Genomic DNA, 420133 nt, shown 5'->3' on the forward strand with positions numbered 1-420133 from the left:
CTCCCTGTCCATTACCAACTCCCGAAGTTCACTGAGACTCACGTCCATCGAGTCAGTGATGCCATCCAACCATCTCATCCTCTGTCGTGCCTTTCTCCTCCTGCCCCCAATCCCTCCCAGCAGCAGAGTCTTTTCCAATGAGTCAACTCTTCACATGAGGTGGCCAAAGTACTGGAGTTTCAGCTTTAGCATCATTCCTTCCAAAGAAATCCCAGGGCTGATCTCCTTCAGAATGGACTGGTTGGATCTCCTTGCAGTCCAAGGGACTCTCAAGAGTCTTCTCCAACACCACAGTTCAAAAGCATCAACTCTTCGGCGCTCAGCCTTCTTCACAGTCCAACTCTCACATCCATACATGACCACAGGAAAAACCATAGCCTTGAGTAGATGAACCTTTGTTGGCAAAGTAATGTCTCCGCTTTTGAATATGCATATGATAGTGATATTCAAATTTGTCTTACAAATAAAATAAAATTCCAGTGTTCCACGAAAAAGCCTTTTCCCTATTCTTGGTGTGAGAACTGCTTCACTTAATAATATTTTTAAATTTATCCCTTCTGACATTAAATTTGACAAGCCTAGGGCTATGTTTCTCAGGGAAAGATCAAAAGGGGGCAGGGGAATAACTTATGTAAGGAACACATTGTGTTCCATTTATCTATTGCTTTTTTAATACAAACAAAATCTTGGCTGGTAAGGGTACCCAGAAGATAGACAAAGTATTGTAAGATGCTTAAAATATGCTGAGAAACAAGTATACCAGTGATAATTAATAAAGCATATCATTGAATAAAACAGGTAGTTAGTTTTGATTATAGAAATACAAACAAGACCTAATTAGCAGAGCTTTTCATTACTATCTCTTGGTTGAGGACAGTCAACATTTGGTATATTGCTATCACACCCATGTGCATAATTGCTTAGTTGATTTTGGCCAGACAGACTGGATGGCAGTCAAGATGTACAAACAGTTGAGGGCAGTCACAGTGCTGAAGTTTTTGTATTAATATCATTCCTAGTGAGTCAAAGACAACATGTGTATAAAAATTGAAAATGTTCTGTATTATCAAACCAAGCTTCTCGTAAGGATTGCCTATATATGATGTCTGTATTCCAGCAGTTTCTGTAATTGCATAGGAACGACCCTTCATCCCATGCTTTCCATTACTCCAGGATGCAAGAGGCTGAGTTGCTGAGTCAGCTGCAACCTGGCTTCCTTTGTCATCAATCCACCACATCAGTCACTTAGTATAGAGTTTTCAGTCACCACCATGTTGCCAAAGACAATGGATACATTTTCTTTCCTGTCCTTCTTGACTTCTTTAGTAATTGTTACTCTGTTTTCAGCCCCTCCTCTTTAAGAACACATTCTGTTCTGTGATGCCCCTCTCCTGGTTTTCTTTCTGCCCTTGTAGTTACACCTTCTCCATTTCCTTTGCCCTTGTTCCTCCTTCTGCCCACTTGAAATTGGACTTCATTAGTGATCAGACACACTTTCCCCTCCATGAATAATTACTATAAATCTCATACCTGTAACGACTGTAGTGATGCTATAGAGAATGTAAGAATGTAAGAATCCTTTACATTCTTACTGGCAATGCCTTTTGCCATAAGGTCTTGTCACTTGTCTCTTGCATTAGTTTAATGCCTTCCTCATTTTTCTCCTTGCTCCCAATTTGACATCCCCTCTTCAATTTGTTCAGTACTAGTATTTCTGGATTGCAAATGTGATCCCATTTGTTCTTTGTTCTCTGTCCTCTAGACTTCTCTTTACAAAGTCATTTTGACTATAGGTAATTAGGGTAGTTTATAACTTCTCAGGGCTAAGTGACTCCAGAGGATAGGGTCATAGAGGTGATGGCTGCTGTCACAAACACAGGTTTGCTTCCTAGGGGAAAGCCATGCCAAGGTTAAAATGAAAGCTAAAGATTGGTCCTAAAACCAAAAGAAATAAGGATCAAATAGATACCAGTTAATAATTTCTCAGAGGAAAGCAATAAAACAGAAGTTAGGACCAATCTTGGTTGGCTACATGAACTTGCACTCTGTTTTCCTTACATGTGGAAGGGGAATAATAGGGTATAAAATAATGAACATGTTTTAAAGCCCCAGGTCCCCCACCTTGATAGGTAGTAGACATTATTCAGCACCCCAATGGCTAGCTACAAACACTAGGTTGAACAAAAGCCACCAGAAAGAAGCCATGTTCAAAATATAGATCTAGTGTTCCCTGTTAACCCAGTTGATGACAATTTGCTTGTTGTTTGCTTCATAAAGGCAGAAGGTGGACCTGTTTTGTTCCCCATTGGATCCTTGGTGCTCTCAACAGCCCCTGGCACATGATAGGTATTAGATAACCTTTCTTTTTTGAAATACAGCTGATTTATAGTGTGTTAATTTCTGCTGTACAGCAAAATGATTCGGATATACACACACACACACACACACACACACACATTCTTTTTCATGTATTCTTTTCCATTATGGCTTTTTATAGGATACTGAATGTACTCCTATGTGCTATACAGTAGGGCCTTGTTGTTTATCCATTCCATGTACAATACCTACATCACCTACCCCCAGCTTCTCACTCCACCCCTCCCCAGTGCTCTGACTCGGCTGCCACAAGTCTGTTCTCTATGTCCATTAGTCTATTTCTGTTTCATAGATAGGTTCATGTGTGTCATATTTCACATGTCACATGTAACTGATACCATATGATATTTGTCTTTCTGACTTACTTTACTTAGTATGATGCTCTCTAGTTGCATCCATTTTGCTGCAAATGGCATTTATTTCATTGATCTTCTTTATCTAGTCCTCTGTTGATGGACATTTAGGTTGTTTCCAAGTCTTAGCTATTGTGAATAGTGCTGCTGTGAACACAAGGATACGTGCATGTTTTTATATTAGAGTTTTGTCTGGACATATGCCCAGGAGTGGGATTGCTGGATCATATAGAAACCCTATTTTTACTTTTCTGAGGAACTTCCCTACTGTTTTCCACAGTGGGTATACCAAAACTTACATTCCTGCCAACAGCATAGGAAGGTTCCCTTTTCTCCACATCCTCTCCAGCATTTATTATTTGTAGAGTTTTTAATGATGGTCATTCTGACCAGCGTGAGGTGGTTCATTATTGTAGTTTTGATTTGCATTTCTCTAATAATTAGTGGTGTTGAGCATCTTTTCATGTGCCTATTAGCCATTTGTGTGTCTTAACTGGGGAAATATCTATTTAGATCTTCTGACCATTTTTTGATTGGATTGTTTGGATATTTTTGGTCTTGAGTTGTATGAGCTATTTGTATATTTTGAAAATTAAGCCTTTATTGGTTGCATTGTTTGCAAACATTTTTTTCTCATTGTCTAGATTGTTTTTTATTATGGTTTCCTTTGCTGTGCAAGAGCTTGTACATTTGATTAGGTCCCATTTGTTTATTTTTGTTTTTATTTCTGTTGCCCTGACCTAAGAAAACATTGGTACAGTAAATGTCAGACGATGTTTTTCCTATAATCTCTTCTAGGAATTTTGTGGTGTCATGTCTTATGTTTAACTCCTTAAGTCATTTTGAGTTTATTTTTGTGTATGGTGAGAGGGTATGTTCTAACTTCATTGATTTACATTTGGCTCTCTGGCTTTCCCACCACAACTTCCTGAAGAGACTCTCTTTTCCCCGTTGTTAATTGGCCATAGATGCATGGATTTATTCCCATTGATCCATATGCTTGTTTTTGTATCAGTACCACACTGTTTTGACTACTGTAGCTTTGTAGTATTACCTGAAACCTTCACAGGTTATGCCTCCTGCTTTATTATTTTTCTGCAGGAGTGTTTTGCTGATTCCCAGTACTTTATGGTTCCATATAAATCTGAGGATTATTTGTTATAGTTCTGTAAAATTTTAAAAAGGTCATTGGTAATTTGATGGGGATCACATTAAATATATAGATTGTTTTGGATACTAGGACAGTGTTAGCAGTTTTAATTCTCAGTAAATTTTTCCTGAACTAAATGAGTGAATGACCCAAAGTAATTTGATAAAGTTTGCAGACAATGGCTAAGAACATCATTGCAGAGACTGTGTGAGAGTCCTCAATCAAATTTGGGAGAAACTAGTGAAATGATCAGGAGAGTTTGGGGGGGGAGGGGTGGCAGTGGGAAGAAGAGCTAATTAGCATATTTGATGCTGGCAAATATTTAGCAAAATAATTATTATTTTTTAAACAAACTTGCAAGTTTGACTTTTTTATTGTTTTTGAATTTAGGGGTTTTAAGTTCTTATTTGGTGCTTTATAACTAAAGATGGGATAAAAATGTAAATTGAAACTGATTGAATTAATCAGTGAAACAAATACAAGCAGAAAAACCTGTTACATGAGCTCTTATGACACACATGAAGAACTGAAAGCCTCATGAGCTCTTGGCAACTTCCTCCAAGACAGATTGTTTTTCACAGATTGCACAGAAGTCCCTTGCATTCCTATACACTAATAATGAGAAAATAGAAAGAAATTAAGGAAACAATTCCATTCACCATTGCAACGAAAAGAATAAAATACTTAGGAAGATATCTACCTAAAGAAACAAAAGACCTATATATAGAAAACTATAAAGCACTGATGAAAGAAATCAAAGAGGACACTAATAGATGGAGAAATATACCGTGTTCATGTATCAGAAGAATCAATATAGTGAAAATGAGTATACTACCCAAAGCAATCTATAGATTCAATGCAATCCCTATCAAGCTACCAACGGTATTTTTCACAGAGCTAGAACAAATAATTTCACAATTTGTATGGAAATACAAAAAACTTCAAATAGCCAAAGCAATCTTGAGAAAGAAGAATGGAACTGGAGGAATCAACCTGCGTGACTTCAGACTACTACAAAGCCACAGTCAAGACAGTATGGTACTGGCACAAAGACAGAAATATAGATCAATGGAACAAAATAGAAAGCCCAGAGATAAATCCACGTACCTATGGATACCTTATCTTTGACAAAGGAGGCAAAAATATACAATGGAGAAAAGACAATCTCTTTTACAAGTGGTGCTGGGAAAACTGGTCAACCACTTGTAAAAGAATGAAACTAGAACACTTTCTTGGAGAAGGAAATGGCAACCCCCTCCAGTGTTCTTGCCTGGAGAATCCCAGGGACGGGGAGCCTGGTGGGCTGCTGTCTATGGGATCACACAGATTCGGACACGACTGAAGCTACTTAGCAGCAGCAGCAGTAGCAGAACACTTTCTAACACCGTACACAAAAATAAACTCAAAATGGATTAAAGATCTAAATGTAAGGCCAGAAACTATAAAACTCCTAGAGGAAGACATAGGCAAAACACTCTCTGACATAAATCACAGGAGGATCCTCCATGACCCACCTCCCAGAATATTGGAAATAAAAGCAAAAATAAACAAGTGGGACCTAATTAAACTTAAAAACTTTTGGACAACAAAGGAAACTATAAGCAAGGTGAAAAGACAGCCTTCAGAATGGGATAAAATAATAGCAAATGAAGCAACTGACAAAGAATTAATCTCAAAAATATACAAGCAACTCCTGCAGCTCAATTTCAGAAAAATAAATGACCCAATCAAAAAATGGGCCACAGAACTAAATAGACATTTCTCCAAAGAAGACATACAAATGGCTAACAAACACATGAAAAGATGCTCAACATCACTCATTATCAGAGCAATGCAAATCAAAACCACAATGAGGTACCATTTCACGCCAGTCAGAATGACTGCTATCCAAAAGTCTACAAGCAATAAATGCTGGAGAGGGTGTGGAGAAAAGGGAACCCTCTTACACTGTTGGTGGGAATGCAAACTAGTACAGCCACTATGGAGAACAGTGTGGAGATTCCTTGAAAAACTGGAAATAGAACTGCCATATGACCCAGCAATCCCACTGCTGGGCATACACACTGAGGAAACCAGAATTGAAAGAGACACGTGTACCCTGATGTTCATTGCAGCACTGTTTATAATAGCCAGCACATGGAAGCAACCTAGATGTCCATCAGCAGATGAATGGATAAGAAAGCTGTGGTACACATACACAATGGAGTATTACTCAGCCATTAAAAAGAATACATTTGAATCAGTTCTAATGAGGTGGATGAAACTGGAGCCTATTATACAGAGTGAAGTAAGCCAGAAAGAAAAACACCAATACAGTATACTAACGCATATATATGGAATTTAGAAAGATGGTAACAATAACCCTGTGTACGAGACAGCAAAAGAGACACAGATGTACAGAACAGTCTTTTGGGCTCTGTGGGAGAGGGCAAGGGTGGGGTGGTTTGGGAGAATGGCATTGAAACATGTATAATATCATATGTGAAACAAATCACCAGTCCAGGTTCAATGCATGATACAGGATGCTCAGGGCTGGTGCACTGGGATGACCCAGAGGGATGGGATGGGGAGGGAGGTGGGAGGGGGGTTCAGGATGGGGAACACATGTACACCTGAGGCAGATTTATGCTGATGTATGGCAAAACCAATACAATATTGTAAAGTAAAAAAAAAAAGAAAAAAAATTTTAAAAATAAATCTATGAATAAATAAACAACCTTGCAAGTTTGACATTTTTTATTGTTTTGAATTGAGGGGTTTTAAGTTCTTATTTGGTATTTTATAACTAAAGATGGGATAAAAATGTAAATTGAAACTGATTGAATTAATCAGTGAAACAAATGCAAGCAGAAAAACCTGTTACATGAGCTCTTATGACACACATGAAGAACTGAAAGCCTCATAAGCTCTTGGCAACTGCCTCCACGACAGATTGTTTTTCCCTTGAATTACACAAATCTAAATGTTTGTAAAACTCTCAAGAAAATATGGCAACCACATGAATACAGTCAGTAACAGCTTTCTTTTTATAGGTGGTGGTGCTCTGTTAATGAGATATTTATAGTGTCAGTACCATCATTCCAGATTTGTCACAGAACATTTAATATCCACCTGGATATTGTACCATGTAACCACTGGAATGCGTAAATATTTACCAGCATAACCAATAGCTCATATTGAACCAATACCATGTAATTCACTTTTTTCACTTTTTAAAAAAGTCATATATATGTCATCAGATGTACTTTCTTTCTCACGTACACCTCGTCCCACCTCTTTATTAGCCTGCTGTGCCTTAGTAATTATTACAACAAAGAGAGAATCTCAATCAACAATTCAGGTATGCAAGAATAGAATTTTATCTTTCTAGATTTTGCTTTAAGTACTATTTCAAGTCTCCTTTTCATGAGAGTGAAAGAAAATTACTCTCCACCAATTTAGGGTCTTCCCTGTTTCTCAAGGGTTGCTGCTAATTTCTGAGGATGAGAATTGATACAGTGTCAAGGCCATTAGAGAAAATTCATCTGCTCTCCCCTTGCCTCCTATCTGTGTAGCAAATACTCTAGATGGCTCTCCATTAATGTCCAGGCTTCTCTGGGAAGAATGGTTCTCCTGTCAGTGGAAGTCAGTCCTCCTGAGAAGGATACAAGTGTGAGCTTTCAGCAGCTAGGTGAAAAGAGCAGCCAAAGAAGAGAACTTGTGTACACCACCTCGAGGCTCCACAGGCTGACAGTCTGTTCATGCCACTGCTGTGTCGGTCCCTTATCCCACCTGTAAAGCTTCTTCTGATCCAACAGTCACTCTCCTGTGTCTATATGACTCCAGGGTGCTGGAGATTTCTTCTTCTGGAGTACAGTGAACCTAATGAAGGCCATCTCTTTTCTAGACTATTGCTGCCACATATGAACTCTGTCTGGCAAAGTTGGGAATCTTTGCCTCTTGGTCCCCAAGCTCTCTCTGGAGAAAGTATCCTCCCCTCTCTGAGGATTAAGCTAGAGAGTTAGAGGTCATTTAGGTCAAAGAAGTGAACCTGCATCTTAGCCCTCTTGACATGCCTTTGACCCCTCTCACACAGGCCAAGAGTACTTTTCTGATTTTAGGAGCAATAAAATCCCTTGTTCTAACTGAATATATTTTCTCCTGAATTTATTGTCTATATCATGAGTCTTTTCTATTCCTTCATTGTCTTGGCCAGTGCTGTTCAATAGAAATCTCATGTGAGTGACATATGTAGTTTTCTAATAGTTTTGTTTTTAAAGGAAATGGGTAAAATTAATATTTCCAGTATAATTTACTCAGCCCAATAACATATTGTCATTTTGATATGTAATTAGTTTTAAAAAACAGTGAAGTATTTTGAGTCCCTTTTTTTGAAATCTAGCATGTAGTGTGTGCTTACACTGTACACACGGTCTGGCCACATTTCAGCCATTCAGTAGAAACTTAAAGCCAGTAGCTAACATGTTGGTCAGCACTGTCTGTGACTTGAGTCTTCCTTTCCATTCCTTCACTGTCTGACTTTCAGCCTACAAATTCCAGAAGAGCCTTCTTTTTATCTGCTTTTCTATTCCCGGAGGCAGTGCCCCAGAATAGACAGTTTCCCAAATGGGAAATACAGTTACGGGATAAAAGGAGTAGGGGAACAAAGGTTAGTAATTCACAGATGTTACCTTGCTATCATTGATAAATTATTTAATTTAGTTATAATAAACTTAACATTTACTATTTATTATATTTTGCTATTTGTATTTTATTACATGAATATAATACATGCTCAGTTCAGTCTCTCAGTCATGTCCAACTCTTTGCAACCCCATGAACCACAGCACACCAGGCTTCCCTGTCCATCGCCAACTCCCGGAGTCCACCCAACCCATGTCCATCAAGTAGGTGATGCCATCCAACCATCTCATCTTCTGTCGTCCCCTTCTCCTCCTGCCCTCAATCCCTCCCAGCATCAGGGTCTTTTCCAATGAGTCAGCTCTTTGCATCAGGTGGCCAAAGTATTGGAGTCTCAGCTTCAACATCAGTCCTACCAATGAACACACACGACTGATCTCCTTTGAGATGGACTGGTTGGATATCCCTGCAGTCCAAGGGACTCTCAAGAGTCTTCTCCAATACCACAGTTCAGAAGCATCAATTCTTCGGTGCTCAGCTTTCTTTATAGTCCAACTCTCACATGCATACATGACCACTGGAAAAACCATAGCCTTGACTAGACGGACCTTTGTTGGCAAAGTAATGTCTCTGCTTTTTAATATGCCATCTAGGTTGGTCATAACTTTCCTTCCAAGGAGTAAGCGTCTTTTAATTTCATGGCTGCAGTCACCATCTGCAGTGATTTTGGAGCCCCCAAAAATAAAGTCTCTCAATATTTCCACTGTTTCCCCATCTATTTGCCATGAAGTGATGGGACCAGATGCCATAAACTTAGTTTTCTGAATGTTGAGCTTTGAGCCAACTTTTTCACTCTCCTCTTTCGCTTTCATCAAGAGGCTCTTTAGTTCTTCTTCACTTTCTGCCATAAGGGTGGTGTCATCTGCATATCTGAGGTTTTTGATATTTCTCCCGGCAATCTTGATTCTAGCTTGTGCTTCATCCAGCCCAGCGTTCCTCATGATGTACTCTGCATATAAGTTAAATAAGCAGGGTGACAATATACAGCCTTGACGTACTCCTTTTCCTATTTGGAACCAGTCTGTTGTTCCATGTCTGATTCTAACTGTTGCTTCCTGACCTGCATACAGGTTTCTCAAGAGGCAGGCCAGGTGGTCTGGTATTCCCATCTCTTTCAGAATTTTCTACAGTTTATTGTGATCCACACAGTCAAAGGCTTTGGCATAGTCAATAAAGCAGAAATAGATGTTTTTCTGGAACTCTCTTGCTTTTTTGATGATCCAACAGATGTTGGCAATTTGACCTCTGGTTCCTCTGCCTTTTCTAAAACCAGCTTGACTATCTGGAAGTTCACGGTTCATGTACTGTTGAAGCCTGGCCTGGAGAATTTTGAGCATTACCTTACTAGTGTGTGAGCTGAGTACAATTGTGTGGTAGTTTGAGCATTCTTTGGCATTGCCTTTCTTTGGGATTGGAATGAAAATGACCTTTTCCAGTCCTGTGGCCACTGCTGAGTTTTCCATATTTGCTGGCATATTGAGTGCAGCACTTTCACAGCATCATCTTTCAGGATTTGAAATAGCTCAACTGGAATTCCATCACCTCCACTTGCTTTGTTCGTAGTGATGATTCCTAAGGCCCATTTGACTTCATATTCCAGGATTTCTGTATATTAACTAACAAATGTTAGTGATTATAAATGCTGTCCTACTATTATGTATTGAGTGCCTACTATGTGCACTTTCTAAATCTTCTTTCTAGGACTTTCAACAACCCTAAGATAAATTCAATTTATCAACCAAAGATATAGGCTCATAGATATTAAGTAACTTGCACAGAATCAGGGCCAACAGAGCCAGAATTTCAAACCCAAATCATCCTGGTGACCCCAAATCCTTTGCCACTTCCACAGAGCCATACCAACTTCTTTTTCTTCTTGTTGGACATAGTTTTGTTTGTTTCTCCCTCTGCATCATGACTTTAACAGAGCATGTAGGAAAGACTGCCTTTTGCCCCTTCCTGACTTTGGTTGAATTAGCTCTCGGACTCAACTGACAGAGGAAGCCATTGAGGCCATGGAGCATTGCTAGCATGGCTGGTCCAACCAGTGATTGCCCTGGCCTTTGCCGCCATCTCAGAGTGGGGCCAGCGCTGCTTCCCATGTCAAGAGAACCTTCATTTCTGATAAATGACAGTGGTTGGGATTGAAAAGTTTATGTCCAGCCTTTGGCAGCAAGCTACAGGTTCACTCCCTCAAAGTGACTGCCTGCAGTTCACAGGGACAATTGGATGTGAGTACTGGGTTCTCAGCCATCACTTGGGGTGCAGTAGAGACCTGACTCAGAATTTCAACCCTCGCTTAATCTTTTCTATTATAATTTTCATTCTTTATCTGAAGACAGCGCTTTCTTTCTGTTCCACTCTCCGCTACCCAGATCTAATTTTCCTTTTCCCTTTTGTAGAGAGGGCAGTCCACCAAGTTCAAAGGGCTGCTTGAATTACCTGTTTCAGTTTTGTTTAACTCTTAGGTTGGCTTCCAGCATTTGGATTTGATTTTCTCTTTCTTATTAACAATCCTGAGTTAGATTGCTTTTTCACTTACCTACTACTAAATAAATGATTATTTATACATATGTCTTCCTCATTTTTAACCACTTAAGGGAAGAGATCTTGTGTTATCAACTTGGTTTTCCTCTTTTCAATACATTCATATGACATATACTCGTCAAGTACCTCTCAGAGGCAGGCCAGCCACAGAAGACAAAAGAAGGACACAATTTGGTCCATACCCCAAGGAGCTTGGAGGAGTATTTGTAAAAATAGAATGGTAATTGATTTTATATGAAAAAAGATTCTTTGGGCAAATAAATTTGAAATACACTGTTTTAAAATAACCCCACCTTCACCCCTGGACACTGCAGGACTCTCAGAGCCTTTAATATGCTAATGTGCACCATGCCTCTCCACATGGGAGGTAAAATATGTAGTGTTTCCTGAAGTGTTTTGACTGTAGAGCTGTTTTTATGCAGTGGCATCTCATGGGACAAGTGTTTTGTGAAACATGCTTTAGAGGATGGTGGCTTAGACCTAGGAGAGGGAAGAGACATGGAAAAGTAATTGAAATAATGTCAACTAACAATTATGGAGCTCTTACTGTGGTCCAGGTTCAGTGCAGATGCTGAGAAGAGGGAACCCTCCTGAGGGAGGTAAAGAAGATAACAAGGGAAGGAGGAAAGGGCTCTTAAACTGCTGATTGAAGTCTGTGCAAAGACTTGTATAGAAATCTCTGTTGAGAAAATGAGTAAAAAAGGTGCATCTGCATTCAAATTGATATATACTATAATTATAGATTTTAGTTGGCTTTTTGTTTATTTTTCTGTTAAGAATCCAATTTGTAGAATAACTCAATGGAATTGTGGTAGACTGAATAATGGCCCCCAAGATACCCATGTCCTAATCCCCAGAACCTATGATATCTTATATGGCAAAGGGGACTTTACAGGTGTGATACAGTTAAGGATCTTAGGATGGGGAGAGTGTCCTGGATTATCCAGGTCAGCCCAGTGTTTTGAAGATGGAGGAAGGAGGACGCACACCACGAGACGGAGGCAGTCTCAGAGCTACAGAGCACAAGGAAGTAAATTGTCCCCTGGAGCACAGAGTTCTTTCTGTGTTCCAGAAAGAACACAGTCCTGGTGACACAAGAAGATAATAAGATGGTCATTTTTAAGCCACCAAGTTCATGGTGTTTTGTTACAGCAGTTGTGTAGCAATAGCAAACTAAGGCAGAAATATATTTTTTCTTTTTTTTTTAGAACCATAGTCTTAAAAATAATTGGCAACCCCAAATAGCTTTGGTTTGTATGAGTCAGAGCTACCAGTGTTTGCCATATTAGAAATTCAAACTAAGATTGTGTTAAATAATTATTTGTGTACTTAAAAAACAATAATAGAACATATGACATGTTAAACAAAAATGCATTTTATGAAAGATAACTATTTTTTCCAAGAAAAATTAGAAGGGTGGGATTATTTTATATTTTTGCAGTTTTTTAAAACAACCAGCATAAAGAAAGACAGGTATGTTCTCCAAATTGCTTCTGCATTCAGTCTGTGATACTGTCACACATTATGTAGCCTCTGGAAACCACTTTATATTTATGAGAGAATATGGATGAAAGGGCAAATAATGTCTTAATATCATCGTGAAACCACTTTTGACCTCACAGACCCCCACCCAGCAAGACTCTTCAGGGGTCTCCAGACCACACTGTGAGGATTCCTGATACAGAGGGGTTCTGTGTTTAAGCTACCCTGTGCTAGATAGGCAGTCTGACTTAATTCTGACAACAGTTCTTTATGGTAGGTACTAATATTAAACCTTTTCACAGGTGATGATGCTGAGATTTCTAAAAGGTCAATAAAATACCTCAATCTGCATAGTGGTAGAGCCAGAATTCAAACCCAAGTAGCCTGACTCCATAGCCCGTAAAGTTTTCTCCCCAACTGTCCTGACCTATTGTTAATAAGATAACAATATTTTATTTATTTATTAACCTACATGCATAGGGTTCCCTCCTTTGTGTCTTTTCCTCTTTCAGGTTAGACCACATGCGAAGCTCTTCAGCCCTCCCATCACATTTTAATCTGGATCAGTTCAGTTCAGTTCAGTCGCTCAGTCATGTCTGCTTCTTTGCGACCCCATGAACCGCAGCACGCCAGGCTTCCCTGTCCATCACCAACTGAGTCAACCCAAACCCATGTCCATCGAGTCAGTAATGCCATCCAACCATCTCATCCTCTGTCATCCCCTTCTCCTCCTGCCCTCAATCTTTTCCAGCTTAAGGGTCTTTTCCAGTGAGTCAGCTCTTTGCATCAGATGGCCAAAGTATTGGAGTTTCAGCTTCAACATCTATCCTTCCAGTGAACACTGAGGACTGATCTCCTTTAGGATGGACTGGTTGGATCTCCTTGCAGTCCAAAAGACTCTCAAGAGTCTTCTCCAACACCACAGTTCAAAAGCATCAATTCTTTGGCGCTCAGGTTTCTTTCTAGTCCAACTCTCATATCCAAACATGACCACTGGAAAAACCATAGCCCTGACTAGACAGACCTGTGTTGGCAAACTAATGTCTCTGCTTTTTAATATGCTGTCTAGGTTGGTCATAACTTTCCTTCCAAGAAGTAAGTGTCTTTTAATTCCATGGCTGCAGTCACCATCTGCAGTGGTTCTGGAGCCGAGAAAAACAGTCAGCCACTGTTTCCCATCTATTTGCCATGAAGTGATGGGACTGGATGCCATAATCTTAGTTTTCTGAATGTTGAGCTTTAAGCCACCTTTTTCACTCTCCTCTTTCACTTTCAACAAGAGTCTCTTTAGTTCTTCTTCACTTTCTGCCATAAGGATGGTTTCATTTGCATATCTGAGGTTACTGATATTTCTCCGGGCAATCTTGATTCCAGCTTGTGCTTTCTCCAGCCCAGTGTTTCTAATGATGTACTCTGCATATAAGTTAAATAAGTAGATATCCACTTTTAAACTATTAACAAATTATAGGATCACAAAGCTGGAAGGCAATTAAAAATCCTCACCACCTCCTCATACCTTACAAGAGGCTGCAGCCCAGAGGATAAATGTCACTTACATGTGATCACATGACACAGGTAGTGATTAGCAGAACCGGAAGCAGAGCTCACCCCTCCTGACTGTTGAATTGTGATTCTCCCATGACACCATGTTACACTGGATCTCAAGCAAAGATTTTTAAAATATAATAGAAAAATGGCAACTGTCCTCTCATAGCATTTGTACTTTGACAGCCTCCTGTCAATGTCTCTTTTCTAAAAGTATAAGGAATGGCTGAAATTGTGAAGGTTTTGAGGTCAAGTAATGAAGGAGACCACTTTAATCACTTGTAGGAATGATGTTCAACTCCATTACGAAAGTGTCATCAGCCCCCAATACCAAGTGGGCACTTAATAAATATTTACAGAATGCATAAGTAAATGACTCACACCATCTCCTTATGCCACCTCTGCCTGTTTTTGTCAAGTCCCTTCTACAGAAGGTGAATGATTTTCACCTTCCCTAAGGGAGGCCAGCTAGGAGTTTCTCACAGGCCAAGCAAGCTCCCTGGGAATCCCAGCTTCGGGATTTGCCTTTTGTTTCCTTTTCACATTCCTGCTCAAGACCAAGGCCTCTACTCTCCCTGCCAGAAAAGAGGGAGGGGAACTTTGTTTTTTATTAGAAGAAGAGAAGAAAAAGATAAAGTGCCTTTGTCATAGCTCTGCTTTATCTACAGCTTCCTCTAGAAGTCACCCACCCCTTCCCTTTAGATTGCAATAACTGGACCCTTTTTTAGTTTTTCTTATCAAGAGGGAAATAAGAAAAGAATTGCCTTTTCAAAGACTTCAGAAGTCATCAGACTGTGGCTGTGGAAGGGGGGAAGTGTTCAGACATTCAGGGAATCAGGCCCAAGGAAGGCTGCCTCCTAGTTACGGCACACCTGCTCCCAGAGAAGGCTCTGACTCCTGTGTCTGGGGACGGGGGTTACCGATGCAGCTGTTTGCTTTAGGAAAATAGCTTGCACTGTAAATACCCCAAGGTATTGTGCCTGGTGTACAAAAATCTTGGTTCCAGAGCAAATACATAAATCTGACCCTGACAGGAGGAGCTTAGAGGGCCACATGTTCGAAAACGTTCAATGTTTTCTTTATAAAAGTAGATTGCCTTGCCCTGTGGACTTAGGGGATCCTGTTTGCTTTTTTCATTTCAAATCCACGGGCTCTCAGAAGAATTGAAAGCAAGCAGGTTACACCAGGTGCTTTGAGGACAATGAAAAACGGCTGCCGGACCTAAAAGCATTAGTCATTTGGGGAATTTTTTCCTCTTTTTCAAATGAGACCTGGTGGAATTAGATGCTCAGAGAAGTTATTACCATTTAGCTGAACCAGGTGGCTTCTCAGGCAGTGTCTGTAATGGACCAAGTTCAGTGGGTGCTGTCAAAACTCTGGTTTGTTTCATGAGAAAAGAGATAGCCAAGCAGATATGAATTCTCCCCTGTCCTCCCTGCCAAAAATATCAGTGAAGTTGTTACATTCTGATAAAACTTCTCTCACAGCTTTTCCACACTTGTAGTCCCAATCTTCACTGGAGATGCAGTTGAAAATAAGGCCTCTTGGTCCCAAGAAAGAGTCCAAACCAAAACTAGTTAGTCAACCCTAAACATAGGACCCAACAAATTACTCAAACATTTTCTATTCTGACAGTTCTGTTCTTTATAGCCACCTCCCTTTGTTACTTTAATTTCTTCCCCCTCCAAAAAGAATGGTGAAAATTTATGGCTAGGAGAAATAAATGATTACTGCTGGCAAGTTAACTGAAGGGACCAATTGTTCCATATGGCAAGAATCACAGGGCTGGAGAGCCATTCACCAGGAAAGACTGATGTGCGAAAGGGCAGAGCAGTGGTCCCTCCATTGTGTGATGAAGAGTTTCATGTTTGGTTCCAAATTCCTAAAGGCAGCCTGGTGTACAACAGGCCAGGGCATGGGGAGAGCATGAGGAAGCGAGGTGTGTGCTTCACACACAAGATCAGGGTCAATTTCCAGAAGACAAAGGTTTCCTGTTCACTTTTGTTAGAGTGGTCGAGACCTTTTGCGCAGTTGTCAAGACAGGACGAGCTGAATGGCCATTTTGGCATTTTCACATGAAATCTGAATGACCCCAGGGCTCATTAGACTTTAGGAATGAGGTCACAGAGACCCCCGGGCCACCCACACACATACACCAAAGTGTTTTAGAAGCAACTCCCATGTGCTTAAGCCAACTTTAACTGGACGCTGCTGCTACACGTAATTTCTGTGCATTGCTAAGATGTCTCAGCCACATCCTACCAGACGATAGATCTCAACCACTGCTGTCCACTGTTCAGATTCTATCATCACTGTGTATGAGGACAAGGCAGAGCCTGAGGACAAGGCAGAGCCAGGTTCCACCAAGAAGTGGGAGAACATTTTGTCTCACATTTTGTCTTGTCACTCTGAGCAATACAGTATGTGACCACATTCCTAGACCGCCAGCTTCCCAGGATAACTGCAGCTTTTCCATGTAGCGCTTCATAAGACTGGGGAAGAGACCCCACCTTGCTTTGATTGTCCCCCTCCTGCCCCTAGGTGCCTGTTCTCAAAACTTCCTTCTTAGTGAATTCTTTTTCTAACAGAATCTAACCATTCCTGCCCATAATACTCCAGGAAAACCCTGACCCCTCAGTCAGTGAAACCCAGCTAGACCTTGAACCTCAGTGAAGACTGACACATTACTCATAGTAGGTCCAACCAGGAGCTCATTTAAAAGGGGCTTAATTTGTGTGGGTGAGTCTCTCCCTGACTTAACTCTGTCGTTACTTAGTCATTTAACATGTTTATTGTATGTGTTACTAAGGATGAGAAAGTCGTAGAATAAGAAAATGTTATAAGTAGGAGGGAGCCACAAGATGAGCTAGTCCAGCCAACTATGGGAAGGAGAAACCTCAAACTTTATGTCTTCTGTGTGGTGGTAATAACAATAGCAACTCTAATCACTAACAGGTGTCAATTGCTTTAGAATTTATGAAGCATTTTACATACATTATTTCATTTAGATAATAAACTAAACCCAACCCTCTGGACCCCAAGTTGTTAAATAGCAATGAAATGAAACTTTCTGTTTCTAAGTAGGGAAGCCTTAAAAAAAAAAAAAAACTTATTAAAAATAGCTCCAAAGGCAATTTAAACATCAAAGAGCTTTTTATGAAACAGCATTTTGATGAGTTAAGTGTAAATGAATCGGAAACATATGGATTAAATTTTCTTTAAAATAAACAAGGATTTAAAAATTAAGAGGCAAAGTAGTTTGAAAACCCATCTGACTTGATCCAAAGTGTCTGACCACAGAAAGGGACCAGGGCTTTGTAAACCAGGGAGGTGAAAAATGGTCATCTTGTTCCCTAGAGTTCTTATCTTAGATTCTAGCTAGAGAAAGACTCTACAGACCTTAATTCCTAAATGAGTGGACACCTATAACTTATTTTGAAATTTCCTTTTATGAAATTATTGTCTTAATACCAGATGACTACAATCATGAATTAAGCTATCCACAGTTTGAGCAAGCTCTGGGAGATGGTAAAGGACAGGGAAGCCTGGCATGCTGCAGTCCAGGGGTCACAAAGAGTCAGACGGGACTGAGCGATTGAACGAAAAAAATATTGAGAATGCCATAGAGCTTCTGTTTTTCTGACATGATTTTCGCTCTTCTGTGGGATTGCCTTTAGGAACAACATGCTTAGTTTTCAGAGATGTTTCCCGGTTTCTCTTTCTGTCTCTCTTTAGAAACATTCACGTATTTATTTTGAGACATCTCTCCTTTTCTTTTTTCTTCCAAGATTAGTAGACAGTCCACAGAGTTCAGAAAATTACTAGAGTTAATCAGCGAATTTAGCAAAGTTGCAGGATACAAAATCAATACACAGAAATCACTTGACATTTCTACATACTAACAATGAAAAATCAGAAAGAGAAATTAAGGAATCAATCCCATTCACAATTGCAACAAAAAGAATTAAATATCTAGAAATAAAACTTACCTAAGGAGACAAAAGAACAGTACACAGAAAATTGTAAGATACTAATGGAAGAAATCAAAGACAACATAAACAGATGGAGAGGTATTCCATGAGCCTGGGTAGGAAGAATCAATATTGTGAAAGTAACTATACTACCAAATGCAATCTACAGATTCAGTGCAATCCCTATCAAATTACCAATGGCATTTTTCACAAAACTAGAACAAAAAATTTCACAATTCATATGGAAACGTAAAAGACCCCAAATAGCCAAAACAGTCTTGAGAAAGAAGAATGGGGCTAGAGGAAGTCAGGAATCCTGACTTCAGATTATACTACAAAGCTAAAGTCATCAAGACAGTATGATACTGGCACAAAAACAGAAGCACAGACCAATGGAACAAGATAGAAAGCCCAGAAATAAACCCATGCACCTATGGGTCCCTTTTTTTGACAAAGGAGGAAAGAATATACAGTGGGGCAAAGACAGCCTCTTCAATAAATGGTGCTGGGAAAACTGGACAGCTACATGTAAAAGAATGAAATTAGAGCACTTCCTAGCACCATACACAAAGATAAACTCAAAATGGATTAAAGACCTAAATGTAAGACCAGAAGTTCTAAAACTCTTAGAGGGAAACATAGGCAACACTTGATGACATAAAGCAAGATCCTCTATGACCCATCTCCTAGAGCAACAGAAATAAACACAAAAGTAAACAAGTGGGACCTGATTAAACTTAAAAGCTTTTGCACAGCAAAGGAAACTATAAGCAAGGTGAAAAGACAACCCTCAGAATGGGAAAAATAATAGCAAATGAAACAACTGAGAAAGGATTCGTTTCCAAAATATGCAAGCAGCTCGAACAACTCAATACCAGAAAAACAAACAACCCAATCAAAAAGTGGGGAAAAGACCTAAACAGACATTTCTCCAAAGAAGGAGTACAGATGGCTAACAAACACATGAAAAGATGCTCAATGTTGCTCATTATTAGAGAATTGCAATTCAAGACTACAATGAGATATCACCTCACACCAGTCAGAATGGCCGTCATCAAAAAGTCTACAAGCAGTAAATTCTGGAGAGGGTGTGGAGAACAGAAAACGTTCTTGCACTGTTGGTGGGAATGTAAATTGATACAGCCACTATGAAATTTTTCTTTCCAATTTATTCATCAGAATTTTTGGTTGTTGACTAAGTCAGATATTTTAAGATATGCAGCTTAAAAAATTCACCTGGTTTGGGGAGCCACAGTTGTTATCCAATTATATATGAACCCTGGTTTCAAGCCAATATCCAGAGCTGACAAAGATTTGGTTTGCATAGATAATTTCCTTTTGTCCTGAAAAATGTTTGTCTTATTAACAGTTCTTTATTCACCTTATTGGATCCTACAATTGGCATGTTATGCAAACATTCCTTATGTTGAAAGATCAACTTTGCTCTCTCCAGCAACACACCTCAGGTTTCTGTTTCAAAAATTATTTTCCCCTCCCCTGGAGGTGAGATCCTCAAAGCAGTTGTTGCTTTTGGTCTAGCCCTTCCTGCCTCTAAGTAAGTACTGCTTGGTGGAGTCATGATACTTAGTAGATGTCTAAAGAAAGTTTTAGGCAGTGTCTGGGTGTCTGCAATAAAATTAAATTGAGACAGGGAGTTTCGTAGTACCAAGTATCCTCTGTCTATCTGTGTCATCCATCCTTAACTGGGTTCCAGAAATCAGAGCAGCCTGAGGCAGATTGTCAAAATGTGTCTTCGACATTCTTCCAGCTTCTCATATTATTAATGCCCACACAGAGACTTGGGGCTTTCATGGGGTAGACCAGAAAACATTGTACTTGAAGTCACACAGACATGCACAGATGTGCATTTACTAATTTGTGGTGGATTCAAAAGAATTTAGCTCTACAAAACATGGCATTTAAAATTTTTTCAAGTCATTCCTCTGAGTTTGGTGGATTTAAAATGTTCTGTCATCTTAAATTCGCTCGGAAGTTGTATCTTTTGGGTGCTGTATGTTTAAATGTCACCTTCATTGCATTCAGAAGATGGTGGCTTCTTAGGACCTGACCTTCAGCTGTATAGACATGCCAGGCTGTTTTCCCCATGCCTGCATCTTTGCCCTCATGCTTCCTTTGTCTGGAATTTGCTCCCCCTCACTGGTCTTCATTCCTGCTATGCAAAAGCCTATTCATCCTCCAGACCCGCCTTTTCCTAGAATCTCTTCCACGAAGTGCTTGTTCAGAAGTGATGGCCTCTTCCCCTCAATTTCTCTTCCCCAGCTGTGCCCTTCCCCATGTGGTGTCACTGATTGTCAAGATTTGGTCCACATCAGTCTCATCTCCTCTTCTAAAACTGCTCTGTCCAATACAAGAGCTATCAGCTATGTGTTGCATCCTCATTTTAAATAATTAAACTTAATGTAATTGAAAATTCAGTTCCTCGGTTGCAGTAGTCACATTTCAAGTGTTCACAATTCACTATGAATAGGAGCTATCCTATCTGACAGAGCAGTTAGGGAACATTTCCATCACTCCAGAAAGTTCTGTTGAACCACATCATTCTAAACTGTGTGAGACATAGGGAAGCATGTTTCTGCTCTGTCTCTTCTACCAACTCTTCCCCACAATCTGCTCTACATGCCACAGTACCTGGCACATGAGGTGCTGTTCACATCTGTCAACTTCCTGTCTTCCATAAGGCCCATTCAGAGCACTGATAGTGAAATCTTATCATTTTAAGTGCCATGTACTAATCTGAGCACTTGATGAGGTAGGTGTTACTAGTTTTAGAAATGAAAGAATTAAATGAAGCGATCTGCTTAGGTCACAGGGGCAGTGCGTGATGAAGCCAGGATTTGAACTCTGGCCTTTCTGACTCCAGTGCTTTTATGATTAGCCACCATGCTCTGCAACAGGATTTCTCAGCCTTAGCAGTGTTGACAACATTGACTAGTGAGGGCTAGATAATTCTTCATTGTGGGGCTGTCCTATGCACTGTAGAATATTCAGCAGTATCCTTGTCCTCTTGGTTGTTAGAAGTCAGTAGTATTACCCACCTACCACCTGCCCCATTGTGACAGCCATGAATATCTCCAGACTTTGCCCACTGTCCCCTGTGGGTTCCCTCCTCCCCTGTTCATACCCATTTAAAGTTAGTCATATGGGTGAAGAGATGCTTTTCAAAATACTGACAACTTACTTCCAGCAAGTGAGAAGCAAGTTGACACCTCTTCACTGCTGCTGCTGCTGCTGCTGCTGCTAAGTCACTTCAGTCGTGTCCGACTCTGTGCGACCCCATAGATGGAAGCCCACCAGGCTCCCTCGTCCCTGGGATTCTCCAGGCAAAAACACTGGAGTGGGTTGCCATTTCCTTCTCCAGTGCATGAAAGTGAAGAGTGAAAGTGAAGTCGCTCAGTCGTGTCAGACTCTTTGCGACCCCAGCCTACCAGGCTCCTCCATCCATGGGGTTTTCCAGGCAAGAGTACTGGAGTGGGGTGCCATTGCCTTCTCCAACCTCTTCACTAGGGGAACCAAAAAACCATTCTTTTAATCTCCTGTGTAATCCGCCAGGCCAGCTTCTCATCTGGGAAATGTTCAGCGGCTGCTTCCTTTTATGTTCAACAGAGATAGAACCTCGGGTCGCTGACAGCCCAGATGCTTTGCAGCGCCCTGTGACTCCCGCCCTGTGACTCCCGGTGACACCCACAGGCCCTGTTCCACAAGGCCAGGCAACTAGATTTTCCTTGAGACCACCTGGTTTAGGCACAGTCTCCATAAGCAGCACCTCCATGGGAGCGATAGGTGGGGAGGAATCAAAGAGATGTGGAAAGAAGGAATAAAGAGCTAGTATCTGGCATACCTTGGATGAGAGAAAAATGTTCTGAGTTTTTGAAAGGGTGCAGGTCAAGCCAATGGCTCTGAAACCAGGAAAGAACAAACTGCCTGGGAATGAGATTTCAGGCTTTATAAGAAATCACAAGATGAACAAGGCAAATAAGATGATCTTTTTAAAATCCACAAGATCTTCCTAAGACAGCTCTGTCCCTACTGAAGATTCAGCCCTGTCACCCACCCGTCTCTCCTGGCTTCCCCTTCATTTGGTTGTCTCCTAAGTATGGTGACTACAGACACCACCTAAGAAAAGCATTTATTTTACAGAAGTTATAGCTAAGACAACAGGTCTCTACTAGTGCTATGAGGAATGCCATGGACGAAAAATGGGTCCTATGAGCTGGAAGAATGCTGACTTTTCTTTCTCCTTTCTGGGGTTTTCAATGCACACTAGTATAGAGAGGCTGTTAGAATGTCTGCAGCAAAGAAATGTGAATCACAAGCAAAGAAATCTTCTCTGGCTAACTTGAGCAAAAGGCGATCATACCTACCCAGCAAGCCCTTGGTAAAGAAGAGAGATAGGAGAGATGGCAGGTATGAAAGCATTTTTAAATGTTGAGGGTAGAAGTACAAATATGTGGTAAAACTCAACAAGGCTGCAGGAAAACTGCATTATAGAATCACTGGGTACAGAACAAACTTCCCAGGCTCAAAATCAACACACACACACACACAAAGATATCTCTCCAAGAGCATATAAAGTTTTATTCTTTCAAAAATAATCTGTTTGAAGAGTTTTATTTTAGGTTCAGAATTTCTGATGTTCTCCACGTCTCTATTTTTAGGCATTCCAACTCCTGACTCTGATTAAGGATATTACACTCAGCTGTTAACGAGTAAAATCCAGAGCATGAACAGTTATAGTTTATGAATAATGATATTCGTTAGGCTAAAGCAGTAACAGACAGGACCTGACCTGGAGCTGTTTCCTCCTCTTTCCCCTACTCCCCACCTTAGCTCTGTATTAAAATTTGCAGGAGAGGCACTGTGTCGGGGGCGGGGTATGGGGTATGTGTGTGTTGTCAGGAAGACTACCTGCTTCACCCTGATCACAGGGCCAGTCTGGTAGGTGGCAAAGCTGCCTGCCCTTGTGTAACAGAAGCTCTTCACTGTTACCCATGCATCTTCTCAATACACTGGCAACAGCCCAGCAACAATAAGAACTGGAGTTGCTTACTACCAAGCCTCAATAGAAGTGCTTTTTCTACAACCATTATTAACATTTGAAAGACATCACTGCAGACATCTTCCTAGGTGCTTATAACTGATAATAGAATGGCTGGATAGATGGACACTGCATCAGTCACCTATGGCTGCATAATAGATGACCTCACAATAGCAGTAGTTATTGAAAAATTAGCCTTTATTTCTCATTCAGGCTTCTGTGAGTTGTCTGGACAGATTCTTCAACGGCCTGTGGGTCTGTCTGTTGACATTGCATCTTATGTGTCACTTTGGTCCCCAGACCAGAGGGACACTGGCTTCAAGGGTATGTTTGTCTCGTGGTGATGGGAGATGTACAAAAGAACCAAGCCAAACCGTGAAGTCACATTTCAAGCCTTTGCTTGTAATTTGTCTACTTGCATTCAGTGGGCGAAGCAAGTCTATGCCTAGATCCAAAATCAAAGATCAGACAAGTATGCTTAACTTACATATGGATGGGTGGAGAGGCAGTCTAATCATCTGACAGAATTAAACAGAAATGTAATGTTCAACTCTATTTTTAAAAGAAAGCATTATTTAAATACTACTTGAGTTTAACAGAAGAGAAAGAAACTAAAGGAATTGTTTGTGTCAGCTAAATGTTTTTCTATCATAAAATATGTTGGATTTTTTTCTTAATCTCTTAAAATTTTAATAAACAAGATTAAAAAAAAATATTGCTTTTTCAAGAACACTGATGCTGCTAGATGGAACATTCATATTCCCTTTAAAATTCATGTGCTGAAACCTAATTCCCAGTGTGATGGTGTTAGGAGGTGAGGCCTTTAGGAGATGATTAGGTCACGGGGGTGGGACCTTCACGAATGAATTTGTGTCTTCATAAAAGAGATCCCAGAGAAATCTGTCACCCTTCTTCCATGTGAGAACATCAGGAAGGAGGCCATTGGTGAACCAGAAAGCAGGTCCTCACCAGTCACCAAATTCTCCCGTGCATTGACCTTGGACTTCCCCATCTCCAGAACTGTGAGAAATCAATTTCTGTTGTTTGTAAGCCACCCCACCTATGCTGTTCTGTTATAGTAGCCTAAACAGACTTAACTTGGATGAGGAAAATATACGTTTTTTTTTAAATTTTCAGTGACCTCTAACTGAAATAAAAAATGCCCTTCAATTACGAATATAGGTAACAAACCACACAGTAGAATTGGCAGTACCTGTGACTTTTTAACCTGCGGAAAGTGTTGATTTTGTTTTCTGTAACATGCAGTTATAGATACCTTGAAATATTATTTTCCCTTATTCATTGAGCAGAATTTTTACTTTTAATTAGTCAAATTGATCTATCTTTTTGTTCATAGGTGGTGCTTTTTATTTCTTATTTAAGAAATCATTCCCCACCTCCAGAGTCATAGAGATAAACTTCTGTATTCCTTCTTAAATGTCTTAAAGTTCTGCATTTCACATTTAAGCCCTTGATACATCTGAAATTGACTGTGGTTAAAGTTGTAAAGTAGGAATTCAATATCTTTTTTTCTCCTCATATGGATAACCAAGTGTCCTAATGTCAATTATTGAATTGTCTTATTTTCCCACACTGGTTCCACATGGACCTTTTGTTTCTGTGTTCTGTGAGCCAGTCCCTGGGCCCATACTACTTTCTCTTATTTAACTTAATATATGTTATAGCAAATCTTATCAACTTTTTAAAGGCATGTCTTGCCAGTTCTTCCTTTTCTATGTGAATTTCTAAACAACTTGTCAAGTTACACACACACAGACACAAGTGCAAATATATAAAATTTGACTATGCCAAAGCTTTTGACTGTGTGGATCACAACAAACTGTGGAAAACTCTGAAAGAGATGGGAATACCAGACCACTTGACTTGCCTCTTGAGAAATCTGTATGCAGGTCAGGAAGCAACAGTTAGAACTCGACATGGAACAACAGATGGGTTCCAGATCGGGAAAGGAATATGTCAAGGCTGTATATTGTCACCATGCTTATTTAACTTATATGCAGAGTACGTCATGAGGAACACTGGACTGGATGAAGCACAAGCTGAAATCAAGATTGCTTGGAGAAATATCAATAATCTCAGATATGCTGATGATACCACCCTTATTGCAGAAAGCAAAGAAGAACTAAAGAGCCTCTTGATGAAAGTGAAAGAAGAGAGTGAAAAAGTTGGCTTAAAACTCAACATTCAGAAAACGAAGATCATGGCATCTGGTCCTATCACTTTGTGGCAAATAGATGGGGAAACAATGGAAACAGTGGCAGACTTTATTTTTCTGGGCTCCAAAATAACTGCAAATGGTGACTGCAGCCATGAAATTAAAAGATGCTTGCTCCTTGGAAGAAAAATTATGACCAACCTAGACAGCATATTAAAAAGCAGAGACATTACTTTGCCAACAAAGGTCTGTCTAGTCAAAGCTATTGGTTTTTCCAGTAGTCATGTATGGATGTGAGAGTTGGACTATAAGGAAAGCTGAGCACCAAAGAATTGATGCTTATGAACTGTGGTGTTGGAGAAGACTTGAGAGTCCCTTGGATAGCAAGGAGATCCAACCAGTCCATCCTAAAGGGAGTCAGTCCTGAATATTCATTGGAAGGACTGATGCTGAAGCTGAAACTCCAATACTTTGGCCTCCTGATGTGACGAACTGACTCATTGGAAAAGACCCTGATGCTGGGAAAGATTGAAAGCGGGAGGAGAAAGGGACAACAGAGGATGAGATGGTTGGATGGCATCACTGACTTGATGGACATGAGTTTGAGTAAGTTCCAGGAATTGGTGATGGACAAGGAGGTCTGGCATGCTGCAGTCCATGGAGTCGCAGAGTCAGACACGACTGAGTAACTGAACTGAACTAAACTGAGACATAAATCAAGTATCAACACTGTCTCTGTGATACCAGTTGCTTGAAATGTGTTGATACTTTCTTTATGCCCCAGTACAGGATCGAATTTTATATACGTTGCATGTATGCAAAAAATTTAAAAGTTTGTTAATGTGTTGGAAATAGTGTTCTGTATATATCCACTACGTTTTTCTTACTAATTGTGTTGTTTAAATCTTCTGTCTTCTCATTTTTATTTCCTTTATTATTTTTTGGTTCGTATTGATAAAGAAGTTTTTGCAATCATAGGACTTGGTAATTTTTTTGTGTGTGGTCCTAAAACTCTTGCTTTAGGAATTTTGAAGTTATACTACCAGAAACATAAGTTTGGAGTTGTTCTGTCTTTCTGATGATGGCAACTTTTATGAAAATCTAGTGACCCTCTTTATCTGTAGAAGCATTTGTTTCTAGAAATAGAGGTACACATTTTCTTCAGATTAATACTTACCTATTCTGTTCATCTTTTTATTTTTTTAATCATTCTTTATTGCTACATTTTTTTTAAATGACATCCAATAACCTTTTATTTCTTACTGAATTTTTTTTTTACTTATAGTGATTAATACTATAATACTGAATTTAAGTCTATAATCTTATTTTAAACTTTCTGTTGACTGCATTCTGTTTCAGACTGGGCAAGGCTTCCCTAATTCCATTTCTTCCTCTTGACTAGTTGGGTAATTATATATGTAGTCTTGTTTCTCATTATATGCATGATGACTTTGTTTCTTTTTTTTGTTTTGTTTTTTGTTTTTTTAAATTTTATTTTATTTTTAAACTTTACATAATTGTATTAGTTTTGCCAAACATCGAAATGAATCCGCCACAGGTATACCTGTGTTCCCCATCCTGAACCCTCCTCCCTCCTCCCTCCCCATTCCCTCCCTCTGGGTCATCCCAGTGCACCAGCCCCGAGCATCCAGTATCGTGCATCGAACCTGGATTGGCGACTCGTTTCATACATGATATTATACATGTTTCAATGCCATTCTCCCAAATCTCCCCACCCTCTCCCTCTCCCACAGAGTCCATAAGACTGTTCTATACATCAGTGTCTCTTTTGCTGTCTCATACACAGGGTTATTGTTACCATCTTTCTAAATTCCATATGTATGTGTTAGCATACTGTGTTGGTGTTTTTCTTTCTAGCTTACTTCACTCTGTATAATACGCTCCAGTTTCATCCATCTCATTAGAACTGATTCAAATGTATTCTTTTTAATGGCTGAGTAATACTCCATTGTGTATATGTACCACAGCTTTCTTATCCATTCATCTGCTGATGGGCATCTAGGTTGCTTCCATGTCCTGGCTATTATAAACAGTGCTGCGATGAACATTGGGGTACACGTGTCTCTTTCCCTTCTGGTTTCCTCAGTGTGTATGCCCAGCAGTGGGATTGCTGGATCATAAGGCAGTTCTATTTCCAGTTTTTTAAGGAATCTCTACATTGTTCTCCATAGTGGCTGTACTAGTTTGCATTCCCACCAACAGTGTAAGAGAGTTCCCTTTTTTCCACACCCTCTCCAGCATTTATTGCTTGTAGACTTTTGTATCGCAATGACTTTGTTTCTTAATGTTTGTATTGGTTTTAATTGTGAATGTCATTTCTTGATACTCTTTAAGATCCAGGTTTCTGATTGCATTTCTGCACTAAGGACTTGAGACTTTTCCTTCTCCCAACCACCTTAGAACTGCCTAAAATTACATGTCTGCCCTGAGGTTGTTTGTTGATAGCATTGATTCCAGCCCCAAACCTGCAAACACCTTCTCTTTTCTTTCCTGGCCTCATGCAGAACCCCGTAAATCCAGCTTCTGCTCAAGCCTTTGCTCCTCCTCTCTCCTATGTGCTGTGCTCAGTTGCTCAGTCCTGTCTGACTCTGTGCGACCCTATGGTCAGTAGCCCACCAGACTTCTCTGTCTGTGGGATTCTCCAGGCAAGAATACTGGAGTGGGTTGCCATGCCCTTCTCCAGGGGATCTTCCTGACCCAGGGATTGAACCGCATCTCCTGGGTCTCCTGCACGGCAGGCAGATTCTTTGCTGCCAAGCCACTGGGGAAGCCCCCTCTTATCTCCTCCTGGTGACTAATTCAGACCCAGGATGTCAGCCGTGAGAAAGATTACTTAACCTAAGACAAGTGCCAAACTCCAGAGCTACCTTTCCCTGATGATTCTTGTTTTCTGGTCACTTATGGCCTCCACGCAGTTCCCTTGCTCTCCTGCACAGAAAGCAATTCATTTCTTAAAATGTCTTTGGTATTTTCTTAAGCATTAAAATCATTGTACTTTACTAAGATAAGTTTCTGCAAATGTCTAGTCTGCCAACAGATTAGAAACAGAAATACCTTTCTACTCTTCTCTATCTCAGTCTCTTATTTATTTCCTTGTAACACACAGTATATCATTTACATGTTTAATTTGTCTTCCTCACTAGAGTATATTTTCCATGAAGATAATTAACTCGGTTCTTTTCTCTCCGCTTGTATCTTCAGCACCTCACTAGCATCACATCTCAGTACCTTTCTATTAAATTTGTATATAAATGAACAAGTGAATGAATAAATGAATGAATGAAAATTCAGCAAGCTGGGTCACAAATACATAGTAATAAAGAGAAGGCAGGTTCTTGGAGAAGGTGTTTGTTTGCTCCACACCTTATCTTTTGAGGGGAAGGAGTAGAAGACTCCAGACAACTAATGTATATGGTAGAAACTGGCAGAAACAAAGTCCAGATAATGCGTAGACTTGCCAAATGGAAGGAACCTGTGGTCCTGCTCTCAGGGTGTCAGACCATCTCACATTTCACAGTGGAGTAAGGAAAAAAGTTTTATGGGCCAAGGTTGTCTGAAAATACACACTGCCTTTGTGCAGACTACATGTTATGAGTTTGAGAACTATGTTGTAAAGCCTTTCAGCCTGTTTTGTGCCATGGGCGTTTTCTAAAGGCTTGGTATACTAATGTAGGTTGGTGAAGGGCTAGATGCCCCAAGGAAATCATGTGCAATGTGAGAACAAAGTACTCGCAATGCTGTTTACCCTCTGACCACCCTGTTCCCAGTTTCTGCTCCAACAGGTTTTATTTATCTTAAGATTAAAGCAAATCACCAGTGGTCATGTAGTTATTGCTTTCCGGTGAAATGCAAACACATAAGCCAGAGGCATCAGGGGATTCTGTCACCTTTGAAAAATGATTCGTTTTTTGTGGGCTTGTTTTTCCCTCATGGGAAACCTGGTAACATTTCAGAGCCTGAAATCCTTCCTTAAACTAAAATAACCTGTTGAAGATAAGTTTAAATCTAAGGTAAAAGAGGAGAATTTTTTTTTTCTTGAATTTAGAAAGATGTCTGGTCATGCTATTGCAATTTTTTTAAAAAAAGAAATCATAATTGGATTTCACTGAGTCACAATTTACCCTGAAATTGCATTAATTAAAGAAATTTAAGACTGGTAAATAAACTTACTAACACATCTGTTCTAGACTCTGTGCCATCATTAATCAATCATAGGGCTCCTTCACTGGGCCTCAAAATCCTTCTCAACACAGAGCAACAAGAGAAACCTAACTGCCATTTCTTGTTCTCAGTGAATAAAGAGGACACACCCTTTGGCCATTTTACCAGCCAAGCTAATGCTAAACTTATCCGTTCAGTGTAGGTTCTAGATTTTATAGGTGAAGCAAGTTCAGGGCTCATCTCAGAAGTTTGGTAGTACTTGCTTTCTGTGTTTCCTTTTAACGGATAATCTATTTTTCACTTATTCTGCCTCTGTCATACCATAACTGATTTCCTGCTCTCTTTATAAGAGTTCAAACACAAAAATAATATCCTTTACAAGAATAAGGAAATTCCTAGCAGCAGAGAAGCAGGCAGTCAGATAAACGAAATTGCCTTATTTTCCATACAGTGAACTTAGTGGCTGTAGTCCCTGCTGAACAAACATACCAGAAGGTGAGAAGCTCTGTAAACAGATGCTGTGAAAGTTGTGATAACAACCAGCAACTGATTTTTCCTCAGTGAAGAGATTTTCCATCAGATTGCACTTGACCTTGAGCACTGTGTTACTAGCCATGAATAATTTATGGTACTTATTACAGTAAGGTCCCTTTTAACTGACATTATCAGGGAATTAGATGCCTTAAATGAGTGAATTGGCCAGATACTAAGACTTGCTCCCTTTGCAGGATAAAGAAAATCTTTATTATAACCATTTCGGTACTTATTTTTCTCAGATGTATGGCAGTATTTTGTGAGTTATTGACAGTCAAGGAAACGTAGACATTCATTCAATAAATAGTTATGGGAGCCTTGTATATGCCAAACACTGTGCCGGTTACACTCTTTTCCAGTGAAAGGGCATCTGTTCTTATAAAGCCTCTATTCTGCTGAAGAAGTGAGAAAAACAAGGAATCATACTGAAGTTCAGGATGAGAGAAATAAAGACTGTTGTGAACTTCGTTGAATTGGCTGACAAATATAGTTAAATTCAGAGTTGGCTGGGTTCTCCAGAACAGTTTGCCTCGCCACTCTGAGAGCTATGTCTTGAGTTCTTGCAGTTGATCTTATAATATTTTTACTTTGTCCCTGAAATTTAGCTACAGTTTCTTACTGTTTGCTTCCTTGGTGGCTCAGACGGTAAAGCGTCTGCCTGCAGAGCAGGAGACCCAGGTTCAATCCCTAGGTTGAGAAAATCACCTGGAGAAGGAAATGGCAACCCACTCCAGTACTCTTGCCTGGGAAATTTCATGGATCGAGGAGCCTGGTAGGCTACAGTCCATGGGGTCCCAAAGAGTCAGACACAACTGAGCGACTTCACTTTAAACTTTCACGTTTTAATGGGCTTCCCTGGTGGCTCAGAGGTTAAAGCGTCTGCCTGCAATGCAGGAGACCTAAGTTCAATCCCTGGGTCAGGAAGATCCCCTGGAGAAGGAAATGGCAACCCACTCCAGTATTCTTGCCTAGAGAATCCCATGGTCGGAGGAGCGTGGTGGGCTACAGTCCACAGGGTCACAAAGAATCGGACATGACTGAGCGACTTACTTCACTTTCACTTTCTTTCTTTCTTACTGTTTGCTAAGTGTGTGGCACTGCCCCTGTCATCTTTCTGTTCCTCAGTAATGTTCATGAAATGCTTAAATGAGGGATAGCATGTACATGGTATATTAGTTATCTACCACCCTTATGACAGAAAGTGAAGAGGAACTAAAAAGCCTCTTGATGAAAGTGAAAGAGGAGAGTGAAAAAGTTGGCTTAAAGCTCAACATTCAGAAAACGAAGATCATGGCATCTGGTCCCATCACTTCATGGCAAATAGATGGGGAAACAGTGGAAACAGTGGCAGACTTTATTTTGGGAGGCTCCAAAATCACTGCAGATGGTGACTGCAGCCATGAAATTAAAAGATGCTTACTCCTTGGAAGGAAAGTTATGACCAACCTAGACAGCATATTGAAAAGCAGAGACGTTACTTTGCCAACAAAGGTCCATCTAGTCAAGGCTATGGTTTTTGCAGTGATCATGTATGGATGTGAGAGTTGGACTGTGAAGAAAGCTGAGCACCAAAGTATTGATGCTTTTGAACTGTGGTGTTGGAGAAGACTGTTGAGAGTCCCTTGGACTGCAAGGAGATCCAACCAGTCCATTCTGAAAGAGATCAGCCCTGGGATTTCTTTGGAAGGAATGATGCTAAAGCTGAAACTCCAGTACTTTGGCCACCTCATGCAAAGAGCTGACTCATTGGAAAAGACTCTGATGCTGGAGGGATTGAGGGCAGGAGGAGAAGGGGACAACAGAGGATGAGATGGCTGGATGACATCACTGACTCAATGGGCATGAGTCTGAGTGAACTCCGGGAGTTGGTGATGGACAGGGAGGCCTGGCATGCTGCGATTCATGGGGTCGCAAAGAGTTGGACACGACTGAGTGACTGAACTGAACTGAACTGATTGCTATGTAAAAAACTACCCTGAAACTTACCAGTTTGGAAGAACACACATTTATTATCAAACAGTTTCTGTGGGTTAGGAATCCAGCATGTTCAACTGGATCCTCTACTTCAGAGTGTTTGACGTGGCTGCCAATCAAGGTGTCTTTGCCACAGCTGGAGTCTCGTCTGAAGGCAAGCCTCCAGTCCTCAAGGACTGTTGGACTGAGACCTTCACTTCTCTGCTGGCTGTTGTCTGGAGCTCCCCCTCAGTTCCATGTTACATGAGCCATTCCACCAAGGCAGCTAGCTTGCTTCATCAAGGCCAGCAAGAGAGCCTCTTCCAGCAAGATTGAGGTCACAGTCTTCTATAACCTAAACAGAGATGTGACATTCCATCACTTTTGCTGTATTCTGTTGGTTCCAAGCAAGTCACTAGGTCCCACCCACTCTCAAAGAGAAGAATACCAGGAGAGGGATCAATGGGGATTCCCACAGAGGCTGCCTACCCTCACATACCAACATATCATTGTATTTCTCCCCAAGGCCATAGCAGACATCATTAATCAGTCATGGCTTGCTCTCTCACTGAGCCCAGAAAAACTTTCAAAATCCTGTCTAGTAGAGGACTCCAAGAGGCCTATTACCAATCAGGTGGTGAGATAAGGGCAACTTGCCTTCTCTTATTTAAATAGTAACCATTCCAAGTCATTGCAGTGGAGAAAATATTAGGTTGAGAATCTAGACAGAAACAGAGATTGTAGTTAGAACTACAATATGGCATGGTAAAGCCATTGTTTGTAAAGTCAATGAGAAGGAAGCAAAGCTAGTAGCAGAAGTCAACTGATAAAATATTAGAGGCAGATATTTCACAGTAAGGACCAAGAGTAAAGAAATGTACATCACAGCATGAAAGAGCCCGTGTGAGATCAGATCATATCATAGTTGGACACATAGAGGAAAATCCAGTCCTAACCAGAATGCAGGTTATTCTGTTGGCTACACTGAACAAGATTTGTCATCATTTTAATCAATGAAAAATACCAGAGATGGACATCAGAGGGCATGACCTATGCTTAGTTTCTATCTTATGCCTGTTTCAGGTTTGAGGGTATCCTGCTAATGTCTGTGGCAGAATTTTTCAACATTTCTTCAGCTGCCTTCTCTTTGCATAAACTTTAAACTCATTACCTTAGAGAAGAAAATGATAACTCACTCCACTATTCTTGCCTGGAAAATCCCATGGGCAGAGGAGCCTGATGGGCTACAGTCCATGGGGTCTCAAAGAGTCAAACAGGACAGACTGTGCCTGCGAACACATGCACACACACATACATACAATTGTATTAAAAAGTTACTTCTCCAGAATAATTTTGCTTACGAAAGTCAAGTCCTATCATTATAGACCAATGTGCTCCAGATGAAAATGTCTCCAGTTTTGGTTCAGTTTTATTCTGGTTTCTGAGAACTACATGAAGAGCAGAACATTTCACAGTAATCCTCTTGAACCACTAAGTCCTGTTTCAAACTCTTTTCTAGGGCCTGCACAAAAGTAGTCATGACATTCATCCACCCTCCTCCAGTGAGCTGGAGAGAAAAAGGCATATTCCATCCCTATACCCTGAGCAGTACCATGACTTCAGGGCCAGACATGGACTCCAGAGAGCTTTCTACTTATACTAAAAACACACCAACTCTTAGTTCTAAAAAATCAGGTAGGGAAATATTTGTTTGTGTTTTTAGCCATTGTCATAAGTAAAACCCTAAACAAGTATATCTCTAGGTCTGTTTGGTCATTTCCAGGATGTAGTTTTGAGACCTCTAAATATATGAATTTCCCTCATTATGTAAACATAGTAGTAATTTAGGGGGAGAAAAGGAAAATAAAAGGAGAATCAAAAAAATACTCATTACCTATGTACAAGGGAACTTCTCTACTCCCCCTTCTTTGAGACTCACTCACTTATCTCTGCATGATTTTATTCCTACTACACAATGAGGACCTTCTTACTTGTAATGAATTCTTTTACGTGTTCACACTGGCTTTGAACTCCTGAAGGCTTTATTTTTGTCCATGAAGTTTCTGAAAAAAAAAATCTGGTAATCTTTAAACTAGGGCTTTGCAGCTCCCCAGGAGAATAAGATGTTTTAATGATTTATTTTAAAATTATTTCATACTTTCAGAAAATCTTCTTTAACAGTACAGTGAGTTCCTGCATATTCTTCATTCAGGTTCCTCACAGTTTTACCACTCCTTCAATATATGTACTTATATTTTTTCAGAGCCATAAAAAGTCACACTGCTGAGTTAATACACATTACCCCTTAATACTCCAAAGTCTATTCACTAACAATAAGAGCCTATCCCCATATCATCATAGTACAGCCATGAAATGGTGATGCCTTCTAATCTACAGACTTCTTTTACATTTCACCCATTTTCCCAGTAATGGGTTTACAGGTCTGTATACAATTGTGGTCACATACTGCATTTGTCTGGACATCTTTGAAGAGTATAGGCCAATTATCTTGTAGAACATCCCTCCATTTGAGTTTCTCTAAACATGTCCCCAGGATGCAATTCAAGATACACTTTTTCAGGTAGAACTATCAGAAATGATGCTGTTTTTCTCAGTGCATCCTCACTGTAGGGACCCACTGTTTGTCCATGTACAGTTTGCAACTTTCTGTGCTCTATAAGTATGTCGTATTTAGTGATACTTTATCTTTCATCTTCATGTTTAATAACTGCCCTATTCCTCACTAGTTCTAGCCTACGTTGATGATTTTTGCCTCAATCTGCTATTTCTCTGATACTTGACATGAAGATTTTTAAGGGCAACTTTGCATGAACGGTTTTAAAGGAATAATTTCCAGATTATCAGCCCCTCTCTAGAGTCTTCTAAAACTGCTCTGAGAACACGCATGTGGCATGCACGTTCTCCTGCCAGAGCCTCACAATGTGGGCTCCTGGAGTGGCCTGCTTCAGGACACCGGAACCCAAAGAGGTTGCATCTGGATTTGTACCACTGGCCCCAGCTGGTTCCCTCCCACTTCCCTTCTCATGGCTGCCTTTTTCCCCTTTTATCAAAGGGAGGCCCACCTCTTGGCCATTTGAATCATACTGTGGTGCATTCCCCCAGGGTAAAAAATCCAGGACTTCAGACAAAGGAGTGATTCAAACTTTAGCTGTTAGTGTTGAGAAAATGAATGATTCTAGTGATTGGGTTACAAATCCTTCTCAGTTCTTTGCTTTCAACAAAATTGAAGAAGGATTTGATGGAGTTGTCAGTTGATCATTAAAAATAATTTTTGATGATAGATCACCATATAATTTTTGACGAATGACTTGGAAGAGTTTAAAGACTTGAGTGATGTTGCTGTAACAAAACTCTTTCCACGTCCATCTACTTATGTGAACAAAGGTTTTCAGTCCTTACAATTGTGATTAAAAGTTGGGGGTGGGGGGTGGCACGGGCAGAAGGAGTGAAATTGATGCTGAATTCTGTCTCACTTGGACAATAAGGCATATTCTGGAGTTAATAGGAAAGAAAAACCCAAACTCATTTAAGATACACACTTCCATTAAAATTTTATTTCTTGTGTTTTGTAATTATTTACCAAAATGTATAAGGCATATATCTGTTGTTTTGACCAATTAAATGCAAGTAAAAATAATTATGATAATAACATAGATGAAGGATAAATAATTTTTCAGAAGCATTTTAGGAGTCATGAGCAGTAACATTTGAAGAATATTGCTCAGAAAGATGCTTTCCCTCTCGATATATCACAGAATTTCTCTGGGACTTGATCTCCTGTGTTCTAAGGCCAACCTTTCTCTCCTCTTCCAAGGTTTGTCTCTACCTTACTTTATGAGTTCTACTCACCTATTACACCCCACTGTTACCCCCAGACCAGTGGGGTTTCACCCCTAAGTCAAAGACCAGCCTTACTCCTGAGCAGGAGAGGAGTCCATATCATCCTCTTAGATTCTTACATTAAGGATCATCCTTTGAGTATTGTATTTACTGTACTTATGCTTCTAGCGGAGAAGGAAATGGCATTCCACTCCAGTATTCTTGTCTGGAGAACTCCATGGACAGAGGAGCCTGGTGGGCTGCTGTCCATGGGGTCACACAGAGTCAGACACGACTGAAGCGACTTAGCGTGCGTGCGTGCATTGGAGAAGGAAATGGCAACCCACTCCAGTATTCTTGCCTGGAGAATCCCAGGGACGGAGGAGCCTGGTGAGCTGCTGTCTATGGGGTCACACAGAGTTGGACACGACTGAAGCGACTTAGCAGCAGCAGCAGCAGCAGCATATTTCTAAGACACATGCTTCTTCTCTGAGTATAGTCAATAGGTCGTATAGAACAAAGAAAAACATGTCCTGTGGCAAGTCCCATTTGCAAGATTCTCTTTGAATAAGAGCTATCTTGTTCAGAATATGTATACAGGCTCACTAGACTCTGGATAAAGCACAGCAGAGTCAGGGAAAGAAGAAAGTCTATAGCCATTCCTAAATTGCAAGATTCTTATTAACATTCCTTGTTACAATTCTTATTAAAATCCCTGACTTTGACAACAGGATCATCTGATTTGCGGGTATGGACTAGGCACAGCCCCACCAGATAACTTTGTTGTATTTTGTCATTGCACCAGACCTTGAAGATTGTTGCCTGAGAACCTGGTCCTTAATCCTAATTTTGGCTTTCCAAATCCATTCTTTTGTTTCTATGCAGGTGTTCCATACTCCAAAGAGTTAAAATGGATCAGTAAATCAGTGGAGGGTAAGTGAACTGTTAAATCACAAATTTTTATTGTTAAAGTAGTGCTCCAGCCTATATAAATTTGATTGTTTATAGCAAATGATTCCTGTATACTACACTTAAAATATTCCTTCTGATTGGAAGTATAATCAAGCACATAGATGATATCAATAATTCTTTAAGTATAATTGAATATTTAAGCTTCAAAAGACATGTAAACAGGGAAAATAAATGTATAGAAAAAGAAATTTAATTGGTAAGCATTTTAATTGATGTTTTCTAATGAAATATAAAAGTATTATGTATTTAACAATGTAATAATTTTGGTGAAATTCTTTGGTGAGGGTGTGGTAAAGTAGATATGAATGGGGTTAAGACTGTGGACTTTTATCATTCCCACACAATTAATATGGCTGTGCCGATCCACAGTATACTCCTTTAGCCAATAATGCTGCTTTTATAAAGCTCCTTAAGGAAAATGCATAGTTAGCAAATTTGTTCATTGTAGAATTATGTATTAGTTGTAGATTGATAGAAGTAAATAAAAACAACTAATGCAAGGGATTAGGGTAAATTAACTGTAATAATATACAGTTCTTTAAAATTTTGTCAAAACACATTTGTTTTGTTTTTTATTGAGGCATAGTTGGTGTACAGAACACATAGAATGCTAAATAGATCCCGTGTGTGTGTGTGTGTGTCTGTGTGAGAGACAGAAAGAGAAAGGAGAGAGGGGGGAAAAGGAATTTAAAACACAAATACACAAGAGAAAAATAGGCAACCATGATGGTGAGATTAAGGGTAATTTTTATTTTCCTGTTTACATTTTGTTTAGCTTTTAAATTCTTTTGCAGTGCATGCATCAGTTTTATGGTCCAAAACAGCGTTGCTTTAAAAACTACATTGAATGAGTATTCCAACTTCTGAACTGCTGGTTTTGAGGAAAAACAGATTTTGCAGTCCACTGGCAGCATGTTTGTGGTGTCCTTTCTTTTCTCCTGTTCCCCCAGCCTATAGACAGCAGCTTGACTGAGAGACCTACAGGCTGATGTGTATCTCTCTCTTTCACTCACACACGCAGGCGTGTACGCACACACACACATACATACACATGATCAAAGGATATTCTAGTGTGTCCCTTGAGAGGGTACTTTCTTTCCTTTATCCTGAATAATTTAAATGGAGCTGAAGAAAGCTATTCTTTTCCATGCTGCTAAGTCACTTCAGTCGTCTCAGACTCTGTGTGACCCCATAGACAGTAGCCCACCAGGCTCCCCCGTCCCTGGGATTCTCCAGGCAAGAACACTGCAGTGGGTTGCCATTTCCTTCTCCAATGCATGAAAGTGACAAGTGAAAGTGAAGTCGCTCAGTCATGTCCGACCCTCAGCGACCCCATGGATTGCAGCCCACCAGGCTCCTCTGTCCATGGGATTTTCCAGGCAGGAGTACTGGAGTGGGGATTCTTTTCCATGAGTTGATATTAAAAGGTTGAGCAAACCATGCAATGAGTTACTTTCATCTATCGATATTATCATGACTAAATATCCTCTCTTACATTATTCATTCGTTCAACAAATAATTTTGAGTGCCTATTAGACTCTCAGGTAGTCACTTTTATGGAGATTAAAATGTATTCATTTATTCATCTGTTTAATCAGTCAGTAAACAGTATTTCCTACAGTCCTTACCAGTGTGTGGTAGCTGCTATTGCTAGACACTGCAAATACTGTAGTGAACTAGATAGATATGAGCCTACCCTCAAGGACCTCATGGTCTGGTAGGAGAGAGAAAAAATTCAACCAATAAATAAAAATAAGTTCAGTTTGCAGAATTGCCTTGTAAAAATGCCCAGTGTTGCAGTAAGATCGGCATTGGTCCTCCCCAGTGAGGTGGTCCTGGAAGGCCTCTCTGAGCAGAGGACCTGGGTGTGACTTGGAAAGTGATAGGAAAGTGATCTGGGGTGAGCTGAGTTCCAGGGAGGTAGGGAAAGCACATCCCAACCTGAGACAGGAAAGGAGCTTATAGGTAGGGAAGCCCTAGAGATAGGGAAAGTCTGCAATGGGATGGTCCTTGGCAGGCTCCAGGGAGGAGAGGGCAGCCTTTTGCCAGGGTGATGAGTTTGGCTGGATCCAACACAGAGTTTGAGTACAAATTTGAGTTTTAATGAGCAGAATAGTCAATAGGTACAATTAAGGTATAAATCAGAGATTAACAAGCTCTTCCTATAAAGGGCCAAAGATTTTTTACGTTCTGGCCCTGCAGGGCTTTAGAGTCTCAACTCTGCCTTTGTTAAGGAAGACACTCAGAGGCAATACGTAGAAGAATGGGGTCTTCACTCACAGAACCAGGCTTAGACAGATTTGGCTCAGGAGGTGTAGTTTGCCAACCCTGGACATAAACGGAAAAGTTGTAGAACTCCTCAGTCATGCTACTGGACGTCAGGGAAGGAGAAGATGACTTCCTATGGTGAAATCAGAGTGGGTCTTGAAAGATAAGGATAGATCAAAAATGAAATGATGGGGGGAAAGAAAATATAGGCAAAGGAATCAGTAGGGTACAGTCCAGACTCAGTAAAGTCCAGAGCTCACAGGGAGGTAATTAGTATCTGCCCAGGGAGTGGTGAGGAAGTGCAGCTCTTTTATTCCTCAGATATTTCAAGGACCTGTGAAGTAGCAGACACTGCACTGGACAGTGGGGGACGGGGATAAGGAGTGAATAAGGAATGAACCTATAATCTCAGATACTAGAGGGGTTGACAGATAAGGAAGCAAGTCATCCCATGATTAACTCAGTGTGGGGAAATAAGGCTTCTTAATAAGGATGAGTCAAGAAATTAACTTTCTTTCCTTCATTGTAGCTGTTTTCTTTGGTGCTTGATTAAGTCAATGTGCTCACATGCTAGAAAATTACAAAGATACCAGGGGATATACAGTGAAAATTTTCTCTCCCAACCTCTATCCCTTAAGCCTACTGAATACCCACCCCACCACCTGCCCCCCAGCACAACCAGTGTCACTGATTGCTTCTGGATCCTTCTAAAGTTCATCTATGCAGATCTAAAGAAATGAGTATGTTTGAGGTTCTTTGTTTTTCCTCTTGATTACACTGATAATCTAGCTGAATCTTTTAAGTATAAATTTTCCACAGAGGAGAAAGACAATGGAGGTTAAAAGAAAGCATGTGTCTTAAAGATGGATGGAGGAAAAGAAGGGACAGGAGATGGCACAGTGCATAAGTTGGCTACATGGGATAATCCATCCTGTCAGTGCTCATATGCGTCAATCTCAGTCTCCCAATTCATCCTATTCCCCCTGTTCCTCCCTTGGTGTCCATACCTTTGTCCAAACCTATATCTGTGTCTCTATTTCTGTTGTGCAAATAAGATCATCTATACCATTTTTCTAGCTTTCACATATATGCATTAATATACACTATTTCTTTTTCTTTAACCTACTTCACTCTGTATGACAGTCTCTAGGTCCATCCACATCTCTACAGATGACCCAGTTTTGTTCCTTTTAATGGCTGAGTAATATTCCGCTGTATATATGTACTACATCTTTCTTATTCATTCCTTTATTGATGGCCATTTTGGTTGCTTTAATGTCCTCGCTAATGTAAATAGTGCTGTAATGAACATTGGGGTGCATGTATCTTTTTTAATTATGATTTTCTCTTTGTACATGCCCAGGAGTAGGATTGCTTGGTCATATGGTAGTTCTATTTTTAGTTTTTAAGGAAACTTCATGCTGTTCTCCCTAGTGGCTGTATCATTTACATTCCCACCAACAGTGCAAGAGGATTCCCTTTTCTCCACACTGTCTCCGGCATTTATTGTTTGTAGACTTTTGATGATGGCCATTCAGACCAGTGTGAGGTAGTACCTCATTGTAGTTTTGATTTGCATTTCTCTAATAATTAATGATGTTGAGCATCTTTTCATGTGATTGTTGACCATCTGTATGTCTTCTTTGGAGAAATGCCAACGTAGATCTTCTATCCATATTTTGATTGAGTTGTTTGAGTTTTCTTTTCTTTTAATAGTAATCGGTGTTTTAGGAAGATTGTTCTAGCAGCTGACAGAAAGTAGATATCCAGGGTAGCTTTGAATGACACTTGCAAAAGTAGTCCTTCTTTCCTTCAATCAATAAAAGTCAATCAAGGTGTTTAAAAAGAGGAAGGGTAATATCTGAAGTATTCTTCAGGCAGATTAACCTATCTACACAGTTTTTGAAGAATTCAAACTAAGAGAAAACCAACTAAGTGACAATCTAACTCATCACCAACTCTCAGCAGAAATGTACATTTGTGTACTTTTTAACTTTAAGAAAGAAATCTGTGTTAGCAATCTACTGCTGCATAACAAACTACCCTAAAATGAAGCAGCTTCAAATAACCCATGTTTATTATCCTATACCTCATGTGGGTCAGGAATCTGGGCATACATTAATTGGGTCCTTGCTTCAGGGTCTCTCACAGCTAGAATCAAAATGTCAGGCCAGGGGGGGCTTTCATTTGAAAGTTCAACTGGTGAAGAATCTACTGTTCGTGATTGTCAGCAGGATTGACAAAATTGAACTCCAGTTCCTGCAGTGTTGTTGGGCCTTAGTTCCTTGACAGGTGGGTTTCTCTGTATGGCAGCTTATTTCATGAAAATGGACAAGCTGAGAGGGCAGTAGAGAGAGTCTGCTGACAGACGAATGCTAGACACATTTGTAGCCTAATCACAGAAGTGCTATCCCATCGTTTTTTTCCGTTGGGTAGAAGCAAGTCACTAGCGGTACATACTCAGGGGCAGGGAGTTACACAGAGGCAGGAATATAAAGAGGTGGGATTATGCGATGCTGACTTAGAAGCTGCCCACCAGGGGAACATAACAAGGATTGTTCCTTCGAGTACACTAGGATGAGGTCTGGAGGAATAAAGCCAGTGTTGTTCCTCCCCCATGATCTGGTCAGGAAATCATCTTGCTCTCCCCTGGCCTGCTGATTACCACCCTCATTACCATAACTGCTGTACAGCTGTCACGTTTGTCCACTTCTCCTGATGATAAATGCCGCCCCTCTTGAAGTCAGAGCATCTGGGAGTGTTTATATGCAGAGGCTGTATTGGGCTCTCTCCCTCTGCTGGAGTTGGACTGTTGTGAAAAGTTTCCCCCCGGCTGCTGCTGCCGATATTTATGACATCAGCTGACTAAAGGAAACACCTTTAAAAGTGATGATAAATTCTTCACTCATGCCTTGCTCTTTCTAGCAGAGCAGACTGGTTGGTTTGGTAAAGAACTTGCTTCCACTCTTTGTAGGACTTTATAAACCAGAGTGCTAGAGGAGGGCCTTAGAACAAGCAACTCAGAGAATGCCTGGAGGAACTCAGAGCTCAGAATCTAGACTGTGTAAACTGCCATTCCAAACCAAAGAGAAATTAGACACATAGAAATCACAAAAGCTACCACTGTGTGTGTACATTGTGCTCCAGTGATGGGATAAGAGCCTGACCTTCATTATCTTGTTTTAGTCCCTAACTGTGCAAAGTTAATGCTATTAAACTCATTTGACAGAAGAGGAAACTGAGACCCAGAGGGTCAGGGTAGGAAGAATAGTACTGCGATTCAAACACTATCAGTCTGGTTCTGAGCATTCTTAAATTAGGAACTAGCAATGATTTATTTCTATGAATAACCACATTTTGTCTGAATTATAGAGTGGCCTCATCAGCTAGGGATAATTCAGGGAGAAGTGGGGGTAAGCATCACCTAGAATAAATCAACTTAGAAATCAAAATGCTGTTGGAAAGAGTGGAGGGAAATTTTTTTATTAGAAAAATATTTTATAAAAATAAAATAAGAAAAAGTTTATTTAAAAAAAAAACACTTAGATCACTAGTCAGGAAAGTTTGTCTGTAAAGGGCCAGATAGTAAGTATTTTTGGCTTTGTGAACAATGGGATCTCTTTGTAGCTACTCAGGGCTTCAGCTGAAGTATATAAGCAACCATGGACAATCAGCAAATGAATGAGCATTGCTGTGCTCTAGTATTTATTTACAAACTCAGGTAATGGGTCAGATTTGGTTCTCGAGCTACAGTCTGCAGACTCTTAACTTGGGTCATAATTGTAGTATATACTGATTCTTACAAAAAGCAAGAATCATGTGGGTTGTATGTGTGTGTGTGTGTGTTTTTAACATAGTATTTCTGACAAAATTTGTGGTAACAAAGTATAGTATCATCACTTCTTGTTTGAACTCAGCAGTTTTATCAAAAAGAGCCCATTATTGTGCAAAAGTACTGGAGGGCTCCTTCATTTCTTCAGTATTTCACACAGCCCTTTGATAGCTAAATGATTACCTTTTGAAAACATTAAAACACCATCCTTCTGGATTTCCTCTTATTCAGGTGTACATTTGTCTAACTCTGCTAGATCCCTCTTTCTTTGTGCCTTGAACAGATGTCTAACATCTTTTCATCTAGTTTATGAAGTCTTATGTTATTTGTAAGATTTGCTGTTCACCGGTGGGCACCCAAAGGACGGTGAGAGAGGGGAACCAACTAACACTATGGCCTAATGAGCAAAATGGATGCTAAGCAAGGAAGATTTTAAGTCGGCACAAATTTTGAAATAGTTGTATCATTGGTGGATATTTTTCATGTTGCCATGATCTCAGCGTCCCTTCACAATTTGTTCCCTGCAAGTTCTCAAATAATGAATACTCAGATAATGGAGATCTTCCCCATATGATTTATCCACTTTCTTTTTTTTTAATTAATTAATTTATTTTAATTTATCTATTTTAATTGGAGGCTAATTACTTTACAATATTATATTGGTTTTGCCATACATCAACATGAATCTGCCACAGGTGTACACGTGTTCCCTATCCTGAACCCCCTCCCACCTCCCTCCCCATACCATCCCTCTGGGTCATCCCAGTGCACCAGCCCCAAGCATCCTGTATCCTGCATCGAACCTGGACTGGCGATTTGTTTCTTATATGATATTATACATGTTTCAATGCCATTCTCCCAAATTATCCCACCCCCTCCCTCTCCCACAGAGTCCAAAAGACTGTTCTATACATCTGCGTCTTTTTTGCTGTCTCGCATACAGGGTTATTGTTACCATCTTTCTAAATTCCATATACATGCGTTACTATACTGTATTAGTGTTTTTCTTTCTGGCTTACTTCACTCTGCATCCACTTTCTTACCCACACATTATTCTCTTGCATTCATTTTTCTACTACAGGCATATATCACTCTATTGCAATTCACAGTGATAGGGTTTCTTACAAATTGAAGGTTTGTGGCAATTCTGCATCAAGCAAGTCCATTGGCTCTATCTTTCCAATAGCGCTTGTTCCCTTTGGGTCTTGGTTTCACATTTTGGTGACTATCATAATATTTCAAACTTTTTTATTATTGTGTATTTGTTACAGTGATCTTCTGTGATGAGTGACTTTTTCATGTTTTTAGTAGGACTCAATGAAGGCTCAGAGGATGGTTAGCATTTTTTAGCAAGAAAATTATTTTTAAATTAAGGTTTATAATTAGTTCTTTTAGACATAATGCTATTCCACACTTAATGGACTACAGTAGCCTGTAAATACAACTTTTATACGTCCTATAAAAGCAAAAAAAAATCCACATGTCTTGCTTTATCTATACTTATTTTAATGTGGTAATCTGGAGCCAAATCTATAATATCTTGAGTTATACCTCTGTATCTTTTTTTTTTTTTTTTTTTGAGCATCTGCTCTGTAGAATGTCTCCTTACATGTATAAATATCTTTCTCTGTCCAAACTCTTACTATCTAAGTTCAATAACCAAATAAAAATTTCCAATAAAACCTTCACTACCTAAAACTCAGGAGCCAAATAGCTTCAAAAAGCACTATATCCCTTTCTATACAAACTGACAAATTTTTTTCCCATAATCCAATTGATCTTTTAGTAAGTAGGAATACTTTTCTTCTTCTTCTTTTTTTTTTTTACTCTTTTTTCTAGCAACTTTGGAAAGAATCTTTTACTATCTGCACCTTCCTGATGGCTATTCTGAGAGCCTTAGATAGCATTAACTCGTCCAGGGTCTCCTTGCCAGTTGGCAGTGAAGTGAAATTCAGTCAGGTCCTACTGGCTCCAAAATCCATGCTCTTTCCTACACATGCCTTTTAAACATGGAATCTACACTGATGAATGGAGAAGGCGATGGCACCCCACTCCAGTACTCTTGCCTAGAAAATCCCATGGACAGAGGAGCCTGGCAGGCTGCAGTCCATGGGGTCGCTAAGAGTCAGACACGACTGAGCAACTTCACTTTCCCTTTTCACTTTCATGTATTGGAGAAGGAAATGGCAACCCACTCCAGCGTTCTTGCCTGGAGAATCCCAGGGACGGGGGAGCCTGGTGGGCTGCCGTCTATGGGGTCGCACACAGCCGGACACGACTGAAACAACTTAGCAGCAGCAGCACACTGATGAAAGGCCCATCTGTCTGTCTATCACATGGTCAAAGATATACGTTCCCAAGTTCTTTAGATCACACTGTAACTGATAAGGCTGATTTTCCACTGTAGGTAGTAAGGCTGCCATTTCTTAAAACCTGCAGTGCAAATCTAATTGTTAAAAGAAATACAGTTACAACCCAGTTCCCCTATTTATTCCCAAAGTGGTTCTCACAGTGTAGCCTTGGAGCAACTGCAGCAGCATCCTCTGGAGGTGTGTTAGAAATGCTGATGTCAAGGTCCTGACACAGGAAACAAGAAGCTCTGGGGATAGGACCATCAGTCTGTTCTTGTACAAATCCTTCAGGTGACTGTAATGCACAGACGAAGCTGAGAACCCCTGAATTATAGGGCCAGTGCCAATGGTCTCTGCTTATTCTTGCAATAAGAACCAGATGATAGGAGTGCCAGAAGTCCAGGGGACTTTTGGCAATTGTAAAGCTCTGATTAATGCTCCTGTTTCCCTTCTCATCATCCATTCATTCATCTGACAAATATGTTCTGAGCCCTACCCTGGGTCAGAGATTAAGCCAGATGCTGGGGACAAGGTGGAGAAGGTGACAGACATGGTCCTATCTCCCCTGGGTTTATAACCGGATGTGGGTGACAGAGCTCAAAACGGTGATTCCAGTACAGCATAGCCAGTGCCATGAGAGGCCAACACAGGGTGCTGGGGGCAAGGGTTCCCTAATCCAACCCTGCAAGTCAGGGGAATTTTTGTGCACAAGCCAGTCAGCAGGGTAGGAGTCCAGAACTTTCTGAGGCCTAGTGCTGTAGGAGGTTGTTCTGTTCTCCCTCAGGTCCACAGCCTGCTTGAAGCAGCTTCAGATGGAGTCAAGGGGCAGGGGGGAGCACTCAACCTGTTGCTTCCAACTTGCTGGAAGGTTTATCTCCGACACGCATTAAAAACATATGGAGGGTCAAAGCTCCATGTGTTTGCTTGGTAGGGGAGCAGAAAATTGGAAAAGCAAATATGCATACCTCCCTGATCCCAACTGTTGGACTCTTATTGCCAATTTACGTAATTTCCTGTGCTTATTTCAAAATAGTCAGGAGGGCAGGAGGCATTGAGAACACCATAACTAGGCCATTTAGACTAGCAGCTGCTGGTGCATTCCCATCTTTCTTGATTAAAAAAAAAATTCCATTGGAATTTGAGGGGAAAGCATCTTTCAGGCAAGGAATAAATAGTCTCTTCTTAAGAGAAATCAGTTTAGATTTAACACGCTATTTACAAAACACATTCCCACTTTCTCATTCAGCAAAAATGCTTTGTGTGCCTACTGTGTGCTGACATGGAGGTAGGTGCTGGTGACATGACAAGTACCAGGAGGTGTCTGATTTCGAGGAGGTTAGAGGACAGACATGGAACGGGACATTACAAAGGTGGTGGTTAGTAAATGTACACCAGTACAATTGAAAATTATCAGAATGATGAAATGATTTCTGTACTGACTGGTGAGTGTAAGTTTTGTTTGTTTGTTTGTTTGTTAACTGTAGTCCATATATGTTCAGAGCCTGAACAGGACCTGGAGTGCTTTGGCAGTGCCCACCTGCTACTCTGGGATGGCCTGTGTCTCTGGGCATGGGGTGCAGGTAGCAAGACAAGGGACTTGGAAGGTGCCACTGTTGTCACAGGTTCTCCTGAGTACATGGGAAGCTCTGGCATCCACATATGTGCTCCACCTGAATGTGCAGGTAGCATCCCTCACCAGGACAAAACAGGCCAGGTACCTCACCGCTACTGATTTAATGAGGAGGTCATTGGAAACATCAGTGCAGATTCCTTGGTCAAATCATAACCCAGAAGACACACATTTAGCTAGTAGCATTCCACTTGAAAGATAAGACCACACCATCTATGTTTAACCTTCAGATAACATACTGTGTGATTTTAAAATAGATTACGTACTATTTGATTACATTGATACTGCATTCTTGAAATGACAAAATTACAGAGACGGAAAACAAATTTGTGCTTGCAAGAGTTGGAAACAGGTGGGGATGGTGAGGAAATGCACTGAGTCTTACTGTAAAAGGAGAGCTCATGAGATCTTTGTGGTGCTGGAACAGTCCTGAGTCTTAATTGCAGTGATAGTCACATGAATCTACACATGTGAAATAATTGCATAAAGCTACAGACATGTAACAGCTTTCCAAGTCGCTTGGTGGTAAAGAATCCACCTGCCAATGAAGGAGACATGGGTTTGATCCCTGGGTTGGGAGGATCTCCCGGAGAAGGAAGTGACAGCCCACTCCAACATTCTGGCCAGGAAAATCCATGGACAGAGGAGCCTGTCCATGCTGTAGAGCTACAGTCCATGGTGTTGCAGAGTCAGACAAGACTTAGCAACTAAACAACAACACAGACACACAGACACACACAGACACACACACACTAGACACACAAACATAAAGTATTTGTATGACTGATAGAGTCTGAAAAAAGTTCTATGGATTGCACCAACACCAATGCCCCAGCTTTGATTTCATACTAGAGTTTTGTAAAATGTTTCCATGAGAGGAAACTCTGTGAAGAGGACACAGGGCCTCTCTGTATTATTTTTGCAACTTCCTGTGAATCCATAATTATTTTAAAATAGTTTTTAAGAAGTAACTTGGAAATTATTGGAACAGTTTACACTGTAACATATCACTCAGTAAGCAGATTTGTTCAACATATAGTTTAATTAATGTAGAGAAATACCGGGTGCCATTGAATGAACTATGTCCCCCTCAAAATTCACATGTTGAAGCCTTACAGGTATTTGGAGGTGTGTCCTTTGGAAGGGAATTAGGTTGTATGAGATCATGAGGGTGGAGCCCCCATGATGAGATTAGTGCCATTATAAGAAGAGACCAGAGAGCTTGCCCTTGCTTTCTCTACCAGGTAGGGACACAGAGAAAGCAGCTGTCAAGAAAAGGGCTCTCTCCAAAACCCAACCATGCTGACATCCTGATCTTGGATTTCTAGCCTCCAAAACTGTGAGAAAGCCAGTTTCTATTATGTAAGCTACCCACTATGCTAATTTGTTATAGCGTCCCTAGCTAGCTAAGACAGAGGGAGATTACTGTTAATTCTTGCATTTATTTGTTCCTTGATTCGTTCATTACCCCACAGCACTTATGTATTTTGACTGTCACCTCTGGCCCTTGGGACAGAAAACAAGTGGTCCAGCATGGGTCCAGCGTCGTCATGTAGCCATGGGGAACTTCCCCGGGCAGAGCAGGACTCTGAGGGAAGGTGCAACAGGAAGGACTGATCAAGGGCCGCAAGTGGAAAAGGCACGTGGAGCAAAAGGAATCCACCCTAGATGGAGCAGAGAGCAGAGGGTTGAAGAAAATAAGAAGAGGCTGAGGGGGCAGGCAGGAGCCAGATACCACAGGTATGAGTCCACGCCTTGATTTGCTGGGCACAGCCTCTGTGTATATCCGTTGCCCTGGCATAATTTGTGCTGCACTCATTTTACCTTTAGAAATGTCCTTCTCGAGATGATAACAGTCTTCTTGCATCTGATCCACGATTTGGATTGCATCATACCCTGAGGATGACAGGCAGTCCTCTGCAGGGTTTTTAGCTAGAGTGTTAGGTCTCGTTTTTATTATACTCTAGAACAGCCTTGCTAGCTTCGGGGACTAGAGATATTGCTGAAAGACAGAAAAAACCAACAAACAAAAAAAAAGCTGTTAAGGCTACTGGGATTCCCTAGCAGCTCAGTGATAAAGAATCTGCCTGCCAATGCAAGAGACATGGGTTCAATCCCTGGGTCAGGAAAGATCCCCTGGAGAAGGAAATGGCAACCCACTCCAGTATTCTTGCCTGGAGAATTACATGCACAGAGGAGCCTGGGAAGCTGCAGTCCATGGGGTCACAAAGAGTCAGATATGGCTACCAAACAGCAGCAGCAGCAGCAACTAAAGACCAGCAGCAGCAAGATGCTTGCTTATTCTATATAAAGGAGAGAAAAAAAAAAAAATAGGGGTGGAAAGAGAACTGCCAGGGGCTTCAAAACCTAACAGTATCTTTGTGTGAAACTTCAAGCCCATCACCTTAAGGTGGCGCCTAGGATGGCCACACTCAGCCACGCCAGGGGTTTTATTGTTTGCTTCCCACCCACCCCCACCTTCCCAATCCTCCCAACTCCCATCTCCTAACCCCTCTCCTCTTCCTAGCCTCTCAGCCTCCCATATCCACCCTAGATAAAAATCCACCTAGCAGAGGACAACCATGGAAGGGGGCAGGCAGCCAATAGGGTCCTTTATTGCCTTCAGATGCCTTGCTCTGTTTTCAGACCTGGCACTGAAGAGCAGCAGCATTCCACACAGACACCAGTCCTTCAGAGTCACACAGCCTGTCCATCTTGACCCAGGATTTCCCTCTGCAAGAAGCCAGAGTCTAGTTGGTAGGACAGAGGTGCCAGTGCTTGAAATTATTCTGAGCAGAGGTTTCCTGCAGCATTAAAAAATCAATTTCTCCCAGTTTCTCGTGGCCTTTCTAACACTCAGTAAAGAGCCCCATCAGCTGTCTCAAAGAATGCTTCGCTTCCTTTCTTTCAGAACTTTCTAAATATCAGGGAAATTTCTCAAAAAGATTCTTCTTTTTATGACTTTATCCAAAGGATTATTTGTTTTCTCTAACCATATCCACAAACCCTGTTCTTAAGAATTTGTTACACTACAGTATTCCTTGTTACACCAAGCACTACTAAAAAGGATACATTACTAATTTTCCATCTTTAATTTAAAATTCTTTTCTTTTTCAAGCATAAAGCTGAAGTAGTCCCTGTCCGTTTAAATCCAATCAATCATCCCAAATGTGGATTGGAGTTTGTATTGGCATGATCTCCAAGAGAGAATTCTTTCCCGACCTTGCTAGGGAAAAGAAGGCTTTCTGGCTATTTGCTAGGAAGGCAATTTTGATGTAAACTGACATTTCTCAGATGCTCATCTTGGGAAGATTCAATGTGAAACCCAAAATTTCTGGCAGCTGAAACCCAGGCCCAACTGCCAGCCCTGGGCAGAGATAAAAGAGTGTGGATGAGCAGCCAGCAGATGGGATTACAAGGGGCCTTTTCTCTGAGCCCAGGGAGATGAGCCCGGGAAGGGGTCGAGTGGGTGACAGAGGAGGGGGAGAGCAGCACTTTGCAGTGAGAGAATCAACAAAAAAGACACTTTCTCAGCTTTTCATGGAGAGGGCCCGTTTCCCCTGTTTTCCAGCCCATTTTGCGCACCATTCATTGAGAGGCTCCTTTCTTCTAAGAAGTCTTTTATCCTGGGATGCTGAGCATGTTCCCATGTCCTTCTCACAAAGATTCTCCCACACTCCAGCACAGCCGCCAGCAGGCTGCCCTGCGAAGCACACAGCTTGCTGGGTTCTGCTGCTTTCTGCTCAGCTTCAAAAACTGCTTTGCATTGTTTCTTTTACATTCATAAGGCCAGGCATTTAAAAGTTTGAAAAGGTGACAAATCAAGGACTTTTCCTCCTTCTTTTTCTGCTTCTTTTCTCTTTGGGGGAGGATATAGTAAGGTTGAGATAGAGAAAACTTGGTTTAACTCATTCTTCAGTTTTCATTCCAATCCCAAAGAAAGGCAATGCCAAAGAATGCTCAAACTACCGCACAATTGCACTCATCTCACACGCTAGTAAAGTAATGCTCAAAATTCTCCAAGCCAGGCTTCAGCAATACATGAACCGTGAACTTCCAGATGTTCAACCTGGTTTTAGAAAAGGCAGAGGAACCAGAGATCAAATTGCCAACATCCGCTGGATCGTGGAAAAAGCAAGAGAGTTCCAGAAAAACATCTATTTCTGCTTTATTGACTATGCCAAAGCCTTTGACTGTGTGGATCACAATAAACTGTGGAAAATTCTGAAAGAGATGGGAATACCAGACCACCTGACCTGCCTCTTGAGAAACCTATATGCAGGTCAGGAAGCAACAGTTAGAACTGGATATGGAACAATAGACTAGTTCCAAATAGGAAAAGGAGTACGTCAAGGCTGTATACTGTCACCCTGCTTATTTAACTTATATGCAGAGCACATCATAGAAATGCTGGGCTGGAAGAAGCACACGCTGGAATCAAGATTGCCGGGAGAAATATCAATAACCTCAGATATGCAGATGATACCACCCTTAAGGCAGAAAGTGAAGAGGAACTAAAAAGCCTCTTCATGAAAGTGAAAGTGGAGAGTGAAAAAGGTGGCTTAAAGCTCAACATTCAGAAAACGAAGATCATGGCATCTGGTCCCATCACTTCATGGCAAATAGATGGGGAAACAGTGGAAACAGTGGCAGACTTTATATTTTTGGGCTCCAAAATCACTGCAGATGGTGACTGCAGCCATGAAATTAAAAGACGCTTACTCCTTGGAAGAAAAGTCATGACCAACCTAGATAGCATATTCAAAAGCAGAGACATTACTTTGCCAACAAAGGTCCGTCTAGTTAAGGCTGTGGTTTTTCCAGTGGTCATGTATGGATGTGAGAGTTGGACTGTGAAGAAGGCTGAGCCCCGAAGAATTGATGCTTTTGAACTGTGGTGTTGGAGAAGACTCTTGAGAGTCCCTTGGACTGCAAGGAGATCCAACCAGTCCATTCTGAAGGAGATCAGCCCTGGGATTTCTTTGGAAGGAATGATGCTAAAGCTGAAACTCCAGTACTTTGGCCACCTCACGCGAAGAGTTGACTCATTGTAAAAGACTCTGATGCTGGAGGGATTGAGGGCAGGAGGAGAAGTGGATGACAGAGGATGAGATGGCTGGATGGCATTACTGACTCGATGGACGTGAGTCTGAGTGAACTCCGGGAGTTGGTGATGGACAGGGAGGCCTGGTGTGCTGCGATTCAGGGGTCGCAAAGAGTCGGACACGACTGAGCGACTGAACTGAACTGAACTAATAGTAGGGTTGAGATAGAGAAAAGTTGGTTTAACTCATTCTTGATCTTTTTCATCTTCTTATATCTTCCACATCTGAGAATTGGACTTAACTCTTTTTTTTTAATACCAAATATCAAACAGAAAGCCATCAAACACTTTCCTTTGCCATCAGATTTTCAGAATTTCTGATATGATTTATTTAAATGTGGGCTTGACAAACAAGTCCAGGGTGAGTAATGATAATAGAAACTCCATTCCCGCATCCAGCTGCCTAACTGCAAGTCCCAGCTCGACTGCCTCCCAGCTGTGTGACCTTGGGCAATTTACTTAACCTCCATGTTTATTCCTTCAGCAAAATTGGGATGATAATAGCCCACATTTCATGGAGTTGTTGTGTGGATTATTTGGGGTATGGCCTACTAGATGGTCAACAAATACTAGCTTTCATGTTAATATATATACATATATGTGTGTGTGTATATATATCTCCTTACATGTTTCCTTCTGCACAGAGACTGATTACCTTTCATTTTTCTAATAAACAGAAAGCTGGGTACCCTTACATCCAAGGCCAGTTCACATCTTCATTTAGTGTTTGCCCCCACCTGAGGCCCTTTGGCAGGAAAAGGCCCCAGACAGCAAGGCTCTCAGGACAGAATTCCAGGGCATTGGGTTTTGGGAATTGGTCACTTAAATAAATATCAGTCTCTGGATTATTTTTATTTTTTCTTTCAAAGAAATTTTCAGAGTAAAATTGGCTAGAAGGAAAATCCCAAAGCCCCTGTACATACTTTTATCTTTGCCCTGAAGACTGGTTGCAGGGCGGGGGTGTCCTGATTCTACTGCTACCTGAGCTTTCCTCCCTTCCTTCAGGATTCCAAGGTCATTCAAGGTCAGGTGGGCCCCACAGGGCTCATGAGCCTCCCAACTCCTCTTGGGGGAGAATGGATTTTCCAAATCCCTGCCCATGGGTTTCCTAATGTCCCAATTTTATGCTTGTTGTTATGACTTATAAAAGCTTACTAGGTTTGTTTTGAAGACAAGGGAAAAAATAACATTACGCTATTTTAAATGCCTGCAAATATTTTAAATATGACCCAAGGCAGTTAAAAAATGCCATATTTCCCAAACCACAAACCCCACTCCTTGTTAAAATCCAATTGCCATCTGAGTGTGGGATGAAGAGTCAGGATGTCAAGCCTTGAGCATCACACATGGTATCTTTCTTGCGGGGAAATCCTCTGAAATACTGTGTGTCCTCCACTTTCTGCATTTCACAGCCAAAGTTCCTAAAACTGCTGAAAAACCATACTCCAGAGATGCAGTTCCTGAACCCCACTGAGGTTTGATTTGAGGGAACAGGGTTTATTGGAGAATGAAGAGGGAATGCAGATCAGTTCTGAGAGCTCTCCTTGGAGATGTTAGAGGTGGCAGAGCACAGGTCAGAGCGTTAAAGTGGCCCCCAGGGTTCTCTGGCTGTTTTCCCTCTGGTGCTCAGAGCATAAGGACAGTTTCTGGTTCATTTTAGGGTGAACTGTGCCAAACTAGTATCTGACACTGAGTGCCGAGCAGACGTTTGTTGTATGAATGATCTATTTAAAGAATGAGGCCTAAAAGGGAAACAAAATTGGCATAACTTGCTTTATTTTTACTCTACGTAAGTGAGTGGACTGTTTTATGTTAAGTGTATAGTTTAAAATTTAAACACAATATTTGTGCCTACATAAATAGTTGGAAAAGGTAAAATGTCATAACATTGGGTGTTTGTTATTAAAATTGGAGCTTGCCTTTGGATTATGACAACTTGATTTAAAACAAGGAATGGATTGTTCCTTACTCCACTTACTCTGAATTTCAGTGTTTTGCAACATGAAGTCTTTCTTTGTGATATAAACAGATGGTGACAAAGGGTAGGTGCCTTGTGGAGAAACTGCATCTGAGTATTGACATTTCTGGGTGATCAAAGATAGGGCAGAGAAAAGCCGACCCCAGACCCAGGATAGAGTGACTCAGATGGCAAATCCATCCAACCTACAATGTCCCAGAGAAAAACCAGCCACTTCCCTCAAAGTTCTAGCAGTGCAAGACCTGAACTTGACTAGACCATTATAGGGAACAGAGAGGTGACTTTTTCCCCCCTTGGCTTTTTTTTTTTTTTTTATTCAGGTATAATTGACATACAGGATTATATTAATTGCAGATATCTAATGCAATGATTCAGTATATACAAAATGATCACCACAATAAGTCTGATTGGCATCCGTCACCATACAGAGTTACAGAATATTTTTTCTTATTACAATGAGGACTTTTTAGATCTACTCTGTTAGCAATTTGCAGACATGCAGCACAGTATCTCTATTAGTTATAGAGTCACCACACAGTACATCACATCCCCAACTCATTTACTTTCTGACTGGGAGTTTGTACCTCTTGACTTCCCCTGACTTTTTAATTTAAAATTCACGGATATGTGTGCAGGAGTTGTATGATCATTATCTCATTATAAGAGAATACCTTTCTCTCTGAGCCTCAGCATCCCACCCACACACACACACACACAGAGAGACACACACACACGCGCGTGCGGCCTCACTGGTATCAACCTTTGTGATTATCATAGAACAGCAAGGTTTGAGAGTGATGCAGGTTGTCCTCCACTCTGGGGTTGTGGAATTCTCAGAAAGCCCCCATTGTGTTTGTGGAGTCACTTGCGATGTTATCATGGGTCTCTGGTTCACAAGCTGCCTCTGTGCTCACTGCCTATCAAAGGACATGACATGAGCTGTTTCCTTAAAATTGAGATATTTCTATTGCACCCAAACAAAAAACCAAATAATCCCAAATTCCAATGGAACAGACTTTTGGAAGAGTTACACCAAATGCAGATCCCAGCCCACCGCTTTCAACCTGTCTGGATCTGGGCAAGTCACTTGCTCTTTTGAGCCTCCCTCTATTGCCTCATAAGTAAAAAATAGAAATAATAGGAGGACTTTCCCCGTGGAGATGTTGTGAGGCCTGGATGAGATCACCAGGTACAGCCCTCGGCAAATTACATGGCACACAGGAAGGGCTCAGTGAAGGTTTACAACAAATCCATCAATGAGATGTATTAAACATATGAAACCAGGGTCTGCCCCAGGACTGCAGCAACAGATTTTCTGCAAAAGCATCATTGCAAAGGGAGGCGGCTGGCCCATTTCTGTCCAGGAGGAGAAGGGGTAGATGGTGTTCTGTCAACAAACCCCAAGAAGAAAGATCCCAATGCAGCATGCCCTGGACTTCCACTCTCAGCTCAGCTGGTTCCTAATTGATACCTTATTAGCCTGCACGCCTGGGATGTGACTTTATCCTCCACCAGCCACTCTTGAACCCTGTCCTGGGCATCTCCCACCAGGAAGGCAAAACTGAGTACGACTTTCCTCATTGGAGAGCTGAAACCAGCGAAAGGGCCAGATTCGGGAACTGGAGAGCGCTGGGTGTAGAACCCTTCCTTCCCGTTGCCTTGCACGTGGACTTTGGGGCAATCTGCTGAGGGCTGCAGACCCCTTCTCACAATAAGGTTTTGAAATGCGTAAAACAAAATACACTGGATTAGAAAAGAAAACATTAAGACAGGGTTTACATTGAAAAGTTGTGATCAAATTATCTGTGAGCCTCTTTAGTAACATACTGAATAACAAGATCGAGCAGCCCATCTGATATCCACTGTAATTTTAAAGATGTGATAAAGGAAAATGCTATTTCAGTACCCCTGCCACAACTATAATACGATCTGAAAATACCTGTTATTTCTTACCCATGGCAGGATTGCAGGAATTGTCATGTGGATGTGAAATCACCCCTGGTCTGGTCTAAAACTGTTGGAGCCCCAGCTCCAGACACTGCACAGAGGCCACTGTCTGGGGAAGGTCTCGACCTTCCTCTCTTGTGCCTTCACACTGAAAGTTCCACTGCTAATCTCCACATTGCCTTCCTCTCTCCCTTCTGCCTTTTCTCCCTAATTCAGTCTTTATTACGTCCCTCTCCTGGACGTCATGAACTGAAAAATAAGGCTTGCTCTCTGTGTTCAAAGAGTTTACAGACCAGGAAGAAAAAGCAAAAAAAAAATTTTTAATGATGTTGATGATGATAAAAATTATTGAGAGATTTCTGCACACCAGACTGTGCTAAATACTTTATCAGTACTTAAATATATATATGAACCTCTTTAATCTTCACACTAACCCTTTCAGATAGGTCCTTTTGTTAACCCAGATGTACGGAAGAGGAAACTAACATACAGAGAAGTTAAATTTTGTTGTTGTTGTTTGGTCACTAAATCGTGTCCAATTCTTTGTGACCCCATGGACTGCAGCACACCAGCCTTCTTTATCCTTCATTATCTCCTGGAGTTTGCTCAGATTTATGCCCATTGAGTCAGTGATACTATCTAACCATCTCATCCTCTGCTACCCTCTTCTCCTTTGCCTTCAGTCTTTCCCAGCATCGGGGTCTTTTCCAATGAGTTGGCTCTGCATCAGATGGCCAAAGTGTTGGAACATCAGTGCTTCCAATGAATATTCAGGGTTGATTTCCTTTAGGATTGACTGATTTGATCTTCTTGCAGGCCACAGTAGTCTCAAGAGTCTTCCCTAGCACCACAATTCAAAAGCATCTGTTCTTTGGGTTCAGCCTTCTTTATGGTCCGGCTGTCACATCTGTACATGACTATTGGAGAAACCATAACTTTGACTATATGGACCTTTGTCAACAAAGTGATCTCTCTTCTTTTTAATATGTTGTCTGGGTTTGTCATAGCTTTTTTTTCCAAGGAGCAAATGTCTTCTAATTTTATGGCTGCAGTCACAGTGTGCAGTGATTTTGGAGCCCAAGAAAATAAAATTTGTCACTGCTTCCACTTTTTTCCTTTCTATTTGCCATGAAGTGATGGGACTGGATACCATGATCTTAGTTTTCTGATTTTTGGAAAACCAGCTTTTTCAGTCTCCTCTTTCACCCTCATCAAAAGGCTCTTTAGTTCCTCTTGTCTTTCTGCCACTAGGGTGGTATCATCTGCATATCTGAGGTTGTTGATATTTTCCTGGAAGTCTTGATTCCAGCTTGTGATTCATCCAGCCCGGCATTTCACATAATGTACTCTGCATAATAAGTTAAATAAACAAGGTAACAGTATATAGCCATGTCGTACTCCTTTCCCAATTTTGAACCAATCTCTTGTTCCATGTCCAGTTCTGCCTGTTACTTCTTGACTCACATCCAGATTTCTAAGAAGACAGGTAAGGTGGTTTGGTATTCCAATTTCTTTAATATAATTTTCCACAGTGTGTTGTGATCCATACAGTCAAAGGCTTTCACGTAGTCAATAATTTTTTGGAATATTTTTGAAATTCCTTTGCTTTCTTCATGATCCAACAAATGTTGGCAATTTGATCTCTGGTTTCTCTGCCCTTTCTAAACCCAGCTTCCAAATCTGGAAGCTCTCATTTCACATACTGCTGAGGCCTTGCTTGAAAGATAACCTTACTAGCATGCAAAATGAGCACAGTTGTCCAATAATTTGAACATTCTTTGGGATTGGAATGAAAACTGACCTTTTCTAGTCCTGTGGCCACTGCTGAGTTTTCCAAATTCGCTGACACAGTGAGTGCAGCAGTTTAACAGCATCGTCTTTTAGGATTTGAGATAGCTCAGCTGGAATTCCATCACCTCCACTAGTTTTGCTTGTAGTAATGCTTTCTAATGCCCACTTGACTTCTCATTCCAGGATGTCTGGCTCTAGGTTAGTAATCACACCATCATGGTTTTCTGGGTCGTTAAGACCTTTTTTTGTATAATTGTTCTATGTATTCTTGCCATCTCTTCTTAATCTCTTCTGCCTCTCTTAGGTCCTTACCATTTCTGTCGTTTGTTGTGCCCTTCCTTACGTGAAATGTTCCCTTGATATCTACAGTCCTCTTGAAGAGACCTCTAGTCTTTCCCATTCTGTTGTTTGCCTCTATTTCTTTGCATCATTTGTTGAGGAAGGCATTCTTGTCTCTCCTTGCTATTCTTTGGAACTCTGCATTCAGGTGGATATATCTTTCCCTTTCTCCATTGCTTGTCGTTTCTCTTTTCCTCAGCTATTTGTAAGGCCTCCTCAGACAACCACTTTGCCTTTTTGCATTTCTTTTTCTTTGGGATGATTTTGGTCACTGACTCCTTTACAATGTTACAAACCTCCATCCATAGTTCTTCAGGCAGAAGATTTTATCCCTTGAATCTATTCATCACTTCCTCTGCATAATCATAAGGGATTTGCTTTAGGCCATAGCTGAATGGCCTAATGGTTTTCCCTACTTTCTTCAATTTAAGCCTGAATTTTGCAGTAAGTGGAGAAGGCAATGGCACCCCACTCCAGTACTCTTGCCTGGAAAATCCCGTGGACAGAGGAGCCTGGAAGGCTGCAGTCCATGGGGTCGCTGAGGGTCGGACACGACTGAGCGACTTCACTTTCACTTTCACTTTGCAATAGGAGCCAATGACCTGAGCCACAGCTCCGGGTCTTGTTTTTGCTGATTGTATGAACTTCTCCATCTTCAGCAGCAAAGAACACAGTCAGTCTGATTTCAATATTAACTGTTTGGTGATGCCCATGTATAGAGTTGTCTCTTTTGTCGTTGGAAAAGAGTGTTTGCTATGACCAATGTCTTCTCTTGACAAAACTCTTTTATTCTTTGCCCTGCTTCATTTTGTGCCCTAAGGCCAAACTTACCTGTTACTCTGGGTATTTCTTGACTTGCCAGTTTTGCATTTTAATCCTTATGATAAAAAGGACATCTTTTTTGGTGTTAGTTCTAGAAGGTCTTGTAGGTCTTCATAGACTCATTCTACTTCTTCACCATCAGTGGTTGGGGCATAGACTTGAATTACTGTGATGTTGGTTTGCCTTGGAAACAAGTTGAGATCATTCTGTCATTTTTTATATTGCACCCAAGTACTGTATTTCAGACTCTTCTGTTGACTATGAGGGCTACTCCATTTCTTCTAAGGGATTGTTGCCCACAGTAATAGATATATCGGTCATCGGAATTAAATTCGCCCATTCCTGTCCATTTTAGTTCTCTGATTCCTAAAATGTTGATGTTCTCTCTTGCCATCTCCTGCTGGACCACATCCAATTTACCTTGACTCAGAGACCTAACATTCCAGGTTCCTATGCAATGGTTATTTATAACATCAGACTTTACTTTTACAACCAGACACATCAACAACTGAGTGTTACTTCCACTTTGGCTCAGCCACTTCATTCTTTCTAGAGCTACTAGTAATTGCCCTCCACTCTTCCCCAATAGCATATTGGATACCTTCCAACCCAGCAGGCTTATCTTCTAGTTACATATCTTTTTGCCTTTTTGTACTGTTCATGGGGTTCTCACAGCAAGAATACTCCAGTGGACCACATTTTGTCAGAACTTTCCACCAATTCATCTCGGGTGGCCCTGCACAGTATGGCTCATAGCTTCATTGAGTTATGCAAACCCCTTGTCATGACAAGTCTGTGATCCATGAAGGAGGGAGAAGTTAACTAATGTATCTAAATTCACGAGACTAATAAATGGTAGAACCAGAATTTGGACAGAGACAGCTGAGCTGGAAAACTGTGCTTTAACCATGATACCTACCCTGCCCCTTTAACATAGACCATAGCTCCCATCTGTGACTGGCTTTACAACTCCAAGAAACACTGGGCAGTATCTGGAAGTATTTTTGTATGTAACAATTTGGGAAGAGAAAGGCACTATTGGCGTTAAGTGAGTAGAGGCCTGGGATGCTGCTCAGCCTCCTGCCATGTACAGGAGAGCCCCATGACAGAGAATGAACCAGCCCAAAATGTCAATAATGCTGAGGATAAGAAACTCTAACCCAGACCATTGAATATAAAGGATTTGATAAAGGGCTGCATGTATATATTCTTCACAAAGAATTCAGAAATTGATATTCCCATTATTATTATTTTCATTGGTTTCATTTTTATTAAACAAGGGAATGAAGAGATCTTCAAGCAAGTCTCTCAAATACATATGACCTGATCCCCCAAATCCAAGAACCCAAATGCTGTTACTTAAATGTAAGATGTTGAGTTGTGAAGGAAGATGGACCAGCTGCTGGGCAGCCCTCTCCACTCCCACCATCCCACTCCCACCATCCCACTCCCACAGGGAGGTTCAGGCCCCAGGTTTCCACATGCACCCTGCTGATCCTGCACTGATTGGGTCTCCTGAGTGCCCTTCTGTGCACCACCTTTGGAAATAATTATCCTCTCTGGACCCACGCCAGTTATATTCTCTGATGGCTGCTTGTGAGCAGAAGAGGAGGGGTGGGAGACTGGTTGGCATGCATCTCTTGTTCATCACATCTGGGCTCCCATGTCATCAGCAAATAGAGCTTTTTCTCAAGATGCCCACAGCTGCATTCCCAACTCAGTCAAGCCAGACATTCCTGGCCCCAGCAGCAGGCTGACCATCCCATTTGTAAGGAAAAGGGAAAGACAGTTTCCGGAAAGGCCTTGTCTGAAGGTTCTGTTCCCTGACGCTGAGAAATCTCTCATCCAGGAAGCTCTATTTGGCTTTTGGCTCCAGGCCAGGTAATGGCAGCCAATGCTGGATCCACCCATCACCATGAAGAAAGCAAGTGAGGAAGAGGGTGCTGGAGATTATATTGATGGGCGTTTCTCAAAGCACATTCCAGGGAGCATTCATCTTGGGGAATTTTAAAGATCTTAGGAGTAAACCATTCTGTGGCAGATGAGTTTGGGAAGCTCTGAGTTAAAGAGAGCTGTGTATGTCTGTGTTAAGTCATTTCAGTCATGTTCGGTTCTTTGAGACCCTATGAACTGTAGCCCACCAGGCTCCTCTGTGCATGGGATTCCCCAGACAAGAATACTGGAGAGGTTTGCCATGCCCTCCTCCCAGGGGTCTTCCCAACCCAGGGATCGAACTTGCATCTCCTATAACTCCTGCATTGCAGGTGGATTTTTGCCACTGAGCCACCAGGGCAGCCCTAAAGAGAGCTAGACAGGTAACTTTGCAGCAGGACTTTTCAGAGCTTTGAACATGTTAACGTGCATTTTGGATGTCTGACAGAGAAATACAGCATGCAGGGTTTTCTTATTATTTGACCATATGTCTTAGTTTGACTTCTCCCAGAAGCAATGACAAAGGCTTCAAAGGCTTGAGTTCAGGTACAGTTTATTTCTGAGTAGATTCCAGTGATGAAAAGTGAAGGAATGGGGAGCAGGAAACAGGAAAAGAACAAGATGCATTAGGAGCTGATTACAAATATGAGTAATGGAAACTCAGTGTTGCAGAAGAACAGCTGAGGAACCATATAAAACGTGCCTCAAGATCTCCCCACTAAAGGTTGAGGCTCTCAGGCTCTTATTGGCTGAAGGTTGTCCATGAGGTGTTAGATGCCCTGCCCTTCCTAGGTTACACATGAGTGCTGGCAGAGCAACCCGCTACAGCTTTCGGGAAAACGCTAAGGCAACAAAGCAAAGAGACAGCAAGGAAGCAGTTGACATGGAACTCTGGCAATGTGCGTGGAACTTTCCACACAGCTGTCCTGAGCTAAGGTGGGCCAAAGGGATGTGGCATGGCACATAAGTCTGCTCACCGCAGAAGTCTTTATTTCCTTCTAGAGCAACTCAGATACAAATTCTTCTTAGAACCCTTAGGAGGAAACCTTGCTCTATCCTGACCCCCTTAAGTAAAGTTGAGGGACAGAGATTCCGGGGCAGGGGAGGTCTTGCCCCATGTATGTGACAGTATTCCAACAGAGGTTTACTATGTTTCTTATTCCTCATCTATAAAATGGGACTTTTTACAGGGCATTCCTGCACATATCATGTGCTTAAAACAGTGCCTGGCACACAGTAATGGGCGAAGGAAATTTGCCCCAAAGTGAGGGTGATTGCACATATATGACAGCGAGATGGCCAACACTGAAATCAGATTGATTATATTCTTTGCAGCCAAAGATGGAGAAGCTCTATACAGTCAGCAAAAACAAGACTGGGAGCTGCATGTGGCTCAGATCATGAACTCCTTATTGCCAAATTCAGACTTAAATTGAAGAAAGTAGGGAAAACCACTAGACCATTCAGGTATGACCTAAATCAAGTTCCTTATGATTATACAGTGGAAGTGAGAAATAGATTTAAGGGACTAGATCTGATAGACAGAGTGCCTGATGAACTATGGATGGAAGTTCATGATGTTGGACAGGAGACAGGGATCAAGACCATCCCTAGGAAAAGAAATGCAAAAAGCAAAATGGCTATCTGAGGAGGCCTTACAAATAGCTGTGAAAAGAAGAGAAGCGAAAAGCAAAGGAGAGAAGGAAAGATATAACCATCTGAATGCAGAGTTCCAAAGAATAGCAAGAAGAGATAAGAATGCCTTCCTCAGTGATCAGTGCAAAGGAATAGAGGGAAATAATAGAATGGGAAAGACTAGAGATCTCTTCAAGACAATTAGAGATACCAAGAGAACATTTCATGCAAAGATGGGCTCAATAAAGGACAGAAATGGTATTGACCTAAAAGAAGCAGAAGATATTAAGAGGTAGCAAGAATACACAGAAGAACTGTACAAAAAAGATCTTTACAACCCAGATAATCATGATGGTGTGATCACTCACCTAGAGCCAGACATCCTGGAACGCAAAGTCAAGTGGGCCTTAGGAAGCATCACTACGAACAAAGTTAGTTGAGGTGATGGAATTCCAGTTGAGCTATTTCAACTGCTATTTCAAATCCTGAAAGATGATGCTGTGAAAGTGCTCCACGCAATATGCCAGAAAATTTGGAAAACTCAGCAGTGGCCACAGGACTGGAAAAGGTCAGTTTTCATTCCAGTCCCAAAGAAAGGCAATGCCAAAGATTGTTCAAACTACCACACAATTGCACTCATCTCACACACTAGTAAAGTAATGCTCAAAATTCTCAAATCCAGGCTTCAGCAATACATGACCGTGAACTTCCAGATGTTCAAGCTGGTTTTAGAAAAGGCAGAGGAACCAGAGATCAAATTGCCAACATCTGCTGGATCATGGAAAAATCAAGAGAGTTCCAGAAAAACATCTATTTCTGCTTTATCGACTATGCCAAAGCCTTTGACTGTGTGGATCACAACAAACTGTGGAAAATTCTTCAAGAGATGGGAATACCAGACCACCTGACCTGCCTCTTGAGAAATCTGTATGCAGGTCAGGAAGCAACAATTAGAACTGAACATAGAACAACAGATTGGTTCCGAATAGGGAAAGTAGTACATCAAGGCTGTATATTGTCACCCTGCTTATTTAACTTATATGCAGAGTATATCATGAGAAGCACTGGGCTGGATGAAGCACAAGCTGGAATCAAGATTGCAGGGAGAAATATCAATAACCTCAGATATACAGATGATACCACTCTTATGGCAGAAAGTGAAGAAGAACTCTTGATGAAAGTGAGAGTGAAAAAGTTGGCTTAAAGCTCAACATTCAGAAAACAAAGATCATGGCATCCGGTCCCATCACTTCATAACAGTAGATGGTGAAACAGTGGAAATAGTGGCAGGCTTTATTTTGGGGGGCTCCAAAATCACTGCAGATAGTGACTGCAGCCATGAAATTACAAGATGCAAAGTCCTTGGAAGGAAAGTTATGACCAACCTAGACAGCATATTAAAAAGCAGAAACATTACTTTGCCAACAAAGATCCATCTAGTCAAGGCTATGGTTTTTCCAGTAGTCATGTAGGGATGTGAGAGTTGGACTATAAAGAAAGCTGAGCGCCGAAGAATTGATGATTTTGAACTGTGGTGTTGCAGAAGACTCTTGAGAGTCCTTTGGACTGCAAGGAGGTCCAACCAGTCCATCCTAAAGGAAAACAGTCCTGAGTGTTCATTGGAAGGACCAATGTTGAAGCTGAAACTCCAGTACTTTAGCCACCTGATGCAAAGAGCTGACTCATTGGAAAAACCCTGATGTTGGGAAAGATTGAGGGCAGGAGGAGAAGGGGATGACAGAAGATGAGGTGGTTGGATGGTATCACTGACTCGATGGACATGAGTTTGGGTGAACTCCAGGAATTGGTGATGGAGAGGGAGGCCTGGTGTGCTGTGGTCCATGGGTTGCAAAGAGCTGGATACAACTGAGCGACTGAACTGAACTGAACTGTAGTGCCATGCTCCCACACTATTTGTGGGAAGATGTAGTCCCTCAGTTCGAGAAGCTTATGTTCTTAAAATGAATAAGGGCACAATTTATTTCCCAGACAAGTAGATTTAAGTATTTGTACTGTGATGGATGGTGCGGGTGTAATTGTGAATACAGTAGAAGTAGTCCTCTCCTTCATGGAGCTGAGAGCCTGGTGGAGAAGAGAGGAATTACACAGATAATCCAGTAACTAATGAATTTCTTCAAATATGATGGAAATTGTAAAACAATGTTATGTCTGCTATAAATCTACCTCTGGACATGCTTTGCTTCCACCTACACACATAAATATCAACCAAACTACATCCCCAGGGACTGCTAGGGCAACACCTACCAACTTAGAAAATGAAAAGCTGTGTGTCTGTAACACCCACAATCCCAAGTGAATTTGTAAGAAAAGAATTAAGCCTGCATCTGACATTATTGCCAACTCTCATCATCCATCCTGTACTCAAAGGAGAGTGGCTTGTCTTTTCCCTTTTTTTCCACAATATCAGCATGAAAGATAATAGAAGAACCTGAGAAAAGAAGTTTGTTTTGTCACAAAAAGTATTCAGTTCAGTTGCTCGGTCGTGTCCAACTCTTTGTGACCCCATGAATCGCAGCACCCCAGGCCTCCCTGTCCATCACCAACTCCCAGAGTTCACTCAAACTCATGTCCATCGAGTCAGTGATGCCATCCAGCCATCTCATCCTCTGTCGTCCCCTTCTCCTCCTGCCCTCAATCCCTCCCAGCATCAGGGTCTTTTCCAGTGAGTCAACTCTTTGCATGAAGTGGCCAAAATATTGGAGCTTCAGCTTCAGCATTAGCCCTTCCAATAATATTCAGAACTGATCTCCTTTAGGATGGACTGGTTGGATCTCCTTACAGTCCAAGGGACTCTCAAGAGTCTTCTCTAACACCACAGTTCAAAAGCATCAATTCTTCGACGCTCAGCTTTCTTTATAGTCCCAACTCTCACATCTGTAAAAATATTCATAAAAAATATTAAACATTATTATTATAACAGCTACCATTCATTAAACATCAACTCACATGCCACTTTGTAGGCCACTTCTGTGTTACTCATTTAACATTCAACAGTATTATCCAAGTACCTACTATCTGCCAGGCTCTGAACAAAACATGTAAAAATCCCTACCTTCTTGGGGTTCCCAGTCTAGTTGGGGGAGAAAGAAAGTACACATGCAAATAGATAGACTAATGTTATGTCAGTGTATCAGGTAGCAAAGCACCCCACATCTCAGTTTCTTAGAATTGTAACCATTTCTGTAGTTCCTGATTCTCCTGATCAGTGATTTAGGCTGTTTGCTTCTTCTGGTCTCGGCTTGGCTTGCTCACATGTCTGGCTGGCTTTTGGCTGAGGACTCAGTCATCCCGGGTCAGCTGGAGCAAACTAGGCCATTCTGGCCTATGTCTCTCCCATCCCACCAGCAGACTAGCCCCAGCAAATTCTCATGGCAAGGCAGACATGCAAAGGGGAACAGTCCAATTCTGCAAAAGGAAAAAATGGAAAGGCACACACACTTCTCAAGTATCTGCTTGCATTCTAGTTACTAATACACCACTGACCAAAGGAAGTCACATGGCAGAGCCCAGACCCAGTGAAGGGGACCGTGAAGTGACAGGGCCAAAGATGCAGATTCAGGGAAGATTACATAAATGATTTTGTAATAAGTGCTTCAGAAATAAAGACAGAGAATAAATGCTGCAGAAACAAAGCAGGCTTTGTGAGATGGAAGGTGCTGAGGCCTCAAAATTTTCAGTAGGAAGATCAGCACAGTTTTCCCTGCAAAGGTAACATTCGGGAAAGATTTGTTTCTTTGTGTACTACTATATACTCGTATCATTTCTAATTCTCACAATAAAACCCCACATTATAAACTTTTACCCCCATTTTACAAATGCAGAAATTGAAGCTCAGTATGCTTGTGTAACCCCAAGTTTTCATAACTAGTAAGAGGCTATAAAAGAAAATAGAGCCCAAACTGACATATGCCCAAAAAAATAGATGGGACGGGGACTGATTGGCTTACAGAATTTAAAACAATCATCAATAGATACATCAGTAGAAAATACATAGGAAGTGTCGCCTTCAGTTAACACTTGGAGTCAGGCCTCATACTCTGTCACTGCTGCTGCTGCTGCTGCTAAGTTGCTTCAGTCGTGTCTGACTCTGTGCAACCCCGTAGACGGCAGCCCACCAGGCTCCCCCGTCCCTGGGATTCTCCAGGCAAGAACACTGGAGTGGGTTGCCATTTCCTTCTCCAATGCATGAAAGTGAAAAGTGAAAGTGAAGTCTCTCGGCTGTATCCAACTCTTAGGGACCCCATGGACTGCAGCCTTCCAGGCTCCTTCACCCATGGGATTTTCCAGGCAAGAGTACTGAAGTGGGGTGCCATTGCCTTTTCCGCATACTCTGTCACTAGGACCTCATTTCCCATTGTGTGTGTGTGTGTGCGCGCACATGTGTGTCTTGTTCTGTTCCTCAGCCAACTCCCTCTGTTTGGTTCCATCCTTGGATAGCCTCCCCTGGGTGGCAGAATGGGCACCAGTAATAGCTTCTAATGTCAAGTCCAGGAGGAAACAGTGAGTTTCTTTTTTGGCAGTTCCCATCAGAATTTAGAGGATTCACTCTATTTGGACTGGTTTTGACCCCAGGCATCCCTGACCATTGGCATGGCAGCAGAAAGTCATGTGGAATTAACTGCCTCATACCACCCCACTACCAGGGCTTTGTACCCTGCCCACAGAGCAGACTGTCCTGTTGATAACTAGGCAAGACAATAGATGCTTGACAGGTGTAAAATGGATGAATGAATATATAAATGATATTGATATAAATATATCAATATCAATGTGAGCTTGATAGCGACATACATACATGTACAGTCCATACAGGCCCATCACCAGGCAATGTCTAAAATCCCTCACTTCTTTACAGTAAACAACAGTAACTTTTAGAGTGCCTTCCCCTACCTCAGTACACACCTCCCACCCTTATGTATATCCAGCAACTAAACAGGAATTGTTGATTTAACTCTGTAATGTGCAAAGTAGTTGATGGAGCATCTATGGTACAGAGAAGGCAATCACTTTATCTGGAGTCACACAGCAGGTCAGTCCTGAAACCAGAAAACAGACAAAGGCAACCAGGTCATTGCAAAAATTGAATGTACTCTTCTCTGAAGGACAAAACAAGTGAACTGTAAAAGAGCTGTCAGAAGAATCAAGGCTGAGATTCTCTGAAAGAAGTGAGAGTATGGAAAATGTCACACAGTCATCTTAATGAAAGGCCTCTTACATGTAATATATGTCAACTGCTTCTCTGAATCTCAGTGGTGATACCAGTAGTTTCACAGAATGTACCCTTTGAAAATTTGCTTTGCTTAGCACTTTAATATATGTAATGAAATTTTGAGATCATAATGTGACCCGAAGAGATATGTCAGTTCAGATTAATTCAACAAGCATACACTGCACGCCTACATTGTGCCCAGAGCTGTTCACTTCTGTGATGATATAGAGACCTAAAACTCAGGTCATCTAGAAGAATCAGACACATACAGTATCTAACAATCGGCAGCATCTTCACAGCTGATGTTTTATTGAACTCCATGTACTAGGCATTTTTCTAAGCACTTGACATGCCCTGTCTCATGTAATTCCCGAAACAGCCCTGTGGGTGGGTATTATTTTCTTCATGCTTAAGGTTAGGAAACTGAGACACAGAGAGGTGAAGTAACTTGTCCAGGGTCACTCAGCTAGGAAGGGGCAGAGCAGTGAATCAAATCCAAACAGTCTGACTGCCGAGCCTGTATCCCCACTCCTCGCCTATACAACACTGCTTCCTGCTTATTCATGCAAACCCTGAAGATGGAAAAAGAGTCACATTAACCAAGTGATCTAGCACTCATTTTCCTTTCTTTAAAAAAAATTATTTGTTTATTTGGCTGTACATGTGTTACCGGCAGCATGCGGGATCTTTAGTTACAGCATTCAAACTTTCAGTTGCAGCCTGTGGCATTTAGTTCCCTGACTAAGGGTCGAACCCGGGCCCCCTGCACAGGGAGCATGCAGTCTTAGCCTCTGGACTACCAGAGAAGTCCCAACACTCATTTTCTAACTGCTGTTCCTTGAGGACCTCCTATGGGCCAGGCACCACCACACTAGGATAGTTACATATATTAGCCCATTTAGCCTGCAAAGTAACTCTACGAAATCGTATTATTGGCCCCACTTTTTAGTTAAATAAACTGAGGTTGAAACCTGTTAAGTAATGACCAGATGACTAAAAATTGGTACGGTGATCAGAGGAAGGGAAGTTTCAGCAGGAACTCACTCCAGTCTACGCCAAAATGATTGCGGCTGCCATTCACTGCTCACTCTTTATTTCCCAGACCTTTTGCTCAGTGCTTTGTATAGATTTCCTCCAATACTCTTCTGAGGAAACTGAGCCATGGTAGTTTGCGGACCTGCCCAAAGTTCACACAGCTAGGAAGTATCAAGCCTAGGATTCAGTCCTGTGTTTAGCTGAACCCAAACTTCTGCTCTTAGCCTCTGTGAAGGCATTACTTCTCCATATAAGAAGAGATGAGGTGATATCCCTCAAGTGGGGAATGGATAAACAAACTTCGTATATCCATACAAGGGAAGAGACTCAGCCATTGAAAGGAACGAATTAATGATACAGTATGATGAGTCTCCAGTGCATCATGCTAAATGAAAGAAGCCAGATTCTAAAGACTTGCTCCTGTATGGACAGAAATCAGAGAGGCGGTTGCCAGGGCAGAGGTGCAGAGAGTGATTAGCTGCTAAATAGCCCAGGGTTCAAGGTGGGGGACAGTTTGGGAGGTGATGAAACTCTTCCTATCTTGATTGTGGTGGTTACATGACTGAATGCATTTATCAAAACTTGCAGAACCATATACTAAGGGAGATGGAGTTTACTGTTGGTGATTTATATCTTAATATTTGAAAAGGGGTAAAAAAAAAAAAAAAAAAGATGTGAAGGTCGGAAATCATTTGAAGGAGTTTAGCTGGCTTTGCATCTTCAGGGAGCCCTGAATTCCTTTCTAGAAAGTACATTGATGAAAACATGTTGATTTACTTAGCAAAATTTACTGAGCACCATCTGTGAGCCAAGTAGTATATTGGGCATAGAAAAATACAACAGCAAACAAAACAGAGGAGTTCCTATTTCTTTAAACTTCACAGCTTATATACAAGTTTTAAAAGATTAAAATTAATTAAGAAAATTTCAGCTAGTAGTGATAAAATAAGTAAAACTGACTAACAAAATGCAATGAATGTCTTCTCGGTCAGGGAATGCAAACTGAGTTGTCAGTAGGATGCAGGGCACTAGAAAAACCACACCAAAACTACGAGTGGACAACAGTGGGTTCAAAAGTTTTTTAACTTGAAAAAACCGTAGATGATAGCACCCCCAGTAAACTCTCACTGATGCCTGTATAAGTTATCTGCAGCAATGTTTTAACCCCAGGGGCATCTCTTAGTGCTGTTCAAAATGTAGATCCCCTTTCTCCAGCCACTCAGGGAATGCTCATTCATTTTAACAATAAATTATAGGAAACATATTTAGAAAGAGAAATATGCCAGGGCAAGATATCACGTTATTCATTCTCCAGATTTTGGAGCAATGCTTGTTGGATTATTTACATGGCTGCTTCTGTCAATTCTAAATAGATTTATCACCTATTCTTTTGCACAATATTAAGACACTGCATTTCCTTTCCAACCTGCACTGTTGGCTTAGCTAGCTTTAGCTTTTATGAACAACACATTCTTCCCTTCCCCTGGACTCTTTCTATGCCTTTATGCCCAGGAAAACCATACAACTTAAATGCTTTGGGGTTGGGTCGCTTCTTCCTGGATTTTAACCCCTTATGTCCTGAAAACATGATGCCAGAAGTCACCTCCCACATTTACAAAATATGTTCTTTGTTTGACCAGAACTCATCCTTTCTCTCTTTGTCCTGTGCTCACCTGTGGCGGATTCATTTTGATATTTGGCAAAACTAATACAATTATGTAAAGTTTAAAAATAAAATAAAATTTAAAAAAAATAAAATAAATTAAAAAAAAAAAGAATGCTTCAAGTTCAAACTGTCCACATAGAGTCAAATAATTGTCAGAGTTGAGAGACAGAAGGATTTTGGTATCTTTCCAAGATGCCCTGTTGTCCTCATCACCTTTATTTCAGCCCTGTTTGTATCCCCACCAGTCTTCAAATCTCACCTGGTTTGGTCTGGTTTTATGGCCATCTTTGACTTTCAGGTCAAAGAACCTGGTAATTGGTTCTGAGACTGTTCCAGGAATACAATCATTATGTTGTGATAGCCAAACTCTTGTGAGAGTTGCAAAATCTGGCGCAAGTTGTTCCTGAATTTCCAGTGCTCAGAAAAGAAAACACCTTGTCTTTTGTCTCGGTAAGCTGTTTACTTAGGGCTTTGACTGTGCTGCCTACCTTCCTTACACAGAAAGAATGATCTCCAGCCAGTTGGCATTCTCTGGCTTAATTTGTCTTTGAGCACATCTTTTTCTTTAACTTTGTGAATGTCAAGAATCTTCACTGGGAACTCAGAATGTAGTTGAGAATTTTTTGGAAACCTCTGGTAAAAGAGATTATAAACTTAGTCCCTGCCAGAGGCCGGCCTGCCCCAGCAGGTTTAGACAATGTGAAAACCACATCTCAAGTGAGAATTGGCTGTCCTGCCTCTCTTCTCTTACAGCCTTGGCTCCCCCATCGGCATTATTAGGAGGGAGCAAACACTTGCTTTTATCCCTTCAAATGTTTGTGGGTTTGCTGTTGACCATGGGTTCTTGGTTAACTTCAGTAATACAAAGTGATTTCCATAGCATTTAGGGTCAAATCAAATGAAGGAGTCATTAGGGATGTGTGTAAAGTTAAGCCGCAAAGATGTTCATGATGGTGGTGTTTATAATAGCAAAAAGACCAAAAAAAGAGAGAGGGGGGGAAAAAAGCCAAAGAAAAAAAGGAGGGGAAAAGGATCTATCTAAATGTCCAATAATGGAGAATTGGTTGGTATTAATGACATGCCATCCTAAAAAGAACGATGTTATGGAAAGCTAGATGATGGCATGAAAGAATTTTCACACTGGAAGGAAACTAGTAATATTCATTTTTTAGTGTTTTAATCTCATTGTCATATAGTTGATTTACCACATTGTGTTAGTTTCAGGTGTACAGCGAAGTGAATCAGTTATACGTCCAGTCATTCTATTTTAGAGTTTTTTCTCAGATAGGTTATCAGAGAATATTGAGTAGAGTTCCCTATGCTATGCAGTAGGTCCTTGTTAGTTGGTTACTATCTTATACATAATAGTGTGTGTATGTTCATCCCAAGCTCCTGATTTATCCCTTCACCACCATGTTTCCCCTTTGGTAACCATAAGTTTGTTTTCAATATCTGTAAGTCTGCTTCTGGAAAACTAGTAATATTAGATAAATGAATAAATAAATGTTCAGGAATCACTTTTAATTATAAAAGCAAATGATCTGTAATCGTGATCTTATTTTTATTTTAAAATATAAATAAATACAGGACAGGTTTCTTAGCATTGGTGCAACTGACATTTTTTTTTACTTGTTTCCCATATTTAAATTGGTTTCTCTTTTACTGTTTTACAAGTTATATATATATACATATATATATATATACACACACACATATACAAACACACACACATATACTGGATACAAGTCTCTATAATCAGATATAGAAGTTGTCAATATTTTCTCCCATTTGTTAGGTTGTCTTTTTATTTTTTTCTCTTTTTTCTTTTTTTTAATCTATTTTTAATTGGAGGATAATTGCTATACAATGTTGTGTTGGTTCTGCCATATAACAACACAAATCAGTCGTAAGAATACATATGTCCCCTCCCTCTTGAACCTCTTTCCCAACCCCCCACTCTATCCTCCCCCATCGCCCCCACTGCCGAGTTGTCACAGAGCACTAGAGCTCCCTTTATCAAATAGAAACTTCCTCCTAGCTAGCTATTTTACATATGGCAATGTATGTGTCTCAGTGCTACTCACTCAATTTGCTCCATCTTTTCCTTTCCCTGCTATGTCGGTAAGTCTGTTCTTCATGTCGGTAAGTCTGTTCTTTATGTCATTGTCTCTATTCCTGCCCTGCAAATAGGCTCATCAGTACCATTTTTCTAGATTCCATATATATGCATTAATACACAATATTTGTTATTCTCTTTCTGACTTCACTCTGTATAACAGGCTCTAGGTTCATCTACCTCACTAGAACTGACTCAAATTTATTCTTTGTTATGACTAGTATTCCATTGTATATATGTACCACAACTTTTTTATCCATTCATCTGTTGATGGACATTTAGGTGGCTTCCATGTCCTGGCTATTGTAAATAGCAATGCAGTGAACGTCAGAGCACATGTGTCTTTTTGAATTACGGTTTTCTCAGGGTATATGCCCAGTAGTGGGACTCGTGGGTCCTATGGTAGTTCTGTTATTAGTTTTTTGAAGGAATCTCCATACTGTTCTCTATAGTGACTGTATCAATTTACATTCCCACCACCTTGTTTGTATATTTCTTGATGATGGCCATTCTGCCCCATGTGAAGTAATACCTCATTGTAGTTTTGATTTGCATTTCTCTAATAATCAGTGGTGTTGAGCATTTATTCATGTTGCAGTTGACATTTGATGCCAGATCATTTTTGTTGTATGGACTCTATAACCTGTGCATTGTAGGATATTTAGCATTATCCATGACCTATTCATGGAATTTGCACTGGCCCCTCCAGTTGTGATAATAAAAACTGTCTCCCAACATTGACAAATGTCCCCTGGATGAGAACCGCTCATCTAGCACATAATGATAAACTATGGGAACTATTATAAAAGAAGGAAACTTTATGAGAATATGTTGAAATGAGTCTGGTTTGACGGTGGAGTCAGAGAAGGCCTTCTTAAGGAAGTAGTATTTGAGCTGAGGTCTAAAGTTAAATAGGAGATACCCAAACAAGGAGGGCAGGGAAACAAGGGGAGAGCATCCTACAAATCCGAGACCATGGCTAAAGAAATGGTAATCATTTTGGCTCCATTTTGAGACACTCAGTAGGCCCGAATCCCAACCTGTCGCTGTGATTCTCCTCCAAAGAGGAATCTCGAGAGTTGTGACCTCTTTGCTGTGAATAGAGCTTAAAATATTAAGAGGTTCAGCTGCTGGTATTTAGACTCAAAAAGCCCCATATTTTAATTCTGACTCCTCCACCTAGTAGGTGCATAACAAGTTATTGAACTTCTCTGAGTTTCATTTTCCCCATCTATAAAATGGGTATAATAATTTCATCCTCATGCAGTTTCTGTGAGGATGAATCCTAGGAAGCCCCTTGCAGAGGGCCTAACACATGATTTGTGTTGCATGATCATGGCTGCTGCTGCTTACTCTTGCTTTTTGAGCATTTGTTAAATGTCATGCATCATATTTAGGACTTGATACATATTATTTCATTCTAATCTTTGTAACATTTAAAAAATCTTGCCTATCATTTTAATCTTAATTTGCACATAATAAAACTAAGTTTTAGGGAGGTTAGGTAATTTGTTACAAATAACATACCTGGTAACTGGTGGAGCCAGGGGTTTAATCAGAGACATTTGAAGAAAGAGAAGCTCCTCCTGATCACAAAGCCCCACTGATTGTCTGACTATGACTCTAACTATTGTCCTGTGACTTACTGCTCTATTGCTGAGTAACAAATTGCCACAAGTTTATCTCCCAGTTTCTGTAGGTGAGATGTCTGAGCACAGCATGGCTAGATTCTCTGTTTAGGGTCTCACATGGTTGAAATCAAGATGTCAGCCAAGACTTGCAGTTCTCATCAGGGGCTTTGGCTCCTCTAAAAAGCACACCAGTTGTTGGTAGAATTAATTTCCTTGCAGTTGTAGGACTGATGTCCTAGCTGTCAGTTGGGAGTCACCCTCAGCTCCTACAGGTTGCCTGCACTGCTTGCCATATGACCTCCATGGGCATTTCACAGACATGGTTGTTTGCTTTCCTCCAGGCCTCTCTGACTCTCATCTATGCCACTCTGTCTTTAAAGGACTCATGTAGAGTGTCTTAGATCCTGCTGGACCAAAACCTGATCTTAAAGTCAGCTGATTTGGGACCTAAATTACATCTCCCAAAATTTTTCACAGCAGTGCTTAGAATAATAGTTGACTGCCTGACCAGGAGATAGTGTGTGCCTACCAGGGGAATCTTGTGGGGCATCTCAGCATTCTTCCTACTGCCACACTTTAGTTCTGTGACTGCTGAAGCCATCAGAGAAAGTCTCCTGCCCATACTATGTTTTGGGGTCTAAGCAGCTCTTTGAAATGATATCTCCGTTCACAGCCTTCCTTCTCTGCCTCACTCAGTGCCCCATGCAGGCATACAGGAGTTCCCCCAGGTTTCCTGCTAGTGAGATTCTCTGCTACCCTTCCATGCTTACCTCCATCAGCACTGTGAATTTCTCTCTGGTTCTTTCCTCCTCTGTCCTCTGTTAGGAGAATCATGTAATTCCCACTATGACAAAGAAAAGTCTGTGCTCTTGGAGAAGGCAGAGGGCTACCATTGCCAAATATAACTAGGAACTGATTCCAGTTCAACCAGTGCCATTTTGTGGAATCCAAAATTTTTTCTGACTTCTTAGCCACACTTATCCTCTCCACTTCTTCTCCTCCCTACTATGTTCTCTTGTTTCCCCTGAAAATTCCTGTGTTCTTATAAGCATGCCAAGAAAACTGCGCTCAAACCATCTGGACAAGTAATCCCAGCGTGAAAATTATCTTGGTACTTGGACTTCCCAAACTAAAAGGGTTTGAGTCATTCACAGAGACCCACCCTAAAAGAGCCTCATTCTTCTTAAGGAAAGGAAATGACACCTTAATAAAAAGGCAGCATCCAGACTATAAAATTTCACCCTGCCACAGATTTCTTCACATCTGATCTCTGCGGAAAATTTCACTGATTTTTTTCAAAAGTAACAAATGAAGAGTGTGAGAGACGGGATGTGGAGAATTAGCTATACCGAGCATGTATTTTAGTTTAAAGGCTTAAAGGTGAAAGTCCTTCATAAATAGTCACATAAAATAATATTTTTGATCCACCCAGACTACTTGACATCTGTTTATCTGGTTCTTGATAATTTCAATATTGGTTTTGGTGCACAGAAGAGTATAAAGTGACCATAGGCTAAAAATGTGAGTTGACTATCTTGATAGAAAATGGAAGCCAAGACAGTCTATAAATGAGTGCCTCCTCTGTGATTTGTATTTAATGAAACTAAAGATCAAAGAAACAGCAGCTGTGTTCTTGAGAAGAAAATGTGACTAGTAATACGTGCTCTCCTGATAAGACTTAAGATGAGGTCGAAAGACCTAGGATTTTAATTCAGCTCAAATTCTGCAACTGAACTCATCAAAACCAGTCTTCCCAAGTCCCCAGTGATCAAAAGGAGAAAGACTGGTGAAAGCCAAAGTGGAGAAGCTGGGCTACAAGTATCCCAATTCTCTTCAAGTCATTGGTTGAGGGCTGCTCTCTGAGGCATTAACTCTCTAGGGTACCCATCTGTGGACCTCACAGTGTGAGGAGGACTCCAACTGACAAAGAAAGCCCTCAGGCAAATAAAGGCAGGCTGTGGCCCTTGGAAGTCAGGCCAGTGTCCTGAGGTGGAAAGAACAAGTTGATGTGAGTGTCTGATATTCCAGATTCAGTGAGATGCTCCATTTCTCCTGGAAAGAGCTATACCAAGTTCTGCCCTGACATCCTCTTAGAATTTGTAAGAAAAAAAAAGTATACATAGAAGAAAATATACATCTTGTCATACAAAGGATGTTCAGAAAGTAAGTTATGATGTTAAATAATAGAATAAAGGTCAATATCTGAATGCTTGGTCCCAACTGGTGTCTCCTCACCTCCTACCTCAGCTGCCTGATCCTCCATCCTGATCTTCTTCTGGCACTTGAACCGCTTTGCTCCCTCACATGGCAGAACCTTTGCACAAGAAGTTCTCGATCCCCAGAATGCCGTCCGCAGTCCACCCCACCCCACCCCAGACTAGATCAGGCCACCCTGGGACATGTACCTGGCCTTTAGTTGGGTCCACCAGTCAGCAGACTCTGTGACAGAAAGAAGCACCTCTGGGTTTGGCTCCATACCCTGCCCCCAGAGTCTGGCACAATGCCTGGCACTCAGGCAGTTGGTTAATATGGAGTGAATAAATGGATGTTAAGAAAAAGAAAGAAAGAAAGAAATTCCAAGTGTCAGTCTTGATATTTGAGACAGCTCGGATATACATTCTTTCTCATAGCTTTTTTTTCTTTGAGTAGATAGTTGATCCGTTTTACTCCATCCATGTATATCCGTGTACAATATACAAAATCTAAAGGTATAAAGTGATTTACCTTATGTTTTAAAATATGCCCTCTCCACTCCAGTATTCTTGCCTGGAGAATCCCATGGACAGAAGAGCCTGGCAGGCTACAGTCCATAGGGTCGCAAAGAGTCCGCCATGACTCAAGCAACTTAACACACACATCCCTACCTCTAAGGTAAGGGTTTCTACGATCAGTACCTCTATAGATTCCATTTCTAAGTCCTCCTCTATTTGCACATAGTAACAGATACTTGTGCATTTGCTCTTTTCTTTTTTTTCCTACAATTGGTAGTGCACTGTGTATACTGTGTGTGTACTGTTACTTTTGCACTTAATGAAACTGGAGATAAGTCCTTATCAGGACATGAAAAGCTTCCTCATTCTTTTTTCCCCTCAACACTTCATGCACATTCTCAAAATAGAGCAAAATTTAAGTAAGTTTACTGTGAATACTTGTAAACACTCACCAGCTAGGTTTTCCCATTAGTATTTTTACTGTGCTTGCTTTATCAAATATGCATCCTTCTAGCCATCTATCAAACCACCTTATTTTTTTCTGCATTTCAAGAAAGATTGAAGACCTCAATATACTTTTCACCTAAATACTTCACCAAATGTATCATTTCCTAGAGTTCAGTATTTGTCTACATTTTTTTGTGTAAAATGTTTATATAATAAAATGCACAAATCTTAGGTACGTGTTTGAGTTTTGACACATGCACACATCCTAGGTGTATATTCACTGAGTTTTGACAAATGAGTACAGACAGACTCTATACAGAGGATTAATATCATTCTTTGTGTCAGGTCTTTCACCAGTCAATTCCCACTCTTACATCCTCAGAAACAACTATTGGTTTTTCTACCATAAAGTACCTTTGCCTGTTCTAGAATTTCCTATAAAGAAAACCATACCGTATGTATGCTTTTGGTTTTGAGATTCATCCATGTTGTTGCACATCTTGCTTTTTATTGCTGAGAATTCCACAGGAAGGAGTCGATTCCAAAGTATATCCACAGTTTCCTTAATCTCCTCATCATCATAACTACATCTTATGCCATTATTGGTAAACATTGAGGCTGTTTATACCTTCTGCTATCACAAAGATTGACCTCTCCTCCTGGGGACTATAAATACATGGACTGGACTTCTAGAAGGGGAATCACTGAGTTTGATAACCCTTGCTTTTTGATCCTCAAACCTGAGAACAAGTCTTGATGCATGAGACACTCATCAGGCATGTTTCAATGGCTGGTGATTTGCAAGACATCTTACGAAAATGTTAACTGTGAATTTCTCCATTCGTCATTTCCCAGCCTCAGGTCTGTTGCACAGCTGAAAGCAAGCTGAGAGACATGTCACAGAAAACAAATTCCATCAAATATTTGTGAGTCTTAAACTCCTCTAAAGTGTGGGTATCATTTGGTACACATTCCTCTAGTTTCCCACTAAACCTTTTGTTTCTGTCAGGCTTTCTCCCCCAAAGTTGGTGGCAGACTGACTGCTGGGCTCACTCTCAGTTATAATCCTTTGTTCAAGATTCCACATCCTTGCAAGGCTCTGGGTTTCATTAGATAAGCTTACCCTCCACCCTTTTTTCACACCCATTATCCCAGGTCCTGGAACGGGGTGATGTGTTTTCCTTACTTTCCCCCCTTTCTCTTTTATTTCCCACTGATAAATGGCAAAAGCAGCTGTGGACTTTGCTTTGAAGGTTCTGACGGACGAGCATGATGAATCGGTGATGGATTAGAGCAAATGAATCACATAACAGGGAAAGGGAAGAGGGCGAGAGCACAGAGCCGGCTCCCAGCTTTACCGTTTTTCAAACTCCTTAAAAGCCAGCATTTCTTTTAATCTGGTTCCAGTTTCTGCGGTGACTCTGCATATGTTTAAAAGAGGGAGAGCAGAGAAGTCTTGTGGATATAAACAGGGAATTCCATTCTTCAGTCCAGCTCTAAAGCCGCATTGTCATTCAGGGGGAGTTTAAATAGCTAGGAAACCACTTCAAGGCCCCTCAAAAACAACTGGGCAGCTCCAGGAAGAGGAACAGTTGGCAAATCAAGTGACAGAATTGAAAACTATAAATCTTTACCATGAGGATTGACTAGCAAAATACAGCTGTTGCTGCTGGTAGTCATCTCCTTGTTTGGAAGCAAAGTGTATTCTTGAGCTGATTATCATAAACTACTTGGTTACTATGAAATGGTAATTATGAGCAGGTTGGAATCTGGTCTTGTTTGGAACCCAAGAAAAATAAGAATAGTTACTTCATTGCCTGTAGTGTTTCTAGTCTTAAAGAGACAAAGACAATGGACTGCAGTTCTGGAGCTGCGGGTTAAGACTGGGACTGAGAAATTCCAAGTCCTCCTTTGAAATTCAAGAGATACTTAACAGAGAAGAAAGGTCTTGGTGGATGGATGGTTCCTTTGTATTTGAACAAGAGGGGCCCTCTTCCTCCCCAGATGGAAGGCCATTCAAAGGAAATCATTAAAGAACATCCCTTTCTACACTCTGGGGATAGATGCAGAACACAGTGTAGAATTGATGCAATTACCCAAACACGGAGGTTAGGACAAAAAGGAGGAGAAAATCTAGGCCTAGGTGTTTGGCCAATTGCTAGGATCCTAGGCAACATGAAGTAGTTACTTCTTACTTTCCACTTTCATATTTTAAGGAAAGTACAGAATATATTGTAAAAGTGTTAGTCACTCAGTCGTATGCGACTCTTTGAGACCCCGTAGACTGTAGCCCGCCAGGCTCCTCTGTCCATGGGATTGTCCAGACAAGAGTACAGAAGTGGGTAGCCATTCCCTTCTCCAGGGGATCTCCCCGACTCAGAGATAGAACACAGGTCTCCTGCATTGCAGGCGTATTCTTCACCATTTAAGCCACCATTGTGTTAGTGTATTAGAAGCTAAGTCATGTCTGAGTCTTTGTGACCCCATGGACTATAACCCACCAGGCACCTCTGCCTTGGGATTCTTCAGCCAAGAATACTGGACTGGGTTGCCGTTCCCTTCTCCAGGGGATCTTCCAGACCCAGGGATTGAATCTAGGTCTTCTACATTCAGGGAGATTCTTTACCATCTGAGCCACCAGGGAAGCCAGCTAGGGTTAAATATAAGGGTTCAATACTAAAGTAACCGATTGCTTAAATATTAGAAATCATACAAATGATAGTTCACTATCACAAAGGTCTAGTGGGGAAATGGAGATAATATTTCCAATTAAGTGACTGAAGCAGGGAAGCACAATATTAAAGGCCACCAAAGACTGTCGAATGACAAGGAAGCTAGGTTTGATTTATCAAAAATTTTTTGGCCACGAGAGTTCTTAGATAATCAGTATAGTTTCCAAGACTAAAGACTGAAAAAGGCTCGCCCAGCATTGCTGAATGATAATAATCCTTGCTGACAGTGTGATTGAGCCCTCGATATAGACCACTTGGCTAAATCCTTTCCACATATTATCTGATTTAATTTTTACTTCATCCCTGTGGATACTGTGGCATAACTTTCTCTTGGAGAACTTCAGCAATCAAATGGATCATTTTTTAAAAACAATTCTGGCTGCCTTGCCCAAGGTAGATCTGAAAACATGAAGCAGTGATTAGAAAAGATATTTATTATCTTCTGTCTTTCCTGTACACTTCTTGCTCTGACTTCCCTTAGAGTGTGGGTCTAGTGGGAGATCTGAGAGATTCTAAGTTATTACCCACATCCTCCATTTATTTCCACACCTCCTGTTGCCAGGTACTGGAATAATTCTTGGTTGTGATGAGTTGATGAATACTAAAAGCAGAAAGGGAGGGAAATGATAAAATTGATTTGTGTGTGTGTGTTTCGACCATGCCTATTTTGTAATTCTATTTACAAGACTGGCAAAGCCTGTTTGGAAAAGTCATATTAAATATGAATGAAGGTTAAATGATTAATTAGATTTCTCCCACAGTGTCGTGTTTTTTTTTTAATTTACCAAGGTATCTAGATACTAATAACACTGAGTCCTAAAAAAAATGCATGTAGTTTGTTTATGAGATGTCTCCACCTACATCTTCTTTCTGACCACAGTGAGCTTGTTATGATTAAATATTTCTCATTCAACAAGTATTTATTGAGAAGCTCCTCTGTAGCAGGCCACCCCCCTACCAGATTCTGAAGATGCATTAATATGCAATGCCCTTTTTATGTTAATAGTGCAACAGACAGCTGACGTTAGGTGTAGGTGTGTAATCACTCAGATAAAAATACAGTTACCAACAATAATAAGTGCCGGGGAGGAAAGGGACCTGAGAGCAAGAGAAAGAGTACACAGGCTATCTCATTTGGTTGGGATGCCCCAGGAAGGCCTTGCTGAGAAAGTAACTTTTCAATGAGTGTGAGATAAAAGGCGGCCAACTCAAAACTGATCACAGGGGTCTATGAGGAAGAGGAACTAACACTGGCCAAGGCTCTGAGGCTGGGAAGTGTTAGGTGAGGCTGGCAGGGGTGTTGCTGGCAGGCTGGGGCTCATGGGGTGGGCCATAAGGTATATAAAATCAAGGGCAAGACCAGGCACCAGAATGCTAGGGAGGGACTAAATCCAGCAGGACCTAGTAAATATTTAAAGCTTTATAAGAACAAGGAATGAGGCGCTGTTGATGGTTTTAAGCAAGTAAGTGGAATGATGAAATCTCCATTTAAAAAGGATCACTAACTTTGGAGACTGCAGACTGGATTGAGAGAACCAATTTGGTCTTAGGGAGACCCACTAGGAGGCTACTGCAGCAGCCCAGGTGCAAGGTGAAGGTGGCTGGGATTACGGTGATAGTTACAGAGAGACGACTAGTTGGAGAGATTTGAGAAATATTAGTCCATTCTTGCTATATCTTGAACCGAAAAACCATGTGCACAACTGCAAAGCAAAAGTAAATAATATCTTTGTTCATTTACTGAACCAAATAAAGTAATTCACACCTTTATGAGTGTTTTTTTTAAAAGAGGGAAGGTTTTCCTAAGTTATTCTGCCTAGCTGTTCTCATCAACACTGTTGATGGACAGATGCTGTCTGTCTAGATGTTGACACTAGCATTAAGAAGTCATAAACTGACTCACAGATTAGCACATTGCTCCTTCAACTGAATTGTTGAAAAAGACAAGTGCCTCACAGAAGAGGATAGAGATATTATGTGAGTTTATTTACCTGCCGTGTGCTGGAAAGTACTTACTAGAGTTCACCATAAGCTATATTATCCTTTGCCATAGCCCTCCTAGGATATGATTTTGATCTTTCTCAAGTGAGATCATTCCCTTCATCAACCAGAGGCCACGCCTTCATTCCTGAGTCATAAAGTCTATCTCCCGACCCCGTGATGAATGTGCTGTCCATGCACAGTCACATTCTGTTGCCTGGTTCATGTTAGTTAATTCTTTGGTGTCCTATCTGATTACACGCATTGAACTCAGCTCCTGTGAACTTTACTCTTCCTCGGCAGGATTGAACAACAAACTTTACTTTATGTACTGTTTGTCCTTGCTCAAACCACAGCCCTTCACTGGATACAGTCTACAAGTTGCTCTTTCGGTTGAGTTGGCAAGGGTTCATCATTTTGGAGGTCAAGGTTGCACATTTCTGTTTCCTGTAACACATGCCTGGATGAACCAATAATTGGGGTGCCTGCATTTATGAATGGGTCATTACAACACCCACTGTAGTCATAGTAACACTGTGGTGAGCCCCTCTCCAAGAATCAGAGGGACTTCGTTCATCTTAATGGATTGTATTGCTTAGGATTTGTTGGAAGTTTAGTGTTTTAAAATGGTTTTAATGGTTTTTAACATTAATAACTTTTATTCTCTACGAGAAGATAAACATTTGATGGATTTCAGTAGTGTCTCTATAAAGTTATCCCCTCTGTGTCTATGTATACATTGGAATGGATAACAATGAGGGTGATTATCTGGATAAAATGCCCAGAGCCGAGATAAGAATCTGAATCAAATCCAAAGTCCCTTTGCTTCACTGTCTCTTCTCATTTGGCTGATGGTCTCCCTTTTCCATCCTTTTAATTGTGATAGAATATAAATAACATCAAATTGAGCATTTTAACCATTTTTTAGTATAGCATTAAATACATTAACAATAAGTACATTTAGCATTAAGTACACCATCACCAGTATCTGTATTTCTAGAACTCTTTTATAATCCCATATAGAAATTCTGTACCCATTATACAATGACTCCCCAGCATCCTCTCCCCCACCCTCTAAGCTCCTGGCAACCTCTGTTATACTTTTATCTGTGAATTTGCCTATTCTAGGTACTTCATATAAGTGGAATTATATAATATTTGTCCTTTTGTGTCTAGCTTGTTTCATTTAGTATGTTTTCAAGCTTCATCCATGTTGTAGCATGTGTCAGAATTTTCTGTTCCTTTTAGTGGGTGAATAATGTCCCATTGTATGGATATACCACATTTCATTTACCTCTTCATCCATTGGGCTTCCCTCAGGGAGCAGATGGTAGAGAATCTGTCTTCAGTGGAGGAGACCCAGGTTCAATCCTGGGGTCCCTGGAGAAGGAAATGGCAATCCACTCCAGTATTCTTGCCTCAAGAATGCCATGGACAGAAGAGCCTAGTGAGCTACAGTCCAGGGGATGGCAAAGAGTCAAACACTACTGAGTGATTCACACTTTAACACTTTCACTTTCTTCATCCATTGGTAGACATTTGGGTTGTTTATACCTTTTAGCTCTTGTGACTAAGGCTGCTGTTGGTGTACAGGAATCAACCCAGGTCTCGGCTTTCAGTTCTTTTGGGTGTATATACCTAGAAGTGGAATTGGTGGATCATATGGCAATTCTGTGTTTAACTTTTTGAAGAATTGCCAAACTGTTTTCCATGATGGCAGTGACATTTTATATTCCCACTAACGATACACCAGAGTTCCAGTGTCTCTACCTCCTCACCAACACTTATTGTGAGCCATTCTAATAAGTGTGTCCGTTTCTTTTTAAGTGGTCTTATGTCTATTTTCCTGGTCATCATAGAATCAGCTGATGACTCTATACAACATGGCTGATCTAGGTCACAGAAAGATGCAATTTTTTCGTTTAGGCAAAAAATTAAAAAATAAAATATTTCATCCAGACTCAAAATAAGCAAGCGGTGATAAACCCATAGGAGGCAGTGTAGCAATGTGACTGAAAGCTTGGACTCTGCCACCAGACTGCCAGAGTTTGAACCCCAGGTTCGCTATAGCCAACTGGGTCTGGGTGATCTTGCATGAGGTGCATGACTTTTCCTCAGTTTTCTCCCCTCTGAAGTAAGGATAAAAAAGGTACCCACTTCCAAGTGTTACTGTGAGGTGTAACTGAGTGAACACATGCAAAGCTCTTAGAACAGTGCTCTATAAATATTAGTTTAAACAGCACTAACCCAGGACATTCCTGGCATCCATATGAAGTCATGTGGACCTCATCACAGACCCCAGGCAGTTAGGGCAGAATCTTGGTAGGGGATGAACTCTGCACTTTTAATGAGCACCGAGTGCCCAGTGATCCCTACAAGCATTAGTGTTTGACAACCCCTGCGCTAACCCATAGCCAACTACTCTCACCTCTGGATTTCATCTGACCTTCAAATAGCTCAAGTCTCAAGAAGTGATCCCATTTATGTGCAAGTTGCAAAACTACAACCGAGATTTTAAATTATTAGAACTGATAGCCTATAAATATTTTAAGATTATTCCCTGAAAGAAATTCACTTTAGAATTTTTCACCCTATTTATTTAGATGTATCACTATCTTTTTGCAAGAGCAAAAAGATGGATTTTCCCCCCATCTGTTTAAAAGGACAAAGGCTTTACATTTTTGTAACCAGTTTTGTTTAGCACATTTAAAATGCCTCAAAAGTTGCATTTTATTTTTATAAAACAATGATCCTCAGTTCAGCTCAGTCGCTCAGTCGTGTCCGACTCTTTGTGACCCCAAGAATTGCAGCACGCCAGGACTCCCTGTCCTAACACTCCAGAAAATGCCAGAGCACACATGCAGAAGTCACCTGGCCATCCACAAGCAACCAGATGGATGGCATTAAATAAACAAAACATCATAATCGAAGACACAACTTCTTTCTTGGCCTAAAAAAAAAATCAGAGGAATGTTCCAGTTCCCAAAAGTATTTTAAATATGGACAGGAGCTCTTATGAGATACTTTTCACATTTTACATTTTAGAAGTTGTTTCAACAATCTGAAATTTTCAGACAGTTGAAAAGTTGCAGAATGTAGAGACTTTGCACATGCAGACCCCACTTTTACAAGCAGGCCAGTCTCATCAGGTTCCCACTGGGACAGCCATCAGAATTTTCACTCCATGCCCGCAGGAAGTAGAACTGGGATCACCAGGAAAAGCTGGGGTTACTAAAGATCATGTCAGAAAAAAGAAATAAGAACATTTCAAATACAGAGCCTCAGAATCATTTTGCAAGAAGCATCTCTCAGAATAATTACAAACAGTGGAAATATTTTGCACTGAAAGCAGTGACCAGAGACATCCTATCAGCACCTTCCCAAGATTTCCCAAGGGCCTCATAGTTTAAGGAGTGGCTGTCCTGCCATAGAAAAGCTGATGCAGAAATTGAGGTTTTACCTGCCAGAGCTTTGAAAAGAGCCTGAGTTTCATAAACACATTGTCAGTCCCTAAATACTCCCCATCCACACACCAGCATCACCACAACCCAGATTATGCCCCCAGAATATGAAAAATAGCAACCACCATTCTCAAGGGCTCACCATGGGTCATAAGCTCAGCAAGTCCTTCCCCTTTGTTACCCTCATGAATCCTCACAACCTTATAAAGTAGACTCATTTAACAAATTAGGACAGCTGGAGGCTAATTCATTTATTCATTCCAGAAATATTCACTGGGCACTTCCTGTATCTAGAACTCCAAAATGCAGTGGTTAAAAATGAGGCCGGGAGGGACTTTCCTGGTGGCTCAGTGGTAAAGAATCTGCCTGCCAAGACAAAGGACATGGGTTAGATCCCTGGTCCAGGAAGATTCCAGATGCTGAGAAGCAACTAAGCCCGTGTGCCACAACCACTGAACTTGTGTTCTAGAGCCCAGGAGCCATAACTGCTGAAGCCTGCACACCTACAGCCTGTACTCCACAGCAAGGGAAGCCACAGCAATGAGAAGCCCGCACACCACAGCTAGAGAGAAGCCCCCACTCACCACACCTCGAGAGAAGCCCTCGCAACAACAAAAACCCAGCATAGCCAACAGTAAATACATTTTTTTTTTTAAGTGAGTCAGGGAGGAAAATTGTAAATGAAGGAAGTCAGTCTGAAAAGGTTCCTTACTGTTTGATTTCAACTACAATTATCCCTTGAACAATGCAGAGGTAAGGGGGTGTCAACCCTCCACACGGTGGAAAATTCTAGTCTAATTTATAGTTAACCTCCTAGGCCTTTGTATCTCAAGTTCCCCTGTATCCACTGTATGGTGTCTGAGGATTAAACCAATCACAGATCATGTATTTAATATTTAGAATTAAATATTTATTGTTTAATATAGAAAAATCCATGTATAAAGTGGACCCACGCAGTTCAAATCCACATTGTTCAAGAATCAACTATATATGACATTCTGGAAAAGGCAAACCTATGAAGACAGCAAAAAGGTCAGCGGTGCCAGATGTTCAGGAGAGGGAAGGATGAATAGGTGGAGCACAAGGGACTTTAGGGCAGTGAATCTGTTCTGTGTGATACTATACTGGTGGAGCCTAGAATGTATAACACCAAGAGTGAACCCTTATCTAAATTCTGAAATTTAGTTAAGTATAGTGGGTCAGCATCGGTTCATCAGTTGTAACAAATGCCCCACCCTAATGCCGGATAGTAGTAATAAGGGAATTGGGATATGAGGGAATGTATTAGAACACTCTGTACCTGCCACTCAGTTTTTCTGTGAACCTAAATCTGCTCCAAAAAAAAAGTCTATTTTCTCTTCTTAATGGGAAGGGAGGACCACAGGCCCTACCATTATGAAGACCTGAGGACAAATAGAAAACAAGGAAATAAAAACATTACAGGAGCTGGGGCTCCATGTAATAATGAAAACAAACAAGGCAAATGGCGGGCCTGCATTAATGGGGTGGTCAGGGAAGGACTCTCTTGAAGAGGTGACGTCGAAACAGACATGAAGGAGCCCCCGTGCTAAAGGCAGGAAGAGTGTTACACATGAACAGCGTGTGCAGAGACGCTGGTCAGAAAGGGATGTTTGGTGGAACAGAGAGGTCACACAGCTGACAGCTCATGGACTTAGGGTTCAGTTCTCCTTCTAACCCCAGTGCCTCACTGCTGTGTCTGGTTTAATTGGCCACTGTCTTGAATATTGAGCCTCACTCTTTTTCAAATTCTCGCTGTCTCCCTTTCCCCGTGGTGTGGTGAATAGTGTAAACATTACTTAAAATGGGAATAAATTCTTCTATGGCTCATGGCAAAGTGTTCTGCCTCACTCTTCAATCAGCAGAGAGAATTCCAGGGCTTCAATTTCCCAGCTATCTTTAAAATGCAAGAGGTGGAAGCGGGTAGCAGAGGGAGGCATTTTGTCATTTGAAAGAAGGTTGTCTATTCTTCATTTTCCAAAAACCTCTGACACATACTGCTCAACTCTTATTGGGCACATCCCCCTGCATTGTGAGCAAGGTTCCTATGGTCTTTATAAATATTTATGATACATTACTGACCATGTTATATATACTGTGCTTTGCTGATATTAGTCATCGCTTAAGGTCCATCTGAGCACAGAGCATACTGATCGTAGATGTGGTGTCCTGGCCAGGGGAGAAAGACATTCATTACTGTTGTTCTGCTGAAAGAATTGACACATACCCACATCAAAATATAGGTACTTCTTTTCTTGAAGAAGAAGAAAAAAACACCTCCATGTGTTTCAGTCCAGATGAAAAAGCAATTCAAAACTGAAAACACGGCGTGCAAAGAAGAAAGAGGTGAGTGTGTTATTTTCAATGGAAAAAACAGCTGCTCGCATCAGATAGAAACCAGATGGGAGTGAAAGAATCAGAAGAATAAAGCTGAACCGTATTCAGAAAAAAGACATCAGAGGCAAAACGTGCTCCCAAGTCAGAGGACCAGGAACTCCTAGACCTTTCTTCCTGTGCTGCGGGACCACAGGGGCCACACGGCTCCCAGGAACACGGAAGGAAACCTGAGGCAGATGCCCCAAGTTAGCCAGGGAACTGGTTCACTCAGACACATGGCTGGGTGTCTCCATTAGGGAGCTGCGGAGTGTGGCATGGCCTCTGAGGGTGTTCGTAGTGATGCTTTCTAAGGCCCACTTGACTTCACATTCCAGGATATCTGGCTCTAGGTGAGTGATTATCTGGGTCCATCGTGATTATCTTGGTCGTGAAGATCTTTTTTGTACAGTTCTTCTGTGTATTCTTGCCACCTCTTCTTAATATCTTCTGCTTCTGTTAGGTCCATACCATTTCTGTCATTTATCGAGCCCATCTTTGCATGAAATGTTCTCTTGGTATCTCTAATTGTCTTAAAGAGATCTCTAGTCTTTCCCATTCTGTTGTTTTCCTCGATTTCTTTGCATTGATCGCTGAGGAAGGCTTTCTTACCTCTTCTTGCTATTCTTTGGAACTCTGCATTCAGATAGTTATATCTTTCCTTTTCTCCTTTGCTTTTCACTTCTCTTCTTTTCACAGCTATTTGTAAGGCCTCCCCAGACAGCCATTTTGCTTTTTTGCATTTCTTTTCCATGGGGATGGTCTTGATCCCTGTCTCCTGTACAATATCACGAACCTCAGTCCATAGTTCATCAGGCACTCTATCTATCAAATCTAGGCCCTTAAATCTATTTCCTACTTCCACTGTATAATCATAAGAGATTTGATTTAGGTCATACCTGAATGGTCTAGTGGTTTTCCCTATTTTCTTCAATTTCAGTCTGAACTTGGCAATAAGGAGTTCATGATCTGATCCACAGTCAGCTCCTGGTCTTGTTTTTGCTGACTGTATAGAGCTTCTCCATCTTTGGCTGCAAAGAATATAATCAATCTGATTTCGGTATTGACCATCTGGGGATGTCCATGTATAGCGTCTTCTCTTGTGTTGTTGGAAGAGGGTGTTTGCCATGACCAGAGCATTTTCTTGGCAAAACTGTATTAGTCTTTGCCCTGCTTCATTCCGTATTCCAAGGCCAAATTTGCCTGTTACTCCAGGTGTTTCTTGACTTCCTGCTTTTGCATTCCAGTCCCCTATAATGAAAAGGACAACTTTTTGGGGTGTTAGTTCTAAAAGGTCTTGTTAGGTTATCATAGAACCGTTCAACTTCAGCTTCTTCAGTGTTACTGGTTGGGGCATAGACTTGGATTACTGTGATATTGAATGGTTTGCCTTGGAAACGAACAGAGATCATTCTTTTGTTTTTGAGATTGCATCCAAGTACTGCATTTTGGACTCTTTTGTTGACCATGATGGCTACTCCATTTCTTCTGAGGGATTCCTGCCCGCAGTAGTAGATATAATGGTCATCTGAGTTAAATTCACCCATTCCAGTCCATTTTAGTTTGCTGATTCCTAGAATGTCGACATTCACTCTTGCCATCTCTTGTTTGACTACTTCCAATTTGCCTTGATTCATGGACCTGACATTCCAGGTTCCTATGCAATATTGCTCTTTACAGCATCGGACCTTGCTTCTATCACCAGTCACATCCACAGCTGGGTATTCTTTTTGCTTTGGCTCCATCCCTTCATTCTTTCTGTAGTTATTTCTCCACTGATCTCCAGTAGCTATTGGGCACCTACTGACCTGGGGAGTTCCTCTTTCAGTATCCTATCATTTTGCCTTTTCATACTGTTCATGGGGTTCTCAAGGCAAGAATACTAAAGTGGTTTGCCTTTCCCTTCTCCAGTGGACCACATTCTGTCAGATCTCTCCACCATGACCCGCCTGTCTTGGGTGGCCTCACGGGCATGGCTTAGTTTCATTGAGTTAGACAAGGCTGTGGTCCTAGTGTGATTAGATTGACTAGTTTTCTGTGAGTATGGTTTCAGTGTGTCCGCCCTCTGATGCCCTCCTGAAACACCTACCATCTTACTTGGGTTTCTCTTACCTTGGACGTGGGCTATCTCTTCACGGCTGCTCCAGCAAAGCATAGCCGCTGTCCCTTACCTTGGACGAGAGGTATCTCCTCACCGCTGCCCCTTCTGACCTTGAACATGGAACAGCTCCTCTAGGCCCTCCTGCGCCCGCACAGTCACCACTCCTTGAAGGTGGGGTTGCTCCTCCCGGCCGCAGCCCCTGGCCTCGGGCATGGGGTAGGTCCTCCCGGCCACCACCCCTAACCTCGAACGCGGGGTAGCTCCTATCTGCTGCTGCCCCTGACCTCGGATTAGGGTAGCTCCTCTCGGCCGTTCCTGCACCGTCGCAGCCTGGCACTCTCGGCCGCTGCCCCTGACCTCGGACGTTCCAGTTGAGCTATTTCAAATCCTGAAAGATGATGCTATGAAAGTGCTGCACTCAATATGCCAGCAAATTTGGAAAACTCAGCAGTGGCCACAGGACTGGAAAAGGGCAGTTTTCATTCCAATCCCAAAGAAAGGCAATGCCAAAGAATGCTCAAACTACCGCACAATTGCACTCATTTCACACACTAGTAAAGTAATGCTCAAAATTCTCCAAGCCAGGCTTTAGCAATATGTGAACCGTGAACTTCCAGATGTTCAAGCTGGTTTTAGAAAAGGCAGAGGAACCAGAGACCAAATTACCAACCTCTGCTGGATCATGGAAAAAGCAAGAGAGTTCCAGAAAAATATCTATTTCTGCTTTATTGACTATGCCAAAGCCTTTGACTGTGTGGATCACGATAAACTGAGGAAAATTCTTCAAGAGATGCGAATACCAGACCACCTGACTTGCCTCTTGAGAAATCTGTATGCAGGTCAGGAAGCAACAGTTAGAACTGGACATGGAACAACAGACTGGTTCCAAATAGGAAAAGGAGTACGTCAAGGCTGTATATTGTCACCCTGCTTATTTAACTTCTATGCAGAGTACATCATGAGAAACGCTGGGCTCTGGAGGAAGCACAAGCTAGAATCAAGATTGCCGGGAGAAATATCAATAACCTCAGATATGCAGATGACACCACCCTTATGGCAGAAAGTGAAGAGGAACTAAAAAGCCTCTTGATGAAGGTGAAAGAGAAGAGTGAAAAAGTTGGCTTAAAACTCAACATTCAGAAAATGAAGATCATGGCATCTGGTCCCATAACTTCATGGCAAATAGATGGGGAAACAGTGGAAACAGTGGCAGACTTTATTTTGGGGGCTTCAAAATCACTGCAGATGGTGACTGCAGCCATGAAATTAAAAGACGCTTACTCCTTGGAAGAAAAGTTATGACCAACCTAGATAGCATATTGAAAAGCAGAGACTTTACTTTTCCAACAAAGGTCCGTCTAGTCAAGGCTATGGTTTTTCCTGTGGTCATGTATGGATATGAGAGTTGGACTGTGAAGAAAGCTGAGCCCCGAAGAATTGATGCTTTTGAACTGTGGTGTTGGAGAAGACTCTTGAGAGTCCCTTGGACTGCAAGGAGATCCAACCAGTCCATTTTGAAGGAGATCAGCCCTGGTATTTCTTTGGAGGGAATGATGCTAAAGCTGAAACTCCAGTACTTTGGCCACCTCATGAGAAGAGTTGACTCATTGGAAAAGACTCTGATGCTGGGAGGGATTGGGGGCAGGAGGAGAAGGGGACGACAGAGGATGAGATGGCTGGATGGCATCACTGACTTGATGGACGTGAGTCTGAGTGAACTCCGGGAGTTGGTGATGGACAGGGAGGCCTGGCGTGCTGTGATTCATGGGGTCGCAAAGAGTCGGACACGATTGAGCGACTGAACTGAGTGAACTGACTGAGAATGTGGAGAGATGCCCCAGAAGCAGAAGGATGCGTCTGTGTGTCCTCAGCCCCAGTGCTGGGGGAGATAATCCAGAGAGTCAGACGTTTTTAGCTTGTGTTTAGAGGCGCTCTCCTGTGTCACAGCCCACCTGACTTTTTTTTTTTTTTTTTGTCTCGTCTCCCTTTTTAATTTTTTTTTTTTTTTGGCCATGCTCTGTGGCATGAAGATTCTTCATTCCCCAACCAGAGATCAAACCCAGGCCCCCAGCAGTGAAAGCGCTGAGTCCTAACCCCTAGACTGCCAGGGAAGTTCCCCACCTGTGAATTTTAACACAATTCTCTGGGAAACACAGATGGGTGAACTCAGAGGCCTTGCTCAAATCCCAGCCACAGAGGCCTTGTTGCCCAGCAGACGTGAGGTAGAAAGTTCCGGTGCACTGTTTCCTCTGTGCTGTGTTGTGGCTTTCTCACCCGAGTGGAGCGTATTATTTGAGTTGCCACATGCTGACCACAGACTCCTGGAGGCACCACACACTGACCTCAGAGGAGAATGGCTTGGAGTGACGCTTCCCATGAAGGCCTGCTGTGGTCTCGGAGGAGGCGACAGCAGCATGGATGGCTGGCACGGCCTCTACCCGCACAGAGCTGGAGACACGCCTGCCCCTGACTGGTGGTGAGCGCACCATGCCCAACTCAGCCCTTCAAATAACCCACTTCTCCTGGCCAAGGGTAGTTATCCTATCAAGTGAGCATTATCTTAGCCGCTAATGGTGCATGAACATACCAGCTTCGGAAAAACAGCCCACAAAGAGGATGGCTAGCGCCTCACCAGGCCACGAGAGGACAGAGCTGGCATCTGGGCCTCTCATAAACCCTTGCACAGCCAGGGTTTAGCAGATAAAAAGAAAGAATCCTATAAAGAGTAACACAGGCTGCCTTCATAAAGCTCTGTAACCCTTGGCCAGTCACTAACCATTTCTGAGCCTCAGTTTTCACATTCATAAAATGGTGATCGTGATGATAACTATCTCACAGGGTAGTTGAGAAAATCAACTGGGATAATTTATATAAAAAGTTTATTATAAATAGGATCTTTATGGTTAAAAGGAGGAGAACCTCAACTTGAATGAGTTTAAGCAGAAAAAAATAAAGGGTACTTGTTGGCTCCCATCAACTGAAAAGTCCTGGAGTGCATCTGGCTTCAGGCATAGCTGGATCTGGTTACTCAAATTATTTCTTCCAGATGCTTGCTTGCTTTTGTATTTTCTGTCTCAATCTCTTTATCTCTCTCTCTTTCTTCCTCCTTCTCTCCTCCTCTCCTTACCTTCCTCTCATTCTTGCTCTTTGTTTCTTGTTTTAGACTCTGCTTTTTTGTGAGTGAGCTACATACTCAGGCTCTCCCAGATAATTTTTAAAAAAAATGGCTTCTTGCAGTTCTAAGCCAAATAATCTTACAAAGGAAGTAAGATTTCCCTTTACCCCAATTCATGGAGGCACTCTGAGTGGATCTGAACGTCACCCCTTGCTTAGGCCTGTGTCTACAAAATGGTATGGGGTGACCTATGATTGACTGGGCTTAGTTGCATGTGCCCTCGGGGTAGAGAGTCAGCCAACTGTAGGCTCCTTGACTGATGGCCCACCAGAATCATATGGGGTAAAAAAAGGACAGTTCTACACAAACACCACACAGGTTCACAAAAATGATTGAAGTCTCCATAAGCACGTCCTCATAATTAACTATTGGTCTGTCTTCTCTCTCTCCCTATCAAAACCTGCTCACTCTGGAGCTCCAGTTTCCTTTTATTTAGCTGTTAACTATAGAAAGGAATCAGATGTAAACTAACCTCTAATCACTTAATATGGAAAGAGCTTTTACTAGTGGTCAGAGACCTGCATTCTAATCCAAGTTTTGCCAGTAATTGGCTTGGTGATTTAGGTCTGATTAGTTTAACCTCCCTGTGGTTAAGTTTCTTCATGTATCACATATACAAGGGTTGCCATCACTTCTCTGCAAGCCCATAGGCCTGTGTTCCTAGGATTTCATCTGTGTTGTGTGAAAACACTGAGGTATTCACATTTTAGCATAAACTTCCCAAAATGGCAATGACTTGATACAATGACTAAGCCACCAACAGTGGAAACATAATAAAACATACTCTGACCAGAGAGAGTAGAATCTTTTTCCAAGCCTTCTAAACATCATTCTTTGTGGGTAGTCACCTAAATATGGTATTTTGGGTTTGCTGTTCATGTCAGTCAAAAGTATGTCTTGGTCAGCCTGTGTCAATAGAATGCCAGAAAACAGGTCTGAGTGACAAGTTTTCTGGCTTTCTATTTCTCCTGCCAATGACACTTGTCCAACTTTGGGGTGATCTGGAGACTCCTTCCATTCCTCCCACTTCAGTCCATGCTGGTAATACCTGACTTTCACAAAGCTGTAACCTGAAAAATATCCCTAACCTCCAGTATCTACCATAACTTCCCTTGTCCTATTTCTCATCACTTCCAAGTCCTGTACCATGCTGAGTGTGACATCACATTCAACAAACTAATCTTACCAGTAAATGCAAAAAAGTTTCCGTCCAAAACAATATATGTGTGCTTCTCGTGGGTCTTGTGAAGAAGATGCCCTAACAAAAGAGAGTGAGTCTAATGAGGGAATCTCAGGACCTGTGATGGGAGAGGATGTAGTTGGTTTAGAAGCCAGACCTTGTGACCTCATTCTCAGATGTGTAATTTGTATTTATCATTTTATACACCACTTCTTCCAAACAACATTGGAGGCCTATACAAATTTGTATGCCTATAATAAAAAAAAAAAAAAGGCCCATGTAGAAAACGATAGGAATTAAAGAAGAGAAAGCATGGCTCAGGCACCTAGGCTAATCCATTTATTATGAGTATAAAAATTCACCCTGAACTTCTCAGTAGTCAAGGCAGAAGCAAAACATGGTGAACTCAATCACTCACAATCACCAGTTAAAAGAGAGAAGACTAGATGCTGATTGTAAATTATCAGAGGTGTTCTTAGGAGGGACTTTGAAAATGGTGTAAATTACAATGGCAAAGACTGAAACATGGATGTGCATTTGTTTTTCATATCAACTTAGTTTGAGTCTTTGAGAAAAGATGACCTCACAGGGTAGAGGGTTCCCTCATTTTCTTTTTTGTTCTTGATAATTTTTTCAGTTATTTATCTTTGGCTGTGCTGGGTCTTGTTTGCCGTGGGCGGGCTTTCTGTAGTTCCAGTGAGCGGGGGCTGCTCTCTAGTTTTGGTGTGCAGGCTTCTCTTGTTGTGGACACAAGGTCTAGGCCTCTGGGCTGCAGTACCTGTAGCACACGGGCTTTAGTCACTCCTCTCAGGTCATGTGGGATCTTCCCAGAGCAGGGATCGAACCCTTGTGCCCTGCTTTGGCAGGTGGATTCTTATCCATTGTGCCACCAGGGAAGATGACCTCATGGAGTAGAGGGTTCCCTCATTTTCTCACGTGTAACCTTGTCCACACAGCACAAAGTGGAGAGTTACCTCTTATCATAAGCAGCCAAAGTTGTTTAGTCTCCTGCCTGATTTGAAAAATGGAGACTCAATTTATCACCTGGTCTTGCAATTTCTGCATTCGAAGTGCTCTCAAATGAGCCAGCCCTTTCTGTCTGCTAGCTCAGCACTTCTCAAATCACATTTGAACCATCCATTTGCTCACCACCTGAATCTACTATGCTTAAGCATGCAGCCTCCAGAGCCATCCCAGTGGGTCCCTTTCCAGCCACTTTATCCTCAACAACTCAATTCCCCTGGGCTTCAGTTTCCCCATCTCTAAAGATATCCGTGCTTCCTAAAGATATCATGAGGACTAACTGAGAAAATTTATTAAAAGCAGTTAATCATGAACCTATTAAGTATAAGTAACAGTTATTGTTACTGGAATACTGGAATGGGTTGCCATTCCCTTCTCCAGGAAATCTTTCTGGCCCAGGGATCAAACCTGGGTCTTCTGCATTGCAGGCAGATTTGTTACCATCTAAGCCACCAGGGAAGCCTTAAGTATGAATAACAGTTATTTTTATTGTCATGAGTAGTATTTGTTGTGTTATGCTGAAAATTGTATCTGTCTTATTCACTGTTTTATCTGCATACCCAGTCTAAAATCTGGCACAGGATAGGAGTTCAACAAACACTTGTTCGGTGAGAGACAGAAAGAAAGAACGAGTTAGTGTGGGAATTCCCTGGCTGTTCAGTGGTTAGGATTCGGCATGGCCCAGGTTCAATCTCTGGCTAGAGAACTAAGATCCCACCAGATGGCATGGCACAGCCAAAGAAACAAGTTTCAAGGAATGAATGAATGAATGTTCAGTTATCTGGTTTTATTACATACGTAGTTTAGCCTTTACTTCATTGAGGTCTGCAAAGACCAAAAGAACCAATTGTGCCAGTGCCTTCCGCAGTGTGTTCACTCTGGTGTTTTTCCCTTCATTGCTGTTAGGAAAAGGATTCCATTTTTACAAAGAAGGGAGGAGGAGGAGGCCCAATTCCAAAGGCCTGTTTGTTCTCATTATTAATTTGCCTCTCCTCCTCCAAGTAGAGTTTGAATGATTTTGAATGTGCACTCATCTGGAATGGCACCCTCATTCTCTCGTTTCATGCCTGGCTGCAATTAAAGTCAAAAGCAAAATTTAAAAATACAGCTTTATTATAGGCTGAAAGAATTGTTGATTCAGGGACTGGCCTATAATCCCACAGTGATCCCCCCCCACCTCAAAAAAAAAAAAAAAAGAGAAAGAAAAAAATAACACCAAACTGTGAGCCTATGGGTTTGGTCTCACCAACAGAGGCCCCAAACTCCAGAATCAATAACTCAGTTAATGCCATTTTCTAACCTAATTACAAGAATTGGAAAACTGCCCAAATGCTCAAAAAGGGATGAAGGTTCTAGTAGCAGTACCCCACCCCCTTTTCTAAAGAAGTATTTGGGTGATAAAAGCAAAATAACCGCACAGGGTGGGGTGCAAACGTTTCCAATGTCAGATCACAGAGCTGGGGAATTTCAGAGCTGGAAAGATGCTTAGAGGTCATCTCAAGACCATTTCACAGATGAGATAACTGAGACCTAGGCAGGAAAGAGTTTACCCAAGTTCACGCCATGGGCATGAATCTTGAAAGATCTCCAGTCTGATGTCTTCAGTGGTGCAAGAAATATTTACTGAGAGTCCAGGGCCAGGTGCTATTCATGAAGGAGGTTCATGAATAAGGCAAGCTGGCCTGTTCTCTGCCTTTGTAGAGCTTACATTCTATCAATGAATCTGACAGTCAAGTAAACCAACGAATACGCATGTGACAAATGGCCAGAACTAATCAGAGGGCAGTGGTAGAGAGCTGCTTACCTGGGGTGGTCAGAAAAGGCAACTCTGAGCAGAGGACATTCTCAGCTGAGACCTGGGAAAGAGCACTGTTTCAAAGACTCAGAAGCAGAGAGGTACTTGGCAAGTTCTAGAAGACAACGGGACATTCTGCCATAAAAAAAAAAAAAAAAATGCAGTTTTGCCATTTGCAACAATATGGATCGACTTGGAGGGTATTATACTTAGTGAAATAAGTTAGATAAAGACAAGTACTGTATAGTATCACCTATATGCAAGATCTAAAATAGAAAACTAGTGAATATAACAAAAAAGAAATGAATTCACAGAGACAACAAACTAGTGGTTACCAGTGAGGAAAGGGGAAGAGGGAGAGGTAAAATTGGAGTAGAGGAGTAAGAAGTACAAAGTGCTATGTATAAAATAAATAAGCTACAAAAATACATAGTAGAGCCCCGGGAAGATAGCCAATATTCTATAATAACTATAGGCAGAGTAAAACCCTTAAAATTATGTATCACTATGTTGTACCCCTGAGACTTATATGATATTGTACATCAACTATACCTCAATTAAGGATTCAAGTTTTCAGAGCCAAGGGTGCAGGCTCAATCCCTGGTCCCCAAACTAAGATCCCACAAGCCTCACAGCATGGCCCAAAAATTAAAAAGTAAAAATAGATAATAAAATTTTGAAGAAAACAAAGGGACAAGCATGTGGCTGGAGTATAAAGGATGACAAGACATCCACATCCTGAAAATGGAACAGAATAGTACTCACCTTCATGCTCCTCCTAACGGCTGCCCTCGGCCTTCAGCAAAGTAAAGAGGGGCTCTAACCCACTCCCCCCTGAGAACTGGAGATCCTGGATTCACTATACCTCACGTGCGCCTGTTCCCTTCACTTGTGAAAGTAGTTTTCATTCATGAAGGAGAAAAGAGTTTGACCAGACATAATAGCCACACTTACTGTCAGCTTCCAAATGAGAAGACCACATTGAAGAGAACATGGCTCTAGTGAGAAGGTCAAAAGATGCTTCAGCACAGCTCAGCAGTCAAGAGCCCAGACAGTGGAGCAGACACTCTTGGGAAGAGATGGGTTCAGTCATTATGGAGCTGGCCGTGTCAGCCAAATGCCTGACCATGACACTTTTCACCTGCTCACAACAATTATGTGCTGAAATGCCATCTGTTCTGTCTTGCTATTTCCCATCAGTTGGCTGTTTCTTTGTAAAGTAGTATATTCTCATGCAGTGTTTTTAAACCTTGGGTTGGAACCCAGTCATTCGTGGGAAGTGAAATCATAGCTAAATCATAGGTGTGTGTGTGCGTGCTTAGTCTGTCCGACTCTTTGTGACCCCACCAGGCTCCTCTATGCGTGGGACTTTTTAGGCAAGAATACTGGAGTGGGCTGCCATTTACTCCTCCAGGATCTTCCCAACCAAGGGATCGAACTGCATCTCCTGTTTCTCCTGCATTGACAGGCAGATTCTTTACCACTGAGCCAACTTGGAAGCCCAACTAAATCATAACTGTAGCCAGTGAGCCATAACTAAAAATCTTCGAAGAATAAAACAGATGAGTAAAGAAGAAAATAGGAAAGAAAAAACAACTCAGAGTATGTGACAGTTGAGTATGTTATTGCTTTAGGTTTTCCCAAAAATAATGCCATGTTAGATCTCCCTTGCTCAAAATCTCCTGTGCCTTCTTACTGTGTACCAGCTAAAGCATTATCATCTAAACCTAGATTTCAAACCCTCCCTAGTCTAACCCTAAACTGCCTCCGCAGCCTTGTTGCCTATCTACAGGGTAAGATTCGCTTTCCCCTGCAGCCGCACCGGCTACCTGCCTGTCCTGTAGCATGCCTCATCCCTCCCTCCCTCTACTAATGCCCCTCTCTTCCTCCACCTAAATTACCCTCCTGTCTTTTCTCTGCCTGGTCAACTTCTACTAGCTCTCAGAACCAAACTAAGTCCCAGGTCTTCAGCAGTGGCTTAGTGCTCTCTCCCAACTTCTAATGAACTTGTCTCAGCTATTGTCTTGATTTCAGCCGCCAGCCCAGGTACAGGATTAGAAGGATTAAAGAAGAGAAAGGTGAGGAGGAGGAGGACCAATAAGCAATAATTGTCAGGCTTTAGTGGGATTCAAATTATTCAGAGGGCTTGTGAAATAAAACTTGTCAAGCCCCATCTCAAGAACTTTTGATTCAGTTTTTGGGGAGTTGGAGGGAGTGGTGAGAATTTGCATTTTTAACAAGTTCCCTAGTGATGCTCCTGGTTGTGGGACCAGACTTGGAGAACACTGGTGGCGTGCTTAAGAATAAGGGCTCAGTAAGATGGACCCAGGCAACTGTGGTGACTCCAAACTCAGAGTTCATATCTGGTCACATCTTTTTTTATATAATTAATCTTGCCATAATACCAGGATGTTCTGTAGCATTTGTTTGAGACATCATCCCATATGAACAACTGTCTAAGAACCCCAGAATCTTCCTGAGTCAGGAAGAAGTTACTCTTCTTCAACAAAGAACCTCTACATTGATCACTTACTGCCATTGCTTCTCCTGAACACACGAGGACGCTGTTGAAGACTGTCCCTGCACCTGCAGGTATGCGTTACTTAGCAGGTTCTGACTGATCCAAGCACCTTCTGAAGCAGTGCATTGACATCTCGTTTGGAGCTTTATTACAGCTTTTTTCCCTTTACATTCCCACATGTACCCATTTTTCACTAAAGCACAGCCACTATGCCAAGATAACTGAGCCCAGGGGAGTTCAGGTCATTAACCACACCCTGTGCCAAAATTAGCCCAACTCTGGATTCTGAGCCATTCGAGTTGGACCTAATCATTAGCATAAATCTGTGCTGTGCTTAGTTGCTCAGTCATGTCTGACGCTGCAACCCCATGGATTGTAGCCTGCCAGGCTCCTCTGTCCATGGGGATTCTCCAGGCAAGAATATTGGAGTGGGTTGCCATTTTCTTCTCCAGGTGAGGCTTCCCAACCCAGGGATTGAACCCAGATCTCCCGCATTGCAGGCAGATTCTTTTCCATCTGAGCCACCAGGGAAGCCTGAGAATACTGGAGTCAGTAACCTATCCCTTCTCCAGGGGAACTTCCCAACCCAGTAATTGAATTGGGATCTCCTACACAGCAGGCAGATTTTTTACCAGCGGAGCTACCCATCTAATACTATACTATTTTAGGGACTCCATGGCCCTGTCCCACCATTCATAGGGGCCATTCTGCAAGGCCCAGATCCCTCTAAAAGAGATTGGGAGCAGTTTACATGAAAACTGGTCAATTCTTCCCAAGCACTAGCTCTATATAACAAAGAGTGAGGCAGCTTTTGGTACACCCCACAAAAGAATAAAATACTGAGTTCTTGACTCACTTTTCCAGGACAATGGAAACCAATTCACACTTTGATTTTCATACTGAGAGGGCTTTTTCCTGACCAGGTTGATCTGTTTCACAGACTTGGAGTCTGAGCCACCACCCCATTTAATTTGTGTTCATCAGGCACTAAGCCCACTTTTTAGGCCGATAACCGTCAGTGTACTCCAGTGGGTTCTAACAATGTAGTGGGTGGCAACCCTCCTCCCTTTTACTGAATTAAAATAGAGAGTAAGAGAGTATTTTGCCTGTTTTAAAGAAGGAATTGATACATGGACTTGTATTTCACTTCTATACAAAAATGAATCTATAGTAGATTATCTAAGATTTTAAGTGAATTTCTTAGGTGTGGGTCACAGTCAAAGATTTGAGTCCATTGCTCTCTGCTTAAAGGTCTGTTTGTTACTAAGACACTCTTGCTTCTCTTCTGGCATTCTCCTCTGTGTTCTCTAGGCTACACTCTTGGAAGGCTATTTCAGTCCCCTCTTCTGCTTTAAGAGGCTGACCTCCAAGCTTCTAGAACATCCTGTGTGTTTCTCTGGTACACTTACCTCATTGTTTTGCAGTGGGACCCCCTTCTCTTTTACCCATTCGCCCCCACAGACCTTGAGCTCCTCAGTGTCTTAATCTCCTTTGTATTCACACACAGCACTTGGTACAGTAAATACCTGCTAAATGCCCCCACCGGCCTTCTTGACTTCTTGCTTTTGGCACTTTTCAGATACCACCTTACTTTCTTGTTGACAGACATTTTTTTCCCATCTTGTGTTTGGTAACTTGGTGCACATCTTATCACTCATCTGTTCCCTTAGTAGAATTTAAACCTTTTGAAGACAGAACATCTCTTGGTTTTTTTATCTTGAGTCCTCAGAGAATAACTGAATGTAAAGGCCATGCACTAATCCCAGTTGACTGATGGATAGCTGTGCTGAGCCTCTGCTAATCTGAGGACTAGAGATTAGGCGTGTCTGACTTTCTCTCCTTAATTATGTCTCTGCTTGTTCCACAAAGTAAGGGTGATCAACAGGATACACTAAGTAAAGCAAGAATGACATAACTTAGAAGCTGAGGAGAATTTCTAAGAATTTTAATTGCAAGAAGGATTGATATGTACATAAAGATTCAGGTACAAGGGTGTTTTATAAAAACGTTGCTTTTTGTGAATGGAGAAATTTATAAACAGCCTAAAATTCACCAATCCTGTATTGGCTGACTAAATTTTGGGACATCTACTAAATCAGAGAAGTGCATGGGTAATAAGTGGGGGTGACAGTTCTCCAACACTATATATGGCATGATTTCATTTTGTGAAATATGTGCACCATGGGGACAGAAGAGGGGGAACACTAAAACATTAACGGTGTTTCTCTCCAAGTATGACCGTGAATAATTTTTACTAATTTGATATTGGTATTTCTATGTTTTCTACATTTTCTAAAAATGAGTTACTTTTATAGAAGAACAGCATGGGAAAGTTATCTTTTTTAAAAGAAAAATGGGTAAACCAAAAGAAAGAAAAATAAGAATAGGGAGCTAGGAATGAGGCTTATTCCAAAAATGAATATCATGAAGATTTAATCAGGCAAGTCACAGATTTGCTTCTGAGCTTTCCAAAAATTCACACAAAAAGGGAGACAGGATCAGCTGCATAATTCACATTGTCCAGGAAAAGCTCTTATCTTCCTGATAAGTAGCAATCTATCAGTGTCTCCCTTGGAGCCCCCTGAGGATGTTCTTCTAAGTAATAAATAACATCCTCTGCAGATCCTGTCATCCAGGTGAGTTTCCTAGAGCAGTCTCTAAATTAGAGTACCACATTCCCTGCCTTTATTCAAAGGATGGCCTTAGGCAGGTATTTAATTCCTGTCTAAATACCTCCACTTACTAGTGGTGAATTAATTAGTTCATATCTAAATAATGGGTGATTATTAATAGTTGCAGTGAGCAATTAGAGTTATTAACCCATCCTGGCCTCTCGCTGGCATCTCTGAAGTAGTTCCCTCCCCTAGATTGCCAGGAGCCCCTTTCCTGGGGAGTGGTCTCCTCAGCCTTGTCCCAGCAGGGCCAGAAGGCCACCAGTGGCTGACCTACACTCCCACCTTGACCTCAGCCAGGTGTGCAAAGACAGGAAGACTTGATTGTTAAAAAGTTATCTCCTATCTAAAGTCCACAGTACTCAGTATAGCCAAAACAAGTAGGTTTTTCTTTTTTTTCCTTCATAGTCAGGGGCTCTTGAAATGGACACAGAGAGAAAAGGAAGGAAAGGCTACAGAAAGGGATATGGACTCAAAGAAAGTTTCTCTTTCTGGGACCCCCAAGACCTCCTGCCTTGGAGACACTTGGGCTCAGAGTCTTTGACTGACTTTTCATGGTATCCTCTCCTAAATGTTCTTGGTCCTGCAGTGGGTCCTGGGGTACAGAAGTGAGCATGGGTAGGTGAGGGAACTTCCCAACTGGGAAGACAGCTGGACAAGCCAGTCATCTCAAATCATCAGTTAAAGAGGTACAAGCAAGTAGGGTAACATAAAGAGATCTTTATCCAACCCTAAGCATCAGGGAATGCCTGCTGGAGAAGTTGATACCTAAACTGAGACTTGAAGGCTCAGTATGGCTTCCCAGAACTGAGAAAAGGGTGAAGGACATTACACAGAAGGAAAGACATGCTGTTTTCTGGAAATTCAAATCATCTCCTTATTGCCAAAGCATAAAGCTCAAAGTATGCTGGAGATGAAGCGGGAGAAGTGAATCGGGACCAGTGCTAGAGGCCATGGGCCATGAATGTAGGACAAAGGAAACATTCTTTGACCCTTTAGTCCTAAGGTTTTGTACATGAATGCCAACACCAGGCAGTTGATGTGAATCAGTCAGTGGCCCAGGGACAACAGGGAATGGTGGGACCTGTGGCAAATAGGAGTGCATTTGAATTACCCAAAGAGGCCACTCCATACTCCAGCCAGTTGTTACCACGGGAGAACACAGGACTAGCCTTGCCAGATCTTCCCATTATTCAACAGAAGGTGACATCCAGACCCCTACATGCCACTCTCCCTTTTTGTAAATTTTGGTAGTGGTTGTTGTTCAGTGACTAAGGTGTGTCCAACTCTATGCAACCCCATGAACTGCAGCATGCCAGGCTTCCCTGTCCTTCACCATCTCCCAGAGTTTGTTCAGACTCATGTCCATTGAGTTGATGATGCCATCTAACCATCTCATTCTCTGCCACCGACTTCCCCTCCTGCCCTTAATCTTTCCCAGCATCATAGTCTTTTCTAATGAGTTGGCTCTTTGCATCAAGTGGCCAAAGTAACTACTTCAAATTTAAAATACAGTGAAGATCCAGTAAGGCAGAGGGCCCCACTCCTGTGTCAGTGAGCCAGATTTAACCTGAGGGCTGGATTTGGTCTGTAAACTCATCATGTTACCACTTCTGCCTTAGAAAACAGGGAGCCATGGACAGCTCTCAGGTAGGGGACAAGTGTGAACTTGCCCTCTTCTTAAACCCCATGTGTGTTTGTATGAAATGTTGGTTAGAAAAGGACAAGAAAGGAGACCTGAAACACGTTACCTAAAGCTTCTAAATCTGAGAATGAGTTATTATGAAATGCCAACAGGCAATTCTTTCTTATCACCTCAGTGCTTTTCACTATTAATATGTAATATCAGACCCATCTGACAGAACCTAGCAACTATTTGCAAAGGCAGAAGGTCAGTGGAAGGACCCAAGAATCTGTTGGTCTGGAATCTGCTGCAGTGTACTAGACACTGTGCTGAAATGTAGAGAACTACAGGGGCTAAGATTGTGAGGGGAAGGACTGGGTCTTACCCATCTTACAACCTCAGCTTGCACTGTCAACAGAATCATACAAGATGAATAAGCATTGTCATGAATTTACTGCTTTATGAATGATCTAGTGGGAAGAGACCCAACTTCACACCCTGGCTTCGCCAGTCATTAACTGGGTGACTCAGGTCAAGACACCTGGCATTTCAGAACCTTAGGTTCCTACTCTGAAAATTGGGAATAAGAATACCCACTGTGTCTACCTTGTAGACTCAAAACCAAAGGAAATGCTTGGAAGGAAGAGCTTTCTATATAAACTCAAATGTGCTCTATAGTATGGACTGGGATAATTACTATTGCTTTACCAAACCTGAGTATCTTATTTATTTATTTATTGTTGGCTGTGCTGGATCTTCCTTGCTGTGCAGGCTTTTCTCTAGTTGCAACTAGAGTGGAGAATACTCTCTAGTTGTGGTGCATAGGCTTCGCATTGCAGTGGCGGCTTTTGTTACAAAGCACAGGCTCTAGGGCATGCGGGCTTCAGTAGTGGCACATGGGCTCAGTAGTTGCAGTTCCCGGGCTCTAGAGCGCAGGCTCCACAGTTGTGGCACACAGGCTTAGTTGCCTCTCAGCATGTGGTATCTTCCCAGACCAGGGACTGAACCTGTAGCTCCTGCAGTGGCAGGAGGTTTCTTTACCACTGAACCACCATGGAAGCCCAAAACTGAGAATCTATAAGAACCATATTTTTACATTTATGGCACAGAGAGAAAATGTACAGCATCTGATGCCTTTGAGGTGGGCCTTCCAAACCTTGACAGGTTGCCATCTGCTTTGTGAGAATTCTGGAGCCCAAGCTCTAGGCTTTAACCTAGGCCAAAGAGCATTTGTAAGGCAAAGACATACCCCACCCCCACCCACCCCAAACACACAAACCATTCCATCAACTATTGCTCCTCAGTTCAGTTCAGTTCAGTTCAGTGGCTCAGTTGTGTCTGACTCTTTGTGACCCCATGAATCACAGCATGCCAGGCCTCCCTGTCCATCACCAACTCCCAGAGTTCATTCAAACTCATGTGCATCAAGTCCGTGATGCCATCCAGCCATCTCATCCTCTCTCATCCCCTTCTCCTCCTGTCCCCTATCCCTCCCAGCATCAGAGTCTTTTCCAATGAATCAACTCTTCACATAAGGTGGCCAAAGTATTGGAGTTTCAGTTTCAGCATCATTCCCTCCAAAGAAATCCCAGGGCTGATCTCCTTCAGAATGGACTGGTTGGATCTCCTTGCAGTCCAAGGGACTCTCAAGAGTCTTCTCCAACACCACAGTTCAAAAGCATCAATTCTTTGGCGTTCAGCTTTCTTCACAGTCCAACTCTCACATCCATACATGACCACTGGAAAAACCATAGCCTTGACTAGATGGACCTTTGTTGACAAAGTAATGTCTCTGCTTTTGAATATGCTATCTAGGTTGGTCATAACTTTCCTTCCAAGGAGTAAGCGTCTTTTAATTTCATGGCTGCAATCACCATCTGCAGTGATTTTGGAGCCCAAAAATATAAAGTCTGTCACTGTTTCCACTGTTTCCCCATCTATTTGCCATGAAGTGATGGGACCAGATGCCATGATCTTCGTTTTCTGAATGTTGAATTTTAAGCCAACTTTTTCACTCTCCACTTTCACTTTCATCAAGAAGCTTTTTAGTTCCTCTTCACTTTCTGCCTTAAGGGTGGTGTCATCTGCATATCTGAGGTTATTGATATTTCTCCCTGCAATCTTGATTCCAGCTTGTGCTTCTTCCACCCCAGCGTTTCTCATGATGTACTCTGCATAGAAGTTAAATAAGCAGGGGGACAATATACAGCCTTGACGTACTCCTTTTCCTATTTGGAACCAGTCTGTTGTTCCATGTCCAGTTCTGACTGTTGCTTCCTGACCTGCATACAGATTTCTCAAGAGGGAGGTCAGGTGGTCTGGTATTCCCATCTCTTTCAGAATTTTCCACAGTTTATTGTGATCCACACAGGCAAAGGCTTTGGCATAGTCAATAAAGCAGAAATAGATGCTCCTAACAGTGTATATATGCTGTGAAGTCTACATTCCCAGTACACAGAACCACTCTGAGTCAGATCACCATATGCACAGTGCTCTGTAGAGCCTTTGTATATGCTGTTCCCTCTGCCAGGAACACATTTCCTTTCTTAGCTTTTAGGTCTCAGTTTATAGCAGCTCCTGAGTATTGTTGTATAGAGTCTTGAAATCACAAATTACCTCAAAGATCTCAAGAGGTTTCAGTGGAAGCTGTTTCTTACCAACTGTTTCTTAACATATTTCTACTTTTCTCTTTAAAACACTAATGCTTATTCTAAATAATAGCAACTATATAGAATAATTGAACTAAACTCCCTCCATAACTCCAAAAAGTACTTTAGGCAGCTCTCACTCGGGAGGAATTTACTGTTAATTTTAGTCAAAGAACTAATTTGGCAGCCATTTTTCACAGTTCTTTTTTATTTTTCTTTCCATAATAATTTAGAGTGAATGCCTATCATTCAAAACATCATTCACCCTTTAGCACTTCTATATAAATCTCTAAAATATCAGAACCTTTACCAACAAAACTGCACTACTATTATCACACTTAACAGATTATAATTATTTAACATCATTTACTAGCCAGTTGGTATTTGAATGTCCCCAATTTTCTCAAAAGTGTCTTTTTACAGTTGCTTTCTCCAGGTGCTGCGCTTGATTGTTAACGTCCCTCTCAATTCATAATCTAGAGTAGCCTCCCCTTCCCCATTCTCTGAAGCCCCTATGTCCTAGGCAGTGATTCATCCTGGCCTCTCTTTTTCTTTAAGAATCCACCAGCTCCCTACCCAAGGATTGGAAGTGCAAACCCAAGGACTGTACTGAATCCTGGTACAGAGAATGCTTCTCTCCATTTACCTGCAGTAAACAGAGAACAGATTTTTTTTTATACATCTCTGCAGAAACTCAGGTGAAACTAGTGTTAAAGAACCAGCCTGCCAGTGCAGGAGACATAAGAGACTCAGGGCCGATCCCTGGATTGGGAAGATCCCCTGGAGATGGAAGGGAATGGCAACCCACTTCAGTATACTTGCCTGGAAAAGCCCAGGGACAGAGGAGCCTGGCAGGCTACACTCCATGGTATCAAAAAGAGTCGGATACGACTGAACACGCACACACACACGCGCGCATGCATAAACTGAGTGTTCATTATTCATGCTTTCCATACTTGTAAATTCACCCACTCACTAGACTTTATTTGTAACCCCAAAACCAATACACAGCATGTTTGCCTTAATCTGCGAATGTGTGCAGAGCAGTGAAAAAATCTGAGTCTCCATCAGGCACAGTTCCTGATAAGATCAAGCAAAGACGCTTGTACCTGCCTGTTTGAGCTCTCAGCCTCTGAACAAGTGTCCTTTTCACAGTCCATTTAGCACCATGCTTTTCATATTTTTGTGCTTTTAGTTGGTGGTTTTGCTATTTACGGTGGCCCCCAAGCAGAGTGCTTCAGTGTTTGTTATCTGATGTGCCTTACAGAATCAGCAATATATATTAAGTAAGATGTTTCTAAACAGAAATACAGAAAACAAGGTTATGTGTTAACAATAATATTATGGCCAGAGACTCACAGGATCAATTTCCCCAAGAAATGATGACTTGCTATTCACTAATTCAGTGTTTGCTATGACTTTCTAGAACAAAACTACCGCAGATAATGAGAATCAACTGTCTGTACGTACACTCTCCCTGCATTTATTATTATTATTTTTAGTTCTACAAAATCTGATTGACTTTGTTTTCAAATGAAATATTTTGAACCAGATTTGTTTTCATTGAGAAAGGGGGGGGCGGTGTGCACTGACCATATGATGAGGAATAGGAGTTTATATGTCAAAACTCATATATATATATATATATGATTCTGTTTCCTCTGCTCCAATCAATTCAGGATAAACTTTTGCACTGAAGCATACCCTGATATTGCTGACTCTTCTGAGGCAAGTTGGCTTGGGGGGATAGGTTCAGATCTGCTCCCAATTTAATGTTACTCAGTGCTGAGGTATTTGTTTTGCTGAATCATTATAAAGTATCTGAGCAAAAGAAAATTAATCAGTTCCTGAAGTTTTTATGCCTCTAGGGCTTTAAGGATTAACAGAATTTTCTTTTACTATGATTAGTTTTCAACCTTCATGGGAATCTGTAGCCCTTAATATAACTAATTTCATATTGACTCTGGGTTTTCTCTTTAATATGAAAGTTGGGTTCTCATTTGAGAATGCTCAATATTCTTTCATTCTTACTACTAAAGGACGGTAGAAAAAAAATTTTTTGGAAAACATTGAAGAAGTATCTGCCTTCCCTAAGATACACAGTGTGTGCTTTTTAATTAGTGTTTTCATAAGTGAGCGCCTTTACAACATAACACTCATTCCACTGTTTCCATATTTAGAGCGATCTTTCATATTGTTTTTGCCATTTAATTTTTTTTCTTATTAAACATGTTTACAAAAATGTAGACTGTGACTTTGATGAGAACCATGATCTGAAGAACAGTTCTTAAAACCCAGAGAAGTCACACCTGTAACCCTTTAAATGCAGGCAGTGTTTTCGAGCTGAAAATTCTGAATCCATCTTCCACATGAGATTGATGGAATTTTTAAAAATAGGTAGCGTAATATTGAAATGACCTTGGGCTGCCAATTGACAGAATTTACCAATAGTTGTCAAACATCCAGTTTAAAAGTTTGGGGTGTTTTTTGTTTGGTGTATGTATGTGTGTTTAGACATAAAATTGACTAGTTTGTCTTTTGCAATGGTTTGATACGTAATCTTAATTTTTGAAAATGGCTTTAAAACAACAAAGAGTGATGATTCAAGCTGAGTTCAGAGATTAGTGCCTTATCGTCCTGGCTGTGCAAATCAGCAAGTCATAGAACTTCTGCGGCTTTTTGTAAAAGTAAATCCTGACACCTACTTCACAGTCTTTATCCACATCCTGCAATTTATCATAGCACCCAGGACATAGCAAATTCTCAAAACGTGTTCGCTATTGTCCTTAAAACTTGCACCCTCCAGTGATCATATTTACAACGGAGTGACTGTCCTCATCATGAAATGACCAATTGTACTGTCCTCATCATGAAATGACCAATTGTACTTTAACCAACATGTATTTTTAAGTGTCCAAGGCAGCCGTAATTGAGGGAACAAATGTAAGAATTTTCTACTTGAAGTCCTTGTTTACTAAACATCCCTGGACAAATACAGGTTTGTCCTTTTTTTTTCCTTAAGGGAGGTGGGGCAAGAAAAAAAGAAAGGAGTGCATTCAGAGAGAGACAGCTTGGTGTAGATTTTCTAAGTAAGAAGACTACAGACCACCCTGAGTCCTGACTGTTTTCCTGTAGCCACCAAAGCTGCAGATTAGATATTGCTGAGGCTCTCATCTCTCGGATATGCTTTGTGAAGTACGTGGGAAGAGGGAAAACCTCCTTCTCAGGGGAACAGTTGCCAAACCCAAAGCTATCACCCCTTCTCCTTCAGAGAGACTCCAAAGGCAGCAATGTGCCCAGCCTTGGGGGATGCACCGCAATTGGTCTGAGCCAGCTGTGACTATCCCTTTCTCTCTACTGTCATTAGTCTGTGACAATGGTTCTCAACCCAGAGAGTTTTAAACCCACACACACACCCACAGGATATTGGCAATGTTGGGAAGCATTTGGGGTTATGGTAACTGGGAGGGTGCTACTGGCATCTAGTGGGTGGAGGTCAGGGATGCTACACAACCTCCTGCAATGCCAAGACGGCTCCCCATCACAGAGAGTTATATGGCCCCAGATGTCAGCAAATGAGATTGAGACACGCTGGTCTAGGCATTGAAGAGCGACACGGTTCTAGACAGTGAAATGTGACAGGAAGGAGGTAGGGGAACTTCTAGAAAGTAATTTTCCTCCTTAAAAGAGGCAGTGTTTTTTGCCCCACCTCTTTTGGAGGGGGGCGGGGAATGCTAGGGTGTAAAGATGGGATGCTTGGAAACACTGCAACTATCTCAGGTCCATGAGGGGAGACATCACTAACACACACTTGTCCCCAGACTTATTGTTACTTGAGAAAATTGTCTTTACTTTAAAAACTGCTATTACTTGGTATTCTTGTCACTTGTAGTTGAAAGCATAATTATTAAATCTACCATGTTGTGTAACTTTCCCAAAAAAGTCCACATTCAGTTAACCAGAAAACAGCAGAACTTTTCTGAGATTCAGATATTGGTCAGTGAGCTGGGCTTAGTCACTACCTAAATGTTTCGCTTCTGCACTAAGTCCCTTATAGCAAGTGTATTTCAGTTCATGCCTCTGACGAATGACACACGAGTCTACATCTTGAGTCTTCAGTGACTCAGGAGGACTGAAATTGGGAGGACGTCCTATGCTGGTTTGAATTCAAGCTCTGCCAGGTGGTAGGTGTGTGAGCCTGGATGAGGTTACTTCTCTGCTTCACCCTCTTCATCTGTAAAATGGGGTTAATTGTGGTGACCTAAAATGTCAAATGGGTCACATGAAAAAATGCCTAGAATAGTGTCTGGGACTTAACCAGCACTGCCATCATCCTCCTCACCATGAAATGTTACATTTGTGAAGGCCAAGGCTCTGATGACAATGTTCATGTTGGAATCTTTCCTCCACACATGACCATCTTTCCAAAGTTGAAATTGACAGCCAAGTGGATGCTTTGTGGGGGCGAGTAATATGGAAATGGACTAACAATTCTCTCCCCAGTCTTCCAGAATTCCACAACTGTGTAGAGGCACAGCCAGGTGACTGGTGCACACTCTTCCCAAGACAGCAGTGGCATGATACTTGAGACCCATGGCAAGTGTGTCACTGATTCCAGAGAAGCTAATTACCCACACACACGTCCTTGTCTCCCAGCATTAATGATTCCCCCACATTGTTAATGTGGACCCCATGGTTGGTCTAGTATTGTGTACAGCTCTGTTTCATGTACGTTCTTAACTCAGTCAAACCAGTTCCAGATAGATATCATTAAATTCTGTTTCCATATATGCCCTGGATAGACCAGCCTTTTTCAGAGCCTTGTAGTCTTCCTCTTGTCTTTAAAACTCTGTTGTCTAAACATCTGCCTATTGGGACTTTAAATTGAGGCACGTCAGGATTTGAATCCAGTAGTCATGTGACACCAGGCAAGTTCCTTAAATTTACTTTACTCCCTCATCCTGAAAGTGGGGCTCAGGAGATCCCTGTTTCATAGAATCACAGGGCATAAGTTAACAGTAAAAACTCTTTAACAAGGCTCAAGGCTTAATAAAAAGTTGCTGTTGGTTGTAATTGTGTCTGGTTCTCACTAATCTCTGTTCTCTTACTTAACAAAATCAGTATTATAGAATATTGCAGGGCTTAGTGTTAAGTTGATTGTGCTGAACGATGATGGATCTCAGCCAAGTGTTGTGCTCCCTTTTTATAAATACCTGAGTAATAACTCAAGAAAGCAGAGAAAAAGCAATAGGACCTGGGAAGAGTTAGCCAGACCTGTGTGAATTGTGTATTCAGAGTGGTACTCCTACAGTCCTGGAATACAAATCTTAAACCCTGTCGATCTGCTCCTTTTTGAAGACTCCAAGCCCCACAGCTTGACAACCACTTTAATTGTTTGCCAGGTCTCTGTAGACAAAAGTTGTCCTTTGCACAATGAGGTTTCCTTTCTTATATAAACATTCCAGAGCTTGGCACCAACCTGTCTATTTTCAGGCTTCCTGGAAGGAACCAGCTCCTTTCTCCATCTGCCCCAGGCAACAGGCTACAATCTTGCCCCAGCCTTTTGACAGAAGTGCCAGCAGGAGACACCATCCTGAAAGCATTCCCCTCCATCCCTGGTGTCCTTGCAGAGTTCTCTAAGTAAATTGTACCTGTGGCCCTGGGGAATGTACAGGATGACTTTGGAGGGTATCTAGATATTCTTTTCTTTTGAAGTTCCTTTTAAACTAAAATTTATTTTTTTTTAATGAAAAACTGATCAAAGTCATGCAAAAGAATTTTCTTTTTTATGGTGAGTTAATTTTAAAACAGGCTTCCCTGGTGGCTCAGATGGTAAAGAATCCACCTGCAATGCCGGAGAGCCAGGTTCAATCCCTGGGTCGGGAAGATCCCCTGGAGAAGGGAATGGCAACCCACTCCAGTATTCTTGCCTGGAGAATTCCATGGATAGAGGAGGTTGGCCTGTAATTTTAAGAAACTTTCTTTTTTTTTTTTAACCTTTTTATTTTTTATTGGATTACAGTTGATTAACAGTGTTGGTTAGTTTCAGATGTACAGCAAAGTGATGCGGTTATACATGTATCTGTTCTCTTTCAAATTCTTTTCCCATTTAAGTTGTTACTGGGTTGGCCAAAGACTTTGTTCAGGTTTTCCTGAATCAGCTTAAAAAACCTGGACAAACTTTTTGGCCATCCATACATGATATTGAGCAGAGTTCCTGTCCTTTTCGGTTATCTGTTCTAAATATAGCAGTGTGTACATGTTACTCCCAAACTCCCTAATGATGCCTCCCCCTGACCTTTAGCCCTGGCAACCAACCATAAGTTCATTCTCTAAGTCTGTGAAGAAACTTTCTCTTCTTAAAAAGTTTTATTTCAAGTTTGACAATGATGCATAAAACAGAATTGCAGGCCTGCACATACTTAGGTTAAATATAAGATTATAAGCTTACTGGCCACTGGTTCAGGCTTGTGGTCACTCACTGTGAAGACCTCAGCTTAGACTCTGAGTGAGGCAGAAGCCATTGGAAGGGACTTCTGTCTGTTTTGTCTCAACTTCTAAGAATGGTACCTAAACTAGAATAGGTATTCAAAATAGGTATTGAATGAATGAATTCATTGAGTGTTCTGATGTGCCAGGAGAAGGCAATGGCACCCCACTCCAGTGTTCTTGCCTGGAGAATCCCAGGGACGGAGGAGGCTGGTAGGCTATAGTCCATGGTGTCGCTAAGAGTCAGACACAACTGAGTGACTTCACTTTCACTTTTCACTTTTATGCATTGGATAAGGAAATGGCAACCCACTCCAGTGTTCTTGCCTGGAGAATCCCAGGGACGGGGAGCCTGGTGGGCTGCCATCTATGGGGTCGCACAGAGTTGGACACGACTGAAGCAACTTAGCAGCAGCAGCAGCAGATGTGCCAAGCACGGTGCCAGAAGCTGAGGCTTCAAAGATGAAGCTGATAACAGTCTTCGTCTTCCTGTAGCTTGTTAAAGGATTCGTTCCATTTTCCCTATGACATTCCGTTGATTTCAGAATTCTTAAATGCTAGAGCACAGAATGTAAATATCTGTCATCTGAATCACCTCTCAGCCTCAGCTTTCTCACACTGACAAAAACTAAGCTTGAAAGCACAGCTCCCAAAACCTCTCCAGTGCTGGGCGTTCCCTGTTCCTGCCCCAGTCTCAGAATCTCCCCTTTTCCTTCCAGTGAATGCCCCGCATCCTTTTGGCCTCCATCCAGCTCTCATTCCTCCCGGGGAGACCAGGATTCAGCTGACATTCAGCAGTGGTGAACACTTGACTTTTTCACCCTGGGGATATGGCGCATTAGTCAGCCCATAAACATTTAATTTTATTTAGCTATATTTTATAAGCTGGCACATCATCAGAACTGTCTCTCTCTCTCTGTTGCCTCAAGTGCCACTGTTTGAACACACCCATAATGCCTCTTAATTTTATGTCACTCTTTATTTCTAGTAAAACATGGGAACATACAGGGGAAAGTAGGAAAGGCAGGTGCTGGGGGCCTAGCCTAGGGTGCTTCTAGAAAGCCTCTGGAAGAGGAAATGTGTGGTCCTTCTAGTGCAACGGCTTTCTCAAATCGGGAGGCCTCTGCCGACTCCCACTGGTAGTGTCTGGGGAGTGGTTCTGTTGGTCTGGAGTGAGGCCCTGGAATTAGCATTTTAACTTTTCACTGCCATGTTAATGTGAAGAAAAGTACAAATAAGTGTCCAGCTCGATGAATTTTCAAACATCCATGTAATCAGCAGTATTGCCAGAACCCCAGAAGTGTCCTTTTCCTTTTTCTTTTAACGTTTCTGTCATTGTTGTTGAAGTATAGTTGATTTAGCATCGTTATTTTCATATGTACAGCAAAGCAATTCAAAATATATACACATATTTTCTTTTTCAGATTATTTTCCATTATAAGTTATTACAAGATATGGAGTATAGTTAAATATAATTCCCTGTGCTATATGGTAGGACCTTGTTTTTTATCTATTTTATGTTTAGTACTGTGTATTGGTTAATCCCAAAGCCCTAAGTTATCAATCCCTCTCCCCCACCTGGTTCCCTTTGTCACTGCCTCTCTCTAGCAGTTCCTATTATCCTGACTTATAACCTATAGATGAGGTTTTGCCAATCTCTGTATTTATATGAAAGAAAGAGAAAGTCGCTCAGTCGTGTCCTACTCTTTGCAACCCCATGGACTATGTAGTACATGGAATTCTCCAGGCCAGAACACTGGAGTGGGTAGCCTTTCCCTTCTCCAGGGGATCTTCCCAACCCAGGGATCGAACCTAGGTCTCCCCCATTGCAGGCAGATTCTTTACCAGCTGAGCCACAAGGAAAACCCAAAATACAGGAGTGGGTAGCTTATCCCTTTTCCAGAAGATATTCCTCACTCAGGAATCGAAATGAGGTCTCTTACATTGCTGGTGGATTTATTTATATATGTAAGTGTAAACTGTATTTTTTGTTTTCTGGCTTCTTATACTCACTATTATAATTTGTGAGATTCATTCGTGTTGCTACATGTTGCTGCAGTTTATTCATTTTCATTGTGCTATACTTTTATTATAAATATTATCATAATCTTTAGATTTATTCTGAGACTGGTGATGGGCTATTGGATTGCTTTCAACTTGCAGCTATTATGAATAATGCTTCATGAATATCCTAGTGGATGTCTTCTGATGAATATCTGTACACATTTCTGTTGGGTGTATACCTTGCAGTGGAATTGCTGTGGCAAATCAGCATTTTTAACAAGCAACTCCATTAACACTGACCCATGCTGAAATTTAAGAGCCATACATCTAGACAAACAAGCAAGTACCATTTACCGAGATTAATTGGGTTTAACTACAGAAGATATGAATCGCCCACAAAAACTTTACAGTCTTATTGAGGAAAACAAAAAAATAACAAAATAACAAAGAAAAAACATAGACTCACAAAGCACAAATTGAAGAAAACACAGAAAATAACGCAGACATGCAATCCAGATGCCCGTTGCAGTTTGGAGCAATACACGTATACATAGCATAGAGTTACATACAGGCTTCCTATCGGAAAGATTTTGGGTTTTGTTTGGCATAACAATGTCTCAAAAATGAAGAAATGTTATAAAATGTTTATATTTCTTTTTTTTTTAATTTTATTTAATTTTTAAACTTTACATAATTGTATTAGTTTTGCCAAATATCAAAATGAATCCGCCACAGGTATACATGTGTTCCCCATCCTGAACCCTCCTCCCTCCTCCCTCCCCATACCATCCCTCTGGGTCGTCCCAGTGCACTAGCCCCAAGCATCCAGTATCGTGCATCGATCCTGGACTGGCAACTCGTTTCTTATATGATATTTTACATGTTTCAGTGTCATTCTCCCAATTCTGACTTCTCTTCAAAAATGAAGCTCTAGCAGCAGAGGTTCTGCCTTGTTGCTATGTGGCAACAGCTGTCTAGATGTGGGAAATGACTGTCCCCTTTAGATGAATCATGTGGTCTCCAGGTACCACAGTCTACCACAATCCCCACCAGCCTCTGTTGCCTCACTTTGGCCTTCTCTCATTTACATTAGCTGCCTAAATCCTGTGAGGATTTGGCTTCCCAGTCCCTAGGCTAGAGAATTACAGTAAACATTTCCCTATTCAATGTTTGAGTGCCTCACAAGAACCCTGCCAGCCATCAAGGGCTTGCTAAGATTGTCTCCATTTGAGGGCTGAGGAAACTGAGGCTTCGAGAGTGACTGAACAGAGCTGCACGACTAGCAAGTGGCGGCCTTCTGGGGACCATTTTGAGAAGTATTTTTAAATTGTGTGTATGGTTTTTTTATGTGAAGCAGTAACTTAAATAAATCAAGGTATGTGTAATAAGTTCCTAATAAAGTTCAGAGAAGTTTTTTTTTAAGGCATCAGAGGAGGGAAAACGTTCTGTGGGCTAAAGTGGTCACAGATGTGTTTTCCCCCAGGATGGGGGATCTCATCTGAGCTTTGATGGATGACTGTGAAGAGCAGGCGTGATGCTGGCATTCTGGGCAAGGGCTCAGCTGGAGCACAGGCGCAGCGTTGGAAGCACATAGTTGGGGATGAGGTGGGGACAAACACAAGAGAGACCGGGAGGCGTGATGGGAAACGACTGCTCAGCTGTGAGCAAAGGTCTTCACTTTGCTACGTCTCCAGGTGCCGTGAAAGTTCTTGACCTCATCAGCTTTTGAGAGGACAAAAGGAAATTCTGTAAGCTCAGTTAGTTGTAGTTTATTCATCCTTATTCAGATGAACAGCATTATCCTGACACTGGCAACCGCACAAGAAACGATAGGTCTTGTGCTCTTACACCGTGAGGTTGGTGGTTCATGCTCTGGAGGGGAGCTCTGAGCGGGGAAACAGCCTAACTCCCCAGGGGATCTGACATGGGAGTCAACAAGATCTCCATCTTTCCGCCATACCCTCTCAACCCTCCCCAAACCGTCCTTTTCCTCAACTGCAGGGGAGGCTTTTTATTCCATCTAAACTGTTTTCCCCAGTCTTCCTCTTTAAGTTGTTTTCAAAGTGACTGCCAAGAAGCAGCACCCGTTTGGCAAAAAATATGACAGCAAAATCTTCCCTTAGATGCCCCCCACTTTAGGTCTATTCTTGTTATTAGTGAAGGAGGCTTTGATGCCTAGGAAGGGAGGCAGTGGGTGTTATGGAATCAGTGTGAGCTGTAGTATCTGACATGAGTTTCATCACATGGACATCTAACTGTGTGGCCTCAGGGAGCCAGTCAACCTCTCCAGGTTTCTATTTTTGTTACCTGCAAAATAGGAAAAATAGTACCAACCACTCAAGGTGATGGTGAAGTTTCTAAATAAACATACAAAGTGCCCAGCGCAAAGTAGGTACTCAGCTCATTGCCTTTATTGCCATCCTAGTGCAAGATCTTTATCAGAGGAGCCTGTGTATTAACTTACACTTCATGGGCGATGGGAATGGAGTTGGCCAGCACGCAGAGCACAACACTGTGGACACATCAGGGGCTCAGTCTTCTCAGCTGACTTCCTAGTTTCAACTCTGTTACTATAAAAGCTCTGTGACCTTGAATAGGTTCCTTAACTTTTTGGGGTCTACCCTTCTGTATCCATAAAATGGAGGACTGGAGGAAATGACCAGAATATTCACTCTGCAACTAAAATTTCAATATCTGTATGTCTTTGATTAACAGCTGACACTTTCAGATTCTTTATTTCTACTGCCCCCTCTCTGTTCATTTCACACCCTCTTTCTGGAGGTTCATCTCCCTTGAACACAGGGATGAACACATGATTCATGTGTCACCTCCCTGACTAGTGATTGGCTAGTGAGGTGGGGGTGTAATTCATTGAAGCCAATCAGAGGTCTTCCCTAGGATTTTTATAACTATGAGAAAAAGAGAGAGACTCCTCACTCCTGGAAATTTTGTGAAACCAGAAAGGTATCTTTGGCCATGTGTTGTGCTGTAAGTAGAAAACACTTCTGCTTTAGGAAATAAGGAGGTGACATTTGGAGACAAATAGAGCTGAGAGAAAACAGGAAGCAGCCAGATCAGCACAGGTGAGGTCAACACTTGAGGTTCCGGACTCAGCACTTCTTGAAGCCACCTTCTCTCTCCTTGTCTTCCATATAGTGGATCCAACAACTTCCTTTTGTTTTTAAACTGCATGAAGTGACTTTTGTCATTATAACCAAAAGTACTCTTAACCTCTGTCACAGTCATGTATAAAATGTGTCTAAAGTCACAAGAGTGACCTAAGATCACAATAAAAGGACATCCTAGAGTCAGAAAGTTCTTTCTTCACTCCACTGACTCTCTTCATGGTCACCCTCTCCAAACACGAAGTTGAGAACCTAGTTTTGATAAGTGACATCATATGCTACTTGTCTTTGTCTGACTTCACTTAGTATGATAATCTTTTTGGTCCCTTCATGTTGCTGCAAATGGCATTATTTCATTCTTTTTTATGGCTGAGTAGTATTCCCCATGGACAGAAGAACCTGGTGGGCTGCACTCCATGGGGTTGCAAAGAATCGGATATGGCTGAGCAACTAAGCATATAGTATTTCTTTATTTATATGTAGCCCATCACCTTTATCCATTCACCTGTTGATGTACGTTTAGGTTGCTTCCATGTGTAGACTGTTGTCAGCCATGCTATTATGAATGGTAGCCATCTTAAACAAAGGAAAAAGAAACAGACAGCCTCATTTCAAGTCTTCTTTGTCACATGTGGTAAGTGGCTAGTGTATTGGACAGAACAGCTCTAGAACAATAAATTCCATCTGAAATGATTATGAAAACATAAACTATCTAGAAATAATTCCAACAAAGTTTAGAAGTCATATATATTTTAACACTAATTAGCAAGTCAGTAAGGATTTCAAGTAGATTACTGTTACTTGGAGTTGCCTGGGGATATTCAAGAAATCATGGCAGGTCACCTAAAGGGTATTGAGTTTCTTCTTAGGGTGATAAAATGTTCAAAAATTTATTGTAGAAAAGATTGCTCAACTCTGTGAATATACTAAAAACCATTGAATTGTGTACTTTAAATGGATGAAGTATTGCTGTTGTTCAGTCACTCAGTCGTATCAGACTCTTTGTGACCCCATGGGCTGCAGCACACCATGCTTCCCTGTTGTTCACCATCTCCCAGAGCTTGTTCAAACTCATGTCCATTGAGTCAATGGTGCCATCCAACCATCTCATCCTCTCTTGTCCCCTCTCCTCCTGCCTTCCTTCAGTCTTTCCCAGCATCAGGGTCTTTTCCAATGGGTCAGCTCTTCACATCAGGTGGCCAAAGTATTGGAGCTTCAGCTTCAGCATCAGTCCTTCCAATGAATATTCAGGGTTAATTTCCTTTAGGACTGGTTTGATCTCCTGGCAGTCCAAGGGACTCTCAAGAGTCTTCTCAGATCAGATCAGTCGCTCAGTCATGTCCGACTCTTTGCTACCCCATGAATCGCAGCACACCAGGCCTCCCTGTCCATCACCAACTCCCAGAGTTCACTCAGACTCATGTCCATCGAGTCAGCGATGCCATCCAGCCATCTCATCCTCTGTCGTCCCCTTCTCCTCCTGCCCCCAATCCCTCCCAGCATCAGAGTCTTCTCCAATGAGTCAACTCTTCGCATGAGGTGGCCAAAGTACTGGAGTTTCAGCTTTAGCATCATTCCTTCCAAAGAAATCCCAGGGCTGATCTTCAGAATGGACTTCTCCAACACCACAAATCAAAGGCATCAATTCTTCAGCACTCAGTATGTGAATTATATCACAGTGAAGCTTTTCCTTCTCAAAAGACATATTTTATCTAATCATCTAAGACAACATGAATTGCAAAGGATGTGATTTTTTGATACCAGATGGAGTATAGGATGGGAAATCAGAAGCCCTCTCCTGTGACCAGGAGAGGTCAGGAGCTTCCTCTTTCATGGAAGCTCTTTCATGGTAACTTCCTCTTTCATGTAACAATTTATTGATCACTTACTATGGGCCAGGCATTGATCTAAGTGCTGGGAAAAAAAAAAAAAATAGTGCACTAAACACACAGTCTCTGCTCTCAAGAAGCATTTTCTAGTGAAGGAGACAAGCAATAACTCACTAATTAAATAAACATAATGAATGATGACAAGTGTTCAAAAATAAAGCCACATAAAAAGTTAGAGAACAGTGACTGGGGGACCTAGTACACAAACATGATAGCACATGGTATGGTGGAGGTGCTGTTCAGAGAAGCCTCAATGATGAGGTGATATTTGACTGACTTGCTGCTGCTAAGTCGCTTCAGTCATATTTGACTCTGTGCGACCCCATAGACGGCAGCCCACCAGCCTTCCCCGTCACTGGGATTCTCCAGGCAAGAACACTGGACTGGGCTGCCATTTCCTTCTCCAATGCATGAAAGTGAAAAGTGAAAGTGAAGTCACTCAGTTGTGTCGGACTCTTAGAGACCCCATGGACTGCAGCCTACCAGGCTCTTCCATCCATGGGATTTTCCAGGCAAGAGTACTGGAGTGGGGTGCCATTGCCTTCTCCTGACTGACTTGAGATATAGTATAAATGAGCGTGGTTTATAAACTGCGAAGTACTAAAAAATATTTATTATTGCTACTACTGATAACATAACTGAACCTGTATGTACTCTGCAAGACGTCCCTATAAATTTCAGATTTCTTTATCCACAGGTATATTTGTTATAAAGTGAGTTGTGCTCCCCTCCCCCCCAAAAAAAAAAAAAACACAGACTGAAGCTCTAACCCCCTAATGTGACTGTTTGGAGATAGGGCCTTTAGGGAGATAATTAAATGTTAAAGGTCAGAAGAGCATGGCCTTCATCTGATGGGGCCAGTCTCCTTATAGGAGGAAGAGACCCCAGGAGTGTGACACATAGCGAAAGGGCATGCGAGGAGATGGCAAGAAGGGGGCCGTCTGCACGCTAAGGAGAGTCCTCACCAAAAGCCAGCCTGCCAGCACATCGAGGTTGGTCTTCCAGCCTCCAGAACTGTGAGAAAGTTAATTTCTGTTGTTGAGACCACCCAGTCTGTACTATGTTACGATGGCAGCCCTAACTTTTCTTACTCTGAGAAAGTTTCTATATTAAACAGAGGAATTGCCTGATTTTTGAAGTTTTAAAAACCTTACTTTTTTGGCTTTAGAAGCTACTTTAGAGAGAATTTTTTGATACATAGTTCCATTTTCTTGTACAATTTTTAGTTTTATATTATCTCAGATAATCCTTTACTTCTTTGAAATCCTCAACTATGTTAATAGAGAAAAGGGCATCCAATTTTCTGTCACTCTCCTCCACTTAAAATTTCATTTATTGTGTTTTCTGTCTTTTTCTGGGTGAAAATTTCCTGAGATTTTTCTATTTTGCCTTTTTTTAAAAGTTCATAGAATTATTTATTAACTGTATGGTTATTTTGTCAGATCCTATTAATTTTTGCTCTAATATATTTTTTATTTTCAATGTGTATGTTTTATCGTTTTGATAAGGGTTTGTATTGAACACTTCTCATTTATTTTTATTCTTTCTTATTTAATAATGAGAACATTTAAGTCAGTGATTTTAGTCAGAGTTTGGGTTTGCTAGTTTTCTGAAAATGCTCTCTTTTCATTAATTTCCAAATTGTCGGTAAGTAGGCATTTTATTTCTCCTTTCTTCAGTATGTTTCTAAGATCTCTATCTTACATTTTGTTATTCATTTCTAATTTTATTGCACTACATTGAGGATATATGACTCGTGTATTTTCAGTTGAGGAAGTTACATTCTCAATGTGACAACATAGTCAATTTTTATAAACCTTAATGGATGCCCAAGAAGAGGATATTGTTTTTTATATAAATATACATATTGATTCTTACTAACCTCATTGTTCATATTCTCTCCTCTGCCTATTTATATTTTTTAACTACCCAATTTGTAAAAGTATATGAAAAACATTGAAAATCTCCCACAATACTTGCCTACTATCCACTTCACCTTTTTTTACTATATCTGTGATAAATGATGCATTTAGATTATTGAGTATTCTGTCTTTTCTGTGGCTTGTAACTTTTATCTGTACAAAATTGCCTCTTTTGTTTCATGAATGATTTTTGTCTCAGATTCCAAATTACCAGGGAAAAGGCAGTGGCACCCCACTCCCGTACTCTTGCCTGGAAAATCCCAGGGACTTTCACTTTCACTTTTCACTTTCATGCATTGGAGAAGGAAATGGCAACCCGCTTCAGTGTTCTTGCCTGGAGAATCGCAGGGACGGGGGAGCCTGGTGGGCTGCCGTCTATGGGGTCGCACAGAGTCGGACACAACTGAAGCGACTTAGCAGCAGCAGCGGCCAAATTGCTAAAACATAAATGTGCCACCTCTGATCTTTTCGTTTGCATTTTCAAGGAAAATCTTACTCTTCCTTTTATTTCTAAGCTTTTCACTTAAATTGCTTGTAGGTATGTATTTCACTTTCAGTCTTTTAACCTTTGTCATTTAATTGTGAAAAGTGCTGTTGACTTTCTTTTGAGGAAGAAGGCTTTGTCTTTTCAAAGAACTGTGAGTTGCTTTCCTAATACAGTACCATTTGACTTACATTGATGAAGATTCCTCTGGTACTCGGCATTTGATCCTCTATTGAGGCTGGTTTCTATCTTTTTCTTAGTTTTCGTAAGTGTTTGAGCACAAGCTGGCAGATACTGTGTTGAGACATGCAGGCGGATGCCATTTTAAATTAAAATTTGCACAGCCAGATGTTCATGCTTCATAAGATAGGAACATAATAAATTCATAGACAAATAACTTCATAACTTAGCACAGGCATCAAGACACAGCTGGGATTGAACTCTCAAATCATGATTTCACCTTTGTGTCACTCAGGATTGTTTTCCCCCCAAGTAAGCCTGATAAAGAAGTAATACTAATTCAGTACAGCTTAACAGGTTTTTATTGGCCTGCCAGGCCCTGGGCTAATTTTCAGTTTTTTGTTCACTTAACAAAAGTGTACTGAACAGTTGCATTTACTGGGCACTGTTCTGAGCTCTGGAAATGAAGTGAGGGGATGAGACAGCCTGTTTATATCCTTGTGGAGAATACATTTTTAATACAGTACAAAAAAAAATAACCAGTTAAAACTAACTATATAATTCTAGATAGTGATGTGTGCCATGTGGAAAAATAGAGTGAGAGCATAAAGGATGACAGGCAGATAAGGGAGCTGTTTCATTTGAGGTGATCTCTTCCCTAAATGACATGGAGGAGAGACCTGGAAGAAGTAGAGGAGCAAGGGGAATGATGGAACCAAAATGAGCCAGGCAGAGCACACAGTGTCAGTACCAAGGCCCTCAGACATGAATGCACTACTGCCATGAATGAACCTTACTAGTCCGCTTGTGATGCTCAGTCAAGATTCAAAACCCTGGGCAGATGTTGCTGAGTGGCTGCTCCTGGTTCATATGTTCCCACTCTGGGATCCAGAGGGAAAAAGAGAGAGGGACGATCTGTCATGGCTCTCTGGCTTCCATCATAGGAGACAGACAACATGCAAGTGGTGAGTCCCCTAAACAGAAAGATAGTAGCTGCTAGACAGCAAGTGTCTACTTCGGCTTACTCCTGTAGCTGTCCAACATGCCTTACCACAGTTTCGTTTTGTTTTAATATTCCAGCTAACATTGTGCAACCAAATCCCGTAGAGCCACAAACATGCTCATCCACTTCCCAGAGGAAAGCAACGCATAGTTTCTTCAGCTCCTGCATCCCCAGCTCAAAGTCCAGGACTTCTGGATTATGACCATTTCACTAAGTCCGTGGCACTGCATCTCAGTATCATGAAACCTTTGGATTTGATTGCAAAGTTAACCACCATAACACATCCTGTATAAAAATAGTATGGGAAAGAAAAAAGGAAGAGAAGGGAAATTGACAAATACAACATGCATAAATGTTGTTGTTCAATCCCTAAGTCATGTCTGACTCTTTTGTGATCCCATTGACTGTATAGCCCATCAGGCTCTTCTGTCTGTCAGACTTCCTAGGCAAGAATACTGGAGTGGGTTGCCATTTCCTCCTCCATTGGATCTTCCTGACCCAGGGATCGAACCCACATCTCATGCATTACAGGTGGATTCTCTACCACTGAGCCACCAAGGAAGCCCAGTGTATAAATATATGTGCATTTTATTTTACAAAGATTTTAAAGGATACTGTTTTCCAGAGCAACTGAGCCATTTTACAGCCCCACCTGTAATACATGGGAATTTCCCCAGTTCCTTGTCAATGCTGGTAATTGTTTGTCGTTTTTTTTTTTTTTTTTTTTTATTACAGCCACTCTAGTTAGTGTGAAGTGGTGTTTCATTGCAGTTTTAATTTGCTTTACTCTAATGCCTAATGATGTTAACCTCTTTTCATGTGCTTGTTTGTCATCCATATATCTTCTTTGGTGAAATGTGTATTCAAATCATTTGGTCATTATTTAATTGGGTTATTATTGAGCTGTAAGAATTCAAGTCCTTTATCAGATAGATGATTTGCAAATATTTTCTCTGTCTATTCTTTCTTATTGGTGCTGTTTGAAATATATACATTTAAAAATTTTTATTGAAGTATAGTTGATTTGCAAGGTGTTAATTTCAGCTGTAGAGCAAAGTGATTCAGTATATTCTTTTTCATGTTCTTTTCCATTCTGATTTATCTGAGGATATTGAATATAGTTCCCTGTGCTATACAGTAGGACCTTATTGTTTATCCATCCTATATATAATATTTTGCATCTGCTAATTCCAAACTCCCAATCCTTCACTCACCCACTCCCCTCCCTCTTGGCAATCACAAGTCTGTTCTGTTGTCTGTGAATCTGTTTCTCTTTCTTAGATATGTTCATTTTGTGTCATATTTTAAATTCCACATATAAGTGATATCATATGTTTGTCTTTCTTTTTCTGACTTACTTCACTTCATGTGATAATCTCTAGGTCCGTCCATGTTCCTGCAAATGGCATTATTTCATTTCTTTTTTGTAGCTGACTAGTATTCCATTGTATATATACCAATGTATATATATCATTATCGTCTGTATCTGTTCATCTGTCAGTGAACATTTAAGCTGTTTTCCATGTCTTGGCTAGTGTAAATAGTGCTGCTATGAACATAAGAGTACATGTATCTTTTCAAATTATAGTTTTGCCTGGATATATGCCCAGGAGTGGAATTGCTGCATCAGATGGCAACAAAATTTTCAGTTTTTTTGAAGAACCCCCATACTGTTTTCCATAGTGGCTCTACCAATTTACATTCCCACCAACAGTGTAAGAGGATTCCCTTTTCTCTACACCCTCTCCAACATTTTGTAGGCTTTTAAATTATGTCCATTCATACCAGTGTGAGGTGGTGCCTCATTGTAGTTTCAATTTGCAGTTCTCTAATAATTAGCAATGATGAGCATCTTTTCCTGTTCCTATTGGCCATCTCTGGAGAAATACCTATTTAGGTAGGTCTTCTGCCCATTTTTTGATTGTTTTTTTGTCACTGAGTTATATGAACTATTTGTATATTTTGGAAATTAAGCCCTTGTTGGTCACTTCATTTGCAAATATTTTGAAGTATATATATTTTAAATTTTGATGAAATCCAATCTGTCAAATGTTTTCTTTTATCTATTGTACTTATGGTATCCTTTCTAAGCATTTTCTTCTTTGTTCAAAGGAGATAATTTTCATGTAAAAGTATATAATAGATTGGAAGTGGAAATGGCAACCCACTCCAGTATTCTTGCCTGGAGAATCCCCATAGACAGAGGAGTCTGGCAGGCTATAGTCCATGGGGTCAAAAAGAATCGGACACAACTAAGCGACTAAACCACATATAATAGATACATTTTTCTTACCTCTGTACCAATTTTGAATGAGCCCCAAATTTACGATGGCAACGGTCTTCTAATCTAGTATCTGTTTTCAGGATAAAAAGTTAGTCACTGGCTGAAACTCTTTGCTCTTAGTGTAGCCTAAGTCTTCAGGCCATTATTGGGTGAGTTTTCTCTCTGTCTCTCTATACTTTCCATCTGATTTCATGGAAAACTTTCCCCCAGTGACTCACTCCTATAGCACAAGGAAAATGCTCCTTTTTTGGAGATAAAGGGCAAGTTTTGCTCAGCTTCACTGAACCTAAAATATGACAGTGGAAGATGAGAGGCAGTCACATTTAAGAGCCCATCTGTAAAGCCAGATAGCATGTGAGTTTACCACTCTGCATCTTAAAATGATCTCAGGCAACTTCAGTGTCTCCAAACCCCAGAAGGTCCTTTTATATTAATAAGGTGGGGGCAGTTATAGGTAGGCTAGACTTGCCCTTTGTATACTAAGCCCTCTGTCAATGTCAGTCACCATCATTGTAATCATTATTGTCACCTTTACTATTTAACTAGGACCAGCAAAAAAGAATCTCAAAGTGTCAACTTTATGAAACTTCTTTTGAATCTCAGTTTACAAGATCCTTAGGAAATCAGAGATATTCCTTGTTACTCAGTATGATTCCTGGACCAGCAGCATCAACATCAGGGGGAAGCTTGTTAGAAATGCAGGATCTCAGTCAGGCTCCACTCAGTTCTGTTGACCTCGGATCTGCATTTTAACAAGGTGTCCAGGTGCTCTGTGTATACTGTACAGTTTGAGAAGCACTAGAAAATTCCTAGCATGAAAGGAAGAGTGAACAGGCTGGCCTATTACTTACCTCCTTCAACTCCATCCACTGTCTGACTGCTAAACAGTCCTCCCTTCATGTAACAGGTACTCTTCAAGGAGATTAAGGTTTGGCTAGAGCTTTCTTCACCAGAGTAAAAGAGATTAGGGAGAATCCTGTCTTATCTTGCTGCTTGCTAAGTCACTTCAGTTGTGTCCGACTCTGTGTGACCCCATAGACAGCACCCAACCAGGCTCCCCCGTGGTTGGGATTCTCCTGGCAAGAATACTGGAGTGGGTTGCCATTTCCTTCTCCAATGATGAAAGTGAAAAGTGAAAGTGAAGCTGCTTAGTCGTGTCTGACTCGCAGCGACCCCAGGGACTGCAGCACCAGGCTCCTCCGTCCATGGGATTTTCCAGGCAAGGGTACTTTGTGGGGTGCCATTGCCTTCTCCGTAGTTGCACCATTAAAGTTAATCACTGTTTCTATGAACCTCTTTCATGAGTGGGGTTACTGTACCCTTTCAAAGAAAAAGATAACAGACCATTAGCACAGACAAGATATGGACAGATAAGTAGAAGTAGTGGAGTTGGTTTTCCCCTCTGAGGAGGCAATGAACAGGCTGCTGAATCCAACTATCAAAGCTCCCAGTTAATCTTTTAAAGAGTCAACATCTGCTGAAATTTTTGTTAAAGCATGGCCCTTCAGATGGGCATTTGTGGATTCAGATCTTTCTCAAAGTGATAGGCTTTGATGAGACAAAGTCATCTTTTCCAGAGTAAGGTAATAGAAAAGATAAGACTTGGACTACACTTAGCTGTCAAATTCATCTGCCCCCAGTCTTTAAAATGCAATGCCTCCAGTTGGAAAACAAAGAGTCCCTTTTTCTCTCTTTTTTTAAATTTAGAAGCTCCAGGGGAAACTGTGGGAAAAGTCACAGCAGAAAAATCACACATTTGGGAATCTGTTTTAGTGAAGTCAAACTAGAATTTACCTCCAATGCTCAGATCAGGGGAAGAAGGAGAAGGGAAGAAGTGTTAAATTCCAAGTTTCACAGACAGTTGAGCAGGGTCTCCCAAAGGGTTTCTTTTTCTTAACTCCCTCCCCTCATTCAAACCAGTGTTTAAATCAGAACAGAAAGAACTATGGTGACTATTGTTGTTTAGTCAGTCGCTAAGTCGTGTCCACAAGGTTGCAAAGAGTCAGACACAGCTTAGTAACTGAGCACACACACAGGACTGTAGCCCACCAGGCTCCTCTGTCCATGGGATTTCCCAGGCAAAGATACTGGGGGGAAAAATGGGTTGCCGTTTCCTTCTCCAGGAGATCTTACCAATCCAGGGATCGAGCCCACGCCTTCTGCATTGGCAGGCAATTTCTTTACCAGTAAGCCACCAGGGAAGCCCATAGTAACTATAGGCCATGCATATAAAAACCTTGGGGGAGAAGAAAGTATCTAAATTGAGTCACACAGGACAGGTATGAGTTTGACAGGAGAGGAAGTGTGTCAAGAAGAAAAAAACCTTTTTTTTTTTGATTGAGCTGTAATCCGCATACCATAAAAGTACCCGTTAAAGTGTACAGTTGAGTATTTTTTAGTATGTTTTCAAAGTTATGCAACTGTCACTACTATCTAATTCCACAGCATTCATCACCCCGGAAGAATCCTAGTACTCGCTAGCAGTCATTCCCCATCCCCTCCTCCACTTGACCCCTGGCAACCGACCTACCTTCTGTAACAGGACCATTTTTAAGACAGAAAAAGAGCCAGGGTGCAGGGCGGTGAAAACGACTCACACATCCCTTGCTCTGAGGATGGGGCCAGGAGTGCCCTGTGTCATCCTGTCCTCAAAAAGCCTGCTCAATTCAACTTTTCCAAAAATTAATATTTAACGATGGAAATGACATGAAAGCCAGGCTGTGGAGAATTCCAAAAGGTAATCAAGAGCATAGATGCAGGGTTTGGAATTTTATGTAGAAGTACCCTAATATTTTATAAGGCAGGCAAGGGATTGTATGAATATAATGCATAGCATTAAATTAATTAATAAAAGAAACAACCTAGTCCACTTGTCAGCTTTCTTCTTGAGGTATCTGTGGTCTTATTAACAAGAGTGAGAGCTGATGTTGAGTCCTTTGTATCTACCAGACATCAGTCTAAACCCTCAGAATGTGAAGAAAGTGCTGTCATTCTCATCTTGCAGGTGAGGTTACTGAAGTTGAGAGAAATAAATATCTTACCTGATGTCAGACTCATAGTAAATGACAGAAGTAGGATGTATTCACGGGGTTGTCTGACCCCAGGACCCAGCACCGTAGGCACACTTTTACACTGTCCCCAACATAAGGGCCTCCCTCCTCCAGCAACTGCTTGTCTCTTTTTCTAGGAATTCACATGCTCTGTCAGGATGCCTAACTCAAATTGAATTGCCTTGAAAATATTGAAATGTTCAGATTTAGAACTTTTCCTGGTACAGCTGTTCAACATGAAACATTAAATAGACTGCAACTCAGGCCTGTGTTGTCGATATTGCTGGGTTCCTTTCTACCATTTTTTCACTCTTTCTTGTTCAGTAGGAAATTCATTAAGAATTGCTGGACGATCTCAGCCTGTGCTCCCTCTACAAACTGAAGATTGCATTTGGGTGTCATTTCCTAATGAAATAATTATAAGTCTAATAATATATTACCATGTTAAGGATGTGTTCAAGTTGTTTGGTGTGATGGGAAGGCAGAGGGTATGTAGAGACTGAATTTTTTTTTAAGGGTTAGAAAACTTTGTTTTTCCCTTCTCTATCCACCTGCCTTCTTAACTGTAAGTGGTTCACCCTTGACTAATTCAGGCCATTCTTCAGTCTCTGTTCAATGTCAGTACTAGGAAGAGTGTAGCCAACATCTAATCCAGTGTTCCTACTACTATTAGTAATGTAACACTGCTGCTGCTGCTGCTAAGTTGCTTCAGTCATGTCCGACTCTGTGTGACCCCAGAGACGGCAGCCCACCAGGCTCCACTGTCCCTGGGATTCTCCAGGCAAGAACACTGGAGTGGGTTGCCGTTTCCTTCTCCAATGCATGAAAGTGAAAAGTGAAAGTGAAGTCACTAGCAGTAATAATTCACTGTTGATGTTTATAATATATGATCAGTTTTGTGTCTTGTGTTATATTAGTGAAATTCTGTGCTTCTGTTGTAAAATGAGAGCACTCACATAAACTGCCATGCCCTGCCTTTAAAGCTCAGTAAACTGGAGTAAATCTGAGGTTATTCTGTCAAGACATCACTTATATTCTGAGATGATTTCTTGATGGGGTCAAGAAAGACTGTTATCTCTAGAACCTTGGAAATTTCTTCCAACTTAGATTATGTCCATCCTTGCCTGGTGGATGGGAACATTCTCTATGAAGCATGTCATGGTAAAAATAGTAATAATTAAGTTGGGAGCAACTGTTCTTGCTCAGTCTCCTCATTTGACAGAGGAAACCAAAGCTCAGAGAGGTTGGCTAACTTCTTCAAAATCACCTCGGTGGGTAGAGACCCCATCAGGACAAGAAGCCTGTGTTTCCCTGTAGCAGGGAAACAGAACTGTGGCAGAAAGGGAGATGAAGCTTATGAGAGGTCTTCAGCTCCTGCTTCTCAGTAAATATCACTCACTCATTGAGATCTGTACTTATTTTCTACTATTGCCATAAAAGAGTGCCACAAATATAGATTAAACAGCACAAATGTATTCTTTTACAGTTCTGGAATGTAGAAGTCTGCCATGTCTCTCACGAGACTAAGGTGTCAGCAGGGCTGCATTCCTCTCTGGAGTTTCTTGGGAAGGATTTGTGTCCTTGCTCTTCTGCTTTGTTGGCCAAATTCAGTTGTTTGCAGTTTCAGGACTGAGATTACAGATTTTTTGCCATCTGAAAGCTGATGGCCCCTCACAGCTTCTAAAGGTGCCATGTTCCTTGGTTCATGGCCCCCTTCAGAGCAATGGCTGGTCAAGTTCTTGTCACATCCCATTTCTCTGACCCTTCATCCATGGGCATATCTATGCATGACCACAACTGGGAAAGGCTCTTTGTTTTAAGGATGCATGTGACTAAATTGGGTCCATCTGGATAATCCAGGATAACCTTCCCATCTCAACGTCTTTACCATTAATCACATCTGCAAGGTTCCTTTTGCCACATAAGGTAGCATATTCATAGAGTCTAGCGATTAGTGCATGGGTATTTCCGGGGACCATGACTCTTCCTGCTAGTCCATACCTTCTAGTACCCCACCTCTACCCCAAAGAGATATCAGGGTGGACCCCCAGTTCTCCGTCTGCTGGACCTTCATACCTGGCCTCCTTCTTTTCATTAACTCCTACCTCCAGTCTCACTGGATTAAGTTCCTCTAAGGCATAGGGTTATAACCATCGGTTCTCTATTCAAAATAATGGATAGCTTTTCCTTGTCTCTTTAATTGAATCTGCCTCCTCACCCTGGCATTGAGGCCTTTGGTGGTGTGATATTTGATATCAGCCTTTCTTTTTTTCATATCCCCACAAATCTCTCTTGCAGCCTTTTTTTTTTCCCCACAGTGGACCTCCATGTTCCCCACACGTCAGATACTTTCTCACCTCCTGTACCTTTACCTGCATTTTTTTCTCTGCCTGGATTGTCCTTAGCCTCTCATCTCTGAATTTCCTAATCCTCAGAGTTTCCCAAACTCATCTCAAATGTCACTACTTTCTTGAAGCCTTCCCTGCTTCCTCCCACCATCATTAAGGCTAGGTAAAGATTTTTCTTCTGGTTTCTCATGTATCCCTTTGTCTTAACACTAAGCATTTCTGCTTCTCTATTGCAACATGGGAAAGTATGCCAAAACTTAATGACTTAAAACTACAATTTGCTGTTCGATTTCAAGAATCTCTAGGTGAAAAATTTGGTCAGGGCATAGCAGGAATGGCATGTGTTTGCTCGATGATTTCTGAAACCTTGGCTGAGTTGACTTGGTTATGTCTCTGGCTCAGTTTTTCCACTGAGCTTTCCACAGAGCTTCTTCACATGCCCAACTTGGGCTTCCTCACAGCGTGGGGACCATAGTGTAGTTGATATGTTGACATGTTAGTCCAGGGATCCAGTAGACCAAAAGGAAAGCTCCTCATCCCTACAAAGGCAGGTCTGGCCCTGGCCAAGCATCTCCTTTGTCTTACTTTATCACCCAAAGCAGTCACACACTGGAGTCAAGACCTCCACTTATCTATGAAAGGATGTCAAAAGAACCTGAGGACCTCTTTGAAATAAATAATTTTCTAGTTACTTTGTTCCATACCTGATCTCTCAAAGACTATGAGTTTGCAGGGTGGTCCATTTAGTGGCTGCCATGGGATTCCCTAGTGGCTCAAATGGTGAAGAATTCGCCTACAATGCGGAAGACCTGGGTTCGATCCCTGGGTTGGGAAGATCCCCTGGAGGAGGCCATGGCAACCCACCCCAGTATTCTTGCCTGGAGAATCCCCATAGACAGAGGAGTCTGGCTACACTCCATGGGGTCACAAAGAGATGGACACGACTGAGTGACTAAGCACAGCACATGGTGTCTAGCACATATCTTGGTCCATAACAGATAAATATGTTTAGCAGATTCTTCTTGCCAAATGTAACCATACCTAATTTTATATCCATTCCAGTGAGTAAGAAAAGATTGGGATGGGAGGAAAAGCAGGGATGGGAGGCTGGGGGGACGGGGGCTCGAATTGTTTGCTTGTTTGTTTTAAACCACCTAAAGATTTTGAAAATGACCATGTGATACGTAGATGACCGTGTTCTTTAGAGGGCAGACCGTGGGCATGACGATAGTATTTGTGACGTGAATTATGGGTAATCAGTTTGGGGTTATATTGAACCAATCTTTCTAATTGGATTCCAATGAAGCACCTGCTTTCTGTCAAACTCCAACTTGTGCATAGGCAAGTCACACAGAAACCCATTTCACATCGATTTTCAATGCTGCTTAATAGTTTGTTTTGCTGATTCAATCACAATGTAAATCTGTAATGACCAAATCAACTGCTTGCCATAAAACTGTTTTTTATCAGCTCTCTGCTCTGAGGTTGCATTGTATCAGCTTTTAGAAATTAAAATTCCTTGCTTAAATATACAATTTTCCTTCCAAAATGAATTTAGCAGCAACCCTTCCCATTTTAACCATTATTATTTTCATGACAAAACAGGACCTTTCTCTTTTGTTAGAAGAGCATTGAAAAGGTTTCACAGAAATTTTGAAAACACATATAATGCTAGTAATAAGATAATCATCATCATAAAATGGCAATTATAACTTTATTAAGAGGAAAATTATTAAAAGGCAATGTGAGGGATAAAAAGGAGAAAGATCTTTTTCATAGGCTGGAAAAAGAGCACTTCAACTGCCTAATTGCTCTGAGCTTTTCCCTCCTCATTGGCAAACCAGAGCTAATAATTGCTCTGAGCTTTTCCCTCCTCATTGGCAAACCAGTGCTAATAATATCTAACACTGTTGTTGAAAGGATTCAATGGAAAATGTACATTTCTGGAACATAGTATTCAGTAAATGTTAGCTATTATTATCATTTTTATTATGTTTTTTGGTTTCTTAGGATACTTTCCCTAAAGAACTTACTTTCCAGGAATAAAGAGGAAACAAAGGTGTGATGATAAAGAAGAGGAGGGAAAGAGAGAAGGGAGGAGGGGAGAGAGAGAGGAGGAAGAGGAAGAAGGCAAGAAATGATGAAAGATTCAGAAGAGACACGAGGATTAGGGACATCAGTGGAGGTGCTCCAGGGACTCTGCACTCTGCTGGGAATCAGTGACGTCTTCTTAGAGGATGCTGGCCCAAAAGAGTTTCACCTTAGAGACTGAATATGTAAATGGAAAGACCGTGTGTGTCAACACAATCGTGAGCCACCTCTGCAGCAACCACCCTAGTAAGCCTAATCAAAGTCCCTTAATTTCATGAGCAGTTCAGGAAACCAAAACACAACCTCTGCAGTCATCAGCTCAGACGGTTAAGACTCAGTCAGTGGTAGCCAACATCTATGTTTTTTGCCCCCACTCCCAGGTCAGGAGTAACCAGAGCCAAGTATGCTTTCAAACCACATAAACTGCCCCATTTCTAATTAAGCAGCCCTCACCTCTCCTGTGCCAGTAGCCTCCCATCAGGGCACATCTAAAGCCTTTCCCTTTCCTCACTCTAAAAATTTCCGTCTTTCCTGAGAGCCTTTGAGTCTTCGGCAAATGCAAGTGATAGTGGCTGATTCCCTTGTGTATTACTTTTCTAGGGCTGCCACAACTCATGACAGCTCAGTGGCTCACAACGCCAGAAACTTGTCCTATCATATTTCTGGAGGCTTATAGTCCTAAATCAGTAGGGCCACACTCTCACCCAGAGGTCTAGGGGAGAATCTGTTTCATGCCTCCTCTGCTGTTGTTGCTGGTAATGCCTGCTGCTCCTTCGTCTGTTCATGGATTAGATCACTCTAATCTTGTCCCCATCTTTACATGGGATTCTTCCTGTGTGTCTCTTCTCATCTTCTTTTATGGACACCAGTTGTATTGGATTAAGGTCCCACCCTACTCTAGTGGCTTCCCTGGTCATCAGATAGTAAAGAATCTGCCTACAATGCAGAAGACCCAGGTTCGATCCCTGGCTTGGAAATATCCCCTGGGGGAGAAAATGACAACCCACTCCAGTATTCTTGTCTGGAGAATCTCATGGACAGAGGAGCCTGGCAGGCTACAGTCCATGGGGTCACAGTCAGACACGACTGAGCTACTAACACTACTCCAGTATGACCTCATCTTGACAGATTACATCTGCAATGACTCTGTTTCCGAATAAGATGACCCTCTGAGGTTCTAGGATGGACATGAATTTGGGGGGCATGCTATCCCACCCAGTGCACCTTGTTATAGCCAACTCTGAATAAATAGGCACTTATTTCCACATGACATGTGAGTACATAGCTGAGGGTTAGCAGGTTAAAAGGGCAAGATGGTAGGGAGCTCACAGAGCATGTGATACAGTAAGCAGTGTGCTGCGATGAACAGTCCCCAGAGTTTAGTGGCTGTATACATTAAGTTTATTCCTCGCTCATATCGTAGTTCATTGGTGGGGGAAGACGGTAGTGGTCCAGGCACTGACTTGCTTAGGGGACCAGGCTTTTCCATCTTTGTCTGAACTCAGTGAGGCCACACCTGTTCTAAGGGAAGCAGACAAATGTAGTATTGCTGGGTGCCAGGAAGAAGAGGAGGACATACTGGCAGTGGCCTGAAGCCCAGTGCAGAGACGAGGAGGGCTCATTTCTATTCATTCTCCTCCCCTATCCTATGGCCAGATGTGCCGGGAACCCCAAACTTCAGGCCTCGTGAGGGACTCCTCTGAAGGCCACTCTCTAAACTGTGCCTAACTCTCAGCCCATTATTTCTGTGCTTCCCTTATCAATATGAGAATGAGCAGTTCATAAAGGATAATTCCTCTGAGGGGGTGGTGACATTTTACCATGAGACCTAGATTTTCCCCAAAGGAATGAATCTCTAATGGTAAAATCACAGCACTTGGAAGTAAGACTGCAGGGTGGAGATAGAGAAGAAGATCACAGTGAATAAAGACCTTTATCTTTACCTAAGAGTTCAGTTCAGTTCAGTTCCGTCACTCATTCGTGTCCAACTCTTTGTGACTCCATGAATTGCAGCACGCCAGGCCTCCCTGTCCATCACTAACTCCCAGAGTTCACTCAGACTCACGTCCATCGAGTCAGTGATGCCATCCAGCCATCTCATCCTCTGTCGTCCCCTTCTCCTCCTGCCCCCAATCCCTCCCAGCATCAGAGTCTTTTCCAATGAGTCAACTCTTCGCATGAGGTGGCCAAAGTACTGGAGTTTCAGCTTTAGCATCATTCCCTCCAAAGAAATCCCAGGGCTGATCTCCTTCAGAATGGACTGGCTGAATCTGCTTGCAGTCCAAGGGACTCTCAACAGTCTTCTCCAACACCACAGTTCAAAAGCATTAATTCTTCGGTGCTCAGCCTTCTTCACAGTCCAACTCTCACATCCATACATGACCACAGGAAAAACCATAGCCTTGACTAGACGGACCTTAGTTGGCAAAGTAATGTCTCTGCTTTTGAATATGCTATCTAGGTTGGTCATAACTTTTCTTCCAAAGAGTAAGCGTCTTTTAATTTCATGGCTGCAGTCACCATCTGCAGTGATTTTGGAGCCCCCAAAAATAAAGTCTGCCACTGTTTCCACTGTTTCCCCATCTATTTGCCATGAAGTGATGGGACCAGATGCTATGATCTTCATTTTCTGAATGTTGAGCTTTAAGCCAACTTTTTCATTCTCCACTTTCACTTTCATCAAGAGGCTCTTTAGTTTCTCTTCACTTTCTGCCATAAGTGTGGTATCATCTGCATATCATCTGCATATATGAGGTTATTGATATTTCTCCCAGCAATCTTGATTCCAGCTTGTGCTTCTTCCAGCCCAGCGTTTCTCATGATGTACTCTGCATATAAGGGGTTTAGCAATCAGGTACAGGGGCTTCCCTGATAGCTCAGTTGGTAAAGAATCAACCTGCGATGTAGGAGACCCCAGTTCTATTCCTGAGTCAGGAAAATCCGCTGGAGAAGGGATAGAGTACCCACTCCAGTATTCTTGGGCTTCCCTGGTGGCTCAGCTGGTAAAGAATCCATCTACAATGCAGAAGACCTGGGTTCAATCCCTAGGTTGGGAAGATCCCCTGGAGATGGGAAAGGCTACACACTCCAGTATTCTGGCCTGGAGAATTGCATGGACTATATAGTCTCTGGGGTTGCGAAGAGTTGGACACGACTGAGCGACTTTCACTAGAGGGGCTTTACCAGAGCCCAGTTTGATCCTCAGCTTAGATATTTACCATCTATGTGAACTAGTGCCTATTTCTTTGACATCTCTGATCCTTTATGGCCTCATCTATAAAATGGGGCAAAAAGAAAACCTACTTCATTGATTGCCTGTGAGAATTAGACAAAGTAAAACAAATTATGTTCTCAGTGAGCGACAGCCATTGATCCCCAGCAAAAGTAGCTTAATTTTCTTTCTTTCCAGTGATGATGAAACTTACATTCAATTTCCAGTTCTAAGTATCTAAACACCTAATTATATTATCCAGCACGTGCACTCTTCCGATCAGTTGAGAATTCCAACCTGGGAAGGCCCTGCTGTCTTCATCCTTGTGTTACCCTCCCACTCACTCCACTCATCTGTCAAAGTAGTGCTTTGTATATAGTAAATGCTCAATAGAAGCTTCATTAAAGATCTAGGTCCTAAGAAACCAAGGTGATCCTTGAATCATTTTAATGGCTTATAATTAATGTGATGAGTGAAACATGGTCAGTGCTTCAAGTTACCGCTACAGGGGTCTCTATAGAAGAGATAGCAGATTTTAACTTTGGAATCCTGCATTTAGGCTTCAATGCCTTTGCCTTCATGCCCACAGGGCCCTTTGGGACTTTGTCATCTGAAGTAGATGCTCAGGGAACACAGCATCCAGCACGCAACCTCAGCTTCAGGCCTCTGGGGTAGAATTTTTCTTTACAAAACTCCCTTCAGCCTGAGAATCTGGTGTGGTGAAGTCCACAGGAGCCTGACAGTACCTGGGACATGACGACCATCACATGTTAAGTCGGCACTGGGCTACTCACCTGGAGATGCTGAAATTCACTCTCATCTCACTTTCAATCTGCACTTGAGAAGACAGAAGCCCCTCCCATGGGTCCTTAGTGGGACAAAAAAATCACTGTGTAAGATTGAAAGACTGTGACTTGAGGAAAACATCCCTTGAATATACGAGCATCACGGTGTTCGCCCATGTGTGCCACTTGGCTGACCCTCAGAGCCTCAGGGGAACATTCTCCTGTGATCGCGGGGCCCTATGGCCCTGCTCACAAAGCTGATAACAGCACAGGTTTGTTCTCTCATGTGTGTGCCAGAAGTCCATTTCCTTCACACTCTCACGAGGCATTGCATTTAAGAGCTGCTTACCATCTTAATTATACATGAGAGAAAATCATGAGCCCTAGTTGTTTAACCTTTTCATAAGAAAACGTGGAAATGCTTAGTTTAACCCAAGATGAAATTTTTGATTTCTGCAAAATTAGTGTGCCTAAGTCCAAGAATTATAGGCATTAATCAATTATAGCCAGCCTTGGTATTTAGGAAACTCTGTTCTATTTTAGATAAGAGAAATTAAGTTGTGGTTGATTTTTTGTTTTCTATAACTTACCACTCCTCTGGGGCAGTGTCTGGTGATATTTTTTTTTATCTCTGTACCCCTGAGCTTGGCATAAGGAAAGATTTGCAAGAGATCAGTTGAAGGAGCTGTTCTTTGTACTACTGGAGGGTTTTGTCTTGTGGTTTATCCTGGTTCTTACTCTGTGAGTATCTGAGGTCAGTGGGAGCTGTTTACACAGTGAAGAATCAGTGAAGAGCAGACCAGCTCTCTGTCTTCATGGAACGGTATTCTAGCAGAGGGAGACCCCAAATGAGCAGATAAACTAATGTATGAACAAGAAAACCTTAAAATAGTACTAAGAATTATAGAGTTGTTTTAAAAGGTGATGGGAGAGATACGGAAGTTGGGGGTGGGGGGGCGGGTAGGGGAGAGGCAACTTGGGCTGGAGGCACCGGGAAAGGCCTCTGAGAAGTGAACTGAGCTTAAGGACACGAAAGCAGACCCATGAGAAGCTCTAAGGCAGAGAGAGGATGACCCGTGGCCACACCCTACCTGATAGCAACTTTTGTGTGGCCTGCCAGTTAAGAATAGGTTTTTCATTTTTAAATGGGCAAAACAAATTTAAAGAAGAGGCTATTGTGTGACACAGAAAAGTCATAGGAAATTCAGATTTCTGAGTTCACAAAGGTTTATCCAAACAAATCCACGTCCATTCACTTCTATACCATCTGTGGCTACTTGCATGCTACGTCGGCAGAACTGAGTAGTTAAAACAGAGAACTATAGTGCCCAAGGCCTAAAAGATGAGCTAAGGAGAAAGCCTGCTGACTGTGGTCTAAGAAAAGAACTTTTGGACAAAGGACCCACACATGCTGAGTCCCAGTACAAAAACTCAGGGGATGGCAGGGAAACTGGGAATAAGATGGAAAGATGACATCAGAGAGACAGAGACCAGATCCTGTGGACACTGTATTTGTCATCTGACCATACACTTCCATGCATTACAAGTAACATGCTTTTGTCTAGTCTCTACCCCAAACATTTGCAAATTCCTGAAAACAAGGCAATGCTTTCTAGCTGTAAATCAACATATACCCCATCCTCCTGCTTGGTCTGGGAGCTTATGAACCTTCTTCCTGCCTCCTTTTCAAAACTCAGAGCAATGGTTTCTCAACTAAAAATTAGATCAGAATCCTGGCTCTACTACTTACTGACTGTGTGACCTTGAGCAGATTGCTTAACCTCTCTGTGCTGCAGTTTCCTCACTGATAAAGTGGGCTATTATTACCCAGTTTAAGGATTTCTGTGAAGATTCAATGAGATAGTATAAAGAAAGTGCTTGATAAGTGCTGCCTTGAGCTGCTGCTGAGATTCTTCTTGAGTAAAAACGTCACTCGACAAGTGTGGATTCCTGACCCCACCCTAGAGATTTGATTCCGCGAGTCTAGGGTGGGGCCCAGGAATCTGCCACAAGCTGAACCACATGTTGAGAAATATACCACCCCAGGAAGACAGGTGCGGGGCCACCTGGCCTGGCCCAGGGCATCGATAAACAGTAACTGTGTATCACTGAATGGGTTGGAAATCCAGGGATGGGATTTTTTTTCCTATGCAAGTCCAAGTCTGAGATTAAATGAAGAAATGGAAGTGGAGGTAAGGGTAGAGATGGAGTGAGCTTCAAACCAACCCCACTCTGAAAATTATATTAAGTACTCTCCTATTGTAGGCAAAGGGAGAAGGGGGCGTCACCAACGCAATGGACATGACTCTGAGCAAACTCAGGGAGATAGTGAAAGACAGGGGAGCCTGGTGTGGTGCAATCCATGAGGTTACAAAGAGTCGGACGTGACTGAGCGACTGAATAGCACCACCAGGGGCCTATGCAGATTAACTTGTATATAGAAAAAGAGTTCCTGTCCTTAATTCTCTGTAAATCCAAGAATCTCTGTGGGTTTGTCACCACCCTGTGGATGGCAGTCCTTGTATTGTACTTCCCAGGGGAGATATTACAAAGGGAGACAGGGCTTCTCCCCCACCACCCTTCCCCCTCTAGTCAGAGTCACCAGGGCCAGGAAGGTAAATGACTGAGGCATTAGGGAGTGGTGAGGACGGCCCCTCCTCTCCAGCAAATTATGGTCACACAGGAATGCAGACTGAGAATGGCCAGAGAATCCTATTTTCAAAATGAAGCCAGATATCCAGATTTTTATGCAATACATTCCCATTAATAAATGTTGGCAAGTAATTCAGTTTTCTTCTTTTTTTTAAACCTCCATACAGGCCAAACAAAACACATCTGCTGGCCGGATCGAGCCTGTGGGTGGGCTTCTAATTTGCAAGCTCTGGTCTAGACTGACTAATTCAAGCTTTGGAACCTGCACCGCCACTCCCATTCTGCCCTGTGACCTAGTGGAGGGACAGGATCTCTGCTAGGGCAGTGGCTCACAAACGTAGCTACACATTAAATTCTGTCCTAGCTACTTGGGAAAATAAAACATGTCCTGATGCCCAGCTCCATGTCAAGAGGTTCTGATTTGACTGGTGCACTGAGGCTCACCAGCAAATATCCAATCAGATTTGAGCTTCCCTGCGCAAGGGCAAGAGCAAAGAGCCATGTTTGGAGAAGGAGATGTTCTTGGGAAGAGAGTGCCCAGAAGCCAGAAAATCAAGGCCAGGCCAGAAACCCCTGTCAACATGTGAATTTGCCTTGCCTACTGCAGCTCTGTGTAACAGTCACGCGAACAGCTATGAGGAGTTTGACCTTGATAAAAGTTTTGTCTTCCAGTTTCCTTCAGATATCTCCAGGCCATCACTACTTCTCCCAGCCTAGTGCAGGCAGCGGCAATGGTGGCGGTGGTTTTGTGTGTGAGGGAGGGGAGTGGAACAAGGGATGAAGGAAAGACGTCTTGTTCCTGCTGATCTCCTCCATGAATGTTCACGCAGAGAAGCAGCATCCCCCTGATGGGATTGAAACCCAGTGGGAGGGAGGACTTTGCAACCTGAGAGGCTGTGTCAGACTTCCTGAGCTGCAGAGTTAAGGCCTATCACCTCTTTTCCCCATTCCAGAGGTAAGTGACTGCTGCAGTTGGGGTGAAGGGGTAGTGCTTAAGCGATGAACGTCTTTGATACCTAGCCCAGGGTTTAGCACATGGAGGCCCATGAATGCTCGTTGAAGGAATGGAGAGAAAGAGAGAGAGAATATGCGGGAGTCAGTGACTGTCTTTACTGCCTTTCTGCCCTTTGAGGCAGTTCTTACTCTTCTTCCTCCCTCCCCATGAGCAAACCAGGGGTCTGTATGGGAACTGGGTCCACTAAATTTTGTTTTGCATGAGCTGCTGGGCTTTCCAGCAAGTTCACAAGTTGCCAGTGTGGTTTCATACAAAGGCTTCACTCACATATATTAATTCGCCCTTAACATACAGGAAGACACCAGCAAGATTTTATAGTGTGTGGAGGGTTTTTTGAACCAGGAACCAGATTCCCAGTTTCCCTTGCACCTACTCTTTCCCTTTGAAGTCAACAGGAGCCCTGCTCAGGGTGTCTAGAGAGAAACAAGAATCTGGTCTAAGTGAATTGCTAGGAAAATGCATTAAAGTACTAAAGTAAGATTATGTTACCCAGAAAAAATACACTGTGGCCAACAGAAACTGCAATCAGAGCCATCTGAAGGGGGTCCTGTGGTCAGAGAAAAGAAGAAAACATATTTTAAAAATTCAATTAATGTGTTCAGTTGCCTCAAAGGAAATAAAGGCCCATTGTCTTTTATGTGTTTAAAATATGAATCGCCAATTAATGATGAGATTGGCAAATTGCTCTACAATTAAAAACATAGAAATGTTGTTTAAGGCTATTAGAATAATGGTCATATGTTAATTATGGGTTGATGGATTTTGCCAGCAACTACCTTTTCAGTTTGAGCTTTTCTGAACAGAATCCAAACCCATAAAGACATTGATATAATAAAAACTGTCTTCCTTGTTGGCGTGCCTGCCGTATTTTAAGTGTCTTTTAAGGTATGTAATTATTTTTAATTAGGTCTCCAGAAGAAAATTTCTTAATACATGCTCTACTGCTGCTGCTGTGCTGTGCTCAGTCATGTCTGACTCTGTGCGACCCCATGGACTGTAGCGTGCCAGGCTCCTCTGTCCATGGGATTTCCCAGGCAAGAATACTTGAGTGGGTTGCCATTTCCTCCTCCAGAGGATCTTCCCAACCCAGGGACTGAACCTACTTCTCCTGCATTGGCAGGTGGATTCTTTACCACTGAGCCACTTGGGAAGCCCATATGCTTTACTAGGTCATCCTTAAAGAACCTCGTAATTAATATGAGGGGAGAGAGGTATAGAAGGAATTAAATATGAGGTAAACCTTGGTTTAGATATTAACTAGCTGACTACTTTGGGCAGATTGCTTAGCTTTTCTGAATCTCAAAGTTAAAAAAAAAAAAAAAAAGGAAAATATATACCTTACAGGGCTGCTGGGGCTTTGTATGGGATAATATTTGTATATCCCCATGTATTATTGTGCCTGGTGCTCAGCAGATGCTCAATAAAAGTAGTTATTGTTTTTCTAGAAATAGTGGTGAAAGTAACTCAAGTTGGCATGTCCTGTCAACCATTTCATTACAGTAAAATCCTTGCAGTTACTGTTCTCACAACTAGGACTGTCACGTGTAAACATTCAATTATGCCCTGCACAGTGTCTGGGATAGTCATTGACATTGGTGTTTATGTGAATAGTGCTCTATTGTGCAGGGAGTTGTGCAGTATGCAACCTTCACAACTATACATTGGTTCTCTGCTTGTAATCAGATCCTAATTTTAAGTCCTTTTTAATCTTTGGTCTTTAAATAAACATGTCCTGTTTTTCTTCACTAGACCTTCCCCAAGCTTTTTTCAGCAGTTTTTGTCAGCAGTTAGTGGATTTCTATCTATAGGCCTAATCTGGCCTGCAGCCTGTATGTGTAAATACAGTTTTATTGAACTATAGTAATGCTTATTCATTTATGCATCATATACAGCTACTTTTGAGCTGCAATGACCCAGTAGAGTATTTGCAAGAAGGACTCTATGGCTGACAAAGTATTTGCTCTCTTGCCCTTCACTAGGAAAGTTCGTTGACCTCTGGTGTTGATGACTGTCTAGCCAAATTATGTTTATCATGATTCCAGGGAAAGTTAATGGTTGATGCTGGTTTGTTTGTTTGTTTCTCTCTCACACCTCTTACATTTCTTAGTCAGGAGGTGGGGTAGATGTTTTTCTTGATCCTAGTTGCCACTTCCAGACCATTTGCCTTCCTTTCTCCCCCAAATCCCTACAGCTCTGAAGCTCATGATTTTAGATTCTCCCATACCCTTCCTTGACTCCTTCTTGATTTTAGCTTGTGCTTCATCCAGCCCGGCATTTTGCATGATGTAATCTGCATATAAGTTAAATAAGCAGGGGGACAGTATACAGCCTTGATATACTCCTTTCCCAATTTGGAACCAGTCCGTTGTTCCATGTCCAGTTCTAACTCTTGCTTCCTGACCTGCATACAAATTTCTCAGGAGGCAGGTCAGGTGGTCTGGTATTCCCATCTCTTTCAGAATTTTCCGCAGTTTGTTGTGAGCCACACAGTCAAAGGCTTTGGCATAGTCAATAAAGCAAAAATAGATGTTTTTCTGGAATTCTTTTTGCTTTTTTCTATGATCCATTGGATGTTGACAATTTGATATCTGGTTCCTCTGCCTTTTCTAAATCCAGCTTGAACATCTGGAAGTTCTTGGTTAATGTACTGTTGAAGCCTAGCTTGAAAAATTTTGAGTATTGTTTGCTAGTATGTGAAATGAGTGCAATTGTGCAGTAGTTTGAACAATCTTTGGCATTGCCTTTCTTTGGGATTGGAATGAAAACTGACCTTTTCCAGTCCTGTGGCCACTGCTGAGTTTTCCAAATTTGCTGGCATATTCAGTACAGCACTTTCACAGCATCATCTCTTGGGATTTGAAATAGCCCAATTGGAATTCCATCACCTCCACTGGCTTTGTTCGTAGTGATGCTTCCTAAGGCTAACTTGACTTCACATTCCAGGATGTCTGGCTCTAGGTGAGTGATTCACCATCGTGGTTATCTAGGTCATGAAGATCTTTTTTGTATAGTTCTTCTATGTATTCTTGCCACCTTTTCTTAATATCGCTTGCTTCTGTTAGGTCCATACCATTTCTGTCCTTGATTGTGCTTATCTTTACATGAATTGTTCACTTGGTATCTCTAATTTTCTGGAAAAGATCTCTAGTCTTTCCCATTCTATTGTTTTCCTCTATTTCTTTGCACTGATCACTGAGTAAGGCCTTCTTATCTCTCCTTGCTATTCTTTGGAACTCTGCATTCAGATAGATATATCTTTCCTTTTCACTTCTCTTCTTTTCTCAGCTATTTGTAAGGCTTCCTCAGACAACCATTTTGCCTTTTTGCATTTCTTTTTCTTGGGGATGCTTCCCATCATAATTTTTAGTAATTTTCATATTGTTTTCATAAATGGTATTTCCATTATCCTGGCCTCTCAGGTCTTGAATTAGATCACCTCCAGTGATTTTGCTTTTATTCAACATTCAACAAGATCTTCTGGAGTGCTAGACCTCCTTCTTCCATACTGACTGCCATGGTCCCCAGCCTAGTATTCAACAACTAGAACAACTCCTGCCCAATCTGGCCTCCCAGCTCACTCCCTTAGCTCTCAAATTCAAGAAATCCCAAACCCTGGGACTTATTGCACTGATGCCACACCACCTTTCTCACCGTCCCTCCCCCCTTTCTGTCTTCACGTGCCTTACTGCCTGGCTTACACATCATGGCCTTTGGTTCTAATTACTGTTTAGCATATACTCTCAGGTTCCCCTGCCCCTTCACTGCTTCGTAAGGATCTTCCAGCAAAGCTTGAGTTCCGGTGATGTCCAATCCTGGACTCAGCTGCAGCTAAGCCCAGGAATTTGACTAAAGAGATACATACAGCCATGCCCACTTTCATCCATGCCCTCTAACCTCAAGTGGACATGTATGTTCCCTGATCATCTTACTCCATGTCTCTCGTTTCCGTTCTCATAGATGGTTTTTTCATACCTTCTCATGGCTCACTGAGCCTCTGACCCCTCTACCTGTATTCTCTTTCTCAGTGATCTTGCCTCCTGTTTCACTAAGGCAGAGAAGCTCCCAGAATAGAACATCCGCCAACTGCCACCCCCAGAGCTATTTGCTTCTTTGCCATTTAATCTGCCTTCCTGCTTATTTAAGGCTCCATGGTCCTGGGTAAGACCATCCTCTCCATTTGTCCACAAGACTCCATCACCTCTTGCCTATTCAAAAATGTCTGAACTCTTGAATTCAGTTCTCCACATTTGTCTCCTTCCCTTAGTACAGTATTGGTTCTTCCCATTTTGTACAAGAATATTTCCATCATTACAAGTATCTTGTTATTCCTCCCATTTTGTGACTCCATCTCCCTCTTGACCCCCCCATTTCTTTTTTGATTTATTTTTAATGAAGGATAATTGCTTTATAACATTGTGTGGTTTCTGCCATACATCAACATGAATCCGTCACAGGTATGCATGTGTCCCTTCACTCTTGAACTCCCTCCCACCTCCCACCCCATCCCATCCCTCTAGGTTGTCAGAGCACCAGGTTTGAGTTCCCTCCAACATATAGAAAATTCCCATTGGCTATCTATTTTATATATGGTAATGTATACATTTTCACACTACTCTCTCAATTTGGCCCACCCTCCCCTTCCCCTACTGTGTCCACAAGTCTGTTCACTAGCCCTGTGTAGAGGTTCATCTGTACCATCTGTCCAGATCCATATATATGCGTTTATATGCAATATTTGTTTTTCTCTTTCTGACTTACTTCACTCTGTATCATAGACTCTAGGTTCATCTACCTCACTAGAACTGACTCCAATATGTTCTTTTTAATGGCTGAGTAACCCTCCATTGTATATGTATACCACAACTTCTTTATCCATTCATCTGTCAATAGACATCTAGGTTGCTTCCATGTCTTAGCTGTTGTTAATAGTGCTGCAATGAACATTGGGGTACAGCTGTCTTTTTCAATTATGGTTTCCTCAGAGTATATGCCCAGTAGTGGGATTGTTGGGTCCTATGGTAGTTTTATTCCTAGTTGGCTTTCTTTTTTTTCAAACTTTAAACCTTTTACTTTGTATTGAGGTATAGCTGATTAACAATGTTTTGGTAGTTTTAGGTGAAAAGCAGAGGGGCTCAGCCATACGTATACATATATCCATTCTCCCCCAAACTCCTCTCCCATCCAGGCTGGCATATAACACTGAGTAGAGTTCCATGGGCAATAAATAGGTCTTTGTTGGTTATCTATTTTGAGTATAACTATGTGTACATGACTTTTCCAAACTCCTTAACTATCCCTTTTCCCCGGCAACCATAAATTTGGTTTCTAAGTCTGTGAGTCTCTTTCTGTTTTATAAGTAAGTTCATTTGTATAATTTTTTTAGATTCCACATATAAGGGATGTTGTGCAATATTTCTCCTTCTCTCTCTAACTTGATTCACTCTCTAGGTCCATCCATGTTACCATGCTTTTCAACTGTGGTGTTGGAGAAGACTCCTGAGAGTCCCTTGGACTGCAAGGAGATCCAACCAGTCCATTCTGAAGGAGATCAGCCCTGGGGTTTCTTTGGAAGGAGTGATGCTAAAGCTGAAACTCCAGTACTTTGGCCACCTCATGCAAAGAGTTGACTCGTTGGAAAAGACTCTGATGCTGGGAGGAATTGGGGACAGGAGGATAAGGGGATGACAGAGGATGAGATGGCTGGATGGCATCACCGACTCGATGGACGTGAGTCTGAGTGAACTCCGGGAGTTGGTGATGGACAGGGAGGCCTGGCGTGCTGCGATTCATGGGGTCGCAAAGAGTCGGACACGACTGAGCAACTGATCTGATCTGATCTGATTCTGACCCGTGTGAGGTGATACCCCATTTCTGTTTTGATTTGCATTTCTCTAATAGTGATCAATGTTGAGCATCTTCTCATGTGTTTATTAGCCATTTGTATGTCCTCTTTGGAGAAATGTCCGTTCAGGTGTTCTGCCCGTTTTTTGATTGAGCTATTTGTTTTCCTGATGTTGAGGGGTATGAGCTGCTTATACATTCTGGAGATTAGTCCTTTGTCAGTTTTTTTCATGTACAATTATTCTCTCCCATTCTGAGGGTTGTCTTCTCATCTTGTTTATTGGTTCCTTTGCTGTGCAGAAGCTTTTATGTTTAATTAAGTCTCATTTGTTTATTTTTGTTTTTATTTCCTTTACTCTAGGAAGTGTGACTACCCCGTATCTCTGTTCCTCTTTGTAGGACAACTCCTCAAAACTGTTATCCATCCTCATGGTGTCCAATTTTTACCTTCAGTTCACTTTTTAACATTCTTATCATGCTTTTGTTACCTTTACTCCACCCGAAGAGCTCTTGCCAAGGTGACAGATGAAATCTGTATTGCTAAATCAACGGTCAGTTTGTAGTTCTCACTTTGACCTTATGAAAGAATTTGACATGGTTGACTGTTCTTCCACTTAGCTTCCAGAACACCATGTTCTCATCATATCTCAGTCATGGAAAAGAACAATCTAAAAGACCCTGAGGTGCATTTGGAGCGATTGTATGGAATGCAAAAGGAGACTCCTTTTGTAGAAGCCTCACCCTTGTAAATTGGATGCTTTATCTGAGACAAGACTGCCCTCTTGTTCCTGTGGTGCCCCATTGGCTAAAAGGGCAGTGGGGCTGGAGGAATGGAGGTGGGGAGAAGGGTGAGCTCTTTTGAGTTGAGTCCTTAGGAGCTTGTGATCTTGGCCAGGTTACCTGTAATTCCTCAGCCTCAGTTTTTGTATCAGTAGTATAGATGGAAATACCTGCTACATAGTCTTATTGTTAAAAATAAATGAATTTGTGTTAGAGAAAGCTTGGGATCCTAATTACAAACCCAAATGCCTGCCAGGATGGACAGAAAGGAAGTAAAAATTAGGACAGTCAGCAGATGGCTAGCCCCTAAAGGTAGGTCATGTTTAGATTTTGAAAATAAACACATCAGGTCAAATAGACAGTACCTGAAGGCCAAGTTTGTCCTACATTTTTCATGGGCTGTGGCTGAGACATGGTGGATATTGGGTTAATATTAGACTCCCTTTCTTTCGGAAACGCACTTGATCAGTCAGTCGTTCAGTCACCCTACTATGTTTCATGCTCGTGACATTCATTCAACACCTGTGTCCTTGGCCCCTGCTGTGCCAGGTGCTGTGCAAGGTCAGGTGGTGGTCCCTTCTCTCAGGCTCTAATTCTCCTATTAGAGAAGTTGACTGACAAATTGGGAAAACAATAGCTGTGAAAGAACTGTGAAAAAGTGTTATGAAGACAAAGGGATGTGATTAACAAGAAAGAAAAAAAAAGTGGAAGAGGAGCTGGGAATCTCCTGTAATAAAAAGAAAGTATATGAGAATGATGGCTAAGTTCTGGAGTCTTGAGTTTCTGGAGCTTGAGTTCTGGAGTCTTATTTCCCACCTCTTTGACCTTAGGCAAGTTTCTTATTCTTCCTATGTGTCAGTATTCTACAGGCAGGCCTCGTTTCATTGATTTTCACGTCATTGCACTTCACAGATACTGTGTTTTTTACAAATTGAAGGTTTGTGGTAACCCTATGTCAAGCAAGTCTGTTGGCACCATTTTTCCAACAGCATTTGTTTGCTTCATGTCTCTGTTGTCACATTTTGGTAATTCTCACAGTATTTCAACCTTTTTCATGACTATTATATTAATATTTGTTATGTGCTCTGTGATCAGTGACCTTTGATTTTAATACTAGGACTCGCTGAAGTCTCAGATGATGGTTAGTGTTTTTTAGTAATAGTGTGATAGATTATACTACAGGTAAGCATCCTTTTTCTTTTTCTTTTCCATGATGGTCTGTCGGTTTATCACAGGATTTTGAATATAGTTCCCTGTGCTTGTTGTTTATCCATTCCGTATATAATAGTTTGCATCTGCTAACCCTACACTCCCAATCCATTCCCTGCCTCCTTCTGGCAACCACAAATCTGTTGTCTAAAACAACACTTCTATATGCGCTGGGAAACCACAACCTCACATGACTTGCTTTACTGAGCTGGTTGGTAGTTAAACCCATGTAATCTCTGAGGTATGCCTGTATGTTACAAATGAAGATGATAATAGTCCCTATCTCATGGGACTGTTGAGAAGGTTAAGTGAGTTCATGCATTTAAAGCACTCGGGCCATTCACTGGTATAGTTGGTTCTCAGGTAGGTCAGCTAGCTATATGGCAGGCACAGGGATATAGATGTGAATTTGGAAACTAGGGTTCTAATAAGGTGACCCAACTTACCCTGATTCACCCAGAACTTTCCCTGTCTTATTGCTGGAAGTCATGAGCCCTGAGAAACCCCTCAGTTCTGGGCAGAACTACATGGTTGGTCACCCTAAGCTGCTTCCAGCCACTGACTAGCTGTGTGACTTTGAGGCCATCTTATGCCATCTCTGTAAAATGAGGAGTTCAGACTAGACAGGTAGTTCTCAAACTTCATCATGTATGAAAATCTGTTGTTAAAATATGGGATGCCAAGCCCCACCCCCAGAGTTTCTGATCCAATAGGTGTGAGGTGGAGCCTGACCCACGGTCGTGAATGTCCATTTGTCTTCCAACAGTGTATGATTCTGTGACTGCTTCCTGTGACCTGCTCAGGGTCTGTATGAGAAAATGAGGTTCAAGTACAGAAAACCATGTCAGTCAGTCATGTATTCATTCAACACTACTTCTTGGACACCTGCTGTTTGTCAGGTAGTGTTCTAGCTGCTAGAGACCTAGCAGTCCACCGAACCAAAAGCAGGGGACTCGGCCCTATAGCCTGCACTGCCCTGCCTCTCCTCAGTGTCACACACAGGGAAGGCTCTGAGGTGACGAGAACTGGAGAAGAGGGTAAGATAACACACGGAAGCAGTAAGCTCTACCTTACAGACCTTAAAGGCAAGCATACAGCCACCTGGTTAGAGAGAGCGGTAAGAAAGTCTGTGCTCAGGAGTTACAACCCCTCATTGCCTACAGAACACCCACACCCAGACTTCCTATCTCAATGTCAAGGACTTTTATGGCCAAGACTCTTTTTTTTTTTTTTTTTTTTAGATTTCTCCATTTGTCTCTTATGAAAAATAGGGTTCGCACTTTAAGCCTTAGCTGATATTTTTGAAAAAGAATAGGACTTCCACAATGTCATCCTTTCAAACATTTTATTTTGCTTCCCGCTACATGGGAGCAGCTACCTTTTATAAATAAGCAAATATTCTGCATTTCTCTCACACCAAGTTCCAAGTGAGGAGGAAGAGAGCTCGTTTTGTGCCCTGATGAAGAGCCAGAATATTTATTACCCAGTAAGTTTTGTTCAGCCTCTTAAGTCAGTCAGCACATTTCATTCAATCAAGGGCCCTGACAAACATGCCAGGAAGGTCAAGTGATAACACTCATTTTTTGGACACTCCTAATGACAGGTTTATTTGATTAGATTTGATTCCCCACCCTCCCCCATCCACTCACATGTTATTACATGTCCTCTTAGCCACATTTGTTTCAGAGATCTACTGCAGCATAACCTTAAAGGAAGGTCTGTTTTTATTGGTTCCCATTTTGTGGGTCAGGAATTTGGGCCAGGTTCAGTGGGGAGGGCATATCTCTGCTCACGTGGTGCTGGCACACACGTGTTAGAACTGGCACAGTGTCACTTCCACCATGTTATGTTGGTCACGGCAAGTCACAGAACCAATCCAGATTCAAAGAGGGAGAGAAAATGTACTCTACATCTTGATGGAAGAAATTGGTGGCCATTTTTGCAGGCAATTAACCTATATCCTTGCCTTCTTAGTTAATGCACTTCAAAGAAGAAAAAATCGTGGGTTTTTTTTTTTTTTTTTTTTGTGGTGAGGGAGTCTGATGACAAGACAAAGTCTTTCTAGATATCTAAATCCAAGAAGAGTGTCCGAACTCCCTCAAGGAAATGAGGATATTTAAATGATTACCTAAAGAATGTAGCTCATGGAGGAGAGTGACAGTGAAAAGCATATATGTATATGTCTAGCTATACATTTACAATAATTTGAAGTGTGTCAAAAAGCTAAGCATCCTTTTGGAAACAAATACAATAGGCCATAAAATTTTCAAATGCTTCTTATTAGCCTGAATGCATCTCAGAGAAAAAGGAGAATTGAATGTCACGAGAGGATTTGACCAAAATCTCATGGGCAGCAGATGTTTTGAATGCTCTTCCGTTAAGGGGAATAATGCCAACCACATGCCTGCCTATATTTTGGGAATTATTTTATTGAGGGCTTGTGAAAATATGGAAAATGTAAACATATACACATAAGCATATGAAAATACGTTAAGTGTGGTCTGTCCTCGTGGCAGTGATGGGAGAGACAGAGGAGGTTTATATATGGGATGTGTAAGGCAACCTGGCACTTCTTAAACTTTGCGTGTGCAAGCGAGTCATTTGGGGACCTTGTTTCAAAGCAGATCCCCATCCACTGGGTCTGGGTGGGAGCTGAGATTGGAGTTTCTGACACGCTCAGCTGCGTTTATGCTGCTGGTGCACAGAACAGAAGAGCAAGCCTGTATTAGATGGTGGATGGAAGGGGTTGCTGATACGCTTCCCTGTTCACGGGGCAGCAAGGGTCAGGTAGCAAATGTTGCCTCCGTGCCTACCACGTGCCTGACACTGGGCTAAGTTCGGGCTCTGAACTTAATGAGCTGCCAGTCTAGGAGGAAAGATAAACACAAGAAATGATTGCAATAGAGACTGCTGAGGGAATGGCAGGTTAACTGTGATTCTGATGAGTTATCTGTCAATTAGCAGAGGCTTTGATTCCTGAACCGCTAACAAGGATATGGCTTGGGTTAGTTGATTGACTAGAGTCTTGGAGTCTTCATCTATAAAATGATCTTTCCAATGCCTATCTCACAGAATTCTTAGGTGACTTCAGTGAAATTAAGCCATAACGCCACATAATGCCTAGTGCATAGTAACTGGTCAGTAATGATTAACCTTTATTATTATACAAATCCTGCCATGTATGGTGGGGGGAAAGACCAATATATTTATCTGTAAAATATTTTGCTTATTAATCAGAGAGGAAATTCAGGAAAGTGATTCACCACTGTGGAAGAAGAAAGAAATTTCATCCATTCTCACAGGATCCTTGAAAAACAAGCAACATGAGCATCTCTTAAGACATTTTCTGAATATAAAGCGTGTGTGATGATGGTTGAAATGGATTTAAGGTTCTATTTTTTTTTGACTCTGTGGGACCTTGACATGTCATTTAACCTCAGCTTTCTCATCTATAAAGTGGAAACAATAACAATTATCATATTTGGAGTTTATAAGACTCAAATGTCATAATGAATCTTTGGTGTCCTCACAGCTGGTTTGAATCTTGGCCTTGTCACTTATTAGCTTGTGTAACCTTGACCATTTTTCTCAACTTCTACCTCACTAAAAAAGTACGTAAAGTACTCTGCCAAGGGACAGACACAGAATAAGTGCTCTGTAAATGACAGCTGTTGTTATGATGTGACCTTCCGTTGAAAAATATAAGGTATATGACTTCATGAAGATTATTATTATAACATGATAAATGTGCTGTTCTTTATATACATTGAGGTGTTGCTTTTGAGTTTCTGGCAGTAAAGCATAAACTTCGATTTCCCGCCCCTCTCCTCTGTCATGTGTGGTTGCAAGTGATAATTGGGAAGGCAGCAGATTGGTGGTGAGAGTTACAGCCTCTGTGATGATGTAATTAGCCGTCTCTTCATCAATGGAGCAGACAGGCTGCATCTTACACTGATCCTCATGCCAGAATCTCAAAATTTTTAAATGCTCCTAGCTTTCATAAAGCTTTTTCTTAGTCATTCAGTGAACCTGTTAAAATGGCAGATCCATGATGCAGGGTCAAACATACAGGGTCTAGTTTGTGTTAGAAGGTGGACTCTAGTGGTCTGGGGCCCCTGGTGGATTCTGCTCTGCAGGAGCAGGAGGGGACAGATGAATTTCAGGCAACAGCCATTCTTGCTATGGAAATGCAGTGACTGCAGCCTGGCACCCTTTGGGGCATTAACGAATATTTCAGTAGCCAGAGAATGTACAATAAAGTATACATCTCCGCACTTCCACCAAGGGAAAAATTGGGATGGGACAGAGAAATCTCTAAATTGTCTCTTCTCATATTCCATCCCTTGACTTCCTGTCCCCTTCTCTACCTGTCTCATTGACACAGTTACTGTGAGGAAGGAGTTAATGAGTACACAGCTTTATTTTCCTTGGAAGAGAGATACAAAACAGGCTCAAAGCAGGGCTGTCATCACCCTGCAAGTCTTCAGGGGTTTTATAGGTAATTATTAACCCTTTGTGGCCTGCCTGGGGGGGAAACCCTCTGTGCTACTACTAAGCAACTACTAAGATACTCCATCTATGGTATGTACCTGCACGCTCAATTTTTTTCAGACTTAAAATTCAGTAATACCTTAAAAATCAGTCTTCTATGTATATAGGCCCAAAGTCCCCCAGGTCCTATATCAGAACAGATCGTTCCCTAACTGTCTTAGCACTGGGTCAGAAGTACCATTCTTTCTGTTTTCCTTTTGAGAAAAGTGAGGCTTAAAGGAAATGACTGGGCGAAGGTTTCATGGGTAACAGGTCTTGGCTAGAATCCAGGTCTTCTGAATACAGCCCTGGTGCTCTTTGAATGTACTGAACATAGTGTAAAATCTCTTCTCACAGTCAGAAAGCACGTCTGAATCTAGCATTCTTTAAGAACACCAATTATCGCCACCTAGAACTGTCATAAACTGCCCCAATTCAGTCTCCTGGAATTTGTGTTTTCTTAAAACAAATCCATGTGGTCAATCTGTTTTCTTGTTATTTTGTCATTTGCTTTTCTCCTGCTTGGTGATTTCAGGCTATTTAGATTTGGGGTTTGTCTCTTTCAGTGAGTTTAGGGTGATTAACTGCTACAGCTGCTGTATTTAAGAGAATCCCTCAGAGATTTGGGATGGGAGGGGCGATTTGAGTCTATGCTGGTCCTAGCGTTTGGTCTCTGGTGGATTAAAACGAAGTGGAAAGCCTAAAAATTCCTGAATGACCCCCTTCAAGGAGTAACTTTAAAATTGAGGAGGTGGCAATGGAGGAAAATGGGACCCACAATGCCCAAATCAGCTGTTGCTCCGTGCTTAGTAGACCACTGCTTTTTTGTAAGCAGTGACAGAGACTCCCTTAGAAACTTGCCCTTGTTGTTATTCAGGTCTTTGTGATTTTAAGTTGTGGCTACAGCTGAATTCTCCCCTGAGCTTTCCAAGCCCACACTCTCCCTTCAGTCACAAGCAGGTTGCTAGTATATGGGCAAACTTCCATACATGGTATGGGGAGCAGACATGACTTCATGCTCTGCTGTAGACAAGGGGAACTGCCAAGGCTCAGGCGCCCGGTGCCTGCAAGTGTTCCTGGGTTTTGGAATCCTTCTCTCTGGCTGCGTGGTAACCAGACCACAGGGGCTGCTTTAGACTTGTGAGCACATCCTTACCTTGCCAGTTCTCAGGTCCAACCTTCCTACCCTCCAAGAAAGCATCTCACAGGTGCACCCACAAGCATTTGGAAAAACATTTGACAATAAATGTCCATTTTATAATACCAATTGTGGAACAAACGTGAAAGGTAATTTTAGGTCAGCCTCTCAAGGGGTTCAATGAGTTCAGTTTGTTTCTGCTGCATGTGTTGTTTCATTAGAGGTGGGGCAAGGCAGGTCTGATAGCTTTGTTTAAGGAAGTACTCCATGGGTATTCTGCATTAAATTACTATTTTGTGTTCTTTGGTCATGAAAACTTTCAGAAACCTCGCCATAGAGGACTACACCAATTCAGGGTCCTTTAAATTCTGTCTTTCTGCTTATTAATATAATTTTACTGAAAGGCATTGTAACAAAGAGGTATATTTCTTCTTATCCATATGGATGGTGTATGTTTAGTATGGGTCACAAATGAAACATAAAAGCTGGTTAAGGTCTTGGTAGAATAGATCTGGTACAGCCTTTTTCTGATAGTGTTCCTTGGGAATCATATTTGGATTAATTTACACACGTATTTGTGCTTTGCTTCGGGCATTACTATTGAGATCTTGCAGAGAGAGAGGGAAGGAGAAAGAGAGAAACAGGGAGGAGGGAATGGAGGAAGGAAGGAAAACAGGAGGCACCAGTAGTTGATAGCATAGTGAATCAGTAGAAGTTGGAGGAGGATAAAGAGGGGAAGGAGGGAACAAAAAGAAAGGAAGCCAGCAACCACGTGACTACCAAGCCCAAACCCAGTTTTGGTTAAAGAAAAGAAGTTTTCTTGACTGAGGAAAATTTTAACATCTCAATTAAAGAAGCCCCTTAGAATGTATCAAAAATGAAGCAATGCTTAAAAATTTTTTTTCTTTCTGAGGAACATCTTCCTTTCTTTTTGGTAACACAGAAGTCAGATTTCAGTTGCTGGAGCAAATGTTTTTCAACAGACATGACTCACTTAATTTTCCTGACAAAGTGTGCAGTTATGTTAGAAACTTGCATACTTTTGGGAAGGGACATGAGACACTAGCAAACCACAACGCCGATAGGAGCAGCTGTATCTTGATGTGTTAATCTTGTAACTTTTTCACTCTGTGTGAGTGTGTGTGTGCGCGCGCGCGCTCGCGCGCGCCCCCCTGAGCGGAGTGCCTGCCTTACTCTTTGCGCAGTCGTTAACACTTGGCTACTACGCTCGGACCAGTAGGAGCCAAAGTTAGTAACTTTGTAAGAATTATTATTTCTCTTTTTATTCTGTCTCTTAGGAGTTCTTGATGTATAGCTTCTTGAAAACTGGTTTTAAAAGGCTGTGATTTAAACAAACAAAGCAACCCCTTTATATCGAAGGCTGGAGTGTTTCCAGGATAACCCTTCAGCTCACCAGGGCAGAGGGTGGGGATGGAGGTGGGACTGCGTACACCTTTCAGATTCGGTTTCTGCACGCATTACACTTTCATTTTGGTAATCAAGGACATATTGCTAAATTTAAGGGGTCAGGAACAAGTCAGGAGCTGAAAAGAGCTCCCGGTTGTGAGAGAGGAAGACGGTCACCCCTAATAAAATAACTAAAGATGCCCCCAGCAGTAGATTAGTGAAGTTTTAAATCTGCATACATCTGGAAAATGGGTGTAAACGTTAAGTCGCCGGCCCTGTTTGCAGACTGGAAGGAGGGAAAAAAACTTTGAGGCCAGAACTCTCCAAAGCGGGGGCATTGCCTTCTTTACCGAAGTTTTCTCCTCCCGTACACCCAGAGGGCATACTTTTATTCCCTCTCCCCATTGCGCATCCCCCTCCTCCATCAGTCAGTAAGTCTCCTTTAAGAGCCAGAGGCCGACTCTCCCTTTCTCCTCCCAGTCCCCCGCCCTTCACACCTTGGGTGGGAAAAGAGACTGGGGTGGGGTGGCTGGAGAGGCGGGAGGGGCGGGATCATGGTGAACGCTCCAATGGGCGCCCAAATTGGCCGCCGTGGACCCCGGCAGCCAATGAACAGCAGGCGGGGGCGGGGCGGGGCGCTGTTGCAAAGCATCCAACGTGGGCCGGCAGGAGGCCGCGGGCGGCTGAGCCCAGGGGGTGTGTGAGGGCGAGCGGCCGGGGGCGGGGCTTCGGGACCGGCCCGGGCTGGGCCGCGGGGAAGCGAGCGGCGAGAGGCTGATTGTTCGGCCGCGAGGTCTGCGGGGTTCTAGCTAAGCGGAGCAGCGTGCGGAGTCCGGAACTGCGCGGGCGCGCTCTGCCTGAGGCGCTGGGACAGCTAGGCGCACCGGGCCCTTGGAGCACTGCGGGGGTGGCCGCGTCTTCCAGCCCGGAGTCTGCAGCTGGACGCTTGGAGCCGCGAGGAATATGCCTACGGGCGCAGAGCTTCTGCTGTGAGCCGGAGCTCCTTGCTCGCAGCGGCGGCGGCACTTGGTGTGCGCGGGGACTCCGAAGCCCGGCCAGGAGCGTGGCGGGGGAACGAGGAGCGTCAGCCAAGCACCGTTTGCTGGGCTCCGTGGGGTTCGCAGCGAGCACGGACGGGTCGGCCCGGATGGGCGCGGGGTTCGCGGCCCCCTCCGGGCTCTGCAGAGTAGCCCAGGCACCAGGGGCCCCCTGAGCGCCAGAGTCGCTACCGCAAAGAGAACTTGTGCTGGCAGCTATGCCCCGGCACTGAGCCTAGTGCGGAGCGGAGCTCCCGCAGGCCCGCCCGTGCCGGCGGTCGCCCCGGACTTCGCAGCCCTAGCACAGGGAGTTCGCTGCGCGCTCCAGACAAGATGGCGCGGCCGGTCCGCGGAGCGCTCGGGGCCCCGCGCCGCTCGCCTTGTCTTCTCCTCTGGCTGCTGCTGCTGCTTCAGCTGGAGCCCGCATCGGCCACAGCCGGCCCGCGGGCGCCCTGCGCCGCCGCCTGCACTTGCGCTGGGGACTATCTGGACTGCGGCGGTCGCGGGTTGGCGGCGCTGCCAGGGGACCTGCCCGCCTGGACGCGGAGTCTGTAAGTGCCGCCCTTTACGCTCTCCTCGCGCCCCGGGGGGCTGTCACTTGCGGACGGGACGGCTAGGGTGCTTCTCCGAAAAGGGGCTACGCATTGAGTTGCGTGTGTGTCAGGTTTGAATGAGCTGCAAAACTGTTAGTGTGGGATTGTAGTGGTGACATGGTCCTTGGGGATCTGGAGGAGCCTGTGCGTGCGAAGAAGTCTGGATGGGAAAAGTGTGAGCCTCTTTGAGTGTGTGGAGGTGCACGAGCTTGGGTCTTTGGGGTCTTAAGGCGGGAAGTGTACCTCGTGGAGGGAAGGATGAGATCGAACGTGGGTCTTTGGGGTCTTAAGGTGAGCGAATGTGGGTTTTGAGGTTCTGGAGAAGAAAAAGTGTCGTGGGGGTCTGGAGGTGAGTGAGCGTGGCTGGTGAGGGCCATCTGGGAGTTGGTGAGTGGGTGGGAGTGTGGAGGTAAGAGTGTGTGAGTGAAGAGTCAGGAGGTAAGGGTGTATGTGTGGGTGGAGAGCGGGAAACATCTGGAGGGGAGAGTGTGAGGAAGTTTGGGGGTCCGCGAGTGTTTTGTTTTCCCTCTCCTGTAATCCGCCTCTCTTGTCTGAGATCCTCGGCCTTCCAGTGGGTAATGAATGAAGGTGACTTTTGGCTCCAGTCTTCCATTTACATCATTTATTAGTGAGAGTGTGCGTGGCCGCCTCCTCATCCACCAGACTGGTGGCCTGACTTGGCTCTGGCCCCCCGCAGAAGTCTGGAGGACTCCCCGAGTTGAGTTAGGGGACTCTGAGAGTTCCTGGAGATCTGGGACTGCTGGAAGTTGGTCCTTTCCCCCCTGGTTGGCATCTTAGGGAACTGTATTCCAGATCCTTCCTGTCTGCTCCCTAGGGAACTCCTAGGGCTTGCCGATCCAGTGCATCTTGGGGCCCACCCTGTAGCATTTCTCCTCTATAAATGGTGCAAATCAGTCTTGGAGTAGTGCTACTTCGGGAGAGGGTGCGAGACTCGGGTGCCAGACTCTGATTTCAGCAGAGTGTGTTAACCCGCAAGAGGCTCCTCTCTGTGCTGTCAGGATTTTGACCTATTGGGACTTGGTGGGCCACTTCTCAGGAAAACACAAATACGGAGTTGTGTAAACATGGCAGAATGTCATAACCTTTTAAAATTTCTAACAAATCTGCTTCATGAGTCAAAATCCTGCCCAGTTATCAAAATTAGCATCTCTGCAGAACTGTTAGTACCTTCCAGAAGAGGCCTAGCTTGAATAGTGTGCTTTTGAGTTGAATAATTGGACATCTTTCCTAGAACATACAAGAGTCACAGTAGTAACCTCAGGCATGACATTCACTCTTCAAAAAGAGAAACAAAACTGGTGACACCAGTTTTAACCAACACCTGTGGCTTGATGTAAGAACATGTGGTCTGAGACTCAGGCTGCCATAAGGGGAAAGAAGTTAATTCCTTTCCAATGTGAAGATCCTGTGTCTCTTAGAGTGGGGCACAGATCTCTTAATGTTCCACACTGCTTAGCGACCCATCCTGTGCAGGTGTGAAACTCGACCCTTATGCACAGCTTTTCTCTTCAGTGTTCTGCTGCTGCGTTGGAATTCCCTGACTTAGGAAAAACCAGTGGTCAGGTGGTGGGGTTTAAACACAGGTGGTGGCCATGTAAATTAATGGGAGGTAGACCCCAGAGTTGCCATTCGGTATATTGTATATAGCTGGGGCAGTCTGGGGTATTGTGGGTTTTCCTTTACATACTCTTAAGTAGTTTCTTTTTTTTTTTTTAATTTTAATTTTTTAATTTTTAATCAGAGTAGCTGCTTAAGTGTCCACCTGTTGGAATAGTGACTCTCAATGTCAGTGTCGGTGGTGTCATGAGCAAGGCACTAAGTTCAGAAGTGGTGGGTTCCTGGCAAGGACAGGGTGTCCTCTTGTTTCCACTTTCCTATGGCCACAAGATCCTCTTTGCCTTGCCCTTTAATTTTTGGAGCAAAACTACTGATTGTTTGGGGGGCTTTTGTTGCCTAAAGAGTGACATTTCATCAGTCATAAATAACTTTAAAATTTCAGCCTTTTCTCTTTTCCCAACACCTTTAATGATCAGTGAATACAAAACTGGGTATTTTGAACTTCGGGAGACTTGATTATACTGATTATGGTGTTAACTGATTAGATTTTAAGTGAGTAGTATGGCCTCTGGTTAGTATGTGGCAATACAGTATTCAGTACAGAAATGTGTGTCCTTTGAAAAAATGTTTGTGAAGTTTGTTTGTTTTTCTTCTGATTAAAGAACAATTAGGTAAATATTTTCCCCCTCCTCCCCCAGACTTCACATTTCTCCATTTAAGTCCTTAGTCTAATTCTGAATTTTCCATCAGGATATTTATGTTTTATATTCCTGGCTATGATTCAGTAAGACTTGAGGGGAGAAAGTCTCTGTCTATATATATAATAAAATACGTTATAGCTTCACCAACTTTACACCCTCTGAGTCCATTGTGTCTAGAAAGTGCGTTGAGCTAGTTTATAACCCCATGAACTAGATTTACTGCAGCTAGTTCAATTTCAGGCTGTGGGTTTGAGATAGAAGGGGACCTGTGGCTTTATGGAACTTTTTTTTTTTTTTTTGCTTTTGTAAACAGTGCATCTAATTTTGGAGTTGCTGTTAAGCCTCGCATAAGGAAAGTAAAACTCCTTAATAGTGGATGTAAATGCAGTTGGAATAACAGAACTGGAAAAGGGCTGGGAGAAGGGAAAATATGTTCGTTCCTGGGGCCTGAGGATTACTTATTCAACACAATAACTTATAGTTGTAGTAGTCGAGCCATAACTGAGTCTGCCATCCCATTACGTAGGTGAGAACGGCCTAGTCCAACCAGCACATTCATAAATAGCTCCCAGCTCTGCCAAGCTTTCTTCAAACTTCCCAGAACCTTAGAAGACTTTGAACTTCTTAGAACTCAGATGTTTTCTTTCTTTGAAATTGCCTTGGGGAGTATGGCTTCAGAAGCTGTTTAAGATGCATTAAACACAATTTACCTTCGACTCTTGTCTGTGGCATAAAGTTGAGCAGAGCTTTGTTTTTTCACAGGGTCTGGCAGCTCAATGATGAGCTAATGGGACTGTGATAGGAAGGCAGGCAGGCCCTGGAGGAGGAACCACTGATTCTCTGCTTGGAGGGAAGATGACAAGGCGTTTGAATGCAAGGACGTTCCCTAAAGGTCACCGAGTGTGGTCATTCTGAGTCACATTAAGACAAATGTATTGATTTGGTTCTCTTTGTGTTTTGTCTCCCTACCTATTTGCAGTACCAAACCCAGGGGACTCAGTCGAACTTCTTTGTCAGTTTGGGCACCTAAGTGGTATTTAGGATTATATTAGAAAACAAAACGCAAGCCCCATGGTGGTTCCCATTGTTGTTGGGGAGCAAAGAGAGCCTTTGTCTTTCAAATTTTACAGCTGTGCTGGAAGGCCCAGGTGTGCAGGGTGTTATGAATTAAGGGTTTGGAAAATAGTTTCCATCCTGTTTATGCAAATTAGATCTAAAGTGCGTATAACCAAATTGTTCCAGAACCAAAGCTAAGATTCACGCGTGTGCGTGCGTGTGCATGTGTGTGTGTGTGTGTGTTAAGAGGTAGATAATGGTCTGGATTGCCCTGAGGTCTTCCTTTCTGCCCATTTTCCTCTTTCTGTCTCTACCACTTAAAAGAATTCAGCAGACCATGAACGTCCAATTCGTGGGGATGGACAGAGGTTTGTTCTGAAGAGGAAGCCTGTCCAACACAGGGTTATGGCAGAGAGAAAATCTGAGAAGTGCAAGTGCTTTTAAAGTTTGGGGGAACTTTAGCCTGAGCTCAGAGTCCTTTTCAAGTGTCAGAAGCCTGGCTTCACCTCCTCTACATGATGGAGCACCTATCTGATATGTTGTTGTTGTTTAGCCACGAAGTAGTGTTCAACTCTTTTTCCATCCCCATGGACTGTAGCCCGCCAGGCTCCTCTGTTCATAGAATTTTCCCAGCAAGAATACTGGTATGGGTTGCTATGTCTTTCTCCAGGGAATCTTCCAACCCAGAGATCGAACTCTCATCTCCTGCTTGGCAGGCAGATTCTTTACCAATGAGCCACCTGGGAACCCTTCATCCCTTACGTTATCTGACACTTTTTTTTGAATAAGGGCAAGTCAGGGGAATGAAATTGGGTGCCTTTTTTAGGCACAGGATTTAAGTCCCTTTGATACAAAATTATGGTCATAAAATCTAAGTTTTCAGGACTGAAATTAGGAAGTGCCCAGAGACCCCAAAGCCCAAGGTGTCTCTTGCCTGTAGTGTATGTCAGGGCTGTTCCTGCCCCCCTTTAAAAAAGGACAGTTATAAAAAGAAGCATGCTCATCTCTTTTCATATTTACATCAGGTCACCTTTGGACTTTTGGACTTTTGAATGTATTGTGGGCAGTACTTCTTCATCTCCAGAAGGATGACGATTCTGTGCAGAGTAATCAGATCTGGGTCCCAGTGGATGTCCAGCTCCACGGGACTTCCAGCCCTGCCCCAGAGGCTGTAAGTCTCTCTCACTTTCTATTAATGCCTAGGCCTGAATTCCCCAACGCAGCCTTCTCTGAGCACGTTGGGATGACCTCTGGCTGACCTTACACTCCCTCAGACACCATGCTCACAATGCAAGGGCCTCTCCCCCGTTCTGCAGAGGTGTCTCCCTGGTGCAAAGCCTTTTCAGCATCTTCTCTTCAGGGAGGACAGGAATGCAAGAGAGCCGCTAGGGTTTTGTGCAACTTAACAATACTCCCAGCCTGGCTCTCTGCACCTGCTGCAGCCCAGAGGTCTGTTATCTGGGGAAGGAGGTGGTTTAAAATAGCCACTGGTTATTTCAAAAGTGACATCCACCAGAGGGAAATCCGCTGAAGGGATTCATTGAACTGAAAGTTGCTATAAGCAGTCAAGGATGTTGGTTGTACCAGTATCTCTGGTTTAAAACTCAGAGGGATTCCTCTGACTTAGCCCATAGGTTTAAAGACCAAGTTTCATGAGCAAGCCTGATTTTCAATGACTTGTGAATGAGCTTGGTGATATTTACTCATTGGGGACCTTTCTCCTTCTCAGCAACTGCAATTTGAAACCCTGGGGGTCTTTTAGAGTAGAACTCTGGGCTCTGTTAATATTCAGAGCTGTTTACAATGGATGCAGTTTCAAAGGCTGGAGGCATTGTCTTGAGACAGGAGGAGGAGGGGTAGGAGGAAAATTCCCAGGCAGGGAAGGGGAAATACATCTAAAAATCCCCAATGTTTCCTGGGAAATTGAGGGACCGTTAGTGGTGGTGGTGAACGACTTAGGCATGGCATTGAGCCTATGGTCCATTCCATCTACGCCCTGGCTTCAGTTCATAGTGTGTGTCAGTAATGTGGTTGTCTTCTGCGTTTGTTTCATGTTAAAGCATGGGAATCTGTCAAAAACTCAGATCTGTTCGTATTTCCCCAGAGAAATAGGACTTCGGAGACCAGAGGTAAAAATTTGCACAATAGTTAACCCTCTTGGAGTTATTTTTTTCTATATAACTGTGGGGTTTAAAATGGCAGTCCAGACTTACCTATTAATTGGCCAATTATATGAGTAGACTGAGAAATTTTCTATTGAAGAACCTGATACAGGACCACTGTTGCCATGAAGCAAAATGAGTAGTTAAATAAGGATTATAGAAAAAATGTAACTTGTGGTTTGTCTATGGTCTGATTGAAAGTTGCTAATTTGTATCCTGGTTTATAGGGTTTTGGGGGGGTATGCTTATGAATTTTTCTTATCCAAAGGCTTTATGCTTTATACATTTGCCTACTAATATGTTTTATATAATTTAGTACTTTACGTGTGATTTCAATATACTTTATGCATAATCTTCTAAAACACAAGCTATAGACCCAGTCTACTTATAAAAGTCACTCTGTTTTTTAAAAAGCTGCTTCCCTGTTCCCCTGGATTTCGTGCTTTTGGTGTCCTGCCTTCAGCTCTTCTCTTTGTCTTGTAGCTGGGCATGTGATGCCCGATTGTTCCTCAGGTCTTGGTTGGGTTAGTGATGGAGGAAAGAGCGGATGAAAAAAAAAAAGCTTCCTTTATTCTTCTCTGGTAATGATTTGGATGCCTCTTCCCGGCTGATGGCACCCAGTACTCACCATTCACTCCAGAGTAGTGATGATGAGATTGGAAATTATTTCTAGGGTCCATTCCTGGCTCCGCCACCCTACAGCTGTGTGTGTGATTTGTGGTGAAACTCTTCCCTTTGTTTCTAAAAGAAGCAATCATAGTATTCTACCTTAAGGTGCTATGAAGACAGAGTTAGGCGATACGTGTATTCAGCCTAATCCAGTGTGGGTCAGTCACCTTGCTGATGATTCAGAGCACAGGTCGGAGGCTAAGACCCCCCATTAACAGGTTTTGTATCCCCTTGTGGCATGGCTGGTCTCTCCAAGTCAGAGTTCCTGGTGACAGAGGCTTCCTGGGAAGAGTGCTTTTCTGACATGAAGATCTCATTTGTTGGGAGCAGGTGGCAGGGCTCAGACCCCAAGTGGCCTTCTGCCATAAAGTTTCTGGTGATATGGATACAGTGAAGCTTTGTGTACCCTAGGGAAGCTCAGACAAATTCAAGCGGGACTCTGTGAACAGTTGCAAAAAATTATACAAATTATGCAATTAGCAAAAAATGATTGAGGTAGTTTATAAATGTATTCCAGTTGTGCAAATACATCTGTCTATTGAGCATTACCCTCTTGGGAGGTGGGGTATGGGAAGGAGGCTGAGAAGTGAGAGGCCCTTAAACTAATAATTTTATCCTATTATTTCTCAGGGTTTCACTGAAACTGAGCCCTACTGAGAAGCTCGGTCAATTGCCTGGAAACATGCAGGTGCAGTCTTCCAAACAAGGGTTAGGTTACGAACTCTGGGGCTGGCTGAATCCTCTGCTGTGCCCACTTCTCTTTGGAAATGTTTGAGGGAGGAGGTAGAGTGAAGGGAGATGATTGTGGGGTGATTTGCACAGGGCTGGAGATCTCGGACATTTTTTGTTTGTTTGGTTTGTCTGCCATTGTGTAGTGACTTTGTAGGGGACATGGTCATTGAGCAAAGGGTCATCCATGGAATCTGGCAAGGATGCCACCTGAAAAGCCGTTTGCTTTTCTTGCCCCTGAACCTGTACCTGCCTCCCTTCCCCCGTGAAAGACCGTGATTCACAGCCTTGCCCACATGAACGGCTACGATTGTTTGCGTCTTTATTACTATTTAATCTAGAATAACCGGTAAAGCCTATTGTGTGAACAACCAATCCGTTCATCTCCATAAGTCCTAATACATCTTGGTTTCCTTATGAACCAGGATGCAGGTTCCAATCACTGCTCATTCAGTTTATTTTGGCAAAAGGTGGCCTTCAGAGAGTTTAAAGAAAGCATGGCCTGTCTTCTTTTGAAGCACTTTGCATTGATTATTCTTTAAACTTTTATGGTGCCCAAGTCTCTAATCTTTTATGATCTGTGGGCACTTTTTTTTTCTTGAGGTCTCTTATTATTGGGAAGAAAATGAATGAGAGGAGTGAGGTTCTGTCCTGCAACAGAATTACCTAAATGTTGAGAAACAAGATAGTGGAGAGTTAATTTTTTTTTTTTTTAGCTGATTAAAAACAAATCACACAACTTCATCTTCTAAGACTGTATTATACAGTGTTTAGGAGGTGTCCCCCCACCTCCACCCCCACCTCCTCTTCCTGTCCTTTGCTCCTACCACCCGTTTATAATTTGCTGTTCCAGTAATTTCACACTTATCTTGGTCAGGGCGTACATTGCACTGATAAAATTCTTCCTCACTGGATTACCTACTTGATGATGGCCTGTTAGATATACAGTGAGAAGAATCAAGCACTTTAGAACTAAGGAATGGATAATCTCACTTTATTTCCAAATTTTGTAGTCACTGTGCTCTTCATTGGTACCCCCAACTTTAGCACTTCAAGCTGGGTGAAAAGGCATTGATGCCCCCTCCGTCTGCTGCTGGTAACCGCTAGTTTGTTCTCGATGTATGTGAGTCTGCTTCTTTTTCTTTATGTTCACGACTTTGTTGCATTTTTTTAGATTCCACATATAAGTGATAGCATATAATGCTTGTCTTTTCGTCTGACTTATTTCACTTAGCCTCATGCCGTCCACGTCCATCCGTGTTGCTTCAGATGGCGGATTTCATTTTTTGTGACTGAATAGTATTCCATCACTTCATGGGAAATAGAGGGGGAAACAGTGTCAGACTTTATTTTTTGGGGCTCCAAAATCACTGCAGATGGTGACTGCAGCCATGAAATTAAAAGACGCTTACTCCTTGGAAGGAAAGTTATGACCAACCTAGATAGCATATTCAAAAGCAGAGACATTACTTTGCCAAAAAGTTTCATCTAGTCAAGGCTATGGTTTTTCCAGTGGTCATGTATGGAGAGTTGGACTGTGAAGAAGGCTGAGTGCCGAAGAATTGATGCTTTTGAACTGTGGTGTTGGAGAAGACTCTTGAGAGTCCCTTGGGCTGCAAGGAGATCCAACCAGTCCATTCTGAAGGAGATCAGCCCCCGGATTTCTTTGGAAGGAATGATACTGAAGCTGAAACTCCAGTACTTTGGCCACCTCATGCGAAGAGTTGACTCATTGGAAAAGACTCTGATGCTGGGAGGGATTGGGGGCAGGAGGAGAAGGGGATGACAGAGGATGAGGTGGCTGGATGGCATCGCTGACTCGATGGACGTGAGTCTGAGTGAACTCCGGGAGTTGGTGATGGACAGGGAGGCCTGGCGTGCTGCAATTCATGGGGTCGCAAAGAGTCGGACATGACTGAGCGACTGAACTGAACTGAGTATTCCGTTTTACATATATATGTGGATGTCACATCACATCTTCTTTATCTGGTCGTCTGTTGATAAGCACTAAAGTTCTTTTATGTATTGGCAGTTGTAAATAATGCTAGTATGAACACTGAGGTGCTTGTATCGTTTTTAATTAGTCTTTTTGTTTGTTTTTTGGATTTATACCCAGGAGTGGGATTGCTGGGTCATATGGTAGATCTACTTTTAGTTTTGCTTTTTAAAATAATTTATTTATTTATGACTATGCTGGGTCTCGTTGCTACACAGGCTTTACTCTAGTTGTGATGAGTGGGTCTGCACTCTAGTTGGGGTGCGAGGGCTTCTCATCGTGGTGGCTTCCCGTCGTGGAACAGGACCGCCCTTGGGCTTTAGTAGTTGCAGTAGTCGTGGCTCCTGAACCCAGAGCACAGGTTCGGTAGTTGTGTCGGATGGCCTTAGTCACTCCGCAGCATGTGGGATCTTCACAGGTCAGGGATTGAACCCATGTGTCCTGCATTGGCAAATGGATTCTTTACCACTGAACTGCCAGGGAAACCCAATTTTTATTTTTTGAGAAACCTCTATACTGTTTTCGTAGTGACTCTATCAATTTACATTCCCACCAACAGTGCACCAGGGTTCCCTCTTCTCCACACCCTCCCCAGCATTTGTTACTTGTGTTATTATTTATAATGGCCTCTTTTATTTAATCTGTGCCTTAATAGACTTGTCCCCATGGTTTTGTTTTTTTTGGGGGGGGTGGGGGGAAGCAAATCCAAGCATATCACTTCATCTGAAAATATAGATAGGTTTTAAAAAATTAAGATACATTTATTTTTGAGATATAATTTACATATATTATTCTCTATAATGTGATTTAAAGAAGTGTTAACTGTAACAGCCTTTTGGGGCGGGGAGAGGAATCATTTGTTTTAAGTCTGTTTTTCCAAAGGGAGTTTTTGGTAAACTGTACCTTTAAAGAATGTTTATTGAGCACATAGTGTGTGCTCTCTCAATTTGTGTGCACTCAGAACACAGTTTGGTCTCTTTCTTGTGAGAGGTACTTAGTTCCTTTGTCCCATTGTCCTTTGCCTGAAATGTGGTGATTCGGAGGAACTCTCATCTCTCCCCATGTAGCTGTTAATTGGGAAGTTTCTTCTATGCTGTTAATTGTTGATGAGAATTCTTTTGTGAAAGAGCATAATTCCAAATGGATCATTTAAAAAGTGATATTTCAGGTAGTGTTGGTTAATAGAGGGGTAATTAGCTATTGGTTGTAGTTAAGTCGTGAGTCTGAATCAAGTTAACTATTGTTTACTTTGTAAGCATGACCCTCCAGCTGTGGCTACTTGAGGCTGCTTTAAATAGAGTGAGAGGCACCCTGGAAGAAAATCCCCCCTAAGCAAAGAACTATGTTCCTGGAACCCTCTGTGCTTGATTTAAACTTCACACAGATTTGAAAATGCTTTTCTTCAAGTAGCTGCAGAATGGTTTGGTTTGGTTTTGTCGAAGTGCATAGTTTAATTTCTCTGCAGCCTGTTACTTTGTTGGTTAGGAGAGACTTTTAGAATGGATTTCATGCTGGTTGCAGCCTAATTAGCAGTCCGAATGGGAGTACAAACCAATCCACTTGATCAAAGTCTGTGGAATAATTTCCATATTCTGTTTGTGAAAATCTAATTCTGTATGGATCCTGTGGTGTTCGTTGGTTTTAAAAGCTGTCCTACATGGTCCGGTTAAATTCTTGCATGTATTAAGTTTAATAAAATTTATATGGTATTTGATTAGATACCATCTTACAGGGCATTCTGTGTTTAGGGAAGTGGAAGCACACACCGAAGGGGTTAAGAAAGATCTACAGGCTGGGAGGGCACTTAAAACTGAGAAATTCTGACTGTGAGTTTAATTTCTATTTTATAAATTAGGAGAACTTTCTGCTGTGCAGGACCTTGGTCCAGTACTATGCATCTTGCCTACACTGTAGTTTTCATTTTATTTTTAATTAAATATTTTTTCCTTGATTTCCTCCCTACACCTGGGCTGTTGTGAGTTTCTGGCACACAAGCTCCCAGGGCTTGCAAAACTTCTAAACAGCCAGAAGAGCTTGTTGCTTCCAGGAAGTTGGTTGTTGATCCATCCAGCAAAGTGATGGATGCAGAAGCTCCAGCTCAAATGGAATGGAGTTTCCTTTCGTCTTTGGAGGAGAAGAGATCCAGAAAGCGAACTGAAATGTTTTGTAACTCTTAAAGTCTGCCCCATCCCAAATTCCTCTGAATGTTTTCTCAGATTTGGTGTCTGTGTGGGACTCTTGGCCACAGTGGTTTGGCTTCATCGATGGTTGTGTTTTATCCAAGAGAAAAATCTCCTATGGAGATTTTTGGATCCTTTCACGAGTTCATTTGAAACAGAACTGTGAATTGATTAAATTATATTGAATTTCAGACTATCCTAAAATAAAGACTGGCTGACCTTAAATATTATTTGGGGAGGTGGGAGGGGAGGGGGCAGTGTAGGGAACTACATTGTATGTGAAATCTCAAAACTCACTGCATCTTTCTGGGCAAAAAGGAGCTAACATTTTCATTAAGCATCTTGAAGGGGTTCTGGACCAAAGAGGGGTAAAAACTATTGACCTAAAAGGGAAAAAAGTAACAGTTGTCTTAAAGCTGTGAAGGCAGGAGTGTGGACGGTTGAGAAAATGCCTGGACATCTGGAAAGTTTGGGGCTTTATCCCAGTTCTGCCCCTGCTTGGCAGTGTGACCTTGATCTGATCAGTTCATTTCTTTTCTGTAAAGCGATGTATGGTTTCTAAGGCTGCTCATCTTCAAGTATAGGAGTCTATCTGAATTGAAACAAAGAAGTAATAAAACTTACACTACTTAATGAAGGGTAAGAATCAGTCAGTTTACTCTGTGTGTCTAGGATACTCACTTCAGTCACCTTCCATGTTTGGTGCTTCTGAGTGGTATCCTCGTTTGGATGCCCCCGGGGAAGTAAAGGGAAACAGGGTGTGCGTGTGGGACTCTCACAAGGGCACCTCCTGTGATCCTTTAGGAGTTACTGAAGGGGGGCATGTACTCCACCATATTTCTTCATTTGATCATTGCCTCTTTTTCCCACTAACCCAAAGAAAACCACAGAAGCTGGTGCAGACCTACATTAAATCTTTGATTTAGCCTTTTAAGATCTCATCACAAAAGGCAAATAAATCAAGGGCCTGTTTTTCCAGTCACTTGTCTCCCCTGCTTTTCTTAGGGCCACTGCAGGCAGCATCCCTCTCAAGCTGGCCGTCGGTGAATGACCAGATGAGCCACCTGTAGCAGATTCACTAGTAATCACTCGAGGAAGGGCAGCGACAACCCACCTCGTCTGTCCTCTCAGCTGGCTTGCCATTGACAACATGCGGGGAACATTGCGAGTATCAGAGGAGCTGTTAACCCTTTTACCAAGGAGCTCTTTTGAGGGTGTCTTTCAAGGTGGAAACTCAACAGCATATTATGTCACCCTATCAGATCAAGGTCATACTATGTCCATACTAAGTCCAGGGGCCTGATTTTTGCAGTTTTGAGGTCTCTCTCTTTCTGGTCAAGCAATTTACCCATCTGCATTGGGTCTTCATTGGTTCTCACTTGGTCAAACACTGGTTTTGAAAATCGTGATCTTTGTCGTAATGGAACTCCTTAAAAGACTTCATTTGTTACACCAAGTCTGGGAGCTTTTCTCCTCTGTGTCCTGAATATCCACCTTTCTATCATGTGGAATTCATTTGTGCCTTCAGTGGAAAGTCTTGGACTTTTTTTTCCCTTCCACTCATTCTTTGTCATACACAGTTTCATAAGGTGGAAGCTTTCGATTTTTTTTCTTTCTTTCTTTCTCTTTTTTCTTGTAGAGCTAATTCTGGGAATCTGGAGCCCTGTTTGAGCTACAGCTAAAATGCGATGAAGTTGGAGGCACAATTAGTGGTTTGGAATTTCTTGAGAGGAAGGTTGACAAGAGTTAGGGACTACTTTAGGACTAAAGGAAATAGTCCAAAGAACTAGGCTTTCCTTTTTTTTTTTTTTCCAACATCCTCCCTTTCTGGCCTACACGTGGCCTCTGCCCGTGTGCGTTCTGAGATAGTCCAAATAGTCCTCCCGCCCTTGCACGAGCTTTTGTCAGCATTAGGCACACTCTCTGTTATTCGCTTGACCTTGTTCTGGTGGATTTATTGTTTATATCTTGTCCTTCCCCGGAGGAATCTTGGAGTCTCTCTGCTTAGGTAAGTTCACACATCCTTGTCAGGTCTCTCTTCTCCCCACTTAAGGCAGTAGGGATTGTTCAGTTTCACATGCCCAGGAATCTCTGGATCAGTATTTGTTTATTGCTCTACAGCTCTCGTTCTTAAGGCTCGGTGCACTTTTTTCTGGGCAGAAAGGATCCCATGTGTTCATTGTGTCTGAAAAGGGTTCTGAAGTTCACCCTCCAGGTGTGATTACTCCTAATTGACCTTTGTGGAGGACTTCACAGAAGTGTGTTTGGAGTTCAGGTTTAAAGAGTAAAAGGCCATTTTCTTTGTGCTGAAGCTCTGCTTTCCCATTAGGAGCCCAGCTGATGGGTAAAGGGATAAGTTCAGGAGCCTTCTTCAGTTGTGGTACTTCCAACAGTGTGGGCCTTCAAGGAGAAGTCATAGCTTGTGGTTTGTCTGATTTTATGTGGCGAAGAGCCCTTTTGGGAGGGACTGTTAGGGCTAAAACAGAAATTATGGATGGGCTTCCCTTCCTTTCCCCTTTATCCTTATTTTCTGCTCTCTGCTTGAGAACCACTTCAAAGAATCAGATGTGTTGATGCCAGACGCCATGCAGTTATTGTTAAAAGAATTTGGAAATATAATTGAAAACAAACTTTGTCAAGCAGAGCAGATCTAGGCGAGTTCTTAACTTTGGGGGAGAAGGGAATTCCAAGTTTTTGCTCTATTTGGAGCTGATGTCTCCAAACACTTGTTCTGCGAGATGAATCATCTGTGAATTCTACATCTGGGAGTTATATATTGGGAAATGGCATTCTTTTTCAATGTAGAAGAAACACAAAGGCTTAAAGTTACAGTGTAGTTGGAAAATTCTAGTCAGAGTTTAAAAAAATAAAATGAGCATTGAGGTGAAATTGGCAGAGTAATTGGACATGAGATTTTGATTCCTGAAATAGACATGTCCATATATGGAAAGCAACATGACCGCCACACTTATTTATTGGACCCCCTCCCTTTATTTTGAGACAGAAGACGTTTAAAAAAACTTTTGTAAACATCAACTAATCAGAATCATTAATAGTTATGGCAAATGTGACCTTAGAGTCCAAATTTATTTTAGCATCTGTCTTGAACTTTTCAAGTAAGCTCAAGCCATAAAACCCAGGAAAAGGCCAGAACAGTACACCGTTGTAGAGTCTGCTGGGGAAGATAATGCTGTGTCCCTGTCGTCTACAAAGCGCCCTTCAGGTTACCTGTGTGGTGAGGGGTGTCGGTGGCGGTGAAGCAGCCAGCCATGCTTTTAGGTAGCACAGTGGTAACAGTGGCAGCTCGCGTGCCTGCTTTCCTGGGTGACCTTGGGCAATCTACTTAGCTTCTGAATGACTCCCTTTCTTCTTCATGTTAAATGAGGATAATCATAGAGCCCACCTCACTAAAGTTATGGTGAGGGAGGGCAAAATTGAAGTCATTTATAAGTGTTAGAAGAGAGGCCCCAATACATAGCAGTGATCGTTTGCATTTTTGCTTGAGGACGCATGAACACAAACTCATTTAGCTGTCACCTTAACTCTGTGAAATATCTTACATCTTTGCTATGCATGAGGCCCAGGGTGGTTGAATAACTCTGTGAATTTGCCAGAATTAGAACCCAAACCTGACTACATAACTGTATTTAGAAAGACTTCAGTAAGATTGGTGTCATCTGCTTTCGTGTGTTTGTCTGGCATCCCCTTCAAGTCTGTGAATTCCTGGAGGCCCGTGATCGGTCCTTCACCTCCTTGGTGGCCTGAAGCACCTAACACGGTTCTAGATGTATGGCTGGTGCCCCATAAATGGTGTCTGGAACGTGATCTGGAAGGGCACGTGTCTTCGTCGGCAGGCTGGTGTGTCAGCATCCATTTCTGGTGTGCCCCTCTGGTGCAGGGGGTGGCAGCCTGCACATATGTCTTGCCATCTGTTGTTTATTGTTTCTGCGAGGTTGTGGTTTGTGTTCCTGTTCCATGTTTCTTTGGTTTCTGGAGCAACTGCGAATATTATATGCCCGGGGATCAAAAAAAGTAAACTATTTATAAACAGTAAAGTATCCTTGGGTTTGGAAAGTGTTTTTCTCAAATGCGTGTGTATTTGGTGGCTTATTATAATCCCACTGATGTATCGGCAGACAATTTACAGATTGAGGCACATTTAAAAGATGGGCAAGTCACAGGCCCGCCTTGTGTAACTGGCTTACAAAGAGCCTTGGTGATAAAGCCCTGGTGTTAACGCTGACCTGAGTGGTGTATTTTTAACTCAAGAACGTATAAACAGTTAGGCCAGCCGATGGAGTGTGTACTCCGCCTGCGATCCTTGGCGTGCCTTGGGTGTGCAGCCCTGTGAGCTGTCCCGGGAGACTGCTGTGGCCATCAGTGAACCACTGCCCGCTTCCCTACTGCCTTCATTTTGTAAAAAGATTATATCGGAGAGATGGAAAGAAGGTGGAGTTCATCAGTTATTTGGTGGATCAGTTTTATGCTCAGTTTTCTTCTATACTTTCTTTGTGTTATGCTGACTTTACAGAAAGTAAAGAACTTTTTACTCTCCTCTCTTCCACACCCCCCCCACCCCCACCCCAAGCCATGGGGGTCTTGGCAGAGTTACGCGTTAGAACATAGGATTCCCACTGCCTAACGCTCTGGGCATCCACCTGCCTCTCCAGCTTCATCTTTCCTTCCCACCTGGTTCTGTGCATCCCAGCCACCAGGTGGGATTTTTTACAGGCTCTTTTAATACTCCATATGTCACATGTCCCTTACACCTGTCCCTCTGCCTGAGGGAGGCGTTCTTCTCTCTCTGCCTTGCAGACTCCTGCTCATTTCCCTTAAGTGTCTTCTCTTGGAGACCTTTGCTGACCTTCCCTCTGGGTTACAGTCCTGCCTCGGGGACCCTGCAGTACTTCAGACAGAAGTTGTACATCCTGATTGGAAGTTCTGCACCCTCACTCCCCCATTAAACTGTCAGCTCTGTGGAGCAGGGACTGGCCCTGGTTCTGATCCACGTGGTGCCCCAGAACCCCTTCCCAAGCCTGGCATCAGTAAACGCTCAGGACAGATCCTGATACAGCTGCTGTCAGTCCTCTTTCTGTTCGTCCTGTAAGTCCTGCAGAAACACCTTTCCCAGACAGTGGGGATCATTGAGTCCTCCCAGGGGCTCAGCTGTCTGTTGTTTCCATACCTTGTCTATTTGATAGTTTTCTCCACCCTCCACCAAATATTTGTGTTGAAGAACTTAAAAGAATGGACGGAAGAAGAAAGAAATGGCACCCAAATGGAGATATGACAGATGGGCAGCCCCCCACGCCCCAAGAAGGTTTGGCTGCTCTTTGGTCCCTCCCTCTGTTGTGGGAGGGTGGCTGTGAAATCCTGTAACCAAGCGTTGTTTCCTTTTGTAGTTTAAGCACCACCCAGGACCTGCCTCCCTTTGGGGTCTCTGGTCTCCGTCCTGCGTGTTGTGTTTGCGCTAGGAGCCCACGGTGCCATTCCCACCTGGCGCCGAGGTCTCCCCTCTGCTCTGGAGCCCAGTTTTGCAGAGTTGACACAGCAGGGGAAGGTCGCCTCTCACCTAGACCAGGGCTGTCTAGACACCCTTCCCCTTGTGGTTTTTCTGCTCAGTTTATGCTGAGCCCTGGCCAGGCAGCTGCTTTGGGTTGCCTGGCCCTTCTTCATTTCTTTAAGACCTCTTCTTTGACAGAAGGGATGATCAGGCCAAGGTCATGTTTTGTTTTGTTTTTTTCTCCCTCTTTGTTGGCACTGGGAAAGGCTGTTCTCCTTGACCAGATGAGTTGTAAAGACACCGAGGGCAGGTTACTGTGTCCTCTGGTTCAGGCCAGAGAAGAGACTTAGTCTGTGGCTGGAGACATTTTGGGCAGATGGATTTCTAAGTCTGGCCCTGTTGAGCGTGCACCCCTGGCATGGGCAGTCCCCTGGACACGTTAATGAGAGGCAGTGGGAAAGCTGTCTTCTTCCTGGTAAACTCTGCCTCAAATGTTTATTTTAGTGGTTTAGAGGCCCTGGGCTGTGATTCAGAGGAAAGGTCCTTTTGTACCTGGTAAGCTGAGGAAGGTTACTTCATGTGAAAGGGGTTCTGTGCCATTAACCTGATATCCCAATTACATGCATTTATTTTATTTAATTTATCGATTATCCACACCATGAGACTTGTGGGATCTTAATTTAACCTCAACCAGAGATTGAACCTGCGCCCTTGGTAATGAAAGCTCGGTGTCCTAACCACTGGACCACCAGGGAATTCCCCGTGCATTTTTTTAGTTACTTTTGATTCTCTGGTGACACATGGTAGGCATTGTATTGAATAAAGAGGAAACTGCACAAGAAAGAATAGTTAATCTTACTCTCCAGTGGTAAATATTACCACCTTGGTATATAAATTTATATACACCACCTTGGTGTGTAAATTTCCAATAATGTCTGTGGTTGAATACTATTACAAGTTTAATATATATATATTTTAAAAACAAAATTATGGTTACTATTCAGTTGTAATTCTGCTTTTATAAAGAATTTTTTAATTGAGGAAAAATTGACCTGTGACATTATATTAGTTTCAGGTGTATGTACAATAGAACATGTGCGTTAAGACTCAGAATCATGAATATTTTCCCCAACTTTAAACATTTAAATAACTATGATTTAAGTCATAATTAAAACTTCCCTGATACTGAGTATTTAGATTATTCTTTAGCATCCTTCTATGTTTATACATTTGTTTCCTTAGGATGACTTAAATCTAAATTGCTCTGGATATGCAAATTCTTAAGACTTGACACTGCTGCTTCTAAGAGGCTGTGGATTTATGATTTACATGTGAAACTGTGCCCATTTTCCCCTCACAAACTTGAGATTGCTTTCTTTCTCCATCCACACACCAGTTTAATACATGGAAATAGCACTGGATTACTTTAATCTGCATCTCTTCAGATGGTAAGGCCAAAGATCTTCGCCAGTGTTACCCATGGACTCTTCCTTTTTTAAGTTTCCTTCTTTTTCTTAGGTTTAGTTAGCTAAATAACATCTTTTAGCACCCCCAACTGGGACCTTTGGGCTCGAGCCCACATCCAGTACCCTTGATACTCAGAGATGGTGTGTTTCTGAGGGCCTGGAAAGCCTCCCTCCCCCGCCCCGCCATGGTGTCCTTGCCTAGAGAACTGCTTCTATGTGGGCGTGTCAATTTCCTGTTCACTTTTGCCTCTGAACTAGGAAATGTCTGTGTGTTCTTCTTAAAGCGAAGTTGATTGTGCGTCCGGAGGGGGATGTCGCTGTGTCTTTGCGGGTCCCCCGAAGTCACCCCAGCCTGAAGCCATGCCTGCAGAGCCAGCCTGTCTGTGCCCAGCCCTCCCCGTCCGTGGCCGGCGTGCCTGGCACCTCCAGCTGCTAGGAATCAGAGCAGATTAGCGTGGTGGAGAGCCCTTCAAGAACAGCTTCCAGCAAATGGAAATTATTTTAAAACAAATTGATGTGGTTTTTCTGTCAAACCTACTTGGAGCATAAACAAGGTTGGACTCTAAGCCACTTCCCTTCCACAAACGAGCCCGTGTTTAAAGTGTGGCTTTCGGCAAAGTAAACATGGTCTCAAAAGTGAGTTGTCCTGGTGTGTGTCTGATTTGAAAAGTAAAAGTAGTGCACTCCCCGGCATCCCGGTAGACCGCCTGATCGCCCTTGAGATGTCCCTTCTCACTCATCTGTCTTCCTGCTACAAATATCACAACTTCCTGGAAAGGTTTAAAAGGTAAGGAGTAATCTTGTGTTGAAAGGGAAAGAAACGCCAGGTTCATTTGTGCGGTAAGATCAACATTTTAATCTTACTCCTTTGCCAAGTAGGAATATCAAAAACATCTTGTGAAATACATACCTCTCATGTGAAGGGTGAGAGTGTGAACAGGTACCTACCCTCTGACCTGGGCATCTTTGCATTGTCTGCGGCTTATAACAGTTCTTCCATCCCAGGGACAATGTCGACTTTATTAAATTGGCCACAGCTTGCTTCCCTAGAAGGTGAAACAATGCTTTTAATGTTCCTATTATATATTAATGAACAACCAGGCCAAGGGACATTTGCCAGAAAAGTTACAAAGTGAGAAAGTCACCAATATCAGAGTGAACTTTGCACTCTTAAAGTGTGAATGATGTCGGGTGAAAGAAGTTTATTGCATAAGGGGAGCAACTGGAATCTCTTTGATGTTGGTTAGCGTCCTGGCCCCATTAGACTTTTGGACTTCCCAGTTAACTGCATGTGTGCTGGCAAAGACTGTGCTGCGCCATGGTACCTGCAGTCTAGGGGGACACTTCTCGAATAGAAGGGACCAGCATCCCCGTTCGGAGAGAGTAGGGGGTGTTGGCCGTTTGTATCTGCTTTCGATCAGCTTCAGTGAATTTTTAACATAAAACTGAAATGTAGAGTCTCACCCCCGCCCAGCTTTTCCCCTGGAAGGACTTTTCCCGAAATAACATGCTTTTTTTCCCCTAAAATCTGCTGGCACCAACCACAGAAAGGGGTCAGATCTTAATCAATTAGATCTTAATCTAACCAATTTATTTTCTCCCCATTTTGGTGACACTTCCTCCTGCCTCTGGCTTGTTCTTAATTTTTGAAAGACTCGCTGTTGGGAAAACCCTGCTTTCCACAGCCTTATTAAATAATTACTCAGAAGAAAAAAAAAAGCTCTTTTGAAATTTTGAGAATTTATTTTCTGCGGGAGGATACATTCCAACTGAGGTTTTCCACTTCTTACGGGTTCATGGACTGAGCTGTGGTCCTGAATGTAGTGCCGTTTAAGAAGCAAGAAGGAGTTGATGGGGTGGGAAGGATTTTAGAGGTGGTATCATGCCTTGAGCATCTGAAATGTGGACATTTCGCCTGTTCCCCCACTGCATTTATCTCCTAGCACTTAGAGAAAAAAGTTTATTTCTCCATCTGTGTGGTACAGAAGTATTATAGCTAGGTGGCATTTTCAGTCTGTAATTTTGAAAGCCTGCTAAAGCAAAAGTGTTTGTGTTTTGTTTATAATAGATTGATTAAAATGAAATTTAAATATCTAGACGCCGTCCTTTCAAACGATGGGATTCAGGGTTTTTTCGTTTATTCACAGAGTTGTAAAACGATCACTGCTAATTCCAGCACATCCTCGTCACCCAAGGACAAAACCCTGTTCCCTTAGCAGCCCCTCCTCACTCTTCTTCTCATCCCCTGGCAGCATCCGCTTCCTGGCTCTCTGGATTTGCCTACTCTGGACATTTCATTTATGGAATCATACAGTACATGGTCTTTTGTGTCTGTCTTCTTTCATCTGGCCCTGTGTTTTCAGGGTTCTTCCATACTGTAGCATGTATTGGCAAATCTTTCTTTTTTATGGCTGAATAATTTTCAGTAGGGAGGTGTGAAGTGCTCTGTGGAGACCAGAAGCTGAGGGGAGGACTGACATGCTGAACTTGGGCGGCTTCGGGGTGGTAGGCTGACACAGCTAATTGTATGGGTAGACCGCATTGGGCTTATCCGTTCATAAGTTGTTGGGCTTTTTGGCAGATGCGAATAATGCTGCTATGAACATCAGTGTGCAACGTTTATTGTATGAATGTATGTTTTCATTTCCCTTGGGTAGATACTTGGGATTGGAATTGCTGGGTCATGTGATATTTCTATGTTTAACTTTTTGAGAGACTGCTAGGCTGTTTTACACAGAAGCTGCCCACCACCTTTTGCAATTTCATCAGCAGGGAATACATGTTCCCATTTCCCCACAACCTCACCAGTACTTGTTATCTCTGTCAGGTTAATTACAGCCATGCTGGTGGGTATGAAGCGGTATCTCCTTGTGGTTTTGATTTATAGTTCCCTAATGACTAGTGATGCAGAGCAAGCTTTCATGTGCTTCTTGGCCACTTGTATATCTTCGCTGGAGAAATATTTATTCATTTTCTTTGCCCATTTTTCAGTTGGATCATTTGTCTTTTTGTTGAGTTGTAAACCGGGCAAGTTTTTAAAAAAGACAGGTCATAAAATCTTGGATGAATTGAATTCCCCAGGGACAGAAATGTCTGTCTCACCTTCCTTGGGTGAGCTGGATTTTATTTTTGAGTTTAAAGACTTTTAAGATCTTCAGGTAGAAATAAAATGGGCAGTATTTGCCTAGTGTATTTGCTGTACCTGTCTCCCTGTTTGTAATTCCAAGCGAAGGAGGAAATGCGGCAGAATAGAACAGTAGTTATTCCCACAGTGAATACAGATTTCAGGCTCTCTGGGGCAGCTTAGCACACCATGTCCCCCGCTGGGACAGTGGGAGAATTTGCCCTTCTGTCCCCTAAGGACATTTGCTGTGCACTTGCGTGTACAGCCAGGTCTGACCATTTTCTCTCCACTTCCTCTGCTCCAGGGCAAGGCTGCCTCTGCCGACAGAGCTTCGCAGCTATAAATTAGACAGAAATGCGGTCCTGAGGCTGTCCAAAGGCAGCAGGGTAATTGCTCTGGACAGGTTTACAATAGGGAGGTGTGAAGTGCTCTGTGGAGACCGGAAGCTGGGGGGGAGGGCTGACATGTTGAACTTGGGCGGCTTCGGGGTGGTAGGCTGACACAGCTAATTGAAAACTGTGGCCCTGGTGGCTTTTAATGGGAAAGGAAGCCAAGGCTCTGCAGCGGTTTCCTTTAGAGCCAGAAGCCGGGGGAGGGTGGCTAGTGGGGTTACTTCAGGGGGTCGGGACTGCACCTGTGAGCACTGTGAGCCCTGGGCCTGGACTGGGGGGCCCCGATCTCCTCACTTGTTTCTCATTTCTTACTCTCTAGTCCTCTTCTGGGTGTGCTGAGGGCCCCAGGTGGTACAGTCTTGCTTGAAAGAGGGCGACAGGTAGATTTTGGAAAAACATTGCCAGTCCACCTCTGGCAATCCACCGATGCAGGTCAACTGGCCAGTGGGCTGATTATTATTGAAACAGTAATGACATGGTGGCTGTCTGTCTGTCCCCCAGGGAGCAGTTTAACATATCCCCAGACTTTAGAGTCTGAGTCTGTAGTGCCAGGGACTGAGAATCTGCATTGTAAGCAGTTCTTTGGGGAACTGGGGTTTTGAGTCTGAAGTGTGAGCCTCACTACCCTGGACACTGGGATCCCTTAGGTCCAGCTTCCTGTCCATGTGGCTCCAGGCACCTGCTCCCTGCCTCCCTCCCGCCCTCCTCTGCAGTCACCGTGCAGTCACTGGATACCAGGTGCGTCCTGCACAGGACTGGTGTTAACTCTGCCAGCCGAGCCGTTTCTTCCCCACAGAGCCTTTGCCTATGCTCTCGTCCCTGTGCCTTTTGCTCATGACTCCCGTTATCCTTCTGGCCTCACGTTAAACCACTGCTCAGAGGGGTCTGTCCAAACACCCAGGTGAGGGTGGCCACGGTCGTGCTTCAGGGTGGCCTTTGGAACATGTCTCTGGTGACTCACTCGGCATCTGTCTTCCCCTCCTGGTTATACACTCCCTTAGGGGAGAGACCGCCTTGCTACCATGTGGTCCTAGAGTCCAGCACCATCCCTGGTGCTCAGTACACTCGTGTGTGTTCACTCATTTCCAAACCAGGCATGAGTGACCACTGCTCTTCCTACTGTGCCATACTGTCCCTAGGCACTGTTTCCCCACGCCCCTGAAACACCTGGTGAAATAACCAGTGGTTGGCTGTGTCCTGTGCCCTTTTGAGTTTACTATTATTTAGTAGTATTTTCTGTCCCTTTTAAGGGCCAGCTGCCCACCACTGAAGTCGTGGCTTTATTAAAAACTAAAACAAAATGTGGACCCAGCCTTATTTATTTCCAGTGCCATGGTAGCAACTTCTAGAAAACCCTTTCAAAGGCGGGATATGAGAAGTGTGGAGACGGTGCAGGTGATAGGCTCTTCCTCGAGCCTTGCGGCGGTTAATGTGTAACCTCTTTAACAAGGGTTGTGTGGACATTCATGTGGCCTTAGCGCTATCGCAGGTTCATAAACCCAGGCGGTAGGTCCCGTGTTGTATGAAGTTCATGGCTTTGCAGATAACACAGACCCCGGAGGTTTAATTTCCCTTGGTTGAAAAACAACCACCACCAACCATTGGTCAGCATCGTGTCCTGCAGCATTGGAGACACTCGGGAGCGGCTGGAGAAAACAGCCTTACAGTCCTCCTCCCCACTCTCCACACATATGCAGCGTTTTAGAGGAAACTGAAGTGAGATAAGAGAAGTGGAAAGAGTGTCTAGGGGAGAGGGGATTGGGCCCTCCTTTTTGGGGGGTTGACAGTCTGACCTGAGATCCAGGCAGTGTGCCTCTTCCGTGGGCGCCTCCTGCTTTTTTGCAATGGCATTTTGGGGACTTGACCATCTGCCCAGATTAGAAACCAGAGAGCATGACTACAATAAAGTCTTATCAGCAAACTAGGACTTCTGCGATCCTGGATTTTCACCTTACTGGTCTTATCCAGCTTTTTCCTCTATGTGTGCGTGCTAAGTTGCTTCAGTCGTGCCCAACTCTTTAGGACCCTGTGGACTGTAACCCCCCGGGCTCCACTGTCCATGGGATTCTCTAGGCAAGAGTACTGGAGTGGGTTGCCATGCCCTCCTCCAGGGGATCTTCCAGGGTTTTGGATAACATGTAAGCCAGAGGCTGAGCAACCCCGATAGTGGTATATCTGCCTTCATGCCTAACCTTTTGAAGTGCTACCTGCCCCTAATGGCAACAGAAGCCATCAGTTAAATAAACCAGCTGTTAAGTAAGAGCAAGAACAGGAGTGTTTGCACAAACCACCTTTCAATTTTCTAATCCTTGATGAATGTCAGTTAGTTTGTGAATTATTAACCTCAGTGTGCGTGAGGAAATACTGTGCGCTTAAGTGTCCTGTATATTTTTATGTGAGAAAAAAATAAAACTGACCACACCTTCAGCTGCTACCACTTTGGGCTCAACGCTGGCCTGCTTCCACCCAGCAGGAGTATTTAAAGCAGAGGTAGGAATGCTGGCCCCTCGCGGACCGCACGTGCCTCATAGCTCATCACTTGCTGTCACACTTTTTGCTCAGGAAGGAACGGAAGTGATTTGCAGTCCATTGGCAGATGACGTCTGATAATCCTTATCGGGTTGCGTGGAGTGTCCAGATCTTAGGGGGGTCTTGGGGGACACCCAGCTAACTGGGACGTATTGTGTGTATGGGCTCAGAAAAGTAGATTTAGTGAATCGTAGGAATCTGGCTTGAGAAATCTTTTCGCTGTCACTTCCCTGAGCTTTGCAGGAGGGCTTTCAGGCAGGTTCTTTGACCCGTCACTGGAGAGAGCACCCTTTTTCTCCAGTGCCTCAGTTTCCTTGGCATAAAAGCCTGGAGTCGGCTGGCCGCACATGGCCACCACAACACCTCTCCTTGAAGATGTCAGCACAGTGGATGGAGGGAGTGCAGCCCAGCGTCCTTTGCGGAAAGGGCATCTCAGGACTCTGAGTGCTGGGGAAAGGCTTGGAGGCCTCCATTTATGAACCTCGTTTCCACGACGCACAGCTATTTTCAAGGGCCTCCTAACTTTGGTGTTTACCTGAAAGGGAGATTGTATATATGCCTTTTTCTTGGGAGAAGAGGAGACTAAGGGAGCAAGACTCCTTACAGGGTGAGAAGGAGGGGGTCCCGGAGAGTTGGAATTGAGCAAGAAGGGCTCCTGAAATAGCACATGGCTTCCTTTGAGCTGCACATACCTTGGGTATCGGTTGCTGGATTAATCCTGCAGTGTGAGTAAGTCACACCTAGAAATGCCGGGTGTGGTTACTGCAAGGCCCAAGCTTTGTTCATTTCCAGAGCAGACAACGCACATGCCTTGGGGAGGGAGAAAGTAGGCGCTCTGTTTCACTTCCCCGTCTCTTTATTGTCCTCGGGGGCAAGGCCATTTGATATCGGCAGTTCTGAAACACATTGAACGCTTTCTTCTCGAGCTGCTGGATTATGGCTGACACAGACCATGGGCCCCACCACCAGCCTCCTGTATGGCAGTGGAAGAAAAGAAATTCAAGCTGTAAATGAATCTCCGTTGGGGAGTTTTGTAGTGGCAAAGCACGTGAATGAGTGAATTGAAAAGGTGCCCGGTTTGTACCATGGTGAATACCTAGGTCTTAGATAAATATTGACACCGGCAGTGTGGCAGGTCTACCGTTTGTCCTGTGCCCCTGGGAAGAAAAGATCTTTTCTTGAGGCACTTGTGACCTCCCAAACCACCCTGACGAGTTGGTGCAGGTGCTTTTCGCAGGAGCTCTCTGGGTCTGGGAGCGTGGGTGGTTTTTGCCTTGTGCTTGTGCAAGGGGGAGCCTCCCCAAATCCAGACCTGCCTCGGCTTATTGATCAGGGCCAAATTTGCTGCAGCCGAATGGAGCTGCCAGTGCAGTTTTGCAGAGTCACGCTCGTGTGGCCTTGTGGACCTGACCTGGGGTGGGATCTTTTATTTGCTGTGACAGTCTTCTGTGGGGAGGAGGGAGTGAAGGACAGGAAAGGCAACCTGGAGAGTCTGAGTTGGAGGACAGGTTGGATCTCATCACTGGAGGCCTTACCGCCTCAACTCTGCCACACTCCCAGCTGTACTTTGTTTGATTTTGTATCTCAGTTCGTGGAACCCAACTGGCTTCTAACCAAAGAGGGTTTCAGATGCCAGCTTTGTTAGCATGAAGTCTGCAGGAGCAAGTCAGCCTCTTCCCTGAGGGTGACAGAGTGGGTTGACCAGGGCAAGCTGAGCAGAGACTGTGACTAGTTGGAATTTGATAACATCATCTTTAAAAAGGAGTGATGGTGGAAGCTGGAGGGTGGGCGGTGGTAGTGTTCAGGAGATAACAAGTGTTAGGCAAAGGAGTGCTGGCTGTTCTTAGGGCAGCTGCTTCCCTGTAGCCCATGTCATGGATGTCTGGGTCTGGCCAGACCATGGGCTTTGAGTTCCTGCTGAGATGGGAATTGGATGGCTTTTGTCTCTCCCGAGCACTCAGAGAGGAGATGGAGTAACTCGAAGTCCATGTGGTGTTTCTGAGGTCTCTTCAGCCTGTTAACAGGGACTCCATAGGGAGCCCTGGAGGAATGACTTTCAGTAGAGCTTTTAATTGCTTTTGCTGCTGATTTACTGTAAAACAGATTCATATCCCATAGATAGTAACAGTCATTATTTGGTTGAGATATAATTTAGCAGAATTCACCGTTAGGATCCCTCCTTTAAGACACATCTTTGGGAGTAAATGACCTGGAACTGCAAACTCTGAAGAGGGGGGGGCGGGGATGGACGGTGTGACTGTGAGGAGCTGGATGTTAGGGTGCCCTGGGCCTCAGCGAATGTCAGCCATGTGGAAGAGAGAAAGGATGTTTTTTAGATAGGTTGTGGTGTTGTTCAGTCCCGGAGTCATGTCCCACTCTTCAAGACCCCATGAATTGTAGCACAGGCTTTAGAAACTTTGATGAATGACTGAAAAAGAGAAGAAGCAACAAAAGTATATTGTAGCTCTGTCATTTTCACTGCCAGTTCTGCATTCGAAGTAGTAAAAGTTCAGTATGTCCGGGGTGCAGGTCACAGGCATCGTCTGATTCTTGGTGTCCGTAATCTCAGTGAGAAGGAAGGCCCCGAATTGCAGCAGCAGAGAACAACACTCTGTGCAGTAGCTGCATTGAAATGCCTACCACCTAGCTATTCCACCTTAACTGACTTGGTCTCTGCTCAGCCATTCCAGCAACCAGAGCCAGAGAAGTCACCATGGCCCCAGGACAATGATGTGGATGGGCTTTTAATTTTATGGTGTTTGTGTGACATCTGAGCATCATAGGAACAAAAAATTTTGGCTTCAGCTGAGCATTTCATGACACACATAAACTCTTAAAAGCCCAGCGGAAAAATTGACAGAACGAGATCCCAAGTCGATAAGCTAGCTAATAAAGTCAGCACCCTCACTGTTAGCCAGGAGACTGACCTTTCCAAACCGAGTTTTCTTTAAAATACTTTAACTCCAATCCCTCGTGTGCCTCCCTGTAATACAGCGGATGTGTTCTTGAAAACTGGTGGGTAAATTCAGTTTTTGGGTTTGGCTGACTTACACCGGGGATCTGTTCTTTATGTTTGAGTCATCTTCATTTTTAAGTTGGGAAGTAGCTGGGAAATGTGGGAAAGGATGGGAAGATAAACCTAGAAGGTAATATTTGACTCTTTGAGACCTAGAAGAAGAAATAGAAAACCGAGAAGACAGTGTTTGGTAATATCTGTGGGCACCTTGCTCTCCATCAGCTTGTAATGCAGAGTAACGTGGTAAATGCAAGTAAACCTAGATTTTTCTGTTAGCTTTGTAGCTTGTGGACGCTTGGGCTTTGCATTGGCACAGACAGATGCCTGAGACTTTAGTGAATGCTCGGTGTGATTTCAGTTGGAAAAATAAAAGGTGCGTGTAAATTCCACCGCACGCTGATAGAGGATTCCAGAGAACACCTGTATGAACGTCTGGCTTTCCAGAGGAGGTTTTCCTTCTGAGCAGCTCTATTCTGGGAAGGTAGTTATGCCCACTGATTTCATTTGTCCCTTAAAATTTTTGGTGTCAGATTAGGAAAGATAAGCTGATAACATTAAGGTATATTTATTTGTAAAAATGTAATTACTGGGGGAAAAATCATTTCCTTCTTGCCCCTTTAAGGGGGACGAAAAGTCACTTACCATGTCAGGGATGGTAGTTTAGTCACTAAGTTGTTTCTGACTCTTTGTGACCCCATAGACTGTCTGTATATATACTGCCCTTTTGTAACCCAAAATGATGTTTGCCTAAAATGACTCTTCTAAATACTTTTTTAAAACAACATCAACAGACTCTGATCATCACACGTGCAGAGTTTAATTTTCATCTTTTGGCATACATTTCTGTAATGTGAAGCTTGTGTGCTATTTTTTCATTGATTGGATTATGTTGTGAAGTGAATTTTCAGAAATGAGGGTTTAAAAAGCACAGAATGAATACCTTGATCCTTGCCTGGTTCAGGAAACATCTAGAGAAGAGGATTTAGAATGGTGTGTAATGACTCAGATCATGGAAAGGGTGTTTTTTTTTTTTTTTCTGGTTGGTTGGTTGGTTCTTAATATTTCAGTATGTGTCTCTCGTACTCGGGGGAAGTAATCCATTATTGGAGGTTTCATTTCTGAAGAATCTCAAGTCACTGGTATAGGATTTCTTTATCCTTTTATCCCAATGAAATCCTCGATTATATCTTCTGCCAACAAGACAAGCCTGGAATCTGGCCAGGCTGTTCTTGCAACCAGGAGTACCTTTTACAGGGCTGTGTTAAAATAGTTCTTTTCCTCCTTGATAATCACAGTCCTCCCAGGGCCCTTAGGTGGGGGCATGAAGTGTGGGAAACCACTCTGTGCTCTGTGGGGAAGCACTTCAGTGTGTTGCAGAAGGCAACTGATCACAGTATATGGCTGTGCCACCATTTATATAGTTATATTTGGTTGGGTGACACATTGAAAAAACTGTTCCTACGGTGTTACGTCTTGAACAGGTCAGCTCGGAGTCAACGCATCTCAAAGCCCCCTCACCCTTTTACTAAATACGCTGTATTTTGCAGTGATTGGTTCCACAGGAAGCTAATCTTCTGAAAGTGAGTATTTGTAGGGACAGAGGTATGGGTGGAGGTTTTGGGACAGGCAAACAGTGATCTGTGACCAGAGGGACACTGGTGGACCCCACAAAGCACTCGGCAAACCACGGACTCCAAATGTATCCACTGGAGTAATGTGTCCCTCACTTCCTGTCCCTTTTGCTCGGCTTGTTTTAACTACGACAGAAGCAAGAGCTTCCGTTTCCTGCCTTAATACAGCATGGTTTTCATTTAGGAAAATCCTCCTCCATTTTTTTTTTTTTTTAAAACCAAAGGAACTCCAGCCTCTTGAGTGTGTTGGTGGAGGTGAGCCTACATTCTTGGAGCTCATTTTAGAGCCTTTTTAGGTCCTGATTGATGAGCCCTTTGCTCTCACCGGAGCCCTGGTGAGAGGAGGAGAGGTTGGTGGGGGTGGGAGGGCCTGGCCCTGAGGCACCACCACACTCTGTTCTATGGAACGGCTGGGCTTTCAAGAGGGAAAGATTAAGCTGTGTGTGGAGTGGTGCCCAGCAAGGGGGTGACAACTTTGGAAAGCCCAGTAGAGCTTAAGGACTGTCTGAAAGGGCCGGTGTGTGATCCCTCTCCAGAGGTGATAAAGGAGAGAATAGGTGAGGGGACTCCTGACCCCTCACCACCTCTGCCCATTTCCAAGTCACTTCTCTAATAGCAAAACCAAGTGCCGGCTGTAGGTGCTTCTTCCCTGCTGGGGTGTTCCTGGGTTTTGGTGTGTTTATGACAGGTTTGTGGGGGTAGGGTGGTCAGCCTGTGGCCAGCAGCTATTCTCTGCCCAAATCTTCATTGTTAGTGAGGTCCCCACCAAACTTAGTTGCTGCAGCGAATGGAGTGCCTTTTATTAATGAAATTAATCTATCTCTCATTGTCAGTGATGCACAGACCATATTTAACGAATGACTATTATGGAAAAATTGTGTACTCCCCCTAGTACATCCTCCACAATCAAGCACGAGACTGCTTAAATGAGAGAGCCATATCATATCCGATTGCTTTCTGTCTTTACCCAAGCTAAGATTTGGGCAGGAAAAGCTGATCCTAGGATCTCCTGTTTTAAGGGCTGTTGTAGAAATCGATTACTTTCAGTGATGGTGGGCCTCTTGAGCGTTCAGGTCAGACCTTGAACTAGATGAGCAAGGAGATTTTCTGTTGCTGCAGGAATCACCTGTAATGATCTTGTAATAAAGTTCACAGTGGACCTGGCATTGGGGTTTATTATGGTTTGCACACCCTTGCCTTAACTGCCTGCGGCGTTGTTGCTCTGACAGCATGGGGCTGCATGCTCTTCTCCACTTAGCCTGAAACCTTTCCTGTCTGGCCCTTCTCCTTTCTAGGAGCTCCTGACTTAGCTTTTTTTTTTTTTTTTTTTTGCAATCTGTGCCTTATTGTACTTTTCTGGCCTTATATTCTGAAGCTCTTCCTTAAAAGCCATGCTGTTGTGCTGCTGCTCTTCCAGATTTAGCAGAAGGCAATGGCACCCCACTCCAGTACTCTTGCCTGGAGAATCCCATGGACGCAGGAGCCTGGTAGGCTGCAGTCCGTGGGGTCACTAAGAGTCGGACATGACTGAGCATTCACTTTCATTTTGCATTTTTGATAAACCTTCCTCATCATAGTTAATCTTCCCTGCTCTGAACGTCACCTGGACTCCATGCCAGGAAGACAAACCCAGATGTTTGCAGTGCCAGGGAGATACTACAAGTGAGCAAAGAAGTCCTGAGGAAGATCATAGGAGTGGTGAGGCCTGTGGTCAGCTGGGTCCTTGCTAAATAATGTAACGGATTGTGCTGTCAGCATGCTGGCCCTGTGATGACAGGCATACCGCCTTCTACTGCATTTTGCTTTGTTACATTTTTTACCAATTGAAGGTTGGTGACAACCCTGAACTGAGCAAGTCTGTAGGGTCAATTTTTCTAAGAGCAGTATTTTATAATTAAGGTATGTTCATTATTATTTTTTAAGACATAATGCTGTTGTACACTTCATGGATTATAGTATGGTATAAAGACACAATTTTGTATTTACCGGAAAACCAGAAAAATTGTATGATTTTCTGTATTGCAACATTTGCTTTATTGCAGTGGTCTATAACTGAACTCACATTATCTCTGAGGTGTCCCTGCAATTTCAAGAGAAGCTGAAACGTTCAAATTTTTGCTGAAAACTTTAGGTCTCTCCAAATACCATTTGGTCAGACACAAATTTCCCTGCAGCTCACCTTTGGCCCGAGAACTGTCATTTTGCAACTCTTGGTTCATCATTCCCAAGATGCTTGCCCTGTTAGAGCCTTTGGGTGGAGTTATTTGGTTCAGGGTCTTATCTGACCAGTAGGTTGTGAACTCTTTGAAGTCATGAACTAGATCTTATCCTGATTTGTATTAGAACCTAACCTAGGCGCAATATAGACGATAGACCAACAGTCAATAAATATTTGCCAAACTTGGCATCTGCTGGGTGCTATAGGACAAAGACTTACACGTGCATTCAAACTAACCACAGGCCTGGGTGAGCTGTGTGAACTGTCAGGCATAGAAGCACACTTAAGACCAGCAGGATCAGTTACACAGGGCTGACTTCTCTCAGGTAATGTCTTAAGCATCAGAAGTCGGAGACCCACACTCATTTCTAAAGCTGCTTTTAAGAAGTGAGTGACTCTGGTGTGTGGGTAATGGCTAGTGTGTAATTACTCTTGTTTTGAGTTGCTTGTAAGCCTCATTTGCATATAGAATTATCTGTTTAACATTTTCAAAAGTCAGAATAACTATGACTCATTACTGACTTTGTCTAATGTTAGTGACCTAAAGCTGTCAAGGTGAGCTGTTAAGTATTGAGTTCTGTCCAGTGATTTTGCATTTGATTATTTGCTGAATGTATTTCTTTTTCTGAGCCTCAGTTTAGGGAATATGTGGTTGATCACCGTACAGAAGAAACACAAGTATAAAACCACCTTCTGCCTGGTAATTCTTGGTGAGGATATCAGAGGAATGATAAATCTAGTTTAAGATACAGTTTTGTCATTCTTAAAATAAACCTTCAATGTGTATGATCAGCCCTTTCACTTACGACTTTTGGTTAATGAGGGGAAAGTGTTGTAATAGGAGGGAAAAAAAGGTAAGGGCATCTGATATCCTAGATTTAAAAATAAATTTCTTCCCATAAAACCTTATAATGTCGGCCTGAGGAACACAGTGTGGTGATTTCGTTGGATCTTGATACGTACGACACATAACTGCTCAGAAGGCAAAAATGCAACAGAAAAAGCCTTGGAAGTTTAAGAGATTAAATGACTCTAACAAGCCTGCGTGTTCTTTCTCATTCATACCTCTTGGGAAAAAGACTAATCACTTTTTCCCAGTTAGTCCTAAGCAGATGACTCCTTTTATAATGGATGGCAGGCAGCACCCTGTAAGGTTAAGAGGAGATACACAGCCAAAGCCCACAGGTTGCAGAGAGAGAAGAGGCACCCCTCTAGGCCAGTCCGAGGCACCCCAGTGTGCTCAGCAGATGGGTTGCTTTCCGGCTGCATTCTTGGCTTTAGCTAACATCTGAACTCTTAAAATATGCAAAGTTCTGTTTTGTTCAGGTGCCCAGACAGGGCTGAGTAGTGGGAAATAGACTGGCCTGGAAACCAAACTGAATGGGAAAACCTTCTTTCCCAGAGGATTCCTGTCACAGATTTGTGGCCAGCTTCCTTCCACTTTGGATTATTTTTCTTCATAAAGTTGAAAAATACAGCTGTGCATGGCACTCTCCTTCCTGTGAGAGGTTTTGCCTGTAGAGTCAGTGGTCTGTGAGCAGTGCCTGTTTCTGAGGGTAAAGTGCTGTTGACATTATCTAGTGATGCTGGGGTTGTCTCCTCACCACAACTTTACTCAGAAGTAAGTGGAACGTTTTATCCCCCAGTTTCCAAGGAATCAATGAATTATTGTTTGCCAGCTTTGAATAGTGTTTGCCAAGTTTGTAATATGTGGTTCTGGTTGTAATCCAGACTGGTGCTGGTCAGATTATGTCAATAGCTGATAAAGCCTATAGAATTACATTCAGAGGGCATTTTTTTATTTAAGAGTGTCTTTCTCATGGATTTAGTTTTCAAAGCCCTCTTCCTCTGCTGGGATTGGTTAAGAACTGTGTGTGCCTGAGGGACAGGGGCTGAGATCCGTGCCCCTCTCCCACCACATTTTTAACAAAGCCTTTGGGCTTCCCTAGCGGCTCAGACAGTAAAGAATCAGCCTGCAGTGCGGGAGACCTGGCTTCAATCTCTGGGTTGAGAAGATCCCCTGGAGGAGGGCATGGCCACCCACTCCAGTATTCTTGCCTGGAGAATCCCATGGGCAGGGGAGCCTGGTGGGCTATAGTCCATGGGGTCGCAGAGTCAGACACGCCTGAGCCACCCAAGCACAGCTGGTGCTAGATTCCAGTGGATTTAGATTGTTGGGAAATTCAAATTTATTTTTTCAAATTTTTATTGAAGAATAGTTGATTTACAATGTTGTGTTAGTTTCAGGTGTATAGCAAAATGACTGAGTTATACAAATATCCACTCTTTTTTAGATTCTTTTCCCATATAAGTCATTACAGAGTATTGAGTAGACTTCCCTTGCCAAACAGTAGGTCCTTATTAGTTACCTAGTTTGTATGTAATAGTGTGTATATATCAATCCCAATCTCCCAATTTATACCGCCGCTTTACACTCTGGTAACCAAAAGTTTCTTTTCCACATCTATAACTATTTCTGTTTTGTCAGTTTTCACAGAATAAGAACCAAAAAAAATTAAAATTTGTATCGAAACACAAAAGTCCTGAGTATCCAAAACAATCTTGAAAAAGAAAACCAGAGCTGGAGGAATAACACTCCCTAACCTCAGACTGTGCTACAAAGCTGCAGTGATCACATGTATTTTTCAAATCCAACTTTCTTCCCTCCATGCCATTTCACTTCAAATATTTGTTGATTACTCCTTGATTTCAGTTAATAGAAATTTCAGGGATGACGGAAATGGCTTCTCCCTGCTAGCCACAGGTAGTTGGACACGTGGATAGTGGCTGGTGCCCCTGAGACCCTGAAGTCCTAGTTTTCTGTAATCTTGATTAGTTTAAGTATGAATGTCAGGGTCACTTGGCTGGGTGCTGCTGGATAGGAGAGCAGGGGTTTACAGAACAGTGGGGGATTTCTCAGCTATTTGAAGACTTAGCTCTTCTCATTCTGTGAGGTCTGGGTAGGGGTCTTGCCAGGAAAAGGGCTCAGCAAGCAGATTATTGCCGTGCACTGTTGAACCCTTTGCTCTTCAGCTGCAGATAAAACCTGTTTAAAACTTGAGCCGGTCTCTGCGGAGGGGCCTCTGGCATGTTGGGCAAACGGTGGGCCGGACAGTCATCTCTCAGCAGATTAGCAGAAAGAGTATCTACGGCTGGGCTCCATTGTTGGAAGAGTGGTGCACCCTTTGTGCAAGTACAAGGGAAATTTGTGTTATGACAGTGGCTGACAAACTGTTTAATGAAAGCTGCAGTTGGCAGTAACTAAATTCCCTAAGGTTTCTTTCCTCTGCGCTTTGGTCCTGAAAGGTGCAGAAGTGCTTTTGACAGCATCTGTCCTGCTGATAGATGGATTGTTTTGACAGGAGAATCTGAAACCTTCAACCAATAACACACTCAGATGTCGGGCCTAGTAAGGCTGACCATGTTTGCCGAAATAAGTGAGATGCCTTAGACCTGTGTGCCTGTCAGCTGCCACCTGAGAAAAAAAGGTCTCCTAGGTAAAAGTTTTTCACTAATTAACTCTTAAATTGTTATTCAGACCCTTCTCTGCACAGTTCTTGGACCAAAGTATATGGATATCTTTCATCTTGGAGAAATGAACGTTGTCAGGAAGTGTGGCAGTCAAAGAGTTTAAAAAAAAATCTTTATATGTTATGCCGGGGTGTGGGTGGGGGATGACCATGTACACAGCAGCATGATTCACGATAACCGAAAGATGGAACCAACCCTAATATCTATCAGCTTTTATAGGGAGAAACAAAATACGGAAGATACACGCACACACAGGTGAATAATGGAGTACTATTCAGCCACAAAAAGGAGCAGGAACGCATGACACGTGTCACAGTATGGGTGCACCTTGAGGACACTGTGCTGAGTGAAATCAGCCAGACACTAAAGGTACTGATGGCTCCACTCGTGTGAAGTACCTCTCAAGTCCAAGTCACACAGACAGCATGTAGAGTGAAGGGAGGTAGCCAGGCCCTGGAGGGAGGGGAGAATGGGAAGTCAGTGTTTAATGGGTGATGAGTTTCAGTTGGAAAAGATGTACAAGTGCTAGGGAGGGAGGGATGGTAGTGATGGTTGTATAACAGTGAGAATGTACTTAATGTCCCTGAACTGTACACGAAACGTGGTCAAGATGGTACTCTATAGGTTATGTGTATTTTACCACAATAGGAAAATATTTATACTGAGAGTGTCTCTCCCAGCGATGAGCAAACAAGAAAAATGTCTGCGGATTTTACTTCAGATTGTGCTTGTCAGGGAGAAGAAAGTAAATATTTTCCCTGTTTTTTGATAGAGCAGTTGGTAATCACATAAAAATTCAGAGCTCGAGCTTCTCTTGGAAATGAAGGAGACTTGGTCTTCACCCGCCCTTGTTTTAGGAACCAGGTACAAATGGCCCTTTAGGTGGCAGGCAAGGGAGTGGACACGGCTCTGTCAGCCTCATTCCCCGCTTTGTACCAGGATTTATTTTTCCGACTTAAAAGCTCTTTGTCCCAAAGCAGTGTCATTCCAGGGGACCTGAGCCTCAGCTACTGTATTCTCTTTGTGTTGGTGAAAGGTGCTGAGAGCAGAATTACTCTTAGAGGCAGTCTGGGTTGGCGATACGTGGCTTTTCCAGTTGATCGAGAATCAAAAAATCGCTTCATCCAGGCAGACCAAGTGAACGCTTAGATTTCCACTTACAAGTCTCTTGAACTTATTGCTACTTCCTGGAATCTCCGTGTTAAGTACTGATACTGTCTGGCTTCTTGATAAAAGTAGCTTATGGAATCCCCCTTTATCAAGTTGCCTTATCTAAAAAGCAGAATTTGTACAAGGTTTTTTTGTTTTTTTTTTTTTTACTTTATTTTATATTGGGGTATAGTTGATTAACAGTGTTGTGTTAGTTGCAGGTAGGTGTACAGCAGAATAATTCATATGTTACAGTTATGCATATACATATATGTATTCTTTTTCAAATTCTTTTACTAGTTAAGTTACTACAGAGTACTGAGTAGAGTTCCCTGTGTTATACAGTAGGTCCTTGTTGGCCATCTGTTTTAAATATAACACTAGATACAGCGTTTTTGAAATGTAAATAAATTGTATGTGCTCCTTAAGGGGAAAAAATAGAGACCAAGGAGAGTTGTGATTTTAAATGTCTTTATTCTAAGCCTGAGTTCCTAAAGGATCTGGACTTTTCTGGCTCAGGGATTGAGGGAAGTGATTTCCTTTCAGATTGTTCAGAACAGAGCCACCAGGCCTAGCGTGGGCCCTAGATCCTGTGAACCCCAGCTCCTGCCCTGGCCGCAAGTTATTCATTTTGAAACTAGATCAGAGGTTGAAAAATGGTGATCCTCTGCTTAAATGTGTTCTGCAGATTTATGTTTGCAGAGATGTGGTCCACACACACCGCCAGGTTTTAACATATACATTTAAAGAATTGAAAAGACTGCACATAAAATTTCAGAGCTCAGGCTTCTTGAAAATGAAGGAGACTGGTGTGCACCACCCTTCTTTTGGGAACCAGGTACAAATGGCCTCTTTAGGTGGCAGGCAGGTTGAGTGGGCACTGCTGTGTCAGCCTCATTCCACACCTGGCAGGTGACCGCCTGCGTCCCTTGTTTACCCTTCCAGCTCTTGGCTTTGTGGTTTCTGAGTCTTTCTCTCAAGCCTGCTCCGGCTTAGCAACTCCCCATTACCTGAGATGATATGAATGTCACAGTCATTATCAACTCACACTACCTGTAGAACCAGAAACAAGATCTCTGCCCCACATTGTCATGATAATATGCTCATCATAGGAGGAACTTTTAGTCCACTCAGTCCTTTCTGTGACAGGAAAGAACTCTCTCCATTTGTGGATTTTCTGTTCCAAGTCTAACCTGTTGATTTCTGTGTAAGTATCTCATTGTAAATACTCCCAAGAACAGACAAGCTCACACTTGACTTCAATAGGTGGTTTAAAAATTACCACCTTCAATTTTTATGGTAACATAATCCCTGGACAAATTGCTTTTAATTCAGGCTGTGCCCCGAACACAGATGTACCATTAATTTCAAGGGTGGTTTGACTTTTATTTAGATAAATGTCTTGAGTTGACAATGAAATGGCTCTCAGCTCTGGCTTAGTATTGATTGGAATGTCTCTGGAGGAAGCTTAAAAGAAAGTTGCCACTTAATGTGATACTGGGCCCCTTAAGAGACTTTGAACTCTCGATTCGTAGTACTTGTTAATTGGCAGTAATGGCAATGGAATTAATAGCTGAGATGAAAAATGTTAGCCAGCTCCTTTGGCGCACACAGGATTGGATGTGTTTTGGTTGCAGAGAGTGAGGCACAGTGAGGGCCCGTGTGGACCACATCTGTGTGGGTTCTGTTCCTGAAAGATCAAGCTGGTCTGGGTTGAGGGTGTGCTCTGGGAAGCTCAGCAGATCAAACATTGTCCCGCTTGGTCCTTGTCTCCCTCTGAGAATGGGGTCACAGATGGGCTGAAGGGGAGAGGGATGTAATTCTGAGTCATGTGATAGACGCTGTCATCTTGAGAACGCTGCTGGCATGTGAGGCTTTGGTTCACACCAACGTGATTTCCTGTGACAGTGCTCCTCTCTCTGGCATGATTATCACTTGAAATATTTGTTCATCAATGGTAGGAATGCCATGTTCATATAAACCTTATGATTAAGATCTTACATTGCTCACTTATTAAATAGTCCTTTCAACTTTAACTATACATGCAAGCGAGTTTTGATCCTGAAGTTTTTGTTTAGACCAAAGTCTCTCAACCTCTGAATGTTACTATTAGCAGTGAAGGCTGGATCTGTCCTTAAGGGCTATCCTGTCCTTTGGAGGCTGTTTAGCAGCATCCTTGTCCTCTCCCCACCAGATGCTAGTAGGATCCTCCCCTCCCCTTCCCTTCAGTCGTGACAACCAGAAATGTCTATAGACTTTGCCAAATGTCATCCATGGTTGGGGACCACTGATTTTTAGTCAGTGAAGGATCAGACTCCCTTTACTGCTTCTTAATAGTGTTTGATGCCTTAGTAAAACAGTAATTTTTCAAAATGCCATTTGATAGGATGCCAGGCATTTGGACCAGCATGGTGGTCACAGAATCCCTCTGTCCATGGAATTCTCCAGGCAAGAATACTGCCGTGGGTTGCCATTTCCTTCTCCAAGGATCTTCCCGACACAGGGATTGAACCCTGGTCTCCTGCATTGCGGGCAGATTCTTTACTGTCTGAGCCACCAGAGTTACTTAAAATAGTACATGAGATGTGGGCAGTTATGAGTAAGAGGGATTATTTCTCCTGGGGAGGGATGGGTAGATGATTCCTAAATTTGGGAGTATTGACTGAATTTTTTCTTTGTTTTTTGCTCTCCTTTTTCCAGAAACCTGAGTTACAACAAACTTTCTGAGATTGATCCTGCTGGTTTTGAGGACTTGCCGAATCTACAAGAAGTGTGAGTGCTTTTCCTCAAACTTTGGGGGGTTGGTGGGCAGGATGGCAAGCTCCTGGGGAAGACCCTGTCTTGGGGCAGCGCCACTCTTTCCCTGGATCAGCAGTCTGAACCTTGTTAGAGGGGACATCTGCTGGGCGCTGTTGGAGACAAAAGGTCCTGCCTACTTATCACTCCTTTGCTGAAGCCCCTCTCTTCTTCCTGGGCAGTCAGTGATGGGTGTGTCCAGCAGATGTGAATTTATTGGAAATCACATGCCCACGGGGGCTGTACAGGCTTGTGGAAAGCCTTGGGGGCCCAGGGGGCTAACACACCTGGCTGGTACTTCCCCCAGTCCCCAGGGCCCTAGAGCAGCCTGCTTTGCTGGGGCAAATCAGCCGGCCCACCCCTTCTCTTTCCCAGGAATGCAAGGTATAGAGAAATGGATAATAAGGCTGATTTTTCTCTCCCGATCTCCAAACAGAACTAGACATTACTGTCTTTCGAACGCCAGGTTTGCTGTCTCTTGCAATGTCCTTTAAGTCAGGCCTCAGTCTTTTCTTCCTCTTTTTAATGTGAGGAATTCTGCTTTTAACGTGAATGTTAGAGTTATTCAGGATTTTAGTTCTACAGGGACTTCAAAGAAAAGTCATGCATACCCACTGCAGAAAATTTGGCAACTGTAGAAATATGTAAAACAAATTAAAATCACCAGTATTATCACCCAAGGCTAAATATTGTGGACACTTAGTGAAAAATATATACTTCTACACAAAATTTTGGAATCAAACTGTATTTATACCATGGTTTTACATCTGTTTCTTACTTCTCCTTACATTTGTGAATACTTTGTCATGTAAATTAAAAGATTTTTACTATCCCATTTCAATTTTTATGTAAAGCTACTTATGCGTGGATATTTCATAAATCATTCACCCATTCGCTCCTGTTGTTACTCTATTTTTAGTAGACATTAAGTGCTTTATATATTTTACTTGTTACATGTAACTGATAAAAAAAAAATCCTTGTTTATTATTTTTTGATCCTATTGTTGAGGGTTTATCTAAAGGAAATTTAATCAGATGATGCAATTTGTTAAATACTTGTGTTCTCTACCACCATCTCCAGATTCTCCAAAATGCTGTTTATGATTTCCAGGTCTGTTTAAAGAAGGTTCCAACTTCCCAAGTTAAAGGAAGATGAGAGTTGGAAGGGACGCTTGGAAATACTTTGTCCAGGGCCCTTATTTTTCCATAGGGTCACAGTGATTTGGACTAGTTTGGAAGTGGGTCATTATGCAAGTTTACTTAGTAAAAGACCACAGACTGGGTGACTTAAATAATAGCAACTTATTCTCTCAGGGTTCTGGAGGCTGGAAGTTCAAGATCAAGGTCCTGGCAGGGTTGGTTTCCTCTGGGGCCTCTCTCCTTGACTTGCAGATGGCCACCTTCTTGGCCACCTCTTCCCATGGCCTTTCCTTTCCCTGGTGCCTCTTCTTTGTGTCCAAATGTCCTCCTGTCAAAAGGGCACCAATCATACTGGATTAGAACCCATCCATATGACCTCTTTAAAAACCCTTTCTCCACTTACGATCACAAGCTGAGGTATTGAGGGCTGGAACTTCAGCCTAAGAATTTTGTGGGGGTGTGACAGCCCACCACAGCCACCTGAAATGATAAACCCAGCCCATCAAGGAGCCGGTTTGGGCCATAACCCAGTCCTTTCCCTTGATCCAGGCTGTCTTTAACCACTTGTGGTCACTGTATTCAACTTCTGTATGCTGAGTCTCAGAGCTTAGTGGTTTCTTTTCGAATTGGACAAAACAAAAATCATGTTATTTCTTAGGGCATCATTCAGGCTTTCATTCACTATTTCCTCAAGTACCTCCTATGTGCCAGGCGCTGCTCTGCTGCTGGGGGCACAGGACTGAATAAGGCAGACAGAGAGAGCGAGGGAAGGGTTAGGTAAGAGGCATTTGCCAGTGGTGCAGGATTGAAGGGGCTTCTAAAAAAAAATTAAGCATTCAAGATAAAGGACCTTAATGCAGTATTTGAAAAAAGAAAAATGAATGCCAAATAATAAAATAATACCAATCCATGATGAAAAAATACAGAAAGTTTAAGTAAAGTCTGAATCAGCTTAACTGATTATTTTTCCTTTTGCCCCAGGCTCCTGTCTGGCTTGACAGGGCTCTGTTGCTGATCATATCTTGGTTTGAAAACTTACATACTCTGCTCTGAATGAGTGTTGTTTTGCATTCACTTTCAAATTTTAAAAGTGCTACATTCAGATAGTCTTTACTCTGGCTTCGTAGTTTTCTTGGTAGCCCCCTGAATGCTGTTCCCATTTCCCACAATCCTGGCACCTCAGACAAGCCTCGCCTGTCACAGAACCACATTAAAAAAGGGAAAGACATGTGGGGAACAAGGAAGCCAGGAGACTCACTAGTCATACGTGTTTGGGGGGCCTAGAACAGGGTCAGGGGAGGATTTTCTCCTTTGATTTTAGAGAGGTAATAATGGAGCTGGAGTGCTCAGGGTGGTGACTGACAGGCAGAGCAAGAAAATGTGAGTAGTGTGGACAGGATGAGCTGCAAATAGAAGACAAGGCCCTCACAGAAGGACCAGGACGAGGCCCACTGTGCCTGGTGTGCGTGAGGGCGGGGTGTGTGGCCAGGGCCTGGGTCCCAGGGGGCCCTGGGGGTCATGTTATGTTGTGGATCCAATGTCATCAGCCCCGCCATAGATTGGGGGCACAGTTGATGCTCCCGTGAGCCTTTGCTGTGTTCTCTCTAGCTCTCTCTTGCCATTTGTTTCTTCCCCCAACAGCCATCCAGTTTCAATTGGTTTGGTTCCCTTGACCTGCGGCTTTTAATCCCCCTTTTACTTGGTGCTTTTTTGGAACTTAATCCCCACTCAGATCTAGAACGGAGAGCATCTGACTTGCACCTGTCCTTCACTGGGGATGCCGGTTAGTCTTAAAAATAAATTTCCCGAATCACAACAGCACAGCAATGACAGTAACACCACACTCAGCCTTAGAGGAAGACGGCTTCATTTCATCCTGACACCAGCTCTATGTGATTTAAATTCTTTTCTTTACAGTCATTTTCTCCACTTTACAGAGGAGCAAATGGAAGCTCAGAGAGATTAAATAAACCTGTTCAGTGTCACCTGGTTGGTAAAGCTGAGAAAAGTGTTAGTCACTCAATTGAGTGTAACTGTTTGCAACCCCACGGACTATATCACATCAGTCTCCTCTGTGTATGGAATTCTCCAGGCAAAAGTACTGGAGTGGGTTGCCATTCCCTTCTCCAGGGGATCTTCCCAAATGAGGGATGAAACCTGGGTCTCCCACATTGCAGGTGGATTCTTTACAATCTCAGCTCCAGGAAAGCTGAGAGTTGAACTCAAATCTGTTTGATTTCCAGTTCAGTTCAGTTCAGTTCAGTCACTCAGTCGTGCTGACTCTTTGCAACCCCATGAATCGCAGCACACCAGGCCTCCCTGTCCATTACCACCTCCCGGAGTTCACCCAAACTCACATGCATCGAGTCGGTGATGCCATCCAGCCATCTCATCCTCTGTCGTCCCCTTCTCTCCTGCCCCCAATCCCTCCCAGCATCAGGGTCTTTTCCAGTGAGTCAGCTCTTCAAATGAGGTGGCCAAAGTATTGGAGTTTCAACTTCAGCATCAGTCCTTCCAATGAATACCCAGGACTGATCTCCTTTAGGATGGACCGGTTGGACCTCCTTGCAGTCCAAGGGACTCTCAAGAGTCTTCTCCAACACCACAGTTCAAAAGCATCAATTCTTCAGCGCTCAGCTTTCTTCACAGTCCAACTCTCACATCCATACATGACCACTGGAAAAACCATAGCCTTGACTAGATGGACCTTTGTTGGCAAAGTAATATCTCTGTTTTTAATATGCTATCTAGGTTGGTCATAACTTTCCTTCGAAGGAGTAAGCGTCTTTTAATTTCATGGCTGCAGTCACCATCTGCAGTGATTTTGGAGCCCAGAAAAATAAAGTCTGCCACTGTTTCCACTGTTTCCCCATCTATTTCCCATGAAGTGATGGGACCAGATGCCATGATCTTAGTTTTCTGAATGTTGGGAGAAGGCAATGGCACCCCACTCCAGTACTCTTGCCTGGAAAATCCCATGGGCGGAGGAGCCTGGTAGGCTGTAGTCCATGGGGTCGCAAAGAGTAGGACACGACTGAGCGACTTCACTTTCACTTTTCACTTTCATGCGTTGGATAAGGAGATGGCAACCCACTCCAGTGTTCTTGCCTGGAGAATCCCAGGGACAGGGGAGCCTGATGGGCTGCCGTCTGTGGGGTTGCACAGAGTCAGACACGACTGAAGCGACTTAATAGCAGCAGCAGCAGCAGCAGCAGCAAGCCAACTTTTTCACTCTCCTCTTTCACTTTCATCAAGAGGCTTTTTAGTTCCTCTTCACTTTCTGCGCTGTGTATTTAAGCCTGAAGCTGCACTGTCTTCACCCCCCACCCCCTCTTCTTAACCTGCAGCCTTCCACCCAAGATTTTAAAAGGATGGAAAGTCCAGTGTTTCATCTCCTCTGTCACTCTTACTGCATTGGTCTTCTCTATCGAGGTACTTAGTATTTCCTCTGATTCCTCCAGACTCTTTGTCCAAACCCACATCACCTTGTCCAAGCCCACCTTCCCTTCTCCCTTCACATTCTGGCTTTTTTCCTTCTCCTGAGCTCCTGTTGGATTTAGGGACAGGGTGAGACTTCTTGACCCCGTCGTCTACCCTCTCTCTACTGTGTGTGTCTTCTCCTCTTCCTCCAGCTAATGCACTCAGGAAAGTTGACTGTAGCTGGCTATTGTGCTAATAAAAAGCCCTCTGCTCCTTATGGTCATTTCAACATTTTCAGACAGTTGTGGAGCGGAGCCTGGGAACCAGGCTGCAATTGCATAGCTAGTAAATGAGGGAGTGAGGCCTGGAGTCCCTGGTCTCACTCCTATCCCAGACTCTCCGTGGCAGCACAGCCTTCCCGGGCGTGGGAGTTGTAAAGAGAGGGATCACTCCTTGTGAGTACAGTGTTGTGTACTGGGAGGATGTGAGTTTGGTAGTAGGCAAACCTGGCTTGGAGTCCTGCTTCTGCCCCTTACCGGGACTGAGTCCCCGGACAAGGTACTTCCTTCTGTGCTGCCTCTGGAACATGGGCGTAGTGACATGTCATCCAGTTACAGATACAGTAACTGTTCATTGGATCTGATTTCCAGAGCATTGTACGTGGGCAGGGCTCTATGCTGTGTGTTCAGTCTCTCAGTCATGTCCGACTCTGTGCGGCCCCGTGGACTGTAGTCCGCCAGGCTCCTCTGTCCATGGAATTTTTCAGGCAAGAATACCGGAGTGGTTGCCATTTCCTCCTCCAGGGGATCTTCCTGACCCAAAGATTGAACCCACATCTCCTGCATTGGCAGGCAGTTTCTTCACTACTGAGACACTTGGGAAGCCCAGGGGCACACTGTATATTATTTATCTTCTACTTTGAGAACCCCAGAGCTGCCCTCCACAACCCCCCCACCCCGCCACTGAGCTGGGTGGCTTGTTAAGATACAAATCCTTGGGGGCTGATAGGGTGAACCCTTTACCAGCATGACTACCCCTGGTCCCCAGTGTCATACTGTGGGATGGATGACACAAATTCCTCAGGGCCCAGAGCAGTGGAACTTGTCATTGATAAAGATCCAGTCCTTTCCTGAAGGGAATCCTAATACATCGTGCAGGCAGGAAGAGGCAGTGAGGAGCAATGGGTGGGGAGATGGAGAAGCATATTAAAGAAAAGAAAAAAAATCACAGTGGGCACACTGCTTCTAAATTAACTGAGTCTTCCAGGGGCTGTCAGTTCTCCTGAAACCTGCACAGTCACCAGCCACCACTTGAGTCTGGAAACCTCAGCACGAGGGGAACCACAGGCTGGCAAAGCTGTGGTCGGTGGTTTAGCAGTGGTTTTATTTTGGAGGCCGGCAACCGCAGAGCATCGTGGGCCAGTTGGAGAGAGAAAGCGAGCCGGTTGGGGGCCCCCGGAGGACCTGAGGATGTTGGCGCAGCTGCCGCCGGACCACATGGTCGTCACTGCCCGCAGCGCTGAGGAAAGCCCACCAGGGAGAGCCTCCAGCCAGGAGTCCTGGACTGCGAGGCTCCTCTATTAATAAGAGGGGCTATTTATACCGTCCTCCTTCAGAACTGCGCTCGGATCGCGTTACTGCTGCCTGGCCCGGGAATGCCTAACGTGGGTGCTGCCGTGTGCTTTCCAGGGCCGTTGACCTAAAAGGTTCTGAAGGCGCCGAGAAAGGCTGAGCGTGCCTGCCTCTGGGTATTTATGGCTCGCCCTGTGGTGGCCCAGGCTTCTGCTGCCCCTGTGTGTGCGCGTGTGCAGTGTGTTTCAGGGGAGGGTTGAAATCATAAGGGGGTGTCACTTGAGGCACTGCTTTTTGGCTGTGAATCACCACCACCTGTTAAGCATTTACTATATATCTGGCTCTCTCCTGGGCTGTTAGATTTAGTGATTTCAGCCAGATCCTGCCAAAACTCTATGGAGTTAGGGCTTGTCCTTTGCACTTTTGGTGAAGAAAGCTAAGGTGCAGTGAGGTTCAGTGACCCACTGAAGGCCGTTTGATTGGTACGGGATTAGCTCAGGGTTAAATGGACCCGGGTCTGTCTGATTGAAACATTTGAACTGTATCATCTCCTCCTAATAATCCCTGCTCTGCTGTGCGGTAACTTGGTCTCAGTCTCGTCTTTTAACGTGAGGTGATGAATTAGTGCCTTGCTTCAAGGGCTGACATGTTATTCAGTGACACATGGCACGGAAAATCCTCCGCACAGAGCCTGGCACTCAGAGAAGTGTTTGCCTTTATTGTCTTTTCTAAGTGTTGACTTAGAGGAGCTGCATTCTGTGTCATGATACTGAAATACCTGTACCTGTCCAGCTGGTATGCAAACTGTAAGTCTTGCCAAAGTCAGTAACGTAGTCTGCCTTGTTCTCGAGTAGCTGAAAGCACTGGTAACGGCTATTGATGAAGTGTTCCTAATCCACAGTGGCTCCTACCTGATGACTTTCTCCCACTTCAGAAACAAAACGAACTGATGTGGCACCCCCAGCCCAACTTTGACCGATATTAATGGCAGCTCACTTTGTGTTTGGAAACAACCAGTGTCTAGAAAATTAGTGAATCAACTACGTCAGTTGTGGCTCATTCATATCATTCATCGTAGCAAAGGAGCACTTCACCTCTGGTTAAAAGATTTAGGGAGATCCCCAAGATCTATTACTAAGGGGAAACTGGCGCAGAATAGTCTGTGTAAGACACAGGCATCTGTGTGGAAGAAAACCGTGTGTTCATCTGCAGCAGCCTACAGCCGGAGCTTCCTCTTGGAGGCAAACCAGGGGGCGGGGCGGGGGCAGTGGTGGCTTTCAATATATATTCCTGGTGTTCTTTTTTTGAAACAATTTGGAATTTCACTGTGTACTTACATCAGCTATTCAGTAAGTAATTAGAGCCAAACCGTTTTTAAAAAACAGAAAGGGCTATAACTCAAAGTGATCCTGTGGGTTTGTTTTTCATTGTTTGTTGATGCCTGATTTGATTAAGGCAGTCAGTAATAAAAGTTCTCTGAAGCATCCTTTTTAACATTCTGCATCTTGCATGATGTGAAAACTTCCTTTCACCAAGTCCAGTAAATGGAAGTTTCAGAGAGAGAGAGCTGAGGGGGCCCGGAAGGCTGGGAAAGGCCAACATCCAGGTTCTGCCCCAAGAGTGGGATGGGGAATAGGGGGATGGGGAGGCGGTCTATGCAAAGCTCTCCCCCCATCCCACCCCATGCCTTTTTCACACCTTTCCCAGCTGCAGGGCTGGGCCATTGTTCACGGTCTGATGCTTCCAGAGCATTTCTTGGTCCTAAATCATCAGGAAAAGTTTCAGTTATAGAAGCCAGATATTTAAGAAGAATTTTTAGGGCCTTTGAATGGAAGCAGATTTGGAGGGAATGAGAAGGGGGGAAAGACTGCACAGCCCTAGATATTCAGAAGATTTCATCAAACACAGTCCTAAATTCTGACAGCATCCCTACACATGGAGACTGTGCCGAATGTCCCGAGGCCCTTCTTTGGCTGGCTCGGGAGGTGGTGCTGTTTTTGACTGGCCTCTATTTCAGGCTGGCAAGTTGGTCGTGTCTCAGTGGGAGTTGGGCCTTTGTTGCCTTCCGAGGGTAGTGTTCTGGTTTCAACAAGGGACAGAGCGAGAAGAGAGCCAGTGGTGGAGGAGCTGGTTGAGGTTTACTTGCCCTTCTTTTGAAGTAGAAATGATCGAGAAGTAAGCTAGCCTTGCAGATCTTCTTCTCTATGTTCCCTCTGACCTTTTCATAAATCCAGCAGCCCTGCTGATCAGAGCCTGCGATTTCTGCCTCATCTTGTTGACTCCGGGCTGCTGATCCAGACCTGAAATGCCCTGTGTACCTTCAGCGCTGTTGGCCACACCTGCACGCTCTGCTTCCAGCATTTTGGTCACGATTTGAGATATGCTAACGATGCCCCCTTTCCTTGTTCAGTTATCATTCCTAGGAGTTGGGTGGAGCAGTTTGTTGTGTGTGCAGCAGGGTGGCCCGAGACCAAACTCAATCAGCCAAAGTTCTCCTGCAGAGAAGTCCTTACTGACAACTGAAAGACAGCTACCATGTTACTATAAGGCTGTAAGCTTGCTGCCTGCTAGCCTTTTCAGCTGTGGCTCTCCTGTGGCTGGCACTTGTACTTTGTTCACCTCTTGTCCAGGCCTCTCTCTCCCTCTCTCTCTGTCACCTTAGGATGGTGACTTACACTTAGAGACCTCACCTGTGAGGTAGAGAACAGTACTAGCGCCTGGTTCTGAACCCAGAGTCTGACAATGCAGTTACATAATGCTGTAGAGTTGCTGCTGCAGCTATAAATAAATGGAAGTAATGGTTAAGAACCTAGACTTCAGGGCTTGACCCCCAGGGCCACTGCCTTTTACTGCTGGTGACCTCAGTTAAATTACTTAACATCTTAGTGATTCAGTTTCCTCATTGGTACAATGGAAATGTTAATGGGGCCTGCCTAGTAGGGCTCTAAGGACAGATTAATATATTGAAAAGCCTTCAAGAGTCAGGCCTGGCATATAATAAGCCCTCAGTAAGTTAGCTGCTGTTATTATTATTATGACACCCCCCCGCCAAGCATCTGCGTTTTAGAATAAATCTCTAAGAAATGAAGAGTTTGTAAGCAAGCTGCCTTCTTGGCAGCAAGCTCTTGACCTTAGCTTTCCTTGCCCTGGTAAGATCTGAGGATCTCATCGAGGAATATGTACATTTATGGTACTGTGAAAATTTATTAGTAGAGATTCCGACAGATGGTGAGTTTTCAGCATCCTTGCACCAAGATGGGAAACGGATCACAGCAGGGGTGGACAGATAAAAGGTGAAGCAGAAGCAGTCTGCTTTAGGGGCAGTCAGATAAGAGACTGTTAAAGTAATTAATCGTCTACTTCAGCACACAAACAAGGGCCCTTTAAGTGGAGAAAGGCTTTGCCACGTGGTACAGATCTGCTTTCTCTCCGCCAGATGCTTCAGTCATGAAGCTGTTGAAATAGACATTCTGTGTCCCTCAGCCCAGTAATTGCCAGGCTTCATCTCTAACCAGCTTTGGCACTGAAGAAAGCGAATGGGATAATTCAAGGCCTTTTCCTCCCCCTCCCCATTCATTCTATAAAAGATGGCAGACAACCAGATTATTCTATTCAAGCAAATACTCGCTGTAAACTTGTATGAATACAGCTGTCATTTCAGTGGCCTTGTCCTCAAACCGTAACTGGGTGCTCTGTGTAAGACATATTGTGTAAAAAAACAAGAATAAGATAAACCAGCATTATCCTTTATTCTGCATCTCAGATACCATTTCTTTCCAGCCCATCCCCCGTCAAAAAGCCTCATCACCGTGCTTTGGCTACCCTAAGGATTTCAGGGCTCACTTTGCAAATCTGATTTTGAAGTCTCTTCCCCATTTTGGAAATACACATCCATGTAAGGAAGCTGGATTCCAGAGCCTCTGGGGATGGCCCAGGCGAGCTGTGTTCTGACTTTTGGGCTTCCCCTTCCATTAAGAGTTGAGAATTATGGAAGTACAGATATAGAATATTCAAGTGGGAAGGGAGCTTGGGGAGCATCTCTGGTTCTGCAGAAGATTTTCAGATTGTCTGCGTGAAAAAGTATGTGTGTATATGGATATATTCCTGGAAGACACGTCTGGAGGCTTCATCAGAGTTCAGAGAAGCTGGAATTGCAAGTAGATAAGAACCTTCAAGAACTAGTCATTGGTTCATGTGTCTCCAGCACCAGGAACCCCCCACAGGAGGGCATGAATCTGTGGCGCTGGGTGCAACCACGTGGTCCTTTGGTGAGGGCAGAGCCGTGTCATGGACATGCATAAAGCAACTGGGGGAGGAGGACCATCCCAGTTGGAGTGGGCTCTGATCCTTCAGCCCCCAAGGAGCGCTCTCAGTGATGGTCTTGGGGAGCTGATGTTTCATTTTGTGCATCTCCACCTGTGTTCACAGTCCCTTGTCTATTAGTCTTGATTTCTGAGCTAGAGTGGAGGCTCCTAGAGGACAGGGGACATGTTCTGGGTGTGTTTATTCCTAAACTATGAGTGTGGTACGTAGTATTTATGACCAGGCATAACTTCTTTCCTATTAAAAACTTGCGTTTAGATTCTCGTATTCAGCGTTACAGCATAGCAGTTTGCCCATGGCCATTTTTTTACGACGTCCTTGTATATCTGTAATTTCATACGACTAATTTTAATGATTTAACTTATTTATTTCTTCTTGTTGTCATTACAGGTACCTCAATAACAATGAGTTGACAGCCATACCATCCCTGGGCAGTGCCTCATCTCATATAGTCTCTCTCTTTCTGTAAGTGGTACCATTTGGGAGATCCTGGGCTGTGTGGGGAGGCCGTGGTATCGTGTTGCTGACATTGGGTATCAGGGAAACTCGTATTCCTGGGCTCACTGGAAAAAATGGTCTTACTCCATGTACCTCTAGTGATCATGACAAATGTGTTGCTTGCTGTTTCGGGGTGTGTAGAATTAAAAACTGAAAGTTTTGCCTCATCTCTAGCTTGGCAGGAAATTATCTTTTTAATACCCAGGGGTATTAAATTTCTTGTTCTTAATGGATAAGCTGGCAGTTTGAGTGCCTAAACTGAACTTAAAGAACACTGTATCAGTGATGAGACAGCAGGCTCATCTTTGTAGCAGTAACTTTGATAATGTGACTCAGCTCACTTTCAGGGCTTAAAAAAAAAAAAAAAAAACAATTCATCAGGCTTCTGATATTAGCATAAAAGTAAGGATTTCTTTGTCATGGTCAAGTGTAACACAGCATAAAACCTGCCGACTATTATAGACAACGCAGTGGAAATGAGAAAGGGAATAAAGGGACCTCAGTGAGGAAGAAAGGGAGATGCCCTGGGTATGTCATTGTTGGGGCCGAGAAGCACCCTGTGGGGGAGTTAAGTACCGTCAGTTACCCCACTTCTCCAGCAGTCAGACGGAGGTGCTCACTTGTTTGAAACTCACCCAGAGGTCTTTCCAGATACACCAGTCACAAGTCCAGCTATTTTCTAGACCAGCTTTTATTGGCAGCTTCCCCAGCAGAGCACCTCCCTCTTCACGCCAAATTTCCTGTTTCCACTCCAGGCCTGCCAATTTTTATTTGATGGTGATTTTGCTGGTGTTATAACTTATCCGATCACCTGGAGGTATCTTTTCTGACACTGACCCGAGCAGAGTGACTTGGGAAGAAGGCTTCATCTGTCCGATAACTAGTGCGTCTTACAGGTCTCCGGGTTTTCCTGGCTGCAGGGCCTGTGTTCAGAAGATGGCCCAGCCTTGGGAAACAAAGTCTTGGTTTTAACCCTTTTCCAGGTGTTGTGGGGTTGGGGAGCAGGGGCTTAGAATTGTGACCCAGCCCTGTGTCCTGAACAGACGGCTTCATCTCTCTGAACCTCATTTTCCTCATCTACAGGATGTGTTCCTGTTCCCCTTGTGTGTTTTTGTTTTTTTTTCCCCCTTGTGTTTGTACACGTAGGGGCAGTGAGTCCAAAGTTCGAGGGGAGCATGAGGTGCAGGAAACTCCTAATGTCTTGCACAAGCCAGAATAGGTGTTTGACGGGTGGCAGCGGCTGCTGGCTGGTGGCTAGTTGTCACCTGGCCCCTTGGGCCCTGGCGTGATCTCACCTGTAGGACCACAGGGTCTGCGAGTCACTTCTTGTGCCTGTGGAGTGCTGGAATGATGCATATAGCTCTTTGTCCCAAGATGATCAGTCAGGGATCTAATTTTCTTGTTGCAGCTGTTTGGCCCATGGTGTTCTAGCATCTGGAAGGTGTTTCATTGCTGGTTAAATGAGTTATCCGTACCTGAGGCTAGTTAAGGACATGTCAATCCCTGGTATGTTTATAGAGCAGCACACCGGAAGATGCTTCTAATGCCTTGCTATTTAAAGGACTGTTCCTGGCCCAGCAGTGTGCTGTCAGTACTGAGCTCGTTAGAAATGCAGACTCCCAGGCCTCATCCCAGTCCTGCTGGTCAGAAGCCATTTTCACCGGCCCCCCTGGCCATTGGCCCATTCATTCAAGGTTGAGAAGCACGGCTTCCCCACCCCTTGTTCTTCACTTGGTTGGGAAGCCCAGGCCCCAGAGATCATCTTTATGTTACCAGACAGGAAACTGAGGCTGCCTGAGCTCCTGTAAGTTGCGCAATAGAGCGGTGAACAGAGACTGAACACGCATGCCCGTGCATGGCTCCTTTCTCCCCCACATGGGGGCAGGAGTGTGGCAGGTGACTGTGACGCGCGCGCCCCGTGCCAGGACGGGCAGGGCCCCCCGTTTGCCCTGAGGCCTGTGGTGCTGTGAATCACTCCTTGCTCTGCTGACTAAAAATACATTTCTGTTCCTTGGCCCAGGTGTCTGAAGCAGGGGGGCTGGTTGGCCTTGTTCCTGCTATTCCATTAGACAGTGTTAAAATATGTAAAGTAGGAAGGAAAAAGAAAAAAAGGCTCCCTCCCAATTCTGATTCAGTTTGGAAAATGCAGGTTTATATTGGCAGATACTCCCTTTGGCCTGAAGCTGAGCTCCATGTAACTTGGTCAGTGAATTCTCTGAAATGACAGATGCTGAATGGTCTTTACCTTCCTTCTGTCTAAAGGGCCTGTGTTCCCCGATCTTAGACTCGTGGATTTACTGCCTGAGAGTCAGGCTAGCAGCATGACATCACAGTAGCAGAATTATAGATAAATTTGCTGTCTTCCTTCATGCATTCCTGTATTTCCTAAGTGAGTTGAGCAAAGAGCAGGGGAGAGCGGACAGCAGATATATGTGACATTCTCATCCTGACTTCTAAGGGAAAACACCTTGCATCTCCATCCATCCATCCATCCATCCATCCATCCATCCACTGTTGATTATTCCAACAGTTCAGGCTGGGGGTTTTTTTTGTTTGTTTTTTTTTAAGGTTTATTTTTTTTATTTATTTACGGCTGTACTGGGTCTTCTTGGTCGCTGCCGAGTCTTTTCTTCCGTTGCAGTAATCGAGGACTACTCTCTAGTTGCAGTGCACGGGCTTCTCACTGGGGGCTTCTCTCGCTGTGGAGCGCGGGCTCTAGGGCGCGCGTGCTTCGGTAGCTGTGCTGGGTCTTGGTCCCTGCCGAGTCTTTTCTTCTGTTGCAGTAATCGAGGACTACTCTCTAGTTGCGGTGCGCGGGCTTCTCACTGGGGGCTTTTCTTGCTGTGGAGCGCGGGCTCTAGGGCGCGCGTGCTTCGGTAGTTGCAGCTCCTAGGCTCTGGAGTACTGGCGCATGGGCTTGCTTAGCTGTTCCACGGTACGTGGGATCTTCCCAGATCAGGAATTGAACCCATGTCTCCTGCATTGGCAGGTGGATTCTTTACCACTGAACCACCAGGGGAGTCCACCATTCAGGCTTTGAAGGGCAAGTTGTGCTGGTGTGTTTGTGGTTTTTCAGAAGAAAGCAGTAAAAGGTGTCACGTATTCAACAAACATGTAGTAGGAACCTCTGTGCGCCTGCAGTTGGAGCCCAGAGTGACCTGGGAAAGACACAATGCCATCACACGTAGGAGGTTCCTGACGTATTGTCTGCGGACGTGATAGGTCAGTTAGCTTAATCAGCATTCACCTTGGTAGCCCTTATAGTCTCCAGATTCTCCCCTTCCTGGGCAGGAGGAGATAAATAATCAGAACTTGCCAAGGGACCACATGGCTGAGGAGCTGGGACCACTTTCTGGGGACAAGGCTGTAGGCAGGTGGGTCAGGGGAAAGAGGGGGACCAGGCAAATAACCAGCTGTATCTCTGATGATACTGTGAGCAGGGACAAGGTGCTTTTTCCTCATCTGGTGGATGAAGGGGTTGAAATACTCACAAAAGTACACTTGCAGCTTTTATATCCCTTCCATGACCAGGAAACTGAGAGTCGAGGCAATAATGTCACAAGAGAAATACCGAACCTGCTGTCCCACGGCTGCTCTTGCTGCCGTATGTCTTTTAGGACAGGCAGCAGCTTTGTGGTGTCAGTTCAGACGCCGGTGACTGGGGGCTTTTGCCTCTGGATTTTGTCTGCCTGTCCAGGTCAGCTCTTCATCTCTGTGTTGGTTTCTTGTCTCCTGAGTCTGTGTCAGTAACCCTGGTCCCTTGCTCACATGACAGAGCTCTCATCACCCACATACCAGCACCCTGCTTCGCTGAGGTCACACTTGGGAGGACTGTGTGGGGAAAAGGGTTTGTTTCAAGCCTGGCTTTACTATTAGGGCCTCAGGACAGAGTTTTCTAGAGTTTTGGGAACTGGAATCCTTCAGGAAAATTTCAGTTGGTTAACAATTTCTGATTAAAGGAATCTAATTCAATTAATGTATTTGTCAAAGAGCAGATTTTTATTTGTATTGTGTTCTGCAGATAAGGACAAAGCCATTTGTCCTTAATAACCAAAAAGCATTAAACTCAAGGAAAGCTTTTAATAGGATTGGGTTGGAGTGAGGGAGCTAGATTTCATGAAATGCTTCTCAGAAAAAGAAACAGACTTTTGTTCAGTGGGGGCAGACTCTGCTGGTAGATTTTCACGTTTGAGTTCTTTCTTTCTTTCTAATTTGAAGTCCAGGAAACTCAAGTTACAATTCCCACAGCAATAGTAATTTCATGTGATGCATAAGTGACATTTCTGGGGAAGAAAAATTTCTGCTTTTCCTGTGGTATTACTGCACTTGTATCATTCAGGAGATTGGTTCCAGTGGAAATGGTTCTGTGTGGTATTTTTTTTTTTTCCCTTCAGCCCTAGGAGTAAAATGCTTGCTGTAAAACCAACTTTAGTTGTAAAGCCCAGCAGCTTTGTTTTGTGTGTTTTGGCTGTAGGGTGTTAGCCACGTGGCCCTCGGCTTTGTCCACGTAACTTCTTTTCCTCTTGGTGGTGTGCTTTGGACCCTGCCCCTTACCCAGGTTTCGTGGCTTCCTCTCCCCCTCCTTTGGCCTCGATCAGGTAGGCGATCTAGGCTAAGACTCCTCAAACACTGTTACCTGTGACTTTGTAATTGTGCTGTTAAAATCCTTAGGTCTTTGTTGCATTTGAAAACACAGCAAAATATTGATCTTTTACTTCAAATCTGGGGGAAATAAACTTTTATGAAAGCTTTTTTTTTTAATTGAGAGAAAACTAACATAAAACACTGTATTAAACAAATTTCAGGTGTACGTCCTCAAACACAACACCCCCCTCACCACAATCTAATTTCAGAACGTTGTCATCACCCCGAAATAATACCCCTACTCCTTAAGCAATCACCTCCCCTATCCCCACCCTCTCAGCTTCCTGAAAACTCATCTTTTATTTTCTTCTTTTGAGTAAAGTATTTTTCTCTCCTGTTCGCAAATGTACCTGGAAGACTTAGAATTGAATCATTTAAATAAAAATATCAGAAGCAGAATGAACTGCGCAGTTCTGTATTTTGCCGTGACCTCTTAACTGAAGAAAAACTGATTAAAGGCATGGAGCATTTAGCATTACTTTATTGTTAGTTACAGAGAATAAAACCTGGAAGGGACAAAACCTGCTGTCCTGTCTGTGACCCCACTTGGAGCCAGTTAGATGGAAGGAGCGCTGGGTGGGGCTGAGGCACCCCAAGGCTGGGAAGGATGGCGCGAACTCTTCTGGGCCAGGTCTGCTATGGATGTAAAATCAGTGGTGATATTTAACTCTCCCTCTGCCTAGCAAACCCTCTAGAAGAAGGGGCTGGATCAGTCTTCTTTGCAGGCTCATTCATGGGCAGATGAGGTCACATTAAAGAGTAATTGAAAAGCGAGAGCCTTAACACAAAGCGATGAGGACCTGGGCTGCTTCCCGGTGCTGGAATCCATGTCTCTGAGGGCCCAGCCCAGAAGCCAGGGAGAAAGGAGCCCCGGACTCCTCTTCAGAAAATTCGGCTAGGCTTTGGGACCTGAGCGGAGACTGTTAGTAATCAGGTGAAGTTTTACTAAGTAATAAATAGTTTCTGGGCATTGCTAAAGCCGTGTGTGGGTGTAGCTTGGGTTCAGGCCTCTTGCCTTTCCTTTACTCTGCTGCCCTTGAAACTTTCTCTCTGTTGCTTCACCTGGAAGAAGGTCATCATTTGTAGACATAATAGTTGATGCTGAAATCTTTTTTATCGTGATGTTTTTCCCTCAAGTGTGAAATCATAGCTTGTCTTAAAAAGTTGACTGGTAACCTTGGATGGTGGAGCTCTTTACATCGTGTTACAGAGGTGGACCTGTGGGGAGTGCATGTTTGTGTAAGGCGGACATCAGAATTCTCCCCAAGGTGGAGGCTTACCCATCCTTCCTCTGGGGGAACTTGCTGGACCATCCATGAATCATCAGATTAAGAGTGGACTGAACCAAGTTTAAGAGAAAATGGGCAATTTTCTCCCCCTATTTCTGCTTCTGAACCATGTCCTGCAATAATAACCTCGTTTAACCTTGCTGGTGAAGGAAGGCCAGTCAGCTAGGGCATTGGAGTAAAAGAACCCCCTGTGGGTTCTTGGCATCGTATTTGCTGTGGGTTTTTGGATGCACTGTCATCAGGATCATGGGGTTAGTAGTGACTGAAATGCTTTAGGGAGAAACTGAACATTGTGCTTAGTCCCTCAGTTATGTTTGATTGTGCCCCCGTGGACTGTAGCCCTCCAGGTTCCTCTGTCCATGGGGATTCTGCAGACAAGAATACTGGAGTGGGTTGCCTTGCCCCTCGTCCAGGGGATCTTCCTAACCCAGGGATTGGACCCAGTTCTCCCCAGTTGAGGCAGATTCTTTACCATCTGAGCCACCAGCGAAGCCCCGGTTTGAAAGGCTGTAAGTCAGGTGTGAATGTCCCGTTCAGATCCCAGGTGCTGAAGGGAAGCCAGTGCCCTCATCAGAAGACAGCACAACAGGAAAGTATACGTAAAGCGGGGCTTCGGTTCCTCTTCTGTGTCTTCAGAGACGCGCTAACCTTCTGCCTTTCTTGTCCAGAGTTCTCTGGGTGCACGTGAACAAATTCTTTGCTCTGGATAAAATGTCACACCCATTACCTTGGGAGACTGTGGCTTCACCGTCACCTGTGTGGTTCTCAAACTGGACCATTTACCAGAATCGCCTAGAAGGCTCACTGGACCATAGGATGGCTGGGTCCCAGCCACAGTTTCTGGTACGGCAGGTGTGGGTGCGGTGTGATTACAGAATTTGCTCTACTCACAAAGTCCTGGGTGATGCTGATGCTGCTGGTCTGGCAACCCCTGTCCTTCTTTGGAGAACCACTACCTGAGCATCTTTAGTGATGGGTGGAGGTGGGAGACTCCTTACTAACCAAGCTGCTCAGCTTTTGGAGGGCAGTAAATTATTTAGACAAATTCCCCATGTCACCAGTGTGGGCACGGGCATTTATTTGGGACGGTGGGGCAAGGTATTTATTTCTGAGGAAAGTGCTAAGAGCAGTGGACAGCAAGCAGGCGTGGGCAGCACAGCTCTGCCTGTTGACGGTGATCACACAGGTCTCCCCATCAGACCTTCACAAGTTCCTGGGAGGCAGGGAGCCGCTCAGCAAGCACCCTCTCCTGGCAGGAGACCTGCTCCTACCTACCACCTCAGTGAAGAGTGTTGCAGCCCTCCTTATAGCCTGCGTCCCTGGGCAGGAGGGCCCGGGCCGGGAGCTGCTGTTAGTACCGCTTACCTTTCTGCAGATTATCAGTCACTGTTATCAGATGAAACTTTGCCCTCGACTAAGACTTGAGTGGTGCTGCTCTGTGCCAGGCGGAAGTTAAAAGGAACACCTGAAAGACAAGCACAGCAGTGCTGTCGGCCCTGATGGGGGATCAGAACGTGGGGCCCACACCTTCCTCCCACCCGAGTTGTCCACTCCCAAGTTGTCTGTGACCCCAGTCCTCGACTCTTGTTTTCCCGGCCTTCTGCCCCAGGGAGGCTGTCGTCCAGGCTGTCAGCGGGTACAAGAACTGAAAGGAAAGCGGAGGAAGTGAATGTCAGGGCCCAGGTTCCATGTGCAAGGCCGAGGAGAGGGGTGCCAGCGTGTGCCCCACGTGGAGCCCAGGGCTGCACACTGGAGCTCCTGCCCTCAAGGGACTCAGTCTTGCTGCAGAGAAAGATGAGTAAACCGGCAGTTGCCATACACAGTCAAGGCCTGGGGAGTGTCTCAGGGGCTTCCCACCACCGTCACTGATGGGCTACAAGACAAGGAAGATTCCCAGATGCGGTGACCTTCTGTGGATCCCCTTTCTTGGCCCCTGTATGGGAACGTTGGTTATGGGCCTCAGGATGGGGCAGCACAGTGCTCAGCCAGCACGCTGGCCACTTGGAGGAGCAATGGGAGAAGTGTTCATAAGACATGGATGGTTTCATGTTAAGGGGAGTTTGCTCCCCGCTCCCCACTCTTTCTTCTGTCAGCAGGCAGAGGCCCATGACCAGTGGGCCTCAAAACAGAAAGTTAAACACCCAGTTGACAAAGCAGCTCTCTGTCCTATAAGCTTCCCCTGGATTCTGTAGTGTGGATCGCCTCTCGCCCGGAGTCTCTGGGAGCCTTTCACTGGGAAAGGAGCCGTCGAGGCCTCTGAGGCAAGCCTGCCAAATGACACACAGCCCTGACTTGTCGTTTTCCTTCTTTTTTCTTTACTTTTTTTTTTTTCTCTCTCTCTCTCTCTGAGAGTGGGGGTGGCGAGGCAGCCGGATGAGCGGTCCATCTGCATATCATTTGCTGAGAAAGTGAAGCAAACTCCAGCTGTGGGGTCTGGGGAACGGAGGAAGGGGCGAGCCCATGGAGTAGGAACTTGGTCACAGAAGACACTGCCTTTTTTTGGGAACTCAGTAGCTTAGGGTCTGTTGGCCAGAGTTGGCCTTCATGGTGTGTCTGGCTCTTTCCTCCCTCCTTGCGGTCTCATTTTCTCTGATGACCATGTAAGCTTTAAATAGAGTCCCAGATCCAGTGGGAATGGAGTGCGGGTGCAGTGTGGATGGTCTTGGAGGGAAGTGGTTGCTGACCCGGCAGCACCGGGAAGGGACGGGGAGCTGCGTGGTCCGTTGCACAATCTCCCGTGTGAGAGGAGCTGGCCCCCGCCCATGTCCACAGCCTCCTTCCAGCCGGCCTGTTTCCTCCCCCTCCTCCCCCGCGCCCACTTCCTGCAGGTGGCTTCTGTAATCCACTTACCCCGGGGAAGGCTTGCCAGCGTGTGCACCTAATCCGAAAATGGCCGGCTCGACTTTGACCCCCATGGTGACCTTGCAAAGCAGACTGGGCCGATTGTGTCGGCTCACACCTGGGAGCCATTTTCAGCTTTTACAGCCCAAGTGGAAGAAATGTGTTTGCATTTATGCCGGGCCTTCCTTCACGAGGCCTGTCATTGTTGGGCCATGCGGACGGAATATTAGACTCCCCCTGCCTGTTCAAAGGCAGGGGTTTCGAAGACGGGCCAGTTTACCCAGTGTATTTAAGCTGAGTCGTACGAAACTGTCCGGTTTTGTAGTTCAGAAATGCTCAGAGCATCCCCAGACTCATGATGGTTCAGCCTCTTGAGACAGAAAACTGTGACAGTCTCTGTGTAGTCACAGATACCGGCAGGCATTGCTGTGTGTCTGTGCCCAGGCCTCATCTCATTGTGTTGCCCCTGCAGGCCTAGGAGGCACAGGGTCTGTTGTTAAGCACTTTTTACAGATGACAGGCCTGAAGCACAGAGAGGGCAAGACGTTTGCCTGAGGTCACACAGAAAGTGGCAGAGGTGAGTCTTGATCTCATTTCTGTGCACCTCTGGGCTTTGTGCTCACTCTGTAGGGAGAAATGTGTGGTCTCGGAACCTGGGGGGGTCTTGTCATTTCATGTGCTGACATTTCAAATTGTGTTAGGAGGGGAATTTCTCTGGTCTGTAGCCACAAGGCTCCGATGTGGCTCTCGGGTGTGGATGAGAGGCTGTGCCCCATGAAGGGGATGTCTCTTCAGGTCGTATTCCCGCCTCTGAACACTGAGACACCCTCAGTATGATTTTCATCAACAGATGCAGAGTGACAGGAAGTCCTCCTGAAGATCAGCCTGACTGGCCCTTCACCCCAAGTCGCCCTCAGAGTCTGGCGTCTGAGCTGCTCTGAGCCCGTCCTGTTAGGGCGCAGGCGGGGGACTCGCCCTGCTGTCAGGCCTCTGCAGCCCCCAGGCCTGTTCAGTTGTGCCAGCAGCTCCTCAGACAGTGGCCCTCTGCTCTCCGACACATCACTTCAAGGCAAATTCCTCCACAGTTCCTCACTTCCTGGAAGCCTTTCAGACGCAAACAGCTGAGATAAAGGTGCCAACGTGTGGTTCTTTCTCCCCACCCCTTCAACAGGAGCAGGAAATCTGTGCCCTGGGTGGCAGGGCTGCAGGGCGCAGCCAGGTGGCACTCCCGGAGTGCCCTCTCTGGGGGCCACTGGTCTCTGCTCGGCTGCATGGCTGTAGTCTCTTTGGGGGCAAAGAAGCTTCTCTTCAGTGGGGAGGGCTGTGAGAGGCAGGCTGCTGGAATCAGTTTGTAAAGAACGGGCTCCTTCCCTAGGAGTCTGGGGAGAGGGAGGTGCCAAGGGTCCTCACCTCACGGCGCCTCCCGTGTCACGAGGGCCTTGTGGAGCCGGGTTTAGAGAGCGCTGTGTCCATCACCTCTGAGCCGTGGTTTGCTCACTCATGCGATGATGCCTGCCAGTACACCGAGCCGTGGGGACTCACTAAACACTACGTGTCTCAGCGCAGGCTCTGATGTCTAGCGGAGGTGCGTCAGACGGAAGGCGTGGACGGAGCTGGCCTTGCTTTGGTGTCCGTGTGCCAAAGGAGGTTGGTGTTCTCCACACCAAGCCAGGAGGTTGGTGTTAGAAGCAGAGGCAGAGGCTCGTCACTTCCCTGAAAACAGACTCTACTTGCCGTTCCCCGCTGTGGCTTGTTAACCTCCATCCTTGTGTGCGTGTGTGTGTGTGTGTATATATGTATGTGATGATTAGCTTTCTCCTATATTAATTCCTGCCGTGGGAACCGTTGCATGCGCCGGGAGAGTTGGTTTCCCTTCTCTTTTCTCATCACCAGGCAGAGGTGCAGCAGCAGTAGAGCTGTGCAGGCGTCCCCCACAGCGTCTCGCATCCTGCACTGCACAGTAGGAAGACCGCAGGAACTTGAACAAGCCTGGATGCCCAGGCTGCATCCCAGGGCAGGTTAAAGGAAAACCTTGGGACTTCGGGGCTGGGGGTTTGTTAGTGTTTGGGGTTTTTTTTAAAGTTCCTTTCCAGGTCCTTTCCACGTGCAGGTAAAATTAATGAGTCACAGCTGGCTAATTGCAAGTGAAGGGTTTTGTCTCTCTCTCCCCCTGATGCCTGTCACTTAAAATCTGTAGGCTCCCCTGCCTTCCTCACCTTCACACCTTCTTTTTCCTTTTTTTCTTTTTCTTTCCAGTTGGTGGAAAAATAAATAAGAAGGCTGTCTTTTAATTTAGTACTTATGGTTCTGGAGTCCCTGTTAGAGGTTTTAGTTACCTCTTTCACCACTGATTCAATGGAAAGATACTGCAAAGTTGGGCTTCCCTGGTGACTTAGATTGTAAAGAATCAGCCTGAAATGCAGGAGACCCAGATTTGATCCCTGGGTCAGGAAGATCCCCTAGAGAAGGAAATGGCAACCCATTGCAATGTTTTTGCCTAGAGAATTCCATGGACAGAGGAGCCTACAGTGCATGGAGTAGCAGAGAGTCAGACACGACTCAGCAACTAACAGTTTCTACTACAAGGTTAGCCCTTTAAAATGAGTAGGAGATGCTTTGGCCTTGTGGTGTGTGGGACAGCCTGGTTGGCCTGGTGAGGCAGGACCAGCTCATGGGGATCACAGAACTTGACTGTGGGTTTGCCACTTAATCTGAATTATTTGTTTATTTATTTTTACCTCCTGAAAGCCAGATGACCCATCTCTCATTTGGATTCTGCTTATAAATCAGAGAAGCCCCATTACGATAGTGGTGTCAGTGGGGGGCGGGAAATCTCTTTATAATAAAACAATAGGCAAAACTTACATCAGACTTTATAAATCTTTTTCTTTATAATTCTGAAAGTAAGACTTTAATTTTTTTTTAATGTGGACCATTTTAAAATCTTTATTGAGTTTGTTACAGTATTGCTTCTGTTTTGTGTTTAATGTTTTTTGGCCACACAATACGCATCTAAGCTCCCGATAAGGGATCAAACCTGCACCTTCTGCGTTGGACCTTGAGCTCTTAACCACTGGACCACCCAGGGAAGTCACTGGACTGTACTCTTAATTGGGGGGAAAAAAAATAATACGTAAACATAAGATATAGGCAGTGAATGTTCCTCCGATTCCACCGAAAAGCTGTACTGTAATACAGCAAATTTCTGGTCCTGACATTCACTGTGGATAATTATTCATTGGTATTCTGTGAGGGTTGTGTTTGGAATTGGCCCCTTCAACAGGTCACAGAGAGTAACTAGAATTTTGGAAATAAGAGGGGAAGTTTCCCTTGGACTTGTTGGGAATGTGACATTTTCTCCAAGTGTCATTCTTCTTTGCATATGGAAAAGCAGTGGTTATCAGCGTGCAGGGTGAAGTTTTTCTGCCCCATAATTGTTGTTTGGTTTTAAGAGACAGCGTGAGGACTGGCCCTTCCAGGGGACCCCCTCCTCCTGGCCTTGCCGACAGCTACGATAAACCCTTTCACCACTCGAGGCTCTTCCCCCTCCCCCTCGTTCTCTAGTGTGTGTTAACAAGAGCCCTGATTTGGGGATGCTCCAGCAATTATGTGGTTCCAAGTAAGAGTCTCACGCTTGTCTTCACTTTCCCCTGTTCCCTGAAAAAGAATCCCAGCTCCTGGAAGGCTCAGGAAATTGTCCCAGGAGATGGATTCAGAAAACAAAGTGCTGTGCTTCATGGGTACCATCAGAGCCATTTCCTGGTGCCGCCACAGTCCGTACTGTCCCTCTCTCGGTGGCCCCATGGTCACGGTGGAGAAGAGAAGACACACAGCACGTTGACAGAGACCCTGCCTGCCCCTCCTGCGGCTGCTCCTTTATGGGCATTTGAGCAGAGACTGCTGTTGCCAGTGTCTGTTCACCTCCAACTGGACGTGGGCTGTTGGGGCGACTCTTCTGCTGTCAGGAAAACCCCCCTTTCTGTCCTTTTGTCAGGCTGTCACCCAACAAGGCACTTCCTACCTCTTGAATTCAGAATGCAAGCCATTCCCAGCATAGTGGGAACGGGCAGAAGCACATCTCCAATGAGCGTGGCCTCCTGCTCAGCTTCCAGCCCTGCCTCTTCCCGAGACACCGCTACAGGGCCTTTCACAAGCTGCGTTTCCTTTTCGGTCTTTGTTCCCTCAGCTGTGAGAAAGGTCCTGGTTCCATACCAGCCACACTTAGCCAGGGTTAAGGATATGCATGGTTTCTTCCTCTCCCACAGGCCCCAGGTGGCACCTGGGCTGTGTATTCTCTGAAGCAAACTAGAGAACTTCTGATGTGGGTGACCCACTAGCTGTGGAACCCTGGGTTCCTCACAGAGGCTCAGATGCTTGAGTTCTGTCTCGTGGGCCAACTGCATACCCCTGTTAAGAAGCTGCTGAGATGGTACAGGGTTCACATGCTTCCTGGTCACCACCAAACCTGAGACACGCTCCCCAGCTCTGAAGGGGTCCTCATCGCCTAGGCTCCAGTGGGGTCAGGGTTTGGCCTTTCTCTTTCTCCCCATTCTTCATCACGCTGCACGTCACACCTACCACCCAGTGGGGTGCCTGCCTGTCGGTGGCCCCCCAGTCAGTGTTTGATGAGGAAATGAAGGATGGACCCTTTGTGGCTTCACCATCACCTGTGGGGTAAATTCTCCGCTCTTTCAGAGTTGGCCCCAGTTCCTTTTCTTCCTGGCTTCTCACCACTTCCCGCCTCGAACTTTACATCACATTGATCATGGTGGGAGCCCTCACACCCCAGGGCTCTGCTTCCAGGCCTCATTCATGTTGTCACCTTGGTCTGGTGACCAAGCCTCAGCCTCCCCCCAACAGCACTGTGTCCCCGTATGTTGATGCATCCATCACCTCCGTCTTTCTCTGACTCCTCGACTCCAGGGAGAAGGGGGTCGGCTATACTGCGATCAAGTTTACCTTTTTCTTACAGCAGCTGCACTTATAAGCACCCCATACACACTTGACTGCATAAATAAACTAAGGACTAAATGAATGGTTTAGTCCAAGAATAACTGAGTATGAAGCTTAGGGCAGATATTGGTGAGTTTTAGAAATTTATCGTCCAGGTGAAGGGACACATTTGGGACAAGTAATAACAGAAATGGTCTTTGGGGACTTCCTAGAAGGCCTGGTCTTTTCAGCTAGGAAAGAGGATGCGTTTTCATTGATTTCTTGAAAATCTGAGCAAATGTTATAGGAGGGAAAATAGTTGAAATTACCCTGTAAAAATCAGCATGGCTTTGGGGAGGTGTATGGGCCCAGGGGTCCCATTGTCTATGTGTGAATACTTATCCTCCTCTTTTCTAGTAGTAGCTTTGAAAACCTCGGTTGTTTAGACATGAAATTACCCTTACCCTGGAGGGTGTGTCAGGAGAAGGGCTGTCCTGGTCTCCACTCACCCGTGAGGGTCAAATGATGATTAGGGAAAAGGTTCTGTCACAGTGAAGGCGGAGAATCCCTGCAGACCCCTCAGTGCATCCATCCTGACCCAGTTACTACTCTGTAGTCAGGAGGTTCCGGAGAAGGCATTGGCACCCCACTCCAGTACTCTTGCCTGGCAAATCCCATGGATGGAGGAGCCTGGTAGGCTGCAGTCCATGCAGTCGCTAGGAGTCGGACACAACTGGGTGACTTCACTTCCACTTTTCACTTTCATGCATTGGAGAAGGAAATGGCAGCCCAGTCCAGTGTTCTTGCCTGGAGAATCCCAGGGACGGGGCAGCCTGGTGGGCTGCTGTTTCTGGGGTCGCACAGAGTCAGACACGACTGAAGCGACTTAGCAGCAGCAGCAGTCAGGAAGTTCAGGAAACCCAGAGCTAAAGGTCAGCAGCCTCCTTTACCCCAGGATATGTAGAGCCTTTAATAATGAGGGGGTGCAGTGTGGTATCTCCCACACGAAATGAGCCCTTATTCTAAGAGTTGCTTCATGAAGAAGGTGGTCTTGCAGTCACAAAAGTTTAGCAAATGCAGAATTGAGCAGAATGAGAGGGTACCTTTCCTGGACCTGCTTTGGGAATCTGCCAGGACTGACAAGGGAGGAATATATGCAGCCCTTCCAGAGCCTTTTAGGCTGGTGTTCCGGGGATGGTGTTCTGAGAACCTTGTGTCTGGCAGGGCAGGCCTGACCTGTGTCCACCACCATCTTAGTCAACTCCCAGCAGGCCGTCCTGCTTGGCCACAAAGTGCTGGATCTTGGCCCAATTACAAGACACTGAACTGAGCTGTAACTCCTGATACACCAGACAGAAGGCAGTGTTCTTCCCAGCCACCTTTGTCAGCTACACATTTCTCACTGAGTCCAAACTATCCCATCCCCCCACCCCACAGTTCCTTCCTAATCAGTGGAAAGTAATTAAACAATTTGTATAAAGCTTATCCCTAGGTATCGAAAATTTCCCAGAGTCTGGCAGTATTGGGTGCTTGGCCCTTGGAACTGAGTCATAGTGGATAGATTTCGGCTGGAAACCAAATGAGGTAGCAGGTTGGCTGTCTTGATTCCACCATGAATTTCACCAGAGTTTCTGATTCCTCCATGGCAAAGTTTCTCATTTTGCCATGTTTTTTGATGTTTAAATTAATCTTTTTATTTTGAGTTCATTGTGGATTCTCATGCTATTGTAAAAAATAACGTTGAAAGATCCTTGTATGCCCTTAACACAGTTCCCCCCAGTGACCACTGCTTGCAGAAGTTCATACATACAAGATATTGACTTCAATACAGCCAAGATAAAGAACATTTCCATCCCCACAAGGTGTGTTGTGCTGTCTTTTTATACCCACATCAACTTTTTCCTGCCCCATACCTTTGGCAATCTCTAATCTGTTCTCCATGTATATAATTTTTCATTTAAGGAATGTGATATAAGTAGATAGGGAAGCAATGGAAACAGTGACAGACTTTATTTTGGGGGGCTCAAAAATCACTGCAGATGGTGACTGCAGCCATGAGATTAAAAGACACTTGCTCCTTGGAAGAAAAGCTATGACCAACCTACATAGCATATTAAAAAGCAGAGACATTACTTTGCCAACAAAGGTCCGTCTAGTCAAAGCTATGGTTTTTCCAGTAGTCGTGTATGGATTTGAGAGTTGAACTATAAAGAAAGCTGAGCGCTGAGAATTGATGCTTTTGAACTGTGGTGTTGGAGAAAACTGTTGAGAGTCCCTTGGACTGCAAGAAGATCCAACCAGTCCATCCTAGAGGAAATCAGTCCTGAGTATTCATTGGAAGGACTGATGCTGAAGCTGAAACTCCAATACTTTGGCCACCTGATGCAAAGAACTGACTCATGGGAAAAGACCCTGATGCTGGGAAAGATTGAAGGCAGGAGGAGAAGGGGACAACAGAGAATGAGATGGTTGGATGGCATCACCGACTCAATGGACATGAGTTTAAGTAGGCTCCGGGAGTTGGTGATGGACAGGGAAGCCTGGTGTGCTGCAGTCGAAGGAGTCGCAAAGAGTTGGACACGACTGAGCGACTGAACTGAACAGATATAAATAGCTTCATACAACATCTCACCTTTGGGGATTGGCTTTTTTTTCCAATCAGTATAATTCTCTGGAGGTGCATCTAGCTTGTTGCGGTGTATATCAGTAGCTGGTTCCTTATTACTGCTGAGTAGTATCAGCAGTGTGAAGGGACTGTACTTGGCTTAGCTGTGCACCTTCTGAGGGACATCTGGGGTGTTTGCAGATTTGGCCTAATAAGAATAAAGTGGCTTTGAGCATTTTTGTGTGAGCATAAATTTCCGTTCTATGGGAGAAATGCCCTAGGGGATATTTGCTGCATTGTATGATACTTGTATGTTTAGATTTTTTAAGGAAGTGCCAAACTTTTTCAGCATGGCTACACTGTCTTACATTCCTGCCAGCAGTGAACGAGTTGGTTCTCCACAGCATGGCTAGCATTTGACATTGAGAGTATTTTTTATTTTAGCCATTCGCAAGGTATGTATTGATATTTCCTGGTGGTTTTAATTTACATTTCCCTAATGGCTGATGATGCTGCACATCATCTCATGTATTTATTTGCCATCTGTGTATTCTTTTTTGAGTAATATCTGTTCATTTCTTTTGCCCATTTTCTAATTGGATTGTTTGGGGTTTTTTGCCATTGAGTTTTGAGAGTCTTTTATATATTCTAGATAATAGCTCTTTGTTGGATGTGTTGTTTGAAAATATTTTCTCCTAGTCTGTAGTTTGCCTTTTCATCTTTAACAGGATCTTTCCCGGAGCAAGTATTTTCAATTCTGGTAGAATTATAGTGTGTCAATTTTTTAGTTTATGAATTGTGCTTGTAGTATTAAATCTGAAAAGTTGGTCTAGCTTGAGATCCCAAAATACAGATTTCTCCTATGTTTTTTCTAAAAAATCTTTAGTTTACATTTGACATTGTGGTTCATGATGATACATATTTTAAAACCTGAAGCATAGGAGAAAATTGCAGCTTGTGGTTTCATGAAAGGAACAGAGCAAGAGTGGGAGCCCAGAGGGGGTGAGGCGCTGAGGCCAGTGCCACTCTGATGTAGTGAGTCTTGACCCCTAGTGTGGGTAAGGAGGACTGTTTTAGAAGCCGACTCCTTAATCCCGCCCATGCACATCCTCCACCCTCCCAGAGTGCAGTCAGGTCGCATGCTGAAGGCTTGGGAAATTGCGTGGTAAGAGATATACTAAATCATATGATCGGGAGATCAGACGTCTTCCAGATGGGGCAGGAAGCAGGCCCGGCTTTATTTGTAAAGACCCATCAGTGGTGTCACTCTCTGGAGGCGGGAGGGTCTCAGCTTAGAGGCCACAGCCAAGTGCTGAAGCAGCTTCCTCCGCGGCTGGAGCTGCAGAGCTGCTGGGGTGCTGGCAGGCAAGCCCTTGGACAGCTGGCAGTAGCCAACAGAGGCGGGGAGTCTCAGGAGCACCCCAGCAACCACAGGCCCGTCCCTGTCCTCGTAGCCACGGGCTGTCTCCAGAGAGCAGCGTGGCCCGGAGCCAGAGGGCAGCTGGACTTGCGGGCTGTTAGCTGGGGGACCCCAGAGCCACAGTGCACCCTCTCTGGAGGGTGGAGCAGGGGGTGTGCAAGTCTCTTCTGCTCCCTGAAAAATACCCAGTTCTGTCTTGTGATACTGACTGCCTGAGGATGGAAGAACTGCTTTTGACACTCCTATTTAGGGCCTGCACTCGTCATCTTGAACATAAATAGAAAGGTCTGGCGAGGCCCTGCAGCAACTGTGTGCTGATGTACTGTGGCTTGAGGGTCTGGGGGGTGTGTGTGTGTATGAGTGTGAGAGGGACGGTGGGGTAGTGGCAGAATGTGCATTTCCTCCATGTTTAGTCAGGTCCTGCCTCCTTAGGAATCACAGGATCAGGGGTTGCCCTGATGGATGCTGGGAAGATGGGGAGGCACAGGGTCCTGTCCAGAGAAGCCTACTTCCCCAGGGTCGTTTGCCCCATTTCTGTTAACAAGGCGGCTCCACACGCAGGTAGGAGGGTGGCATGAGGAGTCGTGTTGGGCTCAGTCCCACTGACTGCTTCCTGCTAGTTAGCCTTCCTACACCTCATCACCCCCTTCTGTGAAATGGGAACAGTAACAGGGTCCACCTCTCGGGTTGTCATGAAGACTGAATGAGCTGAACCAGAGCCTGATTCCTGGTGAGCAAGAATGGAACCCTAGATGTGTTAGTCCTCGTCCAGCTCCTGTATCTCCTGAGAATGAAGTGTGTGCCTCCTCAGTGGCTCAGTGGCCAGTCAGCTCCGTGTCCTGCCCTTTGCTTTGGCAGGTGGCATGCAGTCTTCTGAGCGCCTGAGTCGTTTGGGCAGCCTGGTGGCCGAGGCTGCAATGGGAGCCCAGCCTGGAGAGGAGCGAGGTTAGGTTTCCTTTGGAAATGTTGAGTGAGGCCTCCATGTTGTTCCTCTGCAGTGGTTACGTTTTCTCAAGTCTTGACTGGTGAGGTGGATGAGAAGGAAAAACCACCACCGCTACGAGGAGCTATTGACACAACCTCTTGGTCTCAGATCCCTGAGCGACCCCCTGTGCTCCCCCAACCCCACCAACTGCAGACCAGCATTAATGGACCCTGGGGAGGGGTGCTTGCTTTGTGCAACCCAGCAGCTCAATTGTGTCACCCAGCAGGGAGCCGGCTCACCCATCTCTCGTGCTGGGGAGCCATCAGTTATAAAAGTACCCACCGCAGCGTCTTCACATCCTCCAGGGGGGTTGTGTGGGCACCGCTTGTTTGAGCCTGGCGTTCATGGATGCTCTGACCTCCTGGGTTCTGATCACTGCCTTCTCTCCATCTTTCCCACCTTTCTTTGCCAGGAATGGTAGCCTAGCCCCTCGAATCTAGAAGAGTCTGTGCCTCTAACTTGTGGTTAGGCTTGCCCTGTGGAGCCTCCTTGAAAAATACAATGAGAAACTTGGCAAGTCCAGTTCAGCCTTCAGCCATGCAGCACTGATGGGCCCCCGACTGATATTGGGGTGTGTGGCTCCATGTGACTTGGCCTGACAGCCAGGCCCCTCCCCATTGAGATGCAGAGGATCACACCTGTGTGGTGGGGTGTGCAGGGAGCAGGCTGCCAGGGCAAGGGGAGAAAAGGAGGGAAAAAAATAAGGGGCTTGATCAACTCACCTAGATGGGAAGATAAAGTCAAGAGGGGCCATGTCAGCTTTGACCAGAAGAGAGAAGCTCTCTGGGCATTTCTGATCCAGAATGCCTCTCTGTGGGTGGGAGTTCAGGTGGAGTGGCTCTCTGTTCCTGACTTTTTCATGTCCTGGCCCAGCTTTGTGCTGCCCTGCACTGCCCAGATCCAGGGCAGGTTACCTCCCTGTGGTCACAGAACCAAGTCCCCAGCCAGCCCTTAGAAGTGCCTGCCAGTAAAATGGCTCAGCCATCTCCCAGGGGAGCACAGTCCAGATGTGGCCCAAAAGGCGTCTTCAGGTCAGCTTGTTGGGTTGGAACTCCCGGCTGGAATTTCTCCTCCTCCTTTTTCACTGTAGCCAAGGCAGCAGTTGGGAAAGATACGTGTGGCAGTGATAGAGATGCTGGTTAGGGCCAAGCTGCCCTCCCTGCTGTTGGAAGGTGGGGCGGGGGTCTGTTGGCTACTTCATGACAAGTAGAGGCATCGTCTCCACCAACCCCAGCTGATCAGTGAATATTCAAGGTCAGTTTGAACTTGGAAGATAGATTCATACAGTCAACCTGAAAGTCCATGGTATTTGACATTTTCTTCTAAGGTTATCAATTAGCTTCCCAACTAAAAAGTTGATTCTACCTTACACCTCTCACATTTTTCCATAAAAAAATTTTAATTGAATAGTGGATTTTGCCTCAGAGTAGTTTTTTTTTTTTTTCCTGATTAACATTCCCTTGTTCATAAATGTGATAGCAGATATAGGAGACTGAACTAAAGTTGTAAGTCATTCGTTTATTCAACAGATTTATAAAAATTTTACTTTATATTGGAGCTAGTTGAAAAACATGTTTCAGATGTACAGCAGAGTGATTCAGTTACAGCAGAGTGATTCATATACAGATACATATATGCATTCTTCTTCAGATTCTTTTCCCATTTAGATTATTACATAACATAGAGCAGAGTTCCCTGTGCCGTACAGTAGGGCCTTGTTGGTTATCTGTTTTAAATAGAGCAGTGTGTACCTGTCAATCCCAGACTCCCACCCTGTCCTTCCCTGCCGCCCTCCCCCAGTAACCAGAAGCTTGTTCTCTAAGCTTGTGAGTCTTCACCAGATATTGATTGTCTTTTATGTCCTCCACGTGGTCCTAGGTCACTAAATCCCAGCCCTTGTGTAGCTTACATTCTAATGGTGTGATGATCTTGGGACTACTTAATACCTTAGGAAGTTTTGTTTTGTTCTGTTTATAATTAATAGAGTTCTAGAGCAGTTGTAGGTTTACAGGAAAATGGAGCAGAAAATACAGAGACAGCCCTTATCAACCCTGCCCCCTCTCTGGTTTTCACTGTTGTTTACATATTGCATTAGTGTGGTGCTTCATTATCATTGATGGGCCAGTATTACACTATTGTTAACTAAACCTACAGTTTTCACGAGGGTTCACTGTTTGTGTCGTACATTCTGTGGGCTCTGCAGATGTCTTGTGGTGTGTATTCACCATCACAGTATCAAACTGAGTAGTTTCCTTGCCCCAAACATCCCATGTGCCTCACCTAGTCATTCTTCTCTCCTCCCAACCCCCTAGCAACCACTAGTCTTTCTACTGTCCCTAGTTTTGCCTTTTCCAGAATGTCATGGATTTGGAATCATACAGTAGATTGCGTTTTCTGATTAGCTTCTCCCACTCAGCAATGTACGTTTTCTCAGGAGGTTTTGTTTTTGTCCTGTGCTTGTAGTTTGGATTAGATCCCGACAACTTGCAGTCCTTCGTGACTTGGGTTGCTTTTGACTCCACAGAACTGTAGTGGCCGACCCTTGACTGTGCCTAAGTTGCTTCATTCCAGATGCTGGGCTTCCAGCTCCATGTGAATAAGCTGGTGGGTGGGAGAACCAAGCATGATCTGGTGCATCAAGGTGCCTGGGGACCTCCGATCCCCTTCACACAGAGTTCATTGAAACAGTCTGCTGAAGATCCCAAGGGGAAAGTGACCCTGAAGGAAGTGAACAGGTCAGAAGGTCGGTTGACACAGGCCAGTCCTGCCTTTCAGAGTGGCTGACCCCGCCTGGCGGAGGCTGTTTATCCCGCCACTGGACCGCTCTTGTTTTTTATCCGATCTCCACCTGAATAAACAGATCCGGAACGTCATCTGCAGCCAGGCTGAGAATCGCGCCAAAATTCCCCAGGGAACTGGTGATTCACCAGCAGCGGGTGGGGGGGGAGGGAGTGAGCAAGAGACAGAAGGAGACCTGCTTTTTCGGAGTCTCATTTCCTGTCCAGCAAATAACCCAGGCTGGGCCCTTCTCACAAGGCACTGGTTTCTTGAAGCAAATTATCAATTTATGCAATAAAACAGATGGTTTGAGTTTTCATTTTTAAGATGATGAATGCAAAGCAGCCTAGTGAGAGGGTGATGCTTTTAAATGTCATTCTGCGAAGAGAAACTTTTCTTCAAGTTGGCCGAGGAAAGCTGTTCTGAATTCATGGGTTGTTTAAAAAATCTCTTTATCTTTATTTTCAAGATGCTTATGGGCATTGGTCCCAATGACGGGGATATTCACAGTTTTCTTGCCGATTTTGAGACTTAGAATTGCTCATTCTCTTTTTTTCCCCCCTTTTTGGTGCTCATTAAGCCCCTACTTATAATAAAATTACTCTCTTTGACTCCTGAACAAGATTAGATTGAGCTTTGTTATGCTGTGTGGTCCCAGGCTATATTCCTAATGCTTTACATGGGGAAAGAGTACTGGGAAAGGGACACATCGGGGTGGTGGTGTCTCAGAATGTGGTTTAATGAGCCAGCATGAAACATGGCACTTGGATCAAATGACTTTTCAGATTCATTTCAGCCCTGAGGGATTTGGTTAAAAGGAATTTACCAGTGTCTGCAAAGGCTGAACATAAATGTGTAGCAACGCCACCCTAGACGCTGATGCATGCTAGACCTGCAGGCAAGTACGCACCGAAAGATACGTGCAAAAGGCACGTTCCTGTGCTTGAATGTGGTTTTTGCAGTAACCCAAACTGAAAGCAACTCAGTATCATCAGCAGCAGAATGGAAAATAAATTGCTGTAGAGAAGTACTACATGATGATGAAAAAGAATAAAGTCCTGCTAATGCAACAACAAACAAGATGTTTGTTTCTTGGCAGGAAAGCTATGACAGTCCTAGATAGCATGCTGAAAAGCAGAGACAACTCTGCCAACAAAGGTCCATACCGTCAAGGCTATATGGTCTTACCAGTGGTCATGTATGGTTGTGACAGACCCTAAAGAAGGCGGAGCGTCGAAGAATTGATGCCTTCAAACTGTGGTATTGGAGAAGACTACTGAGAGTCACTTGGACACCAAGGAGAGCAAATCTATCAATCTTAAGCGAAGTCAGCCCTGAATACTGTTTGGAAGGACTGATGCTGAAGCTGAAACTCCAGTATTTTGCTCATCTGATGCAAACAGCTGACTCATTGGAAAAGTCCCTGATGCTAGGGACAATTGAGGGCAGAAGGAGAAGAGGGCATCAGAGGATGAGATGGCTGGATGGCATCACCAATGCAATGGACTTGAACTTAGACCAACTTTGGGAGACGGTGAGGGACAGAGAGGCCTGGTGTGCTGCAATCCATGGGGTTGCAAAGAGTCAGACACAGCTGGGCAAGAGCATGGATGGGTCTCATATGTGGAGCGAAAGTAGCCAGATATAAAAGAGTAAATATGGAACAATTCCATGTAGATGAAGCACAGCAATAGGCAAAATTAATCTTAGGTGATAGAAATTACAGTTGCCTTGGAAAGGAATAAATGACAAGGAAAATGACAAGAGGAAGCCTGCTGGGATGTTGAAAATGTCCTGTGTCTGTCATGTGAGTGTAGACCCTTTATTAAAATGCATTGAACTCTATGTTGATCATTTGTGCACTTCTCAGTATGCCTGTGATATTTCAATAAAAGCATTTGCAAACAGAACAGCCCCCCCACACAACACATGGCCTGTTGTATAGTTTTCATATTTTTTATATTTTTCAACAAAGGATAAAAAATACAGGAAAAATATTTTTTATATTTTTCAACAAAGGAGAAATCATGATCTTGTTTGTTCTTGAATGATGAATGTCTTGTAGCCCTTGCAAAAATTCAGTTGGACCCCCAAGGTAGCCATCAGGGCTACTTTGCCCGGCACTGAGTTTTGTGCTAAATCACTAATACCTTGTGCGCACCTTCATCCTCCTCATTGTGATCAGACCTTGGAGCACCTGCTCCAGGTGGGGCATGGGGTCAGGTGCAGAGTCATAGGAAGAGTTCCAGGGCAGCACAGTGATGGACCAGGTGCAAAGTGCTGTGGGTGCTCCAAGGCTGCAGGGCGTGGCGTTTGATTAACCATGTCTGCCAAGGGCACTCTGGGGAATGGACTGGGGCAGGGATGGGAATGGTGCAGGTGTGTTACATTTTTCCCTCCATTTCCGGGCTAGATTGTGTGAAACTGTTTCTTAGCCAGAGGTTCAAATGAGGTGAGAGCCATACTTTGAATTTTGCTGATTATTAAAGGCATGATTTTAAGGTAACCCTATGCAAGACATGCTATTTCTAGTAATAGTCATCACTGCAGGAGTTGACCACTGTGAGTCACGACACTTGTCTGGGAGAGCCTGGGGCATGCCTGCTTAGAGTTAGGACTGCTATGTTGGCTAGCTTCAGTGTGTTTCTTTTTGCCTCACTGCAAGAACTAAAAAGAGTGAGGATGCACAAGTGTGGATCTGTTCTCAGATCACACTGTCAGCCTGCCTGCTCCACTGGCCCCTGTCAGGAACCTGGATCATCATCTGAGGTGCATAATAAATGGTGTAAGCTTAGGTTCCATTTCACTTCTTGAAAGGGTAGAGAAGGCATCAGTGGGGCAGGCATCGATTAGTGAAGTCTGACCTGGGCACTGGAGGGAGCACTGTAGGTTCTGTTGCAGTGAGGCACTTAGCCTCATTTTGCAGGTGATTAAACCAGATCCAAAAAGAGTGATTTGCACACAGTTCTAAAGCCAGAATTAGAATCAGAGCTAGAATTAGAATCTGGGTCCCTGCCCCTAGAAACCCAAACTAGTTGCTGAAGTGTAGACCAGAGGTCAGTAAACTACAGAGGGGCAAATCTGGCTCACAGCTTGTTTTTGTAAATAAAGTTTTATTGGAACGCAACCACACTCATTGGTTTACATATTGGCTACTTTTACACCCCAGTGTCAGAGTTGAGTTGTCATGACAGAAACCAAATGACCCCAATAGCCTAAAATACTTAAAATCTGGCTCATTATAGAATACATTGCTGACCCCTGGTGTAGACAGTAGGTGCATAATTTTAGCAACCAGCAATAATCCATTTGACCCCTCTTGACCCTGCCTTCTTTGATCTCCTTGCCGTTTTTTCCTGGCTGTTATCTGTGACATGAGATCTTTCCCACCACTCACAGGACTACCTTGTAAACCCCAGTTTACACAACTGTACTGGAACAGTCACTTACGATAAAAACTTTTAAATGTTGGTTTCAAATGCCTCGGTCTGTTTTCCTGTCTAATTTAACATCAGCTCTGAGAACATGGCCAAGTGGAGAGAGCTTATCTTGCCGCTCTCTGCCTTTGAAGCCTGATTTTATTTGTGAAGCCTTTAACAGGTGTTGGTTTAATAGACTTCTGCCGTATTAAGTTTTCTGTGCCCCAGAGGGCAGCCCAAGGGGAAACCAACCCTGGATGGACCGCAGGGGGCGTGGTCTGCCCCCCCCCCGCCCCCTCCCCAAGTCCCTGTCACCAGTTAGAAGTCCTCGCATAGCACTGCCCCCTCCCCTCTCCTCACTCTTTGTAAACCTAAAGGCATCCCTTTGCAGCTTGTCTGCACTGTTCTCTTCTTTCCATCCAGAGTATCCTTAAGAACTTGAGCTTCCTCTGTCTTATTTGCTGAGCTTGGCTCCCCTCGCCCTCTGCAGACTCATTGGTCACGCAGGCCTTTGGGAGGCTGGTACAAAAAAGCAGGCTGGGTTGAGACCGATGACGCAGACCGAGTCTTTGCTGACCTGGGGAGAGGCGGCCAGCATTCACATCTAGCCAAGCTCAGCTGAAGGCTTACTGATTGACCCTGGGGTGGTGCACTTAAAATTCCGCCTAGAGAGCCTCTTGGACGGGCTGGCAGTTCCTCATCCCCTGGGCTCGCATGCTGGCTCCTCTCGTGTCCCAGCTGGGCTGACTGCAGGCAGAGTCCCGATGTTTTCAGCTGTAAAGCAGAGATGATGGCGAAGTAGAGTACCTTCCTTGTGAGATCACATGTGGTTTCATGGAGCCATCACCAGGGCCTGTGACCTACAGGTGTCCAGTAACTGGTCGGCTGTTGTCAAGAAGAGCTTGGACAAAGATTCAGAGGTTATAATGATGACTGTGGGCCTTCTTGAAAACTGGACAGTTAGTTACATTAAAGGACTAATAGGGCCCCTCATAGTACACATGGCAGTAAAAACATGCGGAGTTTTAGAAAAGTAGGACAGCCCTTGAGGCAGGGTGGGAGGCTTCCCCTGCCTGCTGGCTGTTCGCTCTAACCTAGAGGGATGGGTGTCTGGAGCGGGTGTCCCGAGGGGGTGGTTTAGTGAGTTGGGTCAGGGGTGTGGGCCTGAGTCCCACTTGCTACTAGGAGTGAGAAAGGGGATTGTTGGGGACCCATCATATCTCTAGCCCCCGACCCTGAGTCCTGCAGAAGCTTCAGTCTGGGATTTTGAAGCACAGCGCCCCAAAGAGCCCCATCTCTCAGTGTCAGGGTTTTTTATACTCTCCAGCTGGAACAGACTCATGTCGTGCATGAAGCTAAGAGTGAGATCTCTGAGTCAGCTCTCTGCTCCCTAGAGAGGAATCGGTCCGGCCTGTTTGCATTGAAATGTGGCAGACAAATAGGAAACCATATTCCTTCTCTTTCCAGAGCACCTCCCACAAACTAGATACTGATCCTGGCTCTGAGGATACAGATTTGGCTAATAAAAACAAGAACTCATTTTATTTATTGAGAACTTGCTTCATGTCAGGTCATGTCAGCCCAAGGGGCATAGAAACTTGACACCCCACGTTATAGCAGTTCACACCTGTAAGTGGTGTAATGGGGATTCGAACTCAGGCAGGGCTCTGCTCGTGGCATGTTCCAGCCCATGAAGAACAGCTGGCCTTGGGTGAAATTGCTGGGGTCCACAGAAACATCCAACAAGATGTGATTCTTGCTCTGTGAGAGAAGGGAGACGAGCTGTGGGGTCAGCTTTTCTGAACATGAGGAATTTGGGAAGAGTTTGGTCAGGGCACTGGGCTAGAGTCTAGAGCAGAGAGACCAGACCTGGGGGAGAAGATGACGTGCAAGAAGCTCTGAAGTCACTGTGGGCTAGGTCATTTGCCTCTGAGCAGAGTTGCCACAGAGCAATTGGCAAACTTTCCTTCATGTTTCTTGATTATACTCATCTGCTTGCATGGTTTTCTTCTACTTAAATGTTGTGGAATGCTGTGCTAAATTGCTTCAGTTGTGTCTGACTCTTTGCAACGCTATGGACAGTAGCCTGCCAGGCTCTTCTGTCCATAGGATTCTACAGGCAAGAACACTGGAGTGGGTTACCATTTCCTACTCCAGAGGCTCTTTCCAACCCAGAGGTCGAACCCACGTCACTTTCGTCTCCCGCATTGTCAGGTGGGTTCTTTACCTCTAGTGCCACCTACTTAAGTGTTCAGGTGAGTCCCAAATCTGTGTCTAGGTTCCGCCTTTCTGAATGAAGTCAGTGTTCATTCTTTGTGATTCCTTCAACAAGTATTTACTGAGGACCTACTATGTGCCTCACACTATCCTAGTGGCTGGAGACACAGTAGTAGTCAAAACAGACAAACATCTCTCCCTTCAGGGAGCTACATCCTGAGGAGAGAGAAGATGTTAAACTAGAAATTAACAAAGTACTGGGAGTATTAGATGATAGAAATATTATGAGAAATAAAGCAGGCAAAAAAGTGGAAAGTGTGAATGAGTGTGTGTGTGTGTGTGTATGTGTGTGCGTGCGTGTATTTGTATGTGTGTGAGGGAAAGAAATTAGGAGGCAGAGGCTTATAGTTTTAGAGAATGTTGCCCAGGCCACCTCATTGAAAAGGTGACGTGTGAACAAAGATGGAAAGGAAGTGAAGGCACGGGACCTGCAAATCTCTGGGGGAAGAGCATTCCAAGCCGTGGGAAAGGCATTTGCAAAGATCGTCAGGCAGGATCCTGCCTGCCGCGTCCGAGGGCCAGCATTCTGGGCAGGGTACAAAGCGGAAGGGTAGGAAGGGAGGCTCAAGGCAGGTGTGTGGCAGCTCACGTGGGCCTTGGAGGCTGTTGTGTGGACTTAGTCCTAAGTGAGACACAGAGCTGTTATTCGAGTTTTGGCCAAGTACATCCTGTGAATTGATTTGATTTTTTTTCTTTGTTTTGTTTGTAAATTGTAGTAATATACACATTATGTATAATTTACCATCTTAATCATTTAGGTGTACAGTTCAGTAGTGGTAAGTACACTCGTGTTGTGTAAGCAGTCTCCAGAGCTTTCTCCATCCTGGAAAATGAAAACTCCACCCCTGTTAAACCATTCCCCGTGCCCCAACCCCAGCCCCTGGCAACCAGCACCACTCCGCTTTCTGTCTCAATGCATGTGACTGCTCTAGGCACGTCGTGGAAGTGGGATCATGAGGTATTTGTCTCTTGTGACCTGCGTTTTCCACTTACTGTAGTGTCCTCAGGATCCATCCATGCTGTAAGGAGTGTCAGAACTTCCTTCTAAGGCCGAGTAACAGTCCACTCTCCGTACACCTGTCAGGTGTGTCCATCCGTCCACTCATCCATTGGCTGAGCTGCTTCACCTCTTGGCTGCTGTGAATGATGCTGCTGTGATCCTGGGTGTACAGATCACTGTGCGGTCCACTTTCATTTCTTTTGGATGTATACCCAGTAGAATTCCTGGGGCCCATGCTGGTAATTCTGTGCCTACTTTGTGGAAGAACCACTGTACCGTTGTCTTCAGCAACAGTACCAGGATCCCAGCTTCTGCATACCCTCTCCCACACGTACTGTTCCTGTTTTTGTTTGGTCTTTAATAGTGGTCATGCTGTAGGTATGGGGCACTAACTCATTGAGTTTACCTAACGAACAGTGATGCTGAGTATCTTTTTGTGTGCTCATTTGTCATTTGTTTATCATCTTTGGAGAAATGTCTCTTCAAGGCCTTTACCCATGTTTTATTTGACTTGTTGGGGTTTCTTGTGTGTTGGTCGCTGAGTTGTAGTTCCTGTGTGTTCTGGTTATTTTCTGCTTATCAGATACATGGTTTGTGAATGTTTTCTCCCATTCTGAGAGATGCCCTGACAGGATTTCTCTGGATGTTGAGTTGAGAGTAGGCCAGAAAGGGCTAAAGATGGAAGGGGTAGCCCGTTACCTCATTATTGTTCTGTACTCGCTAAGTTGTGTCTGACTCTTTGTGGCCCCGGGGACTATAGCCCACCAGACTTCTATCCATGGGATTTTCCAAGCTAAAATACTGGACTGGGTTGCCATTTCCTTTTCCAGGGGATCTTCCTAACCCAAGGATCGAACCCATGGCTCCTGTCACATCTCCTGTGTTGTAGGCAGATTCTTTACCACTGAGCCACCAGGAAAACCAAGTCACCTGGTTTTCTTAATATTTCTGAACTAGAAAATTGCGCATCACCATTCTGTGGTGTCCAGATCCTGTGGCCCTGTCTCTGTTGCCACCACCTCTTGCCTGGTCCCTTGGAACACAGACACCCTACTTCTCAGAGGCTCTTGAGGCCTCGCCTCTGCTTCTGCCCTGCCCATCTCCTGCCTGCATCCACAACCCCCAACCCCGGAGCTGGCCCCGCCGCAGAATCCACCCCAGCTCCCCTCTTCCTCCTGGCAGATCTCACCCATCCTCACTCCCACGCTCCGTTGTTCCCCATCTCCATGGCTGCCTCTTCTGCTCACCAGGGAACTCTTTCCAGCGTGTGAAAGAGACCCGTCTTCATCACAGCATCCTTCCTCCAGCCCGGGCCTGGCACAGAGCGGGGCCCAGATCGTGTTTGATTCAGTGAATAAATACACAGAGGAGAAAGAAGAAAGAAGGTGTAGGATGAAAGAGAGAGGGAAGACGGAGCGGGGGAGCACTGGGGGTGGCCGCAGCTGTCCCGTGGCCCCTTGGACTGTGTACGGTTGGTCCCCCTTTGTGCGACTTGGGGCCAGCGGCGCCCCCCTCTTCTTTCCTTAGACCTTCTTTTTCCTGGCTCCCTGGTACTGCATTCAGAGTTCCTGGATGGGGCTCAGCTCTGTTCCCTTTATTTCTCCTTCTTTTTTCCCATACTTTACATAATAAAGGTTTCCTTTTCTGTTCTTTTTTTTTTCCTTTTTATTTGGAAGTCAGAAAACTGAAGAGACTATCTTTATTAAGAACTTAATAAAGAACTCAAAGGAAGTAGTCTGGCGGGGGGAGCATGGAAGAAAAAGTGGCCTTTCACTCCAGGGAGATTTTGCTATGTGTAAAGGGAGCTGTACCCTCGTAAATGGGTTTTCAGGTTCAAGGCCTGGGAGAGATGGGAAGAAAACAAAGGCATCAGTGAGAAGGCCCAGAGCTTCTGGGAAAGAGGGCCTTGTTTATGCCTGTTGGAACCGATCTGGTCAAGTGTTTGTTTAAAAAAGATGCCACTTGGTAAGCGACGCCTGGCTCCCTTGTGTCGTGTTCAAGACTGCTTGGATTGGCTGGAGCCCCCGAAACTGTTTACTCAGAAGCTGGCCCCAGTGAGCGCGTGGGACCAGAAGCACAGCGCCCAGCTCCACGGGGTCTGAAATATCTGGATACCAGGATCCGGGCTGTGGCGGCTTGAATCCACCAGGCAGGGCCAGACGCACAAGGGGGCTGGCCTGCTCCCTCCAGCCTTGGTTAGCATTTGTCGGATTTCTGCTGATTAGTAAATACTGGTTGGTGGGTGATTGAAACCGTGGTATTTGTTAGAAAGAGGATTCAAGGACAAATACGTCTCGGAGGGAGGTGAACACTGAACACACATGTGAACATCTGCCAAACACAGCAGTGTGGTTCAGGTGGGACCATCCATATCCCTAAAGTAAGGAGACGTGGCCCCATCTTCCAGATGAGGAAACTTGAGGAACAGAGCTGTCAAGAGGGTGGGGTCAGAGGTGCAGGGCATTCGATTCCAGTTAGACACAGCGCTGAATTCCCGTTTCCCTTATTAGGTTGGCAGGATTCTGCCCCCCCCCTTTTTTTTTTTAAATCCCTTGTGCCTGTCGACACGCCTGGTACATGGTAGATGTCGGTAAAATGTGAAGTGTGTAATGATGCGCTCAGTTGGATTAAATTGGATGCTGGCCTCTGGTGCCCACATTCTTGTGAGTGATGGGGTTGGCCTGGATTCTGAAGATTTTAGACATGAGCAGCCTCAAAAGCTGGCTGGTTGCATGGGGCACATCCTTTGTGGGAAAGTGTACTAGTGAGTTCTGAGTTCTGGTCATGCCAGGCTGCTCTCCACACGGCCAAAATATCACCCCTATGTTCCTGTCCTTGGGGAGAGCAGCCTGGCTTAGAACTTGGGCAGACAAACTTGTCACAGGCAAAGAATCTGATGGTCTGTCTAGCTTCCGGCCTGCAGGTAATAACCTGATGGAAAGAAGGATGGGAGACCTCATTTGCGAGTGTCATAGCATTTGTAATTCTCTGAAACTGCAGGGGGAAAAAATGTCTACAAGTGTGGAGGAAAATAGTTTCTTTGCAAAATGACGTGTTGGATTCACCTGCCTTGTGTGTTTCAGGCAACACAACAGGATTCGCAGCGTGGAGGGGAGTCAGCTGAAGGCTTACCTTTCCTTGCACGTGCTGGATCTCAGCGCCAACAACATCACAGAGATCCGGAGTACCTGCTTCCCACACGGCCTGCCCCTCACGGAGCTGTAAGTGCGTCGGGTCCGCCCGCAGCACCCAGGTCTGGACGCTGGTGGATGCCCGGCTGAGTCCGTGGGCCGGGCACATGCCTCCCATCTGTGCCCTCAGCCGGGCAGGGGCCCCAGGTCCACAGTCCTCTGTTAGCCTGTTTCCGGCACGTCCACGTCGGCGGTGCTGTTCTGACTGTACTCGTGGGCCAGGGAGCTGACGTGGGGAGAGGCTCAGTAGCCTAACAGACGGACCATCTCAGAGCACCATCTCGCACTAAAACACGTGGCTGTGTGGACCACAGAGCCGGTTTTCTTCCTCCTTCCCTGCGCTGCCCCCTAGGAGAGCTTAGAGAAAAGATTGGGAGTAGTTGGGTGAGTGACAGCAGAGGGCAGCCTCTCTGCAGAGACTCAGCCAGCCAGTGCTCACCCATCCTCTGGGTGCTCTTGACCTTCTTTGTCTGATCGTTGGCCTGTTTCTGTTCTGCCCTGTCTCACACCCGCTGATGGCAGACAGAAGAAAAACAGTCAAAACCTAGTTAACCCGCTGCTTGTTGGTAGGAAAATATTATTTTAGGGAAGAAACTGAAAACTCAGCTAAAGGCGTCTTCAGATGACATGCGAGCCCTCATCTCCTGGGTTACTACTGAGTACTCTAAGGGTGTTTGTGAGGTTGGTTTATGGGTCATTGTGACCCATCAGTTCAGAGACCAAGGCCGGGCGCACAGATTTTTGAGACGCCCAAGGAGCTGAACAGTCTCTTTCTTAGAATGCATAAGGGTGCCCGAGGTGGAAGTGGGAGGCCTTGGCCGATCCTTCAGCCCCCAGTGGGGCTTCTTAAAGAGGTCCGGCCACCCACCACCACCCTGCTTGGGACAAAAACACCTCCCCTGCTGAACCGCCTCGCAGTGACCTTCTCTCTCTCTGCACGAAAGCAGGGGGACTCTGTGTTTTGGCAGAAGCTGGCCGGTATATCTTCATCACACAGACCGTTCTTTAATCTGGAGTGTTAAGAACAAACAGTCCAGCTCCGTTTGCAAAGAATCCTCACGTGCCCTGTGCTGGGCCTCTGCCGGATGGAGACGAAGAATGCCTCCTTCCCTTCCCAGCTCTGATGTAGAAAATTCTCTCTGGTCTTTGCTCTTTTGTTAAAGGCACAACAAGCAGCATCGGTCCAGGGAAGGTGGAAGGAGAAGTGTTGTGGCCCCGCTTCCCTTCCCTCTTCCCCGCTGGGAACCATTCGTGCAGCTCTCCTTCACTAGAATGTTGTTCTGACACATTTGAAATGTTTAAAACGAAATGTTTTATGCACATTTAGAAGTCATACAATGGGATCCACTTCAGAATTAAAGGCCGTTTCCCCAAATTGTGAAACCCTCTCCGACCTTGCCTCACAGTGGACTTTCTGCTTCCTGAGGCTCTTCTCACCAACCTTGAACCCTGCCCCTTGGGTAGCAGCTGGCAAGGAGGGATTCCTGCAGCGGCCCAGCTAGAGTGGAGGTCATTGACTTCCTCCGGAGTAGTCACCCTGGCTGAAAGCAGGGTGAGCTCTGGGCTCGAACAAGCCAGGCTTCTGTCACGTCTGAAGAAGACAGTCCTAATACCTGAGGCTGGGAGTGAAGATGGGCTTTGCAGCCTCAGAATGACAAATGTCTCGTTGGAAACCCAGCCTGCTGGGTGTGTTGTAGCTTGTTTTCCCAACTCAGCCAGGTCTGGCGTCTGTAACAGGACAAGGAAGGCCTCCTACTGACCCCTGCATTTTCTCTCCTGAATCCTTCCAGCAACCTGGCAAGCAACCGGATCAGCACCCTGGAATCAGGAGCGTTTGATGGTCTGTCACGGTCACTGCTGACGCTTCGGTTGAGCAAAAACAGGATCACCCAGCTTCCTGTGAAAGCATTCAAGTTACCCCGGCTGACACAACTGTGAGTCCAGAGACCTGCGCCGTAATTAAGCTTAGCCAAACTTTATGGGGACCAGAGTTCCCCCAGGAGCTCGTTCCAAATGCACCCGCTTCCCCTGCTCCCCTTCAATCGGGCTCTGCATAAACTACCATTAATGGCCGTGCAGCAGCACCTAATAAAAGCAAATTAGACGCTGGGTCTGGAGCCTGCAGACCGCCCCAGGTTGCTGAAAAAAGATCCTCTGAGGATACGCAGGCCAGTCCTCTTCAGCACTTTCCAAAACGCAGTGAGGAACCCTGCTGCTTAGCTGACCCTGGCTAATACATGGCCTGTGTAGACTGGGGTCCTTATTTATTTCGAGCTTTCTGTGTTTCTGTTTTTTGTAAGGAACCCATGTAATCTGTCCAGTGGCCTTTATGGGGTCCAGTGCTGCTTGAGCAGTTAAGAGGGGAACTTAGTGTAGCCAGAGGTAGGAAGCAAGAGACGGGTCATCTCCTCAGTCTCATAAGGTAGTTGATTGAGTTTTGTTTTTTGTTTTTTTTTTTTGGTAAAGAAAGGATGTGTCTGTTTAGTTTTTTGACTACCACAGCTGACCGCACTCCTAGAATGGCCCAGGGTTTGGATTCAAGAAAACCTCTATTTACCAAAACCTGATGGACTGCCTGTTCTTCAGATTTTTGCCTTTCCAGTGTCCTTTTTTTGAATAGGAGAAAAATGTATTTCAGGAGAATACACTGATACTGGAGCTTTCGTTTAAGCAGAACGGATTGCTCAAGGGCAGGTATGGCGGCAAGACAGGGTGCCCCCTGCCCTCTCACTGCTGTGCTTCTCCCGCACACCCAGGCAGAGGGTCCCGAGAGCCTCCCTGATGCTCAGAATCTGGTGTGCGTCATGAGACACTGCAGAAGAATTTGGGGAAAACCGAGGGCTCACTGCTCAGGCTGTGTTCTCCCTTCCCGAGTGTTACCAATGTAGCCAGCTCACCCAGATTCCTAAAATCTTCTGGTTCACTGAGGTCTCATCCCCGGAGGCTGGAGGCCCATGAGTGTGCTTCATGGTGGGTCCAGGCGCCTCCTCCCGAATGCAGTTGGTGGGAAGTTGCCACCAGTATCCAGTTGTTCGAGTTTTCCTGGGTTGACACATCTGGTGGGGGTTTCTGCTGCTGAGCTAAGAGATGGCTCACCTAAGACGTTCATATCCTGAGTCACACCCTGTCCTCACTGCAGAGTCACGGTTATGGGAGAGGAAATAGGAGTGCTTACTCATTCTAGGGTGCAAGGGGGCCAGCTTCTAGGAGCCCTGGGCTCCCTTTCACACGTTAACAGTGGCTGGTTGGTGTCTTCGGCACACAGGCTTCCATGGTATGTCTGTGCTTCCCAGGACCTCCTACTGAGATTGTCCCGAGACTGCCTGGTGAGGGCTGTGGGGGGTGCATGGGTAGCGGATGCTCTGAACTGCTGGCCTCGTCTCTTTAGGGACCTCAATCGGAATCGGATTCGGCTGATCGAGGGCCTGACGTTCCAGGGGCTCGACAGTTTGGAGGTGCTGAGGCTCCAGCGAAACAACATCAGCAAACTGACGGACGGCGCCTTCTGGGGGCTGGCCAGGATGCACGCGCTGTGAGTCAGAGCCAGGCGCCAGGGCTTCAGCAGGGCCTTGAGTGATCCTCTAGGGCCCAGCCCCTGCCCTTTGGGACCTCAGCGGGGGCTCTCCTCTGTGTCTTTGGGATCTTTTGCTACCCCTGTGGTGTTATCTTGCAGGCTAGGATAGTCTCTTGGGGGAGTTTCAGAGGATTTGGTAAAGGGAGCTTGTTGGTGAGGATGGAAGGCAGGGGCTCCTTTGTGGGGGCTGTTCGTCTCTCCCATTTGCACTCCCCGTTACTGAATGCACGCTCAGGTGCCCAGCTCACAGTGCAGGCAAACAGTGCTCTAGCGGCAGACTTTGGAACAGAGAAAGGTTTATTACAGGGCCGTGTGAGGTGGGTGGCTCATGCCCCAAGAAAACCCAGAGTCCCAAAGGCTTTCAGGAAAGTATTTTTAACCGCCAAGTGAGAGAGGAGCATGGTTGCTTGTTACAACCAACACCCCTGGTGTAGGAATCCCTTGATCTTGCAGCCATCCATTGAAGGTCAGGTCCTGATGTTCAGTAAACCTACCAGACAAAAGTTATTCTTAGTTCTGCAACTTCTTGTCTCTAGATGAGTGGAAAAGCGTCATATGAGCTAGTATTCTTCACACTCTAGGCAGCATTCTTAACCAGAAGCAAGAGAGATAGAATACAAAGGTTAAAGTACAGGGAACATCTATTATGGAGTCAGATTGTTCTTCCCGATTATACCCTTGCATCCCGTTCCTTGGCAGACAGTGGGCTCCCTTCCCACATCCTCTCCCCTCTCCCACACGCTACAGGAAGTTCCCTCTCCCTCCACTTCGGGTTTGACAGTCTTTCTTGATGTGCAGGTGGGCCAAAGAATGTATAGTTCATCCTGAGAGATTTATTTCTGTTCTGTGAGCTAATCAAGCCCCTCACTGCAGATGTTCCACTTCTGTCAAGGGAGCACTTGCTCCAGCCAGATGTGGACAGTCTTGGGGCTTGCCTGCCTCACAGAGGAACAGAAGAGCGTCCGGAGAGGGGCAGAGAAGGCAGTTACCGAGCTTCAACTTTTAAATATTTACAATTGTTTATTTTTAATCAAAAGAAACGTACACTCAGTAGTTGAGCAAAATCAGATAGTAAAGAAAAGCAGTTGTTGCCCAACCCTAGCCCTCAGTATCTCTCCCCGCTCAGTTCCCCTCGCAAGAGGCAAGCAGTCACTTCTCATCATGTTCTGTCTTTGTGTTCTGTTTGTAGTTCTGCTGGTGGTTGGTGGTTTGGTGGTTTAGTCGCTAAGTCGTGTCCGACTCATTGCCACCCCATGGACTATAGCCAGGCTCCTCTGTCCATGGGATTCTCCAGGCAAGAATACTGGAGTAGATTGCCATTTCCTTCTCCAGGGGATCTTCCCAACCCAGGAATCAAACCCGGGTCTCCTGAATTGCAGGCAGATTCTTTACCAATTGAGCTATGAGGAAGCCAATTTAATACACTAATACCGCTTACATTTTGATGTGTCATCATGAGATTTCTTGTTTTATGGTCAGTGATTTAACTTGCTCAAGACGCGCCAAAGCCCTTCAGTCTACAAGTTACACCACTTCATCTATGTCCTTGCTCAGTTATCTTTCCAACTGAAACAAAAACCAAAAACTCCAGGTCCAGTTCCATCAACTCCCTGTGCCTTCCTCATTATCAGGAGCATCTCAGTGTGCATCCCTTCATACACGCACGCACACACACACGCACTTTGTAACAGACAGCTTAGCCTTGCTAAGCTTCGCTTCCCCCGCTCTTCATTGTTCACCTTTGCATAACTCTGTCTCTTTTTATATATTCAAGAGCACTTGTCCTTGACATCCTTAAAACTGTCATTTTGGACTTTGGAAGCCAGGTGGTCATGCCCTGGGAGTCAGAGCACATTCTTAGGAAAACATGGAGTTCTTAGCACATACCATTTGGTTTTTCTGTTGAACAAATTCATGCAAATTGGGGGGTGAAGGAAGAGTTACCAGAAAACAGAAGATGTGAAAAGCAAAACCCGTGGCCTGAAGCCCCTGTGATAGCGCACATGGAGCAGGACGTGAAGTAGTAGCTTCTGGTCACAAGGCTGGTCCTGGGAGTGGCGGCGTCTGTGGCCGCACTGTCTAGAAGGATGATGGTAACTTACATCCCTACTTACTGAACTCAAACAGGAGTTCAGTTCTCAGCATGATGCTGAAATTCTGACCTGCGTTTTCTTCCTTCTCAGCATAGCCCTATGGAGTCAATACTTCCTGGGCATCTCCACTTCATGGTTATTCAGGCTCCTTCAACCAGCCAGGTGACAGAATTGAGAATTAGGTCACAATATTTCAACCCCAGATGTCAAGCCATATCTCTTGACACAGTGGTCACAGGCCCAGGCTTGGTTCACCTAGCTCTGGTTCTGGCCCCTCACTACTGGCTGAGCTGAGGAGCGAATCTTACGTTACCTCGCTTGTCTCAGCCTCAGTTTCCTCACCTGTAAGACAGGGATAGTGACGAGAGCTACCTCCTCATCTTTCTCTCATCTCTTCCTTGAATGGGCTCTGCCTTCTGCTCAGAGCTCCTCTGCTGGCGTGCTGCTGGTTCGCTTGTATGCCGCTAAAGAGGTTGCTTCTAGAAGCTTCCCTGTGGCCTGTGAGCTCTCTCAGTTGGCCTGAATCCTTACCACTGTCTGTGTAGCTTTACCTCCCCGCCACCCCACAGGTGTGCTCACACACGTCAGGGCACACCCCATCACGAGTCCTTCCAGCAGTATCGTCAGATTCTCGGTGCCGCCTGTGGATGGCAGGGAGCAGCTCCTCTGCCGTCAGGTGGGTGGGCGGCTACGTGACCCCGGGATCTGCACTCACCGCGCATGGGGCTGTCGTGGCAGGCACCTGGAGTACAACAGCCTGGCGGAGGTGAACAGTGGCTCGCTGTACGGCCTCACGGCCCTGCACCAGCTGCACCTTGGCAACAACTCCATCTCCCGGATCCACCGCGACGGCTGGAGCTTCTGCCAGAAGCTGCACGAGCTGTGAGTGTCCCGCCAGCTCTGCGGGTGACGGGGAACACACCCGGGGTGCCTCCCGCAGAGTCTGGGGAGCCCTGGGCCCCGTGACCCATAGCACAGGGGCTTGCGGGGGTTGTTGAGGGTCTGTTGCAGAGCGGGACCCTGAGGACCTGAGAGCCTGACTCACCTCTTCTAGACTCTGCTCCCCGTTTCAGATTAGCAGGGACCACTAAGAACAGCTGTTTTGAGAGCCTCTGTCCACACACGGATGCAGCGTGTAACATATGCTTCTCTATAGAGAGAGCGGCTACAGGCAGACCTCACTGGTACTGTGCAGTTCGTCCCAGACCACCTTGTAAAGCAGATCCCACGCTTTTGGCTCCGCAGTACATAGAAAAGTGTTCTTCTGCTACAGTGTAATCTGGGTAGTGTGCAGTAGCATTATGTCTGAAAAAATGATGTACACGTCTTAATTTTTAAATACTTCATTACTGAAAAGTGCTGTGTATCACCCAACTACACAGGGTGCCAAAACCTTCAATTTGTTTAAAAAAGAAAAAAAGTGCAGTATCCTCAAAGTGCAGTAAAGCAAGGTATGTCTGTATTGGAGCTCAAACACAGAAAGGACAGTGAGCCCGAGAAATGGCGACACGTGGACAGTAAGGAATTTCTAAGTGTTTACCGTGTTTAAACGTAGTACTGGGCCTTTTTAGGTTGTGTTTTTATCTATTTGTCCACGTTCTCCCCTCTCCCCTTCCTCTCCCCTCCCCCCTCCTCCTTCCCCCACAGCCCACCCCATACTGACCCGGAGTTTACATTTCAGTGAAGTCCGTCATTCCCTAGTGTAAAAATCGATAGCGGGGTGGGGGGGGGGGGTGTTGATAGGCGTGTGTGTGTGTGTGGATAGGCGTGTGTGTGTGTGGATAGGGGTGTGTGTGTGTGTGTCGATAGGGGTGTGTGTGGGTATGTGTGTCGATAGGGGTATGTGGGTGTTGATAGGGGTGTGTGTGTGTCGATAGGGGTGTGTGTGTGTGTGTGTGTGTGTCGATAGGGGTGTGTGTGTGTGTGCGTTGATGGGGGGGTGTGTGTTGTGTGTGTGTGAGCTGCACGGTATTCTCACGTGGACTGGGATGGCTTCTGAAAGGCTCTCCTTGGGCCAGGACCCCACTCGGGAGCTCCCAGGACCTTTGGTTTTCCATGGTCCAGGCCTGGGAGCTGTGGGGAAGCAGGAGAGGTCTTCTGATCCCCCAGAGTGCGTGCGCTTGCTCAGGCGAGGAGCCACCCGCCTGCTGAATGGCGGAAGGTGTGTGCCCCCAGTACTGAGGCGGTGGTGAGGGGCCCCTCCTCCTGCCCCCTCGGCCTGCCTTCTGTGCCCTTCAGAAGGGTCAGACACAGTCACGGGAACGTGTCCTGACCAGCCTAACACTATGTCCGACACTCAGGTAACCCTGGAGCCAGATTTAGGGCCGCCTTCCACGTGTGTGTCCCGCCCCTCCTTTAAGCTGAGTTCTTTAATTGCAGGTGAGGATGTCATTTTGGTCTCCTGCCAGGTCTTTGCAACTGACAGACACCATGACTTATTTCTCCAGGAGAGAAAAACTGTCACTCCCTGCTACCTTTACATACTTACTAATCTCCGAATTTATTTTCCTTCCTCCTGCCCTAGCCCAGAGTTCCCATTTTTTCAAGGATAGATGACTAATACGCTAGGTCACAACCCACAGCCACATCAGAGGTGCAGGGGGTGTGTTGGGAGGAAAGTGTGATTCTGACACTCAGAGGTGTGTGATTGGAGGTGTGGTCTGACCTGCTTACAGTAGGGAGATCATGCTAAGAGGCTGGCTCAGGTGAGGGCAAGGAAGCCTGGAGGGACACTGGTCCCAAGGGTGCCGCCCAGGTGAAGCCTGCGGTTCAGTGAAGAAGTCTTGTTCCAGGCAGTGCCTGGTGGCGCCCTCTGCTGGCTGAGGGCAGAGGCTGTCCGGCTCCCTCGCTCATTGTGAGAACCCCCTGGGGTCCCATCCAGAGTCTCCGGCCACAGCCACGAGAAATCTTCCATGGCCTGAATCAGGACCAGCCACGGACACGAGGTGCAGGAAGGCATTGGAGCCTTGTGCTTGTTTGTTGAACGACCCCGTGTAGTGCTCAGTTTACAGATCTTCTTCCAAGAGTCAAACCACATGGGTGTCAAGCCCTGGTGGGTTTCTAGCTGTGAGACCATTTTGCCCTTGGGATTCTGGTGGGCATGTCCCTCCCCACTTGGACCCAGATGACTGGCTGACCCAGCTCCACCATCGGGAAAGGAGAAGGGAGGACAACGCCGAGCAACCTGATGGTAACGTTTGCTCTCCCCTCCTGTTCCTCAGGATTCTGTCCTTCAATAACCTGACCCGGCTGGACGAGGAGAGCCTGGCCGACCTGAGTAGCCTGAGCATCCTGCGCCTCAGCCACAACTCCATCAGCCACATTGCGGAAGGCGCCTTCCGGGGACTCAAGAGCCTGCGTGTCTTGTAAGTCTTTCCCCGTTGGGTTGATGGGACAGCAAGCCACCTGCCTCACTGTATTCCCTTCTCACAGGTCTTGAATTGGAATTAGATCCAAAGCTGACTTGTGCCACAGTCTCAAACTTTAATATCATGAAAACAAGCTGGTTGAGCAGAAAACTGTCCTTCATTCCCCGTGGGGTGGTGCCTAGTGATGAAGCCTCAAACTCGTCACCACGCGCTGGTTCCCACACTGCTCCTGATGGGACGTGGGGTCCAGCCGCTGGAACTTTCCCAGACAGCACGCCGCCCCCAGGACAGCAGCCCAGCTGGGGGCCGTCCTTGCATCCTGAGCCTCCCTGCAGTGACTCGTGGTTTGGTCCTGAGCATTTTTATCTGAGTGAGGGCAGTACTGAGGCGCGTGTTGGGCTAGCATCTCAACTTCTTCAGCACAAACTGCGTTCAGAAGCCCATGTCCACAGGAGGTGACGGGGGAGTCCTGTTTCTATCCCTGAGCCTCCTGAGGGTCGTTTAACCCAACGGAGGTGGTTGTGTCACCTTCCTCTCGGCGCCCCGTGAGGTGGAGGGAGCTTTCAGAACTTGCTGCAGGGCGCTTTTCTGGAACTGTAATTTTTTAGCCATTGGCTTCCAAGAATTTCCAGGCAACAGAGAACAAGCAGCCAACCAGCCACAGAGTGGGGGTTGCGGGTCGGGGGCGGTGCGTCTGGATTTCAACAGAGGGTTGCGGGTCCTCCCTCCCAGGCCTGCCCCCTGCAGAAAGAGCGACTGCTCCAGCCTGATGGGGAGAAAGGCCCTTGCACTTGGCAGAGAGGGCTGAGAAAGCCATCACATCAGGCCGTCGCTGGGGAATGAGAAAGAACCCGGACACCAGACTATTCAAGCTGGGGTCAGTCTCCGAGCCCTGGCGGTGCTGACTGACATGGCCAGGATATTCAGATGGTACAGGCCAGAGAAGAGAGAGAAAACTGGCAGCCGGGACTGGAGCAGGGGGACAGGCACATAAAGCTGCAGCCCCAGGTCCCGGATGTTTCAGGACAAATAGGGAAGAACCGATGCCAAGGAGGAGGCCCTTCCGGCCTCCGAATTGCAGCTCTCTGCTCATGCTGCTGTAAAATAAAGGTCAGAGCAAGCGACGCACTCCACGGTCCAAGCTCCCTGCCCCGTTGGCTCTCCCGGGAGCCAGGAGCAGCATCCCGTCCTGTTCCTGGCCCACGTCTCCAGAGTTCCGGAAAGGAAGGTGTGGGAGACCTTGTGGAAAGTCGGAGAGGGCCGACCGGAGCGGCACGGGGGCATGGTCACCAGGTGGGGTGTCTTGCCCGGTGGTGACCTGCCCTTGGAAGCTAGGGGCAGGAAGCTGAGTCATCGGCCTTGTGATTCTCATTGTTGGAGGAGACCAGCCCGCGAAGTTGGCCTCATCCTCTCATCCTGGCAAGTGGGTCACAAGTCTGACTCAGCACCCAGATGTGCCTGGCTAGGAGTCAGCACCTGTGGAGGCCCTGGCGGGAGGTGGGAGTTCAGGGTGCAAAACCCGCTTGCCAGCCTGGAGGTGGCTACAGAGGGCCCTGTGCCAGGGGCTTGCTCTTCACCATCCCCCTCCTCTGTGGGCCTTACGGAGTCTCTCATCAAGTCCAGGGAAGGGACCCTAGGTGGTCGGAAAGTAGATGAGAACCTTAGGGAATCTTTTGGACTCATTCTCAGAGCAGTGGCCAGAAGTCCACCCTTGGCGAGTGGAATCCAGAGCAGGCTTTCCCCTGTGCCGTCTGCACCCCTTCCCCCGGGGCTGACCTTAGCCCACTGGGAGCAGCACGTGGAGCCCAGAAGCTGCTGGTCAGAGGCCCCTGTCGGCTTTGTTAGGAGGCTGAGAAAGCCAGGCTGCACGGCAGGGTGGCCTAGTGGTCATACCTCTAATTCTTTTTTTTCCTGTTTATTTCGCACTGGGGTGTGGCCAGTAAACTCTGCTGTGGTAGTTGCAGGTGAACAGTGAACAGACTCAGCCCTACATACGCATGTATCCATTCTGCCCCAAACCCCCTCGCACCCAGGCTGCCACGGAACACTGAGCAGAGTTCCCTGTGCTGTACAGTAGGTCCTTGTTGGTGATCCATTTTAAATATAGCCATGTGTACAGGCAAGCATAAGTTTGTTTTCTAATGCCTGTAGTCTTGGGCAGACATGCCGTCCAGGCATCTGGAATAGACTGGGATGTTCTGGGCTTCAAGGTGGCAGGCTAGGCGTGGGTCTCTCTTCCTACAGCAGACTGGATGCTAACTAAGCCTTCTGTGTCTCCTCCCCAGGGATCTGGACCACAATGAGATTTCGGGCACAATCGAGGACACCAGTGGCGCTTTCACAGGGCTGGACAGCCTCAGCAAGCTGTGAGTGTGGCCCTGAACGATCCGTGGGGCTGGTGCACAGAGGTGCCTCTTTCCACGCCCCTGCTCCCCCAGCACACACGCCAGTTTGGTTGTGGGTCCACCCCGGGTGGCATTGGCACATTCATTGTTCTTTTGTTCGGAAAGGAAAGTCTGCATAGGAAGGCAGGAGGCCTCTCCGCTTCTCTCTGGCCTGCTGTCTCCATACTGCCCCGGGCGTTGGTTTTTGGGGGCTGGAGGCCTGTTGCATCTTCTTTCCTCTTCAGTTCTTGACTGATGTGAAAACAGCCAGCTTTTTTGTTGTTCTTTGCTCAAAGGAGCCTTGCCCTATTATTCAATTTCTAGAAATTCTAAACATCTAAAGCCAAGTAACTCTCGATGGTTTAGAGACTTCAGGCAGTCTTTTTGTTGTCAATCATAATCTTAAAGAGAAACAATCATCACCAAGGGTGATGCAGTAGCTCTGTTTTTTTATTCAGGGTTTCCGGTGTTTGGGGTTTGTTTTTCTAAGCTCCTAGAATTTGCAAGGCGTGTGTATGTGTGCGTGCACGCCTGTATTACATCTAACTCTCAGGAGGCGTGTGTGTGTGTGTGTGTGTATGTTAGTGAGTGTGACATCTGACTATCTCAGGAGGTGTGTGTCTGTGTGTGAGTGTGTGTGACATCTGACTATCTCAGGAGGCTTGGCTGTGTTTTGCATTTTTCTGTAGTTGAGGAAACCAGAAGGGATGTTGCCCACGATCACACAGCTTCTGGTGGCAGGGCCTCTGTGGCCCCAAAGCCCACCCTGTCCCCTCCTCGTCCACTCTTTCTGCCTCTCACCAGCACTCTGCCGAGGCCGCCCTGGGAACATTCAGGCGTCCGGGTGGGAGCTGTTCCTACTGTTTACTGCCTCTCGAGTGGAGGGTGAGGAGGACAAGACAGAGAATGGTCACAGCTCCGCACTCCCCCTCCCCCGGCCTGTTTTGGAGACGGCGCGCCAAGCACGAGAGTAAAGTAAATATTTTGAAAGCGGCGGTGGAAGGCGAGGCTCCGGGAAAGCCTGTGGTGGGAGGGTCTTTCTGAGGAGTTAGCGTTTCTAATTTGTTTAGAAAAGTGGGGTTTTCACGCCTTGGGTGTTCCGGGAGTGGTGAGTACGCGTCAGCTGTTTTGACTTGAGGTCTCTTCCTGAGGAGCCTGTGTTCTGAGAGTGGGTCGGAAAAGCCTGGCGGCTGCCTTCTTCTCCCATAAAAATACTCCCTTCTCCCCCACCTCCTGGGCGCTTTGCCCTGCAAGCTTGGGAAGGGGACCACACGACAGAGCACAGAGGCCCATTGCTGACAGGGGAGCCCCAAGCTCAGGATGAGGCTGCTGGGGGGCGTGGGCAGGGGTGTGGCCACCTGAGCAGCCACTGAGCTTGAGCCTCATCTCCAGCGCCTCGCCCGGCCCCAGCCTGACGAAGTGATGGCGAAGGTGGGGTCCTGTGTGGGGCCTGTCCATTCTGTGAAACCTGGAGGTGGTTCTTGGGTGTCGTGGCTTCCAGGAGGCTCTTCCCTGGCAGGTGAAGGGCAGCAACCCCCAGGGGCATGTGACCTCTGGTTCTGTGTAAGCCATCCTGTGTCTGGAGCCTGGAACTACTTCCTAATTGCCTGTGGTCTGTTCCCCACCGTGTTCTCCATTCCCTGCTGGACTACAGTAACAGTCCTGTGTAAAGTCCCAAGGTCTCAGCCCAAGAGCCCGGATCCCTGGCTTATGGTGAGCTGCTTGACACAAGCTCCTTGGAAACAGCTGGTTAACCCTGACCTGTAGAATAGTCTCCAGTCTCCTCCCACCCAGCTCCACTGACCAGGATCTTGGGCACGGAGGCTCTCCTGAGTGTTTCCAAAAAAGACAGATGTAAATAATTGGGGGAAACTGAGACAGTAACAGTAATTCCTTAATATCATTAAATACATGCAATCAGTTACTTAGGTCAGGTGGTATTTCGGTTCTGTCGCAAAAGAAAAAAAAGTAATTCTCTTTCTTGGTTAGAAAAGGAAAACTACGTGATGCAGATTCTCAGAGGTGAGGAATGAGAAGTGGGCAGACGGTAAACAGGACTGGCACCGTTACATGATGGTCACACTGTGAGATGGGCTGTGATCCTATGACCCTGGTGCATGGCTCTGGTTAGAAACCAGCATGAGTGGCGCGTGGTGGCCCCTCCTGCCCGTGAGGCGGGCCTAGCCTTCGAGGCCACGAGGCTGGTGGTTCCGTGTAAACCAGCCGGCATCCAGCTTGCAGCCCTTCCTAATGGCTAGTCGTGTTGAGTCAGCTTCAGTCACGTGACGTGGGAGGAAGCCGAGCTGCTTTGGTCTCCCTGGAGCGTTGCCTGAACGCTCTGCTCCGTGGCCATGACACCACGTCGCCCCGTTGAGCAGCCTAGTGGTGACTCGGTTGGACCCATTATCGGGGGGCAGGGGGCGCATGTCAGTGTGGAGGAGGGCTGTCCCCCTCAAGCTGCTGTCCATCCATGGGGCTGCTCTCAGGGCTCTGGGTCCCTCGAGCCTAGCTGGCTCAGCCACACAAGCACCTGGGGGACAGAGATCGGGGACCTCCCTCGGAAGAGCCAGGGGACACGCTGTGTGGCCTGCACTCCCCTAGTCAAGGACCTGGGGTCCTCCCTGCCAGGCCCAAGGCCAGACTGAAATTAAAACGTTTTCCAAGAAAGGAACAAGTGAGCAGCAGAGCCATAAAAGGCTTCCCCCTGTGAAGCCCGCCCTGCCTTTGATTTTCCAGCTGCTGAACAGAGCCATCCGGGATGGGCTTTCCACCCAGAGCTTGCTGGCCGGGCATTACTGTGCTCACCCACGCGGTGGCCCCCCTCTTTCAGAATGTCAACGGGACACCAGGCAGGGCCCACGTGTGTCAGGGGGCAGGGTTTCTGGAGCACAGGTCAGTCACAGAGAAGAGCGTTCAGTCACTTGTGTGCAACAGGGAGACAGGTGCTGGCCCATGGCTCCAGCTCTCCCATTCCTGGGCATAGGCCCTTCAGTCTTTGTGGGGTGAGGTTAGCGAGAGCTGGGTTGGCAGGGGATGAGGGAGAGGGTTTGATAGGCGAAGCCCAGGGTCACTGCTCCAGGTCAGTGGTAGGGGGGACATCGGGCCGGCTGTCTTTTCTTGGGAGCCGTCATCAGGTGCAGCCACATTCGGTGGCCCCCAGCACATGGATGGGGATGCCCCCACGCCACAGCCCCAGCTCTCCTCTGCCCACACACTCTGGTGGGCAAGCCCAGCCCCCACCTGCAGACATCTTCTGGGGAATGGGAGGACCTGTTTCAGTCCACCAACAGGTCAATGAGCCAGCCCCTGAATAATTGAGAATTTGAGATTTTGTTTTATTACTATTGTCACCATTAGAAATAGCAGCCTGCCCTCATTGTCAAAGAGGTCAACATGACTAATACTTAATGGATAAAATAAAGCACAGTGTTTTTCCTGGATCTCATTTACGGAAGATTTCACTGAAGAGTTCACTACATTTTACTGGGACCTGGAGCATGCAGTGACTCGGCCTGGGGGATCTGAGAAAGTGCGAGGTTGGCAGCGCTGTCAGAGGCGCCGGGCTTCGGTGCCCCTCCGGGCTAGAGCTGGCTGCACTCGCCCAGCCGTGTGGGAGCCCCAGCAGGCATGGCCACTGGGTTTCTGGGTGTTGGGTTTGTCTGTCTTAGAATGAAAACCTCAGACAGCAGTCATAGAAGCTCTTGCAACATGAGATTGTTTTCACGTTCATGCAGACCGCTTCCTAGAGAAGGAAAGGGCAAAGGGGTTGGGTGGCCTTGGTGCTCTTTGCCCTCGGAGGCGGGAGCTAGAGCTGCTGCATTTGAGGGCCAAGCTCAGGGTCCCCCTGGGGCCTCTGCGACGCTGCGGGGCCAGCGCAGCTCTGGGGCCCAGCGGCCCGGGAGCAGGTGGAGGCCGTGCCTGGCGCGAGCTGGGTCCGCGGGGCCTGTGACCCCGTCTCTTGGAGGTAGCCTCGTGGTCCTTGCCTGCATGGCCCCAGGAACTCTCTGCAATAAGGCGGAGGCTTGGGGTCCATGTGGCGGGCAGCAGCAGGCTGCCCTGCCACCTTTGGCTTCCTTCTAGCCTCACGTTTCTCTTTCCAGAGAGGGGTTGGTGCTTGTTGTCCCTCCTGGGCCCCGTCCTAACACAGGTCTGAAGCGGGGCTGGGCTTTACTGGCGATCATCCCCCTGATGCTTGGTGGATCTGGACGAAGAATCCTGCCTTTCTCTAGGGTTTTCTGCCCTGAGCACCTGCACTGGTGCCTAGGGGTCCCTGCCCCACGCTGTGGTTCAGAGACTTCCTGGACGCTGGCTGCCGGGAGCCCGCATCCTTCCCAACCTGCCCTTTGCAGAACTCTGGTCAGCACCACGGCCACAGAGCCGCACGTGTCAGCATGGTCTTGGTGTTCACCGACAGCTTTGTGTGCAGCAGCAGGTGGAGAGCATGTGGCGTGGGCTCTCATCAGAGCATCTGATAATGAGGAGGGAAATCTGGAATCTGATGCTTTTCCTTCCCAGTGTCCAGCCACTCTCGATGCACCCCTACCCTTTACCCCAAGTCCAGGCTCATTTCCCTTCAGATCACACAGCCTGTGGAAGAGGCATGCATGTCCTCCAGGTGTATAGCAGGTGCCAGGTTTGGGTTTTTGAGAAAACTCTGGCTGTCACTGCTGAGATGATGATTGGAGTGGCCAGCAGGTGGGCGCCCCCTCTCTTGGGTGGGCGGTCCAGGTACAGGCGTCAGTTAGGTAACCTTTGAGGACCCGTCTGGGATTTGATGATCCTCGTACCATTGGCTTCATGTGAAACCTGGGCTCTTGCTGAAGAGCTGAGGGGCCTTCTCGTGGGCAGGGGCATAGCTCCGTGTGGCCACATCCTGGCTGCCATCTCGCCCACTGTCCTGTCCTTTTCCAGCCACCTTTGGGGACCTTTATCCCCAGAATGCAGTTTTCAGAAGTGGGCTGTAGTCTTTAGTTCCACGAGTTTTTATTCTGACTGCGTGCTCTCCCTGGAGCCTGATGAGTCACCCTCTCTCCTGTGAGACTGTGGCTACACACCCCCCACCCGTGGGTGGTCCCTGGGGAGACAGCCAGGTTGGACGAGGTGATTTCCAGTTAACACCACAAGGGGCCTTTTTTGGCAAGACAGAGCATGGAGTTCCTACTTGTCATCACTGTTAAGTTCTAATAAAGATAAAAGTGCCTGGTTTCAGAAGGGGAGGGCCTGTGTGCCTCAGACACATCATCTCAGCCCAGGTCAGATTCCCACCTGCCTCTCCCCAGACCGACCGACCTCTCAGCTGGCGTCGCCCTCACTCTGTCTTCTTTCTCCCCACACCTCCCTCGTCGCTCTCCCGCCCTCTCCACCTGTTTCTGGATGTTTGGAAACCGCAGGACGCTGTTCGGCAACAAGATCAAGTCCGTGGCCAAGAGAGCATTCTCGGGGCTGGAAGGCTTGGAGCATCTGTGAGTACCCGGCGGGGCCCCCAACCCCAAGCCTGTGGGCGCGGCGGCTGGGGGAGCCACTGGCGATGCAGCCACGGCTTTGTAAGCCCAGAAACAGGCTGTGCAGAAATGCCGGCTGCTGCCTTCTAAGTCAGCTTCAACTTTGGCTTTTGTCTTGCCTGTGCCAGCAACGGTTACTGAACATATAGCCTCTTGGGGCTCACAGAAATACCTTCCTCTCTCCCTTTGCCAGGCACTGACTTGGGCCCTGGGCTCCTTCCACTTCCTTGATGACCCTTCACCTGTCTCAGGCTGGCACCTCCCCTTAAGCAGCTCAGCAGGGCTTAGGGACATAGTGGGCTGAGCCAGGAGCTGGGGGGACAGGGCCAGCCCTGAGGCTGATGAGTGTCACCATCTGATGCCTCTGGTACTGTATTCTTAGTTTGTCTTTAAGTCAAATGCAACCTTGATTATTTTGGAAAGGTTTTCCATATTGACTTGCTGAGAAGGCCCAGCCGAGCTTTGACGCTGCCCTTAAGACTGGTTTATTCCCCAGTTACTCCATGTGCTTGTGTCAGTATAGGTGAAAGACAGCCACTTACGGTGGCCTTCGGACAGGACACGGGGTGTGACCCACTGCCCATGGTTCATCAGCGAAACCAGGGCTGTCAGGAAAAATCCCTGCGCATCTGAACTCACACACATGCCTGACCTGAAGGATACCTAGAGTTTCTTTGCCTAAGTAAAGAATGGTGCTTTTCAGGAACCTTGGAGAGAATGCAATCAGATCTGTCCAGTTTGATGCCTTTGTGAAGATGAAGAATCTTAAAGAGCTGTAAGTACCCGGGATTCTGTGGCCCCAGATTAACTTGAGTAGAGGATTTCAGAGTAAGAAGTGCCTTATTTGCAGTAAGCTTAATTTTACCAAACAGTTGCGTGATCATTTACAGGCTTCTGTGGTGGCTTAGGTGGTAAAAAAATCCACCTGCAATGCAGGAGACCCAGGTTCGATCCCTGGGTCAGGAAGATCCCCTGGATAAGGGAATGGCAACCCAATCTAGTATTCTTGCCTGGAGAATTCCATGGACAGAGGAGCCTGGCAGGCTGTAGTCCATGGGGTCGCAATGAGTCAAGACATGACTGAGTGACTAACACTTTACTTTCACACTTGGGATCATTTATAGTTGTAAGTTAAATTGTCTTTTAGAAAAAAAAATGCCCTCTAGGGGCTTATTCTGAATCAGGGGACAATACAGGTTTTCTTACAGGACCTCAGTAAATCGTTTCCACTTTTTGGGCCACAAGAGCTCTGTCATGACAGCTTGATTCTTGAGCAGAAACCAGCCATAAATAATACATAAATGCGTGGGTGTGGCCACGTGCCAGTAAATTCTTATTTACAGAAACCGGCAGTGGGCATGCAGGCTGCAGCTGACGCCCCACTGCTGTCGACGATGGGAAACTCTCTTCTGTAAAATGGGTACTCGTCCCTTTAATTGCGTCAAGGACAAGTTTCCATCTTTAGGGTGTGCTCACAATGAAGGGCCTTTTTTGAGAGGGCTTTCTCTGAACAGCGGGGTGGGCTGTGGACAGGGCAGAGCTCCCCGTGGGATGTCGCATGCACTCGGGCTGCAGCCTCCCGTGTGTCTCCAGGCCCCGTGGCGTCGCAGGCGCTGGTGCTGTCACTGCAGTGCTGCCCCGTGGCCCTGGGGGCGGGTTAGAAGAGCGCCTCTGGTGGAGCAGCTCATCTAAGGACTGAGGTGGCAACACCCAAGCTTCCTTTCTTCTTCCTATACATGTATCCAATTCTTTAGTTCCCTAGAGGTGCAGCTTTGGGTTCTTAAAGTAGCTGACAAAGTCACACATTGCCCATGGCTGTCTTTGTACCCTGAGCTCGTCCTCGTTCCTGAGGACCCTCCTGGTGGACCCTCGGTGGGGGCAGGGAGTGGGGAATGGGGCAGTAGAGAGGCATAGTCTCCATGGTTGGAAAGGAGAGCAGGAAGAGGCCTCAGCGACGTTCCCCTGGGAAGGACGTTAGTGAGGGGAGGCAGGCAGCCGGACACTGGCCTCATGATGCCTAGTGTCCTGTGAGCTTCCTGCCTGTCGGGTTGTGCTGTTTCTCAGAAGGGCCATGATCTTAGAACAAGAGTTGGTGGAAGGGTGGACATGGGGAGAAATACATGACAAAGAAAGCATCACAAAGCATTCATTGTAGAATCTAAGTTGTGTTTTCACTGTACATTTCTTCCAGCATTCCTGTTTTTTAAACTTTCCAAATATAGTGCTGGAAGTAAAAACAATCTGATTAAAGGGAAGAGGGTGTTTTGAGGGAAAGACAGCAGGACAAGGAGAGAAGAATTTCCTTTGGGCCTCTTAAAAACTCAGGTTTCCTTAGGGTTTTCTATCTGGGAACGACTGGACCCCTCCAGGTGCTTGACTCCCCCCCGCCCCTGTCCCCCAGATGCTGCTTTTGGTTCTGGAGGCTCAGCCTGGGCCCCTGCCTGTGCTTCCCACCAGTTCCTGCATGTACCCAGCTGGGGCTGGCCCTGGGCCCAGCCCTCTGATGGGAGAAATGGGTAATCCCACTTGGTCATTTTCTTCCCCCATCGGATCAAGGCAGGTTGAGCCGTGCACTTAGTCATCCTCTGGGTAAATTTCCACAAGCAATGATTAGAAACACACTTGGAGTCATGAAAATGCATGATGGAAGCCAGCAGACTGCTGGGGTGGCTGCAAGGCGGGAGCCCAGGACGGCCGTGCTTGTTAGCAGCAAGGAGCTGCAGAGTCTTGGGGTCACCAGTGACCCCCCCCAATCTGGCCTTTCAAGCTAGGCCTGGTCTTGGAGGTGGTGTGTGTGTGTGTGTGGAGGGAAGGTCGGTGTCCCTGATGTCTGCCTCCATGCCTCTCCTTCTGTGCTGTTAGTCCTAAATTCTCTAGGACAGCCTTCTGTCCATCCTGAGCACCCAGTGTCTTCTGAGGTCTCGAGGCTTCCATCTGCAGAGGTTTTAACGGGAGGAGGAGGTGAAATTCTCCAGGAAGCTGGGCCAGCAAATGCCCTGCATGTGTGACGTGAGGTTTAACCCTTTCCAAAAATGTTTCTGATCACGGAGAAAAGTCAGGTGTGTTTTCTCCAGTTTGTTTGTGTGTTCAAATGAAACACATCCCTGTCCCCAACGTGAAGGCCTAAAGGCTCCCAGTAATGGCCAGTATCTCCCTTAGACATTCATGTGCAGTGCCCAAGCCTCCCTGTGGGAAGGGGCAGCCACTCCGGATGGCCCCCCAACAGTGGGGAGCCCCTTTCTGCTCTTCACCCGTGCTGAGCAGTTTTATGGTGCCTGGTGGCACCTCTACAACCGCTGTTCCAGACAACTCTCCAGATGTGGGGTGGGAATTGGCTGTTTGTCCACGCTTAGCTGTGAAGGCCCTCCTGGTACCTCTAGGAAACCCTCAACAGAGCAACACCTATGGGAACCCCGCAACAGAGCAACTCTCCAGACAGTGCTAAGCATAGCCCTGCTGCTGCTGCTAAGTCGCTACAGTCGTGTCCGACTCTTAGCGACCCCATGAACTGCAGCCCACCAGGCTCCTCTGTCCATGGGATTTTCCAGGCAAGAGTACTGGAGTGGGGTGCCATTGCCTTCTCCCCCATCAAATACAGATACAAAACCTAGTGTTGATGTTAAGGTGTAATATGGGCAATATCCCAGTTATAATGGCTCAGATCTCAATTATTTCAGTCTTGAGAAATCACTTCCCCAGATTATTTTAATAAGTGAAGACGCCCAGCTCATCTGGGAATGGTGAGGAACAGGAGCAAAGAGCAGGTTTTACATATTTTGTCAGCCATGGGTTCTCTGTCTTCAGGTTCATCCCGCCTGGCTGTTGACTGATTTGATGGCTTCTCTGCATACAGGAAAATGAAGAAGGGGCTACGGAATATGGGGGGCAGGGTAGCGGACGGGTATTGCTCTAAAAGCGGCCCATGTGACATTACTGGAATTTCTGAGCATCTCGGCACCCCCTTTTTGTCATCATGTACCTGGGACCGTGCACTCCAGGGAAGCCCATGTAGTAAGCCTCCGTCTCCACTCTCGTGGCAGGCTGACCTCCACTCTTGAGCTCACGGCCCGAGGTCTTCCAGGAACAGGGCAGGTCTGCTCCTCGGCTGACTTATCTTCTAGTGACTCCTCAGGAAGGAATGTCCGCTGAGATGGCGATTCCGATTTCTGTTGAAAAAGCTTATCCTTAGTTGCTGAGAAATGAAAAAGAAAATATTCTCTGTTTTGGTTGGAGCCTCACAAAACCCAGCTTGTGCGTTCCCATGCTCCCTGGGCAGTGGCAATTAACTCACAAGCACTATTTAGGGAGCGGAGCCGATTCCTGCCGGCCTCCTGAGCAGCGCTGGTGTGGAGATAAATATACAGACAAGAGGGGAGCGCGCTGGTGAGGCTGATATTTGGATGCAACAAAACCTGCAGCTCTGCCAGATAAAAACACAGCAGTCATACAGGAAAAGAGCCCTTCTTGAGACTTGTTTCAGAATTTAGATCTCACTCTTGGATTGAGCTTGGAAGCTCCAAGTCTGTCCTATATGAGGGCGGGAAAGAGCATGGCAACCCACTCAGTATTCTTGCCTGGAGAACCCCATGGACAGAGGAGCCTGGCGGGCTACTCTCCATGGGGTCACAAAGAGTGGGACACAGCCGAGTGACTTCACACACACAGGCCATGCTCTTCCCATCTGGATGGTCAGAGGCCAGGAGACCACGTCCCTGGGGTCCCCTGAGCACGGTGGCTGTCGCAGATAGAACACACGTGACGTCTAGATGGCGGCTACCTGAAGTGTGGGGCCTTAGACCAGCAGGGTCAGCGTCACCGTGGCTTGTTCATGACGCGGAATCTAAACTGCTGAGCGAGAAGCTGCTGTTGCTCACAGTCTCCAGGTAGACTGTACGCACAGCTCTAGGTCGCTGGAGAGGAACTGTGAGAGAAAGCATCTACCACTCGAGCTTGCCAACATGCGCAGCCAGAGCTGGCTGGAGGGGAGGGTCATTCCAGGCACAGGTGAGGGGGTGTCCCTTCTGTGCGGTCGCACCTCACGTGACCCTTTCGTCTCTTCGTCTCGCTTTCAGCCACATCAGCAGTGACAGCTTCCTGTGTGACTGCCAGCTCAAATGGCTGCCCCCCTGGCTGCTGGGCAGGACACTGCAGAGCTTCGTAACGGCCACCTGTGCCCACCCAGAGGCGCTGAAGGGCCAGAGCATCTTCTCCGTGCCGCCGGAGAGTTTTGTGTGCGGTAAGACAGCCTTTGCAATTTGGTGTTTTTCTTTTTCACCAAGGGCACGGAGGCCGGGCGAAACTTCATTACGGGAGGGACTGCTGTGATGAGAGTCAGCCCAGCCCGCGGTGACCTGTCAGCTGCTGGATACAGGTCATTTCCCACCAAAACCACACGTCATATTTACGGGGCCATCGCCTCATTATGTGGTTGTCGGAGTGCATGCATTTAATCAGGGGCGAGCAGGAGCTGGTTCAGTTACACGGCGAATAATCAGTTACAGGAAGGTAGCTGTGTTGTTTCAGGACGGCGCTGGTGCCCAGGCTTAGCTGCAAATTTACTCGGTGTACGAGGCTGGGGTTTTCCTGTGTGTTTCTTTCCAACCCCAAGAATGAAAGGTTAAATACAGGAAGAATGAGTCTCAGGAGAACAGTTGCTGCAGTAAAAATAATTCCTTCGTGTTGACTTGCACTCTTGCTGCGTCTCCAAAGCACTGGAATCACACTTGTAGCTTTTTTTTCCTTCTGATGGCATGTTGGTCCTGCCATCTTTTTGACGAGGGGTGGTCGGGATCCAGGTTTGGTTGCAGAGAGCACAGGAAATGGTGAGCACCTGGACACATGCACATGTGCTCACACACATGTGCACACAGGCACCACGCAGGGATATGCAGCCTTGTGGTCAGGAAGATGTAGTCACAGCAAGAGGTGAGTTGCTGGTTTCTGCTCTAGGAGCGGAAGTGCCGGGCAGGTGTGCATCCTGCTGCCTCTTGTCCCCCTGGTCTGCCCGGAACCTTGGGGATGACATTCTGGGGAAGGAGCTCCCAAAGGTAGGGTCTGGGGACCCCCGTGGTACACTTCTCTCTCTTACTTTTGGGCACAGCAGTAAGCAGTGCGCCTGGGGATGTCAAGGTGGAGGTGCCCGCCTTCCACACACCCACCCACCCGCCACCACCTCCACCTCCACCACTTCTGACAGCAGGCTTCCTGCCTTCCTCCTGAGCCAGTCCGGCAGTGTGGCAGCAGCCCCCGAGCCAGCCGTCCCTACTGTCGGTGCTTCTCACGGGGACCACATGCTTGGCTCCCATTCTCTAGGACGGAAGAGCCACGACCTCCACGGTTCTCAGGTTCCTGGTCCCTGACCGTTCTGTTCCCGTAGAGCTCCCTGAAATTGCACTTTCTGTCCCCTTCCTCTGGCCCGCTCTGGGGCATCGTCTTTCCTGGTGACTACGAGCTGAGGTAGGACCTGGGACATGCTGGGCCCAGTCTCTGGCCTGTGGCCCTGGCAGGTGGGTCCTGGGCTGCAGCACTCAGGACCCATTTCTGAGAGCCACCATCACGTTTTTGCTCAGGCTCCCACTCAGACAATCGTCAGTACCAGTGGGAATCATGGAAACACTTGGCAGAAGATCAAAATTTCAAGCTCTGTGGGAATCTCCCACTCCTTTTTAATACAATGGAAATGTAACCACTTCACACCCACTAGGAGCTAGAATCCAAGTCAGACACCAACCAGGGTTGGTGAGAATGGGGAGAACCCCAAAGCCGCCTACGCGTCCGGTGGGAATGCAATATGGTGTAGCTGTTTGGAAAAACAGCTTGTCAAACAGTTCAACACGGATACTATATGAACCACCAATTCCACTCCTGGGTAAGTTCCAAAGAGAAACAGAACGTATGCCCATAGCAAAGCTTGTACGTGAATGTTCATAGCACTATTATTCATGCTAGCCAAAAAGTGGAAACCCACATGCCTATGTGGATAAATAAAATGTGGTATAAGCATACAATTAGGAGTATTATTAGGTCATGAAAAGCAATCTGAGTGAAACAAGTCAGTCACAAAAGACGGTATATGATTCCATTCATGTGAAATCTCCAGACTAGGAAAACCTCTAGAGGTAGAAAGTAGATTAGTTGGTTTCCTAGGGCTGGGGAGGGCTGGAGGGAGAAGGGATGATAGCTAAAAGATGCAAAGTTTCTTTCTGAGCTGATGAAAATGTTCTTAAAATGGACTGTGATGCGGGTTGCATGTACCTGTGAACATACCGAAACCATCAATTGTCCACTTTAAACAGGCAGATGGTATTGTAAGAAAGTTGTATTTCACTAAAGCTATTTTTTAAAAGAGTATAATTTACATATAAAATTTACCCCTCTAAATAACGTACAAGTCAATGGTGTTTAAAATATGGAATAGTCATGTAAGCCTCATTACTAATTTCACATTTTCATGACCCATAAAGAAACCCCAAACACGTTCACCACCACCCCTGTGCATCAGGTCTCTAGGATTACCTCTTCTGCGTGTTTTGTGTAACTGGAATCCTATATATAGTCATCTGTGACTAGCCTTTTTCAATTAGTGTAGTTTTTTTGTCTTCCTTCCCCCGCCCCGCCCCACCATGTATCAGTCCTTCATTATTTTTTAAGTGGCTGAACAAATATTCTAGTGCATGGCTATCCATTTATTTAGCCATGCATCAGGTTGCTTTCTACTTTTTGTTTACTGTAAATAATGCTGCTGTGAAAATTCATGTACGAGTTTTTATGTAAAATCTCTTGGGTTTATACCGGGAATGGAACTGCTGGGTCATGTGGGAGCTGCCAAACTGCTTCCCGAAGTGGCTGCACCACTTCACACGCCCCCAAGCAACGCATGAGGAGTCTCGCTTCCCTTTCTCAACGCTTGCTGTTCAGTCACAAAGCTGTGTCCGAGTCTTTGTGACCTCACAGGCTGCAGCACGCCAGGCTCCCCTGTCCAGCACTTGTCACTGCCTTTTCAGTTTTACTAGTCGAAGTGGAATCGCCCTGTTGTTTTCATTTGCATCCCCTAATGAGGTTGAGCTTGTTTGCATATGCGTATCATCGGACCTATATGTATGTCTGCTTTAGAAAACTGGCTACTCACATCTTCTGCCCATGTTTTAATTGGTCATTTGTCTTTTCAGTGTTGAGTTATAAGAGTTCGTTATGTATTATGGATACTAAATCCTCAGCAGGATTAAGATACGCCAGTATTTTCTACCATTCTGTGGGCTAGTTAGGTTTTTAAATTTTGATTGTCTAATTTTTTCTTTTGTCGTTTGTATTTTGATGTCATTATCTAAGAAGCTATTACCACAGACAAGGTCACAAAGATTTACGCCTGTATTTTCCTTTGAGAGTTTCACAATTTTACTAGCTTGTACATAGTCCTCCAATTTTGGTCTTGTTGCTTTTCACTATTACGGCTCCCTCCCATGTCCCCATAATCTTGTCAGTTTATGCAATAGAGACAGCTGGGATTTTGAAACAGGGATTGCATTGAGCCTCTAGATTAATTTCGGGAGTACTGCCACCTTCAGTCTTCACGGTCTATGGACATACATGTGTTGGGGATGTGCTATCACTTCCTGTTTGATCTTCGATGCGGGTCACAGGGAAGAAATCTGCACTCTCTCAGGTCCTTCCTGGGCACAGGCCTAGTCCTGCACATGCAGGTAGCCTTCTAGGTCCTCAGAGATGTCCCGAGCCTCTTCAGAGCCCACTGGTGACATTTCACTCACCCGGTTTCCTTTGCAATCTCCTGGCCACCCCTCTTAATGGTTCCAACTAATACTCCTGCCTCAGCACTGACTGCTGGTTATTTTTACCGCATGCCCCGGGGCCAGGGCTCCCCTTGCTGAGCAGACGGTACCAGGCCAAGTAAATGCAGCTTCTGTGGGCGTGCCCAGCCCATCCTGCTCGCCTCACTAGTTACTAGGCTTGTGGGGTTTTAATGCTGCCATAGAGCTGGGGAGAGAGGAGTGGGACCTCAGGTAAGTTATGCCAGAAAGGTCACTTTTCTTCAAGTGTTTTCTTGAAGCAGCACTCCATGGGTTGTTAACAGTTTCCTAAGATTCCAAAAAAGCTGATGGTGATCATTTTTGCTAATGGTCTCACTGCTTTAATAGAGGTGCACATTTTCACAAGCCATTATTCTGGTGTTCTGGTGGTGGCGGTTTAGTCTCTAAGTCTAAGTTTAGTCTCTAAGTTGCGACCCCATGGACTGTAGCCCGGGCTCCTTTATCCATGGGATTCTCCAGGCAAGAATACTGGAGTGGGCAGCCATCCCTTTCTCCAGGGGATCTCCCGACCCAGGGATCAAAACCCGGGTCTCCAGCATTGCAGGCAGATTCTTTACCAACTGAGCTACGAGGGAAGTAAGTGATGTTCTGGAGATACTTCATACCCTGCTCCCTTTGGAGTAAAGTTTGAAGGGTGGGGGTGCTCTGCATTCACAGTGGTTCATGGTGCTCTGTGAGTTTTCTCTGACCATGAGTGAGTAAAGCTGTAGCCTTAGGGAAGTTGAGGGCTGTTTGATAACTGAGCACTGGTGGATGTGCCTGTAATCAAGGGGTGTGATCATGGAGGGATCACTGTTCATGGAGCTGTTACTGGATCACCACAGTGCACGTCCCTGACAGTGTTTGGTAGAGCTGAGGGTGCTCAGGGAGCCCCTGAGGTCTGACTTTCTTGTTCATGAGAACCACAGCTGGTCCCCATGTCCTGAAGGGGTCACAGTGCCTTACAGCTGGCTCTTCTCACCCCAGATGACTTGCCAAAGCCCCAGATCATCACCCAGCCAGAGACCATCACAGCCGTGGTGGGCAAGGACGTCCGCTTCACCTGCTCGGCTGCCAGCAGCAGCAGCTCCCCGATGACGTTCGCCTGGAAGAAGGACAACGAGGCGCTGGCCAACGCCGACATGGAGAACTTCGCCCACGTGCGCGCGCAGGACGGGGAGGTGATGGAGTACACCACCGTCCTGCACCTGCGCCGCCTCAGCTTCGAGCACGAGGGCCGCTACCAGTGCGTCATCACCAACCACTTCGGCTCCTCCTACTCACACAAGGCCAAGCTCACCGTGCACGGTACGCCGCCTTCCTCCTGGGGGTCCGGCTCCTGCAGAGCCACGCTCGGGGCTGCTCTGCCATCTGGAAATGACCAGGATGGGAGGTGTCATTCTGTCATACGCTGTGGCCTGGCGTGGGCTCAGGAGTAGCAGATTGTAGGGTTTATTCTTAGTGGAGTCTTTTGGAGTGATTTTTTTTTTTTTAATGCAGTTATTACGTAAAGTAGGCTTCCCTTGTGGTGCAGCTGGTAAAGAGTCCACCTGCAATGCGCAAGACCTGGGTTCAATCCCTGGGTCGGGAAGATCCCCTGGAGAAGGGAAAGGCTACCCACTCCCAGTATTCTGGCCTGGAGAATGCCATGGACTGTATAGTCCATGGGGTCACGAAGAGTCAGACACGGCTGAGCAACTTTCACTTCACTTTCATTAAAGTACATTGTAGGTAGGGCCAACTGTTGTGTTTTCTTTTTTTCCCCCCACTTATTATCGTCCTCAGCCCAAGATGCCTGGCAGCCGGATTCCAAGTGCACCCCAATCCTGGGGAAGCCGCTGCCCTCCAAGGAGACGACCCAGCATTGGGGCTGGTGGCCAGCCCGGGCGGGGCCCGGCCAGTGAGCTGTAGGCCAGTGAGCCGGGAGCAGAACGGTCTTGCGGGTGTCTGACAAGGATTTTTTACTCGGCAGCCAGCTCTAGAGCCTGTCAAGATGGCTGTCTTCAGGGCTGCTGTTTGTTGTAGTGAGTTTTGGGTAGAAAGAGAGGTAGATAGCTTGAGCAGTTAATAGCACCCTGCCCTGCAACATAGCAAGATTCTCCTGATTTATTAAATCTACAGTTAAATGGTTCCAGCACCAAGGTTCCTGAATCGGTTTTCTTCAAGACGGAAGAGCCATCCTCTTGCCTTCTCCAGGGTGAAGGCATGTCACGTTCCCTGCTACAGCACCTGGCAGGAGCAGATGTTCTTGTTTTTCAGGCTCCCTCAGGGTGACCAAACCAGGCAGGCAGGCATCAGGCCCTGGCACTTATGGGGTATCCCTATACAGACTGGTCACCACAGGACAGACAGTAGGACGTTTCAGGGGAGCCTTCCATTGAAGGGGTTCAAGCCAACCTCGTGTGCGTGGTGAGAGGAGGTGCCAACTGCTGCCCGTGCAGCAGGAGCGGTCAGCGGCGCTCAGAAAGCCGTGCTCCTGGTTCCAGTGGGGGTGGGGGCAGTCCTAGGTGGACGCTGCACGAAGGGTGGTGAGTGGCAAGCTGACACTCAGGAGTGGGGGAGTCAGTCCGACAGAAGCCGCTCCTGGCCTCTGCACCCAGCGTTCCACAGACGACTCTGTCTGCCCTGCAGTGTTCCCTTCCTTCACCAAAATGCCCCACGACATCGCCATCCGGACTGGCACCACGGCCCGCCTCGAATGTGCCGCCACCGGCCACCCCAACCCCCAGATCGCCTGGCAGAAGGACGGAGGCACGGACTTCCCCGCCGCTCGGGAGCGCCGCATGCACGTCATGCCGGACGACGACGTGTTCTTCATCACGGATGTGAAGATAGGCGACATGGGGGTCTACAGCTGTACTGCCCAGAACTCGGCTGGCTCCGTTTCGGCCAATGCCACCCTGACTGTCCTAGGTTGGTACGCTGAGTACGTGTGTGTGTGTGAGGGATTTTCTTACACATCAATGGGGACCCAGAGGCAGGGTTCTCAGACTGTCCTACGAAGCCTGGGGTAGGGGAGTGCAAGAGGCGGTTTTTACTTAAAGCAAAACAAGTGGTTCCCGCTCTTAAGAAAAAAGCCATCGAATTAAGAGTCTCCACAGGGCTTAGGTTTAAGACACTCTGAAGAACTGCCCTCTCCTCAGGCAGGCAGGGTGGGTCAGGAGGGACAGACGTGGGCCTGTCACCGGGCATTTTGAGAACCACGGGGGTTCTGTGGCTTGAGGTCAGTTCATCCCCAGACAGCACGGCTTGGTCCCTCTGGTAGAAAACCTAGACACCCTGATAAAAGCTCCAGATGGCACTGCACAATGCGTTGGACTGTCCTTGTTTCAGGAGACAGACCTAGAACAGCCGAGGCCCACAGAAGCGGTGACCCCCCCCCTTTCTTGCAGAGACCCCGTCCCTGGCGGTGCCGCTGGAGGACCGCGTGGTGTCTGTGGGAGAAACGGTGGCCCTGCAGTGCAAGGCGGCCGGCAGCCCTCCGCCCCGCATCACCTGGCTCAAGGGGGACCGGCCCCTGAGCCTCACCGAACGCCACCACTTCACCCCCGGCAACCAGCTGCTGGTCGTTCAGAACGTGGTGCTGGAGGACGCAGGCCGCTACACCTGCGAGATGTCCAACGCCCTGGGCACGGAGCGCGCGCACAGCCAGCTGAGCGTCCTGCCCACCCCGGGCTGCAGGAAGGACGGCACCACCGTGGGCATCTTCACCATCGCTGTGGTGTGCAGCATCGTGCTCACCTCCCTCGTCTGGGTGTGCATCATCTACCAGACCAGGAAGAAGAGCGAGGAGTACAGCGTCACGAACACAGGTGAGCCGCCGTGGCCGAGGGGACTCACGGGAGGGGAACAGCCAGGATGTTTGGGAAGGAGGCCACAGAATGACACCATTTTCTCTTTTGAGAATAGCACATTTTAATGGGAATACTCTTAATGCAAGTCCATTACAAACTGTGCAGTTTTCTGAGCCATCGGGCTTTGCTGCTGTGTGGTGGGTTGTGGCTGCAGGGATTTCACCAGGCTGTTTTTCTCTTGGGGCACGGTGATGAGAAGGGAGACTGACATCTCTCCCAACAGCTGGGTAAAGTCAGGCTAAGCAGGTGCTAGGAGGGCTTCTCCAGGGCACAGATGCCACGCAGTGTCTCTGCACAGCTTTACAGAGGCTGCCCGGTGCCCAAGTCTGCTTGTGTCATCACCACAAAGGGTCAGGACCCCTGGTGGGTGACCATCTTGTCTCCTTGCAGATGAAACCATCGTGCCCCCAGACGTTCCGAGCTACCTCTCTTCTCAGGGGACGCTTTCGGACCGACAGGAGACTATGGTCAGGATGGAAGGTGGCCACCAGGCCAACGGGCATCTGGAGAGCAACGGTAGGGCCTCAGCCCGGGCGCATCCTCTTAAGCACAGGGATCTGGCAGCTCGGGTGACTCAAGTCTACTGGTGGGTCTTTGGGGACTTAACCTGTGCAAGTTCCACAAGGTCTCTGTTGGGTTTACCGTCTCCTAATCTGGATAAGGTAGGACTGCCTGCAGTAAGAGCAGCAGAGGACAAGACTGCTTCAGAGACATACCCCACTCCCATCCCTGGAGCAGGGAGACTGCCCAGGTCTGCTCTTCAGTCTCTCAGAGTAGGAAGTGCCCACAGAAACGGGGGAAGACAGAGCAGTGGTTTGGAGTGAGTTTATCCAAACCAAGAACTGCTCACTGTCATGGCACCCAAGGCCTGCCTGGTGTGAAGGCAGTGTTAGAAAAGGGGCCTCAGCCCAGGAACAAACCCCTGGGAACCTCTTGAATAGTGTCCCTGTGCTGGTCGCCTTGCCCGTTCTTTTCACACAGCATCGTCTGAAGCGCTAAGCCCACCTCAGAGGAAGGGCGTCTAACCGGATGGGAGTCTGTTGCAGGTGTTTGTCCAAGAGATGCAGGCCTCTTTCCCGAGGTGGAAGCTCACGGTGTTATCTGCAGGCAGCCCAAGTTCTGCGTCGGGTTCACCAAGGAGCCCTGGAAAGTGGTGGAGAAGGCTGATGGCCCACCCGGTCCCCAGAAGACAATGGGTATGAGAAGTTTTCCTCAGGAAAAAGTATTTAGCTCTTGAAATCAAAATTTGAGTTGACCTGCTCACTACATGAAAGTTGTGGGGGGAGACAAATAATTGATGTCAAACTATCTCAGAATTTGGCAGTCACTCTATAAACAGGAAGTGTGGCCTGCTTCTTTTTAAATTCCAGAATAGGAGGTCTCTTACGTAATACTACGGTGTGTTAAGCATGAGTTTAGATTTTTAAGTGACAAATTGAGGTGCCTTTTCACCAGGGCCACTCTGACACTAGATGTCTGACCCTGCACAACACGTCACGCACACTGGATTTTCCCCTGGGATCAGAGTGTATCAGTTCACACTCTGATTAAGAAATTAGTCTGAAGCATTTCAACATAGAAGACCTCTGTTCTTCACAAATAGCTGGGTGCTGGCCACAGTCCTTTTTCTGTGAACGGACTTGGGAGGGGAGGTGTCTACAGAGGTGAGAGCAGGGCTCGGGCCCCACAGAGTAGTCCAGTGACGGTTCTGTCTCATCCATAGAGCGCGGCGGCCCAGTGGGGTGCGGTGACTGCAGCGCCGATGCACACGCTTACTCCCAGGAGCCAGCCTGCCGCCTTCAGCCTGGGGACAGCAGACAGCCAGGAACCCCAAGCAGCCAGGAGCCCAGCCTGAGTGAGCACCCGCACTCTGCACTGCATCCGAGCAGGGGGCCCCTCTACCCCAGTAACCACGACAGAACGCGGGCCGCCCTGAAGAGGCCCGCGGCGCCTCTCGATGGCAAAGGTAATGGTCTATCTCTTGAGGGTCACCCTTCAGTGGGGGTGTGGCCGGGCTGACGTGGCCTCTCCTTTCTCCCCTCCTAGGGGCATCCTCTTGGACTCTAGCACGGCTGTGTGAGCCGGACTCCTTAGACCTCCAGCCTTCATCTGTGTTAACCGCAGGCAAGCCTGAGCTCGCAGACGCTGCCTCGGGCTCCCCTGACGTGCCTGGTGAAGGTCAGCACTTGCTTCTTTCCAACGGACACATCCCCCAAGCCTGTGACTCTGGTTCCGAGTCCACCCCCCTGACAGGACAGTCCCCCGGGAGACGGAGCACACCACTGCTGTTTGCACCGAAAAGCTAGGCTTTGTCTACCTCGGCTCTCATGGCGTCTGCAGAAGAGAGGTGGGTGAGGCCGCGAGGGAGCCTGGCTTCGGGCATCACTGATTTGTACATAGTTCTCACCTCCACGTGGAGCAGCAAGAGTCTGAAAGGACTTGCAGTGGAAGCACAGAAATGCAAGAGGCTAGCGTGTACAAAAGGTAGAGGAGTATTTGGTACCCTTGTACATAAGAGTTCTCAGAGATGCCATATATATTATATATATCTTTTACAGAGGCTATTTTAATCTTTAGTGCATGGTTAACAGAAACAAAAATCGTACGATGTTGACAATATTATTTTTCATACCTGGTTGCTGTTTAATTTTGGAGGGGGGGATAGTTCTGGTGCCTTAATGCATGGATGGAGTTCCTTGAAGCTACAAACCACATTTGTTCACAGGAGGTTTTGGTGGTGGGTGGAAAGGAGGCGCTCTTGGCTTGGTACAGACCCTGGGATGCTTTACCACCAGAGGCTGTGTCTGCAGTGGAAGCAACTTCCTGTCGTGGTTGCTTGTGTGTGGACAGCGTTGCGGGGACCTCCCCGTAGAGCTCGGAGGGGCAGACGTCACATTCCTTCACGGTGAAGGTGTTCTCGTAGGTTTCAGTTCTTTCTCTAAGAGGTGGAATATGGGTTGTTAATCCACTACAAGCAATTGGCTCCAACAATTAGGATGCCTTTCTTCCTTCTGTGAGAAAGGCAGATGTGGTCTTGTCAGTATCATTCAATGGTCATTTGAGGCTTTTTAATAAGATAGAGGCTGCTGATGGTGTTGGTACCTGTGGATTTTTCAATAGTGATGTTGTAGTTCTGCCGATATAATTAATATTACGTTGGCCTTAGGGGAGGAAGAAACCCGAGTCCTCTCTTTTCAGGGCTCATATGTCTCCACTGAGAATCCAGAGCAGGCCTGGCCATGTCCTTCCCTCGCCCAGATGGCCCTGGGCTTGGACTCTCAGAGATCAGCCCCTCGTCCTGGGTTTTGGGTATTTTTGCACTTTTTTTGAGACCTGTTGCTAACCATCTTGTGAGTGCCAATGTGTATTTCAGGAAAAATTACATTGAAACAAGGTCCTTAAAAAATCTCAGAAAGCCAAGCTCCTTTAGCCAAAAAGCTGAAGGGGGCCGTGCTGATGGAATGGTTACTCACCTTGTTAAATTCCACTGTCAGGTGTCACCACTGCTCCAGGTAAGCACACCTAGAATTCTGTTCTCAACAGTTAGCTGATTGTTACTTCCACAAAGTATGTGAATTTGCTGCTTCTGAGAGGCAATGTGAAAGAGGAAGTATTACTTTTATGTACAAAGTTATTTATTTATAGAAATTTTGGTACAATGTACATTGAAAAACATGTAAAATATTGAAGTGTCTAACAAATGGCATTGAAGTGTCTTTAATAAAGGTTCATTTATAACATGTTAAGTGTGTGGTGGGTTGTTTTCTACCTACGTTGTTAACCAGCCGTGCTTCATCCTCTTTAATTCCAGAGACTGCCTTTGTAAGGGAGTCATCCTGCCTTAATTAATTACCCTTTTACTTCTTGAAAAGGAAAAAAATTTTAGTCAAAGCAACTATATACTGTTGCTCCGGGGAAGACATGCCAGCACTAGATTCCTAAGATTTCTCTCTGAATTTTTCTAACACCTGGAGCTTATTATAGTCAAGCTCCAAAATGGTGACCTTCTCACTTCATATCTTCGAGTTCCAGTATAGAGCTTAAAATGCCTAACAGTGAACCTTACTGATTAGGAAGGATGAAACCACCCTGTTTCCAAAGCCAGCCCCAGCCCTTGCTTTGAGTCTGAAATAGTGAGAGAAGTCAGTGACGGCGCACCTAGTCACTGAGCTGAGACTGGGTTCTCTCTCACAAGACACCTCTCTGTACAATACAAGTGTGTTTTTATAGGTGAAATCTGATGGTCATGAAGACCAGCAGCTTGGTCACCCAGCAAGGATGCTTGCCGTGCTCCTGTAATTCCTTCTTTTTACACAAAGCTGTAAGCTCATGCAATTGGAATTAACCCAGGGGAAAAACCCACCCACATCCCCAGCCTTTTCCGTAAGTCTCCTTCTAGCCGTTCTTTTAAAATTGTAACCAGCCCTGCCTTTGGCTGACGCTACCATCAGGTGGCAGGAAATGAAAGATCAGATACAGATCAAATGAAGGCTCTGAAAGGGCCCGGACTCAGCATTACCATGCTTATTTATTAAGGGGTTCTGAGAAAAATAACGTTCAAAGTACCACTGTGGACATCATTTTTCTCTCAACTCTGGCAAACGAGCCGATGATGTCACCCCAGCCAGCCTGCAGCACGGAAGACGTGTCCTCCATGTTGTAACCCGAGCGGGACTGGACTCCACACTGTGTCTTGCTGTTCAGATGGCTGGACAGCTGCTCACTGGAAGGGAAACTCTTCTCACAGCAGGATCCTTTCTTGAAGGCAGGGGCCATCTCTGATTCAGGGGCTCTCTCTGCCAAGTTCCAACAGAAAGCTGCGAATTTGGTCGTAAACACCAAGAAAGATGAAACCTCCCAGACTGATGGCTGCCATGCGAGGGAAGACACCTGCAAATAATCTGGTGGGAGGCAAGAGGAAAGATTTTTTAAAATTGTGTGTATAAAAAAGGTGGAATTCCAACACCCACAGCTTGCTCAACTTAACACACCACGCTCATTAAACCCCACACAGCACTTTAGATATGTGTGTTTTTCCTTTCAGAATGGCACTTACATTCCCAAGTAGACTTGCTGAAGCTGGAGCCCAGCTGTTTGAGGGCTAAAGTGGCCGAATACCAAACAGAGCTTACTTGTGAGCACCCACCACTAAGTCCAGCAGTTAGTCCAAACTAACTCGATCCCCACAAGAGTTCTGTTAACTTTCACACCATTTCTGTCTTTGAGAGACGATGAAATGGACTTTTTAATAAAGCTGTCAATGAGCTGGCTCCTGGGGAAGGCTGGAGCCCCCCAACACCTTAAACCTGAAGTGGGCCCTGGGTGTTTCGGGAGATTTCCAGTGATTATCCCGTTCCTCCCGGTGACTCACTCGGTCCCATTTTGTCCTTAAATCCCCACAAATGTGATGCCACTTGGGGAATCCAATCTCCATGGATCCCGTTTTCTTTCTCCTCTAATGAAGGGCAAGACAGATGGGTTGTTTCAGCTGGGAGGGGAACAGCACCTCATTATCGGTTTTGTCCCCAGGCACTAGGAAAGGCCAGTCACCATCAAAGTTGCAACTTTGGAATAAGCAAAGAGATGCAAAGTAAAAGAACGATGTTACTGGGGTTGTAAATTGGGCAATCATTGTTTAATACACTCCCAGAGCAACGCACAGTTATTTGTTCAAAGATGGTCATCGTGGTTTCACTGATGAAACAAAAACTGCAAAGAACCCACTCTCGGATTACAGATTCTGGTACAGGAGACAAACCTGGGAGATTCTGCAACTGAAAAATAAGGTCGTCCACAGGACTCACGTGGAAGACAGACAAAAGGGTTCTAAAAGAAGTCCCAAACACGGCTGACATGTCCTCAACTTCCTGAGGAGACTTTCCTCACCTAGTGTCTGTAATAATTGAGCCTTTTTACCAACAGTATTACTTGTATACGCAGAAAACAAAATTGTACAGTCAGAACTAATGAATTCACTACTAAAAATAATTTGGGTCAGATCTAGGGAGGAAAGCTGAAAATACATACATTATGCCAACGGGAGCCTCAGATAGCCCTGACAGTCTGGGAAACCTCCACGCTCAGCTAAAGGGAGACTCATCAAGACCTGGACAGGGAGGAGGCCTCACAAAGGGCAGCCTAGTCCACGGCTGCCCAGCTGCCCCCTGTCAACTGCCAGGAGAGGCCAGCTCCCCGCTCCTCAGACAACCCCATCACGCAGCCCTCAGCACTTCTGAGGAAAAGAGACTCGAGAGGAGTTCTGGGGGTCAGTGGTTTAGTTAGCTGAGAATTTAACTCATCAACTACAATGATACCCCAAATGAGAACCTCTTTTTCTTGTCCACATGAAAATTCTATAGAAGATGAAAACACATTTGTAAGGAAAAAGCTGTTCAGCCCAGCACCGGGCAAATTGTTTCTATATGAGGTATCCCTGAATTTCTGCGTTGAGGCCCCTAGGTCCTTCCGACCTGGAGAACATTTCAGCCCCCAGCCCCCAGCCCCCAGCCCACAAAGAGATGCGCTGGCCAGGAAGGCACAGGGGCTGAGCTGCAGAAACCGCATTTGCCACAGGAGCCTCCCTCCCTGACTTGTTTCCACAGCCAGCGTCTCATTCTGCTCCCACTGCTAATGAGCTCAGCTGCTCCACGCTAGGGGCAGACGGAAGCAGTTTACTGCTTCACTAGATGACAACTGAGTCTGTTAACATCATTACAGCCCTAACGTAGAGTCATTTGTCCAGTGAGCACCCCAACCAGACCCAGACATGGGGGCAGGAGCAGAGCGGAGCCTCGCTGGAGGGACGCCGCGGGAGACGACACAACGGGCGCCACGCGCGGGGCTCGGCAGCGGCGGTGAGCATGGGAAGGCGCGGGAGAGAAACACAAAGGCCTGGCGACGAGCTGGAGTGCGGAGCAGCGCCGGATAAACAGGCTTCCCATCTGCCTCCAGCCCGCTGTGCTGGATGAGCGCGTGGTATTTTCATTTGAGAAACCAAGTTGCCCGCAGGCACATCTCCCAAGTCTGTGACAGAACATGGTTTCCCCCGCCCTCCCCGGAGCGACCCAAGCGCGTCACTGCTCTAACGGATGCCGGGAGCTCAGCACCAGCCCCGAGCTGGGCTTGGGGGGTGTGGGGGTTGTGTACGTGTACACGAGGCGCGAGGCTGTACCTGCAAGGTAACTGGAACCCTCTGCAAAGCCGGGAGGCGTGTTCCAGGACCACCAGGGGCCCCGGGGGCTCTGCGCGGAGGACAGAGGAAGCAGCAGAAGCCCAGGCCCACTGCTCAGAACAGCTGCCCACACTGGCAGGGCCTTTGCTTCTTTGCCTTTAGTTACAGTTCCCTTGTCAAATTATTTCTCTCTTATCACATTAATGAGAAGCTAATGAACACTCTGCCAAGGACCACATTGGGCATACCAATGGAAGCCCAAGACTCAAGAAGCTTCTGGAAGATGAGATCCCTTCACAGGGCTGATGGCAGGGACAGGCCCTCTGCATGAGGATGACACCCTGTCTCTCTGCCTGCGATCCTGGCTTGGTCCCGTGAGGGAGCAGCCAGTGACACCACCACCAGGACAGGGAAGGTTAGGTTTTGATCATCTCAGGGAAACCCCTCCTCTGCGAGATTCTGGTGCCACAGTCCTGCCAACAAGGCCACGCCCACACACATCAGCACCTTCCTGAAAACGGCAGGCAGGCTACAGCCCCGCTCAGACTCCACAGGGCCACGGTCTAGCGCAGAGACCAACAGTTGCCAGAGACTCTTAAGAATGATATCAATACAAATGAGTAAAATTCGGCAGTCTGACATGATGACCTAAAAAAGCTACTGCATGCAACACCTCTGTGTGGCCCAGTCACTATCTGAAGCCCAAAGAATCTTTTCTGGGCTATCTCATAGCTCTTCCCCCACACACACACTATTTCTTTCTTCAGGAGGAACTAACGTCAAAATAGACGTGTCTCAACTATGAGCAACTACACTGCTATGTCCTCACCATCGATCAGCCGGGAGTCACTGACTCAGGACAGACGAGCTACGGCCCTGCCCTCCCGGGCTCACCCACTCCTCGGGTGGCCCGGCCTCGCCTCTACACCCCGTGTCCTTCGGACGCACAGCACCCACCGCGAGGAGGCACAGTCCCTGAGGCCACACCACCAGCTGCTGTGAACAGAGGACGGGGCTCTCCTGCAGAAGCCCCTCGCCTGGGCCTGGCTGACCTGCACCAGGCTTTCCAGACTCAACCAGCTGCAACAAAACCTGCCAAATGGACACAAAACTAGCCACATAACCGATGGACACAGCTCTATGACGAGGTGGCGGCACTACTGTGGCTTGGCTGTTTCATACCAGCCTTGTGACCAGGCTCCCTTCAACCTTCCCTGAACGGAGGCTGGGCTCTCAGGAAAATCCCTGGAGATGATTCCAGAGAGAACCATGATATCACCCATCTGTATAGATCCCAACCTGTAGACAGCTTTGGTGCTTAGTTGCTTGGTTCTGTCCCATGGACTGTAGCCTGCCAGGCACCTCTGTGCATGGGATTTCCCAGGCAAGAATACTGGAGAGAGTAGCCACTTCTTCTCCAGAGGATCTTCCTAACTCAGGGATCAAGCCTGTGTCTCCCGCACTGCAGGCAGATTCTTTACTGCTGAGCCACTGGGGAAGCGCTTGGACAGGTTTGCATATTGTAAAAGCACTACTGAAATAGCATTTTAAAGAGAGCTTTGCAGGACACCACGCTAGAGTATGAAGCACTTGGCTGATGATACAAAGCGGTGGGCTTCAAGGGAGGTGTCACGCACTGTGCTATGTTGAAGGTGATAACTAATAATAGGTAAAGTGTCCCAAACCACAAATGCTTTCTTCTAACAACGCTACCTTTGTCACTCGGGTCCTACCTTACACAAGTGGACACTGGCCTTCTCACTGCTGCAGCCCAGAACCCGGCAGAGGCCACACACACGGACATCGCCCGCCACTGAGATGGGACCCACTGGCCGCAACACTGCGTCAGCTCGACTGTGTGACAGCACCTCACACACGCAACATCAGACATGACGTCTCCTACGATCAGGACGAGCGGAAGGAAGAAGGACGGGTGTGCCTGGCGCTGGGCTAGAGGAGGAGGCCTTACCCCGACAGCCCCTGTGTCCGCCAAACCGCGTGCAGGGCAGAGAGGATGTTCCCGCTCGCGGTGCTGGAACCAGCCTGCAAGGAAAGACAAAGCGAAGACATCAGCTCACAAAATTCCCCAACCCACGTACAGCTGGCTCCCCAACACCCTCCCCTAGGACAGCTTCAGGCAGACTGGGGAGTCCCCGGGAGTCAGCTCCCTGGCTCTCACTGGACTAGAAGCCCTCACATCCAAAGCCGCCAGCAAGCACCGATCTGGCCCAAATCCCACCCGAAGCAGCTTTTCCAGGTGAGTTCTCTCACCATCAACCAACGAGCAGAGCTTCCCCAGACAATTCACATACAACTACTAACCAGGAAACCAATGAGAAGCGGTATAATTGATCTGAGAAGGACGGGGAGTAATCAGGATAATGGTATTATGAAACTTCTCTAAGTGGCTAATGCACACATTTAATAAAGAACACTACATTCAGCTTAAAACTGGCTTTGCCCTGTGAAGCTTCATACCGTGACTGTGTCTTTATTTCTTCCGCTTTTCCACGGGGCATGACCCTTCAGTCATTGTTTTGGTTCAGCTATGTTCCATGGACTTCTCTGAAGTCTTGATGCAGTTTTTTTTAAAGATAATTTTTCTTCATGGCATTTGTTAACAGTTCTGAAAACTGTCCTAATTCATCTGGTGAAAGCTTAATAAGCATGATATAAGTTCAGAGCCTCATACTTGCTGCCTGGCGTGAAGCAGGCCAACTCTCTGAGCCTCAGGACTGTCACCAGTAAAAACAGGGAGTTTCTGAAAACAGTATTACCAGCCAGAGGCCCTACCAGCCCTACCTGTTCACATAATACGGAGGACAGTCATGTCAAAAAGACAGCGATTCCTGTGGATAGTGCTTTGTCCAAAGGCAGTTCCATTCGTGATTCAACAGGCAGCATAAGGCTGTTAACTTACAGGTATTATCGCCACCTTTGTTCACTGTATATACATATAAGCCCTGGCCCTAATGGAGACAAGCATCTGTTGTGTCTCCGATACATTATTTTACCACTTACCTTTGCCAACATGATTCTTGTTTTGGCCACGTCCAGAGGCGTGGTGACTGCAGCTGCAAAGCCACCTGTGCACATAAAAACACGCCACACACAAGCAAGGCATTGTTCACCACGTTACAGGGCATTTTATAATTTTTATTCTAGAATTCCTCATAACTCTGCCAAAAATACTTCTGTATCATTACATCCACTTGACTGATTCCAGAATAGGAAGCACACGTGCACAATCTTTACCCACACGCTCTGCCGCGTGGCAGTGGGGTCTCACTGCACATCAGAGAGGTGACGGGACAACGTTTTATATGCTCAAGTTCAAAAACAGGCCCCGCAACACATCTTGCTCTCTTGGGAAGCAGCTCGCAAACCTCTGTGCGCACCGGGGAATCGGCGGTCAGACCCCGCCCCATCTGAGAGGCACTGCTGCTCCCCCTGGGTCTCAGGGGTCCGTGCCTTCCACGGGCCTATCTTCTCTAATCTGACTCCAAAACGCTGCTGTGGTTTCTGCTCTGAGGCAAAACTGGCAAAGGGAAACGCGTGTTGCTGTGGGGACTTTTGGTATACATGGCTGGGTTTTTAACGGTTAAGAGAGTACTTTTTTCTGTATTTCCAGACTTCTGGTCAACAGAACAGCTAGAGTAACAAGATTTCTAAACTCGTTTCTTGTTGGAGTCAGTCCTGATTCAAGCCCAAGCTCTTCCTTATGGCTCTGTCCTATTTAAATTCCGTGACTGCCAACTGGATCTTTAAAAGAATCCACATATTTTAAAGGGGTTTGTATGTATAGACAGAGGAACTGGAAGACTTTTTTTTAACAGAAATCATGGTACGTGGTATCAATATTTTATTCAATATGATACAGAGAGATATTGCAGACCCCCAAAGTCCCAAAAAAGACTGAATCAGTAAGCCCAAAAGGGTTTTCTAAAGATTCAGCTTCCATGACCCACAGTGAGGTTGGACAGTTTCCTAAGAGCGAACATAACACGTGTGTGAAGGATGCTCCAGAAACAGCAGCCTCTCTCTCTAAGTTCTGGGTTGTGTGGACAAGGAGGTCATTTGATCTCTGCCAAATATCTTTCTAAATATGTTGCTGAAATAAGATCATTAAACCGAACCTCCTCCATTTGGTAACATTATGTTATTTATTATGCTGCTGACTTCTTGAAAGATATACCCAGAAGGGCACAAATCTTAGGGCTAAAGAGTAAAACCAGAACCATGTATATATACTAGGCTGCCTTTTACTTTAGCCACCTCTGAGTTATGAATGTGAAACGTTTTCCTCCCAATTCAAAAGGTGCCTGAAATTCAGAGACCTGCTAAACTGCAAGTATTTTTTAAATTTTGTGGACTCAATCCTCAAACGCTACTATTTTTTTAAACCACTTAACCATTTACTCTGCCTTCGATACTCAAAGTCACATGTATCTTGGCTCCAAAAGCAGTACTGTTTCATTACACAGTGACTTTGATATAGGAATAAGACAAACACAAATTTGTCCAGTTGTTTAAATTCCTAAGTGCATAACCATTTTCCTGTTTGAAAACGTTTCAAACTGACCTAAACCAACTAAAAAAAGGCTTAAAAATTGACAAGGACATCATCAGTCTGACCACTCAAGCTCTCACAAATCACTCATGTTGAAAAGTATTTGTCTTCTACTAAATTTGGATACTGTAAATTGAACTTATTTTGGCCATTAGTGAAGTTCACCATTCCTTTACTGTAGGTGCCTGCCAATATTCTCCCAGTGATTTGTTTCCTGAAAGTAACATGAAGAAAAGTGAGACAAAAACACATATGCTGAAATAGGTCCTAATTTTACTACCATGAAGGAAACTTTATTTTATTAAAGTTATTAATGTCAATTTAAATGTCTTCAAATATCAAAGACTGCTTTAATTCACAGACCTCACAGTGTTTTTTTTATGAGGCTGTAAGAAGGACTTGTGAAGATCATGTAATAGAATAACCGGTCATAATGGGGAGGGAGCAGCGGGGCTGTATTTTCAGTTAAAATGTAGTTATTTTCTACATTTTACTTAAGGGAACTGTAAACCTCTGGTAATAAATACAAGGAACACACTAACGTATTAGACAGGAAATAATTATTTGGTATAGCAACTGCGGGCTACTTTTAGTGTTCAAATCACATGTGAAACAATTTTCTATGTGTTCCACTAGAGATACGTTTGTACTTAATGTTAGGCTAACTGCTTCCAAGAACCAGATTCAGGGGAAATTAGATTTTTACAGCGAAACAACATCTCACGTGTCCTCAGGGTCCTCTCCCGTCCAAAGGGGCCACCTGCCTCCAGTACGTCTGGAGCTGTCCCCTCCCACATCTGCTGGGGCGTGGGGCGGGTACAGCGGCCGGGGGCTGCCGCGCACTAGCTGGGGGCGGGAGGGCTGCTCCAGCAGAGAGCCCCCAACAACCGGGGCTTCAGCAACAACAATGGCAACAAACGTGTTTCCGTTTCTTTAGACTGTCCTGGGCCCTGTCAGTTGTTACCCAGATAATCCTTCACCCTGTTACAGAATTTCAGGTCATGGCTTTCCTTCCTTCTCCCAGAGCGTGTAAGCGTTCATTACAGGAAATTAATCAAAGAACATTAGGATAGCAAATGTCACTACAGCAGATGTCATAATTATGCAGACTGAATGGTTTTATGTTTAGGAGTTAACTTGAAGTGAGGAAGCTGGCAACAGTTCCAAAGTTCATTCCCCCCCCACTCCCTAATTTAACCCCTGACCAGAGGCCTAGGGAATTTCTGAGCATGACAAGCCATCAACACCTCCAATCTCAAGGGACATTTTTGGATATTTGTGCCAAGTGGTTCATAAAGCAAGCATGGGCACCAAACAGCTCCAAGAATGACCAGAGAGTGCTTTGTCTATGATAATTTAATGAGCTTAAACTTGGAAAAGCACACAGGAATGAGAAATGAGATTTCTGGTTTAAGGGCAAGTTTTATCATTGCCTTTATGGCCATGTAAGGCAAAAACATCTGGAAGTGCAGCGGATGAGCATGCCAGATCTTATGGGCTGCCCAACGTGACAAGTCGTGACTCACGTCTCTATACCGTGTAGTACACAATCTTGCAGCAAATTCTTACAGAATATCACTTTTCCACAATGTGAAGTATTTTCCAATTATGCTAATCTTTCAGAAAGGTTTTTAAACAGTAACCTTGTTCCTCAGGGTCAATATTTGTATCAACTAAAATTTCAAAACAAGGAATGTAAACAAGAAACCTATTTAATTTTGTCTTCTGTTCAAGACATGTACATCTACTAACAATTTTCTGCAGACCTTGGGCAAATTCCTATCAGACGTCAGCTGAAAAAATAAGGTAATTGTCTTGGAGGAGCTTTTAAACCTATACCCTAGTAGAGGCAATGATTAGGTATACTCAATTTATTAATGTGCTTTCTTCCCTCTATGCAATTAAGAACTACTATGATGACATCTTTTCATTTCCTGGGTGTTAGCTGTTTTTACTGAAATAGTAATTCCTTAAATGTAGTTCTACAGATTACCAAACACTAACACGCCATGCAGGGGCTTCCCAGGTAGCTGAGTGGCAAAGAATCTGCCTGCCAGTGCAGCAGATACGTGTTCTATCCCTAGGCCGGGAGGATCCCCTGGAGGAGGGCATGGCTACCTGCTCTAGTGTTCTTGCCTGGAGAATCCCATGCACAGAGGAGCCTGGCGGGCTACAGTCTATGGGGTCACAAAAGAGTCAGACATGACTAAGCGACTAAAGACCACCACACACTATCACCTATCCCAGCAACAACCTCTTCTTGGAGGGACAGGTGATTCTATGTCACAGGTAAGGAAACTGGTGCCTGGCAAGGCCCCGAAGTCTCCTTCCTCAGCTGCGGGCAGAACAGAGGTCTGCAGCTCTGTGACTCGGCCAGGTCAGCCAGCACTAGAGGCTGCAGCTCTGGGCGAATCCATTGGCTGCCCCGGTCCCAGTTTCCCCACTGACCCAGACAGTGGATACTGGTGATGCAGGAAGCAGACTGCCCACCTCTCCCCAACTCAGGGTAAAGTGATCGGAGACTCACTCCCTGTGGACTGAAACTCCAAGGTGACAGCCGCAGGATGGAGGCTGAGCCCTGCCCAGATCACATAGTTCTCATTCTCAAAGTCAGGCGACCTCCCCAACCACAAATGCGCAGAAAAGGTCTTGGAGATCAAAGGGGAGTGACGTTAAGAGATGCTCCACGCATAAACCTCTGCAGTAGAATCCATCTTGGCTAACAGACATGTGCGCGCACACAGAACAATCCTGCGATATACCAAATATGGGCTGTGAACCGGGCAAACCAAAATGACTGGCCAAAGGAAAGCTGGAAGAAATGCCTCATTACAGTAATTCACGCTGCCCCGAGGCCACGCCTCGGGGACTCTAAGTCTGCCCCTGGGTGTTCCTGTCCACGCGTACTGTACTCTTTTTTCCACCTAATAAATACTTCACCTTTCATCTCTGTGGGAATTTTCTTCTGCAAAGTTGAAAAGCCAGGGTCTTGTCACTGACCACTGGTCTTCTGGCTAAGATTTGGTGCTCTCACCACCGTGACCCGTTCTCCATCTCTGGCCAGGACCAAAACCCTGCTTCAAGCGGCTGCCAGCCGAGACCCCTGAGATCACTGATACCAAGTTTCTCCCCCTTCTGCCGCATCCCCACCTCCTGCCACCTCTGACTAAACTAAATGCTTACTGCCTATCATACGACATTTCTCACAAAAAGGAACCGTAATGAACACACATGTCCTTAAGAGGAATGGTACAGCTGCAAGTACATCCTTGAATCAGCTCCTTAAAGAGAGAGACCAGAAAAAAATATACATTTGTTTTAACATACGGACAATTTACAGTATGTTCACTTTAAGAAGTGGCCTTCCTTATCCAGTATGACTCAATTTCCAGAATGCTCACTTTGCCCCCAGGCCCCAGAGGGGGTCCACAGACAGACCCTCGTAGGTCCCGGGGAGTAAGGACTCCTGACCACTGGCAAACAAATGAAGACCACCTACCCACTTAACACAGCTAAGGACATGGATCATGTGGAAACAATCGCCCATCATAATCAAGCCGAGCTGGCTTCGTATCTACAGGCAATAGTCTTATTCTGGATTATCAATTCTGCAAGTCAGATGGATCCAATTATTACTACAGGATCCTATAAAAATGTATGTTTTCTGTTTTCCTGATTACTATAACAAAAAGTCCATCCAACGACCATTAAATTGGAAATGAATTTTTTTCTTTCAAGCTGGTATCCTAAGCCCATGTATCTGTCAGTTTATGGGGTCTACATCAAAACCAGCAGTTCATAGTTTTCTGACAAATCTCCATTTCAATTTATTTCAACTATAATTCTCACTTACCTTTATTTGCAACAACAAAATGCCTTTCTCTCTCAGACTGTTACACCTCTCACTCACTAAATTCTTTCCAGTTTCTGCGTCCTCCCTAAAACCTCACTGGAAAATGCGTATGACAATGTGATGGATAGCACGACATTGCATATTGTCACTCTACTCTTTGTTTAATGTCTAGAAAAACGCCCAGATGTTTAGATCTCCGTATTTTCTACACCGTGCAGTTTAGCCTTCGGTAAGTTGTGGAGCAGCCTCTGCTCTCCTGACACTAGTTAATCTACGAGGCTGTCAAACATGTCACACGGACCGTGAATCACTGCCTCCTGCAGAATTCGCTGAAGCCCCCCAAGAAGTGCTCGAGGCAGACAGCTGCACTGGGAGCCCTGCACCCATAGCTCGGCTCTTCGCAGAGAGGCCTTGCTACATTATCTTCAAGATAATCCACGGGCCTGAGTGAAGGCTTTAATAAAAAGAAAACGAAAAATTTGTCAAAAACAAATTGGCTGTCTTTCAGGCAGACACCTTTTTAGCCGGAGGTCCTCCCCCCACAACACCCACCCAGACACTCTTTTCTCAAACTAGTGGAACTCTCTTTTTCTAAACAATGTGGAATTTCTGAAGAATGTTGTTTTTGCATAGTTAATATTTTCACATTTTTCTCCCCCTTCTTGGTCTTTCCCAGTATAATATAATCCTTTGCACCTGCAAAAGCTCCACAGACTGCTGACTGCCAAGAATCCACCACATGATCTTGCCTCCAGGACCAGAGGGCCTGTGGTAGAGGAGAAAGAAAAATACAAGTTATTAAATATTTGAATTTATCAGAACCTCCTGTGGGTTAGCTCTGGGGATGGGAACTTAAGTGAGAAGCTATTTTGGTGGCATTCCTCACTGATGACATAAGTGATTTTCCCAAGGACTTAACGGCCTTCTAAAATAAGTCAAAGAAACCAGGGGGACAGGGACATTAGAGTGCCCAAAGGAAACCATTTTCAGGGAATACATGTGATACACATACACACACATTTATATATAAGTATAAAAATAAAGACAACTTTAAGACAATGTAACATTTAAAATACTTTCCGTATAATTCTAAACATGTAAATACCATAATACACAAATTCGTCCAAAGCAGTGTATACCAAATTCCACAGTTCTGTTTTCAGTCTTTATCCATGCTGTACATGTTTGAAGGATACTGATTCTATCACTAAACAATGTAAATTTCCTCAAAATGCTTTCACACCGCTCTGTGTAATATGTGTAACATAAAACTCATGCTGAGTTTCAAACTAGGCAAGATGATGGCAGGGGTGTGGTGCCTTGCTTGCTGAGAGTTTATGATACACTAGAAAATGAGATAGTCATTTCAAGTGGTGAAGACAGTCAGGCCCTGGTTCAGCCTCTGAACACATATCAAAACCCGAGACTTCCCTGGTGATCCAATGGTTAAGAATCTGCTTTGCACTGCAGGGGACATGGGTTTGATCCCCAGTCAGGGAACTAAGATCCTACCTGCTGCAGAGTAACTAAGCCCATAAGCCACAACTAGACAATCCACGGGAAAGATCTCCACATGACCCAACAAAGACCCCCCCAGTACAGCTAAATATTTTAAAAAACAAAACAAACCAAAACCAAAACCAAACCAACCAAACATACCAAAAAAAAAAAAAAAAAAACCCACCCACAGTCCTCATAACAATCCTAAGAGTCGGGTCCTGTTGCTAGTCTTGTTTTATCCAGACTTTCTAACGGCAGAGCCTACACTATTTATTTTTGTTTTTAGCTTTCTTGAGGTATAAATGATACCCAATAAACTCCATGTATTTAAAGCAGGTGATACAGTAACTTCTGATACACATACATATGAAACCATCGCCATGATTAAGATAATGAACATATCCATCACCCAAAAAGCTTTGTTGTCCCTTGGTCATCCCCCTTTCCTACCCTCCTGACCAAATCTTAAACAATCTGATCGATCCCTATAGATTAGTATGCCTTTCCTGGAATTTTCTAGAAATGTAATTATAAATTAATTTTTTAACACAAATTCTTTCCTTCAGATTTTTTGTATGATCTGCTCGTGTTACTGTGGGTGTCAGTCATTGTTCCTTTTTATTGGTTAAAAATAACAGTCCATCATGTAGATGGATCACTATTTGTCTATGCGCATCTGCCTGTTGATGGACCTCTGCCATTTCTCCAGTTTGGAGCTACTACTACTAAAACTGTTATGAACGTTTATATTTATGACTTCATATGGACACATGCCTTCATTTCTCTTGGAAAAATACCTAGGAGTGAAATAACTGAACCGCATGGCAGATGGATGTAGGTATACTTTTTAAGAATCTAATTGTTTTAGAAACTGTTGTACCATTTTACATTTAGACCAGTTTCTTTACATCTTTTCCAATATCTGGTATTGTCAGTATTTTTAATATTTTACCATTTTAATTCATATGCAGTAGTATTTCATTGTGCTTTCAATATATATTCCCCTAATAATGCTGAGCTCCTTTTCATGTACTATTTTTTTTACCATCCATAAAATATCTTCTTTATGAAGTGTCTGTTCAAATGTTTTGCACATTTTTATTGGGTTGTCTGTTTTGTAATTACTGAGTTTTGACAGTTCTTTCTTAATTACTGCCTTTTATTTTTCTTGCCTTACTGAACTGCTTAGGGTCTCTAGCATAAAGGCAAGTACCACAATAAGGACAAAGAATATTAGAAATAAGACCTCTTAAATATATTCATTACAGTGGTTAGAATGGTATATATAATATCCTGTCAATGGTGGTGTGACATTTTCACAGATGATCAAATATACCACAACTAACAAATGGGACCTATTTAAACTTCAAAGCTTTTGCAGAGCAAAGGAAACCATCAACAAGATGAAAAGACAACCCTCAGAGTGGGAGAAAATATTTGCAAATGAAGGAACAGACAAAGGATTAATCTCCAAAATACAGGAGCAGTTCATTCAGCTCTATATCAAAAATAATAATAATAATAATAACCCAATCAATAAATGGGCACAAAGCCTAAACAGAAATTTTTCCAAAGAAGACATATGGATGGTCAATGAACATGAAAAGATGCTCACCATTGCTCATTATTAGAGAAATGCAAGTCAAACTACAATGGGATACCACCAAATAGCCATCATCAAAAAATCTACGAACCCGGACTTCCATGGTGATACAGTGGCTAAGAAACCCCTCCCAGTGCAGAGTACATGGGTCTGCCTCCCACATGCCTTGGAGCAACTAAGCCCGTGCGCCACAACTGCTCAGCCAGAGCTCTGCAAATAGTGAAGCCTGTGCACCTAGAAGCTATGATCCCAGCAAGAGAGGCCACCACCACGAGAAGCCCATGTGCCGTGAAGAGCAGCCCCTGCTCACTGCGATTAGACAAAGACCACTCGCAGCAAAAAGACTCATAAACTGAAAATATAATTAAACAAATAAACTTAACTTCAAGATTAAAAATCTACAAATCCCTAAGTGCTGCAGAGGATATGGTGAAAAGGGAACCCTCTTGCAATACTGGTGGGAATGTAAATTCATACAGCCACTATGGAGAAGAGTATGGAGGTTCTTTAAAAAGTTAAAACCAGAACTACCAGCAATCCCACTACTGGGCATACACTCTGAGAAACCCATGATTCAAAACGACATATGCAACCCAATGTTCACTGTAGCGCTATTTACAATAGCTAAAGACCTGGAAGCAACTTAAATGTCCATCCACAGATAAAGATGTGGTACATATATAGAATGGAACATTGCTGTTTAGTTGCTAAGTTGTGTCTGACTCTCCAACTCCAGAAGGAACAAAGATGCTGAGCCAAAGGGGAAACAATGCCCAGCTGTGGATGTGTCTGGTGGTGAAAGTGAAGTCTAATGCTGTCAAGAACAATACTGTCTACCTGCAATGTTAGGTCCATGAAACAAGGTAAATTGGATGTGGTCAAAAAGGAGATGGAAAGAGTGAACCATCAACATTTTAGCAACCAGTGAAATGGACTGGAATGGGTGAATTCAATTCAAATGACCATTATATCTATGACTGTAGGCAAGAATCTCTTAGAAGAAATGGACTAGTCCTCATAATCAACAAGAGAGTCTGAAATGCAGTACCTGGGTGCCAACTCAAAAATGACACAATGACCTCTGTTTATTTCCAAGGCAAATCATTCAACATCACATAATTCAAGTCTAGGCCCCAAACACTAATGCCAAAGAAGCTGAAGTTGAATGGTTTTATGATGACCTACAAGACCTTCTAGAACTAACACCAAAAAAAGATGTTCTTTTCATCATAGGGGATTGGAATGCAAAAGCAGGAAGTCAAGAGATTTCACCTGGAGTAACGGGCAAGTTTGGCCTTAGAGTACAAAATGAAGCAGGGCAAAGGCTGACTGAGTTTTGCCAAGAGAACGCACTGGTCACAGCAAACACCCTCTTCCAACAACACAAGAGACAACTCTACACATGGACATCACCAGATGGTCAATACTGAAATCAGATTGATTATATTCTTTGTAGCCATACAGATGGGAGACTGTATAGATGGAGAAGCCCCATACAGTCAGCAAATATAAGACCAGGTGCTGACTGTGGCTCAGAGCATGAACTCCTTATTGCAAAATTCAGACTTAAATTGAAGAATGTAAGGAAAACCACTAGGTTCTTCAGGTATGACCTAAATCAAATCCATTATGATTATACAGTGGAAGTGACAAATAGATTCAAGGGATTAGATCTGATAGAGTGCCCAAAGAACTATAGATGAATGTTCCAAACACTGCACAGGACGTGGTGATAAAAACCATCCCCAAGAAAAAGATGCAAAAAGGCACAATGGTTGCCTGAGGAGGCCTTACAAATAGCTGAGAAAAGAAGAGAACTGCAAGGCAAAGGATAAAAAGGAAAGATATACCCATCTGAATGCACAGTTCCAGAGAATAGCAAGCAGAGATAAAGTCTTTTAAAGCGAACAATGCAAAGAAATAGAGGAGAACAACAGAATACGAAAGACTAGAGATCCCTTCAAGAATATTAAGAGATACCAAGGGAACAATAAAGAACGGAAACTATGAGCCTAACAGAAGCAGAAGACATTAAGAAGAGGTGACAAGACTACCCAGAAGAACTGTACAAAAAAGATCTTCACGACCCAGATAACTGTGATGGTGTGATCACTCACCTAGAGCCAGACATCCTGAAGTGCGAAGTCACGTGGGCCTTAGGAAGCATCACTATGAACAAAGCTAGTGGAGGTGATGGAATTCCAGCTGAGCTATTTCAAATACTAAAAGATGATGCTGTGAAAGTGCTGCATTCAATATACCAGCAAATTTGGAAAACTCAGCAGTGGCCACAGGACTGGAAAAGGTCAGTTTTCGTTCCAATTCCTGAGAAGTGCAAAGCCAAAGATGTTCAAACTACCACACAATTGCACTCACTTCACATGCTAGCATCTCAAAATCCTTCAACCTAGGCTTCAACAGTATGTGAACGAAGAACTTCCAGATGTACAAGCTGGATTTAGAAAAGGTAGAGGAACCACAGATCAAATTGCCAACATCCTTTGGTCACAGAAAAAGAGAATTCCAGAACATCTATTTCGGACAATGCTAAAGCCTTTGACTGCAGAGATCACAATAAACTGAAAATTCTTCAAGAGATAGGAATACCAGACCACCTGACCTGTCTCCTGAGAAATCTGTATGCAGGTCAAAAAGCAACAGTTAGAACTGAACATGGAACAACAGACTGCTTCCAAATTGGGAAAGGAGTACATCAAGGCTGTATATGTCACCCTGCTTCTTTAACTTATCTGCAGAGTGCATCGTGCAAAATGCCAGGCTGGATGAAGCACAAGCTGAAATCAAGATTGCTGGGAGATATATCAATAACCTCAGGTAAATGAAATCACCCTAATGCAGCAACGGAAGAGGAACTAAAGAGCCTCTTGATGAGGGTGAAAGAGGAGAGTGAAAAATCTGGCTTAAAACTCAACATTCAGAAAACAAAGATCATGGCATCTGGTCCCATCACTTCATGGGAAATAGATGGGTAAACAGTGGAAACAGTGAGAGACTTTATCTTCTTGGGCTCCAAAATCACTGTGGACGATGACTGCAGCCATGAAATTAAAAGACGCTTGCTCCTTGGAAGAAGAGCTATGACAATCCTAGACAGCATATTAAAAAACAGAGATATTACTTTGCTGACAAAGGTCCATAGCATCAAAGCCATGCTTTTTCCAGTAGTCATGTATGGATGTGAGAAACAGACAATAACAATGCCAAAAGAATGGAATGCCTAAGTGGCCAAAGAATGGAAGCCTTCGAACTGTGGTCTGGAGAAGACCCTTGAGAGTCCCTTGCACAGCAAGGAGATCAAACCAGTCAATTCTTAAGGAAATCAAAACTGAATACTCATTTGAAGGACTGATGCTGAAGCTGAAGCTCTAATATTTTTTGGCTACCTGATGCAAAGAGATGACTCACTGAAAAAGACTCTGATGCTGGGAAAGAATGAAGGCAGGAGGAGAAGGGGACGACAGAGCATGAGATGGTTGGCTGGCATCAACTCAATGGACATGAGTTTGAGCAAGCTCCAGGAATTGGTGAAGGACAGGGAAGCCTGGCATGCTGCATTCCATGGGGTCACAAAGAGTCAGACACGACTGAGCGACTGAAGAACAACAATATAAAAAAGGAATGAAATTGGGTCACTTGTAGTGATATGAAATGGACCTAGCATCTTTCATACAGAGTGAAGTAAGAGAAAAACAAATATCATATATTACTGAATATATAGGAAATTTAGAAAAATGGTACAGGTGAACCTATTTGCAGGGCAGGAATACAGACTCAGATATAGCGAATGGACGTGGAGACACAGGTCAGGGGGAGAGCAAGGCTGGGACGAACTGCAAGAGTAGCACAGACATACACATACCACGTGTGAAACAGACAGCTGCGGCTCACTGCTGTGCGCACAGGGACCCGAGCTGGCGCTCTGCGACGGCTGCGAGGGCGGCACGGAGGCCCAACGGCGAATGCACGTTACTGTACATCAGAAACGAACACCGCACTGTAAAGCGATTATCCTCTACATATACACACACACACAACTAAAGAACAGCGAACTTAGTACTACTTTCCTACTCTCAATATTCTCCACTGAAAATACGCTTGGAAGGCTGAGATAGCTGCTACAGAAACGGAAAAGACACCATGTGAACAAACCAAGGCACGTGCGTCTCTGTCAGCTCTAACAGCGTTTCTTCAGTCAGACCTCCATGTAAACCACCTAACAAATCAAACGTGTAATAATGTGCGGTGTCAGAGCGCCAACATTTCCTTCCACCTAACCAACGAGATTGCTTACTTGGAAAGCATGTTTATTGAAATCACTGGACTAAGAGTAAAGCTAATCAAATAGATTTTGTAACCTTACTTGTGGAAGTAGATTAACTAAAAAAAGAAAGTTTGATCAAAAACAGCTTTCTAAAGATAGTCTTGCCATTAAGCAGAGTTTCTGGTATTTTTCTGTATATGTTCTAATGTTTCCAAGTATATCTGTGTGCTTTTGTAAAAAACATTCTTTTCTCCAGAGCTCTTACAAGTACTGGAGACAGCATAAGAACCGAATCAGGAGAATGGCAACTTTTTATCTGTTGATCTTTTTTCAATTTTTGGCCACACTCCACAGGATACAGAACCTTAAGTTTGCCAACCAGGGATCAAACCAATGCCCCCTGTTTGGAAAGCATAATCTTAATCACTGGATAGCCAGGGAAGTCACAACTTTTTACTTTAAAGGTGGCAAAATTTTATTTTATCAGGCTAATGCCAATTTGAACACTATACTTTGCTGAGTTTTCAGGAAACGGATACAAAACATAAAATATCAATGGTCATTCTGGAAATGACTGAAAGTCATCATCTTCAGTTTCTGTTGGAACCTGCAAGGATTCCACAAAGGTTACTCCAAACAGACTTAAAATGCTACAAATAATGCTGAGTTTGCAAGGAGTGTACATGTGCTCAGCTGCAGTCGTGGCAGACTCTCTGCGACCCCATGGACTGCAGGCCACATGGCTCCTGCCCACCAGATTTCCCAGGCAAGTTACCGGTGCTGGGTGCCACCTCCTCCTCCAGGAGATCTTCCTGACCCAGGGATCGCACCTGTGTCCCCTGCATCTCCTGCACTGGCGGGTGGATTATTTATCACTGAGCCACCTGGGAAGGCCTTACAACTAGTAAAAAAGAACAAATAATACGATGTGTATTACATGTCATACAGGAGAAGAAAAATCAGACACAGTATATAATTCATAAACTGAGCATTTACTCAATACCTACTAGGTTTCAGGCAGTGTAGAGTCGGGGGGGGGGGGTGGGAAATAGCAGCCCCCAGGTCTAATACCTGATGGGGGTACAATGAGGACAGAAGAGGTTATAAGAGGAAGAAGGCCTCACAGCGGTGCCTGCCATAACCTAGGGAAGAAAAAAAATTGGTTGCCAAGTGGGGGGAAAAACCCACTGGATCAAAATAGAGCCAGATGGCTGAAGACACATTTTAAAAACAGAATCTCCAAAGATAAGCGTAACTTTCCACCATCACCTGGGCAGAATAACTAGCCTAGAAACATAAAAAGAAATCATTTTTTATTAGAAAAAGATACTAATAAACAAACAAGAAAATCTCTAGAACCAAAAGATTAATATTCAAGTGAAAAACTTCCATGGCAAACACAGAGCATTATACAGGAACCACAGGAACTCCACTCCACAGAACTTACTATGCTCCAGGCACCAACACTTTACATACATTAACTCACATAACCCTAACCACAATCTTCCAAAGTTATTTGCCTTTTAATCATTTCACAAACAAGGAAGGTGAGGCTCAGAGAAGTGAAGCACCTTGCCAGAGTTTAAATAGGTCATGACAGAGTTTATAAAAGCTCCGACTTGCATCTGTAGGTTAGAGGTGTCCTGAAAGCAAACAAAAGGTTATCTGTAAGACATTTCACAGTTCTATATACAGATGGTAACTTTTACTAGATTGATATCAGAATAACCAAGTGAATGAACAAACTATGTCAATGTCAAAAATAATGTGCTTTAAATAATATGAATTTTCTAATGCAGCTCAATATCAAAAAAACAAACAAGCTGATCAGACAATGGGGAGAAGATCTAAGCAGACTTTTCTCCAAGGCGACATACAAATGGCCAAGAGGCACATGAAAAGATGCTCCACATCACTAATTATTAGAGAAATGCAAATCGAAACTACGAGGTAGCACCTCACACCCATCAGAATAGACATCAAAAAATCTACACACGCCTAAATGCTAGAGAGGGTGTGAAGAAAAGGGAACACTCTTACACTGTTGATAGGAATGCAAACTGATACGACCACTGTGGAGAACAGTACAGTGGTTCCTTAAAAAGCTAAACACAGAACTACTACATGGCCCAGCAACTCCACTCCTGGGCAGATATCCAGAGAAAATCATAATTCCAAAAGATACACGCAGCCCAATGTTCGCTGCAGCACTATTTACAACAGCCAGGACATGCAAGCAGTCTAAGTGTCCATCGACAGAGGAATGGATGAAGATGTGGTAAATACATACAGTGGAACGTTATTCAGCTATAAAAAGGAACAGAACTGTATTTGCAGAGATATGAATGGACCTAGAGTCTGTCATATAGAGTGAAGTCAGGAAGAGAAAAACAAACATCATATATTAATGCTTCTATGTGGAATCTAGAAAAATGGTACTGATGCACCTATCTGCAAAGCAGAATAGAGACACAGACGGAGAGCACAAACGTATGGACATCAAGGGGGTGAGGGGGTGGGATGGACTGGGAGAGTGGGACTGACTGTGTTCACTACGATGTATGAAGCAGATACGTAAGGCCTGCTGTACAGCACGGTGGGGGGCGGGGGGAAGGTACCATCTGTTTGTAGGACATATACGGAGTTAAACTTTCAAATGCAGTCCAATATTCATTTTGTTGTTGTTTAGTTACTAGTCAGGCTCTTCTGCAACCCCATGGACTGCAGCCCACCAGGATCCTGGGTCTATGGGATTTCCCAGGCAAGAATACTGGAGTGGGCTGCTGTTCCCTTATCCAGGGGATCTTCCCAGCCCAGGGATCAAAGCCACATCTTGTACATTGGCAGGCGGGTTCTTTACCACTGAGTCACCAGGGAAGCCCCCAATATACATTGCTGCTGCTGCTGCTAAGTTGCTTCAGTCATGTCCGACTCTGTGCGACCCTACAGACGGAAGCCCACCAGGCTCCCCCGTCCCTGGGATTCTCCAGGCAAGAACACTAGAGTGGGTTGCCATTTCCTTCTCCAATGCATGAAAGTGAAAAGTGGAAGTGAAGTCGCTCAGTCGTGTCTGACTCCTAGCAACCCAATGGACTGCAGCCTACCAGGCTCCTCCGTCCATGGGATTCTCCAGGCAAGAGTACTGGAGTGGGGTGCCATTGCCTTCTCCACCAATATACATCAGGTGCAGACAAATACTGTTTGATTCCACTTACATGAGGTACCTAGAATAGTCAAATTCATAGCCAGGAATACACTCACAGATGCTGGGGAGAGGGGTGGGGGGTGGGGAACAGGAGTTAGTAATTAATGGGACAGCTTCAGGTTAGGAAGATGAAAAATTCAGGAGATGGACAATGAGAGTTGTGCAACAATGTGAATGTACTTAAGTGCCACTGAACTGTACAGCTAAACAAGGTTAATGTAGTGTGTTTTCTATTATGTGAATTTTACCATAATAAAAAAACATTTGAAAAAAAGTTTAATATGTGTGATTTTTTTTTAAAATAAAGAATTGCCTGAATATAAAACTTCAGAAAAAGAATACTGACACTAAGCTAGAGAGAAAAGTGCTGTGGGGGCTTCCCTGCTGACTTAGTGGTAAAGAATCCACCTGCCAACGCAGGAGACACGGATTCAAGCCCTGGTCCGGGAAGACTGCACGTGCCATGGAGCAACTAAACCCGTGCATCCCAACTATTGAGCCTGTGCTCCAAAGCCCCGGAGTCACAACTGCTGAAGCCTGTGTGCTCTAGAGCCCGTGATTCACAGCAAGAGAAGTCCCCACAATGAGAAGCCCACGCATCCCAACTTGAGGGTAGCCTCCACTTGCCGCAACTAGAGAAAAGCCTGTGCAGTAACGAAGACCTAGCACAGCCAAAAAATGAGTAAATAAATCTCTACCCAAAAAAAGGTAAGTGGTGTTTACAAATTATTCATCTGAGAGCAACTTTAAATTCATTAAGCTACAAGAATAATGACAAGAACCTGGCTGGTAAAAAGTACTATAAATGAATTATTAAAGCATTTTGAAATTACTTATTTGTTATGGAGGAACTAGAGGGTCATGAGCGACAAAAAACTGACTGGAAGGACAGGAAAGATTACTCGCAGGAAGTGCAGCATTATTGTTTATGAACTTTGAATACTTTAAGAGTAAAACTGTAGTGTCTGCCAACAGTATGAATGACTGTGATTGACAGTATTACTGGCCACTTCCTGAGTACCTAGAAACTATGCAAAGATTTCACATTTCTCATTTAATTTTGAAAGGTGTGTATTATTATCCATAAACACAGGTGCGGGGCAGTGCAAACCAATGTCAAGTAAGTTGCCTGAGGTCAGAGAGAAAGTGGGGGAGCTCAGCCTGGTTGTTCTGGTTCCCTCAGAGCCATGTGTCTTCTAGACAGAACAGCATATAAACAATATTTGTAAGCTTCCTTGATACACAGCTCACCGTCTAGAGAAGCTACAATATGCAAGTTATTATAGTTTGATGTCAATAAAATTTAGTTAAATAATATGGGTTTATAATGGAGAATTTTTTTAAAGACCTCAACATCAAAATTTTTAATTGCCATAATTTCTAAACATAAGTATTTCCATTGCCACTGAGGTCTAATGATGACTCCTATAAAAGCACAGAGAGGGGGCCCAAATATGAAAACCACAGTGATGGTGTCTCAAATGAGGTGACAAAGCTTGGGAACCTAAATAAATGAACCTAAATAAGACTTTTAAAAAACCAAGCAGCCATACTTTACTTGGTGTTTGCTTATTTATCAAAATTCAAACTCCTGTTTCCAGTTTCTATTATATAGGGACTTCTCTGGCGGTCCAGTGGTTAAGAATCTACTTGACACTGAAGGGGACATGGTGATTTTACTAAAAACCCTAATCGGCAACCCTGACTTTGTTGGTGATCTGGACACAAAATACTTCGCTCTTATTTTCAAGTGTTTCTTTCCATGTTGGCATGCTGTATTTAATTTAGGGAGCAAGTTTAGTGTGGTAAAATCATACAGGATCTTTTTACTGTTATCATTCCCTTCTCAAAAATGTGGTAAAATCATACAGGATCTTTTTACTGTTATCATTCCCTTCTCAACCTTTACAGGAATCTACGTTCTGATCAAGCATGTCTGTGCAGACACCAGATTGTCCAGCCTCACAAAACTGAGGGCAGGAGGAGAAGGGGACAACAGAGGGCGAGATGGTTGGATGGCATCGCCGACTCACGGACATGAGGCTAAGCCAGCTCCAGGAGGCAGTGGAGGACGGGGAAGCCTGGTGTGCTGCAGTCCACGGGGTCACCAGAGTCAGACACGACTGGGTGACTGAACACCGACATGAGATGGGGCCGTGGCCCCTGAGCACGAGCACCCTTTACTTTACTGGCATTCCGTTCGTATTACTCAAGGTGTGGAAGAATCTTGAGGGTGGGCTGACAATACACATTTAACTATTGTTAAAATACGAATCAATGACAATAAACAAGTTATTACCTATAAATCTGAATAAAAATGTAGTTTTTATAAAGTACTGTCTATTTACAAGACATAAAATGTACTATTTTATACACTGTAGTATAACGGAAATGATAATTCAATGGCCCCTGATTTTTACTGCAAAGCTATAATTTCATCTTAGAAAATCAGTAGCATAATGTGAAAAATCTCACATAAACAAACTGAGTTTATTTTCAGGTTGCTTCAAATGTTGCATCTGAGTTAAAGCTTGCGTTTCCTCCAGTTACTGAGTTGCAACTCTGTAACACCTTGCTGCTAGCAGCACAACTACTTAGACCTGATAGCATTGTTAGCAATCCTCTACTGCAATCCTCTACGCTGCACTTACATACTCAGACACCAGAACGAATCTGACGTTCTTACAGGACATTTTATCATATCCTTTCACAATCCGTGGGTTCAGTAAGAGTACATCTGTACATTATGGCTCTGATTGTACTTCTAAAAGAAACTAATTATAAATAAAACAGTTCATGTATGTATACAGCTATCCAACTTTGCACTGACCCTGAAAAAGAATGCTAACCTCCAAACAATTAGTAAATAGCTGTGAACACCTGCTGTGTAAAAGACATAACTATAAAGAATATAAACATAAATGATCAGCAGACAAAGTTTCTTCCTGCAAAATGCAGAGTTAAACACAAGCTCATGGAAACATGTGGTCTGGCTCCACTCATCCCCATAAACCATCTGTGCCCCGCCTCACCCCACGTCAGTCTCTGAGAGCTGAGTCTTTCCTGAATGAACACCATTAAACCCTTGCCCAAGTACAGCATAACCAGGAATGCTGTGGGTGGTGGTGGTACTGGTTTAAGAAATATGGTAGCCATATTTATATCATCAAGGCAAACAAGCAACACAATTTGTAGAAACACCTGAAATAAGCTGATTTAATAATACAACCTCAACTTCTGAACCTATAAAACAGCAACAACATATTAAAGACCTCATGCACTACGTGCAGAATTATGTGTAAAATGATTAAGAACATCAACTTGGAATATTACTCGGCCATAAAAAGGAACAAAACTGTGCCATCTGCAGAGATGTAGATGGACCTAGAGGCTGTCCTACACAGTGAAGTCAGAAACAGAAAGACAAATATCATATATTAATGCATACGGGTAGGATCTAGAAAACGGTACAGGTGTTTCTGCAAAGCAGAAATAGAGACACAGATGTAGAGAACAAATGCGTGAACACCAAGTGGTGAAAGATGGGGTGGGATGAATTGTGAGACTGGGAATGACGTATATACACCACCATGTCTCAAACAGATAACGAGAGAACCTGCTGTACAGCACAGGGGAACTTCACTCAGTGTTCTGTGGTGACCTAAATGGGAAGGAAATTCAAAAAGCAAGGGACATATGTAAACACACAGCTGGTTCCCCTTGCTGTACAGCAGAAACTAACACAACTCTGTAAAGCAACTACATTCCAATCAAAAAATTTTTAAAGGACACCAATTCTGGAATCAGCCAGTCTGGGTTCAAATCCCGGATGTAGCCCTTAACACTTGAGTATTACTCAGGCCTTGGTCAAGGCACTCAAACTCTCCTTCAGTTTCCACATCTGTGAAATGAAGACGGTAACAGCACCCAAAGGCCTTTCCTGGTAGCTCAGTCAGTAAAGAATCCGCCTGCAATGCAGGAGACCCTGGTTTGATCCCTGGGTTGGGAAGATCCCCTGGAGAAGGGATAGGGCTATCCACTCCAGTATTCTTGGGTTTCCCTGGTGGTTCATGCCTGCAATGTGGGAGACCTGGGTTTGATCCCTGGGTTGGGAAGATCCCCTGGAGGAGGGTATGGCAACCCACTCCAGTATCCTTGCCTGGACAATTCCCATGGACAGAGGAGCCTGGCGGGGGCTACATTTAGTGGCAAAGAATCGTACACAACTGAGTGACTAAGCTCAAGAGACTAAGCACACAAGAACAGCACCCACCTCAGAGAACTGCCATGAAGATTTATAAGAGATAATCCACGGAATCAGATATGCATAGTCAAATATGCAGATGGCACCACCCTTATGGCACAAAGTGAAGAGGAATTAAAGAGCCTCTTGATGAGGGTGAAAGAGAAGAGTGAAAAATCTGGCTTAAAACTCAACATTCAAAAAACAAAGATCATGGCATCTGGTCCCATCAATTCATGGCAAACAGATGTGGAAACAATGGAAACTGGGACAGACTTTATTTTCCTGGGCTCCAAAATCACTGTGGACAGTGACTGCAGCCATGAAATTAAAAGACACTTGGCTCCTTGGAAGAAAAGCTATGACCAACCTAGACAGCATATTAAAAAGCAGAGACATCACTTGGCTGACAAAGGTTTGTATAGTCAAAGCTACAGTTTTTCCAGTAATCATGTATGGATGTGGGAGTTGGACCATAAAGAAAGCTGAGTGCCAAAGAACTGATGCTTTCACATCCCACAAGCCATGCGGCAGAGCCAGGAAAAAGTTATATACTATACAATCCCATTTTTATAAAATTATAGAAAAAGAAAACTAATCTCTAGTGACACAGAGAAGATCAGTGTTCGCTGCCCATGGGGCAAAGGTAAAATAAAAGTGGGAAGAGGTTTCAGAGAAACATGAATAAATTTTGAGAGGGCAATGAATATATTCATTTATTTCCTTACAAAGTTTCATAGATAGAAAAACATGTCAAAATTCATCATGGTGCTAGAAAAGACTCTTGAGAGTCCCCTGGACAGCAAGGAGGTCAAACTAGTCAATCCTAAAGGAAATCAATCGTGACTATTCACGGGAAGGACTGATGCTGAAGCTCCAATATTCTGGCCACCTGATGCAAAGAGCTGACTCAGTAGAAAAGACCCTGATGCTGGGAAAGATTGAAGGCAGGAGGAAAAGGGGTTGACAGAGGATGAGATGTTTGGATGGCATCACCGATTCAATGGACGTGAGTTTGAGCAAACTCTGGGAGATGGTGAAGGACAGGAAAGCCTGGCATGCTGCGGTCCATGGGGTCGCAAAGAGTCAGACACAACTGCGCCACCGAGCAACAATCCATGGAAAGCGGCTATCACAGTGCCGAGCACACTGTAACTATGAGAAATGCTAATTACTGTGACTATTAATGACTACCAGTAATTGTAGTAATAGAAACAACACTAACATGGTGAAAGGGTGCTGGGCAGAAAACCAAGGACTGATGTGGGAGATGAAACACAATCTCTGAGACCTGGTTTCTCTGTGTTAGTGGGGATGACGACAAGCCCTGTCCCCCTGAGCTGTATGTCATGTGAGTAAGAGGCTAAGGAATATATAGTATACTGCTTAGCACAATGCCCACCCCGGCATATAACATCTATTCAACACACAACGTGCTTCTTACAAGAATTCAAGTGACAATACGTGCATAACTATTAAAACTTATAAACTTATTGTTTAACGTAACTTATAAACAAATTATTAAAATGCCAGGAAGGAAATAAACAGATGCTGTGTTTACTGAGCAGGGAAGATGGTAAAGTCCTACTTTAAAGATGGGTGGACAGGGAAGGAAAGCCTCTCTGTGGTGACATGATCTAAGACCTAGGAAACAAGAAGGATTTGGACACCAAGAAAGCCCAGCGAAAGAGCCAGAATGAGGAGGGAAGGGATTTCTGTCAACCCTCCGGATCACTACGGCCCCAGGCCCCAGGCACACAGTAGGCACCCATAACAAAGAGGAGAATGAGTAACGAACACTTCTGGCAGAGGCACAACACACTTAAAGGCCCTCTGGTGAGGAGCGGCCTGGCAAGCCAGACAGAACAGAGGGATGCCAGAGGGGCTGCGGGTGGGGCGCACAGCGGGCAGGTGCTGTGGGAAGGTCAGTGAGGCGGGGGGCCCAGATGACGTGTGACCCTGTCAACCACAGCTGAAACTCTGCATTTTACTCTTCTTTCAAAGAGTTGTCATTGGAGGCTTTTAGCACACAGTGGTAAGATCTATTTCTGTAAAAGATCATTCTGGCTGTCGTGAAGAGAGGATATTTTAGAAAAGCAAGAACACCATCAGGGAGACCCTCAGAGAGGCCAACGCAGCAGTTCAGACAGGAGGTGAGTTAGAGGCTTAAGTCCCAACAGCGGGGTTGGTGATGGGCTGGATGATGACGGAAAGAGAGACCCATGGAGTCATTCTCAAGTTTCTGCTTTGGCAAGAACAGACATCTGTGCTATTTTACTGAGTAGGGGACATCTGGGAAGGAACAGGCTGGGGAAAAGGGGAATACAAACCAAGAGTTGTGCTCTGAACCGCTTCCCCTGAGACACCTTGACAAGGATGTGACTGAGGACACTGGTCACGTGAGGCTGTAACTCAGAGTGGGGGGTCCATGACAGAGCTCTCAACATGCAAGTTATCCACACCGATATGGCACCCAAAGCCAAGAAACAAGGTAAAGTAGCATGCTTTGGTCATTTGCTGGGTAACAGAACCAGGTCATCTAACTCACTTCTCTTCCTGTTGGGCTGCCAGAAAGTTCCAAAGTCAACATAAACCTTATAGGAAAATTATTTGTGCGGGTATTCTATATACGATGATTGAGCCTCTTTACCTCCCCTTCTCTTTATGGTTGTTTTTTTTCTTTTTTTAAGTCTTTATTAAATTTCTTACAGCACTGCTTCTGTTTTATGTTCTGTTTTTTTGGCCGCAAGGCACGTGGGATCTTAGCTCGCCAACCAGGGATCAAACCTGCATCCCTTGCATTGGAAGGGGAGGTCTTAACCATTGGACCACCAGGGAAATCCATCTTTATGTTGTCTACTCTTTCATCTAAATCTTTTTGTAAGTATGTGTACTATAAAAAAAGAAAGAAAATCTCAGAAACGAGGTAGTGTAGTGATATGATTCGGGGAGTCAGAAGGGCTGACCCCCACACCGCCTTTGGTGGGTGTCGATCATAGACACCTGACCATGGAGTTATCTGTGAGTGTGCACTTCTCGGACAGACTACAGCTCCTCACGGGCATCAGTCACACCTCAGTCATCTTGAACCGCTGTGAAAGGGCACAGTGTCGAGCTCACAGGAGGCAGGCCACACATGTACATTAATGGCATCAGTCACTTCTATCTGTGGATGGGACTGGGCCTTATGAGAAGGCGCCACGGCTCACCTCTAAGACGTTTTATACACAACACAGCACACAATTAAACGCCAGTCAGCAGTACAGACAGATGTTAGACATACGGATAAAGCTTCAGGATCTGGGTTGGAAAACTTCAGGCAGGAGAAAAAAAACTGAGCTGGCTTTAAAGATGCATTTGCATTTGATCTGTGAAAAGGCATTTCAGAGAGTAGCCAAAGAAAAGGGGCAGTAAGGAGCCTATTCTGGTTAGAAGGAAAGGAAGGAAGGGAGGAAGAGCCAAAAAAAAACTATTGGGGAAGGGAGCTGTAAAAACCAATTAAGAACACAATGTGGATATCCAACAACTTCATGTTTTAGAGTTTTAGAAAGTTACACATTCCTGGGAACTTCAAAAAGATGTTTAAGGACGATCACACAAATGCAGTGTGTAGAATAGATCAGACTGTTAACTTAGTTTAGGCACAAATTAGTAAGAATCTGATAAAAACAAAGGATACCACAGGTTCCAAAAACTCTTAGTGAACGCAACCTGGTGAGTGACATAGAAACCGAGAGTCAGGTTCAATCTGGGATTTGAGACTAGGGGTCAGGAGAACAGCAGTATGATTAACAGAGATCAAGGAGATAGAAGGGAGTGACTTTAGAAGGCGATTCCATCAATTTTAGGCAGAATAAGTTTAAGGTGGTGGTGGCTAGACTCTATCTCCAGATTCCCACTACTTTACAGCATAATGTGCACACAATGTGCCAAAGTCCTTGCTGAGAAAAATCTTCCTGAGCCGTATTTCTCCCTAAACATAACAGAAAAAAACTCCTGCATATAATACAGTGTCTCCATGGCTGCAGAAGCAAGTTTTACTTGATGAAAATCATAAATACAAAAATAAAAGAATGCCCAAAATTACCTTTTACAAAGCACTGTGATTTCACATTATATGTATGTTAAAAAAAAATTTATATGAGAAGATCTCAACATTATCTAGCCCTGAGAAAAATGCAAATCAAAACTGCAACAAGTGAACTGCCCTGGTGGTACAGTAGATAAGAATGCATCCACCAACACGGGGAACACGGGTTCAATCCCTGATCTGAGAAGATCACACATGCCAGGGAGCAGCTAAGCCGTGTGCCACAACTACTCAAGTTGGTGCACCCAGAGCCTGCGCTTCCACAAGAGAAGCCACCACGGTGAGAAGCCCTTGCATCGCAACGAGGAGCGGCCCCGCTCACCACAACCAGAGAAAAGTCCGCGCGCCGCAACGAAGACCCACCCAACCCAAACAAAAACTACAACGAGGAATTCCCCACCAGTCCCGAGGGCAGGGCTCTGCACTTCCACTACAGAGGCACGGATTCTATCCCTAGTCCAGAAATTAAGATCCTGCACGCAGAGCGGTGTGGCAAAAATCAAAAACAAACACAAACAAAAAACCTGCCATAAAGATACCAGTACACAACTATCAGAAAGGCTAAACTTTAATAATAAGCAAGGACATGGATGGAGAGCTACAGGAACTCTCATCCATTATTAGAAAACGGGACAGCTACTTTGGAAAACACTGTGACAGCTTCTTAATAACTTAAACTTATATTCTCCATAAGATCCAGCAACCACACTTCTCAGTACTTAACCAAGAGAAACAAAAACATATGTCCATACAAAAATATCCTTAGGCAAATATATACAGCAGCTTCATCCATGATCATCAAAAGCTGAGAACAACTCAGGTGGATCAACTAGTAACTGGCTAAGCGAATTACCCTGTATGCACACAGGGCACACTCAGTGTCGAGGAGGAGCGAACCACAAGTCGGGATGAAACAGAAAGGAATCTCAAAAGCATCACGTTAAATGAAAGAAGCTAAGCACAAAATACTACACAGTGTGTGATTCTATTTATATGAGATTCTGGAAAAGAGAAACCTACAGATATTCTATATCATGTTTAGGGTGGTACTCAGTATTTGCCAAAAACCTATAAAAATGTACACTTACAGAGGTTTCCCATATGAAGATTATACCTTAATACATCTGACTTGAAAAAAAGAACCTTAGCATCTGAACACTGGCTCAAAGAAAAGTATTAAAGCCCAACATTGGCATCTATTATTACTCTGAAAAATTCTAGACATTTCTTAACTAGTTACCGTACTACAAATGCCCTGAGTACTGAAAAGAAATGAGCCCCATGCTTCTTCCCTCTTTGGGCCTCAAACATTCCTATGCAGAAACCGGGCCTGGGGACGTCAGCGAGTGTGCAGAAGCCACGTGAATGCTGGTTACTGAGACACTAATAAAGTGAGTCTTGTTTTCGGGACAGCTGTTGCTTCGTTGTTCTTTTGTCACACACAAAAAAAGAGAGCTGTTATGCTTATGGAATGTGACCTTCTCATTGGATGGCTGTTACATCACGCCTGGAAACACTGCCAGAGAAATTCATTTTCCCCGTGTGCCACACAGAAAACAGTGAAAGCAAAAACAAACTAAACAACCATGAAAGACCCCAAAACCAGCGTTAAACGAACTGCATTATCCTTAAAAATCAGGTCACTTCTAAGAAGTATTTCTCAATACTGAAAAGCTTATTTTTTATGAGTAAGGTTTTGTCTCATTTTATTATCCTTAGTGTATAACCTTAACAGACTATTTTTCAGAGTCCAAATAACTGTTTCGCTTCCAAACACATTTTCTTTGAGCGTGCCATGATTATTAATGCTATACAATAATGAGACTTATTCCTTTATTTTTTGTTTTACCAAATGCCTACCTAGCTAGGTACTTTGCCATTTTACAGTTTGATCATTTCTACACCATTTTCATTTGCACAAGAGCTTTCAAACTTTTTTGATCATTATCCACAGTAAGAAATACATTTCACATTGCAACCCAGGCCACAGATGTGTGCATATATGTGCACACAACCCTGAAGTTTGACAAAATAAGATTTATTAACCCACCTCATAAGATGTTATTGTTTTCTTTTTTATTGTTATCTTTAAAATGCTGGCAAACAACCACACAAGTCACAGCATGGCCCACAAGTTTCAAAATCACTGCAGCAGCAGATGAAAAACAAATACAACATCTCTTCATGTTTTGAATAATGGCTTTCACACATTCATTTAGTTGGTTTTTTTAAACCTTGCGTGACATTCCTCACGGCTGACTCCCTGCATCTGCTCCTCCCCAGTGAGGGTTCCTCAGCCTGGTGAGCAGGGAAGACGGAAGGGCCCTGAAGAAGCCAGGGCCCCTGCTGCGCCCCCTCCAGCCCACTGCTAGATGTGGGGGGGAGGTCGTGGCCTCCGAGGCCTATAAATATCCAGAGCCGGGCTTTCCTTCCTTTTCCATTTACCCTCACTGTCACTCCTTAACCTCTACACACACAGCGAACTGAAATAAACTTCAACTGGGGAGAAAAGGAGCTACAACACACAGCAAAGTCAAGTTTCCCTAAACATCTCAGGATTTCAGTTATGCCTACCATATGCTTCTTTCCCATACACCACAGATACCTAAACAAGCTTAAAACAAGTTTACTGGCATGTAAATCCCGCTCACAAAATGCTTCCAACTCAATAATTTTGAGTTTTAAATCAATAATCAATATTATATTCCAGTATTCCACACTGAAACTAGTGGGTATTTATTATAATTAGACAGCAATTATATATGAAGATCAGGGAACTTACTTTTAAGGACTCCCACAAGGGAAACTGGACCAATGAGAAAGGAATCTGAAGAGAAAAAAAGGAAAACCCGAATAAATTAGGCCAGAAAGATCAATTTGCTTAGCATGACTATATGAACTTATAATTATTATTCAGAAACATTATTTCATTTTAAATTTATATACATAAAAAAATACCATTAAACAAATTTTTAAGTATAGAATTAAACAGTAACTGCTTGTATAATCTACTGACTTTTTAAGCACAAGGGATATAAAATTATGCTGTTATGCCCTCTTAAAACTGAAATAGGAATGCAATATGAAGAGACTGGCAACCGAAAAATAAATGAGAAAATAAATATTTTCCATCACAGGTAATAAAGCTTTAAAGATGTTACATTTTTCTGCTTTAGAGTTCTAGCTGTCTACTCCTCAGCAGGCCAGGTGTCAGGGTTGGTGAGAAACTGCAAGGGGGAAAGAGAATGGGGGTGAGGCAGGACAGAGGAGGGGTGGAGGAAAGGAGGGGAGAGCAGGAAAGAAGAAAGGTGAGAGAGGAAAAGAGGAGGAGGGAGAGAGAAGGGACGGAGGGGGCAGAAGGAAGGAAAGCAGAGCTGAGACAGGTGGATGGAGGGCCAGCGCAGTAGAGAGGGAAGAGGAGGCAGGCAGAGCCACTTGTGGGGGGAAGCTGAGAAGAGGGATCCGGGGCCAGAGCCCAGGCGTGGGAAGGAAGCAACGCTTCTCCGTGCTGGATGAGTGAGGCTCTGCGCAGACAGGAGCAGACAGAGGCGGCCTGAGAGCCTGATTTAGTCTCAAGCTTCGTCAGGGGCAAGAGTCATCTCTAGCATGAAGACAAGCATGGCACTTAAAGAGTTACAATCACATGTGTATTGCTAAGCTAGAATTGTTCCCAAGCACGTTTCACATGCCAGGAACTGTGTCCATCAGCACTTCATAGTTCTTACTTCACTCCTCACAACAATCCTGTGAGATAGGTATCATTACCATCCCCATTTTACAGATGAGGGATGGAGCTTCAGAGATGCTGTTTAACATGCCTGAAGACGAAGAGTTAAGAAGAAGCCCAGACCATCTGACTACCAGTCTACCTAAAAGACACCCAAACTGGATTTATCTGCATATAAATTCACCCCCAGTATAATCCATGCGCTTTTAACTAAATCTTCTAAAATTCTAAAAAAAGGACCCCACCTTCATAATTCCTAAAATAAAAATACCTGAACTCCAGGGGACCTCCCCAGTAGCCTAGGTAATCTCCACGCACTGTGTACTGGTCCTGAGAAAGAGATGATTCTGCTCAAGCAGACTATGGCCCCAGTACTGCTGCTCTGTATCCAGGTCAGTTGCCAGTGAAGAGTAAATGTGGACTCTGACCAGTAACAATAAGCACAGGGATGGGTGGGTGGGTGGGTGGGTGTGTGTGTGGGTGGGTGTGTGTGTGTGTGTGCGTGCGTGCATAGACCACAGTGTTGAAGGGATTAATGAGTATTTATCTTATGAATTAAGAGTGCTAACTTATTTCTAAAATATTTATATTTAATCAGAAATTAAGAGTCTAGCATCACCTTCTTTCTCTGCTTGAAGAAATAATGGCCCTGGAGTTGACAGTGTCCACAGAAAGAAATTCGGCCTTCCGTTCAGGCAGGAAATGGCAGTGAGGAAAACAATAAAAATAAAAAAGCCTATGTCACTAAACTAAGTTGACAAACTAAGAGTCTCAGAGAAGTCTGTCATCTTCATCATTAAGCAGCACCCCATCCTGTACATCAAAGTACCATAATAGGAGATAAATTTAGTTGAGTTTTTGTTACCAAACCATGAAAGCATCTGACACTGTCCATTCTGGCTCTAGAATGCTGTATTTTCAATTAAATTATCAAAACGCAAAGAAACTGACTGTAGTTTTCTTTTTCTTTTTTCGGCTGTACTGCACACTTGCGGGATCTCAATTCCCCAACCAGGAATCAAACCTGGGCCCCCTGCAGTGGAAGTGTTGAGTCCAAACCACTGGACCACCATTTTTTAAAATTTATAATATGTAACAAAATGCCAAAGAGGACTAACAGTTAGTGGGATTATTGTTTTGGTTCAGTTGCTAAGTCTTGTCTGATTCTGTGACCCCCGTGAACTGCGGCACACCAGGCTTCTCTGTCCATGACTATCTGACAGCTTGCTCACACTCATGTCCATTGAGTCCGTGATACCATCCAACCATCTCATTCTCTATCGCCCCCTTCTCATGAATGACAAACCACTTCAGTATTCTTGCCTTGAGAACTCCATGAACAGTATGAAAAGTGGGATTATAGATGATTTTAATTTTCTTCTTTGTGCTGTTTCTTCCCAAATGTAAATACATTATACTTTAACAAGAATGTACATATGTCACAGTTATAAGATGAAAAAAACCTTATAACTTATTGCAATGGTCCATGCTAGCTTAGGAGAAGGTGATGGCACCCCACTCCAGTACTCTTGCCTGGAAAATCCCATGGACAGAGGAGCCTGGTAGGCTGCAGTCCATGGGGTTGCTAAGAGTCGGACACGAATGAGCAACTTCACTTTCACTTTTCACTTTCATGCATTGGAGAAGGAAATGGCAACACACTCCAGTATTCTTGCCTAGAGAATCCCAGGGACGGGGAGCCTGGTGGACTGCCATCTATGGGGCTGCACAGAGTCGGACACGACTGAAGCAACTTAGCAGCAGTAGCAGACTGCTAGCTTTCCTCACTTCCTGATTAAAATTAACCCATAAAACTACATTGTATGTTATTGGCACTTTGTATGGCAAAACCAATACAATATTGTAAAGTAAAAAACAATAAACAAATAAAAATAAAGAATGATAAAAAATAAATAATAATACCAGATTTTGAATACTACAGATGGACATTTTGCCCATTTTTCTCTAGTAAGAGTTATTCATTAATTTGTTACTTCAATTTAAAGAATTTTGAAATCACACATTTGAAATGGCCAAAACTATTCCACAAAGTATTTATTTCAAAAAGTCAGCCGACAGTAAATCCCAACTTTAAAACAAGATTAACTGACAATCTCAGGTAATTAAATGCACTGTAAATGCTTGAATAATTAAATGTGTTTTTGACTTCTGATAACAAAATATCCCTCATAAGATAAACTCCTGATGTGTGAAAATGTTTCAAACATTCTTCAAGTCAAATTCATACTGAATGTGTCTTGTCATTTACAATATGAAGAAATAATGAAAATGTGTTCCACACATGTTACAGTAGTACGGCCAGCAAATATGGCTCCACAGCTAAAACAAACACTCCCAACTACTACAGAACATGGGCCAGTCAGAAAGCGAGTTCCCTCCCCAGGTCTGGTTTGCAGTTTCAAAACAATGATGTCTCTTCAAAACATGGAATTTTAAACCCTAAACAGATGTAAGCTGTTATTCTAAAATGTTTTATAGATGAAGAAAATGAATAGCTGCACTCAGAGGTCTTGTATTCCAAAACACAACATACCCATTTTATTGCACCAAAAGTTACAAAAATGGCTCACTGTTGTGACCTTTTTAATGCCTCCATTTAAGATGTTTTGTTTGAATAAGGCTGTTAAGACCCAGGGCACTAATAAGTGAGCAGCAGTAAACCCAACTACCATCAAAGATGCAGACGTAGAAGGGGGGAATCTGCTAGAATTCACCATGGATTCCACTGGTAATAAACACAGCAATAATTCTACACAAGAGTGCATGTAAGGATTCCATGTGAAGCAGAGAAAGTGAAAGCTGAATGGTAAACAGGGGAAGGAAGTGTTGGGCATTACTAATGAAATGAAGGTACAAAAATTACATTATGGGCACATTTTACCTATTACCACGTGTTTCTACTACAATTATCCTCGAAGCCAATCAATGCTGACAATCCTGTGATCTTAAATACCTATAACACTATAGTCCTTAATCAAATAATATGATTTACAATATAACTGAAGGAATATGAAGATATGATTTCTAAAGTCTCATTTGCTCTAGAATTCTGTGTCTCAATAATCTTCCAAATTATTAATAGAATAGCAACATGTTAAAAAAAAAAAAAAAGACTTGATTGTAAGCTGCAAAGAACACAATGGATCCTACAAGTGACCCAAAGGGGAGTCTCCTTTCTGTTGCAAGACAGTGTCCAAATTTCTGTGTTTGATTTCAGGTTTTCCATTCTAGTGTTGCAAAGATAATAAGGCCAGTTCTCCTGTTAAATATTCAAGCCCAGTGGTAACTAAGGACAAATGAATCTGAAGATCAGAAAGTATTTTTCCCCAAAGTGACTACTATTCTTTTATAACAAAAGAGAGAGAGACTCATTCAAATCCAGTCTGCTAGCATTTGACATACCAGCAAAGAATTCTAATAATACATATTGATTTTTTAAATTTAGCAACTATAATTCACTTACACACAACTATATATAGAGAACAGAATGTATACCTAATAAAGGAAATTAACCTAGAAGTAGAAAAAAATTGACTCACCCCTCAGGTCTATAAACCATACTAAAATTCTGGAAATATCTTTCCAAACAGCACTAAGTAGACACAAGAGTAACAAAATCTAAATTAGGGAAGGAGATGACGGTGAGCAGTTTGATTCTCAAGTAAAAGTTAATCTCAGAGGCAAGAGCACTAAGAGTATTAAAACTTGTACAAATATACAGTAAGCAAAAGAGTGCGGTAGTGGCAACAACACATACAGACAATGGAACAGGATGAAGAGCCGGAATTAACCCCTTGCCTGTATTCAAATGGTCCCTAACAATAGTGCCAACACCAGTCAATGGGGAAAGAACAACTTCCTCAAAGACTTCCCCGGTGGCTCAGTGGTAAACAGTCTGCCTGCAATGAAGGAGATACAAGAGACACAGGTTTAATCCCTAGGCCAGGAAGGTCCCCTGGAGTAGAAAATGGCAAGTCATTCAACTATTCTTGCCTGGGAAACCCCATGGACAGAGGAGCCTGGTGGGCTACAGTCCATGGAGTCGCAAAGGGGTTGCAAAGAGTCGGACACAACTGAGCGCACATGCACACACACACACACACACACACACAATGTCAGGAAAATGGATATACACATACAAAGGAATCAAGTTTGAGCCTTACATTACACCACATACAAAAAGTAACTCAAAATGAATCAAAGGGAAAAAAAAAAGAATAAAAGATCTAACGGTAGGACCTAAAACCATAAAACTCCTAGAAGAGGGAAAAATCTTCATGATATTAGCTTTGGCAATTATTTCTTGAATATTACACCAATCCACAGGTAACAAAAGTAAAACTAGACAAACCAGACAAAACTAGACAAACAACTACACTAAAATTTCAAACTTTGCATCAAAGAACAAAATCAACAGCCTGAAAAGGCAACCTATGGAATGGGAGGAAATATTTTCAAATCATCAATCTAATAACAGGTTAATATTCAGAATACATAAACAACTTCTACAACTCAACAGGAACCAAAACATCCTATTTTTCAAATGTGCCAAGGATCTGACTAGACGTTTCTCCAAAAAGATATACAAACAGCCAAGAAGCATATGAAAAGATATTCAACATTACTAGTCATTAATAGTAAAAGAAAATAGAAAAGAAAATCAAAAGCAAAATGATATCATTCATTATGAAACTACTCTGAAAGAAAGAGGGAACACAAGAAAGGGAAAGAGGGAAGGAAGGAAACAAGTGTGGGCAAGGATGTGGGGAAACTGGAATCCCCAGGCTGTACTGGTGGGAATGCAAAATGGTGCCACCACTTGCGTAACAGCATGGAGGTTCCAAGTGATTCAGCAAGCCTACTTCTGGGGATATTCACTAAAGAAGTGAAAGCAAAGTCTTAGGAAGAGATGTGTACATTTATATTCACAGTAGCATTATTCAAAATAGCAAAAAGCTGGAAGCAACCCACGTGCCCACTTACAGACAAAAGGACACCCAAAATACGGTATATACGTAACAACAAAACACTATCCAGCCTTAAAAAGAAGGTAATTCTGACATTCGACAGAATAGATGAAATGGGAAGACATGACGGTAAGTAAAATAAGCCGGTCAGAAGGAGACAGATACTGAAGGACCCCACTTACATGAGGTATCTCACATAGTCAAATTCACAGACAAACACAGTAGACTGGTGGCTGCCAGGGGTGGCGCAGGGGGTGACTGGGACAAGATGGGAAAGGCAAGTTGTTGTTTAATGATTATTAAAGAAGTTAAAGTCTCAGGTTTGCAAAATGAAGTGTTTTTGAAGACAACTGCAAAATTATGTGAAAACAATACAACTGAACCGTACACTTCAAAATGGTTAAAATGACGTGTATGTGTATTTTATTACAATGTTAACAGTTTTCAAAGTTTTTAAATAATACTGTTACTAAAAAGGCAAATCACAGAATGAAAGAAAATACTCACAAAACACATACCAAGAACATCTATTCAGAATAAAAAACTTTCTTTTACAACACAAAGAAAACATAAACAACAAAGAAAAAAAACCCAATTTTTTTTAAATGCACAAAAGACTTGAACAAGCACTTCACAAAGAAAGTTATACAATTCACCAATATAAGCACAGGGAAGATAGTCAACATCATTAGTCATCAAGGAAGCGTTAATCAAAGCATATTGAGAAAACAATCCAGTGTTTGCCCCCACTAATGTTAAATGCACAACTTGGAAATTCCACTCTTAGGTATAGCCAAAACCAGGGACTTAAACAGATACGAGTACAATAATCTTCACTGCAACAATATTGACAATATTGACAATTTCATCAACAAATTCATCAATAAATAAAATGTGATCTATCCATATAATGGAATATTATTCCATCATAAAAAGGAATGAAATTCTGATACACACATGCTACAATATAGATGAACCCTGAAAACATTACATGGAGTGAAGTAAGTCAGACACAACGAACAAATATTATATGACTCCATTTATATGAAATAGCTAGACTATGCAAACTTAGACAAAAACTAGTTTAAAAGTTATGGGACTCAGGAAAGAAAACAGTAGGCTGAGCTCAGTAGCTCAGTCGTGTCTGACTCTCTGTGACCTCATGGACTGTAGCCCACCAGGCTCCTCTGTCCATGGGATCTCCCAGGCAAGAATACTGGAGTGGGTTGCCATTTCCTTCTCCAGGGGATCTTCCCAACCCAGGGATGGAACCCATGTCTCCTGCATCTCCTACACTGACAGGCAGCTTCTCTACCACTGCGCCACCTCAGTTGAGCAACCACAACTCTCATATTTTGCCAGTGGGAACTTAAAATGGGACAGTCCCTTTCAAAAGGAGTTTGCTGAGCTTTTATTTGATCCAGAAATTCCACTCCTACGTATTTATTCAAGAGCAGTAACAATGTATGTCTGTGGTAAGATCGGTACATGTATGTCAAAGTAGCCTTAATCACATAGGTAACGACCATCAACAGAAAAAAAGATATATAAGTTGTGGTATATTCATACAATGAAATACTAGGAATAAAGTGGAAAGAACTACTGATACATGCTATAACACTGATGATTCTCACCTACACTATGCCGAGGAAAAGAAGCCAGACCCACAAAAAGGATTTATACTGCAAGACTCTATTTATAGAAAGCCCTATAAACTAACCTGATGGGAAGAGTAACTGGGATGGGATACCAGAAAACATTCTAGAGATATGGAAATATTCAATATCATAATAGGGTGTGGATTACGAATACATCTTCTCTCGAAAGTTGTGTATCTATGATGTGTGCATTTCAACGTATACAAATGCTACCTACAAATACACTATGAAAAATGCAATAGCAGTGAAGAGTGGGTTAAGAGATGAATAAAAATGACAGATTACTGGTAACTGTCAAAGTCTGATGATGAGCACTTTGAGTTCATTACACTATTTCTTTACCTTATGTATGACTTAAGTTTTTATTAAGTAGAAAAAAAAATGTAGAAGTGAAGTGCAACTCCTGTTGTTTTCTAGTCGCTAAGTCGTGTCTGACTCTTGCAATCCTGTGGGACTGTAGCCCACCAGGTTCCTCTGCCTGTAGGATTTCCCAGGCAGGAATACTGGAGTGGGCTGCCATCTCCTTCTTCAGGGGACCTTCCCGACCCAGGGATCAAACCCGTGTCTCCTTCATTGGCAGGTGGATTCTTTAACACAGAACCAGCATGGAAGCACAAAGCACAATTAACTTCTCATTATCAAAATCCATATACTAGAATTAAAGCAGCCTAGAACTAAAAGTCGAAAAGGGCTTCCCATCGCCAGTTAAACCAAAGTTAAGTGACATTAATAGTGTGGGATATAGCGTCTCATTTATCTCAACAAAGGTTTTTTTTTCCCTCAATTAAATAGTACACATATAGTTCCAAAATTTAAATTCTTCCCTAAACAATGTCTCCATGGAGGTATCTCCATGATTATCATTTCTGATCAATGCATAGTATTTTATAATATTTAACTATCCTGTGATAGTTGATGTCCAATTACTTTTGCTTAGAAGATACTATGTTGTTTAATCATTCATTTCTGATACACAGGAGATTCTAGATATATCGAACAGATTGTAAATACATAATTTCTCGAACATATCTAATAACAACATGGAGGCTAAGGTCCAACATTAACCCTTCATCAACATAATCACCCTTATAAATGCCTAGTGTTAACATTCAGGAAAATCAGAGCACAAAGAGATCTTCCATGAGCTATCATTTAACAAATTAATCAAAAGGAAAATTACATTATCATGCTGGCTTTCACGTATCCAGTGAATAATTCTAACACAGCAGTCAGCATTAACTGACTCTAAACAAATGTTTAACATTTGCATTAAGATTTAATCCTGCTTCCAGCGATCTACAAACAATTACTTGTGCAGCGAAATTATGGTATAAAGAATTACCAATATATGTCTGACTTATGGAATGTAAATGTAAAGTCACAAGTAGACACTAGTTGTAACCAATTAAAAAAAAAATTTTTTTGTTAGTTGGGACTCTTAAGAAATAAAATTAGAAATATTTTTTTTAAGTTTTCCATTTATTTTTAAGAAAGTTAAATAAAATCCATCTTTATATAAATATATACACACAGGGGCTTCCCTGGTGGATCAGTGGTAAAGAATCTGCCTGCCAATGCAAGAGACACTGGTCGACCCCTGATCCAGGAAGATCCCGTATACCGAGGGGCAACTAAGCCCTTGTGCCGTGACTGCTGAGCCTGTGCCCTAGAGCCCAGGAGCCGCAAGCACCAAGCCCACCGGACAGCTACTGAAGCCTGCACGCTCTAGAGCCCGTGCTGTGCAATAAGAGAAGCCACTGCACTGAGAAGCGTGCGCATTGCAACTAGAGTCGTCCCTGCTCACCACAGCTAGAGAAAGGCGCGTGCAGCAACAGGACTCAACACACCCAAAATCAATAAGTAAGTATACACACACACTGATTCCTTTCCATTTATTTTCACTGACTTCTTTAATGAAATACAGATAACCCCATAAGTCTTCAGGTAATCACTCAGCTACTATAACAACTCTCGGTAATGAAACCTTAAATTTTCTTTTTGAGTATAAAAAGCAAAGGAAGTTCATTTTCAGTTCTTCACGGAGTCACTCCCAACAAGTTAGGCAGTGTTGATGTAAGGCTTCTAAGAAAACAGCCAGAGAGTAGTTGGGGGAGGTGCCTGAGACTCAGAATTTCAAAATCAGAATTCCTGTCAAGATGTGAGAACTCTGGCACAGGGTCAGCAAACAGATGTTCTCAGTTAGCATTTGCATGCAACTTTAATCCCTTACAAAATATAATCAGGTTGTTCTTGAGATGTTTTTCTGTGGCTGAGAATGGCTTTAGCAAGAAGGGTTTGGCTGTCTCTCCCACCTACCACTCCCTCCTTCTCATCCAGCAGCCCATCTTGCTCTTGACTCAGAAAGCAACTAAAAATGAGTAACCAATCCCTCAAGAAGTTCTGTAATAGACAGTATATTATTTAACTTACTATATCACCAACTGTCCTTGGTAACTAAGGCACACACTTACTTACCTGGGTTTTGCTCCTTTCTGAAGCAATCTGGTGTTTGGTAATAACGATGTTGTATTTGATGGCTTTCCAAATTCTCAGAAAAATTAGATTAATACAATTTAAAAGACTAACCATGAGCAATAAACACCTCACCTAATATTCAAAACATTTGTATGTATGTATGGGTTAAGTCACTTTAGCGGTGTCCAACTCTTTGCCACACTATGGACCACAGCCCACCAGTCTCCTATGTCCATGGCATTTCCCAGGCAAGAATAACGGAGTGGCTTGCCATTTTCTTCTCCAGGGGATCTTCCCAACCCAGGGATCGAACACATGCTTCTTGGTCTCCTGCAGTGATAGGCGATTTCTTTACCACTACTGCATAGGTACATCCTTTGGGTAGGCAAAACTACAACTTGAAAAGAATTATGAAAAATAAAGACAGGTCTGTAGAGTGGTTAGGCTGTGCCCTAACCACTCGCGCCCTCCACCTCTCCCTCCCACTTCCGTCTTTCCTCTCTCAGCAACTCCCTCAACCTCGCCAAAATAATCCAATTGTAGTAAAAGCAAATTCAAAAGCAGCCCCATTATCATAAAGTGACAACCTGGAGCCTCAGCGTAAGTAGGGCGTTGACCAGCCTACAGTATGGTCAGAAGGAAGAGAGGCTGGAGGAGCAGAAGGAAAGAGGGCAGTAAGCTTGCTACGGGCAGGAAGGCAGAGGTGTCCACTTACCTCTCATCATCTCCCACTGCCTGGCCTGACGGTGCTCAGTAACTATCTATTACCTAAGTGAGTACAAGAAAGGCAAAGGAATGGAAGAAGACAAGGCAGGAAATAAGGCTGGTGGCAGGATAACGGTAGAGCTCAGGTATTCTGCTTCATAGTCCAATGAATACTCTTTTTATTCATCGACAATTAACTTAAAAGTATTCGTTACAACAATGTTTTGAGAGCTGAATAATGATAAAAAAGTGAGTATCAATTAAATACAAAAGGGAAAAAAATAAAAACAGATCCCATTCATTCTATTTGTTATTTAAGTCAAAAAGACAAAATATGCAAGTACACACATACACACACACATCCCAGGAAACAAAAACTTTTGAAAGCCATTCTATGCATGCTTCTCCACTTATCTCTTATCATACCATTTATGATAGTAGAAAACAGCATTAAAGCCCAGGTGTTGAGAACTGTAAATAATCTACTTTGTACAACTGAAAAGCTATGCTTCCAGCAGAATGATCCGGGGTAGAGTTTAAGCCATTAGATAAATGAGTGTAATGAACTACCAGAGGACACTGCCCCGACTTACTGGTTACCTTCCCTTCCAGTTTGGTTGCATAGGTTGGGTCCTATTACATAATCTGTGAATACTTTACCATAGGTATTTAGTGTTTAATTACAACACTAGCTTCTGCTTATCAGTCAGTTAAAAGATTAGGAGAAAAAATAAGACTTTAGGGTCTGAAACAGACTTTTCTTTAAAGATTGGGAAAAAAACTTCTTATCTAATAAAAAAAAAAAGGAACAAAAAATAAAACCAGATTTTATTGGTCAGCCTTGCTTCAGTATCAAAACAATCCTCAAATCTCAGAGGGCACATTAGACGTTATTTTTCCTATTCACATGACATGTCAGCTGTAGGGTGGCTGTGGCTGCCCCAGGCTGTAGCTTTTGCTCCATGTCTTCTCACAGTTCAGTTCAGTTCAGTTGCTCAGTCGTGTCTGACTCTTTGCAACCCCATGGACTGAAGCACTCCAGGCTTCCCTGTTCATCACCAACTCCTGGAGCTTGCTCAAACTCACGTCCATTGAGTCAGTGATGCCATCCAACCGTCTCATCCTCTCATCCCTTTTCCTCCTGCCTTCAACCTTTCCCAGCATCAGGGTCTTTTCCAATGAGTCAGTTCTTCACATCAGGTGGCCAAAGTATTGGCGCTTCAGCTTCAGCATCAGTCCTTTCAATGAATATTCATGACTGATTTCCTTTAGAATGGACTGGTTTGACCTCGCTGCAGTCCAAGGGACTCTCAAGAGTCTTCTCCAACACCACAGTTCAAAAACTTCAATTCTTCAGCACTCAGCTTTCTTTATGGTCCAACTCTCACACCCATACAGGACTACTGGAAAAACCATAGCTTTGACTCCAAGACACAATCAGAAGGAAAAGATCTTACCTAAGACATGCCCTTCTCAAGGCAAACGGCAGAAGCTAGAGGGCTGATAGAAACTTGTTATGCCCCTGTAGCTTTGCTCAGAACCAGAGCACTGTCACTTTCACATTCATTGAGCAAGCTAAGTCATGATGCCAAACATGACTATGGGGCAGGGAGGCACTGCAAATCATTTAACCACAGGCAGCCAAGTGTAACAGATCATCTTACAGGAAAGGTGCAGAATTGAGAACTATGATTTAATTTATCCCACAGATCTTGAAACTTGCATGCTGAATGCTTTCCTCCCCATTGTTGGTAAGACTGAGCAAAAGTGCATACTCACAGCCATTAAGGAAAGAAAAAAATGAACAATCCAGGCTTGAAGAAGACTCTGAGAATATGATGACATGAACTCACCCCCTTTTAACCCCATTCTATTTTCAGTCTATATGCTGCAACAACAGGTATAGGCCTGGAGCCTGCATGCAGCTAAATGAAATTGAGGGCTTGGATCCCTCGGACGGTAGAGGAGGGAACTAGAAAATGCTGCGTTTTTTTTTTTTTTTCTTCCCTCCGAGCTGGGCCTAGCGCCTGGGGACCAGCCTCTTGGAACAAGCCTGGAACAAAGATTGTAAATTAACACTACTAGAAAAAGCCCGGTCCATGGAGATCTGATGGTCCTGGGACAGAAGGAAGGCATGTCTTAAGTAGAGGCCAAGACCAGAACTAGACCCGATGAGCTTTCAAGGAAGATATGACCACATAGAAGCAGGCTGAGCATCTGAAAAGACAGCGACTGGTCAGAAGAAAGGGGGCAAACCCACAACTAAGCAGAGCTGCTTGAAGCGAGAGAAGTCAATATGGGTCAGAAAAATAATGAAAAGAACTTACGGAGATTTAACCACAGCATAGAGAAGTCTTCCTGCATCTAAAAACAAGAGTTTCCAAATAAACCATACAGTATATAAACTGAAGGAAAGAATGAACTGTGGCAAGGGTCCAAATTTGTGGCCTGGAAAGTCAAATGGAAAAAAATAGTTCAAAGTAGCAAAACAGAAATCATGATAGAAAAGATAAGAGATCTGGAAGATAGATTTAATGAGAAGAACAGCAGCTCTAGCAGAAGAAATATGAACAGATAGAGAAGAGACAATAACAGAATACATAGCAGAAGAAAATTTGCTTAGACCAAAAAAAGACCTTAATCTTCAGATGCAGAGAGCTCACTTTACCCTAGACACAAATCTCAACAGAACTATGTAAATACCTGAACTGTTTCAGGAATTTAAGAAAGGAAAAAAATTTGAAGCTTACAGGTAATAAGACCTTACAGAGGAGAGAATTCAGAGAGGCATCTGACTTCTCATGTGCAATGTAGGAAGCTATAGCAAAACTCTAACAGACTACTGAAAGGAAAACAGCGATGCCCAATATCACATCTAGCAGGTGAAACAGATGGGTGGACACTCAGAAAATGGACCACCCATCAGCCTCACATAGAAAAGTATCTGTGAAAGAATTCTGACTGAAGAACAAATGGATTAGAACAAAGACCCTCTAGGGGAGGACATAAGAAAGAGCAAGAAAATGCTTTGCTCTTGCACTTGCTTCCTCTCCCTATATCCAGTTTCATGTCTCTGTATCAACTCCGCTGACTCCACTAACCATAAGAAAGACAAACACTGCAAAGGACAATTGTAAATCTAATTCTAGGAAGCTATCAATTATAAGGCACATCTTAATTTCAAAGGTGCTAAAAAAAATTGCTTTTTAGAATTATGAAATATGAAAGTTTTATATACAGTTTAGTCCAAGTTAGTTATTATTAACTGTCTGGCAGCATGTAATCAGAATTCTTGAAACAAAATATACATACAGCAAAGCAGTATCTACTAACCACTGAACTAAAAGTATTAAACTGTCTCAGGAAAATCCAGGAGGTGAGAGAGGGGCTACAAATAGGAGTAAAAGCATCCTACAGATCCCAGCTAGGTACAAGTGAGGCAGAAGAGTAAAGTATTCTCAAGTTCTCACTTGTTAATAGGGGGTGAGTTCATGTCATAACCGTAAGTAAATATTTCTAATGATGAGTACAGAAAAGGTAATTACTCATGGCATAGAAATGTGTAGGAAAATTTTTAAACAAGAACCACCACCAAAAAAAAAAAGTGTAAAATAACTTGATCAAACCAGCAAAAATAAAAAGGAAATAAAGAAACCAAAAGTTAAAATGCATAATTAAGCAAGTTAAAAGAAAAATTATTTATACAACAGGTGAAGAAAGAAAATTATTCCATTATAAGACCCAGTTATATTCTGTTTAAAATAAAATTATAAAGAAACACTTAAAAGGACAGGCACAGAAATTAGGTTTAGAAGGTTAAAATGACTAAATGGTATGTTGTTAAGTGTCATTATGTAATGATAAAAGCCATGATTTATGAACAGGCCATGTCATAAACCTATACCCAACCAAAACCTTAGCAATTAAATGAACAAAAAACTGAAACTAGATAATACTGCCATCAGCCAAGAGTATTAGTCAACATTTCGTAAAGGTTGTGAACAGAGTAAGACAAGAAAATAAACTAACCAATAGGAACACAAGAGGAGAGGAAAGGAGAAAGAAAAAGAACCCTTCTTACTCTCACGCCATAGAAAGCCCAAAAGTTTCTAGTAAAACAGTTCTGGGTTTAATCAGAAAATTGGGAAATATGACTGCTTACCAAGAAACTTACAAAGTCAATACCTTTTAAAACTGTGCTACCCATAAGCTCCTAAAAAGAAAAAAGCGGGGTGAGGGTGGTGACCATTCACAATAGTAACAAAACCTACAGATAAATTCAAGAGGTGTATGAGGACTTCCCTGGTGGGGCAGCAGATAGGAATCTGCCTAGCAATGCAGGGGGCACAGGTTCCATCCCTGGTCTGAGAAGATTCCACATACCAGAAGCAGCCAGGCCCAAGGGGCAGCCAGGCCCAGGTGCCACAATCACTGAAGCCCACGCACTCCAGGCCCGCAAGCCACAACAACCGAGCCTACGTGTCGCGTCTACTGAGTCCACATACCCTGGAGCCGCCGGCCACAATCACTGGGCCTGTGTGCTGCAGCTACTGAAGCCCTCTCACCTTGAGCCTATGCTCCTCAACAGGGCAGGCCACTGCAGGGAGAAACCCACTCACCGCAACAAGAGGGCCATTCGCTCCAACTAGAGAAAGTCTGTACAAAGCAACACACACACAGCACAGCCAAAAAACTGACCTAGAATTATGAACGGAACTACAGAATGATTATCAGAAGACTTCAAATAAGGTCTGGAAAAAATGCAGAAACTATACTGCATTCTTCTCCGTTTTCCCAAGTTTAATACATATATACTTAATATAACTTTCAGTTATACAGCAATCTTTTAAAAATTGTATATTGATCTTAACATATATAGGGAAGAAAATATACACATGCACAGCCAAGAGTATTTTGAAAAACAAGAGCAAGGGGTGGGTGGGGGGAAGCAGAATTCATGTTCGTATATCAGCATATACTTAAAAAGCAACTTTAATCAAATCAATACACTTGTAGCCTAAAAGTAAACAGAACTATTAACAAAACAGAATAGTGAGCCAAGTTTTAGGTTGGTGAAAAGTAAATGCAATTTCAGACTGTGAATTTTAAATCGTTATAAGTAGACACAAACACATCTTTATTAATCAAAATAGGAACCATTACAATCAACACATTTTTGCCAATGAGAAGTAAGTTTGTTTATTCATGTAGTGTTGAAAATCCATGCTTTGGGATTCAACGAATTCTTATTTTCTGCCTCCTGCTGGTTGTGGAAGCATTTTCCCTGCAAAAAGTTGTCAACATGATTTAAGAAGTGGTAGTTAGTTGGCTAGAGGTCATGTGAATATGGTGGATGAGGCCAAACTTTGTAGCCCACTTTGTTCAACTTTTGAAGCCTTGGTTGTGTGACACTGGGTCACATCCTGTCATGGAGAAGCACTGGGCCCTTTCTGTTGACCAATATCAACTGCAGGCATCACAGTTTTCGAGCATCTCATTGATTTGTTGAGCGTACTTCTCAGATGTAATGGTTTCACCAGGATTCAGAAAGTTGTAGTGGATCAGATGGGTAGCAGCCACCAAATAGTGACCACGACTTTTTTTTTGGTGCAAGTTTGGCTTTGGGAAGCGCTTTGGTGCTTCTTCTCAGTCCAGCCACTGAGCTGGTTGTACTATAAAATCCACTTTTCATCACACATCACAGTCCAATATAAAAATGGTTTGTTGTTGCACAGAATAAGAGAAGATATTTCAAAATGATGATTTTTTTTTTATTTGCATCACCCATTTATCGAGCTTTTTCACCTTTCCAATTTGCTTCAAATGCTGAATGACCACAGAATGGTCAATGTTGAGTTCTTCGGCAACTTCTCCTGTAGTTGTAAGAGGATCAGCTTCAATGATCCTCTCAGTTGGTCATTGTCAACTTCCGATGGCCAGTCACTGCACTCATCTTCTTGGCAAAACTTCTAGAACCATCACTGGACACACATTCGTTAGCAGTTCCTGGGCCAAATGCACTGTTGATGTTGCAAACTATCTCCACTACTTTATGACCCATTTTGAACTCGAAAAAGAAAACAGCTCAACTTTGTTGTCTAACATCATTTCCCTAGTCTAAGATAAATATAAAACAAACAGCAATAAGTCATTAGCAAAAAAATATAAAGTGAGAAATATGCATTTAAATGATGTATAACATAATCACATTTAAGAATGTATTTCAATATCAAACAGCAAAGTTCAACAATGCAAAACTGCAATTACTTTTGCACCAACCTAATAATAATTTTCAACACATAAGAGAATTTAATTTATAAAAAGGTAAAGAAAGGTTCTACTATATTACACCATGGGAAACTAGAAGAGTAAAACAGAACCCCATCTCACTCCAGGCACAAAATATAAACACTAAAGAAGCTATCAGAAAACTACTAGGGTTCAAAAATGAATTTGGTAAGGTTATAGGATACAAAACATACAGAAATCTGTTGCATTTCTACAAACTAACAATGAACAATCAGAAAGAGAAGTTAAGGAAACAATTCAGTTACATCAAAAAGAATAAAATACCTAGGAATGAACCTACCTTAGGAACAAAAGATCTTTACTCTGCAAACTGTAAGACACTGATAAAAGAAACTGAATATGACTCAGATGGAAAGATACATCATGTTCTTAGATTGGAAGAATCGATATTGTCAAAACGACTATATCACCCAAGGCAATCTAGAGATTCAAGGTAATCCCTACCAAGTTACCAATGGTATTTCACACAGAACTAGAACCAAAAAAACTTTTAAATTTGTATAGAAACACAAAAGACTCGGAATAGCCAAAGCAATTCTGAGAAAAACAAAACAACAAAAAGAAGCCAGAGGAATCAGCCTCCCTGACTTCGATTATACTATTAATACAAAGCTACAGTAATCAAAATAGTATGGTACTGGCACAAAAAAGAAAGAAAGATAGATCAACGGAACAGAACAGAATGCCCATGAACCGATACTCTGTGACAAACGAAGCAAGAATACATAATAAATGGAGAAAAGACAAGCTCTTCAATAAGCAGTGCTGAGAAAACTGGACAGCTACATGAAAAACAATGAAATTGGAATACTCCCTAACTCCATACACAAAAATAAACTCAAAATGGATTAAAGATCTAAACAGAAGACCAGATACTATAAAACTCTTAAGAGAAAATTCTCAGCAGAACAGCAGTATCCTTTTTAATATATCAATTTCCTAGAGTAATGAAAATTTTTTTAAATTTAAAATGGGACCTAATTACACTTAAAAGCTTTTGCACAGCAAAGGAAACCATAAACAAAACAAAACAAAAAAACCCCCACAGAATGGGAGAAAACATTTGCAAACAAAGCAACTGACAAGGGATTAATCTCCAAAACTCATAAACAGCTCATAGAGCCCCAAAAAACAAACAACTCAGGTAAAATATGGGCAAAAAACCTAAGCAGACACTTCTCCAAAGAAGACATACAGATGGCCAAGAAGAGCATGAAAAGATATTCAACACTGCTAATTACTTGAAAAGATGCTCAACATCGCTAATTATTAGAGAAATGCATATCAAAACTACAATGAAGTATCATCTCACACAGGTCGAATGACCTTCATCAAATATTCTACAGAAAATAAATGCTGGAGACAGTGTGGATAAAAGGGAACCCTTCTATATTGTTGGTGGGAATGTAAACTGTTAGAGGCACCACGGGGAACAGCATGGAGGCTTCTCAAAAAACAAAACAATTTACAACTATCACACGAACCAACAAGTCCACTCCTGGGCATTTATCTGGATAAAAAATTCAAAAAGATGCATGCACCCAAATGTTCACTGCAGAACTATTTACAAAAGCCAAGACGTGGAAGCAACCTAAATATCAATCAACAGAAAAATGGGTAAAGAAGATGCAGTACATATATACAACAGACTAACACTCAGCCATAAAAAAGAATGAAATAATGCCATTTGCAGCAACATGGATAGACCCAGAGATTATCACAGTAAGTGAAGTCAGAGGAGACAAACACATTATGACATCACTTATATGTGGAATCTAAAAAGATGGTAAAAACGAACTTATTTACAAAACAGAGACAGACAGACAGACCTTGAAAACAAACATGGTTACCAATGAGGAAAATGGGGGGGCGGGATAAATTAGGAGGAATGGACTGACATATACACACTACTATATATAAAACAGGTAACTAACAAGGACCTATTGTATAGCACAGGGAACTCCACTCAATGTTCTGTAATAATCTATATGGGAAAAGAATCTGAAAAGAAAAAAATAACCATTCTGCTTTACACCTGAAACTAACACAACATTGTAAATCAACTATACTCCAATACAAAATAAAAAGTAAATTTAAAAAATTTCATTTGGATTAAAAAAACTCTGCAAAAAAAAAAAAAAAAAATTGAAGAGACCTTAAACCCAAAAGCTATGAACGAGAAGAAAGGCAGATTTATTACATAAAACATTTTAGATTTCTATACCAAACAACAGAAAAGACAAAGAGTGGACAAAAGATACCAGGGAAAGCAATGACAAACTCAGTGTGCTGAAAAGCAGAGACATCACTCTGCCAACAAAGGTTCACGGAGTCAAGGCTATGGTCTTCCCGGTGGTCACATATGGTTGTTAGACCTGGACCATACAGAAGGCAGAATGCCAAAAAACTGATGCCCTCGAACTGTGGTGCTAGAGAAGATTCCTAAAAGTCCCTAGGACAGTAAGGAAATCATATACTGAAGCTTCAGTATTTTGGTCATCTGATGTGAACAGACAACTCACTGGAAAAGTCTCTGATGCTGGGAAAGATCACGGGCAGGAGGAGAAGAGGGTGTCAGAGGATAAGATGGCTGGATGGCATCACCAATGCAATGAACATGAATTTTGGCAAACTCCAGGAGATGATGAGCAATGGGGAGGCCTTGCATGCTGCAGGCCATGGGGTCACAAAGAGTTAGACAGGACTGGGTGATGGAACAACAAATAGGGGAAGTATTTCCAATACAGAGGACACAGGCTTAATATTTACAAATACAAAGAACTTCTACAAACTGACAAGATGAATAGTAAAGGACAAAAAAAAAAAAAACAAGTTCACAGAAGAGCAATTCTCAGTGGTCAGTGTTCCCCACCAATAAACAAGAAGACACTCAAGAGAAATGCAAACTGAACTACCAAGGAGGCATCACTGAACATAAACCAGATCTGCAAAACTGCTAAGACTTGTTCTACCTGATGCAGACAGGAATGCAAGGGAAAGGTTCCTCTCAGACATTCCTGGTGGATGTGTGATTCGCTAGTTTTAAAAGAATGTTGTAATTTAGAAACAACTATTTAAAAACATATCTTTAGACACAACAAACCCACTCTGAGAAATTCATCCTACAAAAATAAAGCATTTCTGTTCAGGGGTTTTTACTGCAACACTATTCATAGTGATTAATGCCTTAGAATAAAAGTATGTGAACACCATTAACAATGAAATAGCTGTATTTATTAAAATAATCACCTACCAGAAACAGTAAGCAGCCATTTAAAAGAACGAATCAGAATTCTAACAGGTGGGATGAAGGGCTCCTTTAGCTATTTTTAAAAGACAGAAAGACAAAATACAGGAAAATATGTTCCATGTAAGCCATCTTTTATAAAGTATAAAAGATATATGTTTTAAATATATCAATATATAAAAAATTGATAACATTTAAAAAGAAAATGTAAAAACTACAAAGATACACCAGGACAGGTCTATACAAAGTCTGAGATGAAAGGAAAAGTAATGTGGAATTTATCCTTTGTCACCTTGGAGCCCTAGTGCCTATCATAAATGGTGAACACATTTCAAGCATTCAAAAAATGTTTTACAGTACAGAAGGTGGGGGCAGGGGCGGGGAGGACCCATAGGGAGGAGCTGAGAGTAGAGGGAAACCCAAGACAGGATTCCACTTCTAGGGCAGGAAATTTACATTATGAGCCAGGAGCATCTTCTAAGTCCAGAAATTAATACTCAAAACCAAAAAAAAAAAAACACACACACACACAAAACTTCAACACTCACAGTGATGAGGGTATGTCAACACTCACATTGATGAGGGACACAGGAGCCAAGGGAAAGAGTACCCAATAGTTCAAACTAGAGCAATTCAAACAACAGAAATAAGTACAGTGGTAATGGATCAGAATCCAAAGTGTAAAATAAGCATTCACGAACCATAGTAATTAATAAATGACTAAATTAGGGAGAAGAGACAAATCTGTACAGAAGAATTTCAAATAACTCAGGCAGATGCCCTGTCCTCTAGAATGTGGAGCGTTAAGTCCCCCACTCCTTAAGTGTGGGCTGTGCACAGAGACTTCCTTCTAAGGAGGACAGTGTGGGAAAAGAAAGCGTAACTTCCCAGTGGAGAAACCTAACAAGTACTAACTCTCTCAGCCAGGTGATCAAGGTCAACATTAACAGTGACAAGTCTCATAGGCGGTGAGTACCCTAACATCAGCCTAATCATGAGAAAAATATTATACAAATCCCAATACATTCTTCAAGCAGAGCTGTTGGCCAGAACTCCTCAAAACAGTCAAAGTCATCAAAAACGAAGCCTTAGAGACTGACACAACCTACAGGGACCTATGGAGACATGAAAACTAAGTATTTTGGGTTGACCAAAAAGTTCATTCAGGTTTTCCCCATAAGACCAAACAAACTTTTTGGCCAATGCAATACTGTGCTATCCTGGGTGGAATCCTAGTGGGGGAAACTAATAATAAGGTAAAAACTAAGGAAATAGGAATCAAGTATAGATGTCAGTTAACAACAATGTATCAGTATTAGTTCATTCATCATAACCAATGCATCATACTGATGTAAGATATTAGTAACAGGATAAACTGTCTTTACAGAGCATATAGTGGGCTTCCCACGAGAGGCAAAGAATCAGCCTGATCCCTGGGTTGGGGAAATGGCAACCCACTCCGGTATTCCTGCCTGGAGAATTCCACGGACAGAGGAGCCTAGCAGGCTATCCATGAGGTCGCAAAGAGTTGGAGACAACTGCACAAACGAGCGTGCATGCACGCGTGCACACACACACACACACACACATATACACAGAGGGTATGTGGTAACTCTGTAGTATCTTGGCAGTAATTCTGTCAATCTAAAACTGACGCAAGAAATGAAGTTTCAGAAATAGAACAAAGTCCCAGAAATAGCTACCACATTCACAACACTTATGACACCAGATCTGTGAGGTTTTTTCCCCACACAAGTAACTCTCTGTGAAACCAGTTGTTCGGTTCAGTTGCTCAGTCGTGTCCGACTCTGTGCGACCCCATGGACTGCAGCACGCCAGGCTTCCCTGTCCATCACCAACTCCTAGAGCTTGCTCAAACTCATGTTCATCGAAATGGTGATGCCATCCAACCATCTCATCCTCTGTCATGTCTATAATTTAATTCAATTTAACTTAAGGTAGTTAAAGCAGAACCCACAAGTTAAGGGCTCAGCCCCATAAGACTGCCCTCCACTTCAGATACCAACTGTTAATAACAGGTCCCCAGCTTACTTACACCTTCTGTCCAACTTGGCTACAAACTGGAGGTTCCCATGACTCACTCCCATCCACCCAATTCAGTCATTTGTTAGAACAGCTCACAGGCTTCAGGAAAACAGTTCTGTTGAGACACATGAACAGGCAGAGGAAGAGATATATAAGAGGCCTCAGGAGTCTTGACCTTCTGTTCCCATGGAGCTGGAGTGCACCACCCTGCTGGTATGTGTGTGTGCTCAACCTGTAAGCTCCCTAAAGCCCATACACTGGGTTTTTATAAAGGCTTCATCATAGAGTCATGACGGATCATTAACTCAAGCCTCCAGTCCCCCTCCACTCTCCCAAAGATGGAGAGTGAGGTGGAAAGTTTCAGTATTTTAAATATGACTTGGTCTTTCTAGTGACCACTCTCAACCAAGGGACATCCAGGAGCCCACCATGAGTCACCTCACTAGAGCAAAAGACATTCCTATCACCGGGAAAATCCTAAGGGATTTAGGAACTCTGTGAACCCAGGCCAAAGACCAAATATTAGAACAAAAGATGTTCTTAGTATTCTTACCAAACACAAATTTGGAAGGATTTTAGGATCTCTAGCCAAAACCAGGGATTGTGACCAACATACATATTTTCTATTATTTTACATCTGCCTACTCAACATTTCCATTTGGATGTCTAACAGACATCTTAAATTAAGCAGGTCCACACTCAACTCCTGATGTTCCTCTCAAACCTACTCTACCTAAAATTTCTCCCATCCTAAAGGGAATTATAAGGTAAAAGACCAACTGTATAGGCCAACTGGATGACTCTCTTTACCTCTCACAAATTACATCCTTTATAGGCCAACTCACTGAAAACTCCTTAAGTCAGGAGCAGACTGGAAGATTAAGAGAAAGAAGGGAAGTTCAAGATGGGGTAGGGGTGGTGTGTCTTAATGAATCAAAGTCCCAAGAATAACATCTGATATATAGCAGGTCCTCAATAAATACTTCTTGAATGAATGACTATATCTCCAAAAAAAACATACAAGGATAAATGCCATAGCTTTTCATTACAGAAGATGATTTACAATCACTATCTAAACCAATATTAAAATAGAGTAGGTGAAATAATAATAGAACAATCTGCAATTAAATACTAAAATTAATCGCCTTTTAGTGGTTTTCTTTTTTCACCTTCCTTATATTTTAAAATGTAGTAAGTAAATATGCAATTGCATTATAACAAGAAATTCTTTGAAAAACCCTAATGGAAACTCACGTCAATTTTGTCTAACACCTCCATTCACTCTTAGAAGGCAAGGGGGTGGAAGGGGCGGAATTTTTTAAAAGCAATTCACTGCAATATTCTTCATTATTAAATAGGCATGCAATACAGCTTATTTCTTTGCTTTTCAAATTTGGTACCACTTAGATGCATAAAATTTGAATGGCTTTATAAATTATTTGGTTTACAGAAGGATGCAGAATTTTAAGAAAAGAAAGAGATTCTTAACTAAGACATGTTTTTTTAAAAAACCACAAAAGGAGAAAGTGTGGAAAAATAAATTATGGCATACACACAAATTAAATATGAAGAAAGATAATCTTCTGCAGAGAACTTCACAGGAAACAAAGTTATAATAATGACCACTGATAAAATGGAATTTCAGTGTAAGAACCAAAAAATATCCTTCATTTCCATCTTTTCCATCTATAAATTCAAGTTAAGAGTAATAATGACAAACCCTTAGTGGTCACTGTATGCCAGGCACTGTTTGAAGCACTTTATATACCTTATAAATAGGTGATAATATATAACTAATTCTAATACAACTTTTTTTTTTAATTGCATATATGTTGGATTTTAACAAGCCATGAGAAAACAATATTGTAAGTAACCTGCTCATTGGGTAATTTTCCTTAAAGATATACTTCTCTCATAATCCAATAAGAAAATGTTAGTGTTTTCTTAAAACATTTTAAATGGGCCATTTAGACAACAAATGGGAAACTAAGATTCAACTATAATTGCAAATACTTAGCAAAGAATACCTTGTAAGGAGAAACACAGTGCTGTTCTACTGACACAATCTTATTGATTAAACAATGTATTATCTAAAGACACCTAAGCTATTTCTTGAACACTTGAGTTCCCTTTAAGGTAAACATTCTGTAATGTAGTAGATGATTTAGCAGCTTTACATGAATGGAATTATTGTTAAATAGGAAACATAAACGTGTCAGATGGCAAACCTCTTACAGTCCCATCATTTAAGGAAACAGCATAACAATAAACCATCTGAAAATATGTGAGCTGTTCAGGAATATATAGAAGCCACAGCTGATCTCCTACTTAGTGGTAGGTAATGCATTAGGCCACATGTGCAGGGTTTAAAACCACAAAGATCTAACACTGATTCACATGAAAAGCATCTCTTACAAACAGGTTTTCTATATTAAATAAAACTTCAGAGGAAAAAGGCTGAAGACTAAATATAACAAAAAACCTTTGCTATGAAGTTAGTCATTCTTTGAATTTTCATCGTAAAAGGACTTTTATTCTCTAACCATTACTGAAAGAATGTAGCGTCAACACAACATGAAAAAAGATCAGCATAATCAAAAGAATCTGTGGAAACTCTTCTTCCTAATTAAAATGTAATAGTAACAAAATAAAAAATAAAATGTAATAGTAAAAGACAAGGAATGACTTACCAGAGAATATGACATACTTTATACATATTTACTAAGTGCTTCAAATTCCTAATAAAGCACAGTATTACTGTAAATCCAAAGCATATCACCTTTACTATGTGTTTTTTCAATTTGACACAACAAAAGATTTTATTACACGTTAATACCTTACTTTCTTGATGACTAAACCATCATTAAGTTAAATGAGAAGGAAACGAATGAACAGGTCAGAATAGAATGAACTAAAAAAAAAGTTTAAATTTTTAAAAAACCAACAACAAACTAAGAAACCTTTAAAAAGTGTTTTATGGAAAAAAATTTTAAGTATACAGGATATGAAAGTTCAAAAAGTCTTAATTCTTAGTCTTAATTCAAAAAGTCTTATTTTGGTCCAATCTCCATGAACACTATGAACAACTACTAAGACCAACTCATTAAGCGCCCATTGCTAAGCCAAACCCTGGGAATGCAAGGATCATCAAAACAAGGTCTTTGACCTCAAGGAGCCTCCATTCTAGTGCTAAGTTTTTCTTTTAAGAATTAAATAAAAGAGATGTTAAAGTCTACTGAACGTAGTCACTGGCTCCATTTCCCAGACCTATCTCAGGGCTTGGTCTACTGTGGGCACTTCATAAATGATCCCTAAAGCAACTGAGCTGAATGGAGCTCAGCTAGAGAGGGCAACAGCATATAGGTAGAGGCAGACTGACTTCCCTCTTAAAAGTTGACCTTTCTCAAATTCCAAAGCTGAGAAAACAGTAAGATGGAGATTGAAGCTTTGTGCTCCCTCCTTGTCCTCTAATACCACACAGCTGCAGAATCGATTCCTTCCAAGAAACCTCCTGAATACCAGTTCTGTAGTGACCCTGGAGACAAAGTCAGATGATTTTGTACCACAGGAAGGATTACCAGACTATTTCAGCTACAAGTTTAATAACGATGAGAATAGGGATTGCCTCCAATTTTTCAACTGTATCTATATATCTGGGAACAAGAAAGTTGGGCAGATGATACTGATGACTCCAAGTAACTGCATTTCAATTCTGTTCCAAAAAATTAGAAAGAATCTGAAAACAAGTAACTTCACAAAAAATTTCCCAGAAACAGGGAAAGGAGATGGGGGAGCAATAGACACTGTTTGGGGCTTCCCTGATAGCTCAGTTGGTAAAGAATCCACCTGCAATGCAGGAAACCCTGGTTCCATTCCTAAGATCTGCCAGAGAAGGAAAGGCTACCCACTGCAGTATTCTTGGGCTTCCCTGGTGGCTCAGCTGGTGAAGAATTCAACTGTGATGCAGGAGACTGGGTTCATTCCCTGGGTTGGGAAAATCACCTGGAGAAGGGAAAGGCTACCCACTCCAGTATTCTGGCCTGAAGAATTCCACGGACTGTCAGTCCATGGGGTCACAAAGAGTCAGACATGACTGAGAGACTTTCACTCTTTTTCTTTCATACATTGTGTGGGGTGTGCATGTGTGTGTAAATCAATACTATTTTTCTTACATCAATAATTACATGTCTTTGGTATATATTTGTATATGTGTAAATACATGTGTGTAAGTATACTCATATATGCTCAAAGACTCAGTCGTGTCCAACTCTGCAACCCCACGGACTGTAGCCCGCCAGGCTCCTCTGCCGATGAGATCTTCCAGGCAAGACTACTAGTGTGTGTTGCCATTTCCTTCTCCAAGGGATCATCACTACCCAGGGATCAAACCTGCGTCTCCTGCACTGAAGATGGGTTCTTTAGTAAGTGAGCTACAGCCAAGGGGTGGGGGGAGGGGGGTGTGTGCAGTAAATATATGTATGTAAGTATACCTGTATACATGTGTATAAAACTCTTTAAGACATATTATAATGCAGATAGAATGAAATATCCATTTTCCAATTGTATCAGTTAAAAAGCTGTGCTGAAGCTATAGAATTATCCAAGAATTTGCTAGTTTTATTTTCTAAAAATAAAATATTCAGTGGAACCTTCGTATAATTGATCTTTTTTCAGTATAAAGAATTTTTTAAAAATCCCTGATAGTTTAACAAACATAGAGCTACAATATGTCAATCTATTAGTAAAAATTCACTGCCAAATAATAGGGAAATAAACCCAAGGGTCCACATAATATAGGCAGGATCTTTAGTACCTACATGGATGACACAAAAAAGCTAAGTCAGAGAGAAGTGAGAAGCTCCAAACCTATATTCTAGAATATTATACTACCTGGACCAGCTCCAGCCATCACTCTGTATGTTTGTGTGTATGTACTTAACAGGGGGTGTGAGAAAACCAGAGAGGTTTATTGTTGATGACCATACTCACCATTTGCCTATCTTCCTATGAACTGACCAAACCACCATGAGTAGATTTGTTTGCTTAAATATTGGCAGGGCCAACAGAGGTGAAGCAGGTGAGGAGTCCAGGTTATAAGTCTCCTTTCCAACAACTTCTTTATCAGGTGATATTTACAATGAAAAGACACCTTATAGGCAATTTGAAGACAAACTCCAGTGATTAAAATTAACTTCTATATGTATGCATATATTATACTATATTTAGAAATACTTTTTGATAAATTACAGACAATACAACACTAAAAGTAATGGTCTCTGCAAAATAAATCAAACTGAACTAAAGAAAGACGAATATCTCACAATACAAGTCCCCAACGATCTGAGTTTAGTTTTCAAATTAGGCCCACTCCCACCAAGTCCTTGAGACTCCAGCCAGCAACATCTAGGATCCTATCCTTCAGAACCCAAAAAAGTATAAAAAACATCCCTCAGAACAGTGTCAAAAAGGGATGTGAAAACCAGAAACCAGACATAAGTGGCACAGTCAACATACGTGCACACTGGAAAGTTACCAGAAATCGGAAGATCCTTAGTCTTAAAATCCAAATGACTGAAACAAAGGCAATGTCTTAAGAAAATGCAACAGTGAAGAAAAAAAGAATGACACAGAATTTATCTGACATTTACAGACTTCCTACAAGACTCAAGGCCCCATGTAGAAGTGAAGATGAGTGCCTGGGAGCACAATACTCTCAGTATAAGAGGAGACTTCCGGCAGGAGCCATTGACTCTACCAGCTGATGGAGGATGCAGAACAGGCTTTGAAAAAGGAAGGGGAGGAGTGCGATCTTCCGGCAGAAGAAACAAAGCACAGATAAGGAAAACTCCTTGGGGAGCAGCAACTTGTATAGGATAGCAGGCAGGTGTGTAATAAGGACTGCTGCTGCTGCTAAATCGCTTCAGTCGTGTCCAACTCTGTGCGACCCCATGGACGGCAGCCCACCAGGCTCCCCCGTCCCTGGGATTCTCCAGGCAAGAACACTGGAGTGGGTTGCCATTTCCTTCTCCAATGCATGAAAGTGTAAAGTGAAAGTGAAGTCACTCAGTCGTGTCCAACTCTTAGAGACCCCATGGACTGCAGCCTACCAGGCTCCTCCATCCATGGGATTTTCCAGGCAAGAGTACTGGAGTGGGGTGCCATTGCCTAGTGGGTCATAAAGATGGGGCATGGGTGGACGCTGGAGCCCAACTACAGGGAACGAGGAAGAACAGCCTGAAGAGCTGTGACATCAAATACAAGGCTCTGGGGAGAATTCAATCAGTGTGAGCTGTAAAGAGACTTAGGCACAGTGGAACTTAGGAAAAGACCCACTAGGAGGTCACCGCAGTAGTGTGGAAGGATGGGGAAAAGAATGAGGCTAGAAAGACTAAGAAGTGGATTCAGTAACAGGGCTGAAAGGCCTTATGGGAGATTAGTGGATGGGGCTTACACAACTGAATGTGAGTGGTGACAGAGAAATCCAAGATGAGATTAATAGGGGACACTGGTGAAATGAGGAGCCAGGAGTTCGATGCTTGGGCTACAGTCTGCTTTCTCCATTAACAGGATCTGTGACCTTGATTTTGTTTGGTTATCTGTAGATTAAGGATATTAGACATCAAGGTCTCATAAGCCCTTTCCAACACTAAAGTTTTAGAATTCTGAGGTTCCAAGTTTTAAGTTTTGTTGGCTGAGAGAACTCTGGTACAAGAGGCAGACAAGGGAAGTCAAGAGGTGTGCTTTGAAACAGAGTACATTCCAGGTATCTGTGAAACCACAGATGCTTCAAATAATGATTTTAAACTGACTAGAGATTCAGTTCAGTTCAGCCGTGTCCGACTCTTTGCAACCCCATGAACCACAGCACATCAGGCCTCCCTGTCCATCACCAACTCCTGGGGTTCACCCAAACTCATGTGCATCGAGTCAGTGATGCCATTCAGCCATCTCATCCTCTGTCGTCCCCTTCTCCTCCTGCCCCTAATCCCTCCCAGTATCAGGGTCTTTTCCAATAAGTCAACTCTTCGCATGAGGTGGCTAAAGTATTGGCGTTTCATCCTCAGCATCAGTCCTTCCAATGAACACCCAGGACTGGTCTCCTTTAGGATGGACTGGTTGGATCTCCTTGCAGTCCAAGGGACTCACAAGAGTCTTCTCCAACACCACAGTTCAAAAGCATCAATTCTTCAGCGCTCAGCTTTCTCTACAGTCCAACTCTCACATCCATACATGACCACTGGAAAAACCATAGCCTTGACTAGACGGACCTTTGTTGGCAAAGTTAATGTCTCTGCTATTGAATATGCTATCTAGGTTGGTCATAACTTTCCTTCCAAGGAGTAAGCGTCTTTCAATTTCATGGCTGCAATCACCATCTGCAGTGATTTTGGAGACCAAAAATAGAAAGTCTGACACTGTTTCCACTGTCCCCATCTATTTCCCATGAATTGATGGGACCAGATGCCATGATCTTCGTTTTCTAAATGTTGAACTTTAAGCCAACTTTTTCACTCTCCTCTTTCTCTTTGATCAAGAGGCTTTTTAGTTCCTCTTCACTTTCTGCCGTAAGGGTGGTGTCATCTGCCTATCTGAGGTTGTTGATATTTCTCCCGGCAATCTTGATTCCAGCTTAGTTTAACTCTTTCTTGGGTTGTAACACGTATTAGTGCAGAGTGAAGTTACTAGATGTCCCTAAGCTTCATCACATTTAATCCATGAAACAGAAGCTCTACTTGGGAGGATGAGAGATATAAAGAGCTGGGCATCACATCTGGCTGGAAAGAGGATAGCTTGTGACTGGCAGCTTCCATACAGATGACTCTACAGGTGATCTTATTTTAAGGTTTCCATTCTCCCTTACTGCTGCTGTCAGGCAAGATACCTTACTTTAAAAGAAAAAAAATGATGAGAAAAAAATGTTTTATTACCATAATCTGTGGTGCCTGCAAATTTTTGCAATATTGGACATTTCATTAACAGTTGTGGAGATAACCAAGATGGGTAAAATGGACTAGAATGGGTGGATCTGATTCAGATGACCATTGTATCTATTACTGTGGGCAAGAATCCCTTAGTAGAAATGGAGTAGCCGTCATAGTCAACAAGAGTCCGAAATGCAGAACTTGGGTGCAGCCTCAAAAACGACAGAATGATCTCTGTTTGTTTCCAAGGCAAACTATTCAACATCACAGTAATCCATGTCTATGCCCCAATCACTAATGCCAGAGAAGAAGCTGAACAGTTCTATGAAGACCTACAAGACCTTCCAGAACTAACACCAAAAAAAGATGTCCTTTTCATCATCAGGGAAAGTAAAAGTGAAGTCGCTCAGAAATCATAGAGAAATGATTTTTTAAATCCATCTGAAATGTTCTTCTAGCCCATGTGTCAACAAGGACACTATACAATCAGGTCATCGTGCCAGTGACCTGTGGGTTGTTCTTGGCACTTCCTTTCTCGTCACTAAGTGAAGTTATTCAGTCGTGTCCAACTCTTTGTGACCCCATGGACTTTAGCCTACCAGGCTCCTCTGTCCATGGGATTTTCCAGGCAAGAATACTGGAGTGATGGGGAGGGAGGTGGGAAGGGGGTTCAGGATGGGGAACACGTGTACACCCGTGGCGGATTCATGTTGATGTATGGCAAAACTAATATAATACTGTAAAGTAATTAGCCTCCAATTAAAATAAATAAATTTACATTTAAAAAAAAAGAATACTGGAGTGGGTTGCCATTTCCTTCTCCAGGAGATCTTCACGACCCAGGGATTGAACCCAGGTCTCCCGCATTGTAAGCAGACGCTTTACTGTCTGAGCCAAAAGGGAAGCCCTTTCTCTCTTCACTAGCTAGCAGCCAATTCTAATACGTCAATCTGCTCTCCTAGCTATTTCTTCAACCTACTGCTCTGCATTGCACCCCTAATCCAAGCTCCTATTACCTTCCATCTGAACAACTGCAAGAGCCTGACATCTTTCTCCCACCCCCTTCCCATTCCCCCCCAACACAAATTTCTGAGAGGAACCAGAGTCAGTATTAGAACAGTAGTTCAGCAAATGAAACAACAGTGAGTGGTCACCTTCTACATAAAGGTTTCTATTATTTTTATGATAAAATACAACATGATTCCCTGGTCTTCAAGACTCTGCACGCACTGCTTACTTCAAGCCACCTGACCTTGCTCCAGGTTCTAAGCCACACTGGCCTTACCTGCTGAGAGCCTTCATACATGATCCCCGTCCAGACTGTTCAGCCGTCACTGAACCCCCTTTCATCTAATCAGTATTCATACCTTGGAATTCAGACTCAACAGCACTACCTCCAAGAAAATGCCACTAACTGATCCCAGATAAAACCAGGAGTCACAACTCAGACACTTTCACAGTATGTGTGCTTCTCCTCTGAGACACTCATGTTCACGTTGGTGTCTGTTTCACTTACCTGACCACAAGCAAAGCAAAAACAAAGAGTAGGGCCATACTTGCCTTGTTAACAAACAACCCCCTATGCTCAGTGCCTTGTGCATACAAAAGACTGTGTGTACTTCAAGTGGATCAATGACCTAACCCTCCACCCATCGATCTGTGATACCTGTGTAGCTGGATTTGAGTCCTGATACACAAACAGGGTACGGCTTATCAGCTCACCCTTCCCTGGAACTATTTTCTTTTACACTAACAATCTTTTCTTCTTTGTTGAATATATACCTGTCTCCCACAAACTAGAACTGGATGAGTGTTCAGAGAGAAATGCCTGCATTTAAACTATGAAAACATCAAAAGAGACTAAGAAAACTTTACAGGGGGTTAACACAACCCTCCAGAATGAAGAAAAACCAGGCGTGGAAAGCCAACTATTAAGCTGAGTGGTGGTACAGAGTAAGGAAAAGTGAAAGCACCCAAGACAGCTCAAAGTTTCCATCAGTTTCTCTTAACTTGCCCTTGAAGTTTACCAGACCTGGTTTTAGATAACCAACCTCAGACAGTAACGCAAGTACACTAACAGATAAGCGCCAGAGATCCAAAGCCTAGAAAAGAGGAAAGCCGTGTACAGATCCTTGAGCATTCAGACCATTCTGCCTTTAAGATACTATCAAATTCCTAGATGAAAGGAAGATGGAATTCTCAAGTGACTGGCTTGCCTGTGGGTTTTTTCTCATTTTATTATGAAACCTCCTCAACCACAATATACGCTCATAGATACACGTATCAGTTATGATTCAACAAGTTCCTGTGTGCAAAATGTACTAGCACGGGGACTGGAACACAGTCTGTACTGGCTCTAAATGCATGCTGTGCTAGATCAAAGCCACATACGTGCTGTGGTTTGGAAGCTGCTGCTGCCTCTCTTTCCTGGCTGGCATTTCTTACCACAGCCACACTGAAGAATCACGACCCTTGCGCCTTTGGAGCCATCCCAGTGGAGTCCCATTTTACACAGGTTAGGCTGTACAGGTCCCGCAGGGGAAGTTAAGCGACCACAGGATCCTTCTCTATCTAGTGGGACTTCTTGCCAGAAACCAAGGCAACTAAGAAGAGGAGAAAGCCTGGATTTGTGGTCAGGAGTCCAGCACGGCACCCACGGCACAGGCAGGTGAACGTGGAGGTGCCGTGAGCAGAACCACAGTTGCTCCTCGCTGTTCTTGCCACCTCACCTGACAGGTGGCCAAAGTCAGCATGTCTAAGAGTGAGAAATGAGAAATTCTCTGTCTCTATGTCTTCATGAATGTCCTTATGAATACAGAGGCAGAAATACAGAGACACTGAGCAAAATGAGGAGCTGAGGACCGATCTCTCCAGCATACCTAAACTATTAACAGAATCTAAACCTGCGTGCAACTCCACTCCTATGTAAGTAGCTAACAGAGACAGAGGTCCCATCTTTGGCGAACCCCATGCTCTTCAAGATATTTGATTTGGAAGACATTCTAAGCACTTCAACTGTTCCACAAACAGGAACCATCAAAGCCTTTTCCCTGTGGCAATGCCATTTGCTAAACAATTATCTCCAATCGCACCATTTCACTCATCAGGCTAAGCACAAGTGACGTGAGCACAAAGATAGCTTTCTTTACAGGAGGTCAGTAGAAGACTCCAATGGGTCTGTAGGTCTCAAAGACATGACAGATGTGATTTCCAGATACAAGAAGACCTTAGAAACAATAAACCACTGCTCTCCCATATCCTTGAGAAAGGGTAAGCTGTTTTGTTTTGTTGTGTTTTTCAATATAATAAATTAAAAGTAAGATACACAAAAGGTTCCTTTATGCCAGGACACTTAAATAAAACCACAAAAAAGTTTTGCACCCTCTACAGCACCTAAAGAATTTACATAAGCTGAAATGAAGTTGTTAAAGGAACATACTGACCTGGAAAAAGAATAACTGCTTTTCCTAAACAACAGTATTTTGAGAATACTGGGATGTGCCAAGGGAATCAATCAGCGCTTAACCTCCTGTCATGTTCGGTACAGCTGTGTTAAGTCACTCAATTATACAAAAGAGTATTTCTCATAAAGTAAGCTACAGTTTGAAGATGAACTAAAATAGAATTTTTGCTAAAAATATTTGAGATAAAAAGGATCAAGAACCCACTGTACAGCAGTGGAAACTCTGCTCAGTGTTATAGGGCAGCCTGGAAGGAGGGAGTCTGGGGAAGAATGGATATATGTATATGGATCTGAGTCCCTTTGCTGTCCTCCTGTAACTATCACAACATTGTTATCAGCTGTATTGCAATGCAAAACAAAAGGTTTACATTTTTTTTTTTTAAAGGGATCTCTTCAACAAGAAAAAACCAATGAGTACATGCTTTTTGGAAGGAGGGTGTTACCAATTTGTTCTACCACTTTGGATGACAGTTTCAAAGACTAATAGTCGGCCCTTTGTATCTGTGGATTTAATCAATCAAGGATGAAAACTGCTTTGGGGGTGGGGGAAGAATTCCACGAAGTTCCAAAGGTGAACTCTGAATTTCCTGGCAACTATTTACATATCATTTACATTGTATTTACAATTATTTACATAGCTTGTACATTATACTAAGTATTATTAAATACTTAAGTATTATTTAAAGTATACAGGGCTTCCCTGGTGGCTCAGTAGTAAAGAATCCACCTACCACTGCAGGAGACACAGGTTTGAGTCCCTGGACCAGAAAGATCCCGCATGCCTTGGAGCAACTAAGCCCACACACCACAACTGTTCAGCCTGTGCTCTAGAGCCCGAGAGCCACCAACTACTGAGCCCATGTGCTGCAATTACTGAACTCTGTGGCCTGGAGCCTGTGCTCAACAAGAAAAGCCACTGAAATGAGAAGTCCGTGAACTGCAACTAGAGAGTAGCCCCTGCTTGCCTCAACTAAAGGAAAGTATGCACAGCAATGAAGACCCAGCACAGCCAAAACGAAATAAATAAATAAATTTTAAAGTAAAAATATAAAGTATATGGGACATATACCTGAAACCCATATAATATTGTACATCAACTATAACTCAATTAAAAAAAAGACAGAAGTACATGGGAAGATGTGCATAGGTTATAAGCAAATAGTACACCATTTCATGTAAGACACGAGTATGCACAGATTCTGGTATCCTCAGGGAAGGGTCCTGGAACCAAACCACCATAAATAACAAGAGATGGCTGGGTAAGATACTATCTTACCCTGTAACATAGCATTTCCACCCCTACGTATGAGTACCTAAACTCACACAGAATCATGTGCAAGAGTGTTCATTACAGTTTTATCCAAAAGAGCCAAAAAATGCCAACAACCCAAACATCTATCAACAGGAGAACCAATAAACAAATTGTGCCATATTTATACAACTGAATAAAAGAAAATCAAAAAAAAAAAAAACAAGGACTATCGATACTACATATACAACACTGCTGAATCTCAGACTGAAAGACTGCTGACATAAAAAGAACATACAGGGTGTGATTCTACTATTTGAAGGCCAAGAAGAGATCAAAACATCTATAATGAAAGTTAAAAGAGTGATTAACTCCTGGGGACAGGAGTGAAAATATGAGATGAGAAGGGGCCCCAGAGAGCCTTTGGGGGATGAAAACGTTCTGTATGTTCATCTGGCGACTATGGGGATATGTACCAAAGTGCAACTCACCAAGCTGTACACTTAAGATGTGAAATATGCATATTATACCTCAAGGAAGAAAAATGAGTACAGTCCTTTTATAAAAGCAAAGGAAAAAAAATAGCAATGGAGAGGGAAATGATACATTTCTCTAGATACAAGTATAAAACCGCCACATGGAACAAAAAAGTATTACAGAAAAGTAAAAAGCAATAGACACAACTAGGTATGAATTTACGCCTCAGACATAAAATTAACAAAGGAATCACTAAGTGAAAGTGAAGTCGCTCAGGCGTGTCTGATTCTGTGCGACCCCATGGACTGTAGCTTGCCAGGCTCCTCTGTCCATGGGATTCTCCAGGTCAAAATACTGGAGTGGGTAGCCATTCCCTTCTCCAAAGGATCTTCCCAACCCAGGGATCAAACCCAGCTCTCCCACATTGCAGGTGGATTCTTCTACCAACTGAGCCACCAGGGAAGCCCAAGAATACTGGAGTGGGTAGCCTATCCCTTCGCCAGCAGATCTTCCCAACCCAGGAATTGACCTGGGGTCTCCTCCACTGCAGGCGGATTCCCTACCAGCTGAGCCACAAGGAATTCACTAGGTTACCCTCAAAGGGCACACTGATATACTGACATGGACCCCGAGCAGTAACCTCAAGCTGAGTGAGTATACCAGGTATACTTGAGTGAATATGGACTACAACAGGCCCCAAAACCACATTCAGCCAAAGAAGTTCACAGTCATCCTACACAGAATCAGTCATCTTCCTGGTAGCAAGGTCAAGAAATGCAATATTTCGGTTTTATTTTCTGGCCCCCTAGAAGTGGCATTTTCCCAAGCAACATCAGAAGACTGAGGTAGGATTTCTCGCTTCCTCCACTAGAGGCTGCCAACCTCAGCTGCCTGGTACTGAAGCTGAGTGGGGGTAGGCGAGAGATTACCTGCTCCTCCCCCTTGCAGGTGACTTCTGCCGCATCTCCATGAAGATTCTGGGATGTGGATGAGTTTCATGCCAGCGACATCTGATCAACACTTTGTACTCATGCAGGGCCCAGAGCACAGATGGGTTTTTCTGAGTATTCCTACTCCTGTGCCACCTTTAAACCCTGTCAGGAGGAGACTCTTTTAGGTCTCTTGCCCTGCCTCCAAATATTTTTTTCTAAGTACCTGGTGGGGTGACATGGGACGATCTCAGGAACAGGTGCACATGCCCCTGGAACCTAAGTCTTTCAGGAACCTTAAACTCTTATGATCAACACTGACCCTTTAAGAATGTTTTAAGATTTCAGTGATTTCCTTCTCACCTACTCTTGTGTGTCACCTCTTCCTTGTCTACCACAGGTCAAATAGTCTGTGTCCATCCTGTCTCTTCCTGTGACCCCGTGTAATTCAGTTTCCCCAGATGCCCTGCAATCTCAGCTCTAATGGCATCAAGAAAAAAAACTATGATTTTATACGTTATCTGGCTTTTTTCCTCCTTGTGGCTTTTTATATCCTAAGTGAAAAGGCACTTGAGAAAATACTGTGAAAGGAATGAAAATGAAAACATATCATATTAGAGTTTGAGAGATTTGGGCTAATTTGGTGCCGGGGTAAATTTATAAATTCAAATGCTTACAAGAGGAGGGATATTAAAAAAAAAAGATCTACAAATCAATGACCTAAGCTTCTAACTTTGACTGTGTGGATCACAATAAACTGTGGACAATTCTGAAAGAGATGGGAATACCAGACCACCTGACCTGCCTCTTGAGAAATCTGTATGCAGGTCAGGAAGCAACAGTTAGAACTGGACATGGAACAACAGACTGGTTCCAAATAGGAAAAGGAGTACGTCAAGGCTGTATATTGTCACCCTGCTTATTTAACTTCTATGCAGACTACATCGTGAGAAACACTGGACTGGAAGAAACACAAGCTGGAATCAAGATTGCCGGGAAAATATCAATAACCTCAGATATGCAGATGACACCACCCTTATGGCAGAAAGTGAAGAGGAATTACAAAGCCTCTTGATGAAAGTGAAAGTGGAGAGTGAAAACGTTGGCTTAAAGCTCAACATTCAGAAAACGAAGATCATGGCATCTGGTCCCATCACTTCATGGGAAATAGATGGGGAAACAGTAGAAACAGTGTCAGACTTTATTTTTCTGGGCTCCAAAATCACTGCAGATGGTGACTGCAGCCATGAAATTAAAAGACGCTTACTCCTTGGAAGGAAAGTTATGACCAACCCAGATAGCATATTCAAAAGCAGAGACATTACTTTGCCAACAAAGGTCCGTCTAGTCATGGCTATGGTTTTTGCTGTGGTCATGTATGGATATGAGAGTTGGACTGTGAAGAAAGCTGAGCGCCAAAGAATTGATGCTTTTGAACTGTGGTGTTGGAGAAGACTCTTGAGAGTCCCTTGGACTGCAAGGAGATCCAACCAGTCCATTCTGAAGGAGATCAGCCCCCGGATTTCTTTGGAGGGAATGATGCTGAAGCTGAAACTCCAGTACTTTGGCCACCTCATGCGAAGAGCTGACTCATTGGAAAAGACTCTGATGCTGGGAAGGATTGGGGGCAGGAGGAGAAGGGGACAACCGAGGATGAGATGGCTGGATGGCGTCACTGACTCAATGGACATGAGTCTGAGTGAACTCCGGGAGCTGGTGATGGACAGGGAGGCCTGGCGTGCTGCGATCATGGGGTCACAAAGAGTCGGACACGACTGAGCAACTGAACTGAACTGAACTGAAGCTTTTAACTTAAGAAACTGGGAAGACAACAGCAAAGTAAACCCAAGAGAAAAGGAAAAAGGGAAATGACAAAGAAGCAGAAATCAGTGAAATACAAAACAGATTAAAAAAATACATAAAACCAATTTTTTTCAAAATTGTTTCTTTGAAGAGATCAACCTCCAGCTATACTGACCAAAAAGAGAAAAGACACAAATTTCAGTACTGGTTATGAAAGCGGTAATATCACATTAAAAAGATAAGACGAACAACTTAGATGAATGGAAAAATTCTTGAAAAAGTACAACTTTATAAAACTGACAAAAGCTAAAGAGAATACTTTAGTAGTCCTATATTTATCAAATATATTGAATTTACAAAAAGCCTTCTCACAAAGAAAACCTAAGTCTAGGTGGCTTTACCACTGAACTCTACCAAACAATAAATGAGATCTGCATTTACTGATACCAAATCCAAATAAAGATATTTCAAGAGAAATCTACAGATCAGTATTCCTCGTGAACACAAATGTAAAAATTCCTAACAAAATATTAGTAGGCTGAATGTAGAAATATATAAAAATGATAGCACATTATGAGCAAGTGAGGTTTGGCCTCGGGATACAAGGTTCGTTCATCCTGAAATCAAAAAAATTGTAACAGAATAAAGGAAAAACATTCGATAATTTCAACAGATGCAGAAAAAGTATTTTTTTACATGAGATCCCCATTATTATAAACAAATTAGGAACGGTAGGAAATTTTTCTAATCTCAAAAAGAACATCTATAAGAAGCATACAGCTGACTTAATGGCAAAAGATCATGTGCTTTCTCCTTGAGACTGGGAAAATCAAGGATGTCCACTCTTACACATCTATTTAACATTTTATTGGAGGATCTAGCCAGTATACCAAGACAAGGAATAAAAGGAAAAAAAAGAATGCTTACTGGAACAGAAAAGTAAAAAATTAAGAAGACTGACAATTACCAGGTGCTGACAAGGACGCAGAGCAACTAGAACTCTGTATGTATAGCTGGTAGACGTGTACTATGGTGACAATTACTTGAGAAAAGAATCTGGCAGTTTCTTAAAAAGTTACACACCACATGGCCCATCTATTCCACTTTCAGGTATTTGCCCAAAAGAAGTTAAACATTCACACACAATTCTGCATAAGAATGCTCATAGTTCCTCTATTTATAACAGGCAAAAAATGATAACTCACATGTCAATCTACAGGAAAGTAGACAGATCGTGATCTACTTATTCAGTTGAATACCACTCAACAACAAAAAGTAATGTGCTGATATACCAAGCAGTGTGGATGGACTTCAAAAACATTAAATTGAGTAAAAGAAGCCAGACCCCAAAGATAACATATTGTATGATTTCATTTATTATAAATTCTTCCAGACATACAAACTAGATCTAAAGTGCTAGACAGCCGATTAGTACTTGACTGGGCTGAGGATGGAGACTTTATTATGAAAAACATTTCTAGGGTTGATGAAAAGTACAGGACTTTCCCCGTGGTTCAGCTGACACTCTGATACTTTGGCCATCTAATTTGAGGGGTCGACTCACTGGAGAAGACCCCGATGCTGGGAAAGATTGAGGGTGGGAGGAGAAGGCGGGGCAACAGAGGATGAGACGGTTGGATGGCATCATCGACTCAATGGACATGAGTTTGAACACACTCTGGGAGATGGTGAAGGACAGGCAAGTCTGGTGTGCTGCAGCTCATGCTGTAGCAAAGAGTCGGACACAACTGAACAACTGAACAATAACAACAGTAGTAAAGAATCCACCTACCAATACAGGAAATACGGGTTCGATGCCTGGCCCAGGAAGAGCCCACATGCTGCAGAGCAACTAAGACTATGAGCCACAACTATTTTTTTTTTAATTGGGAGATAACTGCTTTGCCATATTGTGCTGGTTTCCACCATACGTCAACATGAATCAGCCACAGGTATACGTACGTCCCCTTCCTCTCAAACCTCTCTCCTATCTCCCACCCAGGTCATCAGAGAGCACTGGGCTGAACTCCCTGTGTCACACAGCAAATTCCCGCTGGCTATCTATCGTACATGAAAGTGAAAGAAAGTGAAGTCACTCAGTCGTGTCCGACTCTTTGTGACCCCATGAACTGTAAGCCTACCAGGCTCTTTCATCCACGGGATTTTCCAGGCAAGAACACTGGTGTGGGTTGCCATTTCCTTCTCTGGGGGATCTTCCCGACCTAGGAACTGAACCCAGGTCTCCCGTATTGTAGGCAGACACTTTATTTTACTTATGGTTAATGCACCTGACCTGCCTCTTGAGAAATCTGTATGCAGGTCAGGAAGCAACAGTTAGAACTGGACATGGAACAACAGACTGGTTCCAAATAGGAAAAGGAGTACGTCAAGGCTGTATATTGTCACCCTGCTTATTTAACTTCTATGCAGACTACATCATGAGAAACACTGGGCTGGAAGAAACACAAGCTGGAATCAAGATTGCCGGGAGAAATATCAATAATCTCAGATATGCAGATGACACCACCCTTATGGCAGAAAGTGAAGAGGAATTACAAAGCCTCTTGATGAAAGTGAAAGTGGAGAGTGAAAAAGCTGGCTTAAAGCTCAACATTCAGAAAACGAAGATCATGGCATCTGGTCCCATCACTTCATGGGAAATAGATGGGGAAACAGTGGAAACAGTGTCAGACTTTATCTTTTTGGGCTCCAAAATCACTGCAGATGGTGATTGCAGCCATGAAATTAAAAGATGCTTACTCCTTGGAAGGAAAGTTATGACCAACCTAGATAGCATATTCAAAAGCAGAGACATTACTTTGCCAACAAAGGTCCGTCTAGTAATGGCTATGGTTTTTCCTGTGGTCATGTATGGATGTGAGAGTTGGACTGTGAAGAAGGCTGAGCGCTGAAGAATTGATGCTTTTGAACTGTGGTGTTGGAGAAGACTCCTGAGAGTCCCTTGGACTGCAAGGAGATCCAACCAGTCCATTCTGAAGGAGATCAGCCCCGGGATTTCTTTGGAGGGAATGATGTTGAAGCTGAAACTCCAGTACTTTGGCCACCTCATGAGAAGAGTTGACTCACTGGAAAAGACTCTGCTGCTGGGAGGCATTGGGGGCAGGAGGAGAAGGGGACGACAGAGGATGAGATGGCTGGATGGCATCACTGATTCGACGGACGTGAGTTTGAGTGAACTCTGGGAGTTGGTGATGGACACGGAGGCCTGGCATGCTGCGATTCATGGGGTCGCAAAGAGTCGGACATGACTGAGTGACTGAATTGAACTGAACTGAATGCATATGTCTCCATGATACTCTCTCAAATTCATCCCACCCTCTCCTTTTCACACTGTTCACAAGTCTGTTCTCTATGTGTGCATCTCCAATTGCTGCCCTGCAAATAAGTTCATCAATACCATCTTTCTAGATTTCAGACACATGTGTTAATATACAACATTTGTCTTTCTCTTTCTGACTTACTTCACCCTGTACAATAGGCTCTAGGTTCATCCACCTCATTAGGACCAACTCAAATGTGCTCTTTTTTATAGCTGAGTAATATTCCATTGACTATATATACCATAATTTCTGTATCCATTCATCTGTTGATGGACATCTAAGTTGCTTCCATGTCCTTGTTATTGTTAAAAGTGCTGCAACAAACATTGGGTACATGAGTCTCTTTCAATTGTGGTTTTCTCACAGTATATGCCCAGTAGTGGGATTGCTGGATCACATGCTAATTCTATTCCTAGTTTTTTAAAGAATCTCCATACTGGTCACCATGGTGGTTGTATCAATTTACATGCCCACCAGCACCATAAGAGGCTTGATGCCTTTCTGACCAGTGCAAGGTGATACCTCATTGTAGTTCTGATTTGCATTTCTCTAATAATAAGTGATGCGGAGCATCTTTCCATGTGTTTGTTGGCCACTTGTATATCTGCTTTGGAAGAAATGTTTATTTAGGTTTTCTGTTCTTTTATTGGGTTGTTTGTTTTTCTGGTGTTGAGCTGTATGAGCTGCTTGTATATTACAGAGATTAATCCTTTGTTAGTTGTTTCCTTTGCAATTATTTTCTCCCATTCTGAGTTGTCTTTTAACCTTGTTTATTGTTTCTTTTGCTGTGCAAAAGGTTTTAATTAAGTCCCAATTGTTTACTTTTATTTTTATTTCCATTCCTCTAGGAGGTGAGTCAAAGAGGATCTTTCTGTGATGTATGTCAAAGAATGTACTATCTATATTTTCCTCTAAGAGCTTTATAGTTTCTGGCCTTACATTTAAATCTTTAATCCATTTTGAGTTTATTTTTGTGTACGGTGTTAGGAAATGTTCTAGTTTCATTCTTTTACATGCAGCTGTCCAGTTTTCCCAGCACAACTAGTAAGTGGTTGTCTTTTCTCCATTATATAATATTGCCTTCTCAAAACTAAGGTGCCCATAGGTGTGTGGGCTTATCCCTGGGCTATCTTGTTCCACTGGTCTGTATTTCTGTTTTTGTGCCAATATCATACTGTCTTAATGACTGTAGCTTTGTAGTATAGACTGAAGCCAAAAAGGCTGATTCCTCCAGCTCAATTCTTTCTCAAGACTGCTTTAGCTATTTGGAGCCTTTTGTGTTTCCATATAAATTGTGAAATTTTTTGTTCTAGTTCTGTGAAAAATACCATTGGTAGCTCCATAGGGATTGCACTGAATCTGTAGATTACCTTGGGCTGTACAGTCATTTCACACTGATTCTTCCAATCCAAGGACATGGTCTATGTCTCCGTCTGCTTGCGCTGTCTCTGATTTCTTTCATCAGTGTCTTACAGTTTTCCGCATACAGGTCTATTGTCTCTTTCGGTCGGTTTATCCCTAGGTATTTTATTCTTCTTGTTGCAGTGGTGAATGGGATTGTTTCCTTCACTTCTCTTTCTGATTTTTCATTGTTAGGAAAGGAAGGGATTTCTGTCTGTTAATTTTATATCCTGCAACTTTACTGTATTCATTGATTAGCTCTAGTAATTTTCTGGTTGAATGTTTACAGTTTTCTGTGTACAGTATCATGTCATCTGCAAATAGAGTTCTACTTCTTCTTTCCTGATGTGGACTCATTTTCTTTCTTTTTGTTTTCTGATTGCTGTGGCTAGGACTTACAAGCATTAGTTACTCAGTTGCATCCAACTCTGGAACTCCGTGGGCAGTAGCTTACCAGGCTCCTCTGTCAGCTGAAGAATACTTGCATCCTTGGGTTAAATCCCACTTGACCACAATGTATTATCTTTTTAATGTGTTGTTGGATTCTGTTTGCTAGAATTCTGTTGAAGAATTTTGCATCTATTTTCATCAGTTATATTGGCCTGTAATTTTCTTTTTTTGTGATATCTTTGTGGTTTTGGTATCAGGGTGATGGTGGCCTCGTATAATGAGTTTGGGAGTTTTCCTCCCTCCGCAATTTTCTGGAAGAGTTTGACAGGATAGGTGTTAGCTCTTCTCTAAACTTTTGATCAAATTCACCTGTGAGGCCATACGGCCCTGGGCTTTTGTTTGTTGGAAGATTTCTGATTCACTTTCAACTTTGGTGCTTGTGATTGGTCTCTCTGCCACGAACTATTGAGCCTGTGCTCTAGAGCCTGGGGACAACAACTACTGAGCTCACACACTGCAACTACCGAAGGCCGAGCGCCCTAGAGCCTGCACTCGGCAACAAGAGCAACCACTGCAGAGAAAAGCCGGTGCACGGCAACAGGAAGATAGCCCCTACGTGCTGCAACTAGAGATAAGGCCACACAGCAGGGAAGAACCAGCACAGCCAAAAATAATAATAATAAAGTTATATTAAAACAAGAGAATGTTCTATATGGAACACTGGCAAACTGTGGCCCGCAAGCCAGCTGTGTGGTTTGATGAGTCAGTTTCACTGGAACACAGCCATGTCCACTTCTTTATGTGTTATCTACAACTGTTTTTAAACTATTAGGGCAGAACTGAGTGGTTGCAAATAAGATTTTATGGCCTACAAGGTCAGAAACATTTACTACACGGCCCTCTACATAAAAAGTTTCTGACACCTGTTCTTCATCTCTGTTTTACTTGGGATGATGAGGTTGTAAGGTTGTTTGAATATGTCAAAACCTACTGAACTATATGCTTAAAACACATCTCTTGTAGGCAAATTATACCTCCATACAACTGACCTAAAAGGAGTAAGTACTTTGATGAAGATAAATCGTGATGTAAAAACAAAATATGAGTTCAAGAACTTAAAAAGAAAAAGTTAAGACACAGAATATAAAACAAAAGGAACAAAACTGGGCTAATAAGTGGACTTCAACAACTGAAGATGTTCTTTCAGATATAAAGCATTACTTCTTTATTTTTAGGCTAGATTATCCTTTTTTATTGTTGTATAGCTGACTGGAAAATACGGTTTTAGACTAGGCAAAACTTTTAAAAGACAAGACAACTCCACGTGGCCTCTATTAAGTGTTTCTCAACATCCTCTTTCATTCCCTGTCACTCCCCACCCCACAAGCCACCTAAGGGAAAAGATGTGTTTACACAGACAATTGCCTCATGCTGTCCATCCCAGAAAGAGAAGAAATCTCCCCTTATTCCTAATCCTAATGTTCTGAGTAGTAACTAAATTCCTACTTCAAAAGTTCATTTTCAGTGGGAATTTTGTTTAAAAAAAAAAAAGTGAGTTGTGTAATACTAAAATAATTGTGAAATTAACATTTTAATAATATAAACTGTAATAATTAAAAATCAAGAAGATAAAAAGAGCTCTGGGAGGAAATTGTTTCCCACTTAATCATAAAACCTGACTACAAAGTCAGTATGAAAAATCTGCAGAAAACTGTTTATCAACAAATCTTGCTTCTTCAGTCATCAACAAACATTCCAAATAACTGATGCATAGAATGAAAACTTTCTCATAGTAACTGATGATTTAACCCTGAGTTCCTGGGCTATAAACTGACTTCGGAGTTAAAGTCATGGTATATATAAATCACCACATTCTAATTCAACACTCATTTGCCCATGCTTATTTGTTATGAAAACCACATGTTGGCGCTGAAGCATTTCATGGTTCGTTTGAGACAAACACGCAGAAAATTGTGGGAAACAAACAAAGCCCGAGAAGTCTGTCAAAGGCAAGATTCTCAACTCCAATGCAGCCTCAGTTAAGAGGCTTTCTGAACCCTCAAAGTGTCTCTGTGGTCGAAAAGAGGTTTGTCTTAATAAGAAAACTCCATAGCAGCTGTAACGGGATTGAAAGTATAGCAACTACTCACCACGTTTTTATTTTTATCCCCTAAGCTGGAAAACACGGATCCCATTACTGGTTTGTTGAGAGAATGAATGTGTGCCAAAACTTTCAATGACATCTTCAACTATTTATATGTTTAAATTGTGTAAGGTTAAAGAATCTTCTTTTAAAATGTAAAGCATACATTGAACTAGTGAATAGTGAAATAGTACTAATATAAGGGACTCCTTCCTAGAAAGACACTTTACTATACAGACAAATCATCACCATATCAGAATTAGCCCCACAACATCTTCAAAGTACATTTTCGACAACCTTGTATTTTAAAGGAAGTTCCTCCTGATAATTCTGAATTCTCTAACATACCATGGTTAAAGTAAGGCAAAGAGCAACGAAGTAGTCAGGAAGCAAACCATTGAGAAAGTATAATAAAATCCACAAGAAAAACATTTTCTTAATGTAAAACCACCTTTTACCATGGTTTCCATGATCCCACAAGTTAAATAATAACTGGCTTCCTCTCTCCTCCCCTAGAATCACTCATACCCACTGATCACACAATCCAAATGAACAGACCTTTAAAGAACCCCAATAATTTGTTAAGCATTAGGACAGATAAAGAAGTCAAAAGAGATGCAAACCCCTACACTGAAGGCCTTCCCACAGCGTGGGCGATACCCGACAAGCTGCTGGCACTCTACAGTACAGCACCCTGGGAGCCAGGGCAGGAAGGGGCTGGAGCTGGAAGACTTCCTAGAAGGGGGACTGCTGCAGCGGGCTCAGGATGTATCGACCCTTACCATCCTTTAGAGGACAAGTAAAGTACTCTGAATGGAGAGAATGGAATAAGCTTTGGCCTGCATCATAATCTTCTGGGTTACAACACACACTCTGAGCCCTGTCTCCAGGGTCTGAAAATCTGCATTTAAATTAATTTCCCAGAGGATGTTGATGCTCTCGGTCCATGGCGCACACTCTAAATCCACTGGTAAAAAGCAGATGTGTATAACCTGTTTGGAGAATCCTATTATTTTTCCATAGTTGGACAACAAATTGGCATTAATTTATAACAAGCTCATTATTTCTCCCCCCAAACTATTCCTATTTCATTAGTTTACTTTTTTTTTTCTTTTTTAGGTGAGCTACACACTTTAACCATCATGACAAATGGGATAAAAATGACCAATGTTAACACAGAAAAGAATTAAGGGTCTAATAATATTTTATGTAAAATATTTTTAAATGCAACTACTGTTTTTGATTGTTGAACTCAGAGCATTTTAAAACCAAGTTTAAAGGTTTCAGAAACAAATTGTCGTCAACTTATTTTTAAATATTTAAGTGTTTTATACCACTTCACACCTACTAGGATGGCAATAATCAGAAACAAGTGCTGAGTTGAATCAGAACTCTCCTATGGTGCTGGTGAGAATTAAAATGGTAGAGCCATTGTAAAAAAAAAAAAAAAAAAAAGCTTTGTGGTTTCTCAAAAGGCTAAACAGGTAATTACTGGACAATTCAGCAATTCCACTCTAAGGTATACACTGAGATGAGTGGAAAGCAGAGTCTTGAACAGATACTTGCACACCGATGGTCACTGCATGCCGTAGTCTAAACGTTCATGTTTCCTCAATATTCACATGCTGGAATCCTAATGCCAAATGTGGTGGTTTTGGAAGGTGAGGCCTTTGAAGGTGATTAGGTCATGAGCATGAAGCCTTCATGAATCAAATTAGCGCTCTTAGATGCCACAGAACTCCCTAGCTCCTTCCATCCAGTGAGGCTACAAGAAGTCTGCCACCCAGAAGAGGGCCCTCACCCTACTGACACCCACATCTTGGATTTCCAGTCTTCAGAACTGTACTACATGTCTGCTGTTTACAAGACTCCCAGACTGTAACATTTTTGTTACACAGGCCGAATCTAAGACACAACAGCCAAAAGATGGAAACAACTCAAATGTCCATCAATAGGCGGTTATTTAAACAAAATATGGTATATACCTACAATGGGATATCATTCAGCCATAAGAAGGAATGAAGTGAACACAAAAGGACAAATATTTCACAATCCACTTACACGAAATATCTAGAACAGACAAATTTACAATGTCAGAAAGGAGATCAGAGGTTACAGAGTTGGGATATGGGTGGAATGGGAAGCTACTGCTTAACGGTTGCAGAAGTTATGCTTGAGGGTGATGAAAAACTTTTCAAATAGACAGAGGTGATGTTTATACAACACTATGAATGTAGTTAATGCTGCTGAATTTTAGACTTATATTTTTTGTTCTAAAACCCAACTGGAGATTGAATTATTGATATCAGTACTTTGATTTCAGCTCAGCTGAGTCTTTAAATTACAAAGACATGTCATTCTGGTCCTGTTTTGTCTATATTATTTTCATGCTCACAAAGAAAATTCACTTATGGGAGACTAGGCACCATTTTTAACCAAAATTACTCAAATCAATCATGAAAGAAAGTTACAAGAAATAGGTCACTACTCAGTGATCAGGAAAAGTACAAGAATACTAAATAAGTAGAGTGTTGATTCAAAAATAAATGTTCTGATTTCATTTTCCCCCAATAATACAACAAACTGAAAGAGATGGGAATACCAGACCACCTGACCTGCCTCTTGAGAAATCTGTACACAGCTCAGGAAGCAACAGTTAGACCTGGACATGGAACAACGGACGGGTTCCAAATAGGAAAAGGAGTACATCAAGGCTGTATATTGTCACCCTGCTTGTTTAACTTCTACGCAGAGTACATCATGAGAAACACTGGACTGGAAGAAACACAAGACGGAATCAAGATTGCCAGGAGAAATATCAATATCCTTAGATATGCAGATGACACCACCCTTATGGCAGAAAGTGAAGAAGAACTGAAGAGCCTCTTGATGAAAGTGAAAGAGGAGAGTGAAAGAGTTGGCTTAAAGCTCAACATTCAGAAAACAAAGATCATGGCATCCGGTCCCATCACTTCATGGCTAACATATGGGCAAACAGTGGAAGCAGTGTCAGATTTTATTTTGGGGGCCTCCAAAATCACTGCAGATGGTGACTGCAGACATGAAATTAAAAGACGCTACTCCTTGGAAAGAAAGTTATGACCAACCTAGATAGCATATTAAAAAGCTGAGACGTTACTTTGCCAACAAAGGTCCATCTAGTCAAGGCTATGGTTTCTCCAGTAGTCACGTATGGTCCCATCACTTCATGGGAAATAGATGGGGAAACAGTGGAAACAGTGTCAGACTTTATTTTGGGGGGCTCCAAAATCACTGCAGATGGTGACTGCAGCCATGAAATTAAAAGACGCTTACTCCTTGGAAGGAAAGTTACGACCAACCTAGATAGCATATTGAAAGGCAAAGACATTACTTTGCCAACAAAGGTCCGTCTAGTCAAGGCTATGGTTTTTCCTGTGGTCATGTATGGATGTGAGAGTTGGACTGTGAAGAAGGCTGAGCGCCGAAGAACTGATGCTTTTGAACTGTAGTGTTGGAGAAGACTTTTGAGAGTCCCTTGGACTGCAAGGAGATCCAACCAGTCCATTCTGAAGGAGATCAGCCCTGGGTGTTCTTTGGAAGGAATGATGCTAAAGCTGAAACTCCAGTACTTTGGCCACCTCATGCGAAGAGTTGACTCATTGGAAAAGACTCTGATGCTGGGAGGGATTAGGGGCAGGAGGAGAAGGGGACAACAGAGGATGAGATGGCTGGATGGCATCACCGACTCGACGGATGTGAGTCTGAGTGAGCTCCAGGAGTTGGTGATGAACAGGGAGGCCTAGCGTGCTGCGATTCATGGGGTCGCAAAGAGTCGGACACAACTGAGCGACTGAACTGAACTGAACGTATGGATGTGAGAGCTGGACTGTAAAGAAAGCTGAGCGCCGAAGAATTGATGCTTTTGAACTGTGATGTTGGAGCATACTTTTGAGAGTCCCATGGATTGCAAGGAGATCCAACCAGTCCATCCTAAAGGAAATCAGTCCTGAATATTCAGTGGAAGAACTGATGCTGAAGCTGAAACTCCAATTATACTTTGGCCACCTGATGTGAAGAACTGGCTCACTGAAAAAGCCCGTGATGCTGGGAAAGACTGAAGGTGGGAGGAGAAGGGGACGACAGAGGCTGATATGGTTGGATGGCATCAATGACTCAATGGCCATGAGTCTGAGTGAACTCCAGGAGTTGGTGATGGACAGGGAGGCCTGGCGTGCTGCTGTCCATGGGGTCACAAAGAGTCGGACACAACTGAACTGAACTGTGTAGTGAAAGCACATGAAGTGCTTGGACAGATAGACTGGAAGGATAGAAGGATACATCATATATCAGAATATCTCTGCCCATAATTTTTATTTGCTGAGCCAGAAAATGAATTTCCAGCTATACATGGTCTCATTTGCTCTGGCATCCCTCAATTTTATATACTTTTTAAATTGAAAAAAATATTAGACTCAAATTATATAATGAGACTCCTACTATATGGGAAATTTACTATAAGCTGTGTAGCTGGTACTTCCCACTTCACTAACTTTGATTTGACAACCTTTAACCAGTTTTAAATGAAGCAGGTTCTTGACTTCCTACCTCAAACTGTAAGCTTCCTAGAAGATGGCTGTCACTCTGCCTTCACCATGTATCCAGTCACTGGCATATACAAATTATATCAATGCTAAATCAAAGTTTATGAGTATAGCCAAAGTCACCTGGGAATGGGGAGAGAGAGACTCACATCTATGAATCTAAAACTCCCTCTACCCTTACCATACAAACTTGGTGTCTGTTAATATCATCTTAAAATCCTAGCTAAGAGTTCTAGTTTTCATACCAATGATTAAATTATCCCATTCATGTTACTCTTGGAGAACTATTTTGAAGAAAAACAGATAGATCCCAGATTTCCCTGGTGCCACGGTAGATAAATATCTGCCTGAAAAATGCAAGGGACATGGGTTCAATCCCTGGTCAAGGAAGATCCCACATGCCGTGGAACAACAAAGCCCGTGTGACACAGCTATTGAGCTTGTGGCTCTAGAGCCCGGGAGCTGCAACTGCTGAGCCCTCACACCGTAACTACAGAAGCCTGGGATCCCTAGAGCCCATGCTCCACAACAGAGAAAGTCATGGCAATGAGAAGCCCAAGCACCACGACTAGAGAAAAGCCCACACAGCAACAAAAACACAGCACAGCCAAAAAAAAAATTTTTAATGCGTTTTTTTAAAAAAATCCACTTGAGAAAAAAGACAAGTTTTCATACGTCTTTAAATTAAAGCAACACACTTGACAATGTCAAAGGCCTCCATTCTCTAAGTCAAGACACTACTTCTCCAGACTTCTCCCATCCATGAGAACACTAAAGAATGACCTAAGAATCCGGGACACTTAATGAGCTTGTGAGTTTCTATTTGGGGGGAGAAGGATGAAAATCATTTTGAAATAGATGTGGCTTTTGACAGCTGCTGCTAAGTCACTTCAGTCATGTCCGATTCTGTGCGACCCCATAGACGGCAGCCCACCAGGCTCCCCCGTCCCTGGGATTCTCCAGGCAAGAACACTGGAGTGGGTTGCCATTTCCTTCTCCAATGCGTGAAAGTGAAAAATCAAAGTGAAGTTGCTCAGTAGTGTCTGACTCCTAGCGACCCCATGGACTGCAGCCTATCAGGCTCCTCTGTCCATGGGATTTTCCAGGCAAGAGTACTGGAGTGGGTTGCCATTGCCTTCTCCCTTTTGACAGCTGCAAGTGTAAAATTTAGCTTCAAGAAGTTACTACTTGCTTAATAAAAAAATCCCAGGAACCTAACAACAGATACCACCACATTATACAAACCCTAAGATGTACTTTTTGGGGACAAAATCATTCAAGTTTCTTAATATTATGGAATAAAATGTGGGTGAGTTTGACAGGTGTTTTTAGACCCTAAAAATCATAACCTACATCGTCAATCATCTTCGAGTGACAATAATGTGTCAATACAGCCACAAAGGACAAAATCCAACAATGACAGTGTAAGTTTGGCAGAGGGCCCCAAGCCTCAGATGAGATCGCAGACACCTCGACTCTGGCCATGTAAGACCCTAGGCAGAGAAGCCAGGGCCCACACAGGGCCCGGACTGTGGTCTAGAGAACTGCAGAGAATAAACACACGTTGTTGTCAGCCACTCGGTTTGTGGTAACTTGTTACACAGCAGTAGGAAACTACCACAGTCCTCGAAAGCACCTCTGGGTGTTTCTCAAGTGAACTGGCTATCACACGGCACTTCCTGAAGTCACTCATTTTAACTGGGAGGAAAACGTGGGATATTCTGGTTAAATGATCTTGACTATCAAATGTTTGACCCCAGACCAAGGAATAGCTAAAATACATAATAATATGTGCATATATAAGCTGTTATGGTTTCAGAAATTCTACACTGTTTTCTGACTCACAGCCTAAGTTAAACCTAGAAGGCATCTATCTTGATCACTATCAATACGACCACCTCATTTTCCAGACAAGCCACAGAGAGGGTGCTGATGTACCTGGGCTCAGAGCACTGAAGAGCTCTGCAGTGAGAGTGAGAGCCCAGGTCCCTGGCACATGGGGGAGCCCGTCAGGTGGCCTCTTCCTAAAGATACTGGCAGTCAGGCTTGACTGTAAAGAGGGAAAGAGAAAGGGTATTTCTTTTCTCAGCTACTGCATTAAAATGCCTGTAAAATAAATACTGCCCACTTTAGAAAAGTAGGTCTTTAAAGCAGATACTTGAACAGAGTCACAGGCTAGAAGCAGCACTAAGGAGGTGAATGGTAACTAGAGCACAACTACTGTACTGTAATAATGTCTTATCTTGAAAGCACTGGTTCTAAACCAGGGACACTTCTGCCCCCCCAGGGGACAGCTGGGTGTCACGACTTGGGGAGAAGGGACAGTGTTTCCAGCATCCAGTGCTTACAGGCCAAGGATGTGGTTCAACACCCAATAATGCAGAGGAAAGCCTGCAGAGGAAAGCCTGCAGACCACAGGATTATCAGGCAGAAAATGTCACTGGTGCCAGAGGTGAGAGAGCCTGCAGAAGGCATCACAGGTGACATACCCCGACTGCCCTCTTACACACTCAGGAGGCAAAGCTCACCTGTATCCCCATTTTCTTTGGCTTGTGCTTTAAGTCACTTTTCCTTGACTTGAGCTTGAACATGGGCTAACTTTTTTACCTCTGATTTTCAGCAAGTTGCATCCTGCTTGACAACACAGACACATCTGCACGGCTCAGTGTTTCTTTTTACAGGCAAACCCAAAACACCATGATGTATACTTGACTTTAACAAATGTATGTTTTATAAATGGATCAGAATTTGGTGACCTACCAGGGAAGGATAAGTGGAACTTGACTGTGCACAGCACAGAGTTGAGAACCTGTGCTTAGTCTAAACCTCTGGCAGCAAGTAACTATCACATGGGCCAAGCAAATCATACATAAAAGGCTGATGTGAGGAAGGGGTCAAAACAACGGGAAGTGGGAGACACTCCAGTGATGAGAAGGGCAAGCTCTGTCTAAGGAGAGAGCTGCTGCTCAGCTCAGCTCAGCTGCTGCCCCGTAGGAATGTGGGCTCAACGTTGCCAGACATCTGATTTCCCAGGAGAACTTGGGTATCTCGAGTTGTGTTTGAAGCCACTCAATTTTAACAAGTTGGCTTAGAGTTTTAAAATACTTTATGGGTCCAACATTTGGAACCACCTCTTTGAAATGTATGGTCTGGAAATTATAATAAGGGCCAATGAAGAAGCTCCAAAGAGATGGAATTCAAGGCCTACTCAGGGTATGTTCAGGGCATGAGACGGAGGGGCAGGAACCCTCAGAATGAAGCTACATGACAAGGCTCCTGGGGGAGGCTAGCAAGTTCAAGGGTGACTCTAATGAGGAAAACAATAACATCACAGCCACAACAATTACTTAAATCATAACAGACTCCTCTGTCAAGCACTTGCCAAGATACTTTTTATGTATGAACATATATCTTTCGAACAACCTTATGAGGTAGTATTATTATCACCCTCATCATAAAGATGAAGAAAATGAGCAAAGTGGGATTAAATAATGGCCTAAGGACCTAGAGTAGTGAGTGTGGAGTTCAGACCTGAACCCAGAAAGGCTCCCCTCAGAGGCCAACCTCCCAGCCACCACCCATCACCCTTCTCATGCTGACATCTGCAGGCAGTGAGTTCCAGCTCTCTCACCACCTGTACCTATGGATAAAATATGCTTCATCAATCTTAGTTATCTATGTGCCAACATTTAGGTAAGAAAAAGCTGAACAAGGCTCAGTGTCCTCTGTCTGAACATGTAAGGAAATGCAAACTTTTTTTTTTTCCCCTGAACAAAAATGTTAACTCTCTGCTCTCTAGAAATTATGTTGGCTTAGCAAGATCCAGTCCTCCTTGACAGTCAGAGTTTGATTTTCCTAATGAGACTTTGTGCTTCTGCTTATGTAAGAATATTGACAATCGTACGTGGGTATTACACCCTCTTGCATTTAAGTCAAAAGGCATTCCAGAATTGGTCATGCTTTCTGACCAGAGTGGGAATGAGGGCAAACAATTCTAAACTCACCCGAGATTTATGGGCAAACCTGCCTGACACAGGCAACTGCACAGACACCACACATGGCAGCATCATTACCAAAATTCCTTCGAGGCATGTCTTCAAAATCCGTAACAACTTAGCAAGCAAAACTATGCTTCAAAACAACTAGTATGTAAAGTATATTATGCTTCAAAACAACCAGTATGTAAAGTAACTCACATCCCCTTCCTTTTGAAACAAGAGCCCTCGCTATAATAAATTTAGCAAAACTAGAAGTTTTGACACAAATTTTAAAAAGAAAATTTAGTTTTCATGATTAACAGGACCTTGGTATTTGCTCTTCTTCACTAAGCCTACTTTCTCTTTCAGAGTCAAAAGCTCTGAGGAAAGTCATTTTATTCTTGCAGATCAAAAACTGCTCTAATATTATTAAAATGTATACTCTATTTAGAGATAAAAAGGAACTTAAAGTATTTTAAATGTCACAACTCCCAAATCTGCTTAGAAATCCAAACAAAACCTCATTTAAAAATGGACAGAAGTTTAAACTGTTGGGAAAAACAACTCTCATATACAGAAGCATAAGTACAGATTAACAAGTAAATTTAACAAGATGCTAACACATAATATACATGTGTTAGCAATCATTTTGAAGAGAGCACTAAAAATGTCTGTATTAGTTCACTTCCCTTAAATATATATTGCAGTCTAAAACATAAATATTTCCTACTTTGCGTCTCCAGTAAATAATATTGTCCAAATCTTTTTTTTTTTAATGAAGCAAATAGAAAAAAAAAAAAGGCATAAACCACGGTATTGCTCCCAGGAGGCTTCATTTAAAACCCCATTCTGTCTAGAATCTTCAAAACAAACAAAAAACAAGCATCAGCATCAACAAACCTGAAGGCTTCTTTCGAAAAGTAGTTTTAAGAACTGAATTGTTCAAAATCTGTTACAGATGAACAGGAAAAGATCACCTGAAGTACAGAAATCTTTTTATTTTCTTTAAAGTAAAGAAAGAGAAATTTTACTTCAGACTAACTCAGTATTTTCTCTAGAGAAGAATAAAAGTTCAAATCCATATTTACTGATGTCAATATAACAAAATCTGGAATCTAACAAAAAATATTACAAAAAGATCTCCCAAAATACAATCTAGGGCCCACCCACTTCTAGTAACATTGGTAATCGCTAAATTCCAGGATAACAAAAATAAATAATTATCTAGGCTATAAGTCTACTGGAGTTCACTGTAGCGGGATTTGAGTTATAATTAAATTTGATTAGTTTGGTTGAAACCTCAAGTTCAAAAGAATTATCAGCATGAATGGATGAAAAGCCCTTTTACACGGGCATTTGAAAAATACGAAAAGGGCTGACACAGCAAGCATCAAAGACTTTAAAAGCAATTGACCCTTCCTAGAGCAAAGGAGAAATGCTAACAGCTGAAACTCAGATGCTGCGTGCAAAGAAAATAAAGTTCCAGATGGTTCCAAAAGCTGGGTAGTTTATTAAATATTAAATACTAGTATGTTTAACTGGATTTTGCCCAGGGAGAGCCAAATATATCATCTATAAAATGTAAAAAAGAAGTCTGATTCTACCCATTGAAAAACTGAAGCAAATCAATACTCCCTTTTCAAAAATCCCTAGCATGGAGGAAGTGTGTCAAGTAGTTAAATGACATGCAAGTAATCATAATGTTTAATTAAAAACAGAAACAAAAGCACCTATTACCTAAAAGACAGAAACTGTTTATCCAAAGAGAAGACTTCAGAGAATTTATTGTATTATTAGTATTTGGAAATATCTAACTCTCAATTAGAGGATCATTACACACACACATACACACGTACACACACATATATTTTGTACCTTTTCATTATATTTTTGGTGCATTTTTTAAAAGCAGAAAATAAGTAAATATCTTTTTAAAAGATTTTTAAGAGAAAGTAAAAGCAACCAGCATGATAAATTCGGCCTACAGCACTGTTAGTTACTGAGAGTTAACACAGGTTTTAGAAGCAGTTAAAAAACATATTAGAGGGCCAAATATACAAAAATTTGTTGTATGCACTATTCTAAATATACACACACACATACATGGAAATGTGTTTATACACATCCAGACATATATGTGTGTGTGTATATATGTATGTGTAAGTGTATTTAGGTGTATGCTGTTACACACACAAAACTAAGAGTCCCTTTTGAACAAAATATGGTGAATTCAGCTTACATACAGTGCATTTTAGATGGCACCTTTAAGTGAGTTTTTCTGTTCCAAGTTTTCTCATTGCCATGTGATGTCTGTGTACTCTGGGACTTGGGGAAGAGCAAAGACTGGTTTCCATGAGATGGAAACAGTCTGTGCCAAATGAAGCAGGTGTGAGGAATCTCAGAGATGAAAGCAATTCTCCAAATAACAATGTCATTCTGTAATGCTTTCTTGACATGTACAATTTTTCTGTTCCTCTCTTTGAGACTGAATATGAAGCATTATGTTTGTGATCTTTCATAACAGAGATGAGGAATCTGATTGGTGCTCAGAACTGTAGTGGTTTCCAGTGGCAGGAAAAAGTCAATTTAACATGATTCTAACAAAGTGGGTAAGAAAGTCAGCCACAGCAGACAGGCTATTGTACCCCCTAAATGTTCTTTTCTTAAAGCCTTCGCTTTACAAGCCAAAAAAAAAAAGTTGATGTTAATTCTTTTATTGTGAAAACTGTTTATTTCATTAGTTACAAAATAATCTCCCACCAAAAAGAGAGACAATCCCATGAAGTCAAGGTTACTTTCCTTTTTGTCCACCAAAAAAAAAAAAAAGAAAGAAAGAAAATTATGCAAACATCACACAGACATACCTTTCAGGAATGTCTCATTATTTTAAATAAATGGTGATTTGTGACAACAGGCTTTCCTGGAGAAGAAAAACTAGTAATTTCTCCAGTTTCTGTAATGGTTGTTGTTTGTTGTTTAGTCACTAAGTCTTGTCTGACTCTTTTGCAACCCCATGGGCTACATGTTGTCCACAAGGCTCCTCTGTCCATGGGATTTTCCCATGCAAAGAATACTGGAGTGGGTTCTTCTCCAGGGGACCTACCCAACTCAGGGATCGAACCCATGTCTCCTGCATTGACAGGCAGATTCTTTACCACTGAGCTTACCAGGGAAGCCCTAGTTTCTGTAATACTATCCAACATTTAATTTTTCTCATGATTTATCAAATGGTTGTAGAAATTTACGTTTTTTCTTTATTTGAAAAGGGATCACAACAGTCTTGCAAATGAACTTGGTATCATCTAGCCTAGTGGATCTCACCCATCAGTGTGCATCACAATCACGTGGAAGGCTTGTAAAGCACAGGTTCCAGGTCTTAACCCCAAAATTTCTGACTCAAAGGTTGGGGGCCTGGGAATCTGCATTTCTATAAAGCTCCCTGGTAACGCTGCTGTAACTGGTCCGGGGACCACACTCTGAGAACCAGTGATCTAGTCAGTATTTCCTTTGTCCTCATAAGCAGCCAAGTTAGTAGTGGGGAAAAGTGAACACTGAACCATGGTATATGATATATCCTTTAAATACTGGAATACTGGAGTGGGCAGCCACTCCCTTTTCCAGGGGATCTTCCCAATCCAGGGATCGAACCTGTGTTTTCTGACTTACAGGCAATTTTTTACCACCTGAGCCACCAGTAAAGCCCTATATCTTTTAGAGACCACTGACCGTAAGAATCGAAGAGATGCTGACATAAAGGCAATCTAAGATAGGCCTCAGAGACGGATTTAGTCCAAGATTCAGCAAAGTTTTTTTTTGATAAGACAATAAATATTTTAAGCTTTTCAGGCCACAGAGTCTGTGCCAAGAGGGCTCTGCCAGTGCAATGTGAAAGCAGCCACAGACGAGACACATGAGAGAGAGAGGCTCTGGGCCAGTCAAGCTGTCTAACAGCAACACGGTGTGTTCAGGCACAGGCCCACGAGTTTACCAACCATTTTATTAACTATCTAGGGCTTCCCTTCTGGCTCAGCTGGTAAAGAATCCTCCTGCAACGCGGGAGACTTGGGTTCGATCCCTGGGTTGGGAAGATCCCCTGGAGAAAGGAAAGGCTACCTATCCAATATTCTGGCCTGGAGAATTCCATGGACTGTACAGTCCATGGGGCAGCAAAGAGTCAGACACGACTGAGTGACTTGCACTTTCACTTTAACTGTAAGAATACCAATGCCCAGGGAGATTAAACAACTTTAAAAGGCACAAGACAGGAGTAAGTGACATAAATGCAACGAGAACGTTGGAATCCTGATACCTAATGGAGTATAGAAACTATGGCTGAAGTAACAGTTTGATTGTAAAAAGTCACAAAAATAGAATGTGTTATAAAGCCTCATATAGTTTAATAAGCAAAAAGAAAAAAATAACTTTATACTAAACAAAAGGGCATTTTTATACTCTCTCATTAATACAAGACATTATTATTTAATAGAGTTTTCCAGGTGGCACAGTGGTTAAGAATCCACCTGCCAATGCAGAAGATGCAAGAGATGGAGGTTCGATCCCTGGGTTGGGAAGATCTCTGGAATAGGAAATGGCAACCCACTCCAGTATTCTTGCCTGGAGAATCCCATGGAGAAAAGAGTCTGGCAGGCTACAGTCCACGGGGTAGCAGAGAGTCAGACGCAACTGAGCATACCATTTAGTATTTCCAAGATTATTTCTAAACAGGAGGCTTACACAGTAGAGGACGCGGCCCGCACTCCTGTCACACGGGCCCTGCACCTACACTGGGCTGAAGCATGGTCTGTGACGGAGTCTGCTGATCCGCCACTGAGGGAAATGAGAAGTCACGGGTTTCTCACTTCTTATTCTCTTAGTCTTTCACTGACTGAATGGATGCCATCCCTTACAAAAATTATTCCTGACTACACTAAAGTTTTCCCACATAAAAGCCAGAGGAGGTAGTAAATTGTAAAATTTAGTGTGCACACAACTAGGTTTGCTCTTAATTCTAGTTATTAGATAATTAGAATATTTAACTAATAAAAATAAGACATGTTTGTTTTTACCACACAAATAGCTAAAAGTACATGACTACATGTATATATACACACATAAGCAGTTATATATGCATATGCATCTATGCACACACACACTTCATGCTTTCAAAGCTGCCTAAGCTTTTAATCTTAAAATTGACATTTAAACAAGTCACTATATTTTAGCAATTGATAAATTTTATCCATTGTCTTATAACTACACCAGTTTACCCCCACAAAAAAGGCCCGTACATGCATATTATGAAAAATAAAATATCCTGCACTTATTAACTATCAAATACAAGCTCAAAATAGATTTTTCTGAAGTTGCTGGACAGTTACAATGTGTATATCCAATTCTGGATACAAACAATGAGTCCTAAATGAGACAAAGCTTTAGGCATGTTTGATGTATCCTGAACCATGCATGAAAAAGCATCTGTTATTTACAGATCAAAGCAACCCTGAGTATCCTAAAACAACCAGAGTGAAAAATGCCCAAATCTAATTTCATCCCTGTCCACATGGTTCTTTGAACTAATAATTCAGATAATTGGTCAGTATGTTGAACTAATTAATTAGCATGCTTAACACTTGCCAACTTTGATGGCTTCCATTCTTTAAGAACGAGAATATTTTACAAACAGTTTTTAAAACCACACACACACACAAACAAGTTTGAGAAAATGCAAAAACTAGCCCAACTTGACATTATGATGAATAAATGCCTCAAAAAGCCCCCAAATATGGGTGACACCAGGTTAATACTAAGTTCAGAAATAGGTTGTAAATGATTTGGGGGTTTTGATTTGCATGAAACAAATGTGCCAATATTTTTTTCTGTATCCATTTTTTTTTTATTCAGCATACACCTAACTTTATTTCAACATAAAGAATCAAAGTAAAGTGTTCATGATTAAGAGGTTAACACTTTATTTTTTTTTTAATTGAACACTCAATCTCTGAAGTGAAATCCCACACCAAGAGCCAAGAGCAGAGTGTTATTAGCCTTGACTGCTCACACATTTGATCCTTAGGGACACATTTCCAACAAAGGTCTCTCAAACATTTACTTTCAGTCATCGATGGAGAACCCATAATAAATGGGTTACTAAGTATTACACGGAGAGTGTTAATTAGCTGCCAGCGCTATGATTTTGGGGGCAGTACCAGATGGATTTTTTTCTAAGTTCTTCTATTTAATGTTGATATTCTAAGACCCATTCCTATAATTTACATAAAACATTAAAGAGACCCTTCCAAGCAAATTCCACCTGGACTTCCAATTCTACTTTCCCCTTCTAACTTGAGGCAAGAATTAGGCATTCCGGAAAATAAAAAAAGTCCCAACCACACACGTGATTACAAGCAGGAAGTCAAGCTCAGGGTTTCAGTACCACCTGAAGTATAAAAAACGTTCTTTTAAAGGCGGCTAACATACTTTTTTAAGGAAAGTTTCCTCTAGCGTTAACACAAGGATTCCATTACTCTCCTCTACCTTTTCCTGTTTTGTAAAAGGATTACGTAAAATTCAACTCATCCACAGATAAAGGTTTTACTCCCTGATTATTCACCCCTATTCTTATCAGCACTTTCACTATTATTTTCAACCACTGATGGATGGTTTTCAAATGTATAAGTGCCTCTTCACATACAAGTAACAGAAGCTCTCTGAGGTGAGAATCTTTGACTTCTTTTGTCTTATCCACACACTGCTAACTCCATAGCTCAGAACCTCACCCATCATAAACATTTTTAGTTAAGCTAAAACCACTGGTCACCACCTCAGCAACAATATTTATCTCACAACTACAGTGAACTTCTTTTAAGCTGTAGTATACCCCCCAAAAAAATCCATAATCTATCTTTTGCATTAAATATTTCATGTTAATTCCATGGTTTGCAGCCTTTTCATTTTAGGAAGGCAGAGCTAGATTGAGAGTCAAATAATCTCGGTTTACCTTCACCAGAAACTAGCAGAGTAGTATCAGTAGCTCACTCCACATCTTGTATTTTATAGAACCACACGAAGAGGGTAACTCTCAAATCAAATATGCTTCATGCTTTGATACAATAAAATACATAGCATCTTTTCTTCAAGTAAACGTCAAGATTATTCATACAATATGGCAATTTAACACCAATAACAACAACAAAATTAATGGTCCAAATTATATAAGGCAACAATACTATCAGTTGAAAAAACAGATGAAGAACTAAGCTTCTAGCCCACTGATGTATACATACCGTTGTTTAGTCACTAAGTCACCTTCAACTCTCTTTCAACTCCATGGACTGTAACCCACCAGGCACCTCTGTCCATGGGTTCTTCCAGGCAAGAATAATAGAGTGGGTTGCCATTTCCTTATTTGAGATACATTATCCAAGGTACAGTAATTCGACAGAAAATAGGTTATTCTTTAAAATATGGAAAGAAAAAAGGATAGAAGACACATAAAAGTTTTAGAATGTTTTTAGTCAGTCTTTCCTATCATTTTTTAAAAGAGATGATTTAGAAAGAAAAAGGATGGAAAACGCCTAAGTTTGGGAGCTTTTTTTAGCAGCCCTAATATTTTTTTTAAGTAAATTTCTTAGAAAATCAAAACATCATCTTTCAAAACTGGGATGTTCAAAAATATGAACACAAACACCTCAGGAGGAAAAGAAAAAACAAACACACATTGCCTGGAACCTAACAATGAACCAATTCAAATTTACTCCAGACACTAACCGGATGGACTCAGGCAAATGATTTTCTACAATTTTCTACAAAGATACAAAAACATATCAATGGAGAAAAGACAGTCTTTTCAACAATAACATATTGGAACTGAATATCCATGTGCAAAAAAACATACCTCAACCTAAACCCCATTACTTAAAAATCAACTCAAAATAGATTGTGGATCTAACTGTCAAATATAAAACTATAAAACCTTTAGATGAAAACATGAGAGGAAACCTTAAGGATTTGAGGTTAGTTGGAGCTCTTAGACACTACAATTAAAGCACAGTTCATAAAAGAAAAAGTTGATAAATTGGACTTTGCCAAAATTTTAAGGTTTTACAAACCATAAATTCAGAGAATGAAAACACAAGTTAGAGATTATCAGGAAATACGTGCAAATCACATCAGTGACAAAGGACTAACATCCCTAACATACAAAGAACTTTTGAAATACTAAAGAAACAACCCAATTAAAAAATAGACAACAGACACTTTACCAAAGAGCATCTAATGATGGCAAATAAGTAAGTTCAAAATCAATACCATTTGGGAAATGAAAATTAAAACCACCATGGGATATCATTACACATCTATGAGAATGGCTAAAATTAAAAAAAATAATAAAATCTACCACAACTAAGTGGTGACAAAGACTCAGGGCATCCACTGCTGATGGGAATGAAAGCTGTACAGCCAGTGTAGGAAAGAGCTTTGCAGTTTCTTATAAAGGTACCATACACTTACCACATGATCTAGCAATCCCATTCCTGACTGTCTACCTGAGAGAAATGAAAATTGACTTTCACACAAAAACCTATACGTGAATGTTTGAAACAGTTCTGTTCATGACAGCCCCAAACTGAAAAGAATTCAGAGTCCTTCAGTGGATTAATGTATAAACAACCTGTGGTAAATCCAATCAGTGAAAGAATCCAAAGGAACAAACTACCAACACGCACAACTGGGATGAATCTCAACAGCATTATGATGAGTGACAGCAACTAGACTCAAAAGGTTTCATAATATATGACTCCATTTAAATGACAGATCCGTTGTTTCCAGGGATTCAAAGTAGGAAAACAAGAATGACTGCAAAGGGATAACAGGTTTTGGGGATGATACTGTGTATTCCCAAAGTACTGCTGGTTGTATGAATGAATACATGTTGTTAAAATGTATAGCTCTGTACATCAAAAAGAAGTCAGTTTTGCAGTATGATAACTTAAAAAACAAAATAAATAGTAATTACGTGTTGTTCTCACCTTAGACAAATACAGGAAAATGAGGAGGAGGAATAAAAGCAATGTATTTAATTCTTACAAGCTTTTCTGCCCAATGACAAGAGTATACATGCAGTAATATACCTAGGATCCCAAACTTAATTTCTAAATACCACTCCCCACTGAAAAGAATCAAGGGCTCCTTGCAGAGGCAGCTGATGGGCAGGGCAAGTACAAAGATGGGGACACCTTGTCATACCAACAAGGAAATTCCCAAGGACTAACAAGGAAATGCGTTAAGAACAGTAAGCGTGAAGAGGCTCCTACCACAAATTCAGGCCAGTTTGAGCATCAGAATTACAATTATAATATTAAAGAATCCTCACCTGTGGTGAAGGCTGAACATATCAGTGAATACACTTAAAACCCACTAGATGGTTACTTTAAATGAGTGAAGTGCATGGTACATGAATTATATCGCAATGAAGCTGTTAAAATTTAAAAACAAAAAAAAAGAATCCATGCGTCCATAGGGGTACTAAAAAAGGTGGGGGGTGGAGGCGGCTGGTAAAAGAAAGCTCTTTTTTTTTTTTTTTAAAGAAATCTCTTTTTTACATAAGAATGTCAGCAAATAAATTAAAAGAAAAAGGACAGTACTTAGAAAATCAGCATTTTGCAATCACCAATGTAATAAACTCTTCCTTAGAAGCACTCACAGATGTTAAAACTATTGGGTGAAAGATCACTGGGGAACAGGATAATCACATTAGCTCAAACTGTTACCCCAGAGTGTGCATGCATGCGTACTCGCATGCGTGCTCAGTTGTGCCCTACTCTCTGAGACCCCATGGACTGTGCCCCCCACCTCCTGTCTCAGAATTTACCAGGCAAGATTACTGGAGTGGGTTGCTATTTCCTTCTCTAGGGGATCTTCCCAACCCAGGGATCAAACCCATGCCTCCTGCATCTCCTGCATTGCAGGCAGATTCTTTATTGCTGCACCCCCTAGGAAGCCCCCCAGTACCCCCCATGATTACTTTTCAAAACAAAGGAGACATGAACCTCTGGAGTACAGAAAGGTAGGGAATGCCAATGTAATCAAATGATTAAACTTAGTTTCACCAAGTACGAGACACTATGTAATCCTTGATACAATGCAACAAAAGTACCTAGCATCATCCGTGTATTATCCATGCACACGCATAAAACTTAATATATGATCTGAATATAATCACAAGGAAATGCAACTTCCAGATTAAGGCACTATTTATAGAACTGCCCTGGACTCTAGAAGAATGTCAACGCCACGCTGGGAAGGCAAGCTGGGGGCGGGGCAGGCTGAGGAAACTGACAACCAAAGACAATGTGTGATCCTTCACTGGATCCTGCAAAAAGAAAAAGGTGCACAGTTTTTATTACTGGGACAACAGGAAAAAATTATAAAACTGACCATGTATCAGATAATATGAATGTATCAATGTTACATTTCTTGAAAGGATAATGGTATTATAGTTATGACAGGAATGACTCTATTCTTAGGAAACATATGCTAGATATTTAATGATGAACTATCCTGGGTTGTGTCTTTATACTTAAAATGTTTCGGGAAAATACTGTATAGAGAAAGACAGACAAAACAGATGGGGCAAAAAGTAAATCATTGAATCCTGGGAAAAGAACATATGTTTCAGCTTCTCTGTAGGTTGAAATTTTTCAAAATAAAATACTGGAGAGGGACAAGAAAAGAAAAATAAAGTGCTATACTATTCATTCTAAAACCTACTTACTCACAACCCCAAAAGAGAAAAGAAAATATAAACATTGATATGAAAAGAGCATAAGAGTTTAAGTAATTCAGAGCCCAACTCAGCCCTCTGTTAACTGTATTCTTTTATGCAGATCAAGTTACTGACACAACTGAATGTCAGCCTCCCACTGGTATTAAATAGGCAACTATCTGTTAGCTCATAACATGGTTTACAAGAGACAAACATTACAGAATGGCTCGGAATCATGACTACACATGTAGTGGGGGAACAGGGGTACACAATTTTCAAGTATTTGGTTGACATTTATGACTCTCTGTACGATTACTTTATAAAGATAAAACGAAAAGCATGTGAAAAGTAATCTGGCAAAGCAGCAGAGGTTGGCTAAATTCAATCTATTTCCTCCTTCAAACACAGAAAAATAAAGTGATGAGAACATACTCAGAGGTTATTATGTGCCAGATCCTTTCTCTTCACTTACTCAAAACTAGTCCAAAACTTAATGACTAAGATGTGTTAGCTACACAATTTTTTGAGACTCTTAAAGAGGAAGAAGGCACCTTTGTAAACAGTTGTGTGAACCAACAGATAAATCAGCAGAGAGTGTAACTTTCACAAGATCTTGGTTGCTCAACATAAGACAAATCACTGTCACCTTTACACATAGATACGATTGATATCTTCTAAAATAATACCGGACAAAAGACATACTTAAAATACATACTTAATTTACCCACTGAAGAAAGTGGTAAAATCCCAAAGTGATTTTTAACTTGGTTATCACTCTATTTCCCAAAACAGAAATATGGAATATGATGCTTAATAGAAACCAATGCAATACTGTAAAGCAATTATCCTTCAATTAAAAATAAATTTAATTATAAAAAAAGAAATATGGAACAATTCACAGATAAACAACAGAAAAAGTCATCACATGTAGATCAAGATAAAGGGGCGCTTAGGACTTCCCCAGTGGTCCAGTGGCTAAGACTCCTGGCTCCCAATGCAGGGGACCAGGATTTGATCCCTGGTCGGGGAGCTAGATCCCACATAACACAACTAAGAGCCAGCACAAATAATTTTTTTTTAAAGATATGGGGAAGCTTTATTAGAAAATTTGGTATCAGTTTATAAGATTCCTAGACACAAATTTTATCATTTATTTTCCAAATATAATTAGGATACATACTGAACTGATAAGATCAACATGCTTCTCCAAGAATCATAACTTACTAACATGATTCCTTTCTCTAGAGAAAAAAACAACCTAACACAGTTGAGGCCAAAGAATCATTATAAATGATTATTATCAAGTGTCATTAGAAAGAACCTTAATAAGTTATATTAGGAACCAGAGAAAGATAATTACCTGGACCCACGAAAAAAAAATCAGGATAAAATAAAGGCTTACAAACAGAGCAGACATATCCTTATATTTATTACACCTTCCAATGTTTTTGTTAGAAGAAGACAGTAAAGAACCAGAGGTGTGGGACTGCCTGAGGAAGAGCAGTGGTCAAACCCAAGCAGTCTGGCTACAAAGCCTGTGGTCTGAACCACTGTTCTGACACCTCCAGGCAACAGTGAATCCAGCTGAGGAAGGCAGTGAGAAGTCCAGACACAGTGGATTCAAGTGGGAAATGGGAAGATTCCAAGATTCCCAAGAGAAGAAAAAAAACAAAACCACAAAAACAACATGGTTTTGAGGCTGTGACAAATCTCTGAAAAGGGCAAACCCCTCCCATAAGGCAATTAGAAACTCCAAGGGAAAAAAAAATTTTTAAGTTCATGATTCAGCAAATTACAATATGGTACAAACTTTAGCAAGTGATAGAATGCAAGACTATTCGACTGTGATGCTGGAAACATCTCTTTCAGAGTAATGCAGGACCAATACAATAGGAAATCTAATCCTGGCACACTGCATGGCCTAGTGACTATGCCTGACGACTCAGACAATACCAACACTAGTTCACTGATGTTCAACTTTTAGAATCAATCCAGAAAAGCCATGAAAGAAGTGACTGTGGGTGAAAGGCAGGATGAAACTTTCATCTTGGTAACAACCTAGGATCAAAGCGCAGGTGACAAGAAGTCATTCCAGAAAGTGGTATCTCAAAGATAAGGAGGATAAGGTGTCAAAAAGGAAGAGCCTCACCTTATAAGAAGAAAGCTACAAGATGCTGGAAGTTTGTCAAATTAAGAAATAATGACTCAAATACATGACCGCGAGTTTCTAAAATAACCAGAGAGCACACAAAGCATAATAGTTCTAGGAGGGTTCATCATCTGATCTAAACTATTACGGTGTTAGCAAGGAGGTATGCTTCTGCTGAATTATTAAACAATGCATTCCTATATATAGTACAGCCAGGAGATGCACGCACATCAATGGTTATCATCAAAATATAAACGTGAGCACATCCACATACAGCCCTCCCTCTAGACTTCCTTCCTCCCCTCAGCTGCCAACCTAGATGAGCAAGTCCTGATGTACAGTTCTCAGAGAAGGTATAATAATTCCAGGTCCAAGATGCTGCCTTTTAAAAAAAATCGATTCTAACAAAGATATTTACAAATTGGTTAATTCACTAGCTCTACTTTATATCATACATTGTCACCTCAGGACATCTAAAAAGCCTAGATGTTGCAAAGTAATGAAGCTTGTCACGGTAAACTGCTTGTGATTCTGAATGACTTCGTTTTTTGCTTCTTGTGCTTTTTGGTTTCCTATTATGCACATGTTAACTTTTAAGAAATAAATGTTATTTTAAAAATCTTAAAAAATAAAATAAAATAACCAGAGAAATGAAATTTATGTAACTGGAACACTAGGATAATATAAGATTGAAAATGAAAGTCACTCAGTTGTGTCCGACTCTTTGAGACCCCATGGACTATACATATACAGCCCATGCAATTCTCCAGGCCAGAATACTGGAGTGGGTAGGGGATCTTCCCAACCCAGGAATTGAACTGAGGTCTCCTGCATTGCAGGCGGATTCTTTACCAGCTGAGCTATCAGGGAAGATAAGGATGGGGAACAGTGTATTACGAGCTCAACTCATCTTCTACTCCAAAGGCTCAGGAGACTATATCTAAACTGACAGATGAAGAAATAGATGATAGTTATTCAGAAACATGGATGTAACAAGAACTGAAAATGCAAACAGATAAAAGCGGATACCTCTAGAGAGTGGGACTAGAATGAAGGAGGGCAGGGCAGAAGACTTGCTTTCCATGTTAAAATCTTCTTCATGTATTATCTGAATTGTTACCAATTATCACTTAGATAAAGAAAAAATTTAAGTTGTAAGTTTAAACTGTCATTATTTTTTTAATTGTCATTATTTTAGAAGATCATTTCAAAAATAAATGATTTCATACAAGGTTTAAATCTAGCTTCTTTCCTTTTCCAGCTTTTTGTTTTATTTTTTAGGCCATGCCATGAAGCATCCAGGACCTTAGTTCCCCAAGCAGGGACTGAACCCGGCCCCCCTGCAATGAAAGAATGAAGTCCTAACCACTGGACCACCAAGGAATTCCCAGCTTCTTGTTTTTTAAAAATAATTTATCGACTTTCATAGAAGTTACTCAAATAATACAGGGAGTTCACATACACCCTATGCCTAGCTTCCGAAATAAGAACTTAACCACTGAGTATGATTAGCAAAACCAACTACTGGTAACTGCTGTCGCACGAACATCTAAATTATAGACCTGATTTGAATCGCCCCAGTTCCCCCCTGGTATCTGCTGCATTTGTTTGTTGTTGTCTCCTTACCCCACTCCTGCGCGCGACAATTCTTTCACCTTTCTTTGTCATGACCTTGACAATTTTGTACACTGTCCCTCAATTTGGGTTTGTCAGATGTTTTCTCCTGATGAGATTGAAATTATGTATTTTGGGGGGGCAGTGCAAAAAGAACAAAGAAGTAATACTGTGTATCACATTTCTTATTACTGGTTATGTCACCCTTCATCACTTGAATAAAGAAGCATCTATAAAGTAATTAGCCTCCAATTAAAATAAAAAATAAATAAATAAGAAGCATCTGCCAGTTCTTCTGAATTTTAAAATTACAGTTGTAATTGAAAAATAGTTTGAAGGAAATACTTTAAGACTGTGATATTCATTTTTGGTAAGTTAAATATACATATTGGCTCTTGTATTTTAAAGATGCATAATGAAGTATGTATAGATTAAATAAGATATTATTATTTAGGAACCTTGGATTAGAAAGTGCTATTATTAAGCTTTGTTTTTCATTTTTAAATTTGAATTGCTTTTTAAAAAGTCCCAATGCAAGAGCGTCACGGCTCAGGTACACTGACCCGTCCGCTGCCACGTTTAGAACACGGACACTGTGCGCCCTCTAGAGTGCATTGTCGTAACACAACTTCTGTATCAACAAACTCAGTTAAAAACAAATTTTTTTTTAAAGCAGAGTATTTTCACAAAGGAAAAGAAATACCCTCTCATCAATTTCTGCTGCTCTACTAGTCAATAAATTATCTGTTAATTATGTGGCTAAGTACCAAAACCATTTTTATGCCAAAGATTATCAACTTTTTCCCATCTACTGGGTTGTTTCTCAGAATATACGCTAAAAGCTCAGGGAACAAAAGAAGACAGAAGGCTAAAAGCAGTCAAAGCATTTTTAAGCAAACTTCACACAGGCCAGAGGAAAGAAGATGTTGAAACCAACATTACTAATTCAGAAGCACTGTTCATTGTGTTTTGCCTATACAGATGGCTCCTTTTCTATCTTTTAGAATCCTATTACCACTTAGGAACTGTGCCCCACTTCAAGTTCACAGATGTGGTTCACGTCTCACGGATATACTACCACTTTATTTTCCCACAATTTACTGAAAAATTCAGAGAGCAATGAATAGGGAATTTATCTGCAAAACATGAGCAGGAAGCAAAGTATAACCAGAAACACAGACTTTGGAAACACACAGGCTGGATCTCTGCTTCCAGACCTGCCATATACCATATATACTAGCTGCATTGCTGAACTTTTCCAAGCCTCAGCCTAATGATCAGTTTTAAAAGGGGGGAAAAAACAAGTCAATACTTTACAGTTTTATCTAAAGATTAGAAAAATACTGCTGCTGCTAAGTCGTGTCAGTCGTGTCTGACTCTTCGCGACCCCATGGACTGTAGCCTACCAGACTCCTCCGTCCATGGGATTCTCCAGGCAAAAGTACTGGAGTGGGGTGCCATTGCCTTCTCCGAGAAAAACACTAGGTTGGCCAAAAAGTTCATTCAGGTTTTTCCATATGATGTAACAGGAAAACCCGAACCAATTTTTTGGACAACACTACACAAGTAAAGTACAAGCCCAGAATTCAAACTGTAACTGTTATCATTGTATGTTCCCAGGGTAATGTGCTATAGACAACAAAACCCACAGGTAAGCATTTCCAATAGTTCTTTTATAGGACTCCCTGCAACCACAATCCTTGATTTACACATAGACATTCGAGATTTTTACCTTCACATTTGGTTTTCTTAATACACAAAGTTTTTCTTAATATCTCTTATAAGACAGTGCTTGTTCAGCCAATAAGACAGTATACAATCCTAAGAATCTCAAGAGTCATTTCTACCCAGTGTTAGCTGTGCGTAAGTTGCACATAGCTGATGAAAGACTTTCTTCATGAATAAATTGCTATTTTCACATGTCATTTCAAAAACAGTTTTACATATATAAAATATTCATAAGACCAACTCTTAACAAGAAATGACAAAATTAAAATAAGGGCTATTTGTAGAAGGCTCAAGAATACCAGGAAATGTGATAAGAAAAGACAAGGAGAAAATTAAACTCACTGGAAGTGCAGAAAGTTCAGACAGCAGAAAATCACTAACTGGTCTGGGAATTAAGTTAGGACTCCATAGTTCTTGCCACATACATCTCAGTCTGGGCATCTGATGGAGATTTTAAATATCTAAGTATTTAAAACTAGTCTACTTCTGAAATGTGTGATTAAGTGCTTGATTTGTATTCACTTAATACTTTTGAGTGTGCTGCATGTCAAGGACTCTTCTAGGTGTTGGACTAATAGTAGGGAAGAAAACATGCAAGAAGCACTTGCCCTCAAAAGAGAGTATATTCCAGTGAAGAGAGGAAGGAAGACAAAAAAAAATTCATAAATAAGAAATGGTATCTGCTAGGGCACCAAGTAACCGGGCAGGGTTTTGGCAGGTGTATGTGAGCTAGCGTGGTCACAGCAGGCCCCTCAGAGAAGGGGCATGTGAAGTAACACCTGAATGGCAAGAACGAATCATGCAAACATATGCAATAATGTGCACTTACAAGCCACTATTTCCCATGAACATCTCTATCAACACAGATTCTCCATTTACGTCCTCTGATTAACTTTTCTTTTAATGTCATGGAGACCTTTAGTCACTGAGAACTTATTTTTCCCAAACTCCTGGCACTAATGTCTACTTAAAGATTTTAAAATGAGAAAACATAAAAAATACAGAGTATTAAATTTTAAATATATAATTTTCTTCTCCTGAAAAATTTGCCTGTGTATAAAATGCAAAATACATAGCTCACCACAGAGCCTAATGTCACGAGCTTTCAAGTCCTCAGCTTCCTCCCTTATTGAATGCGAGACTCTGGACGAACCACAGCCTTGCTAAGCCTAAGTTTCCACAAAGAATGAATCATGTTTTGGGTCAGTGTGAGGGTATGCGAGGGCATGTTAAGAACGTAGCACAGAAACACTGTAAATACTTGGTAAGTGTTAGCTATTACTTCAAATATCAATATAGGTATTCTGAGATCTTAACTTTAAAATAAAAAATGTATGAAAAATAAGTAATTTTGAAGTTAAGTCCATCTCCAGATTAAAGATTACAGACTGACAAATGATTTTAGAAGAACAGCTTCCACACTATGCTCACAAAAACAAAGGTGACAGAAAAAAAGAAAAAGAACAAATATCAAAATTTACAAAGCAGAATTAAATGTCCAAAAATGTGCAGTCCAGACGTGATCTGAATGTGAACAACAGGATCCCCAGTTGAAGTCACGGGTACGTGAGACTTTCCCTTCTGAAGCAACTGAGTCTGAACTACAATAGAGAGAACAGAGCAGATGCTGTAGGCTGGTGACTCAGCATCTGTAATCCCAACACCCTCTGTGCCTGCCTTTACCTACCACACCGAAAAACCACAATGTATACAAATATCTCAATGCCCATGCAACTCAGGAGAGCTTTAGACACCTGGCCCAAGAAACCTTTTGTCTTCTAAGTAAACAGAGTGACAGATAACGCCTCCTGCCCTGCCCACTTCATGCTTGGACAAGGGCCACAGGCCCAAAAGTGCAGCAGCCATTCTGTAATCATGTAATTCTGCCAGAGTATTAGGGTTCCCCAGGCAGAATGAAAAGAGCCCGGTTCCTAGATGCCCATCATTTAACCAGTACACCAGCGTTAGAGGGACCATCTCCAGATTTCTTGTTACAGAGTAAGAGAAAAAAAATAAATTTTTTTAAGGACAACCATATTTTAGTTCAGCCACTGTAGTCAGATCCTCTGTTCTTTACAATCTGCCATCTAAATTAATACAAATGTGAAGAGATAGGATATTTCACATGAGATGGAAAAAAAACACAAACACCCTAGACACAGCTATTTCAATATTATGGTATATAATGCTAACATTTAAAAAGAAGAAATAGTTTCCACCTTTAAAAAGAAGAGAGAGTTTCCACCTTTATTCAACAGCTTTTCTTACATTTCCACTGAAGATTCATGCTATTAATTTACTTCTCCGGAAGCTTCACAGACATGAACGGGTATCCATTCTAGACAACACGGCCACCATGCAACAATGGAATATGTAGCCTTTTCAGAACTGTACAGTGCAAATGAAATTTGTCCTAAGAACGAGAAAAGTAAATAGCAGCTGGTTTCATGTAAACAAAACATGAGAAAATATGCACTGAGGGGCTAAAGTAATCTTTCTACATTAAGATAATTTTACAAAATTGTTCTTTCTAAAACTGTTTGTTTATTTAAGAGATGATGAAAAACTGTAGGCTGAAATCCATATTTGAGGAGTAACAAGTTTACTCTCTGGATTAAAGAATGAAGTATTGTTCATTCCTCATAGACCATCTCTACGGTAAAGTTATAATAAAGTAAATGCAATTAGGTGACTCATTTTATAAACCGCTTGTGATTAAAGGCAATATTTCATTTTCATTTGTTTAAAATTCCCATTAATAAGAATGTCTCATTACACATTTACTGAAAGCCTGAACAATAAAACAAGGGACAGATTCCAAGAGCAAACGGACTTTTTTTTTCTTTTCCCATGAAGCTAACATTATGGAATTTTAACAGATGTTCTATTTGGTCATAGTTAATAAAATGAATTATGTAGGATTAAAACAAGGTTCAATATATTTGCATTGGATTTTAACTGGAAAACAATTTCACATTAAAAGTTCAGGGGAAAAAAAAGTTTGGAAAGATTTACAATCACTTTTTCCCCTTTAAAGTAAATTACTAAAGATGTAGGGGAAAGGGGGGGAATTAATTACTCTTCTAATGAAACCAGCTTTATAAAAACTATTTTTTCAAGGTTTAAGAAGACAGAAATCTCAGAAAAGGATATACTCTTTGGTATTTCATCACCTCTCTAATGCAAACATCTTCTTCTGTAGTGTGTCAAAGGCTGAGCCCCCACCCAGCGTAACTCCAAGTCCCCTCAGAGTTCCCCCAGCATTCTGAAATGGTCACGGTGTCTAACAGCATCTGAACAAAACACAATCAAACTTAAAGGAATGAAAAAAGCAACAAATAATTACTGAGCACTGACTTTGTGGCAGGTGTTACCCCCAGAGCCTGTGCATAATACAAAGAGGTAAAAATCCCACTGCTATCTCCATGTGGATCTTATAGACTGCATGGGAGGACTAGGCATAAGTACATATAGCCAGACATAACTGAAGCAAACCAAAAGAGAAAGGAAGAGGTAAAGCCGAGGAAACAATTACACACACACACACACACACACACACACACACACACACACACACACACACAGCCTTGACAGAAGGAGCAAAGTTCTCATCAGAGAATACTTTCTTTCTCTTCTTACTATCACGAAGGCAGGAAATAGTACACAGATTTAAGAATGGTAAATAACAATCCTAGCCAGAGTTGCTTGAAAACATTTTTCAACAGAAATCATTCAACTGTTTTTTTTTTCATTACAGCTGCTTTATTCCTTGACTAGCATTTAGCCCTTAGTGTGTCTTCTTGTTTTTGTTTTAACTCTTTGCTCTTTGAAAATACATAAAAAAGATATTTTTTAAAAAATCATCTTGGACAAGATTAATTTTTCTTAAAACACAAAAAATGGGTTTAATTAAGGTTTTATTATAAAAGAAGGAAGATGCCATAAGGAATTTTTTTCCTTATCCTATAAACAAATTCCAACGCCTTCATAATTTGCTTCCTGCAGACCTAGCGTACTGCTTTCGACACTTTGGATCTGGACTCACAGTGGGAAATATACTTTCTACTTTACTCTGTTCACAACTAGAACTGAACTTTTATGAAATCATGCTGTTTTTTGCTCTTTGTGATATTATTCTGATATTTTTCTATTCCATCCCATTCTAGGCTACTTTTTTTTCTTAATTTTCAAATGCTGGTAACAACCTGCAGTTTGAAAAATCCTGCCCAGTAGAACCTTATCTTTACCTTGACATCTGCTAAATTGAATATTTAAGTCACCAAGCCTATCTCAATACAGTCTCTCAGTTCAGTTCAGTTCAGTCGCTCAGTCGTGTCTGACTCTTCGCGACCCCATGAATCGCAGCACGCCAGGCCTCCCTGTCCATCACCAGCTCCCGGAGTTCACTCAGACTCATGTCCATCGAGTCAGTGATGCCATCCAGCCATTCAACTATTGTAATCTTCGAAAGAAGGCCTTCCTCTTAGTTGGTAAGCTTATTTGGAGAAAAAATTCCAGTAAATTATCAACATGACCTAAAAAAGAATAACTATGAAAAATTTTCCAACCCATTTACATTAGTAATTTTGCTCAGTTCAACCATCAACTAGAGTAACTGTACATTACTATAACCAATATGTTGTTCTTCCTACAGAAGTAGCCAGCAAACACAAAATCAATTGCAGGTTGCAATTTGTTAACTGAATAAACAACTTCATTCTACAAGACATTTGGATAAAACACTCTCCAATTGGGAGCTGAGAAGCTCTCTGAGCAGTAACAGTTAGTGAGTCTCTGGTTCAAACACAACTAGTGTGTATTCATCATCATGAGACGGCATTCACATGTTTACATGCAGACAGAACAAGGCTGCACCCCTGTTCAAGAACCTCACAGCCTAGAGGCAGCTTGCTTCATCTCTGGTCTTAGCAGACCATACTGCTGTAATACCTCCTTCATGAGACTGCAGCAAGAACAATCAACATGAGGTTCCAAATACACACAGGCAAAGCTGAGCTCAGAGAGGTAAAGTTGCTTGCCAAGGGCAAACAGCTGGTGAGATACAGTGGCATTCCTCACTGAGATGTCATTTCCTGTCAAAAGCCCTTTCAGTTACCAAGAATACTATTAATCATAGTTAATATATCCTGAATATATCCTAAGCCTCAGGACTTTACTTTCATCACCAATCATATCCACACCTGGGTGTTGTTTTTGCTTTGGCTCCATCTGTTCATTCTTTTTGGAGTTATTTCTCTACTGATCTCCCGTAGCATATTGGGCACCTACCGACGTGGGGAGATCATCTGTCAGTTTCCTATCTTTTTGCCTTTTCACACTGCTCATGGAGTTCTCAGACAAGAATACTGAAGTGGTTTTCCATTTCCTTCTCCAGTGGACCACGTTTTGTCAGAACTCTCCACCATCACCTGTCCGTCTTGGGTTGTCCTACATGGCATGGCTCATAGTTTCACTGAGTTAGACAAGGCTGTGGTCCATGTGATCAGATTGGTTAGTTTTCTGTGACTGGTTTTCAGTCTGTCTGCCCTCTGATGGAGAAGGGTAAGAGGCTTATGGAAGCTTCCTGATGCAAGACACTGACTGAGGGGAAAACTCGGTTTAGTTCTGATGGGCGGGGCCATGATCCATTGGATCATCGAAAAAACAAGAGTTCCAAAAAAACATCTACTTCTACTTTATTGACTACGCCAAAGTGTTTGACTGTGTGGATCACAACAAACTGTGGACAGTTCTTCACAAGATGGGAATACCAGACCACCTGACCTGTCTCCTGAGAAATCTGTATGCAGGTCAAGAAGCAACAGTTAGAACTGGACATGGAACAACAGACTGTTTCCAAATTGGGAAAGGAGTACGTCAAGGCTGTATATTGTCACCATGCTTAGTAAACTTACATGCCGAGTACATCATGAGAAATGCTGGACTGGAAGAAGCACAAGCTGGAATCAAGATTGCCAGGAGAAATATCAATAACCTCAGATATGCAGATGCACCACCCTTATGGCAGAAAGTGAAGAGGAACTAAAAAGCCTCTTGATGAAAGTGAAAGTGGAGAGTGAAAAAGCTGGCTTAAAGCTCAACATTCAGAAAACGAAGATCATGGCATCTGGTCCCATCACTTCATGGCAAATCCATGGGGAAACAATGGAAACAGTGAGAGATTTTATGTTTTGGGACTCCAAAATCACTGCATATGGTGACCGCAGCCATGAAATTAAAAGACACTTACTCCTTGGAAGAAAAGTTATGAGCAACCTAGACAGCATATTAAAAAGCAGAGACATTATTCTGCCAACAAAGGTCCATCTAGTCAAGGCTATGGTTTTTCCAGTATGCACGGATGTCAGAGTTGGACCATAAAGAAAGCTGAGCGCCGAAGAATTGATGCTTTTGAACTGTGGTGTTGGAGAAGCCTCTTGAGAGTCCCTTGGACTGCAAGGAGATCCAACCAGTCCATCCTAGGGGAAATCAGTCCTGGGTGTTCATTGGAAGGACTGATGTTGAAGCTGAAATGCCAATACTTTGGCCACCTGATGCGAAGAACTGACTCATGGGAAAAGACCCTGATGCTGGGAAAGAACGAAGGCGGGACAAGGGGATGACAGAGGATGAGATGGTTGGATGGCATCACCGACTCAATGGACATGAGTTTGAGTAAACTCCGGGCGTTGGTGATGGACAGGGAAGCCTGGCGTGCTGCAGTCCATGGGGTCACAAGAGACACAACTGAGTGACTGAACTGAACTGACTGACCCAGAAGTTGTATGGAGAGCAGCCTCTCGACCTTGGATGTGAATTAGAAAGGAATTTCTGTAGCAAAAGAAAACAGGCAAGTCATTTCCAGTAAGTTAAACTCAACAAATGGGTTTTCTTCACACATTCTACTCCTTTTTAAAGGTGCCTGCTGTGTGTGTTGGGCACCACGCAGAACACTTCTGCCCTAAAGGATTCACATTCTTGTGGGGAAGCCAGTTAGGGGCAGCCACTTTACAGTTGGGGCTTCCCTGTTGACTCAAATGGTAGAGAATCAGCCTGTAGTGCAGGAGACAACGATTGATCCCTGAGTTGGGAAGATCCCCTAGAGAAAGGAACAGCAACCCACTCCAGTATTCTTGCCTGGAGAATCCCATGGACAGAGGAGCCTGGCGAGCTACAGTCCATGGGGTCTCAAGGAGTCGGACACAACTGAAGCGGCTAACACTTTTACACTTCTCACCAATGGTACTAGCAATTTCAGAGGTGAGAAGTGATCTCACTGTAATTTTAAGTGAGACTGGGCATATGAATATGTATCTGAGAGTGAGTTTATTCCTTTACTGTGAGCTGATGGTTTCAATTATATTGAGGTTCTCGTGTGAATTAAATGAAGAGATCCACATGAAGTGCCTCCTGTAGACCCTGATGCTTAGTTCATGTATGCACATCCATACATGACTACTAGAAAACCCATAGCTTTGACTAGACAGACCTTTGCTGGCCAAGTAATGTCTCTGCTTTTTATTTATTTATTTTTTTAACTTTTATTTTTAAACTTTACAATATTGTATTAGTTTTGCCAAATATCGAAATGAATCTGCCACAGGTATACCCGCGTTCCCCATCCTGAACCCTCCTCCCTCCCCTACCCTCCCTCTGGGTCGTCCCAGTGCACCAGCCCCAAGCATCCAGTGCCGTGCATTGAACCTGGACTGGCGACTCGTTTCATACAAGATATTATACATGTTTCAATGCTATTCTCCCAAATCTCCCCACCCTCTCCCTCTCCCACAGAGTCCATAAGACTAATCTATACATCGGTGTCTCTTTTGCTGTCTCGTACACAGGGTTATTGTTACCATCTTTCTAAATTCCATATATATGTGTTAGTATACTGTATTGGTGTTTAATATGCTGTGTCTACGTCAATGGACACTCTGAAACCAGCCTGGCTACAGAGGCTGCTGTGACTTTACTCCCCATTTCCATGTTACTGAAATAACCGCACTGCCCCACAATGCTTGGCCACATTTAATCTGGCCTAGATCATGAGGAATATGAATACTGAAAGGGTGAGATAAAGAGTATAATTGGTTGACCTTGCTTAGACTCTGTCTAAAATTCACAGTAACTAAAATAATTTAGGAGAACATAAGGGATAAGCATGCAATCTCCACAAACATCAAACCATGTGACAGCATTCACAAAATCTAAAGAACACACATAATCTATCTTATAAGGCATGGATTCAAACTTCAATTTCATTCTAATGGGCAACTGTGAGGGAGATAAAACTATTTCAAACAAAAACCGCACACAGAATAAATGTATAAGCTTCCTCGTGATTCTAACTAAGGCTTCAATGTATTTTCTTATTGAAACAATCAAACAAGCTCTTGGTGAAAAGATCTTATACTGATGTCAGAACAATGTAAAAACTGAAACTATTTATAATGCAAAAATTTTGTTTAAAGAAGATACATCACTTCTTATTTTTCTCATTTTGAGAAGAAGCTATGTTTCATCTGGCAATAACTCCTCTCTCTTTCTCTCTGAGAATCTGTACAAAAGCAATATCTCAACTAAAATCAATTCTGAAAGATCTTTTATTAAAATGCATAATGCAGAAGACCCCAATTATATTTTCAGTACACCACTGCCATTTTGAGTAAACAAAGTCATCTCAGCAGGGTCACACTTTTAGCAAGAACTGCAGCCTAGAAATTAATTACTAGCGTGACGTACGTCAAAACAAATTTTTAAAAGAACAGAATGCAGTTGTAACCATGTTTTACCTATTTGTTTGTATGCACTATGAGTATTCTCTGGCATGTAAATATTCATTCATTCGGCATCTCACAGAAAAATAAAAAAGAGATTTATTGCCCACCTCTCTTTCCTGCACCCAGGTGAAACCTGAGTAAATAACAAGTGCTTAGTGAGTCAGAAAATAAGGACAGAATGCAGATGGTTATTTTGAAAGGCAGAAGTCATCTTCACACAAATAACTTAATTTTGAAACATTCAGTCTGCCTTCAAAAGAAGTTTTTCAAAGATATACATCAACACTGCCACCGCACTAAAGGTTATTACTTCACAGAAATCAAAGCTTCAAATAACACGTAACAGTGCTGCTGTTTCATAAAGAAGATTGTAATCTATACTAACAACAAACAAATAAGACAAAATAAAAAACTACCTGGGAACAAAATTCAGATTCCAAAGAATTTCAATTTTCTGCTAATTATAACAATATGTATTTAAATTAAACACATTTCTATAAATGAGAACATTTTAGCATCCAAGTGAAATCCAAACAGAAAATAAGGATTCAAGGAGAGGTATGCGGATTCTCTTTTGCATTTTAGTAGAAAATTATGTTCTAATCCTTTTCCCAATGTATACCTATATCAAATCATCACACTATATACTTCAAATGTCTCATAATTTCATTTGTCAATTATACCTCAAAAAAAAAAAAAAGTGTATGATTTAAACTCATAAAAAAAAAAAGAAAGAAACCAACTTATGTCTCAAACTAAACAAAGACTTCTCTTATATTCCATATGCCACCTTATCTATAGGTCAACTTTTAAACCTCAAAATAGCCTCTTCTGGGAGGGAATATATAGAGTTATGACTGATTTGCATTGTATGGCAAAGGCCAATACAACACTGTAGAGCAATTATCCTTCCATCTTAAAAAAATCATATAAAAAAAAGTAAAACAAAAACCAAAAAAAAAAGTTGCCTCTTGTATGTGAATGAAAAATTAAAACATGTTTTCTGCAGTAATATACACACTAAAATACTTTGATTTTTTCAATCAAAGAAAAAAAGACACTGACCACATATTGAACCTCAGAATTTCGAAGCTAGAAGGCTTGCTCCAAGGCACACTGCACTGAGAATCTCGGGCCGGCCAGCACGCCAGGCCAGAATGAACTTTCTAATACATCGTGTTTTGTCATCAGGAAGATAGGAGCTAACTGTACAATTTTTCATATAAAAACAGACTTTTGAGACCCTTGTCTCCCAGAGTGCTTCATTCATGACCATTTTCTCTCTCATTTTGTGTATTACAGTAATTAACTTGACATCTTACCCTTAGTAGCTGTTTCTTACTGTGTCAGCTGTGGTGGCCATGTAGCCACCTTAGATAAACACGAAGCTATAGGATGGGTCATTCTGACCATTGGGGTTGCTCTTTCAGCAGGACCAACTCATTCTACCCAGTCATCAGATTTAAGAACCAAGATAACAGTGGACTTCCCTGTGGTCCAGTGGTTAAGAATCCACCTGCCAATGGAGGGAACACAGGTTTGATCCCTGGTCCAGGAAGTTTTCACATGCCATGGGGCAATTAAGACCATGTGCTGCAACTACTGAAGCCCAAACGCTAGGGAGCCCGTGTGCCCTAGTGGGCTCCATTCTTTCATCAACAGAGGCCACCACAGCATGAAGCCCTGCTCAACCACTAGCCCCAGCTCATCACAAATAGAGAAAGCCCACACGCAAACAGCCAGACCAGTCAAAAAAAAAAAAAATACACTGGTTTTTTAATCCCATGCCTTAAAAATTAAGCTAACAACAACAAAAAAGACTACACAGTGATCGATAATTTCCCTTTGTTATTTTTTAAACCAGTCTCTACAAATAAACTTATTGAACAAAGCGTATCATTCTCTCATACTTCAATATTAGAAATTTAGCTAGTTACCTCTCTTAAAACAGTGCTTTTGTAGCCTCGATATAATCCTTGGATGCCCTGAAACAAATAAAAAGCCAAGAGCTCAGAAAGTCAGAATAGCAGAGACTTCTAAACAACAGTCTGCATAAAGCAGATTAACCTTTTCTATGTGTATATCTCTGAAATTAAATAAAATCTAAAAAAATAAAAAATAAAAAAAAAAATAAAGTTTGAGTTTTAAGTTATTCAGTATGACAATCCTCCAAGAGGTTCAAGGTGCTAAACCGGCCTAAGGTACACAAAGCTCAGGTTAGCTTCCTTTCAAATGAGAACATCATTTGTAATAAAATAACAAAGCTGACTACAATTCAACTAAGCTTTACTAGTTTTCAACATTTCGTCTCTTGGGGAAAAAAATACTTGAGATGCTTTAAACAAACGTATTTTCAAAAGCAAATGCACACAGAATGCTATCCTTTCATATAAAAACAAAATTATATTTATATTTTGTATTTTCAATCATCAGACATGATAAATTCATAAATAATCTCTCAAAAGTGATAAATACCTCTGGACAAGCCTTGATCTATTTACCCACATGATTCAACAGGAACCCTTCCCTGGACTGATCTCATTCACACGATTAAATACTCAATGTCTCCTCATCAAGGTGACAGAGGGATCATTAAAAATAACTCTCCTAAAACCTGGACTCAATGAAATTTTCATGAGATTGATTTCCATTAAAAAAAAAAAAAAGATGTGGGCGGGGGGGGGGGCGGCTTCTGTACAAACTATAAAGAAAAGCAGCTCAATGGTCCCCAGTCACATGGTCAGCAAGCATGATTTCTGACCCACAGTTTAACACGAACCAGCATAAGACAAATTACAAGTATATATAAATATTATGACGCGGGTCACTATATCAGTCCATTACCACAGGTCTCTTCCATGGTCCTCAAATTCTGTAGTGATGTTTCAATACATCTTTATTCACTTCATATATTCACTATTTACTCTATTTCTGATTCTAAAAGAACAACAGGCCAATTACAATGTAGGACACATACTTAATTGGGCATTTGTTTAGAAATTTGAAAAAAAAATAAAATTGAAAATAAGAAATTGAAAAACAATGGAAAGGCAAAGATAATATTAGCATCAACAGTTGCTATAATTGGACAGTAAATTTAGCCTTAAGCTCTAAGGCTCCTGGGATGAGGGCCACAATATTCCTATCAGCTACAATAAAATATCCTCAATACGAGAGCTTAAAAACATATTCTCAGGACTCCCCTGGTGGCCCAGTGGCTAAGACTGTGCTCCCAACTCAGGGGACCCAGATTTGATCCCTAGTCTGGGAACTAGGTCCCTCATGCTACAGCTAAGACCCGACGCAGTCACAAAAAAACACATATTCTCACCTCTTGACATAAGATGTTAGAGAAAATGTGAAATGTTCCTGAAGAAGCAGATACTTGTGCCCTCTGCTTAACTACTTCAGAAGGAACTCGAATCAGGCAGGCAACCTAAAATACATAAATTTAATTATATCCTTAAAACAAAGAAATTGTTATGAGAGTGGAAATTTTTTATAAGCAAAAAATGCCGTTAAAGAAAAGCATAATGTACAGTGTTCACTCCAAGACATCAAAAGGGTTTTCTGTTTTTGTTTCTTTTTTAACCTAAAGTACTCAGAGCATTAATGGATATGCACTGTTCTGTGGGGATCCTCCCACCTCCTGCCTCACTGCTCCAAGCACACCCGTCTATATACCCCTCCATGGGAAGGAGCTCATGTATTCATTCTGAACTCCCAACACCTAGCAGGGCCTCTGGCGTTCACATGACAGCCATTTCAAACATGTCTGCTTGATGAATGAATCCAAAGTGCCTTAGCTTTACTGGAGTAATACACAATGACAGAGGCAAGACTGAAAAATCAGCTGATTACCCCAATCTTCCATTCCACTCCATTCCCAGCCTCAATCTGTTCACAGCTCCAGCACCCCTGACCTCCCCACCACTCAACAGCGGAGGAGTAACCCCAGGCACTCTTGGGCCCTGCTCTAGCATTTGAGTAGACTTAGGTCCTGCCTGGTCCATACTATTTGTTGACTAGACCAGTCAACAAATAACTGTAACATCACCCTTGGGAACATGCCAGCGTCAGTTACACAGCACCTCAATCTCACACTTCCAGGACTCTGCTTTCAGTAGCCCACTTATCTTTAGAGGAACAGTTAACAATAAAGAACTGGTCATATCAGAAGGGACTCTGCCCACTGGAGGACAGAAGGCAGCAGGGAACAGGGAGGGAGACACATAAACTGGTATTTTAAACTGTTATAATGGAAGTCCTATATTTAAGCCTCCACAGACCAAGCAGTCTGCCAAGGACACAAATTTTTTTCTCCAACTTGGAATTCACACACCTGACTCTGGTGTTCAGTGTTTTGTACACGATTGAGGAAATTAATTTTAAAACTTTCAGAATATGCATTTCATATATATGAGGCACAATAAAAAATGTGGACACTTTTTCTTCATAACACATGGAGCAAAATGGAAACAAAAACCAAAAATTTAAGAAAACCATACCATCAAATAGGATATTTGCCATTTTCAATCTGCAGTCTCCTAATTCCCAATTTGAGATTACTACCCAATTTGGGTATAAGGCTTTGTCTTTCTAATATTAAGTAGCTGTTAATATTAAGGTACAAACTGGGCTTCCCCAGTGGTTCAGCAGCGAAGACTCTGCCTGCCAATGCACGAGACTTGGGTTCAATCCCCGGGTCAGGAAGATCCACTGGAGAAGGAAATGACAACCCAATCCACACTATTCATGCCTGGGAAATCCCACTGACAGAGAAGCCTGCTGGGCTATAGACCATGGGGTTGCAAAGAGTTAGACACGACTTGGTGACTAAATAACAGCGATGACAAAGGTACAAATCAGCAAACTTTTTTTTTTTTTTTTGCAGGTGCAGTCTTTACGTTTTATTAACCATAGAAGATACTTTTTTAACGAGTCTAATAGAGACATTAACTGTGCAAAAGCTGATGATGTTTACAGTCTTAAATACAAGCACCAACACAGAAAGGATATTTTGTCAGTTCAGTTCAGTTCAGTCACTTAGTCGTGTCTGACTCTTTACGACCCCATGAATTGCAGCATGCCAGGCACCCCTGTCCATCACCAACTCTCGGAGTTCAACCAAACTTATGTCCATCGAGTTGGTGATGCCATCCAGCCATCTCATCCTCTGTCGTCCCCTTCTCCTCCTGCCCCCAATCCCTCCCGACATCAGAGTCTTTTCCAGTGAGTCAACTCTTCACTTGAGGTGGCCAAAGTACTGGAGTTTCAGCTTTAGCATCATTCCTTCCAATGGACACCCAGGACTGATCTCCTTTAGAATGGACTGGTTGGATCTCCTTGCAGTCCAAGGGACTCACTCTCAAGAGTCTTCTCCAACACCACAGCTCAAAAGCATCAATTCTTCGGCACTCAGCTTTCTTCACAGTCCAACTTTCATATCCATACATGACACTGGAAAAACCATAGCCTTGACTAGATGGATCTTTGTTGGCAAAGTAATGTCTCTGCTTTTTAATACGTTATCTAGGTTGGTCATAACTTTCCTTCCAAGGAGTAAGCATCTTTTAATTTCATGGCTGCAATCACAATCTGCAGTGATTTTGAAGCCCAAAAAATTAAAGTCTGACACTGTTTCCCCATCTATTTCCCATGAACTGATGGGACCAGATGCCATGATCTTCGTTTTCTGAATGGTGAGCTCTAAGCCGACTTTTTCACTCTCCTCTTTCACTTTCATCAAAAGGCTTTCTAGTTCCTCTTCACTTTCTGCCATAAGGGTGGTGTCATCTGCATATCTAAAAGTCCATTAATTCTACACTTAAGAGGATCATTTCTTTATGTAAGCACAATCGCATTTATGAATTACACATGATATGTAGTTTAGGATCCATCTACATTATGCTTATAACTGTGTGCTGCTCCTGCTAAGTCGCTTCAGTCGTGTCCAACTCTGTGCGACCCCATGGACTGCAGCCTACCAGGTTCCTCCGTCCATGGGATTTTCCAGGCAAGAGTATTGGAGTGGGTTGCCATTGCCTTCTCCTCAAACTTTTTATATAAACAATCAAACAGTAAATATTTTAGACTTTGCAAGCCACACGATCTCTGTCACTACAGTTGAACTATGCTGTGGGAACACAAAAACAGCCAAAGATAGTAATCCATATGTGAATGGTGCAACTGTGTTCCAATAAAACTTTATTTATAAAAATAGGCAATGGTTTGCCAACCCCTACTCTAGGCATAAACACTACCAAATCCTTCCTTCATATTCACCTCAACAAAAGCAAAGCACAAACAGAACAGATGTACGTCTCAGCATCCCCAGGACACAAGGAACAGAGATGGTATGTGATGTGATTCTAGACGTCACGGAGTCAGCTAACATGGCCATATCCCCTCTGAAACATAGCTCCGAAGTAACAGTACTTTATGTGGATGCACTCCAACTGCTATAACAGGGATAACAAAGGATTAATGAACTCACGTCATTTTTCTCCCCAAACTGACAAGACTTACAAAACAATATAACTACCTTGTTTTTCTTCATTCATCAATCACTTGAATGCTTTTTGTCTGCAAAGCTATTTGCAATTTGGGCCAGTTTATCTTTCCACCCATAGCCTCCTTTCACATTTACTGATTCAGTTCAATAAAAACGGATGGAGCCAGATATGGCGCAAGAAACTGGCTGGTAAAGAAGACTAAGAAGCTGCCCTGACCTCAAAGTACCCACAGTCACATAACAAACAGTTTCAACAATACATGGCAAGAAATAGAATAAAACTTCCCAGAGGCAGAGATAAGTACCATAGCAAATGGAAAGGAGGGGTATTTAGTCCAACTTCCAGACTGGGGGAAAACGAAAACTGTCAGATATTCTGCCTTCAGAGAACCTTCCAAATGCGCAAGAATTAGCTGGCGAAGAAAAGTAAAAAGGGCATGATGGGGAGTGGAAACAGAAAAGCACACAAGTGTGAAGCAGGTGTTCCGGGCAACAGAGTCACCTTAGCTTCCAGTGTGTGCTCACCCAACCCGTTCCATACCACCAAAACTTCAAGTTCAAGGTCAGAAGACTGAACAGATGGCCGAGCAAGGAGGCCCTGTGTGCCACACAAAGAAGTTGGACTTCAATGCACAGACAATGGGAACAACTGGAAAAGCTTAGGCAGAGGATCTGCAGCGGCAACATAGACGGACTTGGAGGGCATTACGTTGAGTGAAGTGAAACAGAGAAAGACAAATACAGTATGATATCACTTACACGTGGAATCTAAAAAAAAACAAATACGATGAACCAGTGACTATGACACAAGAAAGCAGACCCGCAGATACAGAATAACTGTGTAGTTACTAATGGGGAGAAGAAGTGCGGGAGGGGAGTTAGAGTGACAGGGGATTCAGCGGTACATACTATCAGATATAAAATAAGGTACAAGGAAAAAATAAGCGACAAGGATAAACTGTCCAAAAGAGGGAACACAGCCAATAATTTACAATAAGTGGAGTATAATCTTTAAAAGTTGTAAACTATTGTATTATACACCTGTAACTTACATAATACTTTACATCAACTGTGTTTCAATTAAAAAAATACATAAAATACACATACAAAGTTTAGGCAGAAGAATGATAACCTGTGTGTGCTTTAGGGACATCACTCCGGCTGCAGCAGGTAGGAGAATACTTGGAAGATGAGAGAGAATGGTAAGAGGCAAAGAGGAAAGACAAAAAGAAAGCAAAAGACAAGCTCTAAGAGGGCTACAACAGTTCTGTAGAAGATACCAGGACATGAATATAGTTCATAGAAGAAGAAATTTGAGTCAGGAGTTAAATGAAAGGAACTGGTGACTGATAAGAGGTCAATATAGTGGTGCTGTTAAATGAGACCAGGGGTCAGAGGAGGAAAACAGGTTTAGAGTTTAGCCTGCGACATGTTGAGAAGTCTGTGACACATGTAAGGGGCTCTATCTGGTCAAGAAATTAGTATCTGACTAAAACTAGAAAGTAACAGGGCTAGAGATACAGACATAGAAATCATCAGCATTAAGTGGTATAGCTGGAATCAAGAGAGTGAATTAAATTACCTAAAAGGCAAAAGGGGAAGGTCAAAAGGTCAAGAACGGAATCCCAAGGAACACCCATTCTTATAAAGCAAACAAAAAGACTTGATCAGACATATGAGAAGGAAAAAACTGCTGCAGTGAACACCGGTCTTCTGTGGCTGCCCGGTTTTCAATTCTCACATGTGAGAGGCTCCCCTACTGAAGAAAACAAAAGGTGTCAGTCACTCTTCTCCCTGGCCATGTCCCCAACTTAGGCTTCACTTGTCAGTTACTCCCACCCAAGGGTTTGCATCCTGAGCGACACTGGCCAATCCTAGCCACCAGCCACGTGAGGCTACAGAGCACTGGCCAAGCTACAAATGCAACTGAGCTGCTGTAAACACAAAACACACAAAGGATGCTGAACGTCTTAGTGTCAAAAAATAATGTAAACTATCCCACTAATAATTCTTTTATACTGATTACATGCTGAAAGGTTAATACTCTGGATACGTGTGGATTGAGAACTTGTATTAAAATCATCCAGCTAGCTTTTTATTTTTCACTTTTCTAATGTGCTTACTAGAAAATGTAAAATTACACCACTGTCTTATAGGATCTTTCTGTTGGACAGTACTGTTCTGGGGCTACCGGGAGAGCAACATCCAAGGTCCAGGGTCCAGGGGCAGTGCAGGGACAGCATCCTAACTGCACTGACCCTAAGGTACAGGCCTGATTGTGGTCCTTGCCATGGCTTCCCTTCCCATTCATTTCCCTCATTTTCCAGTCTTCCATCTATTCTAAGAGCCATCAAACAGTGTTCTGAGTCAATTATAGAATCTCTTTTGGATAAAGCAGCAAAACACCAACTAGTGGCTTGGGTAATAAATGACATTAAGTTGTCACCTAACAAGTATTTTGGTCAACATTTAGTGCAGAACTTCTACAAAGTGAGCTAGAATCCATGCTCTTTCTCTTTCCTTTCTGCCAGCGCTGGCGTACTGGCCTTTTATCCACAGGCTTGCTGCCTCATGAGTAATGTGACTCAAATATCCTCCAGCATGACCCGGTCACACAACTGGATTCCAGGCAAGAAGAAAAGGTCTCTTTTTTTTTTTCAGATGCCCCCTAGTGGGTATCCACTTGGCCATCACTGTGTGACATGGCCACCCCCTTTTAGGAAGGCTAAGAATATGTAGATCAAGAAAACGGTTAGAGACATTGCCACTCAAAGCAAACCAAGGGAGAAAGAGAAAGCAGCAATGTCTGCCAACTTTCTGAACACCAACCTTTTTTCTCACACGATAGCCAAGATGAATTTCAACTGCAAGCAACCAAGAATGCTACTCGACAGCTGACAGTCAAGGGGACCAGAAGTCTCAGAGGGAGATTTCCAGAATAATGGGTCACAAGTATCAACCAGTGCACACATTAGGATTAGTGAAGGTCCCAAGAATGGTTCCAGTGGAGGGCTGGGCCAGGAGAGTGAATTCACACTGAATTACAGTGAATTCACAAGTGATTCAGAGATAGAGATGGGCAAGTGTGGACAACTCCTAAAGAAAGCTGGGGGAGACATTAGGAGAGAGAGTTTAGGATGGTAAAAATATCTATACATAGGATGAGGGAAAGTTGTAACAGCAAGGCAGAAGTTGACAATTTAGGAAAGAAATGGGATGACATGTGAAAACCCCCGAGACTATGAAAAAGATAGAGCCAGGGGCCCAAGCACATGCCTGCACCACGGGGGCACCATCCCTCTAATTGCGCTGCCTTCAGCACAGGGTGCCATTCTGCATCCAAACTGGGCTGTTAAGGACTTGGCTCCAGGAGGGGATGAGCAGTGGGCTGGGTGAAGAGCTTCAGACCTAGTCAGTGGTCCCAGCTGTGTCAGTGAACTCTCAAGCATTCCCATCGCCTTCTGGGGTCTAGCTTTTCATTTGACTTGTACTAGAAATCTTCATCATACCCTTTTAGGCTTTGATTTCTATAATTCTTAATTTTTGCCCATCATACTCTTTTTTAAGCTCAAAAAATTCTCTTTATTCTCCAAATAAACTATTTCCTGACTATTCTCATCCCCCCCAAAAAAATTTCAATTGAAAATTTTTCACTTAACTTATGCCATACAGTTTTTGAAAATATACTGCTTTCTCTCATACTAAACATAAATAATCTGAGGGCAAAAACATGCATTAAATTTACTAATCAACTGGAATCAACAGGGGTGGGAGAGGGGACACGAAATGCTCTAGTTTATTTTTTTCCAAGTTGATTTTAGGTTTAATTGACAAAACTGCATCTACCATTTTTTGGTATTATGTAGAAAGTAAATAAAACTACCCAAGAAAAGGGGCAATGCCAAAAATTAATCATTTCCACAGAAAAACATTACCAATACTTCAGAATTTTCTAAATACATTTTTTTCCTTTGAACTGAATAGACTATTTTTATATGTATCAATAGTTACAAAAAGAATAGAAAAAACAGAGTGGGATTACAGGTGATTTTTCGCCTTTTCTGCCCACTTGCATTTTCTAAATTCTCCACAATGAACATGTATAATTACTTCATAAGTTTCTTTAACATAATTTCAAAGGGCAAAAACATTTGTTTTGAACTAAACATTTTAAGTGAGGAACAAAATAAAATTAGAAGACTACTTAAAATATGCTTTTAGAAACAATCCTACTTATTAGCCCTGACAAAAAGAACATTTAGTTTCAATTTTAACACACACACACATTAAATAGCTTACGACTAACTAAAACTGGATATAAATTATGTTATTTTTGGTAAGAGTGCAAACTTCTAAAGCCATATTTATAAGCCAGGATAGAAAATAAAGTCCACTGAAACTTACATGAACCTTACAGGGCAGTTCCCAGCATCTAAAACTCATTATAGAAATGAAAAATAAATAAGAAAGAGAAAAGAAAGAAAAGGGTACACTAACTCCTTGTATTTTTCAACTCAAGAGGTCAAGAGTGAAATACGACCCCAATATGTCAAGAAAATAGGAATTGTCCACTTTTGTGCCTCAGCATAAATATTTATGGAACTTCATGCTTCATAACCCTCCATGTTCTTATGTTGATTTTTATTTCTTAAAAATACAGCAGCAGAAGAGAAATTCTGTAAAGGTTCTCAGACGAAAAACAATCTAACTAACAGAAGAGGTACAAAGCACCCAGCATGGCTTCCTGACTTCCCTGGCACGGCAATTTTGGCCAAAGAGGCCACAAAGTAATGCTTCTATTTCCTTCGGCAGCTCCCTGGCCTTCCATTTGGTTTTCTATTAACTCTGAACTTTCTTAGATTTGAATCTGAGCCACAACAGAGTATTTCACTGCACAGGAACAAAAACATGTTACAGTCTCATGGCTGCATGAAAGGAAATAAAGGCAATGTCGTCTGAGGGTCTTGGGGTATATCCATTCTTCAGAGCATCCTTTCCGCAGGCGCCTGGGGTTCAGTGTGAATCCATGACACAGGGACGGTGACATTTTCATTAAACCCCAAAATGTTGTATATGTTAAAGCTCTATCAAAAGACAAGACAAATAAGGCTTTTCATAAAGAAAATACATGTCTCATTTTTTTTTTTTATCAATGTTCAAATGCAATACTGACCTCAGGGGAATTTAATATACCAAAACTCTGATGAACTTCAGATTGAGAATGATTACAAAAACATGAAAGATGCTACCAAGACTTTTCTTTTGTTGACATAAATAAAAACTCTTCTAATATGTTTTTATTTTTGAAATGGGGAGCAGAATATCTTTTAGTATTCATGGAACACCAAGATGCAAAACTACAAGTCCTAAGAGTAAGTGTATGAAAGGAAAGAAAATCACAGTTAACATCGGTCTGATATTAGGTAAAATGAGTGAAGGCAGAGGAAAAGAGAAGACAGAAGCTGCTAGAACACCCTGGTTCTTTCATTGCCCTACCCAAGCCCCACACCTCCACACATCACTTGCCAGTCATTAACAGTCTCACCCCTAACCTCTCACTCTTGAAACCCTCTTCGAACTTGCTGGGTATCATCCACAGTAACTTGTATTAACACTATCTTTTACCCAACTATTTCAACACAGTTTACACACCACAAAAAAATACCTGACTTAAGACTTTTCCATAGGAAACTTAATAAATGGCCTAAAAATATTAATTTCATCAGTTCAGTTGCTCAGTCATGTCCAACTCTTTGCAACCCCATGAATCGCAGCACGCCAGGCCTCCCTGTCCATCACCAACTCCCGAAGTTCACCCAGACTCACGTCCATGGAGTCAGTGATGTCATCCAACCATCTCATCCTCTGTCGTCCCCTTCTCCTCTTGCCCCCAATCCCTCCCAGCATCAGAGTCTTTCCCAATGAGTCAACTCTTCGTATGAGGTGGCCAAAATCCTGGAGTTTCAGCTTCAGCATCATTCCTTCCAAGGAAATCCCAGGGCTGATCTCCTTCAGAATGGACTGGTTGGATCTCCTTGCAGTCCAAGGGACTCACAAGAGTCTTCTCCAACACCACAGTTCAAAAGCATCAATTCTTCGGTGCTCAGCCTTCTTCACAGTCCAACTCTCACATCCATACATGACCACAGGAAAAACCATAGCCTTGACTAGACGGACCTTTGTTGGCAAAGTAATGTCTCTGCTTTCCAATATGTTATCAAGGTTGGTCATAACTTTTCTTCCAAGGAGTAAGCGTCTTTTAATTTCTCGGCTGCAGTCACCACCTGCAGTGATTTTGGAGCCCCAAAAAATAAAGTCTGACATTGTTTCCACTGTTTCCCCATCTATTTCCCATGAACTGATGGGACCAGATGCCATGATCTTCGTTTTCTGAATGTTGAGCTTTAAGCCAACTTTTCACTCTCCAATATGAAATATTAATTTCATATTAGAAGCTAATTATGTCAGTATTTAACATATAAATCAATCTGAGACAGAAGTTAATGAAGGTCAGGGAACTACTTGCCCTAGGAAGCAAGGGTAAAATCCAAATCTTTTGATTATCATCTCCAGAATTTTTTCATTGAAGTATAATTGATTTACAATGTTATATGACTTTCGGCTACAGCAAAGTGATTCAGTTTTATATACATCTCCTTTATCTTTTCCATCATAGTTTATTATAAGACACTGCATATTGGTCCCTGTGCTATACAATAGGTCCTTGCTGTTTATTTTATATATAGTTGTTTGTATCTGCTAACCCCCAGCTCCTAAGTTATCTCTTCATCCTTTTCCCTTCGGTAACTCTAAGTTTGTTGTCTATGTCTGTTTCTGTTTTGTAAATAACTTTTTTTTTTTAAACTTTACAATATTGTATTAGTTTTGCCAAACACCAAAATGAATCCGCCACAGGTATACATGTGCTCCCCATCCTGAACCCTCCTCCCTCCCCATACCCTCCCTCTGGGTCGTCCCAGTGCACCAGCCCCAAGCATCTAATATCGTGCATTGAACCTGGACTGGCGACTCGTTTCATACATGATTATTATACATGTTTCAATGCCATTCTCCCAAATCTTCCCACCCTCTCCCTCTCCCACAGAGTCCAAAAGACTGTTCTATACATCAGTGTCTCTTTTGCTGTCTCGTACACAGGGTTATTGTTACCATCTTCCTAAATTCCATATACATGCATTAGTATACTGTATTGGTGTTTTTCCTTCTGGCTTACTTCACTCTGTATAATAGACTCCAGTTTCATCCACCTCATTAGAACTGATTCAAATGTGTTCTTTTTAATGGCTGAGTAATACCCCATTGTGTATATGTACCATAGCTTTCTTATCCATTCATCTGCTGACGGACATCTAGGTTGCTTCCATGTCCTGGCTATTATAAACAGTACTGCAATGAACACTGGGGTACACATGTCTCTTTCACTTCTGGTTTCCTCAGTGTGTATGCCCAGCAGTGGGACTGCTGGATCATAAGACATGTAAGTGATATCATCTTATCTTTTCTGACTTGACTTATATGATATTCTCTAGGTCCACCATGTTGCTGCAAATGGCATTATTTCATTTTTATGGCTAAGTAATATTCCACTGTGTGTGTTATTCAATTGCCCAGTCATGTCCAACTCTTTGGGACCCCGTGGACTGCAGCACACCAGGCCTCCCTGTCCCTCACCATCTCCCGAAGTTTGCCAAGTTCATGTTCACTGCATCAAAGATGCCATCCAGCCATCTCGTCCTGTGACGCCCTCTTCTCCTTCTGCCCTCAATCTTTCCCAGGAGTCTTCCCCAGCACCACAGTTCTTTATGGTATTATACATAATACATACATTTATATGTACATATATGTATACATCTTTATTCATTCATCTGTTGATGGACATGGACATTTAGGTTGATTCTACATCCTGGCTACTAGAGTGATGCTATGAACACTGGGGTTTATGTATTTTTTTGAATTATAGTTTTTCCCAGATATATGCCCAAGAGTAGGATTGCTGGACCGTGTGGCAACTCTATTTTCAGTTTTCTAAGGAACTGCCTTATTCTTTTTCCATAATGGGTGCACCAATTTACATTCCTACCAACAGCGTAGTAGGGTTCCCTTCTCTCTACCCCTCTCCAGCATTTACTATTTGTAGACTTTTTGATGATAGTCATTCTGACCAGTGTGAGGTAATACCTCACTGATGTTTTCATTTGCATTTCTCTAATAATTAAAAATGTCAAGCACCTTTTCATGTGCCTACTGATCAACTGGATGTTGTCTTCGGAGAAATGTCTATTTAGGTCTTCTATTTTTTGATTGCCGTTTTTGTTGTTGTTTGGTTATTGAGCTATATGAACTGTGTGTGTATTTTGGAAATTAAGCTCTTGTCAGTCACACTGTTTGCAAATAGTTCCTCCAAGTCCACAGGAAGCTTTTTTGTTTTGTTTATGATTTCCTTTGGTGGCTCAGACGGTAAAGAATCCACCTGCAATGCAAGAGACCACGGTTCGATCCCTGGGTCGGGAAGATCCCCTGGAGAAAGTAATGGCAATCTACTCCAGTATTCTTGCCTGGAGAATTCCATGGACAGAGAAGCCTGGCGGACTACAGTCCACGGGGTCACAAAGAGTTGGACAAGACTGAGCAACGTACGCTTTCACTTTGCTGTGCAAAAGCTTCTAAGTTTGATAGGTCCCATTTGTTTAGTTTTGCTTTTTTATTGCCTTGGAAGACTGATCCAGATTTTTCATTAAACATATATCATATTTACATGCAGCTAATGAACTTAAAGGTTCCAGGTTTAATTATCAGCTAATTCTTCATGTTTAAACCAGCCATAATAAGTTCAACAGAAACTTAAAAACTGAGCCAATCGAAGTTTAATCACGAAGTAAAGCTGCTTTCGAACTGTGGTGCTGGAGAGAACTCTTGAGAGTTCCTCAGCAGGGAGATCAAACCAGTCAACCCTAAAGGAAAACAACCGTGAATATTCACTGGAAGGACTGATGCTAAAGCTCCAATACTTTGGCCACCTGATGCAGAGACCCAACTCACTGAAAGAGACTCTGATGTTGGGAAAGATTGAGGGCAGGAGGAGAAGGGGTCAACAGAGGATAAGATGGTTGGATGGCATCATCGACTCAATGCACATGAGTTTGAGCAAACTCCAGGAGATAGTGAAGGACAGGGAAGTCTACCGTGCTGCAGTCCATGGGGTCACAAAGAGTCAGACACGACTTAGTGACTGAGCAACAACAAAAAATCTGCTTTAGACTTTGCACAGTAAACTCCAAGTGGCAAGTTAATGAGAGAGAAACAGAGACAAAGAGACACACAGAAAATGAGAATTCAGGGCACCCCCAAAAAATTTTTAAAGCAGTTTATTTACTTGTATTTTATTCTACGTTCCCAAAATTCTTTCTAGAAAACAAGTTTTCAAATTAAGAATATCTAACACTACCTTTTTTGACACCACCATTTAAATTTAAAACCCCTGCCATTTCCTTGGAGAAGGAAATAGCAACCCACTCCAGTGTTCTTGCCTGAAGAATCCCAGGGATGGAGGAGCCTGGTAGGCTGCTGTCTCTGGGGTCTCACAGAGTCGGACACGACTGAAGTGACTCAGCAGCACAGTTCATCTGCTTGTCAATTCTGCCATCTTCTGGTTATAAATGGAATCACAGTTGTTGATAAAACAGAAAAAGCAATTGATAAATCCTACTATACCTTCCTTGTGCTTAAGTCCCTCAGTCATGTCTGACTGTTTTGTGACTCCATGGACTGTCCAGCCAGGCTCCTCTGTCCACGGAATTCTCCAGGCAAGAACACTGGAGTGGGCTGCCGTGCCCTCCTCCAGATCTTCCCAATGCAGGGACTGAAGCCAGGGCTCCTGCACTGCAGGCGGATTCTTTACTGTCTGAGCCACAGGGAAGCCCAATATCTCCCTTAGAGTTTAAATTATATCCACTGATACTGAGCTGCAAGTTCACTACGCCTTTCTTCCCTATAAGCCTCTTTACACATACACAAAGAGCCAATGAGCATGAAAAGAGATTGTTTTTTACGTATATGTCTTCTCTTCCCTGACAAGACTAACAAACTTGATAATCCAGACTCTAAACAAAAAGTTAAGAGTCCTCTCAACAAAAATAATTACATCTTTTAGGCCCTGTGTCTAGAAGTTGTTTATAGAATCTCACAGAACTCAGAAGTAAACTTCAAATGATTCAAGTTCTTCATGAAGTCGCTCAGTCGTGTCCAACTCTTTGTGACCCCATGGACTGTAACCCACCAGGCTCCTCCATGCATGGAATTTTCTAGGCAAGAGTACTGGAGTGGGTTGCCATTTCCTTCTCCAGGGGATCTTCCCAACCCAGGGATCGAACCCGGGTCTCCCACATTGTGGGCAGACGCTTTACCATCTAAGCCACCAGGGACATTACCCAAGTAAAACAGCATCCATCTCCAGTTCTGCACCAGTTCTGCCACTTTTAAAAGATATAAAAAGTAGAAATTGAAGGTCTAATATGTGTTTAACTATTCACTTAGCAATGGTATTTTATTTTCCACAGCAGCTGGGAAACCTTGAGTGCATCGCTATATGTCTTTGAATTTCAATTTCTTTGTTTTCTGGAACTGACAGCCTTCACAAATCTGTAGAAGTCTAAGAATGTGTTCCAAACAACAATTTGCATGACATGGGACCCGAACCAATTTTTAATAAACATTTTACATTATCAGACACTATGCTGAGCATTTTAGAAGTGTTGTATCACTTAAGCTTTACAAGAACTCTGAGTGGGGTAGCGTTAACCCAATTTTTCTGGATAAGGAAAACAACAGCTCAGTAAGGTTGTGTAAACGGCCTGCGTGCATGTGTGCTCGGTAGCTTCAGTCACTCTTTGAGAACCCATGCACTGCAGCCCACCAGACTCCTCTGTCCACGGGATTCTCCAGTCAAGAATACTGGAGTGGGTTGCCATGCCCTCTCCTCCAGAGGATCATCCCACCCTAGGAATCGAACCCGTGTCTCCTGCACTGCAGGCGGATTCTTTACTGCTTAGCCACCGGGGAAGCCCTGTAAATGATCTGCAGACACAGAGTAAATACACAAATAAGACACAATTCCAACCCTGATCTCTGTAACTTGACAGCTCATGATCCATACTCTGCCTCCTTACCGAGGCCCTCAAAATAGTCTCTACCTACCTAGTAAATGTATCCAACTTCTTTATATATCCCTCAAGGACAGGGGTCAAAATTTCTTAGTCTATGCTTCTTAGCCCCAATCACAGTACTAGATAAATAATAGGCACTTCAAGTATCTATAAATTCTGTAGTTTAAGTCAGATTCTTCAACTTCATTATCCTATATGAAAATCATACCCATCATTTCTATAAAGCTGAGCTTAATATGGGCAGCATAAACTGACACTGCTCTTAAATAAAAAGCCAACACAGAGCTCCCCCACCACCCCACACAAACTTCATAAGATAATCAGTAAAACACACTGGCCAAGGTCATGAGTCAACACCACTTGAATGAATGCTGCCTATCACATTAGGGAGAAAAAAGTCCATACAACAGAAAGTCCAAAATCTGTTGGAGAAAGAAGCCATAAAGAAAGCAGTGGAATGGTGTGTAAGCAGCTCCTTGACAAGAGCCACCAGGAACAATCTCTCAGCACATCCACGCTGATTCTTTAAATGAATAACTACCAGCAGGATCATCGCCACATGGGGGTTATGCCAGGCCCTGCCCTCTCTCCCCTTCTGCTTCCTCCCCTTTCCACGCTCAGCTCAGGCTCAGAAGGCTGGGACAGCTGAAGAGCTGGGGTGTGCTTCTGAGCAGAGCTCGGGAGACTGAGACGAGCTCAAGCACACACACAACACAGCCACAACAAGCTAGCAAAGGCCCCCACGAGGAAACGCACTGAAGGAATGCTGCAGGAGAGGCTTTCCACAGACAGACCCCACCTGGGTTCTCATGAACTCACCTTCTCCCTCTGCATCCCACGCCCTGCCTCAACAGGGACTCTGATCAGCTCTCTCTCCTTGAGATTTGTACAAGTCTCCTCGCCTCCATTCACACACCATGCCCACTTCCACACTGCTGCCGGAGGCTGCTCTTAAACCACCAACCCTAAGGTGCTCTGCTCAAACCTTCAAAGCGTAACAGCCAATAACTCCTCAGCATAGCAGGCAGGGCCCTCCAGGATGGTGTAGTCCCATCTGTGAGTCATGTGGAACTTGCAAGCATCCTCTAACAAGGGCTTTGCCTGAGTTTGAGAGCCTTCCCTGTACCAGCCCACCTCACCATCATCCTCTAAAACCAGCTCAAGGACAAGCTATTCTCTGAGGCCTTTCCTGACCCAACACCCATCCATCCACTCGAGTTCATTTCCCCTAAAATACCTGGACCCCTTTACTGTGCATCCACGCTTCCATGTCCATCTGCATGTCTTCACTGCAAGCCTCTAAAGGAAGTATTTTATCCTCACTGCCAAAAACACACTGAGGCCTTCTTCAGGTCTAAATCCACACTGCAAAGTCGGGATAACAAAAGTGGTGGAGGAAACTAAGAGGAGCTAAACAAAAGCAGCTGAGATAAAGGAAACGAAGAAGTCCAAATGAGGAAAGGATAGCAAAAGGGAAAGCAATAGGAAGGTGGTTCTTCTTACAAATCTGGAGACAATTCTTTCTATAATTCTTATCGTTTCGTGTTCTTAAGGACTTACGGGACTTCCCTGGTGGCTCAGTGGTAAAGAATCTGCCCGCTAATGCAGGACACAGGGGTTCAAGCCCTAGTGCAAGAAGATCCCATATGCTGTGGAGCAACTAAGGCTGTGTGCCACAACTAATGAACCTGGGCTCTAGAGCCCATGCCTGCAACAAGAAGATATCGCACTGAAAAGCCCACACGCTGCAAGGAAGAGTAGCCCCCACTCTTCACAACGAGAGAAAAGCCCACACAGCACCAAGGACCCAGCACAGCCAAATAAATAAATGCATGTGCGTGCTAAGTCGCTTCAGTCATGTCCAACTCTTTGCAACCCTATGGACATATAGCCCGCCAAGCTATATGGGATTCTTCAAGCAAGAATACTGAGGTGGGTTACCATGCCCTCCTCCAAGGGATCTTCCCCACCGAGGGATTTAACCTGAGTCTCTTATGTCTCTTGCACTGGCAGGTAGGTTCTTCACTTGCTCTTAGCCAGAAGGCCAAGAAGTGATTGGCAGTAGGTTCTTTACCTCTAGTGCCACCTGGGAAGCCCCATATATAAGTTTTTTTAAAAGAAGAAAGAGGAATTATCAAGTCTGCCTTATGTACTTAATGTTTCTAAAGTAGAAAGGTTCCCCAGCCCAATGGAAAATGAACAGACAGAACAGGGCAAAAAGCCCCCTTGGAAGAGGCATGTGCTCAGATTCATCAAAAAACAAAGTGCCTGAGAGAGTGTGGCTGGGCACCTAACAGTACGGCTGCAGCTTCTAATTGTCTAACAAACTTCCCAGCACTGTCTGTACACTCCTGCCTTCAAGCATCTTAACACACACAGGCATTTTCACCTGCAGCATTCCTGCGAGCTTCCTCCTGACTTGACAGCAATCCTGCACTTCAGTGACGCCCATCTTATTTTCTACTCAGCTTATCGTCCATAACTTGATTACACAACTGCACAGGAGTCTAACAAACTGCTAACACAATTTCAAATGAGAGTGCATCTCTATTAATTTATGGATATTCAAAACCTTTCATGATCATTTCAAAAGATGAAACATATTTCAAAATTTATCAACCTATTTTTTTGCTCAGTGGTTCTTCTTAAAAAAGGTCAGTAAACATCATGAAAAGCACTTTAAAACATGCTATGAACAACATAATCAAAAACAGCTTAAATCCCCACTGAGGGAAAATATAAAATAATAAGTAACACATACAACTGTGCTGTGTAGCCGGTAACACTCCTGACAACAATGCATCTAATCCTCTAAGCAGCCAATTTAGTGGTGAAGCTGAATAAAAATGATGTGCTTAACCCATATCTGACATTCAACAAACCCCTGGAATGACTACTGTAGAAGTAGCTCCACTGACCTTGTCAGTTGCTACAGTAGCAAATTACAGCCTACACTACTTTCACTTTCAAGGCTCTTCCAGGCAGGACTGGCCTTGAAAATGCTGCATGCAATGCTCACTCTGACTTCAAAATCTCCACGTGTGAATACACTGCCACCCTCAAAAACTAACCAGTCTAATAAACTAAGATTTTTCAGTAGGCCAAAAAATATGGAATTCTGAGGAAGACAAAAGGAATCACGCTTTTGATCAGTGTGCTCCATACCTGCTGAGTATTCTTAGACACATGACTGCCACATCAACTCGGTAAAAATATTTACGACTGGGTTATATATTTAAATTTTTGATAGTCCTTCATCAGTCGTGCTTAAATATCACTGAACTCCAGAACCATCTAGGAATCGTGCTGAAAATGCAGGACCCACAGCGTCACTTCCCAAAAACTTCATTTGTAAACTGATGCCCAGGCAACTGATTCTAAAGTCGGTGCTCCCTGGGCCATATTACTATGTGGAGAAGTACTGTTAGAAGTACTTCAGAAAACGGTATCACTGGGCATTGCCTGGCAGTCCAATGGTTAGGACTCTATGCTTTCACTGCAGGGGACCCAGGATCAATCCGTGGTCAGGGAACTAAGATCCCACATGCCACCTATTGTGGCCAGAAAAAAAAAAAGGAAAAAGAAAACATGGTATCACTGTGTTCCTAGCTTTCTCAATCCCAAGTTGGAACGGGACTGAAAAGAAAAATCTACCCCCATCCACACACATCACCCGTGAGCACGTTAAAGCACAGGGGCTGCTTTCAATAGCCAAGAAACTTTAATGTTCTTTCATTTCTGAAAACAATATTGACTAAGGCCATAAGTACAATAAGACCCAAGAAAAGTCAAATTCTAAAGTTAAAAAAAAAATCATTACCACTGCAATGTCATAGCATCTGTTATACTAAAGTAAACCCACCCCAAGCCTTCTGGTCTAATTACAGATTCTATTTACTTCTTACAGGGCTTTTTCTGTGTCTGATGAAAACTGAGCCATAAAATAATTGAGACAGGGATTTAGAGATTTGGTACAGCAAACCTCCTAATAAAAATGGCACAAATGGGACTCTTCTTGCTGTTGTTACATATTAAATCTTATTTGATCAATTTTACTGTATTCCAAATTACAAACATAAGGTAGAAGGTTGTAATTATAGTTTTATTGATTTGTCATTAACTTTTAATCAACCTGCTACTACAGGGAATGGTTACTACAGCAGTGCTCGCTTGTTTCTAAGTTTCACACACTTATCATCACTACAACAAAGTAAATGGACACACTTAATGCCAACAAATATACAATATTGTTTGTAAGGCATCCGTTTGCAACCGTAACTATCTTATATTACCACAAATGCATTACAGAACAAGGACTGCACTAAACTGTATCTGATTTTCTCTAGGTCTCTTTACACCTTTCTGACCACTGACAGCTATACGTGTTTTTTATATTCTGTTCCTTTTTATTTCACCTATTTGTTTCTCCTAAATGCATCTGGTTCTTTCTCCTGCAGCGACCACACTTGGCTGAATCTGAAACCGAAAGTCGATGCTCTGTGAAACAGAAGCAAATGACTAAAACAGAAAGGCAGCAGGCACATGTGCTGGGAACACTGACACTGACCGCCTTTAGGAGTTTATCAAGAAAGTCGAAAGATCACAGGCGCACAAGAAAAACACTTCACAAACTCCATAAATGGAATAAACTTTTTACCATACTAAACGTAACTGAATTTAAAATCAAAGTCAACATCAAGCCATGTTTCACCAGTGAAATCCTCAGTCTATATACCTGCTGCTGATCAGTTCTCATCTTAAGGTTCTCCTGGCACCACAGAGGCTATAAAAAGGCATCTGACACAAGGCTTTACTACCTTAAGGACCATGCAAACACTATGAGACACAATACAGAGAAAACTATCCTAGAATTATTTATTTCCAGTCTTACAGATACCTATTTTCTAACTCTGAAGCCTACTCAATTCATCTCTTTTGCCCAACAGTTCACACATAGAATATTACATTTAAAAGGTTCCAGTTAAAAAAAAAAAACAACATTTACAGATACTGACATATTAGAATACAATATTTTCTACAGATCAAATATTGTACCATTAATCTGACTAACCTAACAGCTCTCCTTTGCCCGATTTGATTTTAACACTTTATATAATTTTTGTAAGGCTAAGAGAAATTTTATAACCCAAAAGTCTACCCTCCAACATGGCAAATCAAGTTTCAAGCACAATGGTCCTATGTGAAATGAAAAAAAAAAAAAAGCAGCCAAGTTCTTTTTAAAGCTTGCTCTCAGAACATACTACAAAATATAAGCCAAGTGTTGAGTTTACAAGAATATATTTAAACTAAATCAAACTAACAAGCAATTCTAAAACAGCGGCAACACAAGTCAGAAGGACAGAATTTTTACAAGCTGAGAGACAATCCAACTCTCTCACACTGTTTGCTGTTCTTTAGTATACATACGTGAAAATAACTGCATACAATGGGTTCTAATGTCAGAACATGATCACAAAAACGTAAGCCAGGGATAGTAAGTTAAAAGATTTAATTAAATATAAATTGCTTTTAAATGGCACACTAATTTTCAGGCAGAACTCAAGTCGTGGAGTCTTTACTTTGGGTAAGAGTGGGGGGAACGAAAATCCCCAGAAACTGTACACAAACTGTGCACAAGCGCAGCTTACTGGAGAGACAACCACAGGTTTCGTTAGCTTCCTAAAGGTGTCTCTAACTCATAAAGGAACTACTACTTTATGCTCTTTGCTACTCCAAAAATTAACATATTGTTAGTCCTATCATACTTACAAGTTCAGTAAATTATTAATACAACTTTAAATCCAGAGTTGGCTTGGGTTCTACAAAATTATTTGTAAACCAATATCAAAAGTAAGTTTTATATAAAACACTTCTGTGAATTTAATGTCTTTTGAGCTAACTTCTTTCAACATTCTCTTCAAGGAGAGATTTATTAAAGCTTCCAAGTACGCTTAAAAAAATAATCTTTAGCAATTAGGTGCAGAACTCCTTACACATCCATTAGACCATTCCTGTCCCTGTGTTCAAATCTTCTATGGTCTTAACAAGTTATGCCTGCCTGGTCCTAGGACTTTTATAAAGTAGATGTGACCATCACCAATGAAGATAATTATTGTACTGATTTTTCATTATAATTCTGGCAATTTTTTGCTTTATATTTTGAGACTATGCTATTTAGCCCAAGTTCAGGTTTATTACATTTCCCAAGAAAATTGTTCCTTGTATCAGTATACAACAGTTTCTTTTTCATTTAAGTCTTTTTCTGGGGAAGGGGGCTAATATTAACATTACTATCCACTCTCAAGTAGCCTTTCTGAATCAGTGAGGGCTGACCAGAGGAGTAGAATCACTAAGAAAGGTAAGAATAAGGAGTTATCACAGGGATACGAACAGTAATTGTGAGAGCTAACTAGGCAGTTCATATAGAACTGTTGCCTCTGCATGGAGAGTTGGCACAGAAATTTAGAAGACAGGCAATCAGGAAGGAAAGATGGGTGTGAAATGGAGACAAGCAAGGACAAACTGAATTTCACATTTTCCACCACCCATCTCAAGGCTGTGGGTGTCCTGTAGGACCAAGCAGCATCCTTCACCAGAGCCCACACATCGGACTCAAAACTTAGAAAAGCTGAAGAAGATGATCCTGTGGGAGGTGGAGCAGCTGGAGGCCTGGCTTGCTTCCTGAAGCCAAAAGATCATTGATGAGGTGTATGAACTGCAACTGTGTCTGACCCCACACCAACCTTCTGAGCATGAACACAAATGCTGCGTCACTTTCGCCTTCAAAATGTTGTGCAGATTTCTCTTGTAGCCAAGCTAACATGGAACCCTCCTGGAAAGGGAGTTCTAGGAAACAGTTCTTGCTCAATTATGCTGACAACAAAAAGCCACAATTTACATGGATATTTTCTTCTATTTCTTTAATTTTATTCTTTCTGTATAATTAGGTTTGAGGCATGTCTCTTGTAAATAACACATATCTGGATTCTTCTTTCATACTATCTAGACTATCTTTCAGCTATCATGTTTAATTCATTTACATTTATTGGGATTTAAGACTTTCATAATTTAAAAAAGAAGTGTCTTTTGAAAATGAAATGAAGTAATATACATACTGAAGATAATTCATGCTTTGCATTTCTGAAGTATGTTATACACATAATTTATTACTTACCACTTCTCCAACCGAGGCAGCCAACATATGTGTCACAGGCATAAAATATGAAGAAGAATCAGTGTGCAAAATCCATTTCACATATTCATAGGTGACAAAAAAGGCAGCAGCTGAAATTTAAAACAAACCAGTCTCTCACAAAGCTTAAATATCTGTGCAAACTGTGAATATGTTTCTCAAAAAAAATTACAACACAGTAACTTATGAGACAATGAAGATAAATATTAAATATGAATAATATAAATAAATATAAATATTTATAAATATGTTGTTTGTTTATATTTTTAAATATTTCAAACATAAGTAAAAATAATAACGGTATAATAATATGTACTCTTCCCCTGCCATCCCATCACTCTTACGGATTTCACTGAGCCCATGTTACACGCTTGACCTTGGACTTACAAAAATGCAGAAGACATGACCCTGCTGCCATGAGGAACCCTAACAGCTAACCTGGCATTTACCAATTTGTACTGACAAGTCACTTAACACTTTTTAATAAGAGTTTTAGAAAAGGATATGAATATCTGTGACACAAAATATCTTTACATATGATCATAAAATAATCAACTACACTAATTTACAGATAGGTTAAAACTGCAAACATGTATCTCAATAAAACACCTATTCCTTATGCTTTATTGCTGGATACTCAAAATAACCATGGCTACTTTGTACTACCTCAATTCACCTTTACTTCAAGAAAACAATCAACTATTTAACTAAAACTGAAAATCAAAATCTCTAAAAAGCTACCCCATCATATGAACTAACCTTAGCAGCACAAAAACACTTTTAGACTTGCCATGCACTGTTAATCAAAGATGTTTATCAGTTACATAAAAGATTTGGCATGAAACATAAATACCTGGCAAAATCATCTTTCAAAGGTCATTTGAACATGTCACAGCAAAGTCTGAAATACTCAGGAAAAGAGCTTGAGAGTGAAAAGCAGTTCTCTACCCTTAGTCAGTAAGCTTGTAACAAACACTGCTCAGCAGCTAACGAACAGCAGGCCAGAAGAGGTGGCACGCTGTACCTGGATGAGTAAGGCCCAAGCAGGCAGCTGTATTTAGTTAACGCAGGACCTAATTCCCACCTGCGATTCTTACTTAGGCTGATCCTGTTTTGGCCCACTCACTAAATGGGCTGGAACAGGGGTGCCCAGTCTCCGGGATCTAACACCTGATGATCTGAGGTGGAGATGATGTAATACTATGAGAAATAAAGTGCACAATAAATGGAATATGTTTGAATCATCCCAAAACCATCCCCCACACAGACACCCCTGTCTGTGGTAAAATCAGTCTTCCACAAAACCAGTCCCTGGTGCCAAAAAGGTTGGGGACCACTAGGCTAGAATATCACCAATTGAATTCAGCTCTAAGTTCCACCTCCTGGACATTGCACCACCCACCCCCAACCCCGCCGAGTGAAAACAAAGCAAAAAAACTATGGTTCCTTTACATTCCTTCTGCATTCCCTTCTAAACATGTACTACGTATGGATCTTGCCTACAGTTCTTCTCCTCTCGCAGCCCTCAGCCCCTTCCACTCGCTGCACAATACGTCCTCAAAAAAACCTACAACCGCTGTATGTTAAAATGATGTATTGTGTTCTGAAGAGAACTTGAACCAATAGCAAAAAATGTTTAAAGTGCCTCATAAAGGGTTTCAATTCACTAAAAATTTGCAGAAAAACAGCCATTTCTGGAATGGTGGCACTCTGACTTTTTACCCAGCCTCTCCTATTCAATGATGTTCTGTGGAGGGCAAAGTAAAGCAGTCCAAGAACATCCACTTTCTCAAACATACAAAAATTCAAAACCACGTTCTCTATATAAACTCCTGCTCACAAGTATCAAAACCAGTCCTGTGAGCTTAAGGGAGGCCCATGTACCCTGAAGACCATCACTAATACTTCATCAATCAACAATCCCTACACAATATGCAAGAGAGAAAAATTATTTACAACAGTGAAGGAGACAAGGTAAGGAGGAGTACCGAAAAGATAGGTACTTAGTAACATATTGATATTTCTTTGCAATTCCCTAGTTCAGAGGTTCCCAAACTTGTCTGCATATTAAAATTACCAGGGGATATATTTTTTTTTTAAAATCCAAAGCCCAGGCCACACCTCAGACCAACTAAATTCCATACCTCTGAGAGTGGGTCACAGGCAGCAGTACTTTCTTTTAAAAAACAAACTCATTAGGTGATCAGGTGTCTGAAACACAGGCAAATATAGGAACCAAGGCCCATCTCCCACTAACAGTATATTTGGCATGGAGTGCGTGCTAAATGGTGACTTGCTATAATGGATTACTGAAAATTTAGGCATAAAAGAATTCAAAGTGAGTGAAAGTCGCTCAGTCATGTCCAACTCTTTGCAACCCCATGGACTATATAGTCCATGGAATTCGTCAGGGCAGAATACTGGAGTGGGTAGCCTTTCCCTTCTCCAGGGAAAAGAATTCAAGAATAACCTAAAAACAGTTGGCTGTTCTAAGGATGGCTCAGGGAAAAGGAAGAAGGGATAAACTAAAGGACCAAAAAGATTTGCACTACAAATCTTGATGTGAATACTGTGCTTTTTACAGATGGACATTTCAATGTCAGGTTAACAAGAAAGAATTTCTCATGAAATACACTGCGAAAAAGAAATCAAACCTTAGAATTGAAGAATCTTCTGTCATGTTTGGTAGAAATCAACACAATATTGTAAAGCAATTATCCTTCAATTAAAAATAAATCAAAAAAAAAATATTTTTAACGGAGCAGTGGTTTTGTGAGTGTCTGTTTGGTGGCAGTGGTTTTCTGTTTGCTCAGTTTGAGTGCCAATCAAAGCATCAGTAAACAATTATCAACATAAGTATCTGAATAAAAAAGAGTATACCAACAGGTGGATTAAATAAAACAGGTTCACCCGCTCCACGAGACTCCCCAAGGCAGAGATTGCTGAGCTTAGCTTCACATCTGAATCACCTGGGAAGCTACTAACACTCCTGATACCCAGGCAAAGCCAAGACCAGTTAAACTTGTCAGAGAGACACAGGCATCAGTAGTTTGTAAAACTCCCCAAGAGATTTCAACATTCAGGCAAGGTTGAGAACAACTGCTCTAAGGCATCACAATCAACGCCAGAGGAGTCTAACTAGGAGTTCTACCATGAAAACCACTTTCAAAAGACTGCTCGTGGTTTTGGTTTTTTGTTGTTGTTTATGATGGCATCTATAGCACTAGTTGAGTCAAAAATAATGGATTAATGAATAGAAAACAAATTCCAAGTATCAACTATATTAAACATAAGGAATTCTATCTAGGGTTGGACCACATATTATTCTGAAAATAAATCCCATTAGCTTGGCTTTATATAAAGCAATGAAAATATCAATATAATTGTTACCATTAGGAAAGGATCCAATAGCAGTAGAAGGAACTCCAGCGTATACTCCACAAAAACCACCGGCCTTATAAAATCCTTGGGGGCTCTGTAGCCTGGTTTTAATGGTATCCAGAGGAAATAATATCAAGTCAACAGAGACACCTGCTACTCCGCCAGCCTTAAAAAAAAAAAAAAAAAAAAAAGGAAATTTACAAAAAAATAATAAGCTTCCATTTGACGGATGGGGATAAGAAGGTAGTTTTTAAAGCATATTTCTTTCAAACATGGTTTTAAACTTCACCAGACTACTTTGGTATAGTCAAAAGACCTCCTACCTGAATTTACAGATTTGTCCTGTGAAAATAACCATTATTGTGCTATAGTTTCCAACTGTGAATTTTACATTATATATTCAGTTTTAAACAAATGTTTAATGATTTCTTTAACAATTTTAAAATTAATTTTAAATTAATGATTTCATAGGATTCAAAAAAGTGAAACAAACAAACCTCAGAAAAGTAGAGAGTTCAAAGTCTCCTTCCTTATCCTGAAAAACTGAGGGAATCACTTTTACTGGTTTCTTATTGTATACGTCCTAAGTTACTTCAGGTAACACACACGAGCAAATATGAATCTGAGGAACCTCCCTGGACATCTAGTGGTCAGGACTGGGTGCTTCCACTGCAGGGGGCACAAGTTCCACCCCTGGGGGGGGAACTAAGATACCACATGCTGTGCAGCCAAAAAAATACACAAATTAAAAATAAACAAATGGCAAATTTTTAAAAATATGAATATGTATTTTATTTTACTTTTTAAGTAAAAGGTGGTTTGCAGCACTGTGTTTTTTACATTTGACAATTTATCTCAGTATTCTTTCCAAATTATACCAAATGTTTTATTTTTGGCCTTTTTAACCGAGTAGTGGATCTGCATTTTAAGAAATAAATTGTTTTGAAATTTCCATTCTAAATTGGTAATGTTGCCTTTGAATCTAGATCCACATTTTAAGAATCACATATCTGAGGATTCTTGATATTTTCTCTACTTTTTGTATATTGGAAAATTCCTTGATAAATTTTAATTTAAGGGAATAAATGAAAAAATAGAGCTAAATTCCTGGAGGGCATTAAACCTGACCCAAACGCATCATCTCCCAAGAGACACCACGTTGCTTTAGGGAACGTGCACTTTAAAATCTGACTGAAAACCAAGCCTGCCCCTTGTGAGTACAGTAAAGCATTGGCAGAGGAGAACATTTTAAAAACTGGTTACAGCTTAGTCAAAGCAAAAAGAAACTCCGAGAAACAGAAACTCAGAGACAGCAGAAGAGAAAGGTCAATACACAAGGTCTGAAGGTACCCATTTACAGACATGAATCAACACCACTTTATAGCAAGTAAATGGAAGAATTATAAAGCGGCAATATGGTTCCTACTCAGTAATTTTTAAACTGAATTGCTAACTTTCCTATCTTTTAGACTTTGAACTATGTGAATATATTACCTATTCAAAAAGTAAAAGTAGACATTAAAAACTATATATTCCATGACACACACAAAGAGGAATCAATACTATTCAAACATACAGGCAGAGTTCAAAATCATCTGTTGTTTCCATCCTTTGGGATTACAAAGTGCTCAGGTGGTATAAGGGTTAGTACCTAGCAAACACTTTCTGCTCTACTTGGCATGCATGATAAAACCACTGCAAGAGTTCACTGGAAAAATGAAATTACTCGGATGAGAAACGAAATAATCTCCGTTTTTCAATGAGCTAGCACAGGTCAATTATTAAAAATTAGTGTACACTACCTTGAAAAGCATGACAGAACCATGCAGGTCACTCTGCAAATGACCTAACAAGTTGTCATGAAAAGAACACAGAGATGTGCCAGTAGAGTATCAAGTGGGAGTAGGAATAAAAAAAAGACAATGTGGAAATCAGCTAAGCCACAGGGCAAAGGTCACAATTAGGAAAGTTAAAAAAATAAAAATTAAAAGCCAACTTTTTCAACACCCTTCTCACTTATTCTTTAAGGATTTTATAAATTCAGTATGTAATAAAATATTTTGCCTGACTCTTCATTTTCTCAAAACACAAGGAAAACTAAAATTCTTGTGAGAATGTCTGATATGACTGATTTCTTTAAAAATATGCTGCACTTCATTCTAATTTTCTCTTTAATCTTAGGAAGGGGTTCACAAAGATGCTTACTATCTACTGCTAAATTTTAATCAGTAAGTTAATTACTTTTTAATCAATTTGGCTACTTTGCATGCATTGATTCTCCAGCCATTCTTTCATCAGAATTCTTGTATACTGAGAGTAAATGATCAGATTCAATCTACTTATCTAGCAAATCATGAATCAAGAGCTACTAACTTCTATGAATTTCAAACTTCTATAACTCAAGTATCATGTAAATTCATGAGACTGGAAAAAATACAGCTAACAGGAATAAGAATACATATAAATGCAGACACACAACAACACGTTTAAGATTTTTTTTAAAACCTTAAACCTTAAGGAATGCTTATAATTTTACATCAAGTCAGCAGCAATTAAATCTTAAGGAACACTACCAATTTATTTTTTTTCTTCAGCCTGAGAAATTGTTTTATTTATGATCACGTATCAAAAAGGTTACCAAAGGATTCGTTTCAACATTTACGGTAGATTACAGAGAAAATCCTAAGTACTAGACAAAACCCAAAAAGAACCTAACACAGATAACCAGCAAGCTTTACCTCACCATAACAATTTATTGAGATCATGAAACCATATACAATAGATAACATATATGCCACAACCTTAAAAGTGTTACAGACAGCAAGAATCTAATCAGTGCTTTGAAATTCCTCTGGGAGTTGAACAACGTTAAGATTACATGCTATGAAACCTTTATTTCTCCAAAGAAAGCTGGCAAAAACAGGAAAAACAAAATCACAGCTACTCAACTACAGGACAAAAACCAAACCACCTGCCTAATTTAACTAAGCAAAATGATCACAGGCCCCCAGCCTAGACCACAACTAAGAACACGAAAAACATTAACATGGCTTCTCCAAAGAACATCCCTCCCCGACATTCTCTGTTTTCTCCACAGGTGAAGTGGCCACCAGTGACTTTAACCTACTCAACGCAAAGCTGTGGCTTCCCATGAGATCTGCCTTCTTCCGCATCCTCCACCCACTCTCCCTACAGCGCTTCTTGACCTCTACACTAATGGCAGCTTTGTCTTTGTAAAACAGATTTCCGCGCTCTTTAAAGTTTCCAAAAGCCCTTAGGATGAAAAACAGAATCACAGTACAACCTGAAAGCCTCTAGAAGTTCGCCCCCCAAGCCCCCGCCACTTCTCCACCCCCAACTCCATCATTAACGCTTTGCTAGGTACCTTCTGGCCACCTTGACCTTTTTCCTGAGTCATCTGATCTCGCCCGTTTCCAGGACTGTGTACATGATGCTCTCTAATCCCCCAAGTCTGCGTTTAGACCCTCTTGTTCTACACTGATTAGAATTTTAATTTTATAGTTGAGCATCTGACCATTTCTTCAAAGTTTGTGTGTGTCCCACGAGACTGTAAGATCCATACCTGTTTTTTTCACCAATATGTTCCCAGCACTAGTACACAGTAGGCCATAGTAGGCACTTAATAACTATTAGAAGAATACATGAATTAATGACTATAACAAAAGGTTACTAACCATGTTTGGGGGGGGGTGGTCATTGTCATTGAGTTTTATTTTTTGAGGCCATGCAGCATGCAGGATCTTAGTTCTCCAAGATGATTCTCTCTCAGTAATACCTCAATTCATTTCTTTCACAGCACCTTATGGTTAATGCTTTGGTTTGTTTGCCATCAAATCTCCAAGGGCAATCACAGTACCAGTAGGCAGAATATATGGCAGAGAAACTGCACATGAAATGAATTCAGCTGGAGGAAAACTGTCCTTGAAACTTCTACCAATCCATCCTAATTCTACTCTCTTTAACTACACTTTAAAAAGTATGCATATGTACCATTATTTAATAAACCCTAAACAAATTTTAAAACCATGTTTCTTTCCTTAACTGACACCTGCTTTCAGCAACTGCTACTGTTGTTGACTTAAGAGACAGTCTTAAAGAGCAATAAGGAGCACGAAATCCCATGTTACACTGCCTGGAATCTGAGCTCAGACACTAATACACATGAAATGTATCTCACTTGTGTGACTTCGGACAAATAATCTAACATACCACTCCTCAGTTCCCTCACTGGGAGAACTAGGATAAGACTTCAATTGTTTGTCAGAATTAAACCAGATGCTGTACCTAAAAAGCTTACCCTACTTCCCCACAGAGCAATGCTCTCACAAGTACTACTGCTATCTCACCAGCTGTACAGGGAAACGCCTTCAAGAGTGGTAATGCCTCTCTCTGCATCTCTAAAACCTAGCTTCCACAGATCTCCACAAATCTGGATTTAAAACCAACGTTCCACACGTCTGAGTAAGATCCCCCTTCCACATCTCTCCATAGCACGCTGAAAGTAACCCTCACGTCATTCAGACTAACAATCATTTCCCTCTTCAGCCTCCACCACCAGACCAGGTCTATCTTGTTCACCATGTTATCTCCCACACCTGCAGAAAACATTGGATAATTGAATGAAGAAAGCCCTCTGAGTCTCCATTTCTCAGGAAAGCTTTCGTAAAGATATTTGTCTGTTTTCTGCCTCTGCCCACTCTCCCACAATGAAAAAACAGACAATCTGTCTGGTTCACCACTGTATCTAGTAACCCCTACTGGACCTGTTTTCAAAATATTTATTGAAGGACTTTTGGGGGGGGGGGGTTGTTTTTTTAAAACACGTTGATTCTTCTTTCCTATTATACACCACTGGCTGCACAGCGCGGCTATTTGGGCTCATCAGTACATACCTAAATCCTAGAAAAATATTCAGACGCAGAATAGCCGATTAATTATGTATTGAATGAACGGATACATCATTTTCCGAAAATAAAAAAGATACAGTAAAACGAAACTACAGTCTTGGCCAACAGGTCTGGAGGCCACTTGAGAGTCCTTGTGAATATTTCATTAACTGCCAAGTTCTCCCAACTATGGTTACAGAATATAATTAAAGCTTTTCTTTTTCCTTTAGATAAACCGCGGTGCGGAGGACGAGTCAAGTACCCCACCGCTAACCCACTCCTGTCCCTCTCTGGCATACAGGTAGCAAACTTAGGGACTTGACACAAGCCCCGCCGCGGCCCAGAAGCTCTGCGCTTCCTCCCAGACCTGGTGACAGGTGACCCAGGGACGATTCACCGCGCAAAACCGGAAGGAGGTGCTAAGACAGAGAAGACACCGGGGTTCCGGTGCAGGACTCCGGCACTCCTAAAGTCCTGTACTCACCACCAGCGAGGCTGTGAACCCAGGCCGGTCCATGGCCCCATGGACTTGATCAGGGCTATAATTCAAGGCTGACCAGAGGCGAGTCACGGACGCCTGACACTGGGCGCCGCCATCTTGGAAGCCGCCGGCACTTCCGCGGCCATGTGAGGTTGAACCACAACAATTACACGTGCAAACGGGGAAGCTGCGCCAGGAGTGCCGGGATGGAGGGGCGGAGTCTGGAAAGAGTGATCTTGTCAAGTCTCGCGACTCTTCTCTGCCTCCAAGTCCGACGGCTTCTCAGTAGCCTGGATGGAGGAACTCTCGCGAGCAAATGAGCCTAGATTGAGAACCTGGCGCAGCAAGCCCCACCCCCGTGAGCGTAGGGTGAAGCCCAAGCGTTAACCTAAAGGAGGCGTGGCTATAAGTGGAAGGCGTGGCCATGGAGCTGCCGGACTAGTTTCTGGGGCGGCCTGTGGCTTCCAATGTTATTTCATTTTGCTTTATCGTTTGGCTTCATCTGTAGAAATTTTGTCTGACGTTTCCATAAAACAGACTCATCATTAGAAAATTATTAACTATAGAAAAGCACTTCAAAAGTTTCCTTCTTGGGATTTCCCTGGTGGTCCAGTGGTTAAAAATCAGCTTGCCAATTTAGGAGACACGGGTTCTATCCCTGGTCAGGGAACTAAGATCCCACGTGCCATCAGGGCAACTAAGCCTGTGAGCCACAACTATTGATCCCACAGGCCGCAACTAAAGAAAGCCCAGGTGCAGCAACCAAGTGCCATGTGCCATTAAAAATAAATGATTTTTTTTAATTCCTTCTTTGAGTTAAAAATTAGCATCCTCTACTTCGTATTGTTGTTCAGTTTCTAAGTTGGATTGGACCCTTTTCGACCTTAGGGAATGTAGTCTGCCAGGCTCCTCTGTCCATGGGGATTTCTAGGGAAAAATAATGGAGTTGGTTGCCATTTCTTCCTCCAGGGGATTCTCCGGATTCAGGAATTGAACCGGGGTCTCCTGTGTTGGCAGGCAGATTCTTTACCACTGAGCCACCAGGGAAGCCCCTACTTCTCCTTACGGACAGTTTTTGCACTTAATATTATTCACGTGTTCAGTTATTCATTTGCTCATCTTGTTAGCTGTGGTACCAGTTGCACACCTCAAAGACCACTTTAAGTACATAATATAAGCTTCTTGGAGCAGACAGTGACTTTACATTTTTTAAATAAATACCTTCTAAGTTTTCTTCTATTAAGGACCAACAACATCTCAGATAAGGTGCTCTGATACAGCTGCTTTGTAAGGTGAGCACCATTACAGAATCCTGGTTCTGCAACTGGTACAGAAGCTGGCCCAAACCTACAGAGAACACAGGCCACCCAGGCTTGAAATTTGACTGAATATGCCTCCATCATCTTTCCTCAAACCCTGTGCTACAGCCTTAGCAGGCTCTATCTGCCTTTCTTCACTGTGTCTTTCATACCACTGCTACAGTCTTTATTCTCGTCCAGTGGAAATGATCTAGAAATGATTAGCAGAATACCTTTAGCGTTTCAAATTCTGAACATCCAGGAATTTGAGCGTGGCTTACCTGAGCAGTTTTGTTACTGAAAATTGAAAAGAGGCCAGACAATAAATTCAGTGAAGCCTTTACTTGGACTCATGCTGTAGCACAAAGGAGTGAAAACAAGTAACAGGTGCCTTTGCTTGTTCCCTCACAGACAGTGGAGAGGGGAGCGGGGAGGAGAGCTGGTCCTTGGAGTGAGGGTGGGGGCAGATCCCAGGGTTGGGCTGGAGGGATGCTTTGGGTGCTTTGTGCACCTCCTTGGAGTTGCTGTCTGCAAAGACCATGTGTGGTACCCTGCTTTTGTTCCCAACTCCTCAGATGTGATAGTTGGGTGTTTGGTCTTTTTTATCTTGTTCATAATTTGCCCTGGCAGTGCATGCATAACTAGTGCATGCATCAGTTATTTTTAGTCCCTTATAATTTCTTTACTGCTTGATGAGATGTTTGTAAAGGTGCAAGCACTGCTGCAAAGAGTCCCAAGTCCCAGGTCCCGGCCAGTAACTGAGCAGGACCCTGCGAGGCCTTCCCAAGATAGAGCCCCCCACCCA

The 420133-nt window shown here is 43.2% G+C and overlaps 2 protein-coding genes across 7 annotated transcripts; one reads left to right on the forward strand and one right to left on the reverse strand.

The window, feature by feature from the left end:
- The first annotated feature begins 156705 nt into the window (after positions 1-156705).
- Positions 156706-271735, forward strand: LRIG1 (leucine rich repeats and immunoglobulin like domains 1). Its single transcript, XM_061396443.1, has 19 exons — positions 156706-157610; positions 195983-196054; positions 206923-206997; positions 238304-238441; positions 240202-240345; positions 241800-241943; positions 244817-244960; positions 247300-247443; positions 249732-249812; positions 255221-255292; positions 256035-256106; positions 260404-260567; positions 265123-265443; positions 266767-267048; positions 267528-267947; positions 268380-268505; positions 269036-269185; positions 269713-269955; positions 270036-271735. The coding sequence occupies exons 1-19, from the start codon at positions 157393-157395 to the stop codon at positions 270293-270295; spliced, it is 3270 nt and encodes a 1089-aa protein (XP_061252427.1). The 5' UTR covers positions 156706-157392; the 3' UTR covers positions 270296-271735.
- Positions 271736-272498: 763 nt separating this feature from the next.
- SLC25A26 (solute carrier family 25 member 26) lies at positions 272499-418371 on the reverse strand. Of its 6 annotated transcripts, XM_061396445.1 has the most exons (10): positions 418034-418370; positions 412652-412808; positions 409244-409353; positions 387704-387808; positions 386310-386357; positions 305289-305333; positions 284280-284349; positions 278182-278246; positions 277130-277203; positions 272499-272890 (listed from the first exon to the last, which is right to left on the reverse strand). In XM_061396445.1, exons 1-10 carry the CDS (start codon positions 418064-418066, stop codon positions 272773-272775), a joined length of 825 nt encoding a protein of 274 aa, XP_061252429.1. In that variant the 5' UTR covers positions 418067-418370; the 3' UTR covers positions 272499-272772. The 6 variants fall into 6 exon arrangements, with proteins under 6 accessions (XP_061252429.1, XP_061252431.1, XP_061252428.1 ...); XM_061396447.1 differs by lacking the exon at positions 305289-305333 and having other exon boundaries at positions 418034-418369; XM_061396444.1 differs by lacking the exon at positions 278182-278246 and having other exon boundaries at positions 418034-418368.
- Between the last annotated feature and the right edge of the window lie 1762 nt (positions 418372-420133).

The sequence above is a fragment of the Bos javanicus genome, chromosome 22 (assembly GCF_032452875.1).
Source record: "Bos javanicus breed banteng chromosome 22, ARS-OSU_banteng_1.0, whole genome shotgun sequence".
Lineage (NCBI taxonomy): Eukaryota > Metazoa > Chordata > Mammalia > Artiodactyla > Bovidae > Bos > Bos javanicus.

Bases quoted from the DNA above. Each gene is read 5' to 3' on its own strand.
- LRIG1 (XM_061396443.1), top strand. From the start codon at position 157,393: ATGGCGCGGCCGGTCCGCGGAGCGCTCGGGGCCCCGCGCCGCTCGCCT. The intron at 268,506-269,035 runs GTAGGGCCTCAG...AGTCTGTTGCAG, and splicing joins CGGGCATCTGGAGAGCAACG to GTGTTTGTCCAAGAGATGCA. The intron at 269,956-270,035 runs GTAATGGTCTAT...CTCCCCTCCTAG, and splicing joins GGCGCCTCTCGATGGCAAAG to GGGCATCCTCTTGGACTCTA.
- SLC25A26 (XM_061396444.1), bottom strand. From the start codon at position 418,066: ATGGACCGGCCTGGGTTCACAGCCTCGCTGGTG. The intron at 387,809-409,243 runs GTAAGTAATAAA...TATGTATTTTAG, and splicing joins CTGCCTCGGTTGGAGAAGTG to GTTGCCTGCCTGATTCGAGT. The intron at 277,204-284,279 runs GTGCAAAGGATT...CTTTCCTTGCAG, and splicing joins AGTCTGTGGAGCTTTTGCAG to GCTGGTTCCAGCACCGCGAG.